The sequence below is a fragment of the Pipra filicauda genome, unplaced genomic scaffold, assembly GCF_003945595.2.
Source record: "Pipra filicauda isolate LSUMZ 115617 unplaced genomic scaffold, ASM394559v2 scaffold12_size5214236_pilon, whole genome shotgun sequence".
Taxonomy (NCBI): domain Eukaryota; kingdom Metazoa; phylum Chordata; class Aves; order Passeriformes; family Pipridae; genus Pipra; species Pipra filicauda.
In genome coordinates, this window is record NW_024103763.1 from 2559540 (window position 1) to 3037649 (window position 478110).

Consider the following 478110-nt stretch of genomic DNA (forward strand, 5'->3'; position numbering starts at 1 on the left):
TATATTGGTTTGGCACTAGCAGCAGTTTGCCAGGCTGGGTGGCTAAACCAGAACAGTCTACATCAGTGAGACATGACCTTAATACTATGTTGCATGACATTAATGTTTTTATAGCATCTGGAATCCTCAGTGTTGAAATTCAGATACAAAAACGTGAAACATGATGAAAAAGTGATTACCTTCAAGACTTTTCTCATTTGAAAGTCTTAAGACTCCTTTTTCTACAGGAGAAAGAGATATCAGCTCCATCAGAGCTGCTCAGTGTGGTGTATGTGTGTGTTTTACACCGTTTTAGTCTGCAGGATAAAAAACTGAAAGTGTGGAGTGTTGGTTTTAATGTCACCATCTATATTCTTCCTTTTCTATACCATTCTTTTTGATACTTGAGGTTCACACTCTGCAGATTTTTGCCACTGGAAACTCTAATTTTAGCATCAGAGATCCTAAATTGAGATCTTTATTCCTGAGGATGAAGAACACACTGCAGATGGTACAGAAATGCCAATTATTCTCAGGAATAACTATAATAGAAATTTAGAAACAGACAACTTTGGCCCATTTAGTCCGTTATTTCTTATTCCAGTCACATGTATCAGCCACCAGTCAGGTTTTCTTTCAAAGTTCAGAAGATGTGTAGTGCTTTGCTGCGTTGGTTGCAAGTAGAGTGAAAGTCTGCAATCCTTGAGTACTTTGAGTTTTAAGGGCCATGTTGAAACAAAATTTTTTTTTCCCTAATGTCTTCCTCCTTTGCTTTCAATGTTCTAGGTTAACAGTGTTTGCTAGGCCACCTCTGTAATGCAATCTCTGTTTACAAAGCATTATTTCCTATTCCCTACCTTACCCTACCTTCTTTATCTAATTCAGGTTTGCATGTTGGCACTCATGCCTAAGTACCTGAATGCTACCAGCAGGAATTTGGTTCTAATATCTACAGGAGCATTTTATCTTCTAAATGATTGCCCTCTCACAGAAAGCCACTGATACTTCAATTTTCATTTAGCATTAGTGTTCTTTGTTATGGACACTTATGGTATCTGCCCAAGCATAAAGGTTAAAGACTGACCCAGGAGCAATGGACTAGATGGAATTTCCCAGTGTATCAAGTTCTACCTATCTGATATTACTGGCAAACAACCTGCATCTTCCCTTTCATAAACCAATCAACTTCTGCTTTAAAAGTACATAGGTCCTGTACTCCCTTATTTTTATTGTTGTTTTAAAGCAACCAAAACTTTATTGCTTTGATGGTTGTAAACCATCCCAGCTTTCAATCTACATTTATTCATGGTCAATTTATACCTATTCATTCCTGTGCCAGTATTGTTCTTGAGCATAAGCGACTGCTTCCCTTCCAGGTGTTTTACCTGTTTAACATTCACAGAGAGTAACCATGACTTCTTTCAGCCTTTGCTTTTCTAAGCTGAGCAAGCTCTCTTCTCTAAAACACCTTCCATTACTGCCATCAATTTCCTACACCTGTTCCAGTCTGAATTCCCTCTCCCTCAGTCATTGATGTTCAGAAGTGCACATAATAATCCAGACAGGGTTTTGGCAGAGTCACTCACACCTGCAGGAATATGTCTCTTTTTTTCCTACAATTACTTCAATTGATAAATCTAAGCACTGCACTTCCAGGAAGCCTGTCATTAGTGGCTCATAGTCTGATTCTGATCAGTTAATATGCCCCAAAGTACTTTATGCCCTCCATCATTCCCACCTGGCACTCTCACAACACTTTCTCCAGGATATTTCTGTAGGGAATGGTTTCATTCATAAAATTTTAGCCATTTAAATGTTAGTGGTCAGGCTCATCAACTTTAAAGCAACTGTCCAGGGCAATTTCTTCCAGGATAATTTCTCAGATGATGCCTGAGTGTAGACATGGGAAGCAATGTTTGGGAAACAGCTTTTGATTACATCTCTCCACTTTTTCTCATTGTTTGAAATGGGCAAAGCCAGAAAAGACACGAGACAAGCCTACAATATCTCTGGAAAAGCTATTGCTGCTGCCTAAAAGCAAATCATGGTTGGACATTAATAGTTTTCCTACAAGCTTAGGAGCCCAACAGTCATGCCTGACTTGACAGGCAGGTGAACAAAGTAGGTCTAGGTCGATCCATCCATTCCAGGGCCAGGGAGGAAGAGACTATGACTTTCTCTGAATCTGCTTATGTGAGCAACTTCTGGTTGTTGTGGTTTGCCCAGTTGGCCCTCCTCCAAGTTTTGCTTTCAGGCCCACTCCCAGCCTCTGCCCTGACCACAGCCCTCCTGTTCTTATCACTGCAGGTATTCTGGCACTTTGTAGCACTAGAACTCACTTTTTCGGTTTGTTTGGGGCTGTTTTGGTGTTGGGTTTTTTAACATTTCAGCCGAAGGAGTGAAGGTTGACCAGCACACTGGTAAATGCCCACCACTGTCAGCCAGCATCCAGAGGCTTCTCATGCAATATTCAGAAAATGCAACCTATTTAGGTGCGGTCTGCTCCTACTGGTGCAGCTCTCACCTGATGTGGTTGGACCCCACTTGCATCTCTCAGTTTTGAGGCTGCTGTGAAGACCTCCAAGGTTCTCTTTAGGATGTGGTGGGCTGGAAGGCAGGTGGGTATCCCCTGCCGTGCCTTCTGAAAGAAGAGAGAAGAAAGGAGGAGCAACTCTTGCATTCTGGGCAAGAAATGTTCAAAATTAGGGGCGAGCTGAATGGCACTATGCTGAAGGATTCCAAGCAAGTTCTTAAAGTGACTGGGTAATTGTTTTGTACAACACTGATTTTGTGCAAGAGAAGAGAGTTCTGACAGCTCTTTCTCACATCTGCATTGCCCTAGTGACAGGGCATTGAGGATGGTGAAAAGGCCTGTGTGTTAGTGGCTGCCCAGGGCGCTGAGAAGCTTGGTAGAGGCTTGCCCACAAGAAAAATCACAATTTGTTGTTCCACTTGAGAAAGTACTGTCTGAGTGCAGAAAGCTTCTTCCAGATACAGCACTAAGCTTGATTTCAGGTGACTATCATTTTTCCTCCCATTTTCAGGTTCATCTTCATGCAGTGACAGTGTATACAGCTACACGTAAGCTACATGTGTATCTATCTTTCTACTGTTTCCAGATTTTAAAGACTGTTAGAAGTTAACAGTATGTCTCAATATTACAAAATTGCCAATGATAATTGCCACATTCTACTTTACAGACAGTAAAGTAGACAGTAAGTTTCAGACAGTGAAGTTTAGTTGCATTACCATTAAAAGGTGCTCCAGACGTGCTAGAAGAACCAACATTTCTCAACCTTAATAAAACCTGTCTCTCCATCCTAGAGGAAGTTTTTTGAAAGTATGTTGTCTCAATGCCTCTGAAAAATAGGGCATTAGACATGTTTCACAAAACAATACAAACTCATAAAGCTGGGATTGCTCTGTACTTTATATTATCTCATAGTCCATGCTTCCACCTGGCACTAATGCATCATAAATGCTATAATAAGTACATCAATGCACTCACCTATTTAATTTTGGCAAGTCCTTGATTGCAGCCTTTTGTAGGGAGGCAGTTGCAGCTAGGAATTGTGATAGACAGTAAATCTAACTGATTTCGAACTGGCAACAATAGCTGTAATGAAGATTTGCATTTTTAAAGGCGCGTAATTAACACCAGTATTAACTTCTTCCTCCAGCTAAAAAGTCAAGCTGAACTACCTTTTCCTGAACTTGTGTTGGGTTTTGTATTTCTTTTGCTTTGACAAGTATAAAGCATGCAGACCAGCTGCTGCCCAGGTACTATTTTGTATATTACTCATACAAGTGGTTAACCCATGAGAGAGAAGCAGTAGGACAAATCAGTAGATGTGTTAGGAACCAACGGATCAAACAAATACATAACTTATTTCAGGGCTTCATCTGAGACATTACCCTTAAAAACTTGGGCTTTACTCTGTTTTCTAAGGTAAAATTACACAATGCATAAGGCAAGAAGAACTTTCCTTCCATGAGTTCTTCACTTTTATTGTATTTCATATGCACAATCAGCTAATGCACACGATATCAAACATAGAAACAGCTCCAGTGTCCCTTATGTTCCTCCAGCCTTTAGGTGTAGACACTCAGTTAGTTTGAACACACCCATATGAAGACATGACATTCAACCCAGTTATTACAATTTTTTAAACATCACTAAACACAGAACAGTATTATGGTAGACAAAGCACTAATGCTTATGGTTTTGAACACCTTAAAACCCACCTATCAATCAATAAGGCTGAGTTCCTAATTCTTGCAATGCTATTTACTTATTGTTTCTATAATTTTTTATTTTCCAGAGATTGTTTCTTTAGCTGAGATCTCCTACAGCTTGTTTGACAAGCTCAGTAACTGCCAGTAGTAACAGTGAGAAAAGATTTACTCAAGCTTTCTCTGGGCCAGACCCCGAGGTATCTATCTAAAGTTTATTTGGTTCTCTGTCAGACAAAATTTCCATGAGATTTTAATGGTCTTTGCCTTTTAAAAGCCATGAGTATAAGCCATTTTATAGGATGCAGAGCAGTTTATGTGAAGAGTTCATCAAACTATACACAAAATTAAAAAGGAAGACTAAGCACAAACTTTTTAGATCCCACTGTGGAATGTAAGATGAAGTCCTTCCCAGTTTTGTTTATGACAGAGCCCCTGAAGCATGGAAATTTTGGTTCTCTAAGTTAAAATTCTTCACCAGTCCATGAGCAAAAGGAACTATTCATTAATCTTCATTAATTATTACAGGCTGAAAAAGAAATACTTGGATGTTTTCACAGAAACTGAGTATATTAGTGTAGCACATTTAAGCCAGAGATATAAGTACCTCAGCTAGTAGTGTATATTTTCCTCATCCTGCATACATACTATCCTGAATCTAGGATTCCTACAGCAGATTTAAATTAGACTACCATAGTCAGTAGCATTAGAGCCAGCATCTGATTCTGAGTATAGAGACAATATCTTTTAAATGTGTGGTGTTATATTAGAAAGCTCTTTTGACAGCTCCTAAGAATGCTATGCAGCAATCCTTTATGACTGGATGAACTGTGCCATTTTAAAATAAAACTTTAAAAGCAAGGGGCTTGGTCCTGTTTTTCTCCTGCATCCTAACAAAAGGGTGAAAAACCAGCAAGGAGTAGCTTCCAACCTACACTCTAGACAGAGGACCTAAAAGCAAACAAGCTAAAGGCAAAAAATGTGATTAGATCTGATATCAAATAACTTATAAGGCTTATAGAAAAATAAATTGAAACTAAGGCAATGCTAGTTAAACATCCTGAGGAAAACCACACAACTGAAACAATCTGTATATTTTTGCTTATTCTTATTTCATATCTGTGTTCTTCCTTGCTATGACTATTTAGAGCCATTCACTGCATTCAAATATACCTTATCTTTTGATTATGGACTCAAGTCCATTTTGCTTAGGTGAGTCAGTGGCAGCCAAAACTTTAAATCCCTGAAAGATGCAAAGTGGTCAAAAAAGCTAGAGCCCCTCTCATCTCCTGCCAGCAGAGGATCTGGCCCCTGGATACTTAAACAGGGGAAAGGAAAGCCAAAAAAAAGTATGCTGTCAGGAAAAGCCTCCATTTGCTGCTATTTTGCCAGTCCAAACTAAACTGCAAGTTTTATTTTTTTCAAAATGTACATAAAATACATCATGTAGACATCAAAAAAAATATTCTTTGTGGGCGAGAGCAATTCTTGCAGGTACATGGAAAACAAAAGACAATAAAATGGATAAAAGAGGGTCCATTTGCACACTGATTTTCAACAAGACTTTTTCATTTCAGCTTGCAGAGACATTATAGGGCAGGACAGGAAGGAAAACCAAAAGCATCTGAACAGTGGATCTGCAGCCAAACCATCACTTGCTGACACCGCTATGTCAGCTGCTCAGGTTGAGGTGAAGGTAACAACTCAACCATCCCAGACAACCAGCTAGGCCAACACTGTGGCCTACTAAAGAGGACAAAAACTATTCAGTAGGACAACCCTGCAAAAATCTTATATATTCCTTTAGACAACATCTCTATGATAACAAAGTGCAAAGTTATTTCAGACTCTACATTTCCTTTTTCCTTCAAGAATAGGAGTACCTGTACCTGCCACAAAGGAGATGGATATTTAAAGACTCATGGCCAAAATAGATGAAATAAGCATAACTACTTACCTTAGACCTAACAGTGAGTCAGCAGTCAGATTCTATTTCCCTTGCTGAAGTCAGAAAACAAATTAAGCTGACAGCATTCCTCTAATGGTGATGACATCACTGAGAGCAGAGTTATTTTCAGTCTCTATAGCACCAGTAAAGGAGAAGCATAAAAGAGAGAAAGGGAAGCTTAACTTTTTACTCACGCCTACTCGTAATATATTTCCTTTGCACCCACTACCTCAAATTAGGTATTTTTTGTTATTGTCATTCTGTGTTTAAAAGTATATATGCATTTTTTGGAGGCTTGTAACTGAATAAAACTTTTTTCTTTCTTTCTTTCTTCAGAGAGCACCAATACATAAGGTTTACAGCAATTTTAGCCTTGTATGAAGTGGGAACGAGTCCTCCAAATAGTTTAGAATTGCACCTAAATAAAACAGGGAAGACTTTAAACAATTTACCAAAATGCTCAAAAGCGACCTTATATGAAGTCTATCAGTCTTCAGATGCCCAACCTGTGAGTCCCACAAGACAGTATAGAATGTGGCTCCACATCTGCAAAAATACCTCTCTCTCTCAAGTAACTGCACCGCTTACTTTTAAAGGGGAGGCGGAAAAGCTTCTGCTTTTTGACAGTACAAAAACTGTACTTTAAAGAGTTTTCTAACTTGGAAAAAAAAACTTTCTGGGACAGCAGCTGAGAGACACTGTTAAGGTGGACAGAAGAAGACTCGAGGGGACTTGTGGAAGAGCAGGGCTTTCTTCATGAGAAGCCTGAAGCACAGAGTGACATAAAAAATGCATGAGTCTGAGAAGCAGTAGAAAAGGAGATGCTTAAGTATACAGGCCAATGAACAAAGGAGGAAAGGAGGAAAGTGAAATAAGCCAAGACAGAGTTCTGCCAAGCCATGAAGCTGAATCTAAGAAGCAGAAGGAAGTGTGGAAATGTCAAGAGAGATGGGAGCAGCCTGGCTTTGTCGGTGAGTGATGAGACAAGGGGTGATGAGACCTTTGCAGCCACGGGACTGCAACTCCTGGCAGTGGCAACAGACAGGAGGGAAATGCTGAATTGCAAATACACAGTTCCTGAAGGTACATGATTTAATGAGAAGCTGATCACTTGACAAGGAGGATTAGAGAGGCTGGTTTCTTGTACAGCAAGAGGGAATTTATTAAGAGAAAGGGTTTAGGTGTGAAAAGGGGAAGCAAAGTTTTGGATGCATGGCATAAAATATAGAGATAATTAAAAATAATGATGAACAGGCAGGAAAGAGGAATTGGGGTGAGGAAATAGATGTACATGAGGTGGATGGACACCTCAGATCCACTCAATGTATTGCAGGGAGAGCAGGCAATCTTCTGCCAGTTGTCAGCTTCAAGCTGCATGAGAAGGATGAATAATACCTTGAAAGAAACACAAGAATGAAGTTAAGAGAACCAGGTCTGTCTTAGAAGATAAAATGGAGAAGAAGAAATGTACAAAGGATTAAGAGGACCAAAAAAGGCAGTCAGAGCTGGCTAGAAGGAAATTAGTGACAGATTTCCTGCTTGTCTCTGAGGAAAAATAAACCCAGTGTGGAATGTAACCCTATAAACAAGAGCATTGATGTGTCACTAATGTAAAAGGTGTTTCTGTAGACTAAGGTGCACAAATTTTGTCATACAGATGAGTGGTGCTTTAAGAAGATAGTAAAGCATCTCTTTGTCCTGAGAAACTATCAAACCAAAAAAATCTGTGGTAACCAAATTAATAATTAAGGCATCCTTGCAACAGACTGAATCAGCACTCTCTGGAGATGGCCATCTTATTGCCATTTACACTCTCCCTCAACCGATGTCATTAATCATGGTTCTAGAGAGCAAAAAGGAATGAGACACTGAAATACTGCAGGAACACCGTCAACACTGATCAAAGCCCTCATCGTAGCTTTTGTTCAACTAGGGCAAGTGGCTCATTTGTGTGCAGCAGAGGAGCATTCACTCTGGTGAAGCAGGCAAAATAGCGTCATTCCTTTCTAAAAATTTTGATTTTTAAAATAGCATCTTTGAAGTCAGACAAAGTTTCAGTTTTGCTGAAAGTGAATCAGTAGAGGAGGAATATAATGCTGACAATTCGTTTAATCCTTTCTACTGTCTATGGTGATGTAATACCTAAGACTATTAACTCATGAGCTGAAAATTTGCTTCTTACTGCAGTTAGCTGAAGCCATTGGAAATTTTATCTGGTTGTAATGGATTTCATGAAATAATGAATGATTGTTTGTTTCATTAATCCTGTATCAAGTGACTTTAAAAAAGAAAATACTGCCAGATTTCTATAAATGTTTAGAGTATCTCTATGGCTTATCACTGTTAACACAACAGCATTTACAATTCCTGTGATTCACTAAATATTGACACAAAAATTCTTATACAGGACTAACTGGCTATTCACTTCCAAGACACAACTGCTCCTTATATGCTCTTTAAAACTGTTCTGCTCTTTTTCCTCTTCCTTGTTTAAAGAGTCATCTGTTCTCAGCATCCTCTTTCCGTTTCATCCTACATGTTACATTACCTTCCTTTGCACTTACTGGAGAAGGACCAACAAGCCAAAAGTCTTCCACAATCTCCCCTCCTCCGCTTACAGCATCTTGCCCGATCTAGTAATAGGTCAAGTCCATCTCCCTTCTTAGCTTAAGCACACCACAGCCCTGAATGTCTGACAGCTCAAATAGCACAGACTTTACAGTTTCTGACTCACCTGTTGCATACATAGCATTTTGCAACACCAAAGTTCTAAATAAGGGACCACATCTTAACACAGCCTTCAGCTGCTCTGCAATACTGGATAAATGTTGCTGCTTCCTCCTCCTGCTACTCCTTTTGGGAAGGTTGTGACTCTGGAGCAAGGTCGTGAGGATGTCTTTGCTCCACCAAATAGGACAAAGTGGGTCAACACAGCCAGGACAGAGTGAGGTACTCATGAGGGGACTGGGTTTGTTTCATCTAACGTTTCTCTTCACTGCTTCCAGATAATGAGCTGTCTTCCATCAGGTTCGTGCTTCCCAGGAAGCGCTGACTTTGGGTGATAGAAATGTGCGCTCACTGTGGAACTGTGTCATCGCACGGTGCTGAAATGATTGCTGGGGATCTAAAATATCTGTATTTAGAGTAGGCACCTTTTCACCAGTAAATCACCCATGGGACACAAAGAAGGGTGCCATGCTTTGGAGTTTGCTAACCCCTAGCTAATATTGAGTGCTGAAGAAACACTTCAGAGTAAGTCAATCACCAACGAAGTTCCTTTTTCACACATCAACAACACATAGGACTGTGAATCCTTCACCTAACTGAATTACAGAGGGGGCTAGGGCTCATACCAGGAATTCCCCTGCTGCACTGGAACAGCAGACATCATATGGGAAGCTGGGGAAAATACTACCTACATACAGCCTGTTGCACAACGTGCACAATTACAATCCGTATTGATTTACATTTGATAATGTAACAAGTTTTATTGATCACTAGAGAACATTTTTGAACATAATCACAAACCTGGACCCCTCCCGAATGCCAATGCTTTGTTCTCTACAGGGAAAAAGGAAAGGCACAAATGTGAGTGAACTGTCTTGAGATTTCAAACCAATAGAAGTAGTAAACTGTATTTTTAGGACAGCAGGTATTTTGGAAAATATCAGCAGATTGCTGGGAACAAGCATCAGCTCAGTTGTCAAGCAGGATAAAGGACAGCTGTTAGCTCAGTCAGGAGAATCTCCTTCAGTATAATTAAGGATCAGTAAAGAGAAAGTGAAGCTTTCTAGATTTAAAAGGGATTCTTGGCTACAAGATGCTGGATAATCTATAAAAGGAAGTGAAGAGTAAGATTGCTAGAGTGGATGATTTGGTAGGTAATTTTCAATGACATCAAGGGATGAGTGAGGACATTAAAACTATTTAATTGTGAGGGTATAAAATCAGGAAATTTAGGTACTAAGGTTAAATCCCAGAAAAAGTGAGATAAACTAGGCTTTGCTTGTCAGTAGGCTCTTTAAATTAGACCTAATTTGCTAACAATAATAAAAAGGTATGTGAGCCTAAACTCCTAGGTCTGGGGGAGGTAGGCTATTATATAATGCTATGGCCTCCTCTGGACCTGGTATGTTTTATAGCAGTGATTTGTGAAGCTGACAAGTTTTTTATTGCTATATTATCTTGTATAATATAATATATTCTACCTCTATCACCTTTATATCTTTTTTCTCTCTCTCCTTTTTTTTTTCTTTTTTTTTTGTAATTAGCTATCTTTTGTCATATTTAACCCAGGAGAACCCCAACCCTTGATGACTGACCCTTATTCATACTCTACCATTTCCTTTCTGTCACAAAATACCACAATCTGAAATTCTAATCTGCCTCTCAGTGTTCCACTGTAATGGGGTGACAACTTGTATTCAGTATTTGATAGCAGGTTTCCATGTAAGATTTCAAAGCTCAGTAAAAGGCTTCTCATATTCTGTGGTGAACAGGGTAAGCTCTGTCATTCAGAAGATAAATCTGAGCTATCTGTATGTACAGAAACACTAAAATGAGAACATATGTTGGAGACAGGTATGCTGTAATGAGACCGTATTTTATTGAACTCCAGATTTCCACTCACGATGTAGAAACCACAGGCACAATTATTTCCTGCTAGTGTACTGACCACAGATAAAACTCAGAGAAGTAGTACCATCAAACCTGATGCGTTATGCTTTACCCTTTCGGTGCAATTTTATGTAAACACACATACATCCAGAAAAGCCAGTTTTAAGTTGTGAGTCAGACATTGTATCTCTAATTTATATAGGATTTAGAAGGTTTTTTATTGTCATTATCACAGATTCTACCACACTTGCAGGATTAGAACTTCAAAGAAGAGCCTGCCAGAGGAAAATGCCGGAAATGTTTGCATTCCTGTACGATTCCATCATCCCGGGGCCTGTAATGGTAAAAGCACCCTCCAGCAGATGTTGTTTGAAAGGTCAGGTTAAGTCTTACCACACGCTAGACATTCATTTCAGTTCTTCCCTTTTTAATTATTGATTATAACTCACTCTAACCCTGGTTCGTACAGCAAATCCTTCTGGTGTCTCTGCTATGACAACTCGCACCAGCTGGAAACTTCTTGCAGCACTTTGACTCTCCTGCCCTGGTCTTTGCCAGCTTTCCAAACATCCATGAAACCATCCTTTCAATACCCCAACGAGGTTAAGGAGATGCTCTTTATACTTGCAACTAAAGCACAGAGCAACCAGTTCTAATTAGCACTAAGGCTTCCTTATTTATTTTGGCAGGATGTATTTACACTTCTCCAATCACGGCCTCTTCACACTATTGAAAACGTTGTGAAGAAAGACTAAGTCTCCTTAGTTGAATCTCATCTATAAAAAGTGACTGACTAAATTACACAACTGTCCTTTGTGATCTGCTAGAAATTGAATCCAGGTGTCTTGAGAGTAAGAGACTCTCTTTTTCGCCTAGCTACACAAATAAATGGTATTGATTTTTTTTAACTCCTTGGAGGTTTTCCCATGTAAATTTGGACAGTATATCTGTTTATTTTCCTCTGCATTAAATCCAAATTATATACCTCAGTGCTATGGTTGTACTACTTGAAACGGAATTTCACACTTCTGCACTGCATTTACTATTTCGTATTCTATTCAGAAGATACTGCATTATAATTTCCACCTAATACACTACCAGACCTTCTAGATGAGTGTCAGATTGTGGGTTTTGTTGCCATAGTTTCCTTTGTTTTTTCCCCCCTTTTATGTGTATTTTAAAAATGCAAGTACAAGTTCCCAAATATTATTCTGATAGCAATATTAGCAAGCTAATTCTGTTTTATATGTATTATTTTTTGGGCATGACTATGGTGATTTACTGAATTTACTGAATTAATCTGCAATTAATTCTGCATTAATTGCAAAGAGTAAGTAGGTACTACTTCAAAGCCAGGCTCTGATACCACCAACCTTAAGCAAGCTTCCCTAATTTCTGCCACTCACATATCAAGATGCCCTCTGTGGGAAAGACAGGTTAGTCCTATTAAGCTGATGTCTGCCTTGCAATCGGGTGACATTTTAGTGAGATTTGTTAGAAGCAAGAAAAGAAAAATGATGCAGCAGGTGAAGCTCACCTAATTCATATGACAGATTAATGGGATTTTATACAGCACTGTCATTTCTCTGCCAGATGCTACCTTTTTCCTAACAAAGGTGACCAATTTTCTCATGCAATACATGTAAAACATCTGTGTGGATGCCATAACGATTGCAACCACTTATGCAAGGGTGAAATCAACCCCCAAAAGCGAGTCTGGTGACAGATAATTCTTAGTGGTGACTACAGTCAAGTAGTGATGGCTGTGCCCAGAGGGAAAGTGGGTAAAAGAAAAGGTCTGCTGCCACAGGTGAAAGCACTACCTTGCTTTGGCCTGAGACAAAAGGAATGAAAAATAGGAGCTACTGTCTTGAGGCAAAATATCTTCAGCATCTTACCTCTTGCTGGGAGGATGATCCAACTCTGAGCTTAGCAGGATTTGAAAGTCAGAATCCCCCGCATCTTCCAGAGATTAACTGATATGTTTGTCTTCCCTGTGGAGACAATTTCCAGATGATTTTCTTGCCCTGAAGTTTGTTCTTGCATAGTAGCTCCTATTAAAATCCTGATGCAGCTTTCTCCTACATAAAACTTGTGTGGTGTGATAATACTCAAACCCCTGAACAATGAAGTGGCTTACTTCTATCTACAGTGGGTACTTCAGTACCTGAGAAAAGGTCAGATTTCTATTGTTTGCAGCTCTCTTATATGCTAATGCATAAGATCTTTGCCCTTGTTTTATCCTGGATTTGTAGGATGCATACAGGGAAGGACAAAAGATGACCAATGTAGAAAATGTAGAGACACTAACCAAAATATGACACCCACTCTCCTTTTAAAAGAGTTTTTATTTCAAACAAGTAATTTAGAATATGTATCTATGGCAAGAAAGAACTAGACAACTATGAAAGTAAAAGAGATGATAATGGAGTTTTTTATTTAGAGGAAGGAAGTCTTTTATAAAGAGGAACTTGCTGAACTTTGTGAAATGCAAGCTTAGGTTTGGGGTAGCTTTCCTGTTGTGACTGTCATCTTTCAGCTGCTCAGGTTCTTCTACCTAATGGCACATATCAGATGTAAATACTTGACTCTGTAGATGACGCAGATACAAATGGATGAGCTCCGATAAAGTCAAGCAAATTATCTCTGTGAGGGAATAGAAACTTGTATTTCCAGAGGGATAGAAGGTAACAATTCTTTTAACACCATGGATTTTCACATGAACTCAAGGATTTTTTTAGAAGTCCTGATTTGTGTGTCAACCACATAATGTACAACTGCTGTAAAAATGAGTTTTCTGCTCAACATTCCAGCAGCCAGTCTGAGACTGAAGTGACCTGGTGCTGATCAGAGTACAAAAACTTATTGCTTACTATTAACATTATGAATAAAGGCTGCCAAGCACTACTGAATTATCTGTTTTAAATTGCCTTGTTCTAATTTTCATACCAATAACTGGCCAAAGTTCCACAAATTGACTGTGTTTGAAGAAAGCAGTCCTGACCTCTCTTCAACCTTTAATAGGGTTGGTTGGTGGGCGGTTTTAGAGGACGACAGACGGCAAAAATGGTAGGGTTAGTTTTGATGTGATCTATTCCCTGGTCTAACTCACCACATGGCAGCACAAGCAATCACACCACTTCAAAAGAGAGGCTGATGCAAGGTCCAGACTTAACTGCAGTGAACAAGGAGAGGGCACAGCTGCTTCCCCTGGCAGGGGTGATGGCTTCAAGTGATCATTCAACTATGACCTTTCACTCCAGATATGGAAGTCTCTTGTAGGACCAGCTGAAGTCTGAGTCATTATGAGCAACTGCCTATCCACTCTTCTGTACCTCTTTGTAGATAGGTATTTATGCTTACATGAATATAAAGTAGGATCAAAAATGCTACCAAGCAGAAACAGAAGTAGCCCGTGTTCATCACAGCGGTGTGTGCATGCACGCACACACATTTTTAATTACTAGCACTCTTGCCATTCCTCCCACTCAAAAAAAAAAAAAAAAAAGGACTTCCAAATATTTAAAGAATGTTAACTTTTTTCCAAGGATGGAACAAAGCACGTGGCCTGTCAAAATCCACAAATGCTTTGGGACAGTGCGGGCTGTTGAAAACCAAGTGGCCTTCTCAAACAGTTCTGGAAAGTTTGGCTTCTACAGCAAGAAGCCTGACACCAGTGCCCACCCACCTTCGGCTGCTGGTCTAATGTTTCAAGGATTCTTCAGCATCAGCCAAGCCAGCTGATGTTGCTAAAGGATGGGTGTTTATTACGGCGCTTAACATTTTAAGAGAACCATGTAGCGCTGCATACACCGTGCGTCTCAGTATATGTTTAAGTCAGCTGTTTGTGTACTAGCTAACAGCTGAGGGTAAAAAGTAAAATAAGGGCTGTTTTCAGAACCCGTGGGGGGCTTTTTGACGACTTTATCTTCACGTCTCCTGGCCTGTGGAAGTATGACTTTCCCGCTTCGAGGCACCTCCTACTCACGCAGTCAAACTACTACTTAAACGGTATCGCTACAAAAACAAATTCCTACACCCTAATTCCTTTCCCTCTTTTGCCTAATGATATTCTGCACTACGCCGCATCCCACACGCCTCCCAACTCCTCCATCCGCGCTGCTGTTCGTGCAAACAAACTCCGCGTGTCTCCCACTCCCCCCAGCCCGGGGGGGTTCCCGCAGCCCCCGGTGCAGCGGCGCTGGGTGCGAAGCCCTCACGGGCGCTCGGTGCGAAAAACCGACTAGGCAGCGCTGCCGGGGCGCACGCGCGGGCGGGCGGCCGCCATGTCGTGAGCGGAAGCCGGCGCGGGCCGGGAAGGGCGGGCGCAGCGCGGCCCCGCCCGGCGGCGGGGAGGGCGCGGGGGAGGGACGGGCGCACCGCGGCGGCGGCGGCAGCAGCAGTCGCCGTAGGAGCCGCCGCCGGAGCCAGCCGGGCTGTCCCGAGAGCTCGCCGCCTGCCTCGCCGCCCCCGCCGGGGAGCGGGAACGCGGAGCGCGGAGGCTGCGGGAGCCAGGCGGGGAAGATGCCCCTGGCGCAGCTGCCAGACCCGTGGCAGAAGATGGCTGTGGAGAGCACGGCCGAGAGCAGCACCGAGGTACGGGGGGGTGCTATGGGGAAAGTTGTGAGGAGGAGACGGGACCGGCGCTCCCGCTGCCGCCGCTGCCGCTCAGGGCACGGGCAGAGTTTCCTCCCCGGGGGTTTCGGGGCCGGTGCTGGGGGGCAGCGGCCCGGCGGGGGCACCGGGCGGGCGGCGGGGGGCGAGCGCCGGCCCCTGCGCGCCGCTTCCTCCGCGGGGCACTGACTCACGGCCGGCACCGGCCGGGGCTCGGGGCGTGTTTCCCGGGACCGGGCTGCTCCCGGCGCGCTCCCTCCCCTTCCGCCCCCTTTCCCGGGAGGGAGTTAACCTGCCTCCCCGGCGGCCGCCGGCCCGGGCGCTTTTGTTCCAGTGCGGTGTCTGATTACTGTCACGGCGAGTTTCCCTTCCCGGAGCGGCCCCGCCGGCGCGGCCCGGGGTGGGCAGGAGGGCCGGGCCTGCCCCCCGCCGTGTGCCCGGTGCCCCCCGCCGTGTGCCCGGTGCCCCCCGCCGTGTGCCCGGTGCCCCCCGCCGTGTGCCCGGTGCCCCCCGCCGTGTGCCCGGTGCCCCCCGCCGTGTGCCCGGTGCCCCCCGCCGTGTGCCCGGTGCCCCCCGCCGTGTGCCCGGTGCCCCCCGCCGTACCGCCGCTCTCCCTGCGGCGGCCAAGGGCCGTGCCCGCCCGGTGCCGCTGCCCCCTTATCTCGGCAGGATGGGGTTTGCCGGCAATTTCGCAAGCGTTTGGGAAACCGCAGGGACGTTTCGCACGGGTGAAGCTTTGTGCTGGGCGGCGTTGCTGGGAACATCCCCGAGGTGCCGCGCAGTGTGGGTTTCCCGCTGTCGGTAGCGGGGCGTTCGCGTGGTGCGCCTGCCCTTGTTAGGCAGGACGCGTGTCAGCTTTCCTAGGCTGGGATAATGAGAGCGGCTGGAAATTAAAAGTCGCCTCCGTCCGAGGCCATAGAAGGCTTCAGTTATGTTAATTTTTCCCCTACTACTGTGTTGGTGTGGATCTGTGTAAACACTACACCTACATTCAGTCGTGCTTGCTCCGTGAGTTCCTAGTAGCCCACAATGCGTCTGCTAGTTTGCGACCAGACTCCTGTCTGGAAAGAAAAAGCTTCTTCTGACAGTGCAGCTTCTACCTGAATCGGCTCCAGCTGATACGCAGCCAGACTGCTTCAAGTGATGCTGATCTTGAACGGTGTGGACTCAGGCCAGCTCACGATAATTAGTCGCAAGGTTAGGACTTGTTCCTTAGTGAGAAAGAGAGACCAATGCAGAGTTTCTGCAGTATCGGTATTTGTCCTTTTGATGTGTGTCTTGTCATCCTTCTGTTTGAAGGGACTTATCTCTGGGGATCAGAAGAACCTGCAGTTCAGATCTGACAGGCAGATATGTTTTTCAAATTCTTGCCAGTTACTGTAGTTACTTTTAAATTCTTGCTACTTATTCACTGATTTCTGAAGTGGTAATCTTGGATGATTGTTTTTAAATGGGGAGTAACTGCAGTAGTACTGTGATGCTTGAGGGTGAGGCAGAAGGTGTTATGAGAGATCACTTAAATTAATCGCTTAGAGAAAAGGTCTTAACTGTTGCTTTAGTCTTCCATGCTCACTGCATGCAGTTTGTGTAACTTCAGGAACAGTATATGTGCCGGATAGGTAGCAAAATAGAGTACATTATTTGAAATGTGTGTACGTGCATGATTATACTTTGTTACTTGTTTTAGCTTATTTGAGACATGATTTGTTTTTAAACTGCTTTCATAAACCTCTTGAAACAAGTGTATTTTGCCTGTTCCTAAAAAAAATAGTTAAACATATTGACATGCATCTACAGTAGTGTATCACCAAAGAATTTCTAGGACTACTAACAAAACATGAAACAGCAATGAGCTGACAGGTTTGCACTCTAAGGCCCTAGTCTAAAATAAACACTCAGTTCTTGAAAAGACCAGACTGCACCTGTAAAAGCTTCTTAGATGACACTCAAGAGGAAAAAGTTAGACAAGTTGCTTATCTGAAATGAGTCTTCAGGAAAAGTTTTAATAAAAATAGAAAAGTTGAAGTCAAATATATAAACAAACTACCTAAATACATCACTTGAATTTTTGATTTGCATGAATTGTATTTATGTGTAGCATAGCAATATCCTAATTACAGACCCTATGCTGCAAGAATGTCCTTGAGCAAAAATATTTCTTACATTCACTTACATTCATTGTAATTTCAGTTATAGTTTGGTACTAATAAGGTCTTTAGCTGTAACACTGAGTAAAGAGTTTCTGCTAATGTCTCAGATTTGCTGACACGGTTCTTGTAAGACTGTATTATCCACATAGAATTACAAATTATCGAGCTTTAAAACTCAACTCAGACACTTTCCTTGTCTTAACAACTCATGGAGTTTTTAATTTGATTAATTTTTTATTTCTTTCCCAGGGCAGTCCTGTATTTATTGTGGTACCACCAAGGAGGTGATATTCTGTGACATGTGAGCAAATTTAGGAGGAGGACTGGAATACCTTTAAATGGCTTTACTTTGGAAGTGTAGTTAACCACAAACAGCTGCTGTAACTTAGGTGTGCAGGACAGCAGATCCATAGAACGTCGTCTTTCTTAAGAAATAATGCAAACAATTTTCTTTTAGATAAAATATGGCTTTATAGTTTTCAGAGATCATTTGCAGGACATCTGTTTCTAAAGGTGTAAATAAGTCAGTAATCCATATGGCATCTCTGACAGCTTTTTCAATGTGTAAACTGTTTTTAAAATATTTTGTCTGTGTAATGTGTGGTTTCGGGTTTAAAGCTTCCTGTTTTAAATCACAGCACCTTTAAAGCTGTGGAATGATGCTGTCTCTTATAGACTCAGGGTCTACTCAAGATTCATAACAAGCTTAGAGGTTTTCTTTCGTGGTGAGAATATGCCTGTTATTTCAAGTCATTTGCTTTCGAGCAAATTAAGTATTGATGATTTGAGTTTGTATTTGAATGCCTGATAAGTAGCCTGATCCTTTGATCTGTATGTACTCCCAGCTATGCATATTAATGTCAGCTGGAATAGAATGAATACAGTTATGGCAGCCAAATTTTGGACACCAGTATGTAGAAAGAGCTGGCCATCATAAGGAGATGCCATTTGCTAGACTTTCTTGGAAGCGTTTGTGACAGCTATCTTTAGGAGTTTTAATTTGGGTGCTCTAAATTGGCTGTGGAGAAAGTTCATTTTTTTCCACTGCTCTTGACAGGATTTGTGGTCACCTGTTTAGGTGTCTAAATAGATGGTATGAATCTCCCTTCACAAATTTCCTGTTTTATATTCTATATCCACAGTTATTTGAACATGAGATGAGGCAGCAGCATATAATAGTCATACTGATGCTTTAAAGAAACTGATATAATTTAAATTTTGCTTTGTAACTTCATTTTGATGTCAGTGTGACATTCTCTATGTCAATATATACCTCTGGCCTGGAATCTGAAATTCGTCTGATGTCTTGCCACCTGTAGCAAGACAGCCTGCAGCTGTGATTGTCTCTTCACATTCTGTACTGGTCTGTGTAATCAGTGCAGTACTTGTGCTCCACAGGAACAAAGGCTATATTTACATTTGGTATAGCCAACACAGGTAAATAATCCAAAGCCAAAGTGGAATCACCTAAATGGACTGGTCTCTGTGGATTTTGAAGACTATTAGTTGTCTCTCCATTATAGGCAGACTTATCTGCAGCACTTGGCTATCACCTCTCCTACATACCTGCTGTCAGTACAGTGTATTCTGAAGTCTGTTTCTCACTGATTTATGGGGTGACATTTTCTATGGGGTTAAAAATGGGAATTGGAAATTTAATTCTCATCTAAGTAATATACTCTGTATTCTACAAACTGCTGTGATAGATAACAGATGTTATATATATGTAAATACTTCTGAGAAAAATATCATCTGCGTGAAAAGTGTTTAGGGGTGTGTGGGGGGGTTTCTTCAGCTTTTTCATATCCTTATTGGTACCGTTTTACCTGCTCTGTCTTTTGGTTAACACAATCCTACTCCATGACATAGTACTGATGTCCTGTAGCCAGCTGGGTGGGGTAGGAGCAGGCAGATGCTTTGCTCTGTTGAGTTCAGTACCTTCATGCACTGTTGTGTGCACTCTGCAGCTCATGGCTTCCTTGTGAAGGTGTTGGTTTTGACTTTTGCTTGTTCTATTAGTTTTCTTAGGACATGGGCAGTTCTTATCTTGTTATTGTTTTGTTTGTTGTAGCGCAGGCAATATTTCTTGCCCCGGCTGGGACATCCAGTACAAAATAGATGTAAGCAGACTGAAGTTTAAAGGCTTGTCTGTTGTGTTTGAATTGATTGTGATCTGTCACATTAACTGGAGTTGTTTGTCATTTGAAATGCTTGACTTAGAGTCACAATGATACATAGACTGAGGTGGGCGTTTAATTATTTCTGCACATCAAAAATATTAGCTTTGTGTTGACTGATCTTGGCAGTTGGCAGATCTACCAGCTTTGAGAACTCATTCAAGAAACTGGTTTGGGGTTGTATTTTTTCCGTGGTGTTTGGCTGGGGGTGGTGTTTTGGTTTTGGTTTTTGGTTTTGTTTTTCCCCAAATACAATAGCCATATTCCAATAAGGAAACTTCTAAGCAGTTTTTCAGGCAAGAATAAAATCTTATAATTATTTTTTTCGGTCTTGGTGACTTTCAAACGGGGAATAATTTAATCAGCAAAACTGGGTAAGTTAGAATCTCTTCAGGGAATTTTTAAGTTTAGACAAACTACTACACTTGGTGTTCAATATGCTTGCATACGTGATACTGTGCTACTTATTCTTTCCTTATTCCCTGAAATAAGATTAAATGCCTCACCCAAATAGAGAGGAGAAAAAATCCTGTGTAACAGATGGGAAAATGAGGCTCAACAGCTTAGTGACCCCACCTAGCATCATTCATGGAGTATCTTCTAGAACTGGGAGATGAACTCTGATTTCCAGGACCTACTCCAGTGACTCGACCACAAAGTTACTGAGAGCTGATTCTTATCAGTAAGAGTTACCATATGTTGTCTTTGATGCAAGGAACCCCCCATGGTATGCTTAATGCTCCACTTAACTCTTTTCAGAGGAAATGTGTTGCCATTTTTTTTTAATTATTAATTAATACATTTATTGAGTGGAGCCATTCAATTGTATATAAATGAGTATGTATCTTATAAATACATTATTATTGTCTAGGTCTTTTTCCTGACACAGTTTCTACAGTTCCATTAAATTAAAATAAATGTTAAAAGAAAATTCAAATCATTTAGTTTCAAGCAATTATATATTGAATCATGCTTACGTATATCCAGAATATGTGAAGAAATGGTATTTTATTGTGATATTAAATTTCAAACAATACATAGCTTTGAAAAATAAATACATTTTTTCCTGCAGACTCAAAAGTAGTGGTTTCAGGATGTAAGAGACCATGATGAATATTGTTTGTATTATTTCTTACATAACATGTTTGCCAAAATTAGTTACTGCTAGAACTTAGACTTATATGTGAAACAATGCTTTTAACTTAACAGGGAGTCTTTCTCCTCTGGTCTTCCTGCAGCTGACTTTTGTTATATAGAAAACTCGGAAGTCCGGAATTTTAGGAAATAGTGAAGTTGTTCCGTAGCTTATTCTCTCTTCTTAGCAGAATGTATTAAACTGATAAATGATAAAATAAGCGTGAAAGAGTAATGCTTTAGTTGACTTCAGTATTAAATTTCAACCTTTGTAATCTATTGTGCAAAGAGGTTCTGAGAAACCAACTCACGTCTGAAAACCTGTGTCTGCCACATGAGGAATTGTGGCACAGCCTGGCTGTGCCCGTTGGCTGCCCCAGCTTGCAGAGGAAGGGCCTGGCACATCCTCCCCTCTGTGTGCCCCCATCCCTTTGGCAGGAGCCCAGGGCTTTCAGTGGGCCTGGGACTGCAGGAGGCAGGGAAGGCACCTGCCTTCTCATGCAAATACAGCCTTGGTAATAGGTGTGTGTACACTCGGTGCTGGAGTCACTCTTAAGATAATGCCTGTGAGCAGAGAAGGAATTCTTTTATTTTTGTATGTGCAGCAATGGTTGGATATATTGAAGTGAGTGATTTCTACATGTATATTTTTTCCTCTTTGGAGCAGATGAACAGAGAATAGGTGATGTGGTTTTTTTTGGTTTTGTTTTACTAAGGCTGATGAATTGACATGTTAAGTGTAATAATTTACCACCTATCTGCTCGTACAGGTAGGAAACTAAGTGAGACTTTCACTTCCCTGTCTTTTTTTTTTTTCCTCTTTTCCTGAACACATGTGATTTGGAGCTGGTTTTAGGTAAGGAAGTGGTTGGCTAGGACAAAGATTTTATGATAGGATATGTCCAGCATCTTGGGTAAGTCGTGGCACTTGTGTGACTTAAGGATGAGTTAATTCAGAGAGTTAAACTCACTGAGAGCTGCAAACTTTTTTAGTTTTCTTTTTCTGACCTGACTTGGCACAGTGCTGGACAAGTGCCAGTGCCAAGGAAAGCATTGCAGTGCAGGAAAGGGAACTGCTTTTCTGTATTGTTAAACTATACTCTTGAGTCATATTAGATGATAAGAAGCTGGTAAAGTAGATAGGATTTACGAAATCACATAGTTAAAGTTGCCCAAGTATCCTGACTTAAGGAAGTTTGTACCTAAATGATCTGCATGCTAATGGCTTTTATCTGAGGTTGATTGTCTATGGAGAGGCAAGTTTCAACATCCTGTTTTTTCTTTTAATACTCAGCAAAGGAAGAAGTCAGTCACCTTAGTCAATGAAGTTCAGAATAAATTATATGGACATCATAGAACCTGAAGTAACAAAGTTTTATGTAAAAGAAATACTTGCAGTAATTTGATGTTTCATAGCATCAAAGACTCATTTTTTTAGTTTTTTGATTCTTAAAAAAAATTGTGTTTTTAATTTTGCATGTGCTATTTCTAACAGTATATGCAAAATGTATTGAATATATGCTATGAGAGAACAGCTAAAGAAGTCTAAGATGATAGCTCACTTCTGCTATTTACATCTAGTCAATTTTAATCAGGTCAGGATTTAGGTAAGTGCTTTGGATCTGTGTGGCTTCACAGCTCAGGAGTTAGGGCACAAGTCATTAATTCAGATCCTATTAAAGCCTTATATTTTATTTAAGTACTGGAATAGATTGTGAAAACTCCTGAAGATTTAAGAAGGGCTTAGACATAAACATCTTGTGAGCAACATTATAGAAATAGCTGATCATGCCTTGGTGCATAGAGTGGATGACCTCTTAAGGCTTTCTCAGCCTATTTTCAACTATCTTTTTGCGAACTTACAAATTTTTTCTCAGGGTAGCTCATTGCTGCTTAGAATAGCAAGTTGGAGCGTGTACAGTTTGAAAGATTTTTACAGAATGTAGTTCCACACAGTGCCTTGTGTTGTGAACAGCAAGTTTGTTAAGAATGTTTCAGTGGGAATACTGCAGCTCTGAAACAAGCCAGAAGCATTGTTATAGCTTTCCTCTGTTCAAGGACCTCACAGCTCTTGAGCTTTGTTTGTCAGTTGAGAGTCCCTTGAAAACACCAGAGAGTAAGTGCTCAGATCCATATATGCCCAGTGTTTAATGACTAAGTAGTAAATAATACTGGAAGTTTGTGTGTTTAAATCTTATAACCATGCTTAGAAGCTGTTGGGTAAGTCTGGAAGTTTTGGTAGCTGAAAACTAGGAGTTACCTGAGAGTAACTTCATCGCCTGTGTTACTCATTGATTGACGTGTTGAAACTTCTAGTAACAATTTTTACATGGTCTGATTCGGACGTCTTGGGTGTTGTTTTTTTTTCTTATATGTGCACTCAAAGCATTATCGTGCACTAACAGGCACTTATAATTCTTGATGTATCCAATTGTTAAGCCTGAGAATATAACACTTTTAAAATTATGTCTTAATTTGGTTTTATGGCTCTGCTAAAGGGCACCAATTACAAGGAAAAGTAAATAGTTACATAGTTATACTGAACTCTGTTACTAGTATAAGGACTGGTTACTAATTTATATGCTCAAGACCAATATGTGCAATTAGGTAACGTTGAGTTTAATAGGTGACGAATTATTCCAAAAGCCAAAACTGGTATCATTTTCATAAGGGGTTTTAAAAAGCTGACAAATATAGTTGGGTAAAAAAGTTAAAATTTTTGGCAGAAAGAATACTTAAGCATCCCATAATAGTCTAGCAATAGTCTAAATGCAAAGGAGAGACATTTTTGGGGTGGAAAAAGATACTTGGTGGTGTCTAATATCAAAGAAAGTTTGGGGACAAATATGTCATTCAAAAAAAAATTCCTTTTAGACTGTAGAAAAGAACATAAAGTTTAGCAAGGTAAGTCCAAATTAGTGGAACTTGGATTTGCGAACAGAATGTAAGAATGGAGATAGTAAACTGAATCTAAAAACTTCAAGTGGATACTGTCTATAATATTATTGATGAAAATAATGGTAAAATAGGAAAAGTTAGTACTATGGGAAACATAATTATTTGCCCACTTAATATTTCAATGAATACGGTTTAGATACCTGTAAAAAAACACTGTGTAATTGGAGTGATGGGTGCCTGATATTATTATTAAATAGAGATATCCTGTCCCAGATTGATAAGTTCAAACTATTTTTGTGATTCTAGATGGTGCATTTTATATACAAAATTACTCATGTGGGTCCAGTACTAATTCGAAGGATAGATGGGAAAAGCATTAGGTTTATTGTGCAGGTGCCCAAGATAGTATAGTTTTGCAGGACTTTTGAGATGAATTACATCTCTTGCAATAAATGTTGTAATTTTTTTTTTTTTAATTATGTATCCAAGTGACATTATGACTTGCAGATCAATATATAGGTGTGGTGTGTAAAGTGCAGGATATTCACTGCTTCACAGGATGTGGTGAATTGATTGTGGGTGGGATGTGGGCTACATTTTTTGATGTACTTCTTTCTTAAGAAGGCTTTGGTACAATTGTATTTTCTGAGTACCAATACCTTAACATATGCCCCTACTTCCTACCTCATGGTCCCTGCAGTGCAGGTTTTTATGGGAGCACATTACCGGTCAAGAAGTGAAACAATATGAATCTCAAAAAGCTTTCTTTAAAATGTCTTTCTTCCGGGAAAATTGAGTACTTGATTATATCCCAAGAGTTCTGTGGATTTAAACCTGTAATTTTTCGTTGCTAGAAATATTGATGGTTGACTTTCACATCAGAGGTTCTGTCAATTCGTATGGGGGACATTCATGTACCAGCTGCCTGATGCAGATTCCCTGATGTTTGTCTGCTTTCTGCCTGGTTAGAGAACCTGTAGGATCTGTTTGTGTTCCTGTCCACATGCATTCAAGAAAACTGTTGCAACCCAACTGTGTTTTAAGTATTGATTTCTACTAATTTAGTGAGATATAGCAACAGGTTTAAAAGCTTTGGGAAGCCAAATTTGTAACTAACTTAACATGAAAAATGTTTCTGGAAAACAGAATAGAAAGTGGAATTGGAGTGGATTGGAAGAGCATTTCGTAGGTTGCCTTTCTAAGGGATGTGCACCCTCCTTTCATTGACATAAATTCATTTTCTGTGGACCTTTTCTGTTATTTTTCTTATACTTGTGCTGTCATCTGAAATATGTTTTACTTTTGGAACCAGGGTACTGGAAATAGCCAGATCTTTGATTCATTCTTGCTTAGTGTCCTGCTATTGGAGGAGTGCAGCTGAAAAGTAATCAGGATCTAGAGTCTCTGTCTTTTGAATTGGACTAATCTGAGAATGTGAAAGATATATTCAGCCCTCTCTTTTTCTGGATTCATCAGACTGTTATATCTGCTTCCAATCTGTTATGTCATCGAGACATGCCCTTGGTTGTAGTTAAATACTAGAGGGAGTCTACGCCCAGCAAAACGAAATGTGTTTCATTTGCTCACCTCTTAAGCATGCTGCTGACCTCCTCACTCCACAGTGGTTTAAATATCTCTGATAGGAACCTTTTGGCTTTGCATTTTAACTCATAAGAAAGACAGTATGCTTTGTAGACTTTCTGAATACACAGCTGCTTTCCATTTAATGGTATCACATACTGGCAAACCATAAATCATATATACATATTCTTCTTTTCATGGCTCCGACTACTCTGAGAAAAACTGGTTCTACCATCCAGTGATTCCCTTAGCATAATCATTGCTTGGGTAGACCTATTTAAAAAGATCTTGCTAATCCAGTGATCTGGCTCAGACATGATTGCATGGCACACATGCTGATTTCTTGAGTTTGTTCCTAGTTCCAATGAGTGTGTTTCGAATGCATTGCTTGAATTCAACTGAAAAGTTACTGAAAGCAGTGCAGGGTTAAACAGGAAATGAGATTGTGCAAAACCGTTCATTTTGCAGAAGTTTGCTGTGGTTTTTCTGGTTGACTGTTGAAAAAGTCAGTGAGGTTGAAAATTAGAGCCTTTTTAAAAACAGAGGTTGATCTCGCCTCTTTGTCTTTGAAGGGATTGTCTCAAGTTTCTGATATGGGTTTCACTTTCAACTAGTTTCAGTTCTCTTAAAATAGTACACGTGAAAGCTTAAAGCTTACTGTGTGGTAAATTCTTACTTAATCTGTAGTTATTGTATGTTATTATTCAGCAGAATGATTGTTGTAGCAGGAATCACTATTTCTAAAAATTTGCCTGTGCAGTCAGTTTAGAGCACATGGTTTTGATACACAAATTGCCCTATTTTAGGCCCCAGAGTTTAGCCATCAGCAGTTGTTAGAACATTATAGACTCCTCCTTTCCAGCTGAAGTCAATTGTCTTATTTGTCCTACTGGTTTTCTCAGGTTTTTTTTTTTTTCTGATTGACAAGATACTTGGGAAACTTTCTTGTAACATGAACAGACTGCAGAGATGTGTAGCTAAAATACAAATGATAATTTAAATATATGGCATAGATTTGAGAAGGGGGAAAGTATGTGACTTGTGGCCTTGATGATAATGATAAATGTACAGACAATATGCTTCCCTGTAAAAAAAAATTATTTAAGCACTCATTTCTGTTACTTAGCTAAACTGGTACTTTTCTGATCATCTATTTGATAATTTCAACTTTTTATGTATCTTAAGGAAAGATAGTACAATATTCATTGTCTGTACATAAGTAAAAGATGCTATAGCAAGGCGAATGGGGGCTTTTTGGAGCATCATCTTATGAAATGACCCTGAGCTGTACAACTAGAAGGTTGTACTGACTGCCCTTAACTGAGGCAGCTTTTAAAGCTTATATTCATCGCTGTACTAAGCTGTGAAACTGGTTTCTTGTCCTCTGTCATGGAAGGATGACTTCTAGAGTAGACTGGAGTCATACCAGAAGTCTCTAGTATCTTCCTGAAGCCAGGAAAGATTAGAAAATAGCACTGCTACCATGTGTCAAATCTCTGCACTGGAAAGACAGTCAGAAGACCAATCATCTTCCTCTCCCCAGCCCCTAAACAAAACAAACAAAAAAACAACAGCAAAAAAAATGAAGAAACACCACCCTGAAGACCCCTCAATGCACCTGTGTCGTATTTGAGAAATCCTTCATTCTTTTAATTTAGCTTTATCCAGCTGCATCTTCTAGCAAAAAAAAATGCTCAGGAGAAAACCTGTTAGAGAGCAGGTAATCCTCTTATGGCACACCCAGTGTGCTTGCAATATCTGAAAATTAGAATTCATAAGTGGTTAGTATTTAATCTGTCACATATAAAAGACTCTCCTCCAGCCATATGCGAGCTAGAAGACTATATTAATCAGAAGTCATTACAGAAGAATGCTAGGATTCCGAACAAGAAGTCTGAAAAACTTAGCAGTGGGAAGGAAGGTGTAGAATGAAGCAAAGATCTCTGAATTTCTGAGCAGCTTTTATTAACTTTCTAATGTCTAGAAAATATCTAGACATGTATGTAACTCTTAAGTGAATTAAGTTTTGAAAAAATAGATTAATTAGACTTTGTGTTCTCTAATGCACAAATAAACTTAAATTCTGCCTCCAGCGGTAATGGAAAAGGTAACCATTTGTAACAGTTTTTCATTTGTTTCTAAAATCATACTGAGTTGCTGTTAAACTTTTAGAGCAAACTAAGACTTCATGTCCCAGGTGATACCCCATACCATAACTTATGAAGTAGTCCCTTTTGCTTACATCTTACTGATACTCATGTTTGTTGTGTAAGCAAAGTCATTCGAAGTCTTTCAGGGAAAAATACCTTTGAGAGATTCTCCGAGTATAGTATCACTGTCAAGAAAAAGAAAGCACTTGTTGACTCACAAGATTTTTAAGACTTTTTAAAACTTTATGGCTGAATTTCAAATTTAAAAACCTATTTCTGTATGCCTTGTTAGAATGGTCCTTAGGAAAGTACAGAAAATAGTAAATGCTGGCTAATAAAACTAGCATTGCATTCATTATTTTTCTAAGGCTATACTATAGTTATAAATTCTCTTGAAGGTAAAGACTGACTTGCCAAGGTCTCGCTCTTAGAAAGAACCTGTTTATCTATTTTTTGTTGTGGCTTTTTACTGTTCAGTCTTCATCAGGTTTAACTGGTTTGCAGAAGTTGTAGTAATGGAAAGTAATGTCCAGCTGTGTAGTAGCGAGGCTTCAAATGCTAGGTTGTTTTATATATTTCTTACTGTGACTTCATCCAGTTTGATTATTCATAAGGATAAAGGCAAGAGTGGTATTGTATGCCAGCAATGTGCAGTTTTTCATGTTTACTTTCAATTACCTGTTTTTAGACAATATTAAGAAGAAAGCACTTGATCCTGTACAGCAGCATGCTATGATAGCACATCTGCAATATATTTATTTCTGTACTTGTATTCAGCATTTCTTGTAACTTGCTGTGTCTTGTTTTTTACAGAATGGACAGCAAATTGTGGATGAACCTATGGGAGAAGATGATATCAACCCACAAACTGTGAGTAAAGCGTGCTTGTAATAAAGATAGGTAGCACACTATTGGGTCACACTGACATCACTTCATTTACAGGCAGTTTGCCACTAATGTTTTGTTGTTAGGTTTACTGGACATGGAGTGCAATCTAGGATCCTAATATTTTTGAGAGAGGTTCTTTCTCCCTGACTCTCGTCTGGTTTGGTATCCTACTGTTTGTTCTAAAAGCTCATACCTCATATTCCTTTCTGCCTTCAGCTTGCAATAGTCTTTCAGGGGAAGGTCAAGGGTGAGGAAGAACTGAGAAAGTGTAGTTTCCATTGCACTTGTTACTGAGAGGCATTAGTTGAAAGAATTCTTAACCTAGCCATCTTGAAAATAGAGACTGCTACTAAAGAGAAGATCGGTGAACCTTCCTGACTGTGATAATTTTTTAAAGTACATTATCTCCTTGTCAGACTTGCAGTTTACAAAATTTCATAATGTGAAGATCCCACTGAGTTCAGTTTTCTTGTTGCAATGACTGTGACTTTTGTCAAACATGAAGTTTGCCTGTAGTTTTGTGTTAGAGAGTACTAGCTGACTTAAATCTGGTGATAAATGGCCTCACCAATAAAACACCGTTTTTGGAGCTCCGTATTTGGTTGGAGTTCAGGGTTTGTATGCTGGTATTGCATCTTGGTTCCTCCTCATAGCACCAAGGCGCTGCTGTCTTTAACAAAAGGTGAAGAAACAAGGCAAGTGCTGACATGACTGAAGTAGTGCAGTGTTAAAGAGTAAGAAAGGAACAGTATTTGTGTGTTTAGAAGGCAACACTAGGAGAAGATAATTTGTTCTAATATAGTGTAGGCTGCAGTCCTGGGAAAGACGATGGTGAGGCAGGCTGTGCACCTGCAGCCCACTGGAGGATTACAGTGGAGAAGATATCCACCCTGCAGGCTGTGTAGGACTCCACACTGGAGCAGGGGGATGTGCCCTGAAGGAAGCTCCAGCCTGTGGAGAGCCCACTCTGGAGGAGGCTACTGGCAGGAGCTACAGCCTGTGGAGAGCCCACTCTAGAGGAGGCTACTGGCAGGAGCTGCAGCCTATGGAGAGGAGCACGTTTTCTGGAAGGAAGTGCAGCTTGTGGGGGACTCATGCTGGAGCAGTCCATTCCTGAAGAGCTGGACTCCATGGAAAAGGGCCCATGCTGGAGCAGTGCTCGAACAACTGTAGCTCATCAGAAGGACCCTGGAGAGGGGAAAACTGAGGAAGAAGCAGCGCAGTGTTACAAACTGACAGCAATTCCCATTCCACCTGCTCTAGAGGCAGAAGGGTGGAGAATAAAGGAGCGAAGTTCAGCCTGAAAAGAAGGTGGAAAGGTGTTTTCAGCTTTTTCTTTGTTTCTCACTATCCTACTCTAATTAGCAATGAATTAAATAAATTTTACCAAAGTTGGGACTGTTTTGCCCATGATAGTGATTGGTGAGTGATGTCCCTGTTCTTATCTCGATTCGTGAGCTTTTCTTCACCTTATTTTTTCCACATGTCTTATTGAGGAGGGGAAGTGAGAGAGTGGCTAGCTGGGTGTCTGGCAGCCAGCCAAGGTTAACCCCTCACAGCTATGAAACTTCTCTCTCAATATATGATAACTGCAGTATTACTTACAAGTGTTTTCCTGTATTGCCTTCAGACATTTCTGAACTGCTAATTCTTTTGGTGAGCAACTGATTTTAACAGGGTATGACCAGCACAAAATTAAAACATTTTTCTAATACTCTTTCTGTCATGCTTGAGCTACTTGGTTAAGATTGGTTTACCTTTTTAATGCCTCAGACCAGTATTTTAAGAACATATTTTGTGTTTATTTCTAGGCTGTGCTGAGTAAAAGATTGCCAGTAATGGTGTAAAATAATCTAGCATCTTTTAAACAAGAAGTTACTCCAGCTGCTCAGTCACCTATAGCTGGAAGCTAACCTGTGCTATCGGTCAGCTGATAAAATACTATTTCAGCTGGGCTGTGATATTCTGTGAGTGTGCAACATAAAAGCTTAATTTTAAAATACCACTGAAGCTCATTTAAGTTCTTCTGTTTAACTTTGCACTGAAATGAACTTAGAGCACTTACAAGGTTGCTGACAATTTATGGAATTTCTCAGCTGTAAATGAGGGCAGGCCTAGGGTGTATTAGCATATCAGGTAAGAGGACAAAATATTTTGTTGGGTGTGTAAAGGATGCAAGCTCAGAATAGAGAGTTGCCATAGTCCTGTGGAGATAGAAGAGGTGAAAACTTGAAATCTGCATCCTTTTTCTGTGCAAACCAGATAAGAAATTTAAATAAATATTAAAGCTTAACACAGTTCTAACTACATAGGTACACTCTCTAGTATTCTGTTTATCAGAAGATAAATTTTGTTTCATTACAGCCCTGTTCTTTTGGTCAAAAGTGGAGTTAATTGACATGAGAGCCTGAGTTGCATAGGTTTGATTCAAATTTGTGGTTTGTTTTAAGGAAACCAGGACCTGTAACAATATCTGTTTCTGAGGAATCCGAGATGGTGTATGATTCAAAGTCCTTCTCTTAGAAGGGGTATCATTCAGTAGTAGTCTGGTTTTATTACAGCAAGTATACTGGTTATATCTGGCTTTATAGCTTGTCAACATTTTATATCTAATATGTCTCATAAATGATCTGTGACCAGCAGGAAGTAAGTGTAAGAACAGCTGGCTGAAGCTTGAGCTAATGTGAAAGCTTAAGTGAACATTACTGAAAGAGAGGAAGCTATTTAAAGCTTTCTATTTGCTACCTTTCTCACTCTTGTGCTACCTGCCATTGCTTTCTGTATCTCTGTGTCCATAGAGATTGAGTAAATTAACTGAGCAAATCAATTGTTTTGAGCTGTTACAGTCATGCTCCATGCTTTATTGCTAGTTAAAGCTAACCAGAAACTGCAGCTAGTCCAGCAAGTAGCTTCTTATTTCGTATGTATGTGAAGAGCATATCGTGTGTGTGCTGTTCTTTGTTATGTTCTTTATCTGAATTCAATTTAGCTGACAGGACACTTGGTACAACCTGTGTATTACCCTTGCACTCTATTAGCTTAAGCATAATTATCAAGCATACAAAAAAATATTAGGTTCCAAGAATTTGTGAAAATTTTTTTTCAACAAGGCTTTGTCAGTTGCAGAAAAACTCAGGTGTATTTGTTTTTGGTAACCTGCAGGGACTAAAGATTACTTTTTTACAGTACAGACAGCAGTAGAACTTATTCAGGCTGAAACTTGCAATGAACCTCTCTTCAATGGAGGTAGTAGGGTAATATTATTACACTTAACTTGTTGTATGCTTTGGTAAAACTTTAAACAAAACCCCACTTTTAAATAAGCAGAATTATAGCATATGTAGAATTAACTAGAACTAAATCATAATGCAGCATATTAAAATATTCTGATCTGAGTGATTAAAAAACTAAGTCTCAGTAGCTGTCATCTTCTTACTAAAAATATATAACTAAGGTAACAGTGACTCTAATCAGTGGGTAGTCAAAAGGTAGTGTAAGAAAGGCTTGCAAAGAAAAGTCAGTAGTTAAAAAGGTCTTTTTCATTTATTGTTCTATAGTAGAATTTAAATAAAACATCTATTTGCAGTCAGGAGAGATGAAAATTAAGACCTTTGTCTTGCCAATCAGTATTTTAATAGAAGAGTTTATAAGGTAAGTGTGATCTCAGAAAAGGCTTCAAGATACATTGGAAGAATAATCTGAAGCATGTGACAGTATAGTTTCTTTGCTGAAGTACTGAATTTGATCAGTCAATTGTATGTAGTAATAATGTTGAGACTCTGTATTTTGTGTGCACAAATACTGTACAATTTACTGTGAATCTATAAAACACAGGTCAGTGGGGGGGGGAGAAGGGATGTTGAAATAAGAGGAGGGAGATTGTTCACCTATTACAGCCATGGGCAAAACAGGCACCATCACTCAAGCAGTAATATCAAACCAGAGTAATCTGGGGTAATCTCATTTATTGTATCACCATACATTAAAATAATGAAAGATAAAAATGTTATAATGAAGTAATTCAGAAAAAAAGCATAATCAAATTGACAAATTTTTAAACTTGAAAACATTTGACAGAGGCTTTAACTTGTGTTTAGTTTCACCTCAGTTTTAAATACTACAGCATTGTACTAGTAAGAACTCTTAGTTTCAGAAACTTTGCTTGCATTTTGGCAAGTTGAAGCACTGCTTCAGGACTGCTCTAAACTTCTGTTGGATATTCCTGTTTGGATGCTCAGTAGCAATTTCCAGTTTCAAGAATAGTCATGTGTGTTAACAATGACTCTTTCTGATGATTGTTTTTGGTCATCATTACTCTTGCTGGTATAACCTTTACATTTCAATTTTCTGTGCATGTTTTGTCAATTTTTTGATGTAAATTCTTGGCTTCGTGGTAGAGGCTCTAAGGCATAGCTAGAATTTCTTAAACACTAGGGAAATGTTTGGATTCACAAATGTTCATAGCCCACTAAGTTCCGGATGTCTCATTTTTACAGATTGATACTTAATTTTAGCTGAAACAGCTGCTTGTGTAGCTTATCAGTAGTAAAACAGTGACAGCTTAATATTTTTGCAGTTTTACTGAAAGATGAGGTATACAGTCGAGTTATCCTTTCATATTGCTTAACCATTCTTGAATGTTTAACTATTGCCTATTTAATGGAAATCAGACCAAGGAAGCTTTTGTTACAGCATAGTAATGCAATTGTTTGAAACAATAATATTACATAACTCGGTATAACATCATATTCCCTGTTATGAAGTAAATTGTAATTTCTGTTGAAGCCAGCTGATAACCTGGCCGTCTAATGAGAGTGTCCACTGTGTAATGGAGTGAAGGAAACAGTCTGGTTTACAAATAGTAATCTTGGACTTCAAGGTGTTCCATAATTCTTACATTCCTTTTAGTCCATTTTACTAAATATACTTAAATATATGTGCATGGCTATTTAATTCTATTTTACAATCAAATAACTTGATTCTTGAACAAATAAGTTTCCCCAGCAAAGCATTTGTAAAACTTAAGTCCAGTTATTCCCTTCTCAATGCCCAGATTTTGCTTTGTAAAAGGCAGAATGCCTTTTTTTCTGTAATATAACAAAATTGGAAGTTCATTATCTTCCCAAGCACTGTACTCTGCTGTAACTTGGATGAATTTTGTTAGCAGCTTAATGACATGCTTGCATCTTACCTCTAAGAATGGACTCAAGAGGTCCTTGTGCAAGAAGTTACAGCATCTTTGTAAACAGTGCAGGGCATTAGGTCTGAGATGTTAACTCTTAGATATCAAACCCATATAAAGAAGGCAAGCCCTGGCATACTTTTTTTCCCCAAGATGTCATCAGGTGTTGAGGAAAGGCTACAGCAAAACTTTCATTGATGTGTTCTTATGGATTTTTTGAGTGGCTTATTTTGCAGTCATTGTCTTAGGTGCAGGGTTCTTTCTGGAACTTGCTCAGAAAATTGAATAATTTGAGAGTAAGCAACATTCAAAGTCAAGCTGCTTAGTTGTTACATGGAGAGAAAACAGATGGTAGCCCTGCAAAGCCTGTAAACTAACAGATGGAAGCTGCCACACCCCCTGATTAATAGAATATTGCTGCTTTGGCTATACAAACATTTATTATGAAGAAAAGTATATTATTCAGCTTCTGAAAACTCAAAAAATTAGCTCTCTCTTCCTCCACTGTTGACCTTCATGAAACAAGGGCTTTTCATTCCTTATGTATGCTCCCTCTTTGTTTTTTTCCAGATAATTGAAAGCAATCTTTACTACAGAGCCTTACTTGTCTAACAGCATAAAGACTTACTTTGCATTATTACACTTCTCAAACTGAGGGTGTAGGAAATTATCAGTCTGCCTAATGGACTCGACCTAGATTAAATGTTTCAACATTTTCTGGTTATGTGTAGAAGTGAGCATCACACCATTGTGTGCACATTTTATTCAATAAAACCCATATATTCCCACGTGTTCTTTACTGCTTTGAGAGTTCCTCCAGCATGTTTCAGTTTTCTTGCTCTCTGTAGTGCCTGCGAGCCCCATTCTCTTGAATGTCTAGATGGCAAGTCTGATGACATTTTGTCTTAATTTTTGTAAATTCAGAGCAAATTTAAATGAGGGGAAGATGAGAGATGAACTCACTTTATATTTCTGTAGTGGAGGAGAAGGAAATGCATTGTGCTAGTGGAGTTCTGCAATTCACAGAACTGTCACTGACAGGCGTAGCAAATTCCTTTTGTTTTGGAGACAGTTGTTTTGTGATAAACATATATCATACAAATCCTTATCAAAGACTTCAAGGTAAAGGGAGCAACTTGCTGGAGCAATTTGTCCTTGTTATCACAGACTTCCCTGTTGGGGACTGCTGCCCTCTAACCTGTCTCCTTCTTATGCGAAGGAATATTTAAAAGGGCAAACTCTCTTCTGAGAGGTTCTCGAAATGAGTTGTGTAGCATATATCTTAATGTTTCTGGTTGGCTGGTAGTGCTCTTTGGGAACCGTGCAGGCTGTATTCTCCCAGAACACAAGAAATTTCTTCCACCTGCCGCAGCCCCATGTCAGTTATAGGAGAGCTATTGTTGGGAGGTAACCCCGCTGACCCCTGAGCACTGTGCTTTGTGCTGCCCTGGGAGGTCACATAAGAGGTTTGGGAGAGCAGTGGTTCAGTAATTGTACAAATGTTGCGGTTGAAATGCCTGATTCCTGTCACCCTTTGCAGATACAGCGTGTCTGCAGCAGAGTACACTCGTACCCTTACAGCAGAAAGATAAGAAAATGGTCGTTTACCTACAGTATCTTTTCGTCTTTAAGGAACACTGTAGTTAGAATAGCTCTTACCACTTACTCTCCATTTCTGCTTTTAGCTATCCTTGCTACCACAGAGTTTAATTTAGTGATTTGAAGATTCCTGTTCACTCTGCTTTTAGTGTATCTGTTCTTAGACAAGGTAGGGCAGAGAGTTTGAATGGTCTTCCATTTATTTATGTAAATTTATTTTACATCTTCAAAGTGTAAACAACTATATTGCTGTTAAACTGCAATTCTTGAGATATTTCAGTTTGGAATGGGGAAGTAGCTGGAAGTTTGAAACAACTGAAGAGAGGAAAGCTTCAGTACTTTTCTGTACTATTTATGAAATAATTGAAATCCTTGCATTGCAGGAAGCTCCTTCTGCTTGAGAAGCTCTGTTTATCCCAATACAAATATTAAATAATTTTTCATTCTGTGTTAGTGCCGTTGTAGTAGAGACTGCTTCTTCCAAAAAGGCTGTAACACAGTGGACTGTAAAAAGTACATTGTCAGTGGGGACTTTTGAGCCCTCACTTGAGTCACAAAGTGTTCCTTTGTGCAGTAGCAGTTCCTGAATGCCTGTGTAATCTATAATAATAATTGTGTGTATTCAGTACACAGCATTTAAAAGATTGTCCCTGCAGATGGGACATAAAAAAAGACCCAGAGAAGTACAAGAGAACATAAAGAGGGAACAATTTTGCTTGTGGGATCCTGATAAAGCCAGGGTCTCTATTTCATCTCTCCAGGTTTAAAGGAAAAGATAGAAACCAATAGTGTAGACAGCCAGGATGTGGTATAGAGATAGAAGCAATGTGTTGTGTCACTTAAGTAAATTACTGGCTTTGTCTTCTGACGAGGAATTGAAATATAACAAAAAATGCAGTAGTCCAGGTATTTGTTAGAACCCAATCAAGGGAAGCTGTTTGGAGTGTGGGTTTGTTTTAGTGTCTTGTGCAAGCGGGAGTATTTTACTGTATGCTTCCATGGGTACAGAGTCACTGCATGGAGTCACCTGGATCTGTTTATAGCTGTGTATGTGTATATGCCTTTGACTAAAGGTTGTTACTTGCCTTTGTTTATTACTTGAAAAAGTCTCCACTAATAGAGCATTTACTGTGCAATTCAGTGGTTTTAATAAATATCAAAAAAGATAAAGATATTGTCAATATTCAGAAAAATAACTTCCATACTAAATACATAGAGAGATCAAATTAAAAATTTCATCTCTAGCTGTTTGAAGTAATTAGATTGAATTCTAATTCTTAAAAGCATTTGAGATTTTTTTTAAAAACATTGAAAGAAAGCCTAGGTATCTTTTATTACTCTAAGAAGTTTTTCACCCTCTACACAGCACTATAATATTGGTACATAAGTCAGACATTTGAGATGGGCAATGCAGTTCAAATATTTTTGTAGTCTGCCTTGGCCTATAACATCTGTATAGCATTTTCCATGTGCAGGATTTCAAAGGGCTAGGCACAAGGTCATTTTGGTCCTCTAACTTTACTCTAGTAAATAAAAACAGTCTTTAAGCATTCTCTGTGTTGAAGTCTAAAATGTAGTGATAGACATTAAAATATTTTGTAAAGTTAGAAATCATAAAAATACAGTTATCACAGATAGGACTTAAAATACTTGTTCTTCTGCTTAACTAGTGAAATGTTGCACAGTAGTGTGATTTCTGAAATAGATGTTGATCTCTTTTGGTTTTTTCTGGGAACCAGGAATCAGTAACATCTGCAACTGCATGTTGCTATCAGGCAATCTGCTTAACTTTCCTGTCCTGATCTCTACCAGCATCAGGAACATGAGTACCACTGCTGCTCAGTTTTTCCTTACCACATGTGTGTGCATGTGGAATCAACAGCTTTTCTTTTTTTTTTTTTTTTTTTGACCTTTTTTTCGCCCCTTCTCTCTCTTCCCACCCCCCCCTCCTCCCCCGACTGTGTCTGACTTGCCTGACAGGAAATTTTCTAATTGCCGGAACAGCTGGTCACAGCAAAAACACCAGGGTTGGTCTTCCCTGCTAGACTTGTGATCGCTCAGTCAGAAAATCTGAACATCATGGTTTCTTAGTCATGTTTAAGTTTCTGGCTCTACGTGGTCGTTCTATTCGGGTGAGCTTAGTTTCTTATTTAAGAGAATGAGGGGAAAAAGGGAAAGTTTTACTTTAATTAAACTTCTAATTTGGGAGCAATTTTAGTCTCTCCCTACTTAGGGATCGGTGTTGTTTGGATACAAAGCCTTTTGTATTTTCTTTAAAACAAAAAAAAGTCTGTGGTATGCTCATATTTTGTAGAAGTTTGTAAGGTCCCTGCTGATAATTTAGCCTTATTGGGAAATTGTTACCTGTATGTAAATAATGTATAGGCTTATATTTCAGGGGCAGAGGGGAGTGAAGTATGAATTTAGCTGTATATTTCCTCATTGAGAGTCAAATTTTATTAAAAATTTCTGTATTTTTAATAATTAGTGGTTATTTTGATAATTGCATTGTCATGCATTACTTTAAACTGTAAAATACGACTGTATGGGGTGACAGTTAAAATAACTCAGGCTTATTAATATCTTAAATTTAGTTCTGAAATGGTATTAAGAACAGTGACACTGTTGCTTGCATAACAGTTAGTGTTATGGTTATTTCAACTTTTAAGTGTTAATTTAGTCATAGCAAATGTTGAATTTGTATAATTTGTCTTATTGGGCATATATTTAAACATCAAAAAGTTTGTTTAAAGTTGAGAAAAATTACTAATGCAATACTGTATCATCCCAGGCACTGTTTCAGAACTATTTAACAATACATGTAAACGTTGAACATGACAGAACATTTTATTGTTGAAAGTCAAATCACTTTTCATGTTTCTCCTCCTGTAAGTCTGCAAATACTTTGCAATGAGGGAGAAAAAAAATATAATCCTCACGACCTTCTTGTGTAATGTCTTAACATCTTAAGAGAAGGTCTATTAACTTGTAAAAGGGATGGTAATTTAACACCCATTAATCTGTCTACTGATTTAAACTTTACAACGTATATTAGAAAATTAAATTGAATTTTCTCGCCATAACTGAAATGCTAGAACAAGACGTGTATGTAAAAAAAGAGAACATAGGCTGCATTATAATCAAGTTTTTTTAATGTAAACCTTATAAATATTTATCAACTCATAGTCCTGAATCATAGTTCTTTTCCACAGGCAACATTAAATGTATTCTTCAGAAATCTGATCAAAAAACAACATTGTTTTATCTACTTAGAGCAGCTCGATTACATTGTCTTTAACATTCTATTGATTTTAAAAGGTTACATAGTGCAGACCAAACTAAAGGTTTTCAGCCCATATAAATTTCAGAATATATTTAGGATATTATTTCATTAAAACAGGATTTCATAGAATAGAGCTGAATATGCTCCTAAATTATTTTTCCTTTTAAATAATTTCTTTTTGTTTAACTTTGAATTAGTCTTTTAATTGCAATGGTCTGAAATGTTAGTGCTTACAAAGTAGGAACAAAACTTTTATCAAGAGTTACCGGGAAATGGAAGTTCCACCCAATGAGTATGTTTTTTCCAGTGCTGACAAGTGCACTTCAGTTCATGAGAAGTTTGTGGTGCTTGATCAAAAGAGAACTGCATTGCAGAACTGCTTTTGGTGGCCAACATGGAACTTCTAAAATGCTTACAGGAATTTCTCAGCTTGCCTGCTAAACAACCTACTGCTCGTAGTCCCTTTGGGAAGGAAGGAGTAGTGTCCTGCTTCTATCTTGGCCTTTGTATTTTCATTCTGAGGAAAGAAGGCATCTTCAGAATTGCCTTCCCAGTCTGGTGAGCCGTGTTTATCCAGAGGGCCTCACCTGTCCTTGGGCTTGTTGCTCTGGAACAGGACTCATTCTCCAAACTCCTGTCTTGCTTCATCCTATAACACCAAAAGGATGGGAGGAGTTCTGTCTCGGTAACCAGGTCTGCAGTCTTCGTTATGGGAGTGAGTTGGCTGTGTGGAACAAACACAGACACAGGCATCCTTCTAGATCTCAAAACTGTTGCAGTAGAAAGCCAGAAATCAAAAAGAGTAGAAAGAGAGTAAGAAATAAATACATAAATACAGCAATTTTTTTCCCTGAAACTAAATATTTGCAAATTTAGTTTGCTTTTAGGAAATCCTGTTTTCTGTCAGGTAAAACAATAGTTGCTGTCTGCAACAAGTGATTTGATGTCAGTCAAAATTGTAAGTTTTTCTATCTTTTAAAAAAATGCAAATACATAAATTGTGGAAGCCTATATTTCTAACTTCAAATGTCCATGTTAATTAGGAGTTCTGCTCTACTGTTGCTTTTCTTTGGTAGTAGTGTAAAACAGACAGCATACACAGAATATCCTTAAGTCGCCTTGACTTAATTTTGTGCATGATAGTGCTTTGATTTTTGTTGTATTAGAATAATTGCTACTTCAAAAGCAGAATTTTTAATTTTTACAACAATTGTTTGTGTATGAGCATACAAGTAATTGTTAGTTCTGTTAAGTGACTCAAATTGAATATTAGTCACAGATATAAGGAGTGGATTTTATTCTATGAGTTAGCTCTCTAACATTGCTTGCTGAAGTAATGAGAGATTGTGAAGTGCTTATTGGACAGTGAATTTTATTTTTAAGGTAGTTTTTAATTTATAGATAGGAGTATAAAAAGCATAGAATGTTTTAAAAATGAGATATTTAAAAATACCTAGACTAGTGCACTCCTCACATTTTTAACTCCCATTTTTACCTTTACGAAGATTTCTGTAAGCCCTAATATAAGAGGTAAAAGTAATTGGTTTTCAGTTTGTTGGCTCTTTTTTACTTCAAAAAGCATAGCTCAAAAGGGTTTCATTTCTTCAGGTAATGCTGAAAATTCATCCTATGTTCATAACAAGTTGGGAAAGTAAAAATGCATCTAGGAAACCTTCTGACTCAAGGGAGGGGAGGAAAAGGAAATTATGTATATGAGTTGGGGAATTGTGCCAACATTGAGTCATCCTTTTAGAATCACTTGATATCCAATAAGCTGACTGTCCTTACAGGACATAACTGCTTTATGTGACTTCAGCACCAAGGTTTTAATATCATAGTCAATATTTCAGAAAAGGTTTATTTGATTATATTGATCCACATTATTATGCCTGTGACAGCCAGAAAAATATTTTGCCAAATACAGCAATGTCCAGTAGAGCTCTTATCAGTACATAAAGGCTAACAAAGTAGTAAAAGGAAACCTGCAACTGTGATTGGAGCAGTGTTAAGTGAATTGCTGGGGATTCCATTTTTCTGTTTTCAGCTTTATCTTCACTTGTACTGGGTGTTCGTGTGCCTTAAGAACGTGCATTTGTTTAAAGGAAGTAAAACATTCCTGAAAAAGATACTGAGAGGGGTGAAAACAAAGCTGCTACTTCCGTAATGAAAATGGAAAAATCTATGTAGCTACATACCCAATACTAACAAATGAAAAATGATGCAAGCACTGTCTTTGCTGCTGCTCAACTTTCATGTGAAAAATAAGATTGTAATTAGCTCTTTATTCATTGGATTGACTTTTTTGAAAATTGTATGGTCAACAGCACAAACTGATTTTAGGGCTGTGATCTTATCTTGAGAGGTGGGTAATGTCTGAGGGGGGGTATTCACCAATATGGGCAATATAGTTCTTAGTTGTTGTGATTAAAGCTATCAAAAAGATTTTTTTTTTCCTCTCATTGTGACTGTGTAGAAGTTGAAATTCCAGAACTGTGACCTTTTCTTATGGTAATTCTGGCTGTTTCTCATGTGTAAATTATTCCTATACAAAGTAAATATTAAAAAAAAATTAATATGTAATTTTAAACCGAAACTATTAATGAAATAGTTCCCTGAAGAGTTTCTGATGGAATCCCACCAACAATTTTTAATGTATTACTAGTGTCCATTTAGAAAGGAGTATTAAAACCACCAACATTGGCACAGTTAAGTGCTAAAGCGTGAATTAAAAAAAAAAGAATCTTGCACAATCCGTGGGAATGATTTGACTCAGGCAGTGACTCTGGAAGGAGCGATGCCGCTGCCTCAGGGCTGGTCCCTCAACAGCTGTGAGCACTGCAGGCAAGACAGGACTCTCGTGGCTGGGAGTGTGGGGCTATTGCTTTATGAGCAGCATCACTTAAGGGGCTGATGCAAGGGGCTTCCATAATAACATGAAAAATCAAGTAGTAAAAAATGAAAAATGATTCAGAGAAGACCTTACAAGACCAGGAGCTAGAAAATGAGTTTATAGTAAAAAATCTGAACAAACTCTTAGGGGGTAAATTAAGTCGTAACTGAGTCTGTAAGTAACTATATGTCAAAGATGGTTCTGGTTTGTACCTTCTTAACTCTGTTAAGAGCAGTACAGAATTAACAGGTAAAGGTGAAACCTGGGTAATGCTGGAACCAGGATTATCAGTATTTAAGTTAATTTCTCCGGCAATTACTTAAACTGGCTGAGCTACTATAAAAGGTTTTAATTATTCATTGAGATTAAAATTTATTATTAATCTGCTTATCTAACAATTACATCGAGTCAAAGTCTTAACCTCATTTTTACAGTTTTTGGTCAGCATGTCAACAATGTTTGCTGTCCAGGAAGAACTGTTTTGAATACTGGACCCGTCCAAGGACTTGTTGCATGTATCAGATTTCCCCACCTGGTTTTGCCAAACTTGAGTATGTATAGCCAGCTCTGTCCTGGTCATCTGTGCCTCTTACTGGAAAATTGCAGTTTATTTAAAAGCCCTACCGAGAGTCAAGTTGCTTCTCAGTGCTATAAGCAAAGATATTATGTGTTTTTTCCTGTCCAGAAATTGTGTCGTAAAATCCAGAGGTTTTATTTAAAATGAATGTGAGGGTTAATGTTTCATCCTTGTTCCTTTAATATGTCCTTTATTTCATAACTTCCATCTCTGTTAGATGTAACAGAGGTTGGTGTGTGGCCTTTTTCCTTCTTTAACTGTGAAACCTTTTGTTCTGATGTTACAGATTTGGTAACATCCAGTTTTGGTATTTCTTGCTATATTTCATAGAGCCAGCAAGTGTGCAGAGGGGAAGTTTTTTGATCAGTACATAGTCATCTGCCAGCTGAAATTCACTGCACTTCTGAGGAGATATTCACCTTCATCTGGATTGTGTTCTTTTTGTGGGAGAGTGACCGTGCAGCCTTGTTTTGCAGTCCCTTCTGTCCCTTTTAGGAATGGCACATGGGTGTTGTGTGTTATCTTCAGTATCCCTTTCCAGATGCGAAGGACTCAGGACAGTAATTCCTCACATCTCACACAATGAGGACTTCTGGGATTTTCTCAATCCATATATGAACTTTTTTATAAAGAGAAATTTCTCATGAATCTGTTTCTGAATTTATTATAAGCTTCCTGATGTAAAATTCAGATATGGCAAAGGAGCCATTTATTTTGTTTAGCCTTTAGCTGCTTCAAAAAGCCTTAATCTATAGGTATCATAGCATGTACTGCACATACTTATCTTGGTCTTGATATTATAAAAATTTACCTGCTATATTTTGTTATTCTCTGCATAGTTAATCAGAAAGATATTTTTTTAAAACCCACACTGTTATAATCAAATAAAACCTTCCTGATCCTTTCCAACCCCAAATCTTGTTTTTCCTGCGTATCTCTGTTAGAGATCTTACCCTGGGGTATCTTGCTTTTGGTTAACTTCCTGTCTCACCTGATTTCAGTATAATTTCACTGAAGCTGACAGCAGAGGCTCTGCAGTCAGTCTTTCTGTTCAGGATGGGTCCAGTTTACTTTTAGAGTCACATTCCATTTAAACAGAATTCTTTGGATGTCTTATGCTGTAAATGTTTCCTTGTACTTTTTTTCTTATGTTTCCAATTCTGTCACTTTATGTTGTTACACCCGTTAAATGTCATCTGTATGTGGGACAATTTAAATATACCATTCCATTATAATTATTATTGCAATGAAACTACAATTTTTTGAGATGGCTGCTGTTTTTTCCCTTTGGAGTAATCTGTGCATATCATAATTTTAACTTATACTTTCAGTATGTTGAAGAGTATACACTCAAATCTTTGTCACTCATCGTCATGAGTGATGAACTAACTATTCTTTTAATAACTGTTATCTAAAGTAGGCTATCATAAAGATTTAAATGTTTTTTAAATATTGCTACTCATAGTCACATAATTTTGAATATCTAGAAAAGGAGAAATCTGTTTTCAGGGAATACCTTTCCCAAGTAAGCATTCCATGTGTGACATACCAGTTTATTCTTTGATGTCCTGTTTAAGTTAATTCACATCTAATTCTTACACATCTTTAAGGGTAAAGTCACTTTCTTGCTGAAAGTGACTCCCATTTCCCATTTCTGTCCCTGTGAATTGGAATTTCTTTATCAAGCACTTGTCATGGTGCATGTTTGCACTTGACTTATATCTTTATTCAAGAAGCTGAGACTGAGAATTTTAGGTGCAGTGAGACTCCTGTGGTGTTTATATGTGCTAATATTCCTTATTCTGAATGGCCTTCCTCTTCCTGCTACATGTAGGCACAGATCTGATCCTGTGCAGCCTGTTTAGATGATTCAGAGCTATTTCCTTGTGTATTATTTTACCAATATCAGAGCATACATTTAAAGATTTTTTTAAAATTATTTTAATCTTTAGTTGGTTGTTTCTCTATCCTTTCTGTATAAAATTTGTAAAGATACTTCCATTTTTTGAGGTGCTATTTAAATTCTAATGAGTACTTATTGTGTTTTCTCAATTTATCAGATTTAGGTTGTGTCATAAGAGCATATCTCCTATGGCACTCACAATACTTGGTTTTTTTAAGTGCATGTCTGGCAACTCTCACAAAGTGTCTACAAATGGTTTAAGCTCAGACTCCAGAATTCTCTTACGGCCCCTACTGTAACATTGTCTTCAGGATTTGGAAGTTAGTGGTATTGTGGGTGATACTGGTAGCTCTCCTAGTTATCAGTTCAGAGCCCAGTTTACTAATCCTAGACCAGCTTTTCAGTTGTCCCTGGAACACAGTGCTCAGAAAAAGGTCTGCAGATGACACACTGCTTGTTCTACACAGATGAGTTTATGCCACCCAGCTCTGCATGGGCCACTTCTTTACACAGAACAGTTTTAAGATGACTGAAAATCCGGAAATCTGAGGGGTGAATTGCAGAAGAGTTTATGTATAGATAAACACACGCTTTTCTCTTGCTTTTTCTAGGCTTTTTCATTACTACTGAGAAATACTTACCTAGTAAGGCTCTTCTGCTTCTACTTCCTTCAGGGATTGAAGTCCAATTTCCTTTTAACATGTTATCTAATAGTCGTTCCTGTAATAAGATCTCAGAAACAAATACAAGTATTTTATGTTGCAGCAGAGTTAGTTTAGCCTTGAATTTAAAAGTGAAGATAAAAATAATTCACATATATTCAATTACTAGAAGCAAACTGAGTGTTTAATGTTCATTAAGTACCTAAAATATTGATTATTTTTTTCCCCCCAGCAACATGATTAGGCTACTATTTTTATAGCCTAATAATGGTTAAATATTTTTTCACTGCTTGCCTTGAAGGTGTCTGTCCTTTCTTTCACTGACAAGCATGTTTCCTATTCTAATTTGCTTGGTGCTGCGATCTCTTTTTTTTTTTTTTAAGCTTTTCTCTTTCAGATTTGATTTGTCTGTGTAATATAGTCCATTCAGTGTTCTTTCCTATGTGTGTATGCTTTCCTGTACGTAGACATACATTGTGAGGTGCATTACTAAGAGGTTACTTATACTGAGATACTGCCCAGAACGGTTCTGACATGCAGACTACATCAGTACAGGAAATTATTTTGGAATGGTGGTGTTTTAAATTCACATTCAAACTTGTTTGTCACTCACTTCCCTTCAAGGCCAATGTTGATTTAACACTATTACATTGTTGAGGAAACTGAGGGTTATGTTACCTTCTGTTTGTTTCCTTGCATTCTATATTTAGTTTCACTATAATGGTAGCCAGTAGCAACCACTTTAAGTTGACTAACATGGGTTGTTGTTTTTCTTTAAACGGCTTTCTGTGACCCTTTTACTTTCTTGTGTGAAGAAGGCCTTGAGAGAGCTGTGTGTCTAGAAGAGGAAATTATGTCTTGAGACTTTCAATTAGACATTGCAGCAGTGTAATGTTTGATAAGAGGGAACTTTACAACCTTATAAATAACAGAAATAAAATGTAGGCAGTAGAGTACAGTTGTAACTGGAAGGAAGATCCCACCATTGCAAAGGACAGATCACTGGTGAGTGAATGTCTGTACACATCTGAAAGTTGTCAAGGAATGAAAGAAAGGAGAGGAGAACCCAAGTATTTCAGCACCTTATATGTCATCTCATTTATTTTGAATTTGTCACATGGGACAAACGTTTTTACCGTTTCTCAGGGAATGATCAGAGATGGACCTTAAGCCAAATTCGGTACCAGACGGAATGGCTGGCTTCTCTTCCAGCTTCCTCTAAGATGCCATCTATCATCTGATGTAATTAGTGCAGTTGGTTGAGAAATAGAGATCTCCTTCTACAATGTGTAAGACTTGCATTCTAATTCAGGTAGATAGTGGGTACAGTGAGGGTTGATTAGTTCTGCATATAATTTGTGTTCTATAAAAGGCTTAGCTTTTGTATTTTTAACTGCATTTGCAAAACACTGTTTAGGTTAAAATAACATACATTCAGCAGTTATGTCAGAAAAGGAAACTGCAAATTTGTGGGCAACTATTCATCATAAATCTTCCTCCCAAACATGTTTTATGGACAAGCTACTAAAGCAGGATATTGTTTGAGTTCCTTTTTGTTTAAAACAGAGTTGGTTTAGGTCTGCCTTTTATGGACTGAGGAGTATCTGAACCCTGAGAAACTGCAAAGGCTGGGAATATTCTCTTAGTATCAGGAATGTGAAGTGGTGGTTTGGGGTTTGTTTTGGTTTTTAGAGGGTGCCCAAAATAACCACTGGAAAGTTGGTTGCATAATATTGCATCGTATTCAAAAATAATAATTTTGTTTGTGTATAGAGAGGAAGTTAATATATTTTCTTTTTCATTTCTTGTTCTTGTTGAGTTTTGTAATGCTTTAAAGCAATATAAAATCATAGAATGGTTTGGGTTGGAAGGGACCTTAAAGATCATATAGTGTCAATCTCCCTGCCATGGAGGACCAGGCACTTCCAGTAGATCAGGTTGCTCAAAGCCCCATCCAGCCTGGTCCTGAACACCTCCAGGGTTGGAGCATCCACAACTTCCCTGGGCAATCTGTTCCAGTGCCTTACCACTCTCACAGCAAAGAATTTCTTCCTAATATCTGACCTAAATTTTCCCTCTTTCAATTTGTACCCATCACTCCTTGTCCTGTCACTACAGTTCCTGATGAAGAGCCCCTCTCTGGCTTCCCTGTAGGCCCCCTTCAGATACTGGAAGCTTGCTGTGAGGTCTCCACACAACCTTCTCTTCTCCAGGATGAACAGCCCCAACTTTCTTAGCCTGTCTTTGTAGGGGAGGTGCTCCAGTCCTCTTATCAACTTCATGGCCTTCCTCTGGACTTGTTCCCACAGTTCCGTGTCCTTATGTCCACCTTGCTTTGCCTCCCTGAAGGAAGTAGATAACAGAAAGATTTGAGGAAGTTGTTTCACATGTTTTTTTACTTTCCCAAGATTCCCAGGGAGCAAATAGATAAAACAGTAAAGCAGAAGTGGATCAAAGTATCTGAAGTAATATGTACTTGGCAGTTTGTTTCGCTGTGCTATTCTATTCCTCCCTTGGGATTCTGTTAGATTGCAGTGGGTGGTTTCAGTAGTATGTAATCCAACTGATCACATACTAATTTAAAAGATAAAACTGCAAATGTTCACCAGCAAATTATTCCTTTGACAAGTAAAAGGAAACAATGTTTCTTTCAGACTCTGTAAAGATTCAGCCTTGAGTCAATGATGGTAGCATTTTCTCCTGAAAGGAAAAAGAAGTTTAGGTTTATTAGATGGAGTACTCAGCATGCCTGTGTGCACACACATGCAAAATTTTGGTTGTCTTACAATGGAAACTGGCACCTAAACTTACTGGTCATCTTGGATTTGTCTTGTGTGCTAAAACTAAGTGCTTCACATTACAATATCTTTTTTCATTTCTTGATTTTAAAAGTTGCCAGGATGTTCTGTGCCTTATTCCAAATCATGTGCTGAATTTTTTATATATGTACACACTCTCACACATACATGCTCAGGGTTTCTTATGTGCTGCTTGTTTACAGCTTTGGCTGTAATCTTTTGTAAAAGAATTGTCAGTCTGGGAGAAGGATGTGTTGGAACATGCTGACATGGATGGACAGTTGCTCTGCATTTATACACAGTGTGGAAATGACCAGATGCAAAAGGATACTTTCAGCATTAATTAATGCACGTAAATTTTGCAGAATACTTGAAAAACTTATAAATCAGCGCTTCAGAAACAGAGCTTTAGAATTCTGCCTCTACTAACCCATCACTGTGACTAATCAGTGCACATTTTGGTGCATACAGATGAAGCGAAAGTCTGGAGCAAGGAAGACATACCCTTGGAAGCAAATCATAGAATATCCTGAGGTGGAAGGGACCCATCAGGATGATTTAAGTCCAGCTCATGGTCCTGCACAGGACAACCCCAAGATCCCACCTTGTGCCTGAGAGCATTGTCCAAATACTTCCTGAACTCTGTCAGACTTGGTGCCATGACCACTTCGCAGGGAACCCTGTTCCAGTGCCCTCTGAGTGAAGTGCCCTCTTCCACCCTCTGAGTGAAGAACCTTTTCCTAGTATCCAACCTAAACCTCCCCTGATACAGCTTCAGGCCGTTCCCTCGGGTCCTGTTGCTAGCCAGGTTAGGGAATACTTTAACAAACTGGGTGTACACAAGTCTGTGGGCCCTGACAGGATGCACGAGTGCTGAGGGACCTGGCAGCTACCACTGCATGGCCACTCTTGATTATTTTCTAATTATCATCATGACTGGAAGAGAGGACTGAGGACTGAAGGAAAGCAAATGTCAACTCCTATCCTCAAAAAGGACAAGAAGGAGGATGCAGGGAACTACAGGTTGGTCAGCCACACCTTAATCCCCAGGAAGGTCATGGAAAAACTTATCCTAGAAGCCATTAGCCTGTACACGAAGGACAAAAAGATAGCTGAGGTCATTCAACATGGATTCACAATGGTGAAATCACGTTCAACAAGTCTGAAGGGAGGGATTGAAGCAATGGGCAAAACCATAAACATGGGAGGTTCAGTCTGAACATCAGGAAACACTTTTTCACTCTGAGAATGACTGGGCCCCAGCACAGGTTGTCCAGGAAGGTTGTTACCATCCTTGGAGGTATTCAGAAGGTGCCTGAATCTGGCTCTCGGTGGCCCTGCTTGAGCAGGGGGGTTTAGATAAGGTGATCTCTAGAGGTCCCTTTTAATGCCAGCCAGTCTGCAATTCTGGGAAATAGGTCTAAAAGTTCCTCCTTATACAGAGGAAAAGTGTTCTCAGATTTATTTTATTTACTGTAACCTATAGAAGAAATAGAAAATGCACAAGAAGTTGACATTGTAGTCATAGTATATCACTTTCTGTACGTCCACTTACAGTCCTTTGCATTATGTGTGTTAATGCCTAGGTAGATCTACAGATGACATTAACAAGTGTGCTTACTTTACTTATTTTCGAACAGTTGCTGATAAGTTCTGAAGTTCTTTTCTTGTGTGGCAAGGAGCGTCACTTTTCAGGGGATTTCCAAATTCCGTGCAGAAAACACTGAATTAAGTGCAGAGCACAAAAAGACTAGAAGCTTCACTGCTGCTTAGAGCTTTCTGGTGACCGGTTCCTCACAGAAGGGGAAACGCTGCAGACTGGGCAGCTTTACAAGATAGGATCTTCTTGCGAAGAAAGGCAGTTAGATTCTTTTCCACAATAGAATTTTCTCAGTGGAAGGTGGAGAATTTATTGCTGCTGAAGTGGGAGTGGAGGATGTGCTGCTTTACATGGAAATGTCTTGAGTCTTGCACTGTCTTATAAAGATGCGTCACTGCAGCATAGTGGTCCTCATTTAAGTGTTAAAAAGGAGGGCTTTCCAAAGGTGTCCAATCCATTGATGCATTTTAGGTGTGCTTTAAGAGGTTTAAATTCTTAAGAAGATTGGTTTCCATTAATGGCTGTAAATCTGGAACAGAGATATGAACCAAATAATATCGACCTAACCAAAAAAGCATGGGAATTGCTGACTTGTTTTGTCTACTGTCTTATTGTTTGGAGACTGATACATCCCTGAAAGTTTAAGCCATGTTGTTACTGAACTAATGCTGCTTGTGTGCTCTGTTTATGCAAATAGCATTGCACAGTGGTTTTTGCCTACATTTGGAAGCGTCTAGTTTGTTGAGTTCAGTGGCACTGGTATTTTTCAACATATTGTGAATTTATAAACCTAGGAAGATGCACCATTAATGTAAATTTATTCCTCTGTTTTCCTTTGTCAGGAAGAAGGAAGTATCAAAGAAATTGCAATAACTCACCATGTAAAAGAAGGACATGAGAAAGCAGACCCTTCACAGTTTGAACTTCTGAAAGTACTTGGACAAGGATCCTTTGGAAAGGTTGGTAACTGAACTCTTGTGGAGCCAGTTACTCGGGAATATGGCATTGAATATTGGGAGTGAAATATTTAGAACAACCACAGTCTTGCATTAAGGCAATGTTGCAAGTGAAAACTGCTTTCTAAATTAGTGCTAATGAGGCACTGTAATTGTGGCAGATCTTTTTAAAGCAGTATTTTTTTTTCTAGTTTGCATGATATGTAGATTTCAAAGTTTCGATAGAAAAATTGGCTTGATATGGAATAATTGGGTATTCAGTGTTAAAATGGAATGTCATTTTTCTATAACTACTCTGCTGTGTTTGAGGGGGTGAGGGTTGAAAGGTTTTTTTGCTAAGTATTCCTAGTTGCTAACTTGCTAATGGTAGGTCATCATTAGTACAGAAGCTATAGCAGAATTTATTTTTGTGGCAGATTGTAATTGCAAGGAACAGATTTTAGGCAGTAATGGCTGCTGAAGTAAACATGATACACCCTAGTCTTGTTCATGCTGGCGTTATCTGTCATAATTTAGTTAAGGTACAATGTGCCTTCATATTTATCTAAACATCTGTAAAGACTCAATGTTTCTAGCATTTGGTAACTGCTGTTCACACTGAGATCTCACTAGGAACACAAGATTTATACTTTTAGTTGTCCAATCCCAACTTGAAAGCAAAACATTAACTTCATATGGACTGAATGGAATATGTAATGAAAGACAACAGAGCCTTTACATCGACTTTCAGCCCTAATTGCAGTTCTGAATGTGATGTTAAGCTCTACCATATAAAGCCAAATCCATCTTGGATATGGGACAAAATTAGAATAATATATCCAATTCTCTTTTGGTGGTAGGAAGTTACTGTTAGTCACATTATTGTTCCAGTTAGGTTTGGAAATCTAGATGCTTAGGAACTATAAAATTTTGTACTCAAACTAGCAAGAATTGACTGAGAGACCTGATTCTAAAAGTTTGATTTAATCCAGAATCGTAACAAAGTTTTCATTTGAAAATCTTCAGATTGGGAGAAGTAAATCATTCATGGACAAGGAAATGTAAGCTCATAAATGATCATTTCAGCAATCATTTTTTTATTGATGTTACTAAATTCAGTACTATAACAGGGGTGTGGGGAGAGGAATGTGAGTTTTGAAAAAGCAAAAATAATGAACTGTCTAGATGACTCAGTTTTGCAAAAATGCCAATCTTGTCCTCAGTTGTCTTAGCCTTTATGCAAAAATTATTAATATTAAATTAATATTAAAAAATTCATAATTCCTTTGTTCTAATAATTTGTGAAGGTATCACTGTGTCCCATTTAGTTTAAAAGGAGTAAGTCTGAGTGATTTTCAGCGTTTCTTGATGATGTTCTGGTAATCTCTGGATAGTGCAAATGGTTGTTAACATGAGAATTGGGTACAAAAACAGACGTAAAACTGCTTTCATATAACATGTTTAATCTTCTCATGTACCAAAACATGTATCTGTAATTTTTTCATAAATAAGCAGATAACCTGTGGCAGGTATATTTTTTCTTTTTCATTTCTAAATCTAAAATTTGGCTCTGCTGGAATTAATTTTGTGTTGAGGTTATTAAAGACAACCTCATTATACTGAAGAAGGAAATGAAACACACTTTAATTGTGGCTGGTTGTCCTTTATTGGTAACATGCAACACTCATCCAAAGCATGTAATAAAAAAATGTTTTTGTGACACAAGAGGTCAGTCTTATAAGTTTATTTTTTGAAAGTTATTTATTATAAACTGATTCATGTAGGTTTCTGGATCAAATTTTGTTCACACGTTTATCATCATATCTGACAATTATTTTACTAGCACATTTGATGTGCCATCTTATGAATTTCAATAAGATAAAACTAGAGATTAGTTTTAAAAAAGCTGAATGTTGTGTTTCAGATTTGTATGAGCTTCTGAGAGAATCCAAATTCATACTTTTTCTTTTTTTAACTCACTGAAATCAATTAGTTTGCCAAATTAATTTTGGTTTAACTTATCTTGAATGAAACTTTTAGATTACGAAATGAAGGAATAGTAGGAGAAAGTTAAAGGAATTTTTTGTTTGGATTTGCAGAATATAAAATTGTCAAATTGAGTTTCATTGAAATCATACCGACTACTTGAATTTCATAGCAAAATACATTAACCTGACTTGCTTTTATTTTCTTTTAAGAATTCTTTCTAATTTTTAATGCAGGTCTTCCTTGTCAAAAAAATCTCAGGATCAGATGCTAGACAGCTTTATGCAATGAAGGTATTGAAAAAGGCCACCTTGAAAGGTAAGCATTGTTTAGAGAGAGGGAAGGAAAAAAGAGAAGATAAATAGGGACCATTCTACCAAAACCTAATCTTAACACAGATGCTGTTCTGCAGATTGTCTTACAGCTTTCTTCTATCAAACAGCAAATAGCAGAATACACTGCTTTGTGTTGTAAACCTGGAAGGATTCAGTAACACCAGGACTATGTTGGTAGTTGTAGGGGAAAGTAGGTTCCTTTCCTTTCCCCACTGCGTTCCTCAGGTGATGGAGGTTTGATAGAGTAGTTGTGTTACATCTGCCACCTGACCTGCTCTGAGCTCTTACTTGAAACTTAATATCCTTCCGTTTTTCATTTGCTGTGTATCACCAAGGATACAGTTAATGCCTTTTGCTCAGTTTATAATTAGGTCTTGATATTTAAAAGTGCATTGTATCAGCTGTTTAATTCTAAAAGTTCTAAGCACGGGAGTTAAAGTCTTTTTTTTAAAACGGACATACACAGTACATTTGTCCAAAGTTTTTGGCGCTTGTTCTGGATGTAGAATGTATTTTATAAAATCTTAAGCAAGTCCTTTAAGTTACTTGACCAAAAATGTGTTGTAAATTGATCTGTTTCTTGGGTGGTTTTGGTCTTGAATAGTATCAGTAGCAAGATAAGTTTAAGCCTGAACAATTTCAATTCTGTCTCGGAGAATTCTATAAGAAAAAAGAAACAATGTAATTTTTTACAGTACATTAAAGTGAAAGTCATCTTTCACACTAATACCTTAACAAGAATGTTTGCTTGTTCTTTTATGCCATTATTTAGTACTTCTGTCTATTAGAAGTTCTGATTCATGACTGCACTGAACTTGCAACGATAATTTTGGGATGGTCCCAACAACTTGTAGTGCTTTTTTGCCTATGTTATTGATTATTATATTGAATTTCAATTTTAACATACAGTTTATAGTACAGCGAAGGGAACAAAAACTCTCATTGAATTGTGAACATCTGCTAAAATGTTGAACCTGATTTTTTTTTTTTTACTTAAGATCTTGTGCTGAATATCTCTTACAGATCTCATTATATATCACTTGCACTTAAAAACTATTACAGAGAGTATGTTTTTGAACAGTTTCCTATATTTTGATTCCTTTGTGTTTTGTGGCACGTGTCATTCTCATTATTTACTTCCTATTTTTCTGAAATTGATTTCCACTCATTTAAGGTACATTAATATCCTCAAGAGCCTTTCATTCTTCAGCCTGTTAATAGCTCAGGACTGGTCAAAGGTCATTCAGCAGTTGCTTTTTTAAGATGTTTGAGGGCTTCTCTTCATCACCTTTTGATTGCGGTTTAACCTTATGTGTGAAAATTACAGTCCAAGCTGTGGATCTGGTTTTGCCTACAGATGGCAGAGACTGATAAATACTGAAATTGGCAGCTTGACTTTTGGTTGAAAAAGGGGACTCTTTGAGGCACTAAGAATTCAAGGTTGCCACAGTTCTCAACACTTTGTATCTGAATTTTCAGATGCTTTTATGTGCTGTTTGGTTGTGATTCATGTTTTAGGAAGAGCAGAGTTGCAAGCAAATTAAGGTTACTGTTGAAATTTTAATATGAAATTACCTGGAATTAATCCTATTTTCCATAATTGCAACAGTTTTGTATATATAATACTATATTTTTAAATAATACAGTGTGTTACTTGATTTGTCTGTGGTTCTTTAGGTCTTTGAAGTCTATTTCATAAAGTTATTTCTGTATTCTAAAATTAAAGATAATGCCCTTTAAGACCACACTTAAAAGCAGTGTGCAGGATTCACAAGTCAAATTTAGAGAGAATATTTTCATGGGAATGCAACTGTATTAGCCAGAACACATAGATGTAACTACACAGTCCAACTTTTTAATGTTTAGGGCAAATCTAAGCATAAACACAACTTTGTTTACTGGAGAGACTAGTTTATTAATACACTCTGATAGAAGGTATCATCTTTCAGTGCCCCTTTATGATGGGGGAGAGAGAGAGAAACAAGGCCTGATCATTGCTGGAGAGTCTGGCATCAGATGTATTAAAAAAAAAATCTGTACTTCCAATAGTATGCTAATGGAAACTATATTCAAACAAAGGTCAGATGTCAGGTCAAATAATGGCTGATACTAATATCTGAAATGAGCTCAGTTCTTTACACTTTTTGTGCTTGAAATTTTTTAAGTCTGTACTTTTTCTAGCTTTCCAGAAATAAGGCTTGTTATCCATATAACTGTTCCATAGCTTCAGACACTTGAAAGTCTTACAACTTTTTTCTCAACTGAACCTTCCTAAAAAAAAAAGAATATTCTGAATTTCAATTTTGTAATTCAGATGAACTACTGAAACAAATATCTTGTGACATTTTCATGACTTTAGATGTGAAGGTCAAAATCTAAATGTGATGTTTGCTCTGTGTTTGCTGAGCCCTTATTTCATGTCCTTCATTTTTAGGAATCTGTTCTGCAGGGAGATGGAAACTTGATAGCTTTATTAATTCATGAAAATGTATCTATATAACTTTTTCACAAGTACCTATATTATTGTTAATGCCTATTTCTGTGAAAAGATAGATAAACTTTCTAAAGACCCTTTTGCTTCTTGTCTTTTTTTTTTTTTAATGCCTTGTTATGTTTTAATATGTGAGAACTCTGGCTTGTTAACTGTACAAGGAGTGCTGTCAACTTAAACTTTGGAGTGGATTTCATTGCTCTGGGGTGCTTCCCTCAGGTAGATGTAACATCTGTGAAAGGAGCAGTAACAAAATGTAGATTAAGGGAAAGAAAGAGAAATGCAGCATCTTAAACCACTGAAAGCAAAGTTTGATAGCTCTCACCTGTCAAGAGCTCTGAATTGTGTCTCTGTCCTGGCTGATTTGAAGCTTCAGGTGTGAAGCAAGCCCGGAGTGGGGTGGCAGGGGAGTTGTGGAGGACACAGCTGAAGCAGGTGCTGTGCTCAGCTGCCCATCCTCCCCGAGCCCATGCGTTGCCAGCACTGTGATGTGGTGCATCTGCACGTGATGCCCTTTTGAGTTTCATCTGTCGTGGCGTAGGAGCCACGTCCAGTTCTGAGCCACCATGGTGGGACAGCACAGGCAGCTTGAGCAGCAACTGCTTTGATGTCTGATATATTACTCCATGCATGTTTACTCCAAGTAAATGCTCTGAAAATCAAAAAGATTGTTGGAAGTGTACACTATGTTGAATCAGTTGTACTTTTATTTTAAGTTCATAATAAAGAAAGGAAATGAAAAAAATTTCCCTTCCAAATTGTGAAGGTACTTAATATCCTAATAGGGCAAGTTATTTGAATGAGTTAAACCACTATAAACATCTTTATGGTAGTATAATTGTATTTATAAGTTTGTTTTGCTATAACTTTAATTCTCTGTGCTTTTTAGCATTAGAGAAAATGGCTATGTTTAATGTACATAGCTGTGGCAGTTTTGCTCTAATGTTTAAAAGGATAACTAGGTATAGAGCAGACTGAAGGGCAGATATGTTTTCTCACGTGCTTTTGTTAAATTTATTTGCCCAGCATCAGGTTTTGTCAGTAGCACAAACTGAAGAAGATTGAAATGCATGAAGATATTTATCGGAAAACTCTGAACTGTGGAATAAATTCTCTCTCAATTCCCTTCTGTGTAAGGTAGTACACAACTGCAGGCAGTTGTAATATTACAGGATACAATGTGAAGTACATCAGGAAACATAGGAGAAGTACTGATTCATAGTGTAAATATTTTTTTTTTAATGTTGCTCATGTTCTGTTGTAGTTCGAGATCGGGTTCGGACAAAAATGGAACGTGATATCCTAGTAGAAGTTAATCATCCTTTTATTGTCAAATTACATTATGGTGAGTTGCATAAAAATTCATTTTTATAGCATAAAAATGGGTGTTTGTCAAGATAGTACCTAATACTTGCTTTGTGATTCTGAGAGTCATAGAACATTAGTGTGCTAAGTCCTGATTGTGCAAAGACTTGCTGTGTAGTGATTCTCATGCAAAGCAAGAACATGGCAGACTTCATGTAGTCTTAAATCTTTATAGAACTGAAGAGTCTGTAGCCCTTTGTGCTATTAAAAAGCAGTTATTAATAACTAGCAATTATTTTCCAAAATTACCAATCTTTATTATATCCTACTTTAAGTTATTTCTTTTAGTTGCTTTGCTTAGTCTGTAGAAAACAGATGCAATGGCATTACTTCCAGTTGCATCAAAATTGGTGGGAATGTGCCTTTTAATTTTAATAGTATGGGCAATTGGAAAAAAATACTTATGTGGAAGATGGGAGGATATCACTACTCTTAACCTGTCATGCAGAAAGTAACATGAAATAAATGATAGAAGAGTTTCTGGTGTGGTTTGGGTTTTCTTCAGTTCATTTTTCTTTTAGGATCCATTTTTTCCTATAGTTCAAACCTCATATCTCTCTCTCTGATATGTCTTAAATAATGTACTTTTCACTATTTTATTCTTCTGCAAACTAGACAATCTCTTCAGCTGAGTTTCTAGAGTTTTTAAAATAGATGCATTAGTTACCAGTTTGCCCTTTTCTGGCTTGTTACTTCAAAATCTGGAATTAAATGCTGACTAACCTAAGTAAAGTTTATTTTTTTAGAAATTTCATTGGTGACTTGCTTTACTGTCACAGGACATAGGAGTTACTTGGTCCATGATAGAGGACCTGTTACTTAGTTCATTTAAATACATTTTTTCATTAAATACAATTTTCCCCAAAGGATAAATAAGAATTCATTTTGGTAATGAAAATACAGGTGAATTATTTGGTATGTTATTTTTCTGATTGTGGGTAAAATTAGATAATGTTTACTTTTTTAATTGATCTTTTCAGCTTTTCAAACAGAAGGGAAGCTATATCTTATTTTGGATTTTCTCAGGGGAGGAGACTTGTTTACACGTTTATCCAAAGAGGTAAAGTTTTTTAATTTGAAAAATTGTCTATTGATAAAATTTGATTATAAATTGTCTGTAGACAGTTAGGAGAGTTTACTTTTTAAATTTGGTTTTCATTGAATAAAATTTTAATCTCTTTTTAACCACCTATGTTTTTTGTTTGGTTGGTTTTTTTTCCACAAAGCAGTTACTTTGTGAAAAGGTAATTTACATTATTGCTGAAAAAAAGGCTTAGACAAGCAGCCTTTCCGTGCTGCTTATATACCTCATAAAGTTTTCTTCTTGTATTGCTACCATGTTTAAATATAAGATTCAGAAAGAGCATGGTTTTATGTAAAGTAACTGTATTCAAATTAACTGATTTATGTCTGGGTTTAATATCCAGAATTCAGTGTCAAATAAGATCTTTTTCAATTTACATATGAATGCAAAATCACATTCTTTATAAATACTGAAAAAGCAAGAATTGTGTTCCACTTATTTTAGTAATTTTCCAACAGTTAACGTTTTGCTTTTGTCATGATGGTGATATCTCTGTGTAGATATGGGAAATAATAACCTTGAAGAGTTTCATTACCTCAAATTAATTTGATTATATTTCCTAAGAAATGTTAACATTTAATATATTGTATTTTAAAAAGATTTTTTGGCCATCACTCATGCAAAAACTTGAAACAATATATGTTGATAGAGATATAAATATATCCAATATATATCTGATAACCTAGATTTGTAATTGTAGTTACCTTCCATTTTCCCTTGCTACAAGAGTATCTGGGACAATTGGGTGACCACTGCAAAGCTACATGGTTATTAAAAGGAGAGTAGAATGCAGTGCATTTTGTGTATAGATATATCTTCATTTCTATGCTGACCACATAAATTATTACATGTATTTTGGTGAAACCATCTATTTCAAGTTGTTTCTTGTAGTTTGTTTTGCCACAGATAAGTAAAATGTTAAAAAACTTGGATACTTTTCTCTTGAAATCCCTAGTTCAGTCTTGATTCCCAAGAAAGGGTGTATATTCGTTTCTTGCTGATGACTTTTTCATCTTGAGCCACTGAAATTTTATAGAACTTAATATGGTTAGATACGAAATATCACCATAGGTACCTGAATCTAAGAGAAATATTCATAAGTGATGAGTGAAATGGGTATGCTGGAGGCAATTAATGTTGTCCTCATAGCAATTCATGTGATTTTAAAATAGATCAGATGAACTAAAAGTTGCTTTTTCCCTATTGACTACAAAGGGAAAAGTGATTAATTCAAAGCTTGAGGTCTACACTGCAGATGTTTGAGGTTAGGAGAGAAGAATTCTGTGCAATGCTTTTAAAGAACGTAGTGTGGGTGTATTATCCTCATGAGATCTTATTCTTTGAGCTTTTAAACGTTTCTTATAGAAATTTCCCTTCTTGAATGTGCCTGTACTAAATATTGGCTCTTTTGTAGAAGTAATATCAGCAACAACCTTTTGTACCAGCTTTGGTATCACTTTTTTCTTTAAACTACTAAGGGGAAAATATATTATATTGTCCATTTTTAACTCTTGTTTAGAATAATTTTAATCTTTGCTCCCTATTGCCATTCTTTTTTGTAGGTCCATGTGCTTTACCTAAAGATTCTTAAATAGTCTTAAATTCTAAAAACAAAACAAACAAAATAACTGAGTAGTAACTGAAATAGAATCAAATCATGCAGGATCTTTTTTTATTTTTATCTTTTTCTACAGTCCCAGAAAAGTTGAATTTGAGTGTTTCCTCTCAGGGATCACAACAGTTGATGTAATTAGGACAATATGTTTGTTTCAATGAATGTAAACAGGGATTGGTTTATCTTCCTAACCGAAAAAGTGGGATTGCTACCTGGATCTCTTACCTGTGCTCTTACATAGACTGTTTCTTTAGTTTACTCTTTGACCTACCTTTTCTGCAGTTACATCTCAAGGTTGCATCTTGGGGTTTTTACCATCACTGTAACTTCTTTCTTAAAGTACTTAGTATTTTCAAAACCAACATCCATAAGTTTTTCTTGTCTTTCTGACTTTGTAGACAAAATTCAGGTATTTGGACTTCTTTGGTTAATTTGTTGTCTAGAAGTGAAATGGTCAAATCCACCAAAGAGGTAGTCACATTCTTTAAGGGCTTCCAAAATTTGTCAATCCTACTACAATTGTTCTCTGGAACAATCAGAAACAACTAACCTCCTATTTTGCAGAAAGAATAATATATTGGCTTCAAAATTATTTTTCAAGTATGTCCAAGTATTTCAAGTATGAAATAGTATGGGTTATAAAATCCTAGATTTTGTGTCACCAATAAATTTGAATTTCTAGTGTTGAGTATAGAAATGAATTCAAGTATTATGAAGAGCAATTCTGAAAAACTACTGTTGTTGTTTAGTGTTAGTGCTGGTGTAAGCTTTACAGATTCACATGTAAAAGATATTGTGTTGCTTTTTCAGGTGATGTTCACAGAAGACGATGTTAAATTTTACTTGGCAGAATTAGCACTTGCTTTAGACCATCTACATAGTCTTGGAATAATATACCGGGACCTAAAACCAGAAAAGTAAGGCTCCTCTGTGAAAAATGCAGTGTATTGATTTCATTTCTATAGCACTTCTACCTATGCACTTTTTCTCAGCTGTTAAGCTTAAGTAATTTACTGTATAAATTGAACAGATGGAGGTGGGGGAGATTTGTGGGCTGTTTTCGCTTAAAAGGTTGGATTTCACCTGTCTCAAAGGGGAAAAGGCTCTTAGCTCAGGGCTCCTTGAGAGAGCTTTAGGCTATGTTTGAAGGAGGATGGGAGCAAAGCCAGAGATAAGCCTGGAGGTGGCACATCCCAGTTTGAAGGACAGTCTGCTACCAAGGTCCTTCCATCTGCCATATCAGTGGAGGTAGGGGATGGGGATCCGTGCGGCAGCAAGAATGCAAGAATTATCGATATGTTAGAAATGTGTTATGAAAGTCAGGTCCTGCTTGACCTGCTTGATCTCCTTCTGTGACAAAGTGACCTGCTTAGTGGATGTGAGGGAAAGGCTGTGAATGTTGTCTACCTAAACTTCAGTAAAGCCTTGGACACCGTTTCCCACAGCACTCTGCTGGAGAAGCTGGCTTCCTATGGTGTGGGTGGGTGCATTCTTCACTGGGTATAAAACTGGCTGGGTGGCTCGGCCCAGAGTGGTGGGGATTGGAGTTGCATCCAGCTGGTGGCCGATCACAGGTGCTGTTCCCCAGGGCTCAGTGTTGGTTGGGGCCAGTCCTGTTTAACATCTTTCTTGATGACCTGGGCAAGGGGATTGAGAGCACCCTAAGCAAGTTCACAGACAATACCAAGTTGGGTGGGAGTGTTGATCTGCTGGAGGGTAGGAAGGCTCTACAGAGGGATCGGGACAGGCTGGATGGATGGGCCAGGGCCAATTGTATGAGCTTCAATGAGGCCAAGTGCCAGGTCCTGCACTTGGGTCACAACAACCCTATGTGATGCTCCAGGCTTGGGGAGGAGTGGCTAGAAAGCTGCCTGGTGGAAAAGCATCCTGGAAATGCTGTTTGACAGCTGGCTGAACGTGAGGTGACAGTGTTCCCAGGTGGCCCAGAAGGCCAATGGCATCCTGGCTTGTGTCAGAAATAGTGTGGCCAGCAGGACCAGGGCAGTGATTGTCCCCCTGTACTTGGCACTGGTGAAGCCACACCTCAAATCCTGTGTCTGGTTCTGGGCTCCTCACTACACGAAAGACACTGAAGTGTTGGAGCATGTCCAGAGAAGGGCAGTGGAGCTGGTGAAGGATCTGGAGCACAAGTCTTACAAGGGATGACTGAGGGAACTGGGGTTGTTTAGCCTGGAGAAAAAGGGGGTCTTTACAACTACCTGAAAGGAGATTGTAGTGGGGCTTGGCCTCTTCTCCCAGATAAAAGGTGACAAGACTAGCGGAAATGTTGCACCAGAGGAGATTTAGACTGGATATTAGGAAAAATTTCTTCATTGAAATGGGTTGTCAAGCACTGGGACAGACTGCCCAGGGAAGTGGTTGAATCACCATCCTTTGAAGTATTCAAGAAATGTGTGCATATGGTGCTTAAGAACATGGTTTAGTGTTGAACATGGTGATGCTGAGTTGATGGTTGGACTTGATCTTAAAGATCTTTTCCAACCTTTACTATTCTATGGTTCTAAGAGCATCTTGCTTCAGAGTGACATGCCGGGTGCTATAGTCCAAGTTACTTTAAGTAAAGCATAAACTAAAATATACCCACCTTTGGTTTTTCATGTGTTTTAGTACATGCAAAAGAGAAGAGGTCGTCTTGGCCTTTTGTTTTTATTGTTATCGTAGGATTTCTGGATTAAACTTAGAACAAATGCATGAAACAAAGTTGCATTCGTATGTTATATCTTTGCACTTGAAGCCTGACAGCAAAAATTTTTTTTCCAATGCTGGTTTTTAAAATGCATTGCAAATAAGAGCAGAATGGAGTTTAAAGTAAAATATGAAAATAGTAAGTCATAGGCTTTATTTAGTGTGTTGGCAATCACATAATTACACTGAAAACTTAAAATAAGCTTGAAAGTACAATTCCAATATGGTGGTGTGTCTTGATATAGTAGTCATCCATGCTTCATTCAAATGAATACTATCTCCTGTTTATGCCTTCCCTCCCATAATTTATTTTTTTTTTGAGTTCTAGAAGATGTAAAGGAGAAAATTATAAAAAATGTTTAGCCCTGACTGACAAGAATGGAAAGATTCTTGCTCAAATCAGGAAATTATAGAGTTTTGGCATGGGATTGCACTTACAAATGAGTAGGGAATGAATTCTGTTTAAACTATGGGAGTGTTCTGTTAAGTAATTCTGAAGTGAGGAAAAATAAGCTTAACATGTGGAAAATGATCTTCAGAAAGCAAAGTGAGAGGACTTCAGTTATTTTTCTAACATTAACTTCCAAGAGGAAAAGGATGAAGTAGTAATTGACAGGAGACTAAATAGCTACTACCTCAAACATAGGGGTTTTTTTTGTTCTTTTTGTTTAAGACTTGGGTGCATTCAATTAAAAAAAAAAGCCAAATGTTGAAATTACTTGTAAATTATGGATAGGGGAGTAACAAGAGTAATTCTTACAGGCTGTGTCTATATTGTGGGGCTGTTTCCCACTAGGGAAACTGCAAAGAGGAAAAGGAAAGGGTTGGGGAAATGGGCAAGTGCCTGGGTCATGTCTCATCCCCAGGATGAAGTGCAGCTCCTCACAGGAGAAGCTGGAGAATCGAAGTTTGCTGTGTAGGGGATGTTACAAAATCCAGTTCTTGAACACTTTGCATGCTTGGAAATGTCATTGCATTCAGTGGTGGTTAAGGCTAGTTTGGCATCTTGAAATGTGGCCGTTCTTGTGATTTAAGTGAAAACATGGAAGCACAAGGCCTGCTCCAAGTATAGGGCCTGTTGGTCCTGTCCTTTGGTACAACATGAAAATATTTATTACTTGATGTTATTTGAAATGGTCGACACCCTCTGAAATGTTGATAACAAATTAAGAGCTGTTTTGTAGGCATATGAAAACATACCACAGAAGAAACAGAACCACATCTGTATATTTAACAACTGTGATAAAGCTCCATGTGCTGCAGATGGCCAAAACTGAAAGTTCAAGATAAATGTTACTACGTATTGAATTTAACCAAATGGTTAAACAAAACTTTGATAAACTGATTCTTTCATTATCTTTGAAAAGAAAGAACTGAGGGAAAAGAGAAAGCGTAGTTTGAAAGTATCTTCTAATAACTCATTTTCATGCATGTTCAATGCTGCTTGTCTTTGTGTGTGCTGTTCTGTTTATTCCTAAATGTCATCACTGCATTGTCCAAAACAGTAGTTAAAAGATATTTTAATTAATTTTTGTATTATTTTTTGGTTTTTAGTATCCTGCTGGATGAGGAAGGACATATCAAATTGACAGGTGAATAAAGGGAAATTGCAATACCTAGATCTTTTCTGCTCATCATAAAATCTTTGCATTTTTCTTTTGGTAAACCAGTATGGTAAAATAAGTAAAGTAAATAAAAAGTAAATAAGTCATTTTAACTGATAAGTAATTTAGCTGTGGAGAGAATAGTGTAATTGAAATAAATGAGATGCATAAATATTTCAATAAGATATCTGCTTTACAAGTATATCTGATGTTATGGACCTATGATAATGTGGGGAGGAGAGGAGAACTCTGTAATCCCCATATTAGTATTTGGTTTTATATACAAATGATATAAGCATAACACTTCACATTATAGTAAAAGTATCAACCATGAGTGATTTTTTTTTTTTTTAATGTATTTACAGTTGGAACTATTTTTTTTCCCTTTCAGATTTTGGCTTAAGTAAGGAGTCAATTGATCATGAAAAAAAAGCCTACTCTTTTTGTGGAACAGTGGAATATATGGCACCAGAAGTTGTTAACAGACGAGGCCATACACAGAGTGCAGACTGGTGGTCTTTTGGTGTTTTAATGGTAGGTTTCTGGTAAATGTAAATAATAACAAGATTGTGCTTTGCAAGGTTTGGTGAAACAAATAAAACACTAACCTTTAAGGTGAGCTCTACATGAATTCTACAAAGGAAGTCTAAATTATATGAAATTAATAATACCACAGAGTTTGGATCAAGAACATAGACTAGGTTTCATATCCACACCAACAATATGCCATATTTTTATCATCATTTAATTCAAATACTTTGCATTTATATATGTTTATATATTTGCATCTATAGTAGTTTGAATGTTATGGAGACCAAGAGGAATACTGAAGTATACAGAAAAAATACTGTCTATTCCAAAGCGGGGAAGAAATTTAGATGCAAATTTTAAATTTGAATTTACTTTCAGGAGGAAAAAGAAGATCAGTACCTTTCTAATTAGAGCCTACAGTGTAATTAAAACTTAGTGGAATAATGACAACTGTTGTTTTCACACATCACAATAATCTAAATGACACTGAACTGACCTGGGATATAGTTGCTCAGTTGCTTATGGTGTTTCTACAAGGGTTAGTTACTATGAAGTTGCAGGGTTGGGGAAAATAATATGTATATGGAATATGAATTTGGAAAAGAATAATTAATAGATCATGTTTGGTATTTGAGGAATGCTGAAGGGCTTTTAATATTTAAAATCTTTGTGTTCATTTTTGACATAGAGATTAAATAATTGTATTTTTAAAGAAAATGTTTTTGTTTCTTACTGCTTCTGCTAAATGACTGCAACAGTGCAACTAATGTGTGTGCTTTATAGTACAAGAAGGACTCTTGTGTCTGAAAATAGGTCATCCTATCACTTTTTAATCATTTAGAATGCTGTTGTGATCTGAAAACTGACTATGTAAAAGTAGCACCTGAAAACTAAACTCTCTCCAGACACGCACACACACTCCTCACAACTGCACATATCAGTAAGAACACAGTCAATTAAAAGATAATTACAGTGTAGTTGCAGAATATTTGTTGTTGATAATACTAACATAATTAAACTTCAGCTTTACTTTATAAAGCTGGAAAACTTAATTTTGTGTTTATCAAGTGCACATGGTAAAATTAAAATCAAGTGCATATGGTAAAATTAAAAATGGCTGAAAGATGTTAGATGTAGCTTTCACAGTCTAAGTGCACTGCATGTTAAGCACTTTGGCTTCTACTTTGAATACAAAAATATGACCTTAAAAAAACCCAAACAAATTCTCTGAATTAGTATATGGAATACAGTGCAGTTTTCTCTAAGACATATTTTTGTTGCTTGCATTTCTAGTTTGTAATTTGCATAGACAATCTGTATGTATCCAGTTTTAAATCATTCTTAATTACTTTCTGTGTTGATCAAGACTTCAAGTGACAGTTGGTGTGGTGTAAGTACACAGTATCTAGATTGAGCAGAAATTATAGCATAGAAAGAGAGACTCTAAAGATACTTCAGCAAACCATTTGGCCTCTTTTCTTGTGCTGCTGGAAACGAAGTAATATTTAAGCCATTGTTGAGAAATGTATTGCAATTTGTCCTTTAAAATGGTGACAGTTTTAAGGGATGCCATACATCTAAAAGCATTCATTTAAAGTTTTCAGAAGCATTGAGATACTGTCCTGCTGAAATAAAACATTATAACTAGGGAAGGTCAACATTGGCTTACTTTTAAAGTACTCTTGGCACATAATGTTGGAATATAGTATTTGAGAAGGGCAACAAAGAATAAGTATGCTGAGCTGTTAATACAAATGTTTATGCTTGTGACAAATTAGGAGCTTGCCAAAGAACTTTATATTTCAAAACATGCAGCGCTACAAATTTATCTTTTAAAAAGTGGGTTTCTTTCAAGTGCAACTTGTGAAAGACCAGAAACAAACAAAAAATTTTTCTTCCTTATACCTCACACATCTTCCTGACAATTGTCTTAACTGTTAAAGTATTAAAGTTAAAAGTAGTTTTTTTTCATGTTGGCATTATTGCTAAATTTAATTTTTTTAAATATATTCTTGGAAAACTATTGTTTAAGGGTATAAAATATCTAGTAGTAGTGAAGAGATAGCAGTAAGAAGTTTAAAATTTATTTTTAAAAAATGGTGTTTTTAAAGAATACTTTTAGTGCAACTTCATGCTTTTATTGTAGATCTAAGAATACTACAGTCACACATTATTCATTCAAGTTATCCATGTACATTTTTAATGTTTAAAAAGCTGAATGTCTGGGTCATACCAGAAAGGAGTGGAATAGGATACCTTGTGTTCAGTATGACTTAAGTTTGCATAAGCTGTTCAGAGGGCTCCTTTATAATTATTTTAATTTTTATGTCTTTAACTGTATGCCATGAAATTTCATTGAACTATGTTATTTTGCAATTCTTAAACCAAAAAAAATCATGATTTCTGCCTTAGGAGTCTGGCTGCCATGACTGCTGCCAGACTGCTTTCACTACCTCACTTAGACCTGATATCCCTGCATTATACTGCAGCCCAACAGAAGTGCCTTTATATTTATCTATTTTTACTCAGTCACTTTCAGAACAAATCAGTATTTTAACAGTGTCTGTTGCTTATTACAAGGCACTGTAGAATGTGCATGTACATATTGTGTAGCTCTTGCGTGTTCCTTCAGGCTTTATTTCCACTGTATGCATACAGTAACCACTTTTCATCATGCATGTCCTTGTCAATCAACTAACCTTTCCCCCTTTTCAACAAAGGCTATGTACATGCCAATTTTAAAATTGTTGACCTTTTTAAAAAATCTCTGCATGAGGAGAAATCATCACTAACTTTTGAAAGGGGAATCTTTTTCCCTACCCCCCACTTTGTTGAAAACTAAAAGTACAGCTGTATAGATCAAGTCTTCCAAGAATAAACTTTTTAGGCAGAATTGAAACACAGAAAGTTGTAGTCTAAATTGTTCAGGTAAAAGTATGTAAAGCAAGGTATCAATATAGGAAAATATTTTGCAGCTTTAAAAATGGCAAAGGCTGCTCAATGTTTGTAGCAATTTAAACTGTACAATGAAGTTGTTTTGCACAGACTTGATTGTTAACATGCATGAATTTTGGAAGGTTAAGATGCTAAGTAGTTTTGTCAAAAATTAGTTTTTGTCCAGGTAATGTAATTGATGAAAGTTTTACTCTATACAGTTTGAAATGCTCACTGGTACTCTACCTTTCCAAGGGAAAGACAGAAAAGAAACCATGACTATGATTCTCAAGTGAGTACACTCTTATTTATATATCTCATCAGGTATTCTACAGGGATGCCCTCCGGGCTGCAATATCTAATTTCTACTCTTCCCTCATTTTCAAAGGTACTGGTAAATCCTCACTCCCTATTCCATATTATTAATTCCCTTTGCCGCCTATCTAATTTGCTTTTCTATTCCTCCCCCATACCAGGTACAAAGAATTTCATAGCAGCTCTTTAATCTGTAATAATAACTTCAGCCACATGTTCTTTCCCATCTTATTTCCATAATATTTTTTTAACTTTCTTATCCTTTTTGATAACCTGTGCGTTTTTTTCCTTGGCGTTTTTTTTTTTCCTTTGTTTTAGGTTTTTGGGGCTTTTTGAGAAAGTATTTTTTCTCCTTTATCTTACCAGCTCCTCACCCTACTTCTTTATATTAATGGTGCTACCAACAACTTGCTTCTCCAATACTTCCCCTATTTGCTAAAGTGAATCCTCCCTTCTGTACTCTCCTATAGCTTGCCCAAGCTCCAATTTTCCCCTTGGCTATTTTCAGTATAGATTTTGCATTAGCTATATTGTGGAAATGGCTTTCCTTCATGCAGTTAATGTTCTTGTTTTTGCTAATGAAGGTCTGCTTTTTTTTCCCCTGCTGATTCCCCACATATTCTCTAAACTATGGCATAACTGCCCTGTTTTTGGGACTGTAGCCAAACACTGTGCAAACAAGTCTGTTTCCTCATATCATAGGTTCACTTCTCTGTTTCCATCCATTTTTAACTAATACCATTTTTTTCCATGAAAGCTCATAAGACTATTTTAGTTTTCTTATTTGTTTTCTGCTTTATTGATTATCATTGTTCTTGACTGATTATCTATCAAGTCCTGTTACCACTTGTCTACCTGTATATCAAAGTCGATATTTCTTCTACACCAACAGCCTGTTTTGAAAAGTAAATATATGAAATTCTTTCATATTTTTTCTAAGTAATTAGAATGTGAAAACCGCTAGAAAACAAACTCATTCTTTTCCTTGCTTTTGCTTTCATAATGCATAAGTTATGTTTTTCTTTGCCCTTGTTTTTCTTCCTCATCTTATTTGCAAGTATATTTAGTGATGCTACTTTCTTCTGCTGGCTCAGCACCATGCCAGTTCAAAGCTTCGTGTTGTGATTATTCAATGTCTTTAACTAAAAGGTTCTATCTATTCACAGCAATTCTCACCACCTCCTATTTACAAGAAGCTAGTCAGAGATAATTCTACTGCACTCTCACTTATTTCAGGAGCCATGCATTTTTTTCTATCCATGTCTCATGAGTCACATCTTTCTCTTCTTCCCTTTGCTTGCATGTGACTCCACTCTGTTCCTCAGCAGTCTTTTCACTGTTGCTATAAATATCTTCTGTATTCAGCTGCCATGTAGAATATTCTCATTGCATCTCCCCAGTTAATTGATATTCATAGTCTTTGATAGCGCAGAGAGTGGTGGTGAATGGAATTACATCGAGCTGGTGGCTGGTCACAGGTGATGTTCCCCAGGACTGGGTTTTGGCGCCAGTCCTGTTAAACATCTTTATCAACAATCTGGACAAGGGAATCAAGGGCACCTCAACCAGTTTGCAGGTGATCCCAAGTTGGGTGAGAGGGAATATGGATCTGTTGGAGGGTAGGAAGGCTCTACAGAGGGATCTGGACAGGCTGGATCAATGGGCCGAGGCCAGTTGTGTGAGGTTCAATAAGGCCAAATGCTGGGTCCTGCACTTGGGTCACAACAGCCCCATGCAACACTCTAGTCTTAGGGAAGAGTGGCTGGAAAGCTGTGCAGAGGTCAACAGCTGAACATGAGCCAGCCATGTGCCCAGATGGCCAAGAAGGCCAATGGCATCCTGGCTTGTATTAGAAATCAGGTGGCCATCAGGACCAGGGCAGAGACTGTCCCCCTGTACTTGTCACTGGTGAGGTTTTGGGCTCCTCAGTACGATAAGGACAGTGAAGTATTGGAGCAAGTCCAGAGGAGGGCAATGGAGCTGATGAAGGGTCTCTGGAGCACAAGCTGCAGATCCCTGTAGCTGAGGGAGCTGGGGTTGTTTAGCCTGGAGAAAAGGAGGCTCAGGTGAGACCTTATCACTCTTTACAAGTACCTAAAAGGAGTTTGTAGCGAGATGGGGATTGGTCCCTTTTCCCAAATAAGAAATGATAGGATGAGAGGAAATGACCTCAAGTTGTGCGTGGGGAGGTTTAGACTGCATTAAAAGAGAAGTTTCTTCACAGAAAGGGTTGTCAAGCATTGAGACAGGCTGCCCAAGGAAGTGGTGCAGTCACCATCCTGTGGAGGTTTTTAAGATGTGTAGATGTGGCACTTAGGGACATGGTTTTGTCGTGGACTTGGGACTGCTGGGCTAATGCTTGGACCTGATGATATTAAAGGTCTTTTCCAACCTAAACCATTATAGGATTCTATGATTCTGTAATTACTTTCAGATTTCCTTTGAGCATGAATCTCTTAATTCCCTTGCTAACTTTATTTTTTCACCTTCTAGTCTTTGTAATTGTTATTAGTTTCAAATAGCTGCACAGAAAGTGTGCAGTGTGTTTTATGATGTAAAGGTGTTTTACCCTCCTTTAATGTTTTCTACACTTATGAATAGTACCCACATAGAAGTATTTTGCTGTTGGTAGTATAAAGAGCTGAAAAACAGAAGATATTTTAAAGTCTTTTCTGATAAGTTCACACTTGTTTTTTCTGGCTATATGTTCTGTTTTTATTTTCTGCATACTGGTATATTTTTCCTTAAATTTTTCGTAAAACTTTAAAATGGACAGGTGTGCATATGAACTGATATTTTCATAGTCTATCATTTAAGATATATTGCTTTTCTTACCTTCTGTTCCTAAAAATCCACAGAAAATACATTCTTACAATACATGGTTTTTTTGGGTTCTTTATTTCTCACAACATTATCAAGACAAGTTTTTGTTTTTTCTTGTGTGTTTTACCTAAAACTGAGAAATTCTGTAGTTTGAAGAAATCATAGGTTGCAGCAATAAAGTTCAATTTTTAAAACATATTTTCTCTTTACTGAAGAGGTATGCCTTCATAGAAAACTTTGTTGTCCATCAGGAATGTCAGAAAAAAATTGCTGTCACTCATGTAGTTGCATGACATAGGAACTCTGAGGGCCTCTAACTCACTCCTCTGTGGACTGCAGTACATACCAGTCCTTTGTTTCTGTTTATTGAGTCACTTCTCCAATAGATTTATTGCAATTGGTTTTGGCCTGGTTTTAGATTTTTCTAGGCAGTTGACCTTTCATGGTAAACCTCCAGGGCTGCATCCTCATGTTGGAGCTGTTTTGGATTATAATAAGACAGAGATTCCCACCCACCCCAGCACAGTCCTATCATACTTGTCTGTTCGCAGTCCTTCAGTAACATTGTAAATGTTACCATTGTGCTTTTGCAGACAGTGTGTTCCCTGCTTTCAGTGTAGCTCTGTGATACTTGACTATGAGCAGAAATGACAGCACATGAACATGCAATGGTATCACAAAATATAAAATGCATGAGTAAGAATTCAGCTGCCAGTAGTGCATTCCAATCAGGAAGCACTGGATAGCCCACTGCCCATTCCTCCACTCCACTGGTGGCCTTGATCTGCCTGTAGTTATTGAAGAGCCCAAAGAAGGCAAAGTTTTTCAGACTTTTCCTCCTCCCTGCCCCTGACTTTTTTAATGCTGAAAGGAATGGAAAATATTGCAAATTCTAGTTTTAAAGTGATGAAAAGTGAACTAGTAGCAACACATAGGCATTTGCTGAAGTGTCACAGAGATGGACATCTACAAATACCTGAAATACAAGGCAGATCATGTCTTCTGACTGAAACCTACACAAAGCTTGTGTCATGGACTGTTACAGAAAAAACAAGGTACAGGTTGAATTAGTGATGGAAGGGAGGCAATTATATCCCTCTTTACCATTATTATTGTTATAAGAAAAAGCGAGCCCTAGTAACAGTGAGAGAACGGAGACTCAGTGTTAAGGGGAGAGGAGAAAAATATGGCAAGGGTTACAAAACAAAAGTAAATGACAGAGCTACAAAAACTTAAATTGAAAAATTGAAGACTGGCAAGCTGGAAAAATAATATTTGAAATAGACTGGGGAGGGGAGTAAAAAGAAAAAAGGAGTGATCTTTTTTAGGTTTTTTTACCTGCTGATCTTTTAAAATGTCCTACCTTAAATCAGTTGGTGTTATCTAGCTTAGGCTTCCTGATGTTTTTCCTGGGTTCTCTTGGTATATGTCCTATTGTGGTAGTTTTCTTACTCCTTCTAAACTGTCTTTTATATGAACTATCAGAATGGTTTGTTTGGTGTCATTTGGTAATAACTGGACCTATAAATGAATCAAAGCATATTACAAAAATTTATAAGTGTGTAAACTGTTATCCTGTAGCTATTCTTTTCTATGTGTTTTGCTACCTCTTCCTCTACTAAAGTTCCTGAGTCATTACTGAAAATATTATACTATTCAAAAAAAAAAGAACAAACCAAAACAAACCCCTATTTACATGACTGACAGCAGCCTGTTTACATGACATGTTAACATGACTGACAGCACTTTTGCTCTGTATCTGATGTCTGAAGGCAATTTCTCAGTGATGCTGCTTTGTTACAGATTTTTTGAATGACAAAGCAAGGGAGAATGCAGAGTTGATTCTCACCTAAATATATTTGTATACTATTAATTATTTTTATTCTATAGGGCCAAACTTGGAATGCCCCAGTTCTTGAGTCCTGAAGCACAGAGTCTTCTGCGAATGCTCTTCAAAAGAAACCCAGCAAACAGATTAGGTAAAATGTTTAGCAAAATATTTTAAATTTTACCATAATATTCATAACATCAATGATAAATTTTGGGTTTTATGTAAAATAGGCTTTAAAGTAAGAATGTAGTTTGCCTGTTTGCTCTTCTAGTGATCAACAAGGTATTATCATTTCTGCTAGTCATACATCTAAAATTAATGGAAAAGAAATAAGAAATAATTTTTCTAGCCATTCCTTTGATCAAGGAGAAAATAGTTCACAGACATTTTTCTTCCTTATAAAAGGAGCAGGTCCAGATGGAGTAGAAGAAATTAAGAGGCACGCATTCTTTTCCAAAATAGATTGGAATGTGAGTATCTAATTAAAAATTAATTCAGTAAACTTCTTGGTTAAGTCTTTGGTGGTGTCGTATAACTTTTCCATTCACTATATGTTCCTTCTCTTCAGAAATTATACAGGAGAGAAATTCATCCCCCTTTTAAACCTGCAACTGGGAGACCTGAAGATACATTTTATTTTGACCCTGAGTTTACAGCAAAAACTCCAAAAGGTAAACAGATAAGAATGAAAATATTTACATATTCAAAAAATAGAATTTGAATGGATCAATTTTGCAGTGATCCATTCCAAATTTCATAGAAAGTTGTCTTTACAAATTTAAAGTGTTACCAAAATATCAGTATTCTCCCACAAAAACGTAATGTAGATATGCTGCTCTATGTAAATATTTTAGTAAACTTCTGGTATTTGTATTAGAAAATTGTGTGATTATCAGTTGTGTTTCTAGACAGTCTATGCAAAATAATTCATTAATTATTTGTATTTTCATCCTCAGAAACACTTTCTGAAAAATTCCAGTCTCTGTGTAGAATAAAGCTGTAGTTTGCTCCTCAGCGTAGACATAATCTCATATCTATATTTTAAAAACTCTGCTTGTAAGTAGACAATATGTTTTTCAGATTCACCTGGTATCCCACCCAGTGCTAACGCACATCAGCTTTTTCGGGGATTTAGTTTTGTAGCTATTGCATCAGATGATGAAAGCCAAGCAATGCAGACAGTTGGAGTGCATTCAATCGTCCAGGTGAGTACATCTGCTTAAAAAAAAATTGGTGGATCAGTCAATTTAAAAAAAATCAGTGCTGCATCTTGGTGGGGGATTGTTTCCTTCCTCACAGAATGAAGTACCATGACAAAGTCTCTATCAGCTTTTATACAAGAAAAGTAAAGATCATAATGTTTTATCCAAATAAAATCTCTGAAGGTACAGGACCTGTTTAATTACTGAGCAGCTACAGGTGTAAATAGGCTTCAACCCTTAGATGAAAACATTCTACCATCTCTACTGAATTAACTCTTTAATATCAAGCCATAATTATAAGATGGAGGGGAATAACAGATGTCTTGACTTTTTTTCCACATGCATGAAAATGTCAGTTGACTCCTGCAATGCAGGAGTAGGAGGCACTGAAATACAATTGTGGATTATATCTGGATGTTCTGGATTGCTGTGCATCTTGGAATCCATGACCCAGGACATGGAATCCATGTCCCTCCCAAGCCACTTTAAGTTAATTTGCTAATCTGTGCTATTTTGTGACTGATTTCAGTGTATCAGACAAGTCAGTGTTACAGTACATACTCAAGCTTTCGCTTCCTTGAAATTTTAGAATGACTCCAGTACAGTCTCCCATATAATTGTGTGGTTGTCACTTCTAATAGCCTAATGCAGTTGCTATTCTTAAATATTCTGCTTATTGCCAGTGCTGCTTATTTTTGCACAACAGACCTTTGGGAAGGTGCAGTTTTCTGTGAGACAAGAAAGGTGAGCCTTTTGCTAGAATGGGGAAGAGGCTTGCCTTGCCTCCTTATGAGGCTGAGGTCATTCCAAAATACACTGGAGAGCTTACAACTAGCAGGGACAAAAGCAGATGCACGTACAGGAGAGAAAACTGGAAGACCTCTGCAAAAATTGTTTTTCTACTTTGTCTTTCTGCTTTAAAAATTCTAATTACTGAGTCATGAAAACCAACTGGTAATCTAAATTGTATTTAAAACTTCCTAATGTGGGTAGGAAATAAAAAGGTGTGCTGTATGATTGGGTTTATTTGTATTTTGCACTGCACAGGTATTTTGAAAATGTCTGAGAAATTAAAAAAAACCACAATTTATTCAGAACATGCATAGCTCTTATATTTCCTTAACATTCTCATTATGTATAGAATAGTCTCAACATGCTTTTTTCTACATGTTACTGTTTCGTGTGTAATAAAAATTCTGAAAATACAAGTTTATACCCTCTTTTATTCTCAAGAAGCTGTCTGATTTGATATATGCATAGAATTATTTCTGGTCCTGGTATCTTGCTAAAAGTGTCTGCAAGCTCTTCTGTGCTGCAAAACTATGTGCCCATAGTTTTGTGGATGAAATTATTTCTCTTTGTGTCTGGTTTCCTTCTCTTGTAAAGGTCTGTCTCTCTGATGCCTTTCCTCTGTGCCCCTCAACCGCTTCCTCACTCTATTTCCTCTTTTCTGTGCTGCAGGATACCCAGATGGTTTCCTGCAAATGCTTTGCATCCTTTGCACAAACTCCTTACACTAGAACACCATTTCCTTCCCTTACAAGAGTGAACACTTGTCCTTCTTTCAGCTTTTTATTTCTTTGAAAGGATTTTTTGACTGCCACTCCATGCAATTCCATTTAATTATATTCTATTCAGTATGTCTGAATTCTCCAGCTGGCATTCATCTATCTATTCAGATAACAGAAACAGTGATACTTCTTTACCATTGTTGTATCACTATTTTATCTTGAAGTCTTCTGTTTTTCTTTGGTTTGGAGATTCTATCTTTAGTAAGTCAGTAATCAGAAAAATAACTCTGTCAGTTCCTAAAATATAGTGAGTATTATTTACAATATATCTAATTTATAATTTACCCCACACTAATTTTGAACAGAAGGTAGTGGCTCTTTAAACCACTTTGACGTTGTACAGTCATCAAGTTTGAAGCAAATCAATAGGAATTTTAAAAAGCTTATTTTAATAAAAAGATCAGTTACATATTAAGAATATTCATCAATTGATAATGTTATTTTGGTAGCAGTTGCACAGAAACAGCATTCAGTTTACTGATGGATATGAAGTAAAGGAAGATATCGGAGTTGGGTCTTACTCTATCTGCAAGAGATGTATTCATAAAGCTTCAAACATGGAATATGCTGTAAAGGTAATGACTTTGTTATAAACCACACTTTTCAGATTTTAGCATTGGGCATCTTTAATTTATTTGCCATAGAGAACATAGAGATTAAGATAATTTTTTAATATAAAAATATATTATATGCAACTGTGAACTATACTAGTCAACCAAATAGAATAGATACTGGGAGAGATTTATATAGAATTTCTATGGCTTTTGTTATCGATAGGCTATTTTGGGTGGGGAAAAGCAATTTTCAGTCCTTGAATCACCTATATCATTATGGCAACTGATAGGAGCTGCAAGACTGCTTCTAGGAGGAAATGTACTGCAAAAAGCTTTCATGACCTTTTATCATTTTTTTTATAAATGTATTGTAATTGATTACTTTTATTCAAACATAGTTATATATGGGTTTTTTGCTTCCAAAGTAAATTCATAAATTCTCAGGTGGGTAAGGCATTTGTATCAGTGCTAAGTCTGGTACAACTTCCAGAATAAACTTCAGCTCTTTGTTTTTGCTTCCTAGTTTTCAATAAGATTTTTAATGTTGTTATTATGTTATTCTGTCGGGCTTTCTTAACACTTCTTTGAAGGCATTAAATTCTTAGTTGAAATCAGAAGATTTCCCAGAACTGCAATTACAAGGTTTTTTGTCTTTCTGTATAACATTGTGGGACTGAATGGTTACTATGAAAGCAGAAGTATGGATTAGCAGATTTTCTAAGTGGAAAAATAAAAGCAGTCTTTAAATCCTGTACTGTGAGACAGTTCTCTTTTTTAATTGCTGAAGAGCTTACTACTTAATTATGTAAAATGTGAAGATGAATTATGTTTTGCTGTATCCTTACATGTAGATTGCCTCCTGGAGACCTTCCAGTTTCAATCTGGTAGTTAAATACATATCTTCATTCTGGTTCTGGCCAGGAACAAATTTGATTTCTGTGCTTTCAATTTGAAGTAATTTTTTGAAATTAGAAGAAAGTACTGGTGTAGCTGTTCATTCCCTCAGCTACAACACTTATTGTGAAGATTGCTTCACTTTTTCTATTGCCTCTGTTAAGGCATTTTTTTCCTCAAGGAATCATGACAAAAGGAATAAGGTGATCAGTGTCTGATGCGTTAGGATGGAGCTGTAGCAGTAAGGGCATAAGATGAAGGGGTAGGACAGAGATGGAGAAGATGTTATAAGAAATTCTACAGTTCAGGAGAGGAAAAAAATGAAGAATACTTTCTAAGTAGGGCAAAACAATATTTTTCTTGTTTACACAGGGAGAACTTCAGAGCCTTGTAGCAAATCTCCAGAGATTCAAATGGACTTTCATAATGAATGCTTGTTTGAGTTAACTTTGAGAAATTTTTACTTTTTCTAATTTTTTTATTCTCTTACTCTCCTGCTTTATCTTTTGCTGCACCAAATATTTGTTTGAGATTAGCATTGTGAAAATCAGTTCATTAACATAATCAAACCAATATATATCATGTTAAATTAGGAACTTCCTATTTTATTAAATAATAGGTGACTGAGGACTTATCTACTAAAAAGCTTTGCATTATTTATCACAGCCAAAGGGATCAGATCACTTATCTTCCAAAATGCTTTTCAACAGAGATTTTTTTCACTTTTTCCAACATTTTTTGCTTTGCCTTGCTTTCCAATTTAACAAACTGGATTTGGGTTATAATCCATGCCCTGTACAACAATAAATATTGTTTAACTGTTTATGCCAGTAAGCACCCCAAGGTGTTACACTGTATAATATTCACAAAAAGAATTATGCTTATGTATCTATTTGCTCTTACAGATTATTGACAAGAGTAAAAGAGATCCAACAGAGGAGATTGAAATCCTGCTGCGCTATGGACAGCATCCAAATATTATTACCCTAAAAGATGTAAGTGGTGTTTTAGAGACATTCTTTAGTGTATTATAATCGTGTATCACTTTCTAATTTGAGAGATGACAAACGACATTTTAGATTTGTGTTCATGTTTTTCAGTATTTAAAAATAAAACAATGTCCCAATGCAATTTATTCAACAGTATCCAGTTTTTTACAGACATGTTTTCTTTTAAAGATGCTCATATTTAGGTACAGCATAATCCTAAAGAGTCAAATAATTCATCCTTCATAAATGCTAGCACAAAAATAAGTCATTTGACATTGGCTGTATTTTTAAAGGAACAAGCAAGGGTTTTTTATTGCTTAGTTAACTTTGAATCTGCTTTTGTCTACATTAATCAAAAGCAATTTTAATGTACATTATTATATAACTAAAGATTCACTGTTAGTACAGTACCCGAGGTAATTTTCATGGAGAGTAGCAAGTATTACTCAGTAGTAGACAAAATCTTTCCATATCCATGGCTATCAGTCTTTTTTACCTAGTATCTTTGTCTGGTCTTTGTATGGAACACTATCTAGCTATTTTTTCTTGGCTATTTGCTCTGATCATAGAAATGCTTTGACCATAAAAAGCAAGGAATAGCATAAGTCGGGAGGTAGAGGTTTTTCATAGTGAACAGTAGATTCTGATGATCTAACAGAAAAGGAAAATTGTCTTTCTCTGCTTGATTATTCATTGAAGAGAATTAAAAATTAAAAAGGCATATGCTTAATGACTTTGTTAGACTGCAGGAAAATATTCTGGTTCCCCAAACGAAACCTCAAGCAAAACAGCAAATGTTTCCTGGAAGCTGAGCTCAGCTGAAGGGTGATTGTCAGACATTTTGAAGTCATTAAAACAATAGCTCATTAATACTGTGGAGATGAGCACTAGAGAACACTCTGCATGAAGTTCTTCTACTACAATCTGTCTTCACCTTATCAATATCATATAGTTTGGCCCTTTCTTGGCTGAACAAAATAAGGCAGATATACAAGGGAGCCCACTATGGAACTTATCTTACTGCAGGCTGGATACCATAATTACAATCCCACTTTCTGTTCTGCTTCATGCTGTTGGACAATAAAGCAACTGAACTAAACAGAACCTGCATCAGCAATCATGTTGCTTTTAGTGCTGCATGTTGGCTCGTGTGTTACTTTAAGTCATAATAGAGGTTATGTTATTTAAGTGAGAAGACAAACATAAGAATGTGGGCACTTTCCTGAACTTTAGCTTTATGAATATTTTACATTGAGAACAGAGAAATCCAGGCAGCCTTGAACAGTTGCCATATATGCTGAATTATTTTACTTTGTAATTAATTTTTTATCATCATCAGTCATCTTTCAGCAGGAACCGTCTTTCATGCGCAGCAACAGCAATACACAAATAGGAGACTAAAAAAAAAAAAAAAGCCTTAAGCCCATAGAGAAAGACAGACAGCAGGCTGTAATTCTCACTCACTTCAGCTTTAGATCAGTTCCCCAAGCAGACATCATGGATGTCCAGTGTAAGGAAAGAGGTATAGGATTCATATATAATAGAAACTTGTATAATATCCAATATTGTAAGAATTTAACATTAAGTTTTCATTGTCCTAAATCTGTAGGTCCATGGGGCAGATTGCTTGCATATCCCACAATACAGTGGTGTGCTATTGCAACTTTCAGAGAGGACAATAAGGAGTGTTTTTCCTTCAGGTCTCAAACTCGAGCACCATGTCCTATTATAAAAATAAAACTCATTGTTGATTTGCTCAGTTTTTCATTCAGTTCCACATCAAAACTTAAATGCTTCTAATCTGAAATAGCAAAATAAAACATTTCAGCATTTAAGTGCCTGTCTGTGGAAATAATTATCCTGCAAGAAATAGTTTCTTTCTTTCCTTCTATTTCAAGAAGAAATGCAGTAATACTTGAATTTAGCTTAAGATGGAAATTTTAATTCTTGTTCAGCCTTTTTCTGTTATTTAATTCTGAAGGTGTTTGAATTGAAACAATGGATATTCAAAAGCCCAAATTATTTCTGCAGTGCATAGTCCTCTGGGGGTTTTCCTTCTGATTGTTATCAGTGGTCTTTTTCAGTTACACAGTATATAAACAAAAGAAGAAGCTATATTGTGCTAACTCAGATGTCCTTCTTATCCAATATCCTGCCTCTGACAGAGGCCATTAGTGGATGCCTAGGGAAACAGTGTAAGAACAGAGGAAGCACACAGCTTCCAACAAAACATTACCTAGAAACTTCCTGTGCCAGACCATTATATGTATGTATTTTAATGTATTAGTTACTGTGCTGTAGCAGAACTTTTGTACTGTTTTGAGTTATTTAAAGCATCGCTTGAAGAATCTTTTCCAAAGCATTTTAGAAACTTGAAACAATATCCAGTCTCCCTGTCCAAATGCTTATTTATGAGTTAAAAAACCCCCTCACTATATGTATGTAAAATCTTACTTCACTTTGCAAGAACCTTGTTTTCTTTTTCCATTAAATTTTATGTGCCCACATTTGTTTCTCACTGTAGTTTCTTCCACCTTGCCTGGTAGAGAAGACATACCAACTGATCTTTGGCTTGTGCCCAGAGTTAATTTAAAAAGTAGGGTCACATTTATGATCTTAGCATAATACTGTGCACCTGACTGTGAAGAAAATTTCAACAGTATTTATTCAGTGCAAACAACTAGGTTGATAATACCATTAGAGGCATGGGGGCGAGGGGAATGGTTTGTTTGGGGTGAGTTATTTGTGGGCTTTTTTTGGCAGGCAAACAGGACTAGCAGATAAAATAGTAACCAAATGCAAATTTTGCTTGAATGCCTTCTGCAGTACTGAGGTGTGTCTGCTCTGTCTGTCAAATGAAATAAGCTTATTTCCTTATGTTATACTAGGATTACAGAAAGCATGCCTATTAAAAAATATCCAGTTTAGTACCTAGAATTAGATAATTCTGCTTTTCAATACTGTGTAATGTTTAAAGTCTTACTACAAACACATTCAGATGATCAGTCATTTATATTTCATGGGGGAAAATTTCTGTTACATGATAACACAGAAACTCATTGTGTCTTCCTCTCCTTAAGATCATAAGCTTGTAAAACCTGCAGAATTATTTCTTTAACATTCTTCCTCTTTTTTTTTAATTTGGTGAGAAAATAAATCCTTTTAGTATAGTTAAGAGCACAACAATTTTGAAGCTTAGAACTTTAGTAGCATATATTTCCCAGGTTGAGATGAAAACTTTTTTTCCTCTTTTCTGTTATTTAGCTGATATCTATTCCCAAATTTATTTTACTACAACTTGGATAATTGTTTCTACTTAAATTAGTTCTAATTTCAAATGTTTTACTGAAGAAAATAATTGTAGCATCACCATAAAAAGATAGGTTGAAATGATAATAGGGAACAGAGCCTGTAAAAGTTTTCACCAAAGCAGGAACCACTTCTGGATGGGTGGTTTGAGCTGAGCCAAGGCCAGGTTGGATGGGGCTTTGAGCAACCTGGTGTAGTGAAAGGTATCCCTGCCCATGGCAGGGAGATTGGAACAAAAGGATCTTTAAGGTCCACCGTTCTGTGGAAGTGCAAGGGAAATGAAATGCTCAAGTATATGCCTTAAAACGTGTTTTGGTATCGCTCAGTCTGTAGCGCCCCCTGGTGAGAATATAAATAATTCCCAACCACTGCTTTCCTGGAAGATAAAAGCCATGCAAAAATTAAGCCATTTTCCAGAACTAGAAGTAAGGGCTAAAATATGCATATTTTATAAATTTTAGACTTCGATATAGGTTTTATGTGCTTTGTATGGATTCACTTCAGTGTTCATGGAGGCTATTTGAGGTAAACTTCCATTTATTTTTTCTATTTTTTTTCTGACTCACTGTTCAGTTGAAATGATCTCTGTTCATATTTGTAATTTGGTGCAATAATTGCTGCTAGAATTGGCTCTGGTTTTGCCTTAATTAGACTCGCTTCCATTTTCTACTACTTAATTTCTCTCATGTCTAGTTTAATTTTCTTCTAGTAAAACTGTTGGGGGAAAACTATATGTTAATCATCCTTTTTTTGTCTTTAAGCACTTACATGCCAGTATTTTTATGTTATTTCATTACTGTACTGCCTTTTTGTAGGAGGTTTTCTGTTCATTTCTGAAGATGAGCCATGTTTGGATAGTGTGTGGGTTGAGAAATATGGGGCAAATAATTGAAGAAAACAGCTTGTGGACACACCTTCACTATCTCTGAGTGTTTCACAGGAAGACAGCAGAGAATAAACATTTTGAAGTTTACATGTTTATGTACTTTTTGCAGGTGTATGATGATGGAAAATATGTATATGTAGTAACAGAACTGATGAAAGGAGGAGAGCTGCTGGATAAAATTCTTAGGCAGAAATTTTTCTCCGAACGAGAAGCCAGTGCTGTTCTGTTCACAATAACAAAAACAGTGGAATATCTCCATGCACAAGGGGTAAGTTTTCATCTCAGACAAAATGTTTATAGTTGTTAATATTCTTCTCTTTCAGAAGCATGAAGTTATATCTTGGTACATTCTTCTGTGTAGTAATTAAGTAATTCTTTGTAAACCATTACATTGCAGCAGGAATTCATGTTGAAATCAAAACATTCCTTATCACCTGTGTATGTGTTCAGATAACTGAGATGATGCAACTGTTTCTGTTGTTCTTCATGTAGTCTGTCAGCAGTTCTGTGGAATATGCAGATAATGGCTAACAGAGAGGATATGAGAGGAAGAAAGTCCAGGAGGAAGTGCTAGGACCAGTGCTTTTGCTTACCCATAGGACCTCATGTAATTTCAATCTCATCCTGTGATAGACCCTGAAAATTTATTTTCCACCTATCGCACTTGTAATTTCTTTGACTTCTTGGTTTTGAAGGACACTGTTTATGACTTGTAACTCCTGTGCCATAGGGTCAGGAAGTTGTAGTAGACTGTTAGGAGACAGAAAATTGACACTTTGGGAAATTAGTCTGGAAACAGAGGAAGTAGTTCAAATATAGAGAAGGCCAGTGTGACAATTGCATGGCAAGAATGACAAGTTGTGTTGCATTTTTAAGTAAAGAAGAAAAAGGGAATAGAGAAAAAGCAGAAAGTAGGGGTGCAAGGAAAAGTCAGGTTGCTCATACGTGATGTTATTACCCAAGGAAAGATGCTTTGAAACACGTAGTACTCGAATTATTTTAAGTAACAAATAACAATTCAGCACACACTGACATTTCTGGAAGCTGTTATTCCAGAAAAGTTATGGTCAGAGTTATCTGTTATCTTATTCTATGATTCATAACTTTCTGAATCACTTACTCATTTGTGTGGTTTCATTTGAGTCTGTGTGCCCAGGACTAGAATCCTTGGCCAGCAGCATCCCTGGGAATTATGAACAAACCTTGATACATTCTTTATGGAAATACAGATAACAGAATAGCAAATCATAACTTGGTTCGTTCTTGCCAAATAGGGCCAAAAGAGGCCCAGTGTCCTTGCATCAAGTAAGGGATTTTAGGAGCCTTTGTTTCTTTACTGTAGACCTCTGTAAATATTGGCATTTTAACTTCTATTAGACCACCTGCACTTTGGAATTTTGGCTTTCGGAAGTTTTCAGGTCTTATGTTAAGTACATCTCCACGTGAAAGAAGGCCACGTATGTAAACAGTGAGCACTTCAGTAGTCTAATTTTTGCCTGGAAGAGTCCTTCCTGTCTTCAGTGGATTTTCCTGTTGTAACTCCTTTGGACACCAGAGGAGCTCATTTGAATATGGTATTATGTAATATCTGGTTTGACAGACTCTGAATCTGTGTTCAGTCTCCACAACCCTTCCCAGAAGGAGTTCGCTCATGGACATTCATAGTACTTTTGAACTGAAAAACTAGCTAAGTAAGGAATGAAATCTTCCTCTTCATCCATCTCTCACCCAAAGCATTCTAAAAGCATACAGCAATTAAAGATTGGCACAATAGACATCATCATAAGGATAAACAAGAAGTACCATGTCATCTTGGAGCAGCAAAATTTTGCATGCTGGTAGATAATTGAGACTGCTAGTCAAAAACATGATGCTAAGAAATAAAGAACTGAAAGGTCCTGCACATTGTTTTGCTCTCTTCTGTTGCTCTAAATAAAATTTTATTTCTGTACAAAATATCAAAATAACCTAAACAATCTGACATAATTTTTTTAAAAAATTATATTTCTAAATATTTTCAAAATTTAACTTTGAGAAAACAGCTTAATACAGGAAGGTATTTATTATTTGACATAAATATTTTGATTGCTTGGGAATTAGCATTTGTATTTGAACTAGACTGTTACTCTTCCCCCTACTTGACAATTGCTTCCTTTTCTTCCAAACAAAGCATAAAACTCAAGCAGACTGATTCTAGAAACTGCCAGATCCCCAGATCTGTGCTGCTTCTATTGCCCACTTTTTCCTTTCTACCCCTTTTAGAATCTATTTTTAAAAAAAACCTTGAAGCATCAATGAGAATAAAACTGTGATTTTTATTTTTTTTCTTCTGCCTCTTGGAGCAGTAAAGGATGTTTCACTCATTAGTTAGAGAAAAAGGTTTCTCATCTATTTGAACACCAAAAACAAAGGGTTATCAGGATAAGATTCTCTCATACACTGACATCTAAAAGCCAGGATGTTCCCCTTGACATCTACTGTTCCAAGTCAAATTCTTTAATATCATTTGTATATTTTAGCTTACAGAGTGCTTATTTCCATAATTTTAAGCATTTGTTTTGTTAAATCTGAGAATTGCAAAGTATTTGCAGGCTGAAAAAGTCTCTACTAAATAGACTGTGTGTTAAATGGCTTTGCAACGTGCAAGACCCTCTGCACTCTTTTACTTGTTAGCCTTATATTATTTATTTTCCTGAAACGCTGCTCGCCTTGGAGGTGTGTGTAGAACTTCTGCTTTCTGCACATCCCTTCCTTGCAGGAATTTGGGAGCATCTTCTCATTCCAACGTGATTACCTTCTTTAAATATTTCACCACAGTCTCTTCTGTTCGGATTTAACCATGAAAAGCTGTGTTTATTATTAATTAAACACACAGGACAATCAGGAAGATAGAGGCCTTCATGTTCTATTGAAATATTAAAAGGAGGACATTTAGATCCCCCCTACTGTTTTAGAGCTGTGTATACCCTTTCCTTTACAGAGAGCAGACTCTGGAGGCTTTAGGCTAATTTGTCTTGTGAAGAAAATATAACCGGTCATTACAGACGCCCATAACTCCAAAAGACATTAGTAGGCAAAGGGTCTGATTTAAAGAGCCTTAACAGTGTGCACGTTTAAAAGGAATTTTGTGATTCAAACATTAGAACAAGACATCTGGAACTCTCTCTACAAATAAATTGGGGGGGTGGGATGTTTGGAGGGTGTTTTGTAGTTAAGAGTTTCCAAGTTAGAATTGTAGCATTCCAGACACCACTAAGCATCAGAACCCTGCAGGTGATGGCACAAGGTGGAACTCTGGAAACTGATCACTGATGGGAGACTTGAAATTAAGTAGCAGAATTGCTAATTATAATAGAAAGTTTTTCATGTGTTTAGCTTATTGTATTTAGCAGTTTGTTTTATTTTTTCAGGTTGTTCACAGAGACCTGAAGCCTAGCAATATTCTTTATGTTGATGAATCCGGTAATCCAGAATCAATTCGAATTTGTGATTTTGGCTTTGCAAAACAACTGCGGGCGGAAAATGGTCTTCTGATGACACCATGTTACACAGCAAATTTTGTTGCACCAGAGGTAAATACCAGGATAGCTTATGTGCCTTGATTTATCTTAATGGAATTTTTGCTAGTTAGATATTTTTTTTGTTCTTGCATAACAAGCAGAATCACTTTGTAAACACTAAAAATTTGAAATCTTACTATTTTTATGGCATAATCAAAGCATTTCTGAGCAGGTTTCTCAGAAAAAAAATTTGTCTCCCTCAGGTTTTAAAGAGGCAAGGTTATGATGCTGCATGTGACATATGGAGCCTTGGTGTTCTGCTTTATACCATGCTCACTGGGTAAGGGTAATTTTAGTTTGCTTTGCTGTAGAGTAACAAACCAATATTAAAAAAAGAATAATAAATGTAGGTCCACTGTTGCAGATGTTTCTATCAAAGCACTGATTAATCTCCACTTTAGGGTTGAGAATATGCTTTGCCTTTAGTAGAATCCACATTTGGAGGGACTGATGTGAAAAATTCTTTGCTTCTAACATCTCATCCATTTTAGGTGTTTAATTTCTGCTTAAAGGTGATTTAGGACCAAGATCCTATTGTCTTGTGAAGATTAGAAGATTAAGCAGCATATATGTTGAAGAAAATATATGTTGCAAATAAAATTGAAATGCATTAAAGCCTGATTGTGTGTAAAATTGAGCCACTGAATAGTTTGAAGTGATGCAGTTAGGATATAATGTGTGATAGAAAAGCATTTTATATGCAATGGAAATGAATTGTAGAAAAGATGATGAATAATAAATTAAAATATAGTACCACAGGTTCAAAAGATATTTGGCAGATGCAATAGCAACTAGATTTATCTTTTTATGCTGGCTTATTAAGGTAGCCACTTTGGTGGAAAAATCTGCTTTTCAGACCCAATAGAGAATACATGCAGTAAGAACAGATCTGTAGTCAGTGCCATGTATTTTAATGTGTTAAGAATAATTTCTTTTTACAACTGTTTGACTGTCTGTTGCCTGTAATTATGCTGAACTCACTGAATCTTACAATCAGATTTATAATACCTATTGAGGTCCGGGTTATGGAAGTTTATTAACATTGAAATTGTTTGGTTAAATAGCTACACTCCTTTTGCAAATGGTCCTGATGACACCCCAGAGGAGATTTTGGCCCGAATAGGTAGTGGAAAGTTCTCTCTCAGTGGTGGTTATTGGAATACTGTTTCAGACACAGCTAAGGCAAGTATATCTCCTTTGTCCTTTGGGGGATCAGGAATGGATAGCAATGTAACATGTTGCTCATAATGTATATTTTATATATGATTGGGTTTCTCCCATTTGTTATTTTAAAATACTGATCTCATCCCTTATGTGGCTGGAATTTTGTCTCCTGTTTTTGATCCTTTCATGTTTGAACCGTCACTTGCATATGTAGGAGGAAAAACAGCTGTGCCTTACACTGCAGTAGTTAACAGCTGACCTTAGAAATACAGTGTATTTTATCAGTATTCACACCCATGCGCAGTTATCTGTGGTGAGAAATGCACTATTAAAGCTTCATGTGGAAGCATGACATTAAAAAAGCATACAGACAATCTAAATCATGATAATGAAGACCACTGAAGTGTTATACTTTCTTTTTACTGCATTTGTACAAACTAAAAATACTGGACAACTTTTCTGAGAAGTACATCAAATACACCAAATAGACTCTAAATGAACTTCAGTGTGCAATATCCTTTATGCCCCTTCTATGTAGATGCTTAAAGTGCTAAAGTTTTCCTTATTTAATTGGATACCTTCATTTTGTGTTACCAAGTTTCCATTAAGTCACATAATTAAAAGATGTACTGTTAGCATTGCAGGGTGATTTTTCATTTGTTTTAAACTGACATTATGAGCATATTTTTATACTTCTGAAATCTTCAGTTTGGAACTCTAATCTGTTTTAAAGCTGAAGTTTTACTGTTATTTGCATCGACCCTTTATATATTATTTTGAATGTATATTTTGAAACAGGACCTTGTTTCAAAAATGCTTCATGTTGACCCTCATCAAAGATTGACTGCAGCCCAAGTTCTTAGTCATCCCTGGATAGTTCACTGTGACCAGTTGCCTCAATACCAGCTGAACAGGCAGGATGCTCCCCATTTAGTGAAGGTAAGTAGATATTTTCAGCTTGTTGTTTAGCCAAAAATAGTGTAAACAAAAGGGGGTGGTTTTGATTTTAAAGTTAGGGTAGCATGTGTTTCCTCTAAATACTGTTTAGAAGTTGTTGTGACTGACTGTTGCACTAAGCCCTAAAATGAACTTGTAATATGTAATAGGATTTAATGAGAAACTACTTACGGGGGTAAATCTAAAATATTTTAAAAAGACTTTAATTTTCTTGTGTTTGAAATCTATTGGACTTACTTATACTGGAAGGCTTAACTGTTAGGAAACCAGCATAAAGAAACCATTCATCTGATGGTCAAAAATGTTGTCAGGTGAGTATAGGGGAGCTGAAAAATAGTTTAGCTAATTTTACAGTTTCAGAGGAGCGTTAATTGTCAGTAACTAAAACAAAACAATATACTTTGTGTTCACAGTAAAAGCTAAAGAGAAGTCAAAAGGGCAGTGTTAATTACAATGGTATCATACTATTCTGCAATCTGTCTGAAACAAGATCTGGTTTTGACCCTGAAATTTTTTCACTTTGAACAAGCAGAGGAAAATCAAAAATAATTGAATTCTACTTCTCTGTATTCCACCCTGTTTGCAGTCCTACATTCAAGAATCTCCTGTGCAACATAAAAGGGATCTGAAGAATATAATTAACACTGTCTCTGAGTCAGCTATTAGAAATTTCTAGCATCGAAAACCACAAGTGGAATGTGGGGGATGTTCTGCTCCCATGGCTTGCAACTTTCTAACTTTTTTTTTAAATAAATCTTCATGTTCTGAATAATGTTGGTGATTTTATATATTTTGATGGTAACTGAAATGGTTATATAAGTGATAAGCAGAGACAGCCTACTAATGGGATTTCATTTCCCAAATATCTCACACAGCAGAGAAAGAGAACTTAATTTAGCAATCTAGCTTATACCTTCTGGTTTTGACATTTTAAGCAATGTAAAATCATTCACTACCCTAAAAAACCACTCACTCCTAACACTGCTGGTACTGGAGTAAAGCAGCAGTGTGTTTCTGTTTTGTAGATGAAAATAGACTGGAAGTTAAAACTTGTTCAGAGTCTCTGGCATTTAGCACTGTGTGTCTATGGTGTGTGCGTCAGTCACAACAGACTCTTACTGGTTTTTCCCCTCTACCCAACAGGGTGCAATGGCAGCAACTTACTCTGCTTTGAATCGTAATCAGTCACCAGTTTTGGAGCCAGTTGGCCGTTCTACTCTTGCTCAGAGGAGAGGTATAAAAAAAATTACCTCAACAGCCCTGTGAAATGACCTCAACCAGACACTTGGTACCATGGCATAAGATGATAGCACAAATCATGGCGACAGGTAGCACATATCTGACAGATACCTGCAAGCACACTCTGACCCAGCTGGTACCTATAATGCTGCTGCTCCTGCTGCTGCTACTGCTTTCATCTACTCTCGCTTTAAACTGTTGATGGCAAGTTACTGATCTCACTGGAGCCGCAAACGGAGCGACAAGTGGAAACAATGAAAATGATCATGTTCGCGACTGAATAAACCAGAAGAATTACAAATGCCACCTCTGTCAAAAATACACTGAATAAAGCACTCTGCACCACATAGCATTATTTTTATAAGGAATATTTTTTTTGTCCCCTAAACTATTCTTTGTTACAGGTAGAAATGGACAGTTTATGTTAAGCACTTAGCTTAAACAATCTGTTTATATTAGCACTATATACTTTGTGCCATCCAACATTTTGTATGTTTTTGTAAACAGTTCACAAGCAGTACATTTCTGTGCTGTTTTCTTTAATGTATACATGCCTTGTTTTACTTAGATAGATATTATTAATCATTTTGACAATTAAGTCTGATTAAACAGTTCACCTGGATTAATCAGTATTGTTGGACAGCTCTAAAAGAAGCCTGACTGTTAAACAGCTATTGAATGTAATACTGTTAATAAGTAGTTCTCCTCACCTATGTCTTTTCTGCATTTTTGTGTTTTTGACACCACGTCATGTTATGAATATCAGGATACTGTTTATAGTACTCAAAATTCAGACAGTGGATTTCTCACCATGCTATATATATACAATAGGTAATATAACCCAGAGAAAAGATAACTTGCTCTGTCTTTTGTTCCCCTTCCCCTCCCTTTTAGTCTCTCCTGTCTAATCTCTGGACTCAGGAATCACTGCTAAGTACTTTCTGATAGAGGACATTTCTATATCGTTTATTCTTATAATCCATTGTTAATATTTTATCTCTATTCTATGACTTTTGTTTAAGCTGCAAAGGATTTGTTCAGTGATTGAATGTTGGCATTATAGAAGAAAGACAACATTGAAGATAAAGCAAAACATTGTCCGCTAATAAGCAGAAGCCTGTAAAAAGTAGTTTTAAACTGCACTCATTGCAGTTGCAAAACTGATGGATCTAATGTTCTGTCAGGTTTTTTTCTGCTGATTTTAATTGACATTAAAAGCAAAATGAGAGGCGAGTCATACAGATCTGTTGGGTCAGAAAAGGGTAATTCTAATTTAGCATGAAAATAGTATTGTCCCAGTCAGGTAAGATAAAGCTGTTCAGAGTGAACATTCTCACTTGTTTGCAGATGGAAGCAAGTTTGTAATGAGGATGAAAGACTCACTTTAAATACCAATATAAACTTTTAATACCCTTGGCCTCTTGGTGTCTAAAGTAATTAAAGGCGCATCTCGATGGCTGGTCTTGAAAGACCAAATTGCCCACATGAGAAGGAGCACTGGAATGTGTTTGAATTCAGTGAGTGTTCCACTCCACCAAAATTACATGCTGCATTAACTCCTTTCAGATATGAAAACAGCTTTTGGGAATTCAGCTTTAATAAAATATGGATCTGGGTGAACATCTTACATGAACAATGCAATTTAAAAACTAAAAGGTGCAATTTTGTGTTTTGCATAAGAAGGTATTTTCTTGGTTTAGTTGTATTAAATTTCTTTTATGATGATTAATTGGCTTGTTTCCCTGAAATCATCAGAGGTTTGTTGAAAGGGAGAATAATCTTTATGACACCACAGATTTGCTCTAAATGAATGGGAGTGTTTCTTCTGCCAGAATTTCTGAGCTCCTAGGGGAACCTTGCTTTGTTAAACTTGAAAACGATCCCATTATTGCCCTTAAAAATCTGCTAAATATTTAATCCATGATATAATTTGGAAGGAATTGGTTTTATAAACAAGGACTCTTAAATTAGCGTAGCTCTCAGAAATTTGAATACACAGCTCTTCCAAGCAATTTGTATTTTTCCCTTACTTGGTGCTCTAGCATTGACATTTGCTTTGTACAGGTGCATCTACCCTTTCTTCAAAAGACATCTCTAACTGGAGGCAGAAAAAGACCATTTTAATTTTTTTTGACAGTGTCAGCAGTTCCAGAGGAATTTAGTAAAACCTTACCTTTCAGAAAATGTATTTTCAGCTCTGTGAGCAATTTTAAGTTGGGCTTCTCAAAGCCTGGAAACTGTACTTTCTGGTGGCTTTTAAAGGTGTTAATCAGAAGATTGACATATCTAGTCAACAAACAGGATTTAAAACTGATACTTTTGAAATAAAGGGATGTCAATACATGCCAGTGTGTCAATAAGAATAGTTCAAGAGGGAGTTTCTCCTCTGTTCAGTGTGTATCTATAGATACCTGGCAAACAACAGACCAAAAAGAGGAAGTGTTAAGCTGCCTCACTATTGGCAATATCCCTGTTAAAATAATTTAAAAGTACTTCCAGTAGTTTTATTGTAGCCGTATTTTGTTGTCCTCAAGCTCACTGATGATTAGCCAAACAGTGAAGCAAAGTTAACTCCTACATTTTATGTATCTCCATTCTCAAGTGAGCTGTTAATTTAGTCTAGACTTGGCAGATGTTGCTATTATGTCATGTATAGAGCAGCAGAGAATGAACATTTTAAATTGTAGCAAAACAAGTGGGGTTTAGCACACCCTAATTTGACTGTATTCAAGTCTAGGTATTTTTAAGTTGCTTTCTAAACCAAGGTGTAAAGGGTCTGCCTATTTTACAGGCTAGACATTGTTTTATGTACCTTATGTCCTGGTTCCATGTTCACAACTTTCACATTGATTTTTATGGTTTTTTAGCTGCAGCTGTTAGAACCTATAGAGAAATCCAGATAATGGTTCTTCGAGTCCCAGCACCTTTCTATTAGAATGTGAGTGTATGATACACTGTGTACATTCATTGCTGGGCTGCTGCTTGGTCTGCAAGGCGTAGCAAGTGACTCAAGGGTGCAGAGTCATAGAGGATAAAAAAAGGAGAACTGCAGACACAGGTGAATTTCTGTATGTCAGCCATGGGGTTTTTTAATTTCTTTTAAGTGTGAAATTATAATTTACTGTGCTTGAGAGCATGAGCAAATGGAGGGAAGAGTATAGTTGCAATACACGTTAAATGCCATCTATATCCAGTAAGGGCAGTGTTCTGTATTCATAATCACTATAACATTGAATGAAACTTATAAGGAGTTTTTCAAGGAAGTATTTAAAACTTTTTTCTAAAGAGACAAGGCCATAAGAAAATACATTTACGTGTCTGGGATTTTTTTTGTGTGTCTTTTGCTTTTGTAAATGTGGTGTACCAACTAAAGCTGTGCTTTTCTATTATTGGAAGGAAAGGATTCGAAGTGTGCTGGCCCTTAGTAAGCAGCAATGGTTTTAATAGATGAATTTTCACTTATGAAAATGATGTAAATGATTAGCTTTATCTGATACTCTTGACCTAATCAAAGGGAAGGTGTACTTATGAGGGATGTAATTATTTTGCAACCTAGTTTGGGGGGGAGTCTACTTAAACCGTTTTTAAAAAATTACAAAATCACAGATAAAATATTTTTCTACGATTCTATACAATCATACTTTATACTAGTTTTCTCAGCATGGCATGTAAGTGAGTCTAAGGTACTGTTCCAGGAAAGCAGTGGTATTGTACCTTATTCTAGACCATTACAATAGCATCTGTTAGATGCTTGGCACTGCTGTCATAGAACTGAAATGCTAGTTTTAAAAAATAAAAAAAAATGTACTGAATACTTTAAATGATTGTTTTATTCAGAGTCTGATATAGAAAATGTTCCAATCATGTTATTAATGTGTAATTAAAACTGTTCCAGATGTAACTAGAAACAGTTCTGGAAAGTTATCATTGCTTGTTCTCCTGTCTAATGGCAGGTTTTGTAGTCTTCAAAAGAAATTGAAATTTCTACTATGAATAAACTTTCAAACATCTTAAAATGCTGTTTTGTTTAATCATTTGTTCTGCCTAGTTATAAAAGTCATCATTTGTTCATCACTAACACTGAACTCTACCTTTACAGCACACATAGTGTGCGTTGCCAACCAGAAAGGCTTTTTAATAAGTGTTTGTGAGTTATAATGTTGCAGTGTCACCACATGTTGAGTCAGGTAAATAGGGAGCCAAAGGAAAAATACACATATTCAGCAGATGCTTATAGACCTGATATATGATACAACAAGACCGAAGCGCAAGGATATTGTATTTTAATACTTTGTAAAGATCCCAGTCCACTCTAAAGTAGCACTTAAAGGGAGGCTGGTAAATAATACCTGCAATGCCTGCATTGCTCTGGACATTGAAAATAAAGGCATATTTGATAGTTAACAAACCTTTTAAATATTTGAAAAGTGAAACTATATGCAGAAGCACTCCATAAGCAGGCCCGTATTTTAGCAGTTCACACAACTTGGAAGCTTACTTACAGCTGTAATTTGTTTTAGCCTTGCAATGTGAAGAACATGGAAGATTTTGAGAAGTTTGCATAGTTTACGTAAAATTACAGTACTTTTGACAGAGAGTTTATGAGGAATGTAACCAGAGGCCGCCTTCAGTATGTACCAAAAGGAAGATGTCAGAGGATATGGAGAGGGGTTTGGTGACTGGTACAACAGAAAGCGAGGAGAGAGGTGAAATTCACACATGGGATCCAAGGTGTGCATCGCTGCTGCCCTTTGCTCACACAAGGCTTTGCCCCACCTGCCTAAAAGCGTCTTTAAATTAATTTACAAGTAAATTGGATGATCTGTCAGCCTCCAGAAGCTCTGCAAAGGAAGAAGGGGGGGCTGATACAACACAGATATCCTGTTGTTATTATCTCTCCTTACTTTAGCCTTCCTTACCTTCATACCTGCTCACTTACAGAATGGTTTGGGTTGGAAGGGACCTGAAAGATCATCCAGTTCCAATCTCCCTGCCGGGGGCAGGGACACCTTCCCCTAGACCAGGTTGCTCAGAGCCCCATCCAGCCTGGCCTTGAACACCTCCAGGGATGGGGCATCCACAACTTCTCTGGGCAACCTGTTCCAGTGTCTCACCATCCTCACAGCAAAGAATTTTTTCCTGCTATCTAATCTAAGCCTACTCTCAATTTTAACCCATTCCCGCTTCTCAAGGTCACTACATTCTCCCGCAAACAGTCCTGCCCCATCTCTCCTGTGCGTTCCCCTCAGGTACTGGGAGGAGTTACCCCCGGCAGCGCTCCGGCCCAGCGGTGCTCGCTGCCCGCAGCTCCTCCTTTCCCTTGGGCTCCCCCCCACGGCGGATCCGCCGTTCCCGGCCCTGCCCGGCCGTGTCCGCACACGGGGCCGGGGAGGCGGTGCCGGGACCCCTCCGGGCCGCGGGGGGGCGCTGTGGAGCCGGGAGCGCAGCGCACGAGCCCGCGCAGCGCCGGAGCCGCCACCGCCGGTCCCGCCCGGAGCCGCCGCCGAGCCCGAACCGCCGCCCCCGCCCGCTCCCCGCCCGCAGCCCCCGCCCGCAGCCCCTCCGCGGCGGAGCGCCCGGCGCCATGCCCAAGAATAAAGGTGAGGCGCCTTTCCGTCTGTCGGGCTCGCAGCGGCGAGGCCCGGCCCGGGCGCGGCCGCGCAGGGCAGGCCCGGGGGGGCCCCTCACGTGGGAGCCGCCGGGGCCCGGAGCCCTCTGGCAGGGCCGGACGGACCCTCCCGCCGCCCCGAAGGGTCCCCCGGCCGGTTCCCCCTGCCGGAGGGCGCTGGGGCCCGGCCTGGAGAGGGAGGCCCTGCCCGGGGCTGGGTTGTCAGAGGCGGCCCTGCCGAGGAGGCGGCCGGGCCCCGCTGGGCCCTCCCTGGGCAGCGGCGGCGCCGCTGTTGGTGCTGCTGCTCCCCTTCTCCCCCACGCGGAAAGGAAAAGCAGAAACAGCGAGGGGAAGGGAACGACAGGTTTTTAGCGGGGGAAGGGAGGCATGAGCTGCTCTTGTACGTCTTCGTGAAGAGCATCTAATGGTATCGCCACGTGTGTGCCTTTTACAAACAGCAGCTACCCCTGGAGCATTAGCTTCTCCTTGAGTGTTTCAGGGATTTTAGCACCTCGGTAAGTCAGGTTATTCATCTGCCCCGTGATGGTTACGTGCGTCAGGTTATCCCACCATTGTGTAGGAGGTATGTGGTGGCAGGGATCACAGAAGCTGGAAATGGCCATCTTGTGGAATCCTTGTTGAAGGCTGCTGTCTCTCCAGAGCAGTCAGGACATCTTGTACAGTGGAGACTCTAATATTTTAATTACTATGTAACTACTCAGCTAAAAATTTAGACCTACAGATGTTAAAAGTAGGCAAAAAAAACCTACAGGATACTTGAAATAGCCATATAGAGAACAAGCACAGAAAAATCTCCATAAGTCTGAATATTTTATTCACTGTACTCAGAGACAGTAACACATACTTTTTCCTCCTCCCTCTTTTAATTTAGGCAAAGGAGGTAAAAACAGGCGACGAGGTAAGAATGAGAATGAATCAGAAAAAAGAGAACTGGTGTTCAAAGAAGATGGGCAAGGTGAGTTTTTAACTATAGTATGGCAGTGTCATTGTTTTCAGTCACATACTATAAATGACATAATGGAAGTTGATACACAAAACATCTGGATGACTGAGAAAGGTGAAGTTACTGTTATTGAGTGAAGAGAGGTGTTCTTATTGGGGTTTTATTTGAATTCTAAATGACATATTGAGTGTAGGAGAAAGTAGGAAAAGGGAAATTTTAAATAGCTCCACGACTTAAGGATGAAGCTTGCCTCTCCTGGACCTCACTGCGATGCTCTGTGTAAAACAGCACATAAGCATCCCCTAGAAACCCCCTGAGTAGCTTTTGGTGAGGGGCTGTGAGCAGCTGGTTTAGCAGATGTGGCCAGTAATTGTTTCTGGGATGCACAGTCCCACTTTCTGTTTTATACTGACTGTGATGTCTCTCAAGTCCTTCAATGAGCTCCTGAAGTCTGACCTGGCAGAACCATTCAGCTCACTGTTCTGTCCCCTCATGGTTTGGTTCAGTTGGCTCCTGGGCTGGGAAGTCTAGCAACTATTAAAACAGGAGCAATAGGTAGGTCCTTGCTAGGCTGTTGTCAGGTGGAGGAAGCTATAGGAGTGGAGGGTGATGATTACATTTCCCCCTGCCCTGCCTTTTGGTGACAGTGAGCTCACCTCCCTTTTGACTTGCCCTGTCTCGTGTATCACACTCTTGTGGTTGCTCACATAATCTGAGCACTTTCCTAGTGACCAAATAATCAGTTGGTTTGTCAGAAACATGGGAAAAGTCCTGACTGATATCACTGTAAAAGAAGTGACAGTGAATGAATTTCTGATAATCTATAATGGCTGTAAGCAAAAAAGGAGTTGATTTTGATGCACCTATGGAACTTAAAATCCTTTTCAACTCCCAAGCAAAATCTACTTGAATTATTCTCAGTTATGAATAGTCTCATGTGTTTTGTTGGACTGTCTGACTTATGCTAAGGAAAGGTTTTAGAATTTTGAGATGCAGCTCTGGCTAATAGAGGGTTTTTTTCCTGGCAATTTTGGGTGGTCAGTTAATGTTAACTTTGTAACTTACAAACATCATTATCATAATATAATAATAATAATATTGTAAGTTTTATTCCTTATAGTTAAATGGTAATACATTATGCTGCAGACTTTAATAATGTGTGTGAAGGTCTCCAGTTGTAATTTCTGGAACTTGGTGAGGGAGGAGATGAAATACATGTTGAGAGATTGAGGGTAGGTATTGGAGATATGCTTCATAGATTTCAGCTGAAGTCTGGCAGTTGTCAGCAGCGAGATTTTTGTCAGGACAGGTGCTGTGATGCTGTCATAAACTTTCAAACTCTGAGTGTGACTCAGTAGCTATGAAAATTATCTGTAAGTAAGCATTTCAGAGGGAACAAAAGCATGGATGCAACCAGAATGAGTAGTATTTGAAAATATTGATATTAACAGTAATACAAAAACTGTGATACATTCAGCAGCCTGTGTGGCTGCTCAAAGCTGCCCTCAGCTGTTCATGTTTTGACAAAAATTTTGGTTACAATGGCAAAAGCTATTGGATGCATCATGAAGCTGGAGTTGCTTAGAAGTTTTGCTCTGTGGCACTTTGGGATGGGGTTTAGTGCTGGGTTAACGGTTGGACTTGCTGATCTTACAAGTCTTTTCTGACCTAAATGATTCTATGTTTTTTATGTTACCATCTCTTTTAGAATATGCCCAGGTGATCAAGATGTTAGGCAATGGAAGACTGGAGGCATTATGTTTTGATGGTGTGAAGAGGTTATGTCATATTAGAGGGAAGCTAAGAAAAAAGGTAATTCTGAAGCATTGCAATAGAAAACAGTGACTTTATGCATGTTATGTAATTGTTAAAACTTACATACATAGCTCATTACAAAAGTTAATATTTCTACTGCACTTAATACCTTAAATATATTTTTTTGATAGTAAACTAGTTTCTGTTTCTCTTGCCAGCACAAGAGTAAGCAGTGTTTGGCTTTTGGGTCAAGCTTGTAGTTGAAGGGCTGCCTTTGGATGTTTGGACTTCAGGGGAGGGGGCTTTGGCTGTTTATGACATCATAGTTTTTGTATTATAGAAATTTATATGTATATAAAATAATAAAAAGCTCCCTAATTGTAGATGGAGAACTTGATGACTATTTAAAAACCCATGTTCTGTCTCATACTAGATCAGCACTTTGCTTAGCAGCAGAACTTCTATAACATGAAGATTGACATCCAATATAAAAAAATACAGGTGTAAGAGACTTGTCCCAAGCCACCTTTTTTGTGTGCTATTTCCCAAGCCCAGTAAGAATCAGGATTTGAGACTCCACTTAGTTTGATCTGTGGAGGAACTGAATAATTACCATCTTCACACAGGATGATTTATCTGTGACTAGTTCAATAAGGGCAGTTCAGGAATGTTTCCTTATAATTTCCCACAGGCACCTCAGATGCCATCATTTCATTGTCCACTTCAACAGCTCCCAAAATACTTCTGTGCAAAGCTGATCAGCAAAGATTTGTACCTTTGGGGCAGTCAGGTGTATGTGTTTGCGTTCTTAGCTTTGCCATCTAGGGATGGTGTCCCCTCTGGCCCTTGTCAGATGTTACAACTTCCTGTCCTCTGCTGGTGTGTGGTACAGAGGAGGTCCTCTCAGACAGTCTGTTCCCAATGAAAACAGACATTCACTGTCTTCATTCTGGATTGTTCCACCTGTCTGGTTTTTGGAGACCATTGAATGCACATGTCTTGGTATCAGTGTGAGCAGTGCTACCGCTGCCTGCAATAAACTGTTGAAGGTGGAGAATGTGCATAAATAAACAGTAAGTGCTGCAGAATTAATTTCTTGCTACAGAAAGCATAATTTATCTATTCCTCATGTCTAAAAGAAAGGAAATCTCGACTGAAAATGTGTTTGATCTCCAAAAAAATCAGCTCCAAAAGCTGATGTGGGATAGAACCATCTTGTGCATTTAAATTAGCATGTCCTGTTTTGCAGACTTTTGATTAACACAGTTTCTAGAAACAGTTGTGTTCATTTGCTTCTGCTCTTCACTGTGCTTGTCCATCACCCCCTTCATCAGGTTTTGCTTTAAGTTTTCCCCTTGTGGAGCTCCGTTCACAGAGTGGTGGCTTGATGCATTAATTCTGCCTTCTCAGAAGTTAAGGCTTAGTAACCACCCCGTTGGCCAGAAGCTCTTCAAAGAAGTTTGATTTATCTTGTAATAGCTCCATAACATGTAAAATAATGTAACTATGGGTATTTTATGACCTCAGTTTTTCTGTTAAAATATGAAGTTGGATATTTCCAGCGTACTGGTTAGAAAGTGAGGGTGGTGGCTGTAGTGACGTTTCGTGTGTCTCAGCAAACATAAGTGTACTGCTTGCTTCTTGTGTTACATGACAGAAGTTGCATTTCTGTAACATGATGTATGTTTTCTCATTCAGGTTTGGATAAATACATCTGATATTATATTGATTGGCTTAAGAGACTACCAGGTAAAAATTCAGTATAATTTGCCAATACAGAGTGTCTTATAAGCAGCTTTATTTAATGTTAAACTGCAGCAGGTGCTGTGAGGAAATTCCTGTCTAACTTTGGATTTGTATTTAGTTATGCTAAATCATGACTTTTAGTTTCCTTGTATTACAGAAAGATTGTAATGAGTAGACAAATTCTGGTTCAACTTGTTCTTCTAAATTGCACCCTGAGACTTTATGAGTGGAGGTGCTTATTGTCATCAGGCTTGACCTTATTTTTTTTAAATGTAGCTGTTTGATGCTTGGATCCTGTGATATAAAGGGAGATTGGGTCAAACACTAAACATTTTATTGTGATAATTATAATTTTTGGTAATCAGAATTTTGAAACCTTGATGTTTAGGCTTTTACCTTGAGAGGTAAATTGGACAGTGATTAGTTTGTACTAAAATTTCCAAATATGGAGTAGCATAATTTTACCTAAAATAAATGGTAATAGAAAACAGTTGTCAGATTTTCATTAGGTAAATGCCCTTCATGAATGTTAGTGTTGTGTCTTCAGCTGAAATAAATCCTGCTTCTGAAATGTGCATTAGAGTTGTAAAACACTATAAGATACTGTCATTTACTGTATATATTAAAGTACTTAAAGCTAGGAATTTTTCAGTTTGGCATTTTCTGATTGACCACCAACCACCTCACTACATGTGATCTCTGAAGAAAGGTTGATTTCAAAGGCATGAATCTGAACTTCTCAAATTGTCAAATTCTCAGAAGTTCTCAATTGTCTCAAATTCTCTTCTTGTTGACCAGAGAAGTTGTGGAGCACCAACCCTGGCAGTGTTCAAGGCCAGGCTGGATGGGACATTGAGCAACCTGGTCTAGTGGAAGGTGTGCCTGCCCATGTCAGGGGTGGTGGAACTAGGTGATCTTTAAGGCCCCTTCCAATCCAAACCATTCTATGAGTTTATAAATTACTTTTAATAGGAGAAAATTAAGTTACCGCCCAGAAGAAATGAAAATATTCCACAAATGAGGATTTTCTGCTTAACATTTAAAGAAACTGGAGGGGAAGGAGGAACAAGATATTCTTCTATAAATAATATAGGTGTTACTCCTCTGTAAATAATATAGTTGTTGTAAGTAACATAGTCTGCTGAGGTTAATAGACTTATTTTTGCTTCATAGATGACTAATGAATTCTAATAAATTCTTTTATAGGATAACAAGGCTGATGTTATTCTAAAGTACAATGCAGATGAAGCCAGAAGTCTGAAAGCATATGGGGAGCTTCCAGAACATGGTAAGAACCTTTTCACTTCAAATTGGAAGTTCATATTGGACAAGAGTATTCAGTCTATCTAGTGTCAGTGCACTCCTGAGCTTCTCTAAATTCCTTTTTAGCCAAAATCAATGAAACAGACACATTTGGTCCTGGAGATGATGATGAAATCCAGTTTGATGATATTGGGGATGATGATGAAGATATTGATGATGTAAGTAGTAAATGTGTATTTTGTATCATATGCTTGAAACTGTCATCTTTGACAATAAGCTGTTGTTCCTTGGTTTATAGCCAGTAAAATAACACATTGGTGTTTAGAATAGGGACAGCTTCAGGAAGTGCTGAGGTGAATTGCAGCTTTCTGTTCTCTCTCCTCTCCTACAATCATTCCTTAGTTGACCTCTAAGCACATAGTATACTTAGTGACATGCTGTTAAAACAGTGGAGAGCAATCTTCTCATTACCCTGAAGACGCCTAAAGGAAAATCAAAGTTGTTTGACCCCCAAATTCCTCTGTAGGTTTAACAACCTTACTGTCAGAAATAATCAAGGCATTTGTGGTTTTTAAAAAACAAAGGCTTTAGTTCTCCGTTTTTGTTTACATAAAGATTATAAAAAGCTGCATTTTAATAGTTTCTCAAGTTAACCATAATCCTGAGTTTACAGATTTGCCCCAATCACTTGTGTTACTGCTTATCACTTCATAGTAACTGGCCATGCACACTCTGAAATTATAGTAGTAAAATTGCTATAATTCAGATTTTATAGTAAATTGCAGAAGTAGGATCTGCTGTGCAGTGTTTTCTAAGATGATGCACTTTATTTACAGTTGAGAGATGAATGTGTGCAAGGTCAGCTGGCTGAGAGGATAAGTAGTAACTTACTGAGCCACTGAGTTAATTGGATAGACTGTTCTAAGTATATTATTATGTTTTAATTCTTCATCTTTTTAGTCCTCTCTCTCTGAGTTGATAATATGGTTAATTCTTTTAAAATACTTACATTATTTTGATTTTTTTGAGGTTCTCAGTCTGTGATTCATTAGAACAAATATTTTAAAACTATCAAAATCATCAGACGTTTGATTGAGCTTACTGAAGATTTAGCTCACTGAAGCAAGAAAAACTTTCTAGTATTGCATGCTTTTAATAATGAAACTATTGTAAGGCATCAAAGTGATATAGGTCTGTAGGACAAATTTGCAAACTAATGGATCTGTGTGTGGCATAACGTATTTAAGTGAGCAGCTATAATTGGTTTTAAGCTTTTGTCAGCTAGGCAAATAATATTAATATCATGCTTTAAGAAAGGAAAAGATGTAAAGACAAAATGTGTCAGCCTGGTATTCCTGGGATGAAGTGCAGATTCCAAGGTCATAGTTCAGGTGAAAAACTCCGTGGAACCTTTTCTTTGTTTTTTATGTCCTAAGAATGATTAGAAGGTCAATTCAGGGAATTGACCCTCAAACTTGGTTTTATTTTTGTTTTTGAGAATCATAGGCTAATTTGTGACTGTACTGTTGATGCATAACTGTATTGCAGATACTGTGGTTGTGCAGAATGGCTCACCTGCATGACCAGAGTATTGTCACAGGGCTGTGGGGACATAAGTGGAGAGTGATTGTTCACATGTTAAGAAAACAGGATATGAGCTGAGGCAAAACCACAGTGTACTAAGTTCAGGAAGACTCCCGTTGAACTGTAAAGGTAACTTAAAGAAAGAGTTGCTTGATGAAAAATGCACTTGCATTAAATACATGGTGTGGTGTTTTTGCTTTTCAGATCTAATTTGGAACAGAGGTTTACATTCCGACTTTTTTCCTCCAAGGATTGTTCTACATTGATACTTCAATTATTTTTTTGGGTGAAGTCCCTTACTTTTAAGAAGACTGAAAATTCTCAGTAAAGAGTGTAGTTTGTTACATCAAAAGGATTTATTTTCAATGTTTGTTTTAAAGTATTTATATTTCTTTAGAAATGGATAATGCTGGATTATCACAAAGGTTCAGTGACACACCACAAATATTTTGTCTCTTCACCAATTAGAGCTTTTACCTCTGGATGTAAGTGACATACAGTGACATGGGCTGTAAAAGACTGCATTTTCCCCTCTTCTGCTTTCATCACTACAATTCCAGTTAAACTTGTATTTTGAAATAAAAAATGTTTACCCTGTAATTATCATTAAAGACAAATACCCAGTTCAGATTAGTATCAAATCATACTATGCAGTGTCTGTCCTTATACCCCTTGCCTTGATGTTACCTTTAAAAGAGATTTTGATAATATAAAAGGAAGGCAGAAATCTGCATTTAAACTCACAATGCTTGATCAATCTGCTTTTCATGTCTAGTAGCATGCTGCTATTTTTATACTGATTTTGATAATTAAAAACACTCATTATTTCAAAGGTGTACATTTTCCACGGTGGAGGGAGGGGTAGGGGAGGAGGAAAGATAAAAAGTGAGCAGCATCTCAAAATTCGCAGTTTTTGGGAACTGCGGTTCGTGCCGAGGCCGAGCTGTAGTTGCAGACGATGAACACTGGGTGGCACCCGACTGACGAGCGAGGCACGAATGCGAAACGTTCGCAGTCGGGTTTGTACTGAAAAATACGTAAAACAGGTTTTCCCCAAAGTGAATGCCTAACATTCTTGATATGGTAAACATGTAGAATATTTTTACATTATATAAAAGGTTATGTTAAGAGTAGAGTTTTATTTTAATCTGAAATTCCATACATTGTAAGGTGCAACATAAAAGCTTATGTGAATGTTGAGTAACAATATAAATGAGAAAATAAATCTGTGTCAAAAGTAGGAAGAGAATCTTTTCATCCAGAATAAATCACTGAAGCAAACTACTGGAAAGATTCTTCTCCACCTTCAGACTGGAGGAATCAGTTGAGAAACTGAATAAAGACTAACATCATCATGCAAATATTATTTTGTGGTAGCCTTAGTTTCTTTGTCTTCAATTATGTATTTAACAACTTTGAAAGCAGGCTAATGGAAAACTTCCTTTTGTGCCATAAAGATCTGATTCTTGACACTTGTATTCCTTATACAGTCTTTTTGGTATGATGTAAAGTGACTACCCCAATAGATAAAAACAAAATGGCTTTAAATATGGAGTGGCCTCATTGCTTTACATGATTTTTAAAGAGATTTAAACATGCAGAGCTTTTGCGAAAACGTCTTCCCTTTTACTTTTTTCTTTCATTATAGTGTCTGTTTTCCTAACATGGATCTGGTATCTTACACTAGGAATAACATTTTCTTAGTAATAAGTAATTTTGCCAAATGTTTCATGGATTTTAAATATTTGTTGTAAAATCTTGCTAAATACTGAGGAAAAGATAGTACCAGTACAGGATTCTTACTCCACTGATCTTTAAGTATCAATTTATTCTCTTTGTATGCCTATCATGTTCACTTGTGAAGGAACACAAATGCTGTAATGTTCCAAGATGAGGCTTATAAACCATTCCCACACCCATTGGTTTCCTTAACGTATTAAGCAGGCTTTTAACCTCTGAAAATGGTTAAAAGCTCTCAAAACTGATGTTGAGATTGAAGTGCAGAAGGTATCTGTTGTTCCAGTTGTACTAGTGGAAAGGTTAATGATTGAATTGCAGTGAATGTGTACTGAAGATACAGATAGTGTGGAAATTATACTCGCCAAAACCAATCCTGTGTGTGTGGGAAGAATGCAAAGTGCATGGGCAGTGCTAAGGAGCAACACACACGTATGTGCTGCTGCTGTAGGGAACTATCACTTGTGTTAGCAATAGTTCAGTACCAGAGTCCTCCAGTGTGACAGAGACTTCAGCTGTGGGTCAGAGATGAAACTCTCTTCCTGTCAGAATTGGTTATGGTTTGTCCTGAGGTTCCTCTCAACCTTTATTGCTCCCAGGCTCATGTCTGGCTCAACCTAAACTTTGCAGGTTTTAAGGAAATTTCCTATTTAACTGGTGATTTCTTATTAGTGCTCTGGCTCAACACCATCTGGTTTCTGCTTATGTGCTGGGCTTTGTTGCCTCCTTGAGTACACTTGGTCATCTTGTTTCTCCATCCACTGCTAAAGCTCCCTTCATAGTCCAGTCTAGGCAACCTTTTATTGTCCCTCTTACCTCTCTTTTTTTTGGGGTGGAAAAACAGTTAGTACAAGTAGCTGTCTTTCCCACATCTCCATGCAGACAACAGTGGTAGAACAGCAGCTGCAAGGTAGCAGATTGCAAAACTGCTGACCCTAAAGCCATGAAAGGTGCTCCATCTGTAAGAGTATTTCCTAGATACGTTTTCAATAATTCTTGTTTAACTTTGGGAACTGCTGCTGGCTTTTCAAGTATAGTGCAAAATTGAAAGTAGAGATTCAAAAATTATTTTCTTGCAGCCAAAGTATAAACTTTGTGTTCGCTGTTTCCCACTTTGAGGTTTTCTCTGTGGTTAACATTTTGAAAAATTATTTTAATTCATTGTTCCAAATCTTCTTTGTCTCTTTACCTTGTGGTAGGGGCAGCTGTGCATTTTCTTGGACAGCCCTAATGTTTTTCCATGCTAATCCTTAGCAGATACAGTCCAGATACAGTAACTGAAAAAAAATAAATGATTAAACAAAAGAAACAACCTCTCTGCTTCTGCAAGAGGAGGAGCTAGTAGCCCATGATTGTTGAGCTCTGTGCCATTTACTTGTTACTGCTGATACGTTGTGTCATATGACTGTGCCCTGTATGTGCCACCGAGCACATCCGTGGTACTGTGTGCTACTGCCATCCTGATGCATGGCACAGCCATTCGTGTTACATGTTTGGTGCCATATTATACGTACACACACCTAAATTAGTGTACAGATGCAACCTGGTCGAGGTGAGGCTGGCACAGGGATCGCTCTGCACTCTGAGCGTTGTCCATGGATGGAAATGGCCCAATGACAGAGGGTGCCGTGTTGCTCCATGTGCTATCCAGCTGTACTCCTGACCAGGTTCTTCACAACAAACAGGCAGGACTGGTGGCACATCTGCATGTGAAATAATGCTGGGACTGCTGCTTCCTGAGGCCCTCTGGCTGTAAGGTAAGTCCTGTCTTCGGGTGAGTTGGGGTGTCAGCTGTTCCTGCTGTTGAGCAGACTCCAGTCTAATCCATAATTGTTTGCTGTTCCTGAATTTGAATGTCAAGGGACTTGAATTATCCTATGGTTTCCTGGAGGACTCGAACATAGCTTTTCATCTATGGATACTATAGGTAGTTTGACCATTTTATAGAATAAGTCTTAAAATAAGTGTAGCCTTCTGGAAGATGTGTGGGAAGAGGGACATATTATCTGAAATAACCTTGTAGTAGTCTTGAGTGCAGTTTGTCTCTTTAAACTTGAGGCCAATTGCTGGCTTTTCTGAAGGTAGCTGTTGGCAATGCTTTCTCATTTTGATACAAAAATGAATCTTTAGAATTTATTTCTTGGGCTGTGATTGCCCTTCCCTTTGGAGAAGGAGGGAGAAGATGTAAGTAGGGAGGATGCCTTTGTTTCGTTATATTTTGAATCACAGCAAGCAGGAGTCAGAGTTCCCATTGATTAATTCAGGTTATAGTTTGTGCTCTGTCTTGCCCATCAGATTTCATGCCAGAGATCAATGTTGTGATTATAAAATGCAGTCTCAACCAAATAAAGGAGCAAACTGAACCTTACCTTCATGGAGTAATTCCAACTAGGAAGTAGGTACTAGCAGCAAGGAACCACTAGAAACATCTAAAGACTTGTTTCTCACTTGTAAGTGGGTGGTTGCTCCTGAGCCACACTTGGGATCCAGATGTTTTAATTCCACCAATTACATTTTCAGGATTTCTGTTAGATGCTAGTGGGACAAAAAATACACAGATGAGACTGTGTTGTCTGACCTGTGAGTTAGCTTTTCTTCATGTTTTTTCCAACATGAAGACAGAGAGACACTTGCACAGCAGTTTTATTTATATCCAGGCTGCTGACTCAAGGAAGGAAAGCTTCAGCAGAAGCTGACAGAGACTTCGTAACAGATAAAGGGCCTATTACTGCATCGCTTGCTTGGTAGATTCTCCTTTGAAGCACTCTCACTGTGTTTTGTAGGCACCCATTCTTCCCTCTTGCAAAAGTGGGTGGCTTGTATTTGTGTGTCTGAGCTGTGATGGTGTAGGAGTCTCTTCTGTGACCAGCAGCATCTATACTCCTTAATCAACCCTACTCTTCTTTATGGTTAATGAATTTTATTCCCAGCTGAGGAAGATGATCAGCTAAATGGCTTTGTGTGCTTGGCCTCTGGAGGGAGCAGACAAGCCAAAAACCAAGACCTTGACAGATGAGAGCAAGCAGATTGCCTTGCCTGTGGGTAGAAAGAGTTTCTTGCACTGGATGTCAGGAGGTGCCTGGTGTCTGCAATAAGTATTGCCAGCAATGGAAATACTTGAAGGGGGGTTTTTTAAGGTTTTCCAAGTAGGTTACCTTCTTCCTAAAAAGGCAGCTGATTGAAGCATGTAATGGGCTGAGGTGCAAGCCTGGCAGTGGCAGCAACATATGATGATGATACTGCTGTTCTCAGCTGTAGTAAATGTAGCAAAGAGCAGCAGATATACTGGAGGAACCCTGTGGGACACTCAGAACTGTATAGGTTATATACGTTCCACTATCTGCAGTGCCAGCTGTCAGGGAGGATTCAGCTTTGTGACAATCCTCAAGACAGTGACAGGACACTCTGCAGTTACTGTGTTTAGCCCCTACGCTTCGGGAAGAAAGCCAAGAGCTGCACAGGCCTTGAGGAAACAACTGACTCACAGGACTTTGAAACTAACTGTAGTAGACAGTGGTGGAGGGTGGGGAAAGATGCAGTAATGAGGTTGCTGAGAGGAATTTTACTCTTTTGCTGCCTGACTCAAGAAAAGATCTTCCCTGCTCACTGCTGAAACTGGAGATGTATAGAGAAGCTACAGTGCTAAAAGCTGTGGAAATGCCTTGCCCCCTTCCTGTCCAGTGGACAGCGACTGTGCCAACTTGCCTTGCCAAGTTGCTCTGGAATATGTCTGGGATGTTAATAATCAACTGTTGCAGCAGGTGGCTGACCAGGGGGAGTCACAGCAGCTCAGTCACAGGGACCCTTGTGCAAATAACAATGTGCAGCCAGATCCTAAGCTTTGCTGAACATGGCAGAACTAGCCAGTGCTAAGTAACTGTGTGGGTTGTGAGGGAATATACAGAGATGGATCTTCAGATCTGGTTCTGCCAGCCCTGTTAGCTGAAAACATCTTAAAAGATGTCCTAAGACCCACTGGTGCATTGTCCAGCGTTACTGTATTCTCCTTGGGTGACTGGGTCAGAAGCAATGGGCACCTCTATCTCACTGTGGTGGTCAGCTCCATCCCCTTAATAGCAGCTTATACCACTTCCAACCTAGTAATGTGTCTTTGAATCACTGCTGTTAACCAGAGTATGGGTGAGTGAGCAGAAACCTCTTCCCAAAATAGGGCAGCAATTTCACGAAGGTGTTGGAAATGTGCAACAACTTAGGAACTGTTTCATTAAAAATGTGAGTGGAACAAATAATTATACTGGCACTGACTGATGAAACACTTTTTGAAAAGAGGAAAAAGCCAGTATTAGCTAGTGCTTCTCTGTATTAAATTATGCTGTAATCCTCAACAACTCCCTTCTCTCCCTCCTCTCCCCAGTTTGAATTGATGTATCATGTTGCTGGGTGTATGCTTTGTCCACAAATGTAGAGTGATCTCGGGCTTCATGAAATGTTTTAAACTACACTGCTGTAAAGTTAGTGTTTAGGACTACTAAAGTCAAGGTTAACTGCAGTATTTAGTATAGGATAATACAGAAAATAATGTATGGTTACACAGAAAGAGAAAATAATGTAGACAGTAGCTGACTATATGGTTTTATAGACAGCTTAGGTTAACCTAGAAATAGCTATGTAGGCTAGAGATGTTAGAGAATCACAAAACATTGAGGATGTGTGTCTGATCTAGGGCATGGGAAGATGTTTAGAAGAAACAGCTTGAGTGCCAAGTAGCCAATATGTTTATATTGAGAAAGCAGCATGGCTGTCTCTGATTGCTTGTGTAGATTGACATCTAAATCAATTAAAATAATAACAGGGGAAGGAAGGAGAGTATGACATGTAATAGTTTCCTTCTTTAATACGCAAGCCTTCCTTAAAACAGGTGATTTCCTTATTAATGGTTTTCAAAATAGTATTTACTCTTACCATGGTACGTGAGGAGAAAATAAGATCCAGTGGAGATCAGAACTGTACATCTATAATCTTCCAATCAGATTCAGATTAGGGACTCCTGCCTGTTTACATATTTTTTTAGTATTTTTCACTGTAACAATAATGAATGCGCCTACTTTGCACAGCTGAAGTACTACATCCATATGATTTCTTTGGCAGATACATTGTACTATTTATTACACTGTAAGAAGAAATCACGAGCTGCAGAAACCTTGCTGTCTCCTGGGCTGAGCTGAATTAGTTGAAGCCTGGAAGTCTTTGCAACTAAAGTTTCCCCACTGTAGTTCTTCTGTGAAACAAGTTCCTTAAGGTAATGAGGTTAGTTTTATGTTTATTATGATGGAGTTGAGTATTGACCACTTTAGGAAGTTGGTATTTATATGTATATATAGGGTGTTACTCTATTTCAGTATGGTTGTGTTGGCAGGATAATGCTGCACTGGTATAATTGGCAGAGAAAAGGATTGGAAACCAACATTTATTAGAACAGGAGAGTTTCTGAAATAGTAAAAATCTTAACACTTATCATTGGCAAGACAATATTTTTGGATAAATGATCTTTAAGTACTTCCATGGTCAATACTCATTTTGAACCTCTACCACAGTGTGTACAACTCAACAGTTTGCAGGGGGATTTTTTGCAAACCTCTTTTTAATCTGGGTCATTTCACTGTTCCATTTGCATTAATGCCAGCCAACCTGAAGGAGAAGTGCACTGGGGGGTGAGAAGAGCAGGAGAGGTATGTTGTAAGCTGGTGTAGCCTCTGAAGGCTTTGAGGAGACCCTGGCCTCAAGAAGTTGTTAGACTCACAGAATTGCACAGGCTGGAAGAGACCCCTGGGACTTGCCAGTCCAACATGCTGTGCAAAGCAGGTCCAGTTAGAGCAGGCTGCTCATGGCTTTGTCCTGTTGCATTTTTAATGTTTTCAAGGATAGAGGTTCCACAGCCTCTCTGGGAAATCTGTTCTGGTTTGAGCACCCTCATGGTTAAAAGAAATAACTTCCTCTTGTCTCATTGGAATGTTCTGTGCCCTGAGTTGTATCCTTTGCCTTCTGTTCACCCACAGTGTGCAACCAAGAGGACTTTGGCTCTCTCCTCTTTCCCTGCACCTCAGTTATGCAGTTGCAGGCAGGAGTAAGATTTCCCCTAATCGTTCTTTTCTCCAGGCTGAGCAGATCAAGATGTATGAGTCTCTCCCCAGATTCATGTGCTCCAGTCCCTTCAGAAGTCTTGTTAATCTGCTGGATTTGCTCATTTTTCTTATGTTGGGGAGCCTCAAAATGGACACAGTCCTTCAGATGCAATCTCAGCATGACAGTGTTCTTCACTGCAGTCTGAAACAAGCATCTGGTGTATGATTTTTTGTCCACTGCTGAGCTGTTGGAGCATTTGATCTGAATCACAAGATTTGAACTTGACTCCAAGGATCTGAGAACTCCTGACTCTCTTCCCTCTTAGAGAAGGTAACTGAGCGATTCTATCTGAGCAGAGGATTGGTATGAAATGGAAAAATACAACTGGGAGGTATTGCATAAAAAATTTAGAGGCTCTCTTTTTTTTTTTTCTTTTTTTAAATAGCTTTTCTCTTCAGTGCAATTAAAAGTGCCTCTACCTCTAGTGAAAACTGCACAACAGATTTTGGTATTGGCTACTGTCATAAGCACAGATATATAGATCTGAAAACCTTTGGGAAAACTTAGAACTAAGATTCAAAGGTGTGATTAATATCTCTGAATCCCAGCTGAGAAAAGTAAATGCTGGTATAGAGGGTAGGACATAGTTCTCATACCAGAAGGAACCTTCAGATGTGTTTGAGCTTCATACTTGTTTGAGCTGTGAGGTTCTGGAGATATTTTTAAGTTCATATTTGGACAAAGTATTTTTCTTAAGTCTGTAATCAGTCTGAGTGTTCATTCAGTAGGATCATTTGTTCATCTTTTTTATTTAATTAGCTGGCAGCCTTTCTTCTAAGGAGGTGCTTTCTGAGGAAATAAGTGCAACTGCATAATGTACAACTGCAGTAACTTAATTGTTGTTATTGCTGAGAGCAATTTTAAACTCCCTTCCTGTATCTGTCTGGATTAGGTGGATGAACTGTTTGGTGGATGAAGAATTGGTTGGATAGTCACATCCAGAGGTGGTCAGGGGCTCAGTACACAGATGAAGAACAGTGTCAAATGGCCCTTGGGGGTCCTAGTACTGCTTAATGTCTACATCAATGACACAGTGGGATCAAGTGCACCCTCAGCAAGTCTGTGAATGGCACCGAGCTGAGTGGTGTGGTTGACACACCTGATGGACGGGATGCCATCCAGAGGGACCTGGACAAGCTTGAGGAGTGGGCCCATGGGAATCTCATGAGGTTTAATAAGACCAAGTGCAAGGTGCTGCACCTGGGTCAGGGCAACCCTTGGTATCAGTCCAGGCTGGGAAATGAACAGATCAAGAATAGCCTTGCTGAGAAGGACTTGGGAATCCTGGTGAAGGGAAAGCTGGATATGAACTGGCAATGTGCACTCACAGCCCAGAAAACCAACTGTGTCCTTGGCTCCATCCAAAGCAGCATGTCCAGCAGTCAAGGGAGGCAATTCTGCCTCTCTACTCTGCTCTTGTGAGACCCAACCAGGAGTGCTTCATCCAGCTCTGGGGGCCCCAGGACAGGAAAGACATGGATCTGTTGGAGTGGGTCCACAGGAGAGCCACAAAGATGATCCCAGGGCTGGAGCACCTCTCCTATGAATAAAGGCTGAGAGAGTTGGGGCTGTTCAGCCTGGAGAAGAGAAGGCTCTGGGGAGACCTTCTGGCAGCCTTCCAGTACCTAAAGGGGGCTTAAAGATGGGGATGAACTTTTTAGGATGGCCTGTTGCAATAGGAGAAGGGATAATGTTTTAAAACTAGAAGAGTTTAGATTTAACCTAGATAAAAGAGAGAAGTTTTTTACAATAAGACTGGTGAAACACTGGGACAGGTTGCCCATAGAAGTGGTGGATTCCTCATCCCTGGAAACATTCAAGGTCAGGTTGGACAGGGCTCTGAGAAACCTGGTCTAGTTGAAGATGTCCCTTCCAAAGAGGGGTTGGACTAGATTGTCCTAAAGGTCCCTTCTAATCCAAACTATCCTATGATCTAATCAAAGGCCCTATTTATTTGTCACTGCCTTGATGTCAGCAACACCTAAAGTCAGTCAGACTATTGCAGTCTATCTGCAATATTTAAGGCAAAAGAGTCTCCAGCTCAGTCTTCTAAGTGTCAGAAGCTGAAGGCCCCTTCCATGGCCAAGTAGCAACTGTCACAGACAGAATGGGAACAGCCACTGGTGGCTCAAACAGCACCAGCGTTTACTGTACTGCTGGATCAGGTACTGGATCTGCATGAGACAAGGGCAGAAGGCAGGTAAAAGGAGACTTCTACTGCTTGGACCTCAACAAAAGAAAAAAGGAGGTCAAACATAGTGTTTCAGTATATCCTCTGGTATTTCACTTTTTCCTCCCGCAGACAGAACTTGGCATTTTCCTTTCTTGAACTTTATAAGGATTCTGTTGACTCATTTCTCCAGACTGACAAGGTCCCTTTGAATGGCAGCATACCCATCTGATGTATCACCTACTCCTCCCAGTGTTGAGTAATTTGCAAAGTTGCTGAGGGTGCAGTCTCATAATTCAGGCTGCTAATGAAGATGTTATGTAGTATTAACTCCTGGGTTACACCACTAGTGACTGGTCAGCTGGCCTCCAGCTTGACCTCATGCCCCTGATCACAACCCTCTGAGTCTGACAGTTCAGGTAGTTTTCAATCCACCCCACTGTCCATTTATTTAGTCTTTATTTCATCAGTTTCTCTGTAATGGTGTTATGAGGGACAGTGTTGAAAGCCAACATAAATAAGATCCACTGCTCTCCCTTCCTCCAGCAAGTCACATGTACGATCTCATCATAGGGGAGGCACGATCTCCACTTTGTAAATCAATGCTGACCACTCCCCAACACCTTCTTCTCCTTAATATGTTTGGGGATCATTCACAGCATCCCTTTCCCAGGGTCTGAGGTGAGACTGCCTGCCCTGTAGATTCTTGGATCCTCCTTTTTGCCCCTCTTGAAGAAAGCAGTGACATTTGGGTTTTTTCCAGTCCCCAGGAACCTTCTCTGATCACCGTCACCTTTCAGAGATTAGTGAGAGTGGCCTCACAGTGACATCAGCTCCATGGTGTCATAGCTTACATAACTCAAATCTAGAGGAAGCAACACATTCCATGAATTGCAGGATTGGCAGGGAGGAAGAAAACCAGTCCTTAATTGTACATGACTGTGAACTTTAGCCTTTGCAATTAAGGTAAGTTAATGTTTGATTAATATCATATATTTACTCGAGTATTGACGTGCATGACAAATATCTAAATACATCTCTGTGAAACTCCACACAATTATAGAATCACAGAATATGCTGAGTTTAAAGGGACCCAGAAGGATCATCAAAGTCTAATTCCTGGCCCTGCACAGGACACCCCAAGAGTCACATCATGTGCCTGAGAGTGCTGTCCAACTCTGTCAGGTTTGGTGCTGTGACCACTTCCCTGGGGAGCCTGTTCCAGTGCCCAACCACCCTCTGGGTGAAGAACCCTTTCCTAATATCCACTTAAACCTCCCCCAGCTCAGCTCCATGCCATATCCTCCAGTCCTGCCACTGGTCACAAGAGTGAAGAGATCAGTACCTTCCCCTCTGCTTCCCCTCGTGAGGTTATTTTATCTTTTTAACATACATTTTGGATTTCTTTGTTGAAAGTTTATACATTATAAACCAAAACATCTGATTTTTTAGTACTTGTAGGTACATTGAGTGTATCTCATCAGATACCTTCTAGTTTTAGTTTCTCCAAGCATAGCTGCTCTGCTCCTCTCCTTTAAATACATCATGTCCTACGTTTTCTCCACTGGACCCAAGATCAAATCCACAATACAAGAAAGAATTCAGACATATGGAATATATGGTTATATACTACCCTCTGGGAGTAGGGAAAAAAATCCACAGTTCTAAATAGGAGACAAGCAGGTTACTGTTCCCCCAAATATGGTAAAGCAAGTTTTATTGGTAGTGTGATCAGTGTGGGAATCTTTTGGCTGAGATGTTACAGAATTGATATAGTTCACAGCAGAATCACTATTTATATCAAAGCATTTCCTACAGACCAAAGAAGGTGGATGCTGCCTCAATAACAGAAGGCCAGAGAAAGGCTAATTAGTAATTTAGGTCCTCTTCATTTCAGACATGCTGGAAGGAGCAGCTGAGTCTAGATTCAGGTTTTAATGTGGTAAAGCTCTAAGTCAACTAAATTGGAGAGGTAAATGAGTGCCAGGGCAAAGGAAAGAGGGATGTGGAGCAGAAGTGTGACTTGACTGCCTTGCCTTAGCTGAAGTCTCTTGCTCCATTTCTAACTCCATAAAGTAGGTTGGTGAGAGGTGTTGTCTCAGTTAGGTAACTCACCGAGGTGTTTCCCATCTGTTGAATATTCTCCCTCCAAACAGGCTAGGTGACAATCTTTTACCACCACTCCTAAAACCAAACAACTTAATAAATAGATTATTTTAATAATAGAGCTTTATTAATACTATGTGGAAGACCTGAAACCTGCTGCAAGATCATAAAAATGTTAGTTGAAGCTTGCTTTTTAGTTGGACCATGTCAGCCCTGGACTATGTCACTCTTAGCTTTGTCTGAGTCTTGAAAATCCCCAGTGACAGAGATTGCTGCATTCTTCTGGACAACCTGTTCTAGTGCCCAGCCACTCTCTTGCTGATTTCACTTCTTCATGCCCAGTCTGAACCTCCCAAGTTGTACATTGTGGCAATTGCTCTGTTAGAGCAGCTGGCAGTAGTAAGAAGTATTTGGCTCTGTCACTTTTGCAATGATCCTTCAAACAGTTGTAGGCTGATGTTATGTTACTTCTTAGTTTCCTTTTGAATAGACTAGTTAAGTCCAGCTCCTTCAGCCTCTCCTCAGTAGCTTTCTTATTAACCCTCCATTGAACACTCTCCAATCTTGCCCTGTCTCTCTTGACCAGAGGTATCCAAAGGTATACTTCAGGCTTGGCTTCACCAGTACCAAGCAGAGATTATCAGCAAATTCCCTTTGATGTGCTGGCCATGTTTCTAACGTGACCCAGTATGTACCTTCTTTCAGAAGAGCAAGCTGCGTGTTCGCATTCAACCTCGTGTGCACTGTAACCCACAGGGCTGTGACCTAGCCAGCTACTTCCCAGTCTGTACCTGCACATGGGCTTATTCCAGCTGTTCCAGGGGCAGAACTTCGTACTTCTTATAAGGATCATGAGGTCTCTGTTCAATCCTTAAGTTTTTCAGGGCCCTTCTGGGTCGAACCAGCAGCTGCTTCCCGGAACTTGGTGTTGTCTGCAGGTCTGCTCAGAACAAGCTCTGCACTGCAGCCAGGTTGTTGTTGATGGCATTGGATACGGGTGCCAGAATTGAGCCCAGGGTGCTTTGCTGATTACCAACCAAAGACTGAGTTATTGACTGCTACCCTTACACCCAGCTTTCAATCCCTCCAAACAGGCTGTTTGTCCAGTCTATCCTTCTGCTGTTTCCAGTGGGGAAGGGTGGGGAAGGTGGGGTCAAAAGCCATATTCAAATCAAGGTATATTATACCCACTGCTCTGCCCTTGCCCACAGGGCCAGACATTTCTTCATAGCAAGCAATCAGGCAGGTCAAACATGGTTTGCCTTCCTGGGCTGACTACTGCTGATTATGTGCTCCCTGATCTTTCCATCAACTGAGACGTAGCTGACTGGCACACAGTTGCACCAAGAGGGCAACCCTCCAGTCCTCAACCACTTCCAACCCAAACCATACAATGATTCTATCATTCCCAAGTCCTCCTCCTTGCCTTTTTTTAAAGATGAGGATTGATAGTGGCCTCACACTCAGGCCCACCAGGTCTCCCAGTAGCTTGGGGTGATTCCCATCCAATCAGATCCAATGGACCTGAACACACCAGTTTCCTTAACCTGTTGCTCCTCCATTGCTGGCTGCAATCCCTACCCCAGTTGTGCCCGTACAGGCAGGAGTCTGGGAGCTGGCTTTGGCTGTGAAGACAGAGTCAGAAAAGAGGCACTGAGTTCATCAGGTTTTTTGTTGACACAAGGGGCCTCTGTCTGCGGAAGCCTATCCTTGAACTTGCTTTTCCAATTAGCAATCTCCAGAATTTGCTTTGTTCTCACTGGTTCTCCTCAGCAGTCTTGGCTCCAGCTGGGCTTTGGCCTTCCTGGTTTTGACACTAAGTACCTAACACTTAGTGGGTGGTTTTTGTGTCTGTCCAGTGGAAGTTGTTTACTTAACACATTAGAATACTTGTGTTTAGTTTGTCTAATCTAAACCACATAGGAGATGGTCTTTCTGACTCTTGCACACTTTTTCTCCTGTAGGTCAAGACTCATTAATGAACATGGAAAAATTACTCCAGCTACAGAAGCAATTGTCTTATAGTAGGAAGACAAGAAAAAGAAGTCTGAAATTACAACCCAGTTAAATGTGATAAATAAAAATATCAATAAAAATTGAATGAAATTATTCTGGATTTTAAAGATTTAGAGGGAAGATGTAACTAGATAGTGAAGACCAACACATGACCCTATAGGAAGGTTTAGGGTTGGTCTGCCACTGGGAAACATTCTTGGAAGAGGATCGTACTCAGAGTAGTTTGAGTTCTGGACTGGGACCAAGGCTAATTTGATTGGTAAAGCTTAAATTTTAAAGTAGGGAGCAAAGCTGTGAAAGGTTTATTTAATCTGCATGATGTTAATGTAGCGAGAAAGGAATATCACAGGGTCAGAGGAATAAAAGTGCCAATACTAATATACAGATTTGGAAACTGCTGGCTAAAAATCAGCCTCTTGTGGTGGCCAGGGTGAAGCTATTGCATTGGCACAATGAAACAGAGGATCCAAAACAACTGAGTCAGAATGTGAAACTAGCTAGCACAGAGACCTGTGGAAGATCAGCAGTTTTGCCTGGAATAAGAGGATGGAATTATATGCATAATTTTGGAAAGATGGAAGAGAAAAATAAAGATGGCGAAACAGCATTATGCAATAATGACTTCAGAGAAAGAAAAGGGATGATAAGTATAACATGGATCATGTTGGAGTTAAAATCATTTAGAAAAAGGTAGGAAAAATACTGTACTGTACTGAAGTGTTGAAGAGTCTGCAGTATCTAAAAGAGCCTGGGAGATAGATTTGGACAGGGGTGTAGATGTCTGTCATGTCATTTGGAAAAGAGAATAAGTACCCGTAGTATCTCTATAAATATGGAGATACAAGGTTGTAAGGCCTATTGCTAGATGTATTAACAGATCACTACACTGCAGTAAGGAGATATGCAGGAGTGGTATGAAAACTTTGTCATATGGCTAGGAAGGAATTTGTAGAATCCTTAAACATTTTTAAGTGCAAGTAATTAATTTCCATTACTTCGACTGGAAATAAAAAGAAATTCTGAGATGTCAGAATTCTCATCAAACAGAAACACTGGTTTTAACCATCATAATTTTCCCCTATTAGTTGTGTTAGTTGCATCAGGTTGTATCTTCAAATTGAGCTTGAAGACAGAATAAATAAATTCTCTCATAAATATCATTAATTAATTTTAAAACAAACTTTGAACATTCTGATATGCAGTAGAAATAAAAAAAGGGAAATTACAAGATGTGTACTAGATACAATTCTGATTTTCAACAGAGGGAGAGGGAAGACTCAATTTTCAAAGAACTAGAATTCAGAAAATACACTAACTGGCTAAAAAAACAGCATAATGCATTTGGGACCATCCTTAACATTATTTCATGATTCCAGCAAGCCTATTTTTATTAACTCACTAGCAATTAGCAATTGTTTCTATTTTAGTCTCTCTTATGTTGGCTTCAGAGGTTTGTAAATGTTTACAAAATGCATTCACTATATTTGCTGAATTATAACTCCTATAAAATTAAAATTTAGAGGAAGCAGAATGTTCCATGAATTGCTGAATTGGCAGGGAGGCAGAAAATGGATCCTTAATTGTTCGTGGGAGTGATCTTTCACCTGTGAAATTAAGGTAAGCTCATGTGTGATTAATATCTGATGTTTACTCAAGTTTTGAAACACAGGACAACAATCTATATGCATCTCCATTAGACTTCTTAAAGTTGTTATTTTATCTTTTTAGCATACATAGTTAGGAGTCCTATGTCGAATGTTTATACATTATAAACCGAAGTAAATGGTTTTTCTCTTCAGACACAGATTGAGTAGTTTGTCGTAGCTGTGTTGAAGTCAGTGGAGCTCAGCCTGAGGACCCATTTCATTCTTGATGAACAAGTTTTGTCAATAGACCCTCCCCTTTTGTGTTAAAATGTTCCATTTTATACTCATTGATTTCAGACTCAGCTCAACCATTTCTCAAACACTGCTTGCTTCAAAATTATTGATCTTATTTTAAAAACCAGAAGACCTTTAGACTGCAAGCATCTACAGGTATAGCCTGATTTATCATGCTTTGAAGCAACCATCACTGTGACAAGTGTTGCTTTCTCTGTGTTTAATTTTACCAAGTCACAAACACGGCACACTCCATATCTGTGGAAATTAAGGAAGTATGAAAAATTGATTATAAGAGTAAATCCTCACCTTCTACAAAGTTCTTTCTCTCTCTTTCAATAAAAGCAATCAGAATTTGACTTCTACTTCCCTATGTTGGACATGCACCAAGTATATTAAGTTACATCTGGGTCTGTCATAAATTCCAAAGAGGTAAAAATTAATGAATGAATGTTCATGATTTAAAAACTCGCTAAAACTTATTTATGAAAGCAGACCTAAAGTGCACTGACTTCTCCCCTTGAGTCTCTCCCAGACTTATCTTATGAATAGTGCTCAGAGAGAATGAGGCACTGGACTTACCAGGCATTTAGCATGCAGTGAGCACAGAGCATGCAAATGGTCTCGTTGAAAGTGTGAGTCTTGCTGTGCAGATGCAGTACGACTCATAAGGTTATGTAGTCACAAGATCACATGGCTTCTTGGACCTACCTAGTCTAAATATTGTAGAGGTTTTGCATCCCCAGAGTAGGCATGATTTCCCTTCTCTTCCACCTGACTGAATTTATTATACTCAGGATAGGAGTTTAGCCAAAAAAGTAAAAAACCTAATTCTCTACTGGCTGACTGCCATCTGATGCAGTATAATTATTATTCAATGATAACTGAACTTAATAAGTTTAATGCTATTTTAGGCATTCGATCAGAGTAGAAATATCTTAAGATTTAATATTCCATAAACTTGAGAACAGCTCATTATCAGTCTGAGGTAGGTACATTCCTGTTCATGCTTCTATCATATATGAATGTAACATAATCCTTTCCTATATGGTTAAATGATATACCGCTGGGGGAAGAATGTTCCACTTCCTGGCAAGGTATGATGGTGCAGTTAAACAAAAATATTACAAATAACTGCAAATCCTTCAGGCACATATCAATCACTTCAGCAGGTGGTGAAGAGGAAAGGAGAAATGTTTCTCTGACTGCAGGGCAGACATTCTTTCCTTCCTGAGCAAGACTTATCTTCTCCTGCCTCTCCCAGTAAATGCTAAGACTGTGTCACATCCTGTTAAAGCATGAAAAGCTAACAAAGCTTTTGCCTTTCCTTTGCCTAATACTGCAGTAAATAACCTTTAGTTTAATCCCAGAATCAAAAGCAATCCAAAACTCATCAAAATCTAACTGGTTCATATTCCCCAATGACACCTGCTCACTAATCTGCAAAGTAACTAGTGACAGAACTTTTCAGACTCATGGCTCACAAGGTTTTGAATCTGGAGGAGAAGAGCAGGTATTTGGTGGCAAATAAGAAAGGCCTTATTTTACAGGAGAACAGGAGAAATAATATATATCAGTCTTTCAATGAAACATTGACGAAAAACTATTCAGTTTAAATCAGGTATGAAATAGATTTGTGCTGCATTCCACTACTGTCTATCCCATTACTATGCTCAGTAAAGCAGGGTGTGTATACCAGGGCTATGTTTGTACATGACTTAAAATGCCTATGCCGTCAATAAATAACAAAGGACAAGGTGATGAGAGTGTTCCTCCCTTGCTCTATTTTCACTTATTTTTGTGAAGATCAACCCCATTAGTGTCAACCTTTTCCAAATCAAACAGCTATGGCTGAACTTCAAAAGATAAAAGTGTGAGGCAAGTGAAAATATGCCTCTATTCAAGGCATTTGAGGAGTATAAAAATCATATGTGGCATAGGATAATGGGGTAGAAGATGTGATTTAACAATATACAGGTTTTTCTTAACATATGTTTTCACATGGAGGAGAACTAATACAGTTTTCACATGTCAAATAACAAATACAAAAGCAATTAATTATGATTCATCCTAAAAATTATTTTAACATTTGGCTGATATTACTCACTGAATGACACTTCTTAGATATGTAAATAAACAAAAATAAAGCAGATGTATGTAGTTCAAGCTTTACCAGACTGAGCTGCACATTTTTCCTCCTCTACAATGTTGCCGTGAAATTTTGATGCTGAAAAACTCTCCAGAGCAGTTAATTAGGGGTGAGATAAGAAAGGGTTTATTTTGCCAAGGCTAAGATGTTACAAGACACACGCCCAGGCCGTGCCTGAGAGGTTACATTTTATAATACCCTCCATCCAATCCCAGATGTGCCCACCCTGTGGCCTTTACTCTGCTCCGCCCCTGGTCCGCCCCCTGAAAATGGGTCTGGGGTGTATTTCAGGACCCCCTGTTCATCCCATCTTTGTCTTCATCAGAGCACAAAGGGTACATAGTTACCTAATTTTTGACCGTATTCTGTGGTTTAGGCCCTGATATGCTGTTCTGCCAACAATCTAGGCCTTGCCTTGACAAAAGACTAAACATCTCTGCTGTATTCAGGAGTAGGATTGATATAGGGAGCATAGAATGGGGTAAGAGGGTTAAGGAATGTATAAACAAGGGTGCTAGAGAAAGGGAAAGGGACAAGGGACAAAGCAGGGGGGGGGTTGCTGCTTTTAAAATCTACTTCCACTACTTATAAAACTTACAAGTCTTAAAAATATTAGAAAAATAAAAAAACCATTAAGGGCTTAAGGTATCAACAATCAAGGGAATTTAAAAAGACAAGTTTAATGCTTGTGAATATCTGTGGCTTCTTAGACAGTGAGAGAGAAACTGAAGCCATTTCACCAGGAAAATGCAACTATTTTTTATACAAACATTCATGACTAAAAGGTAGAAGTCTTTCAGAAATACAACCATGAGTTCCAACTGTGGTTTTGAAATAGCGCACCATTTTGCTGTTGATATCTCCCTTCAAGACTGACATCACCAGCAAATTTTATAGAAAGACTTCAAGTGACTGGAAAAAAAGATTTTCCTCAGTTTATTGACTCATGATTTTTTTTGTGTAAGATTGATCCCTCTTGAGGAAGATTTCTTATCAGTCAATTAGTCCATCAGCATTTCTGTCATTTCACAGAATCATAGAATAGTTTGAGTTTGAAAGCACCTTTCAGAGGTCTTCTAGTCTGACTGCTCTGTGATGAGCAGGGACACCTTTCACTAGTCAAAACCACTCAAAGTTCCATCCAACTTGGACTTGAAAACTGTAATTAGTTATACCCACCACCTTTCTTAGGTTTCTCATACATGTTAAAACACTCTTTTTAACTTCTGAGTTATGTTCTGTTTTTCTCGGAGGGTGCAAACTTACCTGATGAAGAGGAGTACTTCTCTTCAGATGAACTTGGATTGCTTGTAAAAATACCTTGGTGCAAGCATTTAATTTCATCCAGAAGTTATGAGGCAGGGTACTTCCAGGAGTTTCAGAAAAGGAAGGATTATTTGGAAGTTAAAGCAGGTAAACACTGCCTAGGAGAAGAGGATTTACCATCTCTGACGTGCAGCGTTTGTGTGACCCTGGGCCAATCACTCCAACTGAAATACCACAGGTGGCCATTCTGCTTGCCTTACTTTTTGGGGGTTCTCAACTTGTCTGTTATTGATTCAAAATAGCAAAATAGAGCAAAAAGTGTGGACCAACACAGATTTTTAACATTGTAAATTTTGCCAGTTTGCTCAGGACTCACTAATCTGTTTTCCCTCAGAAACATTCCTGGGAGAGATGGCTTTGGTTACATAGATACAACCATCTAAAAACACTGAGAAAAGAAGGCAAGATTTTCAAAATTAGTATATACTTTTGATAATTTTGATTTGAGTGTCTGTTAAGTTGGCAAAATTAGCAGTATCTCCATCTTCTTTCTGTCTGCATCCTGAGCTGACTCTAAGACTTTACTTCTCTGCAAATTTACCTCTGAGATTTTCACAGATGTAGTTCGACCAACACCTGCTGTAGCACATGTATGAATATTTGCACAGACCTCTTTAAATACAGCACCTACTAAAAATGTATGGTAAGAGGGGAAAAATGTTTTCCACAAAAGAAACCCAAAGTGGTATTGATTTTAACAGTGCACAACACGCCATAAAAGAAACATGCTTTAAAACACAACAGTGTGGAACAAATATTACCAAAGGACACAGAAGGACAAACTGGGCATCAGATGAAGAAAGCAGAATAACCAAAGTGTCTGCAATAAACACTTTCCCAATCCAAGTGCTCAATAGGATGTGCCTTAAAGAGACTAAGTTGTGCTTGGGAAAATTCCTGCACTGCTTTATAATTCATGTCAGAGAGCTGTGATAAGAGGCTGGCCAATGCCCAGCAAACACATAGCTTCTCTGCTGTCTCCTTGCCCTCACAGGCAGTGCTGTGATAATTCATGCTCCTGGCTCTGGAGGAGAGGAGAAACTTTCTGATCCCATCCCTCAGCTCCTAAAGGCTGTAGGACTGTCAGGTTGTATAATCCTTCCCCTATCACTCAAAAGTGGACCCTCACATTGCTCCTGGTGATGTGCCACCTCTAGGATGGTTTCCTTCCATTCGTAGGAATGGATAATGAAGAAAGGTGGAGTATGGAGAGTTAGGGAGGAACATGTGACATCTCCAATTCTGAGCATGCAGACACTGGTTACAGTCCCACCACAGCTGGAAAAGCCCTTTAGCTGCTCTAGTCAGGAAAATAATCTTGTTCTGTGAAGTATGGGCAAAATTAAACTGTTTATAACTTCCTTTTTAGAGGCTGAATATTAAAAAATTTCCTGGAGTTCCTCTATCTGTCGTAAGGCAGGATACACAAATATTTCTGGAACTAGTTCCTGACTCCCAGGTGTAAGTGCAAAGCTCTGTAGATTGTAAGTAACACACTACCTCCAGTGCTTAAATATCCATAAATTATTTAAAATCAAACCTGAGCACAAATGATTATGGTCTTGTTTCACAGGTGCTGGTGGATGCACACTGTATTAAATCCACTACTCCCTGCTTGAAAACAACCTGCCAGCCTCCACAACACAAAAGAGTTAACAAACAACTACAGACAACTCCACACACATTACCTGCTGTTAGTTCTTCCCTGTATGTGAAATATGATAATAGCACTACTTCAACTTAGAAGGCTGTTACAAAGTTAAATTTACTAACATTTGAAGGAGTTATGAGAGTACCGCAGGAATGTCATCATGGAAATTAATTAATCTGCCTTCAAGGCAGGGTTTGAAGAATGTACAGTGAATATGACATGAAAGATTTCACTTTACATGATGAAAATGAAGAGAAGCGTTGAAGAACTATACATTAATTAAACACATCCTTTGCACTGAATGAGGCAGGAGTCGTGTGGAAAAAAACATTCTGCAAAGGTAATTTAAAAACTAACTCATATCACATACTACATAAAATACTATAGGGGAGGTTTTTGTCTTCATAGATTTAATGTTTTCTGTATAGTTTCCTTAAGTTTTTTTTAAAATCTCTTTTTTTTTCACTGCATGTCTCCCAGTCTGAATGCTGTGAACCAGCTATCAGAGGAAATTACATCTGTAGGAGAATACTTATTTCTCCATGTGACATGCTATGCTTACGGGCTCCATGACCACTTCAGAGCCAGCACTAGTTCAGCAGGGCAGATTCTCCAGCAGTCCCATCCATCCCTCTCCACCCAGCCACTGGCTACTGCCTGAGCACCCTCCCTGCAGATACCCTCATACCCCTTTCTTCAGCTTCTGGCTATACTCCCATTTTTTCCTGCCCCGTCATATCCCTCACATCCGTTCCCTCCTTTCCTAATTCCCAGTCTTGGAAATTCATCCTCTCTGTTTCCTTCCTCTCATCACTAAGCCCATGTAACTTCCACTGAGACCAGCTGTTCTTTCCTGTGTCTTTGTCAGACAGCAATAGGCTAAAGATTAATTAGGATTACAGGAGAGTCTTTCTTCTTTTGGTCTTGATGCCAAAGGTGCCCCTGGAAATCAGGAGGCACAGCTATGGTAAGACAGGTAGAGTTTTTCTTCTGTAACATGAGCAAAACTGTATAATTTAATCTTTACAGAGTAGAACTCCTTGATGGAAGGTTAGCCTAAGAAAGAGCTGGCATGAAAACATCAATTTGGCAGAGGTATAAACAATCAAAATTAATTATTTCATTGATAAGGCAACATTAGGAATACCTGTTACTATACACACCAGAAAATCTAAATCTATGTAATCAAACTTTTATTGAAGTGTACGAACTCAAACACAAGGATATCACTTGAATGTATAGACGGAAGATGAAATGTTGCTCAGCGCCCCAATAGAGTAATCTATAGTTAATAAGAAATAGTGATTTACTGGGAGACACATGAGGAACACCAAAGCAAATGCTTTCCAAAAAAACCAGTCACAAATAGTTTCCTCATCCATCCCCTTATATTGACTGTGGTCTGTATTTTCAGGTAAAAAATATAATTGCTTGGCAAAAAGAACAAAAGGAATAGAGATGGAAAGTGGGAGGATTAAATGTGTCTTTCAGTAAATTTTGGTAAACTGGCAATGAAGATGAGTCAAAGAGGTGTTTGGCATCTACCACCACTCCTATTGTTTTCAGGGCAACGTGGCGGGAGCTGCCCCAAGGCCACACGCCCCGGGGCCGTGTGTGTTCCTGTCTCTCTGCTGAGTCCCAACATGGTCCAGAAGCAGCAAGAACAGCAAGGTGGGAGCAAAATAAATATGTAAGGTGTGTGTTAAAGGGCCGTTCGACCACCACCATAATGTAAGCGATGGGGAGAAACAAAGATGATGTTTCTTTATTTCTCCTCTTCTAATACGGAGTACAAAGCGGTCCTGCCCCTGCAGGGCCAGCCCGGCCCGCAGGGCCGCCCGTGGGGCGCAGTTGGATGAGAAGCACAAGGTGCCACCGATTCCTCCGAGGCCGCATGTGGCTGCAAACAGCGGACGAAACCACCTGGATGGAAAAATCCGGGCAAACGGCGGGACCCCCTCGGGAAGCCGGAGGGCACGCGCTGCTTGGCTCTCGGGATAATCCGATGGGACGTCCCCGGTCACCACGTCCCGGGCTCGGCCGCGCGGCCGGAGCAGCACCCGCGGATCCGCGGGGCGGGGCGGCAGCAGCACCTGGCGGCCCCGGAGCCGCCCCCGGCCGCGCAGGCGGCCCCGGCCCCGCTCCTCCCCGCCGTGTCAGGTGCCGGGGGCGGGCACTGCGCCTGTGCGGCGGCCGCGGGGCGCCGCGGAGCCGAGCGGAGCTCCGGCGGGACACGGCGGCGGCACCGGCGGGAAGATGGCGGAGCCCGGGGCTGCGCGCAGCCACCCGCGGGCCACAGGTAAGGGATGGGTCCGCGGCACCGCGAGCTGCTGGAGGACGGTGGCTCGCCCGCCCGCCCGCATCCCGCGGCTTCCCCCGGCGCCGTCCCGTCCCTTCCCTCCCCGGCGCTGCCGGAGCCCCGCGGGCGGCGGGCGGGGGTCGCTGCCCGGCGAGCCCGGCAGGTGCCGAGGGTCCGGCCGCCATCTCGCAGGGATGGGGCGGGCTATGCCCAGCGGGAGCCGCGGGGCTGCCGGGTGGCTGCTCCGGAGGGGACACCGAGCAGGGCTCGCCCGGGGCTCCCGGCGAACCTTTTCCTTCCCCTTTGTGGTGCGGGAGGTGTTTGCCGTGAGGTGGCTTTTGTGCCGCCGCGGTTTCCCCCACCGCCGGCGGTGCTGCCGGGGAGGGCGGGCGGCAGCTCGGCTGTGCCCCGAAGTGCAGAGCAGGGAGGCAGCGATTTATGAACCTCTTTTCGAGCGGTGCCTGGGCCTGCCCGTGCGGGTGCTGCCCAGCCCGGGCAGCAAACTGGTTGAGCTGGTATCGAGCGTGAACGCCTCGCTCGGAGCCCTTGTAGAGGCACGGCTCCCAGTGAAGGTCCCTCCTCGTTGCTCGGCGAACGTAACTTTTAATTTCCGAGGGCAAAAAGGGTGTGTGAGGTGTGGTGGAGGCTGCTGCTGCGTATGGAGTAGGTAACTCCTGGCACGGGATCAAGTCCGTCGGCACCAGGAGATGTTGCGGCCGGGGCTGGTGGTCGTGACCTTGGCTCTTGGCTCCACGTGTAGGTGTTGGGGTGGGTCCGGCCGCTGTTTTTTCACGTGACCTCTCCTGGGCATGAGGTATGAGATGAGTGGTGATTAGGTTTTACGTAGCTGCTCATTATATTTTTACCTTAAATATCTGATATGGAGCCTCTGCTTTGTGGATGGTAAGCCGTCTAAACCTGGGGCATCAGAGGGAATTAATTTCCCTCTCGTCCTAAGCCATTGTAGTGACTAAAAATAGCTTTACAATTCTTTGGGAGATAAGGAAATTTTATTATATTATTATCCCAAAGTTATGGAGCGGGAAGATGAATCTGAGACTTTGACTTCTCTGAGGTAACACAATGCAAGGAGCCAAGGAGGGAGACGGGAACGCCTGTGTTTGCTGTTCTTCGCCCTTTTCCTTGTACTCAGCACTCACCGCTTCTGCTGTGGCAGTTGAGCACTCAATCTCTTCTAGCTCTCAGGTCTCCATTTTTTCATGTTTCACATGGAAGAGAAGGGAGAAAAACAATATTCGAAATTCATATTTGTGACTTTTTCTTTTCCACCTCTTCTCTATAGCATAAGGAATTCTGCCCAATATTGACTTGCACTCTTCCTAGACATTTTTATTTTTGTGTTTTTCTAGTTTATTCTTTCTAATTTCAGAGGCAAATGTTGCAAAGAACATTCACTTGTTATTTAGACCAGTACGTCATCTGTTTTTCACCCTATATGAGGTTGGGGATCCATAGAAAAGGCAGCATGTGGTATAATTAAAGATGATATCAAATGGGTCATGTTGTAGACCATGGACAGGCACAAGCTGATCTAATCACTTGTGGTCAAGCATTGGCCTTTGAACACTAATGCCCAAACAAGGCAGTGTAGAGTGGTCTTAGCCAAATTTTTTATTTTATTTGAATTGTCTGCTAGGAGGTCATGTATGATGTGGTGTGAAGGACTGTGTGTGTGGTGTGTTTTACAGGCAGCAGTATGGATGGGATTTGGATCTGTGCAGCAGAGAATGAGACTTTTTTTTTTTGTGGGACTTAACTTACTAATTTTGTAGGAAGCACAACAGCTACTAGCATGAATCATTAATATGGAAGTGGAAATTATGTTCTTTTAATTCATGTGTTTGTATGTCCTGGAGTCCTCACCTTGTTCACAGGAGTAGGAAGAATCTTCCCTCTGTGTTCCAAAATAAAGTGCTGCCCCCCAAAAGGGCGCTGCCCCCCAAAAGGGCGCTGCCCCCCAAAAGGGCGCTGCCCCCCAAAAGGGCGCTGCCCCCCAAAAGGGCGCTGCCCCCCAAAAGGGTGCTGCCCCAGCAACCATCAGTGACTGCAGCCACTGTTCCCCTTCCTAAACTTGTAAACCTCTGGCAGCATCTGAGTTTTGATCTGGAGGATTCTCCAGTGCTGAGGGAATTGCTAGGATGGCAGTGAAAAGAGAGGAAGGACGTTTGGTGTGTCCAGCGCTTCAGAGTGTGTGCCCAGACAAGCTGTAACAAGCAAGCCTGCAATAAGGGAAGGTATTTGCATCTCTAGACTACTGAGGAAGAGAATATTGTTCAATTGTTTATAATTCTGCGAACAAAGAGCAAAATTCTGTGGCACATGTGAATAATATTTGCCGAGCTCAAGTATATCCCATTGCCAAAAATTAAAGGCATGAGGCAAACAACAGAGAGGCTGCAGCCTGAGAAGACACTGTAGGAATGTTTTAATCAGGAAGAGTGTTAGGTGACCTAAACACAGGCGTTATTGCTGTCTGTAGTAAAGGTAATGACTAAACAGCATTTGAAGGACAAACTGCTCAGTATTGAATCTCCCATCTTTCTTTCTGCTGCCCAGTGAGACTTGCTTAATGTATGTGCTGAAAGATAAAAATACTGGATATTTTGATCTTCAGAGCAAAAATGTTTTTGGTTTTTTTCCTTACAGAAAACATGGTTACCCCTAATGCAAGTTTTAGAAAAAATAACGTGTTGTGCCTGTGTATCACAAAAACAAGTTTGTGTGAAAGGAATTAATGTGTGTATTACTTTAAAACTACTGTGTGGGTTTCTCTTCTTGATCTCAATGCTTTTCCAAGTGATTTCTTATAGGCCAAAATGATTTAAACAATCTGCACTTATACTCTTCTTTTTGTACTATACTATTTTCTCTCATATGGACATTTCAAAGTTGTTTATTCCCTACGTTAATTCATGTGCTGCTTTTCATGTGATGTTATCGTTTGCAAGTATTGCAAGGGCAGTTTAATATGCTACATCCTCTCAAGGTTACTGTTCTGGTATTTGAAATATTGTAACATTGTCAGACTTCGTCTCTGTCCTTAAAAAGCAAAAGTCAAATCCCTTTGGAACAAAGTTCATTTAATTGCAGTGAAGAAAAACATCTTACTTCTGAATTGCAGGATTGCAGAAATAAAGGGTACATCAGTTGAAATGCACATGTGAAAGGAAAGTGAAGGATCTGAAGACTTTGGTGTTTATAAGACACTGTTGTATAGTGTCACATACCTCCATTTGCTTTGGTGGTTGGCATATCAGTAGCAGTGGAAGGGCATCAGGAATGATTTTTTTAATACTAGGTAATTATTTCTAGACATGCTAATTGAACAAGCATATACATATTTAATGTAAATGAAACTTTATATCCTGCATGATGATATTGTATGAAGATTTATGTAGTAAGGCTTTTTTTAATCTCATGAATAAATAAAGTACAATTATAACTTTCTTGGTTATCAGTCTTTTAATGTATGTGGAGCAAAACTGACAGGGGAAATGCTTTTAAAATCTTATTTGTATCTGTCATTCACTTACAAGGGCATTTTAAGGCTACAGAATTTTCAAAGCAAGGCTTTTCATTCTGTTTAATTCTGGACCATTTAGGTGGTTAGAAAAAAAAAATCTTATTTCGTTTTTGTGTGTTTCACCTCTGCCAGAAGGTCCCAGTGTCAGTAATGTCGAGTAGCTTGTTTGGCTCTTCTCTGTTTTGGTTGTCTTGACCTCTCCTCATGAAATTTGGTTTTTGCACCTACTCTGATAGACTGCTGGAGTTTTCAGCCCTTCATTTGTGACTGCTTCAAGCTGTCAGGCAGATCCTATTCTCAGTTAAAGTTCTATATCCATTTATATAGTGCTGTTTTGGTTTTTTAAAGTAGTGTTTTATGGAATTTTTATAGATAACTAGACTGTACAGGTTGGAGGGAGATAAAGCTGATCAGGAAGCTAATGCAAATTTTGGGAATGCTAACTGCATTGAGTTACAACCAAGTCCAGTTGTCGCCTCCCAGTTTCCATCTTCCTTCTTTAGTTGGCTGTCACAGTTATTCTCAGCCTGGTAACTTCAGGCTTTGTGAGGTCTGTGTGTCTTCTGGGTCCTGTTTGATGCAGCTGCATTTCAGGTGGTGTGTGTGTGACAGGTTATGCTCAGCTCTCAGTGTACTGTGGTACACTGATTTGGGTCAGTAAGTATGTTAAATGCACTTGTATTACACACTCAGATTTAACTTCCTTGTGGATATCTCCTACTGACAGAGAGGGAAAATCTGGATAATATGCTTAAATAGTGGAAGGAGTAGTAATGCTGTTATTATATAACCAGCCAAGGTTATTGGAGTAATCAAAAGCAAACTTCTTTCAGTACTGCAATGGGGCTTTTTTTAATCCGCCTGGCTTATGACATCTTAGATAACTTCTGAGTTATTTCTCTCCAATTGACTTTTGTTTGGTATTTCCATTACAACTTGATAAATTACCTGTGTTGTTTTCTATGGCTGGAATTAGTGCATGTAGGAACATGGTATGTGTTAGTTTTCCCAATATACTTGTGTTCAAGCAGCTTACCCCATGAAAAAAGTGACCTGAAATCTTGGGTAGTCAGAGTTACTTTACAGCATAGCATTACCCTGGACTGACTTTAGATAAGATATTTAGAAATACCTTTCTCTGTATTTTATCTCCACAATGATTAATGATGATTGTGTCGCTGTGTAAAGATAAGAGGTAAGTGGGTTTCACAAAGTGGAAATCTATCTAACCATCAAAATGGGAAAAAATTAAAAATCTCAAGATTATTGTTATGCTTGTAACACATCTGACAGACTTTGTGTCTGTCATTCAAATAATACAGTTTTGTTTTTTTTCTTAATTTGTATCATAAAGCTGTCAAGGTCCTAAACCCTTAGCACCCAGCTCAGCAGGTCTGACTATTGTAAGAATTTTAGTAAAGTACTTATTGTTGCAGTTAAATAGTAATCAAAGTGTTTCATATGGAATTTCTTCTGGTTTTGAGTTGTCTTCTGTGCTCTGTGTATGTACATACATAAGACTTTTACATTTCAGACTTTCTGCAGTTGTAATGAACAAATACATTAAAATGCCTGTTTGTCTCATCTTAGTTTTTTTTTATTTTCTTCCTGTTACTCTTAAATGCATTATCCACAGTAGTTACGCCTTTCCTTAACTATTTATTGTCTATATCCTCTGTGATCTGAAGTCTTGTGAAGTATTTACTGTGCTTCTTTTCATTTAATGTATTATTTGTGCATACCGTCTTTGCTTGCCAAATGCCAGATCAAACTGCATAGAAATGTTTTTCCGTAATTTCTGGGACATCAGTTTCTCTTTTGCACTCAAATATCTGAAGGTTTTTGCTACTGCTTTCATGTGTTTGTGTCTCTTTCCCTTTGATCAAGAGGAAGCTGATTATTCTTGTGTTATTGAGGTGCTGCAGACAAACGTCTATTTTACGGAGATTGATAAAGCATTTCCGTGATCTTTGCATAAACTTCAGCTATGTAGCAAGTAGACTCCTGTTTGCTTTTTTAGCAGCTTTGCAGTGAAAATGTCCAAAGCAGTGATGAATGGTAGAGGTATTCCTGACGTTGTGCAGTATTCCTGGTTTGCGCAGTTGCGTTGTAACTGTTTGCTTAGAAGTAATTTTGCTTTAAACTGTTTTTCTCACCGTACTGAAGTTGGTTTTTTGCTGTGTTTTCATGTTATTTTTCTTGGCATAAAGATGCCAGTAGCAAACTTCTCTTATTAATGTTTCACTTTTGTTAAATTCATTCCTTTACACTATGGAAAATGCAGCTTTTTGTGTTGTAGTGTTACAAAAACATGCTTTTTGATTGGACCAATTGAAAAAACATAGTGTTGAACTGAATGTCTTGTAACAATTTAGCAGAAGAGATTGTTTCCTGTGCTTTACATAGTATTTAACTTTCTGAACTTTCTGCTTTTCATTACAAGAGTAAATACATGTTTGGCACAGTCTTGGACATTCAAATCCTTTTTTTTTTTTTTCCTTTTGTGAAAAATCTGGAAACTCTCATTTTTCTGTATTTTGAATACAGAAATAGGTGAAATTGTCAGAGTGTTTGAAGTCAATCCCTTCAGTAATAAGTTGTCAGTTTATTGTTTTGTGAAGTTGTTCCTGTGTGCTTGCATTTGCCTTCCAAGAGGATCAGTCCACTGAATATGTATTAACTTGGTTTGATAAGATGAGCATTGTAGTCTGGGGCGCCTTCTGAGTTGGTACTTCATGCCAGAGCTGGCTGCCTCTTGGCCTCATGTCCAGGTTAGTACATCTGCTGGCACAAAAAGAAAAATGCCCCATAACCTTACCAACCTTACATCGTTGGTGTATTGTGCATCCAAGCATTTTAGAAGAAGAAAGTATATGAAGCCTCTTAAGTCTGCTTAAGTCTACTCAACTATTCTTTGTTGAATAGTTTCTCTTAGATACTCCTTTTTCCTAGTAGTGATTTTAATAAAAATTAAATAAGGCTCTAGAATTTATCAGTTCTAGCAGAGGTTTTGATGGGATGGAAAAAGCTGTGTTGGATAAAAATACATGACATTGTGTATCAATTTGTGGATGCCATTATAAAAGCATCTCAAAAAAATCTCCTGAAACACCACTGACACTAGTAAATCTGATTGTTTTGTCTATTTTGATGCCAGATGCTGGAGGACTGTTGTGGTTTTGTTTCACTTAGGTAAGATCTGGAAGTACACCTTGCTTGGTTCAATCCATATGAATTACCAAATTACTTGTCTCGTGCCAAGCAGAAGCTAGCAGGGCTCTTCTTTATTTCAGCAAAATGTTCATTCAAATATTTATAGTTTGCAATTAATTGTGCTTGTGGGTGTGGTGGAATACTGAAGTTCTTCATGTGGCTTCCATCAAAAGAGAAAGATACAGATTTTCCTAAGGTGCTGTGGCATGCCTGGGTTTGTAAGTCCGGCAGGAGTGCTGAAGGGATCCTCCCCTGCTCTACCACGGAGAGCTCTGCTGCCTTTTCACTTAAGCAACAGATCAGGTGATAGCTGGAAAAACACTCCAGTCTGAATAAACTGGCTGTGATTGTTGAGGTGGGATAAACTTCCAACATACGATTATTTTGTGAGTAAAATAAACTTCATTTTGAAAAAAATCCAGTCACGTGAAACAAAAATAGTTTTTCATGCTGTTAAGTTCACTGCATGGCAAATCACACAAGAAGGGGAAAATAGGACCATATTGCAATGTTTGCAATCTTTACATATTTTAAGTAAAGGGATTTAGTTTTTCTTCCCTTGGGAGGGTGGTATCAACTAGTGGGAAGTGCTTTCCTTCTCCTGTGGCTGGTGACTTGCCCGCCTCCTGCCAGGTTTCATTGCCTTGTTTGTGTTGAATGTGACATCTGTGTGTGTGTGCAGACCAGCTCTGTGTCAGGGGAAAGAGACTTCGGGGAGAGGACTGGAATGTGCTGTTGGGTATCTTAAAATGTTGATAAACAGTGAGCCAATTATGGCTTCCAAAATAAATGATGGATGAGGTAGTTCTTTCCCTCTCCCGAAGGGAAGAGAGAGTAGGGCTTTACTTTTATGCTTAGTTTCTTGGCTTTTAGTACCACGTGTCAGCCACAGGGCATCTTTTTCCCGTATGCTTAATGGCCTATTAATAGATGTAAGTATTTCCATTATATTTCCTGGGTTTAGTAGCACTAAGTGCTGTGGTTATAAGTAAACATGGCAGTTTTCAGTAGTCAGAGGAAGTGGTTTAATGGTGCAGTGAAATGAATGGGTGACCTTCCTTTGGCATAAATGAGTTTTTGATGAGGTTCTGGATGTGAATGCTGGATTGCAGGGTTATGGGCCAAGATGTGTTTCATGGCTCATTGGGGCCAGGTTATGGCACTGAATGAAAACCTTTGAGTGATGCACGGGGAGAAATTGTTTAGAGAAAGTATTATGAAGAAAGGTTGCATTTCTCTGGTGTTATCAAGTTACAGAAAGAAAATTTGAAACAGAAATAACTGCACAGACTGAGGCATTTACAGATAACGGAAAGAGTTTGGTTTTCATAATAATTTTTGTAATATAAGGGCAATTTTGCATCTCCCTTGCAGTATGTTTTCCCTGTTTTGGGTTTGACTGTTTTTTTTGTGCCTCTGAGGTTTTTGTAATCTCGGTTCTTATAGTCACTGCCTGTATCTAGCCTTCCTTTAATTCTCATGCTGCCAGAAGATGTCATAAAAAGAATAAGTGACCTATCTTTGAATTATAATATATTTAATATGTGATGAAGTTGTCCAAGTCGTGTGTGAATGGAACTGAAAGTCATGTTACACAGTACAAGCACATCCGCTTTCAAATCCAATTTTTGTCATGACTGGTCTGTTTGAAATGCTGAATACGAACTGAATACTGTAAGGGAAGTCTTCATGCAACCGAGGTTCCTTGTAATGAATGCTCCCTAAAGCACAGTGACAAGCTTACAGGCCATGTAGCAACTGAAAAGGTGTTTAAAATAGCACAGTGATGCTCCTGGAAGACCACTGACTTCTCTGTTGCTGAAAACCCGTGCACCGCATAGATCTTCTGGTGCCTGCTTGCTGATAGTGGTGCATCTGTGCTACTGATGAACTGACATCCTACTAGGTTAACTCTTGAGATTTTATAAGTTGGCTTTTTATTTTTCTCTCTAATTCCCTGCTCTCATGTACTCACCCCTGCCTACAAAGGGATAAGGATGGACACCTAAGTGAGAGAGAAACAGTATCTCCTTCACTGCTGTCTTCCCTGGTGGCCAGAAGAAAAGCATAAGGGTTGGGTGTAAGATCACAGCAAGCATACAACATGCTTCCTAGAGTCCCACAGATTACAGTTACAGGAGTTAGAGATGTATCCAGAAGACATGAATACGTCTTCCTTATATACATATTCCCGTGCTCTAGCCTGGTCCTTGCTCCAGCTTCATAATTACACTCAATACAGTAATTAATTCTTGCATTTGGTGTTCCAGCAGAGCTCGCCCCTCTCCATTCAGCCTTGGGAGTGGAGGGAGAGAAAAACATGATGCTAAGGAGGAGACTGGGCCCATCAGATGGGATCCAGCAGGAATCGACCTCTCACCAGCCCACCTGCCTCCTGCAGTAGGAGCCCAGAGGGCTAAAGGAGCTCCAAAATTTTTCTTGTGGCAGCTGCAGGGGAGGCAAGGAGACCCTGGAGAGGAAGAAGGTGGAAAGGAAAAGAAAATGCATTCCATGTTATTTAACCTCTGCTTCAGGCATTACAGTTCAGTAATAGAGAATCACCATATCAAAGAGCTCTTTGAAAATCAAAGGTAACAAAACCAAATAGGCTGAGGAATGTTTTTCTAGTCTTCACAGCAGCTATTGGTGTTGCAGTGGGATGTACTTTTTTAAGTTGTAGACTTAGGAAAGTAGAGGGACAGAAGTCTTCAAGGTGGTTTTCTAATGCCTGTTTTGCACTGAAATGAATCCAGATATCTCCTGGTGATGCACACATTCTGAGAAATTCTGGTCAAAACTTCCATGTTACAAGGTAGCACTTGGAAGGTGTAATTTTCCTATTCTGACTTTCAGTCCCAGTGGCCGAGAACTGGTGGATCTCATTTTGAGGAGCAGTGTTTCAGGCTAATTATATTATACAGTCCTTCATAAAACTCTACAACGGAAAAGTCCCAAGAAGGAAAACTCTTGCATATGGAAAAACTGTTCAGCAGCTCAACACTTTTATTGCAACTAGATTTGAATGCATTCAGCAAGCTGTATCTGTTTCTAGCTGTGTAATCTAGTCCATTACTTCATGCCTTGCCAGAACAAACAAATTTGTTCCTCTGTCATTTGGTAAAAAAGGTAGTTTCAGCATTGTCTGGCAGATGCTAAGTGCTGTTATTAGGGAACAGTGCAATAAATAAAGATACATATTTATTTGTAGGTAGAGCTTGAGTGACAGTCATTGAGTATACAGTCTAGGGTTTTGGGAATTCTTGCGATGCAGTTTATCTGTAAGGACTGATGGTGTTGGGTTTGTAGAGGAAAAGCCTTTCAGTTTACATCAATTAGCACTCCTTTGATAAGGTGGTACAGGATTTGGCTCCTGGTTCCAAGCATGTTACATTGAAGTAATCTGCCCCTGAGTCTTCAAATGTTTCATCAGGCACAAGAATCTCTTCATCTTCTAGTGATAGCTGACTTTCTCCTTTTGGTTCAGAAATGTTCACTGCATCAATTAAAAGGTACTAAAAGCAAAACCAGAAGTATTTCTTTCTTATGGTTAGATGATCCTCTTGCCTATGCACAGAAGCAGTACCAAAATGTTTGCTTGCTTGTTTGGGAGAACTTAATTTCAAATCCCATTCATGTTCTCGGGTAAGAATTTTAGATGCTGATCTACTGAAAAAAAAATAAAATTGTTTTTCTTTTTTTTCATAGCATTAACCCTTCTCACTGAGGTAGAGAAGGTGAGTACAGTTGGCTGTTTGTGATAATATATCTGTTATGTCCCATCGCCTGCTACCCCATATGAATCCATTCCTCCTTCTCCTCGCAACTCAAGCTTAGAGTAAGGCCAAGCCCTCTTGTGTGTGTGTAGACTTGCTCTTCCTTCTGCCAGACTTACTTCTTACATGCACAGAGTGGGATGTGGCTTTTGCTGCATCTCTGATTCCTCTTCTCTTCCAAAATACTGACTGGCATCTGCTACTTAAGCCAACTTAATGTACTCATTTCTCTCCTCTTTTTGCTTGCTGCAAGTAGGCAGTTTTTTCAAGCCCTGACTCTGTATCTTTTGATTTGTATCTACATGTGAAACAAAATTCTGGAAGAGTGTAGGATTGCTGTGTGAGTGCCGACTTTCAGCCTGGTGCACGGTGACTCGGGGCTCTGTGTTCAGCAGAACTACTTTGTTGCCACTATCAAACAAAAGCCTTTCCTCATACAGGTGTGTCCTGAACTTTGCTCTGACCACAGTTAGTCTGTGTCTAATCAGTCCTGGCAAGGAGCTCCACAGTCAGCTGCCTTCTGCAAAGAATGCTACATCTGATGAATGTATCTTACCAGTGAGGCAAGGCTTGTGGACAGATAACCTCTTTTTATTAGACCAGCCAATTATAGTCCAAACAAGCAAGGTTCCCTGCCCATCGATCTGAAGAAGGAGCAACTTGGTTCATGACACGTGGAAGTGGAGAGGTGAAAACAACAGGAGAAGTGGATGTATAAGCCTTGAGGCTCTTGAGGCAGCCACTGATTCTTGCTCTTACAGACAGGATGTTGTAAGCCAGCCTTTTATACTGGGACACAGCACCTGTGATCTTTTACTCTGTTACAGGTGTGCTGAAGTGTGGCAGCCACTGCTCAGGGTGGTTCTGTTCAATTTGGTGTGGGTTCTAGACAAGCACTAGTCAAGAGGGAGGGAATAAAAGTTCAGATGTCTAATTTACTTAGAAAACTATTCTAGTATGGTTCCTGGATTTGCAGGGTGGATATTGCTATTACATTTCATGAGCTGACAAGGTGAAGTTGAGAGAAATCTCTTGGAATTTAAAACAAAGTGTGGAACCCGTTGATGAGTTTCTGGTTTTCTGGGCTCATATCCAAAACTAGTGCAGTTGTTGTTCACTTTCCTCTAATGAAGCAACCCCGATGAGTCAGTTTACTAACTGAAGTTGTAATGGTGGAATTCCAGATTAGCAAAGGAAATAAAAACTGATGTCAAAAAGGAAAGAAATAGTAAAACCCAACCCAAACAAGGCCTCTTTGATTTATCTTTCATGTCTGTATGTTTTGGTCCCTGATTTTTAAAAGTAACTATCATGATATGTACCATCATGGTATGCAGTTTTCAGATTTCTTGTAAATGCTGCAGCTAGCAAAGTTTTGAATGCATTCTCTTGCAATAATTACTAAATATTTATCAATTTCTAAATCTAGTAAGTGCATTTAAGTAGGCAGGCAAGGCTCTTGTTTCATGTACTGCTGTTGATTTGTCCTCTAGGTTTTTCACTTGCTTGCACAGTATAGTGAAGATAAATGGCAGTACGGGTTAGCTTCCATGAAAAATGGGATGCAGTCTCCACTTTCCTTGTTAGAGACCTTCCTTTGTTAAGGCAAAATGTCAGATGGAAACTTGCTGGCTTTCTGGAAGAAGTAAAAATGTCATCCACAACACAGTTAGCAAACTTGGATTTTTCTTTCTCAGTGTGGTGGGATTTATGGCACCAGACTGCAGGCACATCTGGAGCTAAACTGCAGCAGGCAAGCATGTTACTCTGACTCCTTTTGCATGGACTCTGCATCTGCTGTTGTAGGCTTCTAATATTTCTTCAGTAGAAAGAAGTTTAACAGTGTCAAGTGTATTGTATCAGTAAAGCAGCAGCAGCTTTGGTGTTTTTCTGTAAGATTTTTAGGGAGGATTCCAGGGTTAGGAGAGAGTAAAAGAGATCCTGCTGCCACCTACAGCATCAGTAAATATCAGATCTGTTCTGAGCACATGCATGCTGTCCTTTAGTGTTTCAGGAATAAGTTACTAAGACAGTTAGGGATATGCAGCAGTTATCTGAAAAAACACCTTTTCTCTTACTTAGTTGAGCTGTGTTTCTCATTGGGAACCATAACTGGAACCCACTGTCAGAGTCTTGCATGCCCAAGGGCAGATTTTTTTTCAGCAAATTTGAAGGGAGGGGAATTTATGAAGCCAACTACAACTGCTTAGTTTCAGATTTAAGAGCTTTCAAAATCATTATAGAACTGTTCTTGATGTTTAGCCTTGTTTTATTCAGCTTGACGAAAAGTTCAGTGCAGTGTAAATAAGGCGGGGGGACCCTGTTTTGAGTGTTATGTAAAATAACCTTATTTTTTTTGCCTTTGAAAATAGTATATATTTTTATCTCCTGCACAGATTGCCTGCCAAGTGTAGAGAAATAGCAGCTCTTTTAACACTTTGCTTGTAGCATGAGGGTGTGTGCTTTTTAAAATGGCTGGCAGAGCAAATTGCAGACAGGAGGAGTGAGGGGGTTTTTTTGTGTACAGCCCAGATGTGTAGGAGATGGAAAGTTAAACTTTGGAACAGTAAACTATTGAGAAAGGCAGAGATTTCCCTTACTACTTTCATGTCTCATCTTTTAAAGTATAACCAGATGAAAGGTGTAGTTTCATTTGACTGACAGAATGAGAATAGTAGCAAATGTGTGTCAGGAGAGGAGGTTTTTGAACTGTATCCTCATGTGTGTGCAGGCAGAGGATAGACTACAGAGAGATGTATGTTGGCAGGGATAGTGTGAACAGTCCACTTTATTTTAGAAAGAGTTGGAAGGAATAGGTATGAAACTACATTTTCTTTGAGAAGCTGTAGAGGGAACCTAAACCTGAAGGTGGTCCTGAATGCTTAGGAAAGGTGATAAGGGCAAAAACTGTAACCAGAACAAAGGGAAATCTTGAGCTTGATTTCAGGGAGGTGAGGAGGTGTGGGGTGTCTACAGTTCAAAGCTGTTCCCTGGGCATCCACGTGCCTTGAGAGTGAGCCTTGTATTGGTGAGACAGTACAAGCAGCTGTGAGGCAGCATGGGTTTATCCTCAACTTGTTGCAGTCATGGAAAGCTTTCAATTTCAAAACCCTGTGTATTTGAAATACGTAATGAAAAATATTAGGAATCTGCTTTTTGTGCCTGTTAACACTGCTGTAGCCTAAGTCTTAAATGATGACTGATGTGAACCACAGTTGAGGGAGCATGCACAGCTTTGACAGGCCTGGTGCCATTGGTAAGGAAGGAATCCACTGGTTCTTCATTTTTTTTGTAGAAGCTTCTAGGTTCTTCTGAAAACAAAGTCTCTGCTTCAGATATACATGGTGAGTTCTGGCAAACTGTTCAGTGATTTTTCTGTGCCTGTTCTCTGAAGAGAAGTGTTAATGAGGGGAAAATGGTAGGAAGGTCACACTGATATCTTGTTGTGGGGGAACTACAGAAAAGGGTTTGTTTATTTACATGAAACATTCTTTTGTCAGTTGATGCTACCAAGACATGACTGTAGTTATGTGTATGTTACTGATAATTATTTTCCTTAAGCCTTCTCATGATGCATTGATTTTTTTTTCTCCCAGCTTGAGTACTCTACTGTAAAAAATCTTTATTGGTTGAAGTCACTAACTCATGATATTTGTTCTGATGTTTCCCTTTTTTCTTAGTTTACTTAGTGAGGTTTGAGTTTTGCAAGGAAGATACATTTGCTGATTGATGATATGACTTGATCTCCTAGGAGGGTATAGAGCTCTTTGGTCACTTGAATTAAAATAAAAAAGGAGGGGGTGGGAGGAGGGGGACAAGACATTGCAAAGCAGGTGGGTGTATTGTTTTGTTTTTAGAGACCTAAAAGCAAGAACGAAGCTCATCATTTTAGTGTCAAAGCTCTGAAAAAATATGGAGGAATAAATAAGCCTTAAATCTGTTAACATTTTGTAGTGTATTATCTAATGTGCTTCTTGCAACAGGATTAATAATATAGGTGTGTGTAATTACTTTAAGATACTGTGGTACCATGGGTGAAGCATGGAACCATACCCTGAATTTCTAAAATGTTAATCACACCTCTGCATCATTTCTGCCTCTGTTCTCACTCATTTCCTCAACTGTTGCAAAACCAGCCTTTGCTGTTGGTATTAATATTTTTTATGGTGCTTGTACAATGTACTGAGTAAGATAGCCATAGGTTGTTCATTTGGAGAGATTTTGCATGGGAAAAGTCTTGAGGAAGCTGTTTTTGAGCAATACCTCCTAATTTACTTCTGGCAAGTGTAAAATGAGAAGATGGCGAGGTGAGGGCTGTTTGCTGTTTTTAACATCTGAAAGTGACAGAAGCCCTGGTGTAAGATCCACTCTCAACTATAGTTTTTGCAATTTCTTTTGATTTTAGTAGATCTTGCCTCCTGCTGTTTAGTTAATATGAAGACTGTGCAGGTGTCTATGTAGAGTGGAGAAAATCATCCTAGAAGTACCTGGACATGGACATGCTTACATCCGAATAATGCAGAGTGTGGGAATTCTCTTCCTCTGATGAAATTGTTTTTTTTTTTTTCCAGCTGTTTCTACCATTCTTAATGAGTTACTCATCAAATGTTAGTATTTCTTTTACAGAGGGGGTTTTTCTGTTCTAGAGACTTAGGCTAAAATTGAGCAAACCCATGATTAATAACAGATTACACACGTTAATTAAGCAATAAACAGGGTCCATATACATTCTCTGAAGAAATGTCATTATATTAGAGAGCAACTCATCAATTTTCATCGTGGTCCTGTTATATATTTATTTATAAATATGGAAACATAAGGAGTTTGCATATTGACTTCTTTTCTTTACTCAAATCTCTGCTTTTATAAAAGAATCTTTTAAAAAGAGCATCCTGCTCCTATTAGATGATCCTGGAAAAGAAAATCAATGGATGAGGATGTATACCGGAACATCTACTAGGTGCATTGACTAAAAAATCTTTAATCCTGCATGTAAACAGAAAGAAAAATGCAGTTCAGGAAGATTATTTCTTTTGTTCTTACAGTTGATTTTTCATCCTCTGGTAACAGATTTATCTTTTGCAGTTTTTGTGCATACATATACACACATGAAAGAATTCTTCTGAAGTGTCCTGTATTTATTTGTACTTTCTGTAGAATTCTGCATACAGTCATGGGAAGAAAATGGCATACATCTCTTTGTTTCAGTGGGATTTATTGTCATGATGGGGAAAAGAATAATGGGATTAAGATTAAATAAAGGTCGAGCATTTTATGTTAGCATTACTGCACTGCTGTTGTTTCCTTGTGACCTTTTGCAAGCATCGTTCTTGCTGTGCTTTCATTAAACTATGAAAACTCTGAACTCTCCGTGGGTTTCTTTCTTATCTCTGAGGTTAACAGGGCATGAGCACCATCCATTTCACGCTGCTCTGAGCATTCACTTGAGCGAGTGCTGAACCTGGAAGTGTGTACTGGAAAGCTGGTGCTATTTCTGTATTCATTTGTTTGAAATAGACTCTGCTAAACAGTAGCTGCTAATGAGCATTTACACGGGTTTGTCACAGGCAAAGAAGATATTGTCAAGTGCAGATTTATAAGTGTAACATCAACAACTGGTTTCTCTTCATCTGTTTTAGGCATTCTGCTTTTTAAATGGTTCAGTTTTGATAGAATAGGTTTTGAGGCTACATTTCATCTCTTTAGCAGACCAAGGAGATAATTACGAAGTTAAGTACCTAATATTTCAGTTCCTTTACTAAGATGCTTTAGCTGGTGTGTGTTCAGTTCTTCTCAGTCTTGCTGTTCTGTCCTTTCTTTCCCTCAAGGCCTGTTCCTCTGCCTTCGTTCAGGAACCCAAAGGCTGATGATGCAGGATATAATAGTATAGAATGGAATTTAAAAATATGAGCTTTAGATGGTTTAATCTGTTAGAAACCCTTATCTTAGTGTATTCTTTTAGAAGCCTTTGATCCTTAGCTGAAAATTCATCATTAAATGTCCCTTCCCTGAAGGGATCACGATTCCGCTGCCTCATGTTCTTCCTTTGTCATCAATAAAAATGTAGAGTTTTGAGATTCCCCTCCCTCCCAAAAAAAGTTTAAGTAAAAACTGCCTCCTTTGCTATTACATGTGCAGTGTCATTTTTCAGCTGTTAATAAGAAGCCAAATGAAGACAGGTGGTAATTTGAAAATACCTGTAGAAAATCCTCCCATTCCCTGCACGTGCCCTAATGCCTCACTGGCAGGAGAGTGCACAAATTACATTACTGTGCACAGTTAGGTTCTCTGCAGGAATTCGTCTGACATCTGTCTACCCTGCTTGTCTTGGGCTCCCTTTGAGTGGAGTGGAATAGGCACTTCTAAATTCTTCCCTCAGGAGGAGGTGACAGGTCTGAGAAGTACCCGCTGCTCTCCATAAAGTGAGTGAGAGGGAAGCTGAGAGCTGTTGGTTCTCAGAGGAGGTGTGTGTCTATTTACTCAAGCAGCTGAAGTTGGGATGAATCTCACCCTCCCTGCTGCATTGGAGGTGCTGTAGCTGTTCTAATGTAGTGCTCTGTAACTGAGAAGACAATTTGTGAGCCGCCATCCACTCTTCATGATTCACTGACAGCTGTGAGCAGTTGCTTTACTTCTCGCTGGTCAGGCTTTGAGGGATGCTTGAGAGGTACAGGAGGGCTGGTTATGGCCCCTCCCATGCTCTGTTGAACCTGCTGCCAGCATGCCCGTGGGCAGGGAGCTGAGTGCTGTGTACACACCAGATTTATCATTCATGTTGCAAAGGTTAAGTGCTAGTCTGCTCTGACATTTTCTCCTCTGTTAAGAGTGTGTTGCTGTGGGCTAGCAGTTCATGGAGCCACTGCTCAGCCTTGGCCTTTATCAGAAACCTTGCACTGACTTACAAAGATGTAGTCAGTGGGACTTTTCCAGCGGCAGCAGTTTGTTTCAGGCTGCTGTCTTCCTCAGTACACTGATGGCCTTCCTGGTGTGTGACTTTAAATACTTCATCTAGGCAAGGGAAAGCTGTTTGTGATCTGTGTGACCTGTATGATGGGCAGCAGATGGCCAGGAGGCTGTTGGTTTGGTACCACTGAGTTGATTGCTGGTAATCACTGCATTTAAATCTCTTCCTCATTTAAGAAGGCAGGCAGACTTCATAGGATGTTCTGTTTCAATTACAGATATGTTGATGTGTCATGAAAATATTTATGGCATGCTGTTGCTTATCTGGCTCTGAAAGCTTCTTACAATCATAGAGTTACTGTTCCATATATACTGTATGTCACTATAACCTTTGACCACTTTGTTACAACACATGCCACTTAAGCAAATACTGTCTGTGGTGCTTCAGCTTTTTGCAATATAGTAATTGGAAATGTGGGATAGATGTTATGAGAGCTGCCCGTCCCTGTTTTAGAAAGGTCTGTGTAAGATAAAGCCATATATATGGATTCCTGTGAAGTCTCTCATTTATCAAAGCATTTGGGACTAGGTTTGAAAATATTAAAAAACAATACTAAAAGTCATCAAGCTTCAGGCTCTTGAGTTGTTTTGTCTTGATTATACAAATTGTTGATCCATGTAGAGTATTTTTATTGCTGAATTGAGGGTAGCCATGAAGATTAAGACTTAAAGTACTGTTTTAATTCTGTTTGTTGGACCTTGATATTGGGTACATGTTTTCATTGCTTATTATGTCCTTACTGGTGAATGAAAGCTTACTTTCCAGATATAAGTAGAAGGCCACAGATTGAGCAGGCTGTGTAACCTCCTGCTTTGGAGATGAAGCCATTACTGATACTCCAAAACTCTGGAAAACAAAACCTCTTTTCTGCATCGTTTGTTAAATACAGGTAGTATTTAATCTTTGACCAGTTTTTCTGCCAGAGCTGCCTTATGTCATTTTTATTGTTATAACTATAATCACCGTGGGACAGGGACTGCCTTTTTTTCCGTGCTTCTGATGCACAGTGCAAATCTGAGCCAAATATTACAGACTTTTTGCATTTTTTTCTACAATGGAAAAGAAATTTTTTTCTCTCCCATAGGAAAAAAACTGTATCAAAATAGTACTTTCTTTGAACCCTTAAAAAATGGTTAAACAGCAAAGGATATCATAAATAAAGGGACAAGAGGGAAATATATCCAAAGGAGAACATGGAAGAGAGCATAATCTCTGGGAAGTTAAATATTAAAATTATAAGACAAATATTTTTGAGGAGTAAACTGGCAAAGGCATAAAAAGAACAGTGAACATGTCACCCTTCACACAGACCCTGCCAGACTTTGTGGTAGGTTGCTAAATGGTCCAAGTGTGAAAGGAACAGTCAAGAAACATAAGGCTATATCATTGCAGCTTAGTTACTTGCTTTAGTATTCTGTGTGGAGGAGCTTAAGGGTGTCTCTTGTCCAAATCTTTCTTAAAATGGAATATACCTAATCTATTGCTTAAATTATATTTGATGCCAGAGAAAATGAGCTTTAATACAAAGGTTTAAAAGCTCTAGAGAACTGAAGAGAGACAAATCAAAGTTTTCAAACATCAAACTGAGTAGGCAAAATATGATATACCGGGAAGAGCCTCTGTGCTTTCTGTAAGGGAATGTGTTTTGTAAACCAGTTGGACTTCGCACAAGAGGTCAGCAAATAGGCAAGGTGGAGTCATCGAGAAAGAGCATGCTTGGTTTTTGTAAGAGATCTTTGTAGGAACCTTCATCAAAGACACTAAACATCTTGAAAGCTCTTTATGATCGGGTGAATTCATGATTGATGTGAAAAATGTGTGAATACTGTGATGGGGTTTTTTGCTGATAAGGTTTTAAAAATAGTCATATAAAGAATAATCACTTACTAAAGTTTGTTAGAAAAATTAGTACCAAGTGATTGACTGAGCAGTAAATGGCAGATAAAATTCAGTGCCCGTTAGTACAGATGTGTGTTAGGAAGTATTGCTTTTGGGAGACAAGTATAAACAATGAGGTGTTTTGAATTATCCTGTAACACAGGGGAGGGTGCTCTTGTAGGAGGGCCAGTTTGTGGACGGTGGACCTGCACAGTATATCAAACGTGGAGGTGACAGGCTTCCCTGCAGGAAGTCCCAAAGCTTGTGAGGGTGGATTTGGCTGGGATCCCTGCACGTGTCCTCACAGAGTTCCCGCTGCAGCCCATAGCTGTGAACAGTCCGAGTGGTCCTAATGATCGTGCCGAAGTTGGTTCTCTGTGGAGGTTTGCTACGCAATATGTGTGAATGAAACCTTTTTTAAAGCCAATATTTAAGGATTTGTAATAGAACTATTTCCTAAATGTGATGTATAACTTATTTTTAGAGAGAAACTCTACCGGTTGTGTTAGAATTATTTATGATAATTTCAAATAATTTAAAAAACTTGATCTCTGTTCAGAATTTGCTACATGTGAAGACTGCCCATTATAAATGCCTTTAGCCAGTATTTGCACCATGAAGTCCCAAATCTATTTGAAAGGTAACTTTCTGCAGAACATATACAACAAGCAAAGCTTTGTCAAACCTACTGTCTCTTCTAAAATCTACAAGTCTACTCTGTATTTTGTGCTTTACTTTCTTTTACAGGTTAAGTGTCCAATTTCATAAATACGTAACTACAGTATAGACTTGCAGAGTTTTTCAATTATCTGTTAAAACTTGGAGTAATTTTGAGAATTAAAATTTAATTATATAGACACTATTCTCTTTTTTCTTATGCAATATTTTCTGTTTTAATCAGATATAAATGTAATCCTCCATAGCAAAATAATTTGTTTCTTATTGGTTTATGTTCAAAGGATATTCTTAAGTTGTCCTTTAAAATCCTAGGGTGGTTTTAATGGAGATAAGAATATGAACAACTTTCTTTTTTCCAAAAGCTAGACAAAATTTTGATTTTTGAAGATGATGATGATGTTCTTGTTAGTAGTCTATCTCCAAACATCTGCAGTCAGAGTTCTTGGCACTTGTTTTTGCTTTAGAAGGCTGTTTATTCTTGCTGTTTATTCTTTTTAAATCAAATAAGGCAAATGGTGTTTCTGATGGATTTCTAATATCATGGTTTTTACTCTAAACTGTTTACAGTTCTTAATCAAGTTCCAAGGTAAGTGGAGTTACTGTATTGAAGACTTAACACCAAATATTTTCATTTTCCATTCCTGATTTCCGCACCTCCCATCTGTTTCCTGCATGTAAATCTGCATACATGGCCTAATATGCTTTTTTTGCCTCTTTCTCTTAGTTATTATGTTCAGGAATGTAATCACAGTTATTGTATTTGCTTATTTTTCATCGTCATCAAAATGTCCACATCTTTATCTCCTCTCTGTGCTGTTGTAGTATTGTCCTAGTTGTCCAGAACTGGTCTCTGCAAAGGAAAGCAATCCATGCATGTCACTTCCATGCTTGGCTCTGTTGTTTTGAAGTTCAAATCAAGAGCATTACTCTGCTGTGCTGCATTTCTACTTGCTGTCTTTAAATTTTGAACTGTTAGATGAAGCAATATCATGGTGGCATCTCATTTTTACATGTGTTTTAGATGGACATCTTGTTTTTTCTTCAAATATCCCTGTAGGGTACAGAAGTTAGCTTCTAATTCTTACATCAATTGGACAACAGTGTAAAATGCTGACATCCCTGACAGCAATTTTCTTGTTTTGTGAATGCCTGTTCAGGCAAGGCAGGGAGAAAGAGGGATCCTTTCCCTGCTTTCCCACATTCCAGGCAACAGCACTTTGCACCCTCCTGGTGGTGTATCCCATTTGACTTCTGCCTAGCCCTGGTTCCTTGAGCTTGGCAATTATGCCTGTTTTGACTAACCTTAGCCTAGAGCTGTACAGTCTGCTCTAAGTTTGGCTTATTTCATGATGATGTAGACTATTTCTCAAGCTTTTCTTTTTTGATCTATCAAAGAATTGCTGTTAACAACACACAAAAGTGCAGCAATATCAAACAGCTGAAGTTTTGACCCTTGAGAAGGGGCACAATGCTCTGAATCCCTCTAGGCCTTTGGGATGTGCACATTAAGGGAATTTTCACTGAATTACTCTAAAAGATTGACTTGCTTTGTAAAGTATTCTGAACTAGGGCTTGAGTGACTGCAGAGAATAAAAACTAGCATTTTAAGAGTATGTCATTAAATCCTCGTAATACCTTAACTTTGTCTTCCCACATACACTATTTGCTTCTCTTTTTCTTTTTAAAAGCTTTTTTTGCCTCTGGAGACTTTCAAAGTGATGCTCGCTCTTCTCTAGGTTCCATATGCCAAAATATTTAGCTTGGTCTGGGTTTTTTTGTGTGCAGATGATGGAGGATGCTGCTGCATGCCTTATTATCATGATACTCAGCATTCTCAAACAATGCTAGCATTATCATTACAAATAAGATAAACAAGTAAAATGAAATGGATCTCTTGCCTCAAATAGAAGCTCTTCCTCCCTGCCTAGTAGAGCCCTCTGCGCCCTTAAATTTGATTTACCCCATGGTGTTCTTAAGCAAAGACTAGGGAAGTGACTGTCCCCTGTACTCAGCACTGGTGAGGCTGCACCTCAAGTACAGTGTCCAGTTCTCTGCCCCTCACTTTAAGCAAGACACTGAGGTGCTGGAGCGTGTGCAGAGAAGGGTAATGAAGCTGGTGAAGGGTCTAGGGAGCAAGTCATAAAAGGAGAGGCTGAGGGAGCTGTGGTTGTTTAGCCTGCAGAAAAGAAGGCTCAGGAGTGACCTTATCGATCTGTACAACTACCTGAAAGGAGGGTGTAGCCAGGGGCTAAGTGGGGGGTGTCAACTCTTCTTCCAAGCAACTAATGACAGGACAAGAGGAAATTGCTTCAGTCTGCATTAGGAGAGGTTCAGGTTGGACATCAGGAAGAATTTCTTCATTGAAAGGGTTGTCAAGCATTTAAATGGGCTGCCCAGGGAAGTGGTGGAGTCACCATCCTGGAAAGTGTTGAAGAAATGACTGGACGTGGCACTTACTGTTGTGGTTTAGTTGACATGGTGATGTTCAGTCAAAGGTCGTATTCGATGGTCTTGAAGGTCTTTTCCAACCCAAGTGATTATATGATTCATACATTTGGATGGATAGTTTGAAAGGAGCTAGTTGTCAGACTCGGGCATAGTATTGTATTTAAATAATTCATCAATTTACTAAATTCAAGCATTAAACAAAATCCTAAATCAGGTGTGTTGGATTGTGTGGCTAGGTGTGAAATTCTGTAATTTAGGCAGGTCAGCACCTGCCTCTTAGCTTTAAAGAGCTATGATGTCACCCTGCTCACGTGTCAGACAGCTGCCTGCTCCAGCTGTAACCTGCCAAACTCCTCGAGTGGATTTGCTGGTCATGGCATGGGAGAGGCGGTGGTGCAGAAGTGCTGTGGGGCTGGGTGTGCTGCTGGGCTGGTCTGCCTTCAAAGCATTCCTGCACTTTCCTTCCACTACAGCTGCACAGGGTGGCCCTCCCACACCTGCCTGCCTTGCCAAGTCAGTTCACAGTCATCTTCCCAGGGCAGGCAGAGAAGGTGAGTGATCTGCTGTGCCTGTGTGCAAACATAAACTAGAAATCCCCAAATAGGACCTGCTGCTTGTAGGTTTGAGCTATTTTGGTGAGGCATACTCTGGAGTTCCTGGATTGCGTGTACCTACACACAATTTAGTAATTCTTTTCCCGGGGCCAAATATTTCTACTTCAAGCTATTTTGGTACAGTGAGTAGGATGAACATTTTCTTGCTAAGCTTTCAAAAGTAATTAGGAAAAAAAATAGTATTTTCAAATACCACACTTGAGTGTGTGACAGACTTGCTGGGTGAGTAATCTCTGTGGCTTATCTATAGAATACTCATCATCTTGGTGTTGAAATACTAAATCATACAGGGGTTAGATTCACAGAGGCTGTAGGGACTATGATGTCTTGTTCTGTTCCTTGCTTCTTGGGTACCAAGCAGTCTTGCAGCACAGCACACTGGAGAGGTATTTCTAGCTGTCACAGGCAGCCAGCCAGTCTTCTTTGCGATGTTCCTTGCATGTGGCCACTGATGGATTTCTGCACCTGCACAGAGCCTTCCTGACTGGTTGGGGGGATCTGACTGTATGGATCCATTGCAGGATAAAGGCATAGATATTATAGACAACCCTCACTCCCAAAGCAAATCTGTTACGTGGTCTACAATATAATGATTAATAGGTCTTTTTTGCTATAGAAGTTTAAAAGCCCAGCTGTGACACTTCAGGTTGCAACTAATTGCAAAATCCTGTAATTATGTCTTAGTATAGTAATGTCTTAATTTCTTCTAAATAAATTGACTCCCCAGGAAAAACTGTTATACTGAGAATGAGCTTCATTTGTCACTTACAAATAAATGAATTTCATAACAGCTTGAATGCCTTATGTTGAGCTGCTTATTTCTGATTTAATGAATAATGGAAGAAGTGGAGGACATTTCATGGTGGGTTTTTTGTTTTGTTTTTAATTGCATAATTTGATAAACCTTCTAATAGATTTTAATAACTATAAAGTCCAAGACAAGCTCCTGCTGCCCAAGTCAGTATCCCACATCTGCGAAATAAATAGGTGTGATTCACACTTCCTTGAGCCTGTTGACTGAGGCATATATATAAATTTATGAAGATTATTCCACTTGTAAAAAATTAGGTATTTTTGTACAGAAATTAGATTCTGAGCACCAGAAGGCAGTTATCAAAAATACCATTTGCTCAGCTGCTGTAAGCTGGCCCAGTTCCTCTCCCCTGGCTTGGATCTTCATGAAATGAGAGCAATACAGTTACTTTCTTGCTCTGCTGTGTTTCTAACCAGATATGTAGCAATGCTGATTATCACTATGTAAATGTGCTTGGTTTTGATTGCCCTAGGAAAGTAATGCCCCGAGTATGTTATTTTTGTTACTGAATTTGAAGCTACTGTAGCATAGAAGCAATAGCATCCAAATGATCTCCTCTGCTGTAATTATCTAAAGTAGATGAGAGCCCAGGATTCCTCACTGGAAAAAGGAATTTGTTCAGAAATTGACTGTACAGTGCTGTGAAAACATTCCTTTAGCAAAGATGCAATTTTCTTTTTAAAGGACTTGCGTGCAGGCTCACTCCAAATTAGCTACATTAGGGTAATCACAATATTCACCAAGTAAAAATGGTATATGTTTTGCGTACAGATGCTCAGGGGCATCCCTTAGTGTTGAAATTATGGTTACGGGACTAGTGACTGTAAGAACTCTTTTGTTGTGGGTGGGTTTTTTTGGTGTGGGTTCTTTTGTTGCCCTCTTTTTTTTTTTTTTTTTAAAGTTTGACTCTGATCTTATTTATAGAGAGGGAGCAGATCTGCAAAGTTTACTGTGTTCCTTCATTTTGCTGTCAGTGAGGCAGTGCAATAATGTGAAGCTTTTAACTGGCTTGTAAGTTGGGGCTGCTACGTGTGTTACCTCCTTTTGCTCGCTGAACCGGTAGTAAGCTTCCTAAATTGTTCTGCTTCCTCAGTTCTCACAAGTGACACGAGCCTGCAGCGCCCGCAGCCTGCCTGCGAGGACCTGGAGCCATTCCCCTCTCCTGCTCCCATTTATCAGTGGGAAGATACTTAAATCTTTGCAAAGCTTTTGTACTCAGATAAGCCTGTCAGCCTCAGTTTCCGAACATTGCATTGAAGTAGCTGTGGTACCCAAATACTTACTTTGAAAAGTGGTGTATGAAATAGAAGTTAAGGTTGTTTTGTCTGTGTAGCACGACAAAATGTTGTTGTTTAGAAGGTGGCAAATAAGACTTTACAGTTTTAAAGCAGAGAGATTTGACTGAGGACTCAGAAATGGTATCTTTACAGAATTAAATGTCTTTGGAGACTAGTATAGGTGGAGTGGAAAAGGAAGAAATGGTCCTTAAAGAGGGTTCAGAGACTGCCAAGTGAAAACAGCTGTAGACAAGGATGAGAAAGTGAGTTGATTTTCCAGTATTTCTTAGTTGTAAACTTATTGGTTTGTTATTGTCCAAGTATTTCTGAATGAGGGAATATTTTCCATTTATACTAGAAATTATCAATGTTTTTTCTATTAAAAGAATTACACTGAACACTTTGAAAAGAACTACATGTTGGACTTGCTGATTCTGTAAATGCAAACAAGCTGAGAATTATTCTGTCCAAGGAGGCAATGAGCAAACTTGGGCGGATCCATTTGAAGTTAAGTTTATACTTCTTGCACTTAGGTGCAGATGACAGATTTTTCTTTTTTTTTCTTTCTACATCTCATGGAAAACATAGAAAGAGATAGAATTCTGAGTAGTGCCACAAGATAAGCCAACCGTAGTCATAACAAAAAGGATACCCAGTACATCATCTGTGTATCCTTGAGTCCTTTTAGATAAAAACATACTGAGGTTGTTATAGTTTGGGTCAGGTCATTGCAAGGATATTCACATATGCCAAATACTTATTCAGATAACTTCTATTTCATGTTAGGGTGTGTGTTTAAGTTTTAAGAACTAATCAGAAGTACTTTGTAGAAACTAACATTCAGTCTTTGCATTAAGGTAGTTCTGGTGTCCTGAGATTGCTTTCAAATTTTTTAAACTACATTGTTACATTTTTCTTGACCCTTAAGCAGTCAAATATTATTGCTTATGTACAACTACAGTGTAAGGCAAGGCTTGCAGAAAACACTTCAAGTTAAATTTCTCTTGTTCTTCTGACTGCGCTGTTCCCTTTTGCCAAACTAAACTTTCAATTGATCTTGCAGAGATAGTTAAAGCTATTAAAAGAGAATATTAATACTATTATAGTTACAAGAAAACTAGTTATTGTAATCAACTTTCCATACCAACTTTTGAGTATCCTCCTATATACGTTTTGATTAAGATAGGAGTTGAAAGCTTAAAAATAGAAGCATACATGTACTTTAGAATCAAATAGAACTAGATTTTATGGAAGTGTGATCTTGAAATATTGCTCTCTGCTTTTTGTATAGGAAATCATGTAATCTAGAATTTTGGGGCATAAAATTCACCAGATCATTTCTAAACACTCTATATGATTTAAGATCAGTTTGGATTTTAATTTTGTAGCTAAATAATCACTCAGTGAAGTTTGAATGATGAAGAAGGATATGGAGATATAGAGGAGACGATACAGGAGAGAGCTGTGTAGTTCAGAAGAGATCAGAGGAAAACAAGTGGAAAACTGAGTAATTTTTAAAATTACAGTAAGAGGAACAGGTTTTCAGTAGAGGATTTATATCTCATCTCTAAACTTAGGCTATTTTTTATTGAGTATTTTATTATTATACTGAAAACTGTATATTGACATCTGGATACTGATTAAGAACTGCCATTTTGCATTAAATATTTCTGGACTAACTTGGTTCAAAAAGAAAAATAGACTTGTTTTTCTAGTCAGTTGAGTACAGAACATATTTAAGATTCTTGTCTGAGAGCACCTAAAGTTCAATAAAACATAAGCTTTGAAATAATATATATATATTTTAATAATATAAAATTCATTTGTTTCCATTGACTCTCTGTTTTCTTCTACTGGAAATTGGAAAAACTCTTACTGTAAGGTATATTAGAGGAAATTATTGACAAAAGTACTAGTCTGGTCAGCTATTGTAAGGAAATGAACGCTTTTTTTCTACTGTGATTTTGAGTTTGTCCTGCCTTAATAATGATGAAGAAGAGCAGTGTGTTTTTCTGGTGTGTTAAAACCGTGCAAAAATATGAGACGTTTTGGACATAATTGACACAATTGCCTCAGATCATTTTGATGCTCTTGGCCAGGCTGCTCTCCTGCTTAAAATACTCCAAGACCCTGTTGCAGGTCTGTGCCTGGAGCTTTAGGAGCAGAAGAGCATCCACCTCGTTTCTGCCTCTTTCATCCATGCTGCAGCCTGGCCCTTTGCTCACCTCTTTCCTCTGCCCCACCGGGAAGAATCAGTCTTTGGGCCTGCAGTGGTAGCACAAGATACTGGGTTTTATTCTCCTGTTCTTCCTTTTGGAGACCAGGCATTTAACCTGGAGGAAAGAAGGCTCAGGAGGACCATATTCTAGTACTTAAGGAGTGGCTACAAAGAGGATAGAAACTCTTGCCTTTACAAATAACCAAATGGTGAAGGCGGAAGGTAGCGGGTCCAGGTCATACCAGGAGAGGTTTTATCTTGATATAAGAAATTTTTTACAATGAGAGGTATAATCATTGGAGCAACCTCCTGAAGGACATGGTGGAGGTCCTGCTGCTGGAGCTTTTCAAGATGGAGTTGGACAGGGTGCTAGATAATCTCATTTGGGCTCCCCCTCTTGTGGAATGTTGGACCAGGTGATCTTTCAAGGTCCTTTCCAGCCTGGCCTGTACTGTGGTTGTATGAACTGATACCCTGCCCTCACCTTTACAGGACAAACTTTAGAAAGCAACAAGCAAATCACGTATTTGCTGTACCAAACCTAAAGTTTCGGAGTAAGACCTGATGTGTGATTTCTGTAAGAAAAGCCCATGTATGGTTTCTCTGTGTGACCTGGAGCCACTCTGGGTCAGGAGTGCCAGAGTCCCCACACTGGGGTGTGGGGGCTGTTGCAGTTTACAAAGCCTGTGGAAGTTCCAAACCTCCTTCCCCTGTGAGTGGAGTCGGTAGGAGTGAGGGAGAGACTTCATGGTCCGGTAAAAATATGCCTCTTTTCCAGCTGAGGGCTTCTCAAGATCCCCAAAACAGTGAGCATATGTGGGTTTGCTTGCAGTGGGTGCTCTGGAGCGTGCCAGCCACCTCTGACAGCAGAGTGCTGGTGGCACTTGCCTTGCCAAGGATGTCAGGTGAGCCCCTGCAATTCCTTGGGGGCTTCCTGGAGCAGTTTGCAAACCCTGAGAGGAGATGTACGTGATGGTGGGGTGCAGGGCAGTTGTTCTGAAAGCCACAGGGCCGCAGGAACAGCGCGTTGGATGTGGCAGAAGGCTTTTTATTTGAGGTGTAAGGTTTTGAGGGGAGAGAAGAGCTCATATAGATTTGTGCTGAGAAGTGGGATGGTATGGGGCACGTCAGAAAGGGGGCATACAGGCATAGGCAGGGCCTGAAGGCAGTTTTTGTGTAACTGGAATTAAAAGAAGGGGAGGGGTAGGGAAAAGACACCTTTGTCTATTTCTTGTTCTCTTTTTAATTGTAAGACTGAGGAAAACTGCATAGAATGAGGAGAAACAGCAGAAATCAGCACATTGGTACTCTGCACAACCAAATTCCAGGAAACAGGTAACGATCCTAATCGCACCGAGGTGTCTTAGAACCACTGTACACATATTCTTGTTTCTCAGGTGTGTATAAATACAACTGGTTCTGTTTGCTAGATAAAGTCTAAAAATAAACACTGGCTAACACCACTGAAGCTTAATATGTGTACTGTTCTTTACACATCAAAGTTCTTAATGTGGCTATAACATGTCCAGTGCTGCTCATTTGGGCAAACCTGGTCCTGTGGGGGACAGCTGCTGAGGCACTTGCTGTGCTGGGGAAGGAGGTTTGGAGGGAGGTCATTCCTGGTCTGCCTTACATGTGAAGGTTGTGGCAGTGGTTTTTCTACTGATATTTCAGATAACTTTCCTGCCCTTAATACTATTTCCATGGTGAGGATGCTCACCAATTTTCAAGGTTAAATAAGCCTGCCATGAGATTTCCAATGAATAAACAAACACAAGAGGTGTTTGAAAAGATAAATGTTCACACAGCACTACTATTTATCACTCTGCTTATAGAAAACTCTTCCAGTTTTCATGGTTTTTGTTGTTCAGTTTCTTTCCTTTCCATCGATCATATATATGTATGTGGGGGGAATATATCTATCCACACACACATAAATAAAATCTTTTTCTAAATCTTACTGTTTGCTCTTAATGCTGTAAATCAGTCTAAAATGGCTGAGACAAATAAATCGAAGAGCTAATCCAGTCTTTGGTTCTTCATATAACAGACAACACTTCCAACTGAACTCTTTGCCATCAAGAAAAGTAATCTTGAATTAATTATGTGCTCACTATATAAAGTATATATATTTTTGTCTAGAAAGACAATATTTACAGAGTGCTACTCACTGATCTTCTGTAGAAGTTACCTTTGTATAAATCATAGTAATTGACCTATTAATTTTTAGCAGGGTTGAAAGATGGAAAGTGCTTAGAAAAAGCCTGCATCCACTTTCAGTGAGAGGAAGGGGGCTCAATTGCTGATATCACCAACTGCAGGTGTCTTTGTCTAAAGTAATTTTGAGTGCAACTGAATAGCCTCTATTAATACACTTTATTTCTTAGAGGAGGGAAACATATATGTTGTCTTCAAATAGTGTTTAGGAATGTTTTCTTTGAGATTATCATGATGTCTGCTTAAGTGGTTATCAAAAACATCCTTAAGAGCTCCTCTTCAACATGGAGAAGGAAATCATTGTGGCTTTGCTGCAGTGGCTGTTATGGGTAAGACTTATAAGAAGCTGTACTTGACTTTTTATTTAAAATAAACCCTGCAGAGTGTTTTCTGAAAACAACTGTTAGTGCTGGCTGTGGTATTACAATTGAAAAGAAGAATGATTTTATTTCCCTGCTGTTGTTTTTCTCAGCTGCACTGTGTAGGATATTGTCTCCCATCTGGCTAGATCTGTATGATATTAATAATGAGAGTTGTTTGCAAGGCAGGCTGATTTAATTTTCACCTTGAATACTTCCTATTTTCAAACTGAAACTTTTCGGATTTCCTCCTGGTTCTACCTTTATCAATTTCAGAACTTTCTGTAGCTGTGTGGTGTGTTTATATGGGGTTGTCTTGGTTTGGTTATTGGATTGTTTTTATATGTGGACCTTTAAATGGGCTTTGATAGACACATCACCTTGAACTCTTTGAGCTGCAGATTTTATCAGGCAAGTAGCCCTGATCTTTTAGCTGAACTGCCATGATGGATTACATAGGGCAGGAATCTGCCCTTCAGCAAATGTGTGTTCAAGACACCCTTCATCCTAAGTCTTGCTTTTTAAGGTGACAAAATAAAAATGCTTCTATTTCAGCACTCAAAATGTAGTGACTCCTGTTGACATTCCAACCTTTAGTCTAGGGAAAGGTTGATGAGCAGCATGACCAAAAAGGATAGAGGTTAATACAAAGTGGGGCAGGGGGAACCCAAAACATTGCTGTGTAGGTCTAACATTTTATTTCCCCTGAAATTGTCTTTATCTGATCACTTCTCATTATGCAGGAACAGCTGCTGGTTTCTTGGGATGTGCATTAAGGAGCAGAACAGCTTTTCCTTCCCTTCCATTGGCAGCTGGTGGCCCCTGTGCAGTGAGCAAATGGATGGTTTGCTGGCTTCTGGTTACTCGTGCACCAGCAGCCATTTCTGTGTGTTAACAGAACTGTTTATTTATGAACTTTTTTATGTATAAAGTATTTGGTCCAGCATGATCATAGGCTTGGGTAGTGGGCATGTGTGGCTTATTAAGATAGAAATAGTAATACCAGTTTAAAAGGGTTTAATTTTCTGTCAAAAAGAAGAAACCTCTTACAAGCTTCTTTTTTTAAAAAAAAGAGAGAAGTAAATATCATTGATTCACATAACAAATGGACTTGAGGAGACATTTATGTTTAAAAATATAAGAAACCTGGTACAGTGTTTGCTGTTGACATAGCTGTTGTTTTACTCAGTTGCTATCCAATGGATGGATTAGTAGGATATCACCCTATTACTGTTTTTTTGATTTTTTGTTTTATGTGGTGAAAAACCATCTTGTTTTATGTCAGTTAGTGATTCCTGGAAGCCAGAAGTGGAAAAGAGCATGCAGGTTTCTGTTGCAGTAAAAGGGATTAGAAATAAAAAAGAGCCTGAGGTAAAGACGGTGGTCACTGGTCCTCTGCCTTTACAGGGCTGTTCAGTGCAGCCTGTGCTTCTGCCCAGTGCAGCCTGGGTACAGTGAAGTAGCTCCTGGGCTGTGAGTTACAGAGATCTGGAGTTGAGCACTTTGTTTTACGTGAGAGAACCATCGAGTAATTCAGAGTTTTGTGTGTTGAAAATTGTGCAGCACAGCAGAGTGCTGGGAGGAGGCTCCATTGACAGTGGTAATTTCAGTCTAAATTTCAGTTTAATTGACAGTCCCATACTGGTAGGGTGATCAGTTGGGTCCAGGGATCCCAGCTGGGAAGAGCAGGCGTTTGGGCTGGAGATGGAGATGCTACCTGGAACATAGCCCAGAGCCCAGCCCAGAGGTGCAGCCAGCCTGCATCCTCAGTTGGGATCCATCCATGTGGATCCCTCCTCTATGCCAGAGGTGTCTTCAAGGAATGTCCTGTGTAAAACTTCTCTTAGTAAATGAGTTGACAGGTGAAATGGAGTGCACAGCTGCAAAGTAATTTCAGTGTTGACCCCAAACTCTAATGGTGTCCAGTAGACCTTTTACAACGCAGATGATCAGGTTGCTTGGACCTTGGCTTTTGTGGGGACTGCTGAAGTCTTAGTGTGTTTCAGTTTTGCTTTGCTTGCAAATTCCTTTGGATTAACCCTTCCTGTTTCCATTGTCTGTGCAGTTTGTAAACTGGATAAATTCTTAATTAAGGGTTTTCCAAGAAATGCTTAATACCTTTAGCAACTATTTATCCGTTGTAGTTACTTCATATTGTATAATTCATGGGAGATTTTTTCAGTCAGTCATATGAAACCCCTCTGCCTGGTCACTTTTGAGGTAGAAGATAGCAGGACATGATTATATATGTGGTAAATCCTAAGTAACTATATTGCAAACAAAAGAAAAGGTGATAAAAAGACAGTCTGACTTTAATAAAATTGGTAGATTGCTGGAAGATAAAGTTCATCAATTGATAATTATATGGTATTTCTATAATTGTATGGTATTTCTGTAATTGTGTTGCACAGTTGCACCAGTTTATGTCAGTGGTATAGCTGAGAAGATATTTTTTAAATAAAAGCATCTTCAGTTTTGTAGGATCCAGAATAGAAATTATTTTAAATAATTGAAGATGTTCTTCGTGTGAGGAAAGTTTTGTATGTATCTCTACTCCATAGCTATGATGCCAGTTCTGGAAGCCTGAGAGGTGGACAGTCTCACTGTCTCAGTAAAAACCACAGTGAGATATGAAGGGCAAAGGTAAGGAATAAATTGTAAATAGATACTCAGACACAGAATAACTGTACAGAAAGATTTAATGGTGCAAATGTCAAGAACTGAAGTACCGTGTAAAACTAGATCTTCATATCTTACTGGTTTTGTGACATGAAAAGAAAAATAGTCAAGTAGGAAAGAACATAGCTTGGGATTTAGTGTTGACACTGGGGCAAGGAAAGATGATGACACAAGTTGTTACAAGAATTAAACCAGGATTATTTTGCTATCTGTTTTGGTGCAAAGTGGATGTTAAGTTATAAGCTTTTGACAATAAATTCCTACATTTTGGTGCCAAATAAAGCTACATTTGTTTTGTTTGCAGGATCAGTCAGGTCACATTTTCTGCCAATAATTGTTTTATTAAAACCACAATTGCAATACATCAGAAAAGGGGGAGAGGGAGGAACAAACGAACAAGAGAAAATGAAAAAGTAAATTTTAAATAGAAAATACCAACCAACCCATGCATGGGCTAATTGTAGGCTTACAAAGTCTAAACGTGCATTAGAGGGAATTAAATGAACTGGAATCTATCTTTGAAAATGTATAATTACATTGTATTACAAGTGGATAATTTAATTGCAAAATCATTATTCAAGTGTTTTCAAAATGAATTAGAACAAAGTATTGTCTGACAAGCAAGTGTGACCTTCGGCTTCACGCATTTATCAGGCATTTATCTCTATTGAAGAGCTTTCCTTTTATCCCCATGTACTCATCCACACCATGTGTTACTAGACTGTGTCATAGCATTAAATAAATGTGTTTGCCTAAGAGTCTGGCTGCATGATTAGATTTGGTGTATTCAGTGTGGCATCTCCCACAGGAGGGAGTTGTGAGTGGGAATTCAGCAGTCATTCAGCAGTCATCAACCTTAGTGCATTTATGCTACTGTTCACTTGTGCAAATAATTGTCCTTGTTTCTTTTTAGAGCTTGGTATATTCCAAGCAAGTAATTTTTTCAAGCTCATCTGTTACCATCCACTTTTTTAGCTAAACAGTGATTTTTTGATAAACTGCAAGCACTCAATTTCCCATTCTGCTTTTTATGAGTAACTCAAAAGAAATTACCATTGAAAATTATTCTTCCAGTATTGTTGGTCAGTTTATCTTGGCAGTTTAATGTCATGACACTGGATTAAGCTTCTTTTAAAGTACTCAGATGTTGTCTCTGTGTTTCTTTAAGCCTCTCAGTTTAAATGTCAGGCAGTTAATTACTACAGCATAACATCAGTACAGCTTAACATCATATGTTTTTTTCCTGAAACATTTAAATTGTGTGTTTAAATGTTTGTTTTTTGGCTAATCTATGCCTTTATTCTAGGTGAGTTATTCAGAAAATGTGCAGAAGAAGATAGTGATTTTTCTCTGAACTATTAGGCTATTAAAAACCGTAACATGCAGATTTCTGTGTTTTGTTGTATTTAGAAACTTCAATAATTTTGATAGATTTTCTTGAGTTTTCTTTTTACCCAAGGCCATCCTGTTGTGAGTAGCTGGGGCCTTGAAGATAGAAAACCTTAATTGATGTAGGGCATCATAGACTGAATATGCTATATTTCTCAAGGCATGCAAATGAATAAGGACTTTGATAGAGGTTTTAAGTGTCTGGCTACAATTTCAAGAACTCGGTTGTCTGTATTTCTTCAAAAAGAAATAAAGTGTAGAGGATCGCACTTTTCTGTCTGTCCATCCTTCTTTCTTCTCACCAGTAATTAGCTGTTGAAGCCATCAGTCAGCCTCAACCAAATTTGGCAGAAATTACAGTCTGAAGGATGTTCCTGCAGAGATGGTAAAAACAGGTGATACCACAGAATGCATTAAAAGCTCTCCCCGTATTACATGCCCCAAAATTCACCACTCTCAGCATGGAGTTGTTTATGAATGCTCTGACTTCTGAGAACATTTCAGTAGAGAATCCAGTGTCAAGGCACAGCCCTGTAAGAAAGGAGGCTTTTCAGTGCCCACAGAGGTTTTTTCAAAGTCACTTGTTTGAAGAATTTGAATTACCAGAAAAATTAGATTCTGTGAACCAGATTTCCAGCTCTGCCCTTACATGAAAACAGAAATTTGCTATGCAAAGTGCTACAAAATTAGATGCAAGAGTATACAGAGGCAGAAGGAATAAAATAATAAAAAATTTTCTTTTGAACCAAACAAATAGTGTTTCTTATGCTGTCATGGAAGACCCATACAAACCTTTTAATAGAAGTTTGTAATTATAGACAAATATAAACCACATCTTTTTGTTAAAACATTTAAAATTAACTTCTGCTGCTTTTTTTGTGTCCAGAAAGCATCTGGACACTGATGTTGAATTACTAAGTCTGGCACTTACATATCAGTGTTGGACTTAGTTCTGAATTCAAGTCAGTCTTCTCCAGATGGTAGAAGGATCAACAGAAATACTCCAAGAAATGTAATTCTATAGGTATTTGCATTTTCTTAAAAAATAGTGTCTTGAGTCAATGCCTCTGTTCTCTGAAATGAATTCAGGTAACAGTGAAAAGAGAACACAATGCCTGTAGAGTGCACGTGTCTGTGCAAGAACCTGTTTGTGTCTGATGACTCTACATAGTGATCGTGCCAAGGGAATCCCAGTGGAGTCCCTGTAGTTGTCCCCTGGTGCCTGCAGTGCCTGCTGCTGCACGGGACTTCTTCTGAGCTGGGGCAGGAGAGGCAAACTTGTCATGGCAGTGAAAACTGCACGTTGTTGACTGTAATATTAAATACATCTCTCTTTGGGCCGTGAAGGTCACAAAAGGGGGTAGGAGACATCAGTGCAAACTGGAGTCTCCCTTCATCCTGCACAGTTTTGCCACACATCACAGCTGAAGTTTAGATGAACTTTGACAGAAAATACTGAATACAGGATATGATCTCTGTGCTAAGCACTCCTCCTGCAAAGCTTAGTGACCCACTATGTTTTAATTGGCCTCTTTGTGTTGACCTAAGTGTGCTGTCAGTCCTGGATTCAGTGTATATTTTCATCTTTGCATATTATTTAAAAACTTTGCACTTTGCACTTCTGTTTTGTCCTTTACTTTTATAGGCTTTTGTGAATCTTTGTAAAAGCTCCAAATTCTTACCTGGAAAAAAACCAACAAACTCTTCCTCTTTTTGAGACTTGAAAAATTAGTGGATACATAATCCAGTCATCTCTCTTGTGTGGAAAAGTTGTGGTTTGGTAAAATATCTTAATTATTCTGCAAGTTAAGAACCTGCATATATAATGTGACTTGTGTTCTGAATTTGCATAAATGGCTAATACAGTTTATAGTGTGAACTCAGTGAATAATCCTCTGAGAAATTACAGATTAAACAAAGATTTATCTTTTGCAGTGGTAAAAAGGCAGGCTTAATCTTTTTAACACTTCTTAAAGTAGTGAAAATCCAAATAAATTCCACTTAAGAACATGGGTTCACATAACTCTTTCCAGGTATGCAGAAATGATCAGCCTTATCTGTGTATCAGTCCATCTCCATACCATTTCTTGCCCTTGAAAAATAATCTTCCAATACTAACCTAATAGATCCAAGGCCTTCTGTATCCATAAAATGTGAACATTGTCTCTCCAAGAGAATGGGGCAGGGAAGGGGGGTGGGACACATCTCAGTTACAGCTGTGGCTGTGTCTCACTGTTCTCTCATCATCTGGGATTCCTTCAACAGACTCCTCTAGCCCATGCATAAATTAGGTTGCCCAAGTCAATGTTAAGGCAACCTCCACTTTGGAGTATTTCCTAGACATCTGGGAGCTCTCAGTAATTCAGACCTTTCAATGTAGTTCAAGGGTAAGAGTTGAATGAGGTTCTTGCTTTTGGAGCCTTGTGCTGTGGGGGGATTGGCTTGGTTTCCAACAGAGACAATTAACTCTGTGCACACTGGCCAATATTAAATAGTTGGATCAAGAACAATCATTAAAAATGATCATAGAAAGATACATACATTGCATACAAGAGGATGTGTGCAAATGTAATATTTTTGTTCTCTTTGTCTGGGGCAGCAAGGTTGCCAGTGCTTTGTCAGGTCTCAGCAGTGTCTTGCAGGTGGACTTGCATCCACTGAAAGCTTCCTGGAGAGTCAGAAGCTCTCAGCTGACAGACAGGTAGAAAACTAGGCAGAAGCTCTAACAAGGACGTGTTACACTCTTGATGGAAGACCTAGAATAATTAGATACTCAGATAAGGTGAAGTGACTGCATAAAGGTCAGAGGGAAAAGTTCATGTTCTGGATTTAAAAGGGCAAGTATTTGGATTCTGTCACTAAATTATATGACTTATTATGAATTATATCTAGGGGCCAAGACTGGGGGATGCAAAAGCAGGAGCTGTATGGAGTACACTTTGATAAAGAGACCAGAAACATAGGTAAAACTGTATGTCTATGCACAACGTTATAAATATGAAGTATGTTGGTGTAGTACATTCTACTAAAATACAAGAAAAAAAGTTAAGGATGAACATTTTTTTGCTAAAGCTTTTCCTCCCTCTGAGGACTTACTGTACATCTTCCTAGAATAAATTTTTTTGATTTTGTTAATCAATGGATGTTCTCCCTGCAATAAATACAAGGGAAATATAATTAGTGTGAAGCAAAGCAAAAGCAACATTTTACCTGTCACTCCTAATCATAATCAAGTCGACAAAGGATGAAGTTCACTTGATCGTGTCTGCTGTGGATTAATCAGCTTTGCTTCTTTTTCTTTGGAAGCTTTTGCCAAATCATAGGGAAAATGTGCTTTCTGCATTTGCTATCTGGTAGCTACTTCTATGTGGAATAATACACTTACTCAGCAATGCACCTGGTAGAGGCAGAGCAAAGTGAGGTTATTTAGGTTAGTCCTGATAGGTACATGCCTTGTTAGTAAGGCATCAACACTTTTTTTTTTTTTTTTTTTTTCTGAAAGAAATATATAAATGGAAACTTGCAAATAGATTTTTCTTTTGTTAAATGCTCTATATCCACTTTGCTCACTGCAAAGAACAGAAACATCCTAAAGCTTTCTCTGAACCTTCAGTAATGGTGGAGGACAGGGTATAGTGAGAAATGAAGGTTCATGGCTGCTGGTGTGTGGGGTTTTGGGGGTTTTTGGCCTGTGATGGAGTCAGCACAGCCACAGCCACCCACTGCTGAGAGGAAGGTCACTCATGTCCCCCGGCCAGTGACACTGAAGAGCCGGAGCATGAAGCCAGGAGCTCAGCCCAGCGTGCTCCAGCTGACCTGAGTGCTCGCAGCCGGGAAACTCCCTGTTTTCTTCGGATAGTATTTGCAAATACTGGCTCCTCCACCCCTTGGTTTTAAATTACAGCACAGGGTGTTGCTGCGAAGGTTTGAAAAAGTGATCCCCGCTGTCAGCAGGGACACAACCCGCAGTAAAATGAGAGTTGTGGTGCAGCTCAGCTGCAGGTCAGCTCCTCGCCCGCCTGAGGGCTGTGCAAGGCTTCCACGGAAGCTCCTGCTACCTGGCTATGGAAAAGCAGCTCGGTGCTCTCCCTCCACTTTTGCTGTCTTTCTGCGCTTCAGCTGCTGTTTGATAGTGCAGCACAGGAGTGACAGCTGTAAAACCACCAAAGCATAAGGTCACTGTTCAGTGCCATACACCAGGAAAGCCAATTAACTCAAATAGGAAGTGTGTTTTAATGTGCATTTGGGGATTACAAGCTAGTGGGCAGTGGGAGAAATGGATACTTACAGTTCCCATCTGGTCTGCTGATGCTAAAAATATCCGAGTTTCTCAGTGAAATGCTGTTTTTTCACTGAGCTCTGGAACCTGGTACCTAATAATAAACATGTAACGTCAGCAGATATTGTTGCGTAAATGTATATTGTAAGTCCAGAAACACTTTTAATAAGAAATTGAAGTGTGCTGGAGTACACTGTAGATGCAAAACTTCTAGTTCATTTGAGTAACAAAAGTTGTTAGCAAATAAATGGAATTTCTTTCATTTTGATTTGTATATTTCTAAAATGAGGTTGTTCAGGTTGAATTCACTGCAATAGAGAAACAGATGTGTATGATCCTAGAACATTTCTCTTAGATAATTTGGACAAAATAACTGTGACTTGAGGGTTACTGTTCTGCAGTTAGGCTTTTTCTTGCAAAAGTCAAAGTGAAGTGAACCAGGCAAGCACTGTTTACAATATTTATGGCCACTCTCCTTCCAACAAATGTCTTTTACATTTATTATGATAGTACGTGAGTGATAGGACTTTTTGTTCAAACTTGGGTGGGGCATACAGGGGCTTCTTGATCCGAACAAGGTATTTCCATATTTTCTGTTTTAGCAAATTAGTTGTGCTGAAGTCAGTGAAACTAGTCTGTGCAAGTTAGTCAATGCATAAATTGTAAATACATGTTGGGACTACTGCTAATTCAGGAGATATGCAGTGAGTGAATGAAAGAAAAAAAATTTCAGTTACGGAAAAAAATTGTTTCATTTGTAATGGTTATAGCTTCGGGGTTTGAGGCTTTGCTTGTTATTTTAGTAGAAAATTTCTAGCTATTGTCACAAATTACTCCTTGGCAAACAATAGTTTCAAAACACTAATTGTGAGTTAAAAGCAGTATTTTTGTTTCTTTTTTTTCATCGGTTCCAGGAAGCAGAAAGTTGCAGGACAGGCTAGAAGGGAAGATCCTACCTACAGATTCCAGATTGGTCTGGGGTCTAGTGGTGTTTGAAAAATACAGCAATAAACATTCATGTGTGTTAAATCTGGGAGAAAGACACCACCAAGGTGTTGGTTACGCCTCCAGATTCCTTTCTGCCTGAGATTACAGGAGTACTTAAATAAAATATCAGTGTAGAACACACATTGACACAGTGCTGCTACTTTGTATGTGCTTGGTGTGGTGCACTGTCCGGTAGGGACCTGTTCAGTAAACTAAATAATTAATCTATTGTTACTATTTGTCTAGTGTTTTCATAAGTAAAAACATTCTGCTAATGTATCCTGTCAGTCCTCCGAGTGCTCTTGAGGTGCATCTGCTGTGTCTGCCTGATACTGGAATCTCCGTGGGACACCGCTAGGGCTGCACACACAGTTTGTACGTAAAGCACACAATCCCATGGAGCTGATTAGGGTGTCTGTGGACTCATGCAGAACTGAGAAGATATGCCTTTTATTTTTTAGCAAGTTTTTGCTCCCCATGCAGTAATTAAGATATTTCTGTTAATATATGCAATCACCAAATGATGTATATACATCACTTCGAGGTTATTTGGCCAGCATTTTGGAGCAATTTCACCTTAAACTTAAATAAACATATCAGTAGGATATATTTTGCCACTGTAATCTTTGTGTAAGTATAGTTTACAGCTGAAGTTCTTGATTCAAATGAATAGTTTGAAAATCCAGGGTGGGGAGCAGGAACATAAGGCAGGTGTCCTAGTTGCTTAACCAGAGTGTGCAGTCCCTGACAGCTTCTCTGCTCTATCTGCCAGGCCACCGCTCAGCCAATTAGCCTGGGGTGTCTGAAATGTCACTGTGTTTGGCAACTGTTTGCCTTTAATGACTTCATCAGCTTAACATCTTTATAATAACAGATAGCCCTCCTGGTGTTTTAATTAGACATAATGGAAAATGTCCCTTTTTCTTTTCTGGTTGTATTTGAAATCCAGCCTGGCAAACATAAAAATAAAATTAAATAGCTGAACCTCTGATTCTTTGTATTAAGATTTTTAATTAAAGAAAATGTAAAGAAGACAACAATTATCAAAAAAGACAACAATCCATTTAATCTTACTGAACATACCTGCAAAGCCCTTGTGCTGTTTGCGTGTTGCCTCTACCTGAAAGCCTGTCAGCTATATACCATAATTAAAATTCAGGAAAAGTGCCTTTTGCCAACAGAAAGTGTCATCCAGGTACAGCCACATTCAGTTTTATAACTTCTTTTCCCCTCAAAGTATAGTCAGTAACTGAAAACTTGAACATTCTTCATTCAGTAGTACCCAGAGGGAAGCGGTGGCAGTTGGAAAAGGCTGTTTATTATTTTCTCAAAGAACAGTCCCAAGGGAGAGAAAGTTTTTAGGAAGCAAAACCTTGATTTTATATATTAAGTTTTTATTAGTTGAACAACAGAGTTTGCAGAATGGAAGTGTAAGTGCAGTGGTGTCTCGGGCTCATCAGGTCCTGGGCAAGGCCACCCATTGGCAGGACTGCATCCAAACTGGGAATTTCACCAGTGCAGCAGCATCAGTGTAGATGACACATACTGTGGCAAAGGTCTAGAAACGTTGAGACAGTGTCATGTGGAATGGACAAAGGTCTAAATGTGTTGAACATAATCATGTAGAATGGACAAAGGTCTCAGTATGTTGAACACTTGGGCAGAGCTGGCCTCGGATCCACAGCTGACTTCCCCCCTGTTTCGGGATGCCGGCTATCAACGGCTTCTGTATCTGCTATGTATACATTGTGAAACCAAATACCGTGGGATATTATAGAGGACAGAAGGGTGTGTGGGTTCAACAACAAAGTAGGAAAAAAAAAAAAAGAACGGAGAACTTACCTGCTGACAATTACTCAGGTGTGAATTTCAGGAGACAAGGTGTCCAGGCAACCGGTTGGTCCTTCTGAAATGTAGTCTCAGCTCCCAGTAGCTTGACTGTCCTGCTCGAGAACTTGTTTTCTCACCAGAAACAGGATATGAATTTCAAAAGACAGATCTTGCTTTGTGTCTCATCAGGGCAGAACAACCTTCCTTTGTCTTGAGCAACCACCCAGAGGTTTACACAAGCAGTATGTGGAGCAGAGCAGAGTGTGTGTGGACCTGTTCTGGCACTGTTCCATCAGTCTGAATAGGTTTACCTTGCCCATGAAAAAGGGTTGAACCAGTGATTAACATAGTGGTTTTTACTTCTGTGAATATGCATTTCAATGTAATATTAAAGTATTGAAGGAATCCTGCAGCATTAGCTGGGATATTACTGCTGCAGGACTGCTGCTGACATTTTAACCGGCTTTAAGTTATGGTTTTTTCCTTTGGAAATGCTAATTGTAACAAAGTCCCAGAGGAACAGCTGCCCTCCCTCAATCAAAAATTGGGGCCCAGTCTCAAGGAATTAGGCCTGTGGTTAGAAGCATGCCTTTGAGAGTGACTTTTTGGAAAGGGGGCTTTTGGGGAGGGCTGGGAGATTTTTTAACAAGTAGCAGCAATTTGTGTGCGTGCTTCCTTAGAGTAAAAGATTTGATGTTATTATTTGAGCAGTTTCCTTATTCTTCTGCAAGTCTGGGAATAAAGGTTTATAACAGAATTTTCTGCCGGTGTCTCCTTATATTCATTACTCTGTTTGGCAGAAGGCACAACCAGCCTGCGTTTATTTCCTGACTCTTAAGCATGTTGTTAGCTGTTACGTGCCTGTCTAACTGAGGGATCAGAGGCTTAGCTGTAAACACGAGGATGGCTCAGGATAAAGCTGCGTATACAGACTATTACCCCGAGGTCGCCTAGCACAGCGAGAGGTTTTTTGCTGTGGCGCTTTGTTCCTTCAGACCTTGTCCTGCCCTCTGCTGGCAGTTCCGTGCTACGGACAGGGATGCCCTTAACGTTATTGCCAGGGTAGTTACCTGTGCCAGCTTGCTGCTTGCAGTCTGTTGTGTCAAATGGAGTTTGAATTCCTGTCATTAATGAAATTTCTCGCCACAGGCAACTGCTGTGCCCATTGTGTTCATAATGTATATTATATGAAGATGTGTAGTAAATACGCTAATTTTGGCCTTCGAAAGTCATTCCAAGGTACAAGCTATTACCCAGGGAATAGTTATGCTGTCCTTCAAAGCTATATTTACTTTCTGAAGGCAAGCAAATTCCTGATTTTTGGCAGGCATGCTAATTGACAAAGTCAAGTACTTGAGTTAAGAAATGCCAGTATTGAGGATACCTGTGCTATTTTAATGCTACTCTTGCCACATGCATATGTGTTTGATGCCTGTACTTACTAAATTGCCTACTGTTTTCCTCCATTTTTTGCATGTTGGTGTATTGCATATATAATGAGCAGTAGTTCCATATATTTGTAGTTTCACCTGTGACATAGCCAAGTCTGGAGTGCTGTTCTCCAAGACAGACTTCAGATATAGTTCTGTGTACTTTTCAGTTTCAGAAAGAAATGAAGCAAGAAACACTAAAAACTTTGAACTTGGCTCACCTCTTAAGCACTGAATAAATAAGCAAATGGACCTAACAGGGAAAAGTGCATAATATATGTGTAAGACCAGGCAAAATAAGGACTGTACAGACTGTTTCAATTCGAATGCATCCTCACTTCTTAAGTATCTGACTTTACAGCCTTGATCATCTGCCCCCATCTGAGTGGGGTGGAGACGTCCAAATGCTTGAGAAAGCCAACCTGAAAAATTGTGCCTCTACTTTGGATAGCTCTGGCAGCTGTGAGCAAGATTTTTAGATCCGCTTCTGCTAGTTGTGTTCATGAAGCAGTCAAAGTAGAGATGAGTTAGCTGTAATTTTATTGACAGACATAATGGGATGTATTTTTGCTGGTGGGTTTCGGAGATAGTTGCTGTAAGCAGGAGAGTGATGGGAATCAGTGCAGGATTTTGTGAACGCAGTCCATGAACATGAACTGTCTTGCTGTTCCTCTCCTATCCCTCCAGCTTATCTCCATCCTGGATTCCATACTTTCCATCTGACTTACATCCTTTGCCACAGAAGACCTTAACTTGTGCCTCTGCTTGTCCCTTTCCCTTTCTCCAGCCTCTGCTGGTTCCCAAGCCCAGTCTTCTGTCGTTGGGCTCTTGGTCCAGTCTTGATTTCACTTCCCTCTGCTGCTTCTAGCCTGAGTTGTAGATTTCATGATGGTTTGACTTTCAGATCTCTGAAAACCTTTCTATTGGAGCTGTAATGTAGCTAGGCTGACAACAGGATTCATCTTCTTACCTACTTTTTGCCAGGCCCCTTCAAAGTAGTTACAAACCTTCGCCATGGTTGTTTTACTGAGCCACCACCTCTTCTCTCCTTCCTTGTCAAATGTGACAATAAATGGCAGCCAAGGGAATAAACAAGCGGACAACTATGGAAGTAAGACGTGTCTTCAGTAATAAATAAATATGTATTTGACCCACAAATTTAGTTGTAATTAACCAGCTGGGAGCTGTAATCACAATTTTCCAGGGGCCTGGCTGCTGTCAAGTAGTCGCTGTCTGTGTGTGCCGGGGAGGGTCAGAGATGCTGCTTGGGGAAAAAGCAAGCTGTTACTGTAATGGGGGACAGCTGAGACCTGTGTGTCTAACCAGTCACTGGGGACCACCAAGGCTGGCTTTCAGCCTTCTTGCAGAACAGTGCATTTTATGGAAAGGGACTTTCTATGCAAAATCCTTGCTCTCACAGACAGGATACCTTTGGAAAGGAGCTTGCAAGTGTGACTTTTCAGGAAGTGACTTGGAGTTACAGTCTATGTAACTTTTCCACTCATATTTATATGATAAAATTAGTAGCTGCAGTTCTCAGAGCAAAAGGGAAGGGGTCTTAATTATAATTCAGTAACTCAGTAGGGAGCCCAGATAATGATTGCAAAGGATGTAAACGTGCTGTGGGACACCATGCCTGTTTGCACTACTCAGACCCCAGGAGATCATGAAAACAAAGAGAGAAAGGAGGGCACTGGAGGTCCCATCAGCTGTTTTAAAAGGATACCATCCTTTAGATGGTCTGTCAAGGCACTAGTTGGTGGCCTTACCTGTGGTGTCGCAGAAGGTCCATCTAAGGTCTGTCTGGCTGCTTGTTCCAGGGTGTGCAGGCAGGTGACCCAGAGGCACCTTGTCACACTCTGCCTTCCTGCCTCCTTAAACTGGGCTTTTCAGTTGCTCATGCTGTGTAAGGAACTGGGGTGTCTGGATCCAGGCACGTAACATCCTTAGGCAACCTCCTCCCAAAGTAACCTACTTTTATATACCAACTCGAGGAGGAAACAAAGTGCTTCTTACCTGGAAAAGAGGGCAGAAGGGCTGCTGCCTGCATAGCCTCATCCAGGGGTAATTGCTGGTTGTTGAAATGAGCTGGTGCTACTGAGCAAGGAGACTGTGGGGCTGTGGTAAGCCATAAAGATGAAGGCTGGGACTTCCCATGGCTGCTTACTGCTTTTTTGACCTACCTTTTTTCTTTCTAGCCAAAAAAATTAAAATGAGCTTATTAACAAAGATAAATAAATATTAATTGCATCCTTATGGTTTTTCCCGAAAAAGTTTTACATTTTGAAACAAACACTAACAGCATGCTTGTTTGCTCTGAGAAGAGGAGTCAGGCATTTACACTGAGGAACTGTGCTCGGAGTTCAGCAGTAGGTAGGAGACTCTGCTCAGAATGTTAACCCGCATGCACACAAGTGCAAAATTATTTTTGTTATTGGAGTTATTAAATGCAGTAGTAATTCTTTATTTTTGGTGCATTTTTTATTTCTTTTGGATGCTTTTTTAGTTTTACTAACACCTTTTTAAGACTTTTTTTTTCCTCTCTCTGTCTTTAGCCATTGATGGATTTTTAAAAACTGATGAAAGACAAAGACTGGCAAAGGAAAGAAGAGAAGAAAGGGAGAAATACCTTGGTAAGTTGGCAGGAGGTGTATGTATTATTTATGTATATGTGTTAATAGGATTAACTAACAAACATTTTTTCTGTTGTGAATTTAAAACATTGTGGTTCAGTCTGTTCCTAGTCTTTATCGCTTCTTTTGAATTAAATAAAAAAAATAAATCTGTCTTTCTGGATTTTCCATTCAAGTGTTTAATATTCTGTAGTTACAAGCTGATATTCTTCTTTCATTTATGTGCTTTTGAATATAGGTTTATGTTCAAGATACTGACTGTTAGTATTCTGATTTGTAAAAATATCAAATAAGCTTTGGATAATACTCAGGGTAATATGTAGTAAATATGTTGGTAAAGCAGCCTCAATTTTAGCCTGTTAAGTTTTAGTCATACTGAAAGATATCATAGAGTTGTTAAAGCAGATACTTTTCCATAAGTTTTTAAATGATTAATCTTTCAAGAGAATGAGAAAAAATATTATTCAGTTCCTGAACAGCATAAGCATTGGTTTCAGAGAATTTTTTTAAATAATAAGGTATTTTTAATCTATTAATAGAACCAGGGAAATGTTGAGGGAATTGTAAAATATAAATGTGTGTGTGTGTAAAATAAAAAATATATATAAGGGGGTGTGTGTATACCCAGTTAATATAAATATGCATGAATAAAATTAACTCTGAGACATTGATTTGGACTTTCTGTAGTCTATATGTATATATGTATATATATATATATAAATTAAAAAAATGTTGAACAATTAACTTCACTTTTCCTTATTGTAATGACAAGAAAGGCTAAGAGCACTGTTCCTAGAGGTTACCTGACAATACCTATCAGAAGGAATTGTCAGTGTTTTATGGTTTTTGTAAAATTTAAGCTAAGCATATATTTTGAGGAAATGTCAACTAAAACAATATGGACACCTGTGAAAAGAATCATAGGAAAATACAGTTTTTCTTGCTTTAAATAAACAAACTGCTGACCATTTCTTGACAAAGCCTGAGTCTTGAGACCAGTGACTTGATGTTTTTTAGTACCATGGGCTTGGTCAGCAAGATTCCTTTTGGTAGTTCGGTGAAAATCTGCTGCTGTTTAGTACTTCATCTCCCCCGAGGTTCTGTCTATCTGGGGCATGAACCAGCCTGAGCTGTAGGTTACTTCTCTTCCAGGTATGCCCAGTCTAGGCTATCTCTTCTGTCCTCTTGATTATCCCTTTCTTGCTGGTTCCTGAGAAAGTGTCATGATGAGTAGATTGGAAAGGACTTGGATTAAAAAAGCGGAAGAGATGAGAGGGAAACTGAAACCTGGAGAATTTGGGAGTGGTTGGCCCAGGGAATTTGGAAGGTGTTGAATGCAATTTTTTTCCCAGACATCATATGTGCCTTCTGAGAACATAGTTTTTTTAGGGTTAAGACCATTTCTGTAATGGAGAGCTCTGGATTTTGGTCACGGTTTGACTGTGGCAAATTTCTTTTAGAAGTTTGGAAAAAAGCAGCATGTTCCCCAGGAGGTCAGACCTTTAAACAGTCAGTAGGTACTTTGCAGCAACATGGTACTTTGTAGGTACTTTGCTTTTCAGCAAAGCCAAAACTCATTAATCAGTGGTTTCCCTAAATCAAGGAACAAGAATTGTATGTATGTTCATGATGACGGAATGGTTTGCTTCTCTGTCCAGAATCAGTCCCCAATTTCACTTACTTACTCAGAAGGTACAATCTCTGGGTGCTTTATTTTTGGTTTTTATGAACTCCAGCATGCTTTTTTTCACCTACTCTATGTGACATGGCTAGCAGTTGTGAATAATTAATGAGTGGTCACTTGTCTTCCACTGTGTCTGAGGTAACTCTTTTTCTGTTGACAAGTCTGGCTCTTCACCCATTCAATCCAGGCTCACCTGCAGCACTGACCACCCTCCCCCCCATACTGCCCTGTCCTGGGTGGGGAGGAATAGTGGATTTTCATAAGGCAAAAAAGAAGACAACATCAACTATATTTCTAACAAGAATAAGCTAGAAGGTGTTCTGCTAAGCAAGCTGAGTTTGAAGAAGGATTTTAGGAGGATTCTGTATTCAAGGGGAAGAAATACAACTGTTGGGAAAGGATCTGGGTGTTGGAAAGACTCTGGCTTTCACCCAAGGGCTTGAGGATGTAGTGGGGCCAAAAGGGACCAAAGGTCACAGTTGCAGTTAAAGAGCCTGAGGGCAGGAGCTGAGGGAAAAAGGCTCAGAGGAGGGAATTGAGATGGCTGGGCAAGAGCCTAGGAATGATGGGGAGATATTGCGATAGAATTAGAAGGGTGAAAATGTTCTGTAGAAGGAAACAGGAACTGAAGGAGCAGTGTGAGGCTGAATACATGAGCATGATGAAAGACTAGCTCTTGTATAAACAGCATTAATTCTGACTTTCCCTAACTTTCAAGTTCTTAGCCTGGCAACTTTGAGAATATTCCTTCTTTGATATCGGCTGTGTGTGTGTTGGTATGTGACATTACAGGCTTGTGTGTATGTAGGCATGCTTACTGAACTCCTCTTTCCTGCCTTCTTATGGAATACACTTGCATGAGAAAAGTGAATTTTTCCTCATGATTTGCCACATCAACTTCTGCTACTTGTTCTCCTCCATAAACCTGAAGCAACAGTCCTGTATGTAATGTTGCAGTCTGAATTTCTGTATCAAGGTGATCTTGCAAGAAGGTTATTCCTCCAGTTGGAATAAACAACTGGGCAAATCCTCGATAACAGAAGTAATTTTTTTTCATGTGAAAGGCAGAAGTGGGTAAAGATGAAGTACCAAATTATGAGCTGAATGGTGTATTTTCAAAACTTCATAGAAAACTTAGCATATGTTGTTTTCATGTATTTATTTGGAAGGCAGCTCCGTAACAAGAAGCAGTTTTAAAGAAATTCCAAGGGCTTTTGCTTCAATGTACGTAACCAATTCACTTCAAAGCTTACTGGGAACATTTGTTATGTCTGAAAAAATAATTTGGCTTTAAGCTACAGAGAGATTTGAAGCATAAACAAAAAAGTGTTTTTAAACTGTTCTGCACACTGTTTTTACATAGGTAAGGGGCACAAACTGTCACCTTGTGTACAAGGGCTTCCTTACTTGTTTATTGAGCAAATAACTTAGCTTTACTAGTTGTTTCAGCACTTCTGTTCACTATGTTTTTAATCTTAGTGTACTGAGACCCTGTGTACTTTTACACTGTTTGTTCTTTTACACTATTGTGTCATGCTATCAAATAATTTTAAAACAGAAGAAGATTTTTTAAAGTGAAATGCACCTTTTTCTCTGCATAAGCTGCCAGGGAACAGCAGATACTGGAGAAAGAGAGAAGAGCAAAACTTCAGTATGAAAAGCAAATGGAGGAGAGGTGGAGAAGACTGGAGGAACAGAGGCAGAGGGAGGAGCAGAAGAGAGCAGCTGTTGAAGAAAAACGGAGACAAAAGCTTAAAGAGGAGGAGGTGAGGTCCACTGGGAGATGTGCAGCAGAGCAGTTCTGTGGTAGCATTAACCATAGCTGAATATTGACATTCATTAAACGCTTTGGGGGGGCAGGACTGGAGACATGTGGGTATTACTTCGGGAACTGCAAACCACATCACCACAGCTATCAGGAGTCTACTACTGCTTGTACATCAGAAAGACTTTCCAAAGCGTTTTTTTAACTTGATTTCTGTCTGATCTCACAGAGTAGTTATCTACTATTGCTAACATATCTGGGACTCTGATTGTCAAATGATAAAGCATCAGCTTTCCAGAAGGTAGTTTTTAAAGATGAGTGTTTCCAAAAAGGGAAAGATTTTTTTTTTACTGTTCTGTTTATTGTCATGAAACAGAAATAATGTTTTCATTTTTCCTTGGTGACAGAAACTCAGAAATTCTTACTTAAAGCAGTAAAGAATCTAGGCTGGTTTAAAATTCTAGCACAGAACAGAATTAATCACATATATTTTAAGCATCTTCCTACCCTTCCTCTCTTCTACACTCCCTGCTGAGATTGTTTAAGGTTCTTTTTTTGCTCTAGTGAGTCCAATTTCTGGTACAGATCTCTGAATGCAGTGTGTGTGTATATTTCTGCATGACTTTATAATGAAAACACTAGCACTGCTACTGCAACTGATAAAGAATTAATGATTTTTGGAAAAGGGGGCAGTGGTTTGAAAAAAAAAAAAAAGGCCAGTAGAAGATATTTCCCTAGTTCCTAGATAAAAAAAGCTCTAGAAATCTGCAGTTCCTCCTTTTTTCTGCCCCTACCATCTTTTGATCACAATAACTTTGCAAAACACTTAAAACACTTCTGCATGGAATCAGAATAATATACTGCTGTTCATTGAATTTTTTTGTTAGATTTTTCACATTAACTTGAAGAGAAGATTATATCCTGTCATTTCTCTTTCAGCTTTAACATACTGATTGTGGCTTCTGTGTAATGGCTGAGAATTAATTTTAAAATATTTTGTCATGTGGTTTGTTTCAAATTCTTTTAAGAAAAATGGCAAAAATCAGAAACAAAGGGGGGTAGGAGGTCTCTCTTCTGTGGTAACATCGTTGACCTGATGTGCTCCTTCCCCAGCATTTCTTGCTGTAGTAACCTTTTGCAGCTAAGCAAAATTGATTCCCTCTGAGGGTTGTGAGGGAAAGGGGCAAGTGCAATAACTTCCAAACCCCTGTCCTCAAAATTTGCAGCAGAGGAAGGTGGGGAGATGAGCAACTGCCCGCTTTCCCTGCCTGCACGGTTTGCCTTTGCTGGAGAAATGAGAGCAGGGCTGTTGGACATAGGAGAGGCTGTGGCAGGTCAGAGCCAAGGGGTCTGCTCAGTGGGGACTCCATCTCCTGCAGTGGCCTCCTGCACTTCCCTAGTGATGGACATAAGAGGCTGAGCATGGAGTGATGTTTGTCCCAAGCATCAGCAAGCCTGTTACAGCTCCCTAGGACACTACGTGTGATGGGAGACTTCTCTAATGGTGAGAGGAAGGCTTCCAAGTGTTTGGTCATAATACAAGTACCACTTCTCTCACTGGGATGGTCTTTTTTGCTTAGACTGTCCAAAGCCTTTCTTTGGGAGTTAAGACAGGCCCAGATCTGGCTTCTTTACCTTTTCTTTCCTCCCTCCCTCTTCCCCCAGGCTGAGGAAGATGAGAGGGGCAGTAGGACAGGAGAGGATGCTTGCTTGTTTGGGGATGGATTAAACCTGGTGGGAGGAAAAATCCAGGAGCCTCTGAAGGAGGAGAGAGTACACAGGGGAATAATCTGTAGAACAGGGAAGAGTGAGAGAAGAAGGAAACTGGGAATATGAGACATCACCTTCTGGCTTCCCTTCGTGGTTTCTTGTCCCTCATTTCTCAAATTCCACTCGAATTCTACTAAAGGATCTGCCAAATTCCCCCTCTACTTCTGATGAATCCTTCAAACCCCATGTGCATAGTAACAGTGAGGGTCTGAGTAAGGATGATGATGAACTTGCAGCTCCCTGGGCGTTGCAAGTTGCTCGGCTTGTGAGTCATTGTGGCCATTTAAAGATCATCTTTACTGGAAGAGCTTTGAAGCTGTATTTCCCACACCTTGGGGTGGGGGGCACCCTGGCCAGTGAGCCAATATAATGCAACATGTCCTCAGTGTTCTTCATTTTAACTCTAGTTTACACTGGCTGGGGACTGGAGCACCCATTTTACCTGCTCATCAGGTGTCTGAAATGACAAGCAGAGAGATTTTCTTCCTTGCTCTCTGCCTTATTTGTTGTCCTTTATATTTTCCCAAAGTTATTTTTCCTTACTTTTTAACGCAGCAGAAGGTAGTGCATATTTGTGATAGGAACAGGTTATATAAATATCTCTCTACAAAATATTGTTGTTGCATCTGGAAGACTTTGAGAGTGAGAAAACTGGTGGGGACTTGTTGACTCCTATGTCAGAGCATCCTCTGCTTGGCTCTTTTGCATGCTAAGGACTTCTTAAAGAGGAGGTGGCTAAAATTCCATTTATTTTGCTTACTTTTTCCTCTCTGCAATGCCAGATAAGATATGGTGGTTTTATGTCTGTATTGGTAGGAATGGAGGTGTTCTCTTAGAGTTCACCTGTGGGGCAGCTGGAGCTTCTTGCAGAGCACAGTGAAAGTGTCTCCGATTCTTCAGACAGGACCTGAATAAATATATATGAAAATATGTGCTTGCCCTGTTGACACTGACTGCACCTTTCTTATCTGCAGAGGTCTTCAGTAGCACTGTCCTTCTCTGTGTATTACTCTTAAAGTTGCCCTCCTCCTTTAGTAGTAAAAGCAGTCCCTGAGCCTTGAGGAAAGAAACATGTTGTTCAACAGAAGTGATTAAAGAGTTGCTTTTAACTGGGACTGGATAAAAGTAAAGCTAGTCCTTTTTCAGTTAAAATAATTTTTTCCTTTTCTCTGTCTTGAACTTCCATGTGACTTGGAAAATGCCTTGCAAATAGGTCTCTAGCTGTACATGGGTTCTTGGAAGTCTTCATAGGATCTGTGTTCTTCTGCTGATCTTGGATTCCATAAGACAATATGAACATCACTTGTACAGGCCATGTCAAGGATGCTTGTGTGAATAAGGGCAATAACATCCATCTAGTCAAAGATTTATTTTTAATAAAACCATCAGATTTTATTAAAAAGGAAACTGATAAAATTAGCACTGAGCCTACCAGTAAACTAATGTTTAGATGACCCTGTAGACAGCATCAAATCTAAGCCAGCACTTGACTGGAAAGATTGATGTAACAACTGCTAAATGGAAAAGAATATCCTGCATCATTGGAGAGACTGTTTTAGTGCACATGCAGTATTTGTTGCCTTTGTAAAAAGTATGCACTTAGACACAAGAGAGTGGCAACTCTCAAGATATTATAGCTTTAATTACTTACTGTATTATATACAATTCAAATTTAATTACTTTTAAAATTATAATATATGAAATAATAATTGCTTTCCAAACAGATTTTGGCAATTCATATCCTGAGTGGGATTCTGTTGCATGAGAAATATAAAAATTCTGCTGTAAACTGTTTGAGATTGCAAGCAGTCTTTCACTCTGCTCTGTGGTGGACATGAGGAGAAATATTTAGTCCTCATTACTGACCATCCTCTGCCCTCCCCCTGCCATTCCCTGCTGTGGCAGCTCCCTTTGTACCTTAACGCAGAGCCTTCCTCTGTCCTATTTGTTTGATGCACACACCCTGACACACACCCGTAACTGTAATTGGTTGAGAGTAGAAGTTAATTTTATTCAGAATGGTAGTAAAATTTAAGAATACTGTATTGCTTTTAATGCACTATTTAAATAGAAAATAACACAGCTCTTTTGTTGCTATATGGAAGAGCCACTCAAAAGATGAAGCCAGCTGATAATATCAGGAAACAGTGAGCTACTTACATACTGTGCTGTATGTAAAGAGAAGAGGAAAGAGGTGCTTTTGGGCTCTTTGAGATATTTATATTGTAGGTGTAAGAAGATCGGTTTAGAATTGTTTGCACAAATTATTTTAAGTCATAATACTTTTAAAATTAATTTTTTCCTTGTTGTCACATCTGTGTTATATTTTGCACAGAGAAGAGGAAACTACTTAGTCAAATTACTTGTTTTCTCACAACTGGGTTTTGTTTGTGGGTTTTTTGTTTGTTTGTTTTTAATTCAGACAGTACAAATGTTTATTCTGTTGCTCAGGCTGAGGAAAACCTGGATGAATAACTGAATTTTGGAAAGTAACATGTATTTTTAGATACTAGCAGTAGATGGCTCTCTTTTATGGTTTTATTAATTCTTAATTTAACCTACATGCAATTCTTGTGCATTATAGTTTTTTGTGGGAACTCACTAAATCTTCACTGCAGGCATTGTTTCCTCTATCTGTAGCTGTTAGAGTTCCCAAATGAGGATCACATGGGTAGTTTAATATCTTTTTAAGAAGGTATTTCATCTATAACATAGACTGGAAGGGTTTTCCGCGTTTGCTGGTGAAGGAATGCTTTGTCTTGTGGTTTAATTTTCGTCACAGAACAAATTATTAATGTATGAGGTGTTTGTGCTATGCTTCCTTGTGTCTTATTGTTTTCTTTGGCTTTTTAGTTTTGTGCCAACTTAAAGTGTTTTTTTAATAACCATCCTTTCTTTGTGAAAAATGGCCTTCATATTGTTCTTTATCTAAGCTATATCTGCATGAGGTTTAATAATTATGTTCTATAGTGCTTTAATGAAAGGCACTTTGCAAATGAAATTCAGTGATCCTTTCCACATCGCGTAGTTGAAGATTTCAACCTCAGATTGTAGGTAGCATGGACTTTCAATTAGGTATGAGGAATCATTTAATTTCTTTAATCTATTTCACCATGCATTTTATTCTTAAAACACTTGCATAGTAGGTGGTATAAGTGTATTAGGTGGTTTGCCAACTATAGAATATTGCTGGTTCTTGCTCCAAACGTCATTAAAAAACCCTAAACAAAACAGCAAACAAACATAAATCAGCCAGATAATTGAAACTTGACTCCTTTCATCTTATCTTTTTTGATTAATGTCTAACAATATTAATTAGAAACGGGAAGAAATAAAGGTTCTGTATAAGAATATGTTTTAGTGAGAAATAAACGGTAGGGCAATTTTCCCTGGTGTAAAGAGTGTGGGTAGAAGGGTAGGTTGGAGCAAGATGCATAGTAGAAGAAAGTAGTGAAAAGAAGCAGACTGCAGAGAAGAACTGCTGATGAAATAAGTGAGGTTTGGAAAGAGTAAGGACAGAAAAAGGACTCAAACAGAATTAAATTAGAGAGGTGGGAAATTAAAAGTAAAAAGCATTAACTTGAAATGCGAAGGCAGCACACACAGGTTTTAAATGTGCAAACTGCATCATCAAGTAGTAGGAGAAGAAAGAAAGACTGTAGCGAACTAAATCAGAGGGGAGTGGCTTCGGATTCCAGAGACTGAAAGATTTTTTTCCTTTTTACACCCCGAGTAGGGACAAGAAGTGAATAGGGTACTCAGAACTGTGGGATTTTCTGTGCTGTTGCAGAAGAGGCTGCACTTGAGCTTTGTGCTGCCTCCTGATGCTTCGTGCATTTGCTCTACAGGGAGAAGAAGGGGAAGGAAGGAGGCAGAGCTTGCATTTTCATGCCTGCCTGGACACTGATGGCACTGAGGAGACAGAAGGGGGGAGGGAGGGCGGGGAAGCAGCTGCCTGCTTTCAGTGGTCTTTGAATGATGTTACCTGATAGACTGTGAGCTCAAAACACATGACTGAAAAATCGTCTTCCGGAGACAGCAGAAGAAATTGTAACAGCAGGGTGGGGCACCTGGCCAAAAGGTAACAGGGACAAGAGAGCTGAGAATGATGGAAAGAGTATGCAAAAATTTTTTTTCTCACTCTTTGTATGGAGGGTAATATATTGGAATTCTTTATAGCACAAGTGATTTTTAATGAGATTGAGGGAAGAGAGCTTAAAGATTAAAGGTAGTGGCTTGCTGTTGATATTGATGGATAACTGTTAGTAGGGGTGGATGAGGTGGAAAAATGAGGTCAGAAATAAGTTACTGCAAGTTGTAGTAGAAGAGATTCTTCAAGGATGTGGAAGAGACAAAAGTATATTGCAGATAACCAGAAGATGATGGGAAGACATCTGGCATTGTAGAAGGCTGTAGACAGAACCCCAGGAAGGTAACACAAAGGTTACAGGTACATGTATAAAAGTTCTGGCATGGAGGTTTCTGGAGGTGCCTGATGTTAGGGTCTGATGTGCTGAAGGTGTTTCATCAGAGACTACAGGCTCAACATCAGTGCAGAGACTGAAGGAGACATGTTTGAACAAAGACTGAAATTTTGTGGTAAAATACCTCAGAGCAGGGCAATAGGAAAGCCAGTCCAAAGGCATGAATCAGTTAGAGAAAGCAATCTGTCCAAGAGATGTATGAGGGGTTTTCCATGCAGTTGATCTCAGCTGCCAAAAGATACTGGAGACAGAGCAGGGGGTTGATAAAAATCGGAAGGGGTATGATGTAATCACAGAAGCCTGCAGGATCCAGTTTGAAGTGGATGAGAGTAGGAATTTTACACTAGAGCAGAAGGACATAGCAAAGCTAATAAGTAATAGCACCAAAAATACTAATAGAATCAAAGGTCTAAAATCCATTGGGGCAAAAGTTGGAGGCAGCAAGAGTAGACTTATCTTTCACGGTAGGGGTTGGGCTGTGAGGGTGAGGAGGTTGCCAGATGCGAATGAGGTACTGGGAGGAGGAAGAAAAGAGGCTGTTAGATGATGGAACGGTGGGTGGGGAAGAACCACATTATATCTGCTTGAAAGGAGGAAAAGAAAAGGTGCAGAGATCATTGCCACAACAATAAATCACTGAGAAACTGGCAGAGGGAGGAGGTGGGAATGAAACTCAGTGGAGGTCTTTCAGTAAGTCAGGTGGTGATGGAGAGGGCATAAGGTGACCAGACTTTGCTGTAAGTTAAAGGTGGAACAGGATTTGGGGAGGGAAAAAAATATATTTATTCTCTCATGTCTGAAAATCCTACCTCAGCAAGCCATGGAGAAGAACATAGGGATAGAGTGAGGGGAAAAAAAGTGAATCTTGGAACAGCATGATCTAGGCATGCACTAAAAAAATACACAGAGGGAAAAAATCAGAAGCGTTTAACTGCATAGACTGTAAGGAACATAGCGGAAGCAAGGAGGGAGTTTTTGTAAAAATAAATATATAAATAGGGCATCCTGCAAAGTAACCTACTTTGGGTTTGAAGTGATCATTTATCTGAGTGACTAGGTGGAGCCACTGGCATTGCAGCAATTTTAATGTGCTCAGAAAGAGATGGGAAAAAATCCTGATGTCTGCATAGACAAGAAGGAGTTAATGCTTGTCGAGCATTATTCTTATACAAATTAAGTCCAGAGCACAGCAGCAGCCTCACCAGCAGGAGCAGATGCTAGGCAGTGATGCAACCTGTGTTATTTACTTAGGCCTCTGTAGTGACCTCAGTGGCTTGCAGACAAAGGACACACATATCTGGAGGTAGGTAGAATGCTGATACCTTCTTTTTTCACTTCTTTTTCTTTTATTGAGAACGAGTGCCTGTAATCATCTTGTGTGGAGCAACAGGGGGACTGTGTATTTTTAGCATGGTTTCAGAAGGCGAGGGGGAAAAAAGCCCCCAAAGAACTGACTGAGATTTGGTTTCTGGTTTTGTACCAATACAACCAGGAACGTTTAGAAGCCATGATGCGTCGGTCCCTTGAACGCAGCCAGCAGCTGGAACAGAAGCAGAAGCGATGGTCGTGGGGAGGAGCACTGGCTGCAGGCTCAGGAGGGAGAGATGGTAAGTGAAACAGGCTGCCTGCATTGCAGATCTGGAAGTGCAAAATGCGTGAGATTGTGGAGATAGTAAGTATGATGGTTTTATAGTTAGGGTGGTACTGTAGGGGCTTCTGCCTTGGGGCGTGAATAACTACTTTGTAATTGCTTGCCAGGCTTCCTCTCTCTAATGCCTTCTGAGGGGAAAGGTTCCTCCTAACTTTAGGAATGCAGATCATTTTAATGGAGTAACCAGAATCTGTTTGGAGGATGCTAAATGCTAAAATTAAAATTGATGCACAGTCTCCCTTATTATCTTCCTCCACATTGTCTTCCCACACATACAGTTAGCAAATTCAATATTCACCAAAGGACTGAGTGCTGTCTAAGCCTTGCAAAATGATGATCTGTTTTTGTTTGGTACTTTTAAAAACCTGCTGGGAATTTCTAGATGACTATGCAGCATGTGCAGTTTAAAATAGTTTGTTTTTTCCCCCCATATACATTCTGTTACTGCTGTTTTTGCTTTGGCTTCAGAGCAAGTTGTTTTTATTACATAATCAGTCATGTGCTGCTTTTATATTTCAAAAAGATGCATGTTTTCTCTTTTATCATACAATTTATTTAAATTTGTCAGATTTGAATAAAATGATGTTATAGGGGAAAATGTCCATGTTTGGGTGATGATGAAATATGACAGTTACTCTTTTAAACAGTGTGTAAATATACTTAACTTTAAAAAGGCAAACTCTGTTTCACATCATAGTTTTAATAGTATGCCATTAAAAACCCCAGAAATTAAATATATGTAATAATAAAAGAAGTCTTTTATATTTTGAGAAAGAAACCAGTTTTTCTTTGTGGTGCAGTTTATGCTTAATTCCAGCTCCCCAACTTATTCAGTAATTTCTTTCACCTCTTTTTGCTCTGATTTCTCTGCTGTGTAGGTGAATCAGAAAATACCCCACCCCCTGTTCTAGGTTTAGCTGCCAACACCCTTCCTCCAGACCCTGTGACCTCTACTGCTCCTGCTGATTCCTTCAATGGTATTTCAGAGAATCACAGTACCATCATGTCTTGTTTATAACTGTTCTAATCACTGTAATCCATCCACTGATCTTGTCCTTCCTAACCACTGTTTTCTTATAATTTCAGTCTGGTAGTCTACAGCATTACCCTTAGCGTTGTAGACGAATGTCTTTTTAATTTCTTTTTAATTTTGCCATGGTGGAGCAGTGCATGCCTCACATTCCAGCACAGTAGAGGCATTTCATGGTCTTCTCAGTAACTGTAGACTTCTACCACCCAGATTCTCATCTTTGTTAATTCTGTGGGTGCTCTGTGTGTGTGTGTGTATAATTAGGCATATATTTGACAGTTCTAATGGATGGGCACAGGTGCTGTTGAAAAAAATTTCAGTTGCCACAGTAAGACAAAATGTGTTATGAAGACTGTGTTTCATCAAAACAGTCCTCTTTTTCCATCTCAAGGGCCTTTTTCTGCAATATTTTAAGACCAAGTAAATTTGGAATAAATTTACGTGGCCATGCTGTGTTTTCAGCCTCCTAAAATGAATTTTGGCTTAACTGGTATTTGTAACAAAGTCAGGGAGTTGACTTTGTTTAAACAATTATGTTTTATACTGTTCAGTTATCTTTTTTTGCATTTTTTTTGTGGCTAGGATTTTTTAGTTACTGTTTCCATAAAAGGACTGTGAAGTACATGGTCCTCCAAAATTACGAATGTATTGCATATAGGATTTCTAATCTTGATTGTAAATGTACTTGGCATTTTGAAAACAAAACACAGCCTGTGCTTTTGAGAAGTAGGTTCCTTCTCTCCCCCCAAAGGAGGAGTTAGGCTTGGCTATTACTCCTGCAGAATGTACAATAAATGTTCTGCCCATGGTCTCACAGAATTCTTATTTCTGTGTAAGAGATTCAAATTTTTATACTAATTGTTGTTTATGTGCAAAGACATTTGGCTGTGCAACTGATGTTTTGCAGCATACCAGCATCATACATGCTTTTTTAAAAAAGCAAATTGTATTGTCTACTGTAGTAGATGGAAGCAAATCTTGCAAACCCCACTGAGGCAATGATTTGATGGATGTAATGGGGAATACAGTAACTTAGGAGCTGCAGAATTACACATGCATGTGCCTTGCAAAATGATATTTTTGGTTTTGAAAGAAATAAAAATCAAATTTTTGGTTTTGAAAGAAATAAAAATAAATTTAGAGGGCAAGGAACCTATGTTTTTGGCTTCTGAGTATCATACAGTGATCATCATGTACTAGTACATTGTAGTAATACTTAGGTAACATTTTTCCTTCATTCAGTTGAATAAATGCCAAGGTAGGAAATGGATATTGTGCTCAAACAGACTTTGTCAAACAGTATTTCAGAAGAAAAATGTACCAAGAATCTGCCTGCCTTTTTTTTTTTTCATCTTCTCAAGCACAAAAAGATAAAGCCAAAGAGTGAGGTCTCATCATGCAAGCACACAAATGTTGCTTAATTTTACTATTAGAATAATACCTGAGGTCTATCCCAGGTCTTCCAGACTGAAAGTAGAGGGGAGAGGGAATGAAGATGAGTTCAGAGTTGTCATGTGTGCAGTTTGTTTTCTTTGGGTAACTTTATGCTTGTGTTGGTATTGAGTATCTTGTATCAGAATGGCTTCACTCACTCAGACCTGATATATAATTAGGTGCCAGGGGCAGTACAAAAAATAGGCTGTTGTAAAACTGGAATGTTAAATTCACAGGCAGAAAAGTTGCATCCCAAAGCATGTGTCACAGGATGTGCTGCTCTTCCAGCAGTCAGAAAGAGCTTATCTCCTGCCTAATTCAGTGCTGTGAGTGGCAAGGGCCACGAGTACAAATGCAAGGTTAATTTTGGGAGTTTATCAACGCCATGACGTGAATACAAATATCTTCAATGCGTTTCTCTGCAGCATGTGACAAACTTTCAGCTTCTACAATGAATCTGCCAAAGCAAATGGACTCGCCAATCAGTAAGCGCCTCTCCTCCTCCACCGCGGCCATAACACATTCCCCCGACAGAGGCAAGTGAACATGCTGGTCTCCTGCCAGCCTAAACTCTCCTTCTGCTTAAAGCACTTCTTGTCCATATAGTTGTGTGATTTGCTTATGTATGTTATTCAAAAGAGCTCAAACATTTGAGGCATTTTTAAATTAATACAATGAAGTAGTTCTGTAGCCTGTCCCATGACTGTGCTGCCGTGCTGGAGATCATAGTCCAGCAACAAACGCTGTGGGTTTTCTACTGATTCTTTTTCAAGTTTTGATACTCCAGCAAACAAGATTGTAAGTACGTGCTGTGACTGCAGCAATTTCCCATAACTGTACTGCTCGTGACCTTCTGGCCAAATAAGGAAAAACAAGCAAACCAAATATGTGGCTTGATGGTAGATATGGGATGTACCGTGGGCAGGAGTACGTCCGATGAGCCACCTGGGACACTTCAATCTGGTGACCAGAGTTGTAGAGCCCTTTAATTTGTTAGAAAACTCTGATCCATGAGAGACTCAGCAAAAGATGATCATCTTGTAGGATTAGTGATTACTAAACACTAAAAAGAGGATCGAAGGGTTTATCTCACTGTGAACTCTTTGGCTTTTTTAGGTTTGTTATGTGTTTCTTTTTTTCCCTCTTTAAAGTCTAATGATAAAAAATGTATTTACTGAAATAAGTGACTACAAAGGCTTGTTTTTAGAATGAAAAGAGAAGGTACATTTATTTTAAGTTCTGAATTTCTTAATGAAATAACCTCATCAGTACCTTTGAGGTTATTTTGATGGATGACTGTATATACGTGTAATAGGAACATCTATAAATATGTCTTACATAGTTGATGCTTACATTTATGGAGTAGGAAGGAATGCAGGCATATTGTATAAATAAGACTTACATAATGCAGTGAGATGGCAAATTTTAAATGCAGTCCCAGTTCGGTTGGCACGTTGGGGAGCAGCTGCGCTGTTATACCAAATGTTTTACCTCTTCTACTGGGGAAGAAGACAAACCTTTTTCATGCTGAGTCATGAAAGCAACCATTTTACATAATGGAACATGCCTCTGAGTAAGAACAAAATGCAACACAGTCTTAACCTTACTATATTTATTGTACAGGTGGGAAAATGATTTAAAAGGATGGAGAAACTAGAAAACCTTTTTCAGAGGGAATGAAAATCATCTTCAAATATTTTAAATCTCAAGCACTTCCAGGGTTTTCGGCATTTCATTTAATCATTTCATCATTTTGTTTCAGTTATTTTTATGTAACATCGTTTTATTTATTTACATTTTGAATTTTATTTTATTTGCTCCCATCCTTCAGCTCACCGCATGCATCTTAGTCCAATGGAAAACTTTATTGTTTCTCGACTGCTGACTCCCACACAGTCATCTTTAGCCAGAAGCAGAAGTACATTAATGCTTTCTGAGCAGTACAATACTCCAGGTAAAATGTGACTTACTCACTTTGAAACCATTCAGGTATATTTGTGGCTGCATCTGTGTAGTTGCTGAAAGAAATGGAGTACCATGAACCAAATGACAATTTACATGGTGGTACAAAATCAACGATGAACTAAGTTGGTCCTGATTGCAGTGTATTTAAAATCTTGGAAAAGCACATTGTCTTGTCTGTCCTGTCCTGAATATCTATTTTAGAAAAAAAAAAAAACAAAACAAAATCATTAAAACTGAAGCCAATTAAAAAGCTGAATGTATTCATGTAAGAAACAGGTTTTTAGACGAGGGTGTGACACCTCTCAGAGGCTTTGATTGATTTATTAATGTCATCCCTGTCATACTCAAATAGTATGTAGAACAAAAATCCCAGTGCACCATTTGAGCTTTAATTATTTTTACGAGGGTTCCAGTTCTTAGCTGTTAAATACCTTTTTGCCTTTAACTGTGTGACAGTGTATTTATATATATATATTTAGGTATACATACATTAGGTATACATATAAAATGATACATACTTAGAGGAAAAAGCAGAGATACTGATAAGAAGGTGTCAGTTCCAAAAATTATTGATCTTTAAGGGATGATATTTACCATTCCTATCTGTAAATGGTAGTCTGGTAAACCCATTATTTTGCAAACATCTACAAAACTAATGTTTCCAGTCCTGCTAATACTTAAACAAGTGCCTGACTTCCAGAGTAGTTTCTACTTACAAAGCTATACCTAGTCACAGTGTTGGCTGAAACATGACAAAAGCTTCACTGCTGATATTACTTTTAATAAAACAAACAAACTAAAAAACACTAAAAAACACACCAAAGAACACACCCAAATGCCTGTCTGCAAAAGGAAACATTTTTTCAGGATTAAATTATTTAGATGATAAAGTCTGATCATCTTTGAATATTTTCACACACCATGATTAAAATAGGCTTAGGTCTTGCATCAGTGCTTTTAATACAAAGCTATTTTAAAAAAAATTGCAAAGTAAACCTACTTTCCCTTGTGCATTGCTTCTTTGTTCAGTGCATAAGGACATTGATATTGAATGGCTCTAAAATTGCTTCTCTTGTTTCTGCATTAAAAGCAGCCTCTACTGGAAGCGAAGATGTTGTCATACAGTACTTGGCCCATGAGAAAATTCCCAGTTTGCTTGGTGCTCATAGATCAGCTACTGCTAAGAGTGAGCAAAAACCAACTCAAAATTAGATCAGTATATTCTGCTTAAGCTTTTGAGGTGAATTGCTAGGGCCACCTACAGATGATGTTTTCCATGTTGTATTTGATATCAAAGAAATCAATAGGGATGACTTTTTTCCTTCCCTACTAGTTTTGTTTGTAAACTCCCAGCTTTATCTCACTCTCCATCACAGGACCTTTAAAGTAGCATGCTGGCATGTCTAATAAGGATACCATTTGGACTGCAAACTCCTTTCTCACTGAGCTGAAACAGAAGAGCTGATTTTGGGAACAGCTTTCTGAACCAGCATCCTCTTGTCATTTCCTCACAAGGCAATGGGACTGTAGCTGACAGTTTTGTCAGTAATTGCCAGGAAAACTGTTGAGCGAGATCTCCCATTTGTCATGTAATTCTCACCATAGAAGTAGGTTCCTGAACAGGGGAGAGGGTTCTTCCCTTCCAAGAGCTCATTATACTGGGGTCAAAATTGCTCTGCTCCTGCATTTCTGTATGCTTAGAAATGAGGAGCCTCAATTTAAGACTCCAGGGCAATAAATTATTAATGTCACTCTGAATTAAGATATTCAGGCAAACAGTTGTTACTGGACACATAATTAATTCTTTTAGCAGTTGAAGTGAAAATACTTATCTTAAGCAGGCTTCAAGTTTCTGAACACTTTTCTTAATATTCAGTGACCTTACGCCAGCTTGCTGGAAAGTGTGTCAAAGAATACAAAGGTCTAATTAAACTTGAAAGCATGCAAAAAGGCTTCATAAGAAGTTTTATAAGACTGCCTCCAATTAAAAAAAAAAGATTGGAAATGTGAGTTTCTTTACATTAGCACATAATTACTGTTTTTCCAAAGTCAGTATCCTTCTTGACTTTAGTTGACCATAATTGGAAACACACTGTCACTTGGTTGCAATTAATGTCTGTCTTATTAATAAAAGATATACTCCGTTGATTGTTCTATATGTATGTGAAGGCTTCATCTTAGAAGGCAATATGAACAAAACCAGGAGTAAAATATACTATTTTAAAAAAATCCTGTTCATATTGCAAATAAAAAAAGAGTTGCCCTGTAAGCTGGAATGTGTGTGTCACACTCAAACTGATGTCTCTCACAAATAACAATAACTGAAATACCTACAGCAGCATTTAGTTTAGGTTTGGGGATTTTTGGTTAATTTTTTAAAATTAAGTATTATTTTGAAAAGTAAGTAAGGTATTTAGGAGCCATTACCATGTTTAAGCTTTAAAAAAAAACCCCCAAGCACTCCCTATGCTCCTGTCACCTTTCCTGTTTTGCGGTATTTGTTCAGAAGTCTCCCAACTAGAATTATCTGATTACTCTTCTTATCATATGCAAAGGAAGCTGGACTTTTCAGAGGAAAAAATAATCACACAGTCAGGTGATTCGAAAAGTATGTGAGAGAGAATATTTTAGAGATAATTTCTAAAAAATCTTGTAAAATGTTACCTTCAGTTGAGATATTTTTAATAAACATGGGACCATGTTGAATGTGTTACATACTGTAATCTTTTGAAACACTTATTTAAAAAACCTTTAAAAGTACCTTTGAACATTATAACATAAAAGTATGCTGTCTTCTCCTCTCCTTTACTTCCTCTGTCTGTGCTCCCTTTTGCTCTTGCTATTGTACTATAACTCTTTAGTATTCCATATCTGTCCTCGTGTAGCACCAGCTAGTCCTCTTAAGTCTCCCTACAAGGCTTCTCCCACTCGGAGCACCGACAGGAAGAAGGCGACCTCACCCTCCACTTCCAGTGCCATGAAAGGGGCACCTGCAGCCGAAGTTACTCAGGTGGGTTTGCAATGGTTTTGATTTCACTGCTGGGTAAACTGGTGCTGCTTCTGCTTGTTATCTCTCCCTTTACATAAACACAAATAAAATGCTAGCCCTGCTGTAAGAAACAGCAATAAGAAAGTAAGCCTTGCAAAGGTCTGTTGCTTTCGTGCTCCACCGAAGCAGCATTTTGATATCTTCCTCCTCCTGAGAATCAGTGTTGAGTGCTGCTATTTGAAACAGCAACACACCTGTATTTTCAGGGAACTGAGGCATTGAAATGTATATTTTTGGACTTATTTGTAACTTCTGGGAATGGGGAAGACAAATAGGATCTCCCACTGAGTATGACTATCCAGTCTTGCTGGTTAATGAGCGAGCTTCACATATTTCAGAAACTCACCAAGTGTATTGACAGTGCCTCTGTTTTACACTACTTACTTAACTCTTTCTTCACTGAGTCTACACAGATTAAGGCATATGTGAGGACTGTAAAATTCACATAAAGTCTTGTGTCTTGTAATAGTTAATAATACAGGAATTCATGCCATCTAAATTAGCTGCAAGTGAGAGGACCAAAGCTGAGAGTAAAGATGTGTGTGGTGTCAGTCTTAGGTGTGATTCAGTGTTACCTGCAGCAACATTTCTGTGAGATGCCTGGTTGCAGTACTGATCATATCTAGGAGGTGTTGCAGGGGCATATATATGATTTTGAAGACTCCACCCAGCGCCACCATCCCTCCCAAGAACTCTTGCAGAGGGCTCTGATGTGGTATTACTGCAACTTGTATGCTATGTCCATGCAAGATGGGGTGGCTGTGTGTTATGTCTGTGTAGAACAAAAAACTCAGTTGTGAGCTGCTGTTTAAAAAACTTTCAAATGTTTCTTACAGAAATCACTTTATATTCCATCTTGTTAATAAAACAATCAAATAGATTTTTGATTTGTTGATACTGATTATGGAAACTAAAATGAACTCTGCTTCTAGACTGAGAAGATAAAGAAAGAGAAGCGACCCACAACACCTGGTTCATCATCTGGAATGGGATCTCCACTGAGAAGGTCTGATTCTCCTGCTGCCATGTCCAGAAGATCTGCATCACCTGCAACACCTAAGTATGCCTTTCTTATTAGTGGACTAATATGCTGCGAACTTCTCATTACCCATAAATAAGCCACAGATTCCTGAGGAACTTCCTTTGAAGTGTTGTATAGAATCTAATTAATTTTAGTTATACATTCACACATATACAAAAGAGAGATGGAGATGAATCTAATATATGTAAGATTGTGTTAGTGCTCACTAGAAACAATTCTCTACCTCTTCTCAGTCATTTGAGATTCTAGTGCATTTCATAATTCATGTGAAATTTTATTTAACATTTATTTTTAAATATGCTTCTGTTTTATCTGATTTTGAAGAAACTGCCTAATGTGAAGAAATGCACACAACATGAATACTAACTAGAAATTCCAGCATTTAATATATGCATTTCCTATTGTTGTCATGACCATCTGGTGCCATAAATATACTTAACTACGTGTCATCTAAACCATTGGTTTTAACCTTTGCTCATTTGCAGACCTCTGTGATTTTGTTGCTTTTTGTTCTTTTTTTTTTAATGTAGAGCTGTGGACTGGGCAATGCAGAGCAATGTCTGGGCTTACTGCATTGAGTTGCTTTTCTTGATTGTCTTTTGCTGAAAACTCTAGTCTGTGTACCACAGCTTGCAACTCAAGTCTAAGCAAATGGGTCTTCAGGTTTCTTAGAACAGAATATTAAGTCTGGCTCAAATGTAGAAGTGTGCTAAAGTAGTCATGGTCTACAGTAGTTGTCGGATTTTTTTGGCTGGTTGATTGGTTTGTTTTTTTCTTAGACCCTGTTCATGGCTCCCACTTCTGTCTTGAAAATTGTATCTTTTTGTCTTATTTTATTTATTTATCATTTTTTAATCTGCAGCTGGCCATATTTTGAACCAATATTGATTATCCCCTTTCTGACAAATTTCTTCTGCCTCAAACACTAGCTGGTGTTCCTTTTCTGTTTCAGCTCTGAGGGCATAGGAGAATGATTTTGTGTGTGAATGTGGGGCTAAACAACATACAGGAAACCATCTGACCCTGGACATTCTTTCTGGTTTAGACATCCCCTTGTATGTAACTGGGACACTGCAATTCTTGGTTCATGTTATAAGGCTACAAATCCTCAAACTTTCAATATCATATATAATATTGTCAGATTCTGAACTACATACATTTTGTGAAAAATGGAATGATATAAAATGTTAATGACATTCAAGAGTTTTTACAGTTTTGAGCAGATAATTGTCTAGTGGCACTCTGCAACGTACAGAAAAAAGTTTGAGCTATAAAAATGTGTATTATTCCACAAGTACTGATACTCCCTGTTCAGAAAGCATCTCTCAGTTCATTCAGCCAGTATGAGACATACCAAGAGACACATGTACTTAAGCAAAATGGATAGCTGAGAGTCAAGTGCTTCTTGATGGGCAGACATCCAAAAGGTCAGTGTAGACCATCATAGAGACGTGTAGGGGTAAAAAGAAAAAGCTTTTGTGAAACAGATGTTTAGGGCTACATGAAAAAAGTATGCCCAGTCTTAATTTGTAGCACTAATTTCCATAAAAGGTTTGGCAAAGATGGAGAACTTTTTTCCCAGAGGTGCAGATTATGGGAACCTTTTTATAGTAAAATGTTTTCATTCCTATAAGGAATATAGGAATTTAAGGAATACTATTTTTAGAGGAAGAAACAGATGCTTCATGGAGTAATTAAGAACCCTACTGGTGAGTTTCTATGTGATTGTGAGCCACAGTAGTGATCCTTTTCTCCCCCCTTCTCTTTTCTCAAGAGAATCTGATTCTGACCACAGCTAGAAATGTATTACTGAGCATTTAATCTTAACATGGCCCAATTAAAACACCCTCCTTGATCTTAGAGAGATACAATAGAGTTTAAATGCATGTGTATTACTGGTTCCAGAAAGACAGTTCTGCTTCAGCACTTTCAAAACTTCCCCTCATAATTTTAAAATAAAAAATTATGATCACTATATTGTATTGTTATATAAACAATAATAATAATAATATAATTATATGCATTTTTCATACAACTCAAGTTCCACAGTTAATTTTCAATTTATCTAAAGGAAGGTTCCAAAAGCCTTACTGCCTGTATTTAAATCCACTGACCAGCAAGATCATTATCTGCCATATAAGTATACTTTTAATCTGACTAAATATGTATACAAATACTCATTTTCCTTGCAAACCTAATGATCCTTTATAAGTTTAATCTTCCAGAACATCATATGGCCAAAAAAATTACTCTGGAAGACATAAGAGTACATATTGTACAGCATTAGTAGTTACTGATCCTGCACAGCACCTTATCTTTGAAAGCTGTTGGGGGGAGAATCAAATATGGCCAGTGATTTAGACGACAATTAGCTCTATGCATTTCTCTTCTTAAAAGTATATGACTTGACATTCAAGTTTTCTTGGTATTGTTCTAGTTTCTAGTTCATTGTAGTTGTCATCTTGGCTTCTCAGTGGCAATTGCTTGTCTTCTTTATATGTTATTTCATTATTTATTAATTAAAAAGCTCTTTTTATCATGGTAAAGTAGTTGAAACAGGATCAAACAAGACAATAAAACTTCAACCTGAAGAGACACAGTGATTGATGGCAGAACAGCGTTGCAGTAATAACATAAATAAAATACTAATGTTTGAATGTGCAGATTTTAGTGAGAAAGCAAAAAGGGACAGCCCAAAAACACAACGTCCAAGATGAAATGAGTGAACAGATATGGGTGTAAAAAGGAGAAAAGGGGAAAAAATAAAAATATGCTGAGCAACAATTAAAAACAGGGAAAGAATTCAAAACTTGAAGTTATGTGGAAAAGTTAATATATCATGAAATGTCACACAAGAAAGAAATCCAAAACTATTATTTTGAATCTAACACAGATCAGTTGACAAAGATGAAAGTTAAAGGATTAGAGTTTGAATAATTGAGACATTATCTCTAATTTTATCAATTGCTCTTGGATACTGATTGTGTAAGTGCTCCTTTTCTTTAGATCTTTCACAAGATCAATAATACCAGGGGTTTGGGTAATTTTTTTTTCAATGCTTCATCTTCAAAGATCTATACATTAATCGGTTTATTCTTGCGGTATCCCTCAGAGAATAGGTAAGTGTCTTCTCTTATAGATCGGGAAGGCAATAAAGCCTGTGTCCTTCACATGTCTTTGGGTAAATAGTCCCTTTGCAATCAATGGCACCTGACTGAATCAAGGAAGTATGATTTAGTTTTAAGTGTCTTCAGATAAACCGTAGTACAAGCCAGTGAACAGAAATGGAAAGCTCTGACAAGCCTCTGTGTCACATTCTTTTGCCAAAGCATTACGTCATGTGAGAAGGAGGAAAAGGCAGGGGGGAAGGGAAGAGTGACTTCAGCACTGCTGGTGGGTGGTGGGTCATGTTTAATTTCCAGATCCCAGACTATGTCATTGTTCTTTGCTCATGGTTTCACTAACTGAACCCCTGACTTGGTGGTTCCTGTGGGTGACAACCCACTGCAGTCACTGGGACATGCTTTTGGTGTCAGAAAAGCACATGTTCAATCACATTACAGAATACTGTTGGAATATGAACGTAGAGTAGGACGAAAAAAAGCCCAAACTTGTAAAAGTTTCTAAAAATGAGTTATTGGAAAGGTGTCTGCATATGGTGAATTCCCCACAGAAGTAGCTTGTATGTCCTGCAGTGACCTACTTCCAGATTTTATTTCATGTGTGCTACATATACTACTCTTGATCTTTGTTTTGATTTGGAAAGATAAAAACAACAGGTAGAATGCTAGATCAAGACTGTTTTGAGGGTTTTTTCAGCAGTTGGCTAGATAATGAGCCAATTCAAGATTTTGAAACATCTATAATAACACAGCTATCAAAATACCTAATTCTACAGGCCTATACTGAGTTTGTACTCTTTTAAGAAATGTAAAAGAGAAATGAATCTGTCTCTTGCTAGAAGAGATCAAAACTAAGTGAAAGAAAACAGCTTTTGAGAAAATATCACAGGCAGCAGAGGAAAAATGTCAGAACCCAGGAATAGCTTGTGATCAGAGCAATGTCAGAAAGGAGGCTGGAGAACATGCAAGTCCTCAGTGTGGTTTCAGCAGAGCTTTTGTTGAATTAATAGGGATATAGTGGAAAAAAATATGCAGCTCTGGCATTGCTGCAGATTTGTGATTCACAGTCAGCTTTCTGAGCAGCCATAACCAGCGACCTGTTACGTACCTGGCTTTTCAAGAAAGCTTGCTGTTCTCTCCTGTGCTGTTTATGGTCAGAATTGGATGTGACCTCTGACTCGTGTGCTACATGTACTTTATTTTCTCTGCTTAGCAAAAGTAAGTACAGAACCCTTCTTTTGCTCTTCCTGAGACATTCTTCTTCAGTATGGCCTATCCCTTTCATAATTGAATAAGAGCCACTGTAATTTAAGGATCAGTGGATCCTCACACCTGATAGAGGTTCTAGCAGTGCATGTAGGGGTCAACTTCTTGCATGCTGCTGCCCCCATGCCAACACAGGGTAGTTAGGTGAGAAAACTAATATCTTCTCAGAAGGAGGAAGATGCTTCTGGTACTTCTGTATTCCCCTGTAAAATCTGGTTACTGAGATGAGTGAGCTGTCAGACAGCTAAAATGCTGCCACTTCTTGGATTTTAGTGATTTGTTATCTTAATTCTCTGATCCTCATCAGGCACAATTCTGTGATCCCACTTTCTTAACATGGTTTCGTTATATCCTTTTCATTTTCTCCCATGTCAAAAACAAAACATTTTTTAAACCTAAGCAGACTCCTATATAAGTTTTTATACTTTTTTTTCCTTAATTATCCCATTTTTCTATCTTCACAATCAAGTTTGGCCCTTTCTGGTGTAAAGCAGCATAATTTAAATACTATTTAGAAGGAGTGTTTTTTCCAGTAACAATTTTGCCTGTGTCTAAGAATGTTAAAGATGCTAACTTGACTATATGTTTTAAATACAAGGGAGAAAACAATGTTGATTTACTACTTTCTACTGGCATCAAATAAATGATACAAAAATTCTGAAAAATTATTCTTATTAATGATGGACTTTCTCATGTTTTCACTCCTTGCACTGTAGTAATTGGTCTTCTTCTTCTTGCTTTTGTTTGCTTTAAAGGAAGCAAAGCCATACTTGTTATTCCGGCCCAAAAGCTGTAACAAAAAATTACTGTCAGTCTAAAAGTTCAAAGATGTATTACTTAAATAGTGCATTCAACATGTTTCTAGTCCAACAGCTAAGTTGTACAGCCAGTCTGCTCTAATGCCTGTGCAGTGCAAGATACGTAGCTCTCATGACTAGACTCCTTCCTACCAAGCTCTTTAATTTGATTGTCATGTCTTTATTAGAGAACAATTACTTCTGTGCTGACACTGAAAATGACTCAGCCTTAGTTATTAGCCTGTTTTGCTCCTGCTGTCACAACAAGTTAAATAAAATGCATTGCAAGGAATGTGTGGTAAAGTTGGAAACGTAAACCAAATACAGCAAGAAGGGACTGTGCTTTGAAGAAGTGTCTAATTAGCAAGAAGCATCCTCTGTGCTACAGAAAAACGTAAGAAAAAATGTTGTTTACTTCGTATTTACCAGTTATATTTTTATGAAATGCAATTGGAAATGACTGTCATGATGAGACACGTGTGAGATGTACACGTGTAGGTGGGGCCTTGAAATCTCTGCTTTTGCCTTCAGAAGGGCTTGGAAATCCATCTATATCCTAAAAAGGAATCTAAAAACAATGCTAAACCCCAATTTGGTCAACACCAACCAATCTCATTGGCTTCTCCCTTTGCTGTTTTTTTCAAGATCTGGAAACAGACTTGGCTGTTCTCATCTTCCAAAGCCTGTTTCTGTCCTGGAGCAGCAGGAGTAGTGTGTGGCAGCAGGGCAGACAAGGACAGGGACCTCACCCACAGGACCCCATCCCATAGCAGACAAAAAGGGCCCAGGGTAGGTCTGGTGATGGTGACCAGGGTCAACCAAGAGTCCAACCAAGGCCTTACTCTGAGGCAAGTCAAGGACAAGCCAGGACATCATGTCAGGATCAGCAGGTTAGGAAGCCAAGAAGAACAGGCTTACCTACAGCTTAACTCAGGCAAGGACTGAGCTGACAGGGAGCTCCTGGGCCTGCAGGCAGAGGGTACCTGAGCTGAACTTCCAATTTAATTGAGTGCTACTGTTCCTGCAGCCCGAGGGCTTTTGGAGTCTGTGATGGCTCTTCTGTGGGAGTAAGAAAGTACGGATGGTGCAATTCTCTGCAGTGTCTTCCTCCCCACAAACCAGGCAGCTCTGAATGAGCTCCCTGTATTCTAGCATCTCAATCTCTTACAAATGCAGCATAATATGGTGGAAAAGAACCCTTTCTTCTACTGAATTCATAAATTTGTGGGGGGAGTTGAAAGATGTCTAATTTTTATTGTCTGCTCTGTAATGCAAATGCTGTTCCAGTTATAATAGTCTCTGACTACACAATATTATAGTTACATCTATATAAAACTTGCCACTCCAGTCCATTAATTTTCAGCCATTGTTCATGTTTTTCATTTTTGTGGTCTGCCAGAATGAGTGTATAGTCCAGAAAACATGTTATAGTATATGAAACTCTATATTGTGTAGATGAAAAAAGTGATAAAGGATAATACATTTATATCATAATTGCATTTCCATAAAGAAGGTTAAAAATACATGTGTAATGTTCAATTTAATGTAGGATTATTTATTCTAATGGGACTCACATAAATCATTATTTTAAGATTGTAATCTCTTTATTCTCATTATATTTAGTTACACAGCCCAGCCTCTCTTAATGTTATAAGTGCTAGTTACTGGTGTTACATAAATAATGAATGGTGTTTGTGGTAGTTTTATGTTTCCTGGTAATCTGTTCTCTTTATGTGCACCTTTTTTCAGTGAATATCAGGTATCTTTGCCTTTCCACTTTCCCTGAACTGACTTCAGAAGTGAGGTTATCACTGCACCTGAAGTGTGCAACAGCCAGACAATCAGTGGGCTGCACTGCTCCTGTGCATCACCATCTCCACAGGTGCAGCTGGCTGAATTCCAAGGGCTGAATTTTGAGTCTTAAGTCTGTTCCATTGGTGCTGATTAAAGCACTAACTGAAACAGCAGAGCTGATGGTACAATGGTTTGGTCAGTTCTGTCTCTTTCTGTAGTACTCAGCTTTACCTTTGTTTATAGTAGTATTTGGTGCTTTTTTTGAAAATCGAGTACTGTTAGAAACAGACCATGTTTGGCAAGGTGGTATTTAGATGAAAGCAGCACACTGTATCTCATTATAATTTCTACAGACAGAAAGCAGCCATAGCTTTGTTTTAAATGTTGAGAAGGACTGTAGAATGCAGTAATGTTGACAGAATTGTTATGAAATGGTCATTACTAAAATCATCAGTTTAGGTAGTCCCTGATTTCCTGTGTCTCGCATAGACCTATTAAACACTACAGTGTTGCTGGTCTATTTAAATGAGAATTTGCTGTAATCATGTGCACTTGCATGCCAGTTCCCTGCATTTCAAGTTCTGATTACTTGCATCCAGGTGATTCTATTCAGTATTGTGCAAAACAGCTGGTATTCCTACGTAGCCAGAAACACAAGAGAAGAGTGACATATGTGAAGTGGGAGTTCAATTCCAGGCTGTGTAACGCATGGCCTCTTTTGATTTTTGTTTTCCCTCATCAGGACAGTTGCAAAGACTTACCCACAGTCTCCTAAAAACACCAAACAATATCCAGCTTCTCCTGTGAAGCATCGTGCCACTTCCAATCTCAACCAGGAAACTCCTAAAAAGAAAGCAGACAAGGAGAAAGAAAATGTCAGCCATCAGAAGTCCCCAGGAGCGCGCACTGACGAGGCAGGCCAGGTGACTCCTGAGAAGCACCTGCCTTCTGCTGGGAAGACTGAGAATAGTGAAGGTGAGTCTTACTGCAAGAATATATTGCAAGATATCGTGGGTCCCTGAGACTTTTATGCAGTGCTGAGCTGTTCTTTTCATGAAGCTGCTCTGTCATAGGCTATGAGGATGTGTAAAGATACATATTGGAACCTGTAAATGTATAGTTTTCACTAATGTACCAAAACCACTTGTTAGCGAGGATGTGAAAATGCTGAAATTCCAGGATGCCCTTACCTACTCCATATTCTGTCTGCTGAAAATGCTGAGGGGTGCTTTTAAAAAGGTGTCTTCCAGTGTGAACCAGGCCCATTTCAGCCTCTGTGCGAGTTTGGAGTTGCTGAGCACTCACTGTCTTTGTTCCCTGCTAAACTTTCCATCCTTGGTCCTCTTCTCTTAGGGAAGATCACGGCAGGAACAAGTGATGCAGAAGAAGCTTCAAAAATTCTAGCTGAAAAAAGACGACAGGCCCGCCTGCAGAAAGAACAGGAAGAAAAGGAGAGGCAGGAAAGAGAAGAACGGGAAAGGCATGTCTATTGCTTTGTGAAAGTTATTACCTAATAATTAAAGGTGTATCATTGAAAATCCTTGAATCTGTGGTAGTTTTAGAGTCAAGTGGGAGCTTACATGTAGCTGTTAATTTCTTTAATCTCAGACTCATATTTCATTAATGTCTTTTGCAGCCTCTATGACCAGTGAAGTTCAGAAAACAATGATTTGGCCTCTTTAAGAAGCTTGAAAAAACTAATACTTATCCAAATACTTCAGGTATGTCCACACTGCAGTGTACTGCACACTGCAGTCTGGACATACCTGAAGTATTTTACATTGTAAAAAAATATTTGAGGCAGCTTTAAATGAGCTAGATCACATACAAGAAACAGTCTTGCAGTAGTAGTATTGCATTAAATGGCAAGGCTTGTATTGTTCAACAAATTAACCTGAAATTCACCTTCCCGCCCAACTCTGCTGTAAGCACTGAGGGCTTTAGGAGTTTGGGCATAATGAAGGTTGCTGTATCTAAGCAGCAAAATTCTAGTTCTGGCTTATTCTCTGAGCAAGCTTTTAGGTTGTTCTCCAGATGGGATGCTGGTTGCAAGTGTCAAACCCTTCCTTCAAACTCGTAATAGTAAATCACTAACTCAGCATGTCTAGATTCAACTTTGTTTTTTCTTATTGAAAACACGGCAGTGGGGGTGGGTGGGAGTGGAATCACCAGCTCCTGCCACTTTGGCTCTGAATCCCCCATAGAATGATAAGAATGATCACTTGCAAAGCAGCTCTCCTGTGGTGACAAAGGAGCATGATGTCCCTCAGTGGGCCAGGGAACAACACAGGTGGACTTTAGACCCACTCTTTCTAGTGTTCCACTGTGTTTTGTGGACTTCTGCTGCTGCTCATCCAGTCTGTTTATCTTCAGCTGAAACAAAGGATAAAAGAACCTGCTTGCTTGCAGATACCAGAATTCTGGGTGTCAAGTACTGGGGAAAAGGGATGTTTTTATTCTTGAAACTTAATTTTATTATTACCTCTAATTGACACTCTAAACTGAAATGTTTTCTTTTTCTTTGATCATACCTGTTTTTTCAATGGAAATTTTAATTTCTGTGAAATATTTTAGGCATTGAAAATAAGATTAAAGTTTGATAGCAGCCTGAATGCTGAGCATGTGTTCAACCTCTTTGCTGTGTCTTGGCATCTTTCGTGAACATGTGTGTTGATGCATATGCTATCAGTTACTGATACAGCAGGATTCATGCTAAACAAGGTGAAGCCTTTTAAACATACTGTTATGTTTTTTGCAGGCTTGAAAGAGAGGAACAGAAAAGAAAGGCAGAAGAAGAAAGGATTCGTCTGGAAGAAGAAGCTCGTAAGAAGGAGGAGGAAAGAAAACGTGAAGAAGAAGCAGCCAGAAAAAAGGCAGAAGAGGAAGCCAGGAGAAGAGCTGAGGAAGAACAGATGCTAAAGGAAAAGCAAGAAAAAGAGCTCCAGGCCAAACTTGAGAAACAGGTACCATCTCAAGCAGAAATGTGAAACTTTGTACACATATAAATAAATACTTTATAGTATTTGGTAATCTGCCTGAAATAAATAATGGCCCTGTCACATTTTACACATTTTGATTAGAGGGAAGAAGCAGAAATCAAAGCCCGGGAGGCAGCTGAACAGCTCCGTCTTGAAAGGGAACAAATCATGCAGCAAATTGAGCAAGAAAGACTGGAACGGAAGAAGGTAGATATTTGCATCTCTAGATAATTATTTCATTTCTTATTTAAATACATAATCCAGGAAGTACCCAATAGTATATACTAACAATAATCTGAAGGGATTACAGATGACTAGTTATGTCAAACTTAGTATTTGCTACTTACATGTTAGGGGAACATGGACATCAATATTTGTAACAAAGTGGAATTGCCTAAGGCAAATGACTCTCTACTAGGCACTGAACAAACATAGAATCAGCCTCTACCTCCACAGTTAAATAAATGCCTGAGACAAACAGGGAATGGCATGTCAAGGCAAATGTCAATTGCTACCCAACCCAGGACATCACAGACTACTGAGGAAGATGAATGACTTTGTTGGAAACTTTCTCAACAGAAGTTCTGTGTCATTAGTGGAGAAAGTTTATGTGATTAACAAACAACTTTTCTCCCACCTGGCTTGTTTCTTGGTTACATTGTGCAGAGGCAGCAGGACTGTGGCCAGTGCTGCACAGGGAAGTGGCTGGAGCTGCATAAATTAACTTTGTCTACAACTCTGTGGCAGGAAAGAGAGAACAGCTGCAGAACCCCTGTCTGGTTACAAAAGGTCATCTGTCCATTTTATTCCAATACATTTTTAACTGTTTACGACTGCCCTGGGAGCATGTTTCAGTTGGAGATTATAATACCAAACCAGAGCGTCTTACAGCTGAAATGGGTTCCTTTTTTAATGAACAAAGAAGGAAAACAAAAGTATTTTAGGATAATACCTTATACATTTCCAGCAAGAATAACTTCAGATACTTCATTTTACTCTTCTATTCAAAAAGGCTAACTATTTTTAAAGGAACTGTTTGGAAATAGTTGGAAGAAGAACCAAATTAAAATAATTGCTGTTGGTTTTAAACTAATGTCTTGTTCCAGAAATGAGCACAACTCGTAACTGCAAACACTTGGAACTAAAATACCTGTTTCTAAAGTGCCTCTACAGAGAAGGTCATGTTCTGTGAGATCTGATAGGTGAAAGCCAGCTCCAAGATGTTTTCTACCCTTTGTTTTCTTTATTTTTCTTATTTGTTCTCCATTTTCCAAGACAGGCCAGGATGAGGCCGTGACAATAAAGAAAAGTGTCTTTCTGTCGTCTTCTCTCTGTCTGTTGTGTTAAATATTCTGTCTGCTGTCTTATCGTCAAATTATTTTTATTTGTAGAGAATAGATGAAATAATGAAGAGAACAAGGAAGAGCGAAACACCAGAAGTAAAGGTATGAAACTGTATGTGATTGCATGATTTTTTTGTTTTATTTCCAGATGTGGAAATTAAATTCTAGAGTAGTTCCATGTTAGTAAGTGTACTTGGGTGCGCTCTAGACTCAAATTTTAGTTGTATTTCAAACTGAGAATGACTCTTGGTTTGTCACAGCCTTTGCTGTGCCACTGCTGCAGAGACACAGCTTTGTGCAAGTGTTGCAGGTTAATCCCCCCTCACTATCCAGCAAAGTGGCCACAGCCTGTTTCTGGATGCTGGAGCTGTAATGTTTGCTGCTGTTGATGTGTCTTTTCGTGCTTTGTACCAGCCAGTGAATTAGTTACTGAGCTCTCCTTGTTAAACCTGTCAGGAATGTAGGATTGAAAACAATGCAGTTGTGTCCAGCTAGGAAGTGACAGTCAGGTTTTCACTTCTAGTCTACTAAGGAAACCGTTCCTTCAGTTACTTTCAGAGAATGTTTTCCTTTTGAATTTAAAAAAAAATGCTATGCCTAATTAAAGGGGGAGGGCCAATCCTGTCTTGCTGTTGATGGCCTTGCTTTGACTGCCCTGTGGCCCTGGGCAGTCTCACAAATTTCGAATCCAATCAGTCCCATGAAGGTTACAGTCCTTCCTCTAATAGACTTGAGTCATTACTTGATTTCAGAAGGAAGAGCCAAAACTGGAGATACCATCAACTTTGAATGTGGAAAAGCAACCAAAGGCACTTGTTCTCAACCAGCCAGGTAAAAATTGCCATATTTTTCTGAGGTTTTTTCACAGTTGCTTCTCTTCAGAGTTTTGTGATCTGAGGCACAGCATTGTGTATTTTCATAAATTCTTTGCTTTCATCTCAAAAAGAACAGCTACATTTGCATCAGTGACAAATGTTAGAAACTTTGCCACTTAAGCAGAAGAAAGTTTCTCCTCCATTTTAGTACCTGAGGTAGCATTTTTGTAAATGAAAAGTTCTAATGTGTGAATACATTTGATTGCTGCAATCTGCCTTCAAATTTTGTAGGTAGAAAATTTTTGCACACAACCAAGCTTGCAAGCTTTATATAGTCTCTCTAAATCTTAAATGTAGTTTGACTTTATAAAAATATTATTTAAAGTATTATTAAATAAAACATATGTATCTGACATTTATCTATATTTTGTTTACTTCCCCAGGCTAAGACTTTTAGTACATGACATGAAAGATATAACATTCTCTTCCTGTTTCCTCAAATTTAAAAGATGTAGCATAAAGAGCAATTTTGGAGTGGAAAAGAGGAATGACAGTGTAGTATGATGAGTCATGGATTTATACTGAGTCCTACTGCATTGCCAGTCTTCCTTTCTACTCAGTCTATAACCTAAAACTATTTAAATAAAGAAGCTTCTACTGTAATAATTTCTAACCTTCTTTTATAGAGATCAATGGATTGGCAACCTGCCTGAAAAATAAAAGCTTAGAAAGTGCTGCTACTGTAATCCCTTCCCAAGATGTAGTTGCTAATGGACTGAAGTCAGTTCCAGGACTTATTCAGCTGGAAGCTGTTGATGGGAAATCTAACAGCATGGAAGATTCAACAGATGAGGTTCAGTCCATGGATGTGAGGTACAGAGCGTATCTATCAAGAGGGATTGCGGAATTCATATGAGACACAAAATTTTCTGTTTCACTTGTTAACACTTTACTGCTTTTCTTCTCACCTCCTCCCCAGCGTGGCAGTCACGTGTCCACTGTGGTGTGCTCTGCTCCTGGCAGGATGCGAGTTGGTGTTTCAAGCAAGAGGCACAGAACCTCATCTCACTCTCGCATATTTGGCAGGGGATGGGGTGTGTGTGTGGGCTCTGAAATCCTTCCACAGTCCTTGCTTACAGATTCCATGCAAGTTTGCCCAAACCTTTCAGATAGTTTTGTGAAAGCAGCTACTGTAGATATTGTTCTGGTATCACCGTTTTTTAATTTGGCTGCACAGCTGTGATGCATGAGCTTCTCTGCCTCCATACAGAGTAAAGAAAATAATGCATTTAGCATTTTAAGTACTTAACAAGTAGTAGTGTATGGAAATCAGTAAATAACTTCATGTTTTTAAATACTCTTGGATTTTCACTGAAGGACGTGCAGAAAAGAAGAATTTTTTAATTTTAATTTAAGTTTTATTATTTACATATTTTTAATATAGGCAGTTAATTTAAGACTGCTAAGACAATTTTAAATGTAGATTTTTTTATACAGTTCTTCCTTAATCAGTAAGACAGCTGAACCTCTCATACTGTTTCAGTATTTCCAATAAATATGCATAAATATATAGAAAATGCCCTACTGGAACAACTCCATTTAGCCCATTATTTGGTCTCAGAAAGTATCAGTAAGAAAACCTAGTGAGGGAGAACACCTGAGCCCACCATTTTGTGCAATCCAAGCCCACACTGAAGTGTTGCATTAGGGATATTAGAGGGGGCAACTAACTCTGCCTTGCCCTTCTAAACAGCCACTGGTTGACACGTTGCCCATGAGTTCATCCAAGTTTGGTTTTTTTTTTTTTGACCTGCTGATAATGTTTGTGTCCAGGACCTGACCTGGAACAAGTGCTACAGTACAGTCTCACTGGGTAAATTATGTTCTTTGATCTGTAAATTATGTTATTTGGTCAGTTTGTTACTGGTGGCACTGGGCACCCCTCAGGGTTTGTGTTGCAGCATTTCATGCCACGATAGTTTTGTCCTCAACTCATCCCCCACCCCATCATGGTTTTAGAAATCTTTGTGAAATCCTTCCTCTGCCTTTTCTTCTCCAAACTAAAATGCGCTAGCCTTACTAGTCTCAGCAAAGCAGCTGGTTACAGCATTTCTTAATTATGGGATTTCTATGTCTGAAGTATATCATAAGGTCTTAAGAAATAACTTTTTATTTAAGTTGTGAAATGTGAGCACTTTAAGCAAATGTTGCAGGGTCAGGACAGTAATTTGAAAGGTGTAATAAACATTTAGGTAAGGGAATGGTGCAGGGATTGAAACAGTGAGTGACTGGTAAACTATAGCAAATGTGGGTTTAGGAGATGAGTGCTCACATCACACAACTACCCCAAAACTTAATCTTTAAGGGATATAGATTAGGTACGACCTTCCATCCTGAACAGTGCAATGTCTTTTTCTTTGGATTAGGATGTATTCTAGGTAGAGTCTTGCTGCAGCTGGCCTTTAAAATAAGTTTTTGAACTGTCAGAAGTTTAATTTGATTGTTACCTAATGAAAAGTTACCCACCCCTTATTCTGTATCTTCCTTTCGTTTATCTTTCGTATAGCCCGGTTTCAAAAGAAGAACTTATCTCTATTCCCGAATATTCACCCATGAATGAACTTATGCCGGGTGTTTCTTTGGACCAAAATGGGACAAGTAATGCCAAGGCTCTTGAAGACCTCTTGGATTTCACAGGACAAGCTACCTACTCCAAGACGTCCAGTGATACCATTAGCCTAGATGACTGTAACAAAAACTTGATTGAGGGATTTAACAGTCCAGGACAGGAAAATACACTTAATTCTATCTGTTGACAGCCTCGCTTTTCAGCAGAACAGATACAGGTACAGTATTGTGATAAACATCTTAGATATGATAAATTGCTGTGATTTCTTACTAGCTTCCCAGAAACATTGAGCAGTTGTACACAGCAGTGTGGATAGAGGAAGAAAGCTGGTCTCCTAGATCTTTAAATTCAGCATAATCTTTCCTATTTGCAAATTGGCATCATATGCAAACTGACTGTATCATAGCAACCACAAGTACCAGGTAAATGGAAAAATTTCCTTTATGCATTGAGAATATAATGAGAAGGGTTGTTTTTTTTCTTCATTAATACAATACCTTTCCTGTATATCTTTGGAGCCTGTCTGCATGAAGAAAACAGCTAAAAGTGGGGTCAGTCTAGGAAATGGTAGTTATTGTTGCTGCTTACTCCTTTCAGCTGCTGTAAATACTTGCAGCACGGTGTAGAGTCACATGTCCTGAAAAGCCAGCATAGTATAAAATCACAGCAGGCTTCAGTGACAGTTTCAAAGTACAGTGCCACAGTTGGCCTTCTTGAAAGAGTATATTCTAAATTACAAAACTGAGGTCATCTAACTGGTGTGGCTGACTTGATATTCTTCTCTCTCTTTTTAATTGACAGCGGTAACAATTTGTGGAGGATATATATCCCTGTGATGCTACTGGCAGTAAAATATGAGCTTGTCACTTGAAAAAGCTTTCTGCAGTCCTTGAACACTGGATTCCAAATAATCACAGCTGAATATAACTTGTCTTCCCAGGGAAATAAATATGTTGAATAACTGGCTGCTTTTGGTAAAACCAATGATCTAGAGCCTTGATGGTTTCAGGGAAGACGAGTGTGCATTAGAATTTGAGCTTTAGCTGCTAATAAAGCACTTTTTAATTTAAAATTCATCTCAACACATCACTGTGATTTTTACCTGTGCATTTTATTTTGAAATAATTCTTCCCTAAACTTTACCATACATCCGTTTAGACATCTTTTTCTTGTAAATAATGATGGGGTTTGCCCACAGTGCATTGAAACAAAATAATATACTGTACTTTAGTTTTGTGCCTATCTTTTTTTGTCTTTAATAAGGAATTATTGGCAACTTTTATGAGGTGTATAATGCAAAACTATAACTGAAGAGGCTTGAAAAACATACAACTGCTGGAATCAAAGGAGCCTTCTTATTGACTGTGGAGTGTGGGAACTATCCCATTACGGTTACATTGACACTTTTAGTCACTAGTGGCACTTAATGGTTAATATTAATTAGTCCAGGAGCAACTATCAACTGTGTGTTTAAAAACATGTTTGTGTAACACCTGTAAGCAAAGTAGGCAAAATGCCTGGTGTAATCCCTTAATATATATGTAGTATAGCTGTAGTAGATCCAAGTGATGGTCAGGAGGGTGAGATAATATGTTAACTTTTGAAGATGCAGACACTTGATTGATACCAGCAGGCTTTCGATCACACAGAGAAGTATTTTGTCTTCTGTAGACTCAACAAAATGAGATTTAGTCAGCAAAACAATATGTGAATGTTGCAGCAGAAACACAAAGGCCAAGACACATGTGGGGAACTGGGGGGCCCTTCACATTCTGTATGGAACAGTTCACATTAGGATGTACGAGATCTGGACATCATGTGCCATACAATGTTAACTTTATTTCTGTTGGTGAACCTTTATGCTAGATCAGGTGCTGCTTTAAGGACATTTCTGTCCAGTTCCTTATAAGACTGAATTTTAAATACAACTCTCTTTGGACACTAACACAAAAGAAGTGAAAACTTGGGGGGGTGGGTTTTTTTATTTTATATTTTGTTTGTTTGTTTTTGGGTTTTGTTTCCACATGTAAGGGAGTTCACAGTGTAGATTGAGCTCAGTTGTAGCACCATTCTTGTGTTCTTTAAAGTCAGCAACGGGAAAGTAACCAGTGACATTATGTGCAATGCATAAAGAAATCATACCTACAACAACCCAGCTTTATTTATGTTAGTGTAGTCAAAGAAATACTTTCTTTGGACTGTGCAGTAAGCTGTAGCATGGTACTGTGTCTTCCAAATTAGTCCTTCATCTATTTCCTAAATAATAAACAAACGGAAACAGTTTGTTTTGCTGTAATACATTGTGTTTGACAAATGTCATATTATATTTTATTATGGTGTCATTGTATAACCTGTAGATTTCTGTATTTGCATGACCTGTATAGCATGTATAAAGGTGAAATACATTTTCATTTATGAATCTGAGTTGTTTCTTAGTGCTTTTTATTCCCAGCAAAATATGACTCGTTTAAAAACACATATATGTTAATTTGTTCTGAGGCGTTTTCTGAAGGAGAGTGGAATACTGAATGAAGGAGTAGTTGTCAGAACCTCCAAATGTTTCACCATTGTTCCCATTGCCATATACTCATTTTCTTTCTGAGGTCTTGCCAATACACCAAGGAAATGGAGGCTGGTGGCAGAAGAGCCTTAAGGTGAGGGCTTCCAAATCATGGCATCCAGGGTGCTAGTGACAGTATACAGGCCAGTTTACAGCCCCAGCCTCTACCCTCGGGCAAAGAAAATAAGGAAAAGAAAACTTGGAAGCTGTGTCCATTAGACACTGTTCTGTTTAGTGTGCAAGAGCTGTTCTGTAAGAGTATCCGTGACATAAATGCTGGATTTCTTTTCAAGCTACATGCACACACTGCTGCTTAGAAAGAGGCCAGGCCTGGAGCTGCTCTTAGTTTTTTAGTGAAATTCTGGGGAGAAATTTTAAAATATATTTTGTTTAAATCATCAGTCAAAATTGAAAATGAGAGGATCTACTTTTATTATGAAGTATATTAATACTTTCCATGGTGACAGTTCATCTCATTTGTATTGACTCTTGAATCATTCATGTTATTTGTTCCCTCAATTATTTACTAGATTGAAGGAAGCAAGATAAATGAGTATTTGTTAAGAAAGAGATTGCATATTCACATTTATATTTGCTTTCAAATGTAACTTTATAAATTTGGCTGAATATCTGAAGGTGAGGGGTTAAATCGCTTCTTTTTGCTTTTGGTGATACAGCCTCTTCATACCAGTACCGTCCTGGTGTTTGCTGCTGTGATTCAAAACTGTGCAATAAGCCTTGTTTTTAAAACTGTGGTGGAGGATCACTACTGACTCACATAGGTCTTTGGTAGACCTTTTCTCCTGTAAAGCACTTGAGAATCAAGCTGTCAGTAGTAAGAAGAGTTGAGTGTTGATCCTTGAGTGGCTTTTTTATAAATGGTTGAATGGATTATTTTTTTTTAGTTTACTTGTATAGTAAAGTGATGTGATAACCCAAATTGTAAACTTCTGCAGATTTGTTTTATGTAGCTATTAGTAAGTTTCTAATACATAAATAAATAATACCTGTGTGGTGATTGGGCATCACAGTAGCTCTCTGATTAGGTTCAGCACTTTCCATGATGTTGACCTGGGAAATGACACCCAAAGCTTGTCTTGGGCCCCAGCAAAGGCCCTGAGCAGACCTCTGTCTCCCCAGTGAGTGAATTTCAAAACAGAATTGCATCAGTGAGGGTTGGATCTGGATGCCCAGGCTGCATTTTCATCTAGTGATGAAGGGCTAAAAGAGAGGGAATCATCCTCTCTTGTAATTGTACAAATGGTACAATTCTGTGGAGAAAGCCACAGAAATAGCAGAGACTGCTGCTCTGGCTGCCAGGGTGGGGATCTTCCCAGGTCAGAGAAGCCTGGGGCCCCAGGACACCTCTGGGCTTCAGTGCTGCACAGCAGCCTGAAAACCCTAGAAGGAGATATCCTTCCCATAAGGGTTTAAACTATGGCCTATGGCCCCTCCCCTGTATTAAAATGTAAATAGATCAGTATTCAAGAGCTGAAGACTAGTTACTCTGTGAGGTTTGTATCTTGTTTGCTCTAAGCCTGGTCTGTATCCTGCATATCCTTACTCCTGTAAGCAGCACAAATGAATCAGCAGGAATAGGCTGCTCCTCCTCCTGTTTTAGTGACCTGTGGGACTTGTTCCTTACTCCTCTCCTCTCCCTTCCTATTCAAGAGCAAGGCAGAAACTGAAAAAGTCTCTTAGTTTGTTTTCATTTCAGGGCAATGTTGTTCAAGCTGTTGGTTGCCTCCAAAAACAGCGTAGAGAGCAGTGGTTCACCTACACTGCCTCTGTGTATGTATGTGCACAAATATATCTAATTGGCAGTTACCTGACCTTTGGGAATGTTGGTTTTCAGTATCAGTATTAAACTCTGAAAAGTGTATCACTGCTGAGCCAACTGTGCTGAAATCTGGAAAATACAATGTATGTGAGGACTGAATGCAATTTTCTCTGGATTTTCTTCTTCATTGTAAGAAAAAGAGGTTTTAAATTCATTCAATCTGTCCAGAATACAAACACTTAAAAATAACAGAAAACTCAAAATATTCAGATGCATTTTTGTTATTGCTGTTAGTGGCAATAATACCAGTCCAGAACACAGTGAGGCACAAAGTTCATCTCTTCCCCCGTTTTTTAGCCCATCATTTATCTTATCCTTATGATCTCCTACAGCTGAAGAGTAGGTGATGCTGTTCACTTTCAGCCAATTTTAACGTGTCTGTTGAAGCAACGTGTGAAGTGTAAAATCCCTTAAAACTGCAGGCAGAAACACTTAAGAGGGTGTTTAAGCTTTTAAAATAATTACATAAAGTATAAGAAAATGGTTTCCTGACCACTGGAATAATTTCAGATCCTTGTTTTCTTCTCAGTTGCCTTGTTTGTTCTCCAACTTGTGTAAGTTTTACAGCATTTCTAACAATTCAAGGCTGAGGTAGTAATGTCTTTAAACTAGCGGGTTTGATGATTACCAGAGGCCTGCAATTTTCAGGATCAAAATAAATGCTCTGGAAGGTAGTGTGTCGTGTTCACTTGGGAGCTTTGCAAAAATAGATGCGTATCCCTGCTGAAATCAAGCCTTAATGATTTCCAGAGAAAAAACAACTATGAGGCAGGAAAGATCCAATGAATAGAAGGAAAAGGTAAGCAATGTGCTGCTTGTTCTATGAAGTCCTTGCTCTAAGAATAAGTTTTTAAAATAGTTACATAAATAGCTCAAACCAGCAGCTTTGCATTATCACTTAGATCTTGCTGTGCCTAAAAGGAATAAGTTGAAGTCAATTGCAATTGTAGGTGACTGACATGGTACAGAGGAATGGACCCAAGAACCTAAAATTGTGTAACTGGAGAAAAAAATTAAGGGGTGTGAGAGATGTTCAGAACTGGGGAAATTACTCTGTCAGTATTTCCTCCTTTTTTTTCTAGAAATAACAGCCTCTCTCACCAAATTCAGTATGTGAGCAGCACAGTAGGCAGGATCAGGACAATATCTGTAACACTACATTAATATGCTCACTCATCCCTTTTCAGAGTAACTTCTCTCTTTTAAAATACATATAACAGCTTTGTCTGAAATATTATTAGCACCTTAAATATGCAGAGCTGTGGGGGTTTATAGCAATAAATTCTATGGAGTTGCTCCTAGTTTTCCTGGTGGGAGGTCTCAATCTGAGAACAGTTTTCACTCAGTCCTTTTGCTTTTTCTTAAACCTCTCATCAGTTCAGATACACAAATGCAAGAGAATACAGATTCTGGTGGTTGCCTGCTGGAGTGGGTTTGTTCTCTCAGTGTCTGGACACAGACTGTCCACACCACTCAAGGCAGAGGAACAGGAACTCCGAGGAGTCTTACGGAGACTGAATATGTGCAGTAGTGTGTTGGGGACAGCAGTGAAGCCCCGCTGGCACAGGCAAGGAATATAATCCTGGTCAGACGGGGCCAAAACTTCCCCAGCTGAACACTGCGTCACAAGTTCTTCCCTTTTGGCAACTAATGTTTGTATCTCTAACCTACGTTTTTACAAGGTTAATTTGTGCTGATGGTCTTGGGCCAGTGTTGGTTTTCAGGGCAGAAAGTGTCCTGTAGCAAATGAAACTGCTGGTGGATTTAGCAAATAAATGAGCTGAGGAATGGGTGAAGGTCACAGTCACTGAAGAATGCTAAGATACTCTGCATGTATTTACTACCACATATTTACTACTAAAGTCCCTGAGGCAAATCAGTATCAGTCATGCCCACAATGTCTTGAGCTGGACATTTTGAAATTTTATCTCTCCTCAGACTTCTCATCCTGCTGTTTCACTCTGATTTCTCCTGCTGTCATCTTTCCAAGAACTGGCTCTTGCACAGGCAAAAAACTGCAGCCTTTTTGTGCCCCTGCCTTCCTCCTCAAATTCATCTGGTGTAGCCCCTTGGGTGATAAGCTCAAAGCCTTTGCTTTTAAAATCCTGTTACTGTATTTATGTCACACATTGGTGTTAATTCATACACTGAGATTGTTTTCACTGGTATTCTGCCAAAATCCTACCAAGTTTACACGGGCTGTACGCCTCCCAGCAATGGCACATTTTCACATGTTACAGGAAAGCCATGATAACCTTATAAATAAAACATTCGGGCATCCTTACGTCATGAGAACCCAGGCCTGCTAGATGCTCTCTTTGAAGAGTAAGTTGGTGATACTATCAGAGCCAAGTCATGCAGTCAGTCATCCTCTCACATTCCTTTGGGTTTTAATTAAACAATTACATTTCAGCTTTCCTTAAGTTTCAAGGCTAAATAATGTAGGACTTATTTCCTCAGTTAAGGAGAGAGTCATTATCTGTTGCTTTGAGCCTAGACTGAAAAAATATCACAGTTCCCCAGAAAGCTGTTTAGTTCTTAAAACTGAATTTGGGCTTTTTGCTTTATTCTGTAACAAATTCTTGCCTTCTCTGGATAAGGTATTACAGATTTGAAGTTACTTTGACAAGTGACCTCAGGAACTGACGTAAACACCAATATCTCATTTTCTGTAAAATAAGAGCTGATGCTCCTTTGCTGGGGACTTGGAGGTTTACCTAATTTTGTTCCACTGAACAACAGAAATATTTTTTTATTATTATTATCATTAGAAGAAGCAAATGAGTAGCATGCCTACAAAGAATTAGGCAGCTTGTTCTCATTTCAAGACAGGAGACACACTTTGTGGTTTGGTGAAAGTAGTTTAATAAAAAAATGCCTGATTGCACTAAGGGGTAGTGGTGGGTGAGGGGCAGAAGAAGAAAGCATAAAAGTGAAACTCTTCCAAAAGCAGAGTTTCAAGTTTATGAAGCCATGCAAATCTTATCAGGAGGCATAACAAGACAGTGAAGTACAAAAGAGACATTTCCCTTTAGATATTATGAGAGGTTGGTTGGTAAAACCATGATTACCCTTGAACTGCAGTCCTTGATGGTGGATCATGCCCCTGTGAGTTTTGACTCCATCAGACCCTCTCTCACTGCTCCAACATGCTGCTTCCCTTTTAGTGTCACCATCTACAGCCTCTGTCTGCAGACAACAAAACAAATTGTGTATGATAACCAAGCTCACCCACTCTTTACAAAAAGCTTTTAATTTACTTTATCTGGTGCACCTCAGTGGAGAGCAGGTGCTGAGCGGCAGCTGCTGTGGTGGTCAGCCCTGCCAGTGCAGGAAAGCCCAGGCAACGCTCCCCAGCACAGCTTGGGCTCCCTTGCTCTGCCTGCTGCTGTGCCTGACCTTGCCAGCAATCAAGGAAGTGTTTTATTTCCACTTTTTTTTTTTTTTTTTAGATTAGCATAATACGGTTCAGCAAAGTTCAGTGCCAACAGTAACATTTTATGTGGAAAATGAAATGCCTCCTTGAAAGAACAGATCTGTCTGCTGTCGAGGGCTAGTTCCTGCCTTTGAATTTTAGGTAACTTCCATTCATCATTTCCAAGTATTTAACATGCAAACCACAGCCATGCTCTTTCCAAAGGGAATGTTTACTAAATTAAACATTAAAGGAATATGAAAGTGATTCTCTATTCTAATGACACTTAATTAGAAATAAAACATGGAAATAGATTAAAATAATTAGTCTTAATAAGCAGTAATTGCCAAGTCTTGTGCAATAGAATAGCCTTCACAATTTGGAGATGGGGAATAATGATGCTGTGGAGCTACTAACAGGCACTGATTTGAATATTAATTTCACTTGTAAAGTGTGCTTAAGTTGTTGTTTTCTTACACTACATGGTCCCAACCACTGAGATCTTTGTGTCCTTAATATCCATCAGGATAGTATCCATCCTGCTATCCATCAGAATAAATGTATGTTGGATCAAGACCATCTGAGGCAACTTCAAGTACAGAGGTCAATAATGAAATGTGATGATTCTTCATTTATGTAATGTAGAAGTTTATCCTATATACATAGAGGCTCGTTGTCTGTACTTCGTGCTTTGGACCAGTTTTTGCTTCAAGTTTCAGGGCAGCAGTAGCCTCCCATGTGCAGAGATCAGGCAAGCCACTACTCCAGCTGAAGTAGGTAATAAAACCAAACTTTTTTTACTGTTAGTTTGACTTTCTGAATCTTGAGAGTGAAAGTGTGGCTGCCTATACAGTGATTATCCCACGTATTGTGAGAGCTGGGCCAAACTGGTACTGCACATTATGTGGCTGAGCCTCCCAGGCTGGACCAAGTTTCTTTGGGAAAGTGCAGATTAACAGCATTTGTCTGCTTCAGTCTCACTATCTCTATCTAAAGCTCACTGTGAGTGAGCTCACAAGCTCTCATCTCAAGTGTCTAATAACAAAAATGCCAACATAGCAAAGAGGAAGCAAGTGTTGTTTAGTGCAGCTTGACACTGTATGTCTATGCCCTACAGTTCAGTAAGTCTTTTGCAGTGCCTTTTAATTGGAAAAACAGTACAACTAAATTTAAAAATACTTCTAAATGTTTTTCCTAAGAGAATTTCAAAGTGTTTTGGTGAATGCAGGAAATTATTTTATACAGACATTGTGTGGGGTTCCTTGTGTTTGAGCTAGTCCACAAAGAACCGAGCAGGATCCTGCAGACAAAGACAGCAACCAGACTGATGGCTGTGATGAGGGATCCCTTAGTCCCACCTACAGCAACAGGGCCAGGGGTGAGAAGATAGAGAACTGAAGATAATGCTCTGCTAAAAGATCAGTCCTATAAAAGGAGGGAGGAAGATGTCAGCAGTTAAAAGTCCAAAAGGATAGCCAAAATCAGCAGTCCACACTGGTACTGGGAATGTAAGGAAACTGAGACCATCCCTTTGAAGAGGACTAATTATGATGCCAAGAGTAAGCAGCCCTTCCTCTCCACTTTTATCCTAATAGGGTGAATATAACTTCACCCTATTAGGCCATGGTTTGATGACAGAGTAAATGTAGCACTACGACTCTGAGCTGGATCAAAAATGTCAAGGCTGTGTAAAACAGAGTGCTGACTCTGCCTCTTTTTTGGGCTTAAATTAATTTGTTTACAAAAAAAATGTTGACAGGCTAACTTTACACCAGATCAGATATCGCCTGCCTAGGCCCTGTAATGATACCATATCAGGTATCACCCATCTTCCTGCAGCTACTGTAAAAATGCAAAACCATCCTCAGTTCTGTGCTTTGGCTAAACCAAAAGTGTGTGTCTGCATCTGAGCTGAATCAAATTTATATTAATGAGCTGAGCTGACAGTGCACCAAAGAGTATTCACGATCTCTGACCAACAGCCTTGGATGCCAGTGTAATCTAGATAGCATCAGTTTGCGTGATCTTTTTCTGGGTGTTTTTCTGCCATAAAAAGATACTCTGTTTCCAAAGGACTTCAGTTTGTGTCAGTGTGTGACCCTGCTGTTTACAGCTCCTGAAGGAAAAACTCATGCCAAACCTGTTGGGCCTGCTGGCTATCAGGACTGGCAATCGAGGGAATGAATCCCATCTCCTAGGGAAGGAGAGCGCTGCCATCCTGCAGTGCACGCTCTGACAGGAACTCCAGGAACTTGCTAAGAGCCTCGGTGAGCACCACCTACAGCTCACCACCTACACTCTCATGACCCTCACACCATGGGACAAGAGGGCCATGGTCACCTCACCTGGGATGGGTTCAGCTGTGGAGTTGAGCCCATCCAGCCTCAGGGAAGCTTTGCTCCAGCCTTTCCTGCCCGACCCACTACGGTACAGCCAAGACCAGCAAAAGAGCCAGGTTGCTGGGTGTCCCCAGCAACCACCAGCACTTTGGGCCTGCCCTGCTCCAGCCACACCCGGCCCCATGCAGGAGCCAGCAGCCACTCCCTGGTCTAGAGGGGTGGTGGGAAGTGTCACAGAAATACAGAATATTCTGAATTGGAAAGGACCCACGAGGATCATCGAGTCCAACCGTTAGCCCTGCACGGGACCATCCCCGAGAATCACATCATGTGCCTGAGAGCATTGTCCAAATTCTCATTGAACTCTGTCAGGCTTGGTGCTGTGACCACTTCCCTGGGGAGCCTGTTCCAGTGCCCAAACACCCTCTGGGGGAAGAACCTTTTTCTAATATCCAACTCAAACCTCTCCTGACACAACTTCAGGTCATTCCCTCGGGTCCTGTCACTGGTCACCACAGAAAACAGATCAGTGCCTGACCCTCCTCTTCCCCTCACGAGGAAGTTGTAGACCATGATGAGATTTCGTCCAGGCTGAATAAGACAAGTGATCTCAGCCGTTCCTCAAACGGTTTCCCCTCTAGACCCTTCACCACCTCTGTTGCCCTCCTCTGGCTGCTCTCTAATAGCTCAATACTGCACACAATATTCAAGGTGAGGCCACCCCAGTGCAGAGCAGAGCGAGGACAATCCCCTCCCTCGACCGGCTGGCGATGCTGTGCCCGATGCCCCCCAGGACACGGTTGGCCCTCGGTGTCACGGCAGGGCTCTGCTTACCACGGGGCGTTCCAGCCGCGTGGCTGCTCGGAGCTCAATACCCCGGGAAGCACCAGGGCTCCCCGTCCTCTGCGGGGCCGGGAACGTGGGGCCCCGCGACAGCTTCGAAGAGCAGCGGCAGAGCCCGGCCCGGGGGGCCCCGGGGGGCGGCCCCGGCCCGCGAGGGGCGGTCGGGGGGCGGTGCCGGAGCCGCCGCCGCTCGGCCCCGCCCGTCCCGCCCCTTCCGGGCCGCCCGCCCCCCTCCCGCCCTTTCTCTCCGCCGCGCCCGTGCGGAGCAGCCGCGGCCGTGCGGCTGCCGGGACCCGCCCCGCTGCTCGCCAGGCACCTGCTCGGGGCGGAGCGGCGGCGGCCGGAGCAGCGGCGGGAGCGGCCCCGCAGGCGGTGAGTGCGGGCACCGGCCCCGCGGCCGCGGTGGGCCCTGGTGTGAGGCCCGGCCAGGGGGGCGGGGGCCGGTGCCGCGGTCAGGGGGAGCCGGGGCCGGGGCGGCCGCGGGCATTGTCCCTGTCAGCGCCGCCTGCGCCGCACCGGCCCGGGCCTGGCCCTGGCCCCAGTCCCGGCCCCGGCGGGCGGGGGGAGCGGGCGGGTCGAGCCGCCCCGGGGGCTCCGCCGGGCCGGGGTCCGCGGGGCTCCCTCGCCCCCGCCGCGCCCACCGAGGGCCCGTTCCGGGGAGGCGGCAGGGGGGAGGTTCCTCCCGGGAGGAGCTGCCTTTGGGAGTGTTGCTGCGGGGCTGGAGGTCGGCGGGGGTTGTGCTGCTCCCATCTTGGGTCTGCCGGGGCAGCGACACCCGGACCGCGCCTCCCTGTGCACAGACCCGTGTATTCGTGGTGCGGTGCCTTCAGCGAGATTTGGGAGGGCAGGAACAAAGCGCAGGGCAGGGCAGGGGCGACAAGTCGCCGCGGGTCTGTCGGCCGTGCCCCCGTGTCATGACTGTTCCAGAACAGCCGTGTGGTGCGAACCCTCAGGGCCGGCAGCACCGCAGAGCGGAGGTCGCTGCTCGCTGTTCTGTAAGGACACCTCAGAGGTGAGCAAGGCATAAATACCAGCAGTCCCTGTTCCCAGTAATTTATATGTTGTCACACGCGGATTTATGCCAGTTAAAGTCATTGTAAAGACTTTACACAGTACAGCTTTCGTATAGCAGTTACATCTCAATTTCAGCACATCTTTGGTTTAGCTTAATATATTTTCGGGACTGAGTCAGCTTAAAGCAAGATGACTTGGTGCTGATTTGTCCAAATCAGTGGTTTTTTTATACTTCTTTGATTGGTTTAGTTCATTATGCACAGTTATTCATGCAGCTCTGGGGTGCAGTAGTGTCTCATGAGGAATCAGTGATAGCAGTCTACTCACTTGGCTCAACTCCATCCAGGACAGCAATACCTAATTTTTACTGCCATTCTTAAATGCCTCAAGTCACTTATAAATATAGTTTAGGTTCCTGAGTTACAAGGGTTTAAAACAAAGGCTACTCAAATTGCTGGGAGATTTTAATTAGCTGCTTACCTTGCGTGTTTGTGGGCCTCAAGGAAAAGTGAATGTTTCATGAAAGTCTTGCTGGGTGTGGATGGCTGGAGGAAGAGTATGGAAGGGAATGCCAGGAAGGGAGGGGAAGAAATATGCAAAAGGCATGGAAGGATCTCTGCTGATGGATGTTATGTTGTGGCAGCCTGACACGGGGCTGGGCAGAGAGGTGCAGAGAACACAGATGACTAAGTCTTTCCCCTTATTTTCATATTTATACTCTGAAAGATTTATCAGAAGCTATGAGGATTTTTCCCTTTTCATTTTTTTCCTACTGCTGGTGTTGATGAGGTGAACTGAATTAATTAACTTCCTCTAGAGGCACACCCTGTTATCCTGATAAACAGCTGTCAGTCTTGAGTGTCCATGCACTCCTCCACATCTGCCTTCAGCAAAATAACTGGTATTTCTGCCACTGCTTTTGTAAGAGTGATCAAACCAACTCTCCATCCGCCTGCGCTGGGATGAGCTGGGCTTGATTTCGGTGCAGTCTTGGCTTGTGGGTGTTCACAAGGAGGTGACAGAGGCTGGGTTGGTGTTGCAGCAAGCTGGTGAGCGATGTGGTTGCACAGAGTTAGGTTTGCTTTTCCTCTCAGGTGGCAGCAGGCGCTCGCTGTCTGCAGGGAAGGGAGGAAACATGTTGGGAGTCTTCCAGCAAGGGTTCATTTCTCTGATGTGACTGGAGGAGGCAGCCTGGGCTTCCCAGCCTCCTGGTAATGTTGCTGTGTGGCATCTCTGATTCTGAAAAAATAAGGGTCTTATTTTAGTTTCCCAGTGGTTTTTTGACCTAAGGTGAAAAAGCAAAGGTTTTCATCGTGGTTTGTATGTGTTGGAGAGCTTTCGGTAGACAGGAAGTTGTGGTGGTTTGTCTCTGGGACTATGACATGCTTCTGGTGTCCCCTTAGAAAGTGGTAGGCAGAAGTGGCTGGGGATGGTGCTGTGACATTTGACACTGTAGTGGACAGGTGTTAAAGGCCCCTAATTCAACACGTTATAGGAATGGCTCAATAATATATGTATGGGTTGTGCTTTCTTTGTGTAAAAAAAAAAGTTTATTTGAGAGTGTAATACCTCACTTATTATGTGACACAGATTTATCCTGCTTAGTCCTTCCAAGTTGGCATTGTAATCTGTTTTTCTGCAAAGGTGAGGCATCGCTTGCGAACTGGTGTCATTAAACGGGTTGCTTTTAAATGAGAACACGCTGAGAAGTTACATGTTCAGTAGACTTAGTTATTTTTATTCTTTTGCTCAAATATGCAGGCACAGGGGAATACTTTCTATGTATTCCAAGGAATAACTTAAAATTTGTTTAATGGTCCATCAGGAAATTCTGTATGCTTCAGCTAAGCCTGTACTTTCTGTCGTAGGTCTTCATCCTACTGTCAATAATTTTTATATCTCTTATCCATTTTGTGTAGCAAGCAAAAGAGAGTGATTCCCACATGCTGCCCCTGCATGGCACAGTTACCTTGCTAATGTGAGGCTTGGTTGTCTGTTAACAATCCTTGGCACTAGGATACAAGCTGTATAAAGCCTGCCTTCCCTGGCTTGTGCCAAAGAAAAATGACAAAGCTGAGAAGGAGTGGTGTGGTTTTGGTAGGTTGGAGGGATGCTTCTGGTGCTGGGGAGGCCAAGTGTCTCAGCAGACAAACTGGAGCATTGGGGCTCGCTGCGCTCCTTGGGTTGTGACACACTGGGCAGTAGTGTGGACTCAGGGTGCTGCCTCCTGCCATGGTTGCACACCATTCCCAGCTGCTCTGCCACAGCTGTCTGGGGAGGTGCTGTGGGCCAGGTCTGGAAATCTGATAAATATGGCATGGCACTGAAAAGGAAAAATGAAAGTGGTTTAAAAAAAAAAAAAGGGGATCATCTTCTTGGTAGTGTTGGTGGTGAGGATTTAGTCTGTGAGACAGCAGTGGCCTGGGGGTGGTGCTACCAGACCTGCTACAAAATATTGTGGAGATTCAAAACATAACCTCAGAGATGTGGAAGGTGCTCTGAGAGTGATAAAAGTCCAGGAGGAGGGATCTGTAATCAAAAAGAGCAGTTGTTGAATATAGGAGAGCTATAAGAAAACTGAGGATGGAAATTTGGATCTCAGTCACTTGCATTGATCTTCTACTTGCTGTGTTGTCTAAAAGAGGGAATGGTTTAGAAATCCCTCAGCTGAATTTCATTTGCCTCAGCTGAGTGTGTGTCCTTGACTTAAACAGCTATTCTAGCTCATAGTTTTCAAACCTGTCACATATGTCCTTCCCTCAGGTGATGTGCCTTGAGATGGGAGTCACCTCCATGACTGAGTTACAGCAGAGCTGTAACTGGGCTCCAGGCACCTCTCTGGTGCTGGTGCAGTGATGTTGGAGCACGGGCCAGGCTTGTGATGCACAGCTGGTGACATCCTTTCTCCAACCCCTCCAACCATTTGGGAGCTGTGGTTTTGAGATCAAAGGTGTTTAGTGGAAAGCTCACGGAGAAATGGGTGTATGCATGGCCTAGCACAGCACTGGAAACCTCTGCCTGTGGTTATGGTACTGAAGCCAGTCTGAGAAGCCTTGACTTTTTAAAAGTCCCGTTGCAGGTTGAGAAACATTGAGACTGGTAGGTTGGGAGGTATTTCTCTGGTTTTGCACTCTTTCCTGGGCATTTGCTGTTGGAGATTATAAGGTTTGCCTGGAAGCTGAATAGGCAAGAACGTGCCAGGCTTGTGTTCTGCTTGGATAGTGTCTGGGGTGGGCACTGCTGGGACAGCCTTTGCATCAGGTATTATAACCTACCTACTGGAGAAGTTGCCACTTCTACGGTTTTCACTTAATGACAGTGTAAATGGCTTTCTGAATTGCAGACTTTAAGGTATTTCCTTTTTTTTTTTCTTTTTTTTTTTTATGTGTGGTTTGCAGCTGGGGTTTTGACTGTGTTTCTGTCAAAGACTTGGTTGTCCTGATATTGAGTATCAATTCCTGGTTTTTCTTTCTTGACAGACACTGCAGCAATACAGACTTTGGCGTGTCCCTTGCAGCTTCCGATTGATCCCTGCCTAGAAGACAGTCAATGGAAAGCTTGGAGCTGCTCCTTATCTATTTGGGCAAAGTGAGAGAATAGTGAGGTGGGTAGTTTTTGCAGCAAGAGTCAGTGTCTGTCTTCCTGTCAGCTGTGGGACCCAGCTTATGAGAGACTTGCTTATCCCTCTCCTCTAAAGGGTTTGCGAGTCAGTGGCAATGGTGGCCAGGCAATCCCTCCCAGAGGGGTGAGGAATGACATCTCCCTTCACTGGAGGTGACATGGCACTGAACAGCAGCTCCCTGGTGATGAGCACTGTTGGTATTGATCTGCCCTCTGTGTGTCCTAAATAGAGTTTCTTCCATGATCTGTTCTAGATGATAGAAGGCATCAAAAAGGCATGTAAAGCAGTCTGTACATTTATAAGTTTTTACAGGAGAGTTAACTGCTTCTCCTGTGTCTGTGGTGTATCTGCAGGGTTTTAGCTCTTTGAGGCTTGCTGATGTGGGGCTCTTTGCATTAAGAAGAGCTCCAGTTCCCCTCTGTTCAGCTAGATGACTGCAGTCATTTAGTCACTTGTGATTTCTTGTGTTTCTGCTGGAGAATGTCAAGGAGGTTGAAGATTGTTCTTTCAGGAGAGCACCTTGGTAAAAATTTATAGCCTTTCTGAAAGAACATGTGTTCAAGTTGGCACATTTCGTACAGTTGGTTTTGAGTTCCTTGTCTCAAGATACTCCTTTCAGGTTTGTAGTAGATACATACTACAAGAATTTTGTGCTTGTCAAAGCACTGATCTCTCAAGGATGGAATCAAAGAGAGCTGGCAGCAGGCTTGAGGCCATTTCTCCTGAGAGGGAAGTTGTCTGATATCAATTCCAAAAGTCAAGGGAAAGAAACTAAAAGGTGAGATTCCCATTAATATTTAAAAACTGTCTAAGCACAGTTACTGATAACTCCCCCAATAAGTCACTTATTGTTGTAACACAGCAAACACAAGCAGCACTATGAACTTAATAATGCTTTTTAGTTAAAAAAAACTAGTTCTTCATGTTTTCATAGTGACAGCATCTCACAAAGCACAGCAGAAGGTCTTGAAATTCAGAGCCCAGAGCAGCCAGGTCCTGGCATCTCTGGTCCAACATGACCTGGCTTTTCAGAAGCACCTGGATGCTGACTCAGAAACTGTAGGGCCTTCACTTAATTCAAGTAATTCTGCTATAGACAGGCTTGCTACTCAGTACTATCCTACAAAAACCTTGCTTTTGGTATGGAACCATATTGCTGGTCTAGTTGAGGTGATTTAAACCTGGATTTAGCAATGGGTGTACAAATGCTGTATAGATTAATTTGTGATTCTGGTGTTACGTGGGGAGTCTTGGTTGCGGTCGAGTGTCTGCTGCCTTTGTATGGTGTTTCTCTGTGAGGAAATCATATTGTGTGGTCATTTTTGAGGAGGTGCATTGAAACAAATGAACACTTCTTTCCATTAAACAGAAGGAGTGTCTTCATTGGAAATTACAGCAGTCCTCCTTATCCTAAGGCAAGATCTAGGACATGCTGTCACAGTACTTCTCACGCTTTTAGGTACAATTGTTTAGCCAGTCTCGAAAGAATAAGGAATTGCTCGTTATGTATGTTCAGTTTCTACCTGGATCAGTCTGGCAGATCAGGTTCTGTACCAATGGTTGGGTGGGGTTTAATGGTGTTTTAGTCTTTTCATTCACTTGAAAATGAAGAATAAATTTCAGAACTGAAGGGAAGATATAAAGAAATAATTCAATCAGCACATAAAACGCTGTCACCTTTAAAAGTTTACTAGAAGAGAGGGTAGTAGTGAATCTTTAAAGCTTGCAGGACACACACCATGTTTTGAAATGTGTTAACCAGGGAGCGTGGTTTTTGGTTTCTGAAATACTATTTTGTTTTGTAAGGTGTGTTTTTATGGGTGAAAAACAGGCAAGCATTTTTGTCACAGTATTACTTTTCTTTGAAAAATAATATTTAATGAATACTGGCATCGGAGCATCATATTTAACTTTGGTCAGCATGATGTTCAAGTAAGTAAAGGGCCTGAAGTTAATTCATGCTATGCAGTCCTCAGATATATGCCTTTAGGATCTATGAGGCAGGGATAACTTCATAATTCAAAGTTCAGGGAACAAGTATTTTGTCCAGGGAACAAATACTGTATTTTGTCCTTGTGGTACTTTGGGATTGGATTTTTATTTGCTTCACTATCCCTTGTGACGCTTACAACTTTGTGCTTTATCACATGGAATGATTCATTGTGGAGCAAATACCCTCATGGTGCACAGGAGAGTTTTGAGATTTTTGAAAAATAAATTCCGGAGGTTTTTCTTCAGGACTAAGCTAATGGTGTGTCTTGCAAATAAAGGTCTGGTTAGCTTATTGTGCAACTTAGTGAGAACTTTCTAGAATCACTCTGAAATATAGGAGGTGACTTGTCTAACATCGACCTGTGGGGTAGGCAGCAGAAGTATGCTGTACGTTCTTCTCTTGAGATACTGTTTTTTCAGCCATGAGCTATTCATACTAAAAAAATCAAATATAGCAAGGAGTGATACTTTATTTGACCAGCTAGTGGGATGGGGTGGGTGGGATGTGTGAGGCACTGGGTCAGATGTGGGTGCACAATACTTCAGGTAGTGCCTTAAAGCTTGCTTCTCCCCTTTCAATTTCAGTTTTTCAGGTAAAAGATTTAGTTAAAGAAATTATTTGAACACTGGGAGTATCAAAAAGGCCATACTTGGCCAGCTCAGACTAGTTTTCTGTCTCCATGAGTGTCTGAGCAAATAATTACAGCAAATACCAGAGCACTTAGAGAGTGACATTGACCTGGGCGTTTTCCTTCATTTTCCAGTGATTGGTTGTTCATTAATTTTAGAGCTGTTGATGGACCTGCTTTTCTGTCTATTTATATTTCTGCCCTTTACAGCATCTTGTGGCAATTAGAAGGCATGAGTATGTGGTCCAAATTCCAGTTTTTAACCAGTTAGCCAATAATTTCACTCTGCTTTAATCCTTTGTATTTGCTCAATAATGAATAATGATTTCGTTTCTTTTCACCAGTCGCATTACTGGTGAGTTGGTATATACTTTCATCACTTGTTTTCCAAGGTCCTAATATCTTTTTGCAAAGAAGACCTAAAAGGGTAGATTACACTGATATTTTTCTCATTCATCTGTAACTATTATGAGAAGGGATGCCCAGAGCTACTTTCAGGAGTCAGGAGCAGCACTTTGTCGTAGTGCATCCATAGTATATTTAAATGTGTGTCCAGGTAGTAGGTTATTAGCAGGTGAAGTTTATAAATGAAAAGTGACCTTTTTTAATCTGGTTTTATTTGGATGAAATATGTGATGATCTAGCAGTTAAGATTTGATGGAGCAGTTAAAGCTTACAAGAGGTCTGTAACCATGTAAAAATATTGGCGTATATTACAAATTTGAAATTCAATATATATGGAATTCAGAATATAACTTGATGCAAAAACACTTTTTTTCACAAATTTGATTTTTAAAGTGTTTCTCCTCTATCGTCTACAGCATTCAACACATACTAACAACTACAACAATTTTTCAGTTGTTGCAGTTTGCTTATGAGTTTATTAACATTTAAAAGTAGGGTGAATAGATGGCAAGAAAAATGGAACAATGATAAAATATGTAAATCTTTATAAAGCAAATAAAATAAGCAATTAGGAAAAGAAAGCTACTTGCCTGAAAATGGGTATTAGAGGTTTACCTTTTAAGTAAAACATCATAAAAATATGTCTCACCCAAACTTTGAAGAATCTAATACTATGCTTGTTAAAAACAACTGTTCCTGTTGCAATTTGTAATCAAACTAGTAAATGATATCATTTTTACAGCTTCAAGAAACTCATAAGCACGTGAGAGAAGATGACAAGATCTAGATCAAGATCACCACGATGGAAACCAAGGTAAATACCCATAACTTGTGTTCTGAAATGTGGGCTCTATAAGGATTTGTAAGTAGGACCTGAATATTACATGCTGAATTGCAATTTGTAAAGTATATTTTGTAAATTATAATTTATTTTCCAAACTGAACACCCTCTGCAATTTTTTCCCAGCTCACCGTTTCATTATGATGATTTTTTTTAAACTGGAGGTGTTAAGTTTTTGCAGTCTGCCAAGAACCTTGTTCACCTTCCATATTTTGGGATTTAGAACTACGTTAAGCACAAAATCGAAGCACCAAACTATTTAAGGTTATTTTTACTCAAGCACTACCTTGTGCATTTAAATGTCTGTAACTTGCTCTTGGTTTACAGGGAGGGACTGCTAAAAAAAATTATTAGTTTTTTTTTTTTTTAAAAACTTCTTTGTCCAACACTTTGAGCTTTCTGAGGTTTGGGGGCTCAGCTGCAAACTGATCTTTAGCAGAGTCAAACATACCTTGCAGCATAACACAAACTGGAAACATGGGAGTCAGTGCCCTTCTCCTTGGACATTAGCCTAGTAGCATGTGTTACTGATGTTGTCACCAGAATAACATCCAGCTTACTTCATGCTGTTAGTTACCTGCCTAATTTTTAAGGCTTGCAGTGCAAATTCAAGGTGCTAAAACTAGGAGGCTCGAATACAATTTAAGCTTTTGAGAGCTCAGAAGTCCTTTTCTGCTGGTTTTAGGAACAGTCTAAGTTGTGATGAATAAGAGACTAAATTGTGATGAACAAGACAAGGAGAGTTTGGATAACACAGAAAAATGTGTGGGTTTTTTAATTAGTTTCTTTCTTTTTAAAAAGAGAAACCCTATCCATGTCTATACTAGATTGATAGTTGTGAATATGTCCTTTGAGTAAGAGCAGGGAGGAATGCCCCAGCTCTCATTAAAATGCAAGCCATAACCAGACCAACATGGGACAGCAGCCGCAGTACGGGTGCTATTGGAAGTCAGCCATTATGTTTTTAGGAAGATCTGTGGTTCTGAATCTGAACTCATTTGCAGAAATGGAGCAAACAGTTCTGCCAAACTGTACGTTTGCAATAGGTGTACAAAGGAAGTGACTGCCTTGATTTTTTTTTTTTTTTTCCTACTTGCATTTTTTGATGTTTTCATTAAAGAGTGTGTTGAGAGAGTGCAGTGAATGTTTGAATACAGGCAGAACTGTTATGTCTGGGGTTGCTTTCTGGTTCTTGCTAATGGCTTGTGCTGCTTTTTCTTTATTTAAGCAGGTTTTGGCTAAAACCTAACAGGTTGCCCTTGGTTTTGTAAGTGTAGGTGAAAATGCAAAGCACAGTGATGCAATTGAATCTTTAATAGCAAAAGCTGCAGTAAGTGTGGAAGTGCATATGTGTGCATGTGTGAACATGTACATACAATTATTCAAAAAGACCTAAGCATTTTCTTCAAATTCAGTCTTTTCTGTAAGAAAAAGCCTACCTGTATGACATTTTAAATAGAATATTTTATAATGTCTTCAGTAAGCTTTGGGGGTTGTTTTGACATGCAAAGAAAACCTGAAAAGGCATTTTTCCTCTTCTTAAATTTCTTAATATGCTGGTTTTCCTTCTTTTTTCTTTTGGCACTGAAAAAGATAAGGAAATGCTTGAGAAGTGTGAAAATACGTTTAACAGTTGTTTTCAATGTAGTGGAAACTTCATATATGTGAGATTATTTTAAGTTTTAAATTAAAAACTTTGAAGAGACAAAAATGATTGACTTACTACTATTTTGAGTGGGTATTTTTCCTATGAAATCTTTCAACAGAGTAAAAGTAAGCTTGCTGCTTTAGCTGGGAAAATGTCACTTTGAATATCTTTGGTTTAATTTTTTTACAAGTTGATTAAAATTGTGTACTAAACTCTACTTCCTTAGGGAATAGATGTTCTCATTAAGAAGATGATTCAATTTTATGGACTACTGAAAGTGGATTTTATTTTTGCTCTAGGTCCTTATCTCCAGCATTTAGGAGTCCAGAGCATCATAGGCAAAGGCATGCTCATATTAATTATGACTGTGAATATAAAAGCTTTCGTAAGGACCCAAAGAAGCCTATGCCTTGGAGAACAGAAGATGAAAAATACGGACAAAGCAATTCCAGGTTTGCACCTCATGGAAATAACCACCAGAGAATATATGAACGTAGGTCACCTTCACCAAACCTGAAAAGAATTCCCATGGAAGATGCTTACAGTCATAAGCCCTACAGAACACATTCATCTGAAAGAACTGAAAGCAATAGGAGATGCCAGTTACCACCAAAATACTCGGAAATACCTTATAAAGAGCATGATCGTCCATTTTACCCACACAAAATGGAGGACAGATATGTGTTTGATCACTACAAAGTCACTGGAAATGAAAAAGGAATGAAGCCTTTTCATAGACCATTAGGGTCTTCATGTAAACTTGAAAGAAAATGGCATGAAGATGACTTGAGGCACCAGAGGTTACATGAAGAGAAGTATGGTCAATCACCCAGAAGAGTTTCTGATGAATTCACGGCAAGGAGCTCTTTACAGAAGAGGTATAGGAATAAAATAATTAAACCCTGGGTATTGTGGTGTAAAGCCTCAAGTGAAAGTCTGTTTTCATTATAGTTGAAGATATCCACCTTGAAACACGTTGGCCACTTTGTAGTTTAATTATGGGCGACTGGTAGTAGTGAAGTATTTGTCTTTTAAGTAAATCGTGTTGCTGGCTGTAGTATGAGAGGATAATATTTCCCTCTTAAGAGCCCCTGCACATCTGTACCTTGGCGTGAGGGATTTTGGGTTAACTTGCCACGCATTCTGCTGTCCAACATTCTGCACGTATAAGTTCTCGCTTTCTTCTCTAGTGCAAGTGTAAATTGCTTTATGTCAACACAGGTATCCTGAAGATCACGATTACAGAGAATATGGGCACACGTCTAAAAGGGCTAAGGAAATGGAGAGGTATGACTGTGGAGACGTAGCAAGAAATTCCAAGTGGAAGCAAGAACGTTCTTTTCCACCCTACCAAGAAAAGGAGGAGCAAAGATACCCGGGTGCCCAGTCCCACCGGTCGGCTGAAAGGGAGTACGTGGGGGGTTCTGTCCCAAAGATAGCCTATGAGTACAATCACAACCGGCGCAGGCATCCGGAGGGGGAAAAGCCTTTTCCAGGCGATAGAGCTCAGAAGTACGTGAAGCAGGAGGACCAGAAATACAGTTCTTCTAAGGGTGCCCGGAATAGCAAAGAGTCAGAGTACTTTAGTGGTGGAAGAGCGAGGCGGACTGAAGAAGGACACGTCGAAGTACCTGTTAAATATAGCTCAAAGAAGGGCTGTGATGCTTGTGTTAACTCTTCCAAAACGGATGTTGAGCCGAGATCTTTTAAAAACAAACCGAATGAAAGAGTAAGGAAGGACGGGGAATTAAGGAAAAACGTAGATTCCTCCAATAGCCAGTGTGATTCGAGTCATACTGTTTCAGATGTGAAAGTGTCAGATGTCAACTGTATGAGGGAACATCTCACAATCAAAGTGGATCTGAAGAAAACGGTGACCAAGTACAGGTATTGGTTTCCCCTCACCTCTTCTTTCTTCTGCTCTCTTTATGGTTTATGGGTATTGGAGGAAAGCGTGGTTTCTTTAGGAGGTAACAGGACAAAGTATGATTGTACTTTTTTAGTTTTATTTCTTTTAAAATGGTAACTTGCTCAGACTGAAAAGTTACCTATTAAAACCTCTATTAAAGACAAACAAAACCAACCAACAAACAAACCAAACAACAAAAATTCTCTAGTTCATTTCATGGAGGTGTAGGAAGTGGAAAGAGCAGATATGCCTGATACAAACCTGTAGTTACAAGTTGGTTATGATCAGTAAATATGCTACTTTTATTTAAAAACAAAACCCCAAACAAAATGCCAAAGGCAGAAAAGCCTAGTCCTATGTTTTGTTCTGAAATATGATGGCATTTTTTTGACTGAGTGAAAAGTTTTTCTGAAAGTCAGATAATCTTTAAATTGCATAAATCTCAAGCATGTATTCAGATGTTCAAGATCTCAAGGTCAGTAAAGCTGTCAAAAATGAGAGATCCCTGAGTCGTCGCTTATTTTTCTGAAAAAGTGGCAACCTGTTGAGGCATCAGAACTGAAAAGCAGTAGAGTCTGCTTCTGTCTATCTTCCATGTAATACTTGTGGTTGCATTTAGCATTCCCAATGCTAGCTGAAATGGAAAAAAAAAGAAGTAATGTTATGAGATTTTAGGTGATGAATATGTGGTAGAGAGTAAGCAGCTTGGTTTTGTTAGATTTTTTTGCAGGTTTTTTCTGGTTTGTTGCCTTGCTATTGCAGACCAGAACGTCTTATATTGATACTAATTGCTTTTGGAAGAAATTACCTTCCTTTCCAAAATTATCAGCCTTCATTTTAAAAGTATTCTGCCTCTTGTCCCAAATAAAACATCTGTACAGATTTTTTTTTTTTTTCCCTTCCCACTATTTCAGAAATATGTAATACAGTGGAGGGTTACAAAGACAAGTTACTGCACATATGGGGCTAATATTAAAGACTGAGGGAAGGAAAATAGAGTATTGCCCACTCCCACCCTCAGGCCAGGACAAGCATTTAACTTCCTGGATGATAAGGAGAGGAAGATTGTTGTTGGGTTTTGTTGCAAGCCCACAGGACAATTCCCATGTCGAGTAGCCTCTTGCTGCTGTTTTTGACGCACAATGGACATGGTAATTGTTTGCAGACTAAAGAAACTACTACATTGATTACAGTTAATTTTATGTGTGGAAGGTTTGCTTCTGCAGCCAAAAGTCCTAAGTATTTTATTTTTTAAAGATAAGAACACCAGATTTACGGAAGCTGATGAAAGGGAATGTTCATGCTGCCTACTTTAGGCATTTAAGAGACACTCGACTTGAAATGACTGAGCCAAGAAGAATAGTTTCTTATAAAGCTGGGGAGCAGGTAGATAATTCAAATCATCTACAACTGAGGTTGCTTGGATTCCCTCTTACCTGCATTTATTTCCAGTTTACTGGGGGCAGATAGATGATTTCTGGCACCTGCTAGAGGCTATTTCTAATACAATTTTTGTATGGAACTCTAGTCTTATATGCTGCTTGTACAGGATGGGCAGGCACAAAATCACTTTGCAGAATGCACAATTAACAGTCTTCATCCTAAAAGCTTTTACATGGACTCTGAGTCCTCAACATATCTTTTGGAATGACAAGCATTTTCCTTGCAACAAGAACAGCAGGATTTTTGAAGTGTTGGCTTTCTTGCCAAAATAATGTTTAAGCAGCAGGGCAACCATTTGGGGTGTAAACTCATTTAGAATGAGTAAAAATTTACAAAAAGATGCTAAACATGTTCTTAAATTCACACACTGCTCCTGGAGCAGTTTTGCTGCTGTTTCACTGCGTTCAAGTGATGATTCAGTTCCCAAAGATGTGAGATTTTTTTTATCTCTAAACTGTTCTTGAAAAATTGCCTAGAGCTCCTTATAAACAAAGACATGGGCATAATTGCCTTCCAGAATTATACTAAAGAGATATGTCAGGATCTTCATTTGCCTATATTTGATAATCTAGTTGAATTAAGTTTAAAATTCACAAATTTTGTACTTCGTACTTCACGGAAACAGAGATTCCTGAGAGTGAAGTATTTTATTAAGAAATTTTCTTCCTTATGAGTTTTTTAATTAAAAAAAGGAACAAAATGAGATTTTTTGTTTCATCTCATTTATTCCTAAAATGAACTTCTTAATCGATTGTTTTGTTCTACTTGTCTATTTCAAGTTTTCAGATGTAGATATTAACTTTAAAATAATTCACTATAACTTTTTGTTCTAGGACTGCTTCCAGTCATACTACAGAGAGACAGATATCCCATGATCTGGCTGCTGTTGGCAGAAAAAATGAGAATTTTCATCCTGTGTTTGAGCACATGGAATCTGTAACACAAAATGTCGAAAAGGACCCATCAAAAGAATTTACTCAGGAAATAATCACAATTATTCATCAAGTTAAAGGTGGCTGTAATATTTGGAATATATGTATGTGTTTATGTATATATGATTATTAAACACAAATCTAATGGTTTGGATGTGATGTCCTTTTAAATTCAGGCATTTGCCTTTGGCTTCATTCTGTTGTGTAAGGAAAATGTAGGTTGAGGATTTAAAGTAGCTGGGTGGAGAATGGCTGTAAGAAGGTCTCAGACCTTAACTGAGGCATTATTGTAGAGTGTTAGGGTCAAAAAGATTTTATACTAGTACATGAGAGTAACCTGCTGATTTAGGAAACAAGAAAAAAAAAAGAAGTTTTGCTGTAGCCACAATTTTCTAGTTATATGTGGTTTCTTTAATTTTTCAGATTAGTGTTCAGATTGCTGCATGGTGTTCAGTGTTGAATGTTATAGATTCTAGTAATTTGAGTAGTACCGTCATAGAGCTGCCGATTAGTTAACTTTCTATTGAGTTTAATCTTACTAAATAAGAAGAACGTCTAAGTAGGGCTGGCCTGATCTTTCATTTGTGAATGTTTAACTGAAAGTGGAAATAGTTTGAAATTTCATTTCAGTAAAGTTGTCATGGTATCCTTAAGGGTTAATCTTTTAAAAGATAGATTTTCCCACTGTGCATTTCAAATACAACGAATAACATTCTTGTATTTAATATCTATTCACAGCAAATTATTTTGCATCTTCTGACATAACTCTACATGAACGGTTCTCAAAAATTCAGGATAAACCAAGTACAAATACAAATGAAGTGAAAATACATTTGGATCCAGAAATTCATAGGTAATGATTGAACTTTCTGTCTTAATTTATTTACATTAAGTAATTAATCTTCAGCAGACTTTACACAACGTGAAGTGTTTCTATTCCCTGACTAACCCACCTGCCCATATTCTTTAAAGCATTCTGTAGTTGGTCAGTAATGCTTTTGCTTTTATAGTGATAGCATTTTTTTTATGTAATATTTTTGTGTTCCAGGAGAATTGACATGTCTCTAGCAGAACTTCAGAACAAACGAGCTGTGCCATCTGAATCTCCCCAGGTATCTTGATAGCTTAACTTTTTGGCAAACAGTAAGTTAAAATGTTATATGTGTAAACAACATTTTTATTGGTACATAATTTTTACATGCTTTGAAGACCACCAGTAATTCTGAGTGTTTTGAGAAAAGTGCACACCTGAGCATGTTTACATATGTCACAGTGGTGCAAGTACACCGTGTTCACTGACGAGTAAAATGCAGATGTGTTCTCCAGAGTAGCTGGAGTGTGGCTATTCCTGCTGCTTGAACTGCTGTCTGATTTTAAACAGTGTAAATACTAAGTCTGTGACTGACATGTGGTTCTTGCTTTCCCTCTAAGATTACAAAAAGCCTTAATGTTTCTTCTACCCTACTGTTAGAATGACCCAACATCCACATAGTTCCTCAGAATGCTGTTTTATCCCATGCTTTCATCTGGGGTCATAAGATTTTCTGTCTTCGTCTTTCTTTTCTGTAGTACGAGTGTGTGGACATTCAACTTAATTCAGGATAGTAAAACTACTTAAGATTTACTGAAATTTATGTGAGTATTTATGCCTTGGAAACTCCATGCAGAATTCCAGTGCTCCATTCACTGTTGCTTGGAAACTTGTAAAAAGGCAGATATAGCACAAGAAAGGGTAGTTGTTTAGGACTAACTGTTAGTGTTTTAGACTTTGGATCCCTGGGTTGATGTGGATCTTATGTGCAGACAGTTGATCTGTGTTAACAAAGTTACGTACAGGGTGCTGCCCCTGAGGGACAGAATCAGGTCGGTTTTTAGTTCATACCAGGTAACTTGGCTTCAACCTTTCCTTTTAACTAGAACGTTGTAAGAGTGTTAGAAGATCCAAATGATCTACGGTATGATATAGAAAGGAGAAGAAAAGAGAGATTGAAGAATGAAGATGAGAGAGTGTTTCATGTAGATGGTGTAACTCCAAGGTAATTAGCAACTCATTTTGTTGGCTCAAGCCTATAGTTCCCTTGTGTGTTCATTTTTGAACCCTTACACAGTTATGTTCACACTTGTGATTCTTTTCTGTAGTTTGGCCTTAAAAAGTTTGAGTGGGACTGAAATTCAACAGACGTACATTGCAAACTACTCTGTAATGAAGTGTTACCTTGAAAGATGTTAAACTGCACTGAGGAAAAAAGGAAAAGCAAGCCCAAACTGTAGCACTAAATGGGAAGAGGGGAGGAAATTAAAGATGGTTAACTATTTTTAAACTCCTTGATGTGCCATATAGCAACATTCTCTTGGTATTTTGTAGTTTCATAAAAGCATTCTAGGATGAATACATTATTGTGTTGCCCTGGTGGAATGTGGAATATCAACAAATAATTGGAATTTTTCTGATTCCTGGAGAATTGGAACAGTTGGAATTCTGGAATAGCATTTTACTGCTATGAATGCCTCCAGCAGCTTTGTTAAAGGTGTTTGCCCCAGAGGTGTTTGCTAACCTCAGTCATCCTGTTCCACTTCTCATATTGTGAGATTTGATTGGAGAAAGGGACTTGTGTTAGCAGAAATGTTGGTTAAAGCATTGCCACAATAATGAAATGTATCCACACTGTAGTCATGACTTGCAGATTGCTCTTAATGTGCTACTCTTTGTTAATTTTAAATGCAGTCTATAGGCAACTAATGGCAATATACACATTTGGAAAAACTGACTTGTGAAGGTGCAGAAGTAATTTCTTGTATTTGAGGTTCTTTAGACAAAAAAAGTTAAGGTTAGCAAGTGAAGGAAAAAAATGCCTGGACTTGTTTTCATGTAGCCTTTTACGTACCTGGGGCTGTATCTTTAGTGTATGTTTGGCCTAGTTTTCTGGGAAGGCTTTTTTTTTTCTGCTCTTTTTTGCCACTTCCACGGTTACTGTCCTGCTTATCTGTTGTCTATGTGCTCAAAGTGAGCAGTGCACATTTCTCTACTAAGTGTGGCTGTTCTGGAGTTTGATGTGAGGAGGGTTATACTGTCATGGTAATGTAGGCTGAGGGCAGTAAAGGCATCATAGAATTTTCCTGAGGTTGAGGAGGTTTAACAGTTCATGTGAGATACTGATGATGCCTATGAGTTTGTGCAGTGTGCCTCTATTTTTTCCTTATTAATTTATTTTCCAGCTAGGTAAACTCTTTTTTGTTTGTTTGTTTCATAAAATATGAGTTTTGACTTCTGGTGGTTACTTTTCATGGTAAATGTTTTACTTAGACACTTACAGATGCATCTGTACTAGTAATATACTCAGTAAAAAAGGAAAAAAACAGAACAACGAAATGCCATAAAAACAAGCAAGCAAAAGTTCAAATCCAGAATAAACTGCTTGCTGAGGATGAAACGAGTATGTAGCAATTTATCTGAGCTTCTGTCGTATTGGGGATGTCATGAAATGGCAAGTTCTCTACAACTTTACAACTCTAGTGTGTGAAGATACTGAAGTGCAAAAAGCGTTTCCACCAGTGGAGGGCAGCAGTGACCCGCCGAGAGGGCTGGGCCGGGGGAAACCTGACTTTCATAGCCAGAATTTCAGGAAGCAGAGCATCTCTGCTAATTTGTCATTGCATAAAAGAATACACATTGCTATATAATTCTATGAAATTTGAGCCTAGACTAGTAATTTTTCGAATATCCTAGGAAAAAAATTACTTAAAAACTGCCACTCTGCATTTGTGATACAGTTGCCAGAATAAACTAATTTAAAATACAGGGTGTTGACGTGCCATGGCTTAACATGTTTACTGTTCTTTCTCTTTCCCTCTTTCTCTCATATGCATCAGGAACCAGCAAAGCTGCAGTCTTTCAAAGTTACAAACCTCTCAACTTGATGGCTTCCAAAAGCCTATGAGGTTCATTAAGCCAGCTTTCAGGAAATTTATTGGGAGACCTCATCTGGTAAGTCTAAATATAGAAATAGTAGCTTCCGCACTGTTGATGTATAATTCATTTTTTTTGCTGAATTGTCTGTGCTGCTGTAAATTTAACAATCTCTGTCTTGCCCTTTTAAATATCTTCCATCTGCGCTCAACAATAAAAATACTCATAATTTCACAGCCCTAGTGCAAGAGTACTTCCTCAGGTATTTGTTGGAGCAGAAATTAATACAAGTGAGCTAAAAATACTTTGCTACCACTGTTTTTCTTTCTGTAAAAGAAATATGTATCTAGTATCATATTTCTTCCACGTAATGGTGTAACATCTGCATGGTAAAATAGAAAGCCTTGTTATGGAGCAGGTAATCTGAGGTAATATTGAATAGCTTGAGAAAAAGAGTACTCTACTGCATTCTAGTTGTCAGTGGTTGGAAGGGAAGGTGTGAAACAGTGTTTCTCCTCATTATGACAAAAGTTCTGGAAAGCACTTATTTTAAATAAAAATGAGGAGCAAATCACATAATGAGAAGTGTCTGAAATAATGTTCCTGAGGATGGAATGTTAAAGAATGGAATATCTTATGTTTGTTGATATTGCATATATGAAACCTAGTTTTGGACAATTAGTCTTTCTTAGGCTATCTTTCTGTGGTGTACTTTAATACTGAAATGGTCAAGACAGTTCTGTTAGGTTCAGTAGAAATAAACTTGTCTGTTTTGGAAAATTCCTTCTAAATAAATGTAGTAATTTCCAATTGCTTGTGCTTGTCTAACTTGGGGAACTGGTGAGACTAGAAAAGCTTTATTAATCTGTGCAGTATAATTCTAAAACATTTTCTTTCTTTCTGATGACTGCAAAATAAAGAGGAGATTAACAGAAATTGTCATTCTTTATACACTGTAACTAATACCCTATGGACAGGGTTCCAGAAGCCCATGAAACTTTTCTGAGATCCATCAAAAGTAACTTTTATGTAATCAATTCTGGAATGTAGCTGTCTTGCAGATACAACAGTGACTCTTTCAGTGTAAGGGAATGCAAGATTTTAATGGTAAAAAAATATTACTTACTCCAGACTAAGATTAAAGCTTCCCAACACAAGTAGTAACTGCTCATTAAGTAATTGTATTGGGTCTGACTGAGATGGAGTTAGTTCTTCCCTCAGCAGCCCTCACAGTGCTGTGGTTTGCATTGGTAACCAGGAGGGTGTTGGTAACACAGCAGAGTTTTGGTTACTGGTGGGCAGTGCTCCATAACATCAAGAGTGCCTCTCCCACATCCCCCCTCACCCACTAGGCTGGGGGTGGGCAAGATCTTGTGGGCATAGGCCAGGACAGCTGACCCAAACTGACCATATGACATCTGCTCAGCAATACAAGCTCAGAGAAAGGAAGGATATATGGGGAGGAATTGATTATTATGACATTTGTCCTGTGGAGCAACCACTGTGGGTACTGAAGCCTTACTTCCTGAGAAGTGGATGGATGTTGCCTGCTGATGGGAAGTAGAGAATAAATCTATTGTTTCCCTTTGGTTCTGCTTGCAGACTTTGATTTTGCTTTATTGAACTGCCTCCTTGACCCATGAGTTTTTTTAAAATGTTTTTTTCTCCTTCCCTGCCCTGCTGAGGAGGGGAATGATAGAGTTGCTTAGTGGGCACGTGGCATCCCAACAAAATCAACCCACCAGAGTAATATAGTATTGCAATAAAAAGGAGGTTAGTTTCAAATAGACAATAAATTATTGTTAAATGTACTGAATATTCAGGAAGATTGCATTTTCTATTTAATAGTGAACTGCAAACATGCAGTCTTTAGGAAGTCCTGCACTGCAGTAAGGAATTGTTCCCTTTGGAACAACAGTAGCTGTGTAAGCATGGCCATTACAAATGCAAGGCATCCTAAAGATGGAATGACTCTTCATGGTCAGCCATGCAGAGGCTGGTTATGTCTTGAAGGTACAATTGTCTGTCTGTGGTGGGGGGGAAACAGTTTTCCCCCTGAAGTTATAAAATGGTAAAACCCCAGGGGGTGGTGACCCTTGAAGTTTTGAGGTTTTACCCAATGAGCGCTTCTGCAAAATATAAACATATCACAAGCAGAACGGAAGACAAGGTAGTTGTAGTTGTTGTTCAAGAAGTAGCCATGTTGTAAAGCCACGAGGAGAAGCAGCAGCAGCCCCACTGGGGGCTGGGCCCCCCAGCCCCAGCTGGGGGGGGGGCTACAGGGACTTGGAACAGTGTTAAACTGAGCTAAGTGCCTGTAGCTAGAAAGCTGAAGGAGTTTTCTCCACCGTGAGTGGGCAAACAGAGCAGCGGCAGAGGCAGCAGCAACTGAGGACAGTGGCAGAGAGCCAACAGATAAGAACTGAAGAAGCAGCAAACAGCATGCAGCCAAGGAAGACACAGAGATGTCTGAGAGAGCCGAGAGAGAGAGCCGGCAGCAGAGAGAGAACTGAGTTATGCAGAGAAAGTTTGGGTAAGAACTGAAACTAAAACCCCAAACTCCTTGGAGACCTCCGAGAAAGGAGGATGATGATGGACGCTTACTTGAAAGAGTCTTAAAGTGCTACAGCACTTGCAGAAAGGAGCTGAAAAGCTCCGAGAAGGAATGCGGAGGGGGTGACCTTGGTCCCCCCGCTGCTTGAGACAGAGCACAGGGTTTTGCAAAGGGACTTGAATCCCCTGAAGATAAGGACCATCATGAAGACCCCTGTGCTTCGTGATATGACGTGGTGAGACGCCCTTCTCCTGGGAAACGCAGCCCATGGAAGAGATGACCCTCGCTTTAGACGATGGGCCACGAGGGCTTGGATACCCCCTCGTGTGTACTGGCAGAGATCCAGCTACAGCTGCTGCATGGAAGAGAGAGACAGAGAACCTGCTGCCTCAGAGACATTGCTGCTCTGAGAGTAGGAAGGGATCTTTTCTTTCTTCCCTCCTGGACTTTTATTTGGAGGGGAGAAGAGATTTGATCCATTGTAAATACTTATGTCATGGTAGAGATAATTAAGATTGTATATAATGTATTGTAGTATTTATTTTGTACAGTCATTGTAATATATTCCCTTTCCCCCATTCTGAGTCTCGTGTAGTGTCTGGAAACCATCTCACTGGGTTGAGATGTGGGAGGGGGTTTGGACTAGGGAATTAGATTTTGGGGTTCTCAAACCTTGACATTGTCTAACCTTTATTGTAACAAGTGTCCATCTAGCCTTATACTCTACTGACAAAAGGAGGATAGCTAAAGAGGGAAGTAGAAAATCAGAACAAATATTTTTTTTTTAATTTAAAACCTCTGGTTTAGGAAGTTTCTGAGAAGTAGGTTGCTATATCTTTGTATCAAGTTATTCTAATGTTTGTGTTTCCATGAGTATACTTTAGTCTTGAGGAAGGTGAGAATGGGAAAGGCTATATCCACAGTTAATTAAAGCAAGCTTTGTTTTAATTCCTAGAGGTTTATTTTTAACTGTAACAGGGAATTTTCTTGAATACTTTTTTTCATCTTGATGAATTCCCAGCTTTAAGGAAGAGTGTACTTCAACTGGGAGCTTCCAGCTTGTGTTGTGTGGAAGAAACTAATTTGATTTTTGTGGAGTGTCTTCACATTCTTAGAATAAGAAGGGACCTGCAAGTTTCCTGACATGGTTTTCCCTCTTTAATTTTAAGTTTCCATACCTTTTTCTCAGAAAAGCCACTTTGATTACTTTGAACTCACTCCATAAAGTCTTTCTTCCTCTCTTTTTTTGTTCTCTGAATCTCTTCTTGCCAAGGCATTGTAAGAAGCTAAATAGTTGAGTTGTAGATAATAATATAGTCTAAAACAGCCAAGAAAAAAAATAAAGCTTAAATTCTGGTTAAAAGTTAACTTGGATTCTGACACCATTCTATTATGTTTATACACACACACACCACACCTTCAATTAGTAACAGTATTCCTGGAGAGTTTTGGTAGTTTACTAGTGAAAAAAAGTTCTGTGAACAGCAAAATATGCATTTGCATTTCTTATTAGATGTTAGAATATATTAAATATTTCAGCACAATTCTCTTCTTAGGTTCTTTTTAAAGTATATTTGAAGCTGTTAAAATTTCCTTTGAGAAAATGGAGTTCAACAGCGTTGGAATGCGTCTGTGATTATTCAAGAATGGAACATAAACAAAAAAAAATAATTTGATTGATAAGGGTTAATCAGTAAGTCTGTTCTGTCTGCATTAGGTGACTTTAATGTAGTGCATGCCAGTATATGCCAATGATTCTGTAAATATTTATGATCCTATGCAATGATGGAAGAGAATGACATCCTCTGGAGGTAGGTGTCATAGGGAAAGTTGGAAAAGGGCCAAAATGCACAGGTAGGTCAGTGGCTGGAGTGCTCTGTTTTAGGCAACCATGGCTGTTTGACTGCAGCTGTTCAGGGTGTTGACACAACAATTTCAATACCAATTGTCTGTGTGACTTGCTTTTGAAATTGTCTGTGTTTCTGTGGTGGGCAAGCAATCCTCAGATGCTCTCCTGAAACATAGAGTTAAAAGTAGAATTTTCTGAGTACCAGTGTAACATGCTACACAATTGTTTGGTTGCTGTGGAGGTGTGCACACTAACAGCGTGTGCCTCTGCCATCCCTTCAGCCAACCTGCACTGCAGGCCCCTTGCTCCTAGTACTCTGTTCCTTTAAACTGTGTCATTGTGTCAAATGCTACAAGACTGAAAATGTTGCAATATTTGTTAGGATAACCTGAACGTTTTTTACTTTTCTCTTGAATAATTTAGTAACCTTAACCTATAACTCTGTTTCTCTACTAGAATTCTTACTATTCTTCAAAACCAAGTGATACTTACCCTCACAGACGAATTAGAGGACACCTTGAAAATGCAGGACCCATGAGAAGGCACTTTAAGGTACAGATCAACTTTTATCAGTTGTTTGTACATAAAATGGTGATTGAACCTGTTGAGTTTAGTAACAGGACACACACTTTTGAAGGTATTAAATGCCATGCAACATAGTGTCATCACAGCTGAATTGTTTCCATTGTTCCAATGGGAGGCTTAGCTTTTAGCAGGTAAGAGGGCTGGCAGTGGATTGAGCAGAGTATTGTGTCCATGCAGTTGAAATAAATAAGTTAACTGCAAAGTTGAGAGGGAGAACTGCAGAAATTGGACAGTGACTAGAAAGCTCATCTATCCAAAAAACCAAGCTACTCAGCTGTCTTTCCTTCACATGGCAGAAGCCCAGACTATTTCCAAAGACTGGGAGATATGTTATTATTTTCAGAATTGTATTACTAACCTTTTGAAACAGGGGTTTCTGGGGAACTCATCTTTTGTGAGTACCCTGCGTACTGCTAGCTGTGCATAAAAAAGATTGAAGGAAGCGAAGTTTTATTCTCAGGGCCTTAAGATGTTAAAGGGGTGGGCAACTACTTTCTGGGGTAGTGCAACGGCTTTCTAATGCCTTTTGATTGCAAAATGTATCCTGGGTTCAGCAGAAAAACAAAACACTTTCTTCCTTTTCTCCTAACAGTGAAATGCTATGTATGGGTCCAGTTAGAGCTGTTTATGTGAGAAGTATTAATCAAATCTAGAGAAACTTACACTAATTTTCTACCTTAAAATTACTCCTACTTTTTTAATAGGTGTATTTTCAGGAGTAAAATAATACACAGAATGAGTAGTCATTTTTCCTGTTTTGTAGATAGTGAAGTTGAAGTAAAATTGTAATGGCTAAGTAGCTGTAATTTTTGGATGAAACTCTGAAAGGAGGGGGGAGTGTTGGTGTGTGTTGTGTGTGGGGTTTTTTTTTGATTTCCTCCTTTCCCCCTTCTTCCCCTTCCCCCCCAGCTAAACATAAGAACTGTTGGATAAAAAGGCTTTTAGGCTCTGCTCTTTACATGTGCACTGCCAGTCAATCTCAGATAGCTAAGCTAATACTAGCAAAAAAGGCTGTCTTTATTCTGTTGGAGAAAAGTCTTTTTCCAAGCTGAAGTTAGCAAGTGTCAGCCTGATATAACTATTTTAACAAGTAAGAACATCATAGCCTCTTGATCAGTATTCCCTCCATGTTGTCAGCCTCCAGGTGATGGAAGTGTCTTTAGCACTGGCTGCCAGATCTCTGAGGCAGTGTTGATAGTGGATGCTCCCTTCATTTACCTCAATTCTGCTGGGGACTGGACAAGCATGAAACTGTCCATTTAAATTGTCATCTCACAGATTATACGAATATTGTTGTATCCAACGATCTGTCCCATGGAGTTTTGATATTTGTAGGGAAAATAGCATATGCACTCGTATTGCAGTTTGCATATTTGTATAGCACTTTTATCATTGCCATGGAAACAGCAATGCTGATTTCACTTAATTTCATCAACTTTTTTTTTACATTTAATTTCCTCCTGTGTAAAGGGGCTTTTCCTTCTCATGCTGTTGGTGAAATTAAGGTGATTTGACTATCTTCTATACTCAGGACTTTCTTGGCTGATTTTAAAAAAAACCACAACAACATACAAACAAAACCCCACCAAAAAAACACATGGAGAGAATCCTGTTCTCTGCCACCCCAACCCCCTCCCAAAAAATCACACCCCATTTTTTCTTGATAAATATATAATGGGGGCATTTAAACTTAGTAAGCAAAAAATGGGGGTTACTTGGAGTATTTTTTAAAAAAACATAAGGTCTTTTCCCACTTTTTGGGAAAAGACAAAAACTGCTGTTCTGAAATATAAAGGATCTGGAGAAGTTTTACAAAATTTAAAAGGTCTTTTTTGTAATGACACTTTGCAATGAATCACTAAGCCAGGCTTTGAGTACGGGCACAGTGATCTTTAAAACTAAACTGCCTTCACTTTTTAAACACAGTGCAGTGTATTAATGGCTGTGGTGGGTTCACCCCTGCTAGCAGCTAAGCACCACACAGCTGCTGCCCACTCTCCCCTCAGCTTCCTTCCTCTCCCAGCAGTATGCGAGAGAGAATGTGGAGAACAAAAGTGAGACAGCTCATGTTGAGACGAAGACAGTTCAACAAGTGAAGAAAAGAGGAAGAAAAAAGTGATGCAAAGGCACTCACCACCTCTCACGAGGTGACTGATACCCAGCTGGTCCCCAAGTAATGGCTGCCTGCTCCAAAACCACCTTCCCTCAGTTTCTGTTGCCAGAGAGGCAACAGGAGGTCATATGGCATGTGACATCCCTGTGCTCAGCTTGGGCCAGCTCTCCTGGCTGTGTCCCTTCCCAGCGTCTTCCTTGGTGTACTTGCTGAGGGGCAGAGTGGGAGAAGAAGAGAAAGTGTTGGTGCAGTGCAGGTACTGCTGGGCAATAACCAAAACACTGGTGTGCTCCCAGTGCAGTTTTAGTCACAAACACAAAACACAGCACCATGCAAGCTGCTGTGAAGAAAACTAACTCCATCCCAGCCAGACTCAATGCAGTGGTATCTATTTGCTCATGTAGCTTATTTTAGAGCCTGAGGCTATTTGTTCATAGGAATTATCATTAGCATTATTTATAAAACAGTTTTTATGTAAAACTAAATGCTACTTAGGCAGATTATTTTTCTTATTTTTTAGACCAGAAGTTACTGATGTTTTCCACACACTTTAGATTACTTTGTTTTGCTCTAAGCTATGTGTGACTGAGGTGCCTGTATATATATCATCTGTTAACTTTGTCTAGAGCAGATTCTGTTCTACATTAATAATACTGCTATTCCCCTCCCTCCCCACTTACGGAACATGTAGATACTTGAGTTGAAACATCTAAGCTGTCTGTAATGGAATTTTCAATCTCTTGCAGCTTTTCCCCATCTCTTACTTGTTCTGCTCCTTTGCCTATTGTCATACAAGTGCAGTGGCAGACCACCAAGGCCCCCTTTCTAGTCTCTGAAGTCAAAGAGAACCATAGCAGCTATGGGGGAAAAAGGGAACTTTTAACTGTGTTCAGGGCATTAATCCAGCATTAAAAATGCCCTTCAGTTTTCCCTGGGTAGGCATATACCCACTTAAAACAGCCAAGTGCACATAAATTTTTTATGCCTGCACTTTGATACTCTTCAGGAAAGGCACTGGCATTTAATAGCCTTCTGCAAGTGACCTCCATCATAGTAACCTTGGAGGAATGATGGGGCCAGCTTCTCAGTTATCTCCTGCAAAGTAGGTGGGTGAAGTGACTTGGGAAATAACAAAACCTCTGTTCTTTACATGTACAGTCCTTTCTTAGTTGCTCATCAGCCACATAGTGGAAAATGCAGTGAACTGGTACTAAAGTTATTGCAACTTCAGAGCATGTGATTTTTCTTGAAGTGATCCTTACTCTGTCAAAAGGAGACCAGTTTTGCCAAAGTAATTATGTCATGCTCAAGAAGGGCTATTTCTGTGATACATTTTTTTCTCCTACCCTTCAAAGGTGTTTGTAAAAAGACAAGACTTTATATGGTCAAGAGGTTTCCTCTGATTTTAGCTGAAAAACCATTGTTTGTTTAAATTTGGATGGGGTGGAGAAACTAAATTTAAAAGATCAAAGTAACATGAATGCTTTATGTCAGGACTGTGCTGGAAAACTTAAAATGGCAGTACTGCAAAGCTATGAGAAATTATGACAGTTTTTCTTACTCTAAAGATTTTTACCACCTATTTTGTTGGATGTCTGAGTGCTTAGTAATAAAAATCTTTTTCTAGCTTTAGCTGCTGTGGTCAGTGTTGATCTTGCTTCTCTCTGTGTATTTATAATGCCATTCATTGTTAAGTCTTTTGCTGTCTCTATGGCTTCCACTCCTAGTCTCATGCTAGGTTAGTTTACAGTATTCCAGTCTAGGGGTATCAAAGGCATAGAGCAATGTATGTATGTACATTCAGACTGTAAAGACCTTAAACTATGTGAAAAGCATATATACTGACTTCTGCGACACCTGTGCCCACTGCAAGCTTGGCATCACTGAATTTGTTCATGGCAATGAGGTGTTGTCTGAAAGTTTTTTTGTTGATGGAGTGTTCCTCTCCTTAAAGGTTGAAAAAAAAATGTTTAAAGGCCGTACAATACATTTGCTTTTTTCCTAAGAGGAAGATAATTTAGATGTTTTAAACAGTAATGCAGCAGGTCTTCAAGCCAAGTGGTAGCTAATGGTCTGAGGAATAATAAATGGAAGTAAAGGAACAGGGTATGCACTTCCAAATGCACGCTTCTGTCGCTGGGTGCTGTAAGTTTTACATGTGTATAACTGTAAAATGAACTTCTGAGTTTTGGTGCCCTCATTTTGCACATTTTTTTTCCTCCCTTCCCCCAGAGCAACTCTGCAGATGGCCGTTTGCAATCCCATTATAAATCAGGCTTAGTACAGAAGGGTTTATATATTCAGGCTAAGTACCAGCGGTTACGTTCTGTTGGTGTAAGGGGATTTACCACTAATAAATTCAGAGATGGATTTTTGAGGAAAGAAAAGGTAAGTTGGATTAATTTATTTTTTTTACTAAGCCATTTATAAAATATGCATATTCATAAGATCCATTTCAATTTTTAAATCCTCATGGAATAACTTTGATAGAATTTTCTGGCATATTGGCTCTTTGTACTTTACAGGCAACCTTGATTGTGTACTCTTGTTTCTTCCATGTTTATTCTATGGAAACTTGCTGAAACTTGCTTCAGGTAACTGCAAATCAGAGGTAGCCTCTGAGATTCTGTGGTTGCCCCTGTTTCAGTATTCTTTTCTTGAACTCAGTTGATTTCTCTTCCTACTGACAAGACAAGAAAGTGGCCTTCTGTGAAAAAAAATACTCTGTCCTCTTAAACTATGGTTTTAAATCGAAGTGAAGGGTATTAATTTTTTAATACATCTGTGTGCTCCCCCTCTTTGTTATGTTACCTTAAATTAATCATGTGCTTTAAAGTATGCACCAGTGTGCCGCTCTGAATAAAACATCCTACGCTATATAATGTCTCTGTAAAATGGTTTGATAAGCCTGAACTGGAATAGGCATATCTGCTTTATGATGCTTTGATTTTCAGTGTGTATGCGACAACAATAACGTTGAACTGCAGAAGAACTTTTGAACCATATAAAATGTTACAGCTTTTATGAGGATCAGTACTTAAAACATTCTAAATCCTGTGTTAGAATTGAACAAATATGATCAAAGTAGTATGAAGTTACTGGTGACATCAGAGAGTTGGATTAGATGACCCACACAGCCCCTTGCAGTTCTGTGTTCTTGTGTGAATTCTTGTTTTGTAATTCTGTGTCCATACAGCTACAAGTAAATACACTTGCATACATAAGAATTTGTAGTTGGATTAGAGTTCAGCTCTTAGAGTACAGAGGCACCTTAGAGCACAGGTTCTTACAACTGTTTTCAAAAAACCTCAAGTTGACAGCCCAGTGGGGAGGGGGAAAGCCCCCCAAAAATGTTAAACACACAGAATAAAAAACAAAACAGAAAGAAACCAGGCACTTGGGACAAGGTAAATGGGTCACTTATTACTGAAGTATATTACTGAAGTAAATGCCTCTTATATTTGCATGGGCCCTGACAAGTATTATCTCTGAAGGTTAAATTGAATTGGAATTAGTCGAAAATAGATATAGAAAGATTACACCACCACCACCCCCAAAATTATGACTTTGTAAAATGGGTATAGAAGTGTTATAATTTTATTGTAGTGAGCTTTCCCCAGTAATTTCCAGTGTTCTTCTATAATTGGCTATTAAGGTTCTTGTCTGGAACCTATAACACATGCTTAACACAATCTGGCTACTAGATATTATGATTTGAATCACAGAATTATAATGAGTTCTAAATTTTGATTTTTTTTTTCTTTATTAGGCCTAATGAATTTGAGTATGTTTAAGTAAAATAAATGCTGAAGAATAAGTATGACAACCATTTTCCTAACAGCATAATGGTTGCTGGTTGGCTAATTCTTAAAAACCAAAACTGTTCCTCAAACTCTAGCATTTTGTCTGTTGTAACAATTAAACTTGTCAAGATTTGTTAAAGTGGCCTGAACATCTTTATTTCACTTTACTTCATTGGAAATAATAATACTTGTGCATCCTTTAGGGTACAGTCTTTACAATTGTGCTGTTTCAATCCATAATTGAAAGAATCTTACATGTTACATACCATAATACAGTACTTATGAAAGTTGAGAGGGTTTTTCTGCTGTTACAAATCGGGAGTAATTATTTCTTTTCTCTGTGTAGGGAAATCTAAATATTGCAACAGAAACCTGAACTGAACTGTGATCCTGAAGTTGAAACAGATAACACAGCAAAGGGAGCATCTGTTCGTTTTTTGACAACTTTGTCAAGACTTAAAATAGGATAAAGGAACTAACGCTGTAACTTTCTTGATTAAAAAATAACTTTATTTTGAATGCTGCAGAACTTTTTTACAGTTTTAATAATTGCTTTTAAAGTACAGTATTCAACTGAAACATCATGGTGTGTACCTTTTAGTTCCTTTGGCATACCAGTCTCAAGTAAGGAAGTCGTTGAAGGGAGTCTTATTTATTAAATACTTTCTCTCTCAGCATGTTGCTACAGATGGAACTTGAGTTGTTATACCCAGAAGTTTATACGTTGAAAGTTTATTGCTTATGTAATAATAAAAAGGAAAAAAAAAAAGTGCCTGAATTGTTTGGTAATAGCACATTAGCTCAGGATTTTCCAAGTAATGACCTTTTAGGTTGTGCAATAGATTTTACACCTCTGTTCAGCCATTTCCATAAAACAGTATTTTGTATTACTTTAGTTTAATAATATACTTGGGTTTCTGATATGTATGTACATTTGTAAATTGTTAGAATGTTGGGACAACTTTTGGCATTTGATTAAAATGAATGGGAACGGGCAGGTATGTAAAGTAACGTAGCAGTAGCTTATAACTGCACTGAAAGCATGCTTGGGTTTGTTAGAGGGTTAGTTGGTCTGTACTCAAAATTATTCTGTCTCATTATATTTTGGTGTATGAGATTCTTGACCGAGCCACATTTCTCTAATCTTTTTTTGTTATAAATGATTTGGTGATTTCCTGGATTCTGAAATTGGGGCCTGAAGTATTTAATTACAAGAAAAACAAAAAATGTAAGTTTTTGAAAGCATGTCTTCTAGCAAAGCTGTTCATAATTGAAACTGCTTTAAATGCAGATAGCTTGTAATTTTGCCAGTGATTCTCTGAAGTTTACCTTACTGCAATATTGTTGGGCTGAGCACAAAACTCAAATAGCCAGACCTGTTTCATAAGCAGCTATAAACAATATTGTATCTGTTTCCTGTTTATAGCCTTTGCCTTAATGCATAAGCTGTGGTAGGGTTGTGTGTCTGTATTACAGGTTTGTTTGGACTTTTTGCTGATGGTAAGTTAGATTCATAAAACGGAGTTTTAAGAGATGTTCTTAAGAAGGAAGTTGTTCACAATATCCATAATACATGCAGGCTAATGTATTTCCATAATTTCAAAGGTGTGTTAGCTATATAGAATGCAGGCTAGTCTCTGTTGTGGCTAGTAGATCAGAATTCAAATAATGGGTTAGAGGTATGTTCAGGGGAAAGGAAACTTGTTTTTTGGGTGGAAAGTCAGGATGTGATTTCTGCATGCTTTTTTTTGTAATGGTTTTTTCCACAATTCCTTCAGTAGAGAGACTATTTGAAAATGTGGTTATGGCTCAGAACAGCTAAAATGGTGTCATGGAAGATCTTCAGTTCATGGGATGCACTGCTTAGTGTTCATGGGGAATAAGGCAGGAAGTGTGCAACATTCATTGATGTTATGGTCATTCAACAGTAACAGATGGTTTGTTTCTAAAACACAGATCTTCAGTTTAAATAACAATCATTAATGATTTAATTAGTTTTTCAGTAACCTCACGTGCATACACAAAATGGGAAGTGAAAGGAAAGAAATTTTGTGGCCGGATAGAGGCAGGCAACTTTCTGCAGATAAGAAAGTGGTATTTTACTTATGCTGTCAGTGATGAATCTGGCAGAATCATCCCATGTAGAGTTACTGGGAGATGAAAATAAGGAATTGAAACAACAGGTTGAGTCAACCCAAAGCAAATGTGGAGTAGCTGCAGTTCTGATGAGTCTGCTGGTAAAGGAGCACTGCACAGGCCCCACAAATGAGGGCAGGTTTACCCTCAAGCCAACAAGCCTTTCACACAACTTTTGAATGTGCACTGTGAAAGACGTAAGAAGTGAAACCATATATGATAAAGGACGAACTACTGAAGCTGTATTGTCTTATTCAACAGGATACTACTGTGTCTGTAAGCTTCCTGCAGTGTTCTTACTAAAGCCTGGAAGTGAACTCATTGTTGAGCAAATGGGAAAAGTGGATACATGAAGAAACTTCTGACATGGCAGTTTTGCTAACACTGCTTGGAAGTAATGCTGAAGTAGTCAGACTTCAGTCAGTTAATGCTGCTTTTAACCAGTTTTAAACATGTGACTGACTCCTCTGATTTTGTGCTTTCTTATTTTATCTATGCATGACTAGGTAACTCTAATTTGTTTTGTACTTTAACAGTTTAGCTTTCTGCTTTATTTCTACAACTGTGACCAACATATTACAAAGAAGTTTGGGGGGGTTTTTTGACATGTTTGCTGACTTTGATTCCCCCCCACCTACCCTTACCCATCTCAAGATGAATGTAATGTGAAATATAGTTACTGTTTCAGTTGGTTTAGCTTTTATGTAAGGTGATACTATTTGCTCAAATCACATTCTTGACTGATAACTTCAGTAATTTGGGATTCTGTCATGATAAAACTTCCTAAATTTTATAAAATGCGTACAGAAATGTATGCATTTTATAAAAATTCAAGGCTTAGATGCTAGAGGCATCTACTCTATATCTGGTGTGAGACATTGCTATGTAGATTTATCTTTGTGAATTACAGGGGCCTGTGTCTACATACTTATAGCCAAATCAAATTATTTATTCTTTTAGCACAGAAAATTCTGTTGAACTGGAATACAGTGTTTGGTTGAGAGCATTGTACTGAAGTTACTGATTGGGTTGTGAAGACACAGGAAAAAGTGTTAAGTAGAAGAAAGGTCAATTTACTTGAATAACTTGGTGCCTTTCTGTATTGTGACTGCATTGTAGAAAACACCTGTACAAAGACTTAAGTGAAATCCTGATCATTGCATTCTTTCTAATGGGAGCATGGATTGATAACAGTTTGTGTTAAAATAACTGTTTACTTTAAATGCGAAAGCCTCAGTAGGAAAACAGTGACTCTTTTTTAGTAAAGTCACTGCATTTGCATTGGAAGGGCAAGTTGAAAATGTGATTGTCTTAAGAGCTTTCTAGCTTTCTGTTTTATACTTTGAAAATACAAATGTGAATTGCCTTTCTTTTGTTTAGCTTGAAATGGCTGTTAAATGCTCATGTCATTCTCAGTTCTTCACATGTGAAATTGTTTTTTTTAATTGCTATCCAAAATGCAATGGGTTTAATATGACTAGAGTCTTCCTACTAAGTGTCTGAAATACTGAGAGGCTATGATGTTAGCAATTACATTGCTGATCCATTTAATCTCTGCATAAGTTGGTTAGAATCGTTACTTTAAACTTTGTGATGATTGGGTTCACAAGGTTCACAAAATTCTGGGTCTAGTAAGAAACAACACATTGCAAGGCTTCTACAAGCCTGCCTTAACTCTAATAATTACTTACATGTTTAAAATCGTTTTACCTGATGGATTTAGATGGTCTTGAGACCTGGACATAACTGTCTCAACTCAGGTAACTGATAGAGGTTGGGAAGAAATTCAGCTGATCGATTGCCTGTTGTGTAACAGTTTTTATCTGCTGCCTTCTTCCCTAGGGCCTCGGGGTGAAATGCTGAGTTTTGTTTAAATGAACTTGGTTGCTTTAAAGACAGAAAAAAATCCCAAGATAACACTGTTCTGGCATTAAAAAAGGCAGAGTTCTCAAAACTTGCGTATTATGCATCAGAAGGTTATTTTCTGCCATGTCTTGGAAGTGGATAGTTAGAATTGCTTGGAGAAGATGATAAAAATCATAACAAAGAGAGACTGATTTCTCAGTGTTTACCTTAGATTGTAAATGGAGGGTGTTCTTTAATTTCCTTGCTTTCTGAAAGGAAAGCTTTTCCCATTCTGTGTTAGAAACATGCCTCTTGCCTTTCTTCAAGCATCTGAACAGCAATCTACAATGTTCTTCATGGGAGAGCCCTCTTAAAAGACTTCAGACTTGCATCCTAATGAATCGGGGGGGAAAAAAAAAGGATGTTTCTGCACATAACTCTGACCCTTGACAGATGTCATTCCATTGCTGCAGGATTTGAAGATAAGGAAGTTCTTCAGCCTCCTTATGAAGGAAAGAAGTAATAAAAGCCATTTCAAGATCTCTGAAAGCCTCCCTTAACACTTGACTCCTTAATAGACCTTAAGGATAGTCATGAACGTTTGTTCTGTTTCAGGCTTTGTGAGCATAAATTTTCAGTGTCAAGATCAGAGAAAACTCTTGTCATAACACCTGCCCCTTCCTTCTGTGCCTGGTGGTTTTTGTTGTTGGAGGGCTTTTGAGAAGGTATTTAGCCTTGTGGTTTAGTAGCTCTGGGCTGCCTGCCACTTTAATACAGTTTTTTTCTGCTCACTCTTCATTCCTCTGAATTTTATCTAAGAAGTCTGAATCTCATGTTGTCTTAGTACTTCATTTTCTGTAAATAATGTAGTAGGTGGCTTTCATTTTGTGACTGGCTTCTCTTATGTCTTTATTATTGAAGGGAAGAGACAGGGTGGAAACAGTTGTTGTTCGAGTACGTTCTTCATGGAATAAAAAAAGCCTCATTGTTTTGTTTAAAGAATAGCAGGAATTTTTTGCCCCCAGTTGAATGAGGGGAACTAATGTCCACTTCTAAGGAATAGATTGTTGGCGTTATTTATACTGTAGTTTCACAAGGACTGTCTAATGTGTGTATGTGCACATGTATGTACACATGCAAACACACTGTTAGAAGCCTTTAAGGTAATTATTTCTAAGTGTGGATAAGAAATGACACTTTTGAACTACTGAAGCTGGAGTTAAATGCAAATGCAATTTAAGTCTGTAGTCTTGGAGTCCACAAAGGTGCTTTTGACAATGTTATCCCATATCTAAAAGCCTCATTCATAAGTATATATAGTAAGATGTAGGTATGTTTATATGTATGTTTAACATAGTTTATATAAAATAAATGTAAATTTTCTTTCTACAGACAATAAATGTTTTCACAAAATTTTTACTTAAAAATAATTCAGTGATTTGATTCAGTAGTTATTGATGTTTGTTGTCATTTTCAGGGTAAAAAAACCAGTTTTTTTCAAAATAAATTCTGTTGTGCAGGGAATGGAGAAGTACAAAAATGTATCCTTTGTGTTAGTGGCAGTTTTCTGTCTTCATATACAAACTACTGTCTGAGGTTAGAACAGGTTGGTTTGTTTGTTTGTTTTTTCTTAACCTTTCATTAGTAGTCAAGGTGTTAGTGCTGTAAAATGTTATCTATATTTTATGACAGATTTTTTTTAATCTGCACTTCTCTGCTACTACTGTAGACCTGTGAGCAGAGGTGCCTATGCAGAAGCCTCTCCCCCTCGCGCGGTGCCTTTCTGTGCAAACATGTCATTGATGCGTGCACAGTTACTGCTCTTCCTTTCCCTCAGTGTTACTGGGAGCTTCTCCTCTCCCTCCAGTAAGAATAATCAGTGCTCCTGTGCGCCTCTCCTCTTTTTAGTGAAACATCACCACCACCATACGCGCACTCTTCTTTAATTTTTTTGTCTTTCCTTCCTTCCCTGCCGACCTCTAAAGCCAAACCTGTGAGGATGTGGGGGAAGGAAGGCTATACCCCTCCCGTCCCCTTCTCTCACGGGCAGGGCCTCCTTACTCGCGGAGGTGCCGGCGCGTGTCCCTGAAGGCAGAGCCCCGGCGCCAGGACCGGGCACGGCTCCCGGGGGCCGTGCGCGGACGGGGCAGGTGGGTGCCAGCAATCCCAGGTACCGCCCGTCCCGACGCTTGGGAGCGCCCTCCATCCTCCCCCAGCGCCCACATAGGGCGAGCTCCTGCCCCTCCCCGGGCCCGGCCGACAAGTCCTGGCCGGAGAGGGAGGGAACCACCCCCTTCCCCGCCGCTCCCCGCCGCCCCTGCCCCTGCCCCCGCCGGGACCGCGGCCCCGCTCCCTCCCCCGCTCCCCGCCCTCCTTCCCCCGCCGCTCCAGCTCCCGCCGGCCCGAGGCGGCGCAGCGGCTCTGGCGCAGTCTCGCGACACTTCCCGCAGCGCGGAGCCGGAGCGGCCGCTCGCCCCGGCAGCAGCAGCGGCAGCAGCAGCGGCGGTCGCTGCCCGCGCTCAGAGCCCGAGCCGCTCCCGCGCCCTCGCACCGCCCGCCCGGCTCGGCGACCCTCGAGCCCCCTCCAGGCGCGTTCTCCCTGGGCTGCTCTGCGTGGCGGCAGCGGGGCCCCAGGTGGCTGCAGGAGGTGAAGGCTGAGCCCGTTCTCTCCTGATTTCTGTATATTTTGTTTTCCTCGCGCACGCCGAGGGAGCCGCGGCGCTGCCCGCAGGATGCAGCCCGGCTGCGGCGGGTGCTGAGCGCGGCGGCCGCCGGAGGAGGGAGCGGCTCTGTCAGCGCCTCCGCTCCGCGCGGCGGCGGCTCGGGCGGTCCCTCGCCCCCTGCCTTCGCCGTGGCCACCCGCCCCAAACTTTCAGCCTGTTCTCTCTGCCAGGCGAAGCCCAGCTCGACATAAATGGGTGAGTCCAGGCCGCCGGGGTGGCGGTGCCGCGGGCCGGCCGGGGCTCCCGGCGGGCGGGTGGGGTGCGGGTGCCGCTGGGGGCGGCGGGAGGGAGGTGGCCACCACCGGCCTCCGCTCCTTCGGCTCACGGCTTTTAACTTCTCCCCTCCCCCGGCCGAGGCAATAATTGCTTTCATGTGACAGGCGGAGAGGTCGGGGTGGGTTGGCGGCGGGGCGCCCCTCGGTGCTGCCGCGGTCGGTAATCCTGAGTGGGGCTGACACGGTTACGAGCCCTCCCGTGCACCGGCTGCGCGGCCTCGCCACCTTCCCGCTGGGCACAGCTCTCCCCGGGCATCTGAGATGTGGTGGGGCCGGGCCGGGCCGGGCCGGGCGGAGAGAAGAGGGACCTCCGCCCCGGGCGCACAGGTTGCGCTCCGAGGGGCTGCGGCGAGGAGAGCTGCGGGGGACGCGGGGCTGTGCCGGGCTGTGCCGGGCTGACCCGCGCCGCCAGCACCGCCCCGCCGTGCGGGGGCGGCCGCCGGGGCCGCGGCGCAGGGTCGTTGGAGCCGCGGGGGGCGGCCGCGCTCGGCAGCCGCTGCCCGTGAGGTGTCACCCGCGGACTTCGGGAAGAGGCTGCGCTGGATGCCCGGCCCGGAGTGGGCAGCGCCCGTTACCTGTGCGGGGCGGGAGGATGCGGGATGAATTGTCCCATTATGCGGGGCCAGGCGGCAGCGGTGCCAGGCGCGGGCTCGCCGAGCGATGCGCCCCGGGGCGTCGCTGGAGCGCCGCTGCCCGCGGCTCCCTCTGCCCAGCGCGGTGCCCGGCGGAAAATGACGGATAGCAGGGAACAAAAGAAGCCAGGCAGCCCTGGTGCACCCACCGGCCGGCGTCTGGAGGCAGCGGCGGACGGTGCTCCGGAACAGCGGCGTTTGGGTATCCCCAGGCCGCCCGCTTCGCGCACGGCAGCGGAAATGCTGCTGGACTGCGGGGGAACCTGAGAGCGGCATCACCAAAACCGCTGAATATCATGCGTTACGTGGGAAGACATTTTACACAATTTTACCTGTTGTAATACAGTGACGTTGGGAATGTAGTAGGAAATAAATCGTCCCTTTGTTCTTTGAGAGATTAGTTTGAGGGGTACTGTCAGAGCGATGCGCAGCTGCTCTACCTGTGTGTTACAGGATTAAGCACTAGCTTCTCACTATCGACTTTCAGTTAGTTTTCCCGTTCAGGCTGAAATGCGTTCATCCCTATGCAGCTCATTCAGCTGTATTGATTCGGGTGAACTCCGGTGCTGCTGGCAGTAGGCCGGCCTCCCAGACCGACACGTTTAACTGGGGGCATTGGAGAAGACTGTTAGGGTTGGTTTGCCTGCTCGCTGACACAGCTCTCAACTTCTGTCTTCTGTCACAACAGATAAGATTTTAAACATAGTGCTGTATTGAGATGTAGAGTTTGGAACTGATGAATGGAACAAAATCTGTATTCAGTAGGGCAAGTCATTTTTTAATATTATTTTTGTTTTCTTATACTCTCTCTGTGCATTTATTTCTTACTAACTTTGTATTGTGATACAGTAAGACTTGTCTAATTTCCGTTTAATCCGTAGTCCAAATATTAGTCTTTTTCAGGTTCATGGTGGAAAAGATTAAGGAAAGCAATAAAGGACCGGTGAAGTAACTTGCATTGATAGAGGTCTAGAAAGGTTTTTGAACACTATAACTTGGTAGCAAAGGCCATATTTTTTCTTTTTACCCACCCATCCTTCCCCTGGGCTGTGATCCCATGTGTTGGTTTCTTTAAAGCTCATTTGGATGATGACTTTCCCAAATCATCGTGATTCAGTCTGATGTTTCTTTGTAAAATGGGAGTGGAAGGAAGGTAGATACGGGTTCATTGTTGTTCATATCTTTAAATGGTAAGTGATTCTTGTAGTTTAAAAACAAATAGAGAAATTGCTCAAGGAAATGAAGTTATGAGTAGAATTTCTAGGAGATATGAAATGAAAACAATTTTATTAAAAACATTTTAAACATAGCATTTTTGAAAGATGTCTTAGATGCTGATGAGAATAGGTGAATTCTTTGTATACTATACTGCTAAGATTCTTAAAGTTTTATTTTTAAATTACCTGTGTGCCCTGCATTTTAACCATTTGTATTTTCTGTGTGGCACTGCAGAGTGTTGTTAGGCCAGCACTGTGTATGTGTATGTATATTATATGTACCTTTATATTAATCCAGTGTGGGGACCCAAGATTTTTTACAGCACACGCCCCAAACCTTATAAGAAATACTTTGCTTAACTGATGTTTTATGAGCTCTTCTATGACATTAGGGGTAGAGTGCCTTAAAATGAATTCATTTGCACTCAGAATGCACTTGCCAGGAGAGTTGAGTGAAATAATGGTGTTCTCTACAACGTAAAAGGGGAAGATAAGGCAAAGACCTTAAAGGTAATCATGAATACAGTGGAACAAGCTTGGTCCCTCTCTTTAAATGTCTGAGAAATGAAGAGGTGGTGTTTTGTGGGGAGGTTGTTTGTTTGTTTTTGCCTTTGGGTTGGATTTGTTTTCTTATGTTTTTATTTTGACACTACTTAGACTTGCATGTGATCAGGGAACTCCTGAGTCTCATTTGCTAGAGCCCAGTGCACCCCCACATCAGACTGTCCTCCTGAAGTTGAAGGTGCAGAAAACAAAGGAGGTATGGTAGTTCCTTGGGGAAAACCTGGTTTGAAATGTCCCGCTTATCAAATTTAGAAAATGCAAGAGTACAAGTCTGATTCTAGAGAGCAGCATTTACCTGCCATCATCACCAAGCAACTGTGCAACTCCTTGTGTCATTCGGGACACACCTTCCAGCTTCTGCAGTAGAAGAAGGAAAATCCTTTCTTGTGCTATGCAGTCTTTGCTCATGTTCAAAGCACAGACAGTTCAGTGGATTAAATGAGGTATGGGACCTGTATAATAATGCTGCTATGAAGCTAAGCAGTTGAAGCCTTCGTCATAGTGCTTAAACACTTTTTTCATTTTGATATTTTTAAGGTATTGTTAAAGCTATCCTGTTGGGAAAGGGAGAGGAAATGTTGCTGTTGTTTATGTGAAATCACATCGATCACCTCTGCTGTCGCTGTAGTTGGGAGCTTGGATCCAGGGGCAGTCTTGTGCCCTTGGAACCAGTTAGATCACTAATACTGGCAGACAGCTGTTGTCTGCATGGTTTTGTATTAGTAGTTGAGAAAGGTACTTTTTTGTTGAAGACTGCAGCTTGTTTGTGCACATCAAAGGAATGTTACATCAAGAAGTAAAGTAATCAAAAAATTTGTTCTATGTGAGAGTCTGATTATTCTGTACCAGTTGCAATCTCTTTTCCTGTTTTTCACCTTTCTTAATTTTATTTTTTTTCCTCTTTCAAATTCTCCTCTATCCCCTGCCCTCAACTTTCCCCCCCTCTCTGCTTCTCTTTACATTATTGAAAGATGCCACTTCCTTCTCCTTCCTCTCTCTTATCTTCATCCTTTTTCCTCTGTCTTATCAGAGTGCTCTGAGGACATTTCCTGCACGTGAGGCCACACTGACCTCCAGCAGCCAGAGCTGTGCTTGCATCAGAACAACTTCTAGGCCTTGTGGTGTCACTTGGAGAGTGCTCACTGCAGCAGGAGCCCTGGGGAGTGTACCTGGTAAACTCCAGCACCTCTACATTCCCATGTAAAATGAAGCATTTTTGGGTCCTGAGCTTAGCAGAAGTTGTATACATCACACACAGAAGGTGGTGGGTGTGTCTGTGCCCTCTCCAAAATGGTGGAGATTTTGGAGCCTTTCAGTAAAATAACTGTAAGATTTTTTTAAAAATAGAAATAATATTTGTCATTCTTGTCATCCTTGAAAGCAGTTGAACAGTTTCAGCTGAATAAAGGAAAGTCATAAGAAAGATGATTAACATGATGTTTTTCACTTTGATTTTTTTTTAAAAATAAGGTTTTAAGCAGCTGTAAAGTGGCTACATAGAGGAACTGTTATGTAAAAATCCTCCCCAGTCTGTAAAAAGTCTTTTTTCTCCTCCTCATATGGGGTGTTAGTAATTTTAATTCTCTGGTGGTCATTGATAGATTTATTTTTCAAGAGAAGACAGTTGCATTGGAGATGTTCAGGATCAGATTTCCAGTTGTTTGGTGACAATATACAACCTGTGAATGTCTTATGGCCTGAGTTCCAGTGGAGTTTTTGTAAACTATTGTACAATATTTTCAGTAACCTATATGAAATTTCATTAAAAAATAACTGTCACAAAGCTTTTTCCCCCCCCAGAAATCAAGAGATAATGATATTTCTGCCATAAAAGGTTGTCAGAGCTGCCTTCTAAATGGATCGAGGTAGGGGTCTGAAATAGAGAAATGTAAAATATTTAAATATGTGTGTACATGCAAAAGAATATGAAAAAAATTTCTGATTTTGAGGTCTTTTTTGGATGTTGGTATCTCTTCTGCTTGCCCCTTTCAAGTAGCTCTTCTTTTCTCAGACTCTTCATTATAGTTGGGTTTTTTTATATAAACTGTTACTTTTAGCTCAAATAGTGTGATAAAGAAAAGAATACTTAAAATAGATGGTTTCTTAAAACAGCAGAATTCTTGTGCTAATCAAAATCTCTACATAATCTGTAGAAAATTAAGGTAGAGCTGCTAGAAAAGGTATTTTTTTCTCTGGGGTTTAAGGAAGTAATGTAATGAACGTGCAATAAAAATAATGTAATGTAATAAAATACTTTACTGAAAAGCAGTTTTATTTTTATATTAATGCTGAGTGCACACACTGTTTAAACTGCTACTAATGCAATATATACAATTTATCACAATTTATATGTGATGTTGTTCGGATTGCTTCTTTTGTAATTGTTATTTACTGGATGTTAGAGGATGTTTTTAAGAATACTGCTGAAATTCACATAGGAGATGAGCGTTGACCTTGTAGATAATGCTTTGACTCCTTCCACACTTGAAGAGGAAGGGACTCGTGTAAGGAGGAGAAAAAGGAGAGCTTGGTAACATGAAATGAGCAGCTGAAATTTCAGGTCTTATATGTTAGAGGTCACTGAAGTGCTGCAAGCAGGTTAGCCCTGATGAGATCAAAGGAGGGAGAACAGCCACAGAGATGGTATCAGTTGTTTTGCTCTGATACTGCTGGTATAGAGCGAGCTCATTAAAAAGTATGATGGATTTTATATGGTTCCTATCTCTGTGGTTTTTAAAATCCGGACCAGGGAGCGGATATTTTCCCTTGATGCAAAAGCAGGAAGTAGCTGTAGGGCATATCTGTGTTCTGTACACTGAGGAATGATGAAAGAATATATTAGGGGGAGGGGAATGAGAGAGGAGGTGAGTATCAAGATTCAGTAATTCAGCTAATGTAAAAGTAATTGCTGTCAGTCTGCTTCACACTGAGAGGAAACACAATAAATCTTGAAGTCTCTAAGTGTGAGAGAATATGCAGTTCAGTTTTCATAGATTATTAGCAAATGAAGTTCACTTTCCCCTCCTTTTTATTTTTGATAATTGAGAAGCATCAGTAGAAACCAGCTTTTTGAAATGCAGTGGTAGAGTCCACATAAAAGCTGTATGTCCACATAAAAGACTGTTGCAAAGTCTTGGCTGTGATTTGTTTCTAACATAACTTTGCCTTAAAAAAAGAAGCATCCTGCAGGATGAGCAATGAAAGGGGAAAGGATGTCTTTTTTCTCAGTCTTGTAGCAGTTTGTATTCCAGTGGGGATGTTGCTGAGAATTTGTGCTTCTGATTTAGGATGAAGAGTTGTGTAGAGTTGTGGATCACAAATGATGTCTGTGCTGATACAACTCTCTTCAGCAACAAGGATAATGTAGTATGGAAAGCTGAGCAGTTAAACAAGGAAAATATCCCTAACTTCTGATTAATCTGTAGTGTCAGTATAAAGAGGTGCCTTTTGAACTCTACCTTTGAATTTCATTAGGAGTATTGTACAGAAGGAAAAAGTTCCTCTTTATCTCTCTCTTTCATACTGTGCAGCTAAATCACTTCTGACAATTGAAACCAGCTCACACCAAAACCAGTGTAAGTCTATTCATTTATTTGAAGATCAAAGTCAGTATTGGTGCACAGCTCCCCAGGGAACTAATGCTTTTTTAAAAATGTCAATATAGATTTGTTGCATGTGTTGCAAGTCAGGGCCCAACTAGACTAGATGATCTTTAAAGGTCCCTCCCAACCCAAACCATTCAAAATGATCCATCAATATTTAATTAGCTTTCAGTGGTCACACTGCTCATATTTAAAAATTAAGTGTTTTATGTCCTACAAGTAATTTGTAATAAATGAATTTGCAACTTACATTTAAAAAACTCCAACCAACCCAAAACAAACAAAAAACCCCACCCTAGCAAAGTAGGAATCCCCATGACGTGTGTCCTCTGCTTGTAGTTTCTAGGAATTTGCTTGTTAATTTATAAAGCAACACGCTGATGCTCTTTATTGATAACAAAGTCTCAAAACAAACACACATAAAAGTCACTTGGGGGTGTTTTCCTGTTGTTTTAATTGGGGTTTGTGGGAAGAACTTCATGGAGGTCAGTGCAACTGCTGGTACTGGTCCGTGCTGTATTGAATGCCTGTGCCAGCCTGACTGTCTTTGTATGTAGTCTTTCCAGATAGCTTGAATTATAAAGGTTTTAGTTAAAGGTAGAAGTATTAGAGTATAAGTGTACATATACAGAATATTTCATTTTTGAACCAGTTGTAAAACTGTTCTTTGGAACTCTCATCTCAGATTTGGATCTGTGGTTGCTGATTCATCCTTACCACTGGGAAGAAACATTTTTAATACTCTGGTAACTTGGCAGAATGGATCTTTTTTTTTTTTTTCTTTTCTGATAGGTTTGTGCAGCATTGAAAATTTGCTGTCCTTATGACGAATATAAAACTGGCAAGCAGCAAAACCTCAGCTTAATTTTTCAGTGTTTTTCTCATTCCCGCTGTTCTTTCTATGAGGTCTCACTGAGCTCTTATTGAGCTGTTAGAGCTTCTCTGTCTGTTTCTATTTCCCACTGTCAGAAATTCCAAAGTGCATCCAGAAAAAGATGCCTTTATTTTGGGGTTTCGCTATGGCAAGGTGTGAAAAACTTTTTGCTGTTAAATTTGGACCAAAGAAGTGTTTTAGCTTTGGCCTTATGGTTCCAAATGTGAGGATTAATGGCTTTGGAAGAGTGATGATGGTTATTTATAAATAATATTTGAATGTTTTATGTATGAAGATTGATAACCAAGATTTTTTTTTTCCATCAGCTGTGTCTTAGGGAATGTGTCTTTATTGTCATTAGCAGCTTTATGGAAAAATATCCTATCAAAACCTTCCAGTCTAGACAAGACCATCTTATTTTCTTGTGAAGTAATCTGTTATTACATTTCATGATTCTACTACATTTCATTGAGATTGGAGAACTGAGGTGTTTGCTGAATGCAGATATCCAGCTTTCCTGCTTTAACTATCAAATTTAAAGAAACTCTAAAACCTACATAAGTAGCCAAAATCCCTCAAACAACTCCTACCAAAAAAAATCCAAACCCTGGAAGAACCTGACTTTGCTCCCCTCATCTTCTAAATGACTGGGCGAAGACAGGGGAAGGGAAGGAGAAGTGAGTGCAGAGAGTGAAATCCTTTCAGTAAAGGCTGAGCTTGAGAAGCCTTGCCTTGGGTGCATGATCAAGCAGTTTGTGACAATGGGTATTCCTGAACATCTGAGAGTGAGCAGAAATACTTCCAGGAAGGGTATGGTCCTACTAACTGGGAAAAGAAAATTGCACCATGTGAAGGCAGGCCTGGTAGCAAGAAATGCTTGTAACTTCACTTGCTGATATAATGGAAAATAAATTCTAGTTTCGGAAGAGTACACAGATATGTCTACAAATTTGTGAATCCTCATGATATTAAAGATTTTCTTCCTTAATGGCATGAGCCATGCCTTATTATTTGATTTCAGTTTTCATTCACAGAAACATCAGGCTGCCAGCAGTTGTGGAGAACATTGGCTTGGTAGCTTACAAGATTTACTTTTTATATATCTTTATTTTTAGATTGCCCGTGGGAAGGAAAAGGTTAATCACTGTGCAATCTTGACATCTAGGTTTGGTTCAGACTAAGATATAGATGGTGAAGTAAAACGGTTTAAACCCTCTTCAACCAGTAGATTTGAATTTTGATACACTTCTGCGCTCTTGTTGCATTTTTGTTTAATGAAAATGGTAACATTTAAGTTTCATCTCATTTTAAGATTCTAAGCCATGTGCTGCATTGAGCTGATCATGTAACTAGTCCTGTCGTTAATCTCAGTATGATATTAGATTATTTTTAATCTTGATTCATTATTAGTTGCTGTACTCCTAATATTGGGAATGTGTTCTTTGTAGCTATTTTTGCTAGCAACTTGAATGACACAGTTAACTTTTCAGGTGACATAAAACTAAATACTTTCTGGATTTTGTTGGATTTTAGCTAGTTAGTTTATATATACATTTGACCAACTTCTCATTTGCTTCTTTCTTTTTGTAGCAGTCTGTAAGTCTTGTAGATACAGTAGGCCAAGTTTTGCTATCTGTATAAGACTTCTCCAATTTCATAGAGTTAACATGTTTAATCAGGGGATTTGTGAGTATAGTTAATCCAGTCTGATTAACTGCTGTTTTATGGATGGAAGGTCTTAATAAGCAGAATCCTTCTATGACTTCTTCCTTGCTTGACTGAGTGTGTGATGAAAAGAGATGTACCTTTGAGAGGCAGCTAATTTGTACAAGTAAGATTACCTTTTTCTGTTGCAAGAAACAATCTTTTACCTGGGAGAGAAATCTTCCTGCTACTGTTGCTGTTGTCTTTGGTTACAGTAGTTTTTAATGTTCATCCTCCTGGACAGCGGCTCATTCCTCCTCCATCCAGTAATCTCTTCTAAAATTGGAAAGATCTTTATTTTCTTTGAAACTTAATATAAAAGTTCCTTGTATCTGCTGATTGTTTCATTCATCAAATACCTTTATTTAGCTGCATTTGAAAACAGTTGAAATACACTTGTCAGTTCTACTTTGACCACTGAGGTCAGTTTGAGTGGTCTTGTTCTGTCAGCTCATACTGCCTTTCAGAGTTGCTCACTTGGATTTGCATTAACTGTGCTACTTACTTTAAAGACTACAATTTCTGTGTGTGAAGCACCTATAAATAGTGCTTTTGATTAGCTGACATCTCAATTATCTGACTGTGGTTCGTGGAAGATTAAGATGCCATCTAGTTCATGCTGAACTACTACATTCTGACAATTCAAAGTGATCTTCACTGGTTCCAGAGTCAAGAGAGATCTATTCATATGTAATTCCTCTGCAATGTATTTGATAGTTTGTTCACTGTTGTGGAGAAAATAGTTTTGTTTATTACTGTGTGTTTCTCATTCCTTCACCTCATTCTGTCAGAAAGCAGTTGCACCTTTTCCTGTCACGTAGTGAAGTACATGTATGCTTCTTTCCTTTTGAAAATTGAGGGGGTTTGTTGGTTTGGATTCATGTGTTGTGGTGTTGGTTTTTTTTTTCTTTTTCTTCTTTAGATAAATCTGCATCGCGTTTCTCCTCTGTTTCTCAGGAAAGAAGCTCTTCAGCCTTTTTTTTTTTTTTTTTTGGTTTGTTCAGGTACCGGATGCTCTGTCATTCTGTCATCTCATCTGTTCACATGCCCTTCCTTCAAATTCATCTTTCCTTCTCTTTCACCTTTCTTTCAAATGCACTGCTGCTCTTTTTAGAAAGCTTTCCTATGTACTTCCCTTACACAGTCTCAGAATTCTCTATATTAAGATGCAAAGATGTTCAGAATTCTGAAGGCAATCTGGTGTGGAATATAGCCCTGTGGATGATCCTTTAGGAGTTTTATTCAGAATTAGGGAAAGAAGAAACCTTTGACTGAATTTCCATTAGTATGATGTCAGGAAGGAGAAGGACTGGCTGTCTTTGAAAGACTATGGCTTTAACGTGTGGAGTTCTTTCAGAGTCAGAATTGGTACCTTGGAAGGTACCAGCATAAATGCTGAGGTGTGTGTTGCATATTTTGTTTTGCCAGCCACGTTTTTGATATTTTTTGATGGAAGACTGGTGCCTTTGGTATGTGAAGTAAAACAGGTTGTGGAAGTTGGCAAAGCCAAATGCTGAAGTTCCAATGTTTTTTTAATTTGGAGAACTTAAAAGCAGGATGTTGCTATTTTAAGTAGAATTGCAGTTCCTGTCTGTTCAAGTCTGTCAGTGTCTCTCTCAAGAACCAAAATCAAGGAGCTGATGTAATTTCTCTTGTAGGCAGAGAAATTAAATGTAAGAAATGCTCCTTGCCTCTCCAGACCCTCTGAAATCTAGGATTAGTTTTGGCTTCCGATTTCCTTAGCTCCAAGATCTTGAAACACTGGAAACCAGGGAAGGTCCTTACAATGTTCTTTAGAGGGATGGAGTCCAGCAACCCTCTTCTTAGATGAGGGAAAAGTAGAGCTTTCTCCTTAGCCTTGGAAGAAGTGCTCAAGGTAGATAACATTTAGGGACAGCCTTATTTCTGTCCTCTCTAGTTCTCTTGGTTGTGTGGTTTAACCTGCACACTGCTTCCTGGGTGCCATAGGAAGATTCTGTGCCAGCATCGACCCCTCTGTCCTGAGGAGAATCTGTCTTATTGTTACTTCCTTGGCCACACACTTTGTCCTGTTCCAGACAGTACCAGTGTTGGTTCCTGGGTGTGGGTGGGAGGAGGAGGTTGTCAGAAGAATAATTACTGATAAAACAATAGGGTTTATTGCCTCTGTTTGCTTGGGTTCCACAAAGCTCCATCCTGCTACTTTCTCCCCCTTTTCCCCACATCCTCAATGCAGCAAAGGGTTCTTCTGTCTGAATGCTGACTGTTGTTTGTGCTTTCACACTATGCACAGCTCGGCTGAGCATTCCCATTCAACCAGCGCAGAGTGGCTCGAATTCCCTATTGGAACAATGTTGTTATCAGGTCACAAGCTGTTCCTGCTCGCAATGAGAGTCAGTGACAAGCTTTCAAATGTACTTGTTTGGCTTGCATCAGTTTTTGCTTTCAGGATTGTTCTTCTAAGGTGGAGATCTATGTAATGCCCTGTTTTTGGAAGTTCATTCTGGTCATATGAGTTAAAGGAGATCTCTTGGAAGTATAAGAGTGTTTTTGCAGGTGGAGGAGACTTCTTGAGACCTTTAACCTGCTACTAGAAGATACCTCTTTTAGGAGCTGTGTCTTCTACTTGCAGCATAACCTTTGCTTTCTGAAAGGCTTTGCCTTGATCAAAATCAAGAGAATTTCTCGAAGAAAAAATTAAAATAAAAAATGTTGATGGAAGTGCCTACTTGCCCAGGCCTAAAACTGACACATAGGATTTTGAAAAGCACCATTAAAGGAAAACAGAGCTGATTATTTCTCTTCTACATCCAGTCCAGCTTCTCACTGCTGTACAATGCATCTCTTTGTGACAGTTTATAATGCATCAGTTAAAACACGACTGGTTTGTAGTCATAACATTTGACAGGTGGAATTAGAAGAGTTACTGCTGGGGTAAATATTTTGCGGCTGCTGTCTTAAAAATGATAGAATTCCATGAAACTGAGGGAAAACAACGTAACTTGAAAATTTTTGTAAGACGCCGTGTTTGTCTACAGCTGGCATTTCACAGCTAAGGGCTGTAGCACAGTCCAAGGATTTTGGCTGTATCAGGCTACTGCTGCCAGCAATCTCTTCTTGCAGAAATTGCCGCTTCCAAAAGCAGGAATACCACAACAGGATGTATCTGTGCACCACTTTTCAGTATGGTTACTTAATGTAACACCATTTTTATAAGCACTTCAAGAAAATGTGGCTAAGATGCAGAGGAGTATGTTGTATCCTCCCCATCCTCCTCCTGTGCAAAAGGGTTGCTACTTTTGGCAAAGATGTGTGGTGATAGTAACAGCTTAGGCATCTAGTGAAATCCTCCAAGCTCCTCTGAGATCATAGTCGTAATTACATTCATGCTTCTAGTCTGATTTTAATGAGACTAGGTGGATGTTGCTGTTTTAGAAGCTTGGAATTTTAACAAATGCTATGCAGTACTCAATATGAACAATGTGAACAAATTGTTGACCACAACCTCTGCTCATCTTCTGGGAGGTTAAATGATGGTACATCATGTCACTGAAAAGGTTCTGAAGAAGTAACTAATATCCTTCCTAGCTTCTCAGTTGCCTGAGAGTGAGATTTAAAAACTGCAAGGGTAGCATTACTAACAAGTTTTTATGAATATATAGTTTGTCATATGGAATTATTTGTCTTTGTTTAGCTTAAGTTACGGTACTCTTCACCTTTTCTGTTTATCTCAGCAATGGGTATAATAATTTATACTCTTCAGAACTTTGAATTATTTTTATGGGTATTAGAGGAGTCAGGAACTCGTGTTAAGAAGATGACAAGTATTTTCCTCTGAACCTAATGTCTTCCATGTCTTCTGGATGGCTTCTTGTGTACATTAGTATCTGAGGGGAAGAACAGTGCTAAAGGTGCACCAGCTCTCAGGACAATTTTGCCTCTGAGAAGCACTGTATTACTTCAGTTACAGGTTAACAGTGCACATTGTCTACAAGCTTGACAATGTGAGTCTAAAGTACGTCTGTTTGTGCATGCTGTATGCTGTAGTTGAGAGGCACTCTGGTTAATAGAACCAATGAATTACAATAAAATTAATCTCTTTCAGTATCAACATTATGATTCATTTTGGTTTTTGAGACAGAAGGACCGCTTTGCCCTGTAGGAAAAGATCAATTAATTCATGGAATACAAGTGCTTCTCTGACTGACAGCCACATGAGTGCCAAAGATTGTCTATGCAATCTCAGTCTTTCAGAAGGGTTAAGGAGACTCATCCCAATAAAATCTAACAGGTATTGTTGGATGCAAAGTGATATTTAAGGGGAAATACAGATGTAACTGCTGCCATCTTGAACTACCACAATTATCTTTTTTTTCCTTGCTTACTCCATCGTTGCACGTATGTGAACGTCTTTGGTGATCAGATGTGCTTTGGCATACTGCTTAAAAAGTTTGTATCAGAGATATGAGTGTGACACGATAAATTCAGTGAGAGGCAACTACTATGATAGCCCTAAGAAAAGCTTAACAAATTTATAATATTTATTAGAAATACCTCCCTGAAGTTGTTTCCCACAGAATTGCTATAAGGTGCAAATTTTATATGGAAAGGTCCCACGTATATACAAAAATACAAACACACTGATTTACTGTTGATCTTTACCTGACTGTAAATGCAAGATTTTTGGATGGATTGTGGTCATACCAAATGCCTTAGTTGGAATATAAAGTATTACTTATCATACTGGGTGAATTCCACAAGAATAACTGGGTGTTTATGTGTTTTAAAAGCTGGAACCAAGCATACCTCTTTGAAAAACAGAAAACTAGCTCTCCTCTTTTCCTGAAGAACAGCTCGGGCGTTATGTCAGCTGGAGTGGCTTCAGCTCTGCTGCTGCCCAGAGAAGAGTCACAACAGCCCTTGGCCAAGTGTTCACTCTACCCTCCAAATCCGGTTTTGGTTGGGGTGCTCTGTACAGCTCCTCTGTTTCTGTGCCTGCGTGTGTCTGTACCTATGAATTGCACACAACAGCTCTTCCCCTCAAATGCTTCCCATGTGTCCTGAGTGCTCTGTGGCTGCCTGTGATGCTTCCAGCGAGTGCGGCCTGTGGCAGAGGGCTGGGACTAGAACATAGAAAGGTCCCTGGGTGATGTGACTTAGGTGGCCCCTTCTGCGACTGCTCTGCTCTTAGACGGAGTGATTCAGTGAAGGTCCTATTCTAGGACTATGACCTTTAGCTCCCCCACATTGTTTTCAAAGGGGAAGTAGGAAAATGTAATGTAAACTGAAAGCTGTTGTCTTAGCAGAGGAGTTGCTGTTTATCATGTAGCATGGGTTTAACATCTTGAAGGTTGAAGAGTACAGATTTTCCTTCTGATGTTTTTATCTTCCCCTCGAGCTTTTCTTTTTCATGAAGCAGAATCCTTGCAAATACTTTTAGCACGGAGTATTATTCCTGGTAGTGTTGCAAAAGAAAAATGCTAAAAATTGAGAAAAAATTTGAGTTAATTTTTCAAGGAAATTACATTTCTTCAATACTTGCTTACAATCAAGTAGATAGAAAATGTGTAAGTTAATTTTTCTGCCACAGACACGTTACAAAACTAGGAGCTCAAGCTTTCTTAAATATCCCAGTTGCAATCTACTTTTAAGATGTGAAGTTAGTGATATATTGTTATTTAATTGTGTTTTATGTGCGTTTCAGAGGTATACATGGTAATGGGCATTTCCATTTTGGTAGAGTGATGACTCCAAAGGCTATTCAGTGGCTCCTTCATCTGGTATTATAAAGTATAATGACACTGAGAGAGTTGAGTCTTTATAAACTAGAGATTATTTTGTTCTCTGGTAGAAGAGCCCCCATCAGACGTTATATGAATCTATCTTCCTTCTCTCAACTGTATTTGTACTACAGCATCCCACATGCAATTGGCCTGCTGTTCAGTGTTCTTGGAGTGCAGAAAACAGTGGCCTTGTAGGTCATTTGTGATCTTCAGACCTTCTGGCCCTCTAGGTCTAGTTTAGGAAACCAGCACTATTGAATGTGAAGTAGTTTGGGTTTTTTTTTTAAGTTTGATGTCTGATTGTAAGTCATCAGTTATGCTTTGTGGTTTGGTCTAATAAAAGGTACTGATGTTTTTCTCTCCTAGTGGCTCCTAACGTTTTACTAAGAGTTTTTTTGCAACCTGTCATACAGTAAAAAATAGTGATTTTATTTTTTTTAAGTATGCCCATAAACTCTGAAAGAGTAGTGCATTCACCAGCTTGTACCCAGGTGTCTCAAACAGAACAGTTCATTTGAAGAAGACCTTGTCTGTCAGGTTTTGAGGCAGATGGAAATTGATGGGCAGATTTGTAACCCGTTATGAAACATTGTCTTTATGCAACAGATAAAAGCTCTGATGCACTCTCTTCTGAGAAAATGTAATTTGAAACTTTAACTTAAAGCTTGAATGTAGAATACTTGAAGGTAGTCTGTCTAGTTTCCATTTGGGTTTTTTTGGGTAAGCTAATGCAACAAGTGTGTTTAGCATTCATATGAAGTGGAGTGACTAACAAAAGTGAAAACGTAAAATTTAGAGAAGTAGATAAGCTCTTAACTCTTTGACTGCCATGTTTAACTGTATTCACAATCTTTAATGTCTACATTTGGGTGTGAAACCAGCCTGCTGCAGAAGGTGGAGCTGCCCTATGGATGTTGTTACTTGGGTGGAATAGTGCCAAAGACATTAATAACATTTCCACTGTGCCTACACACTTCAGATGTCACAAGAAACTGATTTAATAACATGGCTTTTGTTGCGCAGTAGCAAATCTCTGTTTTTTTTCTTTATTATTTCTTGCTTGGAAAGGCACTCTATAATAATTGAAAATAGCATAAACAGAGACACTTCTGTCTTCAAATGTTTGTGGCATTATTAAAGAAATTCTGACTAGGTCAGTTTAAGAGATTAGATTCTACTTGTAATTTAAAAGGTGGCAAGGAAACAAACTAAACAGTAAAAGAAATATTTGTAATTATCAACAAAATAATTTCATATGTATATGTGACACTAACTCGGGGAATGAAAGGTAGGACTAGTTAAACTTTTAATCAACAGTTTTTTTCCAGATACTCTTTTTTAAATATAGCTGACAGGTTACATTTCAATGCCTGGTTCATAGCATTAACATTTCAAATTGTATATTTTAAATCCAAACCAGTAAGCATTAAATTAAAAAAATCTTATTCCCTGACATTGCAGTAATGAGTTGCACTGTGCCAGTCTCCAGCAGGGTTGTTAATAACTAGCTTTGATTCTGTTCCGTGAGTTTTTATGTTACAATTTGGATTGATGGTAATATAAGGCTAGGAATAGCGGATTGTGTTGGCATGAGAATGAATGTTCCCTTTGTAGATCAAAATAACTTGAATAGCTTTTGATATTGGATTTCATTCCTAACGTAAAAAATGCCTTCTTCCAGCAGAAAATCTGATAGTTAGAGTTTGCAAGCTGGGGCAGGTTAGACATACAGACGTCATGAGGTACAATATTTTGAAGAAAAATTCTCAATACAGCAAAGCCAGATCTTTCTGTCCCAACTCTGACATTTTATTTTGCTCTTGGCTTAAAAGGGATTTGAGTTTTGGCTGTTAATGTAACAATCTGTTTACCTTGGCAGATCTAGGCCTAAGACCAGCCTTTGTTGGGTAACAAATAAAATTAGTTTGAGCTCACTGTCCATGGAGTGTTTTCTCACATCATGAATCACTGGGCAAACTGGGACACTGTTTTAGTCCAGCTCTTGAGGAGAAATCTAGCACAGCACTTCAGAAATGTGGTCTGTTGTACTTACAGATGTGAAACACAACCTCTGGTTTGCTTTTTTCTTAACATACCTGGATCAGTGTTTTCTCCAGCTTCCATGAAGACAAAATTTCACCTCAAAAGAAACAAAGAAGACTAAAGTTAACTGGCAAAACGAATTTTTCAAAACACACTTTGAGAAGGTTGTGTGGTTTAGCATGCTTTGGAAAATGAGGTTGTTTTAAAAACTGCAACTGCATGGACCTATAAATTATAAAGCACTTTTAGGCTGTCATATGGTCTCTAAATTTCAGTAGTATGATAAATGACAATTTTGAGTGATCTCAGAAGTACCTTCCCATCAGTTTGTCACAATCTACACATTTGTTAGGTGTGCTCTTATTCCTCTTTCCAAACTGTGCTCTTGGTTTCCTTTGAAGAGTTTATAAACATCTTGATTGTGTGGTCCTGTTTTGGTGATTCATGTGTCTCTGACATCTTACACACACTTATATTACGGTAATCAAATTCTCTGAGAGGAGACAGCTTTTAAAAATATTTATATGTGTTTTTTAATAATTGGAAACTTTTATAGACAGAGAAAAGCCTGCACAGTAAAGGAGGTTTTTTTGTTTGTTTAAACAAACTTCCAGTAAAACAAAAGTGATTGAACAGCTGCAGCTGTGGGTATGTGAATTAATGCAAGGCAGACAAACTTCAGGAGTTAATTCCAGTGCCTCCAGCCTACCCAAACAGCTGTACAGTTAGGTCAACAGCCCCATCCTACCTTTCGGTCTCTCAACATAAGAGAGAGAACTTAATTAATAAGAAAACAAAACTGTCAGTAAACATGTCATTTTTACAGCCTTCTTAAGGGAAAACTGCAAGCACAGCAACAGATTCTAGAGCTCTTTTAAATCATGGGACTTAAAGGGTGGGAAAAGTTGTTTGTCTTCCTTCATTATGTCTTGTGGCAGTCTGAATGTTGAGGAGTGTTTGAGGAACTGGTAGTTGGAGCCAACCTGAATCCCTGCTCCATTGCCATGTCCCCCTTCCAGCTCTCTAACTGCCTCCTGGTTGCTTAGAACTCAAAGCAGTATGGAATTGCATTCATAGCAAAATCAGAGTAGGATTTAAAAGCTTCCTAAGTAGGAAGGAGAAATGACTTAGCACATACAAAAAGTTTTGAGTCCTGAGAGCAAGTGCATCCTAGGCTGCTTAAAAATGAAGATACAGGGCCTTGCTTTCAAAAGATATTTCCTGGGATTCAACCAAATTGGAAATACCCCTCTAAATAGTCTGAATTTTGCCTTTTCTGAGCCACAGTGCTGTTGTGTTCTGTGGAGATAAAAATTTTCATTGATGCATATATACCTTGGTGCCACTACTTGGATCCAGTAATCTTTAGAGAGCTATTGTGTAAATACAAATTCTGAACCAAATTCACTGGTTGCTCTGGGCAAAAGTGTTTGTATGTGTGCATATGTAAATATATATATATTTATAATTATATGGGTAATATTGTTGCTGTTTTTAGAGACTCTCATTCATATATTAGAAATGTGTTTCCTTTTTTTTTTTTTAAACTTTCTCTAACTGGAATGGTCAGTTTAAGTTCAACAGATTTTCTAGTTTGTGTAGCAGTTGGCACAGAAGGGGTCCAGAGACTCTGCCAGAGGTGGTAAGGAATGATGCAGTAGTTGTGGCAAGATGCTGCAGGACAGCTAAGGAGGTTTAAAAATCTGTTGGTTGGCTGAGTTCAGAGTGTTGGGCTTTCTAGATCTTCAAGTCCCTGAGGCTTCAAGAGACCAAACCTCCAGCTTTCCTGAAGGAAGTGCAGATGGAGTCTGTGCCTCTTGGGCTGTGTCTGGAGACTCCCAGAATGGCAAGTCTGAAAGCCTGAAGTTTATAACTTCTGACACCAGGAGGAAGGCTCCTGCTCCACCTCATGATCTGCAAGTAGGGAACAAATTTAGTGCTTTTATAGGTGATGAGGGTCTTGCTCCATCTTTAATAATGCCACCAACATTTGAAGACAGAAGTGTCTCCATTTATGCTATTTTCAGTTATTGTACAGTGCCTTACCAGTCTGGTTAATCCGAGCCATGAAGGAGCACCAGGAGAAAGAGTGGCAAGGGATAATAGTAGGAAAATTCCCTGCTGTGGGGAGTGGAGACTCCCATCTGCTGACCTGACCTGTCATCTAGAGAGGCTTGTTGCTTGCCAGGAGCTTGGATCTGGAACACTGTGGCAAGACTGCCAAGGCTTGTCTGGCCTTCAGATTACTATTCCGTGCTGCTCTCCCATGTAGGCTTCAGTGATACTGCCTGTAGTGATCTGGAAAGTATCAGTTGTGACTGTATGGCTCTGGGGTGACAACCAAGGGTGTGGGAGCCTGGGTGGATTTCTCCTTGATGCTTTGGGTGAGAGTGAAAGGTGTGAGCATGAGTGGACAGATCCTGTGGGTAACAGCTCATTGCATAGTTGGTGTCAACAACAGAATTCTACTTTTATGATTGTAAGACTCTGGCTTGGAAAAGATGGGATCCGCCTGACTAGGGCAAAAGTATCTTTGCTAACTATCTTATGAGCAATTGGTGGACCAGGTTGGCAAACAAAATGTGGGGGGGTACAAACAGCGGGGACCTTCTAATCAAAAAAGTTAGGACTGAAGGGGGCCCTTTTCAAGCATATCTGTATAGACAAGGAAGTGCCCTTCAGAATTACCTGCTACTCTTTTCTGGGAGGTCAGCATGGCTGGTTGCCTCTCTGAAAAGTCTGTTCTCATTCATATAGCATGGGATGCAAAGAAGAGGAATTACATGTCTTCATGCAGTTGCAGGGTTATGATGAGACCTTCTTCAGACAACTGGAATCTGGCTCATATTGGCAGGACCTGGCCCTCATAGAGGATTTTAATCACCCTGATACCTACTGGAGAGATAGAGAAGTTTGTTTATGGACTGGGTTGGGTGTGAGTAATACAGGAGGTTTCTGGAGTGTGTTGTCTGCTCGATTTCATACTTGCAGAAGAACTGTTTGTTGATCTGAAGGCTGAGAGCAGCCCTGGCTCCACTGACTACGAGATGATAAAAGTTCAGGATCCAGAAAGGAGGAGGGAAAAGGCAGAAAGCAGGATTTCAACCCTGGACTTGAAGAGGCAAGAGCCCATTCAAAGCTCTAAAACCAGTGGGAATGTCCAGGGCAAGGTAAACCTTCCCTCAGTGGAAGAGAATCAGGTTAGGTAATATTTAAACGAACTGGTCATGTGCAAGGCCGTGGCCCTGGTGTGGTACGTGCTGAGGGAGCTAACTCATAGTGGGAGGCCCCTCTTGATAGTGACTAGAAAAGTCACTCTGATTAGGAGAGGTTCCTTAAGACTTGAAGAAAGCAAATGTACCTCCTGTCTTCAGGGAGAACAAGAGGTCTCTTTTTTTTTTTTTGTCGAGAACTACAGACTGGTCAGCCACATGTGAGCCACTGACAGATGATGAAGAAAATAATCCTGGAAGCCATTTCCAAACATATGAAGGACAAGAAACTGGTTGGCAGTAGTCAGCATAGGTTTATGAAAGGGAAGTCATGTCTGAACAATCTGTTACTTTTCTACGGTGAAATCACTGACTCACTGTTTACTTTGACTTCAGCAAAGTATTTGACACTGCCTCTCATATCTTAACAGACTGATGAGGTACAGACCAGGTAAGTGGACAGTGAGGTGGACTGAAAACTGACTGTGATCAGCAGCACTGGCAGTGTTCCACAGGGAGGGGACAATGGGGCTGCTGCTTCTCAGTCTTCAGGAATGACCTGGATGACAGGGCAGAGAGGACTCTGAGCAAGTTGGCAGGTAATGCAAAAGTGGGAAGTGTTTGACTCCCCAGAGGATTGTGCTGCCATTCTTAGAGGCCTGAACAGGCTGGAGAGATGGGCTGCCAGGATCCTCATGAGCAGAGGCAGCGGTAAGTCCTGCAGCTGGAGAGGAATGATCCCAGGCAGCAGTACAGGCTGTGTCTGAGTGTCTGGAAAGCAGCTTTGTGGAGAAGGACCCTGGGATCCTGGTGGACAATAAGTAGATGATGAACCAAGACCTGGTGCTCATGGCAAGGGCAGGTCCTCACTGCCTGGGCTGCATTAGGCTGAGTGTTGTGAGGAGGTGAGGCACATGTGGAGTGCTGTGTCCAATTGTGGGTCCTCCAGTACAAGAGAGAGATGGAGATAGTGGAGTGAGTCCTGTGAAGAGCTGTGAAGGTGGTTGAGGGATTGGACAAGCATGTGACATCTGAGGAGAGTGTGAGAGAGATGGGACTGTTCAGCCTGGAGAAGAGAAGGCTCAGGGTGATTTTATTGATGTGTCTGAAAGCATTTTTAATCTTAAGGGTGATTGAACACTGGAATTTCCTTCCTTTGAGATGCTCAAAATCTGGCTGCATAAGGCCCTGAGCAATCTGTGCTTTAGCTGTCTCTGCTTTGAATAAGGTGGTTTGGTCTACAGAGGTGCCTTCCAACCTCAGATGTTTCGCAGAATATTCTGAGTTGAAAGGGACCCACAAGGATCATCAAGTCCAGGTCTAAAGTGAATGGCCCGTACAGGGATCAAACCCATAACCTTGGTGTTATTAGCACCATGCTGTAACCAGCTGAGCTGATCTCAGGCTTACATTGTGTGATTTAGGTAGTGGTTAGTGGTTTGTACTCTACTTGCAAGCTGATAATAAATGAAGATGAAGTACCACCAGGGGCTGTCCTGGGACTTGCTGTGTTTAACATCTTTATCAATGGTTGGAGAAGGAGTGCATTCTCCCCAAGTCTGTGGTTGATACCAAATTGGTGGAACAGTTCATGTGCTAAAGAGCAGAGGGACCTGAGGCTAGAGGAACTCCAGGTGTCTATCTTGGAGAAGAGAAAACGAGAGGTCCGAATAGCACCCTGACAGTGCCTAGAAGTAGATGGAGTGAGTGCACAGCAGTGCATGGTGGGGCAACAAGACCAACGGATGAAAACTGGTACAAGAATGGTTCCAGCGGAACCATTCTCTCCATAGAGAGAAAACTTTTTTCCCAGTCAAACAATGGAGCAGATTCCCCTATGTGCCTTACCTACCTCTGTCCTTGGAGATTTTCAAGACCGATGTGGACAAAGCCCTGAGTAAGCTGGTTTGACCTCAGAACTGGTCCTGCTTTGAACCTAACTAGAGACCTGAGGTCCCTCCGGGCCTGACTGACTCTGATTTTTCAGTTAAATTTCGGTGATGAATTTTTCATGTTCTGTTTGCATGTCAGCTTGTAATGTGTGGTGCCACTCTTCCTCTATTGCTGTTCATTATGTAGTTTAGCAGGCCTCTTGTGAACTGGTTTTATAATGGTTTTAGACTTCACAGAAGAAGCAGTAGTTGAATATTATAAGCCATAAACTTTTGCCTGGTATGTATCCAAAAGTCAGAACACTGTTTTAGCTCTGACTTGCAGGCTCTGGAGGAGGGACAGAGATGTTCAGCATTGTGACTGTGTGACATTTTGGGGGTGGAAAGAAGTAACTCTGCTTTCCTGTCAGCTTAATTCAATTTAGTATGCAGGGCTTTTTATTTAGGCAGAACCTTTTTGCTGTCTGTGGTGTAATGGTTGGCTTTGCTTTGTGAGCTGGTATTGCCTGTTTGCAGGCTAGAGCTTGCAGAAAGCAGATGCCTGTTACTAGTTCTCATTTTGCTGTTTCGATGGTTGAAGTGCTAAATGTTTGGTGGAACATCCTGGGGCAAGGTTTTCCACTGAAGTAAACAGGACTAAGGTTTTACAGATATGGCTGTCCTAGACCTTGCCAGTCTGGCTCCTCCTAGTAGATATATGGTGAACCACGAAATACAACTATGGCCACTTCAAACCATATTTGAACACCCCAGGTCTATTATCTTTGATTATCTGAAGGAATTTTTCTGTCTTTATGACTTCTTTAATTCTCTGTAGGTTTCCAGGGATGGGGAGACCTCTTGGGAAAAGACAGAGATACACCATATAATGGTAGCAAGGTTATAATGCAAATCTGATAACAGACATTCAGAGCAGTAGGATTATTTCATCTTGATCCTCTGATACATAATCACAAGTGAAAGTAAATTTTGCTCCCTTTGGTGAAACCCTGTGGGAGCATGTTCATGAAGCAAAGCTTTGCATTTCTATATAAACAACAGTGAAACTCAGCATGATGCAAAAAATTCCTTTTAAATTTTCTTTGGGTTGATAGTGATGCATTTAGCAAAGTAGTTGCAGTGGCTTCAAATACTTATGAATTTGAGAACCTTTCCAGAAATAAAATACTTTAGAAATCCCGTGAACAAAAGCTAAAATTTGTCCAAGAAATAAAAATAAACTTTGTAATGCTGCCAGAATAAATACTGCTGAAGCATCACAAATTGATTTCCTCTAAACAGTAAAGAAAAATGCATGCTATTTGTTGCCTTACCATGATAGGCATTCCTGTATTTTTTCACTTTGGCCTCTCTTGCAGCAGTTACCCACAGAATGTTACCATGACATGTTGGCTATTTGATGTGCTCTCTTGGTTAAGCTGAATGTATAATTCACTGAGAATATATAATTGCATTGATATTTTCTTATGCCTTTCAAAGGCATGAAAACTGAAATGTAGTTAATAATTATGCACATGTGTGTTTCTCTTTTAGTGGAGGCGATAGTGGAGTTTGACTACAAAGCTCAACATGATGATGAGCTGACAATCACTGTAGGTGACATAATCACCAACATCAAGAAAGATGATGGAGGCTGGTGGGAAGGACAGCTCAAAGGCAGAAGAGGTTTGTTCCCTGACAACTTTGTAAGAGTGAGTACAAAGTGGAACTGTTCTTGTGTTGTGTGTATAAGTTTTACGTACTGTGCTGTTCAGGGTAAATATCCGCCTTTATATCATGATATTTCTTATAGCCAAAACCATAATAGATTGCATATACACATATATTGCATATATACAATACATTGCATAGATACATTACAATGTTCTATTGAGGCAATGCTACAGAGAAAAGATTACTTTCTTTGCAAACACAATGTAGTTTTGATATGCTGAAAATAAAAGAAACTACCCCTACATTTCTTTGCTGTTCAGTGATTATGTTTGACTTAGTGAGAACAAAGTGGTTATTCTAGAACAACTTACATGTCACTCATTTGAAATATTTTCTCTTCTCTGTAACTGCTTCTGCTTTTTTGGAACGCTTTCTTAGGTTTTATAGAAGCTTTTTTTGTGAATATTTATTCGTGGCTAAACTAGTTGAGAATAATTAAAGTGGATTTTTCCATACAGTTGCCTATAAAAAACTTTTCAAAAAATCATTACTTTGTATTTTGTGTAATGTTCCATATAGCTTCCAGTAATTCTGGTTTTAGGAAAGCCATTCAGAGTTTTAGAAACATCTCTTTTTTTTTTTTTTTTTTTTTTTACTGGCATCTGTGTGCACACATATGTTTGCACATAAGAGGCCAGCTATTAGTACCTCTGGGCCTCCTTGATTTGTCATTGCAGACCTAGGCTGTTAGTTCCTATAAAACTCTATAAACTTGGCTCTCCATTATGAAAAAGAGAGCCAGAACTACAATAAATTACATAAATAGATTTTATGTTAATCTTTTACAACAGCTTCAGAGGATCTTTGGTACTTTCCCTTTTCTAAGGGTATAAGTGTCTTTTTCTTTTTTCTTTTTCTTCTTCTAACTGTGTAAGCCTGTTGTGTCTTTAGACATATGCACATAATGAAGTAATTTCATTTTGCTTCAATAGCACTGCATATGTCGAGGTAATTTGGGAAGGTGGTCTGGTGGTAAACGTAGCCAGCCCATAGCGGGGGGTGTGGGGGTGGACACAGGAGCCTCAGGTGTTTCTGTGGGGACAAACATACTCACATCCTAATCCTTGCTCCTGTCATTGCCAAGAAGAACGAACAGCTCTGTGTCTGTCAGGCCGTAAAGATTAGGAGGAAATAACAGCCTCAGTGAGATGAAAGGGAGTGGAGGAGGAAAATGGATACCCTGTTTCTTGTTAATCTCTGAAAATCCACACTTTGGGGTAGGGGGAAGAAACTATTTTGGTTCTCCTTATGTGTTGGTAATATTTTTCTGCTTGAACTCTGATGAACTGTGAAGTTCTGTGGGACAAATGTAGGCTTCCTCTAAGCTTTCTCCTGGCTGAATCTGCTGCTGATTTTAGGAGGTGCTGGATTTAGTGTTCTAAACACATGTGGCCTCTGAATTTCTGTTATGGAAATATAATAATCTAAATATGAATATTTGCAAGTTCTCCCCCTTAGTACCTCATTTTTAAGGCCTCTTATTTCTAAAATGACTTCAAACTGTGGCATCCTGTCACATAATTAAAATATAAATAGCTTTTTCTCAATAGAAAGTTCTAAAACAACAGTAAATGGTTTAGATTTTCACAAAATCACAAAATACACTGAATTGGAAGGGACCCACAAGGATCACCGATTCCAACTCCTAGCTCTGCACCCATTCTCATAAAATATTACTCCCTGCTCTTTCCTTCCTTCCCTCCTTTTTCTTTTTTTTTTTTTTTAGTCAGCATCCAAGACTGTCTTCTAAAAAGCTAAAAACCACATCGTGTTCAAGCTGAGACTGAGAAAGAATTTAAAGTCAAATACGTTTTTCATAGTTGAGCATTTCCTCTCTAAATTAGGTAACATGGAGTGGAAGATAAAAATTTACCAAAAGTGTAGTTAGTTTATGAATCTCTTGAGTGAAAAGCTTTATGTTTCTTCAGTTTTTCCTGTGTAAATCTCCTTGTATCTGGAGAGCAATAGTCAAACAAAACAGCCGTCCCATTAGAAAGCTGGTTGAGTGTGATCATTCTGCCCGGTAAGATTATAAGTAATTGTGAACTTTCTCTTTTGTTTTTGGAAAATTTTTGACCCAGTGTATGCAGAGTGGAGCTCACCAGCAACCAGTTCATGCCCCATTGCCAACGTGTGTGTCAACAAGGTAATTAAGAGGCAGGCAAAAAGGGGTGCTACAGATGAGTGGTGGACTTGAATGCAACTCCAAATTCCCATTGCTTGTCAGAGTTGGTTCTAAGAGTAGTTGAGAAAGTTACTCGAAGGTAAAAACTATTCATGAAATTCTTGAGGTACTTTGCATTCTACCTTCAAGTGCTGGGAATAATTTCTTATGGAAGAGCACTTTTCCTTCCTGTGATTTTATTTCCTTTTGAATAAGTTCATGATGACATTCCAAATAAACTGTTGGGGTTTGCAAAAATTGAGTGTTTGGCTGAAATGAAACCATGGGATTAACATGGTAAGGAGTCCTGAATGGTCTCTGTTAGCATTTGTGCACAGATTATGGAGGTGCAGTTTGGAAGAAAAGATACAGAAATCAGAAATGAAAAAAATTAGGGAAATGCAGTATATTGAAATGTTTATGAAAAGACAAAAATGTAAAGTGTTACTTAAGCAAATAAAACCCCCCATATTTTTCAAGGGAGTAGTAGGTCATGAATGTGGAAAAGACTTTTGGAGTTGCCTGTAGAAAAAGTGGTTTTAAATTTCTTGGAATAAATGCAAATTAGGAGAACACTGAAGTGGAGTTGTCTGAAGACAGATGTGAGAAAGAAAAGGAAAGGGGAGGTAGCAATGATATGTATGCAGTACATGTGCAGTAATTTTTTTTTCAAGGGACTTTCACTATGAAGTTGTATCAGAGGTGCTTCCTGTTCTTGAATCTGCAAAACAACTGCTCTGAATTTTTTCTATACAGACACGAGAAAAAGAGATTCATACCCTTCTTATGCTCTGCAATTCAGTATGCAAGGGGTAACAGAAAAGGTATTTGAAATTTATTTTCTGTTTTCATTGCTGAGTAGTCTGGGGCTATGGTCACTTGGAAGATTTTGTGGAAGAAGTTCATCTAAATATGAGAAAAAATCTTTGGTCTCTCTTTAAGATCTGACTTACCTTTGTCCATCTTTGAAGATACCTACTTTTATTAGAGTTACTGGTGCTGAATACGTAAGAAATGTATGAAGGTGTATCTGGTTGTTGTCTTTTTCTGTTTTCTTTCAATTTTTCAGGTAGAGAAATAGAAGTATGAGTGGAGAATTATGTATTGTTCCTGGCTGTCTGTTTTACTTCTCAGTTAAGCAGCTGTAAAAGAGGAGGTAGCAGGTGATTGCAGTGTTGTTCATTTACACGGTATAAAGTTGGTTTTCAATATCTTTCTGTTTTGAAAACTTTAACTTGAAATCCATACTCTGCACTGCAAAACTGTGTTTGTAAGTGTGACAGTGTCTGAGACAGATTTTGCTGATAGCAAATGAAGATGCAGAAAGCAGGAAACTGGTGCAGAGCCATGCTTGCTGGCTTTAATTTTCAAAGCGAATTCTATGTGGGATTGAATAGTGTTATACTGGTAAACTGAATTTCTGCATGTGACAACCTTAAAGCTTGTCTGTACTCCAGAGAGCTTGCCAATATTGTTAGCAGAACTGGGGGTAAATTTATTTTAAGTAAGAAGTTTAGTGGTAGTTGTTTTTGCAATTCTGGTGTATAGCTTGTGTTTTAGAATCAACGAAACAGGACAGGGAGTTTGTGTAGCTGTACTGCTGGCTCGGGTCAGAACAGCAACCTGGATTTCTTGTTATGCAAGCAGAATACAATCTTTAAATAGTGCATGTTAGTTGTAGGATGTCAGGGATGTTGATGCTGAATCATAAGTACATGGTGGAGGTCCTTATCTGTTACTTCTCATTTAATTTTCTTCTCTATGTTTTGTTTGTTTGATTTTAATTTCCACAACCATCCAGAAGTTGCAGGGAACTGTGAGTGATTCCTTGCTGAGACCCCCATGCTTGTTACACATCCCTATCCATCCCTGTTAGTGCTTTCATAAAACCTGTCATAAGACTGGTCCCGTGCACATGCAGGGGCCCTTTGCAGCCATAGTGTGGCTCCTGGGAGGGAAAAGAGAATATTCCCCATATCCCAGAACACTTTGGTTCCTGCAGTGCTTTCTGCTTCCCTGCCCTTCAGCTGCTGTTTGGTACCTGTCAGGTCAGAGAAGCAACCAACTTCCCTCCTGCTTAGCCAGTAACTTTTGCACTCTCTGACACCTCTGTGACTTCCTGCTTTTGCTTTGGGGCTGTAGGTTCGTATTGCCTTCACTGCTCCCCTCAGTACTCGGAATACTGTTAACTGAGTGATGTCTGCGTCAGCTTTGCCCAAGTAGCCGCTTGTCGCAGTTCGATTCACTTAAGAGTTGGACTCAATGGTCCTTGTGGGTCCCTTCCAACTCACAATATTTTGTGATTCTGTGAAAGTTATGACATCAGTGGAGGCGCTGAGGTTGTATGTAGACTGGGGAAAGCAGTGTTATTTCTGTCCATACCTGAAAAGATAACTTGCTTTATGATTCAGTGAATGGTTATGTTGGGCTTTTTGGTTTGATTTTGTTCTTTTTTATGCATACTTACCAGGAATTTGCAATTCAGTTACTGAACTTCTTGTGTGTGTGTGTGGTGTATGTGTGAAATCTTACTAGAATACTGTCTATGTATTCGTTTTAAGGAAATGTTTTAGATTGTAGCATCCTAACTGTTAGGTTGTCTTGGGAATAAAAGCCAGGACTACTAGTTTCTTATTCCAAGTTCTGGGTATGGCCATTAAACTTGTTATCCTTACAGTGAAATGTAAGAGAATATAATTAGTGAAAGAAACTCAGATTGGTTCCATCATGTGAAAATGTTGCCTCTTTGAGCTTTTGTTTCTGTCAACAGCAATTAAGATTTTGTGGGGAGAAACATAACATCATGGGTGTGTTATTTTGTATTATTGTTGCTCGTACTGCAGTGAAAGTAAAACTAATAAAACAAAATCTTTTTCCCTCTCCCAGCCCATCTCCTCAAAGACACAGATCCGCAAGATGGTCTTGTACCAGTCAGTAGTCTCTGACTTGGCTGTGTTCGCTCTTACAAGGGAATTGAGCACTCTGGGCTCTCCTGGATGCCCAAGGCATGATTACAAATGATGTCACACCTCAACCTGTTCGTCTGGATTCAGAGGAGATGGTTGAGCTCCCAGTGAGGCAGCTGCCCCTGGGTGTTTGGCCTGGAAGTGATTTGAGACTCCCAGGCAGTGAGAGAGGCTCTTTCCCATTCCCTGGGACAGGTCACTGGTGATACTCCCAGCTGGATGGGAAGGGTGCCATGCTCATTGCAGTCAGCAGAATGGATCCCGTATGTTTATCGTGGGGGCAAGCGTGGAGCTGGCTGGCTGGTGGTGATCAGTTTGTTGGATATGTTTTCATGGCAGGCTTTGAGAGGGGGATTTCCTCGGGGGAGTGTGGGGGTGTGGAACAGACAGGAAAAATTGTTGTTGTTTGGGGCTGTCAGCTGTTGGATATTTTGTGGGAACCAGCCTGTGAACACTTTATGAAGTATGTGAAAGTGAGAGGGTTTTAAATACGCGCAGCAGTCATGTAGTGAACACACAGTAATGTGAAGCTTCAGTATTAAGGTTTTTATTAGTTTTTAGTGACTAGTACATTGTATTTCAAAAAGTAACCTTCTGAAAAGACATTGGCTTACTTGTAATTGTATATTGATAGAACTGATGGAAATCCAGCCATGGATCCAACTTCTCCCATGGCAGGGGAATTTGAGGGAAATGGTCTTTAAGGTCCCCTCCCCTAACCATTCTATAATTCTATGAAATTTATGATTTTGCAAACAAAATGCGTTGCTTTTCATTCTTTATGCATTGTAATTGCTGATGTTTAAAAACATTCTTATTTAAATACACATAATATTGTTTTACCGATAGAGTTTAGTGTAGGTAGTATAAGTTAATATACAAAGGAAACTCAATTATTTCCTCTTCTTGTTCAGGTTTGTCTTTTGTATTCTTAAGAAAACCTCAATAGAGTATTCCTGTTTAAAATATGCTGTTGTTTAAATTGTAAATTACAAAAAATACCCGCAAAACACAACAAATTTGGACTAAAAAGAAACTAAACACTTTTCTGTTTTCCTCTTTCTGAAACTCCAAGCCATGAGGAGAATCTAATCAGAGACTGAAACATGGACTGAATGTGCTATCTAGAAGTTATCTTTTCAAAGATAACTTCTTTGGAGATATAATATCATAATTCTTTAAAGTAGCTTCAGTTTCTTCAGAACTTAGTTATATGCTATTATTATTTGAAGTCTGCGTTATATAGAGAATTCAATGTGGTTATGGCAATAGCCTCTTAAGGTAGCTTCCATAAGGATTTATAGAATTGATAGGATTAGATGGTTGATGGCGTTTCTCCAGCCTAGCCCTAAAAGGTTGGGAGGCAGAGAAGGTGTCCTGAACTTATACTTTCTCTTCCCTGAAATCAGTTTTTTCTTTTTTTTCCCCCTCTGGCAACTTTACAAACTCCGGATGTTTTTATTTTCTCTGTAGATTGTGTGTGGGTGGGTATGTTAGTAATCCATGTATTTTGGTCTGATTCATTTTCACACTTGTTCTGGCAATTGTTTTACTGTTGGAGGAGGCTGCTGTGAGAAACTCTTCTCTGTAGGTAAAATCTGTAGAGGTGCTTAGCAGCATTTGCTAAATATATCTTGCAAATATATATCTTGAAAAATATACTTCTACAGTTTGGGATTTAAAGAGAGTACAGCTGTGTATCTGATTTTTCCTGGCAGGACCAAAAAAATCATTAAAATTCTTAAAACACAAGCCCCTAGAAAATTGAATTGCAGTTCAGTCCCACTGCTATTTGAAGATAACGTGTGAATACTTGTCGATATTTCCACCTTTTTTGCAATTTAATTACAAGGCCCTGAGGTGGATTCCCTCAACTTTAGGAAACGTTATCTGATTCTGATGGTTTTAATATTTGTTTGCAAAAAAGTAAGAGAAGGAGTATTCTGAATGCCTGTGGTGTAGCTGCAGCATTTAATAATCGTAATTGTGAAGGGTTGTACTTCAAGTTTAGTCTGCCAAATAGTCCATTTTCTCCATTACAATGATCCAGACTTCATCTACTGATTTTCTTTCAGTTTGTATTACTTAAATTTTAAGTAACAGTAACAGTAAGTAAGAATGAAGATGGGAACAAGAGGGACATGTAGAAAAAAAGAAAGCTATCAGGGATTGCAAGACTAGTTGCTCTAACTGCTGCTGTCATGACTTAATGGTACTGTTTACTTCTGATTAAACACTATAATTTATTGATAGTAAATATATGTGTGTATGTGGGGGTTGTTTAGAGATGTTGATTTTTAATTTATTTGGATTTTCTCTGTTGTATTTGGGTTTTACTTCTATGTATAGGAGTGCTGTTTTTTTTGTGAGGTATCATGTATAGACCATTTAACAGCTTTCATGTTTTTATAAAGTGTCGTTCCAGTATCAACTGAAATGACAAACTATTTGCATTATTTGCTATTAGAAATAATGTTTGAGTAATTAGGTATCTTTGTGTTCTGTGTCTGTAAGTGCTACAATTTCCTCCTAAAATCTTATGGGAACCATTGGGGAAGCTGATGGTGAAGACAGTCCTTAAAGGATCCACCATTTCTTGCTGTCACTTAATTATTTACTCTACTAGAATTTCACTGGCACTGTTGGTAAAATTATAATAGGACAGAGTACATTAGAGCAGTTTAGGTTTATGATCAGGGAACATGTTGTTCTCTTCAGAGTTGGAAAGAGATGAGTGTATGTGAGTCTCGTAATCCTCATTTTTTGGCTTCGTTACAGCCATATGAAATATATTATTGCATATATATATACATTCTAGTTGTTTAGTTACCCTTGGAAAAGACAAAAGTGCAAGTAAACTACCATCCTGTAATAGGATGAGTTATTAGTTTTGACTTCAGACTTCTTCAGTAATGGATACTTAGCGCTAAAGGTTGTGATGGGGGATGGTGAGGAATGAAAGGCAAGAAACAAGTAAAGCATACGTTTTTAAAAATAACATTGGTACCTCCTTGCCAGTGAAAAGGAACAAGGCAAACCTGTCATCTTTACAGAAGGAGGTAATGACTTCTGCTTTTATTGAAATTTTTTTTTGACTGGGAATATTGAGGGAAATAAATGCGTCACAAGTAATTCAAGAACTGTGCAAGGTCTATGTATTTACTGCTTCACAAAACCTCGATTTGTCTGTTTCCCACTTCACGAGGACTCACTGCACCTTTTGAAAGATTGATTCAGTACTCGTTCTTCCAGAGAACTTGCATTCACCTTCCCAGAAGCCATAAGCCAATATTGTCAAAAGCCTTGATTAAAAACACCTTTCCAACAGAAAACGTCTTTAAAACAGAAACTTCTTTCGTAACTTTCTTGGTTGCAAGTTATTCCCATTATTTTGGCTGGTTCAGGATAGCCAGCTTAGCTAAGCCTTAGTTTCCCTTTTAAACATGCTTTGGTGTGTTTGGGCAGCGTGATTTGTCTGTCAGTGTTTACTTAATAACTGATAACAAATCAAATGAAAATCTTTTTTATCCTTTTGGGTGGAAATGATTCTCTTTGTACTTGGAGCCAAGATCATCCTGACATTCAGCATTCCTTTTGCCACCTGTGTTTATCAGCTTTTTAATTGCTTGATTGTTTTGTTTTTGTTTTTGTTCCCTCGCCCCAAGCTTCCTTATCGTGCTGCCCCCAGGGCCTTGCCAGCAGGTGAGCAGACTGCCTGTCCTACCTCACATTGCTGTCACCTTGTCTGCATCACATGGCCATGGCACTTCAGAGACATGGTTCATACACTGTCATCAGCCACTGCTGAGTCACTGGCCCAATGAGTACCTAATAATTATAGGTAGAAGAAGATAAAATTCAGATCTTCATGTTTTCTTTATGCTTCTCAGATGTCCTATGTCTTAATTTTATTGTACTGTCAAGTACAAAGACAAAATGTAATTTGTTCTTCCTTCTAAAATGACCTCCTTCCAAGATTGAATTGCAGAAATATAGATGGAAAAATGTCTGTAATTCAGAACTCTCATGTTAACTATCTTGAATAAAAAATATCTAAAATTCACCGACCAAAAAGGTGCACATGTGTCTCAATGTAGCTTTCAGTAAATTTTTTAATGCTTCCCTTTTGTTTAGAGGAGTCTAATTCTGAAACTTAGTCGAATAGTTGCTATATAATTTGTTTCATGAAATTAGGTTCTTCTGAGTGGAATTACCTGAAAGGTGGTGTTGTGCGTGTACAGAAGGATATAAGCTAAGTTTTTTTCTTCTCTTCCCACACACCTTATTAATTTTGCAACCTTCAGTTGATTAGTAATGGTCTGTGGTGTCTTACTGTATTTACCTTTCTTTGAGGGATCTGTCCCTTCAAACTGAGAGCACTGGAAGGCCTATGGTTGTGAATTTGAGTTGATCAGTTTTCATGAACGAATTGTCACAATTAATGATGGTTAATTAAAAAACAAAAACTGATTTGTTACTGATGTTGTGTAAAAGTGTATAATGCTAAGGTTAAACTAAAATCCTGGAAGGATTTGAGTTAGCTTGCTGTGAGATATCACCAGTATTTTTCCCTGCAGAAGGAAAGATCATATGTACTTTGAAACCTCCTTTCAGTAGTTCACGGAATAACTAGGAGGATACAACTGCTTACATCCACCAGTTCTTGTGGGACTGAGCACTGTATTTCATAGTCATTAATTGCTCTGTGGTTCTGCATAGAAAACTTTCCAATTTCTCTATTGTCATCTGACATGTTTTTAGTAGGTAATATGAACTTCTGCAGCCTTTCAGACAATGTGAAAGTTTTTTAAAGACTATTCAAACTGGTAGACATCAGGGGAAACTTTTGAGTAAGTGAAGGAATTAAACTGTAAAATAAATGCTCTTTTTCAAACTATAATCCCTTTCCTGGTGTTTTCAGCAATACCTATATATGTGTTCATGCAGTAGGTGTGCATAATGTGTGTATACTGTATGCAGAAATAAACACTGGATCTAAAACCAGAACATACAAATTAAGGTGTGAGAAATTATTTTTAAAGGGACTTTCACTTTACAAAATAAAGAAAGGAAGTTTATTCTCTGGTATCATCCATTAATTCAACCTTTTTTACTCCACTAAGCAATTGCATAAGGTTGTTTTTTTTAAATCTGAGAGTTTTTAGAAATAAGTAGAATGTGTGTTGCTTGTGCCTCTGAACCCTGGTGACACTTGCAGTGACACTCTGTAATATTGACCCCATTTCTTTGTGCTGGGATTTTTACCACTGCATTATTTCCTTAGTGAACATTCAGATATTTAGAAAAGAGTAGTTTTTGTTTGGTCTCTTTAAATTGAGTGTACTGTACTCCCAGTAGTTTGCTTTTTTTAAGGTTCATTTTTTTAAGGTTTCCATTAGAAGCTGCCCTTCTCTTCCCACTTCCCCACCCCACAGCTTCTGTGTGGGTTTTATTTTCTCATGGAGCTGAAACTGGGTGTACAAGTTACAGGGTTGAAGAACTCCTGCAGGGCTTCCTTGTTCATGCCTGGAGTTACTTGTAATGTGTTGGTAACCTGCCTCTTCAATCTCTGTACCATGTCCTTCTGCTGTCAAATTGTAGCTCCATGACACTGAGCACCATAAAGAATGAGAGAAAATACTTATTATACCTGTGTCAGAAAGAGGTTTTCATTTGAAGACTGGTTATATTAGTGGAGGCTTTCCTGGTCACGCCTTTGATTGAGCCTGTCTGTACTAAAATGAGATTCTCAAGTCCTACTATTGAAGAATGTGTGTGGAAGGACAGACAGGGAGATGGGATTTGAGTTTTAACAACCAGCAGTGCCAGGATTTGCTAATGAGTGCTAACAGATGTATTTGTTTTCTGCTGATGTTTTCAGACATTCAGAAAGTAAAAACAGGATTTACAGGGAGAGGCTAAATTACTATCTCTTACTAGATTGCGTTGTTGGAAAAATTGACTAGGCTCCCAGACTTGGTATCCTCTCATCAGATCTGGCAACAAGCAATGAAATTAAAGATAAATACTGGCTACAGGCAATTATTTTTAGTTAAAGCCAATTAATATTAGCTGGTTAGACTGCTTGAGAGAAAAGGGAAGTTTGCATCACTGGAGCGTGATACAGAGTAACAGGGGGAGATTTGAACTTCAAACAGCATTCTTGGTACTGTGCTGCCATTATAGTGACACCATCATTTTATTCAACTTCACCTCAAAGTAGTAAGATTTTGCATTCCTGCTGCTGTCAGGGAAATGCAGGTAAGTAGGACTTGCGAAAAGGTGTCACATGATGCTGTAATGGATTTGTGAAGTAAACCACCACAGATGCAAAGATACATAGGATAAAATAATACAAAACCAAAACGTTCTTTGTAGACATTACGGATGAACAGCCTCACTTGTGGTAGGAATATGCATCTCCTGCTCTGGTGTACCATTCATTGTTCTTTCATGGTTATAAGAGTGTTAGTGTAATGTATTGCCAGAGAGCTCCTGCTATGCAGCAGCTGTATAGCAAAGCTTTGCTTCGGGGCCATCTAGTAAAACCCTACTCAGGAAGCAAACAGGCTGTACCAGTAAAAGCTCAGTCAGTTAAACCAGTTTAGCTAGTTTAAGTCAGTGGTAGGAGCTTCTACTGGTTCAATTACAAATCACACCTGGTAGTCTTCCTGCTTCAGCTATGCTAACAGAAGTTTGCAAGTAGGTACCATTTTGGGAAATTCCGCTTTGGTTGTTTACCATATGTAGCACATTGTTGCACTGTAGTCTTTTCCTTTTTTTCCCTTCTCCTTTTGTATCTTTTTTTCCCGTCCTCTCCAAGGAATTTACAGCTATGCCTCTTAGTTGAACGTAGCTGCTCTTGGATATGGTTATTGACTACCTGCCTCTCTACCTGATACATTTACTGCACTCTTGGAAGAAACAAGAGAAGTTTAAGGTTTGAATTCTGTAAGTGGAAGAAACAGAGAGTAGTTAATATTCAGATTTTATTCTCAAGTGAAAGAGCTAGAATGAATAATGACAGCTTTGTAAGCTGTGCGAGATAATAGGACAGCATTTAAGATCCAAATAACTATTGCTTTTTCATAAAACAGTAGCATTAACTCTGTTTTTGTATTCAAATATTAGCAGATGAGACAACTGGAAAGGACTGATTGAACAGTTTCTCTAACATTTTTTTAAAGTGAAAGGGATGCCTACTCGGTATCTGGAAAAAACTGCTTTAAGATGAACCCATAGTGAGCTAACTCCACTGTACAGGAAATGTAGCTAAAGCACCCAGTGACATTGTTTAAAATGTTAATGAAGCATTTTCGTGCACTGCAGAAACCATAGCTGTGCTAGCACAAAACCAAAGTTGTGTTCAGTGGTGTACTGCCTTGCAGCTCCACTCTCCTGGGTGCACTTGTGTGCAGAGAGAAAAGCTGTACAGCTTGTACTATGTTAGATTGCTTTCATGAAAGTACTAAGAATGATGTGACTAAGCAAAGTTTGGGGAAGCACAAGTTTGATGAGGAAAGAAACAGAATAAATAAGAAAAGACATGGAAGAAATGGGCATGGGACAAACCACATAAATTCAGGCATCTCTTGACAGTGTTGAAAAAAGCAGTGCTCTAATGTCTGCCAATTATGTGGTGGATTACATAGGAACTTCTCTAGAACCTGGTTCTAGCCTGTAGCACTTCCTTCCCACTGCTGTTTCCAACTTAACCTATTGTAACAGAAGTTATTCAGCATACTGTCTATTCCTGCGTTTAGGAAAGGTAACTTCTTGGGAATTAATTCTGCCACACTGCTTGTGTTAAAGCTTATTGTGGACAGATTATGATTTTTGCCAAAAACTCTGTAATAGCATAGTTCCCCACAGGAAAGTTGGGTGCTGTTATAATACATGGTCAATCTTTTTCATTGTAACTCACAGGTTGTATATATGTTCTAAAAAATACATTTTAATCTGCAAGGTGGTGTTTTAGTTAATCATGTAAGTAAGAATAAGTGTTGGAATTGCTTGAATAGTTATGTTTTACGTGGCTTAATTTCTTTTCCTAGCCCTCACATGAATGCTTGCTCTGTGTTATGATTGATTGCAAAAGTAAAGATAACTTTATTTGCAGTGTTTTTGCTTTGGGAGACCGATTTTATTCTGTCAAATGTCATTCAGTAACACTAGGTTATATTTGCTTCCACAGTATAAAGCATTCTCTCCTCTCTCTATCATTGCTGCAACCCAGCCTGATATCTGAAAAACAAGTGTTATTTTCATTCATACATCATAAAGGTAGCACAGAAAGATCTGATACAATGCCTAACCCACAATAAAATCTCAGAGGAGATTAGTTCCAGACAGAAAATTGATTTTCTCAGAAGAAACCTTAAGGGAGGCTCCTGGGGAGTAGCAGAAAGCAAAAATTGATCATCTTTTCAAGAAGGAAAAGAAGGAGAATTTGGGGAACTCAAGCCTCACGTTGACCTCCTGGAGTAATTTCCAAACACATGAAGGACAAGAAACTGGTTGGCAGTAGTCAGCATAGATTTATGAAAGGGTACTCATATCTGAACAATCTGTTATTTTTCTACCATGAGATCACTGACTTGGTGGAGTGGATGTTGTTTATGTTTATGACTTGTTTATGACTTCAGCAAAGTATTTGACACCTCCTTCCATATCTTGACAAACTGATGAGATGGAGATCACATAAGTGGATGGTGAGGTGGACTGAAAACTGTCAGAAGTGCCAGACTCAAAAGGTTGTGATCAGCAGCAGGAGGTCCAGCTGAAGGCCAGTCACTGGCAGTGTTGCACAGGGAGGGATAATGGGGTGATGCTGCTCAGTCTTCAGGAATGACCTGGATGACAGAGCAGAGAGGACTCTGAGCAAGTTGGCAGGTAATGCAAAAGTGGGAAGTGTTTGAGTCCCCAGAGGATTGTACTGCCATTCTTAGAGGCCTCAACAGGCAGCAGTAAAGGCTGTGTCTGAGTGTCTGGAAAACAGCTTTGCAGAGATGGACCCTGGGATCCTGGTGGACAACAAGTAGATGATGAGCCAAGAACTGGTGCTCATGGCAAGGGCAGGTCCTCACTGCCTGGGCTGCATTAGGCTGAGTGTTGTGAGGAGATGGAGCAATGGGATCCTTCTCCCTTTCTCCTTTCTGGTGAGGCACATGTGGAGTGCTGTGTCCAATTGTGGGTCCTCCAGTACAAGAGAGAGATGGAGATAGTAGAGTGAGTCCTGTGAAGAGCCCTGAAGATGGATGAGGGATTGGACAAGCATGTGACATCTGAGGAGAGTGTGAGAGAGATGGGACTGTTCAACCTGGAGAAGAGAAGACTCAAGGTTTTGTTATTGATGTGTCTGAATACATGATGTGATGGAGTACAGAAAGTGGAGCCAGAATCCTCTTGGCAGTGGAAGGAAGAGAGACAATGGCTATGAATTGAAATATAGGAAAATCATTTAAGCATAAGAAAAAATGTTTTATTGTGAGGTTGGCCAAACACTGGAACAGGTTGTCCAGGGATGATGTATACCCTTCATCCTTGAATGTAATTAAAAGCCTGCAGAACACAGCCTTCAGTATCCTGCTCTCACTGACCCTGTTCTGAGCAGAGGTGCCTTCCTGCCTTCAGCCATTCTGTGAGTCTGTGAAAGCAATTAGTTGGATCACAGTACTTTGGCTCTATAGACATCACTCAGCTAAGGAGTAGTAAACAGGAGTGTCAGTTGAAGTATGGAGGACAAGACACCTAGAGGCTGTATGTGGGGAACAAGTGACGCCTTTTCTGTATAATCAAGTAAAGTGTTGGTTTTAGTTTCCGCTTCTATTTATAACTACGTATTTTTTCTCTCAATGAGCAACATGTTTCACACTGCAATTAAAAATATGTCTTTCCCACTGCTTATATGCACATACACTTATGCCAAGAATAAAGACGGAGGTTGCACCAGCATTTTGAAATTGTAATTCTTGAAGCACTTGAATAGGCTGAGTGAACTCTGGTGCCTTTAGCTGATTCTTTTTTTTTTAATGTAAAACCTAGCTTTCTGCAGGCCATACTTTTATGTGCATCCCTTCCCCTCTGTCCTTCCTCCCCATATGCCGCAAGTTCTGAAGTGACCTTTAACTGTGAAGAGGTGAGTTGTTAATTTATTACAAGTAACCCTTTGTGAAAGCAGGCAGCTGCAGAGAGTATCCACATTCTGTGAAAGACAGCAATACAAATTCAAGGCATGTCTGATGTAAAAGAATCCAGGGGGAGAACAATGGTTAGAGGTAACTGCTGATAAAACTCGTGTACAAAGAAATAAAAATATCAGAGTATCATCAGTCTGTTACTCTGAGTAGCTTCAAATTACTCAGAGGGGTGGGGAGGAGGTAACTGATTAACGTGTGTGAGTGTGTGTGTATCGGTTGGTTTATGAATGAGAGAGCAAGGGCGTAAGATGAGTTTGGAAAACATCTCTTAGTTCATCCCCCTACTCTTGCAGGCTCTGTGTTTCACATTTATGAAGATTCATTGTGTTGTTGCTGTGCCCAGCAAATGCTGCTTGAGAATCGTTTTGCTCTTGTGCTTAGCAGTGTTCATTTATACTTTATCCTCGTGAGTTCAGATGGCTTTTTGGGTTTTTTTTCCCAATGTTGTTTCATCAATCCTGTTTGCTCTTTGATCTTAAGCAGACATTGAAGGTCTTCTCTTTGCTTGAGATACTGTGGTGAGGTAGGCTTTCATTCTCTTGAGAATACTGGTAGCACTTCTCTCTATTTTATTTTACAGTGCATGTTATGTGCTGGGCAGACATGACATGATAGAGTGATACACAGTAACCCAGATTAAGCTTCAGTATTGCAGTGTATATTGACTTTGACTTAGCCATTATCCATTTAATAATTTTCTGTCGTTTTCGGTAACCTGTGAATCAATTCATGGATGTGTATTTGTCAAATGGACTCAAAACTATGTGAGAAGCAAAATCTGCTTGGTACTTTGGAAATCATAGGAATTTTTAATAGCTAGGAATTTTTCTAGCTAGTCTGAATTGCTATAACTTTCTCTGAAACTCATCTCATTATAAGATTGGGGTTTTTTGAGCTGTACACTATTGATTTGTTTGAATTTTTTCATGTCATCAAGATTACTCTTCTCTCGTTAGCTGCCACACATGTAGTTTGGTCTTTTCTCCAGAATTGCTTTTTACTAGCTTGGTTGCATGTGTGTGTTTGTGTGTTAATTTGTGGACTTTATCTATCAGCCAGCAAACCACCTGCATGTTGTCTGGTAAGCAGGATGCAGACTGGGATGAGATTTGTCATACACTGAAGTTAGCATCGGGTTTTTCAGCTACCTGAAATAGCCTCCATTTCACAGTTCCTGTAGAGCCATCTTCTCTGTACAACCCTCTTTCTTTTACTGCTAATTATAACCTTCTCTTATGAGTTCTTACAGCAGAGAATTTCCAAACTGTACCAAGGGGAAAGAAGGATTTAATAATTCAGAGAAAAATGATTGAGTGAAAGGGAAGAGAAAAACGATTGTGGAGAAAAGGTTGTGATGTGTATGGGGCTTTATATGACTTTGTGGAATGATTTAAATAATTTGGCTGCCAAAGGAATCACACACCTCCTTTGTCATTCATGGAGGGCTCTGCTAAGACAGAAGCTTTGTATGAACAAGATGTTTTCAGAATAGAGCATTAGAGCAGCCTGATCTGTCTTGAAGTAAAATTTATTTTCAGCAACCATATTCTAAACATGCTGTACCCAGTGAGAGAGAAGTACAAAAAGCACAAAATCTTGGAGTAGAATTTTGTCTCTGAGTTCAAAGACATTTGACAGAGGCCAGCCAAGATAGAAAATTATCTGGATTACATATGGAAATGTAATATTTGCCTCTCTAGGACAAACCTTTTAGAAACTGGAATTAGGTTGGTATCAGATTTAAGTTAGGAAAATAGAGGAACAGTGAAATTACAATAGAGCAGTTAAGGGAGAGTATTGTAACAGCTGGGGCATGATTGCTGTTCTGAAGAATTAAAACTGGTGACCACTGTTAAAATAGATAGAAATAAAAAAATAAAAGGATGGAAAAGAACAGTGTGCAGTTTTAAATATTTCTGTTGAATTGCTAACAAGGGCTGAATTTAAGAAGGGTGATTGAAAGGGAGTGAAGCTGTGGGTTGGGGTTAAAAAAGGCTTGAATAGGGCACTGTAGCCAGGGTAATATGCTGAAAAATATAAGTGCAGTTAAAAAAATGCCATACAACACTAAGATGAAAGTGGACTGGAAGAAATGCAGCGTAATGTTCAAACACAGCATAACAGCTCTGCTGTGCTTCCTTTGGGGTTTTGGGGGGTTTTTGTTGTTGTTGTTTTTTTTTTCATGCATCTTCTTCCTCAGTCATCACCACTGTTAATAAGCATACCCCTGTGGCTTTCTCTTCAGACCATAAACAGTGTCTGTAAACCATCTCTACTCCAGCTGTTTCACAGAGGTTTGGTATAAAGACAGAGGGGCAAGATGAGCGAGAGCTGATGGAAGGCATAGGAAGTTAAAAACTGGAGCACTGAGGTGGAACAGAGGGGCTCTTAAGAGCCACCCCATAGGGCCCTCAGTCTATTTGTACTGAGAATACCAAGGTTTAATACAAGCAGCGAAGAGATCCTGGATTAAAAAGTCCTGTGATAATGTGTACTGGCAAAGACAGACAGCTGTGTTTGTAAGATTTTTGTTCCTGTGGTGTTTTTAAATGTGCCATGGTGACTTTATATAGATTTCCCCCCAATTAGCCTCCTTTAAAACTTCAGTAAACTGCGTAATCAAAATCAGTTTCTCTGATCTTCTTTTGATTTTTGGGTTTTCACTTTTGAGAGGCACTAACCAGCAGTTACTTTGCATAGTTTTTTTTTATGTAATCTTCTGTTATTGGTGATTTGCAGTATTAGCTTCATGGATTTGATCCAAAGCTCTTGTAGTCTATTGTATTGGAATCTCCTTGGATTGCACTGCCTATTGCTAATCATAAGATACATTTTCTTTAATTTATGCTTTTGCCTGAACATTTTAATATATGGCTCTGTACATGTGTGTGCCTCTTATCTATCTCCAAACCATACTCTTGAGTTTTTTTGCAGTGCCTAAAGAGGAATAGAAAACACTGTGAATTGCGTGTACCAATGTTGTGACTTAAATGACATACCTATAGAGTTTGTTCACTGTCTTTTTGTTTCTTGAAACCTCACTCTTTTAAATAGTGTTAATAAGAATTAATTCTAATTGTCTACAAAACCTTTAAAGTTGAATCGGTGCAATCTGTTTTGTTGTATCAAGGTGGAGTAGCAGAAGGTAGCCCTTGCATCTACTACCTTTGCAGAGGCTAAGTGTCATTCTGAATTCTCTTTTCCTTTTTGTGGCACAAGTGGTATTTAGATCATCTTCCTTAGTCACCTGTAAAGATCAGAGTCGGTTGTGACAACTATCTGGGACAGGCATCTCTGCAAATAGTATCCTCAGAACATACAGGAAACAGTTCTTGTTCAAGCTGAGGAATCTCTGTGCTAGAGCAACTCAGCATGTCTTTGTTATAATTATGAATACTTCAGGCCTCAGGGGCTGCAAGTAATCGTCATGTTAAGAACCAAACACCTGCACCAACCTAACTTTCTCTTGAATACCTGGTTAATATATAATTAATGACCACATTATTTAAAATTATTAATATTAATGTTGTAACTTTGCCTCTGAAACACTTAGTGATACCTCTAATATTTGCTTACAGTAAAATAGGTGTGAACATTCCAGAAGGACATGCACTCTGAACTTCTGCAAGCTCTTCAATGGCTGCTGTAGTGGCTTCTCTGACATCGGCATTTAACCAGTCTGGTTAACACTGTTTGGTGACACTTTGAGCATAAAAGATGCTAAATAAAGCTTAATGTTGTGCAGTACAACACTACCAGTGCAGATGGCAAACAGCAGTTTCATTCTTTGTGAAGTTGGACCGCTTGCACAGTGTTTGCATAAATTCAAGCACGATCTGATGCAAGGAGAAATAACGTGTAGTTGTCTGTTTTCAGAGCAGCGTGCCAAACGTGGAGCCAGTTAATGACAATATGTTTCTGATTTGAGCTTCAGATACATTTTTTTTTCTTTTTGGTAATACATGACTGATTCAAATAACAACTTGTTTGTATGAATATAGTGTCCCTAAAATGATTGTGTAAGTATTGTGATCAGAGGACTCTGTTAGCTTTATGAAGCTTGAGCATGAACCAGAACTTTTGCTGAAGTAGAAAGTGCTACTTAATATGGAACTTAATATTCCCTTTAAAGTGGAATTGCAACAATTGGAATGACCAACAGCTATGAAGAGACTGTCCTACTGAATTCTGATGCACTTAAAAAGAAGAGGTAGTGTCATAATTTTGCTGCCTTCTTGCAAACCTCGTAACAAGTATTGTGGAAGGAAACGTGACTGTCCTCTTTTCATGAGAAGATGCTGACAGAAGAAACAAGGGTGAGCTAAAGGCTGCAAGAGTTTATTGCAGAAGCTATTTCTACATAGTTGCGTGGCCATTCTGCTGAAATGGGAAGAGTAACTATTGTTGTAGTTTACTGTCACAAATAACCCAATCTCGAGGACTTTTACAGCTTAAAAAATGCAGCATAATGCAATGGAAACTGGTAAATGTTGAGGTGGTAAGATTCATCATATAGTGTGACAATGATCATCTGGGATGAGCACCTTATTTTCTGTAGGAATTTTTAGAAGCTACCTTTTGTCAGGAGCAAAGCTCTTTTCTGTACTCATTCATTTCTTGTAAGGAAGAAGGGAGTTTCTGCCTACTTAGATGGGATGACCAGTTGACTCACAAGAGCATGTAACTTAACCATGTTTATTCAAATATGATAGCCTGTCATATCAAATAAAATTTCTCCAGTGTATTTCTACTTTAAAAGATTTTTAGTTAAGTAATGATTTTTTAATTTTTTTTCTTTTAAATGATAGAGTTCATGGAGAAAATTATCTGCTTGCTCTTTAAAAACCAAAAAAATCTGGAATAGATGAATTGACATCACTAAAGCCTGAGGCATAACTTTAATTAGTTACTGGCATAGCTTCCACTACAGCTATTATGCAGTACATACCTTAGGGAATGTTTGTCTCAGTGGATTTATACTGTCTTATGCTGCATGGATTTTTCTTACCAATGTTAAAGAAATGAGTGGAAGTGCTAGGGAAACTTTTTTCATTAATTCCCAAAATGATGTTAGAATTTTTAAGCATATAATGGTGGCTAATCATCTTCATACCTGTTTTCGTTTTGCACTTTTTGGAAAAGCTGCAGAGACCGTAAGGATTTATTACATTTCTTGAACAAAATCCTTCTCAGGTACCAGAGCAGTTGTTTGTTTTCAGAGGAAGTATCTGTGCCTGTATTAGCAGCATGGGTACAAGCAGGAATGTGGTTTTGTGTTGATTTTAACAGAGCAGACCTGAGGTTTTTTAGTTATTCTAAAAATGTTATTTTTTATGAAGTTTGTCCCCATTGCAAAATGTCAGCAGTTACCCTTGCACTTGTGTTCAGAGGATGCCAGGGAATTTGCTCCAAAAGCAGGCATAGCAACTTCACTCACAGTCCTGTTCCTGAGCACCTTGGTAGGCTCCAGCCATGGGGCCCTGTCTGGCTTCCTGGGAGCCTGTGTGAGTCCTTCAAGGGCTCCTATTTTTGTGGAGCTGCAGGTTCTTTTCTGCATCTGTGCTGTGAGGAAGCAGACCACCAGTGAGACTGGCAGAATAGATTCTGTAAAGGGCACTGCTTTATCAGGGCCAGGAAGCAGTTGTTGGCATTCAGTCTTCCCAAAAGATTACATTTCTGTCCAAAAATTCAAACTTAAATCATAAAAAAAGTTTGTGTACTTGTTCACAATGTTACTATCCTAAAACTGGAAGTTGTAGTTTAAGGTACATGCCTCTGATGCCAACTTGAACATATGAGAAACCAGGTATAAAGTCTCCTATCCTTGGGACAAGGATAGAGATGAGATAATGATAGAGAAACCTGTGTATCTTAATACACTCGTTAGAAGGGATCAATGAAGTAAAGTCTCCTCTCCCTTCTGATTTGGTAAGACATGGAAAACTACTAATAATTAGTATGAAGTATTGTGGATTTACTTTTCCTTTTTTGAAACTCAAATCCAGCTCTAAAGAAAACATCTTGAAATGCAGTTTTGGAGACTGTTACTTCTGTGGTTTATGAATTTGCCCTTACTAAGGAACTTCATGAACCCTGGAAGTCACTTTTTACCTCTTCCTTCTTTTGAACTGTTTGGGTTGCACAGAAGTGACAAACATATGCAAGTCTTCAGCTACTCATAAACCTTCCTTTGACAGGGTGTGCCAGAGACTTTGCTGAAACCTGCATGTGAGGTGTTATTACCTACACTTAGGCAGACGTAGCCCTTTCAGGGTCTTGGACACCTCAAACAATTTTGGTATAATTTCTCCCCCAGTCTGACTGCTTTAATCTGTGTTCAAGGAGCTCAGGAAGTTACTTTGTTTGTTTGCCACATTTTTTTTTTTGACTCCTGAGTAGCAGCTGAGGGAGTCAGTCAGAGTTGTATATTTCTTGGTTTTAAAATGGCTGTTCTCTTGTTCATGTTCAAGCTGAAGATACTCCTGAGAGATCCTGGACGAGACACAGATGACTCATCCTCCTCCCTCCTCCCTCTGCAGTGCTACAGAAAGTTACTGTGGCTGATGGCTGAGCTCCTGACGCTAAAGGGGAGCAATGGAAGGCAGCTGGAGAGGCTGTCTTTTAGAACTGAGTGGAGTACTGAAGTTTACCATCAAAGAGAATGATCTAGGAAAAACTGTATTTTTGATGCATCATCTGTTAAAAGCCACATTTTTAGAGCGTGGAAGGGAAATAATGGTCCGAGTTTGGAGATTAAGTACTAAGTAAGATAGTATCTCTCTTGGGTCTCTGAAATTGTTAGTAAAGTGTTTCCAGCCCTGGAAAACTACTATTTGATATAATGGCTGCAATCCTGAGGCTCCAGATAGGAGCAAGCCTGTATTTCATCAAGCTGTGCAAATGTGCACGATCCCAACACTCAATGAAAGGTTGATTGTTTTAAAATAATTGTCAACAGCCCTATGACCTCATCCTTTGGTGTGAAGGAAGCCAAGAGATTTCTTTGTATTTTTCCATGTTTTTCTCTAAAAGCAAATCAAACTAATTACAAATATTTCAACATGTAGGTGAATAAAGATATACTAAAGATTCAAACAAATGACAAACACATGGAAGATAAAAACAGAAATAAACATGGCCTTGCCTGTTGAATGGCTATGAATGCCAGTTCTGTCTAATGTCTGCTGTGGTGGAAACAAGAGAAGAGAGAAAGGTAATCTGTAGATGTCTCAAGAAATCCCTAAAGAGTCTGACATCTCTAACTGTTATACAACCATACTTGTGACAGCTGGTCTTTGGGGTAGAATCTACAGTAAGAAGTGCCTTTGCCTGATTTTACTGCTGCTGTAGACTAACCACTGCACATACTAAAAGTAAACACAATAATTTAAGCTGTACAAGCATCTTTGTAAAATGATCACTTGTGCCATGTATGGTTGGTAAGAGTTAGACTCCTTGGCTAGCCTTTGTAACCACTGTCATTTGCAGCTAATGAATGCACTTCCTTCAAGTGGAATACCTTTTCTCCCTTGCATTTAGAGAAATAATATGCATTTTAGATTGATAGGATAGGGATCTAGTTGCTATGGGGTGATTCGAAGGTCTGTGGGGTTCCAGGAAACTCAGACAGCATGTCTGAGTGTTGCCACAGGGAATCTAACTTGGACTTCAGTAATGGATCCTACCAGCTGTTGATGCTGCCTGCCTGCATCTGTGTGTCCAGGGGGGTGTTCCTGAAGATGCAGTGCTGCAGCTGTGGTGGTAGGCAGAGAATACGTGTGCCTGGAGTGTTCTCATCCTACTGTTGCTTTCCTTGAAGTTCTGCCCCAGGCCTGAGGGGGCTTCTTTACGGTGACCCCTCTGGGGTGGTGGCGAGCACCGACTGCTGTGTTTACTTCGTCTCTCAGCACAGGGCTTCTGGATATGTTAAAGTTTCCAAAGGTTGGTTCAGAAGTTTGTGGAAACTACCTGAGAGCGTTATCTCTACACTTACTACGCCTGAGAGTTCTTTCTCTTTGCTTCTTCCTCTTCTCACTTCCTCCTCCTCCTCCTTTTCTTCTGCTGTAGAGAAACCACTCCATTGAGCAACTGTTTGTAACCCACTTGGAGTGGTTACCTCCAGCTAGATTGTGCTCAGTGTGGGCTGCCAGCCAGCTGTAAACATGGAGCAGTTTGAATCAAACTCATAGTGAGAAAACAAAAATACAGCCTTATGTTTATCACAGAAGAGATGGGATGCTTGAATGCTGCTTTGTGTTCCATCAAGTACCCGTACAAGAGAAAACACTGATTCCCACAGAATGTGACTGTAATATACTGTAACTTTTTATTTTTTATTATTAATTTACCTACATGATACATATTTTCAGGTTTCTTAAGAAGTAGTGCAGCAGTTAAGAGGTAATGGTGATGCAGACGGGATAAATCTACAATTAGATTTGAAGCTTTCAGCTGTGTTTTAAGATGAACTGTGCTTTTTAGAAAGGCATGTTTTCTGGGTTGTTTGGTCATATAATAAAAAAATCAAAGTAATTTATTGATGTTGGGAAGTATGTCTTGCTAGTAAGTTTGAGTACACATCTTTCTCAGCGTTTACTGGGAGAAAAGGACCTTTTGGAACATTTGATCATCTGTATTCTATATCTTTTTTTCTTTTTTTTTTTTATTTTTTTCACATTTTTGAAGAGAAGATGCTATACTAAAATCTGGTCAATGGTATGCTGCAGCAACTGAGAAATATTGATTATTAAAAAAAAAAAGTGTGTGGATGAAGCCAACAACCCAGCAACTGCGGATGATTTTAGTCAGCCTTGTCTTTAGTGTAGGAATATTTTTAAGAAAGTGAGGACAGAGAAAAAGACAGTAGATGTCAAAGAATTCTTGCTAGGACGTAGGATCTTGTGGTGCATTTTGAAGGATTTAATCTCATTTGGAACGTATGGAGGACTCAAGCAGTCCATTCACTGTGATCGGCTGTTCTTCCTCAGTCACTTGTGTTGTTCTTACGGGTCTGGTTTCAGTGTGCTCACACAAGAGGTGGAAGCTGCCCTATGAAGAAGGGTATCTTTCTGTGTGCAGCTGGTCTTGTGTATTCTTCTCCCACCCTCAGCATTTGTGGAAAGTGTGACGTATGTGAAAAGTTTTGAGATCAGTGGAAATTAGTGTTAACTTGTGGCAAAGACATACATGAGTTTGGAGTAGCCTCTGTCAGTGTGTCTCTATATGCAGGTGGACAAAACAGCTGGTTAAGATAGGGTCATGCCTTCAAAATGCTCTTTGCAGGAGAAAGAAAGGAATAATCAGTTTTGAACAAAACGTCTGAGATGTGGATATGATCAGAGCTGAAGCCCTTTGTTTTGGGGTTGCCAGACATCTGTGAACAATGTGACTTTAACAGATATTGTTTTTATTTTACAGAGAAATAACATAAAATATCCTCGGTGTCAAGAGTTAGGGCAAAAAGGATTATAGATATGTGGGTGGGCTGAAGCCTGCCTGTGTTGGAAGATGGATTAGCTAGAGTTTTTACTCCTGTTTAAATATTTATTAGAGGTCCTATAAAGAAGACCTTTCGAAAACAATTATGCAAACTAAAAAGTATTCATGACTATACTACCCACAAATGGCTTTGTGCCTTTTTTCATGAAAATTGTGCCCAGGAAGCACTGAATGAAACATACAATTAACCAGTTGTTTTTTGAAGTTCTCTGTTGTGGGGCCAATGTGTCTTTTTCCTCATAGCAAACAAATGGTAAATTACTTGTGGTTAATTTCTAGATAATTTTGCTTAAAGGGAAGCCTGGTTGTTTTGGAACCACTTTGGTTAAGCCAAAATGAAATGTTTTCAGTTGTGGTATACTGTACCCTTTTTTCTCCTGAATGGAAACATTAAACAATTGTAACTACTGCATTCTGTAGTTCCAAGGTAAATGTTTTGTCTGGAGTAAAATTCTGGTCTCCACTCAATACTATAGTTCCTATTTAATTTAATGGTTACAGGACTTCACCCTTAAATATGAGTAGATCTACTCTAAATGTGAGTAGGATGCTGATTCAATAGCAGTTAAAAACAGAACAAAGCCTCTTGTCAAAGTAGATAATGTGCGTGTGTGTTACTTTTGACTTACGCTGTATCCCAGAATAGATCCAGAACTCTTTGTTATTTCAGTTTACAGGTCTTTCAGTAGAGTACATTTCTATATTACAAAAATAATTCAGCTAATGCTGCTTTCCTTCAGCTGTGGAGGAGTTGTGCACAGATGTCAGAAGAGCATTACGGGCATTTCAAAGTCAGACAGAGTACAGAGCTTGAAAACAAAACAAAACAAAATGCTGTCTTTGTGTGCTGGTCTCAGTAAACCATGTTTTGCTGGCTCCCTGCTTTTGGCTGTAGCCATTGGAAATTAAGAGGCTAAAAGCAAAACTGGCAAGGAGCAGAACCACGTGTGGCTTTTGACTGGAGCATGTTATTAGCTCTGGGGCTGTTTGTGGGGGAGAAGAAAGGCAGCCCCAGCTTAGGATCCTGTTGGGCAGGGCCTCCAGGTGAGTGTTCTGCTGCTCCTGCACACCTCTGAGAGCTCATCTCATCACCACAGCAAGTTTTTCTCTGAAAGATTTAAAGGTGGTGGTTGAGGGATTTTTTACAGGGAGGGTTTCGGCTTGTTAGCTTGACAGGGCTTTGTAGGTTTAGTGACTTTAAAAAAAATACATTATTTTTCTTCTTTTTAGATGTTATTGAAGATATTGCTCTTATGATTTAAAAAAACCAAAACAAAACAGGACAAACCCCAACTAAGCAAAAAAACAACTACCAAAAAAGACCAACTACAAATAAATTCCTCACTTGTTTAGCATAAAATTATTCCTGGGAGATCTGGGCTTATTAATTCTCATGATTTGTATTTCTGGTTAAATAGTTCCTTCCCTTCCTGTTATTTTACTATTCCTTCCCCTCTGATGTATTTTTAGAAAATAATCATACATATTTTCAATGTATCAAACAGGCCAAGCTCTTTTGATTTCCCCTTTCAAGTGTCATTTGCACTGATCGATCCAGCCCTTTGCTTTGCCTCCCTAAGTGTGATTAGTCCTTTACTGCAGAATTGTGTGCAGCACTCCAGGAAAGGCCATTGTACCTAGTTATTTACATGGTAACAGAGTGTTTTACTACAAGGCTCCTGCCTTATTCCAGTCTTTTTTTTTTTTTTTTTTTTTTTAATTCAGGCTCTGTATCTTTTTTCAGTTGCTTTCCTTCCCTTCTTCCTACCTCCTTCTACTCTTAAGCTTCAGCGATGCTGTTCCTTTCGTTGTCAGGTATCATTGCTCTTTCCTCGATCCCACCTCTAGGGCTTCTTTAGCTTGTCATCTTTTTCAGCTGTGCCAGGCCTCCTCCTCTTTTCCCTGGCTCTGTTTCCTTTCCCTCTCCCCCTCCTTGCATCTCAGGTCACCCTGAATTTGCTCTGCTTCACCTTTGTTTTCTTCCCCAACAAGTTTTTGATCCAGATCCTCATTTTAGTCTAAATGCTTTTCCTCTCTTAGTACTTTTGCTCCTCCCAACTTGATTTTTGGGGATTTCCTCCTGCAGTGGTACCACAGGGGCCTCTGGAAGCACAAGGCTTAGTCCTGGTGCCCGTTTGTGCACCTGACACAACTGGGAGCTGTTGTGAGAGGGGAGCTCTGCCTTCCTTCTCACAGCCTTGCAGTAAATACATTCAGGCATCCCAGCACATGTAGCATGGTGAATGAGATTGGAATCTGTGGAGATCCTGTCAACTATTACTAAATTTGTCAGTTGTCTACATTTTATTTTAATTTTCAAATTATTATTTTTCTACCCTATTTGTGAGATTTTTATGTGGATACCAAAAAGCATATTCCTTGTATAAATATTACCCACGGTAATATTTAAAGGCATGACATATTAAAACATGCCTCTAACTGTGTGTTATTTAAAGGTTTAGGATCTTACCATAATTAAAACTACTTTGTCCTAAGGTGTTTTTTTTTTCCTAGAAATATATTTTTGTTAGAAATATAAAAAGAGAATTTTGACATTTCTCCTTTTAAATCTCAAACACTTTGTTATATAGTGTTTTTTAAAAATTTGTCAAGATAATACCTAGATAAATACAGTTTTCATAATAGGAAATAATTTGCAATAATGGAGAGTACTACTGGGATCCTGTGAGATTTGTACAATGTAAGTTACCTTTTCAAAGGGACAAAATTGGGTCAGTTTTGTTGTTGAACTTGTAACCTCAAGCATAGCTTTAGACAAATAAAACCCAAAGAAAATAAGTTTTTGTACTAAATAAATGTTTCCCTATTTTTAATTCTAACAAGCTATTAAAAAGCAGTAAAATTTTAACTGCTACCTCAACCAAATTTTATAGCCTTGTTTTCATCCATGATGCTTGAAATAAATGAAAAGAAAAAAAATAGAATAGATTCCAAATACAAAGTATCAGCAAAAAATTAAAGGCAATTGGATTTTTACTTGCAAATTTTATTTATCTGATATAAAATGTTATTTGTGGCAGGCATAGTTACCTCTGTGTATGATCTGTGTCCACATGCCAAAGAGTGCATTTTTTTGCAGCATCATGTGTACATTAAACTGTTAGCTCTTGAATACTAAGGCTCCAGCTTGATATGCAAATGTTAAATATCTCCCGAGGCAACAAACAGTTACAGTATTGACTGAAATATCTAATATCTGCTCATTTCTTGGCAGAGCCACCCTTACAAAATTTGTACTGTTCCAGAACCCACTAAATAGATTTAGAAGCAGATAACTATTATGAGGGAAGTAATTGCATTACAAATATCCTGCTTGAATTCACTCCTTGCTGCAGACAATTTAAAGATGTTGTGAATAGTAGAAAAAGCAATGAAAGATAATATTAGGAATTTTTGTATGCTTTGGAAATTCTTCTGAATGAAATGAAATATTTTTAATTTCAAATTAGAAAATTTGTTCATGTTAAAGGTAATAAAAAAAGTAAACACACTTGGTTGCACAGGTGAAAGAAATATTTCTTTCCAGTATTCACAATACTGCAAATTCACTTTTTTGTTTCTCATCAGCATGGAGTTTAACGTAGGGATTCACCTATTTGAGCACATCACCAGGAGTGCTATGGAGAGGGGACTTAGGGATCACTCCGAGTCTTTTCTTTATGAGGGCTTCAGCTTTGGGAAATGAAGGGATATTTTTATTTTTAATTTTTTTTCCACTCCAGCTGACATGCTGTCTGACCTGGCAGTAGCAAGGCCCTGTATGATGTGTTCATTCAACCAGAATTGTTACTGCTGGATCCTTCAGTTGGACTTGGAATGAGCTTCCTATGAAAGCCTCTGCATGTTATTAGAATGAAATGGTGCAAACTGTTTGGGGTGAGGAGGTGGGAACTGACTGGCTTTTTGCTGGTGGTGATAGGAGGCTTGATTTTCCCCTGAGATGGTGAATGGGTCTAAATCACCATAATAAAGTGCCTCAGGGTTATTTCACAATCTGTGGTTGCTCTCTGCTGCTCATGAAAATAGCCTTTATTGTTGTTTCCATGTTCTTACAATTTCTGAGGAGTCTGAGAATGCATTTGTCATCTCCCACACTGTTTTCTTCCCTTTATTTAGTTCTGAGGCAGAAGAGGAACTAAACCCCCCTTAGGCCTTCTTCAATGGCTGCTGTCACCATTTTTTGCCATTTATTACAGAGTATGTAAAATCCTCCACAGAGTGCTCAGCATAGGGAATGGAGAGCCTGAGTCTGGGAGGGAGAGGAGTTATTCTTCCTGTAGCCTAGCTGAGAACTGAGGTGTTATCTGATGAAGCATCATAGTAATTACAGAGACTGAGAGCAAAAATCCTTTGTATCCGGATATATGGAATCTTAACTTACCAGTTTGTTTGGGGAAAAAAACCAACAAACCCAAGTTAACTGTGTAAGCAGTACTTTTTTGAGTAGAAGAGACTGATGTTATGACCTAGCAGATTAATTCTATTGTATGTTACAGTTACAGGGACATTTACAATGTATTTAAGACTAAATCTGATATTATGTTGTGCACATGTACCCAAGAGAATTACAATGTACTCTGTGCCCAAAAGGAACACTTATTTCACATCCTATGGACTCTCTGATGGTGCTGGAAAGACAGATGAGGCTTCTTTTTTTTTCTGAATATGTTCAGATTCATGTGACAAAGCCAAAGCTGATATGAAGAAAGAAGTGGATAATGTGTTAGCTACTCACACACGTTACCTTTCTTAAAACTTTGTTTCCCCTCTCACTGTTATTTGGAAAGGGGTGTCTGTGTAAGGACAGAAGTAGTTTATTTGGCCAGAGACCAGTTTGTTAGCAGGCTCACTGGGAGGCTGGTATCTCTGTGGAATCAGTGTTTCGCAAAATGATTTCTGCCCTGCGCTCACATTCCCGTTCCTGCTGCCGCAGCTCGCCCAGGTGGCAGGCACAGAGCTGAGGCAGCGTGGGAGACTCTCTCCAAAGATCCAGGGTGCGTACTCGGACTGATGGGACATGGAAAACTGTGCCTCTCGTCCAGATATATGTGCTAGGCATATTAAAGTGGTTCAGGCATGCTAGCATGAGGTATGTTTTTGTTCTGCTAGACTTTGAATGGAGGTAGAATTTGTGGCTGTGGCGATATGGAAGTTGTGACAGTGCAGAGTATGTAGTAGGGAAGAGAGAAACTATTTAAGCTGCATAATTTTTCCTTAATTTTTGTGGTCTAGCACAATGTAACATATTCATCTCACTTTAAAAAAAAGGACATTTGTTTGAAATTTTGAAGAAAAGGTTGCTCTATTTCCTGAATAAAGGAAACTTTGTATTAATGAAATGTTCTTATGGATATCTTACCAATTCTTAAGGGAAGTATTTTCATAATTTTTACAAAAGTTACAAATTTATTAAAATTTGAAGTTGTCTCTTTACTTAAGATTCATTACTCTGAAGAAAATTAATTTGCCTGTCTTTGAGGCAGTATAGAAAGAATCTGTGATTCACCTATTAGACATACTGCATGGCATTTCTGAAAATAATTTAAAAGGAGGAGGAGGAGGTGGCCTACCTGAAGCAGCCTAATGTTAACTGCAAAGGTCTCAGAAGTGATGTAACTTAACAGGATTTGTCAAAGCTGTGATGACTTGACAGTGACGAACATAAGTGATGAAATGCATTTTCTGTTGGTTGACCTTTTAAATTATTTGATATTACTTCTAGTGTTATTTTTAAATGAGCCTTCTTTGAAAATATGATGCTAGTATCTTATTTCACTTTGTTTCACTCCACCTTCACCCATTTTTAGTTTTAGCTTCCCCTCTTCCGTCCAGTTTTATTTTCTTGAAGCATTATTTTGTTAGATGGCTAACTGCTGTCGGGATTGTGAAACAGAGGCAGTGAGATGTCCCTTGTTGTGCCTCAGAGATTATTTGAAGTAGAGTAATTGGGGGGGAGGGAGAAGTGAGGGAGGAGAAACCAGAGATAATATCCTGAAATTTTTTTAAGAACAGCCTGAAAGGATGGGCCATAACCTTAATATCTTCTGTGCTTACTTTGGAAGAGTTCTGGAAAGTTCATATACTTAAGCTGCAGATGACTGTCCATGTGAGATTCCCCTTCTGCCACACTACAAGTTTTTCCTTTCTCTGTAACTAATTAACTCTATAGCTGGTTCTATACATGGTAGTGTTTAGAGCCTGCAGAGTTAAAACCCAGTTAGTAACCATGGCAGCTCACAATGATCCCGGGTGTCTGGCAGCCTTTCACCAATTCAGCACATTTTTTAAGCTGTGGGATTGGGCTCCTGAGTCTGTGTTAGCAGTTTGATTGTCCCTGCAGCTCCATTCCTAGTGCAGTAGGACAGCTTAGAGTGCATTTCCTACTGGATTTAGAATTTTTTTTCTGTGTGGAGTCTGAACCTTCATACCTAGTTTGTAAAGACTTTAAAAAAACACTCCCCAAACCACTGAGGGGACAAAACCTAGCCCAGAACTTATTGGATGAGTATTTTTGGGTTATGGATACCTTGAAGACCAGCAGAAGAACCTTCAGAGTATTGCTTCCTCCATATTACAGCCACTAAAGTATGGAGACTCCTGCTTCACAGGCTTGGCTCAGTTTGAGCCTAGAGGAACATTCCAGTTAGTACCTAGTGGAAGAGAGAAGGGCAGAGCTCTTCTTTGACTTCTACACATAGGCTTTTAGAGCTTTGGCATGAGGGAATAAGAAATTAGTCTTCAGGTTTTGAAAGGAAACTTAAAAATGTGTGTCCTGGTTTACGGCTTATTGCTTAAGCAGCTGGAGAAGGCAACAGCTATTAAATGTAAATGCAAAACCTTTGGTTAAAAATACATGCTTGTTTTCCTTTCTTGTGCCAATCAAAGTTCCTTTCTATGTGTAATAGAAGGGATTGTATCACTTCCATTTAGCGAAGTGATTCTAGTCCTCACTTCTTTCAAGCTTATTTTGGAAAGCAGAGGGCTACTCTGGCTTTTAGAAGGCTGTGGCAAAAGGACTGAAAATACTCAGAAAACAATTGCATTTTTGCATTAAGCTTGCAGTAGCAACACAAGGTAATAGGACTGCAATGCCACAGACTTGGTCTTCTTTAGGTAACCAAAGAAAGCACAGGTTATTTGTTTCAAATCAGTGCATGTCAGTAGAAGTACCGTCATCCCTGTGTGAGGACAAGAGGTTACACTTTAAAATGAAGGAGTTGCTTTAGCACTGATGTCCAGCGCCCTTTCTCCAGCACTCAGCAGTAATGGATAGTTGAGAAGAACAGGCAGTAGACTCTTCTGAATTAACTCATCACTGGAGTGTTTTTTGTTATGTCTCAAATGGGAGTGTAAAACTCCCAACGTTTTTGTTGTTTTCTATATAATGCTGTATATAACCTGCCAGTTCTGGGCTTGATACTTTGAATATTGAAGAAATACTATTAATACTACTTCCAGTGCCCATTTTCCTCTTTATTATAAGATGTAATTGCATTATTTGAGTAGATACACATAATTTTTTCCATTTATTTGTATGAAAATTGACTTGTGATCTAATCTCGCTGACTCCTTGCTTGCTCTCTTTTGCTCAGGAAAAATCATTGTGAATTTTTGAGAAAAGAAAGTCCAGCCTCCTCTGCCTTATTTAAATTACCTGTTCTCTTTGTTAAATTAGCTCTTCCAGCTAAGTTGTCACTTAGAATTTAAATGTGACAGAGGAGGTGGCTGAATGGCATTTAGTTTTAATACTTTGAAAAAGTGTAGGGCAAACCAAAACTATAGGGTGGTTACACTCCATAGGGTGCAGGAGGACAGGGTAACATTATACCTGCCTTTTTGATCACATCATGTGTGAATCACTGAGTTGATGTTGCCCACAACCTACCTCTTAGTAACATAAACTTCTAAAATCTGTAATTTGGGTAATTACTTGTTTTTCTGAGCCATGAGAGGGGGAAAAAAAACCCAAACAAGTTAGATGTGTATTATAGTTTGTAGATACTATTTTACAAGTCTACTCAGAAGAGCTGCATTTCTATTATTGAAGGGGAAAAGTGTTATAGAAAGGAACAAATTGCATTAGTGGTACATTTTAAAATGCAATAATATGTTAGCATTAGTTTTCCCAAGGCAGATGACTATTTGTGACTTAGTGTGCAATATATGCTGATAGAAGAAATGTTCAGATAAAAGTAAAAAAAATAAAAGTGAGCTGACTGAATTGGTTAACTTGGTACTTGGCCTGCTGGGAGCTAATCTATGCTGCTTGCTGTACATCTTTAATCCCTGTACCTTTGTTTTCACAAATAATACCTTACAGAGATTATCTGTACATCAGGTTGAGAATATGTATGTATGTATGTAACCCTGGGGGTGATATACTATTAATATGCCTCTCCTGCTCATTGCAGTACTGTGCTGTAATGGAGTTGAGCTTTTCTGTATTTACCACTCAGAATCCATATGTACAAAGTTGCAGATGCTAATTATTTTTCAAGAAAATATAGGTGCAGACTTTAACTTGGTGCTCTCATGCAGCACTGTAACTGCTGTCCTTGGGGAGCAGGGAGTCAGTATCTCAGCAAAGTGATTAGGCAGAGGTAGATGAGGAACAGTTTACAGTTTGTCCTTAGTAAGCAATATATCTTTTATATGTGGTTTTTATATATGTTTACCTATGTATATTAAAGAAAAAATAATTTGCAAATTCACTCTATTCTCTCTTCAGTTCATCATTGTAAATAATAGACTGGGTTTTAGACTACCAGTGCCTGCTGATTTACGTGTTCCTGCTGTTCTAGACCCAGTGTCTGCTTTGCCAGACTTCTGGTTCTGTTAGGACATGTTTTGTATTTAGCAACCTAATCTGTGGACTGATTTGATTTTCAAGGGAGAGAGTTTCCCTTTCCACAGCCAGATCTTTGACTGGAGCTGATGCCCAGCCTGATGGATTGTTAATCCCTGTTTTGAAATGCCCAGTTCATTTTTCATTATTTACGTTCTCCACTTTCCCTCCTCTTAAGTCTTGGTTATTATAGGAACACTGAGTTTTGGTGACAAACTCCTTCTTCTCAAGTACACTGTATAATGAGGTGAAACGTGCTAGCAAGACCTGTTACTGTACTACTGTAGACACCTGTAATTGCAGAATTTGTATTTCTTTCCCTTTCAGCAGCACAACCTCCTATTATTGTAGTGCATACTTACAGGCTGTAAAGGGGCTGTTATAAGGGTGTTTACAGGACTCTGCTGTAGTCAAAGGAAATTCAGAAGGGCTGTTTTGCAGCCTGTCCCAAGCGCCAGCTTCTCTGGAAGCTTTCTTGCATAGTTACTCTAGCTATGAATTTACAAAAGAATACCTCAACACACCAGGGAAAAAACTGAATGAGCTCCATTGGATAAAAGGTGAATACCACCTTGTACAAATGTTATGGTGTTTAGAGTCTTTTTTTCCAGTCTCAGACATTTTCAGTAGGTTTTGGCTCTAATTCAGCATATGTGTTTCCTTTAAAAAAAAAAACTGGATTGCTTTTATTTTCTTACCAGGTAACCTCTATAGTTTCCGAGGGTGGAAGGCAGAATGCAGTGTGGCAAGACAGAATACATTTATGTTGAAGGGTTCTTTACCTGCTCTACATGTTGCTAAGTTTCCTTTTCCCTCTCATTTCTCCTTATTCCTCTCCCCTATCCCACCCCCAGTCTGAGGATTCCTCTGCTGTTTTGCATCTTAACTAAAACCTTCCAAGCTTTGATGGCTGTCTAGTTAGCAGAGCTATCTCTCCCTTTAGGGCATCTGAGCACTATTAGTTGCACAGTGGACTTTTCTTCTTCCCCCAAGCAAATGGGATAGAAAGAAATTTTGATTGTGTACAGGCTTTGGGGCTGGTTCTAATATCTTTGAGTTTTTGATTTTCAGCTGTTTGTAGCGAAAACCTGCTTTAGAAATGATCATCAGCTTAATACAGTTATATGGTGAGTAAAACCTGCATCTTCAAACCTGTATTTCAGTTTTTGAGGCTTATTTTTTTGTTGACAGTTTGTACAAAATGGTAATGGTAGTGTCTCATGGAGGTTTTACTGCTTGCCTTCCTGAGATTCAGTATTTCAGCAGGACGCACATGCAGCATAAAAGGTTATAAAGATAATGCCTTGAGAATATTGCATTGGTAAAGGTGACATCACTGCAACGGGCAAAAGTGACATCTGTCTGTGGTCAGATACAGGTGCTTGGTTTTGTTTTGTTGTTTTCTCTGACATCTGGATAGGGCAACTCTGAGGTTACTTCCTCTGAATTTAAAAAGGCATGTCTAATATACTTTTCTGCCATGAAAGTCCTTACAAATATATAAAGCTAGCTTTTCATATGTACAGTGACAGGATGAGAGCTACCAAGCAGTTTTTCTTGCAGTGTTCAACCCTGTTGAATTATTACTCTTCGCCCTGAAAATCGAAAACTTCTCATCTCCTTCAGCCAGGGGCTGGCTGTTGTTACTGCCTGGTTGGAGTTAACAAGTGATGCTTGTGCTATAAGTGTTGCTCCTTCAGCTTCAGCCTGGATCACATAAGCATGGAATTGAGTTCAACATGTTAAAATCTAAATAAATACTTCCATGTTTTTCAAAACTACAGCATTTAAATGGGATGGCTTTTTTCAAGAAAAAGATAAGAAAAAACTTTCACAAGTGCCACGAATCAGCTAGATTTCCCAGCTTTGTCTTACAGTCCATTTGGTCAGAATTTCTACTGATCATGATGATGATTTTCTGATCTATCCAACAGACACTCATTCAAAGAGTGACTGGGGAATAGAGTCGAAAGAGTCAGAGTGTTCTTTTTTAAAATAATTGCATAAAAGCACCCACTTAACTGGGAAATATTAAATTTATGAAATAAAGCCTACAAAATGAAACAGAGTATAAATGACTGTCAGTTGACTATTGTCTTACCTTATGCATTCTTAAAAGGATTTGCATATACTAAGGCAGTTTAGATAATTTGCTTGTTTTTTGTTTTCTTTTGCTTATTAAATACACTGAACTGTTCTGGTTTTCATTTATACAAAATAATGTCCTAGGACTATTCACTGTAGAACAGTGGAGTGTGGAAAAGTACCTTGGATTGAAAGAGTCTTCAGGGCATGTTTGCTTTTTGACATCTCATGTTGTTAAAATAAGGAAAGAAATGTAAATATGTGATGTGAGAAGAGATTGGAAGTAAACTTTAGCTGTGTCCTCCAGAGGGTACTTTAAAAATTGCTGATGTTTAGAAACGCACTGTGAAGATTCTATTTTTCTCTGGTTTTGTTCAGTTAAGCTTATTGTGTATGAGACGCATGTGTGTGTGTGTCAATTAAGAATGCAAGACAAATAGTTATGATAATTCTTGCGATTTAATAGCATTTTCTCCCTTGTTTTAAAAATGTGCTATAAATTTTAAAGAGCTGGTAAAAGTGCTTGGCCAAAGATTCTTACTGAATCCACAGCTAGTAATGTTTTTAGAATACTTAGTTGAAAAGTGTAATTTGTGGCTAACTGCCACAATTTTTGAGTGAGTGAAAAATATCTGAAGGCAAGGACAGAGTTACGATTTTGTGAAAAGGGAATAGTGTGCTTTTCCAGTTTCTCTTCTGCACTTCAGAAATCTGGGTAAATATTTTAAGGTGCCGCTGATCTACCAGGAATCCTGAGCAACTAAATGAAAGTCTTATTTTCTGGCCTTAGAAGAATCTTTGTATAGCAAATGACTTTCTTGAAATTTAAATTCTGAGTAGGAAGAACTTCAAAGATAAACTGAGGCAAATATAGGATTTCCCTTAGAACTGCGTATATGTATCCTGTAAATAGATTTGAATAAAACAAAATTTGGAAGTATGAGAGGAAATTTCATGTTATCGAAAACCGAAGTACTCTATTTTTCATCGCTGATCAGTGAAAGTGTCATACTGAAGACAATGTTATGAGGTACAGGAGAACCTAGGAGAAAAAACACTGTGTCATGGGATAAAGAGGGAGAAGCCGAAATACTTGTTTTGATTACCTGTGTCTTCAGCCTTTGTTTTCCTAATGACGAATGACTTCCCATTAAACTGTAAATGGTGTTACTGTTAAGGGGTGCTTGGTTCTGTTTAAGGGTTTGTGTAACTGTGTAAATAAACGGAGACCAGACCGTGTATTTTGTCCTGCGTGTGTATTTAATAAATAGCTAAGAATGCAGGAAACATCGAATTGACCAGTACTTGGCTAGTATAGCCCTTATTATACTCAAGCTTCCTTTTTCATTTTTTAGTGACTCTTTCCAGTTACAGAATGTTTATTTGTGTGGACTTGGCCGCAGTGAATGTGAGATAAAGCTTATTTAGATGAGGAAGTGAGTGATTTTTTTTTAAAATATGTATAAAGTAATAATGATAAACATGATTTTTAAGGATTCAGTGTGTTAAAATTGTTTGTTTACAAACTTCTTGTAGCTGGTAGAATATCTGGCCTCAGCAGATTAACTAGTAATTACCAAACCTGTTTGATCATACCAGTTACTTCTCTCCCCACTTCATAGGTGAAGGCTCATTCTCCAGCACTTCAGCTGTTGAGTGGACTCATGTGACTCTTGACAGTGTTCACAAAGGAAAGAAACTCTTTCCTCGTGCCCTCTAGTCTGTGCCAACTTAAATTTAGTGTTAGCATTGATGGTAGATAATGAAATATGTGTTGAAAATACATAGGTCTGAAAATACCTGTAAGTACAAATTCAGTGAAGTAGTCACTGACTGTGCAACACTTACATGGTGAGGGGACAAAAAATGTATGAGAAGTGGCCAGGAAAAAGTAACATCAGCCAGTTCTCTTTAAAGGACTGAAGGTTAAATAGAGACAGTGTTGTTTTCTTGATAAATTCGTGATAAATTAGGCTTAGATCAAAAAATAGGTCTTCCATGTATAGTATATGCAACTTTCTCCTCTTGATTACTGTTTAAATGTAAAAATGAAAACTTATGTATTAAGCTTTTTAATTAAAAAGTTCTTAAAGGCAATTTCCGTAGGGGTTTGTAGCTGCTGAAATCTTGTTTCTGCTCTCTGAGTCAGTCTGCATCATCATCATTTAGTGATGTTCAGCAAGGCGAGCAGATTGAGAGGAGTCAGTGCTGGGGGTCCAATATACCTTTATATCTGGTCAGACTGCACCATTTCTTCATCCTTGATGACTCCTATACACCTATTGTCTGCTTGCTTTCTTTAAGTCTCATCTTCCAACTTTCCTTTCTCCTTAGCAGAACAACATAATTAGTACTTCTCTTCTGCCTCTATCTTATTTATAACAGCAGTGAACTGGTAGAGCACACTGGTGCCACATGGCGTGTTGGGAAAAACCATAAAATGCCTGTCTCTCCTTGAAAGGAGACTTATCCTAACAAAGATCATACTTTCTCATGCAGCTCATCTGTGAACAGGAATCCTGCTGAGTGTGCCAAGCAGATATACATCATTTTTTTTCATGTGGACTTGGCCATAATATGTCCTCTACTGTTTTTATTTTCTTCTCTTAATACCAGCCATTGAGTCTGTGTGGCTATGATATGCATGAAAGTTTGTTTAAAGTTTCATGCTGGCTGAATAAACAGTAGGTTGAGAAACTGCAAAGGTAGTTTCAGTATGATGCATTACTTCAAAGGTAACATGCCAATCTCTTTTGCAAACATTGAGTAATTAGGGGATTGAGTAATTTGAGGTGAGGATCGTGGTCACCAAATCTCCCATCTGTGATGCTAGGCTGCACCTCTCCTGCAAATACCAGTGGCATATCAAACCCTCTCAGGCAGTTGTAGCACTTATGACACATTTTTTAGTCTTGAGAAACACTCTTTGCTGTTCTGGATCAGTGTTGAGCATGATTATTTCTCCTGCTTGCATTCTTTATACCTCTTTTCTCTTGGATAAGACCAAAACATAGAAGGTTGTTTTGCTAGAATAGATTGACCTATACATCTCCTTTTGCCTACTTGTTCCTTTTTCATGGCTGTAAAAGACCAGATAGAACATATGAAGAGCCTAGAAAGTTCTACCATGAAAAGCTTTGCCCAGAAACCTCTACTCTACTAAGAGAAAGCAGTCTCAAGTGTAGAGGACAGCTGCTGCATTTCTGTGTTGCAGCCAGGGAATTTTTGAGACACATTGTTTAAGGTTTGGGTCAATTTTCCCAGCTATTAAGACTTTATGAATAGGGCTATCTTTTCTAAATATCAAACCTTTAGAGATAAGTCTAATGCCTCCAAAGAAACACGTGACCTACATTTTATAAAGGGATTTCCATGATTCTGGGACATCTTTAATGGGGATTATTAAAATAGTTTTTCTGAATCTTTCAGTTTCATACTTTTTTTTTTCCCCCCTAAAAAATTATCTCTGGATATGAGCATATCAGCAACATGCTGGAATGGAGAAGCTCTAGCAGACAAAAGGAATCCACAACGTCTATGGCCCCATTCCAGACTCACATGAATTAACCTGTACCTGCTGTAATGTTTGCAGGAAGCAAGGTCAGATTAAGATGGAAAATAATTAAATAACAAATTTTGCTTGACAGCTGCAAGGGTTGTTGAGGAACGCGACTGTCAGAAGCTCTGAGGGAATGCTTCTGCTGTCAGTCCACTCTTGAAATTGTTGGTGCTTAGTACCAGGAAAAACTGGAATAATAATACATTTTTTCGGGAAGCTGTGGCAGGTGGATGCCAGCAATAGTTATGAAGAGACCTCTAGCCCTAAACTGTCAGACTGCAGAAGGAAGAGTGTTAAATTCTAATCTCCGATTTACAAGTCTGGCAGTGCACACTGTTCACATGGTGTGTGATTTGAATAATGATGTGTCTATTCCTGATCTCATTAACCCTGATTTAATCCAGGATCTTATTTCATTAATTCCTGCAAGCTTTCATACAACTGGTTACACAAACAAACAAAGCCCTAAAAATCCTGTAACACTGTGACTATCTTTCCAGCTAAATATTTTCATGATCCCTTTTTTTCCTAAAAAAGTCTCAGCTTGTCTGAGGGTAGTCTTTTAAAATACTGATGCACCTTCAGGAGTCTCAGTTTTCATTTTACATGCAGGGGTATCATCCAACCCTTGCCCTCCTTAGGTAGGTTCAGTGGACTTGTCTGCAAAACCTTTTTAGCTGTGTTGCAGAGGTTGAGTAATTGTGATGGTTTAATAGGGTGTTTGAAGAGAGGTCTATCAAAGAACAATAGAAACGTCTGTAATTTGCCCTAACCTTTTTACGACACAGTTTTTCATTCTGTAATGCAGTTTTTCATTCTGTAATGCAGTTTTTCATTCTGTAATGCAGAATCGTGTGATTAAAGTCTTCTATAGGAATTTGTGTAACTTTTCATGACTTGTTCATTGGTTAGAAAAATGGCTGTTTGGACCATCACCAGGTTTTTTTTTTAAATGTGGTTGAAATTAAAATTTTGAAATTCTGTGGTGCAGTATTTTTTCTATTTTGTATGTTTTGTGTAGCACAGTGACTTCCTTTCTGTTTGTGGGTTTATTTTTTTTGTTTCTTTTTTACTGTACAACATCATTTAGAAAAGATAAATCCTTTCATAAAAAAATTCATCTGTATGATTTTAAACAGAGAATGCAAGACACTGGATGAGTCAGTTAATGTTCTCATTAGAAAATCCTGCTGCTAAGGATCATCTGGTCTGTGATAGGATTCTGCATAAAGGATTTGTTACTTTGTCTCTCTAAACCTGTCTGTGTCATAGAGATAGCTTATCTGCTTATCTAACACATTACAATTTGTAATACTGCCTCCCATCACTTTATTTTAAAAATCTATGTTGTCTCTTTTTTTCTCTGTATTGGTCATTTCTTCAAATTGTTGTGAGAAGGAACATAAATACAACCCTGGAAATTAATGGATTTAAGTAGTTTCTTGTATATATTATCAACTTAGCTTTATGTGGTAATATGCACAAGACTTTTCCTACTGACAGCAGAAGTATTTTTACTACATGAAATATCCATTTATCACCCTGTAAAACTGTAGTCTGTTACAGCAGGCTTTTTTAATATGGCCAGGTGCCTGTGGGGGAAACTATCAGCATGCTGAATTCTGGCATATCCCACTATCTGCTCGAAGAAATGAGGAATGACATTGCACTTTCAAGTAAAGCAACAATGCTTCTAATTTCTGGGTTAAAATGGAACCTTTGTGAGAAAAAATTTAATTCTATTGGAAATTGTTTGAATAATTTCATTCTGCTTGAGCTGAACTGAGGAGAAACTGCCCAAGAAGCACCTTTTGTGCCTCCCCACAGTACCTTACCGCAGTACTCACGAATGCAGGAAGGAGCACATGTGTGTTTCTAAGCACCTGCACAAATGTGTGTGTGTGTGTTTGTGTTGAGACCACTGGGCAGCTGAAACACACACAGACTGTACTGTTCTGTTGCCAAACACAGGTGAAAGGCAGGAATTCCAGCTGATGAAAGCCTGGCTGGCCATCCATTGTCATAAAGGTTATGGAGGTGGGAGAGGAGGAGGATGAGGGTGCCAGTTAAAGAGTCAGGTCGTCAAGCATCTTCCCCATGACAATCTTTGCTGCAGCAGTGCCTTTTCCCCTTTATCCCACTGCTCATATTTGTTGCTAAATATGTGCAGCAAAAAAAATTCTCAGCCTCAGATTAAAACTGGGGAGGACAGTGCACTGCAGGGGTTCATGGGCAGGTGTTAGCAGACAACTTGATGGCAGTATGAAATAAGGAAGTTGCTTCCAGTTCCTCTACAGGTTGTGAGACCTGCTGCAGTCATACAGTGTGATTCTCTGTGAGGTTTCAGAAGTGCAAAGTCCATGTCAGCTCTGCGACATGTTCACTCTAAATCTTACAGTCTTTGGGTCATCATCTCTCAAGTTCCTCGCGTGTGGGTGGTGGGACTATGTCCCTCTGTTCTGGTGACAAGGTGATGAGTTTGGTTTTCCTCACCTCTTTAATAAATTTATAACAAGCTTCTGCCTTTGTACTTCTCACCTTGGGGAACCTGCACATAAAAATCCACAAATGTACTTGCTGTTTTTCAAAGCCTTTCTTAAAGGTGTCTTGTCACAGTGCTTACAAAATGCTAAAGTGCTTATGCACCTGGTCTATGCCAATCACTTCTGCTTCTTCCTGCTTCCTGCCATCTGCAGTGTCTGTTAATCTGTTATGCTTTTGCTTACACCTAGATTGTGAGATCTCAGAGAGAGATACTGTTGTTTTTTCAGTGGGGTCAGGATGCACTGAGTGGCTTGGAATGGCATCCAGCACCCAGCACTGCATCCTTTTCCTATTTGCTTTTTTTAATTGCTCTAATTATAATTTTCAGCCTTGGTCCATTAAGTGCATTGAGATGTAATGAATTGCTTTTTCTGTTTGTAGCGAAGCTAATCACTGCTGTAGCCAAGCACATCTCCAAAACTCAAACCACAATAAGCAGAGGGTATATTCTTTTTTCTTCTTGACTTTCTCTGAGACAAGTGGTGTTATGTGTTTGTTGCACATTTTTTAAACTGTGCTCTCCACTTTTGTTACTGTTGTTTCCTTGCTGTTTCTTGTAGCCTCCATCTCCCCCCCTCCCCCACCCTCCAATTCTTTTAGTCTTTTCTTTTTTTGGTAATTAAAAATACCCAACAAAATAAATGGTATAGGTGAATATGAGCTGTCTCCTTTTAAACTGAAGAACAAAGTCTGAGGCTAAGGGCATGGAACAAGGAGATTTTCTTGACCTGAAGGGATGCAGAAACACACACTCCTGTTCCCAGAAAAGCACAGCTGAAAGATTGCATAACACTCAACAAATCTGAGAGTTTTGTTAAATTTATTATAAGGCCTGCACTTATCTCTCTAGAAGTACAAGGCTTTCTACAGTTGTAAGAGTGTATGTCCTATCCAAAGGCCTTTTTTTATCAGAAGTATGTACAAAAAGACATACCAAAGCTGTATTAAAAAGGAAGAATGTGGAGATTTCTTTACAAGAGGAGCTTGAGTTTGCTGTAGCATACTGGGCATTGGTGTGTAGGAGAGGAACAGAGGCATTCAAGTGTGGCACAGTGTGGCCTCCTTAGAGCTGTGGTGGTTAGAGCTGTGGTACAGAAGGCATTGTAGCATCTCGAGGTGGGATAAACAGGGAAAGTTCAGACACGGACATCACAGAGAAGTTACCAGCAGTTCAAGCAGGAACAGGTTGCACTGTGCCTTTAGTGGCACAGTATTTTTGTGGCTAATGTTGAATACACTGGATGTAGGAGTTAGTGGGGTTTTTTTCATAACAACTGTTAATTTGTCATTTCATTGTAAATTTTTCTGTTGGAAGTTGTTTGCACTAAATCCAAACTATTAATTTTTTTGTATGGATGTTTTCACATGCCCCACTATTATCCCAAATGTTTGAGTATCACCTTTGTATTAAGTTTATAAATAAAATTAGTAATAAAATGAATATTTAGATGCTCTAAGAACAATGCACGTGGCAGATGGGCTGTTGAAGCCTTTACTTATGGCTCTGTAATGAATTTATGATTGTGCAGAGTGGGTTCTGGGTGTATGGTAAATAGCAGAGCAGTGTCCTGACAGGAAGCTTTCGAGTGTTCATAAGGTCCTTCCGTCTGAGAAGCAAGGGCAGCACTATGGGCTCACCTGAGCAGCCATGCAAACAGTGCTGCTGACTGTCCATGGATGGTGTTCAAGGCTTTAGTTGTGCTGGGAGGGAGCAAACCAGTGCGTCTTTTTTTAGGTAGCACAGGAAAAAGAAAGGAGGGTAACACGTCAGAGTCCTCATCTTTGAGGTGCCTCATTCTGCTTACTGCTGGTGTTACTGCTGGAATAGATGCACTGTTCACAGGTAAAACTGGGTGAACAAATGTTTTTCCCTATCAAACTGTAAATCAGACAGAAGTCATGTGAACCACAGAAATACACTTGATTTTGAAGGCCAGATACAGAAACCAAAGAACTGTTTGAGAAAGGTTTAGGAGGCTGGGGTTTAGAAATAACCCCAGAATTAGGCAGTACTAGCACAAACCAGGAGGCTCATGAACTGTAACCCTGTCTCTTTTTTTTTTATTGTATTAATTTAATGTCATATGCCTGACAGACAGCTGGGAACATGTTTCCTATAAACTTGGGATAAGCTGATAATGAAAAAGGAGAGAGGATGTGGAATCCTGCAGCAGTGAAACAAGAGCATAACTTTTATTATCAGCTCAGATGATGTGTGCAGTAGCAGTATGGGATCTATGCAGCTGTTAGAAGCTGGGGGTCACTGCTGGGGAGGCACACTTTCCAAGCTATCCTCCCCACTCTGCTTGCTGACAGGGCCACTACTAAGTGTCTCCTGTCATAACCAGCTAATGGAGAGATCTCAGTCTTGATCGTGGTGCTTGAAGGTCTCATGTTCTCCCTCTGTATCTTGGTATTGCCCTAGAGAGGAGAAGCCAAAGACTAGTGATGCAGAAACCAGGAAGATAAAAGCTAAGTGGTTTCTTAATTGTCCCTGAAATGTTGTCATTTTGCTCATGTAAAACTCGTGCTATGAAAGTATTCTGGATTTTAGTGCTGCCACCATCTTTCTGGTTGAAAATAATTTTCATATTGATGCTAGTTCAGTTGATGGAAAGGTTTGTTCCAACCTTGCTGCAGGATATGGTGTTTATTTATATTAGAACTACAAGATTCTTGACAATATCGGTGTTGCATTTGTTACTAAGCACATTTATAATTATTCACTAACTCTTAACTAGTTTCAGTGAAAATGTCACAGGAAATTACTCAGGAGGGGTAAATATTGCAGTGATGTACTCTGCAGCAGAGTTTGAGGTTTTAATAGAAATGGATAATTGAACTTATATATTGTTTGAAGTTGCAGATATTGGTTTCAGGAAATCATTGTGGCAGATGTCTCTTGAAATGTAAAGTATGTTTTTTTGAGAAAAGAGATTGAAGGAAAAGCATTCTTTATCTCGGAGGGGTCAAGAGCGGTAGCTGGTTTTCCCTTTGCATGGAAGCCTCAGATAAATTACCTTATAGTCTGATAGTGATTTTTCTCATAATTTTTCATGGCTCCCAACAGCTTTGAGGAATGAACTGTTGGCTTTAGAATTTTGTACCTGCAGCAGCACAAAATAGCATTTTGTTGCATTTACACTTCTGGAAAAGGTTGCAGTAATTTCCTCAAATGTTTTCAGCTGAGTTTCCTGTAAAGGTCAGAACTGCTAGAGTAAAAAAAACTTGAAACTTTGGTGTAATGAAAATGACAGAAGTTTTTGTACTTTCCTAACTGTAACTTTTGTGGCTGACCTAATTCAAGCATTAGCTATAACTTCAAGGAAACTTTTTTATAGGTGAATGGGAACTTCAACATGTAGACACACAAACAGAATAGACTTTTTCCGTGGAAGGTAATACAATATAAAATTCTGAAAACAAAGCTAGGTCTTGCAAACAACAGTAGAGAAATGACATGTTTTCTCTTTGAAAGCTGTTAACCGCTCTTTTTGTCTCTCTCCAGCTTGACAAGGAATGTGTCATGTGAATGAGTAACAGTTTTTGACGTGCAGAAGATAAGGTGCTTAGTTTCTAGATTTTATAGGTTGAAATAGCCATTTAATAGGCTACAGGTACACTTGAATATATTGTATATTCCTATGTGATGGACTTTCATCACACTGCATAATTTGTTGTTATTTAATATTTTGTCACGTTGTAAAGTTCATAAGCTTATGGAAAATGTCTTACAAATTTCCTGTGGCTTATACTGATGTAGGATTGGATTAGAGAAGATCCAAATAAAAACAGCTCAAGGATTGTCTAGGATTTTGTGTTTCTTTGGAGAAACTGTGTTTCAGAGTTTGCTAGAAGAAAATCTTTTCGTGGTGATTTGGCTGTTGGTATCTATGTAGTATGATTGAATCCTAGTTACAAAAAAATTATATTTTTAGGTGTTAAAAGGATGTACAAATTTTAAGGGCCTCCAGAGTACTCTATGCCCCCATAATATCTTTGAAATCGTAACATTTCATGAAATCAAGCTTAGTTTATTTTTAAAGCTCACAATTCCTTTTTTCCAGTATTTCTCAGATCGAGGATGCTTCTTCCAAGTAAGAACTGCTTATTATATTGGAATCACACAGGAGGTGGAAGATGTCTTAAAATTTCTGGCGTCAAGAGAGCCTGATTTAGATTTTGTGGGTGAAATGTGAGGTTATTTACTTAAGGCCTGGGTTCCCTTACAGCTTGGGTTCCTGAGGCATAGCCTCTAGAAAATGATCTGCTAATAACCTGCAGTTACCTTTGTGCAGGCTAAGAAAAAAATGCAGCATTTTGATCCTTGAAGTTTATACTGGGCATTGTCCCAAAATCAAGTACCAAACAGTACCAGAGATTGAGGTTTAGAGGTATTTTTGATGCTGGTAGCACTGGGAAAGCCTAGCTCTTTGCAGGTAGGTTATGTGAGTGAGACAGCTGCTCATTCTGCAGAAACATCTCAGTATTGGAGGAAGGGTGAGGTAAAGAGCCAAGCGCTGCACTCAGGATCCCTGTGAGCCCCTTCTCCTGAGGCTCTGTGTGTGGCTCTCCATAGACATGTGTCTTGTGAACTTGGTTCTGTAAAGGGCTCTCTAGGTTGTTGAGTCTGGTCCAGATAGTGTCAGGGATTCTTAGTGAAGGTGCTCAGAGTATCCCTCTGAGGAGACTCAGCACGGCTCAGGTGTCCTGCAGGACCAGTTCAGCCCCCCTTGTTCTATTCAGGGGCAGATTGGTCCACAGTGAGTGGTGGTTGTATCTGATTAAGGTGTGAATGTATTTGCTGTAGTCAAAATACCACCAGAAACAAATGCAAAAGTCCTAGTCAGGAGGTACACTGAAGTCCTTGCTGGGCAGACAACTTGCTCAAGTAGGCTGAGCTTTTCCCAGTATTTTAGAGAAGTATAATGTAGTAAAATCTCTTAACTTTCTTGTTTCTTCTCTCTTTTCATACACAAGCTCCTTTTTCAAGCAGCTTGAACTTGCAACTGCACTATTAGTTTCTGTTCATCCTCCTTTAGCATTTAAATTCAGCTGTTCTTGAACTACTTAAGGCAGACCGAGGACTTCCATCCTAACTGAATGTTTGCTTTGTACTTACTTACTTGTGTACATGGAATTTCTTCTTTAAAAGAAATAATATCTGAAAACTTCAACTTGAAATCAGAACCAGAAATAGAGCTTGTCATATACTGGGAAGGTTCCCACAAGCCACCTTTGTTATGCACAGGTTTGCAAGCTCATTTGCCTACTCTTTCCATGTGTGGTAGGCTTTGACTCCTTACAGATCTGGAATGAGTGGATTATGTAGAGAGACTTCTATAACCATTACTGACGCAGCACCAAGATTTTAGGGCCATTATGGTTGCATCATTTACCAAATATGCAAGGTAGTAATTTTTAGTGTATTTTTTGCAGTAAAGTGAGCTGACTTGGTGTATCTTTTTGACCAGACTTGTTTGTGTTTGTTTTCCCTTCATTCTTCAAGGAGAAATGAAGTTTTCAATACAGCATTATGGTATTTTAGAGTAATAAGCTGTTTTTTACAGCTGGTAAGAGTGGGGATAGATACAAAGAGCTATGTCAATATTTCTAAATTTTATCAGCACTAGGGTCCCTTTCTTTGTCCTGAGGATAGGGCTGCCTGGCTCTGTTTGGGCCACAGCTGAAGAAAAGTCCTAAAATCCTAAGTTCCCTGAGGGTGAGCAGTATAGAAGAGAAGACAGCAAAGAGGCAGAAGCAAGATACTAGAGAGAGGAGAGAGGCTGTAATATTGGCACCAATGTTTGCTGCAGGCTGCAGTGGTGAGGCTGTTGAAGGTGTGGGGCATTTGTTTGGGTTTGTTTGTAAGTTTTTAAGTCTTGTGCTGTAGACTAAGACCAGGAATTGAAAAGATGTGCAAGGGTCTTAAACTGGCATAATTTACTGCAGAATATGTGCTAAGATATGGGCTCCCTATAGGGTATTGCTAAGTATGGGTATGTTTCTGGTACAATTTTAGGCTTAGTAGGACTGGATTGACCTTTGCTTGATTTCTGTTTCACTATTTGGACAATTATACACTTTTACTTTCAATTCTCTCCTGGATCTGTGATTTCAAGCTGCTGGGGTTGATCATGTCATGTTACTCTGGGCAGTTAGCTATGAAAAACTATGACCCTTCTCATGAGCATCAAAGGAAACAGTAATGAAAAGTAGCTCAAACAAGTACTAGAAAGGCAGAAAATAAAGCAGTACTTAGACGATTTTGGTGACTGCAAGGTGAAAATTCATTCTATATGGATTTCAGCTGAATGGACACTCAGGATGTGTGACTCTCTTCTTTCCATGAATAGTGGATGAGAAAGGAAGTGTAAGACTTCCAACCCTACAAACAAATGCCAGTGTTTGGGAGTTGTTTTGTATTCCCGTTGCTTTTCTCAGGAGCCAAACAAGGCTTCCTCAAAAAGCTGTCAGCAGCAACAAAGGCACCAGTGTCATTCATCTGGAGACTCAAAGGTACAGCACTGTTTTCTGTTACAGCAAACAGCTTTTTCTGGCAGTTTCGAAGTTGCAAAAGGATTTTGAAAATGAAAAAAAATTGTACTGTTTTTTCAGAATGTGTGAATTGAGGATTTAATTACATTCTGACATAAAGAATGAAAAATAACACAGTAATGATACACAGGAAGCAAGTTCTGGCAAGATGGGGTCTTCCATAGGGTGTTGTCTTGTGGTCTGGTTCACACGAGAGTAGTTTGAGTCACAAATTCTGTTTAAACTGTAGATAATATTTTAATACACAGTGAATTTGTCACCTAGCTGCAAAATAAATTTAAAGCTTCAATATGACAAGCTTTGGGTGAACTCATTTATTATACATTTTATTTTTTAAAGCTATGAAAAAAAACTTGTGGAATAATGTATGTGTTAGGTCTAGTACATTTTTTTGTAGAAAGTGATATATTCCTCTAAATGTGTACAGTGTTCTTAAATTCTCATGTGGTTCACTTTTCTACAAGAACTATGTGCAGCATTTCTTCTAGCAACAGCAGCATCTGTCACACAGATACCACACTCCTTTCATTCACATATCCACATTTGTTATTTCAGTTATTATAATTACTGTGATGAGTTGGATTTTAGATACTATTTTACCTTTGTGATGTCACTAGATAAAAGATTTATTGTACCCTCAGTGGGCAGCAGTTTATAAAACTTTTATCTCTGCTAATGGAACACAGAAAATGCTTTGTGCAGATACAGGAGACTGTATTAATGTTGTGTAGCTAATAGTTCAGCTTTGAAATACCAGTTGGACTGGGGAAATAAGATGTTAAAAAAAAAGAAGTTCAGGTTTAAGGTGCATTTTATAGATAATAACTTGCAAATTCTTGCTTTGCTTGATGCTGTTCACAGATGACAGCTTCAGAAACTTCATATAGAAATGTGCTTTCTATGGTTTAGTGCCTGCGTCTGATATGCTGAAAACCTAAATAAGAGCTACAGTATTTCCTGTGTATGTAACAGTGCTGTGGGAAGGTGGAGGTTGATACTGTACTGGGATGTAGAACAGGGCAGTGAATGTAAAAGAGTTGAAAGAGGGGAGGAGAGGTTGAGTTTTTTATAAGGCAAAGAGTTTGTCCAAAGCCATCACCTGTCCCTGATGCCTGCTCAGCGTAAATCTCATCAGATTTGCAGATGATATCAAACTGAGAGAGCAATTAACATGCTTGAAGGCAAGGCTGCTGTTCACAGGGCTTCAGACAGGAACATTATGAAATCCAGCAAGGGCAAGTACCGGTTCTTGCCCTGGGAAAGAGGAATTGCTGTCATGCAGAGTGGGACCTGATAGGTTTGGGATCAACTCTGCTGAAAAGGACCCTTGGGTCCTGGTGGGCTGCAGCCTTGTACCCTGCCATCAAATACAGTGAACAGCATCCTGGGCTGCATTAATAGCCTGCAGATTGAGGGAAGTGATAATTCTCCTTCACCTGGCACTCATTAGTCCACATCCAGAATACAGCATCCCATTTTGTGGATGGGATGAGGATTTTACGTAAAGGAAGAATATCGATAAACTGAAGCAAGCTCTGTGCCTGAGGAAGCTGAAGCACATGCACCCTGAGGAGATGCTGAGGGAGGTGTGAGCTTATTCAGCCTGAAGAAATGGTTTTGGGGAGACCTTCCGATACACACAAGAATGTTATCCAGGAGACAGAGTCAGGCCCTTCCAGTGGTGCCTGGTGGGAAGGACAGGAGAGAGCAGATGGAACTTGAAAAGAAAGTTTCAGACTGGCTTGAAGTGGGCTTGTGCAGTCTCTATCCTTGGAGGTTTTCAAGACCCAGCTGGGCAAACAGCCTTAAACAGCCTGGTCTGACCTCACAGGTGACCCTGGTTTGAGCTGGGAATTGGAGTAGGGACCTTCTGAGGTCCCTCCCAGCCTGCGTGGCTCTGTGGCTCTAGGACAAAGCTTGGAGCCAAAACTTAACTTATTTTTCCTTATTTTTTGGGACATGGTTGGAAGCAAATGGTTTAGCCTTTACACTGTGTCATTTTCCCATCTATAAAGTGGAGGTAATGCTGTTTGTCTACTTCAGTGGTGTTTCAAGATAAGATATATGTGAGGTGATGATATTTGGGATGCTTTGTCAAAGTGGGTGTAGGCAACAAAACAGTTAGACCTTTAAAGTCTGACTAAGAAGCTGATAAAGAAGTATTGTGCGTCTTCTCAAGCACTAACTGTGAAGTCTTAGAAAACTGTTTTCTGTGAATTTACTTTCATGAAACCCCACCATATTTATTTTCTCCATGTGCTGCCAAAGTCGATCACCTTAAAAGGTAGTCAGCAGCAAAATGTGTTAGTGTTAGCAGCAGCTCTGACAGCAGGCTCTCTATATGCTTCTGCCAATTATGGTAACATTTGTCATATTTGCCTAGTTATTATTTTTCTTCCTGCTATGGTGGTTATTTCTGTGGGCTTTTCAACAGAGTGGAAACAGACTTAGCTGCCTTTACATCAGGAGCACTGTACCGGTTCTGCCCTGTGTGTCAGTTGTCCAGCTAATTGCTGGATAAACTAAGAAGCCTTTTTTTTTTCCCCCCTCACACCTTCCAGCTTTGGTGATCTTTACTAAGAGATTTGTAAAACTGTCCTACAATTTTCACACATAAATAAGGAATTATTCTAAAAACAAAAACTATAGTGTCCATTGGAAAAGGTTACAGAAAATTGCTTTCTTTTTGTGGCATTTTGTAAGAGTCTTTGAGGTAGCATTAGAGTAGGCAGGGCTGTATACATCGAAGTTTTAAGATAAAGTCTTGGGAGCTTGAGATTTAGAATATTCTATAATACCTTTTTTTAACTCTTTCTTCTCTTTTTTCTCCCTCTCTGTCTGCCTTCTGCAGGAAATAAAGAAGGACATGAAGAAAGAAAACACTGCCAACAAACCACCAGAGAAGCCTATAAATGAAGTTTCCAATGGAAGCCCTTTACTGTTGTCTGAGACAATTATTAGAACCAACAGAAAAGGTATAGTATATAAGACGCTTAAATGCAGATTAAATTCAGACCTTTCAAAGAACAAAATGTAAACCTTTCTTGTTTCTAGAAATAAAGACATAGCAGGAATAATAGTAACAACAATAATAAAAAAAAAATGTTGTCCTCTTAGACTGTCATATGGATGCATGTATTATGTCTAATATTTCCACATTAATTTGCACAGACATCCCTTTCTTCTTAAAAAAATCCTTCCTCAATACATTTAATTAAGGTAAGCTGTATGAGGAGATTACTAAAGCTTATTAAAGTAGGGAACTGACAACTTGCATATATGGTGGTTTTTGCAGTGATGTCAGTCCACATTCATGTATTCCTACTTTATCTGGGACAGAGAACTTTAAAAAAAATTTTAAAAAAAGTGGAAAACATTAAAACTTAATGCATTAGTTTCCTGGGAAGTGTCTTTCACTGTCTTCTGTTTCAGACTGGAATGTATGCTCTTCATGTCTGGCTTGATTCCCAATGCAGATTCCTATGTAGGGTTTTGGCTTGCTAAAATGAAAGCCTCCAAATCTTCTGTCTCATTCCCTAGCTCCCAGTCCTGCTCTCAGAAATATCAGAATTAAACAAAAAATTGGCAGTATAAAAGCTGAATTTTTCTTTAGGTTATGTTTATGCTCCTGTCTGTTTGTAGGACAATTGTCTCTGTGCAAGAGGTGTGCTGTAATTTCTTCTGGAGAATTCACTGGACAGTTTCTTACTTGCTGTCTCATACAGAATAATCTGCTGTCATTAATCATTGCTGTAATGTAATTTTCATTTTGGCATGTCTTTTAACCGGTTAGGACTATGCATGTGGAAATTTCTTCTTCTGTATTATTAGCAAATATTGTATTTGAGCTGCAGTTTGAATAGAGGTCTTAAGGTTTACAACTGCAAGTGAAGAAGATTTAATAATTTCTGCAAAATGTACGACTTCCTTTAACATGTGAGGGGGAGTAATCTCCACCTCTTTTGCAAGGATTGATGTCCTCTGAAAGAAAAAATTGAAAATAAATCTCAGAAGGCTTTGTCTTTTGAGCTTGCAGTGTCATCATGAATCTGTAGACACGTCCAACATTTCTGATTTGGGTCATAGGTTTTTCAAGCAACAGCAGAATTAAATTACCAAGAATTATTCTTTTTCATGGCTGCTATACAGAAACATATGAGTAGCTGAGAAATTATCTGGGGACCAAGTTTGTTCCATATTGCTTCAGCTGCTATTTGGAGAAGGCTAATAGCTGTGGCAGATGCAGAGATTCAGTTCAGTCACAAGGGGATAACACTCCAAATATGATACTTAGAATACAGGCTTTCTCCTCCTCTTTCTTCCCTTTGGCTCAGAAGCTTTAAAGGATTCAGGAGATAAAGAAATTCTCTTTTTCTGTCTCTAGCTGAAGAATACAAAACCTCATATTTGTTGAAAGGAGAAAAGCAAAGACTGACATGAAGATCTTGTAGGTGGAGGAAGAGGTTAGATCTGGGTGTAGCAGATTTTGTTAGGATGTTGCTGCATTGGATTTCATTGGTGGGGATTGCACTTCTCATGGCTACCTCTGCATCATGTCAGGGCTGGTGCGCTCTTCATTTTGGCTGCTTCTCCCCAGCTGTTTCCACTGCTGCAGAGCAAGCAGCTGCAGGATGCTGTGCTCGAGCAGTACAGCTAAGGATGCACAGAGCATACCAAGGCCAAGAAAGCTTCCCCTCGTTTTTCCTGGGATCAGTTTGAGCACGGTGCCAAAGTAGCCTTGTTTAAGTGAGGACAGCTGGACAAGGAGTTGCTGTTGTGTTCAGTAAGAGTTTTCTAGGATCTGAGGCAGATCTCCTTGTGGAAACTGTTGCAATATGTTACTGAAAAGGGAACCCTAAATGCTATTGGCATTGTTTTCTTTAAGTGTTCTTGTCCTGGGATTTTTATTAAACATTAACTCAGTCTGTTTACTGATCACAGAATGTGACCAGACTTGAAAGAGGGTATGGGTTTGTGGGGGGTTTTTTGTTGTTGTTCTTTTGGTTTGGTTTTTCTCTCCTTATTGTTAGGAAGTGAGAGGGATGGGGATGCATCTAAAGGTCTTTAATCACTGTTCACCCGTGAAAATAGTAGGCAATATTATTTATTTTCTTGGGCAATGTAATCTTGCTGCTTGGAACTTCAGAGCAGTCCAGTGATGTGGGAGTGAAGTATTTTGTGCTGTTGCATTGTTTCTATTACCAAGATGATGATAAGTGCTTTTCTACTGTTGTGGTGTTACATTGCGTAGATTTATTACTTAGCTTGGTTGGCCTAATTTAAGTGTCAGCACTTTAGCAGGCATTTACATTTTGAGCAGAAGAATCTTGGCCTCTTGGGCTTCTGGCGTGTAGAGAGTTTTTCCTTGAGGAATATTGACAAGTGTCCAACAGTGGTATTCAAGGAAAATAGCTAAGTTATTTGTAAGAAACATCTACGTAGCTAAGAGGAAAAGAATGAATTTCTGAACTGGAAAGATATTTAGGACCCAACTTTTTATCTTTTTTGTTCATGCTAATTATTTCTTAGCACTGTATTGAAATTAGGGGCTCTTATAATATGTAAATGGAAATAAATCTTGTAAAGGCTTATTTCCTCAAGTAAGTGAGCAAGTGGCTGCATGATACTTATTTGCTGACTGGGGTTAAACCACAATAGTAATGAATGTTCCTACTTTGGATTACACATGTAATCTAGGAACAATTTAAAGATGGTGTAACTTCACCAGTAGTAGCCTGGCTGGGTTAGTACTTTCATTGCAAAGTAAGGATGGCAGCTGGCTGTGGTATTATTAGTTATGGGTCACCATCAGTGAATCATTCAGGTTTTAGTTATAAAGACCGAGAGAAGATGGAAGGATTTGATTTTGTCTGCTTTTCACTGTGGGTGGTAAAACCAGAACATTTATCTTCCTTTAATGTTTCTTTTTGACCACAGATACTAGTGACCTAATAGAAACAAACAATAGTGACAACTGCTATGGTGGACATAATTTAGGAAACTGTTACATTAAGCCTTGATGTATTTGTGTAGGTATTTCCTCTCTTTACAGGGTTGTAAGTATGATCTAGAAGCTAAGGCTACACTTAAGAAGTAATGGGGTTATTTTCTAGATCTGCCACAGAGCTGCTATGGCACTTTTGCTAATGCACTTAAACTATTGGCCAAATTACCACACTTATCTCCCAGGATCAAGTATCTTAATATAGATTGATTTTTCAGATAGGCAGAGGGTTTTTTTTCTGATTTATTCCAGTGACATATCCAGATTTATGAGTAACTTTCATGTATTTCAGCTGTCTCTGCCTCAGGCTGCCTCTTGGCAAAACCTAGGTTTATGCTTGCCTCACTAAGACATTGGGATCTGTTACAGCGTGGTAGTGATGGCAGGTAACATCTAAGAAATTGGGCATTCTAATATAATACTCCAGTGGGTTCCTGCCTCGCCTCTGAAAGGCTCAAAAAAGGACCATTTGCTTGAGTGTAGAGATGGAGCTGGAGAAGCATAACAGCCTTGTGCTTTCCCTGGCAGTTCCCTGGGCTGCAGCAGCTCTAGGCTAGTTTTGATGGGTGCTTCAGGTGCTGCATTATCAGCCCCTGTCGAAGGAAAAAGACTATGGCACTGGATGACCTGCCTAAGGCTATATGAATGTCAGCTGTGGTTGCCTTGCATATCCATTGCCAGAAGCTGGGAGGGATCATTCTTCTGCTTCTTCCTACAGTTCATATGCCAAGAAAATCCATTTCTCAACAGGTGTGGGTCTTCTGGTATATCTTTTCACTACTCCAGATTTATTGGCTGGCATATAGAGCTATTCTTCTAAAACTTCTATAAAGCTGACTTAAAAAAAAATTAATTCCTCTTCTCTGCTTAGAATTGGCATTGTTGCACATTGGTAATAAAGGTTGGCAAAGCCTTTTCTTCCCTGAGAACGTTTTCAGATTGTTTGAAAAAGGCAAAAATATTGCTATTGTTACAATTATCTAATAACATAAGAAAATTACAACCAGATCTTGGAACAGGAAAACACTGGAAGATATCTTCTTTTTTTTTTTCTTAAGTGCTTTTCCAACATGGTGAAATTCCATCTCTTCTAAGTTAACTTTCAAAATCTAAAAACAGATCTGAAGTTGTGCAACTGTTTCAGATCAGTCATAAATTCAGTATGATCTTCATTCAGGTGTAAATGGATATAATGGAAACTTGCATGCAATGAGCTTAACTGTTAAATGGCTATAGCTTATTGTAGACTACTTTTGTTCTGATTTTTGAGTATTCTATTTTTAAGTATCATATTGACTGTGCTATTTTGTGTATCTGGGAAAAAGAGCCCACTTGCTTAGGCCAAGTTGCAAAACTGGAGCTGATAGGCTGTATTTTGTAAGTAAACTAACAACAATTGTTATATGAGTAAACATATTTGAGGCAAAGATATATTGCCTTGTCAGATATACTTATTTTCTATAAACTGTAATTGCCGTCTGCATTGAGCTTATTCAAGCCAGCAAATCTGGAACGGCTCATCACGTGTTACATGTTCTTAATCAAAGCCAAACACTGAAAGCAAGGAAATGTTTTTTCTAGTTCTCTCGAGAATTATTTATTTTACCTTCCAGCTTACATTTAAATGATGAAGGGAATTTACATCCTATGCTAAAAGGGAAGTTTTGTGAAAGTAGATTTGATGATATAATAGGTTTAATTTAGGAATAAAAAGTCTGTTTTATGCAAAACTGATATTTAAGCCCATTTTTGTAAATTAGAGAAATGTGAGAAGTATTTCACAAGAAAAATGCTACATCATTTTGTTCAATAGTGTTTTGATTATTTGGATACAAAAAGACACCCCGTTTATTAAAAAGACAAGCTGTTGGCGACTTGACATGTGTGTGATGACTGAGTTTTGTATTCAATAATGTATGTAAGCTATGGTTCTGGTCTTATTTTTCAACAGAAAGGCAAACCTCAAAAATTTCCTTCATAAAGTATTTTATTACCAAGCAGTGCAAGAGACTGCCTTCATCATGTCTGATGAGGTGTCTGACCCTCAGTACGCTCAGCTTTGGTTTTCCTTTTGAGCACAGTAAGTTTGAAGGCATTGATCTGTCTTTTGGTTGGATTATCTTTCTGCTGTTTATATGTTCAGGCCTTCTGCACAGACAGGCTTTGGTGTTCCCTTGCAAATACTGCCAACTTCAGAGAAATTATAGCTAGCATGGAAAAAAAAATCCTTTTCATTTGTATGATCAGCTAATTGGTTTATAATCAGTATACAGTTTACACAAATATGCACAAGAACATACTTCTCAGCCTATTAAGGTTAAAATATGCATGCAACATATGACACAAACCCAAAATGAGACATATAAAATTAATGGCACAGGAAACTTGAATGTGGCAAAATATTTATTCTTTGAGTTTAAATACCATATCTGCATACACAGAAGTAGAATCTGAGATAATACACATTTCCTTTAAAAGTACCGTTTCTTGAAAATAAGGGCGAAAATTATCCCAGTATTTAAGTAGGCTACACTGCACTGGAAGGCAATGCTTTCAGTTCAGAGAGGCAGGAAAACACACTGATCTGTGCTGGACATGTGCAGCATTGCCATGAATATTTTTTTTTTGGTCTAGAAGAAATATCTCAATGCTATCTTCTTGGCAAGAGTGGAATGTGTGCTCACTCATTCTTTTCAAGCAGATCTTATAAATAAGTTCTATTTAAATAACAGTTTAATACATATAAAATATAAAATTTTTCCTTTCTTATGGTAGTTTGCTGCCCTGGTATTCAGTTAAGGTTTGATAATCTATCCAGATTCCAATAGCTTGTTCCAGGGAGATAATTTCTTTTCTTGTCATTTACTATGCAGTGCCCTTCATCTCCTTTTTATCCTAAGTACCTACCCTTTCTTTTCAATTACTCCTTCCTTGTAGTCTTCAAAATGCACAAATGCTGAGCCCTGATGTAGCTTCTACAATTTTGCATAGTTGAATTCAACCACTGCTGTGGGATCCAAGTGAGTATCATAAGGACCTGTGTAGGAGTGACCTATTGAAGCCAGTTGTAGAAATCCCTCATTTGAATTGTAATTTCCTTCTCCTTGTGATTAAGGAATGGCAGAAGACAAGCAGGGTGTCTCTGAGCCTTGGAGCAAGACTTCAGGATCTCTGTGTATTTCCCAGTGCCAAACTTGGGTATCTACCCCAAGCTGGGATAGCAGAGAGTCGGACTTCTTATGCTGGGGTAGAGACAATGAGAGCAGAGGAGAAATGCAGGGATACTGTTGTGGAATATAGAACACAACCCTATCTGGACTGAAAATTTGGGATGAAGAGAATATACTTTGACTGTACTTTCAACTGGGTCAATAATGCTTGTCTTGTTGTTCCTTCAGTTAATTTGGATGAATTAGTAACTACTAAGTTAAATATGGCCCTCTAAGTGTGTGCTCACACTGACAGGTAGATCCTTACTTCAGTGCTTCCTTACCTTTGCTTGCTTGGATAATAGCTGGAATGGTGCTGTGTGGAGACAAGGAGCTGGTGTTAGCCCTCCCTGCTGGGCTGGAATGGGGGCTGTGCAGCTGTTGACATATTGTGCACATGGCCTGTGGGTAGTGATAAGAGGAAGCCATGCTATGGTGAGTTACAGTGCTAATCAGTGTCCTGAGGTAATCATTGAAGGTTTCTGGCTCCTTTGATAACCATAAAATCATTTGAATGATTTCTTGGTTTGTAGGTGAGAAGCAGGGCCTGTCAACAGCTCCCTTGGGTCTCCTTCAAATTGCAGTGTCATGTGACATGAACTGAAGACCTAAATAATTCGTGTAAATGGTTGGTATGAGAATTTGTTTTTTAACCCAGTAAGCACCCCTCTGTAAAAAAGATTTTTGTATTTACATGAAAGTTTAATGTAAACATATGCCTTTGTAATTTTTTCTACGATTTTATACCTTTAAAAAAACATCCATACTTGTGCTTTCTGTGTTGGCATCGAGCGACTTGTTCTGCTGCTGTTGAGTCACTTCGGTGCAGGAACCTTTTTAATTTCTGTCTACTTGGACGAGAAGGAAATTACAATCATTATTCAAGAGCTTCCTCTTTTGATGGAATGGTATTTATAAACCCAAGTTGGAATAAACTTCTGCAGAAAGTGGCAAGAATGTACACAGGAAAAATGAACTGTGCCTGCTGGTGGGAAGGAACATCACTACCTTGGTGGTTTGGGAGAGCTGTGCAGAGTTCTGCTTAGAAGTATGTTGCTGGGGGGACTTCTGTCAACCAGCTGCTTGTTGGGGTTTGGTTAGGAATGTGTGTCTGGGGAGGGGATTTAACTCCAAATGCACTTTACAGGGGTATATTTTACCTGTTCTTTTGCCCTGCTCCCTTTCCCATGTGCACATTTGCAACATCTAGAGTGCTTTAAACAAAGCTTTGCTATTGGCTGCAGGTGACAATAAACTATATGAAATTATTCTCCATAAGGCACATTATTTGTGCTGTTTTATGGTGTATGATAGATTCTATGAAACATTTTCCTACCAGGAATTGATACAGGCTTTAAAAACATTCTTCTGATAAAGTGACATGCCTGGAATAAACTTGTCACTGCATTCATTTTAATTATTTTTCGCATACTATGTGAAATGCTTCCATTCATCTGGCTAAAAGCCCCTGAAATTAGGGAAGTTTACTTTGCTATAACTAGATCTGAAAAACACATGGAGGTATCAGACAGTGTTGGCAATGCACGACTTGGATTATTCTGAGTAGGATGGCATTATTAGCTATGTAGGCTTTCAGTTTTCTGATTATGTATTATGCAGATGCAGTAACTTGAATAACAAGATACTTTACCTGCAAAGGTATATTTCTTGTTTCCACTGGCATGTAGCTTCCTAAATTTTATTCATTGAATATTTCATGTATGTTTTATCTTTTTTCAGAATTTTCTTCTTTAAGGTCTACTCTGCCATTATCAGGATGCTCACAGCATGGAAAGTTGTGCTGTTAGTGGTGTGTTGTGATGTATAGTACTGTTTACCATATTTTTTATGGTTATTCCACTGCTTTCTAATGTTATTTCACATTTAAGATGCATCAGTAGTTTGCATTAGTTCCTATTCTGTATCTTTCTGCATTCCCTTTTCAATTATAAATACATGTTTGTGCCTTTTTCTTGCCTGCTGTTAATTTGTGGCATCATCTTCTTTAAAAATTCAAAGCGTGTTGCTGATGATGGTTAGTTTCCAAGCTGATTGGTAGGGTGGTTGTGCTTGACAAGGGAGTGAAACGTGGAAGTGCTGACAAGTGGCTGATGGCTGATTCTTGGCCCCAAGCTCAGGATTGCGATATGAAAGATTATTATTATCTGTCACCCAGCAAGAGCCGTTATTTCCTAACTTCGGCGCCGACTTTATTTAGAAACTGAAGTGGGGGCTGGGCAGAGTTCCTCATGGGGAGAAGTAGCTCCCTGCAGATGCACAAATTGGCTGGGAATGAGTGTTGGAGTCTGCGGGGCTGTAGTGCCACTGGCATGGTGCTCTGCCTGGGCTGCATCGCTCCAGTGAAGGCCCTCATGATTTTAGATGTTACTGTTGCATCATCTGTGGCTGCATATGCATAAATCTGCCACTGTACTCCACAGAGTGTTCCAGAGAGCACTGGCACCACAGGGACCCATGACAGCCCAGGGTACATCTGCTCTCCCCTCCCCCGGAAATACTTGGCTGCTCCAGAATGTGTTTTTGATACTGCTTTCTCTAGGAACCAGATTTTACTGGCTTTGTACCCATACAGTGCTCAGCCTGGCACTGAAAATATGCTACTATGGCAATTTGTAGATTAATACCACACTATTTTGATTTTTAATGAATTCTGTTTGTCATAATACTGCTACTTAAAACACAATTTGATAATATCTTTTCTCATTATGATAATGTATTTATTAATGATATGCCCAAGCCTGATGGCATTGTTATGTCCTCTTTGAGGATTTCAGGCATATATTTTGTACTTCCAAGCTGCTTGTCTTGTCTTATATTGGCATGTTTCATTGCTATGCATTTAGTACCACGTGTACCTTGTATTGGCTTCTCTTAGACTCTTGCTAGATTCCAGATGTCCCTGATCTGTATCATCTGGCATCTAGCTCTGCAAAAGCTGCAAGATGCAATGTCAGCCATTATTGTTTCATTTTGCAACTGCAGTCATAGGACTTGGTATTTTTCAGGCCCCAGAATTCTCCATTAGACTACTTACTCAGCAAGTTGTTATGCTGAATTACACGGGTCACAGTTACTTCTGGGAATTCATAAGAGGTAAGGAAGTGTCCAGGAAATCATTTAAATAAAGAAAGCTCCAGTGACCTGAGAAAAACCAAAAGGTTCAGTCACATGCCTGGCAGCTATTGAGCAAATAGAGTAGTGGAAAACAAAAGTAACAAATGTCTAAAGGTTAGCCTGAGGCTGTAGTTTCAGGAAGATGTTAAGCTAGCTAGTGATGCCACCAAATAAAAGAGCCATCTTTCCTGTTTTTATTCTTCTTATGTTCTGTTATAGATGTTTGGCTGCATGGTGGGCCAGGCGAGGAGAATGAACAAAGTTAACATTAAACTAGCAAGAAAAATGCAGAGGTTGTTTTTAATAGCTGATCAGTTCCCTGTCTGCCTCCTTGCACTCCGTCAGGAGCACTTGATGTGTCAGGATGGCAAGGAGTATGGGAGGATCTGTGGGAAGCAGAGGGATCAGCAGTGCTGCCTTTTATTTGGTTGCAGATGAAAATAGTTCCAGAAGTTCTCTGAGAGAGTGATGGTTTGTGAAACTTTTCGAAAGATGGTTTATGATCATTCAGTCAAATTAACTGCTAGAGAAAACAGACATGCTCTCTTGTCAGTTTGCATGGTCAGTGTTGCCCTTCACTTTTCTCTTGTGTTGGGAGGGTATGTGGATTGGTCAGTGTCCAAAAAAACCAGCATTGCAGTTGTATACAGAATCCTTCTTGTACAGAACACTTCTCTCCTCCCTACTCTTCATCTTGTAACCACAGAACTGTTTTGGAGATGGATTTCATTACTGATGCAGCTGACTTGAGCCAGAGGCCTATTTATTCACAGTTTTTAACTTTGAGGATGTAACTTCTCATTCATGTGGCAAGTGTAATGGAAAAGACAAGAGGAACTTGACATTTTAAGGAAAAGATAGTGTTTATCCCAGCAAAACTAAAAACATTGTTGAGACATTACAAACTTGAAACCTAGACAGTTGTGGGGTTTTTCTCCCTAATTATTTTAAAGCGAAGGAGTTTCTTTTACTGTGCATCTCAGTTGCCCTGTCAGCTTAAGTAGTCTTCCACATACATTTTTATTTCTATGCAAATTGGTATTCTCCTATCCATTGTATGAAAAAACTACTAAAAAATCTGAAACTCAATAATGCCAGACAAATAGGCCGATAAAGGGCTTTCAAATGCACAATGTACATTTTGAGCCCTTTTTTATTACTTTTATTTTCACAAACAAAAGTAATATTATTGAACAAAGGCATTGGCATAACAGCTGACAATAGTTTTGTAACAGACAAAGAAGGAGAGGGTATGCAGACAAGTGGTGAAGGGTGTACAGATGCCATAAAAAAGGTTAGCAAGATGACAAGGTATGAAACTAGCCTGCTTTCCTTGCCTGGCACCAGAAGTCTGGAAAACTCCTGTCTAAAGAAAACAGAACAATATAATAAGAAAGTTCCAGTAAACTGGAAGAAATTGCTTGATTAAACATGGAGAGCTCTAGCACTTTGATTAAACATGATTTTAAGGAATCTTAGGCAGAGTTCTGGTGAAAGTTTGTGGAGATCACCAAGTCCTTAGACATGGGGATAGAAATAGTTTGTGTGAATGCTGTTGTGGGGAGAAAAAAGACAAGGATTAAAGAAGAGGTTTGGTGGCAGGTTCAGTAGGGAATCTTGCATGCAGTTGCATCCTTGGATAGAGTTAGGAGAGCTGTGTAGCTGGATTCCAGGAATTAGTTAATTTGGCAGGAAGTTTCATCCTTGCACAGATCAGAATTGACATGAAGTCATCCCTACTCACAGCGTGTTGTCAGAAGTGGAAATGGTTGTGGCCTTGGAGACAGAGCTGAAGGGTGTTAGGGTGAAGAGTCATGCAAGTATGATATGCCCAGATGTATCATGGAGTGGGGAAATCTGGGTTAGCTACTGGACGAGGGACTTGCAGAAAGCAAAGCAGCAGAGGTTTTTGACATGAAGTTTTGTACAGCTTAGAAGTCAGCATTTGGTACAGTGTAGTGAGACTGGGTTACTTCTGTACCGAAATCTTTCAGTGTCTAATTTAAAACCCACTGAAAACTAGAAAAAACCTGAAAATACAAGCTAAGTGAACATCATTAGAAAGGTGGTTAGTAATAGTTCCCTTGAATAGGAGACAGAATATTTAGTTTGTTTATGACTTGCTTTTCTGAAAATTTCAGAAATGATAAGGCAAACAAACTTTTAGTATTAAGACACAAAACCCAACCAGCACATGTTCTGCAGTCAGTTTGTAGGAAGTCAGTACACAAGTGTGAACTGACCATATCTAGAGGGGGACCAGAGTGATTAAAATCTAGTGTGTAAGTTTGTCTGAACTGTGTCTTTGCTGTGTTCTAGGGCTTCCCCACCATTCATGTTGTGAAATTCATTGCTTGATGCAAGAGTGGCACACTGCTCAAGTAGTTATTTGAAGTTAATATTTAGAAACATAATGCAAGCTACAGCATCTTTGGGACCAAAAAATATTTAATGTGGGAGTGGACACTTTCAGGCATTTGCATTCCACAGTATAAAAGAGACAGCTCTTTAGCAGCTATCTCATTATGTAAAAATTACATTAGATTTCCAGCTTTTCAATGTAAATACTGGACCTAATGTGGAGAAACTACAATTACCCTGAAGAGCGTTGTTTTCAAGAAGCAGACAACTGATTTGCACACAATACAGAAAGCAATGAGGATTTTATTTTCTTCCTTACTCTTCTTGTCTAGTTCTTCAACTGCAAAATGTAGTGTGGTAGATAGAACCACTTTTGAAATAAAAATTTAACCAAGTCCTTGAAGAGGAAAAGACAAATTTGTCATAGGGAGATTCTTCATAAATGCTGTATATCTTCATGAAAACTTATTTGTTAAGATCCTATAGGAAACCTATTACAAAACTCATTTCACCATGTGAAGGCTCTGATGTCATTTTCTGAATACTCAAATACTGGTTTGCATATAAGGGAAGAGAGTAATTGAAATCATAATTGCAAAGAGAGTGTTGTCCTGTGACAATCCGGATGCCTTTGCTACTAGGAGTTTTATTCTAATTTCCTAATGGAACAAATCTTGTTTGAGAGAATCTGTTTATTTGCCCTCTTCCTCTTGATTTTTTGTAACTCTCTGCATGATACCAGCTAGAGTTGACAACAGATTAATGTATTAAATGTCTTCAATACATTTATAGGAACATAATAGTTCTTTTAAATTGGAAGCTGAATAGAGAAATGTGACACATATTAGTGCTTCTAACTGAATGAAAACCTCAATTCTGAGAGGCAAGAGCCAGTGGTCAAGCCAAGCAGTCAGTCAGTACCTGTCCTGCTCTGTAGCAGTCCCAGCATCTCAGATCACTTTCCCAGCTGTGCATGTGTAGTACAAGTGAAAGCTGGGGAAGGGGTGGTGGGAGTGGGTTGAAGCTGAGGTGATTAGAAGGCACTCCGTGTAAATCCGTGGTTCTCCAAGCTTCATTAATTCTGCTGCTCATGAAAGAACTATTAGATGCTTTTAGATGCCTTGTTCTTCATACAAAGATGAAATAATTTAATAATATGCTGATATACATAGAGGTTTCACACAGTTCTAAGCAGACAAAACAATTCTTTTTTTCACTCACCTTATGCCACCTTTGTCAAAATACAATGAGGAGCAAAATGTGGAAGTTTATCTTCCTGATTCCTTTTTGAGGATAAAAATAAGCGTTAGTTCTGGAGTATTTTTGGTACAATGACGAAGGCTTCATTTCCCCTTGTATTTCAGCTACCTTAATGGAAGTCTTATCAGTTAAGAAGAAAGAGAGGAATGAAAAGTGCTAAAGAAAGGCTGTCTGCAGCTCCCTAGTGAAATGCCAATCCTCATAGTCTACAGTTCTAGTATTTGCTTTCTGTTCTCAAGTGGCATCTACTGCAGACAATATCCTGAGGGAGTTTGGCTCAGCCTGGAAAGCTGAAGGTTGGGTTGTACTAACATGTGGTTTGTAAACAACAAAAGGCATCAAATATATGAAATCAAGTTTCTGTGGTTTGCTGACAGCTCACACCTACTTGCAGTAATATACTCTGCTCTCAGCATCTTTACCTGTCAGAGGCTGACTCACAGAAAGTGGTTGGATTTTTGCAATGAAGCTGTATACAAGGAAGCTTAATAACAGAGAAATAATACAAACCCATGGGCTATAGGGGGTTTAAAGGGTAGCCTTAAAATAGGGTGACAGCATAGCTGAGGTTGGAAGGCACCTCTGGAGATAGTCTGGGTCACCCCCCCTGCTGAAGCAGGGTCATCTAGGATCAGCTTCCCCAGATCATGTTCAGTTGGGTTTTGGGTCTCTCCGAGGATATCTCCACAACCTCTTTGGGCAACCTGTGCCAGTGTTTGATCACCCCTGCAGACAAAAAAAAGGGAAAGTATGAAAAGGTTAAATGTGGACAGGGTAAGAGGATATCAGTAAAGGCTGAAGGGAATGTATTGTGGATGGGGTGACAACACAGGTGAAAAAGTAAACATGTGTAAACAGAAGCTTTTAGAGGTTTATGTGTGTTTCTTTAGCACCACATAGCTCCCATGCTGGACAGCAGTGAAGCAATTTAATTTTCAGTTGCCTGTCTTGAAATATTTTTTTGGGTGATCGTGCTATCAGTCCTTTATTTCACTTTCATAGCACAGTCGTCATTTAAAACAAAGGATATATATGTGTATATATGTGTAGACCAAAGATTAAAACAATGAGAAATCTGAATATGTGCAGGATAACTAAGAGTTAAATACCCCGGAATCAGGGCAGGTGGCATGAGTAGAAGAAAAAAAATCAGTTAACGTGTGTTCAAAATTGGAAGATATCAATTATGCCTTTTATAAAGAAACTGTTCCTGTATAATTTGAAATCAGTAGAGAATCAGTCAGGAGGACAAAAGGCAGATAATAAATGATGCATTTGCTTGCTTCCTCCTTGAGATTCTTTTCTTTGCCAACTTAACAGATGTCTTAAAGAGTATGAATTCGCAAGAAAATAACTCAAGGCAATGGGCAGCCTAGACAGTCTTCTGATAGTGTAAATGTTTTGTTTCTCATATTTTATTACCCACTGGATCTTGAAATCTAGAAAAACTCTTATATTAAGAAATGACTTTGCTTACAAACACTTGGGTAAAACGAGGCTTTCAATGAGGAGAAGTGGTCCTTCTGTATTTGGACTGTTATGTGTTTTGTTCATTGTGACCCAACCTTTGATTACAGGCAAGTCAGTTAGGCATGGGGAAACATGAAGCCTGATTTTTGTTTCAGAGTTTTTTTGCAGAACTTTGTGATCATTGGTGAGAATGAATTTCAAAGAACACTTGTCTTCTTTATTAGTATGAAATCTTTCAAGGTAATTCAGAGCAGGCTGTATTTTCAGCTTCAGTAGGGGACCAGTCACTATTCACTAGGTGGGGTTCTTGCCTTAATATGCTAATCTCTTCAGGGATCTCGAAGTCCCACCACACAGGTCTGTATTGAAGATGCTAAAGAATACTTAAAGAATACTGAAACTTGTTACAACAAAACTTTTGCAACCCAGAACAAACATGAGAGTGTATTCTTTGTGAGTTTCTACATTGAAAACACGCTGCTTTTAAACTACCACAAACAGCATAAGATGTGAAGTAATTATTCTGACTCAGAAAGGGGTTATTTATATACTCTGACTTTAAGAAAAAGGTGAATATGTTATCATTCATGTGGATCTCTGTGGTAACTGAAATGAAGACTGAAGGACTGACAGTTCTGAAGCAGCTGTCAATACTATGTCCTGGAGAACTACCAAGGGATCACAATTGCACAGTTGCTCTGTGTTTGTCTGCAAGCAAACGTGTCTCCGTGAAGTGCCATGTTCTGTACTGGAGCACTGATCTTCAGTTAGATAAGGCTCTGTCTCTCTGTCTTCCTCTGTTGCTACATAAAAATTTGGCTTTGTTCCCTATGCTGTGTGGAGTTCAGAGGTCTTTTACATGCATACATATCCATTGCAAATTGATTTGCAAGAGCATGTTTACCCTCACAGTGAGGGCCAAATGGTCATCAGATTTGTTGTTATCCAGGCTTCAGTTAAGTGTCATCTGTTGAAAAAGGAGGTGAAACAGTGCTGTGTTTGCTTTTGCCTGTTGCTACAGAGTCACCATCCTACCTTAGTGGACTGTTTTCTAAGTATAAATACTCTCTCTGTCTTTACAAAAGGTTGTTTAAATTGCAGCTTCAGTGCAGGCTTCAGCTCTCTTAGTGGGTTGTAAGATACTGAGCCTCTGTGAACACCACAAAATAATAAACCAAAGCGAGTGATCTAAGAGTGGACAAGGAAATGTAATTTACTCAGAAAAAAAAAAAAACCAACTTCAGTAATCAGTTACTTACAGGGATATTTCTGTAAATAAAAAGTATGAGTTACCTCAGAGGCAACTAAGTTATCAGATGTTTTGCATGCTTCATCATCTATCTTCAAAGGCAAAAGATAGTGAATTATGCAAAGCTTTACATAGATTGATATCAAACTTCCATTGCAGCATAAAGATAAAAAGTATCTTTTGTGAGGTGCTTGATTTAAAATTTTGCCTGAGATATGGAGTCCTAGGTTTGCTTTGTTATTTTTTTCATCTTAGGTGTTGCTAGAGATTTCTTCCATGCTTAAATAAAGCTTTCTATATTACTGCATTTCCTTACTCTCTGGATGTCAATAATGCAAGCAGCACACACTTTATGAGAACAGCCAGGGTTCATATTAGTTCCCTGGTGCTGCTTTTTGTGGAGATATTTAGACTGATATTAGTAGATGATTTAATATTTACAGATGACGTATCAGGATGCAGTGTGGCTCACAGTAGTTCTGTAAGCAAACATGCTGCTGCTGTTCATAACATACAAAATAATTTTTGCCCTGAGGTCAAATATAAGCATTAGCCTGGAAGTGGAAGTTGTCTGTGGCTGCAGCTGTGCTACGGGAATGCGGGTGAACACAAGGCATGACCAGGAGGCGGCTGGGAAAAGTCAGTTGAAATTCCTTAGTCATGCAAGGGCTGCCTGTGGAAGCTGCATACTTCACCTGTTCCCCTTCTCCAGCAGCATGACAGATTAACCAGAAAAAGCTACTTTTAAACAAGATTTTAGTGGATATTTGTACCTGGAGTAGTGAAGAACAGCACATAATGAAAGGACTTTAAGAAATGTTGAATCCAAAGTACTGTGGGGGTCATTGACAGCTGTCTTCCCTGTTAGCAGGTCTTGTTTCAATTGCTTTTGTGGTCATGGGCGTAATGCTTCAATGAGAAGCATTTTTGTATGTTCTTTCAAACTAATGGAATAGAATTGAAGACTGATTATGTGTATCTGTGACCATATATGCAGCTGGAATATAAGGTTAAACCTACGACTGTGTTATCCTTTTATCTGTATATTGAATAATATTAAGGAATACAGAACAGGAAGTATGTTACTGGAAAATTATTTAGTAGTTGTAAATCTTGTGGGTAATGAGGCACCAGGAGCATATTATGAAAAATTGTGTGCATGTATTTCTTCATACTTAATAACAATTGCTTTTAGTTTTGGAGGAGAAGTTACAGGAGAATATTTTCTTGTTTTGACATCTTTAAGCAGCATGATTGATACATGTATTACTCAGACTCAGTCCCATAATTTTCTGCCCTCATAAATAAAGTGTATCTGCGAAACACATCCAAGTGTCCATGTTGTTCTAAATTGCTTTATTTCATTATTGTAAAGACGAAAATGCATCTCTGCAGGATTTAAGGGGCTTTTTTGGTCAGGCAGGGAAACAGAATAATTAAGGGAGCAGTGAGGAAAAAAACTGGGGAAGTAGGGTATTGTGTAGTTGTGATTATGTGGGTTGAACACTTAGGGGCCAGTTACTGTGCCACTTTGGACCAATATCTTTTCTTGAGGTTGAAAAATGCTGTATGCTTTTGGTTTTCCATTTATGCTTGAACATGTTGTTGGTTAAGCATTAATGGTTGCAGTCAAGCAAATCCCTTACACTCAGGGCTATAAACCTCTGAATATGCTTAGTAGCAGAGGATTTTGAGGTGTAAAGCCTGCTTTCCGTAAGAACTAAAGCTACAAGGCAGTAATGACGGAATTGAACATTATACCTTTTGGCATTTTTGATTAAACACCCTTTTGATAAACTACAGTTTTTTGAGCATGGTAGAATCTTTTGGAAAAACTAAAGGGAAGAAGACCAGAAGAATATGATTTATGTGTGGCATCTTTTGAAAATGATGCTATATTAAAAAACTAACTTGTTGGCAGCCTTCTTACCATGAGCCATCACTCTTAATATTTCATCAGTTTAATTTAGTAAAGTTGAATGCTTCTAAATGCCACGGAACCTCGTTTAACTGGTGAGAACAAATAAGAAAATATGGGAAAATTTCTGTGGCATTCAGAGCTTCTCAAGACCAAAAGCCAAAGATGCTGCAGAGCTGTCTAGATGCAGGTATTGCAGAATGCTACCTCCCTTTTTTCTCCAGCCTTGCCTGAGGTAACTTCTTCTGCCCTTGCACTGTATATGTAGGTTGATGACTTGCCAAAACAGCCTTTTAGTTTGTTTCTTTTTCCCCATTTGTTGCTCAGTTTTAGAGGATATACCTCTGATCTCCTTGATACAGAAATATTTGTCCTTTGCTTGTGGAGGGAACTATCCTGTGTGGATACTGTGGTAGTGTTCATTTTTGAAAACGTCGTGGAACAATGTATGTTAATTTTCACTTTCAGTACTGAGATATGCCATCCTAGAGCTAATGGTGCCTGGGGCGTTAGAGGTCCAGCAGCAGCAAGAACAATCAATCTATTTCAATTTTTGATTTCATTTGGTTTATTTATTGCTCTTCTGAACATGTATTCCTGCACTCTTGTGCAACCCTCAAATACCAAAGTATAGAATAACATGCCCTTTAGGACAGCAGGTTATTTTGGATTATAGCATTTTCATGATGGTAGCTGAGAAATAATAATAAATCTTAACACGAGGAGTGCAATTGAGTGTCCTCCTGGTGTGTTTTCCTTTCAGCAGAAGTGAAGGACAGGTAGTTGTATAACCTCTCACGCTGAGCTGGTGCGTATCAGCAGCCCAGTGAGGAGCCCTGCCAAAGCTCTGTTCTCTCCAAGGGTTTGAAATGTCATGGCTTAATTGCCATGGAAGACACATGGCCCAGTGCTTCTGCCCGACTGACAACTCCTCTCAGTGTATGTGTTGCAGAATCAGACCCTTAACACCAGACTGGGTGAGTCATTTTCGCAGTTTACCAAGGCAGCTCCTACCTTCCTAGTGTCAGCTTCCTAGAATTTAGGATTTGTCTGGGCTTATGTTTCAAGACAGATGTAATGTAGTTTCCTAGGTTTTAGGAACACTGCTGAACTGGAAAGTGAAGTGTGTGCTCTGTTTGTAGATGTGTTAATATTTTTTGCTAATTTTATTGCCTTTAATGGCAAAATGAATATTCAAATTGTATTGATATTCTAGAGGAAAACAAGATTATAGGTTAAAAAGCTGACTGATGTTCTAAATATCCAGTAGGAATAAGAGTTTTGGGTTTTGTTAAGTGTTGACTTATTGCATGTATTCATTGTGTAATAGCTCTCATGAGTACAGCAAACAGAAAATTGATTGTTATATTTTTTTGCATCTTTTCAGCATTTCTTGAGACATTTGTTGAATGTATGTTGTTACCTGTTGGAGTGAAAATAAAATGTTGACTATGGTGGGGGTTTTTACCTGGTAAGAGAGACTTATTTGAAACTGATCTGGCAGAGGTCAGAGTAACATCTTCAATGTAATGTCATTACAGAGATTGAAAACCTGTCAAAAAGCATGGATATTCTGGTATTAAAAAATGAAGTAGCACATTTTTTAGCAGTCTTTAAGAAAAAGGTATACTTTTTAACGCTGTTTGTGAATTTTGGCCAGAAGTCAGCTTCAAGACAACAAGCTTGAAGTATAAGAACACTTTTGGAGATTACTGTGTAGGAATCCATGTGGTTTATTCTAAATGCCTTTATTTATAGACAGGAGAACACAACATAAACTGAATATGTACAGTGGTTTCACAAATTAGAGCTATTTGCTTTCATTTACTGTATGTTTGGAGTGCTGCTGTGCATAGGCAATTTAAACTATATGAATTATGTAATGGAACATAAGAAAAGTGAGAAAGATGCAACAGTAGGTCATGTTTGGTTTTGGTTTATTCAAATGTTTTTTCTAGACATCAATACAAAAAAGCATCAAAGGACCAAATAGTTGACCACTATCTCAAAACCTAGCTAAGGGGATAATATTTTGGGATTATCCCATGATAACATGAGCTGTATGCAGTGAGAATGGAAAGAGAAAAGGTCTGTATGCAGTGAGAATGGAAAGAGAAAAGGTCTTTTTGGGCCATTTGCAAATCTCATTGTGTTTCTTTTCTTGCATTTTGAATCTTGAGCTGTCATCTAAGAAAGAATATTTCAAGTCTTTATATGCCTTCTTGTTCTTTAGAAAAACTGATTTATTGCTACAGGTATCTATTGAGTAATAGGTCCCCTCATGTCAACAGGTGCTAATTACATGAAGGATGGTGGGGGATCCCAGTGCCAGGCAATGGGACCTAGTGCATGTGGCAAAGTTACACATGACCAGGACAAGCCACCCTGCTGAAATATGCCTTGGCTTGCAATGAGGACAAAGGCATTTGCTGCTTCTTGGAATGTACAGCTTATGAAGGACAGTAGACAGAGCAACAAATTGTTATTGCTGAGAACAGGCAAGAGAATGTGTCATTTAGAAAAAGCTGTTGTAAAAGAACCCCTTGCTGCTGCGAAATATTTTTACATCTCAGAAACAGGTGGGAAGCTGAGTGCACTTGTCCTGTCTTTACCAGAACTGTGTAACTGCTTTTAAAGTACAGTTTAAAAAGCCTGTTTGAAACCCTGTCAGCAAGTTCCAGTTTTTGTCTTGTGCTGGAGTGTTTCAGGTAATTTACACAATGACATTTAAAAGATACAGACACTAGAACGAGTAGCTTTGGTGAACGTACACATTTTCAGTTGTGCATGTGGTTGAGTTTAATGTGTAGTTTAATACTTTATTTTACACTTTCCATGTAAAGGATAGAGTATAAAACGTGCAGCCTGTGTGGCAAGTCCAAGGATTCCTGTTAGAGTTTGGACTTGCTTTGTCTGATTTGCTGGTGTTGATTTCACTGCATTCTTGATGAAGTTTCTACTCCATTTATGTGCATTTTAAAACTTTCAGATTCAGAAAGAAAAAAATTTTGGTGGTGTATGGTTTAAACTGTGCAAGTGTCTTCTGAGTTTATTTACAGTTACTTTTCTAGTGTTTCCTTCTGCTTTGGGTTAGGCTTAAGTAGTGATCTCAGCCTCACTGTTATTGCAGTTCTGTCTGTCACACGCACAAGCCTGGCTCCAGCTGTGGCATATGCAAGTGTTCCACTTCTCAGTTAATTTATGGTTTTCTCCTAAAAGCATTTGACCACTGGTACCACACTGTTGCTGTAGTTGCTTCAGTTAATTACTGTTCTTGCATGCAAAAGACTCATACACAATAAAAGGCCCGAATATTGCTGCATGTTTTTAACGAAAGAATGAATTAATTGAATAATATGTTTGCTATTATTCTGACAGTACATATGAGTAAAAATGTGATGGTGTTAAAAAAAAAAAGGTGTCTTCCAGGCTTTCAGGTTCCTCATAGACAAATCTTGGCCATAAAATTCAGAGCAGCAGCCAGATGGCTGAAACTTGGAAGTGTTGCTGTGGAGTCTAGCAAGAGAAAACACTCCTCAGTAACAGAAGAACATTAACACACTCAGGGTAATACATTACTAGCAGTGATGCCATACTGCATTGTGGCTTAATTGTGCTTAATGGAGTCCTGCAGTCTCTGTGATTTAGCTACATGTGTCAAAGCAGGGCACTTCCCAGTTCCTCTGCTTGTAGAAAAATACAGCAGCTTTACATAACCCATTTGATAGAGTACTGGAAGCACCTCAGATATTCCATCTTTCCTCACCCCTCCTTAACAGTTTATCTTTCTCTTCTCTAGTATATTAATGTCACAAATTCAAACCAGACCAAGGAACCCAAACAAAACAAACCCTCTCACAAACACACACTCACCCCCAATACATATTTCCCTGTCCTTCCTTCCCCCCCCGCCCCCACCCCCGATATTCTCACCCAGCTTACTTCTATTTTCTGCTAGGCAGGGAAGAGACCTCAGCAGGCTTTTTTTGTCATCCATCCAAAACCATTCACCTTTTAAGAGCATGTGGGTTATGAGAGAGTTGGAATTGACATGTCACATCCCAGGTCAGAAATACTGCCAAAGTCCTCCAGGAAAAGAAGAAAATTGGAACTTGACAGTTCTGGTACCTTTTAAAATCAGAACTGTATTTTTGCTAGTGGATGGATATAAGATGATGGAGTCCTTGCTTTGTGGAAGATAGTGACAGAATCCACAGGAGGATTGAGTATGACCAAGAGTTTATCAGAAATCTTATAATACTATCTTCAATACACTTAAAGCAATTTAAAAAGTAACATTTTTAATGCTAACTATCTGTTTGCTCTTAATTAGGTAACTTTCTCAAAATCATCTACTGAGGGTAGTGGTTTTAAGAAGAATTTTTCTCAGGAGTGAATTTATAGTTCTACCTTTTTTCTTAAAATGTGCATTTTGATATATACAATTCAATGATTTCTAACAACAAAAAAGTGATACAGTAACCATTTGACTGGCTGTCCAAAACAGCTGTGCCAGATCCCCACTAGTAGCATTAAAATCAGTAACATGCACCCTAGATGCTTATACATCACGTCTTAGTTATGCAATAGTTGCCTTTTGTCTTTTTGCACATTAAATTTAGAACTGGTTTCTAGCTGAATCATATCACAGCCCAGCTTGTCTAGCCAGGAGTCACTGCACTGAGCCAGTTCCCCCAACTACAAATATAGCTTTGAAAGCTGGAAGAATGGGAAGTGCAACTGAGGCTGAAGGGCAGATGATGCTGTGTGCAGGAAAATCTGCAGCAGAAGACAGGAAAGAAGACAGGAAACTTTTCCTCCAACTTGTCGTTTTCCTCCTAATAGACTTAAGTGAAAAGGGCTTCTTTACCAAACAATTTTACTGAATTCAGTCCCTTTGCATCTACTTAAATGGATGTGGATCTCAGTTTCCTTTAGTGGTTCACCTGAGCCTGCCCAGCAAACCCACAGTAAAGTTCATGAGTCTGAAGGAACTGTTGTGTGCTTTAGTGTGTTTGAAATTTTTTAGATGTGAGAGAAATTGTCTTCATGCTCCTCAGGCTTCAGACCTTTACTTGAACTCCATCCTAACCCATGCAATTTCCATAGCAACACTCCTTTATTAAAAAGCAATAATAAAGGAAAATCCAGGATCAGTTGGTGTGGATTGTTTATCTGATCTGCACTGATATCGATACAGTTATAAATAATAAACATGATATAAACCAGATCCAGTGACAAAATGGTGGGGCTTAGTTTTGAAGAGATTGTCAGCCATTTAGATATACAATTTGTCAGAGGACAGACATTTGCTCCGTGGTTCTGTTCTCCGAAGGGTTTTATTAAATAGTTTTTTGACTTTATAGAATGGTTGTACTGTGTTACAAAATGGATTGCTATACTTGTTCTCTTGTGGTGGGAAAGAAGTGCATTAGTATGTAGAGTTGATGGAGCTTCTGTTTGTGAAGTTTAACAACCGTATGGCTTTCACTGACAGGACAGGCTACAAAGACATTGGCATCAGAGGCTCTACAGAAACCACCATATAACCCACTCACACTTCTAAGTTCAAAAAAAAGGTAGTCTGGATTTGAAAATTCCAGTTAACTTTTAAATAGTTTACTTCCTAGCTATTCTGCTGCTGCTGCCATACTTTTCATCTAATCACGAGTGGTCAGTTTGTGACCTTTCCTGGGTCTGATGGCAGCGTGTAAGTACCAGTGTGACTTCTTGTGTAGTGTTGCATCACCTTTTGGTGCCCCTTACACAGATAAGCATTGAATGCCAGTGTGTTGTCATTGCCTCCTCTTTTTGTCTTCATTGCTAATGCCAGAGGAGTGTTTAAATGTACAGAAATAATGCTCTCTCTTGCCTGTGTACAACTGGGAGAAATTTTTTTGTGGTCTCCTGTGGTCAGAGGCAACTACGTCATTTTTAGAATCTGATCAAATGCCACTGTGAAACAAATCAGATTTGTGCCCTCAAGTATTTGTTTGTTTGTTTCAAATTTCTAAATATATGTTCACTCCTCTTTCCATATGACCTAACTTTAGACCTTTTAAAGTTAAATGTTAAGGTCTTTTCTTGCCACACCAGTAGAAAAAGACACCTCTGGAGAGTCATAAATTTTAGTTTTCTGTTTTACAGTGACACTAAATACTCTCTGGAGATGGGACTGGGGTCCTCTCTATGCCTGAGTGATAGGCTCAGATTTAGACATTCAGCTCAGGTACACCTACAGTCAGACAGGTGAATCTTAGATAAAAACCAAAAGGAGATGATTTAGCAAAGCCTGTTGTTTACTGTTAAGCTACCAAGTTTTGCTTTGAGTGAAAGTGTTTGGGGAATGATTGGAGAAGTTGTTCACCTCTCAGGGCAAAGGGAAGGGAGCCTCAGGTGGGGCAAGCAGGACTTGGCAGTCAACAGCTGCAAATAAGGAGGAAGTCAGCATTGCTCTTGAAGTGGCACGACACCTCTCTCAGTGCAGGCAAGGCCTATTTTCTTATGCTACATCTGCAGATACTTTGATAGAACCCTGAGAAGGAGCAGGGCAGAGTCAGGCATTCCCTGTGGCACAGTTGAGATCTTGGTGCCTTTGCTTCAGATGCAAAATGCTTTGCAATGCTGTGTTAGTTACACCCCTTGTACAGACACAGCAAATTCTCTGTTGCTGTCTTGTTTAAGAACCAGCACAAACTAGACGTGATCCTTTTTTCATTTTATGTATTTGATTATAATAATGTAAACAGGAACCAGTGTATGTTTTTTACAAGTGAGTGACCTATTTTCCTGTATCATAGATAGCTTGTTCTGAATACAGTGTAGTTTGGTTAGTTCCCAACCTACAGCTCATAGATGTTTTGCCTTCAAAATGTTTCTGATGTTGTGCCACAGTTATAGGAGATGAAAAAGCCTAGAACTGCCACCAGCACACACCAGTGTGGTGCTGCTTTCAGCAGGTTACTTGCAACAAATACATGGGCCAGTAAAAGTTCAGTCATCCCTTTTTTATTTTTCTTTTTTTAAGCCTTTCAAAACACAGTGAGGACTTTGCAGCACACCTTTTCTGATTTTAAAGTACTTGATTTATTAATTGCCTTTTCACCACATGGTAACTTTTCCCTTGAAAGTAACTCAGTTTATGCTTAAGTGTGAAGAAAAGTGCACAAAAAAAACCCTTCTGCTAATTATTTTCTTCATCAATTTACAAGTAGGAAATAAATGTATTAGTTTAGAAAATATCTGCAGTCTTCGTTGCAGCATTGTTGCCGTGTATAGTTTGAAATTAGCTTTACATACGTGTGCCATTTTAGAACTCAGATAACCAGCAGTTAAAGCATAGACTATAATAATATTCTGCAGTAAGTGGCAATATTAGCAAAAGGGGAAATGGTGAGAGAAGACCAAGACTTCAGTGGTTTTCTTTAAACTGCTTGTTAGTTCTTCCAGTGGGTCTTCTGGTTCCTGATCATGCTGTCTTTGGAGACTGTGCTAGTTAAGAAACAGAGAAAAAAAATCAGTGGTGTGTGGGTGGGAATATCGCATTTGCAAAACCAGAGCTTTTCTTTACTAACATTATATACATATTTCTTGGTTACTCTGACTTCTTTTCCTATCGGGTCTGGTTTTTTTAGAAAACTCATACTCCTGTATTATCCACATTGCTATAGTGTAAGAAAAAACAGATATTCCTTGTCTGTAGAGCTCTTCACAGAACTCATGTTCTTCTCAAGTGCACCAAGCATTAGCATGTACATAGGGACCACCAGCACCAGCTCCTTAAAACCAAAGGTACTCACTGCTGGATCTGTTTGCTTGCATTAGATCAGAGAGAGGAACTAACTGGTACATAGAATCTATGACTCTTGCTGGCTTGCTACTCCTCATACTTGCATTTCTTTAGAGAAAGATTTGGAAGGTGAGGGAGAGCAGTGAGACAACCATGAGACTAAATGGAGATAAATGCAGACTTTCACTGAATTTTCTCTACAGCAATAAAATAACTTTATGGACTAGAAGGGGGAAGGATTCATACAGTTGTATTGTTAACATCCAGAACTGTGTTTTTCTTACTCTCTTAGCAATGTCAAAAATATTCTCCAAAGAGTCACACGGTATTTATTATTAAATAGGATGGCAACTGCCATCTGTCACATCAGGCAACATCAGCAAATCGGTTGCTACTTGATGTTAGAAATCATAGTGGGAATGTTATTTTTAGGGAAAATAGCCAACTTCTCTTGAAAATGAGAGAAGCACTCAGTATGGAAGGTATTTATTATATTTATTTTGAATGCAGCTGTGTAAAGTCGTCAGTTTAGGACCATTTTAGTTTAGATGGTGAAGAATGAGCAGTCATCTTAGGTCATCTTTCCATCATAGGTGGAAAAAGAGCAAATTTGAGTGAGTTTGGTTACATTGCATTAAGGTATTAATTTTGACATTCAAAAAGCTGTCACATGCAGGATTGCAGTGGCTGTGAAAAATATTGTTAGAAAGCCAAAATCAGTGGATTCCCTTCTCCTTTCTTTCTCTAGTTTCAATTAATAGATTAGAAAAAAAATTCTGTAACTTTTTTATCATTGTTTGCCCTAGAGCAGGATTATCAAGAAATGTTGCAGAACAAAAAATAGACTCACTATAAGATCTATTTCTGTAATTTAATTTCAGATTAAGACCATGCTTGGAAAGGGTTTACACAACCCATTTTGGTGTGTATTGAGTGTGTTTAACAGTTAAGAGAAATAGCATAAGAGAAAGTACATTTACTTTTGTGGAGTGTGTGTGTATATATGCTTGTGTGGGTACATGTATATAAATTATACAAAATAGCATGGTTTATACACTGCACATCTTCTGGAGAAGAGAGAATAGTCAGGGAATCCTGTGTTTTGGATAATTTCTCTTTTCCTGCCTTCTGGTCCTTCACCACATTCCAACACAGTCATGATTCATATCAGAAAGTTATCCTTCAGCTAACAAAGGCTAAGCAGCCAACTTCAGCAACTTAATTTAGAGAGATTCTCTCATCTCGTACGACTATAATTACATGTAAGCCAACAGATCTGGCAAGCAAACTCTGGAACAGAGTATTTTCACTCATCTGTCTGAAAACTGTGATAGTAGAAGGGTCAGACTTTGGCCTATTTAGGGGACTGGTTGACAGAGTCCCCTGGGAGCAGTCCTGAAGGGCAAAGGAGCCCAGGGAGGCTGATCATTTTCTTCTTCAAGAAGGAAATCTTAATGGTGCAGGAGCAGGCCATCTCCTTGTGCTAAAGGATGAGTCAGAGAGAAAGGCAACGGGCCTGGCTGAACAGAAACCTTTGGCTGTAACTCAGGAAAAAAAAGGGGAGCTTATGACCTTTGGAAGAAAGTATAGGGAACTCAGGAGGACTACAGGGATGTCATGAGGTTATGCAGGTAGAAAATCAGAAGGGCCAAAATTCAGCTAGAATGTAATCTGACCCCTGCTGTAAAAGGCAATAAAAAGGTTTCTATAAATGCATTAGCAAACAAAGGGCTAAGGAGATTATCCATTCTTTGTTGGATGTGGGGGGAAACAGTGACAAAGGATGAGGAAAAGGGAGGTACTCCTTGTCTTCTTTGTCTCAGTCTTTAGTAGTTGTACTCCATGTATCCATCCCCCTGAGTTAGAAGAGAGGGATGGAGAGCAGAGTGAAGGTCCTGTAATCCAAGGGGAAAAGGTCAGTGACCTGCTACACCACTTATTTACATACAAGTCTGTGGGGTTGGATGGGAGCCACCCAAGGCTAATGATCGTACCTGACACCGGTGAGGCCGCACCTCAAATCCTGTGTTCAGTGTTGGGCCCCTCACTACAAGAAAGACATTGAGCCACTGGATCATGTCCAGAGAAGGGTGATGGAGCTGGACTAGAGTCTGGAGCACAAGTTTTAGGAGTAGTGGATGAAGGAGCTGGGTTTGTTTAAAGGGGCCTGAGGCAGAACCTTGACTCTCTCTGCAGCTACCTAAGAGGAGTTTGTAGCCAGGTGGGGGTCAGTCTCTTCTGCCAGGTAACAAGAGACAGGATGAGAGGAAATGGCCTCAAGTTGTGCCGGGGGAGGTTTAGATTGGATATTAGGAAAAATTTCTTCACAATAAGGTTTGTCAAGCATTGGAACAGGATGCCTAGGGAAGCGGTGGAATCATCATCCCTGGGTGTATTTAAAAGATGTAGATGTGGAATTCAGGGGTATGGTTTAGTGGTAGACTTGGCAGTGCTGTGTTAGCTCAACAGTCTTGTTGTACTTAACAATATTAAAGGTCTTTTCCAACCTAAATGGTTCTATGAAAAAAAAATGTATAAAAATGGTTAGTGAGACATTTGTACACCTGTGAAAGATTTGTGGACAAAAAGATACAGCTGAGAGGCTTATTTCCTTATGAGCAAAAGCCACAAGGCTTTGGATCCCTTTCCCATCCCTCCAGTTTGCCTACGGCATGTGTATAGAGCATAAGCCTAGAAGAGAAATTGGAGCAAATACACCTGGAAAGATCCTTTGGGTAAAGTTTGTCCATTCTGTCACTAGGAAGCACAGTTAGTTAAATTTTGGCTCTTGAATAATACTACAGAAAGGAAAAAAACCCACACAATTTATTTGTGTTTATTAATTGCATTGAGTTATAGAAATAGTTGAAAAAATAATATGCACCAGGAATCTTTTCTCCACTCTCTTTTTTAAGTTAATTCTAGGCAGATAGACTAAGCATTGCAAGCATTCAGATTCTGGTAAGAGTGCTCAAAGAATCATATTTCATCTTTCATAATTTCCCCTGGCTTGTGTTTGGCATGGAATTTTGTTTTCATTTTACGATTTCCCTGTTTCTTTCATTTCCATCAGGAGAGAGAAACAGAAGAAGGAGATGTCAGGTGGCTTTCAGTTATATGCCTCAAAATGAAGATGAACTGGAATTAAAAGTCGGCGACATCATTGAAGTTGTGGGAGAGGTGAGCACATCCTTAGTTGACTATACACACATGCAGTACTGACATATCTTGTGCATGCTAAGCTCTTCAGTACAGTCTGTTTTAAGACATAATTGAAACCAGACATTTTTCTGGTATACTGACCTGTCTGGTATGGATTGCTGTTGGGCATGAGGGGATGTTGCTGGTTTTTTTATGGATTTTGTAACTTTTTTTTTCCCTGTAGCACTTTTGCCGGTTCTTCTCAATCAGTTGGTGTTTCAGAGTTCTGTTCAGGGAAAGAGCTCTAAGTTTGTTCTTTAGAGCTCTTGAATTTATATCTCTGAAGAACCAAAGATTATATCAGAAGAAACTTTTCACAGTTTTAGTAAGCCAGTCACAGGGAAAGTTATGTTTGCAAAGTTAAACAATTTTAAGAAATTTACTCGAGTCTCCACTGGAGTTCACCATTTGTCATCTTTGCCAGCAAACTTTAAGAATTTCATTTTAGTCTAATCAGTTTAAAAAAACCCCTAAAACCAAGCAAAAAAAACCCCAACAAAACATTTGAGACTTGAGATTCATTTATTTTGGGTGCAGATAGATGTGGAAAATTAATGCACATCCCTTAGATGGACTGGGGACAACCTACAAAAGCTTGGACAGAGATACAGAAATTTTCTTTGTATGAGTAAATCTGGGTGCAGTATCAAGGAATGATGTTCACTCCCAATACCTTCAGTGTTCCATTAGAGATTTTACAAATATCTTCTTGAGTTTAATAGCAAGAAGAACCAAAGTCAAAATTATAACATGCATTCTTTAACTAGAATGTATTCAGACTCATTTATTCCTTATTTACTTAGCTTTAAAAAGACCTTAGTCTGCTCAAGCAGCCAATAAAAGGTGTGTTTCAGCTTGTATCATTTATTTGTAAGATTTTTTTCTCCCCTGTGACTCAGCAGTTAGGACGTTAACATTAATTTACTTCTTCCTACATCTGTCACTTAAAAAATCAGTTCTAAAAGAATATAAATTCTACTGCAACCTACATGACATCCAGCATTTTCTTATGAGAGATTAAATTCTCACTTCTGAATGTAAGAAGCTTAGTGATCACTGGTTTTGCTTTAACCTGGCTGTGCATACCAGCTCTGCACATCATTCTTCCTGGAATCAGACACGATGTGCCACTTAAATAACCTTATTCTGTCTGTGAACGGTTTTGTAATGGGGGAATTCAAGGTTGTAAGATATTTAAGAGCATATTTTGAAGACAATGTAAACTTGATATTGTAACGAGTTTCACAGCATCACATAAGCTGTTTTCATTGGGCACTTTGAGGGGTATATTTGACCTCACATGGCCACAGAAATATTACTTAAAATTTTTAAATCTGTGTCTTTCCAGAGTAAATTGATGGAGTGAAACCCTTTCCTAGTATCCAGCCAACAAACTAACCCTACCAAATGAATAAATAATTACTGAGTAATTAAATAATTTAGATGAGACACAAGGCTTCTCTTACAAAATGCATTTCTTGTCTTTTTATAAATTTGAGCAACTTAATTATAAATAACAGATTTATTTATATCCAAATGAGACTGAAATAGTTTGCATTAAAATTGAAAAATGTAGAACTATAAAAGTGAAACACTCCATGTACTTGGATGTGTGTGCTTATAGTTAAGGGCATGCTTTTTGTAATCCACTTGGATTGCTGATTACAGACTTCCTAGTCTTAAATTTGTACCCTGAATTGCTACTGTTGAGGAAAACATTGACAACTTTCTTATTTTAAGGTTTAAGAAAATATATTGTCTAGGGCTGCTTTTTTGATTGGCAGATGTAAAGAATGTCATGATGGAATTAGTTTTACTGTAGTGTGGAACTGGACTGCTCATGGATAGCTTGAACTGCTGGTCATAAGTAAATGCTGAAGAACAGCTGACATAGGTGAGGCTGTGCCCACTTTGACCTTATAAAATACCCTGTTCTGTCAGCTACTGAAGCAGAAGGTCAGCTTCAGGCTTCATCTAGTGCATTCATGCGTTTTAGAGCATTGTCCAACTTCTGGGTGGAACTAGATCAGCTGGTGGAAGAGGGAAAATAGGAATCTAGAGAAAAAATTCTCAGTCCCTTGGGAAATGTTATTGTGGGGCCTTTATTTTCCATCATGATTGATACCAAGCAGTTGATGTCAAATACTTATTGTTATTACTTCCTCTTCTGCTCTTATTATAGTAGTATTAATTCCTCGAAAAAGTAGGGCAGAGTATTTATTTTGAAACAGGAACTTTATTTGATGCAAGAAGTTGCACCAACCAATGTGCTGATTTCACTTTTTACCCTTCTGCTTTTAGATAATGCTGCATAAGGAGTCATTGAAATAGGATTCACAGTGTTAATGTCATTATACAATTAAAAAATATGGCTTCCTCACTTGTGAAAATTGAGGTGTTTTGTTTTGGTTTTTTGCAAGGGCCAAAATCAAGCTGTGTTATTGTACAAAAAAAATATAAAACCACAGCAAAAAACCCTCCCACATAGGTAACAATTGGAGACAATTCTTGTAAAATACCAATTTTGTTTATTATTACTCAAGACTGAAAACTGGAGGACATCTTCAGCATTATTTACAGTGGTTCAGTGTGTAGTTGGAACATAAATGGTCATTTACTTTCCATTTCCAGTTGTTCCTTTCTCTTACCCCATCTTTTTATTCATGAGTAGGTCTCAGATTCCCATAGATAGTATTTTATTGTCTCCTTCTAAGAAAGTTGCATCAGTTGAATTAATTAGTTTTAAATTGGCTTAGATTAATATTTTCAAATCTCTATGGATTTCTGCTTAGTTGAAAATAAATCGATTCCTAACTGACTTACGGCAAACTGAACCTGGTATTGTTTAGGTCAAACACTGTCTATGTATCTTTATGTGGCTATTGAGGAAAAAAAAGTCTTAAAATGTTGCTTGTGATTGACAACTCATTAAACTTTTGCTGTTTCAAAGAAAAGTTAATTGAGCTTTATCCTTAAAGAAGTGTGTTGTGCTCTTCCTCAAACCCGTTCAAGTTCACTGCCTCCAGCACAGGGCTGGCAGAAGGGAACAGAAGTGTCAGCTGCCTCCATCAGTGTCCAAGTGTGTTTCCCCAGACTCCCAGTGAAAACAGGTTACACTGACATCACACAGTGATGTGCTGAGGATGAGGATGTCTTCCCTTCTCCAACCTCTGCTTCAGAGTGTGGAGGTGTAGTAGCATCTAAAGCTGCCCAGATCCTTCTTCCTGGTGCCAACAGATTGGATGTGATACTTTTGAAAGGGTTTTTATGTCTGTAGTAGTGGTAGATAAAATTGGAAATTCCTCCTGTGGTAAAAGTGGTTTGGGACTGTAGAGTGGATTGAAACAGTAGCAAGTGTGAGTTGTTTCCAGATGAATGTCCTCAGAGGCTGTATGTGTTAAGAATTCACAGTTCCTTTCTATTTGTCCTAAATAGTTGGAAATTAATTATGTTAAGATCAAACATTCAACACAATAGATAAAATGCTTGTTGTTAAAATAGAGGTTTCCATAACTACAGAGACCCTGATACCCATGAGACATTAATTAACAGGCTTAAATTAAAAGTACATTTAAAACTTAACAAGAGAAGCATTTTCATCATTGTTTATGTTCACATTTATTATGTGATTGATAGCTTTTTGCTTGTCATTTTCCTACCTCATTAGCTATAACTCTAATTAAAGTTGTCCCAAAATACAACTGTAACTAATTGTCTTATTAAATGCAGATATCTGAATTCCAATTATATTTCACCCTTAGACTTTCATGGGATGCCAGATAATTAACCTGCAGCATCAGAGTAAGGACATTTGGCATGTCATTCAGCAGTTCTGAGCCTGCTTTCATTTGGGATTAGTGTGTCGTTGTGCTGCTGTATACCTTTTGGCCTCATCCTGCTGAGAAGTCAGCTTTTTGGCAATGGGTAGTGCATGAAGTTAAGCTCACAAGTCTGTGACTGAGACATTCTGTAATACCATTGAGCTTATTCTTTGACTTTTAGATAACATTGCCATATATTACATGATGAAATCCTATCAGTAGCTCATTTGAAATTATAAAAATACAGACTGAATTTTTGCAAATCGGTTGCTTCTTATGGGCAAGATTAGTGGATATGTTTTTTTTGTTCTTATTTTGAGATAAAGTGGTGCAACACATGTCCAAGAACAGGATAAACTGGGGATTGAGGTGGACTTTTCTTACAGTGACCTACTTTGGCAGCTATAGAGTTGAAAGGGGAATGAATATTTAACCGTAGCGAGGGGATGGTCTGTGCCACAATTGCAGAGCTATATAATATGCAAGAAAACAACTGGGAATGAATGCTGGGGTTTCACATCTCTCAGTTACTTTTCTGTGGAATGCTGTGGTAAAGTGTTTCTGGATCCTCTTCTAACAGGTTGTTCACAAGGACTCAGGGACTACTTGTTTGATTAGTTCATGTGGTAGGAGGCCTTTTTTGGGGGAAATAAGGGTGCAAATACTACTGAGTCTTTATAGGGATAGGGTCATCCCAATTCTGTGTGATTGCTTTCACTGCCCTTTAGTGTCTTTTTTAGAAGAGGATGTTAAAAAACTTAACAAAACCATGAATGACAAAAGCAAAGAAAAATTCCCCAAGCACATTTTGACATTGTAAAATAAAGAACTCTGAAGCTGAAAAGATTCCCCAATACAAGGTACTTGTGCAGTTTTTAATTCTTACCTCCTGCACCTGAATTATCAAACAGTTTCCAGATGTGCTGTAGCAGAGTCCCAAGGGATGGTTGGTGCCTCATGGGTATGGCTCCTCTGAATGCACTCCCAGAATAAGCCATCAAGTGGCACTGTAGGCACCATCTTCTGTTTAGGTCTTGTGTCCAAAATTTATTTTCCCATTGGCAGTGAATGTGATTTTTTTATTTTGCCTCTTGGGAATCTATGTTTTTAATTTCCTTTCAACATATGATTGCTTTTGTCCTTTGAGCTCACGATTTTCCGTTAGAATTTATAAACTAAGGGAGCTTTTTCCTTTGCTTTCTGTGCTCTAGTTCTCTCAAAGCAAAAGAAAATTTGTTGACCTTGGGCTTCTCTCCTTCCTGTTGCCTGCCTCTGGCATTGCTTTTGTTCCTGGGACTATGTTTTGGTTTTAACAGTCCAGAAAAACTTTGTTATGATCCAGGGAAACTTTCTTCCATCTGAAACCTTTCCTGACTCAGAGCCTCCCTCATCTGCCCTGGCTAAGCTGTAAGTAGTCTGTCAGCCCAATAGGCAAAGCTGCAGGTTTTAGAAAATCTTGTGGAATGAGCCGATACAGGAATTTATTGGAAATACACTTTAGGTCAGTGATTCCAAGGAACTGAACATTTTAATCATTTAACAACTTTAGCCTATTAATTATATAGCAAGGTGTAAGCAAGCAGCTGGGGCAGTCAGACATTCTGGCAAGCAGCTGCTGGTAGTTGGCCTCAGCATTTCCTGCTGGTTTGGGATATCCTGTCATGGAGTTACAGGGGTGGCCCCCCGGTTCTCTCAAGAGAAGGTGCTTCTAAGGCTTGTAGCAGCAAGGTTTGTTGCACTGCAAGTCAGGATGACCTTTCTTTCTTTGAAGGGGGATGCTGCAGATTGTATTGGCAGTGAAGGGAAAACCTGAAGAACGTAAAATGTAAGGTGTCCTCACTTTTGGATTATCTTAATCTTGTTGTCCTAGTGACCTACTAAAGTGATTTTGTTTTCTTTGGTTGCTTTACAGTTACAGAATAAAACCATATTCCTGGTCTGAAATAGAATTATTATATTTGCTTGAAGGCTTGAAATGCTATCCTTTTTTTTTTTTTTTACTTTAAGCATGGAAATAGGCTGATTTCAATAAATTTTTATTATTTTCTAAGCAGCTTAGTGTCCTAGCTTCTGTATATCCTTAGGAGAACTTCGTGTTTGTGTGCCTGAATGCCTCACTCATATAATTCTCTGGTATTTTCCTGTCTATCCACTTCCATGGTATCTATTTTGAGTACTTGATTTATTATTTCTTATTTATATTATTACTTTTAAGTAAAATTAACTATTACAGCCTTGTACTGTCTTTGTAGTCTGGGTTGTTATTGTGTGCTGGGATCTCACAATTTGATTAAACATTTACTTTCTCACGAAGTAAAACACTATATTTCAAATTATTTTCATCTATATTTGGTTTATAGTTTACAAAAAAGCTCATTTACATTAAAAAAGGCTCTAGTGGTTGAGTAATTAAATTACAACCAAAGCACAAATATTCTTTCCTCATTGAAAATTTAAAACAACTAAAGCCCAACGATACTGGAAGAACATTTGAATGTCACATAATTATTATATAGATTAAATCCCAAAGGCCAGGCTTCTTAATGGGATGAATTTCTCTAGAGCTGATGAACCATTCTCTGGTGACATTGTTCATTTGTATCTCATTCAGTCACATCCAAGTGTTAGATTGCATATTGCATCTGTCCCTGCCCCATGCATGGCATTGTCTGAGTTGCAGTTGAGTGCATGTTGTTGTTACCTCCTAAATATACAAAGTAACGAAGTATCTTCAGTCATATTCCTATATGTGGTGTGACAGTACTGGCAGCCTACGGGCTTGGCAAGATGAGGATGAGCCACGCCTCTCCAAAAGGCAGTGAACAGATAAAACACACTGAAAACATATCTTAAAAATATCTCTAGCTGTATCTGCTTACATTTGGCAGATTGGAAAGATCCTTCTTATGAATTAAAAAAAACCCACTTCATTTGCAGGCTGATCTTACAGTTGGTGTGTAGAATATTATGAATCATAGAACTTCTTATCCAGCATAGGGACATGGACTGCTGAATGAAATCCTTCTCTTTTTAGATTGTTTGGTTCAGCACGTGAATGCTGGGCATAAATCAGGACCTAGATGTATAAATTCTGAAAGCACTTTGTTATAATAGCATGGCAACAAATTTTATTGAACTCGTGCCTCCAGACGGATTACCCCCATGAATAATGGATTTTCATTTAAAAGGTTTTATTGGCTGTGAATTATTGCAACTTTTCAAACCATATGGTAATGGACTGCCCCAGTTTGGGATAACTAAATCCTAGAGGCATTTTAGTGTTTTCTATTGCATGGATTTATCTCTAGCTGCTGTTTTGAGGCTTAAAGTTATGTAGCAGGTAGCTATAGTGTTTAAAAATACTTAAAGCTTTTGATGCTTTTGGTGAAAATTTCCTACTAAATCTTTGGGAGGCACAGTTTGACCTGAACCTCTGATATCTTGTTAACATGATTCTGCATTTTCTTGTGGAAAAAAATCTAGGTTTGGCTTTAGATTTTTTTCTGAAGTTGTAGAATTATTAAATACAACATGGTATTATCAGGCAATTAATTTTTCAGTCAGATGGAAAACTTACAATAAGATAATGAATGCTGTGAGTATATTCACAACCAGTTTAGATTTACCTGTCTAAAGATCTTTGTATATATGTATATTTCTATACACATATATAGGGATCCATACATCAACATGCCACATGAAGAGTGCTAATGTGAACTGTAAGGAAACTGTGAAGTGTTACCCTGGAAGAAGTAAGCAGGTGAAAATCACTTGAGGAAAAGATGAAACTGGATTATATTGGTCACATTACTTGTGTCAAATAATCTCAGCATCTTGCAAAGCAAGGATCTTGGGAACTGTGTAAATCCTCTGATTAATCTACTGGTCAATCAGCTAATGCAGTTATGGTTTGATGTTTAGCTCTGCTCAATATGGCCATCTGGGAATACTGCATTAGAAAAATGGAAATATTTTATTGCTGAAAGAGTCTTGGCCATATTGTCTATTTTCTGTATACCAAGATATCATATTTTTATGGGTATATAATATTTATATCATATTTTATTTAGATATATAATTTGCACAGATATATGTGTAGATATATAATTTATCTACTAAGTGTTGTGTCATGCAGTTTCAGTTTTCCGTATTGTTTATTATTGGTCTGGAGAGAAGAAAGGGAATATTACTTTTTAGAGACTTTGATACTATAATGTGAAAAATCTCCACCTCACTGAAGTGATTGAGTGATATATATGTATTCTATCTTCTGAATTTACAGCAAGATAATAAGAAGTGCAAGATAACTCCCAGAGTTATGCTGGAGCTCATCATGATTACTGATGAGCTGAGGAGGGGGCGGTGGAGGGAGGGCAAATTTTGTCAGGGACAGGTACTGAGATTAAATGAAAGTCTGGTCTGAACTCCTTTCAAATTAAAACAAAAATTCAACTCAAGACAACAAGAAATGTGGGGTTTTGTAGTGAAATTGTATGTGTGACTAAGTTGAAAGAAATGCATACATTCCTCCATATTTTTGGGAAATATTTGGTTGTATTATTAAGAGATTTCTTTTCTAAGAACTCGAGTTTTTCACAGATAGGTGATAGGAAATGGACTTTTTTTCTGTAATAATTAACTAGTTTCATTTAAAATGTGGAGTTCTTTTTTTTAACAGTAAACATGAACACCCTCAGCCTTTCTATTTCAGTTGACTTTCTATTTTCATAATTGTGGGGGGAAGGTAGGCAGGAACGAGATGTGTCAAACTTTATTGGAGGCTGATGTGTCACAGATTGACACTGTCCTCCCCTGTCATTTTTTTTGGTGAAAGGACAGTGTCTGACAGATGAAGAATATTTCCCTATCAAGGATGTGTTTAGCTGATGCATATAATAAGTCGTTTCTTGCTGTCCCATTATAACCTAAAGGCATCTGTTTTCTGAGGGCTGTCATTTCACTGCCTGACACTGCTGTTCAATGCTGAATGGGTTATACAGGAGGGAGTTTGTAATTTTAAAGTGATATTTTCCTCTTGGGATTTGGCTAGGCGGTGTCCCTCCTCCTTCTCAAACCATCATTATGTATATCAGTACTTCTTTGTAAATCTAGAGTCAAATATTCATTAGCACTGTTCTTTGTTCTCCACAGATTTCTTACATTAACAGATTAACGAAGTAGCAACATTCCTAATTTTTACAACCAAAACTTCAGATTTTGATGGAGAAGGCAGGAATATTCACATTATTTAAGATACCTAGTTTAGATTCTCTGAGTAGCTTTTCATGGATATTTCTCTTTCACCTTTGATTACTTAGGGAATTCAAACTCAGAATCTGCAAAACACGTCCATTAAGATTGTCTTGAATAGTCATACAGTTTGCACGGAAAATTTAGTGATTGAATGGACAGCCATAAAAATCGAAATGTAGAGACACTGTATGCTCTCTAGTTGTTCTTTTATCCTTTTATTTAATGCTCATCCATGCTTCTGACTGCTGTCAGCACTGATGACATTTACAGATGGGCTCATGCATCTTTCTTGTTTTCACTTATCAAAAAAAAAGAGAGATGTTCTGGCTTAGAACCTATGCCATGTGCTCCTTATACCTGAAATTAATATAAACTGTTCAGAGTCATTACTGTAATTTATTGAATGTATATAACGTAACTCAGCAAAGTGTTGCTTATATTAAACCCCCTTTTTTTTATTTTTGTCTTGGTGCAGGTGGAAGAGGGCTGGTGGGAAGGAATACTCAATGGAAAGACTGGCATGTTTCCTTCCAACTTCATAAAGGAGCTGTCTGATTCCGATGATGTTGGAATAGCACAAGAAGAGCAAGTAAAGTCAAGTAAGGAAAAAATTATTATTGATGTTCTGTATGTACGCCTGTGTCTTTACCCCATAACACCTTGATAGGATAGCACATTCTTATCTCTTGCTTGGAAGTGTTTTTGAATGCCATTGTTCTTAATTTATGCTGAAAGGGTCAGATGATGATGATAAGTGTGTACTTGCAGAGCTACCTGAGTTGCAATATTACCAATGCTCCCTGAGCTGTGTTAAAGACTCGCTGAGCCGCAACAGATCGAAAAAAAGAGAAGGCAATGATGAATATTGAATTTGTATTTCAAAACTAATTAAAAGGGACTTTAGATATGGAAAGTAACCAAACATCTACAAAGTGGCTGTGCTTATTTAAGCGAGGGATTAAAGTGCCATGCCTTCTGTAATGACTCCAGTAGATTTAAGGATTCATAATTATTGGTGTGGGACATGCGGCACTTTTTCCCTCCAGGTGCTGAGCATGTTACTATCACCTCCGACACCCACTGCCCCAGCAGCCAAGGGGAAAAAGGCCAGAACTGGGACATGGACTTTGTTCTCTCATTTACAGTGGGCCAGTACTGCTGCAGGTGAAAAGCATGTTTGGTAACTAAGTTTGCAATAGTATAAGTATGGTAGTGGGTTGTCCTATTTATAACTTCCCTTGGAGAATAACCTGAGCCAAAAGTGTGCTGTTATATGAAATGGAAAGTTGTTATTCTTCATGGGTTTTTATGTTCTTTAAGTAGATACTCTTTTTGTTTCCTAATTCAGTGGTCGATTCTGAATCTTTAGTGAAAAAGTCGATTGTATTTGCGTATTTCAGGCTAATTACACAATACTTGCCAAGGTCTTCCTATTTTCAGCACATATCCATTGCTATGTAGTGTTCTTCTGAGATCTCTGAACAAGCAAAAGTCAAAGAACTATCAACATCTTTGTAAGCTTATCTCACCTGAAATTTACCAAAGCCTTTATAGTTCATGCTGTCCGTAAGAGGTAGAAAATTATAATACTTCCTTCTTTTTCCTCATTTTTCCAGTTAAGGCAAATGTATTGTCTTTATTTCATGCCAAAGAAATAAGATTCTAAAAAACCTGACTTTTGCATTGATGAAAAATTTTTATATTGTTTTTGTAATGGAGCACCTATTCGTGTGTGAATGGGCACTGGTGACCCAGTCTTGTGGTCAGTCCTGCTAAAGTCTGTAGTGTTTGGTACTAAGTAAATGAACAAAGTAGGTGATACTGTTCAGGAAGGAATACCCCAGTTTTATCTACATGAATGAATGAATGTTCCATTATAAAGTAATATTTACTTTATAATAAGCACCTCTAAAGTGGCTTTTAACAAAACATACATTGGAGTGTGCCAGAGCAGCCACAAAGCGTTAGCTATTGATGTCCATTGTGGCACATGCTTTATTCAAACTCAGTTTTGTGTGCTGGTTCCAACTGTCAGTGGAATCCAAAGCTGTGATACTTGTATGGAGAAGATAGCAGTAACACAGATTGGTTTTGTCTCTTTAAATAACCTGAAGGTAGCTACAGTTGAGAGATGGATTTTCGTCTTTCTTGTATTTAATTTAATTCTTTGGAGATGCTTTATGGGTAAGTAAGATGATGTGTTATTAGGAGCTATTAGATACACCTATAAAACAGAAGAACACTGTAAACCTCCTGAAAGAGAGACTGGGACTCTTGGAATTTTGAGATTATTATGGGGATTTTAATGCTTTTTTACTTATTTTTCTTCAAGTAAAACCACAGATTTAATAATTACATTCCCTTAGAAGAATTATGGGAACTATTCATCAACTCAGTTCTTTCTGGGTGGTTTATGTAATTGATACAGGTGTTGCTCTCTACCACATGGTGCTTCATGAGGCTCAGTTCAGATACACTGACTGTCTGCATTTGAAAATCTCCATAATGAGATTGCAAAAATTTCAGTGAGTTTATGCAACTGACTAGGAATGATAATCTCATTCCAAGTATCTGTGCTTATTCTGAAAACATGGTAAAATAAAAAATGAACAAGTAAACCCTGAAAGATTTGAGCATCGGGTTAGTATTACTGTCGAAATGCTCTGGGTAACATCTCAATGTATATTCATGCCTCTAGATCGTCTCCTTCCTCCATGGGTCACAAGACATGACAGCACTTCAAATCTGCAATAATTCCTTTTTGTTTCTCTGGAAACTTTGTTTGAATACATCTGTATCACAGGATTTGAACAGAAATTCTAGATTATGGCACTCAGGTGCGAGGGGCTATACCAACACATTGAACAAGAACCTTGGGCAGTCACTGAGGTTCTGCACAGAAATGTGGAAGAGAAAAAATATATAACTTGGCTTTTTAGGAATAAGGTTAATAAAAACACATTTTTCTCTGCCCTTCTGTTACAATCTACACCAGGCCAAATGGGGAGAATGTTGTTTGATTTTATTGATCTTGTGTTCATGTAAATTTTATGGCAGATCAGAGTAAATGGCCAGAAGAAATTATCTTGGTTTCTTTTCATGCTCTGCCATAGAGTAACCTCAGAAGTTTCTTCAGAGCAAAAATTTCCTATTTTGAAAATGCCTGAGGCTAATTTGGAAGTGGCCAAATATTTCTGAATCCTGACAGTGGGACTTAACTTTCCCCTTAACTTGGAAGGGTTGGGAACCTGTGCCTTCCCTCAGATAGTGAGTGCTCAGCAGATTGGAAAGCAAGACTGTTACAAGATCCAAATATTTGAAGGTTGGCTTGTTTGATTTTAAAGCATTTATCCCAGCTGTAAAGTGACTGCCAAATTTTTTTGTCTTCAAAGGCATGTTTTGTGATGGACATGATCAGGTACTCTTAGAGTAAACAGCAGTTCCTTGTTTTTTAAAGCATGCTCTTAAATTAAAACATTGCTTTTCTTTGCCCAACAGTTACAGCATGAACAGAAGTATACATTATAATTTTATTACTATATTAAATAGATACATGAATGATAAGATTAATTTCTAGATTTCTCAGAGATCTAGTATTAATTTTAAGACTATTTTCAATACCATTTCTTGTCATTGCAGCCTGTCGAGAAGCAACAAAATGACATGTAGTCAAATAAATTCTATTTGAGATAATCACAATTAATTATTAAGGAGGTTATTTCAAAAAGCATTTAGCATGTTCATGACAATGTCATGACAGCATTTAAAGGTGGCCTTTTATATCTTGCTGTCTCTTGTATGTGTTTGTTCAGGTACAGCCAGGCCTCATGGTACATATCAACTAATTTTAGAACCTGTTAGTGATGACCACTGAGAAGAGTTAGAACTGATGACAGACTCATCAGCTGATGCTTTAGTCAGACAACCTCCTCTATCCTGAGTTCTTAAAACTTTAGATTTCCATTGTTGTCTCTTTGGCTCTCCACAGTGTCATGAAACTTAACGTATATTTCTCTTAGCAATGGGTTGATTGTTGTTTGACTGTTTTAATAATATTCTTTTAATGGTATTTTGTAAAAACAAAGTGAAAAGATGGATTTGTGGCTTTTTTGCTTCGTTTACTTTCATCATGTAAAAGTGAAAACCTTTCGTTATTAATTGAACTGCAAGAACAAAACAAAGGAACAGCTTTTTATAATACATAAATGAGTATAGTTGTGAAAGTCCAACAGAATGATATAGAGGAGAAAAAAAAATACAGATTTTTGGTACCAAAATGGGTGTGATTCTATCTTGGGACAATTCCCATATACTGGCTATTTTGCAATAAAATTTTACTGAAGACGTTAATTTTCTTGCTGGTAATGTAGGGGAGATTGGCAACAAGCCGGCATTGGTATAATTTTGGGCTTGCCTGGGTACCTCGTCTTTAAAAAAAACCCAACACACAAAATAGCTGCTTATTCCTTTACCTTCACTTGAATTTTGTTTTCTAAATATCAGAACATGAGTTATCTCAGTAGCAATGAAAAAAAACCCCAAAACTCACCCAATAAGAAATTAATAGTTTTTGTTATAAAAATGTTATCTTAAATATATAAGATGGGAAGTGGGATTTATTTTTTGTTGTTTTGCTGTTTTCTCTTTAAATTTTAGTATTTTATTATTTTTGTTAATGTGTGCCAAGTCAAGCACCTGATTAAGCTGTTGGTGAAAAACTGATTTATTCGGGTTTTAGTGTCCTATCCCTTTCAGTAGGCATTGCTTAAGACCATGTACAAAAACTGTTCTCTCATCTACAAAATATTTCTAATAAGTCATCTTGGAAAGACTCAGTATTTCTGATGCTCACAGCATCCTGGTACACTAGAGAAATGTGAGTATTTCATTACCCTGTTTGGATGTCAGCTGTGCTTGTTCAAGTGCAGTGCATCTGCATCAGGAATGTTGAGCCACTGTGAGTACATCATTGCAGTGCAGTAATGATATTTTTTCAGGATTCCCCTGTGCTCTTTGAGGAGACTGCATAAAACAGACAAATAATTTTGTTTGCAAGACTCACAACTTGATGGACAACAGACAAAACCTAAGAAAAATGCATTCTGTTGGACACCGTAAAGAACAGCTTTAGCAAAATCATGAGATTATTTTATCTGACATACATGCAGTAAGAATATTTTAACTTCATGTACAATCAGATACTTTTGTTAATATTCTCGTTGTTTTGCTAATGAGGCTTTAAAAATGTTAGTGACTGAAAATACAGATTAAAACGTCTTCCTTTCCCTTCTTTTTACCACCATTCGATCTCCTTACCCCCACCCTGCCCCTTCTCTTTTCTTTTCCGTCTTTCCTTCTCTTGCCTGCTGTCAGGAAAATCTGCCTTTGAAGGGACAATACTGTACAGAGTGGTACCGGCAAAGATTGACAGCTACAGACGTTATAACAGTGAGTGTGTTTCAAAATCAACAAGCAATAGCTTTAGTCCTCTGTACTTGTTTGATTTATCTACACTTGTAAAATGTGCCACTGCTACTCACTTATGGCTACTCTACATGCATATATATCTGTCTGTAAGCTAAAGTCAGCTTGCTGCTGATGAATTGCCTTAATGCAATGAGAATGCACCTGTTCCTTCTGTGCATGTGTATGTTCTGTGTCTGTATAATGTATGTGTGTAAGCCCACAGTAAAGCGTGAATTACATTGGATGTTTGAATCTCAGCTATGGATTGAAATTAAGGACATTTAGTCCCATCCCTTTAAGCCACCTGAAACAAGAAGACTTGGTAATAACCACCAATCTTTGAATTAAAAGTTCTTCTGCTCTAAAAATAAAGTTCCCATTGTGATTGCTGAATTCATAAAATATGCTTTGCTTTTCTTAAAGGACATTGTGGGGTTTGGTTTTTTTAGGGTTTTGTTGGGTTTTTTTGTTTGGTTTGTTTTGTTGGGGTTTTTTTTAGTTTTTAATTTACTGCATGCTCTTCATTTGGCATTCTGTCTTTGACAGTTATTACTCACAGCATTTTGGCTGAGACATTTTTCCTGCTAAGGAGAATAAAAGATATTTTCATTTCACATTCAGGTTTTTGCCTTCTGCCTTTTAGAAGAAGGGCACATCCTGCTATTAATGTGCTTTTACTGCCCTGTTAATACAGAAAAAGAGAGGATGGTTAGATCAGATGCAAGACAGAGGAAGCAAGGAAGACAGAAATCTGTCCTTCCAGCTGCTTCCTCGTTGAAAAATCTAGCAGGAAGAGATCCTACTGAGTCACATTCAGCATGACTAAGTACAGAGTGTTCAGTCCTGTCTTCCAGTGAGCAGGATTTTGTGCTGGCTGTGGCATCTGCTTTTGTCCCAGAGAGCTTTCTCTTGAGAAGATCCAAGCTGTGCTACCCTTCTTTCTCCTTTCTGGCTGGGAGTGTTTGTTCTCCTACCTCTGAGAGCTTATGCACATCCACTACAAAGGATGAAGCAGCTGTAGTGATATTATTCTATTCTGATATTTGCGCTTACACCTTTTTTTTTTTTAACAAAACCTGATCTTTTATTTTTTTGAACAAAAATCTCTGTGATTGTATGCAACTCTGATTATTTCCTCATGGATAATTATCTCCCTGTCTACTAGAATTCATTTTGCAGCTCTTCTCAAGCTTCCAACCAAGCTCTTGCCGTGGATGGAGCAGACCATGTGGCTGGTGGTCTTCAGATTTTTTTGCTGTTTCTCACCTTATAGTCTTCATGACTGCTTATGAATCACTCAAATTTCATGCTTTTTGCAGAGTTCTTAGACCATCAGGTTCTCTAATCCACCTATCCGATGAATATAATAAGAATTTATGAAGTAAATCTCCAGTATGCTTGACTTCTGACTTTAGGATCAAGCTTCAAGTCAGATGCAGGGTCTGCCTTTGAAGCCTTTAATTTCACAATCTTCCTGGGGATTACCTTTCAAAGTTTTCCAGAAACCTGCTCTCCATGCCCAGCAAATTTTTTATTAAGAGTCAAATCACCCCTCCCCTTTTCTTAAGTCATTTAGGGTGAGCGTAAGTGGTCAAGAGGAATTCAGTCACCTTTCCAGTTGTGCTAGAGCTCTGTATTTAGTTCTCCTTGTTCATCATAGCAGCCCATGGTTGTGCCATGTCACAGAAAATAAATTTCATCAAATTGATTTCGGAGTGCAGGATTGGATAGGTGTCTACAGGAATACTTGATAACCAGCTGCAAGAAGACAGCTTAACCCACGGTAGATTGTCTCACATTACTTGAGGCACACACCTGTCTAAGCTTTGTTTAGATGATAAAAGATATCTTGTTTAATACTACCTTCCCTAGTGTTTGGTTGAGAGTTGCATGTTTTTTCATGCTGCAGAGGTATGTTGCTTTCTCCATAAAACTGCATCTCAGAAGGCCAGATATCCAGATACACTTGTGGCCTGTTTGTTGCTTACTGGGTTGGAACTGGGACTGAGGAGTGGGCAGTACTCAAAATCAGGTCATCAGGAAGTCAATCTGGAAGTTTTAGACAAAACAAGGGTTGACACTGTTGTTACTATTAGAGATGTTCTCTCCTAAAATAAAATAGAAAAGAAGGGTTCCTTATTCTTCCTGCTCTGTCTGTTGACAGCTCACTTCCTGCATACTCATCGTGTTCTTCCTGAGCAGGAAGAACACATCCCGACTGATGATGTGACCAGATCCTTCCATTTCATATCTGATCTGTGGTCATACTTTTAGGCAAATATCCGTGTGCTTATGTCTCCAGTGAAAACCATTTGGAGGCGTTCAACAGAATTGTTTTCATTTAGGGATGTCTGTTTAAAACAACCCATAGCTGCTCTAATTTCAGCTTTCTGATTTCTCCATAAATTAAGCTCAAGTCAATTCATAACTTCAGATTAGTTATGCTGAAAGGGTGCTTGAATTCACTTGTATCACACTGCATGAAGCGTTGCTCAGCTTTTGAATCAAGCTTAGAGCTTTTACTTTACAAACACATGCTTAGTGCTAAATACATTTATTTTGAAAGCCATTTCCCAATTGCTCTGTTTAAAAGAAATTTTCTTACTTAACAAAGGCCTGTAGTAGCTGTTCAATTAGTGTGGAGCTGCTTCTAGAGATACCTTCACTGGGATACGCAAGATTGTCTGCTGCATAAACACCCGGCCTCGCCTTCATATGCTGACATGGCTTTTTGGTCATTAGGTATGGCAGGCTCTGCTCAGCAACAATTCCAGCTCCTTGGCATTCTGCTTATCAACCTGCTGTCAGAAAATCTTTGCTACTGCATATGCTGGGTGAAGAGAGACACGCAGAAATAAAAAAAATTCCTTACTTGTCATTTTGTTGATCACAGCCCTCTTTTCTCTCATCCTGCAACTTTCTTGCACCTCCACGAAAAACGCTTATTGGATTTCTAATTTTTTTGGGTTTACTGATTTACTTTCTCTTTCTTGCTTCACTTTCTTTTTCTTCAAAGATGCAATAACTGAGGAACAGTGCAGATAAAATGCTTGATTTGACAAATATTTGCCTCTCTTTCCTTATATGTGGATCCACAATGCTGTCAGTAATAGATATTAGATATAATGGAAGAAGATGAGACAGGATCGTTGAAACAGAAGTATTCGTGAGTAACCTTAATTGTGTTTTGTGTTTTCTTTTGCTCCACCACTTTTTTTCTTCTTTTTTTTTTTTTTTACCCTCCCCTTAATCCTTGCAGAATTATGGCTGGTCAGACTTCTGATAAATCAGTATGATTTATGTACTTATGATGTTATAAACCCCATTTAGGAGTGTCTGAATGTGAGCAGAGTTAAATGAGAAACCCAAATGTGGATTTTAACAGTTCTGAAAAGAGGACAGTTACAATTTTGTGTTCCACCTCAGCTTCTTACAACTTGCTTGCAAAGCAGAGCGTATATCAAATACACAACTACTACAATGAAAAATAACATCTGAGAATGAACAATGATAAAATTGGGTGAGGGAAATTTTTATGATTAAAAGTAAGCATCCTGTTTTCTGGAGAATGAATGTACAGATGGCGAGGGATTGGGGGTGGTGTGTGGAAGCATTATATTGACTGGGGTGAAACACATTAAGTCCTTCTGTTGATTTGATTCCCATTACCAATTTTTCATGAGTCTCACCAAAGACCGGTGTTTGGTGAGTGGCCGGTAAAGAGTCCTATCGCCTGTGGTCACTGTCCTTTCATGTGTAATGACATGTTCCTGTACTTAGTGAGGGTGGTGAAAAAAGTGCTTCCATAATGAAGACAATGATGGTACAATTGTAGAACTCCTGAATGAGTGGTTGTTCCTATTTGCTCTTACAGTACTCGGGGAGGTGGCTGGGGATGAGGTGAAGCCACCAGCTCCCGTACTGATGGCTCTGTGTTCCTGCTGCAGAAGATGCTTGCGCTGCGTGGCCCTTAATGCATGCTGCTGCGTGGTGCTGGACACCACTCCCCTTTTCCCTGCATGATTACCTGTGCAAGCATAAAAGTCTTGGGGCTGTTACTTATGTGGCAAGAACTGTTGTGCAAAGGAAAATGAACACGCTGAAAGCAAATGACAAAATATTTAGCTGACACAGTTATGTTTTTTCAAGGAATATGACTGAGAATAACAAATAATGACTAATACTGAGATAATCTGCCTCAGCAATTTGTACATGTATAACCACTCCTGGTAAAGAAGCATAAATTTGTTTTTTGAAAGCATGAATTTATTAACCTTTAAACTTTGAAGAATCGACATGTCTTTCTTCTACATTAATGTTTCAAATCCAATTTCATTTTCTGATTTTGATTTTTTAATGACACTGGAATATTGTTGGGGATTTTCTTGAGCAAGCTCAAGAAAAATACCTTATAGGCTGTGTGTACTCATTCTGTCTTGGCCAGTATGTGGGGGAAAAGGAAGAAGAACAGTTCCTGTCTCATCTACTGCAATTACCATGTGTAACTTCACCACCTTTGTCATTCAGATCGGTCACCCGAGCATTCCATGCTATCATTCTCTAAATAGAAGGAAAGGACATATTTCCCCTTACCTTCCTTCCCTTCCATAAAAGGCAAAAACCCCAATAGGCTTCGTTTACAAAGTTCTTTGTTCTATTAAACACAGTTGACAGCGTTTCTCTCTGGCTGCCAGACCAAATCAGGAGATCCTTTGCATTGTCTCAGGTGTGTGCCTCTGAACAGCTGACCTTTCGTCGCTTAACAGAGCAAGCAGGGAAGTGCTTAGAGGGCAGAGCATCATTGGCTTATACTTTGTCAGAGTGGTTGTGCTGGTTTAAAGGTAAACCGGCAGGAGAAATGAACCCAACTCAAAAGAGATTATAAGTCAGGGTTATAATTTAATAAAAGTAATACAATAAATACAATTATATGGACAAACAGTTGGTTTTAACCTACAAAACCCAGATATATAACCCAGCACCCTGGGGCACAAAGAGAATGGTGTTCTTTGGCCCCCATGCTGAACCCCATGTGGTCCCCCTGAGTCCAAAGTAAAAGGAAAGGAAAACCTATTTGTGAGAGCGCTGGTTGCAGTCTGGTCGAGAGTGGCAATCGCAGTCTGGTTGAAGTTCTGGTCCTCCTCTGGATCCGATGAGTAGGCCCAGAAGATCCAAGACCCCAAGATTATACACACTCAGGTTTGAGTGGGAATGCCCAGTACCTCCCCCAGGGTGGGGAGTTCCACAGTGGGTGATTGTGAGTCATGAGTTATTTTTGGAATCCTTGGTGGCTCATTAGCAGCCATGACTCCTCAGGCTGGGTGTGGAGGTGCTAATGACTCCCTGGAGGAGAGTTATCACACCGGAGTCATTGGCTTGAGGATGGGAACATGCTCCTATCTCACAGGCTTCTTAACACCCAGATTGTAGCCTGGGGGGTCAGATGTTCTCTGGGCAGCTGCTGCAAATGGTATATTGTTAACAGTTCCTGGGAAATGACATAGAGGGTGTAGAATACACAGTTTGGGTTACGCCCACACAGTGATGGTCCCAGCTGCTCTAACTAGGGCAGTGGTCCATCCTGGTCCATTTGCCCAGGACCACAAATTGTTGGTGGAGAGAACAATCCAGAATAAAGAACAAAAATTAAATTGCCAAATAATAGCTCAAAATAGAAAGCTCTGTAAACTTAAAATGGATTCCACTTTTTTTGTCCCTGCCATTTTAAGCTGTTTAGAAACTATTTGTTTCCTGCTTTGAATGGAGTTAATTTTATCACAGCTGTTTATTTTTGTTTTAACAGCTTTAGTTTACACAACCCTTTATCATCCCTAACTATCTTTCTGATTTAGAATCTTGGTTTGATGCCAGCACAACTCTGAGAGGCCATTGGTGAATTAAGTCTGATATTGTGGTCTCTTTTTAATCCTTCTTTGAGGTAATCTGTTTTGGTACATTTCAGAATGTTGCTCTCAAAAGACCTGTAACTGCTATAAGCAGGAGTGTGGTGTGTTTGAAATGTCTGGAGAAAACGAATCTCTCTTATATACCCATAGAGGAGAAAATGTGTGTGAAGTGCGAAATTCCTCCAGACAGTGTTGAGAGAATTTAATTTTCATGAATACTAAATTAGCTTGCATTTGTAAGGAGCATGAATCAACAAAGAATCAGAGCTCTGAGCATTTTTAAATAGCCGTATGTCAGTAGTCCCTTATCTTAGCCCAGCCAAAAGCTGGGAACAGTTGGGCCCTGGGAATTTTAACTTCTTGCTAGTGATGCTGCCCTTGTTCAGAACTTGCTAGAAAAGTGCACCCAATACTTAGATTTGAGCTCTACCTTGTGGTGCTATAGATGATTCAGCATCAGTAAATCTAGGTGAAAGAACAGTGGTTTTGCTTACAGAGATAGAAAAGGGGAGTGATACCCCCAAAAGACTTATGTCCTGAGAAATATTAAAGATCTGAAAAAATTTCCTGCTTTTAAGCCTGATGTGATAGTAGGCACATTAGTGAGCACCTTATCGATGTCAGCTCTCCAAATGCTGACAGAGAGGTGACAGACTCTAGAGAAGTTCCTGTTAAAAAAAAAAAAGGTAACAAAAAATAGTGAGAGGCCTGGCAACTGTAGCTTTTATCCTATACTGGCTGTATTTGAAGTATTTAATAACTGGGCTTTAAAGAGAAGCAAGGTCAAGTTTTCTGAGGGTAGCAGTTTGCTGAGCTGCTGGCTTACCTTGGTGCTCAAGTCCATCACTGTGGTAGACCACAGCTGTTTCAGGCTGTGTAGCTGTGCTGGTCAGCACACCGTGACAGCTGAAATGGTCTCAGCTTTTAATGTTCATTTAGCAACCTGACTTCCCTGCTAACTGTAGCTCTTCATGAAGAAAATTTCATCTTTAAAATTCATAATGACAGTCTGTCGCTCAGGTTCCTGCTTAGATCCCAGCTCTATCCATGGGCTACATTTGTCTTTTGGAGAAACTGTCCATCTAGATATATTCTCCTACTAAGCTGTTTGCAGTAGTGTCATAAAAGTCCATGAAAAACTAAACAAAATACGTGTGATTGGAAGAGTGACATTCTTCTTTTCTTAAGAGGAGAGATCACCTGAGCCATCAGCCATCCCTTCCTTGCATGGGTAGGGCTGGGGAGGCCAGTGCAGCTGCACTTGGCAGGATTGAACTCAGAGTATTGATGACACATACATGCTGAGATATCTCTCTCTCCCCCTTTCTCTCTCTTTTTCTTTATATATATCAGGGAACAACCCAATGAAAAAGAATATATGAGGAGACAATTTTTCAGGCAAGGGTGGACATAGTGTTACAAATCCTTGCCTGCAAGTTCTTTATCTGTACAAATCAGAGTTGTATATCTCATGTTCCTCGAGAGGAAGGTAAGAGAGTCTCCTTAGCATGTCTTTAATAGTAAGAGCATGTTAGGCTATTTTCTGCAGGACTGTTTTGTACTTATACACTGCATTATTCTTTGTTAATGTCATTGCAGATCTTTATCTGATTTGTTCTCAGTTTCCACTGCATATAGTTCTCCTCTTCTTTCACCTTTGTCTCTAGACCTCACCCGTGTTGGGATAACAGCGAGAGCAGACTAGTTCTTGTAAAAGCCAGGGCTTTTATTCTTACTGATTTATTTGTTTAAGTACAGAGTATTCCTCGGTTTCTGTCAGTCAAAAAATAATAAATCAGGTCATTTTCTCAGTTGATCAGGAAGAACTCTTTTAACTCTGAAGGAGCTTTGTGTCTGACCACTCAAATGCAGTTTAGTTGGGACAGGCCTTGCTTCAATCCATTCTGTCCTCATTAAAAAAAAAAAAAAAAGAAACAAAAAAAAAAGAAAAAGAAATGCTGTGTTGCTTTCATTAGGAGTACTGTATACTGAGACAGAGCTCTGTGGCAGCACAGAGAATGAAATGGCTCTTGAATTGTCATCAAGCACAGATGGGTGATGCTTGGGAAATCTGTTTTAAGCCTGAGGTGAGGCTTCTGATACAAGGTGTGATGTCTCATCACAGAAGAATGGTCATAAAAGCTGAAGATGCCATAATGAAGAACAAGTGATGGCCCAGAAAGAAACAAAAGCTTTATTCTTATTAGAACCCCTTGAGGTTTTTGATCTTTCTTTCATGCAGACTTCAAAGATCTGGAAGTCCATGTGAGACCTGTTGAGTAATTCTCGTAACTGCTTCCATATTTTAATTCCATCCACTGGCCAAGTTCCAAATCCTCTTCTCCCACAATTAGGGATGCAAAAAACCTGTTATAATTCCCTGTTTTAAAGATAGCTTTTCTGATCATTTCAGCAGTGGCTAAGAGAAGACATAGATTCTGTCAGTTACTTGTGGAGAGAGGTCTTTGCACTTCTCCTTCCCTCTGTCACAGAGTAGTTAAAGGAGATTTTGGGAAGGATGGCAGAAGGAACTTTTGCTGGAGCGTGATTTTGCTATCCCATATCAAGATTTTTTGTTCAGCAAAAAGATGATGATCACTGCAATTTGAGTTTTTTGAGGTGTGGATGTTTTATACTCAGAAAAAATTATTTGGAACTCAGTATAGTATAGTCAGTTGCTGACCATTCCCTTTGCATTTAAAAGTGGTAAATAAAGTTAGTTCTGGCCTCTCTCTCAGCCAGGGCCCTAGTCACTGATATTTTGCAGAGCTGGGGAGGGTCCAGCCAGTAGAATGTACAACTTCTACCTAAGTCACAGCAAGGTGAGGGAATAAGAAAAGGCAGTGACTTTGCCATATTGCCCAAAGAGTTTTATACTTCTCTGGCTTAATTAACCCTTGCATCTCTGAGTGCTTTTGCTGGAAACATTGTAGAATGACTCTGCTTGGATGACCACTCCTCTTCTGCCAACCACAGCACAGGGCAGGATCTCAGTGAATGCTTGAATTCCCTGGTTACTGCTTTCCTGAGGTCTGGAATAGAAGTAGTGCACAGAATTTGCAGGCATACAACCATTCTAACTACCATAATAAACGAGTGACACCACATTTGAAGTTTTCCCTGAGCCCCTTCTTCAAAAAATAAAGATCCAAGTAAAGATATCAAGACTTTTGCATATTTAAGAAAAGAATTGTAATAGAATTATTTAATATTCATTTAAATTCCAATCCTGCACAGCTTATGGAACAAATAACTCGTTCACTACTATCTAAATGGAATGTCTGAAGAAATAGAAATGTTACTGATGTTCAACAGGTAGATGGCAGCCACTTAGGAGGCCAGAGGGCCAAAACATTTTGCTTAGTCTTTAGTCCTTCTGTTTCTTTCTAATTGGGAACTTTCTCTGATTCTGCCTTTATGCTCCTTTCATGTTTCCAATACAGAAAATCTCAGGGCGGCATATGATGTCTTTTATGCTTTTAGCTAAAAGTCTTGATTTCTGATTTCATTTTCTAGCAGCACGCTGGTGTTGAAACCCATTTAACAGATGAGCCTCTTGTGTCTTGGATCATGAAGCTGTACCTGTAGGCCTTAGGACTTGCACCGGTTTCTGTAGTTCATCTGTACTGGCAGCCTTTTATGATGAAAATCTATTGTGATCTCTTTATGGACCTTGATATAAAAATAATTAAGAAGATAAGCTTGAAATTCTTCTTTCTTTGCCTTGTAAGATCCACACCTGTGACACCGTGAATGGTTGTGAGGGGAATATGAGGATTTGAGTTTCTTATTATTAGGTAGAATTAGTGCTGTAGTAGCAGCAATTTCTGTGGTTTTCCTGGAAACATAGTTAAGTCAATCTGTAGTGTAGGGAGGAAGATTTAAATGGTCTGGGGGAGGAAACTTCAGTGGGTCACTTTGGCTGCCAGTGGCTGTTTGGCCTGATGCTGCACTTGTCTGTAAAGTGGCTGAGACATCACCTTATTGCATCTGTGGCCTCTGCTATACAAGCAGCAGATATTTTCAGATAAGTGCAGATAAATTTTCCTCTTCACTGGGAGAAGTAATGCAAATCAGAATGTCAGGTTTGATTTGTCATATTCCTAGAGGATAGTGTGCATGGGTGCTTTTCTTATGAGGCTGTCTATGCTGCAGATAGGTTTAATTTTCAGCAGGGAAAGTATAATGCAGCTTATTTGATTGCAAATTTGTTTGAACAGCTTTCAGCTTTATATTTCCCAGTTAGGTAATGTAGCTTTAGATACTAATTGCATAATTGGCTTGAGTCACACAGATTTAAGGTACAATGCGCCTGGTCTGACTGTTTGTTAGCTTTAAGTGGCTTTATACAATAGGTGCCCTACAACTGAATTTAACTCTTTTGTTGAGTTCTCTTCCAAATAATTTTTGTCTGAAGAAGAAGGATTTTCTTGGTACTCAAGGAATGACCATCCCTGTTCCTGAAGTTCTGATGCTGGAGTATGCATGTTTTGTGGATTGGTGTAATTTCTAGCTGGTACACCAATATGATGAAATAAAGTGAGTTTTAAAACTCAAAAGTGAGTGCATGGCACAGAGAGCATCCTCTCTATGTGTTTCTTGTGGTTTCACTTTCCTCTAGAGGATAGTGGGAGGGATCATTTTCCAGTCACAATTTGATAACAGTGAGCTTCACACTTAAGATTCGTTCTTTCATCCCTCCATTTCACAGGCCTGAAAGATGCTACAGGCTCTGAGAGTGATGGTGGTGACTCTTGCAGTACAAAATCAGAAGGAGCCAACGGAGGCACGACAATCCAACCCAAGAAGGTCAAAGGTGTTGGCTTTGGAGATATCTTCAAAGACAAACCCATAAAGCTACGACCAAGGTCAATAGAAGTTGAAAATGACTTTCTCCCAGTAGATAAGGTATGTGGCATTTCTTAATTCTCTCTTGGTGTTGGTTTAAAGAAGTTTTCATGTGAAAGTTCTAAATTCTGTCACTGGCCAAAACTTGAAGCTTTATGGTCATTATTTCCTAATCTTTCTGTAGAGAAGATTCTGCCTTTTTTTTTCTTTTGCTTCACAACAGAAAGTGAATTCCAGTGAGGTTAGCTGCCTGCTAAAATGAAAAATAAAATAACAAATTAATCAATCTAAGCTATGTTCTTTAGGGAAACAAACAAAAAAGTGCATGGTTTCCTAATGAACTAACAACTAAAGAAAAATCCATTAAATTCTTTCTTTAAGTGAACAGTTAGATTTGAATAGAGTTACTAATATGCTGAGAAGTGTTAGGAGGCTTCCACAGTCTCGGATTTGCTATGGGCATAGTTTCATGAGGCATTTTATTTGCCTCCATGGTGATTTTAAGAAGCTCCTAGGCAGCTGCTCTTGGTCCCTGATGGCAACTTCTCACTTCTGAGTCATGCTTGCCCTGTTGTCTATAGAACCAGGCACTACAGGAATTACATTTTTTGGCTTGCAAGTTTTGGTGTTTTTTTCAGCCTAGATTGTTTCAGTGATCTGATTTATAGCTCAGCACCTACCCCAGTATGCACCTTGAGTTACAGGAGAAGGGAAGGTCCTGCAGGGCTGTGGTGGAAACTGTTAAGTTAATTATGCTGAGGGAGATTTGGTTAATATTTTGCAGGAGACCATTTTTCAGTCTCTGTAAGGAGGGTAGTGAAGAGCTGGGATAATAATCTAAATAAAGGAAAAACCTAGACTGTATTACTCCTTGACCACTGTTGACTTTTTCAAAACTTGCATGGTACCCTGCTTGCCTTCTGTTTCTAGGTGCAAACTTCTGGTTTTGGCTTTGTTCACGTGCAGGGAACAGCTGAGCTGTATTCCAATGGCACCTCATCAAAGAAGCCCCCCTGAAATATAAGATAAGGACAGGTCAGGCCTGGTGGTGTTCACTGAGTAGTAGCTAATGAACCTTCCTCCTGCCAAGTTCAGGGAATGGGGTAGAGAGCAGCGAAGTCAGCTTTTCATGGAGCCATGAGAGTGTCTCTCTGCAGCATGTTTATTTGTGACCCTGACAACATCGCAGTGTTTAAGGTGCAACTGGGCTTTATGAAAACTTGCAAGTGAGCTGAAAAAGGATTTTTACTAGAACATGAACTTACTTAATAAAAGGGTTCTTCTTATTATTTTTTAACCCATTTTGGAGGACATTTGGTTTTGTAATTTGATAGCTGCTTGTGATATTTTACTTACGACAACAAGTATTTCCTTACAAGTCCTGTGTAAGCAGAATTACTTTGTATATAGGAAGCAGCTGATAGCAGGCAGACTTAAATTCATGCATGGCTGTACTTAAGCCTGTGTTTTTTCCGTGGGACATTAAAAAGTCTTGTAGCTTCAGCAAATATGTATTTTAGTAATGCAGTTCTACAAAAGGTGAGCTGTTTTAAATTATTAATTTTCTGCATGTAGGTATGTAAACAAAATATGCAGTGCAGGAAGAAACTCACCTAAAATAAACATACTATTATAATTTACATTATAATAGTATTTGTAATGGTGTGTAACATAGACATGCACTGGTAAGGCACTGACCAGAATTCAAGTGTTGCACAAAATTCAGTTCTTCTAAGTCTGATATAGGGAGATTAGAATTTACAAATGATAATGCCCTGTTAATGTCACATGAAGGATTTCTTTTGTTGCAGTTTACTATAATTGTAGTTATCTCTACAGTAGTGATTTTAAGTGGGAACTGACTAAAATAAATTCCATATCCCTTGAACTCTGGAGTCCTTTGTTTTAATGTGTTCACAAAGTGCTTATGAAGTCGCTTTCATTTCTTGAAGGAAAGTCTTACTCCACTTTATAATAATGAGAAGTCTTACCTTTGTTTTTCACAAACAACAAATAGGTTACCCAGCAGAAGAGTGAATATAGCATTTTCAGGAAACAGAAAAAAATTTCATCCTACCCACAGAACTTCCTTCCTATGTCTTCAGATTTCTCCTAAAGTTGGCATGGTTAGCAGAAAATAATGGCATCATTTTGTGAACACAATCCATTATTTGTGTTTTAAATGTGTAGGTAACTAACACCAACACTTCTTTGCTGTTGTTGCTTTCATCCTGTCCTAGGTTTAGGTTAACCTTTGAGAGGTGCCATTCAGAGTCTTCAGCACTGTGGTCTTTGCCTAGTAACAGCACCAAAATATGAATCAGTGACACAACATTCTGTTACCACTGCAGACCATTAACCTCCCCAAATACTTGTCTCCTGGCTGCAAGAAATTTCTCCCTTGTCATTGCTGTGTGCTTTGCCATTTGATGCTGTCTGTGGGGGAATCCTGCATTAAATTTGCCATTCCATGCAAGGTCATATTTAGGTTGAGAGCTCTGCATACTGGTTCAAAAGTGTTGCAATGATCCTGCAGACTGCCAAGTCTATACATAGTTTTCTCTAGCAATGTAGTTTTTAAAGGGATCTTTGCCCTAGTGTGTGTCTTGCTCCTTTACAAGTAGCCTCAGTTTTTCAATAACTTGTAATCTTTTGAAGAAGTAGAAACAATGCTTTTCTCAATTCCTTTTTTTAAAGTGCTTTCTGAAGTTTGGAGACCCTAAAACTTTCTATTGCTTCCTCTTGATACAGTTATTGATGAAATATTACTGTAATGATACTGCTACATTTTTGATTTAAAATTTCATAACAATTGCTTTTTAAATAGCATCAGTAAATTACTGTGAGGATTTTATAATGTGGAATTTTTTATAACATGATAATTCCTATGGAAAATGTCAGTCCCATTTACATAAGAATCAACAGGGTCTTATTTTGTTGGTGTTATCACTTAGTATTCTAATATGTTTTCGACATTATGAATCACAAATTTAGATCATATTTCACACAGAATTAACAGGATGCTAAGAAGGCTTTTACACAAATATTGGCAGGAATATGAGGGCAGAAAGGTTTGCTGCCAGTAGAACAGAAGCAGATGCCACTAGGCTCTCCCGTAAATCATCAGGCAGTTTGATGTAGTTCAAGTGTTTGCCCAGTGGTAACAATGTAGGATATAGTGGCCCTTGTCTTTTAAGGTGATCAGTAGACTCTCAATAAAAGGCAAAACTGAGGAATTGCATGAAACCTCATTGGTTTTATTGGTGTGCAGAATTAATTGCTTAGCTGTTCTTTGTTCTAAAAATCACAGAAGCAGATTATCCTAGGGAAATTAGTGATGCATTTGTGGGAGTTTAATTTGAGCAGTGCCATCAGACCTCTGCTATTTTAGAAAAATAGAAGAATCAAATACTTATGCTTTGTAGTCCATTTTATTGAATGTTTGTGCTGATGAGTTGATTGCTGACCATGTATAACTAGAATCAGATTCCTGAGGCATGGCTCTGTCAGATTTCCACTAATGATAGATGTATGTGAACTGTTTTACAGTGCTGTGTGTGATTAAAGACATAGCTTGCCTACAGATGAATTTTTAGAAGAAATACGATATGCATATAGATATGTTGTGTCTCCTGAGAAAATCCAGTGTAACACTCTTAAAGTAGTACAAGGTTTATGGTCAAATAGAAATGCCTGTTTCACATGTCTTCCTTCTGCTTGTGCAGCTTCAAGACATTTAAACAAGTGCTTATGCTTATTTATTTTTTTCCATTTTCATTTCTTAGTAGCTTATCTAAAGCGTCTGTTTCTGGGTTGGACTTCCTTGCAATATGATCTGTATGGGCTTCCATTGTTCTAACGAGCTATCACATTTTCCTCTCCTGTATCTAAGAATAAACCTCTACAAGTACAGGAAAATTAATTCAACCAATACATTCCATAGTGTGAATTAACTGTATTGGATTGGGTTGTGAGTTGAGGCTTCAGTCTGGAAATGCTAAAGGTCACAATAGGTGAATATAGAATAAAAAGTCTTAAAGAGCTATTTTTGTCTTTCTGAAAACTGCCCTTACTTCAGAAGAGACTGTTGAGAGTATTTTTTGCATTTTCCATTTGAGATGTATTCGTAATGTTTTTCAGTCAAGACTTCCATAGTTGGCTAGCAGAGGTGAATTTGGGCAGAGCTAAATTTCACGAACAGCCTTTGATGAGGTCACAGTCCTGTTTGCCAAAACCTAGTGTAAATTATATACTTAGCTATCAAACTGGGGAATATTGCAGCCACTGTAATGATTTAATATAAAGGGGGAGGCAGTTATGCCTTTAGATTCAGCAGCTTGTAAGATCTAGTTAACTGGTGTTTAGGGATCCTCACTGCAAAACACTGAATTTATACAGAAATTTTTTTTGTGTGTATATTCAGTATGTTTGGAAGAGGAGAAATGGAGAAGAAATAATGGAAGTAGACACAAGGGCTATAAGGGCTAGAAGCTCCTGTCAATTATTAAGTCTACCTGTCCTTTGTAATAAGATAGAAATTTGTAAACTCTTGAGACTGAGTGCCTGCAAGGTCTGAGTTTCTATTTTTAGCTGGCGAGCTGGGGACCCAGGAACTGCAGTGAATGCGTTGCGCTGACAGTCTGTCTTTGCCACACCTGTTCTGTCGGTTCCTGCCTGGTTCCTTTTAGAAAACATTTTTACCCCTTAATTTTCAGTGGTTTAAAAAGAATTCTTTGAGAGACGTAAGCTGGAGGCTCCTCCTGGTGTTTCTTAACTGGCTGACGATGTGCCTGAGCTCTGCCAGCCCTGACCAGCAGCACCTGTGGTGTGTGGCCAGCCCTGGTTCTGTGTGCACTTGCCTCTCACTGCTACCTCCTTTGCCTCTCCGATGCCTTTGGAGGTGCTTGCTCCCCTAGCAGAAATGTTGAAGCCAGTTTTCAAAATCCTGAGATAACGAAAAAATGTATTGCAAGCAAAGCCACCTGGTACTGACTACGAATGCTATTAAAGACACCTGCTGAGGCAGAGCATGTGATGGGAGCACTGAGTGTGTGTAGTGCTTTGCACTTGAAAGCACAGGTTTCTGGCATTCCTTTATTCAGACATTCAGGCATCAGGGATGGCAGCAGCAGTCGTGCCAAGCATCAGCAGTTTGTCAAATTCTGTGTAGGAACAGAGGAAACACTCATCTCTTCAAGCAACATTCATGTTTTGCTTTAAAGTTTCTGTAGGCTATGGTCTGGCATCCCTGTCCTAGCCATTTATTCGAGGGCCACCTTGCGAGGAAACCTGCAGGGGAAAAAGGACCCTGACCCCTTCTGCAGTTGTCCTGAGAGCCTGCCTGCAAGCCTGCAGTGGGGTGTCACTCCTTTGCTGGTGTCACTTTCCATTCCTTGAATTCAGTGTGGAAACAGATTCATGTGTTTCTTTCATTATGTGAAAAAATAGCACAGGCTTGCAAATGGTGGCTGGTGTTATAAATAAACACCTTAGAAGATTTACTACCCTATTCTGGAGGAATAAGAAAGAAGGGTAGGGGAAATAAGGTGAAATGAGGGACAGTCAAAAAGCAACTTGCCCCGTTGTGGGGAGGCTAACTCAAACCAGGACCTGGCACCAACGGAATAGAATGGAAAATGCAAAATTAAGTTTAAGGAGAGGAATAAATTTGATAACCTTGGCTGTCAGTGACTCTCTGCTGAGTCACTGAAGTGTGCAATGTGAGTGAAGAGCGACTCCTGATCTCCTGTATACTTCCTGCCCTTCCCTGCTATCCCGTAAGATATCTGTGCTTTTATGTTCTGTCAGTTTGGTTTCTGAAATATTCAAGCTGCCTGAACAGAGTTGTCCAAGTATTGCTGACATGGCTCAGCTTACACATCAGTCTGCACTAGCAGATTTTGGCGGAGGAGGTTACCCACACACTGGTTTGTGCTGCTTGTGATGTTTTATTAGGCTTGTTTTTAAAGCAGTTATTGGAGTCTAAATAAATTCAAGTTAGTTGTTGTCTATGCCACAAGCCTTTATAGTATGGATGTATATGTGTATAGTTGGACTTATTCAGAAAAGATTTGTCGATATGAAAGAAGCACATCAAGCATATGCATGAAAATATTTTCAGCTTATGTTCTTGACTTGAACTACTTGAAGAACATCTTAAAATAGAAGCAGAGTAGTGTAAGAAGTACTGATAGTACTTGAAGTTATTCATAAAAGCGACGTGGAAAATCTGGTCTGTTCTCCTGGGGCACAGCACTGGGCTTCTGCCAGAATGAGTTCTTCTGGAGGAGTTCTCTCTGGGAGGGAATGCTCCTGTTATTTCGGTCATGGGTTTGATTAGGAAATCTTAGGATGCTCCAGTCAGAAAAACAGGATGTGTAGGTTTAAGCTAATGCAATTTTATTTCATAATAGGATGACAATAAAAGTATGTACATTGTAAGTTGCTCTGGATCCAGCTGGTGATCATTAGCTTGTTAGTCACTATAAATCTCTGAATTTAGTTGACTCTGTAGCATTACCGGGCCTTTTACGCCAAGAGACATTTTAAAAGAAGTATCATTAAAAAAAACAAAATGCTGTGCTTAAATAACTTAGAATAAAGCCGATTTCCTGAATTCCAGAGATACTTGATGGAGACATAAACTGAATTTCTAGGAAAGTTTGTCTCATGTTTCAACTTCAGTACACAGAAAATGCTTCAGTAATAACAGTACTGACATGCAAGCTAGCCTTTTTTGCTGTCTGATGAGCTTTAAGAGAACTGAATCAATATGTATAGTATGCCTAATAATAGCAATGAATTCTACCTAAATAAAAGTAATTTATATAAATTGATATAAAAAGATTTGAATTAGTGTAATCAAGACTTTAGGAATAAACAGTTTTATAAACCATGTCATAGTAAAATGAATTTTTCTTTCTTACCTCACTTGGATTTTGTTAGATGGTATAACTGATTTTTAATTGGTACATCTGAGTTGTTAAGTTTTATAACTTTGACAAGATTATAAAAAAAACTAATGAAATAACTTCTGATATTCTTAGCATACATGAACTTAAAAATTAAATAAGAAATAGAATTACGTGAAAAGAAAAGAATAACCCACCTGACTTTGAAAATTACATTAATAAAAAGGCTGATGAATGTAAACCAAAGGGAATATAACCTGTAAAGTGAAATCTATACACTCTTCTTTTGTTGTCTATTTAGCTTTATTAGCTTGTGGATTTTTTCTGAAATGTTTTCTTTCTTTATATTTTCCCTAGTTGAGGATTAATTTTGTAAAAGTCGTGCTTGGTTCCATGGTCTAGTAACCACGGCAGTAGTGGACCAAGGGTTGGACTTGATGATCTCAGAGGTCCCTTCCAACCCAGCTGATTCTATGATTCTGTGATTGTAGTACTTACACTTTTATATACTCATAAACTGTATAAAGTATAAACGTGTTACAGATTATTCTGTTCTTTTAAAGCCAGTGCCAGTAACTGTGTGTTTTCTGGAAATTAAATTTATGATATATTGTAATATAACTTTAAAATAATTTGTCACTGGAAAATAGAAATCAGGAAGAAGATTGCAGCCTCAGTAGGACTTCAGACTTTGCTCTAAATTACTCCTGAAGGTGTCCTGCAGCATGGTGCAGGCACAGGGAGCATTGTTGCAAGAGATGTTGCCTTTCCTGTGAGCCACGATCTTTTGCTAATTTCCATTCTTTAAAATATTTTTTTCTGAATATTTGAACTTGCAGTGATAGTCCTACTCAGACGAGTTTCCATTTGTTTGCAGTATAAAACCAAAGGGGATCTCCGAGATCATCTAATCCAAACCTCTCAACTGGACTAGGACCAAGTATATCTAAGTAATCCCCAAGGGATTGCTGGTTCTTAAAAAAGCATCCCATAAAGATAATTGTGTATCCTCATACTTACTGTTTTAGCAGCACATATACTGTAATAGCCTTACTCTACAAAATAACTTTTTTATTGGGGGGTGGTTTTTGTTGTTGGTTTTGGTTTTTTTTTCCTTTGGGTGGTTGGTGGTGGTAGTGGGGGTTTTTGTTGGGTTTACTTTGTTTTGTTTTGTTTGTTATCTTTTGTAGGAACCATTTTGAAAAATTTAATCTCCTCCCCTTTACAATCTGTATACTGTCTAAGTCTGTCACGTCTTTCCTTATGCAGTTTCTTAAAACTAGAGAGAAGCAATTTTTTTTGCTTTCACCTTTTTAATGCGTAAATTCAGAGGCTTTTCTCATGTCCCATAATTGTGTTGGCACTCCCGTTAAGAATGGCTCTGTAGAGAGTGGGCTGTGTGTCTATAGGGAATGCACTAAGTATGCCTAAATATGTCCATAGTAGATGTATTTGTGTGTAAATACTTGCTCAACAGGCAAAAGTCAAATGGGAGTGAGAGTGTATAGTATCTTATGGCTTGCTTAAGTATAAATCTTTAATTTCTTCCAAATCATCTGTGTCTTTCCCTCCCCTGCCCTTATTCAGTCATTTTAAAGTTGAATATTTATAGGGAGGCAGTATTAAGAATTTATAAGATTTTAATGGAACAGAGCATCATTTTAATGATACTTCAGTTTCTTGATCATCTTTCTTTAAAAACAAAGGCTGAAACAAAGACATAAATTACATGAAATTTCAACCTTCCCCCCCAAGAGACCAATACACTCAGAATTTGTCATAAGCCCATTTGCCTATAGAGTTATTTGCAAAACTTTCTGCCTGGGCTGTTCACAAAAGGTCTCTAAATCGTCACTCACATCCTTGCTTTTCCTAGCTGTTGCTCTCAAGAAGCCAGGAGAGCTGGCTAAGTTTCCTCTCCTTTCCCAAGCTTCCCTAAGCTAGCTTGGGAAAGGAGAGGAAACTTCTTGCTGTGTGTGAGCAGAGGTAGGAAAAGCTCCAGATTTCCTGTAAAATAAACAAGTGGAACTTTTGTTTCCCCGGGATGGCCCAGATTGTGAGTCAGTGTCAGGGCTGGGCTCTCGCCCTCACTAAGCTGAGCTCATGCAAGGAAGGGGCAGGACTCCAGGACTCTTCTTGGACACTTCAAGCTGCTGAAAGGCAGCTTGGCTTCACAATGGGAGAGGAGGTATTTATTTTACAATTAGTTGGGGTTTTCTTCTGTGGCTGTTTAAAACTGTATCATAATACTTATTCTTGCAGAGCGCTAGTTTCAGCTGCAGGGTTCTTTGGTTCTTCTGCACATTTTGTAGGTGCTGAGTAGGTAAAGAGAAGGGAAAAGAGTACTGAAGTCCATTTCTGCTATAGAGGACCATATTAGAATAGGGAGTTACTTTTGTATGAAAACATATTCTATCCTGGCTCTGTTTAGTTTAAGTTTTTTTCCTTTTGGCCTGTTTGGCCATTAAACTTGCACAGATGTTTTCTGTTCCTATATGATGTGGTTTCAGTTTTCTTACTGTAAAGAATAATGCAGCTTTATAGTTAAGCAAGATGAGTCACAAAGTCTTTAGGATGTGTTGCTCTTTTGAATGTTTGCTTAGTAAATGAAAATTCACCCCCCCCACCCCTTGTTTTTTCCTTCCTAAATACACTAATAAAACTGTACTTCTTCTTCTTGGCAGAAAAAAGAGAAGGAGCTTTATTAATTCCTCTTCTTTGTGAGGTGACATTTGTACAAGCAAGGAAAATTGATGTGAATGAGTTCTGGAGAAAATTATATTGGGATAATAAAATCTAAATGGAAGTAATCTTATTTTCTTTTCTTTCCCCTCCCAAGAAAAAACAACTAGAGTCAACTGTTGCTTGTAAAATTTTATGTAAAGCTGAATGGAGAGATATCAAGTAAACTGTTTAATGATTTGCAGATACTTTGGGAGCTCTTAGTACAAAAATGTAAATTTTCTTCAGCTTTGGCTTTTCATAGCTGAAGTCAGTAAGCTGTGTGCAGAAATGAAGCAACAAGTTTTCTGAGTTGCTTTTTCTCTTAAAATTTGCCATGTGTCTTTCTCTTTTTCTGCCTTAAATAAAGAAAAGAGGAAGGAGGGAAGGAGAAAGGATCGTACACCAGCCAGACACTTGGTAGGATAAAAATCTGTAGGCCAGTTTCTAAGATGCCTTTTTAACGCTTTGTATGTGTTTCTATAGGAGGTTGGTGGCATTCTGTGTTTCTAAAATAGTGCTTAAATACTAGGGACATAAGCCTATATTAGTACAGTTAGTTGATTAGGTGCTTCATAAAAACTTCCAATAAAAGGCAAGGAGAGGAGAGAGAATGGAGCTCCTGGGGAGGAAGTCCTGATGCAACAGCGACTGGTAGCCAAGTTGGGGCTGCTGGTGCCTCCTTTCTGCTGGGTGCTGGGCTCTCTGCCACCCACTGGCCACCCAAAGAGCAGTAGACCTCCATGTGTTCAGCTGGTGCTTTCTTCTGCAGCAGTCTCTGTACCTAAAGCACTTGCTGAAAAGCAAAGATGAAACACATGATATTATTAATTTTCTGTTTGTGTTTCAAGTTGCTTGTTCCTCTGCAGTTTTCCCTGTAGAGTTTAAAAGACATAAAAGATGTCCCTGTTTTTCCTCAGTGGTGCAAGGTGTGTGTGTGTGGGAAAGCCCAAAACTAAAAAGTGAAAGATAATCTGAGGAGAAAAGAAGAAATATAATACTAAAATGGAAGAAATATTTGCTGTCAGCACTAAAGGTGGGGTAATCTATATGACAGTATGGGTTTACTCTTTTTTTTAATAATCATTGAGTTTGAAAAATATAATTGAACAGCTTCTTGTCAGTTTGTTGACAACATTGTAACTTTCACAAAAGAGCAAAGAACTATTCTTGCCACTTAAAAAAGGAAGATATTAAGGAAGTGCCATTCTTTGCTTACTGTGTTCCTAGAATTTTATTTTTTTTTCCATGTAGCAGTTCATTAAGGTTCATAAGGTTCATTAATTTTTGTAAAAGAGGGAGGTTTCATAACAGCAGTCTAAGCTGGATGGTAAAATCTGGATCATGCCAGTTACCAGCTGCAATCTAGACAGGCATGGTTCTCTTGGGAGAGCCAGAAGGAATTTCATTCACTCAGTGCAGACTGACTAAAGAATTTTTCCTAGAGGAGATAGGAATTAATTGTGAATGGCAAAGGCAAATGGTAAAATTCATGGCAAGGGGTGCAAGGAGACATGTTTTCTTTACATTTATGTGAGCCACAGTCAGTAAAAGAGAAGAATGAAAAATAAAGCAGGGAGGAAATAAGACTTTCTGCTCAAAAACCACTTTTGTTACAAAAGCACCTTCTAGCATTGCAAATTTGCAGCTTGAGGAAGAAAGAAAATGCTCATTTGGATATGCACACTTCCAGTGCTTTGAGATGAGGCAGCTGGGAGCGTGCTGTGTGTGTTTCACTCTGTATTTTCCTTTTATTTCATTTACTAAAGTCTTTTTACTCATCAGTGATTCTAATATGTCTCGCTCCATTTGTTTCAGCAGCATCTATCTAATCTAAACTCTTACATTCACTTTCTTACCATAAACATTTTAGGAAGGCAGACTTTTAGTTCATTAATGGTTTGAAACCGACAGCCCGACAGCATCAAATGTCAGGATTCCAAATTTTACAGAAATATTAGTGATGAAGCATGGAAGTTAAGACACATAGGTTTCTCTGCTGTTCAGCACATCAAGCATATTGGTAGAAAAAAGCCTCTCCAGTGCCCTCCGTGCCCATAGTTTCAAATTTTAAGAACTTGTCAAACTGTGAAGTTACAATAGCTTTAGAGTTGAAACTCACCTGCTGGTAGAACAGGTTTGACTTGGAGAACACTCTAAAGAGCAAAATTTGCACTGTTCTGCTCTGCAAGCTACCCAGAGTTTTAATGAGAATGATGTTTCACTGATAATGGTTTTGTTTCTACTCCCTTTTCCATCCCAGAGGTTAAGCCAACAATGCATGTTTTTCGTACTTATTTCTTCAAATGTTATTTGATATAGCACAGATTTCTCTGGTGAGTTGCATAATACTAATGAAGATATTCTTCATCTGTGGTTTGTAGACTGATGGTGGTCTGCTAAACACCTGGTAGTTTTTGTGCATGGGTAGCTGGATGAGACATTTGGTGCTGGCTCAGGTCATTTCTAAATGGAGCTCAACAGCTGGAAACAAGAAAAAAAGTAATTTTCCATTTAAGCAGTTCTGAAATCGCTGAAGAGATGTTTTGTCGTTGCAAATGGGAAGTTAGGAATTTGTAAAACAGTCTCTAATTAGAAGTCTTCCCCACCATGAAGGTTTGAGACTCTCCTTTAAATGCAGAAGTATAAATTACATGAATGTGGATGATATAAACAGTTACAGTTCAGTGTAAACATCAATATCATTGCCGAGGGAACACTTTGTATTCATATACTGAAATATTGTGCATCTGGAGACAAATCTATAGCAGTTTCTCAGAGAAAGCAGGCAACAGTCAAAGCCTTTCCAGACAGTTGACAGAGTCGGAATTTATTCAGGAGGTTGGTAAGTTGTTACAAGCGCTTGACTTGGTAGTGTTGTGATAGATATAATCCACTTTACAGGTCATAAGAAGTTTGAGATGGCTAGATAGGAAATGTAAATATACATTTCTGTACTGTGGATTTGTCTTTTTCATTGCAATAGCTGACTGTCAATCCAGTATTTGATTCTTATAATCTTTCAGATTCATAGTGGGTTTCTTTGCTTCTGTGGGAACTACAAAAGATGGCCCAGGACAGTTGCATATACCATAAAGCATTTTTTAGTTTTGAAGTTTTTTCATTGAAAATTTCTGTAGTGTCCTGCAAATCAGAGGATTTAAATTAACCTTTAAGAGTTACTGCTTAATAATTTTGAAGACTTTTCTAATTATTTTCTCTATGTATCTTGTTCTCCCTATGGTTTTGCGTTCTTTTTAACAGAAGAAGTTAATGTGTTTGATAATGTTTGGGGGAGATAGGAGTTTGAGTAATTCTTTGAAGTTTTCCTTGAGTTATCACTTTGGTTTTATGTCACCTTACTTTACTTAAGTTTACTTTCTGAAGCGTACCGTATTCAATATTCCATTTCCATATGTTAAAGAATCATATTTCCAGGAAATGGGAAGATCCTGAGACATCTTTAGTTCAGAACTGTGCCTGGGCTCATGTTGTGCCTCCAAACAGTAGTCAATTCAGAAAGCCTGGGGAATAGTGTGAGACCAGGTCACACATACAAAGAAAATCCTGCAGTGAGTCTTAACAGCCTCTAGTCATTTTGAACTTTGTGTTTAATAACCATAGTGGATTTTTGTTCCTTGTCAGATTGAGTAGTCAGATTTTCATTGCAAATAATGTGTTATCATCTGTAATTCCTGTGAAAGAGTTCCAATCTGCTGGATCACACATTGTGGGAAGGAGTTACCTCCCTTTGTTTTGAATGTGGTACCTGCTAATTTCACCTAATAGCCCTTAATTTTTATTACTGGAAGAGATGAGTGAGTCCTTAATTTTTATTACTGGAAGAGATAATAAGTGAGTCTTCCCTAACTACCTTGCTAATGTCTCCCAATTTTTATAGATTTGTGTCACCTGCATGTATCTTTTTCCCAGAATAAGGAATCTGTTCCATATGTTTGATCATTCTTGGTGACTTTCAGTCTTTTTCAGTTCCTTTAGGAACTAAGATCGTTTATGTGTGAGGGCAAAAGGAGGTGAGAACTGCACACAATGACTTAGGTGTTGGATGGATTTATACAGCATTTTGATAGCACTTTATATTGCTCTTTATTGCTTTCCAGAGTATTAACAGCTATGGGTTTCAAAGCCTGTCATCTCTGTCTAAAGATAGTCTTTTTGTCCAAATGTGTCATTTTACTTCTATCTGAAATGAGCTTCTGTCTTTCCCCTCTGCTGGACCATCTGTGAAGAAGTGAAAAACAAGAGCCTTGATCTAGATCCCTGAACAACTCTACTGATCACCATGATGAAATCCTATCTTTTGTTTCCTGTCTTTTAATCACTTACTTATCCAAGTTAATCTTTCTTAAAAAAGGATGAACAGTAAACTCTTCTGAATCTCAGTTTTAGTTTGGAGTGTGCACTGAGGTCACCATTTCCATCTTCTTCAGGAGCAAGGACTAGCAACTTTTTTATTTGTGTGTTTTAATGAAATTACTGTCAATTGGCTTGCAAAATAGAAAATATGACAGTGGACTTGTATAAAGACAACATTGTATCACTGTAACATCACTATTTATTAATTTCGTAGCTGGATTTATAGATTTACTGATAATCTATAGATGGATAGATCCAGATAGATAGATAAGGAGACATCTTCAGATAATTAGCTGGCTGCTCTCCTGGCAAGTAACATGCATGGACTAGACAACTAAAATATTCAGAAATAGCAACTATCATGGGATTCTTCTGATTGAATTTATGTGTCTATGGTGTTGCTAGTACTCAAGCTTTCTTCACAGTCTGTGGACTAAAAGGCATTATTAAGACATGAGCTTTCTTTATCCCAAAGGAGAAGTCCAGATGAACTACATGCTAAAAGGGCTGTTTTACCTCCATTGACAGAAGGGAAGCCTGCAGTGACTGCCCCATATGGACACACCTGGCTCACAGTTGATGTTCAAATGAAATTAACTTCATCTTGATTAACTATTTCAGAACACCAATATCTTGGCTTTTTTACATCTCAGTGGCAAAACCAGCTGAATGCCATCATACTGAGAAGTACAACCAGATTACATGTAAGATATGAGGCTCATGCAGTCACAACACAGCAGAAGGGATGGCCAGCCTGAAACCCTACATTTTAAGATTTCTTATCTTTTCAGTAGCTAAGTAAGAAATCATGCTAGATTATTACTAAAATAATGAATAATTGTGAATAACATAATCAAGAGATAAAATTTGATTAATCCAAGATAAAAACAATAGCACAAGAGGGTTTTAATTGCAGAACCGAGTGCTTTCTCCTGAAGAAAGTACATACCTAAAAGTCTACCAAGGAACATACTACTCTCATCTTTGGTTGTGGAGTAACAGAATCTGAGCCATCAGGGAGTGTCAACATACATTGATTAAATCATCCTGGCCTTCCTTTCTTCCTCCCTTTTTTTCTGTATGTAATCCTTCACAGTGGTAAGCCAAAGGTAGTGCAAGCTTGTAATTTTTTCTTTATTTTCCCTTGAACATTCAGAATCATATAAATAATTACTTGTCTGTCACAGCAAGTGATTTTCTAGAACTTCTCTTAATGTGATTTTCAAATACTTTTTGATGTAATAAAGTAATGCACTTGAAACTTATTAAATATTTCAGAAGTTACAGTTATTTTGAAAAAATAAAGTAGTTTTTAATCAAAAGAAATGTGACTATTCCCTAAGTATTCAAAGCATTTATTCTCAGGCTTGATGTTGTTTAAGCATTTAACCAATGAGAAGAAGTAGTTTTGCTTCTTCTTTTTAACTGTAAAAAAGAATGAAATCAGAAGAATAACCATCAGTGATGAATCAGAAAACAAAGCCCCAGCAAAATCATGTTTTGTTCTAAAATTTCCCTTGTCTGGGGACCTCTGGGCTGTTTCCTTTGCTTTGTTTACTTTCTTACTTGCTTGTCTGTTTGGATTCCAGGGCTGTGACAGTGGATGACAGATACAGTAATTGTAGGGTGCTCTGACAATCATTGCTGTATTTCTAGGGCACCAAGTGAACTGACTGTGGTGTAACGTAATCACAACCTGTTTCCCATTCTCTGGAATGAGAATTAGAGTACTGTAGTAGATTTAGACTGACATACTATTTTTACACACACACCCATTTTTTTTGTCTTTTGCATTCAAGAATTAACTTTTGCATTTGGTAAAAATATATCAGTTTCTGTGTGAACACTAGAAAACAATTTTCCCCCAGATACCTTTAGTTTTTCTGCACATGGATGCTCATTCCAAAAACCTTTAACATTCACACAGCATTTACTCACTGACTGCTTGAATATTGCTTTCCTCTAAAGCAATGCTGGCGTCTGTCGCGTAGGCAGTTCCCAAAGGACTGATGTTCATGAACAGCTACAGGGCCCCCACCTCTTCACTCTTGACTTGGGACAACTTGTCTGCTTTGTCCAAACTTATTAATTGTGGTAAGAGTCAGACTGATGCCTGAAACTGTATTAATTTTCAAGGAGGTCCAGTGGGATAAAGGGCTTTGATCTTTTGCTTTGTAACACCAGAATATTTATTTGGAGGAACATCTTTTATTCAGAGATCTGTTGATTTAGTCTAGGCAGAAAGAATTAAGATGCCTCTGACAGCGTCTAAATACAGGGTTTTGCTACTTTGCTGTAGGAGAGTAAAGCCTTTCACAGGTAATTTTTTTTTTTTCAAAATAAATAAAGGATTTATTTATTTTAAAAGATATACTGTCATTCAGAAGTCCTATGTTCATCCAGCTCCAGAATTCATCTGATACAGACATCAGTTGTAAAAACTGCACTTTAGTCTACTGGAATATGGACTAAGTGTGAAAATGTGTCATTTGAAGATTGTCCAGTAGAAGATAATATAGCTTGACTATGTGCAAAGAAACTATAATATGAAGTTGAAAACACTTTAATTGCTTTGTTGTTTGCATTCTGTGAAACATTTGCCAAACATGCCACTAGAAAGCACTGTGGGTGTGTGCTACATCTGATGCTGTTGTCAGGGGCACCCATTCTTTATGGAAGCATCATCTGGTATGTAGAGCTGAGTGTCATTCATGTTTCAGCTTTTGAGTGATGTAAAGGCAAGCATCATTAAAGAAGAGTTCAGACCCTGGATTTGAGGCAGAGTCAAGTTATTACAGGTGGGTGCCTCCAGAGAGGGATTCTGAACAAAGAATTCCCTGGGCCATTGTACTCTCCCAGTCTGTGCACAAGATCTTCACATGCTCTGGAGATGCCTCTTGGTCCAGTGGAGATTTATGGTCTGGGATCTTCCAACACCTCACTGGATTCTTTCTCCATGTCCCCATGGGCAGCCCATTAACTGCTCTTATCTTCCAGATTGGGGCAGCTTTGGGACCCTCCAGGGTCTCAGCCCTTATCTGAAGGTATTCTGTCTGTCTCTTGTTTGCTCCCTTGCTGAGCCAGTCATGCTAACAAAGGGAGCTCATTTAAAGTTCGCCTATGCCAAGCTTTGAGCAGGGAATGCTCCTGCTAAGCTGTTAGCAAGTTACAATTAAAGTTAAACCTGCACAATTAATTTCTAATATTCTATAAGTAAACTTATTTTAATCCCCAACAAGCACTTAGAATCATAGAATCATAGAATAGATTGGGTTGGAAAAGACCTCCAAGATCATGAAGTCCAACCCTTGATCCAACTCCAATTACTTTATCATGGCACTAAGGGCCACGTCCAATCTCTTTTTAAAAACCTCCAGGGATGGTGAATCCACCACCTCTCTGGGTAGGCCGTTCCAATGCCTGATAACCCTCTCTGTGAAGAATTTCTTCCTAACATCTAACCTAAACCTCCCCTGGCAGAGCTTGAGCCCATGTCCCCTTGTCCTATTGTTGGTTGCCTGGGAGAAGAGACCAACCCCCACCTGGCTAGAACCTCCCTTCAGGTAGTTGAAGAGAGTGATGAGGTCGGCTCTAAGCCTTCTCTTCTCCAGACGAAACAACCCCAGCTCCCTCAGCCTCTCCTCATAGGACTTGTGCTCCAGTCCCTTCACCAGCCTCGTTGCTCTTCTCTGGACCCGCTCCAGCACCTCAGTATCCTTTCTGAACTGAGGGGCCCAGAACTGAACACAATATTCAAGGTGTGGCCTCACCAATGCAGAGTACAGGGGAAGGATCACTTCCCTGCTCCTGTTGGCCACACTGTTCCTGATGCAGGCCAGGATGCCATTGGCCTTCTTGGCCACCTGGGCACACTGCTGGCTCATGTTCAGCCTCCTGTCGATCAGCACCCCCAGGTCCCTTTCCGCCTGGCTGCTCTCCAGCCACTCTGTCCCCAAATTATGCAGTCTTTCCTTGGTTTGCCCTGAGCTTGGTCCAATTGTGATATCCTGGCCCCAGGAATTACTCGCACACACTGTGAGATGCTCACCATGCTTTCCAGATAAACCTAAGCTTGTATAAATAAGTGCTGCAACTGAGAGTTGCACCTTCCCCCTGTGACCATAAATTTTCCTGCCTCAGTTTCGACCAATGTTTGTGCAGCTATTTAGCGAAGCAGATTACGTTAAAACTCTACTTTTTTCCTTTCTTCCCTTCTGCAACACTTCAGGATATGGGTCAGTTCCCTTCTCTCTCCTTTCAGATACACCAGTGTCACAGCAGAGGGGAGGAGTGGCAGCCAAGGCTGGCTCCCTGGGGATGTGCCCACCTTTAGTGGGTGGGCTCAGGCAGTTCCCTCTCTCTTACTCACTGCAAGTGAATTATGAGACACCTGTGAGACAGCAGTTATGAGACAATGTGTCTCTCTTCTCATACTGAGAGTAAATTATGAGCAGGAGAATAAAATGGTTTTTGCTTGCCTGTGCTTGAGACAGCGTGCTTGTAACTGGGGACTTGACGAACACTTGTTTTCTCTCCCATCCATTCACCTAACCTAGTTTTAAGGAAATTATCCTGCACTGTGGTGGGAGTGTCCTCAGAGATGATGTCAGTAGAAATGTGTGCAACTTGGGCAACTGGGGCTCTCTGTGTTAGCTGAGAGTGCAGATGTACCTGCCTAGTTGCTATTAAAAAATATAAATAACTGTGGTTCAGGAGAATATGGATGGTATTTCTACCAAAGCAAAGCTGAGTAGAAAGCAGTTGCAGAGGAAGAAGCTATTTTAGATAACTGAGACAATCAAATGTGCAGATGGGTGCTTAGTTGCACTTTGCCTAAGGAATTTTTGTTTTCTTCATAAAGTTTTCTTAAAATTCCTATTACCTTCTTGTGCTGGTAGTGTAATGTGGTGACCCCTTGGGAAAGTTAGCTCTGTCCTTTAGGGAAACGTTAGGGATAGCAACACTTGATCTTGCTGTCACAGAAAGTACTTCATGTGGAGCTGAATGTTGGCATCATGGGAAAAACTGAAATCCTGGACATTTCTCTTACTTCGTCTCTGACAGAGTGAGGGCATTTTGACATGTGGAAGTCTTTGAGGGTTTTATATTTTGCCTCTTTCTTTTTTCATTTTTAATTTAAGGTCTGACAGGTAGAGGATGGATAGAGGACTTGATGACATTCCTTAAGCACTTGAAGGATATTAGGAAAAAAAAGAAATTAATTTGGCTGCCCCCTCACAACACCACATGTGAGAAGATTGTTTATGCTCCTGTTCATCCAGAGCTGGAAGAATATAATGACCATTTCTGCTTTTTTGTGAAAAAATGTTCTCAGTTACAAAATGGACTGTCAAAAATACATTTAAGAATACAGATTTTATACTATCACTAATAGTGGCCTTGGATTTGCACGCAAACCTATATATTAGATAATTCTCATGCATGTAAACAACATCTAAAAATACTAGTTGAATGCTGAGAGGAAGTATTGTGGTCAGAAAAACATGGCACTTTTTTCCCCCAACCTAGTTACTGATGTTTTCTGAAATTCTAAAAGTTCACAAGATACGTAACTTTTTTTTCCTGCTTTGTATAAAGCATCAGTGCATATTGTTATATTTTCACTGTTCAAACTGAGTTTAAACTTAAAAATATTAGTGTTTTTGGTCAATACACCACTTTTTATGAATTATTTGATGTCTGATATATTTTTTAGAATGTCTTCATGGAGTTATATTCCAAGTAGCAGTTCCAAAATTTTTTTTTCAGGATAAAGAGCTCAAGACACTTTCCAGAATAATACTGATGATGACTAAATATGTTTTTCCTTATTCCTGAGTTAATAAGCTGTTGCTTCAAGAAGCCTTTATATTGTTAAAGGAACCTCAATGGATAAGTATGTTTCCTTAGTGCAAAGTATAACAGAATCTTCTGTATGGACCTACCTGTGCACAACTGACAATTCAATATGAATTTTCAGATTAAATGTCCTAGAGACACTAGACCTGAATAACAAAAGTAGATAGACAAGGCAGTTTTGAACAACAACAGAAAACCCTGAAGTACAATTCTAAAATGTCCTGAAGAAGGAAACTTGGCCACAGGTCTTTTTTGATTCCTCTGGTCAGGGTTCAGTTAGTTGTAGGGAAGTACTTTTAAGTGAGAAAAACTGACTTGTATAGTGCCTATTATGTGCTCTACTTCTCTTGTAGTGTTCTCTGCTGTTAGAGGAATTGCAGCTTAGACAAAATATATAAATGAAAGAAAATGAGACTCTTTAGATTGTACCATGACCTCAGTCACATGACTTTGTATGCTAAAAGTTAACCATTTTTTTAAACACTGTTAATTCAGTATCAGAGGAAACTGGCTTGCAGTGATATGGATTTGCAGTGTACCTAGATGCCATCAAGGCCTCTTCTGCCAACAGAACCTGTTATTTAGTGCTAGGCTGTCCTTCCATTGGCTTCGTAAAACAAAGCATAAATACTGGTAGATTGCTGCTAAATCTGTCTCATCCCTCTGAATATCTGTACACCAGATCATTGTCATTTTTCATGCTTTTATCAGCTGTTCTGCAGCAAGAGGGCACTTCACCCCCTTTCATCTTTAGGATTCACTTGTCAGGCAATTAGCGGAGTTTGTGTCTGGCAGCTAAATAATCTAATTATGCTCGCCTTGCAGAAATAGTGGGATCAAGATTCTGCCTCTTTTTTTGATAATGTTCTGTTGTGTCTTGAGAGTCAACATAGGCTTGGAGTCAGCAAATACAAACTCTGTTTCCACCAGGTGTTTCTCGTGTTTCATTTTTTTAAAAAATGAAGGAGATTTTGATAAATTGCATTGGGCCTTCAACTGAAGAAGAGACCAAAATATTCTATAGTAACTAGTCCCTGAGAAGAAAGCCTATGTCATGCAGATATGTGTTTGATCAGCCAGAATTTAAGTTGGGCTTGCTTGGTTCTCCTTGCCAGTAGTAAACTTGGTAGATGTTTGACCTGTCTGGGAGTATGAGTGATGTAGAAAAGTTGGAGAGTCAACAGGAAAGTTGCTGGCTTATATGGAAGGAAATGTTACTGTCTCCCATGTTTGTTTTCTTGTCAGAAAAATTGGTAACTGATAACACTACTTGATCTGGGACTCCCAGCACACAGATCTTAGCAGTATTTGAGGTTTTGTCCTGTTAAAGCAGAACCATCAGACTTAGCAGATCATAAAGGATTCAGTGTCTCTTAGAGCGAGGCAAGTTTATCTTGGGTGTTTCCTAAATGAACAAATGAGTACTATATTAAATTTCTTGGAAAAGGTTCATGCACGTTTTCCGTGTATAGATCAGTATAGACCATTTGGTAACATAAATAAATCATAATTAAAAAATATACCTTCTTTTGTACCATTTCAGAGGAAGAGTAAAACATCTTGGCAGCACAGGTCCACCTGAAACTAGATTTGTATGGCTTAGCAATTTTTATTCCCTTTTCCTATCAGTAGTGCTCATGTCACCTGTAGAAATCCTAGAGTGCAGTCCCCTTACAATTAAAGAACACCAGTTCCACTTGTCGTCTCCTCTCCCTATCCCACAAGAAGTGCACATGTTCACTCACTGGAGTGGGTTCCGTGCAACCCTCATTAAACTTATTTGAATTCTGCCTCCTAGCTCCCCATAGAAGAGCAGCCTTGTTTAGATGGTATTCTCTGTTCAGTTCACAAGGAATCAGTTGGTTCCCAATTCTGATTTATCACCTGCACAGGCATTCATTTTGAATGAACAGATTAATAAATGTTTTCAAGCATTGCCCTTGCATCAGCTTCTGTAAATTAAGAAATTACATTGCAGCCTGTCTTTCCCCTGGGATACACTAATATATTCCCTTTTGCCCATGATTCTTTTGCTGTGATTTGTAGCTTGTTAAATCTTAGCTTGTTGTGGGTTTATCTGGGTTTTGGTTTCATGGCATAAAATCAATGATTCATATACGGTGAAGCAATTACCAAATTATTTCCTTTAATTAATTGCTCTTACATAACAATTTCATCTTTAAAAAAAACCCCAAACTCCCCTAAATTATTAGGTTTGGATATTCTTTTAGTAAGCGTGTCTTTCTGAGTTAAATAGCGGGGCAGGTTAGAGTACATGCTCTCATTATTTTCCAAACCATTTTGTGAAACAGAACTGTGAAAAAAGGTTTGATCATGAATGGGCATATACTGAAATGTTCATCTATCTTGAACTGCCCCGTTTGCCTCTGAACCAAAAGCTGTCTTCCCAATCTTGCTTTCATCTTGCAGGCATTCTGTGCTTTTATCTCTGTAAATGCCCAGTAAGTTCAAATTTTTTATTATATCTCTTTGACTACAATTTTCACTGTTTTCCAGCTAGATCTCAGTCAGCTCTTTCTCATAATCCTTCTTGCCTTTTAACTGCTTCAGCACAGGCAGGTCATGCACTTTTCTTAGTTTTACCCTTTCCTGGTTTGCAGGAATGCGTCATGTCCTGTTTTTCTATTCTCTTCATAGTCACTGCTTCAGTTAATGCTTCTTATCTCCCGTTCCCACCTCAGCAAAGAATTTCAGAGGTTCTGTAGAGTTTTGTTCTTGATCTCTCTTCCTCAGCAGTTCACAAACTCTGGGTTGTAAGTAGAGTCATTAGCTCAGCAGAAGGTCAGTTGTTTCTGCTGCCACCTGCAAGTTAAGTTGCAACAGGATGCTTTTGGGTACTGCAATTCATAGTTTGTCTTGCTGTCAACACAGATTAGATGACTGTTTTGGGCACCTCTTAAAACTATCTCTGTTCCCCAGTGTTCTTCTTATCAACCTGAAATCCCTGTGTGTGTTTTAGTCCTTTTCATAGATATGTTTTGACACATTAGTGTACAAAATTACTAACATGGAGCTCTTATTATTCTTTATACAGCTTGGAATTTTTCAGCTACTAGAAGTGCTATACTCATATTGCTTTTCATATTGACCAGTGTTTTCCTTATGGTCCCCAAGAGTTTCCTTAGGTCTCCAAGACTAAATCTTAGCTCTCATCTCTTAGCTTTTACTCAGAAGGTCAAGGGAGCATGGAGGAGGTTTCGTGGTACTTATGCATACATTGCCAGAAAAGGATGTTGAATGACAGCTAGGGCTTTTCAGTACTCCTATTTATATAAACAAGTAATAGTTACACTTATTTCTTCAAGTACACATTGCTGGGATTTTAAAGCTAGGCAACTTTCTTGATAGGGAGAAAAGCTGAGAGAGAGAGAGAGGAGAGAGAGCGTTCATATAGTAACAGGCAAAGATATAAAGATGAATACCAATTTTATTTTATTTTGGTGGGGGCAGATAGCATTTGTTTATTGTTACAGCTTACCTGTCTGAGGGTGCTTATTGCTTATTGTAGTACTGATCTGTAAATTAAATATTTTTGCTCAAAATAAGTAAAAATGGGAATGTTTTAGAGAGATGTTGTCAATATAAAAATCACACTCAATCTAGAATGACTGAAATGAATACTTCCTGTATGGATAGAAGTCAAGGAGGTTCCTCCCCCCTTCTCTCAGTTTGAGTTTTGATACTGAATAGCACCTTTACTTAAGTAATTTCATCCCTGAAACTGTGTTAAGGGATTATTGTTTAAAAATGTTAGTAAACATTTTTAGAGGTAAATTTGAGGATCACATTTTTATGAATTCTTTATAATTTTTGAAAAAGTTAACAAAACCCCCAGCAGCAAACCTAAGTATAATTTGCCTCTGTTTCTTTATTTTCCTTTTTCTACTCCTGTATTTTGTATTTCCATTACAATTTTTTATGTTGTCCAACTTTTAACTGAACCTGCAAATTTTAAAGGAGAATAATTATTTTTTTTCAGAGTGTTGGGAAGAAATTACCTCCAGCCACAGCAACTCAGGAGCCAACAAAAATAGAAGTGGACAGCAGAACAAAAAGTAGGTTTCATAGGTTTTTCTTTTTTGCACTTTGTGCTATTAAAGGCAAGCTGAACACTTTTCTCTGGTTTTGGCTAAAAGCATCCTGTATATATGAAAAGCCAGGATGCAGATAGATATATTTAGAATAAACTTTGAGTAGGAGGTACATAGACAGAATGCTTTGTTTCACAGAATCCTCTGAATTGTTTTTGCTCTGGTAATCCTACCTCAAGTTCTCTGCCACCAAAAATCAAATTAAATTATGTGATCAACTTTCAGCCTTGAGGGTACTTAGGAATTAATCAGAGTTGAATAAGATCCAACTTCAGGCTGTAACTTGTAGGTAGCTCATGGAAAAATTTCATTGTGAGTGCCCTTGCTTTTTTTCCTCTTCCTTTTTTAAATTTCATTATGTACAAGAAATAATTTGTGTGGATGGTATATTTTGTATGGGAAATCAGAAGAGAAGGCTCCAGGGAGACCTTATAGCAGCTTTCCAGTACCTGAAGGGGGCCTAAAAGAAAGCTGGAGATCAACTTTTTACAATGGCATGTAGTGACAGGAGCAGGGGGGGGATGGCTTCAAACTTAAGTTTAGATTAGATATTAGGAAGAAATTCTGTTCTGTGAGGGTGGTAAGGCACTGGAACATGTTGCCCAAAGTTGTGGATTCTCCCTCCCTGAAAGTGTTCAAGGCTGGCTGGCTGGGGCTTTGAGCTACCTGGTTCAGTGGGAGGTGTCCCTGCCCATGGCAGGGGGCATTGAAACTAGATGAACTTAAAGGTTCCTTCTGACCCAAACCATTCTCTGATTCTCTGATCTTCAGTTCTTTTCTCATCATTTCAGTGCTTATTAATCAAAAAGCAATGATTAAGTCTTTTAGGCATGTTCCCATGCCGTTCTAGGGAGGCATATGTAACTAGCTTACCAAAGAACATACGTATATAAATATATTTTATATATTTTATTTTTTTTAAGTTACTACTAAATGTTATGGATTCTGGTGGAAAAGAAGGAAGAGAACATAGCCATACCATGTAAAAGAAGATGAGTATAATATAAGGAGCTGATTTTTTTTAAGTCTTGCACAGTGCTTCTCCTTCCCTGACGTGTTTATCCTTCAGAACTGAAGTACATACAGATATAGGAAGGATAGCATCTGGATCACCAGAACAGGGTCTCTCTGAGTGAAGTGTATGGTTACAACCTGGTTTGCAGAGGTTTTCATCTCAGAGTTGCAAAAGCAGTTTAAAGCAGCTTTTAGTGAATTACTGTCCATTAGCTCCACCACACTAATCGACTTGCTACATCCTCTTATCTTGTTCCTCTGTGCCACCAGGCTATAATGGGAAGTACTGCAAGAACTCAGTTGCCCTGAGGAAGTGAGAACTTGAAATACTGAAAAATGTGTGAACTGGTAATGTAGAGCAGGGCTACTGAGTGTGTTCTGGAATTACCTTTCCCAACCTGCAGCTTGAGCAGGTTCAGCTGATGTGAGTGCAGGTGCCATGGGAGGGGTGATCCCATGGGCTTTCCCACCTGCAGAACTCACCCTTGGGTGTTAAGCCAGGCTGTGAGACAGGTGCTCCTTTCCACATCAGCTCATACTTCTGACAGCTGAAGCTGCTCACGAAATCCCATCCCAGAGTGCAGGAGTTTCTAACTTTGACCACTTGTAAATGAGTGTGGAAATCTTCCAAACAGTGGTTAGAGAACTGTACCTTCTACAGTGATCCATTGAGCTCTGGCTGACAGAGAAACTTTTCCATCAGCACTTTTGGGCTCTGGTTGGTTCTTCTTTCACCTCTTTGTTGTTTGCCTCAGACATGACTTTTTGGCCAAAAAAATCCATCTTCGTTCAGCATCCCTTTTGCCAGAGCTGGTGAGAAAGGTGGGCTACTTATTTGTACAGTATCTTGTTCTATGAATTTTACCTAAAATTTATTATTTAGGACATTTTATCTTTCCTGGAATGTCTAGGGCCTCAATAGAATTCTTGGTATCTCTGTGCTTGGGAAAGAGAAGCACATGTATAGGAAGGTCTGATGTAATTATATATAATTGTCTTAGTCTCAGATGGCACCACTGAAGATTTATTTCAATCAGTTGAAGTTGTCCTTCACTTAAATTGCAAAACCTTTCAGTGAAAATGAAACATACTTCAGTCTACTTTGGTTTTTAATATAGGCAGAGGAATAATTTTTTCATAATAAAGTTAATGTATGATAGACATGAAGAGAATGATCAGACTCTGGCATAGGATCTGTGTAGTATTTATCATTTCTCCAAAGTTACTGCTTTTTACCACAAACAAGCTTGAAATGCATTCAATCTGAGGAAGTTTTGCAGTCTCAGAAAACTGATGAATGTTCTGATTGCAGCGTTCAGCATAAAAGTATCATTCCACCATGGACCTCAACTACTTTCACTTTTTCCTGGGACGGTAGTGTCCCAGTATTTCTTGGAATCTTTAATTGATACTGTGCCATTGTCCAAGAAAGTAGCAAGAAACAGAAGACCCGTAGATTAAACTCAGAAGAGGGGGCTTTTGGATGTGTGATTTAGATTCCCTTGGGATTACTGCTGGAAATGAATGCTGCAAGCAAGACAGGGGTTATGTTGGTAGAGAATTAGTAAAGTTTTTTCATTTTCCACCTGTTTGTTTCCACAACTGATGCTGTTATTCCTTAGTCCCAAATGGATAAAAAATGCAGTTGCATTGTGAGAGAGCCTGCTGAGAGAGCAAAACGGGTAGCAGCAGCACCTTCCCTCTCTGCCCACGGGGGCTTCAGCATGGAGTGATGGTTGCTGACTTCTCACATCTTGATTAGAGCCTGCTTTTTTCCCATGGCTTTTTTGATGTGACAGGGCAGTGATTTTCAGTGAGACCCTTGATGTGTCTCTGCTCTTGGTACATGCAAGTTCTGCAACAGGATGAGTTGGTCAGAACAAAAGCAGAGAGTTGTGTTCTCTAAGGTGCATCTCCCAACAATATGCTGTGTAAATCTCCCTGCAGATTTAGGGGGATAGACAGAATGACTCTTCAGGGCCAAAGAGGACTTTTTGCTCAAAGGAAGAGCACAGTGAAAGCACAAATCTTTACAGAACTTGAGTAGTCCCTTGGAAAACATGACTAACTTTTCAGGAATGAGAGAATGCATCTTTGAACAGAAGAGGGGAGAGCTGTTTAGTTTAGATTTGTGGGTTCCTAGATTTAGAGAGAGATTCTCTTGTTGTAGTTCCATATGTAGATAGGAGGGCACATTGATGCATGAGTGTTTATAATCCCATTTCTGGGATAAGATGTATTGTTTTTTCTATGAAATAGCTTGTTTTTAGTATAAGTGGCTTGTGGTGAAAAGGATATGTTGTAGAAAATATATATAGTTTTGAAGTATCTCTGTTGGATTCTAAAATTCAGCAAAGTGAAAACATCCACAATGTCTGAGAGAGATATTGCAGATTACTGAGTCTGCAAAAATGGAGTATAAATAAGCAGACAACAAAATAGCAAAGGCAATAAGTCACAGAGTGCATTGACCACAGCACTTAATTTAATTACTCCACTCACTGAATATTTACAATTTATGTTAAGCTATTGCATGGGACTATCAAAATCATAGCAAGCAACTAATCTTTTTCGTGATGTAGAAGGTATAAGGAGTAGCTGAATATGCATTAGTAGGGCCATAACTAGCTCTGTTTCTATTTTTTGTTTAATGAGGTGGTGTTTTGGCAGTTGGCATCTCATGAAGTTCTGTAAAAATATTTATTAGTGCAATCTATTTATGAGTCTTGAGTGTAGCAATTAATAGTAAAGCCAAATTCTGCTGCGTATAGTGTTTTGATTTTTCATCTGGTTTGTGGGTTTGGTTATAATAATGTAATTTTTCACTAGATTTTGTATATTCCATTTCAGAAGCATTTTATGAGTGATGGTCAAAGAGAGGAAACTTAAAGCTTGAGGAATAATACTTTAATGCTGCTTGCTTTCTTAGTATTACTGTTTATGTCCATATTGATTGCTGTATGATTTAGACTTCACTGATGGGGAAATATTTAAGCCTCAAAAAATAACTATACAAGGAAGCAACAGTAGAGGTAAAACATTGTGTCATCCTGGCCTAAGAGGAAATGTAAATTCCAGAGTCACTGTCCCCTGTGAAATTTAAGCTTGAAGGTATATTTGTCTGTGGACTGCTGTCTTGAATGTCTCAGCTTATCCTAACAGTGTGGCAGGAGAACAAATAGAAGAGGCATGCTTTTAAAGTACAGCAGGGCTCACTGATACAGTTAATGGAGTTTGCTCAGTTCTGGTTTGAACAGTGTAATATTTAACCAGCCTCTAAAAATACAAACAAATGAATTTACCTGCTATAATACTGCAGGACCCGAAGTCATAGAGAAGGTCTATAGGTTGAAATCAGTGCTTTACACTGCAGTTGTAAATACATATTGTGCCACTGAATTCTGTGAGTGAAATGCAGCCTTTGCAATGGCCTAGGTAATGAAGCAGTTATATTCTGTAGGAAGGCTGTCTCTTGCTATTGTTCTCCCTCTTGAGGCAATGATTTTTTGAGGGGAATGAGACTGTGTCAAATAGGCCACATTTTCAACTCGGGACAGACTGTGGAACATAAGGTGCTGCACAGAGATGCATGATTACTACCCCTACTACAACATTTATTTCTTTTTACAGGATAGCCCCTTTATAGTTTTTAGGATGGGCCTGTGACATTTTCCTCAATAAAGTATGGACAGTGACAGACCACTTGTAATAAATATCTAGTTCTTTGCTGCTTCTTTTTCTTACAACTTCTGAGCTACAAAGATGATACTGGGAGGGGAATTGTGTGTCACTGTCCCCTTGGGGTCTGTCAAAGAAGGTGGGAATGACTTTGTTCTTTCCAAAGGACAGGACTAGGAGTGGCATGGGCAGTGAAGATGCTTATTGTTGTGTCATCATTGTACCTATTCTAGTTGGAACAGTACAGTTCAAAAATCACAGGATGTAGCTAAGGGTGAGTATTTTTAAATGGTATTACTCCTAGCTCAAGTTTTCTCCGTTCAGAATATGTTCAGAAGATGAACATCCTGCATTAGATCCAGCCTGTTTGATTTGCAAGACATGCTGTGAGGTTTAGGTACTCTCTCAGTTCCCTGAGCAATGCCCATTGACTATGGCAAGTTGTTGTCCTTTGACTGGGAGGAGCTGTGAGTTTGCAGTGAGAGACTGTGGTTTGACAGAGTGAAGTATTGCTGAATTAATAAATGAGGACTGAAAATCTCATGAGTATCGTCTTTTCTCCTCCCTTTTTTCAAGATATGTTTTCAAGATATCTGCTGTTGGGCGTTTATTAGTAGATATATTTTTAAGATGTCTTCAGGTCAGAGGGAAAAAGAGAAGCTTCTGGAAGGACCATCTGTGATGTATAAACCCAGCCTTGGATGTCAAATGTAAACACAAGATTTATTACCTACAGCTGAGGGTTGCTTAGTATCCTAGTTTGAAGCTTTAATTTTGCTTAAGTTTATTTACCAGGCTTATAATAGGATATATTGTTTTGACCTTTTGTTTTTTGGTCTTTTTTTTTCTTTTTTTTTTTTTCCATTTGGAAAACCCCAAATTCAGCAAGTTCCAGTGTGACCTCTACAATGCTGTGTCTGAAGTTAGTTTTTCCTTTTATCTTTTCTTCCTTCCTATCTAAACATAACTGTTGACATTAAGTGCATCTGCATCCTCTTGTGGTATTATGCTCTGCTGAGTAAGGACAATTTTAGTACTGATGTGACATAACCCATTAGATTTTCTCTGCTTTTATTAATCTGATTTTAAAGGTTCATATTATTCTGATTCCTGTTGGCTTAGCTGGTGCTTGCTTGAATCATGTTGTTCTACCATTCCCTTAGGAGAAGTTTGAAAGCTGACCTTGTCCAATCACTTACATGGTTCCTAACCCATCCATGTTGTTGAGACCTAGCTCTGTTGCAGCATGATCCAGTGGGTCCTTTCCAGACAGAGAAATGTATTGATTTAGTATATATTTGTGTGAATTGTACTCAACAAGGGCAGACTTCCACTGTACATAAACCATAGTTTTTTCCATGGCTGTGCCTTAACTCTGTGTTCCTGTACCAGCATTCAGAGCATGGGGCGGCCATGAACCTCCCCCAGCTCCCTCTTGTGCCTCTCATGAGATTGTCTCCTGGCTCTTTATGAACTGCATCAGCATTTGGCTGATTTTGAAATTTCTCTGTAGTATAATTTCTTGTTTCACTGCTATCTGTACTTTAAAAAAAAAAAAGGAAAGAAAAAATTCTAAAGCTTGGTGCGGAGAGCAGATAGTTATGGGACGAGAGTTCTTGACATCAAAACTAGAAGATGAAGATGTGTAGCCATTTGCTAGAGGGTACTTGCTTCCTGTTAATTATCTGATTTTTCAGATGCTGAAACTACAACCCTCTCTCCACTCTTGTCTATCACTCTTGTCTTTATCTCGAAAGGTGATTCAAATTCCCAGTCTTCAAATAGCAAGTGAGATCTGAGGGAGGCTTACCTGTTATATGACTCAGGACACATGAGCCCCCAGACACTTGCTATTTAAAGCATTCTTTAACCTGAACACGTGGGGTTCATCCACACCTTGAGCAGAAGCTGCACTGCCTTCTCCTCCTTTCAGAGCAGTGCCATTACGACAGTGCAGTGACTGTTCATAGTTGCTTAGCTCTACATTGTGCTTGGCTTCCCACTTAATCTTGGGATTATGCTGTTTCTGAATGGAGGAACAATGTATGTATTTGAGAATGGACATTCAGGAATGATCCTTCTTGAGCTCAGGTAGTGTTTACCTCCAAGAATCCAGTGTGGCTTCTGTTCTGTATCCCAGAAAAGAAATGCTAAGCATGCTTCCAGTAACTAAGGACTTGCCTGAGTTTGCAGCACTCAGTGTCTTTAGTACAGCATTACATCTACTTTGACTCTGGACTAATTCACTGAATCTATTATTTAGCATGGCTGCTTTTCTGGGTGTGGATGTTCTCAGAATAGGAAAAAAAAACCCACCGTGGTTATTTAAGGTAGCATACCACTGAAGTGTAAAATATGCTGAATCTCATATTTATCTACAGGCTGCTTTACATCAACCTAAGTATGAATGTGTCAACCTTCCACCAGCTTTTACGTAAAAATTTCTGTCTGGAAGACAAAACAGTGAACAGGTGAAACATCCTAGACAGGTCCACAAAGAGAGATTCCAACCTTTCCTCCAGAATGCAGTAAAGCAGCAGTTAGACACCCCTTTCATCCTCTGAAATCTGAGTTGTGACCTGGTGCTTCTCACATGCCCAGTGGTTTGGAAAAGTAAACAGGTGTTTATTTGACAGTGTTCTCTGCTTTCTGAACTAGGGAAAGGGATTTATTTTTTCCTTGCTCAGTTTTTCCTCCAAAGAGTGGGTTCATTGTCTTCATCTGACTCTTTGTTTCTTCAGAGACATCAGAGGAGGTATGGTGGGTTGACCGCAGCCAACAGCTCTGCTCGATCCAGCCACTTGGTACCCCATAGGGGAGAGAACAGGGGGAGCAAAAGCGAGAAAACTTAGGAATAAAGACAGTTTGATAAGTAAACGAAAGAGGAAAAGAGGCAACACAAAGACAATCATTCACCACGTACTACAAGTACATCAATGTCCAGCCAGTCTCCAAGCAACGGCAACCTCCTACACCAACACCCCCGAAGCCCACCCTTTTTTATTGCTGAGCAGGAGGTCATATGGCACGGAATACCCCTTTACTCAGCTTGGCTCAGCTGCTGTGTCCCCTCCCAGCTTCTTGCCCACCCCTGGCCTACTTGGGGGATAGAATAGGGGTGCAGGTATAGCTGTGCAATAGCCAAAACACTGGTGTGTTATTAGTGAAGTTTTAGTCACAAATCCAAAATAACAGCACCACGTGGGCTGCTGGGAAGAAAACTGACTCCATCTCAACCAGACCTAGTACAGGACAGGGCCTGAAAACCAACTGTAATGATCATGGATTAATTGAAATGTTTCTGTTCAGAAAAATAAATCTGTGAAGCCTAAGAAGTTCTTGTTTACTTGAACCAGTGCCACATAAAATTCATGCTGTTTCTGAGTGGCAGTATGTGAACTGGAGAAGAGCTTTCCTCTTCCCCATTAGTACTGTATAATTTCTTGGGCTGATGGTGCTTAGAGACAGCCACCCTTCACATGCATGTGTGGTGGCTGCTTCTTTAAGGTTGATGTTCTTCTCACTAAACTTTAAAAGCTGGAATGCAGCTTCTGTGTCAGAGCCCTAAGTTTGGGTTATAACCATGTGAGCTTGGTATCTGGACTTAAGTGAGTCCCACTGAAGATCTGTCAGTGCTGTCCAGAAAGTTCAGAGAGTGATTCAGCTAATCAAATGTAGGTGTCTGCTCTTGGAGTGAGGAGTGGCTCTCAAGGCTTCGCTCATTTTAGTGACTTGATCTCCATCAATTGACCATGTTGATTTCTAACATCAGGTCCTTGAATATAAATTCAGATACAAGGCTCAAGCCTGGGGGCTGAAATCAGCAGACTGCATCTGGAGCTGTTTGAAATACCTCCTGGGTATTTTGTTTTGACTTGCCTTCAGCTGTCAGGGCAGAGGGACCCAATTCTCCCATAAGTTGTGCATCAACATAGGTATCTGCCAACTCTGCAGGTGTCTTACATACCCATGAGTGTCTGAAATGGCACTTAGTGTCTGGGCAGCTGAACAGACCCCCCCCAGTGGAGCCTAAAATACCCACAAGTGTGATAATGCAGGTTCTCTTTACAGCAAATACAAAGAAATAAGTCCTATTATTTCAAATAAATTTATATTTTTGTGTCCTGCAAGTACCTTCTTGTCTGCATTGAATATGAGAGTTGACTAGATGAAGAGGTCATCAAAACTGAGACATTTGAAGTGAGGTGAACATTTCTACAAAGTCACATGTCCTTCTACAGATGATCAGGGAGTTTATTTGGTCTTTTTAAACTTTCTGTCTAAGAGTATCACATATTTTTATACATAGTTTAACAGCTGGAATACATATTCCCTTTTTATTTATAAGGCACATTGACATACTTGTCTGTTGCACAGCAACATGTAAGTGCTTTTCATGACAACTGCTTTTCATGATTTCTGAGTAGGAGTGCTGGCTCCTGTATTTTCCAGATGAAAGTTGAGATGATGCCCTTATTTATAGACTGTAAAGGAAAAGGGACGAGGAAACTTTAGAGTAATATTCAGAACTCTTATGCAGAGTATACAGAAGGTTAATTATTAATGCATTTACATTAATGTATTATTTATTGTTTTATCATCTTTACAGATTCAGAAATATCCGCTGTCTTGCACACAAGGGGATAGATAAGCTGTGTTGACCTACTGGGTCCTTTATGCTTCCAGTTTATGTGACCTGGTGGAAGGCTATACCAGTGGAACTGTTGGAGCAAGTGTCAGATACAGGCTTGCTCTAAGGGAAATAGTTTGTGGCAGGCTGCTGTCCGGAGCGATGTCATTTGAGATAATGGTTCTAGGGGCAACCAACTCCCTGGATGACGTGTGCAGGAACGCTCATCAGTGCAGTTTTTTAAATATTTCATACTGTTTATGAAGGTCTAAAATACAAAGAGAAGGATGGCAAGGAAGTAAAGCAGCACAAAGAGAAACTAGTGGAATATTTTATGAAGATTATTCACCCTTGAATAAGCAGTTCTTATAAAGGGATAATTTATCACATTGAATGTTCTTCCTTTCAGACAAGGAGTATTGCAAAGTGATATTTCCATATGAAGCACAGAATGATGATGAGCTCACAATCCGAGAAGGCGATGTCGTCACACTTATCAGTAAGGTAAAAGCAATATTTTTCTCCTATAAGCAGGGATAAAGCTTTTAAAATTGGCATCATTTAATTGCTATAAAATTCCTGTTTTGCCTTTGACAGTGTTGTTCCTAAAGCATTGCTGGTTTGACAGTGAAACATTACACAGACTTCAGAGAGCCCTACATCTCCCTTCCTCTTGTGCTTTAGAGCCTTACCTTGATAATGTTAAGTGAAGAACGGCCAATGTGTACTCTTGAGTTTATAAATTTATACAATTAATTTTAATTTGAATCTGCTGGCAGGTCTACATAAATTGTAAATAGCTCCCTGTAACAAACACAATGGCTTAGAGAATAAATTGGAAGAGTCAAGAAAGCAGAAGCTTTGAAAATTTCTCTTAGATGTGTGAGTTATTTTTCCTGTAGGAATTATGAATTATATTTTTTGGGTTATATTGAGATAGTGTTCCTAAATTAACTTAATGAATTAAGCCCTTATTTAAAATATAGCCACCCTTAACACTATGGTAAAGCAGAAAAAATGGTAAAACAGAAATTAAATAATTTTAGATCTGTGTTTTTTCTTTCAAATTTCTTGAAGTTACTCAAGATTTGAAATGAAAAAACAGTGCCAGGATTTATACAAAATCTTAAAAAAACTATAGAGTGACATGGTGAGTAAACAGTTGGTTTTCTTTTAGAAGGGCTGTGCACCATGTTATAAAGAACTGATTATAGTTTAGGTGTACTTAATTTCCTGCTCATGTTTAAAGACTTTGCAGTTTGTTTAAAAGTTTTTGATTGCTGGGCATAAATATTTTTGGGGAAAAAAAAGATATAAACTAGAAAAGGCTGTGGATTTTGCATGAGGAGGATGAATTGTAACGATGTGCACAGTAGTGCTGCTGCTTGTACTTATATGAAAGTAAAATAATTAATTCTACAATTGATAAGTTTCATAACAAATTATTTGACTGACCAATTTGGCACCTGGGTGGAAAAAAACCAAAACCTTGAGAGGTACATCTGAGGGAGTGTTTGCCATTTACTAAGCCATTTTCAATCTTAGAGGCCATCTTCTTTGTTCTGAACAATACACTTGTAACCAAAGAAAAATAACCAGACATTTGGTAGGAAGAGAAACTGCAAATTTAAAAAGAATTTGTTTACATTAAATATCCTTTAATGACTTGCCTGCAGTGACGTTTTTTTTTTTAGCTTGTTTGTAAAACTGTTTCACTTTGCCTGATTTAGAATGCTCTCATGTGAGTATTTAACAGCGTCTCTGATCATGGAAATGGCTTTTAAGATGTTGCTCCTGTCCACTTTACGCTTTGTTGACCATGTTGATTTAACTCCCTGAGATGGCTGGTCTCCAGGTGGAGCTGTGTTCTTCAGTATGCATAGGTAGAGACAGATACTTTACTGGAGTATCAGTGTGAGATTTCATTTGCTTGCTTTTCCCCGTTTTTTTCTTCCCGTTGCCTCTGCCCCCACAGTGGAAGGATGCTGGTCTTTCATAATAACTGAGCTGATGATTTTAGTGGATTGATCAGTTTTCCCAACCATGTGTGAGAAGTTTGTCAGTAAATGTACTATTCTCTAGTATGTTGCCCTGTCCTACTCTCCAGCCTGGTTGTATCAAGCTGTTGAAGACATTTTATTCAATTTTCTTCTTTTTTTCTGTGGCATGCCACATGTCTGTGAACAATTACATAAACCCATGCCTCTAGAGCGTGGGGGAATCTCAGTGCACAAAAGCTTGGGGTTTCTCTGTGAATGCCTTTTTATGCTGTGTCTGAGCTGATCTGAGCTACTGAAGAAACAGGGCTTAACAAGCAGTCACTTTTCAGTTCCTTTTGTGCTGTGGGGTTTTTTTCATCTTTTTTTAACGCATAGTTAAAAAAATAAAATTCCAGTGATGTGGGGCCAGGTCTTTTCTGTAGAGTTCAGAAAACAGTGGGGTCTTCTTCATGCTCTACCACCTAGTGTAGTAACTTTATTTTAGTCCAGGTCTTCTGACGCAGGTGCATGTTGTCGTTTTTCTGTTAGTCAGCGATAACAAAGTGAGCCTCTTCTTTCTGCCCACTAATGGCTTCTGCTAGACAGTTACCTTTTACCTGGAGTTGAAATCACCATGCTTAGAGAGTCCTTTTCAGGGCCAGTTATGAGCCATGCTGACTAGGAGGCATTGAATGGAAACATATGGAATGCTTCAGAAACTATTACCAGAGTTTTGCTTTGCCATCAGATTACAGTTTCTTTTAATCTATTTGTAATAAATTGTTTTGCAGGGTTTACTTTCTATGCTGGAAAGCATTTATTCTTTCCAATTACCTAGACCCAAGGAGCAAAGATTGTTACTTTTAAGGAAACAGATGAGTGTCATAGTACTTCCCACAACCACGGATGGATTATCATTGTAAAATAATGTATTTTGTTGAAATCACAAAAACCAAAAAGTTATGTAGGTTCTCAGTATGAAACGTGCATCACTAGACTAATCTGTTTTCTCACATCAGATCCATAGGAATGTTGAAGGCTCACAATTTTAACTTATGCTGAATTTGCATTTAATTGAAAACAACAGCAATGGTCAGAATGTGTGTAAGTGGCTAAAGTAATGAGTGAGTAACACAAGAATGGAAAACTCATGAAAATAATGTAAAATCTATTACAATGATTTTAAAAGCATGAAGATGAAATAGCATTTGATGGGTCCTAAGAGGAACAGGGGTGACTTAAATGAACTAAATGGGAAGTTACTAGGAGAGCCCGTGTATATGTGCACACATGTGAGACAATATGTGTGTGAGGAAGCTGTTAGTCTGGTATTCATCTTAAAATGCTAAGACTTAATTTTGTGGAAAGAATTACAGAGGAGTAAAATCAGTAAATGCAGAATTCAAAATCACTGTTTTAACAGTTTCCCACAGATATAAGGGATAAGAATACATCAGATTTCTCTCTTTTATTCAGTTAAATTAGTTATAAAAATCCCTTTGTCAAAATCATCAAGTATCTATCTAATATAAAGAACAAATCAATATTTTTTTTATCATGGCCTTCGCAGAATGTGTTTCAAGTTCTTATTCTGTTTTGATGGATGTTGAGATCTTGAATCACAAGCCGATCAGACCTTTCCTATAGGCCTCTATGATAAGGGAATTTGAATATCTCAGGGTTTTATGAAATAACCAAAGAATACATTGAACAGATTTGCTGAATCCCAAGTGACGTCCCTAATCACATGGAGAATGTGCTGGTGAGGTGTATTTAAGGTGCTGAAGTGAGTCAGTAGAGGCTCATCACTTACAGATCAGAATGGTTTGTATTTTGAGAGCTATAAGGGGAAGGATGGCATTATGCAAGACTGATAGCCAAAAATAATTTACAGTTATTTGGAAAATATACACTGAGAGAGAGTCCAAACATTTGTTGTTTCTTCATAGGTTAAAATTTACCTAAAAGACTGAAGAAATAAATGTATTTACATAAATGTATTCCAAAAATTTCTGGAAAAGGTTTTTCTCTCCTCCTTTTCCTCAGTGAAGCAAATATCCTTGTAGTACCTAGAAAAGTTTTTATTTATTAATAAGTGGAAATAAAAGTGGAGAAATGTTATTCCTCTGATTCCTTCATGCAAAATATTCTGAAAGACTAGAAAACATTGCTCAGAATTGTAAAGGAAGGTAAAAACTTCATCTTCAAGGCAACAAACTGCTATAACTGGTGCCTTTGCTTTGCAAAAAAGGAGTCTAAGAAAAATATACCTTTGGAAGGCAGAGAACAAAATGCAAAATACAGTAACTTTACTTGTACAGTTAAGGTGATTGTTGTGCAATTTTATTATAAGGCATGTTCATAAGCTGAAAATATATGAACGGCAAATGGCCACAAGATTGACCCTGTAGTTTGTTTTTGTATTGGCAAACATTTCAGTTCCTTAGGTAATTTTTTTTAGTGTCTTCAAAATATTCCTGACAGCATTTGGATAAGGGCAAGAACACTGGTAATGACTGCACCATGCAGCTGAAGGAGAGGGGCAAACAGGTGTTTTATCATGCTCAAATATTCATTTTGGAGATTGTATTTGTAATAGAGTTGCTTCTAAGCAACAGAAGATTCACGTGACATTTTCAACTGTCATCATGAAAATCTTACAGGATTCTTTATTCCAGCACTTTTAGACATAGCTACTCTAAGCTACTTTCCAGTTTTAATAAAGAGTCTTTATGTAAACACTGGAAATGTATTAATAGCTCTGATAAATTATGACAAAATACATAGGATTCTGAAGATTTCACTGGCACACAGAAAATGACCTGTGTGAGGAATCGATAGTAATAGCTAAATAATTTCAAAGCAAATACATCGAGCACACACTGGCAGCTGTGCACTCATTTGAAAGTGGTTTCACTTGCAACAGTGTGCAGGATTTCATTGCACTGCATCAATCTCCCTGAGCTCTAGGCAGTAAATGCCACTTTGTTCCCAGGAATTAAAATGGTCTGGATAAATAAAATTAACTACTTGCAGATTTGAAAAGCTGACAGTGGTATGAGGGTGTCCTCATATGAACCCTTATTATGAGAGGTAGTGAAGGGCACTGATATCAGTGGCAATTCTGCTAATTCTGAATTTACAAGATGATTTTGCTGATGCTATTCAAATAGTGTTGTGAAAGTTAATGCACTGGTACCATGTAAGACACAACAGACACAACTGCCTGTTGCCAGTTAAAACCTTACATGACATCTTATCTGGTTAGCTATTTAATGACAATCCAGATATTCAATGGCAATCCAATTTTGTGTTGGGTAAAAAAGAGCCATAAACCTAGTTTCTTAAAATAAGCATAATGGCAATCAGTTTTTGCAAAGCTCGTATTTGCTTTTGGTGTTATTGTTGATAATTTACTTTACTCTGAGATTTGCAAGTTTTGTGGTTCAAAAAGCTGTACATTTAGTGAGTCCCTCCCCTGAAGCATATGCAGTCAAGTGATAAGACAGACAAGTACGTACAGGTGAGTAGAAGGGTATAAAGAAACAATTAAATGAGATTCAGTCCTAATAATCTCTTTCATCATGTCCTGCTTCCACTGTTGCAATGGCTGCTCTGTGCATTTGTCTGTGTTAGAGTGTGGAATCTGTCATTATGTGGAGTGCCTAATATAATCCAATGCTTAGGGTAGTCATGAGGCGGTTAATTTAACCCTGACTGTGTTTGTAGACACTTACTGGAGTATGGTCCGTTTGCCAAAACAATTGTACTGTTTTTCTCTCTCACAACATCTTTAAATGCTCATCTTAGTGCAAGAGGTAATGGTCCAGAGCACTTTCTTGAGCTGAGATCGCCAAGGCGAACTCAGCTGGGTAAGATTGTGAAGGAAAACAGCTGCTCTGATGGATGCAGGAGGCTCCTAAAGGGATGAAATTAGTAAGTGCTATGTACAAGAATCTTGCCAGTGACTTGAGGCCGTGAGCAGGGGAAGGAGCAAGAACTGGATGGTGTGATAGAGGAGGACACTAGCTGATACTCAGTCGAACGTTTCAACATGTTGTAGAGTCTCTAGGGTAGAAATCTTTCTGTTGCCAGGAATCATTTCTATGGGGTTTACTTCATTGATGGATTTTTCTGTATGCTTTTAATTGCAAACAGCAAACACATATTTTACAAACCTTGGTTATAGAAATATGTGAAGGAATTAGAAGACTTAAAGTTTTTAAGTACGAGCTAATAGGTAGGTAGTATCACTAATTCTTTCTTATTAAGATGAAATTTTTGGTATTTTCCCCTCTATGGATAAAAAGAAGAGTGATAATATTTGGGTCATTAAAAATATATCCAATTGGGTTAGAAAACAGAAATTTTCAGAGTAGAAATAGGGTAGCGTAAGATTGTGTCTTATAAAATAAAGTTTAAGGTTGTCTCTTTCTTCCTATGAAAGAAGGGAAGAAGTTAGTCATATTTCATGATAATCAGGTTATTTTTGCTTTTCCTTGATTGACAGCTAAAATCAAGCTTTTAACTAATTTTTAGAAAACAGTTTATTAATATAACTGTGCAAAAAATTTAGGTTATTCAGGGGAAAATATGGTCTGGTTTTATAAAATATAAAAATGGCTTTCTGTCAGAGCAACACGATGGACTTTTGTTACACAAAATATTTGGTTATGCAAATACCACTCTTAAGGGTTTTAATTCAAGATATTTTGAGGATTTGCAGCAATCTTGCATACAGAAACTGAAAGGAATACAGTAAATAAACACAAAACAATGCCCAGCTTTAAGAAGGCTTTTATGATAGCCATAAGAAAGCTTTTATGATGTTTTGTGTTTAAATAATAGCATGTAAGCAATAACAGCATTTACTACTTGCTTCTGGAAATTAATAGGTATTTCCCTCAGAAAGAACAATACCATAAAGGCTCTCAGTGCATGCCCTTTTCTCTCCTGAGATAACCATGAATTACTCAACACATCATTGGCCAGACCTAATGGCCCTGCCTAATCTGCTTTCTGTGTGCTTGCCCCCTACCCTATGTTGCGCTCGCTTGGCACAGGTTTTTCCCCCAAGACATCCCTCCTCCTTAGCTGATGGAGAAACCTGCTGATTTCATACAAGAAATTATTTTGCAAAGTGAGCATGCTGAGGGTGCAGTTTTACATGATGGATGGTAGGTGGCTGCTGAAGGGGATGGTTCTGCTCCTGCCCCTTTGCCTTGCATCTGGCAGCCTTGACCATGGAACACACAGGGGCACGTGAGCAGGGAAGGGTGACAGGAGGAGTAGGACTGTCCCAGCAGCTTGCCAAGAGGCTGGCATAGCAGTGGGGTTGCTTTTCCCTGGCCTGAAGCTTTCCTCTGTATGTTTTGACCTAATAGGAGTGAGAAGGTTTGTATTCTTTCTGGGTTTCAAGCAATGGTGCCATGTGGAATGGTAGCTGGAGTAGGTCCTGCAGAACAAGACCCATGCTGCTAATGAGTGCAGCAAGTGCATGGAATAAAACTTGTGTCATTGCACAGAAGCCTGAGTGTTTCCTCAAATGAGTGATATAAACAGTTTTATAAAACTTGGGACACTGATGATCAAATAAATAAATATGTCCATTTTCTAAAATGATTCAATATATTCAGTAAGTTAGGGGAAACAGACGGTATTTCCTCTTGCTTGAACCTTGTCCTTGGCCAAGACTTCTAAATGTTTATAAATAATTTTTTAGCACTTATTCATATCTTGCAGCATTTCTTGGCTGCTGTGATTAGCAAGGGGGCATTAAGTAAGGTCTGTGTAGAGATAAAGCCTGACAATATGTTTAATAGGGTACCAGGTGCAGCTTACTTTTCACTGGTATCTTTAGAAACATGACTGCAACACTACTGTTTGAGCTGAGCACTTAAATGTTAACTGTGAAGCCTGTGATTAGTCCAGGGCAGAAGGGAACAGCCAGCACTTCAATGTTATTCTTGTTAGTATATTTATAATATTATTTTTTTAAAGTACACACTGCAGTTCTCTTTTCTTGTTCTTGTTATCACCAGTTGTGGTGCTACAGCAATGCCTTCAGAAAAAGGGATTCTGTTCTTCATGGAAAGCCCCAAATTTAAATTTTGACAAATGGACGTTCAAGCCAGGCTGTGTTTGGGAAGTGGCAGGATCCCCCATGCACACAATGCTTCCAGATTTGCATAATTTGAAACGCATTAGGTTTATTTGTAAGTATGTTTAATACAGCCAAGCTAATCTGAAAAGGTGACATATTTTGAGATAAAAAGAGAAAGATTTTTTTTTCTGCCCCATGCTTACAAGAGATATTGCTGAAATGCTGAGGCATCTGGAAAACTGTGATTATTGTTCACAATGTGGTCTTCAGACTCACTGCTTAGCTTCATCCTTTTTTTTTATTCTGAATGTTAGGTTCACCTGCTGATTTGATGGCATTATCTGAAGTCCAACCTTTTCAGGGTAGGGAGAGCTATTTGAAGGGAAAGTAAAAATGCACATACAGTGCCAAGTAATTAGTAATTGTAATTAGGACCCTGGTCCTAAGATATCTGTGATCTAAATATTAATAGCATTAAATAATCCTTGAAATGTTTTGTTCTAGGTTTTTATAATCTTTTTAAATACAGAAAATGTAATTACGTAAATATTTTATCTTGGTTCATCAGAGGCATAAATTATGTCTGTTACTACCACCGCCTTTCATGTTTGTGTTGGCTAATTTAGTTTTAATTTGAGTATTGGAGTGTTACAGTTTTATGATGTGGAACATATTTACTTCGCCATGAATTCTGCTGACTGAACATTGCAAATTAAGTGAATCCCCAGAAGAGATTGTTTTGTTCAATAAGCAACTTAATTCTTCCTGTTTGTACAAATATTTCATCAAAGCTTTTTAGCTTCATTACTGATTAAAGTATTTAATCACAGAATGTAAAGTCAAAAGGTTAGACCTAGCCTGAAAGAGATTTAAAAGAAAAAATACATCTGGTCTGGTAGATCCTCTGGTCTAACATCCTGGGTATTGCAGGTCATTCATTATTTTCAGCCAGTTTCTTTTTTGCAGGGTCCAGTAACAGGCCAATTTTTGAACAGACTGTGTCTTCTGGAGAGGTGTCTTCTTGTTGTGCCTGCCAGTAAAAAACACTGTCTGGAAAGAGTAGTGTAACCACAGCTGAAAATTTCTGACAATCTCTCCCGTTTCCTTCCATGCAATGTCGACATGGGAATTTCTTAGAAGAACCTTGGAGCCGATAAATAAAAATCTCCCTGTTTGACTCCTTAAGCGTTAAAAGATGCAGCTGGCATTATCAGATGTAAGGTTCCCTATGGCTTGGGCATGAGAACTGTCAGTAGCAGGGAAAGATCCATGCAGGACTTGAGGCTTTTGGGACAGGGTTGAGGATGTAAGCAGGATAAATCCCTGGGTTAGGAGACAAATAGAGCCAAACTGGGAGGTTTCCTCTCATACTTTTCTGTCAATATTTCATAATCTATGCGTATTTGCAAGAAGTATGTAAAGGGAAAACTGGTGTTCTCCAGGACTGCCTCAGAAGATGACTTTACTGTCTATTGGACTGTCTCTTTTATGTAAATTATCTTGGATTAGGTAGTTGTTGAGAGATTCATTGTCTTGTTGCCAGATTTTGAAAGCATGTTTCTGCCAAGGAGTACTTGATTACTAACAAGATGCTCTAAACCATAGCCACTTTTTTCAAAAGAATTTAACAAATTCTGCACTGTACTTTAAGGTCCTAATCCCAGTAATTGAGCTTAGTAAGTAACAAAGCTTGGTTGTTTGGAGAAGTCCTAGGTAGCTCAATGTGAGTCTAATGTAAGCCTCTAGAGAGATGCTTTCATTCATAGGTATTTTACCAAGTTTTATGAGAATTTATGAAGATTCTAAAATGAGTTATTTTCTGACATTTAAAATAAAATTGGATTTTGAGAATGATCTGTCTTGGTTTCAGCATCATTACACTGAATGTAGTAAGAAATTCTAAATAAACATACTGGAATATTATTGAATTGCTTTCTGCACTCAGCTTTTACATGATTTTGTTGTTTTCCCCAAATGCCAGGGTCATATTAATAAAGATCTGATATGGTTTGAATCATGGTTTGAAAGTTAGAGAGACTGTCATGTGGTCTTCTCCAGTATTTGTGAGAACTGGGATCTCTTGGCCCCCCCACCACAGTTGAGCCCAGTGGCCCCACGGGTGCTCTGAATGGCAGAGTGCCTGTCCTTCACATTCATCTTTCTATGAGGCATTTAATCCTCAGATTCAGATGGCTTTATGTTATATATATGTTTGTGTGTATGGATGATGTCTTCAAAAGTCCAATAGATACATTTGTTTGCATTAATGGTGGTTTGTTTTTCTTTAAATTATGGGGTTGGCTATCAGTTGCTGAAAGGCTGCTGGAGAGATGCTTACAGTGGGTTAGCATTAATTTAATGGGGGGCTGCCAGCACAGCAGAGCTGACCCATGAAAGCTCTCAGTGCCAGTGTAAGAGGTATTCATGGCTTTCTGAATAATACAATTTTACCAGCTCAACATTCTTCTCGATGAGACTCAACTTTAGAAGGGCAGAAGGAAAGATTTAATGAATACAACTGCCAACTGGTGGGATTGATTTTTTTTTTTTAATTTTGTAAGGAACTGTGCATTTTAATGGAGATTTCCATGAAAATGTGGTATCTTACCAGAAAAAAATTTCATTTTCAAACCCTGCACCATTATGGTGTATCTCGGTACTCTTATTAGGCTGAATTTTGGTATTGTAAATTTAGTTTGCCAATTGTATATTTTAATTTTAGTAATCTGTAAATCTTAAATTAAAAAGGTAATTCTCATAGCCATTTTTTAGAAGATCTCTGTAACTGATGATTATGTGTGCAAGTACATCTACTGGCATGAGCAGAGAACCTGTCTAAGCACTTCAAGAGTACGCATATACTTTTCTGAGGGCCTGCTTGTTCTCATTCTTGTTCTTCATTCCTATCCTAGATGTAATGATGAAACCTGTATTAAGAAATGTTTCTATATCAAAAACTTTTAATCAAAAAGGTGAAAAATTGAGTAGTTATGTGTTGATGTCTAATCTAGAGCTTCATATTTTAGCGGTTTTACAAAGTAACATCATGTTCAGAGGCCCAGCCTGTGCAGTGATCTGCTCCCTCAGAAAAACAGAAGTCCTATTTACAGATGAGAATATTGACCTTTTTTAGATGTATTTCTTCAAGAGTTTACACAGCTGCAGTTCAAGCCATGGATAGGAGAGAAGATGAATACATGGCTTATTACTCATTTTGGGACCTTGGGGAATAGAAAAAATCTCTCATTTACTTTTACCGACAAAAGCCTTCTTCTTGCTAGGGGCAGCTTGGAAGGTAGGTTAGGAAGGGGAGAGATTAACTTGAGCCATGGCACTCCCTGAAATAGTCAGTCCTTCCAGAGGTAGCGAGAAATAAGGGAGTGGGTGCTGCCTTGAAGGCCTGGTTGCATTGGAGGAAAAGGCAGGAAACATCTTTGCTCCTAAAATAAATAGAAAGCATGGCTGAAGGAGTGGATGCCTGCCTGACTGTCAAACTGTTTCTGTGTCTCTTGCAAGCCTTTATTATGCCCCTGGTGTGCTGCCAGCTGTGGTGGTGCTGTACCTCATGGAGTAGCTTCATGGGCAGGCCCTGCCAGCCTTGCTCAGCAGATGCTCTCAGGCTTCCTTGTATTTTGGTAAAGCTGGAGAAGTTACTGAACTGTTGGTAGGTTCCCAGTGAGTATCAGAGGGCTGCTAATGCTCAAGAGAGCAATCTTGAAAGTGCACTTCTTGAGTGTGCACTTTCAGCTGGCTTCAGTGATGATCTAGATATTAGTCCGCTGGGCTTCTGAACACAGGCAAGAGGAAAACTATAATGATAACTAAACACACAGCCAAGTTGCTACAGGTTTTTATTTAAGTGATTAAGAACAGTCTCGTGCACATAGTAACTTGCCTGTAAGTGGCTTCAAGAAAAAAAGTGTAAAAAATAATGAAGTTAATATAATGAACATTACTTGGAGGAAAACATACACTCTGGAGCATGTCTAACATTTAAATTACAGTAATCTTGCATCTTTTATTGACTCCTAGCAAACTAATGAAAAAAAAATACAAATAGGAGAGTTTTATTATAAATATGATCACAACCAGAAGTGCTGCTTTGCATTTTCAGCAAAAGGGTTGGTTGCCTTCATGTTCCTTTCATCTAGCTCAGGCTTAGAGTGCAAATAGCAGCGTGAGCTAGAAATAGACCCAGCTGTAATAACCAAGCCCTTTTGTTTAAGAGAGAGAGCTTTATATGAAATAAAACCCCCTCTGTCTTTGGGGTATATGAAACTCCTACCTCCTTGGAACAGAGGGAAAGGCTCTGAACCTGTGAGCATTTCCAGGAGGAGAGTTAGTCATGTGTGTGTAATGGGGCAATTTGTCATTGCCAAGCTCGTAGGTGGGACACACCTCGGCATGAGAGAGATGTGTCACCTGCTGGGTATGAACTTGAATCTTTTAATTTCATGGTCTCGAATATGATATCAGCTAGTGAAGTGGAGATCAAGTTAGCAGGGGACTGACTTCTCTGCCTTATCAACCTCGGTTGTCACCTCTTTTACTGCCAAAGAAAACCAGCGTTGGTGTTTGAGTGGAGGGAAGTTTGTGTTCTTGTCTTGTGACCCGCTGTACTCCTGTGCTGGGGAGATGACTAGGGATAGTGTCTTGTCAGTAGTGTCTCACTTCTAATTACATGAAGAATAATTCTCTCCTTATTCTTTACGTCAAGAAAAGGACTGATGTTCTTTTGTTCACCTCTGTATACCCTTAAAACTCTCAGCAACATTTTGCCAAAAGCTGCCTGTATTCTGGTTTTCTGGCAGTTGTCAATTCTCCCACATTTACCATTTCCTGTGACTTAGTAAGAGTTCCAGCTCAGATTGTACCTTATAATGTGTGCAATTTTTATGTCTTAAAAAGTTTAAATATTCCTTCTCAAAAAATCCTCAACACCTCTGGCTTTCCCATCACTATATTTTGTCCAATTCTTTGCCCTAATATTTAGCACAAAATGCATGTTGGTAGTAAATCCAGTGTATTGGGGTTTTTATCTCTTATTTGGGAACTGCTGAGTTCCAGGAGGAACTGAGTAGATTGAGGAGTATCATGGAGTGCAAGAGAGAGACAGACAGGCAGCTGGAATCACACCCTGCCTTCCCTGGGGGAGGCCCAACAAGCAGACAGGATGCATGATATGGAGGATTCCCTATCTTCGCTCTGCCTGGCTGAATGCGGGGCCTGAAGAGATGGGGGCAGTGGCGGCAAGTTCCTGCCCAGCGCAGCAGGCACATCTCATCTGTGGCTGTCCCACCTTTCCAGGTGCCCTGGCATAATAGGTGTGAGGCTCTCCCAAGTTAGAAGCGATAGGACAAGCGATAGGACAAGAGGAAATGCCTCAAGTTGTGCCAGGGGAGGTTTAGATTGGATATTGGGAAAAATTTCTTCACCAAAAAAGTTGTCAAGCACTGGAACAGGCTGTCCAGGGAAGTGGTTGAGTCACCAGACCTGGAGGTACTTAAAAGACATGTATCTGTGGCACTTAGAGACATGGTTTAGTGGTGGACTTGGCAGTGCTGGGTTAACAGTTGAGCTCGATGATCTTAGAGGTCATTTTCAACCTTAACAATTCTATGATTTTACTTCACTGGAAATGAGGATAAAACCCAAGATTTGTATTTTAATGAGAAAATGTCAAAATTTCCCTCTAAGATTTTTGATTTTTCTATTTCATGAATCTGCTTCTAACTAAACAATCAAAGCAGGCTTGGCAATGTGAGCCAGCAGTGGATTTCTCTAAGGTCTTTGATTGCACTGTCACTGCAATGAGTACGTGGGTGTAGTCTCCAAATTAAACTTTGGTAGGAGCTGATTTTTACAGTAGCTAAACGTTGACCCAGCTACCACCTAGCTTGTGTGAACTCCAGTATCTGTCAAACACAATTTCTTCTTTTTTGCCATGTCTTACTATTCAGTTTTGTAAATCTTTTGTTTTCTTTTTTGTTTATTAAAGGAAACTAAAATGCATTTTTAGTAATTGGAATACATTTTTTATAGGACTTTTGGGATATTTCATTGTCTGATTTTTCTTTGTTTACATTGTTATATGAGTGACAGGATAACATGGAGATAAAGCAGAGATCCACTTGTTTTTTAAATAAATTTCAGAATATTGATACTGGATTGCTTGGCAGCTTTTCTAGAAAATCTGCATTTTGAAATTACAGCCATTTTGCTGAACTCAGACACATGAAGATATGTTAAAAAAGACAGTATGGTTGATGAGGATCTAGGAGGAGTGGGTTTTGCTCAGTGTTCACAAGCAACACGTTGTTTTAATCACGTTGCCTTGACTGTGCTTCATAGCTCTGCCATTTATTAGTCCTTGAGGCAGCTTGTGCAGCTGTAACTCAGGTTTGCTTGAATGGTGGTGTGTCTCATGATGAAGACCTACCAGCTGCCAGCATCTTGGATCGGCTTCCAGAGGTTGCTGAGGCATAGCAAGCCTGCAGTTGTGGGTAGCAGGAGGGCACCACCACAGAGATTCTTCACCAGATTTCATCTGTAGCTTTTAATTTCTGAGATCTCTTTCTGTCTTTTTTCTCGGTGCCACATAAGCCTCCTCTTGCAAGCAAAGTAAATGAGAAAATTAAAGAGAAACTGCCTAAAGAGATTTACTTACTCTATGAAAATTCAGCGTGGTGATTGGCTGTGTAAGCCTGAGTGACAAGCTGGAGAGGAAAAAAAAAAAGCAAACCTGCAGCTGTTTGGGATTAATAAATGTATGTTACACAAACAGCACTTCAGGAAAACAAATGAGCTTTAAAACAAGCATCAAATAAAAAATTCACATGTGTTAATGAAATGAAGAAGAAGGAATAATATTTGTGTTTCCTAAGCCCATAAAAAATCCGACCTAAAAAGAATATATGTGATGTCTCATGCTGCTCAGTCGGGATTATTAGCCAGCACTAAGATGTGCAATCAGTTGAAGCACAAGGTTTTTGTCTCTGGATGCTTGAATTATTCTTAATATTTTTCAAAATCTAAATTGGGTCATAAATGTTTTGGCAATTTCAGATTAGCAGCGTAGGGGGTGGAGGGCATTATAAAACATGCCATGTGATAGAACAGTTGAGTGCACTGATTACTAGGCTGTGCAAGTAGATAGAGCCAAGTGGGAGAGCGCCTTCACATCAGGAATGAGCGGTGCTGGCTCTGCCGTAAGAGTAGTATCCTGCACAGTGCCTGCCTGTGCCATGCATGACTAGCTGGTTATCTTGGTCCTCCATGGAGTCCCTGACAGCCTTGTATGCACTCAGCAGACACTTTGAAAACATCACCTAGTCAAGAATCAGCCCTGCTCACTAACAGAGGTCTAACAGAACCAGTAAATACCTCCTAAATAACTCCTGGTAAGGTCTGAAAAACGTAAGTGTCCTTGGTGAAGGCCACCCTACTAAAGAGAAGGGAGAATACAGGAGGAAAGCACAGATTAGGCATGAGAGAAAATTATCAGAAAAAGAGAGGAAGGATTGTTCAGTGCCTGCATTACCTCGAAGAAAAATTTCAAGATATAAGGGGGGAAAAAAACCAACACCGATGATGCAATAAACTAGACTGTTTAGCTGGTGTATTTAGTTAGCACATATTCTATCTCAGGATGGACTCAATAAGCTAAATAAAAAGTGTAGAACAGAAAAATAACTAAAAAACATCCCCAAAACATAAAAGCAATCATATTTTTAATGCTAATATTTTTGTTAAAATAACAACAAGTACAGTCATTGTGAACAGTATTTTTAAGACTTGATGTTACCTACACCTCATTAAGTTAACTTGCATTATTCTGTCATCCATTTAGCAGCTGAAACAAATGGTTTTATGGAAATCATGAAAGATTGCCCAACCCGATGCTGAGCCGACTGCAAAAATTGGCTGAAATGGTTTTAAGACTGAGCAGACAATGGGTGACTTTCCTGTAATTGTGTTTTGGAAAACAGCTGAATTGGTTTGGCTTCAGCTTTCAGAAAGGAAGAATGTGGAAAATCTCAACAGGAACTGTTCTCTGTAGCAAATACACAAAAAAAGTGGACATGGAGCATTGAGGACTTAAGGAACAATTTTAACCTTCTCTAAAATTGTTGTGGCTTCTGTTATTGTTATTATTTATAACCAAAGTAACTGTACTATTTTTTTCATCGTTTAGACTCTCTGATAGTACTTATTCACTTATTTATCTGTACATTGTTTTGCTACACACTGCATTGTGCTGCTCACAAATGCTGCAGAAAAAGGTGATGAATGATACTGCTCAGATGTATAATGCCTTCTTAACTGGAGTGTGATGAATTTAATAATTCTAATGAGTCAAGCTTTTTTTGAATGTATGGGAAATAAAGAAGCTTTTTTATCTCCTGGGATGTATGATGTTGAATTAAGTTATTGGCTTTTCTGTAAAATGAAGTCAGACATAGTGTCATGTGTGCTCAAAATGCTGACTTGTTTAATAGATTAAATGGTGAAGTAATGTTTTAGACACAGACAAGGTCTTGAGCTCTTATAGCCTGTTTATGGTTCTTTCCTAACTGCCCTTGTGATAATGAAATGCAGGGTGATTATTGAAGTTTTTCTCTGGTAGATTACCCTGTTAACCTGGCACTCCAGCAAATTGTCATACTCTAGCAAAAAGACAGGACATTATGCAAAAGAGTACTTCAGCTCACAAATCTATTTGGCACACAAGCACGTTGTGGTTTTCATTTTATTTTACTATTTTTTAGGATTGCATTGATGTGGGTTGGTGGGAAGGAGAACTCAATGGCAGACGAGGTGTGTTTCCAGATAACTTTGTCAAGCTTCTGCCTTCTGATTTTGAAAAAGAGGTAAGCAATGTATTCTTTCATTTTCACTTGAGAATACAGAATGAAAGTAGAGTTGAAAGAAATACTCTTTCAGATATTTGGTTTTGACAAAGTTTTACTTCTAACTTAATAGCATAAAAACATAAAGGAAACAAATTTCTGGGTTAAAAAGCATCCATGGAGAGAATGTGTGTGGTGCTCAAAATCATATTATGGAGTTTGATTTGGCCATGCAGTCACCCCACTTCCACTAGTGTCCTAAAAGTTTGAGAGAGAGAGGAACTGGAGGTCCCAGGACTGTGTCATGTGATGCAATGGTATCCAGAATTCTTAATCTTCTCCATTGTATTTGTGGTGGAATAAGAAAAGTTAGTGTACCATCTGCATGCTGATGGACAGCAGTTCAAGCACTGTTCCAAAAGAAAAAGGGTGACATTTTAACTGTGAAATTTGAAAAACGGTGAGCTTTTGGTATCTCAGAGGCATGTTTCTTGACCTCTCAGAATTATTAAAAAGGAAAGTATAAAATCTATGCATTAGCTTTTCAACTTCTATTTATTCGAAAAAGATGGCATTGTTATTTGCCAGACAATATTTAGAAATCTTGCAGTTTCCTGGAATAAAGTAACGGATTCCTTACCCCAGAAGTCCATTCCATTGTCAGGAACCTTTTCAGCCACCAATGGGTATTAAAAGCTGGCAACCAGGCTTTTGATGAGTATTTCAGCATGACATTGTCAGCCTTCTGTGATAAAACCAAGACTCACTGGCACTCTGCTTCAGTCTTTGGCAATAAAAATTGGATGCCAAAGGCAAAAATTAAATAACTTGGAAAACTTAATAAAGCAACTATTAAACAATTCACAGAGGCTAACATGATAATTATAGAAAATGAAGGTAGAAGAGCAGCAAAAACGGTGGGAGATGGAAATGCAATTCCATAGCAGAGTGGATATCCTGGCTTTAGGCCTAATAATAAAAGAAAGTGATTTCCAGAAGAGGCAGGAATCATAAACCTTAAGACATGGCGAGCCTATTACAGAAGAAAAAAAATCTTTACCCATATCCATTTTTTGTGGTGAAATTATTCAGTCTTTTTGAACTTATAAATTATATATCTTTAAAGTATTTTTTAGAACACACTTGAATATAACTGGTAGAATAAATTAGATATTCAGACACTTAGAAATTGCAGCTAGGTTTGCTCTAAATGTGGAGAATAAAATTTTATTAATTTTTAAAATGCCACAAATCTGGCCACATGAGTAAGTAGCTGGTAGGACTACAGACCGTCTGTCTTTGCTTGAATCAGTACTAAAAGGGAAGGAGATAAATACTTTTCCAGTGATTTTGTCAGGTATTTTCTGATGTGATCCAGAAACCTTGGATTCCATCCTATGCTCTGAAAGTATATGTTGCAGTAGTTCTTCTGTCTGTTGAACAAATCTTGAAATCTTTTCCCATCTCCTTGTTCACTCCCCAGTTTTCCAAACCTGATTCTTTTCCACACGTGGATATTTGCCCTAGATCTTTTCTGTTCACTGCCTAGTCCCCATCTCCACCTCTCAGGTGGTCTCCATTACAGGATTTTCCCCTGAGATAACTACCTGAATCTACATCACCATCTGGATTTACTTTCTATTCCTACAGCAAATTTCTTTATCCAGCTTCTTTTCCTCTCCCCTTGTACTCTTTGTCCCTGCTCTGTAGTTCTGTTCTCTTCTTGTCCAACCAGTCCTGGTTTCCTGTCTATTGGCTTAATTTCTATTCTGTCTCCATCACCTTCTCAGTTATCTCACCACCTTTATCCCAACACAGACCCTTGTAAATCCTTCTTGCTTCTCCATGTTTCCCTAAGCACTCTTAAAACTTCTTCACACTGCACCCATTCTGATCTTTATCTGCCTTATTGAAACAATGTATTTCTCTCTTCAGCTTTCAGGTAAAGTCACTTTGTCTAGTGAACCATAGGACCCTTTCATATTTGTGTTTATCTACATAAGGGCTTTAATTTTAATCAGGAGTGGGATTTGTAGTGAATCTGTCACTTGTCCATCTGCACTTGCTATGCTTTCGAAGACACATGTCAGGGGACATGACCTAGACTCCTTACAGATGAGAACTAAGCCAAGAGATCTGCTAAAGGAATGCATATCTTATATCCAACTGCTGATGTATGGACAGTCAATGGGATCAGTCTCACACCACTCCAGAATAAAACCCCAAATGTGTATATTGTACTGTTGGACCTTGGCATCAACTATTTCACCCTGCAGCCATTATCAACAAAACTCCCAGTTGCTATCACAAGACATTCATTGTTCCTGTCGTGTTTCCTTTCCATTTTTTTTTTCGCTTTTCTGCATTTAAACCTTTAAACATGTTGTCCAGATTCTTGCAGAAGTATCTCTGAGAGTATAAGGGACTCAGTGTTCCTGGACAATGGTCCTCAGCAGGCAGGCTAGAGAAGATCATTCTGACCTCCTGAGTTCTTGGCCACACCTTGTTCAGGTTGATGACAGGAGGTGATCTGGTCAGGATAAGGTGATAGGAGAAACATGAGGGTTACTGGATGACAATTTCTGAGATTCAAGCTGTTAGGCTTATCCAGTCTGTGCAAAAACTGGTGGTTTTTTTCCTCCAGAGATCAGTAGGTTTGCTAGACTTGAAAGAGGTCCCTTGGAAGGGTGTGTGGCAAGGGCTCAGCCTTCACAGCAAACCTGCTCCCTGTCAGCAGTCAGACCAAGATCTGAGAGTTGTAGGGCAGAGGCTGAACTAATTACTGCAAGTGAACAAAACAGTTGATCTTTCTCAAAAGATTTGGCAGATACATAGAAAGTAATGGGCAGGAGGGCAGCGATCAATAAGAGTCCCTCCATTTGGTTTTGTACTCATCCCAACATATGGTGAATACCAGTATGGTGGGTGTGCATACACACACATTGGCACAGAAGAAAAGCCATCCCTCCCCTAACCTGCAGGTGAAGAGAAATGGTTCTGGCACTGCTTTTGTGTTCATACCATTACAGATCTATTAGGGAAATGGTCAAAACAGAGAAGGTAAAAGTAAAAAGTACGGATTGATTGGAATAATTTGTTTCATTTCACCAAACATCTAAAATCCTGATAACTGTCTTTCGCAATCATGGTGAGTGAATAAAATGTAACTTTTGCAGTATGCTGCAGTATTTCCTGTGTTCTGCATTTTTGCATCATCTCTGAGTCTGAAAAAACACACGTCAGGTTTTGGCACAAGTATCTAGGGGTTTCTTTGGGTTTGTTTTTTCCAAAATGGATAGGAATATTTACAAGATTAAATTTTAAAGAGATTTCTTCAGTAGACCAAAGGTCATGTATTCCTCTAATCTTAAGAGGTATGTAAAATGAACCTTTTTTTACCCCTCAATAGGATATTTCAATCGCAAAAGCATAAAAATGACATTTGTCAATGCTATTTTCTCTCTTCAGATTCATTTTAATGAAGTTATTTCAGAAGAAATATGTGACACTCTCATAACTTGTAATTATTAATGTTAAGCATTTTATGATTAACTCCAACTTTTGTATGAATGAGATTTACAAGCATTTTGAAGCAATCTGTTTTCTTCTGTTATTAAATTTTAGAGACCGAAGAAACCACCACCTCCATCAGCTCCTGTCATCAAACAAGGATCAGGTAAGATGTAGCTGATTATGTACTGCATATGTCAATGAGCACATCTCAGTCTAAATTAAGTGTATTCAAATTTATATAGAATTCATCTGTATCAAAATTGATAAGCAGGTGTCTAGACAACAACTAATAAATCAGAATCTTTCAGGGTTGATAACTGAAAAACTGTGATGTGTGTTTTTTAAATGCACTTCAGGCAATCATCTGCACTATTTTAAAATATCCTGTATCTCCCTGTCAGAGCAAGTGTGACACTTCAGTTTTTAGAAGTTTTATGGTTCTGTTCCTTGACTGAAGTTGATTGTGTGCATGCCTTCGCAGTATAGACCCAGTATGTTGGAGTCTGATAATACCTGCAGGAGGAAACTGCATTCACTACAAATCTGATTTATTCTGGAGACAAAGAGCTTTTTTGAATATCTATAAAATACTCTCATACAGTGATCTCATCTGAGTTGCAGTTGAAGTCTTGTGGGTCTGCCTGAATGCTGGAGCTGGCTGACTGCTCCGGAGTCTATGCCATAGTTAGATTCTTGGGTTTCAATACTTTATAGCCCTAAGTATAATACTAAAAGGAGTTACCCTGAATTTGGTTATGTAGATAATGGTGTTGCAAATGTATTAAGGGGCTGATTCTGTTTTGCAAACAGATGAGTGCTAGCAGAACTGGTTTTGTGGTATGCTAGACTAAATTCTGGGTACATACTAAGAGCTGAACTCACTTTGATTTGTAATTTTAAAACGACTCTTCAATACTAATTTCCAAAAGTGCCTACATGATTTATTTTTATCATAAAACTTAGAAACACTAAAAGTATCTATGCACTTGACAGTTCTGACCTTGGAAACCAAATTCCAGTTCCATTATATAAAATTAAAAAACACAAGGCAGGGGATGCTCTCGGAGTTTTCATTTGTATTGCAGTGGTGGTGGTGGAAACATAACTGTGGCTGGAATTCTTTAATCCTTTAAGTCAAATGAGTCTGTAAAAATTCTGCAGCAGCACTAGTGCTTCCCCCGCTGCTGGCACACATTAAAACCAAAACAAATCCATCCAATCTAGCCAGGTAGTTTTCCTGTTACTGTGGTCTGTTCCAGCTTTTGGTGCTTTAAAAAGTAAATTTCCCTCTCCCACAGTCTTGAGCTGTTAATAGAAGAAGTTACACCAGTGTACAATTTACTGTGAATCAATATGCTATAATTTAACTAGTTTGAATTTTTCATGCAGTTCTTTGACTATAGAATCATGACTATAAATATTTGGGTTGCTTATTGACATCCGTGGTTTGTTCTTTACTCTGTCTTGAGACTCACGAAAACATAAATTTGATTTTAAGATCAGTAACAGTATCCAGAGAGAGCAGTATGACTTTGCCATCTAGTGGTGGTTGTGTATTAACGATGTCTTAGTGACAACTGATGTTATAGCCTGACATGTTTTGGAAAAGCTCTATAAAACATTATATTTCTTTCAATTTATACTCCTATAATTAGAGAATAACACTTTTAATATGTACCTGTTTGCATCCAGTGCATTAGCCATGTCACCAAAGCAGGATAATGTGGCCATTTTCAGAAGGAAAAATGGGTGCATAAAGGATGCAGACAATTTGATTAAGGCCATCTAAGTCTAAGTCTGAGCCAAGACTATTGCAGTTCTTTCTTTTCAGTCTTTGACAAGTCCTGGCTGATCAGGCACCAAAGTTTCTTCTGATAGGTATTGAGAGCTGAAAATTGTCCTATGTTTATTACCATTCAGACATCCTATATTCATCAAATTATCGCTTCACTGAGGTTATACTGTGTTTTACCACATCTCCATGTTAGACCTTAGTGCTGATAGTAGGTAACAGCTTGCAGTGATGTTTCTTCATATTTAACCAGTCACAGTGTGATGAATAAATTGAAAACTGTGAGTTGCAGCCTAAGCAATTAAATATCAGTATCTTGATGCAGAGCATAAAATCAGAGCAGAGAATTAGAATTGGTCTTTGTAGTACAAGTGGCATATGCGTGAAAGAGGTGTCTAGTTTGTATTATAGTAGAGATAGAAGTTTGGCTGTATTTCCAAATTCTCTACAGCAGTAGGCTGCCAGGGCCTTCTCTGCTGCACTAGTTTAAAAAGCAAGGCAAAAACTGGAGAGACAAACTTAGGAGCACAAGTCCCTTATAGATAATCATTGAAAAGCAGTGGGCATTTCACTGGGTAGCTGGGATAAGCAACAAAACTGCATCTGGACCGAAGGGTGGGAATACTCTTGAATTCCTCTGGGAGCTGATGCGGAGTTCCCCAGAACTTCCTTGCAAGTGACCTTCACCTGGAAGTAAAGGCAGGATCACAGTGCCTGCCTGGGTGCTGATTAATATGGGGGGCACAACCCAAGTAGGGAGTACAGCTGAGCCTGGGAGCTCCTCAGTGTTTGTGGGCTCATTGTTTTAGACTTGGCCTAAGAATGTCCTTCTGTATGTTAATGATGACTGTTAATCTTACTGTAATTAGACACTTGTATGTCTTTTTTTCTTGATCACACTACTGTGTGCAAGATTACCAGTATGTTGACTTGTACTTTGCATATCTTGTGTGTAGAAAGGTTTTATCTGGTTTGCATCAACAGCTTTGCCTCTCAGGAGTTAAGTATTGTTCATAGAATCATTTAGGTTGGAAAAGAGTCTTAAGATCATTGAATCCAACCATAAAATGTGAATTTAGTATTATTTATTGACAAGATAAGTGGTACAACTGCTGTCCATTTGGTACAGTACAACTGCTGTCCAGTGGTACAACAGCACGTTTAGGTAAAGCAACAATGGCTGCTGATCAATGCTGAGCACTGGTTTCTAGGAACCAGCTGCAGAAGGGAGTTGCAACAACACATTTAGAAAATGTAAATGTACTTGAGAACTGCATATAACAGAATAGACTGAAGCAAGAAATTGCCGTGTGTTCCCTGCCCTGCCTCCTCTGCTTTTCTTGGATTTCATCTACTGTAATTTCTATTGAGATACTAATAGCACTACCTAAAGGGGTTTTCAACACTACAGACTTGAAGTGGCATTAGGACCTAGTGGTGAGCCAATGCAGCAAAGCCAATATCCAGTCAAGTATTTCTTATAATATGAGGATTATATTATATCTTGCATGTGCCAGGAAATTTTTGCAAAGTATTCCCATTGTTGATGCCACAAGTTTCCATATTCCCTGGAGCAACAGAAGTCAGTATGTCAGGGCTACTAGTGCAGAGGCAGAAGGTAGCAGGAGCCTACAGCTCCAGGCCAAAAGCTGTCAATTAAAATAGTTGTGCAGAATACTGCCAGCACTGCTCTTCTCATCCTTCTAATATGTGGAAGTGAACAGCTAGTAGTAGTGGTGAAAAAGAGGAGGAAATGGATTAACTTATGTAAAATAAACTCTGTATATGTTGCTCTATCAAGTATTCTCTTGGCATTATGGAATTAATTGATTTATTCCTAATAATTCTGCACATTATTGAGTTGTTCTTCGTTTACGTACATCTGTAACGGTAAAGCATCTGACCATATATTAAAATCTGTAGTTATTGGGGTTTTTTTTCCCATAAAATGGTCTGAAAGTGTCTATTTTTTTGGGGTGCACAGTTGGAAACCATGAACTTGATTATAAAGACATAAACATCCAATTGCTTTTTTGTCATTATGGTGCAAGCAAATAATTGAAATAAATTTATGTTCCGTTTTAGCAAGACATTTTCAAATTGGAGAATATAGGAAGCCTAGGAAATTGCAGAATTAAATCTTATGTGGCTGTATATGCTGGTTTATTGGCTTGTTCGGAATTCAAAATTTTTTCTTTCTTCGATAGGGACCACAGATCGAAAGCATGAAATCAAAAAGATACCACCTGAAAGGCCAGAATGTCTTCCTAATAGAACAGAAGAAAAAGGTATGAAATGTGCTTTCCTGCCTGCTCTCTGCAGAGACACGAAGGAAATGGAACCAGTGCACATTCTCATTTCACAGTCTCTGTTTTCATTAAGTGTATTGTTTGAGTGTTTGTTTCCCACTCTGATAGATTGTGATGGTAGGCATTTTGGAAAGGATCTCATTGTAGCTTATGGACTAAATTTAGGGGTTTCAGTTGTACCAATCCAGAGCTGCTAAGTACGTGCAGCCACAACTGAAGTCAGGGGGAGATTTGCTCTCAATACATGAAATGCTGTATAAAGCTCAGTGTTCTGTAAAACCCACCTTGATCGAGTAAGATACCCCATATTAGCATGTACTTTTTTCTTAACATCTGTTTCCCTTGGTTCTCTAGTTGAAAGCAGGATTGGTGGTTTTCCTGCATCACAGAGGGGTTTCGTGAAGATATAGTCATTAATGATTATGAGTCACCCCATTATCATAGTCACAAAAGTCATAGGCAAGGCTGTGAAGAAATGAAAAAGTTCTGTCTTCAAAGCCGTGTTTGAACATTGCGAGAAATGGGACACAGTACCACACAGAGCAGGGACAAGCAAATTAAACCTCTAATGGTTTCATTGTGTTCACTGTGCATTCCTAATAGTTTCAGGAAAATAGTTACATCAGTTCTCCAATTGAGGATGGTGTCAAGTTTCATACATTTAAGTGGACTATGGGATTGTACGGACAAGTTTATTTGTGGGATTTCTTTATTTCTAAGTATTCAGTCTTGCAGCCTTTTAAAAGGCACACAACTAAATGTAAAATAGGCAGTTATAATTTAGTGACAGAACCTTCAGGCTTTGCACCAAGGTCTGTTTCTGGATAAATGTCTTAGTGATCTGACAGGTGTTTTAGCAGTTTATTCTGCGTATGCTTACTTTTGGCTATGTGTGCTGCTTCTCATGGTTATCTTTGCTTTCCATTTTTGGATTTACAAAGCCAACTGCCAAAACAGCACAGGAAGTTTAAATATGTTACTGTCCCAGGCTATAAATATCTGTAACTCCTCTAAGCATTGAAAAGAGGCTGTAGGAGTTGTGGCTACATTTCAGGAGTACCAGGGAATGGCAGGAATTGCTCAGTGTGGTGTGGCAGCAGGGGTGGCACAGGAAAGTTCTTTATGTTGGCACACTGCCTAGCCTGTCCCTCATGCATAGTTTAGATTCTTGGACACTGACACAGAATAAATTGTCATAGGATTAAGTGTGTAAAAATGTCACAGTATGCTGGAAAAGCTTCAATATTACTGAGGACCCAATGATTGCCTCTGCTGAAAGTGCACCGGAAAAGGGTTTATGCCTGTTAACAATAGTTGCTAACTGGACTATTCCAAATCTAATGTGGATTGTGTTTCTGGTGATTTATTCCAAGATCTCTCATACTGAATGAAACCCAGAAACCGTTAAGCAAAGCCCTGTAACATTCCCGGTGCCTCTTCTGTGTATACAGAAGTGTAATATTCATGGTATATCATACAGACAATGTTGTCAGGGAAGTAGGATGTTGGCATAGTAGGATACAGAGAGCAGAACTTTGGTCCCTTTGAGAGTTTTGTCCTTTCTTTGAGAAAAATCAGGTTTCCTCTGGTGTGGCATATGTGTTCGTGTGTTTGGTTTGTATTAGAAATTTAGAGCATATTATTTACAAGAGTTATTCATGTGTATTGTACTATACATATTCACAGGCATTGTGTGTTTGGCATTGGATATTGGTATCGTGGCACTCCCTAAAAATGTGTAATCAGTTCTGCAATTGATCTAGTTTTTCATTGGCAAGCTGAAAAATTCAGCATATAAGTCTGTGCTTAAAAACCTAAATAAAAGATCTGATTTTTCCAAGGGGTTTACATCCTGCTAAACATTGCTAAATTGTTATGCTTGTATTTTATTTTCATATTTTAACTGTAGTCCACTTGAAACACACTTTTTATTTTCCCCCAGAAATTATATTTCTCTGTTTCTCCAAGTTATGTTAGGAATATCCAGCATAATTATTTCTGTGACCTTCTAACTTAATATTGTTTCATATTAGAATTTAATATAAGTTGTGCTCATGGGAAATTGTTCCATGTGGTGCATAAGTTCTTGCCATTCTGATATTTTACAGTCAGAAACCAGTAAGTTACTAAAATAAAAAAAATTTATTCCCATTCAGACACTGCACACACACATTTTGGCCATGAGGAGTTACAGGCAGAACAGTCAGGCAGGGCAAACAAGTGATTTGTGATAAACAGGTTATTTCAAATAAAGAATGATTCAGCACAGGAGTGGAAAGGAAATGAGTTTTTTTCTTTGTATACAGTGTATCTACAGTGGAAGATTTCTTGTTTAATTGTAGGCTTGTGAATGCAAATGAATTCCACTTAATAATATCCGTGTTCTTTTTTCTGGAAATGATTGATTTAAAGAAAGATCAGAGCAAAAACAGTTAGACTTGCAGAAGCCTTCAGTTCCTGCTATACCTCCGAAGAAACCTCGGCCACCCAAAGCCAACTCTGTGAATAGACCGGGTACCTTGCCCCCGAGACGACCAGAAAGACCAGTTGTGCCTGTGACTCACACAAGGTATTGCTTTTCCTCTGTCCAATGCTTTTGGGTTTAATGGACAAAACACACATTTAAAGAATTTAGGTTTTACAGTTTATGTCACACTTTATTTCACTGTATTTAAACTGTATTTAAAGAACAACAAGAAAAAAGAAAATCCTTATAGTCACCTGGCTGAATCAAGAATAGCAGTATTAGACTGTTCTTTACTAGTTCATTTCTACTGATGAACACACTGTTACAAGACACTGCAGAATAACATGGGAAATATCTGCATCAGTAGATGCAGATCTGCATCTGCACTGATGTGTCTGACTTTCTTAGTTCTCCTCAAATTATTGCAGCTTAGACTGGGCACTAAGTCAGGCAAAAGCTTGGATTGTTCTGAGGAAGAGTGTTAGACAATGCACATTTCAAATACTGCCAGCTTGGTTTCAGTCTGTTTTCTTTGATCATTTGATATCAATTTTCAGCAAAATACATGTGTCTTCATAGAATGCTCTTTTAGCTGGTGCCACTGCAGAATAGTGCTGTCAAATATTTATGCTCTAACAATGGTTGTTCCTCTACAGTTACATGATACAAGGTTACAGTCTTTGAGGAGCACTGAGAAATAGGACTTGCCAACACAACTCCGTTTATTGCCTGCTAGAGCAGAGGCTGCAGAAATTAAAGGCCTCACCCATAGTCCTAATCAAGTCTAGGTGGCTACATTTTAGTCATCAGTACCTGGGTTGTGCGCTGTAGACTTCTTTTATGCATAGTGAATAGAGTTAGGTGAAAACCACAATAAAAGCAGTTGCATAAAATGGGCAAGCTGTACATGTTGTAGAAATACTACAATATAGGGATAGAAATAATTTTACTATTGCATTGTTAGGAAAATGAGCTGCCATTGAACTGCTGGAGTTCACATATAGTAATGGTGAATTAAATACCAGAATCAAGTATAGGTTAGAGTAAAATTAAATGCTAGACATAGATTCCCTTCATTCCTCCACATATGGTTCATTAAACAAACGCTCTCAGTGTGAAATCTGAGGCACATGAAAAGAGAAAAAGGCACCTGCCTTGTGCACCCAGTTTCATCTTACTGAAGTGCTTTGGCTGTACATCTCTGAGAACTCACCCTTCTATCCAAGTGCTACTGCTGTGGCTTCTTTTGGACTTGGCTTTGAACATGCTTGCCCAGTTGTTCCAAAACACAGTCCATACCTGCTGGTCACTTGGGCATGCTTGGAAATGCAAGTATTTGCTATGATCTTTAGCTAAGTGATCTTGGCAAGACCAATACATGCCCTAGTGTTCAGTTCACTGGCGAGTCATGCACTGGGGTAGCTGTTCTTCTGTTCTATCCTTTGCCTGAAATATTTTTAACATATTATAAATTTTTAGCATTTAGAGTTTTGGAGGGGTGTTTTGTTGCTCATGTTATCCTTTTTTTTCCTAAGTACAAAATTGTATAAAGAAACCATGTTTTTTAAAGATATTTCAATTTTCATGTTATCAAAGGGAAAAGGCAGACCTAAACAGTAACCCTGTTATGCTCTTAATTGTCCAAACTCTGCTGTGTCTAGCACAGAAAAAAATGGTTCATTATTTTATCTAATACCATTATATATGAAAGAATTTTACTTGTAACAGTAGTTAGATTAAAACTTACAAGGAAAGGTGATTTTTAAGGTGATGATGATGCATGTTGATCACAGTGCTAGCAGTTTCCCTATTAATTTCTTTATCAGCTAATTCAAATTAATGGATGTATCTCATATAACTGTTTTGCCTGGTGAGCTCTAACTTCTAGATGTGTATTATAGGAAGAGGGCAGAAAGTTCACATAATTAAATAGTCCATTGAATAGACTTTGAATTGCTTGGATAATTAAGAAACGGGAAACTTCAAATGGAAGCAGTCACTTTACAAGTAAGGTGTTTTGTTTTTAAATCGGTTCAGTTTAATAAGATAGTAATTATTTTAAGACCTACTGGTATCCATTCCCGAAATCTGAAAAACTTCAAGCAATTACAATAAAAACTGAACCAGCAGAATTTTTGCTGGTTGTGGTTTAACCCTGATGGGCAGCTCAGCCCCATGCAGCTACTCACTCCCCCACAGTGGGATGAGGGTGAGAATCAGAAGGGCAAAAGTAAGAAAACTTGTGGATTGAGATAAAGGTCAACAGGTAAAGTAAATGATGCATGTGCAAGCAAAGCATAGTAGGGAATTTGTTTTCTGCTTCCCATGGGCAGGCAGGTATTCTGCCATCCCCAACAAAGCCAGGCTTCATCATGTGCAGTGGTGACTTGAGAAGACAAATGCTGTAACTCCAGACATCCCCACCTTTCTTCTTCCTCCAGCTCTATATGCTGAGCATGATTCCATATGGTGTGGGACATCCCTTGGGTCAGCTGGGGTCAGCTGTCCCAGCTGTTTCCCCTCCCAACTCCTTGTGCACCCCACCCTCCTCACTGGTGGGGCCATATGAGAAGCAGAAAAGGCCTTGTCTCTGTGAAAGCACATCTCAGTAATAATGAGAACACCCCTGTGTTATCTATGCTATTTTCAACACAAATCCAAAATATAGCACCATGCAAGCTGCTATAAAGAAAATTATCCCAGCCAAAAACATACATGATCCTTAGGGGAAAAATGGACGTAGTTATAAAGTGAGTTGTGTGCGATTTCCATGGCAGCTGCTGAGCCAAAGAGGGTTTTCTTCTGTTCTGAGTAAGTGGCTTGCATCTTATGCATCTCACTGACTTTTTGTAGTGATGATTAGTTTTCCATTTAAATACAATCCTCCTTCACTGGAGGCAGAGTAGGGCTTCCAGGGCAATAGGAGATATAAAAACCACATGGGACAGTGAATAGCTGTCAGTTTGCTCCAAAGGCTTCACAGCTTGGACATACTGTGATTATACAATTTACAGATAAGTCAGTTCTCTGGAGTAGGCAAGCCATAAACACCTACACAAAGTGCATCTTTACAAACAGTTTAAACCAATCTTTGTCCATGCTGCTGCTAACAGGGGCAGGTTCCTTCTCCTGGCACTCCATTCCCACAGCCCTCCATTATGTTAGCACCAGCATTTGTGCAGCCGTTCAGACATATGGGTCAGGGAGTTGCTCCAGATGGCAATTAATCAGTTTGCAGTGGGATTTCTATTAGTGTGAGGTTTCTTTCAAGGTGATCATCTGTCTGATCAAGCTGACAGCCTATCTGCATGGGCACGAGCAGAGAGAAGGATACACTTTGACCAGGAAGGGCTCCTCCATTCTTCTCACAACATTATAGATGTAGATTGGCATAATAAGACTGTTGATTCTTCTGACAAGGGTTGGGGTTTTGTTGTGGGGCTTTTGTCATATCTCTTGGTATCTTCTATAGTCAAATGATAAATGTTGTGACTTTCAGCCCTAAATCACACCATTCTAAGAATCTCCTCCAAAACTATACTTACACATTTCCTATGCTGCTTCCAACTCACATGGTGCTCTCAAATTGCTGGGAAATATATGTGTGCAAAACATAGTATGCAGACAGATGCTCATTGCCCCATTAGCCAAGAAACTCTGTTGCCTCTTACAGGTTTACAAATATGTAAGCAATTTTAAAAAAAAAAGTTAAAGACTAAAAGATAAAAAAATAGACAACTTGGAGAATACTCTTATTTATTGCCAATTAATACATTTTTCTATGTGTGTGTTAAATGTCTTCTGTTTCCTTCCTGGTGCAGACTGCCTGCCATACTGTTAGTTTGCTTTTCAGGTTGTAATCTGGTTGTCTGGATTTTTGTTCATAGAATACCTGTCACCCTATCACAGTGTTTAATGGGATATATATATTCACTTAATCTGTGACTTCCTCTGGGTTTTAATAAAAATTTTGAGGCTCTTTATCACAGCCTTCCTGAAGTCTGAAATACGGTTTCCAGCCACTTTATGTTTTGCTCATAAGCTGCTGTCATGAGTTGAGGTTTAGGCCATCTGTCATCAGGTTATGGCATCAAAGGTAGAGACCAATGAAAAAAATCAACAAGATTTGGGAGCTCACAGTGTATTTTACTTTCAATGGCTAATTATTGCTGTGCACATCTACCTGGGTTGTTTCAGGGACAGATCTATATTTTTATCCCAAAACCGAGTACCTTACGTATATCATCACTTTTATACTGGGAACAGTCATTGTGGAAAAACTATTATATTTACTAGGTGATCTGATAATAATGGCAAGTACAATTTATTGCATTAATTGAACATTTGTTATCACAGTAAATATCACAGATATTTGTTTGTGTGACCTGTGAAATGCTGAGTTAGTCACATACCACCGGCCTTTTTTTAATTAACTGTTTCAATAGGTAGATTATTGTAGTAAACGTAAGTAGCTGTAGGATTGAAAGTTCTGCGAAGAAAGAAAAATTATGTTGCTTACGTTTGACCTCCTCTTTGATTTTAAAATAGTTCCTCTGTATAAAGTATCACAACTCCTGTCGCTTGCCTATTCCAAAGCCATTTCAGACAAATTAGCTGATCTTGGTTCTTTGGACCTGTGGAAACAATATTCACAGTCCAGTTTCCTAAGAAATGTGCAAAAACATGGTGGAGGAGCTGCATTTATGAGTAAATACTGGGAACTGCTAAAACGTACAGTGCTAGCTTGAGGTTCCCTCCCTTTCTGCAGTATTCCAGATAGTCCATTGCTGTAGTTTATGCAAGCCAATTAATTAGAAAAAATTACAAATAAGATGTTGAAGAATGTCCCCTTGCCCCTAGGTTTCCTTCATGTTGAGATGCTGTGAACATCTGAAGAATTATTCGGGACGTTACGGTGTCTAAAATAGGCTTTTTTGACAGGTGTTAAGGAGAAATGAGATAAGGTTAATCCACACAGCATGTCTACTTACTAGAGATTGCTCTCTCTGACATATTGCTATTACTCTGGTGCTACAAAGGAAGAATATTTTGCTCTCCCATTATTAATTGCAAGTTAGCTACCAATTTACTGTAACCCACACAAAAACTCCCAATAAAACATCTCCTCTTCTTGATCCAAATGCAGGAGTGATAGTCCAAAAGTGGAATTAGTGGGCAGTACAGTATCCGGGACTCTAGAGAAAGACTCCTCTGAAAGAAGCAATGACATCGGTAAGTTATAGTGCTTTTTACACTTTGTCTAAGAAATTTATGATGTAAGTTTCTGCTTTTTAATGGCTTTGTTATGATCCAAAAGGCAGATTGAGGATTTGGCAATGAATGTGAGTGCATTTAGATCAAATTTTAACTGCAGGATTAAAGGATCATTTGTGCTTTACTTAAAATAGTTTTGTTGGGGTTTTCTGTTAAAAAATAAATTAAAGCAAATATAGAATAGTGAGCTACTTTGAATAGGAAGGCTCGTTATTTTTTTTGAAGTCTGAAACAAGTGAGAAGGCCAACAGTCATAAGGCATAGTTGTTTAACTGATGTAATATTAGTGCTGCCGTATCTTTAACGCTGCAAAAGATTATGGTTTTGGTGAGTTAGTAATCTTTAAACTTTCCAATACAGAGGAATAGAAACCCAATTCAGGTCAATTGGACTACATTTTACTGCATACACTGATTAAAAGCAGTCTAAATTTGCCTTGAAAATAACAATTTGTGTTCCTGACACACAAACCGTTTAATTAGGAAATCACCTGGAGAGGAGTAACAACAGGTTACTTCTCTGTCTTCTCTCACCCTCCTTCCTTTCCATTTGGCAGTGCAGGAGTGATGTTTGCTGGGGTGGGTGCTGCAGTAAGTGGCCCTTGGAAAGGAAGGTGCTCTGAGTCCTGTCCCAGGGCTGCAGGCTAAAGCTGTGACAGCCATCTTCCACCTCTCCTTAGAAATCCGCCGGGACAGCTGCTGCCGTCGCTCTGCTCTGCAGCCGCAGCTGTGCCCCCAGAGACCTTTTCTGTAAAAGGCACAACCAGGGAACCCTCCATGTGTAAGTGCTACTACCTTTCACTGGTGGCATTGAGTGTTATCTTGGCATGGTGGTTTCTACCCAGACTGCTTTATTAGTAAAACATTTCTGTAAAATTGTATATTTTCAACAGCCAAACCTGCCTTTCCTTCTGATTTGAAAGCAGAGCTTTAAGTTATAGAGGAATTTTAATTGTAATGTAACAATAAAATGCTAAATTAATTTCACATAGTTCTATGAGCTTTCCAGCATACGTACGTTTGCCTTTTTTTAAACCTTCTGCTGTTGCTATCATTTACTATAGTAACCTTCTTCTGGAGAAGCAGGTAGTATGTTTACCCAGGTTTTCATTTGGCATAAACATAGAAAGCTAGAAGCTTTGATAAATTGCAGGAATGTTTTTATTGTAGAGATTACTATAAAGAATGGTATGGAAATGTAGACAAATTCTACCACGTAGTGTTTCATACCCATGTTTACAAATTTGCTTCAAAGCATGTAAGCCTCTGCTTACTTGAAAGTTATGACTGCAAATAGCATATAGTGGCGTGATGGGATTAAACTTTTTAGGCCTTACTCTAATTTCCCTGGAATCACTATAAGGATAAAAGCACAGAGTGTTTTGTTTTTTTTTTTTTTCCAGTTTTGTTGGGTTGGGTTTGGTTTGGTTTTGTTCTTAACATCCCATAAAGGTTAGGTAGGAAATTTGATTTATTATAATTTTTGTTCATTTCCAGAATTTGTGGGGGGGAGGTGGAGGGAGGAATTGAAGTTGTTGTTTTTTGTGGGTTTTTGATGCGGAACAGGAGCCAAGAAGAGTCCATAAACCAAATCACACACACATGTTGCAAAGAGTTTAGCTGATGACCTCCTGTTACCACTTACAAGGAGAACCTATTAAGCCCAAGGATAAAATAGTGTGAATACTTAGATATGTATAACTGGATAGGGTCAAACCAGAATGGCATTTACAAGGGCAAATCATGTCATTCTAGCCTGTTAGACTTGTTAAAAGAAGAAAAAGAATAAATTATGATTTTGGATTGAAAGGTGATCCAGAGATCAGAACTGTTATAAATTTTCGGGGGGCTTTTGACAGCTCATCTAAAATATTATTAAAGAAATAAACAGCCTTTTTAAGAGAGGGCAGGGCAATAAATTAAAACTTAATAAGCAAAAACAATTCACAGTAGATTAATGTCTTTTACTCATTGTGAGGAGAGGTTTGGAGTACAGGACAGTTTATGGGGCAGTGTAATGTAGAAATTTATGATAAGTGTGTTAGGTTTATTATTATTTAAAAAGAGAACAATTGTTTGGAGAAATCTTGTGGCTAAATGAGTTATTAGAAAAACTGATGGATGTGTGAGTGGAGTTGTCCAGTGTATTCCAAAACAAAGGTGGGTCAGGCTGTGTGAGTCCAGATAGTATTTGACTGGGATATGTGCTATTGGTGTTGCCCCCATGTCATGTGCTCTGTGGGAAGGACAGCCTGAGCTTCTCTGAGGCCCATCCTTCCAGTCAAAATGGACTTGATTAAATCTACCATTTGGTGTCTTTTTAGTAATCCAGACTTACACAGCAAATTGGAGTGGACCTATGTGACAGACATGGTGGGAGTTAGCAGTAGCCTTTGAAGCAAAGGCAAGTTAAATGACCTTTGTAGCAGCTTGGGTATGTGACCATTCTGGTTACTGGGCTCCTCTTTGTTCTTCCATTATCTCCACACCATTCCTGGGTACTTAGAGCTCTCGGGGAGAAGAGAGGAAAAAGCAAGAATCACTTGCAAGTTGCCTCACCCTCTTTCATGCTTATGCCAAGTACTGATGGTGAATTGTGGACTGAAAATGAATACCACAGCATCTTCTGGATTTTTTGCACTAGAGATGTGAAGCTGGATGGTGGCTGTCACTTTCTAAGTCCTATAGGCAGTCTAAAGCTCTTGATTCAGTCAGAGCAGAGAGCTGGACAAAAGCATTGGAGAAACAGTTTTGGTTATTAAAGAAAACCGTACTAATGCTGAATGGAGAGCATTTTTTGTGTGTGTGAAACCTTTTTAAGAATTTCTAAGTTGGTTCCTTTTCTTTACCATGATGAGACCAAAACCTCTATGACAAGGGAGGAGGAGATCTGGGGTCCTTCCATATAACATCTCTCAAAAAGCAAACAAATGAACAGCACCAAAAAAATCAGTAATGCCATCAACAGTTGAGAAGCAATATGCAGAGATGAACTGCAGAATCGAGGTTCAAAACTTGCATGTTATCTAGGTCCCCTGTTCTAGATCAGTGTGTTAAACAATTGCATGTTTCAGAAACATCATTTTTCTACTTATATTCTGAGTAATATTCCACCGGTGGATCAATGTTGTCTAACCAGAAACCCCACACCTTTAAAAACGCATTTAAAAACATTCTTACCCAACTTTACCAATCAGACAAATCACAAGTGCTTGAGCAAGGCTGAGGTGATGTGTAATACTGTGCATAATGTTCTGTGAGTTGCATATATAGAAAGTTATTTCTATGTAGATATTAGCACATGACTTGGTTTCCCTGATATGTTCTGCAGAGTTATGACTTCACGTGTAAATTTCTTCCTGATAATACAGTACTGATTACAATTTGCAGTCTCTACTGACGAGCAAGTTCTGTTCAGCAACATCACTGCTCATTGTAGATATAATGGCAGTTGTTACTACTGTTGTTCATGCCTTTGCTTCTTTCCACAATCCTTTCAAAAACCATTGGAAAACTAACTTTCAGAGTATATTATTTAAGAGGAAGCATTCCCCATTCCTCCTCACTGCTTCTTTTGTTTTCTTTTTCCCTGTTTTCAGTGATGCCTTTACTTTCTTTTCCACACATCTTGCATCCAACTTTTCCTATTTACATCTCTTTGCCATGGCTAACTCTTCTTCATTTCATGAGGGTAAGGCTTTTTTTTTTCCATTTCTTTTCTATCCTGTCTTTGCTTTAGTTCACAACACAGAACAAGCAAATACAAAAAGAAGTATTTTGTAGAACACCAAAGTTTACATGGGTATTACAGATTTTTATTTTAAATTAAGAGTTGAAATTGAGTGTACTGTGACAGAAAACCTTGCACCATAGTATTGAAATGAGAAATCATTATCATTTATTGTACCATAAGAAATTTTAGTGACAAAAGTGACGTGTAATTTACACGTGCTGTTTGTCAATGCTCTGGTTTCATTAATCTGTTCTTGCAGACAGGTTTTGTCGTCGCAAAGTTTAATGCCTATATTTCATTGTGCAAAAATATTTAGAAACATGCTAGGATGATTTTATAGTCTGAAAGAGGAAAAAAAGTCACAACAAGAAACATAGAAATTTGAAGAGTGCTCACTGGTGCTCAGTGGAAAGTGCATGGTCGTGTCTCCGAGGACTTGGTCTCCAGTGTTGCTGTGGTTAAATCACAATGATTACATCTGTTGGCACATCTGTACCAACAACTGTTCTGGATTGGCAGTGGAGTTTTGAGCTGTGTTTAAAATGCTCCTACAGCAACATAAGCTACACTGACAGTAAGCCCGGTTCTACCAACAGAAGAGCAGTCGTCATGTAGAATTACATTGATTTCAACAGCTTAAATTCATGCCTTATGGCATAACTTGGCCTTCTTTTAGGTTACGTGTTTCTTTTTAATTTCATAAAGAATTCTTGTATATGAGGACCAGTGCAATGACAGAAACATCTAGCACATATAATAGTAAATATAATAGCTTACTGGATCAAAAGCTAAAATTGGTATGAGTTCTTTCTGCAAGTCACTATCAATCTTTTAACTATATATATATACACACATATGCGCGCGCACTTCGGAATTCTGGAATCCTGAAGCAAGTCTTGTCTATCCAAAACAGGCTTGCTTTGGCATCATCTAATAATTAAAATCATATGGATTTAAGCTAAGTGATTTAAAGAATAAACCACAAAGAATTAAAAATAATATATCTACTGTGGAAATGCTCAGTTAATCCCCACAAGAAGCAGTTTCTGTGCTTTGCAGAAAGGCTGGGCTGCGCAGAGCCAAGTGAACACATCTTTCCAATATTTTTTCCTGGCTCTTTACACATTTTGCATAGTGTTTGTGAAAGCAGTTAATAATCTTCATCAGTGCTAATGTAAGGCACATATGCCTTCATTGATTCTTGCTGAAACATCTAATGATGGTATGATTTTTTTTAAGATTTCCCCTGAAAGCTGGTTAGTGCAAGTCCATTTTTCAGCATTTCTTCAGACTTTAATCTGCAGAGCAGTTGCTGGTGGATCATGGAGTACTGGCTGAAGCCACATCGTTAGCTGTTCTTTTTTTCTGTCTCTCCTTGCAAGGCTGGTGCTAGCTTGCCTGAAAGGATAGTTAAAAATACCCTCTTGAAAAATATCTAATAAACAAACGAATAAAAAAATCTTCAGTATATCATGTTTCCTTGAGCTGTATTTGCAGTTGTTCTAGAGCTGTAGCATGCTCATATCTGTCAGGAGAGATGATCACTGTGACTCTGACTGGAAGAAAAAGTGATCTAATAAGATTTGGCCTAAAGTAGGGAAAAAGATGGAGAATATTTCCACTAAAAGGTTGTAGAATGGAGCAGATTTGTCTTTAAATCCCAGGCTGCTATACTGTGAGACATTGTAATTATTTTGCCTGAAAACAGAATAAAAGTTGGAAAAACAGAAAATACTGGCAAATATAAGAGTTGGAGAACAAAATGTGACTCACAATGAAGACCAAAATCTGTCTAAACCAGTTATTTCTTTCTATGCTGCAGTTCATGCTCGTTTTAATAGGGCAATGCAAAGGAACAGAATTACCCAAGTGGGTTAAGTTGTAATATTTATGTCAGTGAATCAAAATCACTCATAAACATAGTTCTGGACTGTAAATATTGTAATCAGGGATATGTAATGCTCCATCATATAAATTAATTGGGTCTCTTGCCCTGAAGGGTCCAGAAAAAAGCAGTAAACTAGAAATCTAAATCGTTTTCCATCTGTGTCAAGTTGAGGTGCCTGAAACCAGCATATCCATTTCTTCTAGCTCCTCGGTTTTCTTGACCTTTCTGTTCTTTCTTGGCGTGTTCTGAATCGTTAAAAATAAAATCCTTATGAGGGCACTGGCAAGTGGTTAGCAAAGCTCATTATGGCAGCTTTCTACATGCTGCTATTAAAGTGATAAAAGTCAGGACTGAAATGGAAAAAGATAATTGGATGCTTTAGGAAAGGCAGCTGTCCACTGACTGTCTGGGAAGCCAGGTGAACTAAGCTGTTTCCCTCCAAAGCAAAGAACCAGGCGGGCAGGCCCTCCCTGGCACATCACTGTTGCACTCCTAAACAAAGTAACCCTGCAGCCACAGAGCTCTCCTGCTAAAAGTTCATTGCCCAAATTGTAAAAAACAGTCTATGATTCATTATGGGTGAGGTTCTGCTGCCCAGACCCTCGCTGGGAGTGTGGCTGTATTCCTCGAAGGGTGCAATACTGTTCAACACGGAGGGAGTAGCAGAATCTGGATGCTTGAAGTAGTTAAAATAATTGTACTCTTCTGAAAATCCCCACTAATATTCAGATTATTGAGTTCTTTTTTAATTAATGCTATATATTGAATGGGCACTAATGCAGAAGATTTTGTCTACAATCTCTGTGTCATTTGATAGCTTTCAGTATTATTGCATTTAAAGACAGTATACATACCATTTCACAGGCCTATTGTCAACCTTTTAAAGGTATTGAAGATGATTATGAAATGAAATCTACCTCTGTGGCTTTTGTGACATTATCTTCTTCAAATGAATTGAATAGCACCTTTGCCTCCTTTCTTTCAGGCCTGCTGTATTTCTGTTCTGTGAAACCTCACCATTAGCATTCTGAACATGTTGATTCTCTTATCCATCACTTTCCATTTCAGTTTTCTCAAGGTGAAATCTCCCTGCTAATTCAAAAACCTTTTGGTCTTTGTTATGTATAAATGACTTTGCCCAAATACTAAAAAACCTAAATGGAAGATAAAGTTAAGGCCTAGCCACGTTTTATGACAGAATAGTAAATGCAGGGGGTAAAAGGGGTAAGGAAGGAAGCATAACCATTTAACTTTTTATTTCTAGGATTTTTTTGAGGGGAAGGGATTGAAGGTTATTTTCCAGAAAGGTATAATGAGTTGAGAACTTTTTCCTTAAATAACTGTTTTCCTGGATCTGGGCAATTTTTCAAAAAAATCATCATGCTTTAAATAACCATGTTTCCAAATGAACATAGCAATGGGGAGAAATATCCTATTCATAACTGGCTTGGAAGGATACCAGGGAATAATTCTTGCAGAGCTAACATTTTTCATATTCATGAAATATGTTTGCTCTGTAAGCCAGACATTTGATTGTGTGTACTACACCAGAATATTAGAATTAGTCTCATGCTTTTCTTCCCGTCTCATTAATTACTTCATGGATTACCGGCTTGATCAGTGAGACAGTAATAATGATGAATGCATCTGTTTATTTGTAGAAGTAGTATCAACTATTTTTTAATTAGGGAGTGGCACTGTTAATTGATGGGTGCCCTCTGTGTTCTATGTGTTTAATAGAACCTTCCTTACTGTTTGTTATTACTAGACATAGAGAAATCTGGACCAGTGCAGAGTTCAAGTCTGTTGGATGTTGATGGCAATTAATCTGGCTGTGAATACAGTAGACTGGACTTTATTTTTAATGTCATTCCATTTGGGCCACCTCAGGAAGGCTATATGTTTAGCTTAGTATGTAAATTTAAACTCCCAATCTGATAGCTGCAGAAATGCAAACCAAAATCACATCTCTGCCTTTAATGACCTCAGTGAGTTTAATGTAGTCAGACCTGTATAACCTTGCTTTCCATCAGCAAAAAGTAATCAAATAACCAGTACGAGTGAATTCATTACTGAATCCACAGTATACGTGACAGCAAGGCAGAGGTTTCATGGGTGGCTCTGTTCTTGTACTAGTTACCCAGTTACTAGATGGGAATTTTCTTGCATGAATATATCCATAGGCAATGTTCGTGGAAGGTGGTGATAGCCTTAGATGCAGAGCGGATCTGGGAGGAAGAACCACATATAAATAAGGAGAACAAATGGAGAGATAAAGGGCATATGGAAGTACTGGGAATGGATTTACTATGTTACCGTTATACCAAGTGTTGTCCATTACACTGAATTTGAGTTCCATTTGTATTATCAGCTGAATGGCTGTGATTTAACTAGTTTGGCAGCAGATTCTACCTGTGGAGCCTTTTATAGCCTCTGTTCCGCTCTCTTTTTAAAATTCAGTGTGGGTATAAGGTGCTTTAGTTTATTTTTCTACCTATCAGAAATACATTCAGAAGTGGAAAAAATTCCCAGTGTTTCTTGATAATAGAAGCTTTGTGCAGAAATGTTCATCCTTCATGGCATTTTATAAAATGCATGGAGCAAATGATGTCTGCAAGTGCTTATGGATCTCAAGGACACAAATTCATACACTCTTTGTTTATCAATACATTTTACAATTTAAACATAAGTACTTTATTATTATGACCAAATATAGAACTGTAGGTAACTATTAGTTTATTTAAGCCAAAGAAACACATTGAATTAATTTCCTTCACTATTTTTTCATTGTTTTCCATATTAGTGTAGATAGGAACAGTGGCACTTATTGAATAGAATCATTAAAGTTGGAAAAGATCTCTGAGATCATTCAGTCCAACTACTAACCCAGCAGTGCCAAGTCCACCACTAAACCATGTCTCTAAGCACCACATCTACATGTTTTTTGAACACTTTGAGGATGATGATTCTATCACTTCCCTGGGCACACTGTTCCCATGTTTGACCACCCTTTCAGTGAAGAAATTTCTCCTAATATCCAATCTAAACCTTGAAGCACAAGCACAACTTGAAGCTGTTTCCTGTTCTGCTGTCACTTGTTACCTGAAATAAGAGACCAGTCCCCACCTCACTACAACCTCCTTTCACACTCCTTCTATGGAGACCACAGAAGTGGAAACACTAAGAGAGGAAGTCCTGCACTGGAGCCTTCCTAGGCTGCAAGATAACTTCAGCCAGCGTACTGCCCCCCAAAGCAGTAGTCTGATCTTCCCCTCAGTTTTAGCAGCTTGAGTCAGTCCTGTGGTACTGATACTAGGCCTTCCTTCACATGAGTATTTGTGTGGCTGGGCACATGCTGTTGGAAAATGAGCTGGATGAAAGCTAGCTCAGGAAAAAAAATAGTAAAAGCAGTGAAGTGGGAGAGAGTGGCTGGGACAAATGCAAGGGTTGCTTCAGCCTCCATTTCTGCTCATGTATGTGAGCATCACATGTTTAGAGATGAATGTATGTTTTTTTGTGGTTATATATTTTTGCTGTGCAATTTAACAAAGTAATACAGTGGTGAAAACTAAGACGATATAATAATATACAGCATTGATTTGCTGTGTGATCTTAAGTCATTTAGTTGTGGATCACCTTCAAACTGGATATTGCTGGAAACCAGCTCTTACACTTGTTTTGGTTTTTTTTCCCCAGAAAAGAAATTTTTACTTCCATTTCTCCTCTCCTGAAGCCCTGATTTTCTGTAGGGTTCCAGATAGGTTATGTGCAATCTGCTAATGTTTTAGCTCATTTTTACTTTCAAAGCGCTTGTAGCCCCACCTGGTATGTTGGGTACAGCTGAGGCTTCAGATTGCCAAATTCCTACTGACAGACTGGGTGACCTACCTTTGCACACAGGTTGCAACAGTCAATAAAAAAGCAATGAGAAAAATACGTGGTAAAGGGCAGTGGGATCACTGGTTATATATAGGAAGAGTCGCTCCAAAAATAGATTAGCATTTGGAGGTGAATAACCTTGGACTATTTTAGGGCTATTGAAAGAGCTCTCTTTTTTTCTTCTTTTTTTTAATGTCTTGGAGATGGAAGAATATTGTTGAATAAGAAATGTCTGATACCATTATTTTCTAGTTGCTAAATGATGAGTACTTGGAATCAATTTAAACGTCATTCAGTGCATATAGTTGCACAGGCTCATTAATTAATTTGTTTTTCCATTGTATAATTTTGTACAATGGTTGTAATATGGCAACAAGACTGGATCTTCAGAGATTCATTATTCTGTAGTAGTTCTGAAAACTAAGTACCCAGTATACAGAACTAGTAATTTGAAAGCTATTTCTTCCTACATGTGTGCAATGAAAAATAGTCTCTGAATAATGAATATCATTCCTGTATTTGATTCATATCTGAGAGTAATTTTGAAGCATTTTGATTTATCTTGTCTAAAGTACCTCTTGTATGTTTTCTGACTCCTTCCTGCTTAACATACGCAGTAGGGCATTTTGAAATGAAGGTGAGTGAAACTGATACAACCCATAAAAATAGATGAATGGTATTAAGCCATTTGATTCAGGCATGTAATCATAAGCTGTGGTATTCCTTTAGCCCTCACATCGTTCTTTCATATAAACATGTTACCACGTGGCTGGATTCAGTAAACACTTCCCCACTGCATTTCTTTGACCATAAAGATGGTTGATACAGCATTTGAGCAGATCTGCTTTCCCTGGGCTCTGTACAGCTTCAGGACCCTATTGCAGCTTTTACTTACCATAACCTCTGGACTACTGGAGGGAGATAGTCTGCTCACCTATAGCTGCTGGAAACTATGGTGCCTCCAGCTGCAGGTGTCTGGGAACCTGCAGATCTCTTCCAGCTCGATCATTCATATTCTTCACTCCCCTTAGCAACTGCTGCAGATGCAGCACTGACAGTACAGCTCTCGAGACAATGTGTGCACTGTCTTATATCTCCAGTTATTCAGGAAAAAAAATTACTAACCCCTTCAAGTAGCCAGATGGAAATTTTGAAACTGTTTATTCCATGCCATAGGACCCATGATGTCATTTAGCTTTCACTGTGCCGAAAACAAAGCCAAGGCTCCTCTACACGTTCCCCTTCTGCTTCATTGTGTTTGAGATGGAAGGGTAATTGTTCTTGGCAAGGGTGACTGGATTACAGCTGCCTTTGACTTCCAGGTTTTTTTAGTGCCATCATGGTGGCTAAACATGTACAGAACACTGTGACACAGTGGGGAAAATGGGATTTCATTTCTTTGAAATTAGAAAAAAAATTGTGAATCTTTCCCTTTGAAGACAATTACCAAAAAATCAAATCAATTCTATTTTATTTTTAAGACTTGGAAGGTTTTGATTCTGTAATACCAATTGCTGAGAAGCTTAATCATCCAACTACAACCAGACCAAAAGCTACTGGCAGGCGACCACCCTCCCAGTCTCTCACATCTGTAAGTCAATTTTCCTTTTCTTTAAAAAATATTTTTTTAAATATTTTTTCTAATTTTTCCTCTCCTCCTCTTTGTGTTTCCTGGTGTTTTTACTACTTTTACACAGCCATTCCTTCACATGTACAATGAGGCAGAGAGAAGCAGTTCAGGAAAATTAGTGTCAAAAGGCTGCCAGTGTTTTGAATACTGATGTTTAAAACATTCCCTTCCTTCTAAGATCCATACCCCCTTGTTTGGGTGCTGCCAAGTATTCCTTGCCAGCCATGACCGAGCCCAGAAAAATCCTTTATAAAAATCTGTGGAATCAACTCATTTGTCCTAACTATTAAGGATTTTGAAAGTGTTTCTCAAAAGAAGCATTTCCCTTGAGTTCTCTCGGACATTTACCCAATTTTGAGGACAAACAGACCACTCAGTCTTCAACAGCTCTCCTTGAATTATCATGTGTTTCTTCTCACTAAGGTCACAATTCTAAATATAAACATGATTTAAATTTCACTCTCTAATATGTATCTTATAAGTTGGTTTTGTAAACTATACTTTGGAAATCACTTCTTAGTTTTTCAATGTCTTTTTCTTTGGAGTTTGGGATTTCTTTGCTTCCATGCTTTTTGCATTCTGGAATATCAGAATGAGAGCAAGTACTGATGGTTACCTGGGTTCGTGTTGCTGAAGAAAAACAAAGTGGAGGCAACTGATAAGACACACACAAAAAAAAGAAAGCTTTCAAAATTAACTGTCGTCATAAATATAGAAACATAAAGGCAGTAAAAAGGTTTTCCTTCCCCTGTCAAATCTATGGGGAAAGGAGCAAGGGGTGGAAAGAACCTTCCCTCTTTGCACCTTTGCAAAGAGGCCGTGCACAAGGCAGCCCTGCAGTGCCAGCAGCGTGCAAGGGCAACAGCTGGGTCCTCTCAAGAGCAACAAGGTGAGACCTGCGCTGAGCAAAGCTGGGGCAGAGCTGCCCAGGGGGCAGTGCTGGCATCCTCCCAGCACAGTGCTCAGTGTCCCAGCTCTACTCGTGGACAGGAGGGTGCTTTCATCTTATGATATAATGCAATGCAAACATGTACATTAATGTTGAATTCAACTCTTAAGCATATCTTATTTCTTGAATGCTTCGAAAGCAGTCTAGCCTTGAAAATAAGATGGAAAAAACAGGAAGTAGGGGCCGAAGAGTCCTGGTTTTAAGTATTGTTACTTTGAAAATGATAGCAAAAAAAATTCTTGAACAATGATGATATCTGTGCTTTTTTCTTCTTTTGTGGTGTGTGTTTGTCTACATAGTCATCCCTTTCAAGCCCCGATTTCTTTGACTCACCAAGTCCTGAAGATGAGAAGGAGGAACATGTTTCCATTGCTCACAAAACCCTTGAAGTGTCAAGGAAGTCAAGAACTGTTACAATATCACAAGTAAGTTAATTGAAATGCCTCTGCTTCACCTCATCACATGCATCTTCATTTCTTAAAACAGTACTGAAATATTTAAAGTTTTATTCAGCAGTCACCTGGTAACTAGCCCCTTAAAGAAGCTTAAAATTATAAAGGTTACTAAAGATTGTTCTGTGCTTGAAATGCAAGTCTAAAGTGAATTGCATAGTTAAAATGTCTCCAATAACCATACTGTGGAAAAAAAATCCTTCTAGTGTAAATGCATTTCACAGAATCACAGAAGCTAGGGAAATGAATTTTAGAAACAAAGACCCTGTCTTTTTCAGCTGTAAATTGAGTTTACATTAGAAGAGTCTGTAAGCAGAGAAAATAGAACTCTTTGACCCACTCTAATAATGTGTGAATTTAAATTTGCAAGTATAATCACTTTTCATACTGGTATAATTGTATTCATCTTATAGGCTTGTGCCATTCTTACTGTATATTGGTAGAGTACTATAGCATAATTAAATATTGCAGGAGTGCGTAGATCACACCTTAGAGGTTGTAGCTGTTTTTAGTACATAAGGATACCTTTAATAATACAAATATTATATTATAATAGTATGACAAAAGAATTTGAAAGATGAAATCATGCAGTTCTGTGATCAAGTTCAAAGGATGATGTTTTGCTATGTAGCTCCCTCTTCTGGGAGCACTTGCATTAAGGAATACTCTTGGGCCAACATTTGTAAGTTATACAGCAAAGTTGTAGATGTTGTTCCTGTAAAATGAGATGACTGCTATCAGAAAGTAGCTGCTTGAGGATTTAATGCTGATATCCAGTTAAGCTCTGGAATAAGATGTTCAGATCAATGCCTCCAGTCATGCCTTGCTCGCCTGCTCCAGATTTGGACTCAGCCTGACGTCTCTCTTCAGTCCAAAGAAACTTGCACCTACTGATATATGGGGTTATTATCCCTGAGAGATCTGTTTATAGTACACATTACTCACAGCCTACTCTACTCTGGTGAAACCCCACCTGGAGATGCAGTCATCCAGCTTTGGGGTCCCCAGCACAGGAAGGATATTGACATCTTGGAGCGAGTCCAGAGGAGGCCACCAAGATGGTTAGAGGGATGCAGCACCTCTGCTGTGAGGAAAGGCTGAGAGAATTTGGGTTGTTTAGCCTGAAGAAGGGAAGGTTTATTGTGACCTTCCAGTACCTTAAGGGAGCCTACAAGAAAGATGAAGAGGGACTATTTACAAGGGCAGCTAGTGACAGGAGAGGATGTTGGAACAGTTTCAAACTGAAAGAGAGTAGGTTTAGATTAGATATTAAAAAATTCTTTACTGAGGATGACAGGCACTGGAACAGATGCCACAACAGAGAAATTGTGCCCCATTCCTGGAAGTGTTTAAGAGCAGGTTGGATGGAGTTCTGAGCAACCTGGTCTAGTGAAAGGTGTCCCTACCCATGGCAGGGGGATTGGAACTAGGTGATCTTTAAAGTTCCTTCCAACCCAGATAAATAAACTAAAACTAATCTATAAAATGTTAAAAGAGTATTATTAAGGTCATTAAGTCACTTTCAAGGCACTGGAGTAATTCAGCTTTCTTATGATTATAACACAGTTTTTATTTCTATGTTCAGACTTGTTTTTTCTGCAGCACACCTTTTGTGTTCAGTGCTTTCCCAGGGCAGGTTCTTTGCTCAGTCATGGTTGTAACAAAAAACAAGACTGTTTTTGTAGAACTCGGTGGATCCTGCTCTTCTCTCCCAATTCCACTTTCTTCTTATTTTCATCTGTCCATTACCTTTTCTCTCAGTTACTTTGGTCAGCTAATGCCACCCTGCCAGTCCCCAAGTCCTCACAGTCTCTCCTTCGGTTTCCATTTATTCTCAATATTTTACCCTATTTACCATTCAGCTTCAATATCCCTTTTCCAGAGATAGAGTTGGAGGGTTGCCTGATGCTTTTTCTTACTCTTGTCCAAATCAGATTTTCAGATATGCGTGGTAGCTGTCATATAATGCACACACTAGCATTGCCAGATAACAGTGTGATAAATAATTAAGACTCTCCTTACTTGCCATTGCGATAACTGTACTTGTACACTGTACTGTGTATTCACTAGTAGCTGATCATGTATGGCTGGTGGACTTCAGATTTTCTATAGCTTGTCTAATTGTAGAGCACTGGATTGCAGTTCAAGAAGCATGGGATCCTTTATAGCTTACCACATGGTACTAGGGTTACTACGTTAATGATGTGTTTTTCTATTAAGTGCCTGGAGAAATAAAAAGCTATTGGTGGTTATGGGGATTCATGGAAGCTTCAGTTAACAGAGGGTTACATTTATTTATTATTAATATATTGCCATTTTGAAGCCATGGAACTTTTTTTTCTGTATATATCATACCAACAAGCAAACTTAAAGGAATATTTTACTATTTTCATAATGCTAAGGAGAACATGTAATACATTTTTGAAAAAACATTGAAGATTCCTTCAGTGGTTAGTTGGCGATCATAAATTTAGTTTGCAAAAAAATACAGCTTGGATTCTTGGTCATGTAGTTTTGTGCTCTGTAGGAGATGTCCATGGATGTAGATATGTTCTCTCAAACTTCTGAGAGAAACACTGAGCATCTGTCCCTGGTTTATTTCACTGCTAGGTCTGAGATCTTGGAAATGCTGTTGCTGACTGGTTGTAGCAACCATGGAAAGTCTTACTGAAGCTGTCTGAACTTCTGCATCCCAACTAGATGCCCTCTGATGTACATGTACAAAGATAATGACTAATTGTTATATTTATCATGCTTTGGCCAGAACTGTCCATGTTTGTCTGTGAGACTTGTAGCATTACTGAAGAGCAGTTAAATACTTGGCATTGGTTAGAGGTTTGATTTTCATAAAGCTTTCTACAGACATTGAATATTACTCTTTTTGCTGCAGGTGTCTGATAACAAAACTTCCTTGCCTCCGAAACCAGGAGGTCTGGCTAGTGGCAGTAATGTACAACCATCACTATCCCCTTCACCATCACCTGGATTTCACTCAATTGCTATGGGAACAACAGGCCACAGGTCAAATTCCCCATCCCTGTTTGGTACTGAAGGAAAGCCAAAGACTGAGCACTTGAGCCAAGGTCAGACTGCCCTGGAAGAGCTGAGAACACAAGTTAGGGAGCTAAGAACCATCATTGAAACTATGAAAGACCAGCAAAAGTAAGTTCTGCAAATCACAGCGGTAGGTGGGATGTATCCATTTGTGCATAGTGGTGGCTTGCCTTGATGTGTGTTACTCTGCACAGTTTGTCTATGTGTTTGTGAGTGATTTTCATGTGACAGAACATATTCAGGGGTGAGAACCTCAGGAAAACAGGCCGGCACTATCCACCCATAAACCTTTTTTTTTCCCCTGAGTTATGACATAAGCAGATGTTTATGGGGTGTTAAAAAAGTTAAGTTACAAGCTGTAAACAGTGAATAAGGTTCTTATGTTGTTTTATTTGCAAGTAACTACTTGGGAACTCATGTGCATTGATCATAATAAAAGGGGTGCATTTGTTCTAATTGTAGTAGAAATTACTACAAGTTCCTAAAGTTATTAAATCAATTTGTTGTTTGACTGTCAGCACGTTTTCCCAGGAAGCTCATGTTACAAAAGTAGTAATTGAACCGTGATTAGGACCTTTGAAGACCTTTATGGTTATGGCCCCAAATCTTACTATTTTAGTTTTGGGCATCTTTATTTTCTTTAGGTTGCTCATTTCTTAGGAGCAACTGGGGCTGGCATGTAGCTTTTGCTGTTCCTGAGAATATTTAATGCTTTGGAAGCTAAACCTTCACTTACATTGTCAGTTGTGTGTAGCCCAGGCAGGAAAAAGAAAAGGGGAAGCAGCGTGCAGAGACTGTGGCGGATCAAAGGTGTGCGGAGAGTTTGGGAGAAGATGCGGGAGGGCATGGTTCAAGCTGGATGTAGCCAGCAAGCCCCACGGCTTCACCTCTTAGGCTGACCCCTGCTCCTCCAGTCTCCCCTTCTTGCAAGGGCAGCTTCCACCTACTGGTTTCTGTCGTAAGGTGAGATCACTCAGTGGGAACATGAGAACGTGTCTGCTCCTTATAGCTATGTTCCCCTTCCCAACAAAGAGGAATGACAGAAAATGTATATTTGGGATCATTCAGTCTTATAAATGAAGTTGAAGGTTACGTTGTATTGCTGGCATAAGCAGCTTTGAAGTGGCTTAAGTATGTGATAGGATGGGCAGGATTTGTGTTACCAGTTCCTATAACCCACAAACAGTTAATCCATCTACATTTTGTAGGGAAAAGAAAGGGTGCTGATACAGTGTTGATACAGCTAGTCCAGAGCAAAGCCTATGGATGCAGGTCTATTAGGTGGAAGTTTATTATTCATTAGCCCTGTGGGATGTGGGGGGTACTGTCTTACAGAGAGGCTCTGTAGTATAGCCTACAGTATACAAGAGTGTGATGACTTTAGTTAGTTGTTCAGAGGAAAAAAAATAACTAGTGAAGCAGGGAAAATACCTCTCCAAGAGATGAGTTTTTGTATTTTACTAGTTTAATAATTTTCATTCCAAGCTTCTTTTGCATTCTTGTAACAGAAAAGAGATTAAACAGTTGCTGTCTGAGTTGGATGAAGAAAAGAAGATCCGTCTACGATTGCAGGTACTTATTTATAATGTTAGAGATGTATTGGCAGGTTTGATTTAGCCTCACATATGGGAGAGAAAACTCTGCTATAAGATACTTAGATTTCCAGTGAATCAAAAACTACTAATGTTTCTGAAAGGGATATACCTGTTCCCTTCATATCATTGCCATATATATTGCAGTCTGAGTTTTTACTGAAAAGCCTGATAATCATCTAAAAATTTATCAGCACAAGTAAGCAAATTTAAAAAAAAATTAAACACAATACAGAATTCAAACTATTATATTTTTTAGTCTTGGTTTTAATTGTTTGATTTTGTCACAAATGAAATCATACCTTTTTACATTACTAACTTCCTGCCAAAGCTTTATATTTTGTAATAGGCTTGTCTTAGTGTTGATGTGCTTCAAATATGATTTCATATAGTGGGATTTTTATGTCTGCTTTAAAGGCTGTACTCAGGTTGTCTTTACTAAAGCATCCTTAACAATATAAAAGAAAGTGTTCTCATTAAGAGCCCAGTTACTGCTACCATACAGTAGCAGTACAGTACCTTAGTTCTAGATGTTATCATCCTGGCTAGTCATTTGCCAGGTAGCACACTGCCCTGCTTGTGGGAATTATGGAGCTTGGTCTTTGCTAGAATCATTAACTGTGCTGCTTCACTGTGGAGTGACCGTGAAACTGCTTTTTGGGGGTTTGTGGAATGATTTGGACAATGCCATTAACAACATGCTTTAACTTGGTCAGGCAGTCAGACTAAATGGTCATTGTCGGTTGCTTCCAAACAAAATTACTCTCTGCTACACTATGCTATATTATACTATTCTAGTCCATGTACTTGATAAGTGCGTTAGTATTGATTATATTTTATATTTTTATGTTATAGGTCAGCTGTGCTTTGTACTAGGGATAGAAAATCAAATTGTAGTTCCACTGGACTGTTCCCACTGTGAAGTGCTTGGGAACATTGGCAAAGGGTGGCAGAACTGCGGATCATCAATGTCTATGCTCCAGGGCTGCCTAAAGGACTTTATGTACCACATAGGAACATGTCTTCTAAGAAAACACAATTCATGTTCAGCTAAAACTGAAATTTATTCAGATAATCAAGGAATATTTTCAATAGCTGTTATTGATTTAGTCTAACAGGACAGACTATCCAGAGGTCTTGATTCTACCTCCAAGGATAACTTTACATCTTTATAGAGGCCTGCATTGATGGGTTTAAAATTATGATCTTATAGCTGAATGCTTTTACTCCAGTTCAAGTGTTGTCCATACTAGTAAATGTTCAGATGCTAGCCAAGATGGCATTATTAGCTTTACAAAAAGATAAGAGTTAATAAACAAAAATTGCATTAGTTTTAGAGCTCTGATCGTCAGAAAGTAGCACATGCATTAAAGAAGACTGCCTTGATGATCATGCAGTTTGAACATTGTGGGTGTGTCTGAATAAATCTAGTATACCCCTGCCTTAGGGTTTTCAGTGTCTGTCAGAGAGGCCAAGTGTGCAACTAGGGCTGATGATGGTTTCAGCCACATCCTTTTACCACATCTCTGTATATCCATCAGAGCACTTAAGGTGCTTGGGCATAGGCTTGATGGGTGTAGAAGGCAACCACCATCCCTACAGCAAGAACCATCCCTATAGGAGAGAGATGATCAGTTTTGTTCCTCAGCTACCAGTGCTCATTGCCAGCAGTGCAGTTTACTTGTGCCAGCTCTAAGTGCAGTGTGGACACAATGCTCATTCTGCAAGTAATTCTAGGCAGTGAGCTGAGTGGCTTGTAAAAGTTGTAATTTGAAGAGATTGAAAAGTCTTGCATTACATTCAATGACTATATTTGTCAGGCTCTGAGGGGAGGAAGCCATGAATGGTCATCTTATGCAGCTGAAAAGGACACCTCAATTTGTGAAATCTGTGGAAATAAGAGTAGTATAAAACCCGTACTTGACACCTGTGGACATGATGGAACATGTGCTTTTCAAGTGGCACCAACTGTGCCTCAGTTTGCTGAAGCATCTAATTTAATCACAAATACTTTTTTTCTGTTTGTTTTCAGATGGAAGTTAATGACATAAAGAAAGCTCTTCAATCAAAATGAATACTTGATAGGTGGAATGTTGCATTATTCTTCATGACTGAGACTCAAATTTATGCCCCAGCCAAAATAACTTTGTGCCAAATGATTTAAGAATTGCCTCAACATCCCTTTATTTGAAGGATTAGCACAACAGTTTTTGATAGCACAACAAAAATACCAATGAAGACAAAATTTCCACCCAAAGCTGTGCTGTGCAGCACTAGTTGTGACTGAAATTGATCTTCTTGTGCTAAAGGTTCTCTACTTCAAGATCCTAGGTGAAATGAAAACTCAGGCAGTTTAATCCATAGTGGTACTATTTTGATGATATTTTTCCATAAATAAAGTGTATCTCAGATTATCTGTTTACAAGCTTTATGATTTTGACTTTTGGTTTTTAATTGTCTTTTGTCACAGATTTTAAAATGTTTGTACTGCATATAGCCAGGAATGAATGTTAATGTTGGGGCTGGAGGGATTATTTTTGCTTCGAGATGGAACAGCCTACTTTTTGTTACGGTTTTAAGTTCTGTTAAATATGCAATTTTATGTCCCCAAATCCCCTTCAACTTAAACTCGCGTTGTGTACAGTAATGTATTTACAAGAAGGAAACAAACCAACAGAAGTCTGGTCTTTGCAATGATTTGTGCCTTTCTTTGCCACACACTGACTGGAGCCAGTTGAGGCCAGGTCTCCCTAATGTAGCTACCACGACGACTCCTGTCCCCGTTGTCCGGCGGAGGTCACTTCCCAGTGTACAGCTGCTCAGTCAGCAGGGCCGGGTTTGTGCGAGATGGCAGGACAAAAGGGCGCAGCTGAGAGCAGCTTTGTCTTGAGCAGCTGTGACTTTTTAGCTTTCCTGGTTTGGATAGGCCTCTCCCTCAACCTGAATGTTCATCTCTGCTTGATTTTCATTAGATGATTTAAACACCCGCCTCTGTCCCCAGTTTTGCACAGAGTGAACAGAATATGCATTATTAAAGCAAAAATAAATAAAAGTAATCTATAAAACATGAATAAAAACTTGTATTATTTCATGCACAAGGTTCTCTGTCGTGTGGCGCTGTTTCATTTGCTGTTTATGTGGTATTGTTTGCTCCATTATATTGTACACTTATAAGCTGATACAGCTCATAGTCCTGTTTTTTGCAGCAGGACTTTCTTCTCAATATTTTGTTCTACCTGATGATTACTTCATTTCTTCCAGTTTCTGTGTTTACTTTCATCCTTTCACAATAAGGTCTCCCAGTTTTCTGGTTGCGGTTTCATGTGTGCTTAACTAGCCACGGAGTATCTCATACCTTGTCAGCAATCTCTGTTGAGTTTATACACAGTGTTTAAATAATGGATATTTTTGCATAGCATGAAGTTGAGTGGGCGAGTGATGTAGGTGATGCTTTCAGCGTGACAAAAAAAAAAAAAAAAAAAAAATTATCTATTTGTCATCTCACCAAATGCTAGAGCTGGCTCCAGCAGCACATCCTATATCAACACTAACCTCCCTGCTTGCCAGGAGCTGGGTGAGGCATAGTATGCAGTTGGCTGTTCACATTCACATATGGTTGGCAGAGTTCCCATAATCCTTTTTATATGCATAGATATATAAAATACACACTCCACCATACTCGAATCTTGCTTTATGGCTCTCAACTGGCAATACAGAACCTCACTGCTGGGATGATTTTCTCTTCCAGAGCATCTGCTTCTATTGTCACAGTGGTGTCTGAAACTAAAAGACCAGATAGTGAACCTTGGGAATATTTTTTAAAGTCACAATACTTTGCTCAATGTACTCAAACAGAAGCACTAATAAAATATTTTATCACTGAAATGCTCTTATGTAACATTTCTAAATACATTAAAATATTTTTGTACAAAGAATGAGAGTCCCACCATAGCTTTCTAGCAATAAAGATTTCTACATTACTTTCATGGTTTTTGTGAAGTTAGTAGCAGAGTTAGGAGAACAGGAGGAAATGAGGGGATAAGGAATAAGAATTCTGTTTGGGTTTGTAGTCATACTTTTGCGACATTTATCCAGACATTAACAGCTCTGGATTCCTAATTGCATCCCTGAAAAGAGATAAACTATTGTATCTGTGGTAAATAAAGTATTGATTCCTGAGCTGTACCTCAGAAATACGAGACATCTCAGAAATGTTCCGTTTTTTGCAAGTGAAAGTCTGAATTTGGAACTGAGTTTCTGTATATCAGATTATAATTTTTTTTTCTCCTGTTGAGATGATAACTTATCATTTTATAAATCCAAGTTAGGAGTCCAACATACCTGGTTTGTAAAAGACAGTTAAATAAGTTTTTGTGAAAATGCTTGGATTTGCAAGTTGGTTATTCTAGGAGAGGAGAGTTTTCAGAAATACAAGCTCTTCTTTCTGCATTTCATTATAATACTAGAAAGTATTTCACATAACACACAGGTTTTCCCTTTTTAAAGAATGTCACATGCATTAAATGTGTGGATATGAACTGCTGCTTTTAAAAGTGTTTGGGTATATATTTAAAGAAAAACAAAACACTAGTGAGCTACAAGGTTGTGAAAATGATTAAATGTTGTTTGAGAGTTGTGTAAAATGACTTTTCATTAACATGCACACACCAGTCTTGTGGCAGACTTCTGTTCATTTGTAAAGTCGGGTGTGAAACATCAGGCTCATCTCTTTGGATGATAATACCCGTATTCTTGATTTGGAAAATTTTTAGGTTATTAAGAAAATGGTTTTGTGTTCTCTTTTTGTTGTTCTTTCAACTCTAAAAGGAGCAAGTATTTCTTAATGTGCGATCATAGCACTTAGCACTTCAAAAAAGTTCTACATGGAAACAAGATGGTAAATGTTCAAAGTGTTTTTTTAAGTTTGTTACTTAAATTTCGTCTTCTGTGGTTTTCTTATTAATTCCATTGTGAATGAGCAAAAGGTTCAGATGAATCTTTTGTTATGCTAACAGGTCAAAGGACTGAACACAACTATATGCCATAAATTTTGTGAGCTACTTTGTGTGTAAAATATCCAAAATATCCTCTGTGATAGCCAGGACTGAAAGTTGCACTTGTGAAGCAAGGTGAGAGAGTGACATAAAACACCCTCAGAAATTCATGCTCTGCTGAAGTTACAGCATTGTTTCACTCACATGTGAGCAGGCCCTGCTCTGCCCCTCTGCCCAGGCTGTCCTGCTGCACGGGCAGCCACCGGGGGCTGTGGGGTCACCACCTTCCCTGTCAGCAGTCTCTGCAGTGCCAGGAAGAGGTGTGAGGTCTCCAGTGTCTGCTTCTTCCCCGAATAAGGACCCTGGAGCTGGAGACAAGACAGAGGTGCACTGATGAGGAAAGTTCTCTCTCTGCTGGTGAGAGAGAAGATACCTTTCATACAGGAGGGCTGTCGTTTGAAAAGCAGGCAGGAATTTGCTTAAAAGTAGAAACAAGCAACCACTTTACAAGGTCTTCATTGAGGAGGCTTTTCAGCCGTGTGGGGGTGGTAGTGCTGCTGGGAAACTGCAATTCCCATAGGCTTTGGCACGGAGAGCACTGACTTTGGTTCCTGGCAATTCTGAGGTTAAAAAGAGCCAGAAGAGGTGGAGCTGAACTCTTCCCACTAAACATCGGGTACTTGTATCCATGGTTATTAATACCCTTCAGCCAGAAATTAGATTTTGCTTGGCACCTTTGGCCTCAGCTGACCTCTTGAGCTGGCCTGGGAATTAGCAGCTGGTTGTGCGTGACCTGGCCCATTCACTCGCAGCTTCCTGCAGCTGCTTCCCTCCTCCTGCAGTGGCCCCTCCACTTCAGTCATTCCCTGCCTTTGGAAAATAACCAACTTCTTTAGGTCCTCAGTCATGCAGGTTAGGGGGTGCCAGCACTTGCCAGCCTGGAAAGAGCAACTGAGAAAGCAAAAAACACTATTTAAATGTCATCAGGAAGCTGCAGTGTGCTGCCAGGGGATAAGCAGCCTTGGTGCCCACTAGCCTGGTGCCAGCCAGGCCATGGCCTGGGCCATCCTCCCCTCTGCTTCCAACTCAGGTAAGGAAGGTTATTGGACCCACTCAACACATTCTTGTTTGGTGTTATCTTGTTTAAATTGAAAGACAATTTCCTAATCCCAAGCAGACACAAACGTTTGCAGGTAGTGAGTGTAAAGCAGTGGCAGTCTCAGGAACAGAAGCTTTGTTTGTGCTGCCACAGACAGGCTTCTCTTGAACCAGCAAGACAGCTGAGTTGCCCCTTGCAGTGCTCACAGTTCCACTACTGGACAGTGTGGGGGTCTGGAGTGCAAACAGCTGAACTGACAAAATGGCTTAATGCTCCTGAGAATTTTTATTTAAAGTATTAGAAATTCAATCATATTTTTAAACGTTAGCACTGTAGGATGAAAAATTTAAGACGCAAATTAATTTTGTTGAATTGCTACCCTACAAACTGGAGTGATTAGTGTATTTTAGCAAGAAAATTAACTATAATCTCCATGAAAATAATTGTCCTGACACATTGTAAAGGTTACAATCTCAGATAATAAGGTTTCAAACTCCTTATCTTCCTTTTTTTTCAGGTAGGAAAAGCAACTGGAGAATGTAGATGATTATAGTCACAGGAAAACAAAATTGTCATTTATCAGTATGATCTTAAAACTTGTAATAGGCTGTTTCTCCTGGAGGAGAAAAAAACTTGAAAATTAGAATGCCAAAGCAAATTAGATAAGAATTCAAAAGCAATTTAGAATATCAGAGCATTAAAGAAGTATCTGTTCTCAAAAATATCTCTAATAAAACCTGTTCACTTCACTGAGTCCAGACCCAGCATTTTCACTTGCTGTGGGAGATCCTTTTCTTCAGTACAACAAGCTCTGCCCAGTGTGCTTCATCCCAGCCAGTGAACAGCAAACATCCTTCTGCAAAGGGGCCCATCAGGCTGCTCTTCACCTCCTCAGATAACAGCAATGAAGAGTTTGGGATTTTTTGAAATCAGTTCTTAGAGCTGGTGAAAATTAAGCTGGGCAGCTGTCCCTGCTACAGAATGACCCATTACCTTGGTTTACCCCCTTCTGGTTTTCATTGCGAAGGACACAACAAGTAGAGGAGAAAGCAGAGTCACACAATCTGTGCACTGTCCTCTTTCTCCTAGCACAAAGCACCAAAAAGAGAACAACAGCTAAGATAGGATAGGTAGAAAAGTAGGTGCACCTGCATGGAAATCGCTGCTGCTGCTGGATAATTTGGCTACTCTGGATTCAAAGAGCCAAATTTACTGAGCTCAACTGGAAGCACAGATGCAGCTATTTGGGAAATAAAAGCACAAAGCAGGGGGAAATACGATGTAAATTTTGAGAACCCAGCAAAAGCAGTGCTGGCTGGAGAAAGCTACCTCATTAATGGATGGCATGTCTCTCATGGGAGGTTCAGGATGTTTGTGCTGTGATTACACAGTTGTTCCTGGCATGTGTCACTGATCTCAGAGGAACACAAAACCTCTGATGCTCTAACTGAAGAACCCGCTTACCTCAGAAATACAAGTGTGTAACCTGTGCTTGGGACGCTCTTAACACAAGAAGGGTCTCACATTACTGTAACAACTACAAGCTTCAATAATGGACTTGGACTAATTGAGATATATTACAGTTAACAAGGCTGATTCAGTTAAAGTGCTGATTCAGAGCTCCTAAATGTCTCCAGCTGGGTGCAAGTCTGGGGTAAGCCTGAGTTCTCCCACTCCTATTTTCACTCACCTTACTGGTCCCCCTGACTCAAACCTCATACTTCCTCAGCCTTTTCCTGCTTAAGTATAAAAGGCAGCAATCTCAGGCCCTAAACTTTCTCTTGTCCTGAATCTGACACCTTCCTGCTCTAGAAATGTATGTCCTAGTACCCCTGTGACACAGAGGAGGGGGCTGCCCAACTAAGGGTGCAGCCCACCACCTCAGCCCATGTGCAGGTGCTGATGCTGCTCAGGTAAGCTAGTTGCCTGCTGCAGGCTCTGGTTGATGTCACTTTGTAGGCTGGACTGAGATGTTGCTGTGCCTCTCTAAAGTAGAAAGCAAATGGGATGCTTCTCAAGTTGGCTTCATGCTGCAGCAGTGCGTGTGTGCCATACAGAAACCTGCAGCTTGTTGGTCTTTTCATTTGGGATGTAAGAAAGAGTACCTGATGTTTGTCCTACACACGTGTGTGTGACAAAGTACTAACCTTATATTCTACTTTTTGTTGCTGTGTGAATAGCTGAGAACACTCCAGAGCAATACTGAAATAATTCATGGTTTTGCAACTGGATTTAAACTTCTAGAGAAAACAAGGCTGTCAGGTAACAAAAAGGATTACCTTTTACTACTGCTTCTGGAAATCTTACTGCTATCATCAGCTCATCTCTTTTCTTCAAATAGCTATCATTTGGAATTTCCCAAATCAAAAGAAGAGGTAGATGTCTCTATTATAAGGCCATTAGCAAAGCATGTATTGGTTCCTATGAAAAGGTCAGGAATGCTTGGTGCTTTCTAGGTGTTTAGGAATAGAACAGGAAGTGGGTTATTATTTAACTTGCTTTTCACTGTTATGTGCAGGAAGAAACTTCACAACTTTAACAGAAATGTGATTTGACACAATGATGGGCTGAAGGTCTTGCTTACGGCTTTGTAAAACCCTTCTGGAATGATTCCTATCATACTGGCAGATAGATGTCTGAAAAGGGACTGCATTTGAGTGACAATGTATCTGCCCATAACATTTTCTAACTACAGGAGTGGTGTGTTATTTGGCAGCAGCTTTAGTAGCCTCGAGCATGTGACACTCCTCTAGCTAAGAATAAATAAGTTGACAAAGCAGAGAAGACAAAGTGTCTGGCTCACACCTAGGTCTCACTGTGTAACCAGAAGACCTTCAGGACCAGCTGTAGGTTGGTGCACGGTATTATGTACATTCAGGTACCATCATTAAAAGTATTGAGAACTTCACCTAGGCAAACTCACATATTAAAGTCAGACCCAGTGCTAATAACCTCACACTTACAAAGCATGGGCATCATGCAAGCAGAGAAAATAGCTGCCAGAGGTTTTGAAAAAGGCTGATGTTGCTCTCTGTCTCACAAGGTGCCTTAATGGTGCTCCTACCAATTACTGCCTGCTTCTCCCATGACTCCTCACACTGCTAGTTTATGAATGTGAATTACCTATTGATTTCCTTTTTAAACAAGAAGCCTCTATTTTCAACACTGGTAGACTTCCTTTGCATATCCAGCCCATATTTAATAATGCCACAATTTCTTGACTGCCTCAACAAGAAGAAATGTAGATGCAACTGAAAAATTCTTATTGAAGTTGCACTGAATTGCCATATTTGCTTAAATATAGGAAGCTTTCATCAGTACCTATAACAAAAGTGAGCATCGATTTAACAGATGAAGGTTTCTTTTATTTGTCACTTCAAAGCAATTCTTGCCTCTTCGGGATTCCTTTGCTCGCAGTCCCAAGTGGTAATAGCAAAACCATTGTGATCACAGATATTTAAAATGCTTTCAAGCAGCACTGACAGATTTGCTTTTGCCAAGCTTCTAAGCCCCATGTACCCTCATGTATCTGCATCTACAGCAATATGAAATTCACCTAAATGTGAATAAAAATGAACCACATATTCTAGTCCTCTCCATTGTTTGTACAATATGCATGTATAACTATATTGTCGCAATTTTGCTGGGCTTTCATTAATCAGTAGACAGAAAAGGCCTCCTTAACTGGAGTAAAAGTGAAAATTCAGGTGGCTCTTATCATGAATATTTCTTCAGAGAGAAACAACTTGAGAAAGGCTAAAAGTGACAATCTCGTCTTAAAACAGCAATAAAAATTGCAATGAAAACACTGAGCCATGACACATAAAGAAGTCGAAGATACTTTCATCAAGCAGAAAACAGGAAAATTAATCAGGCCCAGGAAGAATATTTAATCTTCTGCCCATGCAAACATTTTAAACTGTATCTCTTGAAGCTGCTTCTCATTCCCCAAGGAAGTGTTCATTTTTCACCCTAGGACCTGCTAAATTGGAGAGAGATGTAACCCAAGCAACCTGTTAGGTTTAGGACAGCAAAAGAGAAAAAATTCATCATGTCAAGATGCTGTATGAGTGAAGAAATCTAGGGCTAATATTGTTAAGTATTAAAATATAGTATTGAATATAAAGTTCAGAATTATATAGACAGTTGGATAAGGACTCCATCCTCCTAAGTTGAAAGTTTTCTATTTTTCTGGGTTTTCTTGAGGTTTTGTCTAAAATTAGTCATCTTAGTCGGCATTCAGAATTTTCAGGGTCTAGGGGAGGTCTTTCTGGATGGTGGTCTGGCTTGGTCTTCTCAAACCTGAAATATAAACTGTAAGTTATTATAAACGTGTTGAAAACTGGAAATAAGTAATTTTCTGTTTGACTAATTGATTAAAGACTGTATTTTGCAGAACTTGAGTTATATTGAAAGCATGAGCTCTTTGCATTGATACAGACTCAAGAAAGTTTGGGAGTTTTTTTAATCCTCTTTGCTGTGATATTTACTGGTGGTTTGTTGGTTTAGTTTCCTTCATTATTTGAAATGCATGCACTCATCAGTAAGTGAAATTCTGGTTTTTTGGAATTTATTGAGAAGACCTGCTGTATTTTTCCACCGCTAGCTTGCACTCCTTAATCATCCATGCTCCCAAAAACTTGCCATATAACTACTCAAAATCCAAAGGCAAGGACTTTTGATTAGAGTGCTGGATGTGCTGAAAACTAAAGAGATTAGGAATCTGGAGTTAAAGCCAATTTTGAAGTTGATTACATTTTGCTCTGTGTACTTGTGAGCACACAGAGCGTATTTATAAAATTATCATTCTCCAAGGCAGGCGGAAAACAAAGGAAGAGAACGATCCCCCTTTGACTAACCTTGTACATCATACAAGATGTCACTGTGTCCTTCATTTGCACGGGGTAGTGACGAGCAGATGCTGTGTGCAGTGGGCTTCCCTGTGCAAAACAGTGGGTCTGAACAGAAACTGTGCTAGGGATCATATTGTTTGATCCAGCAGTCGCTTTCTTTGCCTTCATTGTCAGGCCAAATGAGCTTGTGAGGTCTCATACTGTCCACTGAAAGACAAACAAGAGGAATCCCTGAGATCTCTAAACCCAGTTTCATCAATGGTCTGGTGGCCAAGGTATTTTGATATCCTGTGACTCTGAGGCGCCCAAGTTTCCCCCTTGCCAAAGAGGTTTGCTTTGCTGCAAGTCAACTTTTAAAGCATTTAAAAGCATTTTTAAATCATCTTCATGAAGTTTTTCTTCAAGAATTACCCATGTTGCTTAGATTCCGTTGTACAGAGTTAATATTTTTAATCTGACTTTTGAACAAAACCAAGCAGTTTATAAAGGAGAATTATTCTTAGTGAGAATTCACAGCATTTTATTTAAATTCTAGTAAAGTTTTACATAATGACCTTGAAAATGAAAATGTATTTTGTCTGGATCCATAGTTTAAAAAAAAAATTATCTTTTCGTTCAGTAAAGAAATTAACTATTTTCCTCCTCATCACGACAGCAGTATCTGTATGGTTACCTGGAGACTTGCTCACTGTGAATGAAAATAAATGGGGTAGCCCACTAGCAGCAGTAATACCAAGAAGTCCATTAACAAAATGTTTGCTTGGAATAGTTTAAACACTAACACTACAAATTGCACTACCTCGTGGAAGGTTGGTACAGTGGCTTGCCAGAAAAGAATTTGAACATCAAAATATTCTCCCTCATACCTGATATTCACAATACAGAAAAAAAATCTCACATCTAGGATACAGAATTCAGGGTTTTTGGATGCATGATAATGCAAGGCAGCTGTTGCCCTGATGGTTCTCCTTGGGGAAGTCTGTACAGGATGCTGCTGCCTCGCCCCAGCTCTGGGCTCTCTGCTGGGACACAAGGGTGGGGGAGAAGTGGCCGTGGCTCAGGATGTGTCTGAGGCTGGTCAGTGCCAAGTGCCCAGGGACAGACTCCTGGCCACCTCTGCACCAGGTGCAATGGATGCCCAGGACACTGTGCTGGTTGTGAGCCTTCAGGAAATACTGACAGGGCATGGGGAGGTGGATTTGCACTTCGGAAGAACAGCTCAAATCTGCAAGTTCCCCATGGACCTGGGTGTCTTCTGGTTTACTTGGTACTTAACTGAACCAAGAGACCTTAGCTTTCCCTGACACTGCATAAAATAGGAGGAGCCTCTTTAGAGCTGAAAATGTTAGAGAGCAATGAAATTGCAGCCTGACGTTTATGACACTAGTCCTAGTCTGTGTTTTCTTTTAAAAAAGGGAAGCTGAGGTATGCTGTAGCTATCTATATATGCACCCGGGGAAAAGATGGCATATCTGTCAATGGAGTCAAACTTTATATAAATGTACAGTTTGAACCAAAATTTCGTAGCCCTGGGAAAAAAAGGATGGCTTCACTTCTCATTAGCCCAGTTATGTCTAGAGAAACAGCTGCTGCTGCCCAGGGATTTGCAAAATGAAAAAAAAAAAAAAGGTGGTTTCAAGGACATCTATTATTTTTGGAGAAGTGGTAATTAATATTCTGCACTAAGTGGATTTGACAGGTGCAAAGTGCTGATTGAGAAAATTGTGGCATCATCTTTATATTACTATATAAGAGCAAATGTTGACTTCTTGGATTGTGCTCGGTTTTTTTAGGCTGGGTTCCGTGCAAAAGCAGAAGGTCATGGAAAGGTGTATGAAAGCTCAATATTCACTTGTGGCCTGGACTTTTGGATGGGCAACTCCAGGGGCAGAGTGGCTCTTCTTATCACCTGGACCTTATCCAAAAGGAAAGTGTGTTTCATTTTTTTTTTTCTTCTACATTTAACATTTTTTGGGTTGCAGTGAAAACAGTTCAAATATCCCAAAGCATGAATCTCCCATTTATTTTCACTCAGGTGACTTGCAAGACCTGAAGATACTGCTGCTCAGTGGAAATGTCAGGCATACCAGCACTGAACCACAGTTTCTGAAGACACAGTCACAGCCTATAAAATGAAGCTTTTTCATTTAAAAGTGCTCCTTGTTTCTAGCTTCAAAGAAAGCATACAAACTTTGAACAAGCTGCACCAGGTTAAGCCACTGAAAATCAGTGATAACTTGTTAGGAGAAATGCCCAAGGAATAGTGAGAATACTGTTTGGAAGATGAGTGAATAGAATTAAGAAAAGGGGATAATATCATTTTCTTAATTATAATCACGTAAAGTATCTACTAAGAGACTATCACTTTCAAGACCAAGAGAGAAACCTTTCAGCAAGCAATTTAGAATGTACCAAGTGATAAAAACTGCAAAATGAAACCTGAAGACATGTCTTAGATATACAACAAACTAAATTTTTATAATCTCTAGAAGGCACAAAAGGTTTATTATGTCTCAGTGGTATTCCGCTAAGCAATTCCAGCCTACATTTTTGTTCCACTTAAACAATTTTCACAATTACAGAAAGCACCACACCATACATCTATTATTCTGAATACATTACATTGCAATTTGGTTTTTTACATGTTTGTTGCTAAAAGCCTAAGAATGTTCCTGAGTAAGATAAACACTTTCCTGTGCAAATAACCCCTTACCTTCACCAGCACTGTACTTTTCATTTCAGTCTTTAATACCAGCTGTCCAACCAAACTTTCTTATAATTCAAAAAATACAAAGTAGAATTTGTACTGGGGAGGATTATAAACTAATGTGCCAGTGCTTTTTGTTGGTCAGAGGCTCAATGTGCACACTGGGTACCTTCTAAATGCAGATTTCGATTTTTCTGCTGTTACATCAGCTAATTGGTGCATTACTGGATCAGGGCCAATAGAGTTAGGGTTGTCATATAAAAAGGCTTTCTTTGCCTAAAGAGGAAATTTGCCAGGAACAAGGAGGATCTCTGGTGGCCATATCATTCCTCCAATGCCTCATGTACTGGTGCTTTTGTCAAAAAAGCACACACGCACACCTGCAACCTGTGGACCAAATCCAAAGGTTTATTTGCCCCAAACTCTCCAAAATGAGAAACACGTTTGCCTGTTAAATTATTTATCTACATTGTCTCTAAAATCCTTAAGAGCCACTAAGCAAACATGAACACTGCACAGCGCTCTGCTATCCTCACATTGGAGTGTTTCTCAGGAAGACTGGCTACTACAATTCTTATTACGGTTACCAAACCCCAGTGTTCAGACCCTGGGTTCTGAGACAGTCAGGTTATTACAGGTGGGTGCCTCCAGAAAGGGACTCTGAACAAAGAATTCCCTGGGCCACTGTACTCCCCCAGTCTGTGCACAAGATCTTCACGTGCCCTGGGGGTGCCTCTTGGTCCAATGGAGATTTATGGTCTGGGATCTTCCAACACCTCATTGGGTTCTTTCTCCATGTCCCTGTGGGCAGCCCGTTAACTGCTCTTATCTCCCAGATTGGGGCAGCCTTGGGGCCCTCCAGGGTCTCAGCCCTTATCTGAAGCTATCCAGTGTGTTTGTGTTTGCTCCCCTGCTGAGCCAGCTCATTTAAAATTCACCTATGCTGTTTTGTGCAGGGCCTATTCGTACTAAGTTGTAAGTAAATTACAATTAAACTGAAGCCCTCACAATTAATTTCTCATATTCTATTAGTAAATGTATTTTAGTCCCAAACAGCCACATACCTAGAGAGGAAAATAGTGTGCTGTAAGCCTTTGGTTGTTGCTTCTATTGTATTACTTCACTGAGAGAATGGCCAGGCATTAGAATAGGCTGCCCAGGATAACGGTTGAGTCACCTTCCCTGGAGGTGTTCAGGTGTGGATGTGGCACTTGGGGATATGGTTTAGTGGTGAACACGGCAGTCCTGGGTTAACAGTTGTACTCGATGATCTTAGAGGTCTTTTCCAACCTTAAAAATTCTATGTTTCTATGATTACAGCATGTGGTAAAATTATCTCAGATAGCCACAGGGAGACACACTACAGCAGAAGGAGAAGATGCTGTTAGTTTAAAACCTGTTCTGTCATTGTGAGTGAAAAACGAAATGAAAAAGCTTTCCAGACATGTTTACTGCTTCAAATACAAACTTGGTGGAGTACTGCACTTTTCCACTGTTCCTTTGATCACCACTAGGCCGTGGTCTCCATAGGGTGTATCTGTGTCCTTTTGACAGCTGGGGTACAAGGCCGAGATGGGAAGTTATCCAGGCGCAGCCAGCCCTTCACTTTCTCCTGCCACACACATCAGTGCCTGGCCCAGCAGCAGTGCCAAACCCCAGGGTGCCATCATCAGTGCAGCTAATAAGAAAAATGTGTTAGGAAATTAAAATTAATTTTGTCCTTGTGAATAACCCAGGAGTTTCCACAGAGTTACTAAGAGCCGATTTTGTCATGATCGGGGGAGATAATAAAAGAAAAAGAGAAGGATTTTAAGGATGAACTATTACCCAAACTTCTGACACAGTCTGCCTGTGGTCAAACTCGTGTAAACAACAGGGAAGGGAGAGTCAGCTAAAAAAAAAAAATAAATCTGCGATGGAACAAGTTGAGGGAATAAAGACAGA

General features: G+C 39.0%; 6 protein-coding genes and 1 long non-coding RNA gene across 13 annotated transcripts; 6 read left to right on the plus strand and 1 right to left on the minus strand.

The window, feature by feature from the left end:
• Window positions 1–15165: 15165 nt before the first annotated feature.
• RPS6KA3 (ribosomal protein S6 kinase A3) lies at window positions 15166–91759 on the plus strand. The gene is made up of 22 exons (XM_039377937.1): window positions 15166–15373; window positions 28295–28351; window positions 49706–49822; window positions 52021–52102; window positions 55875–55955; window positions 56956–57035; window positions 59485–59591; window positions 62935–62972; window positions 63376–63518; window positions 66671–66741; window positions 71478–71566; window positions 71824–71888; window positions 71987–72089; window positions 72499–72623; window positions 74641–74766; window positions 76545–76634; window positions 80933–81091; window positions 84234–84395; window positions 84587–84663; window positions 85448–85565; window positions 86346–86486; window positions 87648–91759. The coding sequence occupies exons 1-22, from the start codon at window positions 15302–15304 to the stop codon at window positions 87768–87770; spliced, it is 2226 nt and encodes a 741-aa protein (XP_039233871.1). The 5' UTR covers window positions 15166–15301; the 3' UTR covers window positions 87771–91759.
• Window positions 91760–93251: 1492 nt separating this feature from the next.
• EIF1AX (eukaryotic translation initiation factor 1A X-linked) lies at window positions 93252–102211 on the plus strand. The gene is made up of 7 exons (XM_027737617.2): window positions 93252–93343; window positions 94244–94327; window positions 96024–96127; window positions 97769–97819; window positions 99023–99104; window positions 99206–99297; window positions 100868–102211. Exons 1-7 carry the CDS (start codon window positions 93328–93330, stop codon window positions 100871–100873), a joined length of 435 nt encoding a protein of 144 aa, XP_027593418.1. The 5' UTR covers window positions 93252–93327; the 3' UTR covers window positions 100874–102211.
• Window positions 102212–123695: 21484 nt separating this feature from the next.
• On the plus strand, window positions 123696–134632 carry LOC120322558 (translation initiation factor IF-2-like). The gene is made up of 2 exons (XM_039378179.1): window positions 123696–124141; window positions 134604–134632. The coding sequence occupies exons 1-2, from the start codon at window positions 123698–123700 to the stop codon at window positions 134607–134609; spliced, it is 450 nt and encodes a 149-aa protein (XP_039234113.1). The 5' UTR covers window positions 123696–123697; the 3' UTR covers window positions 134610–134632.
• Window positions 134633–167746: 33114 nt separating this feature from the next.
• On the plus strand, window positions 167747–206407 carry MAP7D2 (MAP7 domain containing 2). The gene is made up of 18 exons (XM_039378162.1): window positions 167747–167843; window positions 169288–169365; window positions 172652–172815; window positions 180561–180675; window positions 181598–181696; window positions 183609–183719; window positions 185015–185137; window positions 188010–188158; window positions 189130–189257; window positions 196961–197193; window positions 197572–197698; window positions 198977–199181; window positions 199299–199403; window positions 200588–200641; window positions 201292–201370; window positions 202041–202227; window positions 203921–204200; window positions 204785–206407. Exons 1-17 carry the CDS (start codon window positions 167747–167749, stop codon window positions 204168–204170), a joined length of 2304 nt encoding a protein of 767 aa, XP_039234096.1. The 3' UTR covers window positions 204171–204200; window positions 204785–206407.
• LOC120322500 lies at window positions 194283–195529 on the minus strand. Its single transcript, XR_005562257.1, has 2 exons — window positions 195343–195529; window positions 194283–194417 (listed from the first exon to the last, which is right to left on the minus strand). It is a non-coding gene; the product is annotated as an uncharacterized LOC120322500 (long non-coding RNA).
• An 8839-nt stretch (window positions 206408–215246) lies between the features above and the next one.
• On the plus strand, window positions 215247–249626 carry BCLAF3 (BCLAF1 and THRAP3 family member 3). 3 transcript variants are annotated; one of them, XR_005562268.1, is made up of 14 exons: window positions 215247–215352; window positions 219474–219598; window positions 223385–223456; window positions 225431–226009; window positions 226353–227018; window positions 229317–229495; window positions 230154–230268; window positions 230464–230527; window positions 231333–231451; window positions 233286–233400; window positions 238182–238277; window positions 242656–242811; window positions 244573–245454; window positions 246624–249626. XR_005562268.1 is itself a non-coding variant. In XM_027738329.2 (13 exons), exons 3-13 carry the CDS (start codon window positions 223416–223418, stop codon window positions 244600–244602), a joined length of 2160 nt encoding a protein of 719 aa, XP_027594130.1. In that variant the 5' UTR covers window positions 215247–215352; window positions 219474–219598; window positions 223385–223415; the 3' UTR covers window positions 244603–249626. The 3 variants fall into 3 exon arrangements, 2 of the variants coding, with proteins under 2 accessions (XP_027594130.1, XP_027594129.1); XM_027738329.2 differs by having other exon boundaries at window positions 244573–249626; XM_027738328.2 differs by lacking the exon at window positions 244573–245454.
• A 1049-nt stretch (window positions 249627–250675) lies between these two features.
• On the plus strand, window positions 250676–465608 carry SH3KBP1 (SH3 domain containing kinase binding protein 1). 5 transcript variants are annotated; one of them, XM_027738275.2, is made up of 19 exons: window positions 250676–251125; window positions 274241–274398; window positions 325711–325834; window positions 354328–354434; window positions 364005–364128; window positions 368903–368977; window positions 379613–379809; window positions 403618–403693; window positions 413461–413555; window positions 429902–430003; window positions 433607–433658; window positions 437495–437575; window positions 440009–440165; window positions 445210–445295; window positions 456318–456427; window positions 457715–457840; window positions 460758–461029; window positions 462430–462493; window positions 464546–465608. In XM_027738275.2, exons 1-19 carry the CDS (start codon window positions 251122–251124, stop codon window positions 464585–464587), a joined length of 2052 nt encoding a protein of 683 aa, XP_027594076.1. In that variant the 5' UTR covers window positions 250676–251121; the 3' UTR covers window positions 464588–465608. The 5 variants fall into 5 exon arrangements, with proteins under 5 accessions (XP_027594076.1, XP_027594078.1, XP_027594080.1 ...); XM_027738277.2 differs by lacking the exon at window positions 368903–368977 and having other exon boundaries at window positions 250677–251125; XM_027738279.2 differs by lacking the exon at window positions 250676–251125 and having other exon boundaries at window positions 274247–274372.
• The last annotated feature ends 12502 nt before the right edge of the window (window positions 465609–478110 follow it).

What these genes read in the sequence shown, in the direction of transcription:
- RPS6KA3 (XM_039377937.1), top strand. Translation starts at nt 15,302, where the DNA reads ATGCCCCTGGCGCAGCTGCCAGACCCGTGGCAGAAGATGGCTGTGGAG. An exon ending in TATTGTCAAATTACATTATG is followed by an intron (nt 55,956 to 56,955) that starts GTGAGTTGCATA and finishes TGATCTTTTCAG; the next exon opens with CTTTTCAAACAGAAGGGAAG. An exon ending in CTGTTTCAGACACAGCTAAG is followed by an intron (nt 85,566 to 86,345) that starts GCAAGTATATCT and finishes ATTTTGAAACAG; the next exon opens with GACCTTGTTTCAAAAATGCT.
- EIF1AX (XM_027737617.2), top strand. An exon ending in GTTCAAAGAAGATGGGCAAG is followed by an intron (nt 94,328 to 96,023) that starts GTGAGTTTTTAA and finishes CATCTCTTTTAG; the next exon opens with AATATGCCCAGGTGATCAAG. An exon ending in TTGGCTTAAGAGACTACCAG is followed by an intron (nt 97,820 to 99,022) that starts GTAAAAATTCAG and finishes ATTCTTTTATAG; the next exon opens with GATAACAAGGCTGATGTTAT.
- LOC120322558 (XM_039378179.1), top strand. Translation starts at nt 123,698, where the DNA reads ATGAGAAGCACAAGGTGCCACCGATTCCTCCGAGGCCGCATGTGGCTG.
- MAP7D2 (XM_039378162.1), top strand. Translation starts at nt 167,747, where the DNA reads ATGGTTGTTTTACTGAGCCACCACCTCTTCTCTCCTTCCTTGTCAAAT. An exon ending in AACACATTCCCCCGACAGAG is followed by an intron (nt 183,720 to 185,014) that starts GCAAGTGAACAT and finishes CCCATCCTTCAG; the next exon opens with CTCACCGCATGCATCTTAGT. An exon ending in CTGCAGCCGAAGTTACTCAG is followed by an intron (nt 188,159 to 189,129) that starts GTGGGTTTGCAA and finishes CTCTGCTTCTAG; the next exon opens with ACTGAGAAGATAAAGAAAGA.
- BCLAF3 (XM_027738328.2), top strand. Translation starts at nt 223,416, where the DNA reads ATGACAAGATCTAGATCAAGATCACCACGATGGAAACCAAG. An exon ending in AATTATTCATCAAGTTAAAG is followed by an intron (nt 229,496 to 230,153) that starts GTGGCTGTAATA and finishes ATCTATTCACAG; the next exon opens with CAAATTATTTTGCATCTTCT. An exon ending in TTATTGGGAGACCTCATCTG is followed by an intron (nt 233,401 to 238,181) that starts GTAAGTCTAAAT and finishes TTTCTCTACTAG; the next exon opens with AATTCTTACTATTCTTCAAA.
- SH3KBP1 (XM_027738275.2), top strand. An exon ending in CTTCTGATTTTGAAAAAGAG is followed by an intron (nt 430,004 to 433,606) that starts GTAAGCAATGTA and finishes ATTAAATTTTAG; the next exon opens with AGACCGAAGAAACCACCACC. An exon ending in TGAAAGAAGCAATGACATCG is followed by an intron (nt 445,296 to 456,317) that starts GTAAGTTATAGT and finishes TTTATTTTTAAG; the next exon opens with ACTTGGAAGGTTTTGATTCT.